Source organism: Anopheles coustani, chromosome 2 (genome assembly GCF_943734705.1).
Source record: "Anopheles coustani chromosome 2, idAnoCousDA_361_x.2, whole genome shotgun sequence".
In the NCBI taxonomy this organism is placed as follows: Eukaryota; Metazoa; Arthropoda; class Insecta; order Diptera; family Culicidae; genus Anopheles; species Anopheles coustani.
In genome coordinates this window covers 34,850,785-35,427,500 of record NC_071289.1, presented here as the reverse complement: position 1 = coordinate 35,427,500, position 576,716 = coordinate 34,850,785, and the positions used below count along the sequence as shown (strand labels likewise).

The following is a 576,716-nucleotide window of genomic DNA, read 5'->3' as shown; positions in this document are numbered from 1 at the left end:
TGCTGACGCTTGATTTCGGCGGCCAGAATATTTTGCACAAAGTTCTCCATTGCGGATTAACACACAGATTATGATAGAAGGTCTTGGTTTGGTAACTTTCCGCGCGAAGGATTCAGGTGGTTATGATTTGGAAATGCAAAAGTGCACCCAATATATACGCATATAGCTTTGTTTTACCTCCAACCTATCAGACCTTACGAACGTACCACTGTTGCGTAGATTTCGCATTGTGCATCGTGTAGGTAACAAAATTACTCAAGCACCAGGTAACATTACGCGGGTACGCTCCAACCAAACGGATTCTGGTGTCCTAAGGTGAGGCAATTGTTACCCAAGATATTTTCGGTTTACAATGGGTTAGGGAAGTTTACACGATTACCTCTCACGAAATGTTAGGCTGAAAAATATGTTGTACGTAAAAATAAAACTGTTTACCCGTTTGAGTGAAACCATCGGTTTCAACCAGTTAACGTTCTCCTCTGCAGACCTATCGTTTACCACATAGTTCAGGGTAATATAACTTTTTCCTTGTTCCTGTCGATCCAGTTGTCGTGTCAATGTCGATATTTCGAGTCCATAATATACAAATTGCAATATTACACAATCGATTCTCGTTATTTATTCGTAAGGAAAGATCACCTTAAACTTCCGGTTGTTTTTTTGTGCTTTGGAAGATGTCTGTTTTTTTTTGTAAATGCCGTATAGATTCCATTTGGAATTTCTTCTAACGTCGTCTCTACTGCTTTTTCTATGTTTGCTATATCGATTGGATGTATCGTCCTTACATATCCGATTTGAACTTTAGTGTTTCCGTATTAATATTATTCCTTATTTCCTTAGATTCACTTTATGAATTTTTCGATTGTTTAAATCGATGATATACGTTGGATGATTCTCCTTTACTTTTATTATGTTGAAACGACTTTCGCGTTTATTATTTGTTTTTTTCCTTTCATATACATATTCGTTTTCTTCATAGTCTTTATATTTTTCATCTTTGATTTTTTCTTCATTCTTTTTGAATATTTTGAGTATTCTTTCATTTGTTGCTTCTCTTATTATTGCTCTTTCTTGTGGATCATCTGATCGTTCTCCTACGTACACATTTCTTGGTGTATCCTTTGTAAATGAGTGAATGCTATGATTATATTTATAAACGGCTTGTTGCACTAATGTAATAATACTCATCTCTGGATTGAGCTTTTTCGTACATCTTGCTTTTTCTCTAATAGTCGAAAGACATCTCTCTATTTGACCATTTGTTTCTGAACGATTTACTGGAGTTTTGTAGATTTTTACTCCTAAATTTAATATGGATTGTTCGATTACATTCGATACAAAAGTACATTCGTTGTCTATAACAATTTGGGCTGGCAAGTCTCAGTCATATAAAAGTTGTAGTAATACTTCCTTTATGTCAGCGATTGATTTCGATTTTATCGGTCGTATTTTAACGTACTTTGAAAATTTATCAATTAACGTGATAAATAAAAAATGTTACCGTTATATGCAAATACACCGTTTTCACATAAAGTTTTTATGTGCCTGAATTATAAATTATATTTATTTTTATTCTAATGGTCTTTGCAAATGAAATCAACAAAACGAAGTTAAACCTTTATCATGTAAATGTATCAGCTTGAATACATCAAATGTTTCGTAGCGATTGAACTTGGACGTCATTTACGTTTGGATTCATTTACGTTTGGATCATGCACAAATAGGAAACAGTATTTTACTTGTACGTCAAATGTTTACTTACGGTTGAACAGTGATTTAGAAGCAGTTGAACGATGCTCACCTGGGCTCGAAAACGGTGTAATTATATCTTACCTGGAAATATTGAATTTCTAATCTAATGCCAAAAAGATTAATTTCCTTTAACTTTTCCCGAAGGAATAGGAAAACGTGCTGTATAAATCCACATTCTCCCGCTTGCACGAGGAAGCGATGAAAGGATTCCATTTTATCTAAATTCAATCATTTCCCCATTCTCAATCATTCTCCTTCTTTCTCACTCGCTTTTAGACGGCTTTGCGCAAATTACTGTTTTCAATGTAGATTTTTCATTCAGCTCCCCTCCTTGTGGCGTACTACAGGAAGTTGAGCACCATTTCGCACGTCTTTTCAATTAGGAGATGACGTAAAAAAAGTGGGAAACCCCGGTAAAGTACCGCGTCATCCAATTCAGGCTTGATCAAGCGACCCACTTGCACGTTTCGAGTTTTCCTTCCACTGCACACTTTTTCTTGGTAACATCTTTTTCGTCCTGGATGGAGGAAGGATTTAATTCGTGCGTTGGCCATGACCACGTCTACCGTATGCTGATGACGATGATCATTCTCTCTCTCTATATCTCTCTTTCTCTTTCTCTCTCTCTCTCTCTCTCTCTCGCTCTCTTTCTCTCTCTCTCTCACTCTCTTTCTGTTTTCCTGGGACGTAAAATTTTCTCCTTCTTACACAAGTGGCCCATATAAGGAATTTCCTCTGGTCACACCATACACCATAAAACTGGATAATTTCAATGTCAGTGGAATCGATCCGGGAAGTGAAAAACTGACGGAAACTCCAGGAAAACTCAGGTAGCAACGTTCGGTTGAAAGCATGTGTGCGACTGAAAGGCAGATTGCATGATAAAAGCATTGACATGGGAAAAAAACAGAAGTTTGCAAGCTTTAATAAAGAGAAAACGTGGGAAACAAACACACCCACACAGTATATGACCTTGTGGATGGTGGAAGAAAAATTGGAGCCACCATAAGCGGATAAACCAGCGGGTTCCGGCCGAATTCGAGGGGAAAATTGTTTCGTTGGTGGGAAAACCGGATGCTTTTCTTTTCACACGCTCCCACAACTCTTCGCCCTCCTTTACCGCTCCCGTCCTGTTTTTTTTTCTAGTGTAGGGAATGGAAGAAACCGTATTTATTTGCACATGAATAAATTATGTAGCTCTCTCCCTTCCACATGGTCCGCAAATAAGAGCCCATGTTTCTTTGTGTTTCTGATAGCCTCTTGTTCCAATACCTTCCTTTCCCTTCCTTTGTTTGCGTGCCACGTACGGTACGGTACCAATGGTACCTCTACGCCCATCCAGACGCACAATCTAAGGCGACGGGCTTATGTTGCGGACGTCTGTAGAGCACCGTGCGTTCCTGGGGTCGTTCCTGGTAAACACTGATTAGTAAATAGAGCTACCCTGGCCAGTAGCCCTTTACCTTTTTACTCCTTTTTTCAAAGATAAGACTTATCGAGGCGGGAACGGTGGTACATAGCCCACTCCTGACTCCAAGCAGTAACAGTGCGAACGTTAAAGCCAGATCAACCGCCAACCAAAACTTAACCCTAACAGATGTAATCCCGATAAGCCCAGATATCAACAATCTCATTTGCATTGGGTAAATATCAAAAGCTCATTAAGATTCGTTTCTGAACTGTTCGGGAAGGTGAGGAGGTAGTTTCACAAAATGCATGGCACAAAGGGACACAACACACAAAAAAACGTAGAAACATTTAAAAACATGTTGTGTCGGTCAATCAACGTTGAACATGGTGTATGGTTTACGAGTGGATTAATATTTTAATGAACTAACATGACCGCCGACAATGATGTATTATATAAACGAAAAGTGTTCTCTTCTACCGAAGGGGGCGTAGAAAAATAGCCACTCGTTAATCTTTTACCAGCACGATAAATCTTTTGTGGAGTATGAAAAACACAAAAAAGCAGTGTAAAATGAATTCAGTGGGTAAATCATAAACCGCCAATTATGGGGTGAAGGAGGGGAACTCATTTTATTTAGCTCTGTTATTTATGTTGACCAAAAAAACAGAAATAAAGGTTCTCTACCGGAAATTGAAACAGAAAATCACGTTGCCCCAGGCTCGGTGGCTAATTTTTCAGGGTAATTATTCGAATCAACTGACGATGGGGGGAAAAAAAGTGAAATTTAAACATGAGACCGATTCCCAGCAAACGTTCACGGAAAATGAAATGAAATTTAAATCAGAAAAAAGTATTGAAAATACTTCAGCACCGTGCATGATTCTGTCATCTGTCACCGAGAGCAAGTCTGTCGCACATGCAATAACGTACTAATCCATATGAAATTAATTTGCTTCAATTCAACCCTGACTTAAATTAGTCCCCCTGCTCGTACGACTGTGCATCTCCTCCTCGTTTGGTTGGTTCTTTCAGTTTGTGTACAATCGCTTCAACGTGGTACCAGATTGCCGGGTACCAGGCCTTCACTTGAAATTACAATAACGCTACATTCTATTCCTAATCCAAAGCAAATGTATGAAGCCTCCGATCGTATCGCTTTGGGTAGGACCACAAACAGACACTGATGAGCCACAGCTGCAGCGACACACAGCGTAATCATCTCGAACGTGACTCAGCAATTTCTGTTTCACCTTCTCAGCTTCGCGGTAACAGATTACGTAAGCAGATTAACCCAGCCATCATTCGTAGCAGATTCAATTTCCTTGTCGTAAGCTGACATTATCTATGATTTATTATTATGTGTCCCACTTAGACTGTCACAAGCTCGGAGGAGTATAGCAGGGTGAGGATAAGCTGTTCGCAGACGAGCGCTTCAACAAAATGGGCACACGAACTGGTGAACGGGTTAATTATCGCCAACAATGCTGTTTATAATGCACGGAAGCTGGAAAATTCCTTGCCGTTCCGTTAAGGAAATAAGAGCTTGAATATTTACAAACAAGCGTGCTCAGCAAGAGATCGTAAAATCTTATTTGTATAATATCGAAATACAGTTCCAAATCGAATGTGGAGCTTTTTGTAGAGTAAAATTCCAAGTCGCAAATTGGTCTTCTCACATGTATGATACTGTGCCAGCAAACCCACGATACTGTGCCAGCAAACTTTATCCCACGCCACTACCCAAAACAAATACTAGTACGTCAAAGTGGAAAATTTGGATAGCCAAACAACTCAAGAAGCAACAACAGCAGAAGGAAATATGATGAAAAAATAAAAAGAAACGTAGGGAAGAAAATACCGCAACCCCTCCAACAAACTTCTGGACGGGAACCACGTTGCTCGGTTGCCCTCTTTTGGTTGCAACTTGTTTTCGGAAGAATTTTCATCGAAACAGTGAACCATCGAGAGTCAAGAACCATTCAACCGACCGAACCAGGGCGTACTTTTAGCGTAGGAAAACTTACCATATTGAGTAGCCCTGGGAAATTTCGAATAAAACTACTACGTTTTCAGAGGATAGCTTTCTAAAATCTCGGCCTTACTCTTGGTCCACTCAGATCCACTAGAGAATGGCGTAGCTGGCAACAACTTATGCCACGTTGGGATACCAGCTTCCGGTACCTCACTGTGCAGCATTCACCAATCGAATGCTTTTAAATCTCTTCAAGCGTGGGGGAAAACTTTTGGCAAATGAGTTGGTGCTGGTGTGCTAAACTATTCCAATGAAGTTTTTCTTTTGGCAAGTTGATGGATATGCAGCAGCATGAAAATGTGGAAAACAAGCTAAATATGCAATTTTTTCTCTTAATTGATTGTTAACTAAGGATTATGCATGAATTAAAAAAGTTTTGTTTAAAACACTTTCAACATCGACCGTTCGGTTTGACGTGATTCAATTGAAGGAAAGTTATATCAAGTCCGGAAAATCGTTCGCTTCCCATCTTGCAAATCCTCGTTGCATCAAACATGTTATTTGGATATCTTGTGGTTTATTTCTCTAAAAAAAAAACCTTTCATCATGTAACCATATCTCACCTAATCACTTCGACACACCTCAGAGGAAATGTAAGTTCGTGAGCCACGTGTTAAGTTTACGTCCCGTTGTCTTCCGAAAAAGAAAATCCAATCTTCTATGTGAGAAAGGCGTGGGCCCACGACAGTACAGATTGCGGCTCGGTTTAAAAATAATTACCAATTACATTATCTTGCACTGTACTTGCGCTTGCTTCCCACCGTGCGCTGTTGCTCACGATACTTTCCACCCCATGAAGCAATTTATAGTCCATGGTCGAGCCATATTTTTTCTTGCGTGCTGAAAACCCAGCACGTGAAGCAGGATTTAAAAAATCGAAGCACACAATCATAAAGAGTATGAAAAATACAAAACACAGTTTTCCACAAAACAACCAGAAAAGTTAGTTGAGAGATTTTTCACTGTTACATTGTTGCCAGCAGATGATGATTTTGTTTTCTTTTTCGTTCTTGGAATGATAAATTAACACTCAATTAAGCACCGTCATGAATCCAGCGCATACCAACCACTGTTACGGATTTTTATCACGGCAGATTTCTTACCACAAAGCGTTTACAAGTTCTGTATCAAAACAAAAAAATACACAGATGGTGCTTTAATTTATTAAAAAAAATATTCCTGCTGGTTTCGTCGTATTTTTCATAGATTTTCTTTCATGTATTCAGCGTTTTTCAACTTTCGGTTGCAACATTAAAGTATGATTAGTTCTTAATCAAAAAATAATTAAACCAAAAATTCAAGATCAAAGTAAAGTGTGTTAAAGTTAACTAAACCCGATTCAACTTCAAACATTCCTAAGCTTTTTCGATTGATGTATCGCAGTGTAGCACCGTGCATCAACCCGTCATCAACTCACAGGCACCATTAGCATAGAAATGGGAAAAATGCTAATAACCGTCTGCAACATCCCGAGCCTCATCCTGACGGCACAAGCAAACTGGTTGTATAGAGTGATGGTAACACTCCGGTTCCGTCAAGTAAGCGATCTGGCTAAAGCCGATTGTACGTTTTATTCGACAGACGCCAACGCGATCTAGGTAAAACTATAAATTACATTAATAAAGTAAATGAATTCCGTCTATGAATAACTTAATCTGCGAGTTTGCGATGATGACTGCGAAGTGTATTGAACCTGTGGGATGGAAAAAACTAAAAGTAGAAAGCTGATCACCTTGATGCTCCACGGGATTTTGATGGAGCGTTTAAATCAATTAAAGCGAGAGTATAAAGTCATTCTCGAAATAGAGTTGTTCTTACGGAACTCTTCAAGGATGCATTGGAAGGATTCCGGAATCGCATGAATGCTTTTCTTACAAACTGATACACCTTTTCCAACAGGCAAAAAGATTAAAAAATGTTACGATTCAAATGTTAAACACGTCTCGTTTTCCGATACGAAGTAAATCCCATCATTTGCAACTTTTCCGGCCTGCTTATGTTTGTTCGTGGGCAAAATAACCAATTTTCCGTTATTTGGTTGGACACATGCGGTCTGGCTGCTTGCCGAACCTGAACTGCTGGACCAAAAATCCAAACTCGGGGCCAACGGGCTCGGCACGTATTTTATGATTAATTTTATCGCCCTTTGCACCGTCAGCAACAACATTGTACACACTTTCTCTGCTGGGCAATAAATAAGCGATAAAAAGGAGAAATTATTTTATTTATGATTTCGCACGTTTCATTGAATCTGAATTTCTCATGCCACGTTAATGTGACGCGAACAGTGAAATAACCTGTTTTGCTGCGTTGAAAATACTGTCCTCGAAAATAAAAGAATCTACCAAGAGGTAACGAAAGACGAAAAAGGAAACCAAGTGAATAAGAAGCAACCATTACAAATCATTTTCCTCGTCATTATCCTCAGAGATCGCGGAAGATGATTGTTTCTGCTTTTATCACTTGTCGTGACTACACCTTTTTCACTGAATTAGGTTGGTCTAAAGTGGTCGATTCTTTCGATGCCGATGATCGGTGAAGGAAGCACTCCGTTGGCGTTTCGTTTTTCTATGAATAAAAAACAGCATCCATAGCGGGCCTATGGGTAGATGTAATCTCATTTTCAACACCCTCCCTTCGCGCCAAGGGTCTTCCCCAATTCTCCCGACCGGTAGCAATTCTAGGTCAACCATGAAGCAGAACCCTGGGAAATACAAACGAACAACAAAAATTTACACCGCACCGCACCACAAACGCACCGCACCCGCTTACAAAACCCATCCGGTCGTAATTAATTTTCTCATTAAATCATTCATCGTGTCGGTAGGAACCTTTTGCCCTCGAAACACCGTGCTAGCAAGTTGGTGCCGCCGGATGGACCGGAAAACTAAACCTGCTTCGAAGAGCGGCACCAGATCGCACGTTCCACCCAAACACGCGAACTTACCGTTCGGTTGAACAATCAATGGGGGCCCAGGGCTCAAACCGTGATGGTACGTGAAATTCAATTAGATCCGTTGTCCTGTGCCGCATTCTGAGTATGCCATAGCCCTCGGAGAAAAAGAAACCATCATCTCGGAGACGAGGAGTATGAGCAGCTGCACGAAACGCCTGTGGACTTTCGATATTCCTGTCCCGATGTGCCAGTACGGAGATACACTTCAGCCGTGAGCCATTTCGACAGAACATCAAACTAATTGAACGCCACGAATTCAATAAGGAACATTTTTAATAAGATACACTTCCTGGGATTTGGCTATGGAAAACCTGTGAACTGCTATACGACTATTAAGATGAGAAAAAAGGCATAAGATATACACGATGATACTATTCGATGCCACAAGTTTTTAAGGATCCGGTGTGAAGCAATTTTGATTTAATTTGAACAGTTTTTCCCACTTCCGTTGACACATGACATCATGTTTCGGAAACTTGAAATCCTAGGAGCATTTATAAGATTGTAATTAATCAATATAAAGTGAAAACTGGACTCAATACAATTTAATTCATTCTACCAGAAACATGTCCGAATATTTTTAAAGCGAAAATCTGTTTAACTGATTTTAAACAGTCGTATGAGATTTTTGATGCAGTAAAATATTTGGTAAATAATTATATTTGAAATATCGCGAAGTTAAAACCAAAATATGAACAAACTGAAACCGAACACATCTGCCACTCAAAGGTGTGTAAACACTTTCACAGCGGACCAGGCGTACCCATGAACATAAAAAGAATAATTTGCCCACCAACGTAATGGTTCCCGTATGATTAGTTAATCTGTTTTCCTACCAAATCGCGGACCGATGGTTGGTTTCATCACCACCCTGCATACCACATAATCTGTAGTTTGCTCTGGGGGAATCATGAACAAAAAATGGACATTCCTGCTCTGGGATACAATAATCAACCGACCACAAAACAACAAGTCCGGTCAGCGAAAACCTACCGGGATCTAGTTCGAGGGAAATTTTTCGGTCTCTGCATATGCACGACATTAATTGGGCACAATAAAATATGTCCGTTCGTAACATCACTATTAGGGTTGGATCATCGGGATCTAAATCATCACGCGCAGCATAACCAATGGTAGCGGCTTGCGAGAAAAATTGCAGCTAACCCCACTGCATCGAAATAGAATTGCAAACAATTTCAAACAAATGATGCATGTGAAATAAATACAAAAAAAGGGAAAAGGATCGATAGTGCGAGTGGCAATAAATTCAACTAATCTGCATGAAATTTGTTTGAATATGTTTTATCTTTTCGCTCTCCAACACCGGAGGGAAAAAAAGACGGGAAGGCAAACATAAACCGTTTGAGGGAGAAAAAAGCCTGGATTTGCTTATTGGATTGTGAGGATGAAATATGAAACTGAGTAAAACCATCCGCAAAATAAAACATCACAACAACAGATCGAACAGAAAAATTTATGTTCAGCTGTCAGACCAACATACCAGCTCGGATTGCAAATACATACGGCTGGTAGAAGGTAACAGAAAATAAGCAAAAAAAAATCACTAAGCCGATGAAACCCCTTTCTACTTCAATTTGAAAACGGTTGCAATCTTCCTGGCGTGAGGAATTGGGTTAGTTCCTACAAGGCCTGCAAATTAAAGTCGAATAAAATATAACACAATTTCTTTTCAACTGTACGAGTATGTGTTATTTCTCTTTGCATCGAAAACTATGCACGCTTTGTACTTTCATTGCAAACCAATCGTTTTCCCATTATTGTTTCAATCACCAATCATCGGAGGCTCCCATACATATTCATCAAACAATTAAACGCAAATCCCGGATCATTATTTTTTCTGTTCGTTCAACAATTGGCAAAATTCAATGGAAATCGTTCCGAAGCTTCTTGTGAGTTGAATGCACAAATTCTCACCACCATTTCTCCGCAATTGCTCATCCGCAAATTCAAAAATCCAATTCGTAACCTAAAAAACGCCGACATGGACAAATTGTTATCTGGGAAAAACATGTTAACAATAACATTGGTGAACACGTAAACGTGTTCTCTTGCTACAACATCTATCCGACGCTAAGCCACCGCACGTGCTCATGCATATGTGAGTGTAGAGTGTTTGTGCAATCAAATAGTAAACCCTGCGAATCATGGTTGTTTCTTTTTGGCTGAGTTATTATGCCCGGGTCAGAACTAATACAAACGGTAGTTGAAACACTAAAAAATCTCATTCGAAAAATTGAAACAGGCTTGCTGACAGTATAGCGGAATAAAGCACATTCAAAAAGCTATGAAACACAAAAATGTCACACTGTTGCAGTCGTCAAGTGAACAATTAAGAGTAAAATCATTTTGTGTTATGGACTTACTAAATTCCAAATTGAAACAAAATACAAAGCTCTTCTAACAACTAAATATAAACAAAACACCAAAAAACAGTAAGCAATAGTTTGCTAAAACCTTTTTTTCATTTCATGGCTGGAACGCTTTACACTGTTGTCAAAAAAAATCTTAAAAAAAGTGCAATTGACTAACAGGTCGAGCTTCAGGTGAATCTTCTCTACATCGTGTAGTTTGAAGTGAGACTATATCTCTTCCAAGCCCTTCCAGACGCAATTTACAGCAGTAAAAAAAAGATAAACATACAAACAGTAGCTAGCAAAAATGTCACGATTCCACTAGTGTCACGGTACACTTCAGCAGAAACCATAACAATCATTCACATTCAACACGTACTTCTGGAAGCCAACAGGGGACATGCACTTCACTCCGAACATCACCCGTTGTTTTCCCCGAGCAATGTTCATCTTTCCACTGCCATAGGTGGCGTCAGCCAGAAAATGCTATTATAAGTCTTGGACGCAAAAGAAACAGCCATAAAAATGAAATATGACGCCGGATGCATCCCCGTTGTGTTACTACGCGACCCAGATCCCCATGCTATTCTTGTTGTGAGGCGTTGTTTCTGTATGTGAGCCTTACACCATAATTTCGCCACGTGCACGGTGGTGGGATGACAGAAGTAAAAGAAAGCACAACATATGTACAGTCAATATCGGAGGAGGTCTTGACGACTTTGTAGCTTGTGAGCCCAAGATAAACCAACTACAGAAGGGAAAGGCCACTTTCGACGGATGCCTCTTTTAGCTGCTCGACGGGCCAAAACTTGGAGGGAAAAATGCAGGCATGCACCGAAGAAAGCACCATCAAAGATGAGATATAATTTCCTGCCCCTTAGCTCTTTGACTTTTTTTATCGAAGTACACACTAAAGGTGATAGAAATAATGAACCATAAACCACAGAAACTTAAACGCGGATGTAAGACGATAATACGGACGACGTAGAATACTTTGTGCGCTAAGATGGTAAATTACCGTAAGTGCAGTGAACATATATGAATCTTATATCGAAAACGTACTGTGTATTACGTTATGAAAAACATAATTTATTGCATATTTTTACTTTTAAAATTGATTTAAAGAAATAGTTGTTTTTTTAATATTTATGTGCATTTTATATTTGTGATAAATGTTTTAAAAACCTCCAGCGTCTGTTTTTAAAGCACAACGTCACTGATCCTTATTGTGTATGTTTTCATTCAAAAATGTGGCATTCAAAATATTATAAGCCACTGATCTTATAGTAAGAAGTTATAACAGTAGATTGATTAAAGCGGACTTTAAAAAAACCAACATTGTTCTTTTGTACTTTTAAGATAATTTATAATTTACTTAAGTTTAACAATAGGAATCGATCTTACTTTCACACCGAGATCACTCGAATGTGTTTTTTAAAAGAAAAGAAAAATGAAAAATAATTGACTCCACCATCATTTGTTTGATTTTTCTCTCCTTCAAATGTAACCTAGACATCACACCCGAATTGTAGTCTTTCAAGATGTACTTACTGTTATTACATATTTACACAAAAACACACTTGTATCCCTCCAATCATTCACCCTGGGACCCGCGACAAGCAAACCGCCTGGTTTTGATTTATATCCCTCTGTGTTCGCCAGCGTTCCAAAGCGGAAACATTTTCGATCCGTGTCCTTGGGGCCTAAATTTTATTATTGCGTTCGTTAATAATTGATAGAACCGTAATCGAACGAGAACAGGCATCTGGCAGGGTTTGCAGACTGTTCCCTTGAGGAAACCCTACAGAATCGGTTCGATTCGCAGACCTGGAAGCGATTGCTGCATCGCCGACTACCTGAGAATTTCACATCCGTTCGAGTGATACTCTCTTCGAATTCCGGGTACCGACTCGATTGACTTGTCTGCGGCGTGTATTTTGCTTTTCTTACCGGAAAACTGCATCCAGCCCAGAAAAAGGAATCACTTACAAAATTGTGTTGAAAGGTGCTTTCGAGTCGGTTCGTGGAAAATTATAGATGTATCTTTCCTCAAAAACGGGTTTCGCGCAAATGCTCACCGAGTGAAGCCTCCGAAGTTTCCCAAGAACCATTTCTGCTTACTCGAAGTACTCGGTAGCTTTGTAGGTTCGTGGAAAAGCGGCGTTGACTCCTGTCAGTTTTTAATCGACTTTATAATTATTTCACGGTCAATGCAGATGTGTCCACCGCTCGGGTGAAACCAAGAAAGCCAAAACTAGGGCTAATAAATTCTTTTCCCACTTCAGTTGGTAATGAAAATTTGGAAAGCAAACTTTTACGTCTCCTCCGTTGTCGTCCGTAACAATATTGAAGCTTGCCAGTTCAGTGGCAACCGTAATCAACGTTCGCACTGACATGATTATCATACTTTCCGACTTCCCTTACGTACGACGACAATCAATCTTTAATGGTATTATAAAATTAACTGAATAATTGATGGCCATACTCGCTGTTTCGCTGGTGATGATACATTGGTAAAATTGATTTCGCATCATTTTGGCGTATTTCCCAAAACGTTATCGATGGCTTTCTATAAGAGTGCATTTCGGTGCTTGTTTAGTGTGAGTGTCAGTGGTTTTATCCTTGTTTTTGCCTGCATAACGACTTTAACAGAATGCAATTAACAATTGAGCAATTTAAAGTGTTCATAATTTAAACACACAACCACAAACCAAAAAGCTGCTATGGGTGGGAAATTCCGTTAACAGTATTCAAACGATACGATCAATAGCTATTTAACTTAATTTATCTTATTGGTTGAATGGTTTCCACATATAATGCGGATAGTGGGGAACAGCAAAAATTAAATTTAATCCTATTTAACCTCGTTTGCCTTTTCCGTTACATTCCGTTGAATTTATAACTTGTAAAACAAATTGATATACGATCAATCTCGAGAAAAGTTCAGGCAGAAGTCTTTTTCAATAGGCACGTATCATTAAATTTTGTGTGTTTTCTCTTTTCTTGATAGTGAAAACATGGTTTATGCTAATGGTTATCATTTCGTGCGAATCTATTTGCTGCGTTAGACATTGTGTTTAAGATTACCAAAACTGTGCAGCATGACACAAATATTTTCATAACATTCATCCTTACATACATATCAATCTATGAATCCTTGGCTTCCTAATAATCTGCCCAAAATTCGAAATCAAGTAATAATTTTTTTGATTTATAAAGCGTAATCGGAGTATTCTTTAGTCGAATATTTGCTCTTTGCACTATCAAAAGCTCCCAATTTATGCAATCATCACAGCAACAGAAGAAGTATCGTCATATTTGAAAAGTTAAAAAACATCACCACCAGTCTATTTGCCGTTTTCAGAGTGAAGCCATCGATTGAAGCATTTCAGTCGCGAATGTATGTCAACAGTTCGAATTTGTTTCCCCGGTTTCACCCCGGCGCCATGCTGTACCTTCTACTGAAATTGCATCAATTTTCTGCCAGAGGCGCGTTTTGAAATCTTACCGTTCGCGTTATGCCAAAGCATTTCCGTTAAAGCAGGCTCCGGTGATTCGTTCCGGTGGTTCCATTATCAATAACTACGAAAGCGTGTCCTACCCTGTACGTACCAAAACGCCTGGTAACGGGTGAATCCATCGAAACACGATGCAGCCAGCGCACGGTTTGCTTGTAAAAATATATTCCCTAGCTTTGACAAGATGCGTGAACCTCTTTCTGTCGATGCAAACGATTTCACACCTAGCGCTGCAAAATTTTCAATTTCCGCTGGCACTTTCGATTGCACACAACTTGAACTCTATGCACAACATCGCGCTTGAAGTGTATTCAATCAAATGTGTTTACATTCGCTACTCCGTCTGACAACCGGCTGCGATGAGTAAACCCAAAAGGTAGGTGCTGTGGATGGTGTGACTCGGGGTCCACACTACAGCGCGACGTCGCCTGACAGGAGCTGAACTCCATATAAAAAAAACCTTGCGTGATGTCGCGCGAATCGCGCTATGTTTTTTTTGCATGGAGTTCAGCGCCTGTCAGGCGACGTCGCGTTACGCGACGGTGCAGTCTGGAAAGCGTGTGAGAGAATGAACCTGCGATTGGATGAGAAAAAGTGATGAGATGAAATAAGTATCCGGCCGAGGGGATATCGAAACCAATTTAGGATCCGGAATTGTATCGAAACACTTGGTATGTACAATTCGTACAAATTAAACCGTAAACCAAACGGGGTCTGTTTTTTTCCTGTTTTATGTATAATTTTCGGTACTGGGTGGGGTTTGTTTTGTGAGAAAAGCGTTCACCAACTCGGAACAGGCCCGGACACAAACTGAATCGAGATAAAAGGATTGTGGTATGCGGTGTAAATTGGTTCGTTTCTGCTGCAGCTGATAGCTACTACCATCTAAATGCATACATTAACACACACGTACTAGAGGCTATTGTTCGTGGCATTTATTTTGTCAACAAAATGTAGCATTATTCCCCCTCGCACATTTCATCCCGTCGACAGCAACGTAATGTTAGTGCATCTAGCGCATATTTTTAACGTGGAAATAGACCGTGGGGCCATATTGCATCATCGTACTATCGGTAACATTAATCCATACCTGGAAACCACCTTGCTTCCGCTTCCAGACCGCACTAAAGTAACAAATCCCGACTTAGAACACTATTCCCTCGCCGGGGAGGGGTGACGATTAGATGGGGAAGACTGCAGTTGATGATAGGGTTATGTCTTTCGGCAGAAATGCAATTTAATTAGTGTAGATTTCCGACAATTATATTTCGCATCCAACGAAGCACCACGTCCTCCTCCTCTACCACCTAGAGATGACGTGTGGCATGTGGGTTTATCTGGCTTAGATAAGCGAAAATCTGCTATCCAAGAACTTTTCCATCGCAAACCATCCTATCATACCAACGGTTCTTATTCCCCCTGTAAATTATCCAAACAATACGAGAAACAGAGATCTCTCTGTGATGGTTTGTTAATATGAATGGAAAGAGGTGTGCCAATTAAGTAGTAAAAATAGTAACCTGAGGCTTGCTTACCAATCTAAACCCTCCACCATTGACCTGCAAAACAATTACATGTGCGGTTTTTGCCGTTATTTGATCATAATATGACAATCGTTTCAAAAATCCGTACTACTGCACCACATTTAAAAGTTTGAATGTTTTAAGATACCTTATCCTTTAACACGTTGACTGCCAAGCACACTTTTTTAGTACAATCCTTTTTAAAAAAATTTGTTTATAACATTTATTGAAAAAACAACTTTCAATGCTATGCAAAAACTTACCTTCTCAAAAAATTGATATTAAATATTACTATAATTTTTATGTTGCATTTTCATCTATTCTTTCATTACATTTATGAAACCAGCGAGTTTTGAAGGCCAATCAAAGCTTAGCTTCCCAAAGAATTGATATTAAACATTACTATAATTTTTATGTTGCATTTTAATTTATTTATGGGGCAAACATTTTTTAGAACTAATGCCAGCTGGCTATCAAAAATGATAACCATGACATTCAACGTGTTAATATTACCGCTATTGCCACAGTTTGGACCATCATAATCTGTTAGATCATAGTTTAGAGCATATATTTAGAAGAGTTTTTCCTTACATTTATTAAACGAAATATGTTACAGAAAAAATTCAATTTGTTCCAAACGTTCTCTGAATTGGTTACTCTGATGTATAACACCAAATTTACTTACTTACTTCATTCAAAAAGGAAATAAATCTTGCTGAAACCTGAAGCTTGGTTTTCTCCATTACGTCATCAAACACCAATGTAAATATGCAAGCGCAGAAAAATCCACTTAGCACGTGTCGTGTAAACTTTTCTGCATAAATAATGCAGGCAAATGAAAAAATACTCTCACTAAGGGACGAAAATAATTCACTTGAAACAAACAAAATGACCAGACGAACGAAATTGAAAACAAAAGATACACAAAAATGCACTCTGCAGCGGGGGGAGACGGTGGTTAATTTTCCCTTTTATATATAATCTACCAATGAAGCCGTTGCATGAGTGCACAATCACATGGATATTTTTTTATGCAGAAGCATTGTGTAAAAATCGTGATAAATTTTCGTAAAATCGTGAGGGCGTGATCGATGGGTAATTTAAGGAGAGCAAAAACCGAACCAGATTGGAAATGAAGACTTCAATCCAACTAAACCTCAATGTGATTTTTTTTCAACTAAAAGAGTATGTGGTGTGAAGGTCTGAACAAATGGAGCGAAAATTTCCAGAAAAATTAGAAAACACCGAGGGGGAAATTCAAGAAAAATTAGAAAACCTTAAATACCAACACGGCTCGAAGTTTATGGTAAACGAAAGTGATGCATGTCGTTATTATAAAGGATTAAATTAGTTAACTTCAAATAAACTCCGGCAGCATCATTTACTCGCCAATATGCTGTCAGCTAAATTCAGGTCATCTCAGACAAGTTTGTCCATGCAACTGGCTTCACTGCATAGTCGAAGCAAATCTCTTGCCAAAAAAATGGACAAAACAAATCGCTCCAAATAGTCTCTCTACGGTTCGAATCCAAACCGACACCGGACCCTACCCTGAACGAGAGGGCCAACCATCATCGTTCACAAAGGGAACAAATCTAGTAAGCCCCTAAGGGGGCAGGCATCACTGAAGACGGTCGTTACTCCAACAAAAATGAAGTACCCCCTGTCTGTCACTGTTTCGTCCTGCCATCTCCCGTTCCTCCTTTGATTCGCTTCATCAGAGCCCCAGGAACCGACCGCAGTTGACGCAATTCGATGCTTCATTATGAGGATTATCATCGTTTTTATTTAATCTTCACTCGGCTGCCATCCGTTGCTAGTGGCTCTGGTTTTCTGTGGAAGGCTTAATCCTCGTTATGGAAGGGCGTAAGGATGGTCTCCGTGAGAAAGTTCTGCATGTGTATGGGTGTTATATATTATGTGTTTGTTGTGTGTAGCTTTAGCTAATGAATTATGGTTTTCAAAATCATAACTCATCCGCCGACGAGCGAAACTGTAGGAAATGAAAACGGCTCCAAAAAATAAAACGAAGTAGAACGAACGACTGAGCGTGCGATTTGACATTTATGCTGACTCTCATGCCCTGGGAAATCGCGACTCGTTTACTTGATTGCTGTAATGGTTCACGGTCGTCGCTGGAAAATAGTTCCCAGATCGCCATAATCCATGAAAATTCAATCCACGCGCCATCAGCCATGAAAATGCTTTCCATTGTGGTTTTGAGGGCTTCCGCTGCACCGAATGGCGTCCTGAAAAGGTAAAATCTCTTCAGTCATCGTCAACACGTTCAATCATTTGTTTTTACCAACACAACCAATGAGGCGGTTTTTTAATATAAAACAAAGAATCGGATTTTATAAGTGAATAAAACAAAAATTCTAACTGAGTGACTAAAAAAGAACTCTTGTACCAAAACCTTCCCAGAAAGGATATAACAATCTTTGAAAACTGCTGAGAATCGATTGAAAGAAGATTTATGAAGGTTGATCTTGATGCGCGTGGTCAACAGCATTCTCATCGTTATTAGCATCATCTATGTTAAATGGAAGACCTAAGCGTCACTGTGACGTCCTTAACCTTTCACCTATATTGCAACTGTCTCGTGACCTGAACTCCTAAAAAAATAATGGATGAACACTATTTTACAATAAACCGACGTAAAACAGTCTACCTCTTATATGTGCAGAATTTCTATACACTAATGCCTCAACTTCCTCCCATCATACTCTTCACACTTGTCTTCCCAACCTCAGAAAATCCTGACAATTTTCACATTCTGAAACCCCACCCTAACGATATATCCCATTCTTGAAGCAACGTGGTCGACCGAAAGCTCCCAGGTACTCCATGTCACCAGGGTGAAGGTACCGCCAGAAGTCTCCTTCGTACATGATCACACTTATGTTATGAGCAATAAACTTGATGTTTTTTGCTAGATTACCCGTTTTGTAATTAAGACCAGCGGAGTTTACTCGAGCTCTTTTTACGGTCGGAAGTTCTAGTGAATCAAGAAGCGAAACAATCAAAACTGCACTCCTAACGAGATGCTCCTTTTCAAAATGAGGTGAATTAAAAAAAAGTACACGAAACGATTCAATGTTGAATGTTGAAAGTCGAAACAGTCAAGGGAAAATAAATGAAGAGAAATCACGACTTGTAATGAACATCCCATGAGATGTGGATGAAACGGATCTGCTTCTCCTGTACTATCTCCCTTTTTATAGCCGGTAGTTATGCTGGTAGTTATGAAGTTATGGAATTCTCTGCGCAAAGTCTCTTGTCGGTTGCATATTTAATTATTATTTTTCCTCGTTTCACCCTTGCATTCCAGAGTTCCTTGGCGAGGTCGAGCATGTGCACGTGTATGGCTTACAAATAAAATGCAATTAAATTTACCCTACGACACGTGCACTTCTCACAATTGGTTAATTGCCAGCGTGCATTCGGTGAACAAATAAACCCACGGTGAACAAATAAACGGTTCGGTGAACAAATAAACAACTATAGAACTATAGTTCACCCACAACTACTCACACTATTCCTCAAACATTACGTTCACCAACTGCTTTAAATGTCCTAAGTTCCGTCCGAAACGACCAATAAAATTCAGCTAAACCCGGTAAAATGCGTCCGTAAAAGCGTGTGTGGTTAAATCGCACACACGGTGCGGTTGCGGGCAAGTCAGTAGTGGAGATAACAGAAACCGAAACGTTTACGGCACTGAGCCAGGTGATACCGAACCGGAAGACATCCCATTTCGACTCCATCGTATGGCAGGAACCGGTTGACTGCATCATCAATTCCAATTCATTCCCAAAGGAAATCAACTCCCATTTGGTGACAAACAGAATCCGTTCGAACGGAACGAGCTTTTCGGAGGGGCTAGCTGAATCAAAAAGAAAAAAGATAATCCCGGCAAACCCAGGAAAAACTCATGCATTCCCATCTCAAACGCGCTTCGAGTCGAGGTTGTGGTAAACGTTCAGAATCGAAACTTTGCACAATGGTTATACGTTCTTCGTTCATATTGAAAAGGTAACTTTTTTGTCCGCACACCGAATTGTGTCAGTTTTTCCCTCCGCCTTCCTGGAAAAGCTTTCCTTCCACTCGACACTCAGAATTTTTCGTAAATGTGAGGTGCAGGGCCACGGTTCGGCTCGTTCGTTTTTCCCGAATCAGAATGTTTCGGTCCGAAATTTGCGCATCAATGCGGTGCAAATGCAATATGAGCGGGTTTGAACCTGAGATCGATTTTTTAGTTATGTTCTGATCTGCAGACATTAATTTCACTGCAAATCGATTGAAACAGGATTGCAATGTTTTGCCTCTCTTTTAGTGGGAAAAAGAATTCGGATGTTTAAATTTTTCGGTGGTCGTATGGAATCCTGCCGATGATATTTCGAGCAGCGGTGAACTGAATGTTTGGAACATTCTCAAGAATCAAATATTTGATTGAGAAATGGGTATTTTTATGGAATCAATTGATATTATTGTTATGTCTTTAGACTCAATCGTTCTCTTTTAATCCTCGAACCACTTTTGTGCTCTATCAAACTAATTACAAAAAACTACATTAAATAACCACTATACGCTTAAAAGATGTTTTATGAAAGGGCCCCATAGAATTTAATGATTTTGTGAAGCTTGAGGCATATTCTGACCGTAAACCAGGCTTATAAACAGTGCCGAAAATCGTAGGATTTCCTGCTATCCCAAGCTATTATCTTTTTGTTGGTGCTCCTATAAACGCGGCTGGCATTTCAATAAATCACCACAAAAAGATGATCATTTTCTCACAAAACAACATCCGGATCCGAATTGCGTGCTGCTTAATTTATTTCATGCAACAAATCTGTCTGTAGAAACGAGGGAGAGGGATTGGTTCTTGCATGCGTATAGGAACTGAATTCAGACCCAAAAACACCTCCCCAGGCCAAACTCTCGGTGTGTTCCCCTTTACAAAACCTCGAGCAATGGAACGAAAAGATTGAAAGGGTCATTTTTCTTCGATTGGTTGATTGTTACAGTGCTCCGGGAAAAGGTTTCCAGCCATTCATTTGTATGATTATTGATAGTGACGAATGATCTCGGCTTATTCATGTCTGATGCGAAGGGTTGAAGATTGATGGTTGGTATTGAAATTTATTACCTCTCTGTCGGTGGCGAACCCGCAGGGGTTATCCAGATTTGGACAATAGTTTGTGGTTTTCCTTCTCGTATCGGCGTAACGTTATCTTGTCACATCCACATCTTGTAAATCATCCTTTGCATGGGTTCGATTGGAGGCTAAATAATATTATTTCCATGTACAACATGCACTGAAGTTCGAATCTCAAAAGTTATTTTTGGAAAAAACCTAACGAATATAACCAAAGAGTTCTCCAAATATGAAATAACTGTATACTTTTATAATGTCTTTTCTGTTCTAAATTCACAATTATCTGGAGAGCACCTAGGCAGAAAAAGCAGCGATTGTTGGCATTGAGCTCCGGTACTGCAAGCCCTAAGTACGAAAAGTATTTCCGTCTAAGCGAAGCAATCGCCGTTTAAGAAAAAGAAGAGAAATGTTCGCAAACGTCTTTCATTCCACTTCATCGACAATTCCCTTTTCAAGACGCATCAGCCTAACATTTCGACCCAACCCACCGTTCACAACCAGTTCCGCTTCGTTAGTAACAGTTTAGTGTTCCAATTTTCACAATTTCCCCCCACCAAATGATGGGACGCAGATTGGTGTCGGATCGGCATCGATACCACTCGGAGCGAAAATTAATGACCATTCTCGTTGAACTTCCACGGCGCGCCAATTAAACCAAATTTAAGCGGAAAATCACCTCTTTCAAGCCGAGCAAAGAGCCAGTTCTCTCGCGATTCCATTCCTTCCATGGTGACACTCGGAATCGGAAAATCCCATCACTGAACGTAAAATGCCCTTAGTCGCCCTTCAGCTCTACGCGGCGGAATAGTAGACTAAAGCATACCGTTGCACAAAGAACTAGGAAACGTTCCAACTATAATTTCAAACATTCTGAAGTAGGATCGTACTCTTTGGGTCCTTTCTTGCGAAATTAATGGAAAATAAAAAATTAAACGAAAGAAAACACCCTCGCTGCTTAAACAGTTTATTTCACACGTACCGCTGTTTTTCCTCATTTTCCTTGCCACCGAATCCTCACGAAGTCAAAATTTGTCAACAACAATTCCAAAGTTTTATGAAGAACAATCAAAATTGTAATAAAATTGTATAAAAATGCGTTGTAACTAATTCAAGGCTGTGGAAATTGCTACTCATCAGGGATTAGTGTTTTGGTATAGGAATGGTTTTTCAAATAATTATCCACCCATGGTTTTCTGGGGATCATTGAAAAGTTTTTTTTCAACTTAATCCCATCCGTTTGCTCTACTTTCGATCGAAGGGAGTTGATTCAAGTCTGGAAGTTATTGACAGCGATTTTTATTGATAAAACGACTCTCGCTAATTTTTAAGCTACGAAAGTCAGATACAACAGAAGTGTGTCCCACTGTTTCGGAACATGCGCTTCGTTGTAAATTATTTAAGTTTGACTACTTTAGTTGTGCAACAAACGATCTAATATTCTGGCCAGAATAGCCCTGATTCGTTAGTCACTTATAACCTTTTTCAACGAAACACGACATTATGACATAATTGTTAACTTCGTAATACTCGGTTTGAAAAGAATATTTCTGTTTGAAGAAGATAATAATTTTCCGATTCCGATAATTGGTAAGAGGCTTAATGGTAATAGAATTCCATAATTAATTTTTACGGAGTCCAATCAGGCTCATCAAAGGTCCTTCCACCGACTCACCACTGTTTGCTTGTCATGCAAAGTCAACCATCAAAACGTGATCAACCTGTTACATATGTTAATGGGCCCAAAATGGAGTCCGATGCCAAACGTACCGTGTTTGCGCCAACACCACATACGTTGTCACCTCTTAAGAGCGACAAACTGGAGTAACTCCGTCTCAAAACCGTACCAGAAGAACTTCGCTAAGAAGGCACCATTTTTAGAGTCCTCGGTAAAAGAGAGCCACAGTCAGCCACTGTGACGAATGTATGTTCCCCATTCCCCATTTCCACTCTGACATGTCATAGATGGCGGACTGGAAGGTTGGAGTGTTTCCACATAGGCCACTTCCGTTCCAAGAAAACACGTGAATGCCCGGGCCGGATGATGAGGATGTCTTCTTTGAATCTTCTCAACTTTCGCTATTTTGTCGTTTGAGCTTTAATTACAGAAGAGGGTGACAAGCCCAAAACCGAAAACAAAAAAGAAAAATTCTTCCGGATGGCAGGAAAAAAGGTGACGAGGATCTCTTAGTTGGAAAGCTAGCAGAAAGGGTTGTTCAAGAGATTCGCTGTGCAAATACATGATCTTTTTTTGCTACTCTTGCTAAGTAGATTCAGCACAATTAAAAAGTCAGCAAACATAGATACGTTCAGAGGAGGACCAACCGTTCTAGGGGCCTCAATCATTTTTCAAATTCCAATTTAGATTAAATCACACATTTTTAATTCCATTGAAAAGTTTTCATTGCCAAAAGCCAGATTTTCAAAGCAATTTAGTAAGAGAATCATTTTCTTCGAATAACATTTTCTTTAAACCAAATTGACAAGTAATTAATTTTTTAATTTTTAATTCATTTTTGTTTTAGTCGATTCAAGATTCACAAACATGAATTTAAACTAAGAGGAACTACTTTTACTAAACATTGAATGTTTCAACTTGTCCCCAAAGAGGAACAATCAGTGCTTTCTCTGTGAATAGTTTATGGTTCAGATCGCCAAGGAACCGAGGATTGTTTACCCACCATAAACTTACCAATTGATTGGCTATAGGTCACCCACATCCTGCGCCCCAAGAATCTCCAACTGGGATACATTTTTAACGCTTTCCCTTTTGCTACCCTTATGCCTTATAGCTTAAACCATCCGGTACTGAGGAAGCCATATTCCATTGTTACGAGTTTATTGCCAATTAAACATTCACACAGTTCTACCTGAATCGGCGGCATGCACTCCTGAACTTGGTGATGCCCTCCCTATTGGAGTATGAAGAAGTTCGTGCATGTCGGCTTAGGCCTCCGTTTGATCTTTACTCCCAAGTACCAGTGAACGAGAACATTCTTATTATGCCTCCCTCAGGAATAATCTTGGAAAAGCAATGCACAATGCCATAGCGGCGGGCAAATCCCTCGCACAAACAAGTGCATTCTAATTAAGTTCTCCCAATATGTTCTCGAACCGGCTTTACTCTGCTACACAATCAGTCCTCGGTATAATTTGGTCGGGCGCTGGACGCCAATTCAATTTATTGATTGGTTTAATTAGCACAATGAACCCATCAGTGATCTGTAAAATCAATAATCGAGACCTGGAGGTCCGACAATTGTATCAAACCGAAACGGCAGGATATGCCTACGGAGTGGGTGGAGTTGATTTAGCTAATTCGATTTAGCTGAATATGTGGGTAGTTGCTTATGTAGGCACGCGTGAAGCAGTTTTGCTTGATTTTAACTTTTTATTCCTTTTATTTTAATCTTTCTTATCAATGAGAACTTCTATTGTTTCTATGTTTCGACGAACATAAATATGAAAATGCTGGTAGTTAATTTCAAATATTGTATACATTTGTTGGAATCTAAGTGGATAGCGCCACCTATATGTCACTGTTGGAAATATAGTTTAAATTTGAATGTTTCTTACGTGTGCCTCAACGTTAAATGTGCAAGATTGAGCATAGAAAAATACTAAATACTGAGCAGAACTTTAATCCAATAATTATTATGTTACTGAACCCTTTTTATTGTTTTGGAGGCATTTTCTTAAATTTAGCAAAGGCTTAGGTGCAATAACCAGCATTTTGCAAAGAACTCGACGGCCTATTAATATCTACACAATAACTGTTCATATCTAAAATAATGGAAAGGTAAATTTAATATAAAGTAAAAAAAAACTCATTACACTGAATATTTGTCACATCATGTATTTTTTATATGAAACTCTTTCTCTAAAAAAATGACTGCAGTTGATGAAGTCGTTTAACTGACACCGTTAACCTCTAGTCTGACAAAGCCGAGATGCAGCAGCTCCTAGCAGTCCTGCGTGTTCACCTCCACGACTCGTACGAGCGGATTTGTACGCGTCCCACCAGATGAAAACTATTTCGGTTACTTCACCTGGCATTGTGCCAGCACCACCGTCGTTCACTGCGTCAAGGTCCGTGCCGTTGGTGTCCTTCGGGCCGGCCTGGACGCGGATTTCAGCGATGGACTGGACGTTGATGTTTGCCGAGAATACGCGTACTGGTTGATTGGCGAAACGTTAATGAATGTTGGCCCGGTACCGATCACGTCGAACGATTCGAGCGGGGTCCGGAAGTGAGGATAGACGTTCGGAATTTTTAAGAGGCTACAACAATCAATCGCTTCCTTCAGCAGCACTCCCAGCTTGTACTTTCGCACTACTTCCTTGAGTTTGTCTTGGATCTTCGCAATAACAAAAAAACAGTGTGAAAGTATACGAAACGTTAGTAAAGACTTGATCACGATTTCAACACAACAAGCAATGGTAATACTAAAGATCAGCCATAATCCAATCCTGTCCAGTTTAGACCCCACGGAAATCATAAAACAACGAACCTGCGAACATTGTCTCATTCACTCGGGATAGATTTTCTCGAAACATGATAAAAACCCCTGTAACCCCGAAACATGACGGAAACCATGACAAAAACCCCTGTATTTTTTTAAATATTTGTTTTCAATATTAGTTTGCAACCAAAATTAGTAGCTATAAGTCAACTGCTACCACAAAGATTATCACAACGGAAAGACCCATTCTCAAAAAAATATCCGTGCATAAAGTTGTGTAAACATAAAAGTAAAATTAGCGCTATCACACAAAACCAATACATCGTTTAAGGATTATAAAAACATACCTCCACATTTTATTTTGATCTTATTCCTGTAGTTTCGCAGGCATATAATTAAAATATTTCAAAGTTGTTTCCATCTTTTGAACAAAGTTTCACACATTTTGCAAAGTTGAAAAATGTTTTCAGCGGAGCTTTTCTTTGCCACATTCAATTCAAATTGCAATCTAGACAATATGTCGCCATAATTCCAAATTTCTATTCGATGATTTAATTTCGAAGCAATGATATTAAAATGCCATGGAAAGAATCGTACATTGCATACTAAAGGAGTGCGCATAAATATATTCACATACAGTAGAACAGGGAAAGAATAAGACAAATCTAATTTTTTTATTATTACAATCGACATTTGCAATCCAAACGATCGTTAAAATAAGAGATAATAGTGATTATTGTATAGGCATAGAGAAAAGTGTTTCCACCACGTGTTTAATAGAATTAATGTGTTATTGATTTTGATTTAAATCTAGGCCTACAGGACAGAAAAGTATAACATTCGGTACGTATGTAAATTTGAATGGAACGCTTGTATTTGTGCCACATTGAACAAGCACATCGATCGCGACTGGCAGCTCAATGTCCTGTCGCTCGAACGGAGGTACAATGCAGGCTAAACAGGTTGCTTTAAGAAACTTTCTGCAAGGTTTAATCGCAACATGAAGTGTAGGGAATCTAAATATGACTAATGCTTCCCTGGTAAAATTTTTCCCGAAAATCATTAGCCTCAAGCCACCATGGGCAGAAGAGTATGCATGGGATACCATATCCAGTACTGGCATGACTTCTTCCTTACTCCTCCTATAGTACATCATGTTGGATCGCATCTGCAGTTTGTAGATGCTCCCGATATCATCGTAAACAATCGTGCGAAAAGCAATATGAAAGCCCTTGGCCCCCTTTTTATGGATGGCTCTAAGTTTCATCTTTGGAAAGCGTGTCTGCAGTATCTCATAGGATACGGCGCGAATGCCAATAAAATCACAACACAAAGCCATGCCCGGTGTCAGGTACACAGAGAGCATTCGGATGCCACCCACCACTTCCTCTGTGCACAGATTAGAATGTTTCGAGGGGATCAAGAACACTTCGTAAAACTGATGTGGCCGCATGCGTCCTTTCATAGAGACGGCGAAGATCTGCACAAACACTGGGTGCCTAGCTATTTGCGTGCTGATTATTGGATACTGGACATTGTGAGACACCTGATTACGTACGCCAACAATATTTTGCACGATGTCCATTGCTCGAACCAAATGGGTTCCAGCATCGTAAGTCAACGAAACATGGCTAGTGGGAATTTTCGTTTCACTAAAACTTGAGATAAATTTAGCAAAGTCGGCAATGCTTTTCGATGTGATATCTTTCAAAATTTCTCCGTCAATTGCCGTTGACAAATCGATCACGTTATTCCGTTTCGGCTGCTGATCGGCGTGGACCCGTTCCATTTCTTCTATACCAGTTTCAGTCACACTGCTACTCGTCATCCTGTGCAGCTTCAATGGCAATGTCCTAGGATTTTGAGGTTAGAATTTAGACAGAGTGTATGTGAAATCGGGCACATTCTTTAAGATTGGATTCAACGCAAGGATATCACTCACCGTCAAAAAATTATTAAAAGTTTTTGGCTCCAGAGATTAAACATCAAGTACTTTCTCGTTGAATTGAATTGTGATTGATGAGAAGACGATAGTTATCGTGAATAATTGAGTAGAGTTCCGCTTCAAATTTCAAATGATGGAATTGTTGCAACCTGCAAGCACCTAACTAACACGCGTGCAATTTTGTTCTGCGTCGTTTTCCAATGTCATTCCAGACTGAACTGAGTTGAGAACGTCGTGGAAAATGAAACAGTGGTAATGTTTAAACTGTGCGCGAATGTAACGTATTCACGTATCCTAATGATAATCACATATAAATAAACTATTTTTTGGAAGCCATTGTGATAATATTTTATGTAAAAAGATTATTCAGTTGAATAATTATTTTGCTTTATTCGACCGTGCAGTTTCATTTTCCAGATTGTGGAACATCGAGCTGTCAAATTGTGCATGAATTGACAGAATTGATTGTAAACAGTAGGATCGTGGATTTTCAGACGCTCTATCTAGTAGGCACACGTATTAGGTTGTTAAAAGTTTTTAAGTGTTATTTCATGTAATAGTGAAGTGTTATTTCATGTAATAGTGAAGTGTTAGTTCATTCCAATTTGTGTTTCAGTTCGAAACTATGAATTAATCCGATGGAAACGATTGTACGTGGTACCTTATTTTGGTGAGTTTGTTGATCTCTCGCGATATCTGAAGCATATTTTCTGTGTTTGTACAACTATCTTTACATAATGTTAGACCAATGCTGTTTTGGGGAGAAAAACGGAGCATTCGCTACTGTGCTACTTACTGAACATGATAGCAGTATGGAATGGTGTTCGTGCTTCCTCTAATGTTGTGTCCTTTACCATTTGAAACATCCATACATCCGGCGAAATAGTAGAGTTATTCCCGCGATTCCGGAAGTAGATCTTTTTGTTTACCAGGAGTCAAGGGAGTTCATTAAGTAAATGTTTGCTTGTTCAAAGAAGCTTGAAAGTTTCACTCGGAAGTGAATGCCAGCTAGGTCAAGCTACAGTAACGTATGGTTTATACGCCTTTTCTTTCATTCGTTTCATTCGTTAACTAGATTAGGGAAGCATGAATATTATGTGTTTTTATGGGAAAATATTTCACTTCGTCCTTCTCACAGTATTTTTTTTTTCTTGCAGGCAGAGGATTATTTTTCTTTCTCGTCTGACTGAAAAATATTAAAAAAAAACCAAACCTCACCGTCAGCCCTGGAACCCTGCACCGTGAGCATTAAAACTAAAATAGAAGCATAGACTTTTGAAATAAGCTCCAAATAGATCTTTTTTTTTCGTAACATAAAACTTGCATTGATCTGCGAGGGTTCGTCTACAAAGTTTTCCCTTCGTCTGCGACATTCCAAATATCAAAAATCCGTCATAGGCAAAAGAAGACGCGTATTATACGTACCATTGCGCCATCAGAATCTCGCGGATACTTGCTTTTTGTCACATTTTGCCACACACAGCTCGTGCAGCACCAAATCTGGCGTTTTTATGTTTGGCCGCATCTCAGCTGGCAGCCTTTTTCGGGGTTTATGGAACTTTCATCTAGCTCAGCTCGGTCTCGGTGGCGTTTGGCTTATTTTTAGGCTTACCGTACCACCACCGCAATGGCCATGGTTTTGAGACAATGAACTTTGGTCAACTGATGTGCTCTTCGTTAGTTGCATTTATTGCAGTGCGCTGGAGCGTAGAAAGTGAAAGAGAACAGGACATTTTCCAAAAATTTGCCTCATAGTAGAGACTAAAAAAGAATACTGGTGACAGTATTTGCAAACAGCAAATGATGCTTGTACATCTACTCCTTTGAAAAAAGGAGGCAAATTCAAACCAACCCACGGCGGCATAGTTCCAGCGAAATCAGAGAGAAAATGTCTGGCCAACAGCCTCAGGGCGGCGAAAGTAAAGCTCGAGTCGACTAACAAGCATGGCGGATTCGAGGAGATTGATTGATATATAATAGGATCATAAATGAGCTTCTCGTTAGAACTTTTCGCCAGCTTCTTTCGCTAACCGTTGTCTGGTGGGGCCTGGCTGAAAAGTGCGCCGTCGGATTCATGTCAAAACAGGGGAGTTTCCACCAACGGAGGCTGGTTCGGTTGGCATGAATCAACAGTCCTTCCGATGGCTTTTCATCCGTAACCCTCCAGTCAGACAAATATGTAAGATAGCAAAGTTAGACTTCTTGCTGTTGAAAGTCTTTGTACTCTTTTGATAAGTCTTTGTAAGTCTTTTGATTGAAAAGAATAAATAAAATTTGGTACAACAGATTATTCTATCACGTTGATTGATATTTCTATTAACAAAACAGTCACTAGCTGTAAGAAGTGAGGTAGAGTAGTTTCTCTTTATTAGGCTTTATCATGAGAATGTGTTCGGGAAGTAAAATAAAAAAAAAACAATACTATTATAAGTTTACATTTTCAATGATAAAAAAAAAATCAGTACACGTTTTGCCGCAGCCGAATCCCCGGCCGAAATTTATGAGAAACAGATCATCTCCTTCCTTTTTTGGTACGATTTTTGCACTATTTATGACGTGCGGAGCACCGGTCCAGGAACACTGGCTTCGATAGCGGTTCTGTGGGAAGAAAGAGAGGAGAAACGACATGTGAGCGTATGCGATGTCCGGTGTGAAAGGATGGAGGTTTGGTAGGGCAATTTGGCAAATTTTCTCATCAAATCTCCTGCGCTAAGGGTGAATATTTTGTCGAATATATATGTCGATGACGCTGGATGGCGATTTAGCTTGTCGTTCGATAAAGATGCATATCGGGGTATCGGAACTGTCTACACAGTCTTGTTGAAAAATGATGCCACTTTCCACACCGGTTCATAACTCTTTTTAACAGCATTTTTTCTCTTCCCAGTTCCAGTGTGAGGGCAAGATTCTATCGGATGGGGAGAAATTATTTCGATTTGCTCGTAATCACCCGTTCGCCAAGCGCTATCCTCGATCGATCTTTACGAGCAATCCACCTTGGAGGAAAAATATTCGATCACAAACCCTAAAAAGTCGATACCGTGTGAGTATAGGAGGAGATCGGGTGGTGCTAGAAGAAGGGGAGTGGGTGCTTGTGAACGCTGCCGAAGCATGCATGTTCACTGATCACAGTGAGATTGAAGGGAAAGCTTTGCGTTTGACTATTTTGGAAATCAACCAGGCAGCGATAAATTCCTTAGTCATGGCGTTTAATTTCCTGCAGACAAAGTAAACCGGATTCAATTCACATACATGCGCTCAGTTCGCAATGATGTGTATCGACAGAAGGAAAAGGGAGAGAAACATAAATGGAAAACGTTAGCGAATATGAACGAACATTGGGCCACGGTTGGGAGATGTGCCGAAGCGCACCTGAATGAAAAAGTGGATAGAGAGAAATCGAGAAAAGAAATCATTGACAAGGCTAAAACGAACCGGTTATCATTGAAAGATGGCTATTAGTATGACACGGTTTTGCTATCTCATCGAGAGTCCTTCGAATGTATGGAATTTAATTTATCCAACGCAAAAAAGGATTTTGATCATTGTGTTGTAAACGATTCCAACGAATATACGTTTTTTCGTATGTAATCTAACATAAGTAAGGAAATTAATTTACGCATAAAAATTTTTCCATTGCAAGAAGTCTTGCAATGCAGGTATACTCCATGCACGAGGCTTACACGTCTTTAGTCTAATGTTTGAACGGAAAAGTCTAGTTGTGTATGCCCCAACGAGTCCTGCCATATTTAATAATGTTTACTATATCACCATCGGGCTGTGATCCCATGGATTTATCATCCCAAACGGTACGCCCTAAGCGATATTGACAGAGTGGCGTATCGTGTACCGTATCGAACTCGACAAAACATTACTTAAAATCTTGCTTCGACTCGGCACGGGAAACCCTTTTTTTGATCTCGATTTAATGAAAAACAACACTCGGAAAAAGCCGTTGTTCAAACGATGTTCCAGCGTGGTACATTGTGCTGTTTGATGGCATTTGCTTTCTGTCGGTGGGCATTGTGCATGGGCACTAACCTTATGTCGTATGGCAAAAATAAAAATAGAAGAAACAGAGCCCTGGCTAAAGGGAAACAATTTATCTTCCGTTTGTTCGCACTAGCAAAGATAGTGTGGTGTGGACCCCTCAGCCGTAGCTCTGTCAACGTCGCGCGCAACTGGCTTGGCCTCCATGTTGTCTCCGGTTGGAATTTGTATTACCAACTGCTTTCCTGTCCAACCTCATGTGTATGCGCTTTGGGTGTGTTAGTGTTTTGTTTCCTTGCTCCGTAACACAATATTTTTTATCGCCTTTTGCAGTAATGAAGCTAGATTTGAGAGTGCCACTATCGACATTTCAAGTATTTTCTAAACTAGTGGAAAACGATTTATATAAAAAAGCAGCACGAACTTTATAAAGTACACTGCTGGACTGGCACTGCTTGAAGCTATTCCCAATCTGACGGTCCCTTCGGTTTTTTTTTCAATGGGTTTGTTTTTATAGTACAAAACAAAATAGATGTCCGTTTCTTCAATGACCGGACGCGCATGGAACGAAAATCCGTCCTACAGCGTCCAGCAAATGTCCCAGCTGCCTTTCCGGTTATGGTCCAAGATATATGGCAGAAACAATGAGATAATCCGTACCAGTTGTTGATAAGGCAAAATTGTCTTTTGTCTCGATTGTAACACTTTGCTGTGGGGCGATCGGAATTGAAACGGTTTCGTTTCCTTTTTTGTTCCCCATTTCTCGTTCGCGTTCCCGAAATCAAAGTACGACAGTCCAAACACATTCCGCTGGCACTGAATATTACTGCTTTTGCTCGCTCATATTGCACACTGTTTTGTGGCGGGGTGAACACTCCTGCTTCTACGCTGGAGTTCAAGGGTGTCAGTAATGGGGTGATGACTGCTGGTTGTAACTTTCGCGGAATCCCAAATCTTTGCAGCTCGTCAGACAATTTCCCGATGCACTTCCGGCTGCCATTTACACATTTACTGTTTTGGAACTACGACGATGGAAAAGTTTTCCAGACGGGAAGGTAAGGGTGGGCAAATTTCACTCAGACTGATCACCGTTGGTTGAATTCGTGTTTGTGGCAAAAAGACTAACCGGTCACTTACTACGCTTAAATCCTGGCCCTGCTGTTTCCATTACACATTTCACCCTTAATCGTTTGCCTTTTTCCAGACTTGAAAATTACAATGGTAAACGAACGACGACCGCATGCTGGAGGAAATCCACAAAGGAAATTGTGTCCCAGTGATTCTATATAAATTGTTATCTTTTTATTATCATTTCCGTTTTATTTTGGGTTTTGTAGCATTTTCCGTTCTATATCTGCCTCCCGGACAATCGTGTACAATGGGTACGACTACGTAGAAAGTGCTCGTACCGAATAAAAGAAGTTTTGCTGGCCTGAGGTCCTGTCAGTAAGAATGGTTGTGTGCTTTTTTGGACTTTCATTTCGTATTCGATGTCAACCTGGGTTTTCCAGAGGCGAAGAGACATGTCGTCAGGTTCCCGTGAATGCCGTATGTGTTTGAGAGCATGTGAGTATGTATTTACTTACCTTTTTATTGAGAGTGCAAATATTTTGTAACGAACGCTCCTTTGGATGGTTATCTCTTTGACTCGCCACCTCCCTTTTCTCGCTTTCGAGGTAGTTGAGTAAATGTGTAGTGAAATATTTTAGATAGATATTTCACACCAGATTGACTACTCGTATCAGCTTAGGAATGCCTGATAGCAATGGTATCGAGATGGAAAGTGTCAAACAATTAATTAATTTGGCTGTTTCCGAAACTAGCCAGTGGCCTGATCGTACTTGACATGACTGGAATTGGGGGTCATGCAATTAGCAAATTGTTTTGCTAAAACAATCTCTACCCAAAATCTGAAAAGAGCAACAAAAATGTTATAGAGTGGCTCGTGATTTGGAATCTTCCCAGTTAAATGTATAAAGTTGAACCAGGAAAATGTAGAGCGCAAAGAGCCTCAATTTTTCCTCGTTTGTTCAGGGTTTTTTTCGTTCGCATTCTACATTACATATTTTTGTCCATAATTTTATTAAACTCACACCCAATGGATTTAAAGAGCTTGTTACATTATTTATAAAATGGTAATAATGCTTTGAAACTTACGGCTCATTATAATTTTATCGCACTCAAGTGTATGATTGCGTACATTTTTCTATAGACAAGCTTTTTGTTCCGAAGCATCAGTTTTTCTTTATTTCTTTTCACAAGCATTATTCTATCGAGTTGCACATCAACTTGTTGCATTTCAGTGTCTGCTAGAATGTAGACCAAAACATTTTTTTCCTCTATCCTCCCGTACTACCGGGGCCCCAAGAAGAACTAGGAGTTCTTGCCTGTTTCGGTAAAAAAAAGAAAGCTTGATTGAATAGTGTAATATATGCACAACTCGCCCCGATCTTGCCATCCAATCGAAGGGACGAATCCGATAAATTTGTTCGGCTCGTACTGTCCTCCTAGCTGGCTGGGACAATACATTTCCTTGATCGATTGTATACGAATCTATGTCCGTGTGGGTAGAAACAACGTCATAGGGTTGAAGAAACGAATACTAAAACATTACCATCACCGAATCCATTCAGGAAAAGAGAACGGGGGAACGATTTTCGTACGTCGTGTGAATACAAAGTAGGATATTTGCCTCCGAGATGAGGTGACCAGCCTTTTTGCCAGCCGGTGCTTCGTCTTTCCTCCACGTGCTCCCTCCATGCACATACTGTATCTCCAGCGAACTGCATGAAAAAGCTCGTGATCTCTTTCTGCCTAGCCCAAGGAGCTATAGGATTTTCCCAACAGCCATTCGGTGGTGTGCATACGATTGCGCCCATCTTTGCGAGATTCTTTTTCAAGCACATCGTGTGGCCAAAGTGCACAGCAACCGAGTTGGGCATTCAGGCAGCGCGCTTTTTATCCCGTTTTTATATTTCATGAGGTGTAAAATGAGGTTCGTTTGTTTGTTGGGATTGAATGGGGTTGTTTGGTGCAGTGTGAGCCACCTGCATGTTGCAGTAACATGTGAGGAATGCCGAGGCGCCCCTTAAACAATTCGCTTCGACGTGCTTAATGCGATGCTCAATTTAGCGACTTCTACGGATTTGTATGTAATGGATGCAATTGCGGCAATTGATTCGTCGAACGTTCGATTCCCACTACGCTGGTTGGAAGGTGTTGAGAAATCATAAATCGGATCTACCACAAAGAACATATGAACAAAATACATACACTGTACCCATAAAGTCAGTACACAGCAGGCTAAACCAGCTACAAAGGCCAGTTACTTTGTAAGGAACCAATGTTTTAAAAAAGTAAAAACGAGGGATTGTTTCTGGCACTATCCTCTTCATTTTGATGTAATTTGGCCGCGATACGACTTTGGGTTGCCGAGATATGGTCAAAATAGTGTCACAACACCCTAAACACGCACCAAAAAAGTGAGTACACAGCAGAATGTTTCATCATGTTTTGTATTGTAGTTTCCTTTTGCGTGGTATTTTGGTGGTTGTTTGAAGTTTTATGACATAAAATGAGAACGTTCTAATCAATTCATCAATGGTTGATAACGAATTCACTTCTTTTTTGGCCCAAAATGGCCAGAAACGGAACTCCTTTGCAGAAGAGGTCCGATATCATCCGATTACATAAAAATGAAGGAAAACGGTACAATAAAGTTGCTATTTTATTGAACTGGAACATAAATACAGTAGTAAGAGTGGTTTAGCGATGTGAAATGGTTAGCCGTCTTGAAAATTTATCAAGAATCGATCATTTTACCGTCATACTGAATCGGATGAAGCGCATGATTGAGACGATTGTGGCTGCTGGGCCCAAAACAAGTGGCCAAACTGGTGGACAATATTTCATTAGAGGTATGGCATATCAATCAGTGTTGAATCTATTCAAAAATCATGCACACATTAAACTTAAAAGCATACAATCAACGTAAGAAGTCTCGCAATAGAGCCGTACATTCCCAGCGGTGATGAGGGTGCCCAAAAAAGCTAAATAAACGATTCCCTCGGGTTCTCATAACAATGCAAGTAAAGATCAAGAGTAAATTTACTATTTTTCAAAGGGATGGTGGAACAAAAGTGTGGAGAAAACCCACGGTAGAACTGAATCCCGCTATACGCTAAATACCAAGATGAAGGCGTCATAGTATGGGGCTGTATGGGTGCAAGAGGGGTAGGGAATCGGCAAATTATAAAAGCCAAATTGATCAGTATGTCAGCATAGATCTCATACACTATTGTTAACACTGTTTTGGCCACTTATATTGCGACCAGCAGCCACAATCGTCTCAATCATGCGCCACATCCGGTTCGATATGACGGTAAAACTATAGTTTCTCGATCAAATTTCAACACCGTCCTCGTTTTTCCGTTGCTAAACCACTCTAGCTACTGTTGTTTGGTTTATATTGAGTAAGATAGCATCTTCATACTAACTTGTTGCTACATTTTCGAACAATTGGATGATATCAAACCTCTTCTGCAAAGGAGGTCCGTTTCTGGCCATTTTGGGCCAAAAAAGAAGTGAATTTGTTATCAACCATTGATGAATTGATTAGAACGTTCTCATTTTATGTCATAAAACTTCAAACAACCACCAAAATACCACGCAAAAGGAAACTACAATACAAAACATGATGAAACATTCTGCTGTGTACTCACTTTTTTGGTGCGTGTTTAGGGTGTTGTGACACTATTTTGACCATATCTCGGCAACCCAAAGTCGTATCGCGGCCAAATTACATCAAAATGAAGAGGATAGTGCCAGAAACAATCCCTCATTTTTACTTTTTTAAAACATTGGTTCCTTACAAAGTAAATGGTCTTTGTAGCTGGTTTAGCCTGCTGTGTACTGACTTTATGGGTACAGTGTACAAAAAACAATGTATGTATGCAAAATCTCTCAGAAGGCTCTGGTAAGCACCTAAAAATATACCAAAGCACTTTGCAATACTTCCCAAAGCGGAATATCCATCGTTCGTTTGTTGACCGACGTTCTTTGCCGTTTCAGTAATAATTTCAAGCTCGTTTTTTCGAGCGCTTGTTCTTGCATATGCACAACGATAGATGGATAGCGCTTACCTGTACAGTGGAATGCCAGTGATGTCCCTAAACCACAGGACCATATTGATTTTGGCTTGGTTCGGTGCTAGAAGCGGACAGTGCAGTATTTTTTTATGGTCCTCGATTGCTTCACCGTCCGTGTTCTTGATTGCAGCCGGTTGGATGTTGGGGTGAACCATGCGTCGTTGCCAAGGACGGTGAGTTTTCATTACACTGGAGCAGAAAAAATAGATAGAGAGAAAAAAACTTAAGTATCGCTCGGAGGGAAGAGCGAAGCTTTGGCAATTAAAAGCGAGGAACAAATGGGAGCCTAAGTATGATTATCCTTGATCAAAAATGATAAAAAGGAGATGCACCCTATCGAACTCGCGTCAGCGCCGCTATCAAACGAACAGAATATCGAATAAAACGCAACAATTAACGATTCTAATTTTCTCCAACATTTGCAACCACGAACTGCAACATCATTTGGAAGATGAAAAAAGATGATCAATTCATAAAGGATAACCAAGAATAAACTCTTGTTCGGTGGTTTCAAAAAGTGTTTGAGAACATTTTCAAACGTTTCCCATTTTTTGTATCCAACGGTTCTAACGAATGTTCCATTGGTGGGAAAGAAAACAATCTTTTTCCTGTTTGGGTTTATGCTGAAACATATCCATCGCCACCCAGGGCAAATGCAAAAATGGATATGGATGATAAAAATAAAATTTTATAGTTCGCTATAAAACATTTCCGTTACCGCTGACCGTGGGAGTTCTTCGTCTTCATACGGTGCGTATGTTTTCGGACTAGCCAACCACATTGGGCTGAAAAGTACGGATTCAAGGCAGTGCTGAGTGTAAACCCCTCACTTGGATGGTAGAAAAAAAAGAACAGGCTCTAGCATTAGGACCCTCGGAAAAGCACCGGAGGGAAAGGTTTTGTCCGCATTCGAGATGGTCCTTCCAGATTTCTTTCAGTCCTTCGGTTACTGTTATTGCAGACGATTTTTCCGACGCTCTGGTTGGACGTGCTCTGCCAGACAGCGACGTATTCTGAGGTATGTACGCAAAGTGCGAAGAGAAAGAGTGAGAGGGATTGACGTTAGCTGTAATCTTTCCGTCGTGGCACAGTCGTCAAGTATTTTTCTCGAGATATGTTTTAAGCTTCGATCCAACCGAAGGTGGGATGGGAGTTTACGGGACTGTGCAAAGAGGAGAAGAAAATATAGAAATATCAGTGTTTTATGTCTGTGGGTTTCGGGGATGGAGAGGAGATTTCGTGCCGCTTTGGCGTTGGACAGCATCGTTTACGGTTTGTTTGTTACCGCCTCGGAAGGTCGTCCGAGTGGCGTGTCTTTTGGAGGAATCCAGTGGGAGGTGTTGGAGCATGGTTTTTCAATTTAATGGACTCGTTGTCGTGAGAGCCACTGATTGCGTGTTCTTTGTTTATGATCGAAGCTGGCGTTAAATTTTATTTGACATGGCATTTAAAGCACTGAAATGGGCGATGCAGCGATCCTTGCGGGCCGAATGCTTTTAGCAAACGTTTAGCGGACAAATACAGCGGCAGAGTGCCTTCCATCGCTGTAGCGGATTATTTACTTTTGCGAAAAACGAGAGAGCTCTCGAAGGCGATGGATGGGATGAAGATAAATTTAATGGTTTCGCTTATCCCTGTTTTGGAATTCGGTTTATACTTTACCATAATTTGTTACTGTAGTTATACTTATACTTAATTAACTTGCATGCATTTTTCCGTTAAAAAAATGAAATTGATTTAAAAATCTTATTTTTGTGCACTCAAGTGAAAAGGGTCTGCAACAAGGCTGCTTCGCTCTATCCTGAAAAGCTCTAAAAATCATCTACCAACTGGCTTCCAGCTAGGACACAAAGAAGCATGACAAATTTGTCCCTATTGTTGGTTTAATTTGTAAATACCGTTATACTTCGCGCGAGCCAAGGCGCAAACTGTTCAAAATGGGACAGATTGAACTGCGGCGTTAACCGTATTAAGGGCTGGAAATAAGCTACATTTTCCGTTCACGATTTTAACCTTTACCATCATAAGGGGGTAGATGAGGGAAACATAATTTGTATATTATTAGTGTAGCGCTGATAGGATTAAAAAATTGTGTTTGCAACTTTTCGTAAACGTTCTTCTCTTTCGGTTAAAAGCACTCCCATACGGTTCGGCGAACAACATTTAAAACGATTACAACGGAAATTTGGTGCTTATCGATTCTTGCACAGGCCGTTGTTTCTCGAGGATGTTTCCAAAACTTGAGGAAAACACCTCGTGATAGTACTTATCCGGAGGCAAAACGCAACTACAGCATGTTTGGCATTGCACTGATCCACCACGAAACGGTTTTATTTTCAACACAGCAGAACACATCAAAGTACAACATTCTGGCTCTGTTAATTGTTTCGAGCTACAAATTGATTCGGAATGCTATGAAAATCTCATTAGCTGTTATATTTAATGTTGGGCATTTTGTTGGTCCTTACGTCTGCGTTTATGGTGCGGTGTAGTCTGCTTTTATGTACTTCAGCAATAATAAATGTGTGCATTTTGCATTATAGTGTACCGATCGTGGGAAACGACAATTTTATGATTTTTCATCTTTTTTGCTAGCGCAACGACCGTCTTCGGTGATGCCTGCCGCATGAGAGGCTTCCTAGATCTGTTCCCTTTATGTACGTCGATAATCAGTCCACAGAGAAAGACCCAGTCTCGGTTGGGGTTTGATTCCGATGTTTGTAATTAGGAACCATGATAACAAATAATTATTTTTTTAAGCATTGCGTGTTTATAATAATTAACCTATGAAATTAGTTGAAATTCAACTATCATTATTGTTTCATATAATGTACCTGTATTTATTTTAAGCTTATATTTCGAAAAACATTAGATATTTACTGGTGATTTAAATGATAATTCCTATTGAAATAGCAAAGTTTAATATTCAAAAAAGAAAGAAAACGGTGTAATGTCGTCCGTCCGTTCAAATACATTTTTTGGGATACCATTATTAGTGACATTAGCCTTTCATCAAAACTGTAAGATCTGTAAGTGTGAAATTTAAATTACATCTATCTCATGCAAAAACGTGTGCATGTTTTCTATTTTTCCTGTGTTTTGAGCACGTTGTGCCATCTTACCATCATTCGGTGTTGTTTGGATGGTATGTAATTGGATAAAAAAGAACAAACTTTGACTGTTCCACACATTCGTACAGATGGGCTAATTCGCACAGAATGGCTTCTAAAGAACGGGAAAGAAGTAGTATAAAACATATCGAAGTCGAATTGATATGACAAGCGGAGAAGCTTGCTAGAGAACCTAACGATTCTATAGCGTCTATACACGAGACGGATGGAAAGTAAAGCACTAGGAAAATGCTTCGGTAACCCAATCAAGAAAAAGTGTTTGAAGTGGCAGCAACAGGCACACAAATCCAATTTCTCATTGTGTTTATATCCGTCGCACGATTCCTCGTACTTCTTCTCTTCCTTCCAGTAGCCTACGTTTTACCACATCCGAAGCTCCGTAACAACAAGAGTCATTATAAAAATGAGCAACGATGTTATTGCAGAGTTTCCGCTGTTTGCCCAAGCCATGGGGCATGGAAGTGATGTCCGTGTATGTGAAAGCTGCCAGTAAAACACATTGCTTAAAAAAAGTGGAAGATTGAAAACCACATAACACAACAGGCATAACGACGTGAAGGCAAAGACGCCACATCACCGACGACGACGAGTGGTAGGAGAGGGTTTAAAAGTTCGTTACGGTTGCTTCTAATTCTTATTAAACCATATTTCTCGTTTACAACTCATTTTCTGCGACAATCCACACACGGGAAGGAGCCACTGTGCGAAACCTTACCGGCGCGTTATGTTTTGCAGATAACGGTTTTGGTAATATAGCGTACGACTCCATGCATTGTTGTCGTTTGTGGATAATTTTTCATGTGAGTAAATTGTTCAAAAACAGATGTTGGTTTCAAACTTGTCCGTCAGTATTAGCGTTATACTAGCGTTATAAGTGTCTCACTTAAACGAGACTTTTAATATGCAGTTCAAATGATTACTCGCACGATGTATGTATTATTTGTCTAAGATTTAGCATTATGCCATTCCGTTTGAAAAAATACGTAGATAGTCTCCAAGACCTTTGCAATAAGGCTATCAATCGTTTGAAACGCAATTTCAATTAAGTACCACACTGAACCAAGATAAAAATCCTGCATCATCTGGCTGATGGATGGACCAATATGAAATTTCATGAACCGCGCCCGAGTGTGTTACTGGTTTACCTATTACGTTACGTTATTACGATAAAATTTACGTTTATTTCTTCCAAGAGAGATTGTCATTATTTCATTTTCGGGCCAAAGAAAATTTCGTCATCTAGAACCGGCAATACTTTCGTCGCGGCTCGAAAAGGCAGTTAAAAGAGTTCGTTTTGCTTCCCTAAATTTTGTGTGTTAATTAGGCACTTAAGTTTGATCGTACCTTGCGCACGAAAGCGGATCGTTTTGCATAAACGCTCCATCGTCTTCACCTGTCTTCTCTTATCGTTTTAAAGCAGTGGTGCAGTAGTTTCTCGGGGCTTGGGGTCGGCCACGATTATTATCATAAAATATTTATAGGGAGTGTAAAATCAAGATGATTCTTATCCCTCAAGTTCACCGAGCACCGGAACAGCTTTTAACTGCGATCGATCGAAAGGATTGGTGAGACTAAAGTTGACGGGGGTCTGTATTGTAATCATAGCTAACGACTTAAAGGGTTTCCTCCCCTAGCGTAACCGCCTCGACCCATAAATTATAGGATCGATATTTACCGAGATGGTGCTGGTAGTGGCACGGTATTGCAATATCATTTCAAGATCGCTCCTGGAAAAAGGGACGGAAAACCGAGTCGTATATCAACGAAAATGGAGTTTGCTGGTTGTGCGTGCTTTTCGGTACATATAAGGTGCGAGAATTTCCCCTTTAACCATCTTTGCGAATCATTAAAAATATTGTTTTTCTTAGTTAGGGTTAATTACAAGTTGGTCGGATTTTATACAATGCGGTAATTGAGATGGTTTTTCATAACGGTTGAGAAGGACACAATTTTTATCATAAACCACCAGGCGCCTCCATCATACCTAGAGCAAAATTTGGTTTTCTGCATGCAGTATTAGATTAATTTATGAAATTGGTTTTTGATTTCTAAATAGATATTTCTGAGGTTTCCATAATAAATGCTCTAAATTTTACCATTTGCATCGTAAACAATTTACAGTTCTCAACAGTTAATTTAGACTCAACAAATGCGTAGGGTAGTCTCCAGGTCTCGAGGTTTCATATCTAATTTATTTTGTGGTTCTTTTAAAATATGTATAATGAAGTTTGCTACTTTTGAGCAAACTCCAAACTTAAGTGATCGTCAAAATAATCGCGGATTTGTTTCGGTTATACACCCATTGACGCTCGTTGTTTCACTGACACCGAAGGGAGAGACTGGAGAAAATCCACCGGTAAATTGCAGTCACGATGCAAATAGGAACCGATCGAAACGGGCAGCCCCCGATAATGAATTGTTTGATAACACACTATCTACTTTGGTCCTTGGTATCTTCTGTTTGCTTTCGACTGTGCGTTATCATCGTTGTTTTCGATTGATTGTGGCGGAAGTTTGGGACTCCCGTGTTCCAACCGTAGTTATTTGAATGCAGTGCTACTTGTTTTATCAGCCATTCAAATCTATCGCACTCTGGTTTGATGTATCGAGGTTTTCTTACTTTTTAATTTGACATTAACGAGATGCGTTCGCCATGTAGAACAGAGAATGTTCCAGTTCGTCAGCTGTCGTTGGTGGGGCTTAAGTTTCCAGCTGTGCTTCCATCACCGATAGTCTGTCTTCCTGCGATTTGATGGCGATTTTTAGCCAACCAACCAACCAAGCTCTCTACTCTTTGCGGTTGTGTTGGGTGTTTTAGTATGTTTTTCGACGCGTCGCATAAGATGCCACGTTTTTTCACCTCCTCTTCGGTCGGTTGTTTTGACTGACTTGATGAACATTTCATCGCACACTAAACTCGCTTGGCGTTTCTCGTTTTCCACGAACTGCAAAGAGCAAATGTAAAAATTGTACCAACATTAATGTTGTTTTAGCTCCGTGTGCTAGCTCGCGTGTGTGTATGTGTGTGGCAAACCAACAGATGCAAGGAGGGATCACATGGCAGAAATGAAAAAAAAAAAAAAATAAAAACCTAAGGCACGTCGCACGCTCATCGTCGTTTGGAGAGATGGCGGGGGGTTTCGTGGGAAAATGTAATTACACTACAACAATATTGTGGTTCCATGAAAGCGAAGGCACTTTTGCGCTGTCTAGCTTCTAACGGAGAGCAGCTTTTGTGGTGGTTGGTAGAGACAGTCGGCAAATTTAAAATGCGTTCTGCAGGATAAGCATAGACAAGTTAAGTTATACTGTTTTTGTGCCTGTGTTTCTTTTTTTTTCAAAAGAGTAGCAGACATCTAAAGCTGCGATTATTTATGTTCATTTGACCCATTGTCTATGTTATTAATGAAATAATATATTAAATAACGAAAATTAAATAGTAATCCCATCGATTTGACTTCTTTTTTAAATCCTCCTTTGCTCTCGGCTCGGAGCTTAGATGCAAACAAAAAAACTGTTAAGTTACAGTTATCTTCGGTAGTATAATGATTTACCTAAAAGAATTATTTTCTTAGCGCCCTTACATCCCTTTCTATCGTTGCGCGTGGCATGCACCAAAATTTTCGCCATTTTCCCGCTCCCTCAAAATAGATTAAGCATGTGCCTCAGGCTAATGGAAAGGAAAATTGATCGCCAACTGCAACGTACGTTCGTCCCACGAAACCCGCTTATCTCGATTGCCTTTTCTTTTCGAAAAAGCCATTTCACAATAAAGCCGCCCGAGTTTATCTTTCTAACGAGAAAGATAAAAAAAAAAAACACTGGAAAAGTGTACGTTTGCGGATCCGAGCATCGAAGTAGAGTACCATCGGTCCCTGATTTGAAATAAATTGATAATTGAAGCGCAAGCAAACTGGAAAATGATGACCATTGGAGAGGGGCTGGATTAAAATCCTACCTCTCGTGAGTTCACAGTGGTTGAAGGTGTTGAGCGTAGATGTAATTTAAATGAAATAAAATGGAACCATTTTCGTAAAGAAACACCGTCCCCTTGGTGATTGAGTTGGAAGGGCACACACATGCACACATACTCATACAAGCATGCTGGTACACAATTTCTCTACCCGTTGGTTAAACAAATTAAGAGTGAATGATAAAACAACCTCCCCTTTACCCCTCGCTTGTGGTTCATAGGGAAACCTCAATAGGCTTGGTTGCGCACCCGTTCGAATCACTCCTCGCTCCCTCTTCTACTCCACGAACCACCCGGGTGTATGTTTATGCTAATGTAATCAGCGGCAAACATTAGCGCGTTAATGGGGACTCCGAGGTTCGCCCGACCCGACTGTGGGAAATTATAATCGATCAATAGAACCGGCAGAATTTTACCGTACGCAGGGCCAGGAGCACATTTTCACCGGAAGTGGTTCGATTTATGGGTTCTCATCGCTAGCAGAGCCAAGAGTATTTTTCCTTATAAATGGGTTATTCGTCAAGCTGAGGTGGGTGGTGTGTTTGTGTGTGTGTGTGCTTGTAAATTTTCGTAATACCAGATGCTAATGACGACAGTTCGACACAGGAACGAAATCTTTTTGCCGATTATAAAGGGAAAGGCAAGGTTCCCGATTGGAAGAGACGGCAAAAATAAAAAGGGGGGGGGGGTGAAAGTGCTGTGCAAAGTTAGCATCGAGTAGTAGGACCGAGAGCAAAGTTAGTAGGATAGAAGAGAACAGAAGTTGGTGGAGAGAAGTAGAATAAAACAGTCTTCCGAGTTCTGAATATACCAGGGTCGCTTAACGTGAAGATCAACCTAAAAGTAGATCTTAGTTTCCCAACTTCAAACGTTCAAACTAAAATCAGAAGTGTCTAAAATCACAACCAAGCTTAAAACAAAATGTGAGCCACCCTGAGTGAACTGTGGGTATACAGCGGAATCGGTACAATTGTTGACATATTCAACCATCGCTTAATCAATATTGATTTTATCATACCATTAATTTGCCTTTCGCTAACGTTCCCATGCAGTCGTAAGTAAGTTACATAATTTTATCTTACCGAGACGGATACTATGTAACCCGATGTGGGTGCAATTTTTTATTCATATTATTCATTTTAATAATGCTTGTTTTTCGAGGAAAAAAAGGAACGAGAAATAGAATCCACCTCAACCGGCGGAAGATCGTACCACACCGTACCGGAAGGATCCTTATTTTCCGTAGTTATTATGTTGAGATACTCCAGCTCGACCGGATGGAAAGGAGTTATTTGAGCAAAGGAAGGCAGGAAAATGAGCGAATAAGAACTACAACATAGTTGCGGCAGCATCTCGACCCAGCACCCAGTGTTTATAAACCTAAGTTGATGTCTGTGTGTGCATGGTAGCTTGTTTTTGTTGCCGTGGAGTCGATCACATTTACGGCTCTCGGGTTGTTACATTACTTAATGTTTTTTCCCCTCCTCCTCCCCTTCTGTGTACATATCGCTGCATCCGGTATTCACATCTTGTGTTCCAGCGTTCACCGATCCGGCCGGGATGCCAAGCGACAGGCCGTTGGAAAGTTAAACAGCAAGTAATACGAGAAAGCATGTCGAAAAAAGGATACACAGTTGAGCAAGAGTAAGAGTAAGCTTGTACTCGGAGCTTTCGTCTCACGCCGAGGAAACGCTTGAAAATGCCGCCGGCTACCCAAACAGACGGTACGAGACCCACCGTTGCAAACTCGAGCGGTGTGAAGTTTCTTGGAGCTCTTAAGCATAACAGGCCTATCTTTCATCGGCGCGGTATGTGGGCACCGGAGGGGACATATTTCTCTCCACACGGACTGAGGGAAAAACAAATGCGAAAAAAACTCGCCTACAACAAGATAATCAAACTGTGTAGGGTTTGGAGAACTGTGTTGGAGGGAATGGAAGGGGGTCATGCCTTGACAAGGGTGGAAAAATGAAGAAGCGCCAAGAAATACCTCATTGCCTTAGGAAAGGCACGTTTTCAGGTGACATTCACGTTAGATTGTGTACGCCTGCAAAGGATCCCTGGTTTGCCTTTGGCTTTCCCCACGCTTCTTACTCTCCTCCTTTTCTTCCCCAGAGACATTACGAGGGCTCTGAAAAACTTTCCTATCCCAGGGGTAAAGATAACGGAGATGTAGAACAGCAATCGGGTTGAAACGAAGAAAGTAAACAAATTCCTTTGCAAAGTGAGGATAAAGCATTGAGCCACAATGTTGCCGACGGTTTATCGATCCCGTCCGATGGCTGGGATTTTGTGCGTCAGAAAGAAAAGTTTTCAAGCAAATGTGGAAAACAATCTACAAGACCAATGGTAGAAACTAACGGAAACATCTCCATCGTCAGAAATGAAAGATGACAGATAAACAGAGGCGAGAGGGAACGAAGTGACGGTGGCCACGAAGCGATATGTTGGTAAACGTTATTGTCCTTCTGGGTGTCTGTTCGATTCCTTTCTCAATTTTGTTCCGTCCTTCCCATCAACAAATCGAACGTCATCAAAAGGTTCCCTTCTCAAGGTAAGTCTACCAATTGGGAAAGGAACGGTGGAAACCGGGGTGGACCCCAATTGGGATAGGAAAGGTTGAGCGATGATCCAATGTTGATCAATTTCTCTTTATTTCGTGCCGAAGAATTGTCATTTCTTCGAAGATCCATTACCCGGAGCAAATTATTGAATAACATTCGATATCGTTGGGATGATTGAATAGAAACCGGTCCTTTGTTTCTGTTTGTTTGCGCTGCTCTGTGAGTTTGGTTGGGTTCTCGAGACCTAAATGCGAGAGACTGCATCTTCAAATTACCCATAACGATCAACAATTCTAGAATCTATCCAGGGAAAGATGAAATCTATTTTCGAACCTGCCAGATGCGGTGAAGGAAAGGGGAATACTTGCCAAGTCGATGTAGAAACGGTTTGTTTTATGCTTGGATGGGACGGAAAATGCACGATTCAATTCATTAAGGGCACGGTAAACGTAGTGTAATCGCAGATGTTATCGTAAATTACGCTAGTCTCTCGTGTATTATCGATACCCGGGCGTATTCTGCGCTTTGTTTATGTTTTGCATTATTTGTGGGCGATGTTTCACTAGCAAATTTGGGCAAAAGTTGAAAGATTTTTTCGACGCTACGGCTTCTATATTATTGCTTTTGGTTGAACATACAAAAACTACATTCAATAACCACAGGATTTCAATAAATATTGAATTATAGCGCGGTCAAATGAACTGCTGGCTCGTTTGTTTACGTTTTTAACCGGATTACGCTTGCGATTATTGGGTATGATAACCAACATTGTTTTTGACAGATTGACTAGCGTAATTCACGATTACGCTAGTGATTACACTTCGTCAATCTTACCTTTTAGAATTAATAATTCATTATAAATCCTTTTTAAGCAAGCTCATCACATCCACAAACAAATATCATTGTCAATGTTCAGTAAGTATCTTCCAAATTTAGGGATTAAATTCACCTGCTCCAGCTTGCAATCACCAAGAGTATAATTGAAATGGTTACATACTAAGTAACAAGCATTCATCCATTCACTGGAATAACGAAGATGGCCTCAATTCAACCACTCGACCGATTACAACAACTGCATCGATACTTAAACTGTACTGTGAAGGTATTCATTAAAACACCTGCTTCTCTTCGTTGAGAGAGCGAGTCCTTTTCCACTCCAGACAAAAAGCAACATCCTCCCTGTTGTTGTGCCACACACAAACACACGCTGCGTCATCGTATGGTTCCATTCAACCGAGTTTTGTAACATTGCAAGGGATGAATAGGTAGGCGTCCGGTGTCCCGTTGGGTAGTTCTTGTATTCATCCCCATTCAGTTGACATCGGAACCAAACAACTTATACCGTCCTCATAGTACTAAAGGTGGTGTTACTTGAGGACAAATTGAAGGTTGGTGCAGTATCGAAAGCTAACCGATTCGCCCGTCAATGGAACGGTTTCCCTCCCCGGTGGACGGCATTCAATGTGTTATGCACCTTGTCACGCGCCTCAACCACCCGACCATGGTCGAGTTTTCTATGGAATTTCCTGCTGGTTCAACCGACCGAGGATGGCCGTGGGGTGGCAAACAGTACCCATGGTGTGTACCGTCTCGTGATGTATTCATTCGATCAACATCTTTGTAAACATGTCCGCTTACAATAGTGTGTCTTTGCAGAGGCTAACGAACCTGGCGGATAGCCAGCGAGGAAGTGTAAGAGATGATAGCCGTGAGAGGGTGCTTGCCGGTAGAATTCAGTTTGCCAGAAGTGACACTGCCGGGAAATTCGAGTTTTGCGGTCGAGTGAAGCCGTAAAGCGAATACCACCACGCCATGCTGAGTTTTATTTCGACGGATGCGGGTATAGAGTCGCCGGTAGGACGGTGTTGCGGTATCCTTAAACCCAGTAAGGCCACTCTTCACACCACTGGTGCTTTTTCTTGTCGATCTACCGGCTTTTACCGTTCTTCCCGAAGATTGTGGCACCTCTTGCCTGTAGCGAAATACTTCTTGTGGTGATGAGTTGCGTTGGAAATGAAATATGAATCGTAACTCACTCAATCACGGCTCCTTCCAAACAAAAGGGCCGTTTTCACACGTACGCCCGTACGCTTTGTGGTGGCATGTATACGTGAGTATTATGAATAAACAGGATCCCCCATCCACAGTGGAACGATCGTTCACGAGGTGGAAAAGCGAACGACGAGCTGGATAGATGTACCAACTTCGAACGAAGCTAAAGCCGTTCTGTCTTTACCGTTTCTTTTCCTTACGAACCGAGATCCTGCGGTTCTGAGGTGGACAAAGAAGGACGAGGTCTAAGTCGTGCCCATTTGGGCGAGTTATTGTTGTGTTGTGCGAGTTGTGTAAAGCGTCCGGCCCGATCGTTGGACGGTAAAAGTTGTCATTTGTGTTTGTGTGTTTGGTTTTCAAGGAAGAGTGGGTGCTTGCGGTGGTAAAGTGACAGCCGGAAGAGATAGATGTGATTGTTTTCCCTCCCGGTTTTAAGTGGTCTCCTTCCACCCGAACACGCGCAAGCAAACAGACGTGGCTGGTGGCTTTTATTATGGCTGACGTGAGTACGAAATAAGGAGATATAAACATTCTTGTATTCCATCGGTTGTAAAACATTCGCAACGGATTTGTATTATCACGAAACACTCAATCAGCGAGTCAATATGTGTGTAATTCATTCGTTACGGACTAGAAAAGGTACCGCTCAAGTAAAGCGTCAAAGTAAAGACATTCCATTAGAGATTGTACAGCATTTTTTTCTAAATGTGTTAATTTTGGGATTCGTAAGAAAACATTTACATTGTTGGTATGCTTTAAGTGGATTATAACCCAACATCATGACTTCTTTCTATTTTATGTACAATGCAATTTCTAAATTTGTTAGCAGTTTTTGAAAAGTGTCAAACATAAACATTTTCATTGTTCTATAAGAAATAGTACTCCGATGGTTCAAAATTTCGCAAACGACTATTACTCTTTTATACGTTGTACAGTTTAGAGAATTATCCCATGTTTTACGATGGAACATGAATCCTTTCTTTAATTTAGTTGGCGTTTTACTACCACAAGAAGCCTTCAAAACATCAATTCCGTCTTCCGATGCTTTTCCAACCGATGCGATGGTTCAATAAAGTTGATAAACAATTTCAGTTCCTCCGCATGCGTTTCTCATCTTCATCGTGAACACCCGTTTTTTCTCAGAGTTTTTGCGCGCTCAGGCGTTATAAAAGAAAGCTGAAGAAATTCAATCGAAAGTCATGACAAAACGAATGAGGCAGATAAGTCGTTAGCATTAAAATGTACCATAAAGGAATAATGGTAATGTAATCTTGCTTTACGATTATCCAATGACCTTCCGTGGCGGACGGGTCTTAGAAACATGGACATGGAAAACCACCACATGGCCGAGTGACTGGAAATTATATTAAGTAGGTTTCGTGTTTGTGACGAGTTGTCCGTTGGAATTAGATTCTGGGTGATATGGTTTATGGTTTATTCGTTTTTTGGTTAAATATCAAACTTCAATATCTAATCTGCAGGAATTGCATAGCGTGGAGAAAATAAATGTACACGATAGTTGTAACACGCGGCTGCGAAGGTAGCAATCGTCATCTGGAGAGAAGGTAAAGAAGCCGGTCATTTTTTTTTTGTTCCTACATGATTTGAGTCCGGATGCCAGAAAGTCATTCGTTCATGGTGATGGCCGTTCACTAGGGCACCACGGTGCAGTGACTTCACGGTCACAGAAAACAGAGTAAAAATAATCGATGGAAAACTTGTAACACCAGCCGGAAACATGTGACCTAGCAGACACGTGGGTCGTTCAGGGCTCAATGATGAGTTAGGGCAGCAACAAGAGCACAGCCAACATTGATTCACGCGGTTGAGGAAGCTCGATAGTCCTGCCCTAACAGTGCCCTCTGTCCTTGTCAACCCACTTTTCGCACAGGTTGACATGCGGGCAGGGAGAAATTCGGTATGACGGTATGAAAATAAATCACAAACACGCAACCTGAATTATTTCCGTGCTGTATTTTTCTATCTTTAATTTTCTAACTTTTTTTCTCCCTGCGATGATTTCCCTCATAGCGATTTCATTCCCCTTGTATCTCGATAATTTCCGTGACTGTTTTTGCTTTTATTTCTCGTGGAAAAGGGAGTCATTTCGACCCCACATCACGACCACTATTTCACTTTGCTCCGGTACAAACTTTCCATAGGAAAATTATGGACCAAAACAAACCATATAATTTGCATAACTACTGATCGTTACAATCAGTTGGTCATATTCGTATTCGGTTTATGCATAAGAAACTTCGATGCTCATGGTCTGCAAGTGATGTTATAATACATATGTGTAATGCGTTAGCTTTGCTTGAAGTCCAGGGAGAGCTTAAGAGAAAGAAAAATGTGTCAAGGTGTAAGGAGCTGCTTATTTGACTTTTCAATCAATTGTTCGGTTATGGTTTCGGGCCTTTCCCTCTTTTGATTTTCATAAAGTTTCGCATTTGACGAGTGATGAAGTTTTTCAGTTCTTTTAAACTTTCTTTCGTTTCGTTTAACAGCTCCATTTTATTCTTTAGTCTTTTTCAAGTGATTCGCTCATCCTTGTCGACAACAAACATTGTGTGGTCATTTCATGACTCACTTTTCTCACCCTCCCATCCCCTTTTTTTCCTTTTTGTGGTTTTATTACCGAGTTCCCCCACTATACAGTGATTCAGGCGGAGAAAAACAATTTGCACCTCATTTTGAATATAAATTCGTTTCATTCGCTCACTCGTCCTTCAATCCGGATCCGATGATTAATGAATAATGTCATGAAGGAGAAGAGCGAAAGGTTGTGAAAAAAATACTTAAAGTAATACTTCAGTCATAAAGACTGGCTCTATGTTGATAGAAAATACGAAGGTAACGAAGACCAGAGAAGCAATCATTAAGCCTTTTTCAATCGATGGTACAACGAATAACGCTCAGTGAGGAGAATTATGATATTTTCATAGAAAAGGCAAGCGGTTAATGGATGGGAATGGCTGTAAATGAGACTTACGATGTAAAGAACGACTGCAATGAAGAAGAGATAATTCAAGTAAAGTCAAATGTTCATTCTTCTTCGAAGTAATCATTTCACAAATTCGAAGCAATAGATTTCAACATTAGGGTACATTTTTAACACCCTATCTTTATCATCAACTAATGTTTGACTAACATAATTTTTGTCAAGCCTGAAAAGCTTGTAGACACCGGAGGGAATTGAGGAAAATACTACCCCGCAATGAATGGTATCAAAATCGTATAACATTTTCCGCTAGTATTTCAACGGATAATTTTACCGTACGTGACAAAGTAGCATACACTCTACTATTTCTTTGTCGCCACACTTAAATGGAACATTAAGTTTTTACTGTAAATCCAACTGTCCATCCAACTCTCCCAATAACACCCATTCTTCTTTCAGTTTAGTAGTGGTTGTTTCGGTTTCCGCGGACTTCCAGGTTTCCTTTTATCGTTGTACAAGGATTTATTGTGCAAATGTTAAATTACTTCCCTTATTTTTCGGACGCCGCCCGGTGGAATTCACTTTCCGGTTCGTCGGGCAATTGAAATGAATGGCTTAAGTCGGGAAGTTTTTGTTGCGCACAATTTGCATATAATCCAGCAGGTTGAGATTATCTAGTTCATTAAAGTCTGCTACCAAAAATTTAGGTCATAAATCAACGTGGTTATACCCTCAGGGTTTGTGTATTTCCAACCACCTGGAGCTATTACAACAAATGGATGTATGCATGCGACGCCCTGCTGATGACTATTTTTTTGTTTTCATACGTAGCTTCATGTTTTATGTTTGCTTCCAAACCCACATTTTTCCAACTCTCATCTGATGTTGAATTTTTATTCTGCATGTGTTCGGTTTTTTGTTACTTCTATCCCTAAGAGAAAATTGTTGACTTGGTTTCGAAATAGAGTAAGTTGCTTCCGCAAATCCCGTATTCATCCAATGTACCACTGTATTGTAATTCATGAACTTCAGTTCAGCTTCGTCGCCCCTAGTCAACATCTTTGGCATGCCGTTTACCGTTTATCAACACCATTCAACTATCAAACCCCCATTCGAGGACAGCAAATCCCCGTCTCGCGTGTCATTCCGCAGTGAAAGTTCGACGGCACAAAGTTGCGGGCTGACGAAAAGCAATTACTATCTGTCAACCGCAAGGCACGGGCCGTCGTGAAGACCGCCGAGGTCGCCGCCGGTTGTTTAAAACTTGTCCCCGCCGGTGTTCAGTTGGATTATCTGATAGGCCGGATGGGACGATAATTCCCGGAAAGGTGGAACGATGGAGCGAAGAGATTTAATTGGCTTGGCGATGCCTATGGCATTGGCTTATCTAAGATGAACTGTTTAGTGTTGATTTGGCATGCGTGGGTGTCTTTGCAATGGGCGTAAGTAATATACGTGAAATGGCACATTTGAAGGCACAGTTTCATGAATCTAATCCATCATAATGTACCAATAATAATGATAGCATCATCGCTGGGGCGTGACGATCCAGAAACACTGATAGTATGTCGTGAATGTACTGTAAAATTTATATCCGATCGAGTCATCGATCGTAAAGGCGGTGCACTGGAATAGCAACCGAAAGTTTGGTAAAAAATTGGAAAAAATCTCGGAAAAAGGATCTGATCCTGCTGACAAGCAATGGAATGGTCGCCTCTCATTTTCGTTAATTTTTTCTCATTTTTATTTCCTAATAATGGCTCCGGAATGTCATTCAGCAGGACGGCCTCAGCTGAGCCGGATGTGCTCACAATATCCTGGTGTTCAGATGATGCCACTCAGCTCCCGCTGCGCTTTTACTTCCCATTCGCACATCAAAGATTCGGCCGGTTTGATCCATCGCTGCGGCCGGTCGAAGCACTTGCTTTTATCTTTTTAATAATAGCGCCCCATGGGGGAAGGCTAACAGAAGGTGCGCTCTAGGTCGTGCTCAGCATGAGAGGTCATTCGTCCTCGTTGAGAGCAGAAGCAGATGGGGTCGAGGAAGGGGAAAATAAAAACGAAAAGACGCTGGCAACTACAGCCTCGTGTGAAGTGGCACAAAACAAACGAAAAACATTCTTCCCACGCCCTAGTTTATGTCATCCATGCTAAGTGAGTGTATGTGTGTCAACGGACGGCTCGCAGGAATAAACGATAGCAAATTTGAGCTTGCTCTCAAAAAAAGTAAATGGAAAGCGTAAAAACGGACCTCAGCTTAGCAAAACAGCACCGGCCGACCTGACAGGAAAAGGTGCGCTGTTGATGCCATGATAAAATTTATGACTGCCAGGACGGACAACGCTGGTGTGCTACGGCTGGCTGCGAACGGTTATGATGAAATAAAGATTTATGTGCGATTTTTGGCGTGTTTCAGTTGCGACGCCATTGTTTAAAGTAAACAGATCTTTTCATGACAGCAAAAACAAAAACGTCCTAAGTCTCGACGGCGAAAGTCAGGCGCAGATAATAGAGATATTTAGTTGAGGAAATTTTGTGAAACTTTTACGATTTCAATAGAAAAAATACGAAAAGGAAAATCTTGATTATCGGCTAATTTTATGAGAATCATTTTTATAATAAAGTGTTCTGAACTTTTATGGATCACCTAGTCATGGTGGAGACGCGTGGTGTTTCACTTCATAACGACCCAAGGATAAACATCTACGTTCAATCCACATAGTGCATCATATTTCGAGCAAAGTTTTGATACATATTTTTGAGAAATATTTATAGGAATAAGTATATCATTGACTTAAACAATGCCCTGATGGGTTTCTTGCAAATGATGGAGGCGCCAGGTACTTCACGTATAAAACGCGAGCCAATTTAAACATTAAAGTTTAGTACGAGTCTACAAACTTTCCATTTCTTTAAAAAACATTTGCCGACATCGGTACTAAATCAATACACAGAAAGTCACAAATAGTGTTCGGGTTTAATGCCCTCGAAAAAATATCATATAGCGAATAATTAGAGTACACAATTTACTGTAAACGATGCAAATTGTAATGACAATGCAATCTAAAAAAGGAAGGAAGGGGTGATTTGACGACACAGCTATGCTAATGGGCAATGGTAAGATTTATGTTACATCAATTCTTTTTATTTTACCTTCCTCGGATTGACTCCACCATAGAAACTGGTTCGTTTTGCAGAGTTCATTGTTCTCACCTTTGGGAATCAGTAATTTAAAAAGACTGCCAAATTTGTAGACCAAGGTAATACGCTACGCTGCTCATTTCGACTAATCATAAATTTCGCACAAAAGCCGTTTCCCACTTTGTTATGTTGTGATTTTCACCTCCTGTATTTCAGTCAAAATATCCAATATTCAACGACCCCATTTTAACCATCGTCAACAGATCACCCTGTTTTGTTAAACAAACCCTATTGGGGTGAGTAAGAGATACAGCATGTCTGTTTGGGGAACATAAAAAGGAATGAAAAAAGTAGAAGAGGATAAAATTTCCGGGAAACCTTCTAGAGGCTACTTCAACACTAACAGCGAATGCTGTTCAATTTCAATGCTTTGTGAATTCTCATTCCTCTGAGGAGTGGACCGGGTGAGTGTACTTGTCATGCCACAGCTTTTTATCATACTACGGCTTTTTCTGCTCGATTATGCGTTCCAAGATCCAATCCAGCCTCCCACACCCTCTCCCAACATGTTGGGGTCCGTTCAGGGTAAGACAACATAATTTGTGTTTGTACCCTTTAACGTCAACTTAGCATAAACGCTCGTTAACGTTTCACCGGTCGGGCGAGGGGCAGCTGCCCGAGAAATGTGGAAAAATGGGTTAAAATCTGTTGGGATTGACCAAGGGTCGATCGAAACCACAAAACAAACATCCGCACAACCCGCGATCGACGGTGTTTTTCTTTCCACACTGGTGGGCTTGCATTTTTTTTTTCCTTTTGTGTTGCGTATTTCGTTACCCAGAATTGATGTATTTCTAACATGTCATCCCTTGCCCCTTTCGGAGAGTTTGTAAACAAATGAAAGGTTTTTTTTTACTTAAGTTTTTGTTTTGTTTTTATCTTTAACAGTTACCCACAAGCGCTGCTGCCGCCCCATCAGCCACGGTCATAAAAATGGAACACGCCGTTGTATGTTCGATTCACGTCATGTCCACGAACAAGTATACTTACTATATATGGACAATTTATTTACATGCCACTTCAACACAAGCCAGCGCCATTTTTGGATCGACAAGCGAATTAAGCTCATGAAAACTTCATCAATCGAACATTCCCCTGAGTAAGTTTTTCACAAGTCGTTTTTCAACACACACTGTTCTTTTTCTCGAAATACGGTCCTCTTCACGGTAGCTGTTTTGCGCACGAGAACGGTAGAATTATTCGTGGAAAAACATCCGGGATGTTTCGGGTATGGTCGTGTGTTAACGAAATTCAAAAAAGAAAGAAGCACTCTACAAAAAAAGAGCTTTCCCTCGGAGAAGACGTGAACACGTAGTGGAAAAATATTTGTGGGGCGCAAAAAAGCGATTAAAAAAAGCACAGTTTACGCTAGACTTAATAGGGTCAATTAGGGGATGTTGATGCTCACTCCGTCTGCTCGGGCTACCCTCCGAGGCCAAGGTCAGTATGAAACCCAGCCTCTAAGTGCTGAACTTATTATCGCATCAAATTAATTTCAATTTCATCACAGCGGCCAAGGTTCGTCTGCCCCTTCAGCCGGTGGAATGAAGTGATTTGTTTGGATGAGTAAACGACGGGCGTGTTGGTTTTGTTTGTCGTTGAATTCGGCCGACTGGTACACGTTTGATTGTAGCACATTCGGCATCGGTGAGTATTCTTGTTTCATTTTTAATGCAAACATTACTCGTGTGAATGGCACTCCTCGGATGGAGGTTCGCTGCTTACTACTTAAATATTCATCCATTTTCATTCGCTGCTATTCAGGAAATAATAGTCTTTTCAGGCTAAATCAAATTTGCGAGCTCCAAAATTGCCGTAAAAATGTAGGCGAACAACAAAAGCACAACAACGTTCATTTTTGCCAATCCCAGGCACTCACACACGCAACATTCACACCCCGGTATCGATAAATAATTTCTCGTTTACCACTTAACTAACGGACCTTACCCAAGCCGACCCACATCCAGTCCGGGTCGATTGCTGAAAACAACCCTGGCTCCGGTGGTTTAGAACGATTGGTAATAGTTGCATGCCGACTCATCGCCACCACTCATGGAAATGGTTCCTTGGAGCGAAGCGAGCGGGTTGTAATAGGAAATTAATTCAAATGTTTCGTTCCCACGAAACACTCTGGCCATCCTAACGCCCACCATCGGCCGGTTCGTCCGCCTAGTGTTCCGGGGGCCATTTTTTGCCGTCTGCAAAAGATAAACGAAACTTGCGAAATGGGTCACTACCTGAGAGCTTTGAGGTGTTTCTTTTGTTGCTTCCGACTTAACAGGAAACACTCGACGAGAGCTTTGAAAGTGCCGGAAAATAAGGGAATGGTTCTAAACTTCGTTCTCTCCGTCCCCCGGATCCTCCTCATTTCTCCATGTTGTTTAATGGGTGGGGAGGGGAGTGTGAGTGCCGACGCTTAACCTTGGCTTAGGAAGGTTAGAAGGGAAAATTAAATGACGTGCACCATATAACCGTGGCATAGCGTTACGTGTGAAAAGCTAATGGCTTTCCTGTCCGGTTGCCGTACGAAGAGCTTTGTGCTCCGCTTTTTATTCACTCTCTTTCTCACCCGGGTGGCAATATTGGGGTCGGAGAACTCTACCCTCACGGCGTAGCAATGATGGTGAAACTAATATTAGAGTAAATTCTTCGTTTCAAGGTTCGCTACGGCATTCCCCGAGGTGGTGGAAACCTGGTGGAAATCTGGTGAGCTTCGTGAGCAAGTGAACAGGTACTGTTGTTAGAATTTAGCGCGCCCGCAACCAAAAGCTAGTCAGTGGTTTTTGACGCGTGTGTGTGTTTCTGGCAGGTTTATGTTGAACTAGCTTCTTTTCCCTTCAGTCACCTCCCTTTCGGGCTTTGATTCGTTTTCGTGTGGCCAGAGTTGGTTGATGGAAACTGAAGCGTGTTTAAATGGATCACATTTCTCCTTCATCCTATAAAGGTACTCTTTACTAGCAAGCACTTAACAGTTTTACTCAAAATTAAAATAAACGACTGTTCAGGAAGGGGTACATTGTACTTTTTTAAACATTTGCGCAAAAATTAAAGGGGTTAGTTTACATAGATGAGTTATTCATTCGATAAACCTCGCCACAAAGGGAACCTCATAGGGAACAGCGTCATGAGTGGTGGGTCAATTAGATAGCAGATAAAAGGATCGTTGCACGATATGAAAGGAAAATTAAATTAAATTACAGTTTACCGGATATGTCGTGACGTAAGTTTATCCACACCGGATAATTTGCATACTTTCACGAGAGGTGGAGAGATAACAGTAGGCGCGTATTTCTAGTCTATTTGTTATCAATAACTAAAATTACAACAACAAATATCCTGTTGCTTTTTTGCTCTTAAGTAGCGAAAGTCAATGCTATTGATTTAATCGATTCGAACCTAACCTTTTTTGTGGATCCTACATTTGGTTCTTGTTTGGTACGTTGGGTTCCGGTTCGGTACTAGATTTTGAGCAGGCAGAAATCAAGAGGAGAATAAAACTGCCTTATTGAGCTCCAAGGCATTTATTTTGTGGACGTTAAGAAAAATGGCAATGGGAAAGAAGAGACAATGTGAAAGGGAGCAACCTTGGAATAATTTTAAACTATAGAAAAATGGCAAGAAAAAGTGCCCAAACAGAATGCTACTATAAGTCAGAGGATTATTTGTTTCGACACGTCCGACCAAGAATTGTCCGCCTCTCCAGTTGACGAAGGAGCTGGAAAACGATCTCCGGCATCATTACGACCGGTATCAATCTTTCACTCGTTAGCGCACTTCTGTAGTCATCGTCCGGTTTGGGCAAATGTACGGCAGACCGGACTGGTGGCAAAGCCGCCCTGGTCGTCAATGTGGCTCGCCCAAGCCAAGAGTGTGGGTGGAAAATAGAAAATTACACGTCTGCCGATTTTTTCTATCCCATTTCCTTTGGTCGAAGCCAAGACAGAGAACGAGATGCAATGGTGATGATAAATGGAACATATTTCATGTCTCCGCTTAAAGACTCTTGAATTGGTCGATTTATAGGACGAATCTGTCTCATTTAGATTTGTCACTTGCTGTGTGCCACTTTTACACGCTCTTGTCACTCCATTGTGGTCCTTCGTTTTGGTTGAGGTCACCACATCATCGGGATCCGGTTCAAATAGATTTATACTTTTTGATATAATTTAATGTCAACACCTAACTTGTTAAAAAGATTATTTTATATGATTCTACCGCAGTGATTCACCTTGATCTCCATCCCGATAGTTACTAGTTGAAATTGTAAACAACGAAGCCTTTTCATTTTGATTAATATATCAAAAATATTTCTCACTCTACTTGTTGAGCTATATCCCACACTTATGTCCGAATACTCACACGGTTGGGGTAAATATTCGCAGTGTTAGCATCCAATAAATTGGTCCGTTGGGCCAAACGTGGCCAATCGAGATGATCGATGTTGTATCAGTTGTCGTTTTATCGAAATCATCGATCGTAAATCTTCAGTGATTCTGTACCACACCCATTTCCTTTCGCTCACTTTTGACCTTTGAAATTAGTCTCAAAGCAGGCACCCCTCATCACTTGCCCGTCATCATAGTATTTTTGCCTAGAACGTCACGAGCATCTGAAAAAAATATAAGGACCCTTTCTACGGAGCGTTTCTGCATTGTGCCTGTCTTCCGTTGAGTAATGGGTTTTCCAAAATTAGATTCACTTCTTCATTCGCATATTTTTCGCACACGCAGCACATAAGCTAACGAATACGCACACACCAAACAAATTGGCATTATCGCCCACGCGTGCGGCTGCAATTTCACTGAAGAGAACGCAGCGGACCGTGCGAAAGAATTTCCATTTCAAGTGGATTTTCCACTCGTTCTACTCCTACATAAACACATACACAAACGCTCACCATTTCATCGTTAAGCGTTTCTTAGGGTGTTCTCGAAAAATCCGCGTGAGGAGGTGGGTGACGGGACGACGTTTTGCCGCTCGAATAAGTTCACATTCTTCGCCACCATCACTGACGACATAAGACATAACCCGAGTGTGTCCCTGCAGACGTTTTTCGTTTTAGGGATTTTTGTTTGGCGAGTGGAGAAATCCCCATCCCAGAAACCACTGGATCTCGCATTCACTTTTCTGCAGCGCGATAATTTATTTCACAACTTTCTACGCAAGCATCATCCATAGATCGTCAACCAGCACAGGAAAGTATCAAAGAAATCGACCATAGCCGGACAGCTCGGACAGTTTTGGAAACCCTCTGCGGGAGAGTATTCCAACGGACTGATGGTAAATTCGTACGAACCGAATACACGTAAAAGTCCTGTCAACGAAGCCACCCGAACAGGTTCTGCTTCGGTTCTCACAGCTGTTTTTGGGGATGGCATGCCTACCAGGGGATGAACAAACTCACTTTCATCGATTCTGTATTCATCTTGGTTTTTTCACTCGCTACTGCGATGCGTGAACATGAGAGTTCGGTTCGTAGTTTCCCAATCCGGAGAGAGTGGAGTTTGGAAGAGATTAACCGCTCCGGAAGATTTGAAAGCAGCAAGAATGAATCGTGCATGAACCGGAAAAGTCTGATGCGGTCCCGCAAGGTTGTGTTATTTTTTAAATTACATTCAATTTCGGCATTTTAACAACTCACAAAAGTCACTAAAATGTTATCTTTTTTTTAGTTTCAATTTCCAACACCTGACATCCAAGAATGACTGCAATTGGTTACAGCATAATGGAAAATAATCAGTAGCTCTCATCCGAAGTGTGTTGCATAAGTTTTTTGGTTGATAATAAGCCAATTGCTCAAAAGAAATAGCTTCCCGAGTTAATCAATATACAAGAATGTCACAAGAATGGACAATCTGTCCATCTTTTTGGTCACATGCAAAACTATGAGTTCCTACGGCGGTCGGTACTTGACTTCGCAGCAAAACCACAGACCTTCTTCCGATTACATCGGTTTTCACCACAAAGCTAACAAATTTCCAAACCCTGAAGCTACGGTATTTTAGTGCTATTTAGTGCTCTACCTTCTCCTCAGAACCAATTCGTCGAGAGTTCAACCAACTGTAGGATTAGGTATGAATAAATAATTGTTTTCCGTATGCGTCCGGTCCGTAATCATAATGGTTTGGCCGGACTTTCGTCGATCTTGGCTCTCTTTCTCACAGAGCAATGTGTAACTAGTCATTATGGCCAGGCCGTTACAACTAGTACACTTGTAACGTGCTGCTATCGCTTGATTGAAAGTGGGTAGAGTACCTATTTCAAACTCCGGAGCCGTCATAGATAACCTTTTTATTGTGGTGCTGAAAGATTTGCTAGCCACTGCCGCTTTTGAGAGGAGGATCCCTTTTTTGCGATGACGTAAAACGTTGGGTCTTACGCTGGTTTTAATGTTTTATATCCCCTTTCTGACGTAATGGCGTGGGATTTTAATTTACCGATAAGCGCCTACCTTGGCATACGTTAATGAGCACAAAGTGTACTTCTGAGCGGCAGTGGAGTGTTAACATTATGACGTAAGCTTCCATCCCACCTGGAACAGCTCGTGCTGTCGGCGAACCTGCTTTTCCCAGTCAGATACTATACAACATTGGCTGCGCAAGACAAGAGGACACGTGCACTGATATGTCCCTTCCGGGATGGGGCTGAAACATAGCCTCTGGTTGAGACTTTACGAGTCCCTGCACACCCATTATACACCGGACTACCCTGGCCTTCTCTTTTTATTTCGTTTCGGTGCGAAAACTAGATGGTTGGAACATTTTTCGTACTCCATCGTTAGGCTCTGTGCTGGAGTATCACGATTATGGCCCTATATTGGAATCTGCACCCTATACGTGGCATCACGCGCTCGGAAATTGTTCCACAGTCTGGGTATGCTTCCGAAGAGTGGTGTGAAAAGTTCACTAATTACCACCACCACCACCAGCCCCATCTCCACACCAACATCATCGCAAACCAACATCAGCGCAACTCGTCATCAAATACAGTATTAGCAGGAAGGAAACATTATATCCTACCTCGATGGGGACAAGCTACCGGCCCATTTTAAATCAGCATACCAGCAGCGTCAAAACTTTTACCCCCGTCACAAGTCCGTCTGAATTTTAAGGCAAGGAACAGACTCGATTAATCTTTGACGTTAGTTTACTAGAAACTCGAATGGCCATGTTTGGCCCCCACGGCATTGTTTTGCCTTTGATGGGTTCTAAACAAGAAAATGCTGGCACCAAACTCAATACAAATTAAGAGAAAAACTTAACCAAACTGGAAGCATTAGCTAACTTCCTCCTTTTCTGCATTTTTTGTGAGTGTTTCGTGTGGAGAAATTCATTAAATTTTTCAACGTGAATGAAAGGTTAGCTAAGGCTTAAAGCCTTTATTGATGGGGAAAACTGTAAGCTACTTTGCGGTTTCACTGGCGTTTTATTTGTGGAGCTTGTACTTCTTCTGTTCGCAATCGAAGAGAGATCCTCACGAGCGCATTTAGACTTCTTTTATACCACTCTGGTACTCTACCTTCGGTACTCTCGTCGTCTACCTTCGTGCTTATCTCTTGCCTGACCTGATTTAGTGTGCATGTGCCTGATTTAGTGTTCATCACTGCTAGAAGCAGCTACACCAAATGTCAAATGGCAATGGACAGTAGTGCGGTATCACCACAAATCGATCATCGATCCTCTCGATCAGCCGATCCGTCAGCTGATCGATGAAGTTCCCTTTTGGCTTATCAATACTATCAGGCTGTCTGTTCTAAGCCGAATTGACAGCTGCCGTTAGAAGCAAAAGTGTTTCTAACAATCCGCGGGTTCGTTAATTCATTTATGTTTCTGTTTCAATATACACTTCAATTATTACAATTTGTAAAAAAAACTTGTTAATAAGTAAAATAGCATTAAACCTATGATAAACATTGGTTCCTTACATATGTTTTCCTTTTTAGATTTTCTGATCAATTTTTTTTAGATGTTTTAGCTTTTAAACACAATCTTTCGTTAAGTTCCGGTGCGTTTGCTTCCAAGTAACGTCGTAGAGACCAGACGAAAAATAGTTTGAGGACCCCTATGTTTTGCAAAACGGATACAAAATAATTCATTTGAGAGAGATTAATTTTTATTATATTTTCAATGCATAATATTTTCTCGAATTCTAGCCTTTTTCTAGCAAATTGGCCATGGAGTATGGGCTTCGCTTCAAACACTTTTAGGAAAACCATGTATTTGAAAAAAAAAAAAATGTATAGGTTGGTGAAGGGTGTTCAAATTTTAGTTATCAAGTTTTCAAAATGAGCCGGGGTCGTTTCCAATCACACGGGAGACCAACCGTAAATATTGACTACAGTAAAAGCTGTTCAGCCCCTTGAACGAGCTTCGTGCTCACGCACTTGGTTTTACGTTTCCGATAACGCCCAACACGTGGTTCTGTGCACATGTTTAAATTATGCATAAATAATAGGTTGTTTTCAATACCCAAAATCTCAGCCGGAGCCTCTATTGCTACGCCGCCCCCATTACCGCGTCTCTTGCGGCATCCTGGCATGTCTTTTTCGAGTTTTGTTGAGTGACAAGTGGCTCGAAAATTCGAATGTGAGACGGGGACGTTGCCGCTATGGTCTTATTCGTAGTAGATTTCATCTTGTTTTATTTTTGTTTATATTTGCTTGTTGTTCGTTTCTTTGGAACTTCGTCTCATCGATCGTGAAAAGATTGGGAAGGGTAAGTCGAGAGAGAGGGTGCACTCGACGACTAATCAACGAAAGTACCAACTGGATGAACTGGAGCATTAAATTGCTTTTCGATGTTTTTTTTTGCCAACGACCGTTCTGCAGGCGGGTTTTTCCAACAACCGTTAGTAACGAGCACCGAGAGAGGTACAGTATAACGGTTAGAGGATGGAATACTCTCCTTTCGGTTCAGAGGATATATTTATTCGATTTTCTAATACTTCATTGTCGAGTGTATCCGTTATCTAACTTCTTTCGTGTACGCCAGCAAAGATTGGAAATTGTTCGTAATTCAAGCTGTTTAATCCTCGGCCCCCGGTTGCGCAAAGCGATTTGTTATGCACAACATGAGGTGTTTCCATCAGTAAAACCAATTTCCGTGTGGAGCAGCGGAGGCAAAACGGTGTGTAATGGAGAGATTAGCCATTTCACTAACAATGGATTTGAAGTGTTTTGCCTTCGTTCTATTTCGTTTGAAACCCCTGAATGAAGAAACATTATTTTGCAATGATAATTTTGATTTTGTTGGATGTTTGATTATTTTTGAATTTTAAAATCGCAACTTGTTTTTCTAAAATCGCAACTTCTTTATTTAAACTAATATCATCGAATGCAACATACAATAATCATGAAAAGGTTCTTCTATGTATGCTCGCTTTTTTCCATCATTACTACTGGCGGTTGTGGTGTTGTCGGATAATAGTGTTCATCTTCGTGACCGTGCTTTCGCCAATGCCTCGGCCAAAGCTAGTGATCAAAGTTTCCGGTCATGGTTTGTTCCAGTTTTCCACCACAGCAGTTCGCTGATGGTTTTAATCGTTTCAAAGGGTAATAGACCTTTTTTTTTGTTCCGGTGCAATGTTCATTTCTAAGTGCAACAAAACTCCTCATCCAAAGCCAAGGTACTGTTACTGCAATTTGAAAGTACAATAAAACGGCGGGCCAATTTGAACTCGAACGGCTCAGTACCATAAAACCCAAAACGCACAGTCGCGTTTGTGGGTTTGAACAGAAATTTTGAGTTGGTTTGGGGAAAACGCTTCCTCTACAACACTTTTCATTATCCTCCCCAGAGAGGGAGCAACTTTTCCGGTAGGGTTATGGAAAACCTCCAACATCAATTGCAGGCTATCCTCGTATGGTTTGATTTTCGGGCAAAAGCTCCCTCCCTTTACTGGTCTGGTTTCTACTAAAACTCAACCCCGAGACTCGTATCCACTTGGGCAGGTGGTGGTACGGCCGGTGCGGTACGTGTTTAGTATAATGATGTTTAGATCTGTGGAACGGAGGGAGATTTGCCTTCCATTTATTTTCCTAAAGGAGTCGACAATATTTCCCAACGGAGTTGACAAGGCACTGGACGTGATTACTCTACAAATTCGCGAACGTAAACGACTAACAAACAGAATTCAAATGTATACACTTTCATGCTGGAAAGGATTTTAATGATTTAAATTGCAAATTACATGCACGATAGTACAGCGGACGTGTTTTGGCACCTGCAATCCAAAATATATGCTTGCAGGTAGGGGCAAGACGTGCGCAACTGTTTAATTATATCAAGAAATTGATAGCTCACTGGCACGCCTGTTGCGTCCTGACGGTGAAGGGTTTGGAAAAACTGGTTGATTCAGCGTGGCGTTCGTAATTGTTCTGGGCTTCCAAACCTATAAACCAGAGAAAACCTTAATTCGAACAGAGTCACGTTTTCTAAGCTGTTCGTATAAAATTCGAGCATGTAAAGAAGTCTCAACCAAAACAGTTTTATTAAATTTGGGCGATTTAAAATGGGTTTTTTTATTCTTGTTTTGGTATCAGCATTGAATCTCCAACCCTCATTGATTTACAAGTTTTCCCTTAATATAAATGATTTGTGTATTTGCAATTCAACTAAACCAACGGTGAAACAAACCAGAGCCCGTAGGTTCAGCATAATCGTTTGCTTGAAAACAGAAGCAAGCTTTCCTGTTCGCCAGAATTTGCAACAGATACTGGTAATAAATAAACCTCTCGGATGGTAATAAACACCCGGTTCAGATTATCTACTTTGGTGCAACAATTTTCATGAATTTAAAAAGTAATTGCACTCTTCCGAGTTCTAAGAACGTGATTTGTGAGGGTATCCTTTACACTCAGCAAAAAATACGATGGTCTGCTCAACATTATATTGCAAAAAGGGATAATGGAAGAAAATATTCTTCCTGGAGCGCCTGCATCTGCTATTCTTTCAGCGTTATCATTCAACCATTTCCCTTTCTTTTAACTTAACCACAGGGACCTTGGAGGTGATGCAAAGAAAAACCATTTGTTGCAAGGCTGATGCGGAGAAAAGAAGTTGCATTTTCCTTGGCTACGTTTGTTGATAGCAGGAAAAATATGATCCTCTCCTTCCGGCCGGTTTTTACCACACAACGGCCACGTTTATCTCTTCAAACAACTAACGTGCATTGTCCACCACCTTTGGCTTAACCCCGGAAGCGTTTCATGGGCCGTTGCGTCACGTTTGGTACGTCCAACCCCTTTCGAGAAAGGGAAAATAACTGTCCACAGTACCTTTCAATTTTTCCCAATGTTTTTCCTCATTACTTAAGGCTGATCGGATATTGCGATCGAGCTAGAGAAATCGCACACAAACACAAAATGAATATAGGAAAAATACAAAATAAAATATGCGAAAAGTTTTCCACTTAGTTTAAACAACACCCTTCAAGGAAGTTAGCAAGGGATGTTTATCATCGGCTTAAGCAGGTTGATGTTAGTTCCCGTTGTGGACGGTTTTCTACGGTGGGTCTTGTTTATGTTTGCTTATAAAATTTGGCGAAAACAATATCCAATGATTATGTGAATTCTAGAATACTTCCATTCCTGTTACTTTTCATATAATGCATTAATTTAATGAAATAGAGTTTTTCCTTACACTATTAGAACTGACCCTGAACTCCATAAATAGCTCGGTTTGGAGTCTATTCCTTTCGTGTTTTTACTTTCCACTATTTCGCTCATCCATTCGGGAACTATTCAGTATCTGAAGCACGAAGTAAAAACTTGTGTAAATCACCACAATTGGCTTTCAGTAGTGATGGGTAAATTCGACAAAAAACCGGAACCGCTTCCGAACCGTCCACCACCGGCTCCATCACTAGCTTCCAGCACCGTGAGCCTTTCGGATACTGGTCCGAAACAACACTGGAGCGATAAATAGGTTAACGCCACATCACCACCACGGTTCTCACATTTTCCCAATTCTCGCCCAGAGCCATTGGAACCGCGTCGCAGGAATCGAACCGCACCTCGAAAAGCTGGGGAAAATAAAAGTTTTTTTATTTTATTTTTCTTGTTGGAAAAAGTAGAACCCAATGGTAACAGTAAGCTATCCGTTTTTTGCTTGAACCCGTCGCACACTACCGACCTGGAAGTAAATGGTCGAAATGGGTATCGGAAGCGGCCATAAAAGCATCCTGACAACAATTTCCCGAACTGGAAACCAAAGAAAAATCATCCCGAACTTCGTTGTGGCAAATGGAGCAACAAGGACGACGGTGTACCTATATTCATTTTTACCAGAGCCAATTACCAAGCGCTGTGGTTGTGTACAATCCGCTCAACTCGCAGTTAGCACTGTAAGTCCCTATTTCTGGATTCACCAACACCATCACGTTATCATCGCCCGGATGCGTTTCCGATGCACCGCAACCGCAATTCTTCCCAACCACCGGAAAAGTTACGGACTAATTCGAGGAAAGTTTTCCTCTTGCCAACAACCAACCAAACAAACAAACAAACCAACTACGTTCCTCTCTGCGCTTTCACCACTGCCCCACTTGCGGAAACTTTTTGAGAAACGTAAATTTTAACGACATCTCAACCACATCACGTTCATATGGCGCGTCGACAATCGAAACTGGTGGCACCAGTTTGCGAGTTGATAAAATTCTAACGACGAACAGCCATGGTGCCGGAACTTTCCGTTGTGGCAGCACCCAGAGTTTTCCTTCCCGGTACCGGATGTGGTGCACACAACACAATGCCATTCCCATTTCCACGTCGCGAAAGTCCCATTGTTTCGCTAATGTGTCGCCTAAACACCGCAAAACAAATCGACGTCCTGTTTGACGCTTCAGTGCGCAGAATTTCCCAGAATATTTTCCATGAAAATGAGACAACTTTCGACCATAAGTTACATAAATTCCCAAAAACGAAGATGAAAAATGTTATAACGCGCACAGGCGAGTAATTTACATTTATGAATTTCGATACCGTTCAACGGTGGTGTTGTCGGAAAACTCGACGTTTCGCCGATGGTCAAACGCTAACGATGTTACAATAGCGACAGCTGGTTTTGTCGAACGTATTTGATCAACATATTTCCATGGCAAATTAACCATTCCGGACGAACGATAGTGTGTGGAGATGGTAGGCAACTTTACGAGGTGTGGCTTTCGGTGTGACAGATTTCCAACCTGTTTGATTAAATTTAAGTTAATTTGTAGAAATTATTCCACTAGATACGGAAAGGACAAATAATGGAAAAAGTAAAAGAACATTATTTATACAGTGTATAATTTTACATATTCAATTGATGGAACAATACAAGAAGTAACAATTCATTTAACATGATTTTAAAACACTGATGGTGCAAAGCATTTGTGTCAAAACCAAACAGGTTGAAACACTTTTCACTTTCACCTTAAAGAGGTTTGAAATAACAATTCTATCAGAATGGATAATACATCAAAAGCAAGCAGATTAGATAGCTTTTCACTGTAAACAGACTGATCGGTGTAGCTTCCAGTTCGGATCCATTTCCCATTCCAAGCGAGAAAGGTGTACAGATTAAAACCGTGTTAAAGCATGGTCTTGATCGAATTTTCCTCAAAACCCGAATCAACTACCTCCCGCCTATTTCTCAACTTTGCTTTATCTTTTGACACGCATCCCGACCACGTCATCAAAGGGGAACGTGACCAGAATAATATAGATACCAATAAATCGGTTAACGGAAGCCACCGAAAGGTCTCCGGCGCACTCCCAAGGGTAGGCGGCATATCTCTTTATAGCGCGAAGTCTCTTTCTTCCATTTTGTCCTTCTTTCACCGTGTGTGACACCTGTGAATGTCGTATGTGAGGGTTTGGGAGAAAAACACGCTCCTTGGAAACTTTCCTCGGTCTCCACCCTACATAACCGTACCGGAGATGCGAGCATTCCGAAAGGATCTAACGACTTCTAATCTCTTCTTGGTCCCCTTTGTGGAACAACCGAGAATGTTGGGGGAAAGGCATGACCCTTGGGAAGAAAGGCATTTTCGACTCCACCAACTCCCAACACTAAAACTCCGTACCACGTGTTCAGTGCGTCACAATCATGAATCGAAATACTTTTTTGTACATTATTTTGAACAGTCTAGGAAAAAGGCTTTCCAATCAAAATACCTTGACACTCATTTATAGACGTCCGAGAAATGTTATTTGTTTCCTGTCACGGAGAAAGACGAACATACAGACCAAATCTAGAAATGTCTAGTGTTTCGACAGCAAAACAGATATTGGGACTTAAATAGGAATTAATTAATTTCCATTTTCCTTTTTGTTTAATTTATTTTCTTTCACGCTTTAACAAGCCCACTCGATATCACGTGTAGCTTCGTATCTGAGCACCGCGTAAACAATAAGGCGATTCATGCAACAGTAGAACGTTCACGATTGGAAGCTTTAGGAAGCCGCGAATAGCGAATCATTCAACCGTGGGAATAAAATTGATTCCGGGTAAGAGAAGGGATTCAACAATCATCTTCTGGTGTCGGATGAAGGAAAGATATTGAAGGGATATGTTTTTTGCATTCGAAATGGAGTTTTTCATCCAAAGCTCAGAATGTAATTCAAATGTACATTCATATTTGCTTCGTACAACCTTTCGATTGATGGAATGGAGCTGTTTTTCAAAGTCAACACTTTTTAACTTACGAACTACTTATAAGATAAATTTAGACACTGATACAAATCTATGTATTAGTGTTTTGCTACTCTAATTTTATTCAGCTCGGCGGCTTAAGGTATGATGCTGTACTATCCGTCGCATAAATAGCTCTTTGAACCCTAAAGTTAACCAAGCGCATGTTTTTCTCTTTCCTAAATTACTTATACATAATTTAGTAATTACTTATACATAAAATAAGTACATTATCAACTTCGTTGAAATCCAGGGAATCTCATCATGCGTTAAGAGCACTCGATCTATCGATCGTTCCAGGGTGCTATCCAATATTTGCGACAGTCATCTGCAAATCTCCTCAGTGCTCGATTAGTATGTGTCTTGTTTAATTTCCATCATCCGTTGGATTTCCATTAACTGTTTTGAATAAAATGATGGACAGCACAAATCAAAAACCGAAAAGAAAAAACCTTTCATCCGGTCCAACGTTGTTGAAGTAATAAAATTGTATTCGTGCTGAAAATCTCTCAGAGCTCCACCATAAAAATTAAAATCACTATCCCAATTGACAGTCGATCTTGTTTTGTGCTTATTGTAGTCTACTTTATGTTTTACTTAAAAACATCAACATCCAGCACACCGATGGCTTTACCCTGGTAGCAGTTGGATGGAGGCCTTGGATACAATCAGCTGATGTAATTTGATGAACATCGTTCTATAGTTATTTGGTTGGACAGGTGATTAAACACGAACAACACAGATTGTTCAATGACTGTTGATTTTAAACACTCCGTTCAATTACGTTTACGCTTGAACATACTGAAAGCCATGTTGCTGTACATTGAGACCTTGAATATGTTTGGAGATCATTAAATTTTAATCATCTTATAGAACAATCAACTTTCAAAATCCCTTCAATCCTGCGACGATTCACGGTCCAAATGCAATTCTGAACTTCCATTACGGTCCCTTTTTTCTAACGCTGATAGACAAGTGATGCATTGATAACAACCTAAAACGTAACACGAAACACATAAAAGATGAAAATTATACCACGTCTTGCAGCTCCGTTCGCACTTCAAACGACCAACACGAAGAAAAAACCCTGAAAAAATATCTCCCGCTGCTAATCGCGTAGAGCTCAAAACTCTTTTGCCCAAACTACGAGAAAGCAATTTCACGCTTCGGTTTGCTGTTTGCCCAATTAGAACGTTCAGATAAAACATCAACGTTTCAATTGAAGACCCTTCGCATCCTTTTGCATCCACTTGCAGGGCAAATACAGGAGGGAACCGCAGGATATTTCGAGCTGGAAATGGTCGTGTGAATGAAGTACCATAGAAAGATTTCGTAATGAGCCATTGAAAGGACATACGTGGGTTTAATTTTATATACCGGCCATGATTTCATTTCATAGTCGATTAAAGAGGGTTTATTTATGTTTTCTAAACAAAATGTATGTTCTTTTCATATAGCAGATCTCGAGCTGGATATGGAACACTCTGGCAGACGTAAATCAAAATGCAAACGAAATCTGGGAAAGGGAACGAGGTGGAAGATACGAATCATTTGAATGAGCAAAGCTATTAAAATTCGCATATAATTAAGCCGATTTAACTCTGGTCAGTAATAAAATGTTCATAGAGTTTGCCAAAAACGGCCAAGCGACCTGGAAGGAAGGAAACGAGCTGAATCAGTTGTAACCAGACCAGGACCATTACATTCGCGGCTGCATTTTACGACAGGAACGAAACGCATTTTTCTGACAGAGCATTCGGTTTCCTAAGGGAGAGGTATCTCGGTTCGTGACCACCGAGTCACCTCGTTTACCATGGCGCATGTTTTGGGAAGGATACCCGTTTTTAACTGCTTCTTGTAATATGGAAAAACCTGCACCATTGCTTGCCCGAAGCGTAGGTGTCTTATGAAAATACCATGTTCATGACAAGCTCTAAGTGGAAAGCTAAAACAAGCCGTCACTCATAAAAATCAAAAGGATTATTTCATCGTTTTCACTTTTCTTCATTTGTGCATGAATTAACCTTTCTTCTTCCTCGCCCCATCCGTCTCTTCACATCACTTTCTAATGACCTGGTGCTGTTCACCTTCCTCTCATCCCTTCGAGTAGCATCAAAGGGCTCATTCATCTCGTAGCCCTCTTTCTCGAGAACTTGGAACTTAATTCTTTCTGCACAGCGACAAGAAAAACATCAGCGCTATTTCAGGTGCTTTTTGCGAATCAGTTTTCCATTTTCCAGCAACGGGTTTCTCAAATTTCGTTCATTCGTACGCCGCGTAGATAGACGGGAACATACACTCACACACACACACACGTAGGATTAACGTTTGCTATTTGCTGACCAAAGTTTGCTGCGAAGAAGTGCACAGCATCCCTTTGAACTCGCCTTTCAACTAGCCGCTTTATGGGAACGTTAAAAGGCGTAATGGAGGGTCACAACTTGCGTGTAGAAAAAATGCGTTGGAAATTATTTATCGTAAGGTGGTGCTGGGCAATAAACATAAAAGCTCAGGAACCACTCTTCGACCAAACCAGCCAGGTTGCGCTTTTTAACATATTCATAGAAAAAAATAAATAAATAAATGAAAGGGTTGGAAAAGACATTCTGGAAACATTAAATGTTTCGGTAAAGTCAACTCCAGTATTCCATCATATCGTAAAGTACTGCAAACACTGATTGTCCTCGGGGCGACAATCCTCATTCCCCTTTAGGGAATAATTAAAATTGTCCAAATGTGACTGGTATGCCTTTGCGTTTTATTTGATAACGCAATAATTAAATCCGGAACGTCAAGGGCAGTTACGGGTTGTGTCCATGGCGAGAGATGATAACATCCATCTCCACAGGACGTTTTACATTCACATTTTCACGTCAGTTTATTTTATTTTTAGGGTCGTGTTCTGGAAGCTGCAATATTTAGGCAAAGAAAACAGCCGCTTGTTCGTCTAAGAGAGTTTATGGAACCATTTAGTCAATTTATTACATTTTCAACTAAACCACCTCCAATAACGATTGCATTAAAAAAATAGACAAATGTTCATCGATGATAAAAAATGTACCCAAAGTAAATGGAATGAAGTAATTTTTATTGTAAAGTTACATCTTTTAAGTACTTTCAAAAAATATTTCGACGGCCGGCTCACTGGCCTTACGGTCCTTGGCCGAAACTTTAGCCATAGCCGACAAAACCAATCGTGTAAGGATGTGTTTCAGTTGTTGTAAGGCATTCATGACTAAATGTTACTCCGTTTAAACTTTAAAATGTTGGAATAAGTCCTACCTGTTAATGTTTTTTCGATTGGTTGTAGTTCAGAGGCATAAGGAGGGTTAGCGGTGTGGGGTATTTCAATTATATTTGAACCGTTCAATTCCTCCGATGCTCTTTGCGCATGATTTACTGTGCCCAGGTATGTCCAAACCACTGAATCTTACCCATTATGATGTTTGCTGATAGTTGTCTTATTTCGGAAGACACTCCACACTATACACTTCTCAATTGGCCGGAAGTCTAGACAGGAAGAACTGCGACTTTGTGCATAGTTTTCTCACAGGTTTTCAGCCATGATATGGCGTTCTATGGAAGTTAAGGGATCCCAAAACATTTTAAATATACAGTTAAGGGATCCCAAAACATTTTAAATTCCCAAAATTTTTAGAAAAATATAATTTTTTCTTTGTTTCTAAATAAAAAACTATACAAAAAACGCAAAAAACAGTGTGACAATTTTTTGAGCCATTTTCTCAACTTGGCTGAACTGTGAAGGGGTTATGATGTAACCAAAACGCGTTTTTCACGGTATGATGCCAAGAAGCAGAAGGCCGAAGACGGCAAGGCACAGACGCAAGGGACGACACGCGTGGAATATTATTTGCGTCTTTACATGTCGTCACTTTACCGCCCTGACAAACACGTCCAAAATAAATCACTTACAAGCGATGGCATCCCTGTTGGGAAGGCTCCATGCATTCGCTTACCGGGAGCGTACGGGAAGACTACAGCCACATGCATTCATCCCATAACGATGCAAACGTTATAAAGAGCGAGCTTAATTTGTCACCGAACCGATGTCGAGCATGATGACAACGTTCCGATGATGCATCAGCTTCGGAGATCATATGTACCGATCCCGATTCGATGGCGAAAGACAAGGCAAGAGCTCCCCAGGACAGACGGTGAGTAAGATAGCAAGCGAGTTTGCTTGTCGACCGTTCGCGGCAAAGGTGCCACTTGATGGAAGTTTTTCAATTTATGTAAATTAAATTTTCCCTAATTGAGTTTGTAGTGCTTTAGTTTCTGGTGGTTTCGCTACGCCATTTTCCCGGCGCAGATGGCAGCTCCGGCCGCTCTCGGTTCGACAACACAAACACGTCCAGGTGGAGCCGCTGCTGATGTTGGTGGGAAAACTTGGACCTGGCTAAATGGCAAACACAATTCGGGCTTCGAAAGTGTCGCCAAGTCAAAGTTTGCACAACGCGCTGGTTTTGCATAAAATATTGATGCTGCAAACAAACGAAAATGCTCCGGATGTTGTTTGTACTTTGCAGCACTTGCATGTTGGATTGGTTGGTTTAGGGCGACCAATCGCCCTCGAATCGAGCGCAATCAATGGGAAACCGAGTGCATTTTTTCCTATCACAAACATGCGTCACGTGGTTATCGAATGAATGTTAATGATTTTATAGAAAATTAACTTTAGTGTCGTAGTTATGCGTTTTGTCTTGTTTATGCCCTTATTAGACAAGGATTTTATCTACCATCTTTGCTCAGACTTTTACTATCAAAGAAGGCTCCAGTATGATAGCATAGCTATCATTGCGGTAGATCCTAGAAAGCGACGAATTGTCTACTTGACCCGTTTGTGTTGCCATTTGGAGGTTCGGCGATTCAACATCATATACTTTACAGTAGGCTAGCATTGTTTGATGCTTAGTTTACACGAGGCGCAACACTCTGAAAATACAGGCGAAAATATAATTTTTTCTGTCACTTTTTTTCGCTTCGTGTAGACCTTAACATTCATAAGCCGATGCAGATGTTAGCGCGTTCAGTGTTGATTTGGCTGTTTAATTGTAAAAAAAACGGCACAGAGGTATTGTGTACCTTCGTGTATGCGCTTCGTGTAGACCAAGCATGATGCCGATTTTCTAACCGAAGCTACCGCTCGGCTGTCGCGGACCCCCTGGAGGAACTAAGCTGTCTATCTTACTACTTGCTCCGTCATTCGGCTACACAGGTGTAATGAAGAGATTAAGTGTGTCAGGCTTAATAATTGCACGGTGCACCAATACATTACCACCGTGTAACGATTATTTTCCCAAAACGGTAGAAAAAGGCCAAGGATCTTGGAATAGCCTATGTGATTAGAGAAACGCGTATATTTACCCTTTCTTCGGGGATAAAGGCCCTGCGCTGGGTTTTAGTTATGCAAAAACCGAGCCTTTGACAAAATATGAACCATCCGTGCTAACCAATTGCCTGTGCATTTCTAAATGCAACTCGACTGATCCTCGAACTATCTCTTTTCTCCCCTACTGCATTTCGTCCACCGAAAACTCCTATGAAAACTGCTTACCAGCCGCTAAACATTTTCGCCAAGACGCTTTTCCACCTCGCTCGTAACCTCAATGGCTATCAGAATACACCTTTAAACCCTACCTAAAGTTACTCGCTTGCGTTCTCAACGGACACAATTTTGAACATTAAACACATGTAATCTATTTCACTTCCTGAAGGGTTGCCTTCGCGTGATGCAGCAACAGGATCTACTACTCCGTTTTTTCGGGCACCGTGGCAGACGGTTTCTCTATCCTTCCTTCACTCTCATTCAATCCCATTTAGTTCAGAAGACCATGCTGAGCATTTTCATACTCCCACTTCGGAGTGGCTACTTTACGTTATTGATTTTTTTTTCTATTTTAATACACTTCCTCTCTTCCCTGAAAGTAAGCTGTTTTTCATCTGGTTAGCGAAATTAAATAATTCTCCCCGCTAAAAACCCAGTATTAGTGGGGACTTTTCGGTGGTCACTTTTTCACGCAATTTCACCTCCCGACTAAAACCACCTGGCTTTGATGAGGCTTACGGTGACGCGCTGACACTTTAGGGAACACTCTTGATCGCTTTTGAATTTTAATGATGTGCCTCTCTTAAATGGTTTTAGCGCACCAGTTGAATTTATTTCACTTATTCAGTGCATGACAAACACCATTACAGGGTCTATATTCTACAAATTATGCGGCTTATTATTATTAAAATCTGATTAATTTACATGAACTTTAAGTATATATCTTTTCTCTATCCTGTCCTCTTTGCTTATTTTCCAAGTTTACACCTAATTTGTTTTCCAACTTTCCCGTTATTGAATTTCTCCGAAACCTTCCAACGCTGGAAATCATCACCTTCATCGCCGTCACTACCATCGACATCATTGGCTCAGGGATATTGATTTTCGTTAACTGTTATGCGAGAACAGATTACAATTTATCGTTGATGAAGGCCACGTGCATCACAACCTTCCTTGGGATCACTAGCGTGGTCTGAGAGTCAATATTGCAATGTCTTCCTTCTCACTCACTCCAAGCGCCAGCATTCCACGTTGAGCTCTCTGATGTATCATCTAGCTGCAATTCGCTGAGTATTTGTTGCCCACTGAAACGAACGAATTGTCAATCTATGCAAGCGCTTCATGTGAGCCTGCATTTTCTTCATGGGTTGCGTAATAGATATTTTCAATAACTCGTACCGACTCTAGCTGGTTACGATCGATTTGAAGGTTTCCAAAAAGAATCCTTTTCCAATAAGAAGGTTTTTACGTTTCGTAACCAAAGTAAACATATTATTCCCATAGGTGTGTGCACCTGCTGCACCTGATGTACGTGTGAATGCTTGTGTTGTTTCAATCTTACCATGGTTCGTTATCGGAAACGGTCGACAGGAGCAATGGAGCTCGTAAGACAGTACTTAATCACTAGCTACAGGTGATGACAAATACGCAGACTACTCGGAACACAAGGCTTTCTCAGAACACCGGTGTCACTTACGAAAACCCGCGAACGTGTTTATTAGTATGAGACTCCTTCTTAGGGAAACGAGGTCAACGTCTTTCATTTTAACCATTGTCGTCATCACCATCCATCAGCATTAAAACATATTCTGTTGTTTACCAGTTATCAGAAACTACTTGGCGGTCTTAAAGGATTGATGGGGTGGCAGAATTGGTTAAATAGCTTCTTGATTCTGGCGCCAACTACAGGAGGAAACATTTGATTATACAATCAGTGCCATCAGTTTAGTCCTTCTCCGTAGTATCTCGCAATGCACTCCTTACTTTTACCAACAAATATTAGTGATAACTGCCGTTGGATTTTAGGTCTTTTGTAACTTTTGTATTATTTGGTTGACATAACCAAACAGTTAGTGCACATTTTAATAGATAAACACATTAGCATGTACGAGTATGCAACACGCAACAAATCATTTACATTTCGGTTCATAATTTTTAAAACTTCCGGACAACTGGATCCAATGGCAACGGGATACGTCGTAATCATTAATGTCGAATCAAAAAAGAATTCAAAAAGATCGTGGGGTGAAAACTATCCGGTACCGATGACCAAAACCATCCGACAATCGTTACGCTAATGTTTCGACTCTCGAGCTCTCGAAATCATCGAAAAGGGGATAGAGGCCTTTTTTACCAAAAAGTGATGATAATTGGTTAAAGTTTTGCCGAGCGGTTTTATGTTGGTTTCTTGATTGCCTTGAAAACCAGATCGTCGTAGCGCGCGTGCCACCACCACGCGTGACGGAATGAAATGCGAATGATTATCGTTGTAAGCGCCTATTCGTTTCCATTTGTTGCTACCATCCTTGAACATTCTTGGGTTGTTCGGTGATTGCTGTTCAACTTTACAACTATTTATAATTCTTGGAAAAATGTAGAACCGAGCTCAAGAAACCTTCAGCATAGTTGTGGCGGATTCTTTATATTTCTGTGGACGTAAAAAGCATTGTTTTGAGGTTAATTTTTATTTTTTTAAACTAATTTTAATTCCAGAGCGGTTTATAGTGACTTTAAATATATGCTTTATAAGAAACTACCATAATTAGCATTCTGGCTCAGCTTTAACAGACAACTTATTGATCTTGTTAAAGTACGACCTAATTCTAGAATATCTGATATGCTAGTAACGTCCCTCAACTACTAAAATGCTTAGATGAATAAATCTGCAGAAATACGAGTACAAAAGTTCAATGTAGAAAACACGTTATTATTGCAGTTGCGGCAAAGAAAACTAACACTGCTAGAATGTGTCTTCGCTAATTTGCTCGACTTGACTGTTATGTTCTGTTAAGCTTTGCTGAGCTTTCATTTCGGTATCCACTACAGTAATATGCGAGGTTCCTTCCACTATTTGTTCCGTCGGAAGCGGCATTTTAGGTTTCGTGATAACGACAGCCGAAGTTTGCTCAGCTTTGGAACCGTTTTGTGGTGACCCTGCGTGGGAGGAAAAGTATCGAACATTAAATGGGTTGTTACTCGGACTTCCTTTTTGTCACTTACAGACTGATTCGTTCACGTAAACGCGAAGTGGAGTTTTCGGTGAACCCGCCTTCTCCAAAGCGCTCATGTGCATGTACGGCTCGTTTAGTCGCGCATATTGCTGTCAAAATAAAAGACGATGAATTATTTTGTCTTCAACCTTCACTAACCGGTCGACATACGCACCTTCCGCAATCTATTCGGCAGCCGGCTGTTGAATTCATCGAACAACTCCTTGAAAGTAGGCCTCGCACATGGATCTTCCTCCCAGCAGCTCTTCATAAGCGAATAAATCTCCGACGGAGCATACGCGGGTTTCTCCATTCGATAGCCCTGCGTCAACAAACCAAGAATCATTTCGTTCACCAGGACAGTCGAGTACGGTTCAGTGCCGAGCGAGAATAGCTCCCACAGCAGCACTCCGTACGCCCAAACGTCTGAGCGGGTGCTGAAGATGCGATCCCGGATGCTTTCCACCGCCATCCAGGCCAATGGAAGCAGTGCGTCGTTGTCCGATTTCCTGTAGACGTCATCGCGACGGATTACTCGAGCCATTCCAAAGTCACCGATCTTCACGATACTGCCCTCGCAGAGAAGCACATTGCGTGCGGCCAGATCACCGTGGATGATACCGCTCGTACTGAGATACTCCATTCCACAGGCGATCTGGCTCGCCCAGTACAGGAGGTCGGTTGTGCTGAACGGATACCCGGCAGCTCTGAAAGTGGTCATGTAAGAAATGTAACGAAAACAATTATTCGTAAAATCATTTCGTTTTCTTGCACTTAATATGGCATCTCACCCAGATTCTGGAGCAGCACTGCCAAACAATCCGTCGTCGACATTATTTTCGAAATGCGGTCTGTTTTGTTGCAGAAAATGTTTCATATTTCCAAACCGACAGTATTCCATTACCAGCAGTAGCTCTCCTGAAGGTAGAAAACAGTTTGACAACATGCATAATTCTACTCCTTCGGTCCTGGGCATCCTTACCTTCACCCAAATTCTCCACTACAGCACCGAGTAAATTGACCACGTTCAAATGATGACCGACGTGGACGTGCACTTTCAGCTCGGATAGCAGCGTGATCAGCATCTGTTTACTGGGTCGCTCCTTGGGCTCCTTAACGGCCACCACCGTCTCGAGCGATGGATCTTCTGATATTCCGGACACTTTCCCCATCCAGGTAACGCCAAACTCACCCTGCCCGAGCCGTTCGTACAGTTGCACCTGCTGTCGGGATATCTTGTACACGCCCGGAAGGAAGTTTATGCTTTCGCCACCCGCACCGTCCGTACTCTTAGCACCATCTTTGGGTAGTTTCACTTTACCCTCGGTGTACTTTCGATAGCCCCAAACGATGCCGACAAACAATAGTACTCCGACGGTGGCAATGGCAAGCACCTTGGTTATAATCTTGCTGTTCAGTATCGCCTTCGCTTCACTCTCCGAGTTTTGCAGTATAGTCTCGGCGAATCGCGTACCGTGTTCTGAAAGAACTTCACACACCACAATACCAAACTCTTTGGGAGTTATCACAAACACATGGTACACTTCGAACGCTGTACGGTGCATAGAACTGATCATCTGTGTTGGATACAGTATGTGTTTATTATTATGGCATTATTATGGATTTAATTCATCCTGATTTTCAATTACCGTTTCAAGTTGTTCCTTGTCGCCAGTGTCTCTGCACTTGTCCCAAGTTTGATAGTCACACTCGATGAAGTAAAGCTGAAACGTTGGGCTATCAACGCCACGACTACGACAAACCAACTCAATGGGATCCGACGATACCATTTCAACACGCTTCGGAGACAACGTTACCTCCCAATCACCTTATAACACCGTAACAATCAATTAGAATAACTAGCGATAAGTGTATTTAATTCGTTTTACGAAACTCACCTTCGATGAATACGTCCCGACTGGTGTTCCGTTTGATCCCATTGCCCACACGACACTCGACCGTATACCGTCCACTCTCCCATATGGATGGACGGAGGATGGTCAGTGAATCACGCTTCCACTCATGCCGGATCATGTACCGCTGTGTACAGTTTCCACACAGCGCTTCGGTTGGTGTATCATCCCGAAACCACGAGCAGTATACTTTCTCCGCATAATACTCGTAGTTGAACGCAATTACTACCGGTTTGCTAGCGACGATATCTTGACCATCGGTTCCAGATTCCTTCCGTACTCGGATGGTTGTGGCATTGGTGTTTCCCTCCAAGAAGTAGATAAAATCTTCCGTCGAATTCAAAACATACATCTTTAAGCTACTAAAGTAGGTGATGTTTGAATCCGAGATTTCCGGCGTTTCACATCGGTAAGTTCCTGAATGTTCTACCAACGGGTTGATAGACCACCCTTTGAGTTCTTGATGAGCTGTTCTAGTTATTGATGATTCAATTGACTTGGACACTAAATTAGCTAGCGCTCCATTTGCCTATAATAAACAGTATGTATCAGTATGCCGTTAAAAAGCTTTTGCGAAATATGTCATACCTTTTCGGCTTTCAAAGCGGCGGGAATAATGGACAATCTCGGTGGAGCGTAGCCAGAGCCACATCCAAGATTTGTCAATTTACCAGACGGAATAACGATATACGAAGCCCACATCTGAAATACAATCGAATACATTCCTTTGTCAAACGAAATTTTTTCGTCAAACGTAACAACATACCTGGTGGCTGCTCGTAAAATGCGGTTTTTTGTCGAAATCTACAACCACAATCTATTCGTTAAGTATCGGTCGACATTTAGCGTCCACAATCTTTTGCACTCACCGTCTGTTCTATTTTTTAAAACAAGTTCATGCTGTTTGTCAAAGCGATCCCGACACAAGAATCGGCTTTGATCATTATACAGTCCATAGTAAATTGTCAGTCCATACATGCTGCTGTAATCGCCTTTCACGGGATATCCCTGGAATGGTAGGATTCCTTTGGAATTCCCTTGAACAATTATCCTAGAAACGTTACCATACTCACATCCATATCAATCAAATCTACCTCTGCTCGGGGAGATGTTGGCTTACAGGGTACGAGCCACACGCTACCGATGGCAATAATGCTGTTCCCGGGCACTAGCGGCTGCTCGGGATCGTCCACGAACAGATAGAACGATGTCGCATGAAACTCTGCTTCGAGATCGCCCAAATGTAGGCGGAACACATCGTCGTTGATCCATCCGTACTGCTCCCGGTATTGTCGCACTTCAGCATCCTTCGCACAGTAGTACCGTCCGACCTGCCCGATGGACGCGTTTGTAAACGTAATCGACGCACAGTGCGAACCGTGGGATTGATTCGGTTCGCTGCATGCTGCCAGTACGGTAGAATTCTGAAAGTGCGATAACGTACACTCACACTGCTTGGTTGATCAGCCCCAAACTGATGTGTGCCCTTACCCAAGGGTAGTTTTCCTCACGATACCAGCTTATCGGGCTCGACGAAACGCACCGCAACGATTCCGACCCAGCGCCTTTGTCCAGGGTGTACTGCTTGACGTACGGTTCAATCGTAGGTGACCGCATTTGCCGATCGTACTGCAGCATATAGTCGGTAACGTAATTCGCTACGAGGACATTTTTCATTAACCATAGCTAGTTCGTACTCACGTGTAGATATTTACCATCGAGTGTGGAAATCTGCGACACATCTCGTGCAGAAGCAGTAAAAACCAATATCACTAAAATGAAAATGATCATCTTTCGAAAAAGTGCACTAGGGCAACCTTCTTGCAGCGGATCGGTGACTGAACTGAGACGAATAAAATTAGCCCATTCAAATGCCACTTATTGCACACTCGCCTTATCAACCAAAGTATAAAAAATCAACTGTGTCGAGTAAAGCAGTTTCGGGGTACGTAACAGCCAGCTGTAGACTAACTGATAAGTGATATGGATATACATGTTTGTTTTCAATTTGGAATTGTTTCCAACTCGCGCGGTCTGACTTTTGGCCTGTGCTGAATTGTAAGTCAGAATAATGGGCGAGCCAAGCGAATCCGATCAAAATGTAAAAGAAAAAAAAACCCTTTTTGTGCTGGGCCAGTATAAGTAAGCCGTTGTGCTCCTCCACATCATTGGAGAACCACCGTTAGATTCGTGTTTCACGGTGTATAACGGGATACTTTTCCAGCGCCGAGGACGTTAGCACCGCGTCCATCATTCAAATTCGCAATCAATCACCCAAAATGGCTTCGATGCCGATGATGCTCGAATTCCTATGGTGCTCCCATCCAGTGCTGCTTCTGTGGGGATTGTTTCCAAGTTGGCTGCACATCTGTTCCAATCGCACTGCTTGTCTTTGTAAAAGAACGTCCCGATCTGCATTACAGCTGTTCTGCATGTACCGATGCTTTCAACAACCTTCGATGCAAGAAAGTGAAAACTGTGAGTAGGCCTCCAAGCCGGCATTTCCTCGACCATCGCAGCAATAAAACCTACATTTATGGAGACAATGTTGAATGAGATACGCTCTGGTCTCGCTTTTTTCCGGCAGCGCATAAACTTCTCAGCCAGCCCTCAGACCCCGTAACTCTATCTGATCATCGTTGCACGTGTTCTTGCTGATGTCTTTCATCCGTCAGTAATCTTGATCAACCTCAACGGAACCATTGCCTATGCAAACAGCAATATTAAACCCAACGACAACAACGATTTCAGCCAGCAATAGAACCGTTTCGTCACTCCCTATGGCAATCATCGGCATCGGTTTAACGTCCTCGGCTCTGATTGTCGCAAGAAGTAACACACCATGGTGAAGCTTAAGGTGTATCAAAAGCCAAGCTTTTGTCATTTGTATCCTTGGCCACGTTGTTTAACCATGAAAGTATGATGTCGAGTCGGTTTTTCTTCAGAAAAGATTGAATAATTTTGTTTCAAAATGAATAAATATATATCCCAAATTTTATCGCAACGATTCCTTTGGCTAATAATATCAAAGAAATTGCATTGCACAAATGGTTTTGACATTTCTTTTTGCTTTATCATTTACCACATAACCTTGAGTTCAACAGCCTTAGTGTAAGCTATCGAAACGCCATTGCTGAGATGTGTTGATAATTCTGTGGTGTAGAATCGTGTGCCGAAAAATGTGCAAAATAGTGTGTATATTGGTGATGTGTCATAAGAAATCTTACATTGGAAAGTAAGATTCCTTGTACAGGTAAGTGTTCTTCATAATTTTTCATTACAGCAACGAAATACCTCCAGCAACACCTTATGGTATTCATGGTACGTGTAGTACAATTGTAATTGTCTGGTCAAAGCTATTAATCAAACGTAATTGCTTATCTTTCCTGTTCTTTCAGGGTTCAGTGCAACAACGATATGCGATGTATAAATAGAGTGAAATAGTGTGAAAATTAAAGAATACATTGTGTCGATGTTTAAGTTTGTTGATTACATTTCAGCTCCGGGCATTCGGGGGGCCCGAGTAGGGGAGTATGGTTAGGAGGGTATGGAAAGGGAGTGGGGAAGCTTGAAATTGGGGAAAAACCACTCAAAAGTCACTCAACAACGCACACAATCAAACAAAATCCTGTAACAAGAATAGTCATGTAACAGGAACGTTAGGAGCATGTTACAGGAGCTTTTCATCAGGGACACATTTTAAGGCCGCCGACTTACATTCCGACGTCGTGTGTGCACCGCTGCACCTAGAGCAAGTTTCCTCTTTATTGCACTCGGTGCTCTTGTGCCCAAACTGCTCGCACCGGAAACACCGCAATACATGAACAGAAGTGCTTATCGCACAACTGTCAAAACCTATTTTGACCTTTTTGAGGTCCTTTAGATATTGAGCCGATTCTTTGTCCACATCAATCACGACATTGTAGTTCTGTCACTTGTAGAACCTGCTTTCGTACATTCCAACAAGCTCCAGTGTAGTGAACGGGATCCCTGCATTATGTTCTTTCAGAACGGGAAGCACGTCCTCGTCAGAGTACTTCTCCGTCATCCCCATTATCCTTACTCTGGACAACGGCAGACAAACGGAATAAGCATCCTCGAGTTTGGACTGTACTTCCTTCCTAACCTCATTTAACGTGACTTTAGGACACTGCACAAAACCCTGACCTTTCCTACCAAGTTCGACACCTGCTGCCTCCTCGGATCCAACCGGTCGACTCATGTCTTGTCGCAAGATTGATCCACCTTCGGTACTATTACCAAGGACTTGGAGAGCTTTTGATTCGCTACTTTAGCCACGTCCTTTTTTCCATTTTTTGGCCCAGAGCCAGCCCCCTCCTTAGCACTCTTAGTTGCCACGGGCTTGGGACAGCTCTTCCCACGTACAAATTGCTAATCATATTTTTAACGCTATTTTCCAAAATACTACTCGCCCCACTTTTTTTGGCCACTACTGTAGTAAAGCTATCACTCGCCTTATCCATGGTATCGGTACAAGTATCGCACAAAAACATCACATTTTTTGACTTCTTAATTGCCTTTGCAACCAACTTTGTCAGATCGGTGCAGAGGTAGTGAAAGTGACGGCCGCAATCATTGCAGACGATCGGGTCATCACTAGACGAAACGACCACGGAACATTTCTTACACTCCATGGCCGTTTAAAACAAATCCGAGCAAAACGTTCGCAAGTAAAAGACCGCTCCACACGCTGCCGGCTTCACCCACATAAAACACTTGATCGTTTGGCTACCTAGACCAATACAAGTACACCGCGGAGAACACCGCTCCCTCTAATGAATAAATAAATAAGTAAATAAATAAATAAATAAATAAATAAATAAATAAATAAATAAATAAATAAATAAATAAATAAATAAATAAATAAATAAATAAATAAATAATAAAATTCCTCTCATCTTTTTTAAGTCGTGAAACAATAGGTGGAATCGCATACGGATTTGTTTATTTAACCATGGTTTAATCTGCCGTCTAGCGTTCATTTTGGATGAACCGCGTTCATTTGTCATTCATTTGTGTCAAATTAAACCACCCTACTACCAATTTTGAATGAACTTAGGCCTATCCCCGTGGATCGGAGCGAGACGCAGCGACTGACTTGTGCTCCGTCGCATTCGCGCTGCAGCGCCGAAATTTTTCAACCCGCTCTTGAGTGAAACTTTGCATGAAGAATGAAATAAAGCGACGGATGGAAAGCATAAACCGTTACAGTTTGAACGGAAAGTTTATTTATTACCTTTGGATGGCACCGGCGCTGCCAACAACGGTAGAACATTTTCCAATGTAAACAACATTGACGCTTTCAAATCTATTATCGATGCACAATAAAGAGAAGAAATAAAACAAAAAAAGCCCCTTAATGGTTATTCCTAGCCAAGTGCATCACTCAGAAAAAAGATAGTCCCACTAAATACCTATGCCATAATATTTATATCATCTCAATCGCCTCAGAAATGATTGTGTTTTAGATGATCAAAGATGTATGAATTCAAAAGCATTCGAAGCATTCTCGTGCGGTCTCTTCAAAGCAACACTCGATAGAATAAAGAATCCTTCGACAGAATTTCTATATGTGGGTATGTTTTCATTTACGTTATTACAAAATCGTGTAAGTGTTACATACCTATAATGACAACGAGAAAATAGACAAATATAATTCAATTTATTGATGATATTTATCAGTTAGCTCGGAACGATCTGTTTGCGCATGCACATGCACATGCATATCAGCAATTCCTGCGTTAGGAAAACAAATTACAAGTTTGCCAGTTGCTGGCTCAAGTTATGTTCTAAGAAGGGTGGATGCGATATTTTTTCTCTCCCGTATTCAATTTTTACTCTTCTCCCGCAGTTGCTACCATTGCTACCGCTGTACGTTTTACACCTGTGAATGCATATCAAAGGTAAACGAATGCATATCAAACTAACATATGTTCGGCTATTCACAAAGTGTGTCCATTATATTCAAAACATCAAAAATATATCTCAGCAATACATTGATCTTTTGAATCAATGATCTCGAATGGCAATTATTGCGAGGTGTTTGACGTTAGAGATTAATGTTCGCCATTTGATATTTGAAATATAGAATTCTTTTCTCGACGGCGTGGGTTCGAATCCCAACCGAGACCGGACCCTCCCCTGTACGAGAGGACTGACTATCCACGTACAACAGGGAAACAAGTCTCGTAAGCCCTTAACGGGCAGGCATGACCAAGAGGTCGTTACGCCAAGAAGAAGAAGAGAATTCTTTTTTGAGTTTTATCTTCGGGCGTGAAAGATGTCCAACAGTGGGGCGTTTTATTTTTTAAATAATCGACATAGACTGTCCTTATACCGATTAAATCTTGATTAGTAACGAACGTTTGCATTTCGGGAATAACGTTGACATTTAAAAAATGAGACAAATTTTAACGACTTTTCATGAAAAAACGGAACACGTTAGAAACTTTCTGTTAAAAGCAAATTAAAGAGTAGCATTTCGTTTAAATTTAAAACAAGTTTGACAACAACCATCTACGTTTGATTGTGTGTTAAACATCCAGCTTATTAGCGGACCACGTGACCAACGATTGTTTAAAACCAGATGGCGACAAGTGGTTAAAAAGCCTAGTATTTTATATTACTTTTGAAGCTTGTTACAGTAGTTTTAAAGCCAAAATTTTATGTTTTTTTAATATAATAAATTTTAAAAGTGAAAATCAGCGAGAAGGATTTGCCCAAAGTCGCTGTTCTTCCTGTCAAGACTTCCGGCGTATGGAGAAGTGTATAGTGTGCAGTGTCTTCCGGAATAAATCCACTTTATCAGAAAACACGATAAAGACCATTCAGTGGTTTGGACATACATAGCCACAGTAAATCATGCGTAAAGAGGATCGGAGGAGTTGAATGGGTCAAATATAATTGAAATATCCCTATCAACTACAACCAATCGAAAAAAAAAAAACATTTACAACAACTGAAAACATTCCTACATGGTTGGTTTGGTTGGCTACGCCAAAGTTTCGGCCAAGGCCAACTGGCCGTCGGAAGTTATTTTGAAAGTACTAAAATCTTAATCTTACAATAAAATTTACTTTATTCAATATGCTGGGTTGACTTTTTTCTTATCGTCGACGAAATTTGTCTATTTTTTAATGCAAACGTTAAGGCCGTGTTTCTCAGTTCAAAGGTTAATTACAAAGTAACGGTAATCTTTGTCCGGTAGTGGTTAATTTTCTATTCAGCTGAGCAGTTGCTACACGAGTTTATGTATTTATATTAGGGTTACCAGCATTAAAAAAACGAATGCATTTTGACTAAGGAGTGCCATTAACCTGCTCTCTTTTAAACTGTCAATACATGATTTCACCTTATGCTGAGAAACGAATATGTTTCCGGCGGAAGAAGATGTTGGAGCGCATTTTGCACACAAAACTCGCTTTTGATAAGAGCTAGATTTTTATCCGTTACTTCCGAATGCTGTCTCCAATCGGTGTATAGATCTGTGTGTAGATCTTTACTAGTTTCCAAAAGACGTAATCTCATGAAACAATCAAATGCTAAGCAATGAAAAATGCGATGCGACATCGAAATCTGAAAAAAAATCATTGCAACTTGCAGTTGGATGTAGCGGATGTGGGTAAGCTGTGCAATTAGTTTTTACCAGATTTTGGCATGGCCTATCTTTGTAAAAGTAATTTCTTATCTGTAACATATTGCAAGCTAGGTATGAACCAAAGTTCGTGGAGGAAAAAGTACATCTTTGATCATTCGTATTGTTCTTTGCTCCGTTCTTTCGTTTTGCATGTTCTTAACGTATAAAGCACATGTTACACAAAAAACATGCAACTTAGTCGCTTGGTCACTGTTAATGACGAAGGCAGTACACTGCGCCTAGCGCCAGTTTGTATTTAAATTTAAATCAAACATTTTGCGGTCATATTTTAGTACCTTTTATTACATGTTAAAAATGTGACGAACAACTGTAATGATAACACAAAGAAATTCCATGCGCATATGTATATTTAATGCTGCGCGAAAATATAACAAAGATAATCATACGGTGCGATCGGTTGTCGCCACACCAGTGTGGCAAAACAAGAATCAGCTGGTTCTTGTTAGCGGTTCTATTTACAAGGTCAACGCGCGTGCGTTATACACATGTGTGTATCAAGCGACGCGTGCGTGCAAACACCAAAGCGATTAAAGAAAACCCTAGTTAAACCCGAGGGTGTACAAGAATCTCGGTGGACTACTGGAACAATTCGAGATTAACACCTCACACGCTTCGGACTGGCAGAATCAAATGGTAAGTAAAAACTTTAATAACAAAGACAAATATATACATCATTCACTCTCAGGCAACATATCAACTCCCAAAGCCGAAGGAACGGCGGAACACCTGCTACCAGGCGAGCAGAACACATCAGGAGGTTACAAGAGGACCGCAGAGGGGAGCGAGGCAGCAGAACGAGAAAGGCAGAACAGAACAGAAGAAAGAGAAACAAACGGAACAAGAGTTGTGAAATGTTTTTTGAATTTTTTCACATTGTTTTGCAAAGGTTCAAAACAAAGCTTAAATTTGTTGAATTATTTCATTAATTATTTCATACGCTTCAATTATTTCATGAACTCCGGTGCTGCATCAGAAATGAACGGAGCTGCTTTAATAGGAAAAGTAGCCGAACACTTCACAGAAAAGCAGCGGTCATTTTCCATAGCGAAATGTTGGTGGGGCATGGTTTAAAACTAAACAAACGATTGTCTCGCACCCTAGGGTTCTGCGGGTAAAAGTTTCGAGCAGTATAATAAACCATGGTTTCTGGCATCGCATACGCTCTGACTTCAGCGATGACGATGGTTTATTATATGATGTGTCTGGGGTAGTTGTTTAATAAACAAATCTTCCGCGCAAGATATTTTATTGTAAAATATCCTAAGGGAAGTCGATATTTTTGTGGAACTAGGCAAAATAATATACATTTTTAAAATTGGAGTGGATGAAAAGCTTTAATAAAAAAGTAAAAACACAAATAAATACCGGTTATGTCGCCGATGGGCAAACGAGTGTTTAAAGAACATTCGGCAATTTAACACCTAAGTTACTATGGATAGGACTAGCCAACGTGCATCTTTTTCATATTTATTAGCTAATCGAAAGCACGTGAGTTTTTTTTTAAACAGAGTTGGTTGGATTATAGGGCTAAACCAAATTGGGTATTCCCAGTCTTCAGCGAACCGAACCATATCCGGTTGTGTGAACAAAGGCAAAAAATGGCGTATTCCATCTAATTTTTCTAAAAAAAGAGGAAACGGAAAAGTGAGAGATATGTACGCTATATATTTTAGCATTTTCTTATAATTTGAATGCAGTTTCCAGTTGAGCCAAATGCCTTGCTTCGATACGAATCAGTCGATATAATTTTTTACGAAATGGAAATCCACTAGAATATTTTCTGTGGCATGAATTAGTGGCAGAAGATTTATTTTGCTTTAATTCCCGTTGTAAAATTTCCCACCACTTGTACACAAACCAAAGCAAATGGCAGAATGGCCAATGTTTATTAGAATTACACAAGGTAAAAGATTTCACAGGTTTGTGTTTTCCGTATCGTGTTGTTATTTTTTCATTTGTAGTTAATAAAAATGTACCAATGCCAAGAAAACAACTAGTGAAAATTTTAAACAATAAAGAAAAACAAAGAAGTTGTTTTTTTTATTAAAAATTGATTTGAAAACGTTCAGAGTAACATTTCAAATTGTTTGTAATCAAAGCGCAAAGTAGGCTTTGTATCAAAATTGCATCCAATGGTTTAACATTTAACCATGGTCAATTGAAACGGTACGCGATACCAAATTCGAGCGGCTAAAATAGACCATCGCTTAATTTAAGCCATGGTTAAAAATTAAACAAATTCGTATGCGATTCCACCTAATGTGTTAAAAAGTATCTTATTGTTTTTATTTGCCTGTAATTACCATCTGTAACCGTAAACTGCCCTCAGTTTGAATACGTAAGGACCGGACACGACCGGTTCCGATTGTCTTTCGACTAGAATTTTAATGTCAAAATGGCGATTTGTTTACTTTTGGTCTGTTGTTTGCAACAGATTTTGTTCGTTACTCTAGGTTGAACATTACGCTAAAGCCTGTTTTGGCAGTAAAATTCTGGGCAAGATGACAGTAAAAGCCTTCGTCTAATAAGGGTATTATAGAGAACTACAGTAATAACCATACTGAGTCTCTTTTATCAGATAACTTATTAATCTTGTTAGCTTAATCAATACATATTCTTCATTTTACAATATCAGATATGTTAGTAACGTTGTTCATCTACTAAAATACGTAAATGAATAAATGTGTACAATGGTTGAATGTAGAAAAAACGTCACTACTGTAGTTACTTCACAGACTGCTTAAACTGCTAGGGTAAGTGCACCCATAGTGGAGCTAGTACCAATAGTGGTTGTAGTGGAATAAAATCCTAGCTCTATGCCGATATATATACAATGGAGTTATTTGTTCTTCTATGAAATGTTCTTTGATCTTCTGCGGAGTGTTCAAACGATGAACCATCCCATTCCGTAATATAGAAGCTCCAAAATTCATATTTTTTAAACAGGTTGTCCCAACATGCTGCATTCCTTAAGAATCTATAACGAATATCATGATTTCCTTAAGGCTATAGATCACTGCAAAATCATTAAAACCATATGATTTTGCTATTTACATACTCCAATATAATTGATTTACACGAAATTAGTGTATTTTAGCTTAATTTTATTATATTTTCATAGTTTTTACCATAGTGCCACTATAGGCACAAAAACCAGAGTTGTTCCTATAGTAGCCATAGATTTTTTCTCAAGTAACACACAGAAGAAAGGAACGAGTATATTTTAGTTTTATTCCGTTTTTGGTCCATATAATCAGGTTAATTTAGTGATTTTATTCTGTTTCTACAAAATAAACAAAGTGGAACTGGAGAGAATCGAAAAAGCAAGACTTAGACGGCGAAAACAGCAAGAGGCTCAGCAGAAAAAGCAGAGAAAAAAAGAAAGCAGGCGAAGGATACCCTATAAAGCATGTACTCTAGTTTTAGATGTAATATTCAAAGCATTTTTTATTAATTAAAATTGGACATATTTCGGTAAAACAATACAGTCTTTTCAATGACAATGCATTGGTCAAGAAGCATTTTACCGTTCTGTTTGAAATATGCTTCAAAAATAAGCTATAGTCAACATATATTCAAGTTTTTCGTACTACCACCACTATAGGAACACGATACCACAACTATAGGAACCATACCACCATAATAGGAGCAACCGACTAGGAAGAAAAATACGCTTTTTTTCGTGTATTTTGTATGGTTTACGGTGAAAATAGATGTTTTTCAGAAGAAAAGTCATGTTTCGATCATAATTGATTCAAATATGTAGAATATTGTGTTCTTAACACTCATAAATTACACTCAATTGGTATTTACAGTGCTAAGTGCACCACTATTGGTACAGTTACCCTAGTATGTGTTTTCGCTAATTTGCTCGAACTGCCTGCTATGTTTTCATAATCATTGCTGAATATTAATTTTGGAACAGGAATCAACAGTAACAGTAACTTGCGAGGTTTCCTCTACTGTTTGTTCTTTCGGAAGTGGCATTTCAGGTCTTGTGATAATGATAGCCGTGGTTTGCTCAGCATTGGAAGCGTTTTGTAGTGACCCTGCGTGTCAGGAAAAGTATCGAACATTAATCGTGAGGGTCTTCAATCTTTCTTCCTTCATGTCACTTACAGGTTGATTCGTTCACATAAACGTGAAGTGGAGTTTTCTGTGAACCCACCTTCTTCTCCAAAGCGTTCATGAACACATACGGCTCGTTTAGTCGCGCATATTGCTGTCAAATTAAATAATGGGCAATGAGTTATTTTGTCTTCAACCTTCTCTAACCGGTCGACATACGCACCTTGCGCAATCTATTCGGCAACCGGCTGTTGAATTCGTTGAACAACTCCTTGAAGGTAGGCCTCGCACAAGGATCTTCCTCCCAGCAGTTCTTCATAATGGAGTAAATCTCCGCCGGAGCGTACGTGGGTTTCTGCATTCGATAACCCTGCGTCAGCCAACTAAGGATCGTTTCGTCCATCAAGACAGTCGAGTACGGTTCAGTGCCGAGCGAGAACAGCTCCCAAAGCAGCACTCCGTACGCCCAAACGTCCGAGTGGGTGCTGAAGATGCGATCCCGGATGCTTTCCACCGCCATCCAGGCCAATGGAAGCAGTGCGTCGTTGTCCGATTTCCTGTAGACGTCATCGCGACGGATTACTCGAGCCATTCCAAAGTCACCGATCTTCACGATACTGCCCTCGCAGAGAAGCACATTGCGTGCGGCCAGATCACCGTGGATGAGACCGCTCGTACTTAGATACTCCATTCCACAGGCGATCTGGCTCGCCCAGTACAGGAGGTCGGTTGTGCTGAACGGATACCCGGCAGCGCTGAAAGTGGTCATGTAAGAAATGTAACGAAAACAATTATTCACACACTCATTTCGTTTTCTTGCACTTAATATGGCATCTCACGCAGATTCTGGATCAGCATTGTCGAACAATCCGTCGTCGACATTATTTTCGAAATGCGGTCTGTTTTGTTGTAGAAAATTTTTAATATTTCCATACCGACAGTATTCCATTACCAGTAGTAGCTCTCCTGAAGGTAGAAAACAGTTTGATTACGACTATCATAAGAGAGATTTTGAATAAGACCACACCTTAGGGCCTGGGCGTCCTTACCTTCACACACATTCTCCACTACTGCACCGAATAAATTGACCACGTTCAAATGATGACCGACATGGACGTACACTTTCAGCTCGGATACCAGCGTGATCAGCATCTGTCTATTGTTGCGCTCCTTGGGCTCCTTAACGGCCACCACCGTCTCGAGCGATGGATCTTCTGACATTCCGGACACTTTCGCCATCCAGGTAACGCCAAACTCACCCTGGCCGAGCCGTTCGTACAGTTGCACCTGCTCTCGGGGTATCTTGTATACGTCTGGGAGAAAGTTTATGCTATCGCCACCCGCACCGTCCGCACTATCACCACCAGCTTTGGGTAGTTCCGCCATACCCTCGGTGTACTTCCGACAGCCCCAGGCGATGCCGACACACAGAAGCACTCCGACGGTGGCAATGACAAGCACCTGGGTTATGATCTTGCTGTTCAGGATCGCCTTTGCTTCGCTTTCCGAATTTTGTAGTAAAGCCTCGATGCGTCGCGTGCCGTGTTCTGAAAGAACCTCACAAACCACAATTCCAAACTCTTTAGGAGTTATCACAAACACATGGTACACTTCGAACGCTGTACGGTGCTCAGAGTTGGTTATCTGCAATGAATAAAATATGTCTTTGCATTTATTGCATTTGATTGAATTCATCCTGATTTTTGTCTTACCGTTTCAAGTTGTTCCTTTTCGCCAGTGTCTCTGCACTTGTCCCAAGTTTGATAGTCACACTCGATGAAGTAAATCTGAAATGTTGGGCTATCAACGCCACGACTACGACACACGAACTCAACGGGATCCGACGATACCATTTCAACACGCTTCGGAGACATCGCTACCTCCCAATCACCTTATGACACCCGATCAAACAATTAGAATTACTAGCATTACCTGTATTTAAATCGTTATACGAAACTCACCTTCGATGAATACGTCCCGACTGGTGTTCCGTTTGATCCCATTGCCCACACGACACTCGACCGTATAGCGTCCACTCTCCCATATGGATGGGTGGAGGATGGTCAGTGAGGCACGTTTCACCTGAAGTCGGATCTCATACTGCTCGGTACAGTTTCCGCACAGTGCTTCAGTTGGTGTTCCATCCCGAAACCAGGAGCAGCTGACTTCCTCCGCGTAATATTCGTAGTTGAACGCAATTACTACCGGTTTGCTAGCGACGGTATCTTGACCACCGGTCCGAGACTCCTTTCGTACTCGGATGGTCGTAGCATTGGTGTTACCCTCCATGAAGTAGATAAAATCTTCCGTCGAATTCAAAATGTAGACCTTTAAGCTACAAAAGTAGGTGATGTTTGAATGCGAGCTTTCCGGCGTTTCACATCGGTAAGTTCCGGAATGTTCAACCATCGTGGGCTTGATTTGCCACTCTTTGATTTCTATACTGCCCGATCTTGTTAGCGATGGTGTTAATGTCTTGGACCGCACATTCTCTATCGTTCCATTTATCTGTAAAGGACGATATGTATCAGTATACCATTTACAAAGCTTTTGCGAAACATGTCATACCATTTCGGCGTTCACCGCGGCGGGAATATTGGACAGTGTTGGTCGAGCGTAGCCAGAGCCACATCCGAGATTTGTTCGTCTACCAGACGGAATAACGATGTACGAAGCCCACATCTGCAATACAATCGAATATAATCCTTATGTTTCTTCGAACGTACCAACATACCTGGTGGAAGCTCCAACAATAGGGTTTCCTTTCAAAATCTATAATTACAATCAATTCTTCAAGTTTCGGTCGACATTTGATGTCCACAATCTTTAGCACTTACCATCTGTCGTATTTCTAAAAATTACTTCATGCTGTTGTTTAAAGTAATCCCGACAGAAGAATCGGCTATGATAATTATACGGTCCACCGAAAATTGTCACCCCATCCATATCTTTGTAATAACCGTTCACGGGTTTTCCCTAGAATGGTGTGATTCCTTTGGAATTCCCCCGTACAATCAACCTAGAGACGTTACCATACTCACATCCGTATCAATCAAATCTACCTCTGCTCGGGGAGATGTTGGCTTGCAGAGTACCTGCAATACATTACCGATGGCAATTATGCTGTCCCCGGGCACTAGAGGCTGCTCAGGATCGTCCACGAACAGATAGAACGATGTCGCATGAAACTCTGCTTCGAGATCGGCAAAATACAGGCGGAACACATCGTCGTTGGTCCATCCGTGCTGTTCCCGGTATTGTTGCACTTCAGCTTCCTTCGCACAGTAGTACCGTCCGACTTGCCCGATGGACGCGTTTGTAAACATAATCGACGCACAGTGCGAACCGTGGGATTGATTCGGTTCGCTGCAAGCTGCCAGTACGGTAGAATTCTGAAAGGGCGATAACGTATACTCACGCTACCTGGTTGGTCAGCCTAAACTAATGTGTGCGCTTACCCAAGAGGAATTTTCCTCACGATACCAGCTTATCGGGCTCGACGAAACGCACCGAAACGTGTCCGACCCAGCGCCTTTGTCCAGCGTGTACTGCCTGACGTACGGTTCAATCGTAGGTGACTGCATTTGCCGATCGTACTGCAGCATATAGTCGGTAACGTAATTCGCTACGAGGACATTTTTCATTAACCACTGCTAGTTCGTACTCACATGTAGATATTTACCATCGAGCTGCGGCAGATCCCGTGCATAAGCAGTAAAAACCAACATCACTAAAATGAAAATGATCATCTTTCGAAAACGTGCACTAGGGCAACCTTCTCGCAGCTGATCGGTGATTGAACTGAGGTGAATAAAATTCACCCGTTCAAATGCAACTTATTGCACACTCGCCTTATCAACCAAAGTATAAAAAATCAACTGGGTTCGAGTAATGCACTTTCGGGGTACGTGACCAAAGAGAAATCATTATTCCCATACAAAAAAAAAATAAATGATTTCATCAATTTAGAAAATTTCTGGAAATTGACTCAATTGAAATATGAGTCTCCTGATTAAACCTAGCATGACTGGTTCAGAAAATGACTAAACCAAAGCTACATTGCAAAATGCCAATTTATTACGTCATCAGTTAATCGTTATGCCAACGTAACGTTCCTTAGTATCCACATGCTTCGAACGACCCGAAGTGTGGTCAGAATCAACGAACTGCAATCGATGGAAACTGATTGTCTTCCATTATAGTTGTAGGGCTCTACAAGATTCTCCAGAATTTTTCTTAACCATAAAGTTTCCCGATTGACTTCTTCAAAAGCCACGTATTCTAATTCCATAGAGGATAGTGTCACGCAATGTTGTAGCCCACTTGACCATGGTACTGCTCCTCCTGCGTACTTGAATACGTATCCTGAAGTTGAGCTACGTGTTTTTAAATCACCAGTCCAGTCGGCATCTGAGTATCCAACGAGCGCTTCTGTTAAGTTACCAAACTCCAATCGAACATCTTTAGTCATGTTCAGAAAACGAAGCACTCGTTTAGCTGCTGTCCAATCAGCTTAACTAGGTGGAAACGTTTCTGCCAAGGATGGAAGCACTTACAGCTGTATCCGGTTCTGCACATACGGCTATATATAGCAATGCACCCAGTGCGATACAAGTGGAGCACTAGAATCGATAGTCGACGTGAATCCAGTATCCTTTGGACTCATCAAACCCGTGGCATCTAGAAGATCGCAACGGGAAACAATTTCATCACGCCAGAGAAACGCTGTACTGGCGATTACGACGTTGAATATTCTCTCCCAGGAATAGTGCAGGTCCTCCGTAATTTCGAATTTACACTTCAGAACGTCCTTCACACAATAGATATCTTCCACGTCGCTACTTCTGATGATGATATCGTCTACATAGATAAGAAAATAGATACTTATCCCGTCAATTTTCTTTACATACGTTCATTGGTCCGAATTGGTCCGAATTGATTTGTTTGAAATTCAGACGCAACAGTACAGCATGTATTGGGTGGTTCCAACATCTTGCCGATTGTTTCTGGCCATAGATGATTCGTTTTAGTCTGCAAACGTAGTCTTCCTTTCCTTTCTCCAGGAGTCTAGGTGGCTGCTTCATGTACATTTATTCCATTAGCTCACCATACAGGTAGGCGGTCTTTACATCCAAATGACGAAGATAGAGGTTCCGCCGTGATGCCACCATTAGGAAAGTACGTGATCTTGTTTGCATGGTAACTGGAACGAATATTTCATTACCATCATTGCCAAACTTCTGTTCGAAACCCTGTGTGACCAGCCGCGCTTTATGTTTCAGCACGTTACCGTTGACGTCTCGTTTCACTTTAAACCAAGATGATTAAATACTGAATAGGTGACTTTTTAGGAGGTATTTTTTTAGAAAATGGCGACCGTGGCTTTTGACAGCATGGTGATAAACAGCATAGAATGTAAACAACTATGCAAGTAACCAGAAGGTACGTGATGTGAAACTTCGACACATTTGGTCGAAAAATAGGTGACCCACTACAGCCGACGGCTTCTTAAACATTTGCCATCCGAACAAAATGAAAGCAATTGAAGAATCGGTTTGTTTGGTTCTCAAGCGTTGTTGTTTGTTTATCTTCTAAGGACGATTCCCGCCAAATTTGAGTATCAGCATACTGTCAAAAGCTATTTTTCGATTTTTTGCAGTATAGACGTCAAAATGCTCTACATTCCGCTACCTTATATAGTGTGTATTTATCTTGCTTTAATCACTCATTTGCTCCCGATTGTTTCCCTCCTCCTCAGGCAACTTCATTAGCTCCCAGGTGCCCTTTTTTAGCTTGCGATTTGAGCTCTTCCTGCATTATTTGGTACTTTTCAAATTTCGAAGGACAAGACAAAGCTTCCTTAAAATATCTCGGTTCATTCATGTCAGCTTGTAGGGGTGGATGGGGTAATACGCACCCCTTAAGGAAAACTAAAATTTTCTAACAACTTGGCTCTTGATTGTTGATTTTATCACTGGATAGGATTCATAAAGGTTCAAACTAGTTACCAATTCAGGAATGTTTGCTTTTTTTGCTAAGAAAAACGTATTTTTTTCAGTTTTGAAAAAGTTCAATTTTTGATCGATCTGTATCTGGTTGAGGCAAAACGCACCTTTGCTAGGGGTAATACGCACCACAACAAAGGGGCAATACGCACCACAACAAAGGGGCAATACGCACCATAACAAAGAGGCAATACGCACCACAACAAAGAGGCAACATCCACTGTCAAATAGAGATAGTTTGTTTACAAACTGGTGCATTTTACCCCGACATACTGGGTGCATATTGCCCCCATTCATAGTTCCCCACATTTTCAACTAAAATATGAGTAAATTTGCATACTTTCCAAAATTTTCATGAATAGTCTCAAGCACTGATTCTCAATTCACTAAATTTCGTATTCCTCGTGGGTAAATATCGGTTTTTGCACTTAATATTCCTTAGCGGAATGGTAAGTCACATTATAACAAAAACTGTCTGAGCTGAGAATCATTTTGTTTTGCGTTTATTTCGCGTTTCTGTTGATGTAGAGCTATCAAACTCACAGGGTGACCATATTTCAGGTTGATCTTGCAGGGTGACTACTTTTTACGCGTTGAAAACTCGTTTTTCAATGGAAATGGGAAAGGGTGCGTATTGCCTCAGGGGTGCGTATTACCCCAGCCACCCCTACGTCCATCTCGTACATGTCGTTCCTCTTTGTTTCCCACAAGCCATGCATTGTGATTGCATCACAACAATGATTGTACGATACAATGATTTCTTTTGGGGCATCTTCGTTGAAACGTGGTTTCTCAGCCAATTCAGCTCCAGCAGTCAGTTCAAGAAATCGTGCGTCTTTGTTCACTGGACCGAAAAAGTCCGTGTCCAGGCTGGAGCCCCTTTTACAGCCTTTTACGATGGATAGCGTAAGCTGAAACACGTTGATCGTCTTTGTGAACTCCGTTATCGCATCTTGAAACCGGAATATGACATCTAGCAATCCTTCATTAATGATTCTATACACTCGAATATGCCATCCTTAAGCTTCATTATCGCCCTGTCAGATTGGAGACCGGTTTGTTTTGAGTTTCATAGATGCAAATTGTGTACACATACATATATAGTCAACCATTGGAAAAAGACGTTACTGTTCACAAATTGTATCCGCGCTGTGAATGAATTATTTTAAACGATTGGACGGTTCTATTGAATATCTGTTATGAAAATGGTATATTGTGGTATACACAAACCATAAGAGGGCCCATAGAAAAGTAAATGTAAGATTTATTCTTATCAATCTAGTAAGCTTAGATGTGCTGCAGTGAAGGTAATTGCAAGAGAGTATTTCAGATTCCATGATAAACAAGCTCAGCGAAGGAGAAACAGTATTAATTTGCCCACTGAGGAGCAGTGAGTTGGCCTTTTATGCCCTTTGAAACGGGAAAAGAAGTGGACGGAACCAACCAACGGAAGTTAAGACGCTCAACTATACGTTAAAACGATTGAATCTGGTGCCAGAGCGCAGGGATGCAGCAATACAAACTCGAACGACTAATATGTGGGTTGGCGGAGAAAAGATAATGTTTGTGGATGAAGTAGGGTTACAGATTATTGACCAGCGACACCAAATTTTAACCCGATCGATTGTCCCCGACCCCCGCTCACAACGATCTTCCGTTGATCGACAACTCACCGGTTCTGCACTTCACTCGGTGCATCGCACATGCACGATCTTCATCAGCTGAGTGGGATTCGCAACGTGAACGCACGCCAGCTGAACCTTGTGCTGGCGAACTCAGTTTTCCAGCCGTCAAACCTCTTCTGCCCATTGACCCGCACCACCCGCCGTTTGATTTAGCAGTTAATTTTACAAACACCTCGCAGCCTAGTGTTTCTAGTCGACCCAGGATGAATAATTTTGCTAAAACTAATTGTCACAAGCTGAACGGTATTCTCTCCCGCACCCGCATGTTCCGCGACGACATTTCTGCGGACAATCCTGTTGGTATCGCGTCCCTTTTCCAACGACGACTAACCTTGTTGATTTTGTTTCTACTGTCAATGCCAACCTCGATAAAGGCTGCCAAGTGGACGCGGTCTTCACCGACTTTAAGGCTGCTTTTGACAGAGTATGCCACAGTCTACTTTTGGCCAAGCTCCTCAAACTGGCTTCTCCGAGATGATCACGGCTTGGTTCTCCTCCTTTCTTTCTCCTCGCGCCTGTCGGGTTAAAGTGAATCATTGCTTTTGCGGTCCTTTTTCTTGTCCTTCCGGTGTCCCGCAGGGGAGTGTCCTTAGTCCCCTTCTCTTCCTCATTTATGTTGATGATATCAGCTATGTACTCCCACCCTCGTCTTACCTCCTGTTCACTGATGATCTTAAAATCTTCCTTCCCATTCACAATCCCTCTGATTGCTTGTTGTTACAATCCCTCCTGAACCTCCTCGTGGATTGGTGCTCTGCTAATTTCCTTACACTTCTCTTCTCCAAGTGTTCCACTATTTCCTTTACATTCATTTTAATCCTATCCAATTTTCCTACTCTCTCGCAGGCACACCTCTCACTCGCGTTGATACCATCCGTAACCTAGGAGTGATCCTCGATTCAGGTCTTCTCTTTAGGAATCGTCTCGAGTAAATTATAGCCAAGGCCTATAGAACCCTCGGTCTTCTTCGCAAATACGCAGCCCATTTCACCGACCCCAAGTGTTTAAAGGCTTTATATTTCAGCCTGGTTCGCTCCATCCTAGAGTATGGCAGTGTGGTCCGGTGTCCCTCGTGTTCAGGCTGGATAGCGAGGCTTGAGGGTGTCCAGCGTTCGTTCACTAGGTTTGCTCTCTACCGCTGTCTTGACTTCCTGGCCCCTAGAGCAGACTACCAGACTCGGTGTCAGCTTCTGGGTATTGAGACCCTCGAGTCCAGGCGCAATAACGCGCAGACCCTGTTCGTTGCGGTAGAAAAATGTAGAACCGAGCTCAAGAAACTTTAAAAGTAGTTGTGGTGGTTTCTATGTTTTTTTCTATTTACCTTACACGTATTTTTGTGCGTTACTTCTGTTTTTGCAACTTCTTCTTCTTCTTAGCGTAACGACCAAGTTGGTCATGCCTGCCCCGTTGAGGGCTTACAAGACTTTTTTACCCTATGTGTACGTGGATAATCAGTCCTCTTGTACAGGGGAGGGTACGATCTCGGTTGGGATTCGAACCCACGCCGTCGAGGTGGTGAGCCCCGGCGCTCATGGGCCGATTTTCTAACCGGCGCTACCGCTCGGCTGTCGCGGACCCTGCAACTATGTTTAATTTTACAGCAGTTACAAAAAAACTTGTTGGCTCAAATATATGCAACTTATTAATCCTGCCAGCTTAAAATATGATCAAATCATTCTATTCGTATGCATTAACGTGTATGTTAGCCCAAGTAACATTTTAAGTTTTATCATGGTTCTAACGATGTTGTTCATGCTCATCATTGAGTCTCATCTCAAGAGTAAAATATCTTAAAGGCTGTGATAAAACATTCATAAACCCGTTTTAAGTGTAAGAGGGCCCACTCTACAGAACGTTGTCAAAACCATCCCTTAAAACCTTTTCTAGACCTAAAATCACTGATTGGTTTTAAGAGAAGGTTTTAAGAAGGACTTAACAGCGTATTTACAGACTCTTCAAGTCTACTAAGATTTTAGACTTAATGAGCGGTTTTATAGCTATCCTCAAAAGGTTTTAAGGATGTCAAAATTATTAAAACTATTTTGCCTGCTGAGAAACCTCTAAAAACCAATTGGACTTGGTACCCCCATGTTAAAACATTGATAAAACTTGTAAAAATCTATTAGGTCTTGAAAATGTTACTTGGGTAGTAACGTCTCTCAACTACTACAATATTAGGATGAATAAATCTGTAGAAATTCCAAGTATCAATGTAGTACGAACGTTATTTCTGCAGTTGCGCCACAGACAGCTAGAGAAGCTAAGGCTTGGTTCATTTAGAAATGGGGCACTTTATCTGAAAGATGCGTGGACAAAAATGGAAACTTTTTACAGCGTTTGGTGACAACAATATACACTTCAGTTGGTCAAATTTTCACGCTATTTAGTTATTCCTGCTGACAAAACCGTTAAGTTTGCCTAAGTCGTCCGTTGCGCGAGTGATTAAAAAGTACAAGGAAACACAGACAACTGCCTGCAAGGTGCAAACTAAGCGGCGGAGTGGAATCGTGAATCGTCAATTGCGATTGAGAGTCATTTGGAAAATCAAGGCTAACCCAAACATCTCGCACTATAATTTGGCAAAAAATCTTAACGCCGACCGCTCTACTGAACGGCGAATACGATTTCGAGAAGGTTTTAAGTGTTTTAGACCCAGTAAACATTCAAATCGAAACTTGAACTAACAGACAATGGACAGAAACCGGGTTCAAAAGCTGTACTATCACGTGGTGACGAAGCCGCATGGTTACATTTTAATGGACGATGAATCGTCGCTACGTTAAAGCCGATTTTAAACAAATTCCGGGCGTTAAATTTTATAAGACTTATGCTCGTGGCACTGTCCCCAATAGGTTTAAAATTGTTTTGGCCGCTAAATTCGCTAAAAGATTATCATATGGCAAGGAATCTGCTCATGTGTCTAAAAGACCACCGTGTTTGTGACGAACAAGAACATGAATTCGCACTTGTATAGGATGGAGTGCCTTATGAAACAAATTTTGCCAATTGTTATGTCTCATGATGGTCCAGTCATGTTTTGGCCTGATATAGCAAGCTCACTTTATAGCAAAGACATGGTACAATAGTACAATGATAGCGGTGTAAAATTCATATAAAAAAAAGCTGAATCAACCGAATTGCCCCCAGATCCAAGAATTGAGAAACAGAGGCCCTCTCTGCCCTAGTAATGAAACAAAAACTAAAGAAGAAGGGAGCAGTAACTAAGGAAACTAAAACAAATGAAGAATTGGTTTAATTTACTGACTAGAACAGCGACTGATGCTGCTGTGTGCTGGTTGATGGGCGGTATCAACAGAAAAGTTCGAGAATTTATTGGTAAAATTGAAGTATATTTTTTGTAATATTATTTTTAAATATATTATATCAAAACCTATGATTCATTCAAACAATTCAATTTCTATTGAATTAACGGAATAAAAGATACACGCAATTCAAATTGCCCCATTTCTAAATAAACCAAACCTTAGAATGTGTCTTTGGTAATTTACTCGATTTGCCTGCTATGTTGTCATGAGCATTTCGGAGCATTAAATTCGGAACAGAAATCCCCTACTTTACGGTGAGCGAGATACCTTCCACCGTTTGTTCCGTCGGAAGAAGCATTTTAGGTTTCGTGATAGCGATAGCCGTAGTTTGCTCACTGAAAGCGGTTTTTGGTGACCCTGCGTGAAAGGAAAAGTATCGAACATTAAATGAGTCTTTACTCGTTCTTTCCTTTTGTCACTTACATACTGATTCGTTCACGTAAATACGAAATGGAGTTTTCGGTGAACCCGCCTTCTTCTCCAAAGCGTTCATGTGCATATACGGCTCGTTTAGTCGGGCATATTGCTGTCAAATGAAATAATGGGCAATGAGTTATTTTGTCTTTGACCTTCAATACTCGGTCGACATATGCACCTTCCGCAATCTATTCGGCAGCCGGCTGTTGAATTCATCGAACAACTCCTTGAAGGTAGGCCTCGCACATGGATCTTCCTCCCAGCAGTTCGTCATAAGCGAATAAATCTCCGCCGGAGCATACGCGGGTTTCTCCATTCGATAGCCCTGCGTCAACAAACCAAGAATCATTTCGTTCACCAGGACAGTCGAGTACGGTTCAGTGCCGAGCGAGAATAGCTCCCACAGCAGCACTCCGTACGCCCAAACGTCTGAGCGGGTGCTGAAGATGCGATCCCGGATGCTTTCCACCGCCATCCAGGCCAATGGAAGCAGTGCGTCGTTGTCCGATTTCCTGTAGACGTCATCGCGACGGATTACTCGAGCCATTCCAAAGTCACCGATCTTCACGATACTTCCCTCGCAGAGAAGCACATTGCGTGCGGCCAGATCACCGTGAATGATACCGCTCGTACTGAGATACTCCATTCCACAGGCGATCTGGCTCGCCCAGTACAGGAGGTCGGTTGTGCTGAACGGATACCCGGCAGCGCTGAAAGTGGTCATGTAAGAAATGTAACGAAAACAATTATTCACACACTCATTTCGTTTTCTTGCACTTAATATGGCATCTCACGCAGATTCTGGATCAGCATTGTCGAACAATCCGTCGTCGACATTATTTTCGAAATGCGATCTGTTTTGTTGCAGAAAATGTTTCATATTTCCAAACCGACAGTATTCCATTACCAGCAGTAGCTCTCCTGAAGGTAGAAAACAGTTTGATAACATCCATAAGTCTACCCCTTCGGTCCTGGGCGTCCTTACCTTCACCCAAATTCTCCACTACAGCACCGAGTAAATTGACCACGTTCAAATGATGACCGACGTGGACGTACACTTTCAGCTCGGATAGCAGCGTGATCAGCATCTGTCTACTGGGTCGCTCCTTGGGCTCCTTAACGGCCGCAACCGTCTCGAGCGATGGATCTTCTGACATTCCGGACACTTTCGCCATCCAGGTAACGCCAAACTCACCCTGCCCGAGCCGTTCGTACAGTTGCACCTGCTCTCGGGATATCTTGTACACGTCCGGAAGGAAGCTTGTGCTATCGCCACCCGCACCGTCCGCACTATCACCACCATCTTTGGGTAGTTTCACTTTACCCTCGGTGTACTTTCGATAGCCCCAAACGATGCCGACAAACAATAGTACTCCGACGGTGGCAATGGCAAGCACCTTGGTTATAATCTTGCTGTTCAGTATCGCCTTTGCTTCACTCTCTGAATTTTGCAGTAAAGTCTCGCCGAATCGCATGCCGTGTTCTGAAAGAACCTCACAAACCACAATTCCAAACTCTTTGGGAGTTATCACAAACACATGGTACACTTCGAACGCTGTACGGTGCATAGAACTGATCATCTGTGTTGGATACAGTATGTGTTTATTATTATGGCATTATTATGGATTTAATTCATCCTGATTTTCAATTACCGTTTCAAGTTGTTCCTTGTCGCCAGTGTCTCTGCACTTGTCCCAAGTTTGATAGTCACACTCGATGAAGTAAAGCTGAAACGTTGGGCTATCAACGCCACGACTACGACAAACCAACTCAACTGGATCCGACGATACCATTTCAACACGCTTCGGAGACAACGTTACCTCCCAATCACCTTATAACACCGTAACAATCAATTAGAATAACTAGCGATAAGTGTATTTAATTCGTTTTACGAAACTCACCTTCGATGAATACGTCCCGACTGGTGTTCCGTTTGATCCCATTGCCCACACGACACTCGACCGTATACCGTCCACTCTCCCATATGGATGGACGGAGGATGGTCAGTGAATCACGCTTCCACTCATGCCGGATCATGTACCGCTGTGTACAGTTTCCACACAGCGCTTCGGTTGGTGTATCATCCCGAAACCACGAGCAGTATACTTTCTCCGCATAATACTCGTAGTTGAACGCAATTACTACCGGATTGCTAGCGACGATATCTTGACCATCGGTTCCAGATTCCTTCCGTACTCGGATGGTTGTGGCATTGGTGTTTCCCTCCAAGAAGTAGATAAAATCTTCCGTCGAATTCAAAACGTACAACTTTAAGCTACTAAAGTAGGTAATGTTTGAATCCGAGATTTCCGGCGTTTCACATCGGTAAGTTCCTGAATGTTCTACCAACGGGTTGATAGACCACCCTTTGAGTTCTTGATGAGCTGTTCTAGTTATTGATGATTCAATTGACTTGGACACTAAATTAGCTAGCGCTCCATTTGCCTATAATAAACAGTATGTATCAGTATGCCGTTAAAAAGCTTTTGCGAAATATGTCATACCTTTTCGGCTTTCAAAGCGGCGGGAATAATGGACAATCTCGGTGGAGCGTAGCCAGAGCCACATCCAAGATTTGTCAATTTACCAGACGGAATAACGATATACGAAGCCCACATCTGAAATACAATCGAATACATTCCTTTGTCAAACGAAATTTTTTCGTCAAACGTAACAACATACCTGGTGGCTGCTCGTAAAATGCGGTTTTTTGTCGAAATCTACAACCACAATCTATTCGTTAAGTATCGGTCGACATTTAGCGTCCACAATCTTTTGCACTCACCATCTGTTCTATTTTTTAAAACAAGTTCATGCTGTTTGTCAAAGCGATCCCGACACAAGAATCGGCTTTGATCATTATACAGTCCATAGTAAATTGTCAGTCCATACATGCTGCTGTAATCGCCTTTCACGGGATATCCCTGGAATGGTAGGATTCCTTTGGAATTCCCTTGAACAATTATCCTAGAAACGTTACCATACTCACATCCATATCAATCAAATCTACCTCTGCTCGGGGAGATGTTGGCTTACAGGGTACGAGCCACACGCTACCGATGGCAATAATGCTGTTCCCGGGCACTAGCGGCTGCTCGGGATCGTCCACGAACAGATAGAACGATGTCGCATGAAACTCTGCTTCGAGATCGCCCAAATGTAGGCGGAACACATCGTCGTTGATCCATCCGTACTGCTCCCGGTATTGTCGCACTTCAGCATCCTTCGCACAGTAGTACCGTCCGACCTGCCCGATGGACGCGTTTGTAAACGTAATCGACGCACAGTGCGAACCGTGGGATTGATTCGGTTCGCTGCATGCTGCCAGTACGGTAGAATTCTGAAAGTGCGATAACGTACACTCACACTGCTTGGTTGATCAGCCCCAAACTGATGTGTGCCCTTACCCAAGGGTAGTTTTCCTCACGATACCAGCTTATCGGGCTCGACGAAACGCACCGCAACGATTCCGACCCAGCGCCTTTGTCCAGCGTGTACTGCTTGACGTACGGTTCAATCGTAGGTGACTGCATTTGCCGATCGTACTGCAGCATATAGTCGCTAACGTAATTCGCTACGAGGACATTTTTCATTAACCATAGCTAGTTCGTACTCACGTGTAGATATTTACCATCGAGTGTGGAAATCTGCGACACATCTCGTGCAGAAGCAGTAAAAACCAATATCACTAAAATGAAAATGATCATCTTTCGAAAAAGTGCACTAGGGCAACCTTCTTGCAGCTGATCGGTGACTGAACTGAGACGAATAAAATTAGCCCATTCAAATGCCACTTATTGCACACTCGCCTTATCAACCAAAGTATAAAAAATCAACTGTGTCGAGTAAAGCAGTTTCGGGGTACGTAACAGCCAGCTGTAGGCTAACTGATAAGTGATATGGATATACATGTTTGTTTTCAATTTGGAATTGTTTCCAACTCGCGCGGTCTGACTTTTGGCCTGTGCTGAATTGTAAGTCAGAATAATGGGCGAGCCAAGCGAATCCGATCAAAATGTAAAAGAAAAAAAAAACCCTTTTTGTGCTGGGCCAGTATAAGTAAGCCGTTGTGCTCCTCCACATCATTGGAGAACCACCGTTAGATTCGTGTTTCACGGTGTATAACGGGATACTTTTCCAGCGCCGAGGACGTTAGCACCGCGTCCATCATTCAAATTCGCAATCAATCACCCAAAATGGCTTCGATGCCGATGATGCTCGAATTCCTATGGTGCTCCCATCCAGTGCTGCTTCTGTGGGGATTGTTTCCAAGTTGGCTGCACATCTGTTCCAATCGCACTGCTTGTCTTTGTAAAAGAACGTCCCGATCTGCATTACAGCTGTTCTGCATGTACCGATGCTTTCAACAACCTTCGATGCAAGAAAGTGAAAACTGTGAGTAGGCCTCCAAGCCGGCATTTCCTCGACCATCGCAGCAATAAAACCTACATTTATGGAGACAATGTTGAATGAGATACGCTCTGGTCTCGCTTTTTTCCGGCAGCGCATAAACTTCTCAGCCAGCCCTCAGACCCCGTAACTCTATCTGATAATCGTTGCACGTGTTCTTGCTGATGTCTTTCATCCGTCAGTAATCTTGACCAACCTCAACGGAACCATTGCCTATGCAAACAGCAATATTTAACCCAACGACAACAACGATTTCAGCCAGCAATAGAACCGTTTCGTCACTCCCTATGGCAATCATCGGCATCGGTTTAACGTCCTCGGCTCTGATTGTCGCAAGAAGTAACACACCATGGTGAAGCTTAAGGTGTATCAAAAGCCAAACTTTTGTCATTTGTATCCTTGGCCACGTTGTTTAACCATGAAAGTATGATGTCGAGTCGGTTTTTCTTCAGAAAAGATTGAATAATTTTGTTTCAAAATGAATAAATATATATCCCAAATTTTATCGCAACGATTCCTTTGGCTAATAATATCAAAGAAATTGCATTGCACAAATGGTTTTGACATTTCTTTTTGCTTTATCATTTACCACATAACCTTGAGTTCAACAGCCTTAGTGTAAGCTATCGAAACGCCATTGCTGAGATGTGTTGATAATTCTGTGGTGTAGAATCGTGTGCCGAAAAATGTGCAAAATAGTGTGTATATTGGTGATGTGTCATAAGAAATCTTACATTGGAAAGTAAGATTCCTTGTACAGGTAAGTGTTCTTCATAATTTTTCATTACAGCAACGAAATACCTCCAGCAACACCTTATGGTATTCATGGTACGTGTAGTACAATTGTAATTGTCTGGTCAAAGCTATTAATCAAACGTAATTGCTTATCTTTCCTGTTCTTTCAGGGTTCAGTGCAACAACGATATGCGATGTATAAATAGAGTGAAATAGTGTGAAAATTAAAGAATACATTGTGTCGATGTTTAAGTTTGTTGATTACATTTCAGCTCCGGGCATTCGGGGGGCCCGAGTAGGGGAGTATGGTTAGGAGGGTATGGAAAGGGAGTGGGGAAGCTTGAAATTGGGGAAAAACCACTCAAAAGTCACTCAACAACGCACACAATCAAACAAAATCCTGTAACAAGAATAGTCATGTAACAGGAACGTTAGGAGCATGTTACAGGAGCTTTTCATCAGGGACACATTTTAAGGCCGCCGACTTACATTCCGACGTCGTGTGTGCACCGCTGCACCTAGAGCAAGTTTCCTCTTTATTGCACTCGGTGCTCTTGTGCCCAAACTGCTCGCACCGGAAACACCGCAATACATGAACAGAAGTGCTTATCGCACAACTGTCAAAACCTATTTTGACCTTTTTGAGGTCCTTTAGATATTGAGCCGATTCTTTGTCCACATCAATCACGACATTGTAGTTCTGTCACTTGTAGAACCTGCTTTCGTACATTCCAACAAGCTCCAGTGTAGTGAACGGGATCCCTGCATTATGTTCTTTCAGAACGGGAAGCACGTCCTCGTCAGAGTACTTCTCCGTCATCCCCATTATCCTTACTCTGGACAACGGCAGACAAACGGAATAAGCATCCTCGAGTTTGGACTGTACTTCCTTCCTAACCTCATTTAACGTGACTTTAGGACACTGCACAAAACCCTGACCTTTCCTACCAAGTTCGACACCTGCTGCCTCCTCGGATCCAACCGGGCGCGTAGATCGACTCATGTCTTGTCGCAAGATTGATCCACCTTCGGTACTATTACCAAGGACTTGGAGAGCTTTTGATTCGCTACTTTAGCCACGTCCTTTTTTCCATTTTTTGGCCCAGAGCCAGCCCCCTCCTTAGCACTCTTAGTTGCCACGGGCTTGGGACAGCTCTTCCCACGTACAAATTGCTAATCATATTTTTAACGCTATTTTCCAAAATACTACTCGCCCCACTTTTTTTGGCCACTACTGTAGTAAAGCTATCACTCGCCTTATCCATGGTATCGGTACAAGTATCGCACAAAAACATCACATTTTTTGACTTCTTAATTGCCTTTGCAACCAACTTTGTCAGATCGGTGCAGAGGTAGTGAAAGTGACGGCCGCAATCATTGCAGACGATCGGGTCATCACTAGACGAAACGACCACGGAACATTTCTTACACTCCATGGCCGTTTAAAACAAATCCGAGCAAAACGTTCGCAAGTAAAAGACCGCTCCACACGCTGCCGGCTTCACCCACATAAAACACTTGATCGTTTGGCTACCTAGACCAATACAAGTACACCGCGGAGAACACCGCTCCCTCTAATGAATAAATAAATAAATAAATAAATAAATAAATAAATAAATAAATAAATAAATAAATAAATAAATAAATAAATAAATAAATAAATAAATAAATAAATAAATAAATAAATAAATAAATAAATAAATAAATAAATAAATAAATAAATAAATAAATAAATAAATAAATAAATAAATAAATAAATAAATAAATAAATAAATAAATAATAAAATTCCTCTCATCTTTTTTAAGTCGTGAAACAATGTGTTAAAAAGTATCTTATTGTTTTTATTTGCCTGTAATTACCATCTGTAACCGTAAACTGCCCTCAGTTTGAATACGTAAGGACCGGACACGACCGGTTCCGATTGTCTTTCGACTAGAATTTTAATGTCAAAATGGCGATTTGTTTACTTTTGGTCTGTTGTTTGCAACAGATTTTGTTCGTTACTCTAGGTTGAACATTACGCTAAAGCCTGTTTTGGCAGTAAAATTCTGGGCAAGATGACAGTAAAAGCCTTCGTCTAATAAGGGTATTATAGAGAACTACAGTAATAACCATACTGAGTCTCTTTTATCAGATAACTTATTAATCTTGTTAGCTTAATCAATACATATTCTTCATTTTACAATATCAGATATGTTAGTAACGTTGTTCATCTACTAAAATACGTAAATGAATAAATGTGTACAATGGTTGAATGTAGAAAAAACGTCACTACTCTAGTTACTTCACAGACTGCTTAAACTGCTAGGGTAAGTGCACCCATAGTGGAGCTAGTACCAATAGTGGTTGTAGTGGAATAAAATCCTAGCTCTATGCCGATATATATACAATGGAGTTATTTGTTCTTCTATGAAATGTTCTTTGATCTTCTGCGGAGTGTTCAAACGATGAACCATCCCATTCCGTAATATAGAAGCTCCAAAATTCATATTTTTTAAACAGGTTGTCCCAACATGCTGCATTCCTTAAGAATCTATAACGAATATCATGATTTCCTTAAGGCTATAGATCACTGCAAAATCATTAAAACCATATGATTTTGCTATTTACATACTCCAATATAATTGATTTACACGAAATTAGTGTATTTTAGCTTAATTTTATTATATTTTCATAGTTTTTACCATAGTGCCACTATAGGCACAAAAACCAGAGTTGTTCCTATAGTAGCCATAGATTTTTTCTCAAGTAACACACAGAAGAAAGGAACGAGTATATTTTAGTTTTATTCCGTTTTTGGTCCATATAATCAGGTTAATTTAGTGATTTTATTCTGTTTCTACAAAATAAACAAAGTGGAACTGGAGAGAATCGAAAAAGCAAGACTTAGACGGCGAAAACAGCAAGAGGCTCAGCAGAAAAAGCAGAGAAAAAAAGAAAGCAGGCGAAGGATACCCTATAAAGCATGTACTCTAGTTTTAGATGTAATATTCAAAGCATTTTTTATTAATTAAAATTGGACATATTTCGGTAAAACAATACAGTCTTTTCAATGACAATGCATTGGTCAAGAAGCATTTTACCGTTCTGTTTGAAATATGCTTCAAAAATAAGCTATAGTCAACATATATTCAAGTTTTTCGTACTACCACCACTATAGGAACACGATACCACAACTATAGGAACCATACCACCATAATAGGAGCAACCGACTAGGAAGAAAAATACGCTTTTTTTCGTGTATTTTGTATGGTTTACGGTGAAAATAGATGTTTTTCAGAAGAAAAGTCATGTTTCGATCATAATTGATTCAAATATGTAGAATATTGTGTTCTTAACACTCATAAATTACACTCAATTGGTATTTACAGTGCTAAGTGCACCACTATTGGTACAGTTACCCTAGTATGTGTTTTCGCTAATTTGCTCGAACTGCCTGCTATGTTTTCATAATCATTGCTGAATATTAATTTTGGAACAGGAATCAACAGTAACAGTAACTTGCGAGGTTTCCTCTACTGTTTGTTCTTTCGGAAGTGGCATTTCAGGTCTTGTGATAATGATAGCCGTGGTTTGCTCAGCATTGGAAGCGTTTTGTAGTGACCCTGCGTGTCAGGAAAAGTATCGAAGATTAATCGTGGGGTCTTCAATCTTTCTTCCTTTATGTCACTTACAGGTTGATTCGTTCACATAAACGTGAAGTGGAGTTTTCTGTGAACCCACCTTCTTCTCCAAAGCGTTCATGTACACATACGGCTCGTTTAGTCGCGCATATTGCTATAAAATTAAATAATGGGCAATGAGTTATTTTGTCTTCAACCTTCTCTAACCGGTCGACATACGCACCTTGCGCAATCTATTCGGCAACCGGCTGTTGAATTCGTTGAACAACTCCTTGAAGGTAGGCCTCGCACAAGGATCTTCCTCCCAGCAGTTCTTCATAATGGAGTAAATCTCCGCCGGAGCGTACGTGGGTTTCTGCATTCGATAACCCTGCGTCAGCCAACTAAGGATCGTTTCGTCCATCAAGACAGTCGAGTACGGTTCAGTGCCGAGCGAGAACAGCTCCCAAAGCAGCACTCCGTACGCCCAAACGTCCGAGTGGGTGCTGAAGATGCGATCCCGGATGCTTTCCACCGCCATCCAGGCCAATGGAAGCAGTGCGTCGTTGTCCGATTTCCTGTAGACGTCATCGCGACGGATTACTCGAGCCATTCCAAAGTCACCGATCTTCACGATACTTCTCTCGCAGAGAAGCACATTGCGTGCGGCCAGATCACCGTGGATGAGACCGCTCGTACTTAGATACTCCATTCCACAGGCGATCTGGCTCGCCCAGTACAGGAGGTCGGTTGTGCTGAACGGATACCCGGCAGCGCTGAAAGTGGTCATGTAAGAAATGTAACGAAAACAATTATTCACACACTCATTTCGTTTTCTTGCACTTAATATGGCATCTCACGCAGATTCTGGATCAGCATTGTCGAACAATCCGTCGTCGACATTATTTTCGAAATGCGGTCTGTTTTGTTGTAGAAAATTTTTAATATTTCCATACCGACAGTATTCCATTACCAGTAGTAGCTCTCCTGAAGGTAGAAAACAGTTTGATTACGACTATCATAAGAGAGATTTTGAATAAGACCACACCTTAGGGCCTGGGCGTCCTTACCTTCACACACATTCTCCACTACTGCACCGAATAAATTGACCACGTTCAAATGATGACCGACATGGACGTACACTTTCAGCTCGGATACCAGCGTGATCAGCATCTGTCTATTGTTGCGCTCCTTGGGCTCCTTAACGGCCACCACCGTCTCGAGCGATGGATCTTCTGACATTCCGGACACTTTCGCCATCCAGGTAACGCCAAACTCACCCTGGCCGAGCCGTTCGTACAGTTGCACCTGCTCTCGGGGTATCTTGTATACGTCTGGGAGAAAGTTTATGCTATCGCCACCCGCACCGTCCGCACTATCACCACCAGCTTTGGGTAGTTCCGCCATACCCTCGGTGTACTTCCGACAGCCCCAGGCGATGCCGACACACAGAAGCACTCCGACGGTGGCAATGACAAGCACCTGGGTTATGATCTTGCTGTTCAGGATCGCCTTTGCTTCGCTTTCCGAATTTTGTAGTAAAGCCTCGATGCGTCGCGTGCCGTGTTCTGAAAGAACCTCACAAACCACAATTCCAAACTCTTTAGGAGTTATCACAAACACATGGTACACTTCGAACGCTGTACGGTGCTCAGAGTTGGTTATCTGCAATGAATAAAATATGTCTTTGCATTTATTGCATTTGATTGAATTCATCCTGATTTTTGTCTTACCGTTTCAAGTTGTTCCTTTTCGCCAGTGTCTCTGCACTTGTCCCAAGTTTGATAGTCACACTCGATGAAGTAAATCTGAAATGTTGGGCTATCAACGCCACGACTACGACACACGAACTCAACGGGATCCGACGATACCATTTCAACACGCTTCGGAGACATCGCTACCTCCCAATCACCTTATGACACCCGATCAAACAATTAGAATTACTAGCATTACCTGTATTTAAATCGTTATACGAAACTCACCTTCGATGAATACGTCCCGACTGGTGTTCCGTTTGATCCCATTGCCCACACGACACTCGACCGTATAGCGTCCACTCTCCCATATGGATGGGTGGAGGATGGTCAGTGAGGCACGTTTCACCTGAAGTCGGATCTCATACTGCTCGGTACAGTTTCCGCACAGTGCTTCAGTTGGTGTTCCATCCCGAAACCAGGAGCAGTATACTTTCTCCGCGTAATATTCGTAGTTGAACGCAATTACTACCGGTTTGCTAGCGACGGTATCTTGACCACCGGTCCGAGACTCCTTTCGTACTCGGATGGTCGTAGCATTGGTGTTACCCTCCATGAAGTAGATAAAATCTTCCGTCGAATTCAAAATGTAGACCTTTAAGCTACAAAAGTAGGTGATGTTTGAATGCGAGCTTTCCGGCGTTTCACATCGGTAAGTTCCGGAATGTTCAACCATCGTGGGCTTGATTTGCCACTCTTTGATTTCTATACTGCCCGATCTTGTTAGCGATGGTGTTAATGTCTTGGACCGCACATTCTCTATCGTTCCATTTATCTGTAAAGGACGATATGTATCAGTATACCATTTACAAAGCTTTTGCGAAACATGTCATACCATTTCGGCGTTCACCGCGGCGGGAATATTGGACAGTGTTGGTCGAGCGTAGCCAGAGCCACATCCGAGATTTGTTCGTCTACCAGACGGAATAACGATGTACGAAGCCCACATCTGCAATACAATCGAATATAATCCTTATGTTTCTTCGAACGTACCAACATACCTGGTGGAAGCTCCAACAATAGGGTTTCCTTTCAAAATCTATAATTACAATCAATTCTTCAAGTTTCGGTCGACATTTGATGTCCACAATCTTTAGCACTTACCATCTGTCGTATTTCTAAAAATTACTTCATGCTGTTGTTTAAAGTAATCCCGACAGAAGAATCGGCTATGATAATTATACGGTCCACCGAAAATTGTCACCCCATCCATATCTTTGTAATAACCGTTCACGGGTTTTCCCTAGAATGGTGTGATTCCTTTGGAATTCCCCCGTACAATCAACCTAGAGACGTTACCATACTCACATCCGTATCAATCAAATCTACCTCTGCTCGGGGAGATGTTGGCTTGCAGAGTACCTGCAATACATTACCGATGGCAATTATGCTGTCCCCGGGCACTAGAGGCTGCTCAGGATCGTCCACGAACAGATAGAACGATGTCGCATGAAACTCTGCTTCGAGATCGGCAAAATACAGGCGGAACACATCGTCGTTGGTCCATCCGTGCTGTTCCCGGTATTGTTGCACTTCAGCTTCCTTCGCACAGTAGTACCGTCCGACTTGCCCGATGGACGCGTTTGTAAACGTAATCGACGCGCAGTAAGAACCGTGGGATTGATTCGGTTCGCTGCAAGCTGCCAGTACGGTAGACGTCTGAAAGGGCGATAACAACGTATACTCACGCTACCTGGTTGGTCAGCCTAAACTAATGTGTGCGCTTACCCAAGAGGAATTTTCCTCACGATACCAGCTTATCGGACTCGACGAAACGCACCGAAACGTGTCCGACCCAGCGCCTTTGTCCAGCGTGTACTGCCTGACGTACGGTTCAATCGTAGGTGACTGCATTTGCCGATCGTACTGCAGCATATAGTCGGTAACGTAATTCGCTACGAGGACATTTTTCATTAACCACTGCTAGTTCGTACTCACATGTAGATATTTACCATCGAGCTGCGGCAGATCCCGTGCATAAGCAGTAAAAACCAACATCACTAAAATGAAAATGATCATCTTTCGAAAACGTGCACTAGGGCAACCTTCTCGCAGCTGATCGGTGATTGAACTGAGGTGAATAAAATTCACCCGTTCAAATGCAACTTATTGCACACTCGCCTTATCAACCAAAGTATAAAAAATCAACTGGGTTCGAGTAATGGACTTTCGGGGTACGTGACCAAAGAGAAATCATTATTCCCATACAAAAAAAAAATAAATGATTTCATCAATTTAGAAAATTTCTGGAAATTGACTCAATTGAAATATGAGTCTCCTGATTAAACCTAGCATGACTGGTTCAGAAAATGACTAAACCAAAGCTACATTGCAAAATGCCAATTTATTACGTCATCAGTTAATCGTTATGCCAACGTAACGTTCCTTAGTATCCACATGCTTCGAACGACCCGAAGTGTGGTCAGAATCAACGAACTGCAATCGATGGAAACTGATTGTCTTCCATTATAGTTGTAGGGCTCTACAAGATTCTCCAGAATTTTTCTTAACCATAAAGTTTCCCGATTGACTTCTTCAAAAGCCACGTATTCTAATTCCATAGAGGATAGTGTCACGCAATGTTGTAGCCCACTTGACCATGGTACTGCTCCTCCTGCGTACTTGAATACGTATCCTGAAGTTGAGCTACGTGTTTTTAAATCACCAGTCCAGTCGGCATCTGAGTATCCAACGAGCGCTTCTGTTAAGTTCCAAACTCCAATCGAACATCTTTAGTCATGTTCAGAAAACGAAGCACTCGTTTAGCTGCTGTCCAATCAGCTTAACTAGGTGGAAACGTTTCTGCCAAGGATGGAAGCACTTACAGCTGTATCCGGTTCTGCACATACGGCTATATATAGCAATGCACCCAGTGCGATACAAGTGGAGCACTAGAATCGATAGTCGACGTGAATCCAGTATCCTTTGGACTCATCAAACCCGTGGCATCTAGAAGATCGCAACGGGAAACAATTTCATCACGCCAGAGAAACGCTGTACTGGCGATTACGACGTTGAATATTCTCTCCCAGGAATAGTGCAGGTCCTCCGTAATTTCGAATTTACACTTCAGAACGTCCTTCACACAATAGATATCTTCCACGTCGCTACTTCTGATGATGATATCGTCTACATAGATAAGAAAATAGATACTTATCCCGTCAATTTTCTTTACATACGTTCATTGGTCCGAATTGGTCCGAATTGATTTGTTTGAAATTCAGACGCAACAGTACAGCATGTATTGGGTGGTTCCAACATCTTGCCGATTGTTTCTGGCCATAGATGATTCGTTTTAGTCTGCAAACGTAGTCTTCCTTTCCTTTCTCCAGGAGTCTAGGTGGCTGCTTCATGTACATTTATTCCATTAGCTCACCATACAGGTAGGCGGTCTTTACATCCAAATGACGAAGATAGAGGTTCCGCCGTGATGCCACCATTAGGAAAGTACGTGATCTTGTTTGCATGGTAACTGGAACGAATATTTCATTACCATCATTGCCAAACTTCTGTTCGAAACCCTGTGTGACCAGCCGCGCTTTATGTTTCAGCACGTTACCGTTGACGTCTCGTTTCACTTTAAACCAAGATGATTAAATACTGAATAGGTGACTTTTTAGGAGGTATTTTTTTAGAAAATGGCGACCGTGGCTTTTGACAGCATGGTGATAAACAGCATAGAATGTAAACAACTATGCAAGTAACCAGAAGGTACGTGATGTGAAACTTCGACACATTTGGTCGAAAAATAGGTGACCCACTACAGCCGACGGCTTCTTAAACATTTGCCATCCGAACAAAATGAAAGCAATTGAAGAATCGGTTTGTTTGGTTCTCAAGCGTTGTTGTTTGTTTATCTTCTAAGGACGATTCCCGCCAAATTTGAGTATCAGCATACTGTCAAAAGCTATTTTTCGATTTTTTGCAGTATAGACGTCAAAATGCTCTACATTCCGCTACCTTATATAGTGTGTATTTATCTTGCTTTAATCACTCATTTGCTCCCGATTGTTTCCCTCCTCCTCAGGCAACTTCATTAGCTCCCAGGTGCCCTTTTTTAGCTTGCGATTTGAGCTCTTCCTGCATTATTTGGTACTTTTCAAATTTCGAAGGACAAGACAAAGCTTCCTTAAAATATCTCGGTTCATTCATGTCAGCTTGTAGGGGTGGATGGGGTAATACGCACCCCTTAAGGAAAACTAAAATTTTCTAACAACTTGGCTCTTGATTGTTGATTTTATCACTGGATAGGATTCATAAAGGTTCAAACTAGTTACCAATTCAGGAATGTTTGCTTTTTTTGCTAAGAAAAACGTATTTTTTTCAGTTTTGAAAAAGTTCAATTTTTGATCGATCTGTATCTGGTTGAGGCAAAACGCACCTTTGCTAGGGGTAATACGCACCACAACAAAGGGGCAATACGCACCACAACAAAGGGGCAATACGCACCATAACAAAGAGGCAATACGCACCACAACAAAGAGGCAACATCCACTGTCAAATAGAGATAGTTTGTTTACAAACTGGTGCATTTTACCCCGACATACTGGGTGCATATTGCCCCCATTCATAGTTCCCCACATTTTCAACTAAAATATGAGTAAATTTGCATACTTTCCAAAATTTTCATGAATAGTCTCAAGCACTGATTCTCAATTCACTAAATTTCGTATTCCTCGTGGGTAAATATCGGTTTTTGCACTTAATATTCCTTAGCGGAATGGTAAGTCACATTATAACAAAAACTGTCTGAGCTGAGAATCATTTTGTTTTGCGTTTATTTCGCGTTTCTGTTGATGTAGAGCTATCAAACTCACAGGGTGACCATATTTCAGGTTGATCTTGCAGGGTGACTACTTTTTACGCGTTGAAAACTCGTTTTTCAATGGAAATGGGAAAGGGTGCGTATTGCCTCAGGGGTGCGTATTACCCCAGCCACCCCTACGTCCATCTCGTACATGTCGTTCCTCTTTGTTTCCCACAAGCCATGCATTGTGATTGCATCACAACAATGATTGTACGATACAATGATTTCTTTTGGGGCATCTTCGTTGAAACGTGGTTTCTCAGCCAATTCAGCTCCAGCAGTCAGTTCAAGAAATCGTGCGTCTTTGTTCACTGGACCGAAAAAGTCCGTGTCCAGGCTGGAGCCCCTTTTACAGCCTTTTACGATGGATAGCGTAAGCTGAAACGCGTTGATCGTCTTTGTGAACTCCGTTATCGCATCTTGAAACCGGAATATGACATCTAGCAATCCTTCATTAATGATTCTATACACTCGAATATGCCATCCTTAAGCTTCATTATCGCCCTGTCAGATTGGAGACCGGTTTGTTTTGAGTTTCATAGATGCAAATTGTGTACACATACATATATAGTCAACCATTGGAAAAAGACGTTACTGTTCACAAATTGTATCCGCGCTGTGAATGAATTATTTTAAACGATTGGACGGTTCTATTGAATATCTGTTATGAAAATGGTATATTGTGGTATACACAAACCATAAGAGGGCCCATAGAAAAGTAAATGTAAGATTTATTCTTATCAATCTAGTAAGCTTAGATGTGCTGCAGTGAAGGTAATTGCAAGAGAGTATTTCAGATTCCATGATAAACAAGCTCAGCGAAGGAGAAACAGTATTAATTTGCCCACTGAGGAGCAGTGAGTTGGCCTTTTATGCCCTTTGAAACGGGAAAAGAAGTGGACGGAACCAACCAACGGAAGTTAAGACGCTCAACTATACGTTAAAACGATTGAATCTGGTGCCAGAGCGCAGGGATGCAGCAATACAAACTCGAACGACTAATATGTGGGTTGGCCGAGAAAAGATAATGTTTGTGGATGAAGTAGGGTTACAGATTATTGACCAGCGACACCAAATTTTAACCCGATCGATTGTCCCCGACCCCCGCTCACAACGACCTCCCGTTGATCGACAACTCACCGGTTCTGCACTTCACTCCGTGCGTCGCACATGCACGATCTTCATCAGCTGAGTGGGATTCGCAACGTTAACGCACGTCAGCTGGACCTTGTGCTGGCGAACTCAGTTTTCCAGCCGTCAAACCTCTTCTGCCCATTGACCCGCACCACCCGCCGTTTGATTTCTAGTGTTTCTAGTCGATCCAGGATGAATAATCTCAGGCTCCTTAATTTTGCTAAAACTAATTGTCACAAGCTGAACGGTATCCTCTCCCGCGTCTCGCATGTTCCGCGATGACATTTCTGCGGACAATCCTGTTGGTATCGCGTCCCTTTTCCAACGACGACTAACCTTGTTGATTTTGTTTCTACTGTCAATGCCAACCTCGATAAAGGCTGCCAAGTGGACGCGGTCTTCACCGACTTTAAGGCTGCTTTTGACAGAGTATGCCACAGTCTACTTTTGGCCAAGCTCCTCAAACTGGCTTCTCCGAGATGATCACGGCTTGGTTCTCCTCCTTTCTATCTCCTCGCTCCTGTCGGGTTAAAGTGAATCATTGCTTTTCCGGTCCTTTTTCTTATCTTTCCGGTGTCCCGCAGGGGAGTGTCCTTAGTCCCCTTCTCTTCCTCATTTATGTTGATGATATCAGCTATGTACTCCCACCCTCGTCTTACCTCCTGTTCACTGATGATCTTAAAATCTTCCTTCCCATTCACAATCCCTCTGATTGCTTGTTGTTACAATCCCTCCTGAACCTCCTCGTGGATTGGTGCTCTGCTAATTTCCTTACACTTCTCTTCTCCAAGTGTTCCACTATTTCCTTTACATTCATTTTAATCCTATCCAATTTTCCTACTCTCTCGCAGGCACACCTCTCACTCGCGTTGATACCATCCGTAACCTAGGAGTGATCCTCGATTCAGGTCTTCTCTTTAGGAATCGTCTCGAGTTAATTATAGCCAAGGCCTATAGAACCCTCGGTCTTCTTCGCAAATACGCAGCCCATTTCACCGACCCCAAGTGTTTAAAGGCTTTATATTTCAGCCTGGTTCGCTCCATCTTAGAGTATGGCAGTGTGGTCCGGTGTCCCTCGTGTTCAGGCTGGATAGCGAGGCTTGAGGGTGTCCAGCGTTCGTTCACTAGGTTTGCTCTCTACCGCTGTCTTGACTTCCTGGCCCCTAGAGCAGACTACCAGACTCGGTGTCAGCTTCTGGGTATTGAGACCCTCGAGTCCAGGCGCAATAACGCGCAGACCCTGTTCGTTGCGGTAGAAAAATGTAGAACCGAGCTCAAGAAACTTTAAAAGTAGTTGTGGTGGTTTCTATGTTTTTTTCTATTTACCTTACACGTATTTTTGTGCGTTACTTCTGTTTTTGCAACTTCTTCTTCTTCTTCTTGGCGTAACGACCAAGTTGGTCATGCCTGCCCCGTTGAGGGCTTACAAGACTTTTTTACCCTATGTGTACGTGGATAATCAGTCCTCTTGTACAGGGGAGGGTACGATCTCGGTTGGGATTCGAACCCACGCCGTAGAGGTGGTGAGCCCCGGCGCTCATGGGCCGATTTTCTAACCGGCGCTACCGCTCGGCTGTCGCGGACCCTGCAACTATGTTTAATTTTACAGCAGTTACAAAAAAACTTGTTGGCTCAAATATATGCAACTTATTAATCCTGCCAGCTTAAAATATGATCAAATCATTCTATTCGTATGCATTAACGTGTATGTTAGCCCAAGTAACATTTTAAGTTTTATCATGGTTCTAACGATGTTGTTCATGCTCATCATTGAGTCTCATCTCAAGAGTAAAATATCTTAAAGGCTGTGATAAAACATTCATAAACCCGTTTTAAGTGTAAGAGGGCCCACTCTACAGAACGTTGTCAAAACCATCCCTTAAAACGTTTTCTAGACCTAAAATCACTTATTGGTTTTAAGAGAAGGTTTTAAGAAGGACTTAACAGCGTATTTACAGACTCTTCAAGTCTACTAAGATTTTAGACTTAATGAGCGGTTTTATAGCTATCCTCAAAAGGTTTTAAGGATGTCAAAATTATTAAAACTATTTTGCCTGCTGAGAAACCTCTATAAAACCAATTGGACTTGGTACCCCCATGTTAAAACATTGATAAAACTTGTAAAAATCTATTAGGCCTTGGAAATGTTACTTGGGTAGTAACGTCTCTCAACTACTACAATATTAGGATGAATAAATCTGTAGAAATTCCAAGTATCAATGTAGTACGAACGTTATTTCTACAGTTGCGCCACAGACAGCTAGAGAAGCTAAGGCTTGGTTCATTTAGAAATGGGGCACTTTATCTGAAAGATGCGTGGACAAAAATGGAAACTTTTTACAGCGTTTGGTGACAACAATATACACTTCAGTTGGTCAAATTTTCACGCTATTTAGTTATTCCTGGTCTAAGATATTCGACATGCAAGAGGAGGAGCGTAAACTAATTGTGCACAACTATCTGCAGCATCCATCAGTGTCATCTTGGGAGCTGACAAAACCGTTAAGTTTGCCTAAGTCGTCCGTTGCGCGAGTGATTAAAAAGTACAAGGAAACACAGACAACTGCCTGCAAGGTGCAAACTAAGCGGCGGAGTGGAATCGTGAATCGTCAACTGCGATTGAGAGTCATTTGGAAAATCAAGGCTAACCCAAACATCTCGCACTATAATTTGGCAAAAAATCTTAACGCCGACCGCTCTACTGAACTCGAGAAGGTTTTAAGTGTTTTAGACCCAGTAAACATCCAAATCGAAACTTGAACTAACAGACAATGGACAGAAACCGGGTTCAAAAGCTGTACTATCACGTGGTGACGAAGCCGCATGGTTACATTTTGATGGACGATGAATCGTCGCTACGTTAAAGCCGATTTTAAACAAATTCCGGGCGTTAAATTTTATAAGACTTATGCTCGTGGCACTGTCCCCAATAGGTTTAAAATTGTTTTGGCCGCTAAATTCGCTAAAAGATTATCATATGGCAAGGAATCTGCTCATGTGTCTAAAAGACCACCGTGTTTGTGACGAACAACATGAATTCGCACTTGTATAGGATGGAGTGCCTTATGAAACAAATTTTGCCAATTGTTATGTCTCATGATGGTCCAGTCATGTTTTGGCCTGATATAGCAAGCTCACTTTATAGCAAAGACATGGTACAATAGTACAATGATAGCGGTGTAAAATTCATATAAAAAAAAGCTGAATCAACCGAATTGCCCCCAGATCCAAGAATTGAGAGACAGAGGCCCTCTCTGCCCTAGTAATGAAACAAAAACTAAAGAAGAAGGGAGCAGTAACTAAGGACAGTAAAACAAATGAAGAATTGGTTTAATTTACTGACCAGAACAGCGACTGATGCTGCTGTGTGCTGGTTGATGGGCGGTATCAACAGAAAAGTTCGAGAATTTATTGGTAAAATTGAAGTATAATTTTTGTAATATTATTTTTAAATATATTATATCAAAACCAATGATTCATTCAAACAATTCAATTTCTATTGAATTAACGGAATGAAAGATACACGCAATTCAAATTGCCCCATTTCTAAATAAACCAAACCTTAGAATGTGTCTTTGGTAATTTACTCGATTTGCCTGCTATGTTGTCATGAGCACGGAATAAAAGATACACGCAATTCAAATTGCCCCATTTCTAAATAAACCAAACCTTAGAATGTGTCTTTGGTAATTTACTCGATTTGCCTGCTATGTTGTCATGAGCATTTCGGAGCATTAAATTCGGAACAGAAATCCCCTACTTTACGGTGAGCGAGATACCTTCCACCGTTTGTTCCGTCGGAAGAAGCATTTTAGGTTTCGTGATAGCGATAGCCGTAGTTTGCTCATTGAAAGCGGTTTTTGGTGACCCTGCGTGAAAGGAAAAGTATCGAACATTAAATGAGTCTTTACTTGTTCTTTCCTTTTGTCACTTACAGACTGATTCGTTCACGTAAATACGAAATGGAGTTTTCGGTGAACCCGCCTTCTTCTCCAAAGCGTTCATGTGCATATACGGCTCGTTTAGTCGAGCATATTGCTGTCAAATGAAATAATGGGCAATGAGTTATTTTGTCTTTGACCTTCAATACTCGGTTGACATACGCACCTTGCGCAATCTATTCGGCAGCCGCCTGTTGAATTCGTTAAACAACTCCTTGAAGGTAGGCCTCCCACATGGATCTTCCTCCCAGCAGTTCGTCATAAGCGAATAAATCTCCGACGAAGCGTACGCGGGTTTCTGCATTCGATAACCCTGCGTCAACAAACCAAGAATCATTTCGTTCACCAGGACAGTCGAGTACTGTTCAGTGCCGAGCGAGAATAGCTCCCACAGCAGCACTCCGTACGACCAAACGTCCGAGCAGGTGCTGAAGATGCGATCCCGGATGCTTTCCACCGCCATCCAGGCCAATGGAAGCAGTGCGTCGTTATCCGATTTTCTGTAGACGTCATCGCGACGGGTTACTCGAGCCATTCCAAAGTCACCGATCTTCACGATACTTTTCTCGCAGAGAAGCACATTGCGTGCGGCCAGATCACCGTGGATGAGACCGCTCGTACTTAGATACTCCATTCCACAGGCGATCTGGCTCGCCCAGTACAGGAGGTCAGTTGTGCTGAACGGATACCCGGCAGCGCTGAAAGTGGTCATGTAAGAAATGTAACGAAAACAATTATTCGTAAAATCATTTCGTTTTCTTGCACTTAATATGGCATCTCACCCAGATTCTGGAGCAGCACTGCCAAACAATCCGTCGTCGACATTATTTTCGAAATGCGATCTGTTTTGTTGCAGAAAATGTTTAATATTTCCTAACCGACAGTATTCCATTACCAGCAGTAGCTCTCCTGAAGGTAGAAAACAGTTTGACAACATGCATAATTCTACTCCTTCGGTCCTGGGCATCCTTACCTTCACCCAAATTCTCCACTACAGCACCGAGTAAATTGACCACGTTCAAATGATGACCGACGTGGACGTACACTTTCAGCTCGGATAGCAGCGTGATCAGCATCTGTCTACTGGGTCGCTCCTTGGGCTCCTTAACGGCCGCAACCGTCTCGAGCGATGGATCTTCTGACATTCCGGACACTTTCGCCATCCAGGTAACGCCAAACTCACCCTGCCCGAGCCGTTCGTACAGTTGCACCTGCTCTCGGGATATCTTGTACACGTCCGGAAGGAAGTTTATGCTATTGCCACCCGCACCGTCCGCACTATCACCACCATCTTTGGGTAGTTTCACTTTACCCTCGGTGTACTTTCGATAGCCCCAAATGATGCCGACAAACAAAAGTAATCCGACGGTGGCAATGCCAAGCACCTTGGTTATAATCTTGCTGTTCAGTATCGCCTTTGCTTCACTCTCTGAATTTTGCAGTAAAGTCTCGCCGAATCGCATGCCGTGTTCTGAAAGAACCTCACAAACCACAATTCCAAACTCTTTGGGAGTTATCACAAACACATGGTACACTTCGAACGCTGTACGGTGCACAGAATTGTTTATCTTTGATGGATACAGTATGTGTTTACATTTATGGTATTTGATTTTCTTCATCCTGATTTTTGTCTTACCGTTTCAAGTTGTTCCTTTTCGCCAGTGTCTCTGCACTTGTCCCAAGTTTGATAGTCACACTCGATGAAGTAAAGCTGAAACGTTGGGCTATCAACGCCACGACTACGACACACCAACTCAACGGGATTCGACAGTACCATTTCCAGACGCTTCGGAGACATCGTTACCTCCCAATCATCTTGTAACACCGGAACAAACAATTAGAAAAACTAGCAATACCGGTATTTAAATCGTTTTACGAAACTCACCTTCGATGAATACGTCCCGACTGGTGTTCCGTTTGATTCCATTGCCCACACGACACTCGACCGTATAGCGTCCACTCTCCCATATGGATGGGCGGAGGATGGTCAGTGAATCACGCTTCACCCGATGTCGGATCTCGTACCGCTCGGTACAGTTTCCACATAGTGCTTCAGTTGGTGTACCATCCCGAAACCACGAGCAGTTGACTTTCTCCGAGTAATACTCATAGTTGATCGCAATGGTTACCGGTTTGCTAGCGACGGTATCTTGACCACCGGTCCGAGACTCCTTTCGTACTCGGATGGTAGTGGCATTGGTGTTTCCCTCCATGAAGTAGATAAAATCTTCCGTCGAATTCAAAACGTACAACTTTAAGCTACTAAAGTATGTAATGTTTGAATGCGAGCGTTTTGGCGTTTCACATCGGTAAATTCCTGAATGTTCAACTTTCGAGGGCCCGATAACCAACTCTTTGATGGTGACACGTGCCATTCTAGTTATTTTTGATTGATATAGCATGGACAGCAACCTACTCACCGTTCCATTTGCCTATAATGGACGTTATGTATCAGTATGCCGTTCATAAATCGGTTGCGAAATATGCCATACCTTTTCGGCGTTCAACGCGGCAGGAATAATAGTCAGATTCAGTTTTTCAAAGCCAGAACCACATACAAGATGTACCCTTATACCAGATGGAATAACATTGTACGTAGCAGTCACCTGAAATACAATAAAATGTAATAACCGAAGATGCACCGGTAGCCATCCGGGGAATAATACCTTGGAATTTAGGTGTATTACAGGAAATATTCCATCTTTTGGTTGAAACGTAACAATGTTTTTGTCAACGCTCGAAAAGTGCGGTTTATCGTCGAATTCTGCAATCACCATCAAATCGAAATTCGTTACGATCAACATTTAGGGTCCACAATATTTTGCACTCACCATCTGATCTATTTTTAAAAATGAGCTCATGCTTTTTGTCAAAGTGATCCCAACAGAAGAATCGGCTATGATAATTATACGGTCCACTGGAAATTGTCACTCCATCCGTACTGCTGTAAACGCCTTTCACGGGATGTCCCTGAAATGATAGAATTTCCTTGGAATTCCCCCGGACCATCAACCTAGAGACGTTACCATACTCACATCCATATCAATCAAAACTATCTCAGCACGGGAAGATGTTGGCTTACAGGGTACCTGCAACACGTGACCGATGGCAATAATGCCGTTCCCGGGCACTAGCGGCTGCTCGGGATCGTCCACGAACAGATAGAACGATGTCGCATGAAACTCTGCTTCGAGATCGCCCAAATGTAGGCGGAACACATCGTCGTTTGTCCATCCGTATTGCTCCCGGTATTGTCGCACTTCAGCATCCTTCGCACAGTAGTACCGTCCGACTTGCCTGATGGACGCGTTTGTAAACGTAATCGACGCGCAGTAAGAACCGTGGGATTGATTCGGTTCGCTGCAAGCTGCCAGTACAGTAGACGTCTGAAAGGGCGATAACGTACACTCACGCTGCTTAGTTTGTCGGCTTGAAACGGTGTGTGCCCTTACCCAAGGGGAGTTTTCCTCACGATACCAGCTTATCGGGCTCGACGAAACGCACCGAAACGTGTCCGACCCAGCGCCTTTGTCCAGCGTGTACTGCCTGACGTACGGTTCAATCGTGGGTGACTGCATTTGCCGATCGTACTGCAGCATATAGTCGGTAACGTAATTCGCTACGAGAATATGTTCCATTAACCACTGCTAGTTCGTACTCACGTGTAGATATTTACCATCGAGTGTGGAAAGCTGCGGAACATTCCGTGCAGAAGCAGTTAAATTTATCATCTCTAGCATGAGAACTATACTCATCTTTCGAAAACGTGCACTAGGGCAACCTTCTCGTAGCTGATCGCAGACTGAACTGAGGCGAATAAAATTTGCCTGTTCAAATGCGACTTATTGCACACTCGGCTTATCAACCGAAGTATAAAAAATCAACTGCGTTCGAGTAATGTAGTTTCGGGGTACGTAACAGTCAGCTGTTGGCTAACTGATAAGTGATATCCTTATACATGATTGTTTTCGGTTCGGAACTTTTCCACTCAAAGTTTGTTGGGAAATAGTTATGCATAAATTAATAAATTTTGTATATAATAATAATAAATCGTTCCTAAAGCAGTGACCATGCAAATAAATGCAAAAACTTTGCAGGATTGCTTTCATGTGGCAGGGGAGACGCTCCTGGATTTGATTAACCAATCGATGGAGATGGATGTTTTTCCGAAGGCATGGAAGGAATCATTGGTTGTACCTATTCCAAAGCTGACTGGAGCTATCAAAGCGGAAGAGTTCCGCCCCATCAACATGCTTCACACTGTCGAGAAGGCCCTGGAGGTTGTTATCAAAGACCAATTGGTGCAATACCTGGACCAGACCGGACTACTGGCCCGGGAGCAGTCGGGATGTCGGGAAGGACATTCCTGTGAAACTGCTCTGAACCTGGTGCTTGCGAAGTTGAAGGGGACAGTGGACAGCCGGTGCTTGCAGTTTTCTTGGATCTAAAACGGGCATTTGAAACATTATCGAGACCCTTGTTGCTCACAACACTCAGACGATTCGGTATTGAGGATAGGGAACTCAGTTGGTTCAGCGATTATCTGACAGGTAGAACCCAGAGGACTATTTTCAAAAACTCTGTTTCAGATCCTGTTGGAAACACCCTTGGGGTTTTTTGCCAATCCTGGAAAGTGGTAACTCCCCTCCATATGTTGGATAAGGGAGATACCGGCTACATGAATAGGAGAGATTCCTGTCTTATGGAAGTTGTGCTAAACGCTGTACGCAAGGAAAAGAGAGCTGCCTGGTCTTTTTCGTGAAGGGTCACTTTGATCCCACCACTTCGTGATTTGCCTTGGATATTGCTTACAAATATCTTATGATAACTCCGCCATTCTCAAACCTGTGTTGGGGTAAGAGGTGGGACTCATCATCATCATCATTAAATAACGAGCGCAGTTAAGTGGTCCTGTTGTGCCGAATGCTCGGTAACATGGACCGGTTGGGACACAATCGATGGCCCCGGAGTATCGTCGGAGGGTTCCGACCTTTCCGTACTCACTGTCACAAACGAAAGCGCCGCTGAAGCAAGTGTAGCTGCTGTGGATGCTGCTGGTGCCAGCGTTACACGAGATACCTCGAACAATACAGGTGGTTTACGCTGCGGCCTCTCTTTAAACACAAGCGCGGTATCGTTCTGTTTTTGTGCCGTTACGGTGCGCATCGGTGGTAGGAAAGAACGATTAATTTCTCTTTCTTTCTCCGGGACCTTATCCGGCATCGCAATCGTTGCGCTCTGGCAGCCTTCCGCATTCAACTCCGTCCTGCCGTACCGCAATTTTAAGTGTTCAATCGCAAGTTGAACCGTTGGAGGAAAAATCAACGACATGTCAACCATTTTGCGCGCCTTTCCTTGGAGAGCTTCTCTCAGGCGCTGCAGGTTTTCGATGTCGCAGAAGCCACACAGTTTCGTCGACCTTTCGTAGGCTTCGATAAACCTCGGCCACTGTTTCGGCGACCCCGAAAACACCGGCAATCTTCAATCCGTCACCTTACGTGCGCGTATTTGCTCCTCCGTGAATGGAGCATAACTCGGACAGGCTGCTTCCTATGGTGTTTTAGTATTCCGTGGATCGTATTCAGTGCCGTTTGCCGTGTAGTGTCGTGATGTGTGTGAATGTGTAGTGTAGAGTGCATTTGCACTAGAAGTGATGTGTTTCGTGGTGTGCGAAAAATGGCGCTCCGCTTGCGCCAGCGCGTCCATTTCGCGTTGCCACTGTGTATGCATCGCTCACTCCCTTGCGATGCGTTTCTTCATCTCGAGCTCGTGTTCCCTTTTTTCGAGCTCTATCTCGGCAAGCTCAACTTGTCTTAATCTAAACTGATAGCTTTGCTCCAGCTCGTGCTCCTTTTTTTATACTGTACTAATTTTTTAGAATGTTGCAAATGCAACGTGGGTGTGAAATAAAGGAATTCTTTGAGAATTTCGCTTGTGGGAAAAACTAAAAAACTAGTCCTTTATTGGTCTATTTTTTCACACTGAGTGTGCCACATGTGTGGCGCCCCTTTATATCCTTTTGCCCGTGAGTTCCACGGGCAAAGTAATCTGTTGGTACTCAGCCCGTTACATTGAGCTGCTCCGTTACAAGGTTTTTACAAACCATTTGTAGCAAGCATATACGGCTCATTTAGTCGCGCATATTGCTGTCAAATTAATTAATGGGAAATGAGTTATTTTGTCTTTGACCTTCACCAATCGGTCGACATACGCACCTTCCGCAATCTATTCGGCAGCCGGCTGTTGAATTCATCGAACAACTCCTTGAAGGTAGGCCTCGCACATGGATCTTCCTCCCAGCAGCTCTTCATAAGCGAATAAATCTCCGCCGGAGCGTACGCGGGTTTCTGCATTCGATAGCCCTGCGTCAACAAACCAAGGATCGTTTCGTTCACCAAGACAGTCGAGTATGGTTCGGTGCCGAGCGAGAATAGCTCCCACAGCAGCACTCCGTACGCCCAAACGTCTGAGCGGGTGCTGAAGATGCGATCAAGGATGCTTTCCACCGCCATCCAGGCCAATGGAAGCAGTGCGTCGTTGTCCGATTTCCTGTAGACGTCATCGCGACGGGTTACTCGAGCCATTCCAAAGTCACCGATCTTCACGATACTTCCCTCGCAGAGAAGCACATTGCGTGCGGCCAGATCACCGTGGATGAGACCGCTCGTACTGAGATACTCCATTCCACAGGCGATCTGGCTCCCCCAGTACAGGAGGTCGGTTGTGCTGAACGGATACCCGGCAGCGCTGAAAGTGGTCATGTAAGAAATGTAACGAAAACAATTATTCGCACACTCATTTCGTTTTCTTGCACTTAATATTGCATCTCACGCAGAATCGGGAGCAGCATTGTTAAACAATCCGTCGTCGACATTATTTTCGAAATGCGGTCTGTTGTGTTGTAGAAAATGTTTCATATTTCCAAACCGACAGTATTCCATTACCAGCAGTAGCTCTCCTGGAGGTAGAAAACAGTTTGATTACGACTATCATAAGAGAGATTTTGCATAAGACCACACCCTAGGGCCTGGGCGTCCTTACCTTCACACACATTCTCCACTACTGCACCGAGTAAATTGACCACGTTCAAATGATGACCGACATGAACGTAAACTTTCAGCTCGGATAGCAGCGTGATCAGCATCTGTCTATTGTTGCGCTCCTTGGGCTCCTTAATGGCCACCACCGTCTCGAGCGATGGATCTTCTGATATTCCGGACACTTTCCCCATCCAGGTAACGCCAAACTCACCCTGCCCGAGCCGTTCGTACAGTTGTACCTGCTCTCGGGGTATCTTGTACACGTCCGGAAGGAAGCTTATGCTATCGCCACCAGCACCGTCCGTACTCTCAGCACCATCTTTGAGTAGTCTCACTTTACCCTCGGTGTACTTCCGATAGCTCCAGATGATGCCGACAACCAGAAGCACTCCGACGGTGGCAATGGCAAGCACCTTGGTTATAATCTTGCTGTTCAGTATCGCCTTCGCTTCACTCTCCGAGTTTTGCAGCAAAGTCTCGGTGCGTCGCATGCCGTGTTCTGAAAGAACCTCACACACCACAATTCCAAACTCTTTGGGAGTTATCACAAACACATGGTACACTTCGAACGCTGTACGGTGCTTAGAGTTGCTTATCTGCAATGAATAAAATATGTGTTTACATTGATGGCATTTGATTGAATTCATCCTGATTTTTGTCTTACCGTTTCAAGTTGTTCCTTGTCGCCAGTGTCTCTGCACTTGTCCCAAGTTTGATAGTCACACTCGATGAAGTAAAGTTGAAACGTTGGGCTATCAACGCCACGACTACGACACACGAACTCAACGGGATTCGACGATACCATTTCAACACGCTTCGGAGACATCGCTACCTCCCAATCACCTTATAACACCCGAACAAACAATTAGAATTACTAGCAATACCTGTATTTAAATCGTTTTACGAAACTCACCTTCGATGAATACGTCCCGACTGGTGTTCCGTTTGATTCCATTGCCCACACGACACTCGACCGTATAGCGTCCACTCTCCCATATGGATGGGCGGAGGATGGTCAGTGAATCACGCTTCACCCGATGTCGGATCTCGTACCGCTCGGTACAGTTTCCACACAGTGCTTCAGTTGGTGTACCATCCCGAAACCACGAGCAGTTGACTTTCTGAGAGTAATACTCATAGTTGATCGCAATGGTTACCGGTTTGCTAGCGACGGTATATTGACCACCGGTCCGAGACTCCTTTTGTAGTCGGATGGTAGTGGCATTGGTGTTTCCCTCCAAGAAGTAGATAAAATCTTCCGTCGAATTCAAAACGTACAACTTTAAGCTACTAAAGTAGGTAATGTTTGAATGCGAGCGTTTCGGCGTTTCACATCGGTAAGTTCCTGAATGTTCAACTTTCGTTGGTTCAATAACCAACTCTTTGATGGCGGCATGTTCCGTTCTAGTTATTGTTGATATAAATTTCTTTGACAGTAACCTATTCACCGTTCCATTTGCCTATAATGGACGTTATGTATCAGTATGCCGTTCATAAATCTGTTGCGAAATATGCCATACCTTTTCGGCGTTCAACGCGGCGGGAAAAATAGTCAGATTCTGAATTTCTAAGCCAGAGCCACATACAAGATGTACCCTTGTACCGGATGGAACAACATTATACGTAGCTGTTACCTGAAATACAATCGACTGTAATAACTTAAGATGTGCCGGTAGCCATTCGGGGAATAATACCTTGGAATCTAGCTTTCGTTTAAGATATATTCCGAATTTTGGTTGAAACATAACAACGTGCTTGTCAGTGCTCGAATAATGTGGTTTCCCTTCAAATACTGCAATTACAATCAATTTGTTAAGTTCAATTTGTCTAATCAATGTGTCAAGTCGGTCAACATTTTGCGTCGGCAATTTTTTGCACGCACCATCAGATCTATTTTTAAAAACGAGTTCATGCTGTTTATCAAAGTGATCCCGGCAGAAGAATCGGCTATGATAAGTATACGGTCCACTGGAAATTGTCACTCCATCCGTACTGCTGTAAACGCCTTTCACGGGATGTCCCTGGAATGGTAGGAATCCGTTGGATTTCCCCCGAACAATTATCCTACAGACGTTACCATACTCACATCCATACCAATCAAATCTATCTCAGCTCGAGAAGATGTTGGCTTACAGGGTATGTGCAACACGTGACCGATGGAAATTATGCTGTTCCCGGGCACTAGCGGCTGCTCGGGATCGTCCACGAACAGATAGAACGATGTCGCATGAAACTCTGCTTCGAGATCGGCCAAATGTAGGCGGAACACATCGTCGTTGGTCCATCCGTACTGCTCCCGGTATTGTCGCACTTCAGCATCCTTCGCACAGTAGTACCGTCCGACATGCCCGATGGACGCGTTTGTAAACGTAATCGACGCACAGTGCGAACCGTGGGATTGATTCGGTTCGCTGCATGCTGCCAGTACAGTAGACGTCTGAAAGGGCGATAACGTACACTCACGCTACTTGGTTGGTCAGCCCAAACTAATGTGTGCGCTTACCCAAGGGTAGTTTTCCTCACGATACCAGCTTATCGGGCTCGACGAAACGCACCGCAACGATTCCGACCCAGCGCCTTTGTCCAGCGTGTACTGCCTGACGTACGGTTCAATCGTAGGTGACTGCATTTGCCGATCGTACTGCAGCATATAGTCGGTAACGTAATTCGCTACGAGAATATGTTCCATTAACCACTGCTAGTTCGTACTCACGTGTAGATATTTACCATCGAGTGTGGAAAGCTGCGACACATCTCGTGCAGAAGCAGTAAAAACCAACATCACTAAAATGAAAATGATCATCTTTCGAAAAAGTGCGCTAGGGCAACCTTCTTGCAGCGGATCGGGGACTGAACTGAGACGAATAAAATTCGCTCATTAAAATCCGACTCACCGTAGCAACCGAAGTGTAAAAAATCAACTGTAAATTCTCGGTGTTATCATCTCTTCGGGTAATGTAGTTTCGGGGTGCGTAACAGCCAGCTGTTGGCTAACTGATAAGTGGTATCGATATGCATAACTGTTTTCCATTCGGAATGCTTTCCTCTCAAAATGTGTTGAGAAAAAACTATGAACAAATTTCTAGGTATTTGAGGCCAGCTTTCCTATCGCTCCATGGAATGTTCCATGCCGTTCACGTTACCCTTTCTAGGTCTTTCTGTAGAAGGTGTATTGTGTCGGAAATTGGACATGAAATAATCAGGCCCTCTTCCTGTTCGACCAGTTCCTGATCTTTAACTCAAGACCCCATCGACATTAAATGCAAAAGCACTGTTACATCGCAAAAGTTGCCTAAAAACACGTCTATCAAACAGTTCGGTTAGTATGAGGTTTTCCAAAGAAAGGTACTTGACCCGAGTTACAGCATATTGTACCAGTTTTTGTGCTCCACCGTACATGCAAGCCCTACTACTTTAGCTTCTGCTACGCATGATAACCCACATTATTGCGATGCGAACCCCCTCAAACAGGAATAAAACAATCAGTTTCAGGAACAGTTTTACAGTGCGATTCCATATTTTCTGGCATATTTAAATATCGCCTACGTGTATTTAAAATCCTTTTGACCCAGGATGTCACGGATCGCGGTCGCTGGGGACCTCCCCAATACCTGGAGCTCGGCTAATAGTTCGGGAAGTGCGCAGTATTTACGTGGAACGAATTGTTATCAATGCAAATTGTTGTTAAGTTTTTATAATTAGCTTTTTTGTGAGTGAAACCGTTCCGTTTATTGCGCAGTATTAAGGTGTTATCGTTAGTTTTTATTAGCTTTATGTGTGTGAACACTATAATTATTTTTGATTGTATCGGTTAGCACCAGCAGTTTTTTTTGTCTGATTCTGCGCCAGCATCAGAGGAGGCGTAAAATTTATGTCAAGCTTAGGGCCAGCGGCAGCCGAGCGGTAGCACCGGTTAGAAAATCGGCCCATGAGCGTTATGGCTTACCACCTTGATGGCGTGCTTTCAAATCCGAACCGAGACCAGACACTCCCCTGTACGAGAACACTGACTATTATCCACATACACAAAGCGAAGACGGCCGTTACACCAAGAAGAAGAAGAAGAAGAAGGGCCTACGAACGACGTAAAACTTCTTTACGCGAACGGACACCACGCGCGGCTCGTTCGTGCCCGATACGATCGCGATCCCCAGCCGAAGTGAGTGAGCTATCAGTGAATGGACCACGGCTTATCCATCGGGTCAGATCCTATCACAACAACTATCGCTTTAAGCGCCTTTTCGTTCCCGTTTATTGATACCATCCTCGAACATCCTTGTGTTGTTCAATGCTGCATGGTGATTGCTCTTCAACTTTATTCGGTATTGAGTTCAGAGAAAACGTAGAACCGATCTCAAGATACTTTAAAAATAGTTGTGATGGTTTCTTTTTATTTCAATCACCATTACACGTATTTTTGTGTGCTACTTCTTGTGTTTTACCAATTTTAATTTCCGAGCAGTTGTAAAATAGAATAACTAATTGCATCAAATATATGCTTTATATGAATCTACAATAATTACCATTGTGACTCAGCTTTAACAGACAACTTATTCATCTTGTTAAAGTACAATCGAATTCTGGAATATCTGAAATGTTTCTAACGTCCCTCACCTACTAAAATTTTAAGAAATACAAATGATCAATGAACATGGCCGTGCACTTTCAGCTCGGATACCAGCGTGATCAGCATCTGCCTATTGTTGCGCTCCTTAGGCTCCTTAATGGCAACAACCGTCTCGAGCGATGGATCTTCTGACATTCCGGACACTTTCGCCATCCAGGTAATGCCAAACTCACCCTGGCCGAGCCGTTGCACCTGCTCTCGGGGTATCTTGTACACGTTCGGAAGGAAGTTTATGCTATCGCCACCCGCACCGTCCGCACTATCACCACCAGCTTTGGGTAGTTTTACTTTACCCTCGGTGTACTTCTGATAGCTCCAGATGATGCCGACAAACAATAGTACTCCGACGGTGGCAATGGCAAGCACCTTGGTTATAATCTTGCTGTTCAGTATCGCCTTCGCTTCACTCTCCGAGTTTTGCAGCAAAGTCTCGGTGCGTCGCATGCCGTGTTCTGAAAGAACCTCACACACCACAATTCCAAACTCTTTGGGAGTTATCACAAACACATGGTACACTTCGAACGCTGTACGGTGCTCAGAGTTGATTATCTGCAATGAATGAAAAATGTGTTTGCATTTATTGCATTTGATTGAATTCATCCTGATTTTCAATTACCGTTTCAAGTTGTTCCTTTTCGCCAGTGTCTCTGCACTTGTCCCAAGTTTGATAGTCACACTCGATGAAGTAAAGTTGAAACGTTGGGCTATCAACGCCACGACTACGACACACCAACTCAACGGGATTCGACAGTACCATTTCAACACGCTTCGGAGACATCGCTACCTCCCAATCACCTTGTAACACCGGAACAAACAATCAGAATTACTAGCAATACCTGTATTTAAATCGTTTTACGAAACTCACCTTCGATGAATACGTCCCGACTGGTGTTCCGTTTGATCCCATTGCCCACACGACACTCGACCGTATACCGTCCACTCTCCCATATGGATGGACGGAGGATGGTCAGTGAATCACGCTTCCACTCATGCCGGATCTTGTACCGCTGTGTACAGTTTCCACACAGCGCTTCGGTTGGTGTATCATCCCGAAACCACGAGCAGTATACTTTCTCCGAGAAATACTCGTAGTTGAACGCAATTACTACCGGTTTACTAGCGACGGTATCTTGACCATCGGTTCCAGATTCCTTCCGTACTCGGATGGTCGTGGCATTGGTGTTACCCTCCATGAAGTAGATAAAATCTTCCGACGAATTCAATACATACATCTTGAGGCTACTAAAGTAGGTAATGTTTGAATCCGAGATTTCCGACGTTTCACAACGGTAAGTTCCAGAATGTTCAACCAGCGGGTTGATGAACCACCCTTCGAGTTCTTGATGAGCTGTTCTTGTTATTGATGATTTAGTTGACTTGGACACTAAATTAGCTAGCGCTCCATTTGCCTATAATGGACGTTATGTATTAGTATGCCGTTTACAAAGCTTTTGCAAAATATGTCATACCTTTTCGGCGTTCAAAGCGGCGGGAATAATAGACAAATTCGGTCGAGCGTAGCCAGAGCCACATCCGAGATTTGTTCGTCTACCAGACGGAATAACGATGTACGAAGCCCACGTCTGAAATACAATCGAATACATTCCTAATTTTTCGTCAAACGTAACAACATACCTGGTGGATGCTCGAAAAATACGGCTTTCTGTCGAAATCTACAACCACAATCCATTCGTTAAGTATTGGTCGACATTTTGCGTCCACAATCTTTTGCACTCACCGTGTGTTCTATTTTTTAAAATAAGTTCATGCTGTTTGTCAAAGCGATCCCGACACAAGAATCGGCTCTGATCATTATACAGTCCATAGTAAATTGTCAGTCCATACATGCTGCTGTAATCGCCTTTCACGGGATATCCCTGGAATGGTAGGATTCCTTTGGAATTCCCCTGAACAATTATCCTAGAAACGTTACTATACTCACATCCATATCAATCAAATCTACCTCAGCTCGGGGAGATGTTGGCTTACAGGGTACGAGCCACACGTTACCGATGGCAATAATGATGTTCCCGGGCACTAGCGGCTGCTCGGGATCGTCCACGAACAGATAGAAAGATGTCGCATGAAACTCTGCTTCGAGATCGCCCAAATGTAGGCGGAACACATCGTCGTTGGTCCATCCGTACTGCTCCCGGTATTGTCGCACTTCAGCATCCTTCGCACAGTAGTACCGTCCGACCTGCCCGATGGACGCGTTTGTAAACATAATCGACGCACAGTGCGAACCGTGGGATTGATTCGGTTCGCTGCAAGCTGCCAGTACGGTAGAATTCTGAAAGTGCGATAACGTACACTCACACTGCTTGGTTGATCAGCACCAAACTGATGTGTGCCCTTACCCAAGGGGAATTTTCCTCACGATACCAGCTTATCGGGCTCGACGAAACGCACCGCAACGATTCCGACCCAGCGCCTTTGTCCAGCGTGTACTGCCTGACGTACGGTTCAATCGTAGGTGACTGCATTTGCCGATCGTACTGCAGCATATAGTCGGTAACGTAATTCGCTACGAGAATATGTCATTAACCACTGCTAGTTCGTACTCACGTGTAGATATTTACCATCGAACTGCGGCATATCCCGTGCAGAAGCAGTAAAAATCAACATCACTAAAATGAAAATGATCATCTTCTGAAAACGTGCACTAGGACAGCTGATCGGTGACTGAACTGAGGCGAATAAAATTCACCCATTAAAAACCGGCTTGCGGCACAATCGCCTTAGCAACCGAAGTGTAAAAAATCAACTGTAAATTTTCCCTGTTATCATCTCTTTGAGTGAAGTATTTTCGGGGTGCGTAACAGCCAGCTGTTGGCTAACTGATATGTGGTATCTACATACATGACTGTTTTCCATTCGGAATTCTTTCCTCTCAAAATTTGTTGAGAAAAAACTTGCGTTCCCGCAGGTCCAACTCGAACTTTGGTATGTTCACGTTCGGGCTCAGTACATTCCACTCGCCACAAGTTTTCGCTATGCCCAAGTAACATTTCCAAGACCTATTAGACTTCAACAAGTTTTATCAATGTTTTAACATGGGTGTACCAAGTCCAATTGATTTTATAGAGGTTTCTCAGCAGGCAAAATAGTTTTAATTATTTTGACATCCTTAAAACCTTTTGAGGATAGCTATAAAACCGCTCATTAAGTCTAAAATCTTAGTAGACTTGAAGAGTCTGTAAATACGCTGTTAAGTCCTTCTTAAAACCTTCTCTTAAAACCAATCAGTGATTTTAGGTCTAGAAAAGGTTTTAAGGGATGGTTTTGACAACGTTCTGCAGAGTGGGCCCTCTTACACTTAAAACGGGTTTATGAATGTTTTATCACAGCCTTTAAGATATTTTACTCTTGAGATGAGACTCAATGATGAGCATGAACAACATCGTTAGAACCATGATAAAACTTAAAATGTTACTTGGGTGCCTACGAGCGTCTCCATAATGCGCCGGAAGTGAACTCACATACTGGCACATGAGCATCGCTGGTGCAATAGGCCGTCGGCAGATGTAGTAGCAGGTGTCGAAATTGTTTGTTTGCAATACCTGCAATTGAAGCAGGTATTTGTCCGTGGGCTGGGAACCTTCAAATGGGCGAAAGGGAAGCAAGGTATTCCTGACGGTCCAGGTACCTGGCCTCAAAAAACCTAGTTGGCAATTATAAATAATTGCCTTAACACGTTCCGTACCAAGCACAAAACGGTATAGTTTCCTGCGGGCCCAAAAAACGCAAATTTTGCTTTGCAATCGTTCGTACGATTGCGAATGGAATCGTTCGTACTGTGTGTGGGACCGATCTACCCTTTGGTCCGTTGGAGAGAAAGAGATAGAGTTATTGTCATCTCGTTCTTTCTAGCCGAAAGGTACCGAAGTACTATTTTTATTAGCGTCTTCCACACTTGATGCGGTTCCGCTAAAGCAAACGCTTCACCCATATTTGGGTACGCGGGCCCCCAGGAAACATAGCCGTTACCCATATTTGGGTGACGCGGTACGGAACGTGTTAAAGACCAAATCGGCGTAGTGCGAGTGCCACCACGCGTAACGGAATAAAATCGTCCTATTAAATTTAGTTTGAGCGTTACTTAGCGTTATTTCGACCAAGCGTTTTTCGACTGTCGCGCCTCATCAGGTGTTTCAACACCTCAAACCAAACACGCGAATAACAAACAGTAGATGCTTGGTTGGTTTGTTTCCACAACATACCATAAATAAAATAATCATTTAATAACCGAAACATAAAAGTCAACATGAAAGGTACGTCAACTGTCCTAACCTTGGTTATTGATTCACCATACTTTTTATGGGATTGTGGATGTAGTGCGCAGTATTTACGTGGAACGAATTGTTATCAACCCTAATCGTTATTAAGTTGTTATAATTAGCTTTTTGTGAGTCAAATCGTTCCGTTTATTGCGCAGTATTAAGGTGTTATCGTTATTTTTTATTAGCTTTATGTGTGTGCTGTGTTTCGAGCTTTGTGTTTTTGTTTTTTTGTTTACGAATTCAAATTTGGTGAAACATTTTGAAAACTATAATTTCTTTTTGATTTTGGGGGTCCGCGACAGCCGAGCGGTAGCGCTGGTTAGAAAATCGGCCCATGAGCGCCAGGGCTCTCATCACTTCTGCGGTGGGTTCGAATCCCAACAGAGACCGGACCCTCCCCTGTACGAGAGGACTGACTATCCACGTACAACAAAGAAACAAGTCTCGTAAGCCCTTAACGGGCAGGCATGACCAAGAGGTCGTTACGCCAAGAAGAAGAATTATTTTTGATTGTATCGGTTAGCACAAGCAGTTCTTTTTGGACTGAAATGTCTGATTCTGTGGATGTACAAGATGTGGCTCGTAAGCCCTTAACGGGGGCAGGCATGACCAACTTAGTCGTTACGCCAAGAAGAAGAAGAAGAAGAAGAAGTGCTGCCATTATTCCAGGAGCCACCACCTGAGCTTAGCCAATTGTTTATCAACAAGTCATTCATTGACAATATCCCCCGATGCAACGGTGTATTTGCTTTCACCTCAATGGGCGTATCGGTGAAAGCAAGAGATCGCGGACAGCAGACAGTGAGTGGCTCAAGGCTTATCCATCGGGTCAGATCCTATCACAACAATTATCACTTCGCTTCCGTTTATTGATACTATCCTCGAACATAATTGTGTTGTTTAATGTTGCATGGTGATTGCTGTTCAACTTTATTCGATATTGCGTTCTTGGAAAACGTAGAATCGAGCTCAAGAAACTTTAATAATAGTTGTGATGGTTTCTTTTTATTTCTATTAACTTTACACGTATATTTGTGTGTTACTTCCGGTTTTTGCAACCAATTTTATTTTCAGAGCAATTATAAAATAGAATAAACTAGCTTGACGCCCCGGCGTTGCTCGGTGCCGAAGGGATTGAGAAAAGAATTATGGTTTTAACTATTACTTGAATGATATGTTTGAATTTAGTAGTTACAATAACGACATATTTAATATCTTTGTATAAACCTTAGGGTGCCTATGTTGGATGATGGACACCTTGACATTTGTTTACATGCTTGTTTTGTCTGTGTTAGTAAAACTGAGTTTAAATTGTACAATTTAGATGATTTCATAAAAAAAAATAGTGATCAAACAAACCTTCAACAACATCTGCAGTACTTTAACTTAATGTGTGAAAAGTTTCAGAAGCGGCGGTTCAGTATTGGTCGAGTTTTTAGTGTAATCAGAACTCCATACATAAAAAAAGCTAAAATATGTAGTAGATAATTGCACCACATATGTGTGATTTGTTCGAAACGGCCTCGAAACTATCGCTACTAGCTTTTTTTAATTCCTACGTTGTATTTATGTCTTTAGCTCAATGCAAAACGCGTACTTGTCGTGCCACTATCCAATCGCAAGAGAGCTACGATACCGGTAAAATTTATCCTAGCCTGCTGCGTTGGTAAAAAATGCACCCTTGAAACGCAGAGTTGAGAAACGTCTACTCGAACCTACTTGGTACGTGTTACACAATTCAAACCAGCCTTGTGTCTTCGTTAATTTGGTCAACTTTCTTTGATTTCAAGACAGGAATCCCCTACTGTAATTTGTGAGATTCCTTCCTCCCTTTGTTCCATCGGAAGTGGCATTTTAGTTTTCGTGATAACGATAGCCATGGTTTGCTGAGCTTTGGAAGCGGTTTGTGGTGACCCTGCGTTTGAGGAAAAGTATCGAACATTAATCGTGTGGGTCTTTAATCGTTCTTCCTTTATGTCACTTACATACTGATTCGTTCACGTAAACGCGAAGTGGAGTTTTCGGTGAACCCGCCTTCTTCTCCAAAGCGTTCATATGCATATACGGCTCGTTTAGTCGGGCATATTGCTGTCAAATCGAAATAAAGGGCAATCAGATATTTTGTCTTCAACCTTCACTAACCGATCGACATACGCACCTTGCGCAATCTATTCGGCAGCCGGCTGTTGAATTCATCGAACAACTCCTTGAAGGTAGGCCTCGCACAAGGATCTTCCTCCCAGCAGTTCGTCATAAGCGAATAAATCTCCGCCGGAGCATACGCGGGTTTCTCCATTCGATAGCCCTGCGTCAACAAACCAAGAATCATTTCGTTCACCAGGACAGTCGAGTACGGTTCAGTGCCGAGCGAGAATAGCTCCCACAGCAGCACTCCGTACGCCCAAACGTCTGAGCGGGTGCTGAAGATGCGATCCCGGATGCTTTCCACCGCCATCCAGGCCAATGGAGGCAGTGCGTCGTTGTCCGATTTCCTGTAGACGTCATCGCGACGGGTTACTCGAGCCATTCCAAAGTCACCGATCTTCACGATACTTTTCTCGCAGAGAAGCACATTGCGTGCGGACAGATCACCGTGAATGAGACCGCTCGTACTGAGATACTCCATTCCACAGGCGATCTGGCTCGCCCAGTACAGGAGGTCGGTTGTGCTGAACGGATACCCGGCAGCGCTGAAAGTGGTCATGTAAGAAATGTAACGAAAACAATTATTCGTAAAATCATTTCGTTTTCTTGCACTTAATATGGCATCTCACCCAGATTCTGGAGCAGCACTGCCAAACAATCCATCGTCGACATTATTTTCGAAATGCGATCTGTTTTGTTGCAGAAAATGTTTCATATTTCCAAACCGACAGTATTCCATTACCAGCAGTAGCTCTCCTGAAGGTAGAAAACAGTTTGATAACATCCATAAGTCTACCCCTTCGGTCCTGGGCGTCCTTACCTTCACCCACATTCTCCACTACTGCACCGAGTAAATTGACCACGTTCAAATGATGACCGACATGGACGTGCACTTTCAGCTCGGATAGCAGCGTGATCAGCATCTGTCTATTGTTGCGCTCCCTGGGTTCCTTAATGGCCACCACCGTCTCGAGCGATGGATCTTCTGATATTCCGGACACTTTCCCCATCCAGGTAACGCCAAACTCACCCTGCCCGAGCCGTTCGTACAGTTGCACCTGCTCTCGGGATATCTTGTACACGTCCGGAAGGAAGCTTAAGCTTTCGCCACCCGCACCGTCCGTATTCTCAGCACCATCTTTGAGTAGTCTCACTTTACCCTCGGTATATTTTCGATAGCTCCAGATGATGCCGACAACCAGAAGCACTCCGACGGTGGCAATGGCAAGCACCTTGGTTATAATCTTGCTGTTCAGTATCGCCTTCGCTTCACTCTCCGAGTTTTGCAGCAAAGTCTCGGCGAATCGCGTACCGTGTTCTGAAAGAACTTCACACACCACAATTCCAAACTCTTTGGGAGTTATCACAAACACATGGTACACTTCGAACGCTGTATGGTGCATAGAATTGGTCAACTGTGATGGATACAGCATGTGTTTACATTTATGGTATTTGATTTTCTTCATCCTGATTTTTGTCTTACCGTTTCAAGTTGTTCCTTTTCGCCAGTATCTCTGCACTTGTCCCAAGTTTGATAGTCACACTCGATGAAGTAAAGCTGAAACGTTGGGCTATCAACGCCACGACTACGACACACGAACTCAACGGGATCCGACGATACCATTTCAACACGCTTCGGAGACAACGCTACCTCCCAATCACCTTGTAACACCCGAACAAACAATAAGAATAACTAGCGATAAGTGTATTTAATTCGTTTTACGAAACTCACCTTCGATAAAGACATCCCGGCTTGTGTTCCGTTTGATCCCATTGCCCACACGACACTCGACCGTATAGCGTCCACTCTCCCATATGGATGGGCGGAGGATGGTCAGTGAATCACGCTTCACCCGATGTCGGATCTCGTACCGCTCGGTACAGTTTCCACATAGTGCTTCAGTTGGTGTTCCATCCCGAAACCACGAGCAGTTGACTTTCTGAGAGTAATACTCATAGTTGATCGCAATGGTTACCGGTTTGCTAGCGACGGTATATTGACCACCGGTCCGAGACTCCTTTTGTAGTCGGATGGTCGTGGCATTGGTGTTTCCCTCCAAGAAGTAGATAAAATCTGCCGTCGAATTCAAAATGTAGACCTTTAAGCTACTAAAGTAGGTAATGTTTGAATGCGAGCGTTTCGGCGTTTCACATCGGTAAGTTCCTGAATGTTCAACTTTCGTTGGTTCAATAACCAACTCTTTGATGGCGGCATGTTCCGTTCTAGTTATTGTTGATTTAAATTTCTTTGACAGTAACCTATTCACCGTTCCATTTGCCTATAATGGACGTTATGTATCAGTATGCCGTTCATAAATCTGTTGCGAAATATGTCATACCTTTTCGGCGTTCAACGCGGCGGGAAAAATAGTCAGATTCTGAATTTCTAAGCCAGAGCCACATACAAGATGTACCCTTGTACCGGATGGAACAACATTATACGTAGCTGTTACCTGAAATACAATTGACTGTAATAACTTAAGATGTGCCGGTAGCCATTCGGGGAATAATACCTTGGAATCTAGCTTTCGTAAAAGATATATTCCGAATTTTGGTTGAAACATAACAACGCACTTGTCAGTGCTCGAATAATGTGGTTTCCCTTCAAATACTGCAATTACAATCAATTTGTTAAGTTCAATTTGTCTAATCAATGTGTCAAGTCGGTCAACATTTTGCGTCGGCAATTTTTTGCACGCACCATCAGATCTATTTTTAAAAACGAGTTCATGCTGTTTATCAAAGTGATCCCGGCAGAAGAATCGGCTATGATAATTATACGGTCCATTGGAAATTGTCACTCCATCCGTACTGCTGTAAACGCCTTGCACGGGTTGTCCCTGGAATGGTAGGATTCCCTTGGAATTCCCCCGGGCCATCAACCTAGAGACGTTTCCATACTCACATCCATGTTGATCAAATCTATCTCCACTCGGGAAGATGTTGGCTTACAGGGTACCTGCAACACGTGACCGATGGCAATAATGCTGTTCCCGGGCACTAGCGGCTGCTCGGGATCGTCCACGAACAGATAGAACGATGTCGCATGAAACTCTGCTTCGAGATCGGCCAAATGTAGGCGGAACACATCGTCGTTGGTCCATCCGTACTGCTCCCGGTATTGTCGCACTTCAGCATCCTTCGCACAGTAGTACCGTCCGACCTGCCCGATGGACGCGTTTGTAAACATAATCGACGCACAGTAAGAACCGTGGGATTGATTCGGTTCGCTGCATGCTGCCAGTACAGTAGACGTCTGAAAGGGCGATAACGTATACTCACGCTGCTTAGTTTGTCGGCTTGAAACGGTGTGTGCCCTTACCCAAGGGGAGTTTTCCTCACGATACCAGCTTATCGGGCTCGACGAAACGCACCGAAACGTGTCCGACCCAGCGCCTTTGTCCAGCGTGTACTGCCTGACGTACGGTTCAATCGTGGGTGACTGCATTTGCCGATCGTACTGCAGCATATAGTCGGTAACGTAATTCGCTACGAGAATATGTTCCATTAACCACTGCTAGTTCGTACTCACGTGTAGATATTTACCATCGAGTGTGGAAAGCTGCGGAACATTCCGTGCAGAAGCAGTTAAATTTATCATCTCTAGCATGAGAACTATACTCATCTTTCGAAAACGTGCACTAGGGCAACCTTCTCGTAGCTGATCGCAGACTGAACTGAGGCGAATAAAATTTGCCTGTTCAAATGCGACTTATTGCACACTCGGCTTATCAACCGAAGTATAAAAAATCAACTGCGTTCGAGTAATGTAGTTTCGGGGTACGTAACAGTCAGCTGTTGGCTAACTGATAAGTGATATCCTTATACATGGTTGTTTTCGGTTCGGATCTTTTTCCACTCAAAGTTTGTTGGGAGTTAGTTATGCATAAATTAATAAATTTTGTATATAATAATAATAAATCGTTCCTAAAGCAGTGACCATGCAAATAAATGCAAAAACTTTGCAGGATTGCTTTCATGTGGCAGGGGAGACGCTCCTGGATTTGATTAACCAATCGATGGAGATGGATGTTTTTCCGAAGGCATGGAAGGAATCATTGGTTGTACCTATTCCAAAGCTGACTGGAGCTATCAAAGCGGAAGAGTTCCGCCCCATCAACATGCTTCACACTGTCGAGAAGGCCCTGGAGGTTGTGATCAAAGACCAATTGGTGCAATACCTGGACCAGACCGGACTACTGGCCCGGGAGCTGTCGGGATGTCGGGAAGGACATTCCTGTGAAACTGCTCTGAACCTGGTGCTTGCGAAGTTGAAGGGGACAGTGGACAGCCGGTGCTTGCAGTTTTCTTGGATCTAAAACGGGCATTTGAAACATTATCGAGACCCTTGTTGCTCACAACACTCAGACGATTCGGTATTGAGGATAGGGAACTCAGTTGGTTCAGCGATTATCTGACAGGTAGAACCCAGAGGACTATTTTCAAAAACTCTGTTTCAGATCCTGTTGGAAACACCCTTGGGGTTTTTTGCCAATCCTGGAAAGTGGTAACTCCCCTCCATATGTTGGATAAGGGAGATACCGGCTACATGAATAGGAGAGATTCCTGTCTTATGGAAGTTGTGCTAAACGCTGTACGCAAGGAAAAGAGAGCTGCCTGGTCTTTTTCGTGAAGGGTCACTTTGATCCCACCACTTCGTGATTTGCCTTGGATATTGCTTACAAATATCTTATGATAACTCCGCCATTCTCAAACCTGTGTTGGGGTAAGAGGTGGGACTCATCATCATCATCATTAAATAACGAGCGCAGTTAAGTGGTCCTGTTGTGCCGAATGCTCGGTAACATGGACCGGTTGGGACACAATCGATGGCCCCGGAGTATCGTCGGAGGGTTCCGACCTTTCCGTACTCACTGTCACAAACGAAAGCGCCGCTGAAGCAAGTGTAGCTGCTGTGGATGCTGCTGGTGCCAGCGTTACACGAGATACCTCGAACAATACAGGTGGTTTACGCTGCGGCCTCTCTTTAAACACAAGCGCGGTATCGTTCTGTTTTTGTGCCGTTACGGTGCGCATCGGTGGTAGGAAAGAACGATTAATTTCTCTTTCTTTCTCCGGGACCTTATCCGGCATCGCAATCGTTGCGCTCTGGCAGCCTTCCGCATTCAACTCCGTCCTGCCGTACCGCAATTTTAAGTGTTCAATCGCAAGTTGAACCGTTGGAGGAAAAATCAACGACATGTCAACCATTTTGCGCGCCTTTCCTTGGAGAGCTTCTCTCAGGCGCTGCAGGTTTTCGATGTCGCAGAAGCCACACAGTTTCGTCGACCTTTCGTAGGCTTCGATAAACCTCGGCCACTGTTTCGGCGACCCCGAAAACACCGGCAATCTTCAATCCGTCACCTTACGTGCGCGTATTTGCTCCTCCGTGAATGGAGCATAACTCGGACAGGCTGCTTCCTATGGTGTTTTAGTATTCCGTGGATCGTATTCAGTGCCGTTTGCCGTGTAGTGTCGTGATGTGTGTGAATGTGTAGTGTAGAGTGCATTTGCACTAGAAGTGATGTGTTTCGTGGTGTGCGAAAAATGGCGCTCCGCTTGCGCCAGCGCGTCCATTTCGCGTTGCCACTGTGTATGCATCGCTCACTCCCTTGCGATGCGTTTCTTCATCTCGAGCTCGTGTTCCCTTTTTTCGAGCTCTATCTCGGCAAGCTCAACTTGTCTTAATCTAAACTGATAGCTTTGCTCCAGCTCGTGCTCCTTTTTTTATACTGTACTAATTTTTTAGAATGTTGCAAATGCAACGTGGGTGTGAAATAAAGGAATTCTTTGAGAATTTCGCTTGTGGGAAAAACTAAAAAACTAGTCCTTTATTGGTCTATTTTTTCACACTGAGTGTGCCACATGTGTGGCGCCCCTTTATATCCTTTTGCCCGTGAGTTCCACGGGCAAAGTAATCTGTTGGTACTCAGCCCGTTACATTGAGCTGCTCCGTTACAAGGTTTTTACAAACCATTTGTAGCAAGCATATACGGTTCATTTAGTCGCGCATATTGCTGTCAAATTAATTAATGGGAAATGAGTTATTTTGTCTTTGACCTTCACCAATCGGTCGACATACGCACCTTCCGCAATCTATTCGGCAGCCGGCTGTTGAATTCATCGAACAACTCCTTGAAGGTAGGCCTCGCACATGGATCTTCCTCCCAGCAGCTCTTCATAAGCGAATAAATCTCCGCCGGAGCGTACGCGGGTTTCTGCATTCGATAGCCCTGCGTCAACAAACCAAGGATCGTTTCGTTCACCAAGACAGTCGAGTATGGTTCGGTGCCGAGCGAGAATAGCTCCCACAGCAGCACTCCGTACGCCCAAACGTCTGAGCGGGTGCTGAAGATGCGATCAAGGATGCTTTCCACCGCCATCCAGGCCAATGGAAGCAGTGCGTCGTTGTCCGATTTCCTGTAGACGTCATCGCGACGGGTTACTCGAGCCATTCCAAAGTCACCGATCTTCACGATACTTCCCTCGCAGAGAAGCACATTGCGTGCGGCCAGATCACCGTGGATGAGACCGCTCGTACTGAGATACTCCATTCCACAGGCGATCTGGCTCCCCCAGTACAGGAGGTCGGTTGTGCTGAACGGATACCCGGCAGCGCTGAAAGTGGTCATGTAAGAAATGTAACGAAAACAATTATTCGCACACTCATTTCGTTTTCTTGCACTTAATATTGCATCTCACGCAGAATCGGGAGCAGCATTGTTAAACAATCCGTCGTCGACATTATTTTCGAAATGCGGTCTGTTTTGTTGTAGAAAATTTTTAATATTTCCATACCGACAGTATTCCATTACCAGTAGTAGCTCTCCTGAAGGTAGAAAACAGTTTGATTACGACTATCATAAGAGATATTTTGCATAAGACCACACCTTAGGGCCTGGGTGTCCTTACCTTCACACACATTCTCCACTACTGCACCGAGTAAATTGACCACGTTCAAATGATGACCGACATGAACGTAAACTTTCAGCTCGGATAGCAGCGTGATCAGCATCTGTCTATTGTTGCGCTCCTTGGGCTCCTTAACGGCCACCACCGTCTCGAGCGATGGATCTTCTGATATTCCGGACACTTTCCCCATCCAGGTAACGCCAAACTCACCCTGCCCGAGCCGTTCGTACAGTTGTACCTGTTCACGGGGTATCTTGTACACGTCCGGAAGGAAGCTTATGCTATCGCCACCAGCACCGTCCGTACTCTCAGCACCATCTTTGAGTAGTCTCACTTTACCCTCGGTATATTTTCGATAGCTCCAGATGATGCCGACAACCAGAAGCACTCCGACGGTGGCAATGGCAAGCACCTTGGTTATAATCTTGCTGTTCAGTATCGCCTTCGCTTCACTCTCCGAGTTTTGCAGCAAAGTCTCGGTGCGTCGCATGCCGTGTTCTGAAAGAACCTCACACACCACAATTCCAAACTCTTTGGGAGTTATCACAAACACATGGTACACTTCGAACGCTGTACGGTGCTTAGAGTTGCTTATCTGCAATGAATAAAATATGTGTTTACATTGATGGCATTTGATTGAATTCATCCTAATTTTTGTCTTACCGTTTCAAGTTGTTCCTTGTCGCCAGTGTCTCTGCACTTGTCCCAAGTTTGATAGTCACACTCGATGAAGTAAAGTTGAAACGTTGGGCTATCAACGCCACGACTACGACACACGAACTCAACGGGATCCGACGATACCATTTCAACACGCTTCGGAGACATCGCTACCTCCCAATCACCTTATAACACCCGAACAAACAATTAGAATAACTTGCAATACCTGTATTTAAATCGTTTTACGAAACTCACCTTCGATGAATACGTCCCGACTGGTGTTGCGTTTGATTCCATTGCTCAAACGACACTCGACCGTATACCGTCCACTCTCCCATATGGATGGGCGGAGGATGGTCAGTGATATACGATTCCCCTTACGTTGGATCTCGTACTGCTCGGTACAGTTTCCACATAGTGCTTCAGTTGGTGTTCCATCCCGAAACCACGAGCAGTTGACTTTCTCCGAGTAATACTCGTAGTTGAACGCAATGGTTACCGGTTTGCTAGCGACGGTATATTGACCACCGGTCCGAGACTCCTTTTGTAGTCGGATGGTCGTGGCATTGGTGTTTCCCTCCAAGAAGTAGATTAAATCTGCCGTCGAATTCAAAACGTACAACTTTAAGCTACTAAAGTAGGTAATGTTTGAATGCGAGCGTTTTGGCGTTTCACATCGATAAGTTCCTGAATGTTCAACTTTCGTTGGTTCAATAACCAACTCTTTGATGGCGGCATGTCCCATTCTAGTTATTGTTGATATAAATTTCTTTGACAGTAACCTATTCACCGTTCCATTTGCCTATAATGGACGTTATGTATCAGTATGCCGTTCATAAATCTGTTGCGAAATATGTCATACCTTTTCGGCGTTCAACGCGGCGGGAAAAATAGTCAGATTCTGAATTTCTAAGCCAGAGCCACATACAAGATGTACCCTTGTACCGGATGGAACAACATTATACGTAGCTGTTACCTGAAATACAATCGACTGTAATAACTTAAGATGTGCCGGTAGCCATTCGGGGAATAATACCTTGGAATCTAGCTTTCGTTTAAGATATATTCCGAATTTTGGTTGAAACATAACAACGTGCTTGTCAGTGCTCGAATAATGTGGTTTCCCTTCAAATACTGCAATTACAATCAATTTGTTAAGTTCAATTTGTCTAATCAATGTGTCAAGTCGGTCAACATTTTGCGTCGGCAATTTTTTGCACGCACCATCAGATCTATTTTTAAAAACGAGTTCATGCTGTTTATCAAAGTGATCCCGGCAGAAGAATCGGCTATGATAAGTATACGGTCCACTGGAAATTGTCACTCCATCCGTACTGCTGTAAACGCCTTTCACGGGATGTCCCTGGAATGGTAGGAATCCGTTGGATTTCCCCCGAACAATTATCCTACAGACGTTACCATACTCACATCCATACCAATCAAATCTATCTCAGCTCGAGAAGATGTTGGCTTACAGGGTATGTGCAACACGTGACCGATGGAAATTATGCTGTTCCCGGGCACTAGCGGCTGCTCGGGATCGTCCACGAACAGATAGAACGAAGTAGCATGAAACTCGGCTTCGAGATCGCCCAAATGTAGGCGGAACACATCGTCGTTGATCCATCCGTACTGCTCCCGGTATTTTCGCACTTCAGCATCCTTCGCACAGTAGTACCGTCCGACCTGCCAGATGGACGCGTTTGTAAACGTAATCGACGCACAGTGCGAACCGTGGGATTGATTCGGTTCGCTGCATGCTGCCAGTACGGTAGACGTCTGAAAGTGCGATAACGTACACTCATGCTGCTTGGTTGATCATCCCCAAACTAATGTGTGCGCTTACCCAAGGGGAATTTTCCTCACGATACCAGCTTATCGGGCTCGACGAAACGCACCGCAACGATTCCGACCCAGCGCCTTTGTCCAGCGTGTACTGCTTGACGTACGGTTCAATCGTAGGTGACTGCATTTGCCGATCGTACTGCAGCATATACTCGGTGACGTAATTCGCTACGAGGACATTTTCCATTACCCACTGCTAGTTCGTACGTACGTTTAGGTATTTACCATCCCGAGCAGAAGCAGTTAAAATCAACATGTCTAAAATGAAAACGATCATCTTTCGAAAACGTGCACTAGGGCAACCTTCTCGTAGCTGATCGCAGACTGAACTGAGGCGAATAAAATTTGCCTGTACAAATGCGACTTATTGCACACTCGGCTTATCAACCGAAGTATAAACAATCAAATGCGTTCGAATAATGTAGTTTCGGGGTACGTAACAGCCAGCTGTTGGCTAACTGATAAGTGGTATCGATATACATGGTTGTTTTCGGTTCGGAACTTTTTCCACTCAAAGTTTGTTGGGAGTTAGTTATGCATAAATTAATAAATCTTCTACAGTGCTTATCCATAATAAATCGTAAATGATATATCCGCTATAAATCGTACCTAAAGCAGTGACCATCGAGATTCATCGTTGAAGGAATGACTTACCGGTTTGCCTAAAATGTATCAAACTGTTTTCGTTCGTGTGAACGATTTCTAGCTTCGGATCGTTTCGAGTAATCTTCGATATGCGACGTTGGCTTCTCTTTTTTCTTTCACGGTGTTTTCTCTTTTATTTTTAATTTCTCATCCATAGAAAGTTAGTTATCATCAATAAGGTTTGATTTCTAATCCTATCGCTTGTAACTGGAGCTGGCAGCGTGGAATTAGTCAGTTCTGTCGAAGAAAGGCATACGGTTTCACGAAAGAAAATAAAGCATCTTCTCCTATCCAACCATCCAAAGTAACGGTTGAGTTTCGTCTGTTTCGGTTTACCCTGGCAAGACAATGTATCCACCTCGAAGACCATCAGTTCAGTCCACGGAAAGCTACCTGATCCTTAGATACAACCGTCTGCAGTAGTGGCCTCTTCTGTCCTCTTAAACATCCGGAACACAAGCACTCATAATACGTGCTTGTAGCTGATGTCACTCACACACACACATGCCGGACGTTCCTGTTTCTTAGATAACGAGCTGATTGCGGAAGCGAGGAGGCTCCGGAAAATCTCCCAGGTACTCCGAGTGCTTGATGCCGAAGCTGTAGGACGGTACATGGCCCAGGTTGATCTGCTCGGTGTGACGTGATCATGATCGGAATGGTTTGGATGATTGGAGACGATCACCACGATCGCAAGCGTATTGTGAAGGAAAGCAAGACACGAAATGCGTAAAGCAAAAAAAAGAACATAACGAATTGTTTATAAAAAATGGATTTATGAGACTAAAATTTAGTTTTCAACACCTTCAAGGAACTGTTCGGGATTTTCAAGTCCAATAACAGGTCTTAAGACTGTTCACATATTTAGGAGCCTTCTGGGACAGATAGTCCGAGTGCCGGATGGAAAAGGAATAGGCCGGTCCATTTCGGAACACACCCAAGCCCTGGGGGGATAGTTCACCCAAAACGAAAGATGTGGACGTAAATGATGACGAAACGATGAAGGATGGCACATGCATAAACAAAACGAAGAAATGAAAACGATATTGCCGATGTACAGAGGAAAGATAAGAAATACAGGACAAACACACACGTAGGGAATGGTTAAGAAAAAGCGGCGACAGTCCGCACGCGACGGAAAGCAACCATACCTTTTCCGGATAGTGTGCCGCCGGGCCCGGCTTGAGCGCTTCGTCCGTCGGCCGCCGGAAGCGGGTGGCCATCGAGAACATCGGCGCCCGTCTTACCAGCGGATCGATCTTCGCATCGTAGTGACCGGGACCGGGGAACCCAATGCACTCAGGAAGAGTCTGCTTTTGCCGGCCGGTGATTGTATACGCGGGGGCCGAACGGATCGGGCCTTCCTTGCTCGAACCGAGCACATTCGGGATGTGGTATTCGTTCGGGGCTGAGATTTGGAGTTTTCGGTTGGTGTGTGTGTGTGTTTTACACGATACAGCAGCAGCATGATAAAAGTAAATGAAACAAACGAGTCAGGCTGTTGTGCTGTTTGCGTTCCCCAAATGGGCTGTGAGAACCCAATCGACAGCTAATCGTATCGCATATTTATAGACCGACCAAACTACCTCCCCCGCACAAAAAGCCTTCCTTTTTTGAGGCCAGAAGGCAAGCCTTTTTTTTTTGAGAACTAGATCAACACAGAACAGTTACAGATGAACGGGGCGGCACATACTCATGCGGTACGGACGGCCTCAGCCCTAGCGAACAAAAATGAAAGTAAGCGGCCATAAACGGCAAACGAAAGCATTCGCAAACCTGCAAAGGACTACAGTGGGAGAGTGGGCACTAGAAGCCCAACTCAACACCAAAGGCAACGGAACTACAAACTAATGCCTAAAGACAAACGTGCTACAGTAGTAAACAAGAGGAATGGAATCGTGTGCATCCAATGCCTTTGAGACTGCGTGTCCCTTTTAGGCCCGGAAGTGTCCGGTGCAAACCATGCGCTGATGCTGGACGTTAGCGAGCTGCTTCACTCCGGCGATGCAGTTCGGCACCAGCCCTTCGCCGATCGCTTCGACCGATGCCGAAGAACGCTCCTCGGTGGTGGTCTTCCGTTCGCGGATCACCTTCATGCCACCGGTCGTGTGCGTGGTGGTGACCGTCTTGGTCGTGACGCTGCTCTCACCATCGCGTCCATTCTGTACCGCACCGGTTGTGCTGGTTGTGGTTGTGCTATTGCTACTGCTGCGATGGTTACTAGCGGCGTTGGCAACGGTTCCGTTGGCGATCACCACCGACCTGGAGGTGGATACGGCCGTCGACTCGCCACCGTTCACCACAACTAGCAGTCAAATCACACGTGAAGTTGGGAAGATAACATAACATACAGGCAGGAACACAAGCATAGCAGATGAGCGGCGCGACGAACCGAAAATGATATGTGGAGGGGAAAAGAACAAATAACGGAAACGATACGACCATAAGACAAACTGAACATGCGCTTGGGGAACTGAGGGTTCGCCAGATTGTGGGATGCTGCAGTGCGACATTCGCCATGCGCAACACACACAACGCAACAGCGGGTTCCGTGAGAAGCGTATAAAAAGCATTACCTGGGCCTTCGTGTGTGATCGTTTCGTGATTTACCTTCACGCCGAAGCTGTATGCCGGCGCGCAGTCAGTGCGGCACTTTTCCGGCTGGTACGCCGAAGGTGCTGGAAGTGGAATACAGATTGTAAACGCTACCGATGTATGGAGAGACAACATTTAACCGTGGTTCACTTCCAACTTACCCGGTGTATCCCGCAGTGTTTCACCTTTGTGCTTTATACCGAAACTATAGGCTGGCGAGTGATCGAGCTTCACCTTATCTGGATTGTACGCACCGGGCGCTGTGAATACATAACATTTGTTTTAAGTACTTCAACTCTTGGGAGGATCGTTTGGGGTGTAATAAAGTGCTTTCACCTAGTCAAAAACATGAGAAATTTAATAAACGCCTGTTAAGAAATTTTTTTTCCAAATTCTACAATACCATGAAGTTCAAGCATCTTTGATTGATTCAATTATTTCTACTTTTGATTCGCTATCCTTAACTACTTCCTACGTCTATCGTTATCTGTCATGCTACCATTCTACAGGAGAACCCTCAACATACCTGGAACTTCGTTCGGTTTCTCGCGGTTCACTTTGATACCGAACGGATACGCCGGTGAGTGGTCCAGTTTCACCTTCTCCACCGAGTACGTGCCAGGTGCTGGCGTTGTGTCCACCTTATCGATTACGGGCCGTACGCCGAACGTATACGCAGGGCTGGTGTGTTGCTGTACCGTCTCCGGATTATACGCACCCGGCGCTGGAATGACGTCGATCTTGTCGATGTTGGGCCGCACACCGAACGTGTAGGCCGGATTGTGGAAGGTGTACTTCTCGGGACTGTAAGTGCCTGGTGCGGGCGTTGGGAACGACTTCGTCGAAGCTGGTTTCGCACCGAACGTGTACGCCGGGGTGGTCGAGTCGTGTACCTTGTCGTTATCGTACGCTCCCGGGCCGGGTATGGCACTGGGTTTTTCGACGTTCGTCTTCACACCGAACGAGTACGCCGGGGATGTTTTGTCGATCACTTTATCCGCATCGTAAGCACCCGGACCGGGGATGGTGCTAGGCTTCTCCACGTTTGTCTTCACTCCGAACGAGTAGGCAGGTGTGGACTTATCCAGCACCTTGTCGGAGTCGTACGCACCCGGACCGGGGATTGCGTTTGGTTTCTCCACGTTCGTCTTCACACCGAACGAGTACGCCGGTGAGGACTTATCGACCACCTTGTCGGAGTCGTACGCTCCCGGACCGGGCACCACGCTCGGTTTCTCTACGTTCGTCTTCACACCGAACGAGTACGCCGGAGTTGATTTGTCGATCAGCTTGTCAGCGTCGTACGCGCCCGGGCCGGGAACTGCGTTCGGTTTGTCGAGGTTTGGCTTCACTCCAAAGGAGTACGCTGGAGCTGACTTGTCGACTGCTTTGTCCGCATCGTACGCACCCGGGCCGGGAATTGCGTTCGGCTTGTCCAAATTTGACTTCACACCAAACGAGTATGCCGGCGAGGACTTATCCACCTTGTCGGAATCGTACGCACCGGGTCCGGGGATTGCATTCGGTTTATCCAAATTAGTTCTTACACCGAACGAGTATGCCGGCGAGGACTTATCCACCTTATCGGAGTCGTACGCACCGGGACCAGGAACCGCGTTCGGTTTCCCAACGTTCGTCCTTACCCCGAATGAATAGGCCGGAGAGGACTTGTCATGTGACTTATCCGCATCGTACGCCCCCGGTCCAGGGATCGCGTTCGGTTTATCCAGGTTCGGTCTAACTCCGAACGAGTACGCCGGTGCGAACGTATCGTGGGACTTATCCGCATCGTATGCCCCCGGTCCAGGAACACGATCGATCTTGTCCGTGTTCGTCCGCAGACCAAACGAATACGCCGGTGTGGTATGATCGACCCGGTCGGCATTGTATGCACCCGGTCCGGGAATAGTGTCCGGTTTGCCTACTTCCGGCCGCAGTCCGAACGAGTACGCCGGGGCGAACGAATCGTGCGATTTGTCCGCATCGTACGTTCCCGGTCCGGGGTTGGCACTGGGTTTCTCCGCCTTGCCACGCACTCCGAAGCTGTACGCGGGACTACTGTCTACTTTGGCCTTCTCGGGAGAGTACGCACCCGGCGCGGGGACATTGTCCGGCCGGTCGATTGTCGGGCGGATGCCGAAGCTGTACTTGGGCGTACCGTCCAGGTTCGCCTTCTCCGGCGAGTATGCACCGGGGGCCGGCGTCGCCTGCGGTTTCGCCACGTTCGTGCGCAAGCCGAAGCTGTACGCGGGCTGATGATCGAGGTTCACCTTCTCTACCTGGTACGCCGAGGGCGCAGGCGTACAGCTAGGCTTATCGTGATTGATGCGCATGCCGAATGCGAATGCGGGTGAGTGATCGATCAGCTTCTTCGCCTTTTCCGGCTCGTAAGCGCCCGGTGCTGGCGGGATGAAAAGCGCGGGTGATGCATAATGCAAGGTTTGGCACGTGCGTATGTCGGAGATGAAGTAAGGCATGAAAATGGAAAACACAAAAAGAAGAAAAACAAAGAACATGAAATTAAGCACTATCATACGTGTGACGTGGTGCAGTTATCTCGTCTTCTGGATCCTGCACTGACTTCCTTACCAGGATTTGCGTTGGGCTTCTCGATCGAAGGCCGTATACCGAAGCTGTACGACGGCGTAGCGTTCAGCTTAACCTTTTCCGGCTCGTACGCTCCCGGTGCTGGCGTGTTGTTCGGCTTCTCCATGATCGTCTTCAGCCCAAAGCTGTACGCCGGCTTCTTGTCCAAGGCTAGCGCCTTTTCAGGTTGATATGCGCCGGGAGCTGAACAGAGTTGGAAGGACATGAGTTATTACCAGCCCAAAAGCCGCTTCCAACGAGTACTTACCGGGCGTTTCTTCAATCTTCTCCGGTATCACCTTCAGTCCGAAGCTGTACTTTGGCGATTTGTCTTTCAGTACCTTTTCCGGCGAGTACGTACCGGGCGCTGTTTCGGGAGTAAACAAGCAAAACCGTGAAAGAAAGAAAGAACCACCGTGTACAAGATAGATACATACCAGGCGTTTCACTCCGTATCTTGCTCTCGGTCTTGATTCCGAACGAGAACTTGGGCGCACTATCTAACACTACTCGTTCCGGCTTATAGTCCCCGGGAGCTAAAAGATATTGGCACGTGTTGTTTTGGTGTTCGTTTCTTGGTTTCGTTTTGTTTTCGTTTACGCAGGGAAAGTGTGGAGCAGAGTTCTGTGTTTGCTTGTTTTTGGGTTGGTGTTGGTTAACTCAGCAATGCCAGTTTGTTAGACTTCAGCGAAGAAAGTGATCGCAATGCAATGTGATTAGTATTCGCCACGCGTCCAGAGACGGTTTCGTTAACTGTTCTCCAATTCCCTTCACCCGGATTCCCGATTCCCCTGGATGTGTATGTGTCCGTTTGTGTATTTCGGTGCATAAAAATCCTTCCAAATCAAACCTTCAAACAGTTTCAGTGCGAGGGCACCACGCTTCTACCGGGGATTGTATATTTTAAAGCAGCTACAAAAACTCTACTCTACAACGTTGGTTACAACGAAAAACCAAGCTAGCGCTACCAAATCCAAAACCGGAAACCATAAATGCTGCACAAATCCAATAGAGTTCACCTGTCCACTGCGATAGTGTTATCTAGTTCTCTGTTCTGACTTTTTGAGGCTGTTTTGGGTCGCGGGAGGAGTGTGTTTGGTCGGGATGAATGATTCGTGTACGACCGGATGACGATGTTGTTGGTGGCGACGGCGATGGGATGAGAATGGTGTTGATGATGATGGTGATGGTGGTGGCGAGCTTCGAGAGCATGTGGGTCTGTGAAGATTTTAATTATGGCTTCTGAGGGATGCACTAGCATTAATGGATGAGTAGAGTATGATAATAATGATCGTGTCGGTTTGAGGTTGCCAAAACCCTTTGACAAGTGGTTACACCAAGATGACCTTTCGGGTGACGTTGAAGATGCAATGAAGATGAAAGATAGGAACGCTGGGGCAAACCCATCTCGCCGCCATAAAAAAGCACAAGACATGCGGGAAGCCGCATGGCAAAATAAACCCAACGCAACACGGAAAGTGTCCACGGTACCTGGCGTCTGGCTGGTCGGGTTAGGTGGCTTCTTCACGCCGAACGTGTACTTCGGGGCCGACTTTACCAGCATCTTGTCGGCCTTCTCGATGTTGTACTCGCCCGGCGCGGGCGTCAGGTACTTCGGGATCTCCTTCGGCCGGCTCTGGAGGCAGTAGGCTGGCGGTGCATCCTTGCCCTTGCAGCCCAGCCCGGTGATGTTGTACAGCGGGCCCGGGCTGAACGATTCCGTGCGCGGTTTGTGCCGCTGTCCGAAGCTGTAGGCGGGCGCGGCTTGCCTTTTCGAGTCGACCACTTTCGTACCTAAAACGGAGGAGGAATCGTTCGCGTGTGGTGAGAACTAAGGCTAACTATGGTTTCGAGAGCGATGGGGATCGTCCGGTAGTGGCGTAACACCCGCACACCGTTTTATTTCCCTTTTTCGGCCAGCCAAGTCCCAATGGCCTATTAAACGGGTTAGCCGTTTCGTTCAACACCGAGCAGATGATGCTGTTCCGGCGTGTGGGCGCAAATCCCAGTCGCCATCCTCAGTATCACCGAGTTGTGCCCTAAGCTGGACTTATTTTCACAACTTCCAAGAGCCACTCGTTTGGAGGGGACTGAGTGTGCCTTTGCATTTGGTGCGAAAATAAATATTTATCACGAACGGGAAGCGGGTGCGTCTGTGTGTCGACGTCGTCATCGTTTGGAACGGATCTTTGCGTGAGCGCGACATCCGCACTGGCCGCGCATCGCCTTAAAAGGTAATGTGGAACTTTTTCGTCAAGATCGACGAGATTGCAAGGGGTATTATTGCGCACTTTGCTTGTTGTTCTATTCGTCCATCATCATCGTCATCGATGGCGGGCGGTGATTGGTGAGGGTTTCTTCCTCAACGCAAACACCCACCACATCGCGGTGTGGTACCGGCTGGCTCGTGTCAAGAACGTGGCCTTCGGAGAGGGTCTCAACGCTGGCGGAAGAACAACACTGTGTCCACTGATCGATCGTAATTCGAATCGAACCATTACACAGGCTGCACCCGCACCCGCATGCGGAGAGACACATCGAGTTCGGGGGGAAGAGACATGTGCCAAGTGTGTGGACGTGAGCATTCGATCGACCACCTTCTCGACGACGCGGTTTATGACGACCACGATCCGGAGGAAACCGACGATGGTGCGAGACTCGCTTGTCACCCACGCGCAACGGCTTCGACCAGCATCGCCTCTCGCTCGGCTCGACTGCCCGAAGTCGGTGACTCACCGAGTAGCTGTGGTAGAAGGTACTGGGGCCCCGGGCCACGGTGTTCCGCCGCGATCGGACCGCGCCGCTTCGTCGGAGTCCAGGGACGCTGCTCGAACCCGCCCATCACGCGATAGGAGTCCCGGTAGTGCTTCTTGATCGTAGTGCTCTGGTGCCGATGGTAGGTGGTCTCCGCCGACGACAGATGTTTCGTTTTGACGCTCGCGAGCACAACCTGTGGATGGCCGGGAAGAGTTGTTATTGCAGTTGCAGAAAGAGGCTCGCCAACATAGGTACAATCCGTGACATCGACACGAATACTGGATTCACCAAAATTTACCATCTTGCTTGGAATCAACGCTCCGTATCAGCTATTCTAAGCAACGGGTATAACTCCGAGTTCAGGAAAAGGGAACTAACGGAAGGGGTAACACTTTTTGCGGCAGCTCAAAACACTCTTTTAATCAACCTGAAAACGAGGATTGGAAAAGACGGAAGTTGCAGTTCCGACTCCTTTCGGCTAAATGAAAACAACATTCCCAAGCCTACTATGCCGCAGACTTGCAACCTTTTTAGTAACATGGTGAAATAGATGGTGAACATTGTTAATTCTAGCGCTTCCTAGCTGGAGGTTAAGACACGAGGTAACTCTTCATTATGGATCAAGTTATAATTATGGGAAACAGCAACGACGGGAAGCGGGTACGCTTTATTGCTTCCTTTCCGTGAAAGCAAGTCGGCGTCGTGTGTGTTCAAGCTCGGCTCCTTGGTGGTTAGTGCCAGTGCCGCCTAACGAGTGGTTGCATAAATCCACACGACCTTCCTGCCAATGAAGGAACGCCATCCAAGAACGCCGTTCATAGCGTGAAGTTTGCACTGCCCCTGCTGGAGGTTGTCGTGTTGCTTTTTCCCGACCTTATCGTGTGTTTCCAGGTGTATCCAAGGAAACTTTCCAGCACGCAACCCTTCGGAACGACCCGAAACCGAATCCACGACATGGAAGGAGCCGTTGTTTGAAGGCACTCCGGAATGCCGTCGAGCGATTTTGTGTAAATAAGTGCAATGATTAGTGCACTTGCAAGTGCAGTGAGTTGTGAGCATACGATGCAGTTATTCCTGGGTGGTGCATGAAGGGTGTTTATTTCTTTTTTTTTGGGTTTTGTTTCAATGAAAGGGTTATTTGCGATTTCGAGAAGGTCTGATTGCATCCCGATTAGCCTTTTGACGAATCACTCCCGACATAACCTCGGATACCGTGCATTCCAGCTTTCCGAGGGTTCCGTGATCGATCGCGTTTCACATGCCTCGAATTAAGGCTGATGGAACCTTGAGCAGTGATCCCCGGACAACGGCATGAATGCCCGCTCATTGTCGTTGTTTTCCGGCGCACAAACATGCGTTAAGATTGCTAATTGAGGAGTGATGGCGCGCGCTTTAAACAAAATGGGTCACAACGCGCCCGAGACGAGACGCGATGCCCTTTAGCAGCGACGCGCCACAAACTACCGTATTGTGAAGCGAAATCCCTTGGTCGTGCTTGTCTCTTCCTCGACAGAATTATCTGACAGACGATGGGGCTTGAAGGGTTCCCGCTTCCCTCAGAGCTGCCCGAGAAAAGATGCATTTCTTGTACGCACGAATATCATCCCGCCCGTCAAAGGCGAGCACAACTTATGGGCACCTTGGCTTTGGCTTTGGTTAAATAAATTGTTGCACCGAGCACAGCATAAGCGTCGCCGACTCCCATGGGGATCTAAGAGGCTCGAAGACTCGGGCTGCTGCCTGGTATTGATTATGTCACCCCGCACAGCAAACGTGGTGTGATACCACCCGCTCCCTGAAACCGAACAACCACGACACGTCCGTGGGACAGGTTGGAGTGGCGTGCACATGCAGACACCCTGTTCGGCTGGCCGCCGGCTTTTGCCCGTTTGCCCTTCTACCGTTTCCATAAATGGCGCTACCGCGCGGTGTCCGGTTTCTCCGCTCCGCCTCCCTGCTCCTATCTCCGCTAGCAGCGTCCACCGACCGCGTGGACTATCGACAGATTCGTTTGTTTTCGCTGCTGCTGCTGCTGCTCTTTTGATCTCCTTCCGAGGTTACTCTTGAACTATTTTCGAGATATATTTTCGAGATTCGTGCCTTGTACGGCGGGTGCCGTCGTGTGGTGACGGAGAAATATATCTACCGAGCAGGACCGAATATAGGCAGCAGAAATGCTATGGTATGGGTTTCAAAGAGAATATTTTAAATCAACCGACGTGCGTTGAGGGAGGGGAGTCGGCAAAAGAAACAAACAATGATCCAGCCCAAAAATAGCAAAAGGTTGAAATCAATATGTACATTGTTGGATGATAAATGGGAAGCGACGAAATGGACAAACATGGACAACAAAATACGATGAGTGAATCATAAAGATTCGTTTGATAGAAAAAAAACAGTGTGAAATCATAAAATCAGTATGAAATTTTTAAAAGTAATATTCATATCGATTGATAACATTTAATCATTTTAGTTACACGGAATTTAAAGTTTCTAAACGCTGTTTCTTCATATGCAACACTCTTCTTTGTGAAGCAAGGTGAAAGCATATTGTTAGAAAATTCCCTTCTATTCAACATAGAAACACGAAATTATAAACACATTTTAGAAAATATGATAAAAACACAATACAACAGCAAAACAGTTGATTTTTTCGACAATCACAAGTGAATTATATCGAACCAAAATAATCCATATTTCCAATGCAAATAAATAACCAACTCAGAATTTTAAGTACAATAATAGTTGCACTTATGAAACATTACATGTTGCCAGGACGAATGGATTTTACAAACACTGGTTTGAGATTCAAAATACGTTTGAAAACTAAAGATAAGTGAACAAACAAACAAGTTAACCACTAATTGCCTTGATGTGTTATTCACTCTTGTATTCAAACTTAATAATTTAATAAAAGCTAAAAATCAATCCTTTACCTCAAAATATGTTCCCACATTCTTGTTTATCCCTCCCAAATGCAACATATCAGCTCTTCGCGTAACCATCCACTTTCATTCTCACGCTTACGTTCTTGCGTAAGGTTCGAATCAATCCAATTTCGGTCCAAAAGCGCCAGCTCGGCTGCCGTCCCGAAAGGGAATCGATTGGCCAGGAATGCCACCCGGTTGGTTCTCCTCTTCAAGGAGCGCGTGTGCCGGGTTATCTCGGTCGAGTTTTGATTGAACACACCAGCGAGACCCCTTCGATCCTTCGAAGACACACTCGACGGCGACAACTTCTTCGTCGGCCTTCCCAAACGTGGCCAAAAGCAATTACTGCCGTGAAACGGAGTGGTCAACCAGTGTTGTTTCTGTTTCTGTTTTTTTGTTTTTGCTGCATGCCAAGAAACATTTCGCAACAGATTGTTTCTTTCTCTCTTCTCCTCTCCTGAACGTCCTCCTGCACGGATCGCCTCCTCCATCTCCTCGATCTGGTTGATGATACCCTGGAGGCAAACGGTACCATTTTGATGACCCGTCTTTTCTTGACTTTTCACTTGCGCGTCCGTCCGTCCGTGCGTGTGTGATGCTAATAATCCAGTCGGGAATTCCATGTTTGGCTTGACGCCCAACGAAAAAAACACATGGAGCTCTGCAACCGGGGTAACAAACGAAACGGACGGCATTTGGGAAGAGAAAAAAAAGGAGTGTGATACCAATCGACACTTTTATTGGGTAATTAACACCACCTATTAGTAGCGCCGACGACATGTCGAATACGAATCTCGAAGCTACCTGTAAAAGGAGCTGAACTTGTGAAAAAATGCTTCTCTTTGCATAAAAGCATACTAAGTAGGCCAGTTTTGTCCCGTGGCAGGGAGGGGGCGACTATCCGGGGTGCATAGGGTTGCAACTGCAACCGGGCCGGACGAGGACCAACGGGTGACCAACACCAAAGCCACCCCGAGGGCCTGAAGGACGACCGGTTTGGGTAAAGAAAAGCTGTCCTTCGTTTGCAGTGGTCCCAGTCCGATGACACGCCATTGTTTCACAATGCTGCAGCATAACCGCAGAACCCTTTTCATCGCAAATCACTCGCATGTATGTGTGTGTCCCTTAAGACCGCCCGACAGACGTCCCGCGGAACACCGGGGTGTTTATTTATGTAAATGAAATGTTGCATCCTTCGTTCGTCCGTTTGGGTGTGGGACGGAGGGCGAACCATATGCGTGGAAGAAAACGTCCGGTTCGTTTGCTTTCGCCAAGGATAAGTAGGTGAAAAGAGCAAATGGCAATAACAAAAAAAAACCGGCAAGTTCAATGTCGGCGACGTTTCATGAAACAATCGTCTCAAGGCAATGGTGTGCCACGCCGACAGGAAGTGGCTAATTTATGCCCGGATCCGTGGCGAACAATTTTTCCGTGCGCTGTTTTCCCTTTCCGCTTGTTTTCCGATGTTTTCGGGGTGTCGAATGGCGGAAAAAGGAGGAATGATTTCCAACGAAAGAAGTGTGAACGATAGTTTCCATGCCGTGATTGATCCCGTCACACATCAACACGAGAAATGGTAGATGAGTTTAGTGCGTGATGGTTGCCGAAGTTGCGATGGACTGTCCTTTTTTTATAAGCATCCTCAAGACTTGTAAAGTAATTAATATTTATAATACCTGTCGAAGCATTCGGGTTATTTCATCCAATTTCCACACTGAGGAACGGACTCACAAAAACAAGATCCTAATTTGGCCTCAACCAAACCAAGTCTTACGTGCCTTCCAGATGTCGAATTCACATTCGCCCACATCGTGCGGTGCGTGATGAAGGTGAGGGGTTTCTTTTTTTTATATATCACTCCCCATTCTCACCAAGCATTTGCTCACATTCAATCACGAAACCATTAAATGCCCACGCAGCCGAAAAAGCGCACCTTTTTTCCGCCTCGGCGTCGTATAAACATGTCGCGGCAGGCAACTACACTCCCGGCTAATTACAGTCCCCTCTTTTGCCCACCGCAGAAATCCCAACCAACACATCGTGCAGGACGGTTTTTGCACTTGCTTCGAGAAGGACTTTATGCCATTTTTTTTGTTTGGTTTTGGTTTTGCTTCCTCTCAACTGCCAATTCCACCGATTAATCAATGGAAATTAGCGTCGCCAGGGGTTGCGCTCTCGAGGCGAGGGAAAAATGCGACATGCTTCCGCAATGCAGGGAACCATTTTTCATTCCCTCCCCCCCCCCCCCCTGTCGTGGTACCTTCTGATGTGTTGTGGGTGGTCAGTTCGTACCTAAGTACCCGAACCCGGGAGGTCACCGTTGACATTGATCTTGACGAGCACTGCAGCGAATTGCGTGACGCTCGTGGCATTTTGCATGAGTTGTTTTCATGTTGGTTTTTTTTTTATTCCTCCCTTCGCTTCTTTTGCAACAATTTGTCACAAATCTGAATGGAAATGGAGGGTGAAGGTATGCAAACACAGGTCGTTAAAGGGAGCAATTCATTCGTACATCGTTTGCATTTTAATTTGGAATTGAAAATCGCTCTAGCTTTTTTTTATTCTGATCGCAGGATCGGCATTCAATTGAAAAAAAAACTAAACAAATGCTGGCGCCAATCGAAATCAACACAAACTCGTGGGAAACAGTGTGACCTCTTTAGAACGAACGCGTCGTGGGTTTGATGTAGATTAAAACAGGTTTAAGAAATACAATTTTAACACTCTAAATCCATTGCTCCCACATACATGTCAACGACCAAGAGGACGAAAGGTACAATAAAAAAAAATCTTATAATAATAGAGCAACTTTATGAGAGTTCAATGCACAATAAATTTTCATTAAAAATTATTTTCTTTTATATTCTTTACATGAATTAAAATAGAACTTATACCGTAAACACTTTTCAAAACATTTCATCAACCAACAAAAATTAAATAACATCGAAAAAGAACCTCATTTTTCATATTCGAGTTCGTTTCTTTGACCTCCGTTGAAGTCGCTCGAAAAGTTTGTTAACTACCTGCCATTACGCAATTAGCATATTCTCCGCCCGAGCCGTATCGATACAGCGCCAGAAGGGTTAATTGGAAACTGGAACTCGTCGCCGACAGAAACTGGTTTCTTCTCCGCCCCTCTTCCTCCGCTGGATGCGGGTTTCGATTCTAGATCAGAATCGCTCGGCAACGTCGTTCCTTTGTGCTGAATGAAGTGTGGATTTAAACAAATCCATCACTACGTGGAGTGTGTTGCAAGCAAGTGAAGATAAAACTTCATTTCAAAAGCTATAAAACTCCGAAGGCGCCCGAAAGTTCCAGTAATCGTTTTAGAATTAATCATCAAACAACTTTCTTCCGCGGAACTGCAGTTAAATGGAGGCACAAACCTGCATGCCCTCAAAATACGCGCGGATACCACTCCCATTCCCGACGAATCGGTGTTTGTTTCCTTCGGCAAACAAACATTGCGTAGGGTCTCGTTGTAACTTCTGACCTAGTTCCGTTCCTTGAAGCTCGCTCGAGCCCACACCAACACCGGAAACGGGAAGCGCTAGCCGAAGTCAGCTTGTGTCACGTGGAATCCGCAAACCCTTTCAACAGCGAAGGTCTGCGAAACCAAAAAAAAAAAACGAAAAAAAACCAAGCCCAGACACTTCCCCAGGGCAACCGGGGTAAACAAGTTCCTTGTGGACTGGTGGGGATGGATTCCCTCGCAGGAAAACCAGAAACCAACAGATGCGCAGTATTTGGCTGTGCAGTAATTTTTGGTCCTCCGAACGCCGATCGGAATCGAGGCAACACATTAAATTCCGATGGTAAAAGATTAACGAACAGCAGAGAGCGTAAATAATTTGCATCTGCTTATAAAAAAAAAGAAGGGAACATGTTTAACCGGTTGCACCGGAGAAGGAAATGGTGAAATGTGTATCGTTTGCCCGCTTAATATTCCTTTTAAGTCGTTCGATTCTTAAGATTGGACAACTCCATTTTAAAATAAAACCAATCAAGTCGAATTTCTTCCAATAGAATGACACTTTTTTCGCATACAAATTTTGATTCTTTATAACTCACGCAAAGTTTCCCGTTTTTCAAATTGGCACACTATCTTTTCGACCGAAAGTTAATTGAATGGGTGATAGCATCGCAAAAAAAAAAACAAAAAACAAACCATGCATAAATTGGATTAAATAACATTTTACGACATCACCTTTCTTCCTTCGAGCGGGACATAAAATGGGCACCATCACTCACCGAGGGGGGATACCCTTAGTGCCAAAACCGGGGAATTGATCCGTTGGCAAAAATTATGGCACGGTTTCTGTTTCTTGATTTTTTCACTTCCTTTTTACATTTATTTCACCATCCCAGGACACGCTATTAACTGATTCGAGCAGGGCGCGTGCCGTGGCACGGTTTAGATCACTATCGTTAAATGATGCCGGTCGGGCGGAAAATGTTTTCCATTAGCACCCGACGAAAAGGGCACGGTTGGAAACGAGAAATTAAGAAATGACAAATGAACTGTCCCCAAGAGTGGGATGGATGGTTACGGGCAAAATAAACAAACAAAGTTAAATTCGAATAACTACAGGCACGATCCTGGAAAGTTTATAAGTGCCGAAACAGGATGAAATTGAAACCGAAGAAGAAAGTTTAGGCAAACAAAAATCCTTAGTAGGCGAGTACCGTAAACGTGCAGAGGAACATCCGAGAAAGTTCGCGTGGCGATAGTATTTTTGCCTGCGTTTTTTTCCCGTCCCGTTCTCCTCTTTTCCAGGCTATGTATTTTCGACATACCGCCCTGCTGTCCTGGCAACGTGGACGCCGTGGCTTGTACCAGTGCTTGTGTTTATTGTACTTGCCGTGTGCCAGCCCAGCCGCTTGGTCTCGGATTTCGCGCATTTCATAAGTTCGCGTTCCTGTATCCGTGACATCAAGATAAATCGATAAAAAATTTCAGTCCGTTCGGTTGCGGTGCGGGAATGCAAAACACGCGGTGCATGGTCATTCACACTCGAACAACTGTTTTGTTTCGTTTCGCGAAAAAGATCACGAAAGATTGCGCTAAGCGTGATAGAATTGGCCAAGGCTTTGTCGTACATGAAACTGGCTACTGCAAAATGCATATTCGTTCGTATCGTGCAATTTTACTAAAGCTAGCGGTTGGAAAGTGTTTTGCCTTTTTATTCTTTTCTTGGTTAACATTTGTTAAACAGAACGACAGTGTGCAGACACGCAGAGAACTTTTTTGTTTGGATACGAACGTGTGAAACGAGCAAGATGGTAGTTTGGTTTATTTTTGTTTTTAGAAAACTGTTACATGAAACAGCGAATGGGTTGATGTATTTAATTAGAAGATTTATTAAAATTTACACTAACCTCGTTCGTTTTGTGGACCTTTCACGTGTCGTTTGAAGTTCGTTTTGCTCGTTCGGGTTTCTCAATATTTTAGGATGTATTTTTTCACAGCACTAAAACGAACATAAAAAGACATATTTGTACACACATTAGTTACCATTTGTGTTCACCAGATGGTCTTTTATAAGTCCATGTTAAACTGTCCTGTTCTTTAATATGGCTAGAAAACCAGTTTTTTAATCACATTCCGTTGAAATTGATTCACAGAATTCACTCGTCTTAAACGACATCCGGATAAATAAATTTATATTCACCAAAAACTATAACTTTAACTGCACAAAACACTTCACAAACTGCTTCTTCTAACTGCGTGTACCAAAAAAAAAAAAACAATGCCAACTGTGGGTCGTTTTACCTTCGTTCCAGTTTCAGCCGTACCAACAGACTGCTCGGGTAGCAATGAGTCAATGTGACGGCCTGCTGAGTACTAATATACCGACACTCTCGCCGTTCGTAGTAACCAGCGGCTCGCGACTTCTCACGGTTCGCGTTCAAACCCCCGCGAATGCGACCAACGGAAAGGTCTGGTCTGAGAGTGAGTTCTTCGAAATGCTGTCGTCGTCCCCAATCCTCCCTTTGATTTGGGGGGGCAAGCATTGGAATGCTTGTGGAGCTCGCCAAACTCGCGAAAACAGGCTCCGGACCAGTTTGCAAGGGGAGTTAAAATCTCTGCGAGAGCAGCGAGTTCTTATGTTTGGAGCTCATGATTCACCGATGAACGATACTATGGCTGGTGGAATGGAGATCTCCGTCCGTTTTGGGGCGCTTGTTTACTTATTTGGAGTTTTTAGCTTGGAACTGGTATATTATGGGAAACCGTATTCTCTTGCTGAAAACAAATGTAGATGAAAGGTGTCACGAATTATATAAAGCGCTATCTAGAAACGTTTTAGAATAATCCACACCGCATTACCAATCACGTGGCGTGGAAAGTTTTCTCTCCATTTGTTTAATGCGTTTTTATTTTGTACCGATTCAATGGGGGGAAAATATTCTGCAACACGTGTTTCATGTTATTAATTTTTTTTTGCAAGTTCTCTCCTGAGTCTTAACCACTTTTATATGTTCTGTTTAAAATAACACCACAGTAGCTGAATTTGAATCTTAAAAATGAAAACACAAGAGCAGTAATTACATAAAAGTAAAAAAAAGCGTTTTCCGAACAATAATTATCTTAAAATAAGGATAATTTGTTCAAAATAGGAATTGTACAATTTGTTATTGTATGAAAATATGAAAGATATAAAGTTCACTGTCGATAAAAGAACAGCCTTTAATAAGCTACAAAAGCAAGAAAGATAAAATCTAAAACATAGCTATCCAGTCACAAACTAGATATTAATTTACTAAAACCTGCCATTGATAATATCTCTTATTTATCATTAAGCATACACAAAACTTAGGTGCTTTAAAAATTATCATCGCTTTTATCTTACATCTAACAAAATTCATACAGTTACAACGTAAACACCTTTGGGCAGCCAACGCTATAAATTGAGGATCCACCATAGATGTTTTAGTATAGAAAAAATCTTGCTTTTTTATGGTTTCCAAACATAGTAAGTGGAAGAATAAAACACTTTGTTAGCATCTGTTTCAAACTTCTAATTTACTCCCTTCTGTTCTGGAAACGAGCAACTGTTCGAAAAATCCATAAACTACAACCATTAATAACATTGAAAGGGCAATTTTCTGCTCAAGCTTCGAAAACTTACAAGAGCTCGTTAGCTAATTGTGTGTTTTGCCCCGAAGCAGATCCGGCGATTGTTGTTGTTGTGCTGCCGGTTGGGGCATAAGACAACGCCAGTTTTATGGACTTCCTACCCAGTGACACCTACACCCGACGGTCGTTTTACACCATGGGATGCCCGTGATGGGGTCGTGATGAGTAGTAGTAGTAGTAGTAGTAGTAGTAGTAGAAGGAACTATCGTTGTACGATTTCCAAGTTGGCAAGTTGTGAGACACGCTGAAACTTTCTGTGACACACCAAAATCTGCCTGCTCTGCCCGGGTTGCAGAGTAATTTGTAGACAGAGCCGATCTGAGGGGGGAGGATGTGGCAAACGCTGCGGTCAACAACCGTGAGCCAAGGCATTTCCTCCTGGAACGTGGGTGGAACCATTCCGCCGTTCGCGTTCAGTGATTCGCGTGCGCGCGCCTACTCCTGCGCCTAGACGGTCGCTGTTTGGTGGCCTCCTTAAAGGTTGCGATTTACCGCCGAACCATGTGCGGGAGTCGCCTCAAACCGGGCCGGAGTAGGCTTGTTGCCAAATGGTTGGGAAGTTTCTTTTTACGACCCCCCTATAGGAGAAGAGACCAGATTTCGGTTCACCAAATAACTCACGTCACAAAACTCGATCATTTCCTGTGTACGGCCAGCGGTTGCGGCGGGTGTGCGTGTTTGTGGTGACGATGGCGATGAAACTTTTCTAGCCATTTTGGGCCATATTTTCGACCCGCATTACTCGATACCCGATTCCGAGACCGCAAGACGGTTTAATTTGCATCCCGCCAGCACGATTGGATTAGACGAAGCGGATGAATGATGTCATCCCGCCGGTCCATTTACGAGCGAATCCCGCGCGAAGCTGGTGGTTGCATCTTAGGGCTTACGCCCCTGCATTGTTCGGGGTTCGGTCGCGGGGCTCATCTCACAGTCGGTACATTTTAACGGAGGTGCAGGTACAAGGCAGGTCTTGGTTCACTCGATTAAGGAGTGTGCTGACAAGTCGACCTCGCTCGGGACACACTCCTCCCGCGGGGGGAGGGAGGGATGTCGACGATGTTCAATCCAATCGGGATGTCACCGGGCGACCTGTAGAGACTTTCTAGAAATAAATCACTTTTATTCGACGACAAGTACCCGCACTCACCAATTAGGAATTGACCTACTTCTCTATTACTGTCCTCCGTCGACATCGACTTTTACGATGTGATATCTCAACTTTTCCCACCTTGGTACAAACACAACCCCCGGAGGGGTTTCGCGATCCTTTTACGTTTAACTGGCACTGCCGGGCAACGAAAATTAAAAAGAAATAACATCGACACAATTCGGTTTCATTTCATACAAGACATTTTGCTTTTTGTTTATTTGTAGTGTAAAAAAATGGATCGACATCTATCCAATAAGATTTCCATCGGTATGTTGTTTGTTCTTCTCAGTGCGTCGTAATCATATGCTTTGCTGCCAACGGTTCGGCCTCCCCTTTCCTTCCTTTGCCGACCCTGCTGGCCGGAAGGCGAGAGAGAGAGAGAAAGAGCGAGGGATTTCAATGTCAGAATCTCGCCCCGTTCGAACTCCATCAGTCGTATCCTTTCGTCCTACCGTCCTTTTTTCCGTTCCAAACAGTGCGCTCTTCGTCTTCTCCCACCATTTCCGGCCAGCTCTGGTCAGAGCTGGTAGATGTTTGTTTTGTTTTGATATAGTTAAACCCGCTGATGATTCACTTATTCGGTACGCATAATTGTATATGTGGTTGCTTTTTTTATCTCTGCTTTAGCTTTACGGCGCACATACACAGGGCATTCTCTCTCTCTCTCTCTTTGCCAGTGTTTGCGCATATGAGTTGTCGATTCGATTCTTGCATTCGTTCACTATTAAAAAAAAAAAAACAATTTAACGACTAATTAGCATTAGCTGGTTTTCACGTAATTTTTGTTATTGTATTCTGGTTTGTTTTATATTTTGTTTATTTCGTATTCTGTTTGTTTGATATCAATGCTATATGCTAACCGTAGTCTACTTCCAAAGGCCCCACCCAAACGACGGCGCTGGAATGGGGTGCCCTCACTTTTTTTTCATTTCCATCGATCGATCTTGTCCTGTGCGATCGAGAGGTGTTGCTACATCTCCACCCTTTCTTCCAAACCCGATTTAAATGAGGACCGGATGGATTGTTTTAAACAAAACACTAAATGGCATACCTGTTCCTTGTACCTACTTCTCAACCGGCGATCATCGCCACTCGATCGTCCTGTCGTACTTGTTTTGATTTGATCTTAGCAGTTCGCTTACGCTTAGCTTAGATAATAGTAGTAAGTTAATAGTAATAGTATCAGTAGAAGTTTTGCCACTAGTTGCTAGACCATGCCCCACTCTCGTTATCGCTTTCCGTACCGGCACCGTCGCCTTCCCCCTTTCTCACGCACTATTCCTTCTACTGGTTGAGTTGCATCGGTAAAGTTTATTGATCAATTCATCATCAAGCAGGATATATGATGCAGTTGGTAGGGCTACGATTAAATAATACATAATAATGCTATCTATGGTCCGGAGGACGTTTCGCGCCCGTTAGCGATTCCTCGGATCAGCCGGAGGTGTTTTGCCGACAATCGGAACGAGCTACAATCCACCCCGATAGCTGATCACTGATCATCCGTTTCTCTCCGCCGCGTTTTCGTTACTATAGAAGACCAAATTTACTATCGGTAGACAGCTGAGATATACACAGTATACACACACACTTTAGAGTACTACTGTGGACGTACAAACGGATATTGTCTACACGGGTTGAAAAGAAACAATGGGACAAAACGATATAATCCATGTTGTTGTATGATCTACATCCGCTAGATACGTAAAAAAAACTCGAACGAAACGGGTTCTGTATATACAAAGGTTGTAAAACAAAGTGAGAAAACGTTCCCCGGCAGGCAGGTGGCTGCACAGGGCCCTAAACGTAAGCGAAAAGACAAGAAATACCTATTTCCTACTGAACCGTCCCTGCGTCGGTTGTGAAGCGAAAGAGGGACTGGAAGAATGCTCCCACGAACGTTTCAAAACCCGCATCAGCCGGAGGGAAACATAATCTTAAATATCACTTAAATACCATCGTCCTACACGTGTTCCCATCGTTTGCACAGCTGACGGCATTTGTTTTGTTTTGTTTTATTCTCATCCTCATCTACTATTTTTCCGTTTTATCTCCATTGTACGTTCTGGCGGCCAGAAACACATCCCGGCATCATAGTAACCTTTGCTGTTTGATTCTGAAATTCCGACCCTTATCCGGCTACTTAGACCGGTTGCGTAGCTACACTAGAACTGGTATGTAAGGGTTAGTTTGCGTGTGTGTGTTTTGTGTGTTGCTTCTGTTATTACTACTAGCGACGCTCAAAGTATTAATCCTTGCATGCTCTCTACTGCACCGACACCATCTACCGTCGTGCACAATCAAATCACGTTTATCACTCATTAATCCTAGCGTTCGTTCGCTTTCGGACCAATCTTCCTGTAAGTTGAGATACTGGTTCTTCTGGTACTGCGTATCATTAAGGGTTAAGATAGTACGAAACTGCGTGCAGTGAGGGAAAAGAAAGTACCCTCACTGACGGAAGCCGTAGCTGGTGGCGTTTCTTTGACGTTTGTCTCCCCAAAACATTATTTTAGCATCGTCCAAAATTCGTCAAAAATCCGCTCATTGCCCATCATCATTCTGTACTTCACGAAACGAAACAGACAATTGAAGCCATTTCACAACTGTATCGAGAACCCCGGATCTGAACGGAACCCAAACGTATACTAGAACATATAAATCTGGCACTCATCGCGCTTGCTCAATTCCCTGACGCTCAACTCCGCGGCCTCTACTCCCTTTTCTTCCGGAATGCGCGTGGCCTTCAGTCCACTTCATAAATGTTGGCAATCGTCGAGGACTAGCGAGAGTAGGTTTTCTGTTCCTTCTTCTATAAGTTTTTTTTGTTTCTGCTACAAACAAAACCCTGATCGTGTTTCATTGAATATAGTGTCGAAAACAGTCTTTTGCCAATCAGGAAGTACAATGTACAAAAAGTAAATGTTTCATTCATTTGTATAAACGGTTGGCAACTTTTGTGTGCTTAATTAGGAAAATAGCATTAAAAGAGGCTAAGAAACGACTGTCGCTGCTGCGCCGGTTGACGAAGGTAAAATGCCACTCAAATAGTTAGAACAGAACGTAAAACTCCACGCAGCACTACTGACTGCAGAGGACGATCGGCTTAATCTGTGAGTCCCTGGGCAACGGCAGCTAGTTGATCCTTCAGTATTCGGAACCCGGGTCGATCTTCGGGACTGTGTGACCAGCACTTTTTCATGACCTACAAGGGTTTGGGAAGAACCGGGGCGGGAAAACGAATTAGTTCAGAAATGTTTTTTGTCCGATGCTCGGTAGGTACTTACATCATAGATTTCTTTAGCGCACGCTTTTGGCTTCTCAAGGATGATGCCACGCTGGACACGTTCAACGACTTCAGTGTTTTTTAGGCGACCGTACGGCATCTTGCCGCAGGTGAACACTTCCCACATCAGTACACCTGAAACGCGGCAAGAGGATCCGGTTTAGAATAAACTTCCCTCAAAGCACGGATTTATTGCCGATTGCCTTACCATATGCCCAAACGTCACTCTTGGATGAGAACCGCGTATAGTTGAGCACCTCCGGTGGGGCCCATTTTATGGGGAACTTGGTGCCACCAGAGCTGGTGTACTGATCGTCCAACACATACCGTGCCAACCCGAAATCGGCCACCTTCACGGTGTTCTCTGACCCGACGAGACAGTTGCGGGCGGCCAAATCGCGATGGATGTAGTTGTGACGCTCCAGGTAGGACATTCCCTTGCAAACCTTTACCGCGAGAAGTAAATGGAAAACGCATTAATGTTTAACTACGCGAATTATCTCTCGCCAATCGAGACGCTCACCTGTATGCACATATCCAACAGAAGACCCATATTGCCGATCAGTGATTGCTCATGCCTCCGCAGGTAGTTCAGCAGCGAGCCATGCTTCATGTACTCGGTGATGATGTAGATTGGGCGGTGCTTCGAGCAAACACCATACAGCTGCACCAAGTTGGGATGTTGAAGTTTACTGAATCAGCGAAGGAAAGCATTTTCATTCGGTTAGTAATATAATATTACATACACTTTCCGGTAGGGCGCGCTACTTACGTCATCACTTTTGCTTCCTCGATGAAATCATCCTCCGACATGGTGCCCACCTTCATCATCTTGACTGCAGTGTCGATCGAACCGCGCCATTTGGCACGGCGCACCACACCGAACTGACCGGAGCCCAGCTCCTCCAGGATCATCAATTCCGAGGGATGAATTTCCCATTTGTCTGTGAATAAAAGTTGGTGTAAAATTACTACCAATACATTACAATACCGATTGCAACGAGTTCGGAGATAACCTACACTCAGCAGTTTTGATAACAAGATCGGTAAAAAGAGAGGTCGATGCTAAGCTATTTTCTGCATCGCCATTGTTTTGACAGCTAGTATGAGAAGTGTTTAAAAACATTCTTTCATGATGTAGGAGATCTTCGTCAGAATATCTTACATGAAATAGGTAACCGGAAATTCTGGATCACAGTGTTTCACTTGTGACACATGTCCTCGTGGAAAGTGTCGTCAAATAATATCCCGAGTAGCCAAAAAGGCTCCGCGGTTCGAAATCGTGGGATATGGATCCCATTGGTCGCCATAATATGGCCCAAATCCAGTGTGTATGCCTTTCTCACGTGCAACCTTCCACCCAACGCCTCAATTACTTGTTCAGTATAAACATTAAATAAATTTACACAAACATTTCGAGTCGCTCATGATAAGTAAACAAAATTCAAACCAATTGTCAAAAATATTCTTACGGTTTCGGCTCTTTACATGGTATGCTTCGACCCTCTTTTTTCACTGATCTTGGTTTTGAAATTGTAGTTCACATTTTTCTTTTTTCTTTTTGAGTAGAAAATCAACAGTCTGTAGATTTTATGAAACATTTGCTTCTGTTCACTAATTTCTTCATAAGCAAGTCACGAGATTAGCGTGTTACAGTAAAAAAATCATAAACAACCTGGAGCGATCCCGGATAATCGGGAGTCTACTGTACTTATACTTTGAACGTTGCATGATCGAGACGATTTGTATTTTGATTGGTTGAAAAAAATCTCTATTAGATTACCGTGATGTTAAGGAGGTAATAATTCTTAGGTGAGATGACGCAATCACTGAAATAGATCTTGATCTTGATTGCACAGATGACGAAATCGTCTTACCGTGTGATAAACCAGCGGTCGGTGGCACTGGACGATCGCACGGCGAAGTCTTCAGGCGACAGGCGAGCCCACCGGAATTATGGCGATGGTAGTTTATCAAGTCCGGTATGGTTTCACAGCAGTGCTTCTCGGAGAGGTAAAATTCACTGCGAGCATTCTGTTTGATATGGTAGTGCTTCACATGCGATTGTGGTCTGTTTGAGAGAGAAAGTTCAGGTTAGCTCATCCTGCCTTCAACCGGACGGGGCGGTAGTGGACACTTACACTTTGGTATGTAGCGATAGTGTGTAGAGACCCTTGGTGGATGATTTGCGCACCACGAAGCAGCCCTCCTTGTCGTTCTGCTTCAGCAACGATTCGGCGCGCTGCCGGGACATGTCACCCACGTACCAGTCGTACTTCTGCAGTCCCAGCAGCTCCTTCTCCTTGACGTAGTTGCTCGGAATGTAGCCGATCGTGCCATGTTGATCCTTCACCTTCCACCAGTGCTCCTGTGAGTCGTCAATCACCTCGTACTCGGCATTCTGTAACAAAAACACAAAATTAAAATCCAGTACTTTTCCGCGCAAGCAGTCGTCACTTACCTTTTCGAGCGAAAGATCGCCACTTTCGATGGCCTTGAAGGGGTAGAGCGCGACGACGATCTTCACCCGTGGCGATACATCCTGTTTGGAAACGGAGAAAAACATATATTACTTCACAGCTTCTGCAACCGGGGCGCATATTTAAGGGGAGTTGCTTTAATTGGTGCCAAGTAAAGTATCCGGTCTCGAAAAAGTCAAGCATAACGAATGATATGAAATCGGGGCTCGCGAAAAAACAAAATCCCACATGGCCGTCGAAAGGAAATTGCAAATAACGAACGATTAATTAGGAGTCTTTGCCTTCATTTATTTTTTTTTTTTTGCAACAGTCAAGATGCATTTTTATGAAACAAGTGCGAAAAAAACCCAAGCCTCACTCTGAAGGGCACACGGCGGTTTGCAATCGGTTTCGGCGTCGCTCGTTATAATGCACCGTCAGACGCCCGTGACGACGATCCGCTTGATGATGGGCCGCGCGTTACGGTGGCCTCCTGGCCGATGGACAAATCCGCTTTACAAGCCGGTGGCAAACAAATTGAGCCACGCCGAGCCAGCTGGAGCGAATCCGATGGGCGTCATCGTCGTTCGTGAGAAACTTCTCAACACCATATCTCGTCGATCCATGGGGCTCTCGAATGATTTGAATGTAAATTTTTATTATTTTCGGCAACTATAACGCCTCTCCCCCTCCCTTTGATCGCACCCCAGTCCCCACCCGGTTCGACTTCCGATCTCGTGATAAAGCCGCCACCAGAGTTTTATAATATTATTAACGATGAGAAACAGCCAGCGTTTCAGGCCCCGCGAAGGTCGATGACTAAATTGTCTCCGCGCGTCGGGCCGAACCCAAAATAAAGCATAAAACATAAACAGAAAAAATGCAATCCCGTCGCATTAAGGGTTTTCTTTTATCGCAACTTTTGTTTTCTTCTCGCGAGAGCCGTGAAATTGAGACCGGAAATGGATGACTCGGTGGCCCGGCATTTCTTCGTCGGGGTTCTTTTGCACCGTTTGCACCGGCAACTTCACCATAAAAACAAAAATGTATATGTATATTTATATATATATGCAGCCGCTTACCTTCGTGTTCGGTGTTCCAGGCGTTGCTGTTGGACCACCGGGCATATTTAAATCCCCACCGCCGTTCACGTGCAGACCAACACCGTTGAGGGACGCCGTTTTAAAGGAATTCACAGTCGGAGACTGAAAAGGAAAGCGAGGGCGGGGAGGGGAAACATTAGCATCGGAAGAAGACAAATATGAACGTAAAACCCCTGCTCGTGTATTAAAATTCCCAAAGGATGGGCACCGTGTGATTATACCGTTTTGAGGTGGAGGATTTTAACTTCTGCTGCGTTATTGAAACCACTATTATTATGTCACTGTCTATTCTATTTCGGGCTATCATCTACCCGAACGTTCGCCCGCATGTCATACTGACAGGATGGGTGCCTTCTTCGGGCTTTGTGCTGGAAATCTCGCGGGAAAAACTCATAATTGCAAGTCACAATTTGGTCTCACAATTATTAGGCTTGTCATTTCTATAACAATCTGCCTAAATTTTAATGGAGACCAGAACTAGAAGAGGATAATACGATTGGATGATAAAATATTATAAAATTGTGTGCGATTAAACTAATGGCAACTTTTAAACAAAACAAGAAGTAATAAAATTTAAATCATTAAAACCTTCTGCATTCATATACTTTGATTAAAACCTTTCGATAGTCAAAAAGGTCTCCAATTTTACTGGAGACCAGAACTAAAAAAGGTAAATGCGGTCGAATGATAAAATATTAAATAATTGTGTGCGATTAAAGAAATGGCATTTTTCAAACAAAACGAATGGACGAAGTTTTCACAAAATTGAACACATTAAAACTCTCTGAATTAATATACTTTCAATAAAACCTTTCGATAGCCAAAACGGTATAATTTCTTTAATGGTAAATAATCAAACTTTAAATGCCTTTTTCGGCAGGGCGCGGAACTGATGTCGCGACGATCTTGTGTGGATGGAACAAAGAGTCATCAAATGACAGTAAAAAAAGTAGGAACCCTCAATAAAAACAGTAACTAACGAAACCAAAGCATCAAATTAGCGTTTAGAAGCCGGTCCCCGGGTACGAGGGGTGCCGTGTAGCAGAAAAAGTAACATCGAAAAGATAATTTCGGGAGTGTGTACGGTTGCATCGATGCGTGCCATAAAACCATAAGTCATTCTACCGCAACACCGAAAGACGATTCGACTCGCGGGGAGGAGAACAAGAAGAAAGAATGTAAAAAAGCCCCCTGGATCCTGGACCCCAAAAAGCCAGAGGGGCAAAGGCGCGACAAAATGACGCTGGGTGTTGTACGGCAGCGCGCACCGTAAATCGGGCGAACATCGAATCGTGAGAAAATATTTCCCACTGTCGATCGTTCCGTGTGGAGGACAAACAGCAGTCCTCGCACAATAAGCAAAAGGGGAAAAAGGAAAACGAAATAATAAAAAAAACTGTGGTTGATGCCCATCACCACACTCTAATAAGGATGGTCGCATTTAACGAATTTAATAACCCAACTCAATGGGGACCATCTTTGTTTTCCTCATCAGGGAAAGGAGCGGCATGTAGATTTTTCTCGTCTTCCCAATGCTACGCAGAAGATCATGCATCAGCAGTAAAAAAAATGTGAGATTTGGGAAATAAATAAAACACAGCAAAATATCAGACACATCAAGTTTGCTTCAGGTTTGCTGATCGCGAACGATCGGATCGCCCATTACCGTCCCATAAAGGGAGGGAAGTCAGAGAAATCGTCCAACAAATCGACAGCAATCCAACCGGAGCCCCTCCCTCCTACTTTGTAATCGTCGTTTTGGCCGGAAAAATGGGACCTTGAATCGGACGCGAGGGTATCGAAGATTCACATGCAGGATAACAACGGGATGGTCCGATTCTGGAAAATAAGAGTTTGTGTGCAAGGAAAGGGGAACGTTGACACCGTAGGGATCGTGTGAGCTGATTTGGAGAAGGATCCAACGAAAATGGGGAGGATCCATGGACGATCCCTCCCGCTCCTGTACTGCGTCCTCCTCGAAAGGGTATCAAATATCGTTCGTCCACGCTGTGAGATGCGACGATGCGCACCCTGCAACAACACACGATCATTTCCGTTGATCGCCTAATAACCCAACGGGCTCGGGATGTTCCCCTCGAGGGTACCCGTACCTGTGGCTGTGCGACGAAGGTGGGCGTGATGTTGCCTAAGCTGCTCGAGCTGCTGTTGAGATGATGGGATGACTGTTGGGATGTTTGTTGCTGCAGTTGAGGCGGTTGCTGTTGCTGCTGCTGTTGTTGTTGTTGGAGGGCCGCCTGGAGGGCTTGCTGCTGCTGGAGGTGCACTTGCTGTTGCTGCTGCTGGGGTGAGGGATGCTGCAGCGACGGTGAGTGGGACTGGGAGTGCTGCTGCTGCTGTTGCTGCTGCTGCTGGGGCGGCTGCAATGGCACCGTACCGGAATGATGCTGCAGGGATTGCTGCTGAGGATGGGCCAACGGTTGCTGCTGTGGAAGCTGCAGATGGCCGTTCGGCACGTTTGGGCTGGTACTTCGGGTAGAATTTTGGGCAGGAGAGCTTCCGGTACCTGCAACAGAAAAGAAAAGAAAAGGAAGCAAACACGATTTGATTAGTGATCAACTTTTTTTCCCATCAGTTCCATCAGTTAATCATACGACACTGGAAACATGTTATTTAGGGATAGGTTTAGTCCTCTACAGTTCACATTTAATTATAAGGTTTATAAGCGACACGCGATCCAAATGATGGCCACGGTCTCCTTCGATCCCGATCATTAAACTGTGCGTTTACGCTGCTGCTCCCACTACTCTTTACGCCTGAGCGTACTGTCATTTTCGCAAAACAAAGGAACCACCAACATGCCCTCCGGTCGCGGCTAAAATTACCACCGGCGGAATGGAATGTTTTAAGTGGCCGAAGGAGGACGCTCCGTAGCAACCATAGCAGTATCATAATTCACGATTAGGGCCTCCTCAGCCGTTCGTGTTTTTCATTCATGCCGAGCGCGTCCATTCATTCCTGGCAAGTGTATCCCTTGATGAAGAGGAAGCAGACCCGAGTGGCCGTAAGAAGTTTTATAAACCCGCAAGGCACACACACACACACGGGCGAAGAAGGAAGTGCAGATTTGCTCTTTGTTAGCCCCTCGAGGAGGATTCGCTTGGAATGGTAAGATTTTTCATTCAGAATTTTATTGCACTACTAAAAATTCGCAAGCAACCGTGGGAAGGAAAAGGCGTGTCCGATTGCCGTTGTTCGGTTAAGGATGGTATGGTCCGTATAGCTCACGAGCCATTCCTCCGTTTTCCTACAACACGGTGCGTAATTGCGTAAGGAATGCCACGAGGCGATCACACCGGATTGCACACCGAAGAACTTCCCCCGACATAAAGTGCGCGCACAACATGCACCTTTCGCTCGAGGGATGCAAAGAAGAGAGAGAAGAGGTGTGTGTGTGATTGATCACTTGGCATGGCATCGAAGGAAGGAAAGCCAACGTGCGATGAGTCAACCCAGCGTGCGGTGATCCGCGGTCGAGCGATTTGCAATCCCGTGTACGAATAACGGGGACCAGCAGTCAAGTCAGGTGATCGTCGCAGGAAATGCCGGCGAAATTGCACTGTTTTCACGTATAATTGGTGATAGGCCAATCCACTAAGAACGGGGGACTACACGGAAAGCTAACGGATAACCTTTTTTCCCTTCCAAACGGAACGGTGGACATTGCGCCTTGCTACCCGCGAGCGTTTCCAGCGGTGGCAATTAAGATCTAATTTATTATCCTCAGGCCACATAAGCAACAACAAGCAGGCAGCCCGCGAATTGATTGCGCGTGGGAACGCTTTTCCTTCGTTTTGGTTCTGCTTCGATCTCTTAGAACAATGATCTCGTCAAACGAGAAGGCAGCGAGTGTCCAAACATTTCGCTGTCAGCTGTCAGATCAACCGTTTACACCGGAGAGATTACTCCAAACACCTCCATCCGGGGCGATAATGCAAAGCGATGTACTTTATCATCACACTGGATTATTCCCTCGTTTTTCCCTTTCTCTCGCCATTTCTCAATGATCGTTAGAAAAATGGCTCTATAAATCTTACCATATTTCATAGTAACCGTTCTTTGCCCGGTGCTTCTCGCTGTTGTTGAGTTAGAGGAAGCAAACAGCACCTCTATCTAACACACTTAGTTCTGCGCAGCAGGTGCCTAGTAAATGGCCCGAACGGGCCGAGAATGAAAGAAAGGAAAATTGCACCCATCGGGGGTTGTCGTAGCTGGAAAAAGGCACCCTCCAAATGCGGGATCGCGTTTCTTCCCGGGCGTGTTGCATAAGGTTTTCAAAAAATAGTGAGCTCTATGTCCATGATTGCTCGCTACTCGGAGCCCGAGGGCAAGTGGAGTGTTACTTGTTGTGCCGCTAGGGTTATTTTTTCCCTTATCTATGACAAGTATAAATGCAGCTAGTTTCATGCTTTGTCCACATTGGAAGCATTTCGAGGTGCTGTAGTTAAGTTTTCCTTTGTTCGATTGAAGTAACGAGTAGAAAATAGTACATTTCTGGATTTCTTTCTTGAAAACGCAGGCTTTAAGGTACGTTAGTTTGGACAAGTTCTTTCAACCGTGTAATAGAGGAAACTGTTTCATAGGGTTTCTTTTCTTTAGCGCCTAGTTCAAGAACACGTTTCATACTGCATTCAAACGCTCTGCTCAACTCAACCTTTTGTCTTTCACTGGTCTTCCGTTGCACTTCCGCTGTGTTCCGTCACGTTGATGACCGGATATGTCAAACGGTCTCGGTGCGCACAAAAAACACCCCCACCCGGTTTGAACGTGGAAAACAATTTCTATTTTCACGCCACGAAGGCATTCGTTGTGAAAGACACGTTTCAAAACCTTCCAATAGGATGCAATAGCTACTAAAATTAACTGCTAGAATGCGTCCACCTCCGTGCATCTCAATCAGTATGCGTCGAATCGGAGCGGAAAAGAATCGACAGTCGGGTTGTGAATGAGCAATTTCGTATTTCCTGCAGAAGAGAGACGTCACGCTTTAGACCACGATCGCAAGCGTTTCGTAACGTTAACCCTGGCTTCCGGTTCAACTAAGCATGGGATGAAGTGTTCGAGAAGTGTCGAATAAATCATGACGAATCCCGCATCTCGACATCAACATTTTAGCAACCGATTAATTTATATCTTAATTACTTCTTGCCAAATTATCAACCGCGTCGATCGACGATCGTGTGCCCCCGACGCAAAAAAAAAGTCTACTTCGCGCAAAGTGAAGACGTAACAAGCACAACATTAGTGCCGACAAAATAATCTAATAACCACAAATGGCAAAATTCACACCGCCACTATATAACTCTGGTGGTTCTCTTTGTTCGGGAGCGAAAATAAAAATGGTTTCCCTGCAGAGCTCGCTAGAGAGAGGTTAGACGTCTTCACCGAAAACAAACTGCATCCCACACTCCCACACCACGTTCCATCCCCACCGGGGGGTTTTCAGGTGACGGTAGACTAAATAAATTTTAATTGTTTTTTGATTGCATCTGGCGCGACTTCCCGCGCGATTACGATCGGGTCAGACAGCGTAAAGAAGAACCAAAAACAAACGCTGACGGATGGATAATAAATACGCTAGGGGGTGATCTGTGAAAAAATAAATGCCTCTCACGGAATGTTTGATGACGACGACGACGACGACGGGGTTAGAACAAAACAAAATGGTCCCAAAATATGTTAGCCGCCTTCCACCCTGGAATGTCATGAACAACAAAAAAAGCCAAAGAAAAAAGGTCGAAATGAAGAAACCAAAATAAACCACGCGACCCCTTGCGAGCTCGAATCGAGCGCGCGTCTTTTTCGCGTCGTCGACGACGTCGAGACGTTGCAGGCTTGAAACCCGAAATGGTAATTAAGCTATTGATGACCGGAAGCAGATATCGCCGACGGTTTTGTGATCTGAAGCTTCATTTTCGGTTCTAATAACGCAGATGAATAAACCGGGCAGCGGCGAGCGTGCGGTGCAGAAGCGGAAAAATATTCGGTTCCCATTTCCTTGAGGGGGAATGCAGATTGTCGGCGAGGATCATCTTTCACTCGATGGGAAGTTTTATTAGAGGGAAGAAGAAAGCCAAATGGACAGTATAAAATTCTAAAGGTATGCCGGCCGGCGCAAGGTTAAAAACAAACCTGATGGTTGGGAAGAAGAATTAAGAAGGTGTATTTAAATGCGGGAGATTAGATATGCAAGCTGATCGTCCATTTACTCCTGTTTGTTGTTAGCTTAAGCTGACAACTCAACAAGCGCGCACCACCACAAATTTAAATGAAGCAATTCGGTTGCCCGCGAAAAGCGCGATAATTCGAAAATCATTTCATCCGCGGATCACGGATTGTGTTTTCCGGCGCATCCCACGAGGGCATCCGTTTCGGGTCAAGGAGTATTCTTAAGAAAGGGCAGCAAAGGGAGATGTGTTCTGATGAAAAGTGTGCACCGAACCTTGACGAAGAACATCGTTAATCCAACTCCCGCGCAATGGATTTCCCTAATCCATTAAGGGATTCAAAATTTAGTTGTCGTAGAATGATCGAGCTGTTTTATTTTTCCTGTACGAATTTTTCCCCACCTTAATACACTTGGGGGAAATGGTTGATCATTTGTCACGGAACGTCGTTTCGGTACACCTCACTCGAATGTGACCTTTGCTTGGCGTAACGAAAAATGCACAAGGGATCTAGAACTTTGGAGCCACTACAAATTGCCACTTTCAGGTGTGAAAATTCCTTCTTCACACGACAACAAGCGATGCGCAAAGAACTTGTTGCTCTATAAAACCCAACCACGACCGGGCGTGGACCAGGGATCCCGCGTAGTTAATAGCAGGGAAAGCGACGGACGGAACCCGGGGGCACCAAAGACTGCGGGTGACTCCTCTAAAGTTCCCGAACCGCATGATCACCGTGTGTTTCGTTGTTGTTTCATAATTAAAATTCGAGAAGAACCGAAAGTTTCCGTTCTTTGTTCTCCATGCGACGGGGGACGACGGAAAGTTCCCTTCCAAAACACGTTCACGACACATAAATGTTCGCCACCGATAATTAACGCGCCGCCACGGATGCGTGAACCCGGTGAAAGGGAAAATGCGCAGACACGAGAAAACTCAAAATCAAACACACAAAAAAAAACCAAAGCCAGCAGAGTGGGGTTTGGCGTTAATTGGTCGCTCCGCAGTCGAGAAACAGACACGGGAAAGTGAACAACAAGTTATCCTTGAGGGCGAGCTCTCTCTCTCTCTCTCTCCATCGAAGCAGACATGCACGTTTTTCCAATGTTTTGTATTTTAAAGTGGAGTTCGTCGTGACATATTGACCACATCTGGAGCAGCAGCCGGTCATAAAGATCCTGTTTGGCGATACGGATTTTCGGTAAACCTGTTACGAGGTCTCGCCGTACCGAACGACGCATTAAGGCGCCAGCGTTCCCCGAAGCTCTGATCTTTTGCTGCGACCGGTGATATTATCTACCCGAGAAACCCGATCATTTATTGCACGCGGTTAACCTTACAGCCTTAGTTGTAAATCTCGCTAATCCACCGAAAAATTGATTGAGCATAATTCTAAAGCGGTAGCCGTCCGGAGGGAAGTTGTTGGTTATGCGCGCGAGGCGGTTGCATTAATCCTCTTCACGGCTTCAAGCACCAGCCCTCGGGCAGCAGCAGTGTTAAGACGTTCTCGAGTGTCTTTTGGCCAACAGACCGAAAGAAACATAATAATAAACCCTGCTGCCACCGGGGGAGTTCACCCATGCCCCTTCAAGCAGGCGAGAGCCATTTTCAGGGACACGTCAGAATGACACTCATAATTACCGTCGACAGGCGAACGAAACCACCGCCGTGTGCGTTGCAGAGGGATATGCAGCCTTGCTGGTGCTACATTCTAATTTAATACTATGACGCAAGTGGTATGTAGCAAACGACTCCATGTTAAAGGGAGGAAAAAAAGAAATCCTCACACCACCTCCCCGCCAAAAGACCCATCAACCAACACAAACGCCACACAAACGCACGGATTCTTGATCCTCCTTTCATTTTGCAGACGATGACGATGAAGGTGGCTCTCTGGTCGACGCAGGGGGAGGTTCATGGTGCACGATCACCTTCGGTGGCCAGTGCTCGGCTGTGTCGGTGGCACATCCATCGTAGGCTACATTTATTGGCCCCTTAATTGGGATCAACTTTTTACGACGACTTTTTGTCGTTCCCTACAGAAGATCCTAAGACCGTCCAGTCCCAGAGGTGGTGGTGCTAACGAGTGTCTCTCTTCCCAACTGCTGCCAAGTGGAACCAACCTGGTCACCTTTCTTTTTAGTTCGGGAGCCCTGGGGCTTACATGCCTTTCAAGCTACCTACCTATCTCCATAAGAAGCTGAGAAGCTAAAAACAAAATTTGTAGTTGGACCAGAGGGGTTTGTTTTTATTTTCTGGCAACAAAAAAACTAGCAAAATTGCACCCAAGCGGAAAAGGTCACGATGCATTTAGACTGGAGATTAACTTTACTGCCCGCACCGATCGTACACGATCGTCTAGAGGCGTGTCGTTTATTGTATCTAATTTTAACAGCTGGTTGCGAAATAATTTTAAATTAAAATAAACATTTATTGCGGGCTCCAATTTGTGATCTTTGCGAAACGAAAACGGATCGTGGCCTAATGATCGCGTGCTGGGCACAGGTGGTTTGGGTTGTGGGTTTGGCAAAACCGGCCTCACGAGAACAGGTAGCAGAACGAGAAAAAAAAACGAACCGAACACCACCGCCCCGCTTGTTTGCATCGAATTATGTCACAAATTTTTACAACGTCCAAATCAATCGAGGTGATACTGATTGGATGCTTTGTCCGAGCAAGAGTGGGCAGTTAAAAATCGGTAGATCGAAATGTCAGTTAAAGATGAACGGAAAAACAAACCTGCTCCACCTTCATTGAAGTGTTACAACTGAGGTAGGCTTCAAGGGAATTATTAACGACGAGTTAAACTTCAAACAAGCGTCGTAAAATCGACAAAGACCTGTTTGAAAAGGTGGCCAAAGTAGGAACCCCAACCTGTGAGTTAAGCAGTGCATCCGAGCCCACTTTACGATTAAGCATGATCATCAAACCAGAGGGAGCCTAAAAGCTTACGGTATCACCTGCAAAAGGCGGGTTCTTCCAGAAGGTTTTGGGAAAAGTATATCGAATGGTATGGTTAAATACCTCAAGGAAAGCCACAACCATCGAGAGAGCGTGAGCAATGGATGAAACGAAACATAAGTACAATTAAATCCCTTCCCCATCCCAAACGGGGAGGGAGATGCTGTAATCCGCTTTGGATGTCGGTGGAAATTCCGGTAGCTGGAGGATAAGAGCTTGGTGGCCTTCAAAGCCCCCGACTCTCGGTGAGCAAAGCTAACGGAACACCTAACATATAACTGGCTCGTTTCGTGATTTGTTTCCAGCGCCTCAACGCTTTCTCGACGATTTGGCCGGATAGGGATGGGCCAGCCGCCATCGATGCAGTATATTTTACTGCCGTGGGAATGCAACTGGCTGAAGGTAGGAGACGCGCGCCCCCTGTAGTTGGTCACCTTGGCATATGACGTGTATGAGACCCTCCCGCCAAAGGTTGGGTGATTTATCACCCGAAGGGTCCGAGAGGCGGTGATGTGTTCCCAAAATTCGGTTAAAGGCAAAGCGTGACACATTTTACGACCAAACGGGAATTTTTCCTTTACCCTTTCCCGTTGATTTTCCTGGAGCCTGATTTTGGTGAATGTTTTAGTGTTTTGTTTGACAAGATTTACGGGTGTGGTTTTCCATTTTCGTTTCCATTTTCTTGCGTGTCACACGAACTATAAAATCTGCCACTGATTGCCTTCCAGCTGAAGGTCACCCACGCCCCGAAGGGTGGTGGTGCGAATTTTCATTCAATGGTAATTAATAAATGGGGCAAAGTGACGAAACACGTCGCACGATAAAAAAAACCCGCAAGACGCAAGGCTCGGTGTTTCAGCAAGAACTTTCAAGGCCAAACGATTAGTAAACTGGAGAACTGCCAGCGCTCGAGTGGGGTTGCTACCGAACGGAAAACTGCGCACCTGCCGTTTGGGTGTGAGAGGTTCATAAAATTAATTCAACAGCTTTTGCGAAAACGAAACGGCTTGAATTTTTATATAAATCGTCATAAAACACTTCAAAGTCATTACGGCCTCGGTTGGACACCGGGGAGAGCTCACTTGACAGTCCAAGGGTTCTGGGGCGCCATGCGCGCGTGGCTTCACGATTATTTGCAGACAATTTAACTTTATTGCTGCGCTAGAAATTCAAACCCTAAGTGGCTACAGATGGCTGTCGAGTGAAGAGGGCCCCTTTCGAGTCTAAAGGGCCATCCATTAGTCAGAACTTTCGCAAGCTCCCTTAGCTGCATGTACCCGTATGATGCACAACTCCATCCAGCCGGGTTAACGTGGTTCTTCTGCAATTAATTGACTGTGGCACAGTTAACTTTTCCACTTGGCGCCAGCAGATGATCAAGTTGTCGCGGACTGCGCCTCGCGTTGGGATGCGCAACCGGGCCCGTTTGGGTCATACGCAAGACAAATTATATGCAAGTTGCACCACCGAGACCGATTACGGCGCGTAATATGATCATGTGAAATTATCATTATTGCGTTATTTACCATTTGCATGCAGGGCTATCGTTTCCCTCCCCAACCCTACTCTCGACCGAACTGTTACGTAACGGATGATTGATACCTTCAGCATAAATATATTTAGGCTGTGATGAGGGCACACGAAAAATGTAAACTAAGTTGAGAAATAACTAGTAAACTAACGGTGGATGTACGCCACGCAACGATCTTTTAATTTATGGGTTTGCGAAATAATATTAATCAAAAACCCATTTAAAAACTAATGGCTATTTTCGTTTCGTAGCGGAATTGTTGCAACATAAATCATATTTGTAAAATACATCCCCATGTTTGGCCGTGGTTGGTTAATGGTTAAACGTATTTTGAAAATTATTTTTAAATTTTATACACATACCACCATCGGTATCCGCTCTATCGATTGCAGTGAAAGTGAAAATTTAACAATCGCTAAATGGCTCCCAGACTGGGGAGTAGGAACAACTGGAGGAGGTATTGTTATTGACGGTACATTAATGCTTCCATGCCGATCAATGATGTGTAGCCCACCAAGCAGCAACAGTAACAACAAAAAAAAGAAACAAAAGCAGCACTCACATCTCACATCTTGGCCAATCGAAAACGCTAGAAGGCATGAATGGAAAACGAATTTTCCCGACCGGCGCGCGCTTGTCGCTTCCGTGCAAGTGAGAGTGAGCAAGCAAAAAGCAAGAGGAAAATTTCACCGACACCTCGTGATCGAATCGGCTCTTTGGTTTTTTTCTTTTCGTGCTTGTTTTTGTGCACCTCAGATGCAGCAGTTTCAATGGGGTCTCCCTGCTCTGACGAGTTAAAACATGGCGCCCGCGTTCGACACGATTGTACAAGAAATAGAAATTAACGCAACAGGACGATAAACAAAAACATACCCCCGGTGTCCCCGGTCGGGTTTAACTGTAGTGTAATTGATGCAAGATCAGGCGATACTATGGGGTGGTATGTGTATGGGAGATGCGGGCGGAGAGTGCCACTGCAGCCAGCAAACAACAAAACAAACCATTAAGCTCCAAATAAGCCTCGTCAGAATCGTTTAACACCGCCCGAGCTCTGCCCGTGGTTTTGCGCAATTTATATGCAACAACGCTAAATGGATGTTGTCGGCTTCTGGAATGGGTTGGTGGAGAGGCCCTTCCCTCTGTTACCACACCGTTCCTTTGAGTGGGTGGCTTGGGTGGGTTGGTTGGTTGGGTTGGTTCACCGTCCCGGCAGCTGTAAACGATGTCGCATTATCCTATTATTATTGCTGTCAGTCATGGTGTCACCGGAAGGGTGGGAAGAGAGGGCGAGTCAAGCTGTTTGTGGCCGAAGTAAAGCCTGCCCGCTTCTTGCTGCTCATTAAGCCAAATTGAATTAATTGTCCGCCGGGTAATGTGAGGTGGTTCCATAAAAGATTCTCTCACCTGAGCTGCTCAGTCGCCAAACGGCTGAGAGTCGTTGGCACGGGGACTTCTTTCGGAGACTGCCTTCAATTAAAGCCAACATTCCCGCACAACTTCTAGTCGCTTCGTATTCCGGAGCCACCAGCATCCGAATTGCTCGTTTTAAGGGCAAAAGCCCAGGACCAAGACGACGACGACACGGATGACAGCAACGCAGTGTGTGCAGCGGCGAGTGCCAATTTAGGGCACAACTTGTCGAGACATTTAAACGCACGAATACACCGTGTTGACACTCTTCCCCCCACAAAGGCACCATCGACGAAAGGATACCCGGGGAGGCACAGCATCCACAGGGCGCACACCTGCCTGTGACACAGACGGCAACAAACGCGGCTGCCATTGACAATTCTTTTCGCACAACTGTGCAACGCTGTCGTGGACGGGTAATAATGCTGTGTAATAGCATAAAATGGGTGTCCGCACCGTCGGCGCTAATTGCGGTGCAAGCCCGCGCCGCAAGGTTTTCAGGAAGTCAAAGGGAAGAACGATCATTAAGCAAGGATGAAAAGGTAAAGCTGAAAACATGGCGCGCCGAAGGTAAATGCTTATCCTGGGGCTATTTGCTATCATCGGTCGATGCAACTCGAACCACTGCAGTTTGCTCTATTCTGTTGACGAACTTGGAGTCAAGAATCGATCGTGTTTGGTTCTAAATTCAACAGGGAACTGATTTGCCAAAGTACTTGCAATAGGTTCACTTTAAGTCACGCTAAAATAGATCAGCTAAAGCTGGTGTTATCAGATTAAAATTGATTAATCAGAAAACTCAAATTAATCAATGAACACTGTGGGATAAATAAAGTTTCTCCATAGATTCACGGAACCACACTTATTGAATAATATGACTTAGAGTAATTGTAGAATTAGAATTGGATTGGTGTACGAAAAAGAGGCAATTTTTGATGGAATTGCCTCAATTCGAATGAATCTCGGCTTAAAGATTCATATTAGAGTTGTGTAATTCAGATTCAGATTCAGATGAATCTGAATGGTTCTTTGCGTTTTAGAGATTCAGGAATCTTGAAACGAGAGTTTCACGAACCCTAAAGACTCATAAACTGATGAAAATGAAGTGCAAAAAAGTTATTGCAAGGACCCTATCCCCCCGCCCTCTTCTTTTTTTGTTGGTCCCATGATCCACACCAATGAAAGAATCATTTAGATTCGTAACAGATCCATCAAAGATTTACGAAGATTCATTAAGGTCCTGAAAGATTCATAAACTTTTACAGATTCGAACCCATAAAGATTCATGAATCCAACAAAATGTATTAAACCAACTGTTTTTGTAAACAAAGCCAAGTTTATGATTTTACATAGGATAATTCTTGTAATTAATTTTAAAAAAAAGGCCTACTACGTTCAGGGTGACACTACACAGCCCCATGGCAGTCAACGTGCCAACCAAACCCCGTTATTGATTCCCAAATAACGGCCAAATTAAAAGTGATTAATTTCAAACGCCTATTTTAATCAAACCTATTACATTCTCTTCCGGCAGCAGATCACACCGAACCATCTTGTCCGGGTTTGGTAATAAATCATCCTGAGTATGTATGGCTATCGTCTAGCCGCATTAATCCCCGCAATCCATTAAGGCGGCGGGATGAACCGCCCGGTAAAGCCGCACCCCGGACACGCTAACGAGACACGATAAACAGACTCAATTAGGGAAAAATTACATTTCATTAGCAAACGGGGTAGAAGATTGATTTACGTGAAAGGCAGACGCGAATCAAGCGAAAGTGAAACAATCCGAAAGAGACTCCTCTCGCTCTCTCTCGAGATTCGCCGCTTGATGTACAAAAACACGGCACAAACAAATCTCTGGTGGACGTTGATGCGATTGGTTTGGGCAGAAGGAGAAGGAGGAGTGGGGCACACCATACAAAGGCCTCGGAAAACCTCTTGTTCGTGGCTCAATCCCGTACCGCGGGGCGAACGTTCAATTTCTCCGCTCATTGAAAGTGAACCGATCATCCAAAATCTCATGACCCTACCGCGATCGTGTGTTTCGTGGGATTTTATAAGACGGTTGATCGGTGGACGATGGCAAAAAATCCTTCACGGAAGCCATCATTAGTTGTGTGTGTATGTTTGTGTATGTGCGTACCAACCCGTGACGGAGGAAGAGGGTGGACAAGCGGCCATCCATTCGCGAGAACCATTTGACCTCTGTACCGTTTTGATGAAGCAGCAGCGATCGTCGATCGTACTACAGTGTTGTGTAGTGGCTTCGAAAATTGGCACACTCATAAATCCTCACGAACCTAAAAACCCTCCAATCGAAACCGTTTCCAATCCACCACCGGCTCCTTCTCCCTGCGCCTCTAGCAGAAGGCGAGCAGTAGAAAACAATCACATCAATCGATCGTGGGGAGGCTGATCTCGCGCGCGTTGGCTCATCGGAGGTCAAATCGTGGTGATGGCGATTGCGATGGCTTACCTCTAGGGTCTTAGGAGCACTCTCATCAGGAGGACAGGAAGGGACGCGCCAGGTAACACGGTTCGGCCGATCGGTTCGAAGATCGGTGTGCAAACATGGCGATCGAAGGGTGATTATGAAACCGTAACCTAGCCGTAAAGTCTATGCATCCACGGCGAAATCGAAACACCGAGAAGAGTTTCCGAGGAGTTACTTTGCCCAGAATGGTGGGGGAGAAGCTTGGTGGTGCTAGTAAACATAAATTCGCTATCTCTCTCTTTCAAGTCTACCAAAGAAGAAATCGTATGCAAAACCAACTTGTAACCAAACGGTATGAAAGGGAACGATCTTCTCCGTTGGTACGTTCATCAGAACATGGCGGTGGCCTGCAGAACAGCAGAAGGTTGGATGAGAGGAGGAATGCCCGGTTGCGAAAGGTTAATTCGTGATTTTGATTTTCCATTCTCGGACGCCAAGGGACTACAGGCTGTGGAGAGGAGTGAGGCTGTACAACTCCATCCGATTTACTTAGAGCTTGGTGGACAGAGGGAGCAGGTTGGCTGCTGACGTTGATCGACCGACCCGGCGTCTACCCGGTAGCTGCTACGGTAAGTGGATGCGCTAGGCACAACAAGACGGTGGTGCATACATTGCCGTACGCAAACTTATACAGCTTCCCATTACAGAGTGTACCGGCCGCTTCCACAGCTCGACATACCAAGGACTGTTGCGCACAGCAGGTTGTGCACTTGGCGTAAGGTGATTCGCTTCGGGGCGATCTGTTCAACACCTTACAGAACAGACACAAACCAGGTACCAGATCCGTGGCACACAACAAACCGAGACAAACCTTTGAGAGAGAGAGGGACGGGGACGGTGTGCGGAGGACTCACACATTCTCGGATGAACCCTCCCCAAGCCGTAGAAGGCTTACCGCGCTCGGTGATCGCCAAGGGGCAACAATGCCCGTATGCGGATCGCCGTGAGAGTGTGCACGCCGTCGATCAGGTTGACATTTTCCACGCCAACTGTTGGAGAAACAATGGCCGCCTCGAAGGTGCCACGGGTGGCGAGGCGTGAAACAGCGATCTTTGACTTTGGGGCACGACGACGACGACGACGACAACGAGACGACGGGTGCGCATGCGACATGCGAAATGTGTAACAATGTTGCAGAATAATAGGATGGGCGATTCGTGGGCTTCTCCCAGAGCCCAGAGTGTGACATCCATCACAGGACACATTTGCATTTACTTCGTTGCGAAATGTGGGTCATAACGTCAAGACTGTTCTTTTGTGTTTTTTTAGTTCTCCACGCGCAGGAGTTCGCTCGTTTTGGCAATCCTCCTCGAACGGATGCACCGTTTGGAAAAATGCTGCTGCTGTTACATTTACTGTTTCCTCACCACCTTGACGGTAGGTTTTGTGCGAACTTCTTACCTAGTCTCCAGACCGAGAGAAGCGTCATTGCTTCGAGGAACGCTCGTGCGCACGGTTACGCTTGAGCTCTGGCAGCGCCTACTTCTCTTCACACCAACAACCGTCCTCGGATCGCAAACGGTGCTAGGGTAGGGTGCTTTCTGCCTACGGTCGACACACCGAACACTCTCCGCTGCCGCCTGGCGAAGGCTCGTCGAATTTCTATGCTATTGATTGCAGCAATGGCCGGACCCGATATATCCAAGCGGCGCGCACAAACACCACATCCACTTTCACAAGAGTGTTGTAGCGGAAAAAAATTAACTCCACCAAAGGGACAGACAGACACTAGAGAGAGAGAGTACCGCACGACCGACGGTCGGTTGAAATAATGATAATGATACCGAATAACAAAAAAAAATGACAGAACAGCGTCAACAATGTCGACGACAACAGACAGAACCACTTCACTTCAGTGCTCGACGAGGTTCGGTTAGATACTACCACTCCAGACAGGTCACACGCCCCGCCTCACTTTGCCACTACTTTCTCGTTACCCGCGCCAACCAGCGGGGATATTGTCTTATCAATTGGCACCACTTGAGCGACAACTTCAAACATGAGGAACCGTTCGAGAGGGGAACAGCCTCTATATGCACCGAATATCGACCCGCACACGTCGACCGAAGGGTTGACAATCTAACCAACACCTTCCGATGGGCCGAAGGATTGACACTATTTTCCAACGATGATGGTTGGAGGTTGGCGATCGAGGGGAGGTTTTTGCGTGCGTTATCACGACGTTTTCACTCCAGCAGATGTTAATTGAAGCTTGTTTGTTTGTTCACTCTCTTTTAGGTCAACCTTATCCACTGGCGAACGGAGGTCGCGACGCACTAGCCCACTGCGGGAAACTCTAATTTTCTCTAATGCCTAAGCTCCACCAAACTGGAAATGGACGACACCGCGAAACATGTGCGCTTGCAACCAAGAATCGCACCAGACTAATCGCTCCGCTTCCCTTCACTTTCCGGCGGTGGCGCACAAGGTGGTCTCCTAGTGAACAGGTGTAGTAGTAGTAGACAAGGGTACACTCTTCACGCCGCTCCCTTGCTGGCGCAACCGAGCAAGAACTTCTTTTCGCAAGTTTCCCTTCTAGTGTTTTTTTTTGTTCCGCGAGACACCGCGTGATGAGGTCGTTTTGTTTCGTTTTTGTTGCCACTAGACTTGAACACTCTCTAGAAGGAGGTGTGTACCACCAAGGGTAACTACTAGATGCAGCGTCGACCGCGACGGTGATCCTCCGACATCCGATTGCGCGAGATCACGATCGAGGAAAACACATAATACCATACGGCACACACACTGGAATTGAGCTGCTCGTGGATCGCTTTGGGAAAATCTTTTTCTTCTAACGTCAAACCGCGGGCAAAAATCGTTCCATTCAGTGGAATCGCTCGATTGAGACTGGGGCCAAGCTAGCTTTTACTTTTCGTCACGGTATTGTTTCCCTATCTATCGCCCATTTCCCCACCCCACGGTCTTGGGTGTCTCTCTTCCCTTCTCCCAACCAACCTCGACCGCCCCAAACGTTTTACAACTCATTGACTTTTAGCAGCATCTCGCGGTGGGATGGAAAATGTTACACATTTCCCCTGGGCGCACACAATTTCGACCGCCTGGTTTGGGTATTTACTACCACAATCGAACGGGCGAGCACACAACGGCGGACAAACAATCGTGTAAAGGCACAGGAAAAGAAAAAAAGAAGCGTTTTCTACAACCAAAGCCGCAGATCGTGATGAGAAATAAGAAACCCGTGCACGAAGACGGTGCATCCGTGCCGGGCTAAATTGAAGACTACAAAAAGACGCACACACGCACACACTGCGATCGTTTGTAGTGCTAGTGTTAGCTGGTGTAGTAGGCCGTCGTGATCGTTGTTGTGCCGTTGTTGTTGTTGAAACAACCTATTGTGGTAATAGTAAACGGAGGCGAAGACGATTTGGGGGGGACGACCTGCATCCGCTGCGGTAACGGTAGCGAAACATGGCGCCATGTCATAATGGACATGAGGGAGGGGGGGTTTTTGGTTTTCCATTTTTTCACCTTTTAGTATTTTTTTTTTTTTTTTTGTTTGCTACAACCACCACTTTCCCCCTCCGTCGGCGGGAAGCGGATTGGGGGTGGGTGCAACGAGCAAAAAACATGTTTACGAAGCTGGTAGCGATACGATGCTGATTCGTTCCTAATATAGTGCAAGAAATTTACGACGCCACACCGGGTACGCATACGGGTTGCGAGCAAGGGGAAATGCATTCAATTTTAAAATAATCTAAGAACAAAAAAAGTTCGTACACTAACCTAATGAAACTCGTCTTCGTGCGATTTTCGTATCTCAACAAAAGATATTCTGCATAAGGACATTTTTCACTATGCTTAATGAAGCATGTTCTTTAGAATCTTTCAGATCTGAAGATTGTGTTTTCTGTTGTTTAATGGTTATCAAAACTGTGTACAATGTTAATCAAAACGATCGTTTTGTTGTTCGTTAGTTGCGAATCGACTAGATCAGGGGAAGTCCAGCTCGCGAACTGATTTTATTCGGCCCGTAAGAAAATGTTAGTGCTTCATTCAAACAAAAAAACCCATCTCAATTTTCATAGGATTTTTTCACGATGTCAGATTTTTTTTCTTCCCAAAATTGAGGATTGAAATTGTTGAACGAGGTGTTCCTGTTTTATGTTGAAAGAATAAACTTAAGATTCACCGAAAAAAAAGTATGAGAATGTAACTAGATAATCGGGAGGAATCAAGAGGATTCTAAAAGTAGGTCTAGTTAATCTTGCTCCAACTATAAAGAATCAGCAAAAGAGAGTCTGCTCAGTCTTGTTTCGATTTTAAAGTAACAGATATTTGAAATCGGAAATATGGCTGCCCTCGAAAAAAACCAGCGAAAATGTAAAACCTTTATTAAATGCGATGCTTTAAAAACTGCATTTGAACAGATTTTACTAACGCTTCCAACAGCTCCCACACTTCGGGTGCATAAAATCCCATCAATTCTCGAGGAGGTGCTTCCCGTATATGCCCTGTATCCCTTTAATGCTATGGTGCCACACCCTACATCCGTCCCCATTCGATGGTTCTCGTCTGAAAAGTGTCTTTCAGGAACTCTTCCCGCCGGTGACGGTGGGTCACACCGCAGCACTCTTCCGTTCGTTTTGCGACATAATTAAGCCGTACCGAAAGGATTTATCCGGCCCCCGTGAAGGCACCATGCACCAGGGATCACCATTCACCGAACGTAATGCATCGTTAGCGTGCACATCCTATCCACCCTGGTCACGGTTGATTGTGGGGGAATAAGGGTAAAGGAAAAAAAGTCATCGCGATGGTGTGGAAAATAAAATGAATAGCTTAGCGACAAGAATCACTTCAATACGGGATGGTATAGGAAAAGGGAACGAAAGAAGGGTCATAAAAAAAGGTGCTGCAACAGCAAAATCTGCAGAAGCCACCACCGCCTTCTACTGTTTCCTGCGGTCCGAACCTTGCATAGGGAAAGTTCATTCCAGAACGAATGAGCTTCAACATCGCATCTACTGCAGCTTTCCAACCGTGTGTGGGTCACCGGCGTCACCACCGGATGGCCGCCGGCGGGATGAAGTCCTCGTGACCTCAGGAAAGTATGCCACCCATCGTCCACTTGGCAGCTGAGAATAAAACTTTCTTTAGGGAGCAGCCATCCATTCAAATGCATTCCACAAAGGGAACGGTCGAAGCTCTTGCATCCAATCATTCGGATGGGTTTGTGGATGGTGGTGATGCACTTATGATGGTCGTTTGCGGCAACTTGCCCCGAAGGGAACCGAAAGGAAAAAGACGAATGACCTCCCATCAGTGGTGGAAAGGCGGAATGAATCTCACACCGGTCGCGACGAACGTGTTCTACTTTGGAGCAGGCGAATGTAGGAGTAGCTTCTTAAAGGGTATGTTATCATTTTTCACATGACTGAGGACCAACGTAGAAAAGTCCAAAAATGTATTTCTTTGTAACAAAGGATGAAACTTGACACTGACAAAAGACTTATGACTTAAGACAAACTTTTCATGGTAAAATCTCGAATCCTTTTTCTCTCCGGGAACATTTCAAAACGGCGATTATAAAACACTCTTTTCTCTTTTGAAACCAAATAATCTTAAATTTGTTTTGTTTTCCTTTATTTTTAGGTAAAGAAAAGCATCACGCAGTCAAATGTTAAATGGCGATGGTGACGTAAGAGAGGGCGCCCCGGTTCACCGCTTGCCATTAGAAAAATTAATCTTTTCAAATCGAGTAACACCCAACCGAGCACGAGCGAAATAGAGAAGGTGAAGAAGAAAAAAAGAAGAGTATCCTCTCAAATCAGCACCCCTATAATCATCACTTTCCCAATGGATGGTGCGGATGGTGGTGTTTTGCCAAAACTCAATCTCTGCCCCAAAAATCTTCGCCCAACTTTCCCTCTCTTCTTCCTGTGAAGCATTTTCCGTACAACAACTTCACCGCCAAGAGGTCTTTGGCATCTCTTGCGCACGAAATTGAACCGAGACTGCCGCGAGGATTCGTGAATGATAGCGAAGCAAAGGGGAAAAAAATCTGTGACGGAGAGTGAAAGGAAACAGTGAGGAAAATACGAAAAAGCACCTAAAGCCCGAAGCAAGTAGAATTGAACCAACGAGAGGTGTAGAGGAGATAGCTACATCGTTATCATCAGAAGAAAAAAAAGGCTGATGAAAACGGTATATTTGTAACCCCATCAGCCACACACAGTCACGCTGGTTTCCATTCAAGCACACACAAACACACCGACACCAGCAGGGCGTCCGCTAATTGGTGTGGTTTTTCTCCTTATAAATATTTTTCTATCGGTCAGCGGTTCATCACCTCCGAAAGTGCAACCTTTCGAGGCTTGGCCTCTCCAAGCCATCGTCCAACAGCGACGACGCCGACGGGGGGTGTGGGTTCAAGTTCCGTCCAAAAACACAAAGTAAATACCAGCCAGCACCGCGCGGTGTACACACACGTGTGTTACGCAGTGGTTGCGTTTCTGTTTGGCGCGTTTATTGTTCACGCAACACAACTCAACAACGCACCACCACGGGGTTGAGTCGACGGTGCGCCTCATTTGCGGGACGTCACACTTTGACCGCTTCTCTGGTGTTGACTCTTTTCAGCTACACTTCTTGGTTTTGTGGTTCGGATGGATGTTGGCACTACTTCGACCGTTGAATCTGCAGAAGAGCTCACGCTGCAACACGCGCAGATGGTGGCAATCATCTCTTCGCTGCCAAAGCTGCCAAAAAAGTTCACGATGATTCGACACCGATTGGTGAGCCCCGTGCGCGCGGGAGTCTCGATGCGAAAATGGAAAATTGCGACACGACGACGCGGCACGCACGTCATAGCTCGCCACTTCGACACCTCACGCCGATGATGGTTATCATTTTCAACAGAGCCACCTGTCGGCGGAGCAACCTGTAAAACCGTGCCCGTTCCTCCTATCATCGCAGCAAGCGAAACGTCAAACGCTCCAAGTGAGTCGTGAGTGAGAGCAACAGCTGCAACACCTTTCAACAGTTCAGCAGCGAAAAAAAACCACGCATCCTTGACTCGACACAGTACACCAATTGTCGGAGACGATTGTCTTCTCAAAATGGTGGGCTAAATGATTCCTAACCGTCCGTAATTTGTAATGGCACGTAATGGGGCAGGATGATGATGCTGCCTGAAGTGAAACCTCACCACCACGGGAGCTGAACAAAGCCGATCGAAGAGATCCTCACGAAACACTTGAGACGTCAGCCACAGCTTGATGGGTCATTGCAACAAATTACAAATTGAACACCACATTCCACTATCAATCTCAATTGCTTCTGCCGCGTTACGCTGCATCTCCTCATGGTAACTCCTCTTCGGTCGATGCTACGTTTCGCGTGAGAATTGTGTCGCGTGGAATCCTGTCACCATAGTCCAAGACACCTCGACCGATACGAAACGGATAGGGACGAAGCAATCACACACAATGAAGGATGATGTGATAACGATCGGTGAAAGTGTGATCACCAATGGTGTGCCATATAAAGTCTCTTATCTCGCACTAATGGGTAGGGACGTCTGGTATCTTGTTGCATTATTTCAACCCCAATCTGTGTAGGTACAAATTGGATAATCTCCACACTGTACCTTGACACCCTTTTGGCCCAAGGAGAACACTGAAGAGGCGTTAAAAACATTACCAGCGCAGATCAATCTGTGCCTCGTAAATATTTTCATAATCTGGAAAAAATCGACCATTTCCCGAACAAAATGTTTCACCGGAACACAAAGCGAGCTCGGCTGAAGCTTTATAAATGACATAATCGAGTGGAGATCTCGTCGGGTCGTAATAGGATTTTTAAGTAGGGGGAGGGAATGGCCAGATTTGTAACAAACAAAAAAGGGTTTAACACGATCAGATAAGAAGGGCAACAACGAAAAGAACAGTGCGATCGCGACGAACGATTTGATGTTCCTCTTCCGCCCATCAGCTGTCATCGAAGGAAACACAGACATTCCAGGCACACACAAAATGCGAAGGTCTCGACGGCGAAAGGAGGTTGCGGTATTCTCGTTCCCGATCTCATTCTACGCTGCGTTTCTTGGGTCTTTCTTCAAGTCAGCCAAAAACCGTCCGCCATCCGCCAGCCGAAATTTGAGGTTATTCGCCTGGTTACCCATGTTGTTTTTTTTCGTTGGTTCGTTTGTTTGTTCGTTAAGCTGACCTTTACCGCCCATAAAAATACGAAACAAACCCGAAACTCGTTCCACCGCGGTTCATGTTACTTCCCGGAATGGAACGGAACAACCATCTTCTCATCGTGCGCGCGTTGTTGCATCTCGAGGTGACGCCGATGTGGTTGGAGCGGGTGGTTCTGGGTCACAAGATTGCATGATCTGTGTCCGCCTTTTGTTCGACGGGTAGAGAAGATGCTTCTATGCTGTTCCCCGATCTCCGTTGCTGCATTTCCTTCTCTCTCGGTTTTGATTAAACCATTCGTCCCGCGACCCAATCGCCAAAGCAGGGCGTAGCTGTTTTCCATTTCTTCCCAAGATTGAAAGGTGTCGATATCGATCGGTGTGTGAACCTCCCGTTCGACGTCTCAAAAGTGCAGCCAACCTCTCGTCTGCGCATATGGCTCCGGCGCACAACAACGAGAATCCCGATGATTGATGGGTGAATGGGTTGCGTTCTCCCTTTTCCTTTCCGTGGGGCTTCATTTGGGTTTTCTTCGATTGTGCGCGCCGCGTCTGAACAGGGGTGTGGTGCGAGTTCGATTTTCGTTGCGGTTCGAGGCGATTTTCTCAACCGTATGAATGTTTACAGCGGTCCCACCGACCGGGAGGTCAATGTTTGTTCTACGAATTATGATACACATCCAAAGCGTTCGAATGATACGGAGAATGACGCTCTCCCGTTGAAGGGCAGTTGAAGACGTGTTGGATTTCTTTGTGCAGCGATGCTTCAACTAGCAGGAAGTCATTCCGTTGGCCTTTGTCAGCAGGGTTAAGCCTTTTAAAATCGAGCTGTCATGTGGATAATGGAACCACAGTGCATAAACCATTCCCATTATGAGTCAGAAAAGGTTCTACGTAAGCCTTTGTACATGATCAATTCATTAACGGGTACGTATTATGCATACAAAGTATATCGAAACATTTACCCAATATCCAATATTTCATAACATCAATTCTCTTCGTTACAGATAGCCATAATCAAAGCGGTTCAAACCAAGAATGTAATAAATGTATCGTGCCACACTCCACATACCGCAAACAAAAAGGAAATACGAGAGCAACATATTTGCAACTGTACTGTGGTCTACACGCGCCATGTAACGTGCGCCGGTGGTAAATTGATCAATTTATAGCTTTATTGGACACTCGCAGTCGAAAGATACACTTTCCTTTTGGGGGCCGTCCTCTGTTTCCGTTATCAATCACCCCTTTTCACTTCCACCCGCCGCAAAAAGATTAGATGGGGAAGTAGGAAAGCGCACGTGTGTGTATTCGTTCGGCTCAACAGGTCAATCAACGTCGGTAACATTTTTACAACGGCCCGGCGACACACGACCAACCCGATGGGAGGTACTCAGAACATGCGAACATACTGTCGACGTCCAAGTTCACTTCATCAATATCGTTCCACCAAACCAAACATTGGCTCACCCCAAAATACGACGAAGGGACTTTCGGTAGTTCACCAGCCCGAACCGTTCCTGGGGTGGATACGCGAGTGACACTTTATTGGCCCCTTTCGTTATGTTTGCCGAACGGAAGGTGAACACGACGTTGGCCGAGAGCTGGCAGTGTGTTACTGCAACCCCTAGGTGGGTAAAAACCACCCCAAAAAACGAACCCCTTGGTGCATCAGGTGCGCAAAAGGCGCCCACCGTTAAACGCCTGTGTGCCCGCGATGTTGTAGTCTACATTTCGGCGTTTTCACATCAATTTTCTTCTACAAAATTTTCCAAACCGGCCACAACAGGTGTGTGCGATTCGGAGCGGGCCGTTTCGATATTTTCGACGTGTGAACCCCTGGATGCCGATTTTATAGCCAATCCAACGGAAACGGAGGATCGAAATCGAACGAAACAAAATAAATCCTCAATCCGGCGAAGGAAATCGATCGTTTACGAGGGTTTTTTTCCCTATCTCTATCTCTCCTCCTAATCACCCGCTGACACCATGCACATCCATTAGGAGTAATTAAGTCAACACCGAAAAACTCGCGTTTCCCCCCCTTTGTTTCCTCCTATGCACACATTAGAATCGGGTGAAGATGAGCTGAAACGAGCATTAATGGGTCGATGATAAAACGCGGGCCATTAGGAGGGCACGGAACGGGTTTTTACGAGCAGCTTAGGTACGAGGATCGCCCCCGTCGTCGTTCTTTCCCCCCCTTGATTTGCATTCAAATTTTGCCCCGTCCCGGAATCGGTCCGTATCATTTTACATATCACCGGTACAGGGCCGCTAAATGATCCGACGGTTGCATACAAGGCCGGAGGAGGTTCTCAGTAGGTTTTCGTGTGTGTATATTTTTCATCTGCACGTGCTTACCTGAAAAGACAAGATCAATAAAACAAAATTAATTACGGTAGGAACGGGCACGGATAGGCAACGCTAGCGCATTTATTTCCCCTTTCCCATGATAACTCATAAAAATTTGTCCCGGCCTAATGTCGCAGCTAACGAGAAACGATGAGCTTTCGGAGCTGGGCGCGCGTGCACACCCTTTGGAAAGCCGGGACAGTTAGGGAAGCAAGACAAGATCGCTTAACAGAGCGCACACTCAGAGGCAAACACACGCCAATGGATCATCGCGTTTTTCCTCCATCTCCTCCATGATAACGATTCGGCTCCGGTTGGAGGGATATGCATATATTAATGCGACTGTAGACGTCATTAACCTGCCCGGAGGAAACGTGACAACTGCAAAACTGAAAATACCTCCTCGCTATCCTCTTAGTGGCCATTCTCAGCGACGGTAAGCCATTTGCCTCGCCGGATGTCGGCCCTCCCCCGGATGGACGTGCTGAAACGCGGTGCTTGATTGCAGTCTACGTGAACGACTCTATTAGCATATCTTCCCCGAGCTCGTTGCTTTAAGAGTAACTGCAGATCGCCGGCGATCGAAAACCCGGCGATGGATGGTGTTGTTTGCATTTTGCTGGAAGTGCATTTTGATTTGACGGGCAGAAATAATTCCTTTCAGGTGGACTCGACCGGGTGGTGGGTGGATTTGCATTGATTCATAAAACCGAAACTACGAACCCGCTTCGTTGAATGGGAAAGCTGACGAGCTAGACTTCACATCTGGGATTCTCTTCGCCTCTCTCCCATCGTTCGTTCGATTTAATCAAGCCTTGCATTCAAATGTAAAGAGCTCCTTACAACAAATGCCCGTATCGTCGATTCTCCCGATCACCGTCGTCGTCGTCGTCCCGACAGGCTGTCATGGGAAATGAGTTAATTATGAGCCGCTTTGGCTCCTTCTTTTCCTTCCCTTCTTCTTGCATCCATCAAGGATCAATCGAAACGGACAGGTTTCGACGGAGGGAGAGGCTTTCCAACTTCCCGCTTCGGTGTTCAATAAATTATTATTGTTACCACTCACTTACTCGAGGGAGGAGGGAATAGCAAAATGGGGGCAGCCAACGAGGGCTTCATCAGCATTTTTACAGCAGCATTCCGGGGTTTACACCGACAATTAGAACATTTCCCTCCATCCTCCAATCGGTGGAACGAAAGCCGAACGCTTTAAGTCGAGAGCCCTCGGGAAGTTCTGCGTGCACCTGTCCAAAAGTCGGATCGGGTGGAGGATTTAATGCTATCGATTAAACAGCGCTTAGCGCGGGTAAAGTGAACAAAGGTGAGCATGTTTAGGGAAACCTCGGGGGTTAGAAGGGAAACGAGGCCATCACGAGACCTGACCGAGGCCGGGAGAGGGTTTCAAATTGAACCAATTGGGCCCGGGTCGGGTTTTTCGGAACGACCTCATCCCGAGCATATATACACCTGGCGTGAAGTGGTGGTGGCCCCCACGCCACCGCCACAACATTCGATGACAGGGCATGTTTTTTTTTGCTTCTGCTTCTCCAAAACGCAACACTCGTCGCGCTCGTTACCAGAAGAGCCCGAGTTCTCGCCGTGCCATTGCGCCATTCATGGTCGAACTCTTTACCGGCTGGGTTTTTTTACGTCTTCCTCCTCGTTTGTTGGCCCGGGGAGGAGGAGGAGGAGGTTAGGTTCGGAACAACAGCCTTCGGTTGCGAGGCGCTTTGGTCGTTCACCGGCACCGCGTGGCGGCACGGTGTTGTTTCCGGTCGCGGAACGATGGTGCACATCATATAATAGCTTTCCATTAATGTGGAAATTGTTCCACATTCGGTTCCATGCTACCGGAATATGCCACGCTGCCGCGGGTTTGGTTTAGTTTGATCAGTGCGCGGGTTCGTCCCGATGTTTGTACAACCGGTTTCTCTAAGCACAGACAGAGCGGGGAAAACCCCCGAACCAACAGTTCGGTATTGATTCGCGAAACACGACGTATCAATCACGTAGAACGGGCTAATGGGTTGCGTTTGGATGCTGCGAAACTCGGAGAGGAGGACTCAGAAAGATAAATTTGGTAAAAAAATATGGGTGCAAACAATCGTGCCATAGAGTTTTGTTTAGATATAAAACTTGTATGATCTCGTTTTTAAGATAAGAACTTTCTTCATCAAATCAAAGCCATTTTGAACGAAGTTGATCAAGCCTCGACAAACGATGTACTTTTACGCTTGTCGAATATGCCATCATTATTATTTTATCATTATTATCATGAATTGGAAAAATTACAGAAGAAATGTGCGAATTATAAATCCAAGCTAACAAGTATGTGGCTTCTTTTTTAAACTGTATTACTTTGACCAGAGATGGATCATAGGATAAGCAAACTAAGCAGTTGCTTTGGGTTCCGGCCTTTCAAGCGCCTCTTCCTTATGGCTCATATTTTTTCTTAATTTAAATATTATTTATACTATTTATTTTTATCATTTTGCAACATAGATGCTTGTTTTTATCAACTGTGTGGTCAGGTTGTGAATTTTATTTTGAATGGAAGTAAATGAAGAATATGAAAATGTAAACAAGATCGTACTTATCTGAACTGTGTTTTGATGCAGAAAAGGTGTCGCTTTTTTTTGGGTAAAAATATGAGATTGTTGCACTAACGTAAGATAAAGAGATCTATGAAAATGAATATGGATAAGCAAAAGTAATGCCCTACACATTTCAAAATACAGTAATTTTGATTGACATTATTCTAACTTTTATCTTTTTCAAACATTTCACGATTGTCAATTTGATTCATAAAGGGTGTCCCAGAAAGTATAAGCACGATTTCAAAATAAGGTTAAAAATAAAACCTGTTCCAGAAACTGAATTTTTGTTTCATAAATTGTGTTTGGGTTCTGTTCTGGACTATTTACGAAAAACAAAAATTTTAAAAATTTAATCTTATGCTAATGACCGCACTTTTGATCTGTCGCCTCCGATATGGCTTAGCACATACTTGTCATGAACGGTTTTCGACACTTTTGAACGGTTTTACAGTTTTTTTGAAAACTGTCGATGTTTTTCGCAGCTTTAAAATGTTTTCTCAAGTGTGCCTTCGTTAGCGCCCAAAATATCTCAATTGGTCTGGTCTTGGTCGACTCTTCTTCGAACTGATGCATGAGGGATGACCACACAGCAGCTTGTCGTACAACTTCCGGTCCCGATGTTTAATGCATGCAGCCTAATTTGCACTCCGTTTCGATTTCTTTTGGATTTTGTACGATTTTAATTTCAATCTTGCCTTGTCTCATTGGACGTTACTTTTTGACGTACCCATTTGTTGAGCCACATCGCGAATGGAACTTTCCTATTTTTGCTTGAATGCTTTTGCTCTTTCCGGGTTCAACTGTTGGTCGATAGGACCAGGTTTTTGACCACTTTTCGGCGTATCCTCGAAGCTGGACTCCTCCCGAAACTTTTGGATGGCGGTTCGTACGGATCCGATACTCACACCTACCGATTTCGCCAATTTCCTTAGCGAAATGTAAGGAGTCGAACACCATTTGTGCAGAACGCTTTTGCGTTTTTTGACGGAAATGCCTCGCATTTTAACAGAAACGGTTGAAAAAATAGTTTCGATGCACTATCTAGTAGGTTTGAATGTAAACAATCAAACACCCGAAGAATCAACTGTTTGGCGTCATCCGTTTTCCAGAAACGTAATTTAGAAATCGTGCTTATACTTTCTGGGACACCCTTTAGTACCTAAACCATATTGGTGGAAAATGATTCTCTTGAAAAGTTATTGATAGTTTCGCAGGAAATGAGGCTTTGCAAAGCATGCCTTGGACAACGGAATGGAAAATTGTAAAATTGTTTAAATTTGATTCCTCATTGAAGTTGTGTCGTTTAATGTAAGTTGAAATTTTATACATTTTGAAGTATAATATTGAATGGTGAATGTATTGCATGTTTTTGGGGGTTTCAACTTATAACTGCCTGGGGCCCCTAGAACGCTTAATCCGCCTGTGACTTTGACTGTAAGGAACTGTTCATGCGCACCGGAAGTAAATATTCCGTTTAATACTACAAATTATTGATATTCCAAACTAAATTCAATTTATTCAAGCTCAGATTCGACCCTCAGAGACATTATGTAATGAAATAAATATGAAGCTGGGTGAGAGTCAACTCGAGGAAAAATATATCATCTTCTAGTCCAGAACAAAGTAGAAATACAGGCCAAAAACATTAAGATTTTTTCCTTACGATCCCCTCAACAAGCTTCAACAAGCGGCCTGGATAAAAGAAAATTCTGCACCTTTTGTACTACTGTTCCCTTCGGGGAACCGGGACCGTTGCCGAGGGTTCATAACACTTTCGGATTCTAACCGGCACCCGGCGCCAAGACCGCAAGCAAAAGCAGGAATCCGATCGAACGAAGAAGTTTTCAGCGTTTCATCGATTTTATGTCCAACAGGAACCGGGAAGGTGCGAGCCGCGAAAGCCGCCACGCTGTTAGAAGGTGGAAAGAGTACCGTTAGCACGGGCACGATTATGCAAAACATGCCGTATGTTGTGTGTGGAGTCGGCGAAAAGACCTCCCATTGCCATCGCCTCCTCCGGAGACGCTTAACGTAACGCCGCCGCCCACCGCCAGCCACCATCCCTCCGATTCCCGGTCAACCTCTCGGTGGGGTCGGTCTCTCTATTCGTTGTTTCGTGCAGCAGGAGGCGGCGGCGGCGGCAAACGGTCACCACCAACCCTACACCCTCTCATCCACTGGTTTTCCCTCTCTCCCCTCGAGTGTATCGAATCGCGACGACGACCACCGCGCGCGCGCGCACGCCGATCTCCACCGGGCGAGAGTTGGCCAACTCGCGATGGAATCGTAAACCATGTTTCCCCGATGTGTCCGTCTTGTGCATCGTGAGCATGGGTAATTGATTTCAGATAATTAATGACTGCGTCACACAACCCCACCCACCGCCAACCCCACGCCGGCTTTTCTATGCTCTCCGGGACCGTAGAATGGGCCGGCGGGGGAGCAAAGGGCATTGGATATCGGTCGCACACTCCTTGAAGATCGATTCCCTTGCGCAATAGAGGCCTCCCCTTTGGTTTAGGCCGCGAGGTTGTGGCGCAGGAAAATCGAAGCGGAAAGGGGTGAAATAAACGATCTTCTACTACAAGCACATTACTTCACCCATTTTTCCCCGACTCGCGGCAACGGGGGACAGGGAAGCTACCGGCACTTACGGAGCCGACGGCTTACAGTTTTAGATCAAAAAAGACCATCACGTATCGCTAACAGTATTTATTTTACCCGTCGCTAATAATAACTGACGGTTCGATCGATGCTGGCCGACAAATGCAATGGGTAATTTCGTGCTTCCTTAATTAAAATTTGCCTCCGAAGTGGTTACGAGTAATGAATGCTCGTCCTGCTGAAGAGGTGGTGGTTTTAGAAATTGAGTGCCCTGAATTATTTTCGATTTATGGAATAGAAATAAGATATAATATTTATTTGAATCAAAATTATGTCCACCAGGGAGCTTTCCACCGATTGGGGGAACGAGCAGCTAACTTCACAGAACTCGTCGTTTTTATGCCAAGGAATGATATTACTTTGGATCGTTAAATATTTAAAAATTATTTAAAATCAATGCGTGATATTCGAGGTTCTCCACGTTTATTGTACCAAATTCGTTGCTTGACAAACGATTGTAAACTAGTGGATGCAAAAATCAAAGACACAAATTGTAATTAAATTAATAGACGAGTAAAAATACACAGTAATTAATTTACTTTTCTTGCATGAACGTACGGGGGTGGATCAAAGTAAACAAACAAATTACAACCAAAGACAACTTTTGCGAGTTTGACAACTTGCTCCCCGAACCGGTTGCAAAGCTCCCCGGTTGGTTTGCACTATTCCCCTAGCTATCTGACACATTCCCCTATATGATTACAAAGTTCTCTCAACCAGTTGAAAATATCCCGTATGCGTTTAAAATGTTCTCTCTATCTATTGAAACATACCATTATATGGATCGAAACTCTGTAAAATTCGTTTTGAACAATTGATTATTAACAACATATATCCTGTAAATAGTAAATTTCCATTTCCATACTCCAATACTCCTATATCCACAAGGGATCACAGTATATTCACCAATTTAAAAAAATAAACTTTTGTCCACCATTCACCGACACTTACCCTTATTACTACCGAAGTTCAGCGTTACATTGTTCCAAAAATTCAAACGACACCCGAACACGCGCATCTCTTTAACGCGTTCTTTCATATTCCCAAGGACACTGCTCTCCGTGAGACTCACGCACGGAATCATCTGGTTCCGGTGGCCAACGTTCGGTGGCCACTTGAACGACACACACACACGGCACACAATGAGGAAAACGCCTACCACTGGCACCGCCAATCGGAGGTTCACTTATCCACTTTCCGGAAGGAGGTTTTCGAGGCTTGCCTTTCGTTTCGCAAATCGAATTTATCCTTCCTCCTTCGCAGGCAGGGGAATGCACACACGTCCTTCTGTACCTGCACGGCACCACACAACGTAACACACAACGGATCGAGCTACCCTTTTTCAATTCGTCGATTTATTTCAAACTGCTTCCACAACTGCACAACTGCTGCTAAACGGAGGAGAAACAAAACAGGACACGCAAACGATAAGCTTCAACTGGCCCGTAAAGAAAACCAATGCTGCTGCAAGACACCCTCAGAGGGGTTGCACCAGGGTTAAATATCAAAAGACTACCGCGGCGTTAAGCCACAGGAGCGATGGAACAACAGAGTGTAAAACGAAAGAGAGAGAGACCTCTCGAGATTCTTATTTTAATATGTCTTCCCAGTCAAGGTGGTTTAGTTTGTGCCTTTCGAGAACTCGAGAAGTGGGATTTTTCGATCGCGCACCACCCAAACTAGTTGTCCAGTCCGGTTTGCAAATTCACACACGCACGCACACACACACTGGTTCGTCCTTCAGCGCATCGTTAACACATTCGCGCACACCCCGAGCAGCGCCCGTTCTGCGAAACGTGGCGAATGCAGGATCAACTTTCCAAGCTCCAACCACGAAGTTGCTGATTTTCTTTTTCCATTTCTGCGTCCACAAAGCTACTGACAAACGGCCAGGTTATCTGCACACGTTCTTCTTGCAACTTCTTTTGCAAACCGAACGCGGAATACAAACTGGTTTCACAAAAAAGTTGCTTAATCTGCAGCTCCCGAAGAAAGAAGACGTGGACGCGATCGATGAAAGAGAACGGCACTCGAACGGAGGAACAACAGTTCTTGCCTCACATTGCGTTGATTTTCAGCAGTCCCGAAGTCCAGACTGAATCTATCACCTACGCGAGTCTTAAATTGCCGAGCTGCAACGACGAGTTGCTCTGGTCTGGTCGGATCTTCAAAGAGTACACACTTGCTGCGGGCAAACCCGTGCATTGCGGTCAAGCCACGGATCCAATCGGATCCGGTTCGCCTTTTTTTGCTTCTGGAGATCCTGGAACCCTCGAATACCTCATCGTCGTCGTCGTCGTCGTCGTCGTGCACCTTCGACCGTGACCGAAACTAATGAAAATAATTACCACCACCACCACGTTGTTAAACAGTTCCCGGTGGAGAAGCTGGAAGCATTGCCGAGTCGAGTGTGAACATGAACCGTAACGAACCTCGCGGGGCGATTAATGTCTTCGACGAACAGGTATAGACGTTACGGTACGGAGTAGTTGGCCTGCACATGACCACAAGGAAACCACTCCGACGCTTTTCGATACGGAGCTTAATCGTCATGCACAGAGAAGGTCGCGGTGTATCTTCCCTTCTGACGAAGATGAATTGAGCTCTCTCCCTCCACGAGGGGGGACACGCATCTCTGGCCGAAGATTACGCGCGTGCCGCCATCTGCCCTTCACACACACACACACTTCACACCTGTACGCAACCGCACACGTGCGTGGTCAGGTTCCGTTTCGTTCCAGATTCATCAGTTCGTTCAACCACCAACGATCCAACCTTTATTGACACCTGCAGGGCACCGACACCCAAACACACACACAAGGTAAATGAAGCTATTTGCTGCTTTCTTCCAATGACACTCAATGGCTCAAGCAACAGCAGCCTATTTCTTTCCCCTCCTTCACTTGATCCCGACGGATGATGCATTAGATATTCCGGGATGGCACGGGCTTCGAGGTCATCTCTTGTGGTCGCCAGGTACATCTCGGCACGGTACGGCGGATGCAATCCAGGCACGCCATGCAGGGCCACCAGCAAACCAGCACCACGCCAACGATTAACCGCAACTGAGCCGTACGGCTTCTCGTGTGAATATAACGTTTACAGCTTGCGTAACGTAAAAAGCACATTACGGAGAGATAACATGAATGTTTGGTTGTTGGTCCCCCATCTCCCAACTCCTCCCGCCTCCCCGGGGGTTGTCATTCATGCTGTGTGTGCCCCATGGTGAGGTAATAGATAAGACCCGATGTACCGTTACAACCGGGCAGACCGTACTCCAACCGCAATTACAAAAGCTCAAAGGGCCACCTTTACTGTAGCATAGGAGTAGTGAACAATTTTAACTAAGAATTCCCGGGAATTTGGGGTGTTGCTTTTTTCCGTTTAACGACAAGAAAATTAAACAGTCTTCTTATCACAAAACAGACTTACATGTTTTCCCGCTTCGAGACATGGGTGCATCTAAACGTCGCTGCTGGGCAAAGACACTTCCACCATGCACCTGCTGGCCTGGGTAGATGGATTTAATGGCGCCTCTGCCTGCCCGACGGCGATGCACACCACCGATAATGCAAGGCGAATGTTTGGAAGGAAAACCAATTTTTAACAACACCACCACGAAGCGACACGAAGTAAATGGATGGATTCAAAGTTTAGATAACTTGAGCAGGTGCAAGATGTAAAAGTAATTGTCCGGTGTAAGGACACCCTCGAATGGCATTTGCACAAAAACGCTAAAGGGCGTTCCTGAAGCTATTTCTAAGCTTGAATCCACTGATCCTAAATGCAATGGTTCATGGCGGATCTTCAGGTGAATGATTTTAATGAGAGGAAAGAATGAAACCACAGTTACTGAAGAAAGCGTACCCTTAGAATAACCATTCACCAAAATGAGATATTTCAACGCGCCAGACCTAGAACCACCTCATCTTATGCAGCAGCTTAAAAGTCTAGCGAGGCAGAAGTTGACCGCACAGCATCTCTTCAAGGGATAGAAGACAGCCAACCGATCAATCATTGCCACCCGTCACCTTCCGTACACCTTCGCACGAAACTCAACCACTTTGCGTGCGTGCGTTCCGCATTTGTCGCTGGATTGTTGCCGTAGGATTCTCTTCTTTCTGCATCGTCAAAGACGTTGAGGAGTTGGTCGAAGCGCCTTTACCGAAGAACTCGCTTCTTCGCCGATCGCGTGCAGAGGCCACTCCCTGCAACTCGAGACCGGAGATGGTGATGCTGATGATGGTTGGTGATGGTGATGGTGATGGTGGTGTCCCACTTTCCAGCCGATGGTCGATCGTGTCGATCTTCTTAACCCACAAACTCCCGCAGTGCCACCCGTCGGGCGCAACCTGGGCGGGTTGAGAGTTGCGTAGACACACACAACACTTTGCTGCGGCACTCTAGGCTTGCGGTGAGACTGAGTGAGAGGCAGGCAAAAGAACGACCAAGCAATAACAGAAGTAATGATAATTATATTCATTACCCATTAGTCCACCACCCAACGGCGTTTGGGGCCCGCGAGGTTCTTCTCGGGCTTCTCCAGGTTGAGCGTGTTACTATCTCACCGTTGCAAACGTGTTCGCCGCCCGACTCCGGAGACTCTCTGTAAGTTGCACTGTCAGACCTCCCCATAAACGCTAGTCCGTTGTGCCTGAAGTACTCAAGTGGAGCTTTGCTTGCCTAGGCTCCCTCAGGGTGGCTGCCCTGCATCGTGCGTATGCGAACACCGCCGTTCGTCGATGGATGGTACATAAATTAGGACTGCTAGAGTGAATTATTGGACATTGCCTCAGGCGCAGGGGTTTGAAGGTAATAGCACAGAAACCTTGTCCTAGTACAGTTTTGTTCTACTAAACAAGAACTTAACGGTTGATATGTTTTCAATTGCTACAAATAGATCGTGCCCGGGGATCTCGAGCGAAATATAAAACGATCGAACATATCGAATAAACTCAACCAAGCAAGGACTGATCAGAAACTAATCCCACCAAACGGGTTATTACGTCATGGTGGAGGTGTTGCAATTGATGAGTGTATTAAGGTAGAATTTTCTTATCCTCCTCCTTGCGACAAAAGCTGTACCCTTCGTTGATGAAGATGGATCTAAATTAGTACTTAGCTATCTTCCTCTTGGTGCATTACTGTATATTACGGAAGAAACACATCCCAACGCAATGTAAACACCATCCGAAAACCAGTTTCGGTGTGGTCGATAAATATCCAACAGCGGTATCTAAACCCCGATGGTGAACGTGCTCGAGCAATTATGAAGCCGGCGGGCATATGTCGAACGTCCGACCAGCAGCATTAACGTACGTAACCTTTCTTCGGGTCTCCATCTGGAAAACGGTTGCCCATTTGTTCCGAATAAACGCCATAAAACTCGTCCACAGCACGGGGAGTATTACCTTCCACGTTCGCCCTTAAAGAACTCGCTTCCAACCGGCTAGATGGAGATATGGGAGTCGTTGCATCATCATCATCATCACCATCACGCGCCGTTCCTAAGGCTCGTGATGCACATTGGTACAGAGGTATATGTATGCAGCCCATGTGATGTACCGTCGGACAAACGCGTTGGAAGGATGAACACTCGTAAAAACTTAATTGGAAAGTTCTCTGTGAGGTGTGTTTCTTTTTTTTTCCTCTCGACTTCGCTTAACTTGTCACCGACCGACCACCAAGAACCTGAGGATTGAGTTGGACTTTTGCTCCGTGTTATTGGAGGAGAGGGGGTTGTTGTCTTGTCGTTGAAAAAACGAAAAACGCAAGCACGCGCTTGCTGTATCGTGTGCAATTTTATGCAACGCCAATATTTATGACCCTTCACCACGTTCGGATGGCGACCAGTGTTTCGGTGTTGTTCGGGGCTCTTTGGGGGGCGCCTAGTGCGTGCGTGTGTACATCGATAATCCACACCACACCCGTTGCCCGACCGAAGGGTGCATTTTTCCTTTTGCGCTACACCAGCCAGCCGATCTGCGACATCGTCACAACACGTCATTCATCAACCACAACAGGTTGAGGTTGAAGGTATGGAAGCGGGCAAAAGCACAGCCCACTCCAAGATACGATCGAAGACATTATCGATGGTAAAGGATGGCGAAAAGCGAAGGGAAGGAGGGGGATTTTTCATCGTTCCAGGCACGGAGTTGCACGAGCAGATTGAAAACGATTAAAACCACGATGAATAATGGGTATGATGTGTGAGGAAGGAGAGAGAAAGAGAAATGTTTTAAAAACAAGAAACCGATCAGGATATGGATGCAAGGTTTGTTGATGTCATTAATTAGACTCCTGTCGGAGTAAAGTATTGGCCATCCGGTGATGATGAAGAGACAAGACACTTGTAAAAATAAATCTAAAACCATACTCTTTTTACCGGCGCATAGTTTATGTAATTGTCTATGAATTAGTGATGAGAATAACCGCTTTTTTTTAAAGATTTCAATCAGAGTGAACAATAATCACGAAGAATTTGAATCACGAAGATTGAATCTTTAGAGAAAGAGTGAATGAGTGAGTAAAAGAGTTGCTAGTCGTCATAAAAATTTGAATCCCAAATAAGGATTTGAATTCCAAGAGTGATTAAAAGAGTTATTAGTCGACACAGAGAGTCGAATCCCAAACTGGGATTCCAATATTCTCATCATGGTTGAATATGAGCATGGGGTGGATTTTAAAACGAAAATGATTATGCTTTAGCCAAGACTAATTTTGTCATGGCATTTCCAAAAAGGCGTGGCTTTTCTTCGCCACAGTATGCTAATCATGCAATTATAAAACCAATGAATCCTTTAACCTTCCAGCTCTCTCTTACTTTAATGAATGCAAACCATATGGTGTACACTCCCGAAAACCGCAAAACATAGCTCGATTATGCTGCACCACAAAACAATATGTACGCAAAAGAATTGTTCCTTGAACGAAATGGAGCCGCTTGAATTGTTCGGTTTGTTTACTTTCGGTGCACCAAAGGCACATCGGCTTTTACACGGACGTTGTGTCTTGGTGTGCAGATCGTCGAGAGCAAAACCACAAAAACATATTCAAATTACAGGTTACATTAGCACCCTTCCATGGCGGAGGGTTGTCCGCTGTAAATAATTCGTTCCTCTCGTGCCTCGGACCGCATCTTGATCTCCATTGTGCGATTCCTGTTGTATGCTGTTGCTGCGTTGGGTGAGGGATGAAAACGAGAGCCATAATAACACCGGACCGATGGAAACGATCGCATTTCCGTAGCCAAGGTCAAGTCAATGCGCTTTCAATGGAGTGCAAAAATATTATTATTAGTACCACTGTTCGATGTAATTTGTTTCGCCCTTCTCCATCGCCATCATGATGATGTTGATCATCTTTGACGTCTTCTGCTAACTTTGGCACGCAGCTGTTGCACCATTTTTTCCAACGCTCCGTTCTCCTTCGATGTAGTGCAACGAAAACAATTGAGCAGGCTGACAGCATCCCATCTTCTGGTGGAGTGCATTTGTGTAAACGCTTGTCCAAACGTCATCGTCAGCGACGATCGAAGAAGTTAATCGCAGGCAAAAGCAACGCAGCTGAAAACGGGTTACATGTTGGGTGGAGTGTAAACGACTTCTCAACAGTCTTTTGAGCCACGAAAAATGGCCATAATAATGACAGCCCTCCTCTCCTTGATCGACGGACACAATCGGAGGCCAGCAAAACACACTTTGTACCGCAAAAAGAGAGTGAGTTTTAACACATTCCCTTTTCGGTGTCAGTGTCAGCCGCGACGATCGAAAAGCGGTCCAAAAGTGAATCGATCGAAGGTCGACAATGTTTTCCCTCTTGATTGGGCTTCGCTTACGCGCACTGCCTTGGCCGGAATGGTTCCCTTGGGTGAAGGAGGTGTTACGGTTATGGGTTACGGTTTATTTACCATTGGGGGGTAAGGGCTATAATTTGTTAAATTAATGCAATCGTTTTTTTTTTAATTTAAACAGGACGATATGTGGTATCTTGTTCAAACTGTTTTGAAAAAACCAACAGTATTGTACCATAGCATATAGTTTACTCTAAATTATACATCGATATTATTGTACTTTCATTTCCTAACTTAAAAACAAAAGCGCTCCAAATCGGAAATGCAAACCGATCTCTTTCATTAGCGGACGAAACAAAGTAGAAATTGACTATGGTCGACCTTCGAATCGGGGCAAAATGCAATCCCACACACATCCGCTCATTCGCGCTTTTCAGGGCCCCGACAAAATGGCAAACCCACCACCAGAGAAAGCTCAGTCAGTCCCAGACTCCACCCAAAACCCTAAACCGACGTCATTTTCCCCTTTTGGCAACGCTTTCTTTCGGCTTTAATCGAAATTACTTTTACTTTCCTTCCGCCCGATGCGATCTAGTATGTTGTGACTAACTCTACCGCGAGTCTCTCTTTTTCTCTCCGTCGCTGGAACTGTCCTCATTATTACCCTCGAACGATCTGGAGCTCAATGGTCGTCACCGCCACCGCCATCATCATCATCATCATTATCGTGAAACGATCGATCTATCTACCAACTTCGAAACGGCAAACTTCCTTCACGTTCAAGTCCGCCCGGATCCGTTGGACCCGGGGAATTAAAATCAAACAACTGCCACACTCGATGGCCGGGCCTGTGCGCTTGTGGCCAAAAACGGGAGCATTGGGGGGGTCAACGAACCGGTGCGCGCTCGTGGCGTTGGCGGAACCGCAAAACCACGTCGCGCTTAATTTCCCACGAGAAAAGCAGAGAAACCCACACCTTCCCCCAAACCAGCCGACCAAGTGGTTGTTTCACTAAGCGCACCGAAATTGGACTTCCGAAAATTAACTCCAACTCCGTCGGTCACAGTCGTCGCTGGCGGAAAATTCGTATCGAAAACGACACCATCATTTCCCTTTTTTCCTTCCAACCGGTCTTTTTTGAAATACGAGAAACCGAGGAACTGTATCGAAAGAACAGTACTTTCCGCGGCGAGAGTAATTTATCCACCGATAGGATGGTAAATACAATCACAATCAAAGTCAACGGTAGGCCATTGAAAACCGAACCATCCCGATTCCCTGAGCCCTGAGGTCGACTTTTATATCCATCACCCCGACACCAACGACCTACTTTCTGGTGCCGCGAAAAACTCCCCCCAATCTGGATCAAATCGAACCGAAATTGTGCGAAAAACATCCATCCATCCCAGGTTCGCTCACTCTCTATGCGTTCGTCTGCGGGAACAGAACGCTCTAGGGTCCCGAGGGCAAAAAGTGCAACGAAACCTCGGAAGAAACTAAACTAAGCCGCACTTATACTTTGAAGTTTCTTCCAAGCAAAACCGCTCGCGACGAAGACAAAATCACAACGAAGAAATGGAGGCTAGGTCCGTGACAGTCAAATGCCGTCCTCGTACCCTGGCAAAGGGTGGTACGGTACGGGGGTAGGACCAACTCCGAGCGCGGCCTTTTCGAGGCCTTTTTGGGGGTCTCGTAAAACAAGTTGTTTAGTCAATGTGTTCCGCTCCGTAGCCAAACGGCTTGGCGAAACCCCGAAAGAAATGTTTGACGTTTCGAAGACGAAGACGAAAGGCGACACGAGAGAGACCAATCCCCTTCCGAACGAGCCAAAAAAAAAACAGGTCTAAAACAACCGTGGCGAAATTCGCGTGCTTACTCGCGATACACCAAAACTCTTTCCCATTCCTCCTCCATTGAAGAAAGGTTGGGCGCGATGGAGAAGGTTAGGCTTTTTATTTCTTTTTCTTCTGGTTTTTCGTTCTTCACTCTTATCCCCCGCCAGAAATAGTGTCGTGGTTCGAGGTTTTTGTTATCGCAACATTATTTTGATTTTTTTTTTACCTCCTTTGCCTGCCCGGGACAACCCGATTTCCCGCGAGGCGCTTCGAGCGGCCTATTAATGATATTTTTCCCCCCGGATAGCCGCTTGCGATTACGCTCGATTCGGTGTCCTGCCGGGGTATGCGAGGAAGGGAGAGAGAGAGAGGTCGGTGGTGGATTCCACTACCTTTCCAACCGTCTATAAATCGTCCCTCCCCGTTCGCGAAGGCAAAAGGTTCGATCGGGCTGAGGGATGAACGCGCAAAAAAAACCCTTGTTCGCCCTGGCGCAAGTTTTGGCTGATGTGGTGGGATTTTGTCAGCAGCGAAATGAGGTCACCAGACATTTAGGGAGTCGGTGTGGTGTTTTTTTTTTTTTGTGGTTCGTAAGGCTTCCAGAGGAGTTCCCTTTCTCGCGATTCGGTGATTATGTCGGTGTTGGCGATATGCTTTTTTTTTCTTAGCCATGCTTGCCTTTTTATGTGGTTACTATTCCAATTCGTGCTTTTGTGGCCTACGATACTGAAAACCTAGTCCTTGATTACTGGTGATTACATTTTTATAGGTTACTTAGTTACTAGCTTATACGATCAATTTGTGTTATTTTTAGTTGTATCCAGGTTGCAAAGTATGATGAAGGAAATATTTGTTTCGCAAAAGCGTTTTAAAAACACTAGAGCCTATTTTTACGAAACTCGAACGATAGAAAATTTCCAACTCAAACGTCACGTTTGGTTCTCGTTCGAGAACTTTTTTGTCGACCGCAGCAATCCGTCAAAAAATGTGGGGAAAATTGCATTACGGTTCTCGAGCGGAAACTCGAATTCGAACAATTTTTATCCGTAAGTCTAGTGCTACAGATTTTTCATTGTTTACAAAGTGCAACAGTTTGACAGTTGCGCTTGGAAAAAAATCGACGAAAGTTTCATCGACTCGAACAAGTGACCATAATGTAATTTTCTCTAACGTTCGAGTTGACGATTTTCGAGAATCATAATAGGCCAAAATGTTACCTATTATAAAAATCAACTCAAATATTTTGTCCACAACGTTGTACATTGTTAATTCAATCATGTTTTCACTGCGTGATCATTATACGATCACGTACCTTCGTATGAGTATTCCTCGATGTGATGATGCATTCACGAAAATGTATTTCCTTCACCATCAAAGGCATTTTTGATGCGCAACGCAAAAATTTTGCACTGGAAAATGATCATTATGCGAACAATTTTGTGAACAACTTTCCGCTCCTTCCTCCGCTTTCATGCACACAGGAAGCGAACCGAGTGACAAATGCAGCTCACCGCGAAAGCCGGAAAACGGCCCGCAAAAATTACCCCAAAAACATCTGTGCGCGCGCGCGACCACTTCCGATCGTGCAGGCCCCGGTTATGAGTGGTGGAGCCGGAAAAACAAAATGAAAAACGAAACGAAAAATCCAATTCCAAAACACAACCATCAACCACCGGCCGGCAACCGCACCTGGGGGAGGTAATCCATGAAGCGTGTCCCAATTTTCCATCCAAATGCACTCCTACTCCTCCTCATCCTCCTCTTTGTCACTCGATCGACGGGTTTTGACGAATTTTCCAACGAAACAAAGCGTACACACACGCAAACCGAACTGATCTCCGCAGCGTCCAATTCGAAGGAAATACGATGAATTAAGCATGGATCAGCAATCGAAAGTGATTTACCGGAGCGTATCGTCGCCGCTCGTCGAGGAGGAAATGAAAACGGTTTTAGATCGGACCGCGGGAGGTTGGGAGTTAGTGGCGCAAAAATCGAGAGTGAGAGATGTTGAGTAATTTTGCACCAGCTTCCGGAAAGCCAGGCCAGGCCGGAAAGTGGGCTACCACCCGGCGTCAATCCGCAGCTTCGTGTTCGCGCGGGGGAAAGTGTGCGTCGATTAATATGTTTTATCTCCTACCGCATTTTTAAAACCGCGCGAAAAAAGTGCAATGATCGATGTTAATTGTTTTTTTTTCTCCTTCCCCTTTCCATCTTTCGTGAAGATGGGTTGATTTTAAAATTACATAGCATATCCATTTATTCATGTTTAAGAAATTACAATCGTTGACTCAACTTGCGTCACGTGCGATTTTGAAAGGTGTTCCGGAACGTTTCGAACAAACTTTCTTCGCCATTTATAAACGCATCGGTTCCCACATATGTGTGTTTGTGGTATCTCAAAAAGCTATCCGGATTTATCACGACGGAATATTAAAACCCAAAAGAAAAACAACTATCTTACGAAAAAAAAGAAAAGAAACACCAGAGTCATTTTGGGACTGATGACCTTCGGTTTTTGCGCAGTCCAACTTGCCATTATCATGTTTCAGGCGCCCGAAACCAGTTCCAATCAGTCCGGTTCACCAAGTTATGGATGTGGACCAGGCCTGACCAGAGTACCATCTTCCGACGAGACCAACCATTGGGAGGTACCAGAGGCAACAGGTCCGGTCGAAAATATTATTGCTGGCCGCTTCGATCAGGCAGTTAGGACCGGTTCGGTGAGATTTCGAGATCTTATTCGAGAAAAAAAACGAAGAACGAAAGCAAGATGGAAGGTGAGAGCAGCACAAAAATCTGTCGCGCGTGGCATCGCGCGCCGTTTTCGGATGCTGCCCCCCCGAAGCACCGAGCGGCGTTGTTGTTTTCGTATCCATCACACCATAAGCGTGCACGTGACCTTCACACCAGCAGGGGTTTTCGCTACGTGATTGGCATCCCGAGGTGGCCATCTTTACCATCATCTCGGTTGGGGTTTTCCAGCAGAGGCTTCCAACTGGCCGGTCTTGAAGCTGTGCAGAAGTGTTGTTGTGTGGTCAATAAGCTTCGGTGCGAGATGCAAAAATCATCTCCAAGAACATCTCTATTAGCGCGTTGCCAATCATAAACCCATAAGAGCAGCTTACGATGTTTATTTTTCTAGTTTTTAATTCGCTTCGCTGGCCTAGCTGCCTTGCCGAGCTTGTTGTCCGGCACACAAGCAGTGATTCAATGCCATCCAGCGTTAAGGAGACGCACGTACATGTTCTCCCAAGATAGCAAAATGTTGCATAAAATCGACAACCGAATGGCGGACGGCGGAATTCATCCGGCCTAATGATTGACACTTTGGAGAGCTTCCATTGTGAACGTCCAGACATGGAATAATTTTTATCCGCGCATATCACACAAATCCAACGGATCTGACACGGGGAAACGCTTGACATCGGACCGATTCGTGCGCAAGAATTCTCACGATCCCGGGTGACGGGCTTCGAACCGTCGATAGGCCAAGTGCTCAAGATCAATCTTGATCGACTCACGGGCGCAGGACAATTGTATAATCCCGGTTGAGTGTTGCTTATCCAGCAACATCGATTGGATCATACGTTTTATTCTAGGCAGTCCACCAGCCGTTACGAGGCCGTTTAATGCATTGCAAGCCCATGGGCCTCTCAATCAATTATTATTATTCCTACGCCGCATGCAGTCACTCTCTGCGATAAAGCTGCTCGAAGGCCCCGGGTACCCCGACGGTAATGGATGGTCCGAGAAGTCGCTTTGATATGCACCGCACTACGCCGTCTGTGCCAGGTCCAGATCCAGGATTGCAACTCGCTGGTTGGAGCTTAAAACCTTCACCTGAACGTACGCAACATCAGGACAGAGCGTTGCGAGTTGGTCAGCTGGAAAGAAATAGACACCACAACACAAAACCCTCGGAGAAGGCAGTGCGCAAATGTACGCAAAACCGTCGACAGGGCCACAGCACCACATCGATCTGCTCTCCGGCGTGTCCGATTAGCAGAAATAAGAGGCTAAAAAGAGTCCCAACAACCGGCGCCGCTTAACTATGCCCGCGCTGTCCTGCCAGCCGTATGTTGTCAAGTTGTGTCCACCGTGCGGTGGTTTGCAATCGCCGGCTGCTGCTGTCCGGTTGCCCCGGGTGTGGACCACCTTTTTCTTGAAGGGAACCTACACCCGTAACAACTCTGTCTTGCTGCTCGCCCCACAGCGATCATTTCTCAAACGAGCCGCAGCATGTTGCCGCGACAAACAAAAGTGCGCATTGTTTGCCCTGGCGGTGCGCTTGCGGCGTCGGATAATTTCTCAAACCGCACCGACGGCTGGCTGGCCGGACCGACCCCAAACACCCAGAAGCTGAACTCTCGAGCGACAAAAAAAAACGAAGGCTACATTTTCAACTGCAAAGTGTTGCAGCAAAAATTAAGTCCAACGATCTCCGGACTCGGACTTCTCGGTCTGGCGTCGTGGAGGAGTTTGGAGAAAGGGTACCAAAGCAACGTAGAGACCAACGGGGTTGGTGGTAAGAAACGTTTCTCTTAAAAAATCGCATTCGCTACGCTGCAGCAAAACGCTGGTGACGACCGGTGGCCTTTTCTCGCGATCTTTGTGTTTTTCCTTTCTCGATTCGTTTCACTTTTCCTTCCTTTGCTGGTGTCGCTGGTTGCGCCCCCACGATCGGTGTGTGTGTGAGTGAGTGTTTGCTGAGCTCCTAAAAAACTAAAGAAAACTATACCATAAAACCGGCCGATAGTTGTTGAAGTTTTACAACGGAGAGTTGCATAAGCCTCTAATGATAGTTGCATTACCGGACGCTAAGCTCACCACGAGAACTTCATCGACCGGTCGCAATCGCTTCGAACGGTGTACAACACGAGCCGCCGGGTTACGACGACGGGCCTTTGCCATGCAGTTTGACATTTCCTCATCCCCCGGGGCTCCAAAGCAACCCAAGTGCCCTCTTTCGTCTACTTCTTCTCCTCGAGAGAGATGCTTCGGTAAATTTGCATAAAGATCTCTCAGCATTCACACCCAGCACTCTAGAAGCTTCTTCTTTTCCTACCACACGCGCCAGGGGTCACAGAAAAAAAAAACATCTTACCGGAACGAGAATACTGGAAGGAGGTAGGGAGCGAAGTCGATATCGGGTTTTAGTGGCGTAGCAAAGAAAACCTCCTACTTCGCGCGGGCAAGAGTATTCACGCCAGCAGCGCAATGATACACGAGCTGCTGCTAGCGCGAACCTCGTTTGCCTACTTAAAGTTTCGTACTTAGCTCAACCGGTTTTTGGCCACAAGGGTTCGACTTCTACATACACTCCTACTACGCAGGGACTGAAAACCCAGAGCAGCGAAGGAGAAGGTAGGACGGGAAAAGGGACCGATAGAAAGATGTCCCACCGAAGCAAGTTGATAGTCTGAATGGCTACATATGCTGGGTCACCTTGGTCAAGCTGGAGTCTTTCATGCTTCTGAAGTCCACTCCCTGACTGGTGTCCCACAGGGAATGGTGCTTTCTACAAGCTGTTGCCTTTAATATTCTTGGCGCGTTAAAAATGTTGATCCTCACGCTCTTATCGTGTTATGGGAGATTGTAGAAGATTGCTCTAAAAGGAACTTTTTTGGAAATAGGAGAAGTACTCCCGAATTCATGTGCAATTATTCGTTAATTATAGGTTAGGAGCGTAGGAAGTAGACATCGCATGATGATATGCCACAAGGATGGGAATAATTGAATGGATCAAACAGATCCGCCAACAAATGCTCCTTCTCCTCGATCAGCCATTGGCAGACGGGAATGGTATTTAATTACGCTAATGGTACCGACCCCAGCGATCCCGATGTAACAAGTCATTGAACCACGGCCATTTGCGTAACGCCACGGTCGCCGCAAACGGCCGAAACATTATTTATACATCGACCATAAACTATCACTAAGCAGCTCTTCACGAATATCGAACGGGGGTTTGCATTCATCGGAACACAGGGAACCGAAAGGAAGAAGGAGCCTGTACTCTGGAAAAGAGTACTGCTGAAGCTACCAAGGAAACAAAACAAAGAGCTCGATCGCGAGGAAAGAAACCTGTCTCCCGACCTTCTGGAACCAACAGGTACAGCCGCACGCACACACAAAGGCCGGGGCCATGGGATGCCAGGTACGGGCGAAGATCCACCAACACACCAGCATCGAGATCCACTGGACTTGTACGGTCGAGGACAAGTTTCAGGAGTCCGAGGAGCCATTAGAGATCGACGGGTGAGCGGGGTTTCAGGCGCCCGGGCAAAGGCCGGAAAGGAAAGGAAAGGAAAGAAAAGTGATCGTGGAAACGTTCAGCTCAAGAACGCCATTTCCTAATGCCAGTGTGTGTTTCAGGTCGTCGCAAACGTTGGATCGGTTGAAAACTTGAATGAACATGTCCGTGGGTTGTTGGTTCAGTTCTTTTCTCCCCCCTCCGGTTTCTTACAATTTCACTCTCAAACCTGCACACGTCCTCCACAAACACACACGTTTCTTCTGTTCGTTTTGGACCACAGAAATCCCTCCGGGATGGACGGCACCGTTCAATCACGTTACACTTTCGGGACGACGGCGGATCGGGAACCTACAATTACGGCGATCCACGGAAGCAAAACACCGTCGGCGTGTCACGACGGTGGTGGAACAGGCGACGAAAGTAACCTTCACCACCATGGGCTGGAAAACAAACAAACAAAAACGTGCCGCCACGGCAAATACCAGGCGAACCACAATCACAACGACGACGACGACGACGATGACGATCTGGGTTGCGAGATTTTGTTTCTCCAGAAAAAAAGGAAAAACAACGCTCCTTGTCACACACGGGCCGCACTGACACACTTGACACCTTCGTCTGCGATTGTAACTTTCGAAATCGAATCCCCACACGACCGTCGTACACAATTTCTTTTCCCGCTGCCTTTATCTTTGCAACGACGCACAATTCCAGGGCCGAGGAGCCGAGTGCTCGCTTTCAGTTTGCGGCCAAAGTTGTCGCGAAATGTGTATGTGGAGCCATTTCTAACACGCCTTTTGCGACCAACCATTTGCCAACTCCTGTTGTCCGTTGGATCGAGCAATCCAGAATCGTTTGACCGAGTAAATTGATAGATGGACCGATTAATTTAAATCAAAACCCATAACAAAAACACTACACTGAAGAGTAATCGCGCACTAACCACAATGGATTCGATGGATGTGCCATCGAAGACATCAGTAGCCAACTAACTGGGCTGATGCGCAGAGAGGGAAGGTGGGGTAAAGCACTCAAAAAAAACAATGGGTCCACGAGAACAGAATCCGTACGTCCGAAGCGTACGGCAGGAACGGAACAACTGAACCCGCGGTGTCCGAAAACCGTGCCATCAAAACACCCGTGATGTCTCTCCCGTTTCGTCCGCCCGCACGATCACGTTCCGACGTGTTCAACCGAAACACACATACAACCCTCCCGACGCACGCACACTGCCGCGTCGGAGCAAGTAGGCAACACACCACCACCAACAAACCGATGTCGGTATACAAGATCCGGAGGTTGCGATCCGCGGGTTGAGCTTTTCGCGTTCGCGATCATAAAAAGGTTCCCAAAGGGAATGTTCGCAAACCAAACAAAAACCTCCAACGGGGGGTGTTGTGGTGGTGGAACCAACTTACTTCGGGGATCGTGTGCGAGACGATCGAACGTCTCCAGGTCATCTCTCAACTCTTTCCCTTTCCTTTTATTTCTTCTGCGAGCTGCAAAGCTGCGAGATGCAGGATCAACTTGTTCCGAATGCATGGAATGGGTTTGGGAATGATGTTCGGTGGTGGCAGGGTGTGGGTAGCAGATCTGCCACGCTGCGTACAAATACACACCGTGGCGGGGCTTCGATGTGGTGGTCAGTAGACGGATAGTCCGCGGGCTGCCACACGGCCAGAACAGGTCGATCATCACCCTCCAGTGTTCCTTCTTCGCGGTACGAGAAAGAACTCGAGAAGCTGGAAAGCAACGGCTTCCACGGCCATTATACTCACTCACACACTACCGGAGTGAGGAAAACGGCTTATCCCAGTTGAGGAAACCCTTGGTTTGGCTGCGGGTTGAACAATCGTCAAGAAGATCGCCCTTTAGCGGGAAAAGGAAAGTACGCTCCTCCTCGCTGCTCTTTTGCCAACCAAGGGGCAAGATCCAATACATGTCATGCTGCGCTATCTACGGTGGTCCTCACAGTCTGCATGCAGACGATCGGCAAAAACACAAACCCCGTGTGTGCAACCCACGGTATAGCCCTGCGGAACGAACACATGCAGACGAGGACAACGACGATCAGACGATCCACCACCGCCGCGGTTGTTGGGCTTTTCTGTCGTCTCGAGGGCGCACAAGACGAAACAGGTCTCGTTCGGGCGACCAACGCGAGCGAGCAGGTCGTAAATCCACCGTCGTCGTCGTCGTCGTCTTGGACGAAAATGGTCCAAGGCGAGGCGCGTTGGAAGAAATGCGCCACCTCACTTGAAGCGGCGGAGGAAGAGAAGATTACAATAAAAACATGATCTTTCATTGTTGTGCTCGCTTACGCCGAGAGCCACAAGGGCTTACGTCGTTTGTGTGTAGGTACGAGCATGATTAAGTGATTGTCAAAAGGGGGAATCAAGGGGAAACCGTTGGCGGGGCTTTAGGGCAGCAGCAAACGGAGTGAGACGATCGAGCTTTACGATACATTTATCTTTTTGCCCGGTTTTTTTCCCTATACTATTTTTTCGAGCTCGTTTGAGCTCGGCAGAAATAGGCTAAATTGCGGCGAAAGGTCACTGTACTGCAGAGCGCATTCAACAATCGGGCTGAGTAGGTTTTTAACAGTAGAACTATCTTGTTGTAGACTGAATTTGCATGATCCACTAGTGCGTCGGTCAATTTACATACATGATTCCGCTGATCGAAGGACGAACTTACCTAAAAAGAAAGAAGAAATTAAAACATATTAAAACCCATTCTTCAACAGTCATATCTTTGTCGAAAAAAAGAAATATTATAAAATATTACAAAGGACATTCACATATATGGAAAGTGTCAACAACTTCCATCTTGTATAAACAAAATCTAAATAATAACTAAAACTAACATAGTGATAGCTGGTGAGGGGCCTGTTAATTATTACGAAAAACAAGGAAAGGATAGGATAAGTTCATGCCATCTAAACCTTATCAAAGGGCTTTGAATAAGTTTAATTTCGGTGTGAAAATTTTAAGTTGAATGCTTTTCATAACAGTTAATAAAGGTTGTTTCAGTGTTTATTAGAAAACCTTGCGGTAAAGTGAAGAACCTGTTTAAAATCCTAAATAAGTTATTAGATATGTTTCACTGAAATCGCAAGGTTTGACTCGTAAGAAACATTCACCATCTTTGGCTTATTTCCGAGTTATTTATCAAAAGTGAATAAAAAGTTAGACGTAAAATGATTTATAAATAAATAAAAATAACAAAAACATAATCCAAGGACTTCCATAATAAGTTCCAAAAACCTCTTCTGCAAAATTGCAATAAGAAACTCGATGTCAGTGAAAATTTGGCCATGCATAAAATTCCAAAACTCGCTGGAACTTGTCGGAATACTTTATTGCCGCGTACAGCCATCCAAGCTGTCGGTGAACGGAATTTATTGCATCGGAAAATATATAATCGAATGCGAGTCTTATGTCACCAATAATTTTGAAAAAAAAAGGTTCGTTTCTGCCAGTTTGCTCATTGACCGCAGCAGTTTAATTGTTACACGATGGAGTCTCCGTGATAAATTTTACAATCTGAACAAAAAATGAAACTGGGTTTTCTACAACCACAGGTCATTTTTCTGTACATCAAATATTAATGCAAAGCTTCGACGTGGGTGGTCTTGGCCCCTTTTTCTTCCCAACGTGAACAGCTGATCCAGAAAAAATCTATCGCTTTTAAGTCACTCGTTAAACCATCGGAACGAAAAAAAGTGGACCTCGGGTTAACGGAGGGCTCCGGTTTGTCAAGTTTATCCCTTTGCCGAATGTACTCGCCCGCTCTGTACTTGGGGCGTTGTACAGTTGTTCCTGTTTAGGAGGTCCATTATTATTTTTCGAGACTCAATTACATTTAGAGTGCACTCTTATGTCTGTATGTTCCAACCGCGAGAGGGCCAGTAATAGCCGTTCCGATAAAAGAAACTAATCTTAGCAGTGAAAAACTAGAAACTTGTTAACCAAACTATGCACACCTGGGCAGGCGCTTTGTGGTGGGTGTAACACACAAAAAAAAACACATGGAAAAAATACAAACTGGCCACAACCAGCACAGTCGAGTCGAAAGGAAAAGAAAAACAGCCTGGGGTCGAAAGCTGGACAGAGCGCAGAGCGGACATTGTGCATTCTGGTAACTGCATGCTTTATTTAGACAACTGATTTGAAGGTCCGCGAAAACATGGCCACCGACAGCGCCGGAGGGCGTGTGTGTATGCGGCGCGTGCTCACGGGAACAAAAGTTAAGTAAATTGTTATGAGCTGCTAATTGGGAGGGAAAAAATGTGGCCGCAACGGAAAGGCTCCCCCGATCGCAAATGATAAGGTTCTCCCCCTGTCGGCTTGGGGTTAAGAAAACGCTGAGGAGGCTGCACGATGAGGTGGTTTAATGTCGGGTGCACTGACTGCAAAACCCGCATATCGAGCAACAAAGAACGGACGGAAGTGGGGCTTGCGAATGTTCAGTCGCCAGCATTCGTGGCAAGCGCATATTTGAGGGTGAAGGCAACCACAAGATAACAAAACGGAGTTCGCGCACAACAAAAACCCGGGCGATGCATCATACTTTCCGAATCGTTCTTTCAACCGATTTGTCAGGCAATTAAATTACTTCGCTGGCCGGCTCCGCCACCGCCGGCGAGATGGGAATGTGGCGCACGCGAATGGGGCGCATGATTCACATGCTTTTTCCGGGTGAATTAAACCCCAACTGGAGCGAATTGTTGCGAGTTAATAAAAAAGGAACTCATCGGGGAGCAAGAGACACTCTGCGCAATGTGTTGTGCTGCGATCCTTTTTCTCGTAAATTATGAATCACATAAACCCATCCCTTGCGCTACCGGTAGAAGGACCGGATGGAAATCGATTGCCGACCAACGAAAAATCGACAACAAGGCATCAACTTTCGCCCAAAAAATACCAGTACGCTTTTCTTCCTCTGTGCAACCTCTCGAACCTTTCTTTTACGACACAGGCGTAAATTGCAATCTTTGCGCTTGTTTGTCGATCGTAAAAAGCACTTCGTAAATATCGGTGTGGCCCTTCGCACCTTCCGATTGGCCAGTGTTTACCATGGCAGCAGCAAACAAAGCTACTGCAAGGCTTTACTGCTGCCCACGTTCAAGGAAGGATAAAAGAGATACCGAAGATAGTACGGCTTGCAAAAACACACTAAAAAAAAGATGACGGAACAAGAAACAACTTCCTCCGTCGGGCTACCCAAAACTCTGCTCGTCCATTATTTTTCCCTTACCAAAGGGTGCAGGCCAGTGACGTCAATCTTAGCCGACCAACGGACGGACACCGTGCGACAATCACTGCCTCGAGGGCGGAAAAACCGGAACGACCGAACCGGACACACCGATGGAAAAAAAAGCGAACGGCGGCTATTGGATGATCATTTGAATAATTTATTGAAATTGATTTCACAACACCTTCGGGGCAGCCATCGTGGCCCCCTCGCACACCAAGCCAATGGGCAGTGGAAAAATGGAAGAAAATGTCTCAAAAGACCGGTCGAAGGTGTGCAATACATAATGAAGAAGGAAAAATTGAAATGAACACAAGAAACAAAATTGCAAACGACTGCCACTCGGATAAGCAGGACGAAATGAACTCCCGGCTTTGGCTTTGCTGTCGGTGCCATTTGGTGCCACAATGGTTTTATGGTAGCTAAAATATTTTCTTCTTGTTTTGCGCAACAAGCAAGCCGACACGAAAAAGCTATCAATTTGCTTCGAATGGCTAGATTTATGCCCGAAAGGCTAAAGGTGTAACTGGTGACATTTTCTCGTTAAAAATCCTTTTCCATCTCCATCATGAAATGGTTGCATATTAAAAAAGATAATTTTATGGTTTTTATTGTACACTCCCTCACCACCTTCTTCGTGAGCTCCCCCTTAAACCATTAAACGCATTAAATTAAATAAATTGAGCGGAACACGATTGGGAGGATGACAAAGCTAGAATAAATCAAACTCCCAGGACGAACCAATCTTTCTCCCTCACTAATTGTGTCCATTCACATAGGCTCACGTAGGGGGCAACAACCTCCCGGGCGACATATGGTTAACACGAGCAGGCTTACATCATCCTCCCCCATCCTCCTTCACTCCACCGCTTCTGATTTGCTGAACTCCATGAATGTTTCCTCGGGTTGGAGAAAAGATAGAACGGTTGGAGAAAAAAAAAGAAATGCAACGTAGGCACCTCGAACGAAAATCTCCCATAAACCCTTTTTTTCCCGTACACCATTTCATCCGCCTGGGACACCACCGGCACTCCGGTGAATGGACGGAGGGGTATGAGAATACCCGAAACTCATAAATGTCGATCTTCTTCGATGATGCTCAAGAACGAACTTTTATATTCCCTCCAGTCCGATTCCTCCCATGCTCGGGTTTTCCGGGTCCGGGTTGCTGTGTTTGTTCTCACTCACTGCCACTTCCCAATCAGCCGTTCGCCTCGTTTTCGTTCAAACGAACTGATAATAATCTCAGTCGGTGCCGCCGCCGCCACGGTAAAGCTTCCTTATAAAGCTTCCCGAATGGGCCACCACCACCATCACCACCGCGGGCGGGAAACGAACGAATAATCTTCACTAAACAAATCAACCGAACCGAACCGGGCGAACGGAGCAAGGGTCAAAAGAAGAAAAAAAAACATCCCTTGTTCGCGGTGTTCCAGAAAGCATCAACTTGATCCTTCTGCGCCGGAGTTAATACGGCGAAGAAAGTACGTAAAAACCACCCCATCACATAGAGCCAGAAGACCGCACGGTACGAACAAACGCGATGCGAAAGAAATATGCGTACTTCAGTCTCTCACCTATCTTAAGGGACGGGGGGAGGGGGGGGGGGGCCTTGTCTCCCCACACGGAACGCAGAAGAAAGAATAAAATATATGACCGCCATAAAACCGGGTGAGCGCAGAAAGAACCGAACGCTCCGTGACTCCGCGAGAAACAATAAATTTAAACGTATGCACCAAGCGACGAACCCTCCCGTTTTTTGAACGATGCGACAACAACGACGGGTTCGGTCGAGAATGACGGACGGGTAGTAAAAATCGTCGTATTTAAAATTTCGATTTATTCCCCGCCCGAAAAAGGGAGGGGGAGGGACCCGGTGGTACGGGTCCGAATCCCGGGAAGAATCCTCTTCGCATTTGCCTTCGCGGAGGGCAACCGTTTTTCTTGGAATGATTTTCACGTTTTCAATTCCATAGCCCGAACGATTATCTCCCCACCTCGTCGAAGTGCGGGTAGACAAGTGGGGGAATGATTGGATCAATTACGGGAACCATCTGCTAGATCGTTTGATTAGATTTTATAATGCCCACCGTGCTCTTTCCATTTCCATTTCTTCTCTCCCTCTACGTGACGTGACCGATGTGGAATCAGGTGAGTTATGCAAAACTAAGTCAATGTTGGAGCAGAAGAGAACCTTTTCTCCCTCACTCATTAACATTCGGGAACAAATAGATCTATGTTTGGTTTCCATTATCATAGTTTGGAAAATTCATTCGATCAAAATTGAAACTATTTAAATCTCGTTAGCCTATAGGCCAGTGTTCCGATCAAGGGAAACCTATTAAAACCCGACCTCCTGCTGCAAACCCGAGGACAAACACACACAGATGGTACGTACGTTTAGGAAAAGGCAAATTAACGACAAATGCGTTCCTTCCGGAACGGGGCAGAACGAACCAAACACACACACAAAAAGGCGACCGCTAATTGAACCACCAAGCAACAGGTGCAGCTGGTCTTTTAACCGCACAAATCCATTTCCGGTGCTAAATTTTCGACCTCAAATGTGTCCCTTTGTAGGCAAATCTCGGCGCAATTCATGCCGGTTCTGGCCAGTACGCCACTTTTGCGATTCGGTCGTTATTAAGGAGGAAGGCCCGGCCAAATTGGTTGCCCCATGTGCACGCGCGCGGTAAAACAGTTCCCAAATACCTAATGACGCTAATTAGCCACCATGTTTACACACATCAATCGTCATTGACCTCCGTGGGTGGGGGGGGGAAGGAAGGAGCGCTTTTACGGACAGTAAAATTCTTCTCTTTCCACTGCACATGATGTCGTTGTTGGCCCGAGAAAAATGATGATGCTGCATGCTTGCTGGCTGGTGTTTCTGGTCCTCCAGAACGCTACGTGACGCGGCTCGGTACGCTTTTGTGATACGACGCGTTTCGGGCCGTGTCGTCGAGGTTACGATCGTTAAAGTTGGTTTCTGCAAACTGCCGAAACACTGGCCAGCCATTAGGAAGATGAACATTTGTCGTTTGGCGGCCGCAATGGAACCACAATTCGTAGTTACTATTGTCTCTCGAGTGTCTAATTGGTTCGTGTACTTAATCAACCATTTGAACAAGAGGTCGAAGCATCCACTCGACATTCAAGCTGTCCTACTTACGGACCGAGATGATGTGTGTCTTTATTATCGTTTTATATCATCTTTGCAATAAACACGAATAATAACCACACGGAAGTGCAATCAATCCTCCCATCAGAAAAAAGACTTTCGCTGCACGACGTTGACGTAACAACACACAGAGCGCAATCATGATCCCACGATCGTTCGACGATCGCCATGTGGTTGCCTGCTCTCTCTCTCAATGCTTGCTTTGATTTGCGCTCGGGGCGGACAATCATCATCGTTATACTTTGCTCCTTTTCCACCATCATCCCTCTGCAACAACGAAGGATATGGTTGATGCGCACGATTAAGAAGCAAATTACTATTCATTGATGATATAGTCTTGCCTCCCTTCCTGCGTGTGGCGCAGGGATCGTCGAAACATTGACTCACCCATTTTCCCGACTCCGAAGGGGCACGTGTGCGTTCGCGTGAAACAGGTGAAGAAAAAACAAAAACAACACTCTGCACGCGGAAACAACACCCACCAGCTTCCATCAAGCCAGCACCTCTCATCATCAGGTGCACCTTTACGGTCACGACGTTCAACAAATGCGATTCGATCTCGTCCATCACGAGCACCGGGGCGGGCGGCGGGCTTGAAGGGAGCTGCCACAGAAGATCTGCCTTAACAAAACGCACAACCCTGAGCAACCGGAAAACGCTGCGTTAAGCGACTGGAAAATGGCACGATTCCGTCAAGACGGAACAGAAAGATACTTCCGGTGGAGGGATGGGGAACAGCTGTTCCAAACTTAACTCGTGCTGTTGCACATTGCATGGGGGAAAACGATTCCAGAACTCGGTGCAATCGAATTTAGCGAAATTGTTTTCGGACGAGAATGGAGAAACATCAACTAAACGCTTGTATAATTGCAACAAGGTTAATTTCCACGAGCGGAAAAATTGCATGTCAGACCAGGGCTTATCTGATTTTGAGCGCAAAATTATCAGCTTCATCGTCAGCCTGTTTTACGACGACGAGGTTAAAATGGTTTTGCTTTTCAAATTTAGCGAAGAAAACATCAAGATGTCTTTCACTCGCAGACACGCTCGAAAAGCACGTGCTCCAGAAGCAGTTTAAAATATCGTTAGCATGTATTACTTTTCATTCCCATTTTAACGGCTCCATCTCACATTATGAAGCAATTCGAAAACAGTAATAAATGCAGCATGTAGAATGCAATTCAATTTGTTCAAGTTTGAAAAAGAGCACAGGTTAATTGAAAAGTAATTACAGAGCTGTCAATGTCGTATAATACAAAACCCCCGTAGCTACCGGCATTCCTTTCTTATCAGGGCACTTTGGTGTGCATTTTCCGGAGAATGAGAAAAATACACCGCCTCAAATTGATTGTCACGGAAACCCTGTTTTCATTTGTGAGGTGCATTAACAAAACGACAGTGGATATTTTTCTATTTTACCTAAACCTCCACTGAAATGCATGCGGCAATATTTGGACACATTTGTTACGAGTGCTCCGTCCCATTTCATTAGCACAAAGTAGGGAAGAAAAGAAGGGAAAGCCGAATCCGATCAGCACCTTTTGTCCATCCACCTGTAAAAAGGATACACTCCGGGATCGGTGGTTGGCTTCCTTTTGAGTTCTGGTTTCGTTGCCCACTTAACGATGCCCGAGTTAAAGGTCTAGGATCCCGGGATAAGAAAGGACGGAAACAACCTGCTGCGGGTGAAGCTGGTTTCCAAATTTGTTACGGAGGAAAAACGTAGGCCCGTTGCAACGTCATCGAAGAGCGGCTGCAGCTAACGATGCGATGAAGCGCATTCCACTGACACTGAAGGACGGTCGTTAGGTCGTTAACCAAAGGTTCGGGGTTTGACCGATATCCTCTTAAACCGTTTAGCTGATAGGAAGCTTTTCTTTGCACAGGTAGCCCAACGAAAGAAAACGCTTCGAAGGATACGCCCGGTACGGCATGGCACATCCGGTGCAACGAAGACATTTTTTCCGCCTGCGACATCATCTCCCTTCCCGATGAAAACCCGAAAACATGGGCACATTACAGTGAGCACGAGCCCGCATTGGATCATAACTGCAAGTAATAAAGCAACCACCTCAGATGTAGGATAGTCCGCACTGCGAACCTTCAAGGAAAGGAAAGGAAGAAAAGAAAAACAAGGAAGCACGAAAGCTTCTGAAACTAGCCGAACACTGAACGCCCTCAAGTGCAGGCAGAAACAACACGAAAAAAAAGGGGCGAAAAGGTGCGCCACCTTCATAAACCGTTAAAAACAACCTGCCTAGTCGCACACCGGCGTGTGGTGTGTGTGTGTTTCGTTCATCTGCATGAACAGAACCTTAAACATCTTGCGCCATGCGCATTCGGGACAGGATAGGACCAGGAAACGCTAGCAGCAAACCAAGCCAAGAGGCCATTTCGCTGCCGACCTTGGTGACAGGTTGGGTTAGGTAAGGTAATTCGAGGGCAAAGAGGAAGCAAGCGGCAAAAAAAGCACACACAAGAACCCAAATTACCTACGGCCAACGACCGGTTGTAAAGCAATTGAAATGTCATTCTAAAGTGTGGAATGGGGTGTGCATACAATGTGCATTGAGTCCTTTTATTTATTTACATTTCTTGGTTGTTTAAATTTTTAAATCGCGGTCATTAAAAGGTTCAATTTACTGTTTAAAGAATCCTTCAAAAAGAAATTTAAAAAAATGCCAATAACAATTTAGCGGCGAGCGAGAAAAACGCACTGGCATATTTTACGCCGCATGTATGATATTTGACAATATATGGCGCAATAAATGTGTTCGTGTTAACGTGTCTCATGGATTCTTTGTGGATTTCCTCCGTCAAAGTCAAGATTTTAACAGCGAAAACGAATACGAATTGAGTTGGAACTCAAAAAAAATTGTCCTTCCACACTTTAGGGAGAATTCAGTTTTGGGTTCCTTTTTCGAATAGGTTGCGTGAAATTAATGCTTTTCGCTTAACGATTGCATATAGAGTTACACAGATTCAGATTCATGAATCTGAATGATTCTTTGCATGAATCTTTAAATGAGATTCATGAATATTATAATGAGAGTCATGAGTCCCAAGGATTCGTTAACTGATAAAAAGTGATGAGCAAAAAAAAGGGGAAAAGAGACTCCTTTTTTTTTGGTCACATGATCCAGGCCAATGGAAGAATCAAGGAGATTCGTGAAAGATTCATGAAATATTCATGAAAATTCATTAAACTTTCGGAAATTTTATAAACGTTTGAAGATTCGAATCCCGAAAGATTCATGAATCCATCTTAATGAATCTTAATCTCTTTGCGAATTTTTGTGTTAAATATTAAGTGCTACAAGAATAGAAACAAAACAAAAAAAAATTGGAAAAATTCAAATCATTCGATCCGATCGTCCGATCACCTACTTGGATTATTGTTGTACTCCGGCCATACCGTTGCCACCTGACAGCCGAGCGCACGTCGATTCAGGCTTCTGCAGCAGGACCACTTCCGGCCCAACCAAAGCCCCAGATGGTAGCTGAACGATTTCGGGCTGTACTCTTCGCAGACTGAAGGGGAAGAAACAAACCACAAAAAAGGGGAAATAGTGAAACTACGTGAATCATCGCTTTAACGCGCAGTGCAGACAGCAAGACGTCGGGAGGCAACTAAGATACGGGGTTGCGGTCAACCCATCCATCAATGCCCGGACGCGAAGCACTTACCCTTCCGTATCGAGGAGATCCACTCCGTCCGGTCCTTCTCGCTGTCCGCCACTAGGTAGAGCGTGTACTGGGGCAGCGTCGTTCCCGGGTAGATGCCGTCACTCTCGCAGTATCCTACTTGAAAAGGATATCCCTGCAGGAAAGCGGAGGGAAAAACACACGACAAGAAGAGTGTTAAAAGTATGACGAGCAGAGAACGCTGTATCCCACACTGGACCGTGGTTTTTGACGTTTTCAAGTAGCTAAAACTAGGACTCACATCCGGTGCCGCCGCATCACCGCCTTCGCCGTGCAGGAGTGCCGGTTCCACGAGCCGTACGCCTTTCACGCTGATCCGGCCCCGTTCGCGTCGCTTCTGTGGATGTTCCCGGGGGCACGCGGAATGGAATGGGAAGCAAAGAATAGTTTGTAACATAGTTAGCACCATCCATATCTACCACCTCTGCTTCTACTCCTCCACGAGGAAAACTTTTCTCCCTCAAGCTCGTGATGTTGTGCAAAAAAAGAAGTATAATCGTATCGTAACTCGTTCGAACGGTGTTGGTTATAGCGAGCGTGTGTGATGATAGTTTTGGTAGCGAAGCGCAAAAGTTGGTGCAAAATGATGGAAATGATTAAATGAGCAAAAGCGTGTTCGCGTGTGACGGACGTGCTTGAAAGGGAGTCTGAAGGGAGGTAGAAGGATACGAACAAACCACAAAAAAGGTGCAGTTGAACCGACGAGAAGGAGCAGAAACTATATCCAGACATATTAATTGTTTTCCTTGAAACGAAAAAGAAGGAAATGGGAAGAAGTTCTACGGCGTACCAAGAAAAAGGATATTTATTTTGATAAACGTGCAAAGTAGAACTGAACTCTTGCAAGAAGAAAACTAAATAATTGGAATACTTTACAAAGCATGCTTCTAGAAAGGGGACGAACAAAGTACAAAACTAACAAAAATTTATCGTAAGAAATTATAACTTCATAAAACAATTATCGTAAGTGTAAAACATTTTATACCCGGGAAGGAATATACGAATGGTTCAAAATTAAAATGTATCAATCTATGGCACCATTTGCACCGTGAAATCATATAGAATACATTTTCCATTTCCCCTCAGGCACTCTATCGACACACTCCCCGGAAGCAGTGACGGAAATATCACTTTTCTGCAACGGTGCGTTTTCACAACGATGTCCCATTTCCTGCCTGCGGACACGGACACCCCAAGCATGATGAGAAGTGATCTACGGAGGAAATTGTGCTTTCCTGTACCGAGGCGGGTACATGAAAATGTGGGACACGTGTTACACCCCGAATGCAGATACCTTTCACCGAACCATTGGATGCATTCCATCGTAACACGATTGGGTTTAAAAATTCTCACTCATCTTTTCATTTTTTCTTGTTTTTTTTCTTTTAAGACATACATCACACGGTAAGACGCTCCTTACGACTGGAATTGGACTCCTGGCCGTAACGAAAGAAGCCATATTTTATGAGCTTCAACCGAGCGTCGGATTGTTCGGGTTCCGTTCGGGCAATCTATCTAAATTATTCACCATGCCAGGCTTACCGGGAGCGTCCAGTGACCTCCGACCACTCCAGCACCGAATGGATGAGTTCACACTTATTTAAACCCCGGAGTGGTACCAACAGAAGCCTACCGAAACTTCCACTCCGAGGGAAAAGAGTTCATGAACTCTTCAGAGGAAGATTAAATTCAAATTGTTTTCGGAACATTTTTCATCCCCTTCAGGCTTGATGGAAACCGATCGAAGAGGTGTTCTAATGATGTTTGCCCGCTTCCAAAGGCGAAGTCCGCTGACTAATTGCGTCCCTAAAGAGGATCGTGTAGACGACCCTCTTCCCATGAATTCTTCAACAGTTGCACCGACAAAAATGACGATCGCACTGAAAGGTACTCAATTTGTCCCCGGCGGCACGTTATGGTTGTACATGAATTGATCAATCAACGTGCCAAACACTCCGCAGACCTCGGAAGCGTTAGAAACACCGATGTAGGTCGGTGTATACGGTGCGAAGAATATTAGTTTCCCTTTTTCCTATCGTTACTAACGCGCTATAAATTAATCATCGTTTCGTTTTGGCTTCCCTCTAGTTCACATGGGGGACCCTTTTAACCGACAATGTCGTCAACGCGGTACAACTCTCCGGTGTGTCCTTCTCCGATTCCATCCGACCCTTTCGATTGGGTCAAATATACTCCTCCCTTCGCCCACCGGCTGAGAACGTAGGAGCCCAAGAGCAAACTGAAACTGACAATAGAGGTTCAATTTTCAAACCTCTTGGAGATGGAATGAAAAAGAACGTAAAGATGACCCAACCCAAGCATGGGTCATTTGTAGGAGGAGGGAGGATGGGGAGGAGAACCTTTTACCCATTGAGGTCCTCCCGAGGCATCGGAGGCGAACTCTAGCGATTCGTTCGCTCACAATGGGATGTAAAGAAGCCGGTCGAGAGAAATGGGACACACCGCGGAGGGCTCGAGGGGGTGGGGTTTTCAGTGACGGAGTTTTCCGGGACACTGCAGCGGAAGATTGTGTCTCCCCGTCCCAGTGCATCTCTCTATCGAGTTCTATTACATTGTCAAACACACAAGATTTGTAGCGTTCTATAAATCATGGCTGCAGCTTCCACATCATTCGACAGGCTTCTCCTTTCGTCGGTCGGACCAAATTGAGGACGAGTGTCATATTCCTTCGATTCCGTCCCTCCCCACACACAACCCTTCGTCTGCCCATACGAAAGGGTTTCCCTATATTGTAAAGAATCTGGGAGTGCTCCACCCGATGAGCACCCGATTGTGGAAAGGAGGGTGAGAATGAACCCTTCGGAGCCGGACACCACACAATATCGCGGGCTCTCTCGAAAGGGACTTGGGTTGTTGTTCCAGCTGATGACTGATTTATGCCCTGTTGGACGAACGGAGCAACTTCCAATCACCGATCAGTTAGCCCCGACACGACAATAGTTCGCAAAGACAAAGCCCTGAAATGGGCACTAGGTTGAGGGAAGGTAAATCTGAACACAAATTGAAAGTTTTCCTATTTTCCAGTCAACAGAAAAGGGATTCAGTTGGAAAACGTTGTCCCACAGTAATGTTTGTATTGTGCATTCTCATGTATTGCAAGTTGCGCTGAAGAGTTGTAAGAATATTCGTTATATAAAATCCAAACAATTTTCTTAATCGTTTTAACATTTGCTTATAAATTCTGAGCCATTAAGATGTATGAAAGCCGTTTAACACGTTAACTGCCATGTCAGCCAAAAGTGGGTGACAGCAGCAATCAGTTCTAATAAGTTTTGAACATGAAAACTGTACTAATATTAAAAACAAGTTTTTTACTGCCAAGCGTTTTTAGCACAATCTTGATCTTTTTGATAAAATTTGTTTATAACATTTTGTTAAACCAACGATATTCGAAGGCCAAGCCAAGACTTACCTTCCCAAAGAATTCATTTTTCATAATACTTTAATTTTAAGTTCTCATTTTCATTCATTTATGGGATAAAAACTTTTTAGAACTATTGACAGCTGGCAATCGAAAATGATAGCAATGACAGTCAACATGTTAAAAAAAGTAAGCCGGTCGCCAAAACATATGATATAGCCTACGGTATGACCTCGAACTCAATAAACATTAGTAGCCAACATGCCGTTATCATGAAGTTCTGTGCGAAACCAAGCGTATCGAGAACTTTATCGATAGGAACGATTATTTAAATATAACAAAAATAAACCCACAAAAAATACCACAACCCACCACACTACCGAAACAAAACAGTCGTACACACACACGCCAAATCTTATCTGGGTCGACTTGCGACGGCCACAAGGTCCATTTTCAACCACTTCTTCTTGTGCTACGACTGCCGTCCGGACGAACCGTTTTAAACCATTTTCCCGAACCGGGGATTAGATTGGCCCGGTGCCAAAAAGGACGGATATAGGCTCAACCTGGTGGCAAAAAGACAGGCAGAAAATTGCTGAAACTACCGCACATCGAGTGGAACCTGCCAACGGAACTATTGCGCACGGAAGCAGCGACCGAATACCGAAGCGCACACACACACACACATGCCGAAAAGGGCATACCGGGGCGGATTCTCTACCCCTAGCAAGGGCAACTGAACCTAAAACGGCGGACAGCATGGAAAGTTGGAAAAGCTCAAGGAACGATGCGCTTTAAAGTGATAAATTCAATCGCACCGATTGTATCTTTCGAGAAAGAAAGGTTTTTGGTAGTAAAACACAGGGGAAAACGTAATAGAAAGGTATGATGGAAAAGTGTACCCTATCTGGATAAACGAATATTATGTTTTACAACAAATTTATTTGCATACATGATTTTGACAAGTAATTTATGTAGCAGAAATATTAAGCTGACATACCTTTAATTTTCTATCGAATGTAGCTTCAAACAACTCGTTTGAAACTCACAATTAATCCTTCACCTCGAACAATGACAACGCCACCTTCACACTTCAGTCTTTCGTCACTTTATTGTCTTGTTTTGTATTTTTAATTATTCCTTCCCACGGCTCAACTTTTCCCTCCCGATCGTCTAACCGGCTTCGGAAAATACAAACAACAACGAACCGACTCCGGGAGGATGCGTGTTGGTTTGGAGATGCAGATGAAAATTATCGACCAAGGGGTGGACTGTTGGTCAACAGAGAGATAGAGAGGAAACGCACACAGTGTAACACAGTGTGTCCCGCCCGCTTTTACTCCCACCGAAGACACGTCGCACGAGCACAGACACAATTCATCAAATCCGCAGCAGCTCTCAGGAAGGATGATTTTGATGATGTGTTCCTTTTTTTTGTTGTTGTCTTCCACCAACCTTCAAAGGATTTTTATCTCCGCCAGCCTTCGTGGGATACCGAACTTTACTACGCAATAATCATGGAGCATATGTGTGTAGCGTAAAACACACCTCACAAACCTTGGCACAATAGGAAGATCATTTTATGAACACTTTTCGGAACACGGTTGCGGTTGGCGGGTGCAGAAAATATGCACATTTCGCTCGAAAACGTTTCAGAGGGAATCGGTTTCCACTTATAAAGGATGAAAAAAACGGGAAAATCAATGCCCTCTCCGACACGTTCACTAATCCCAATATGTTTTCCCGACAAATTCACTCCTACAGACTACGACAGGCTGTAGCTAGCTGACACTTTTTCTTCAGCACCTATTGGATTTCAGATTTTTTTTTCCAAACGGAAGCCGGAAAAATTGAACACGATTCACTACACTTAAAGCGCCGGACATGAAACGCCTTTTATCTACGATTAGGCTTCCTTCAGCGGTATGCCAAAGCTAGCAAAGACAATCTGACCGATTTTCACACAGGATACATTGATGGGAAACTCGCCAGCAAACGCACGGGAAGGTAGCACGAAAATCACGCCGACTTGGATCGCTTCCGGACGGCTTTTCGATTCGCACGAAACAACAAAACTAACGCAACGCACGGAAGAGCCGCCTGCTGCGAACGGTTTGCGGTCGGGTTTTGCTAGTGTGGCTTTTTTTTTCTTTTCTTTTCTTTTCTTGCCCGCTTGCAAACAGGATAGGGCGGCTCCTGGTGCTGATTTTCCTGGCACCAACACAGGCTCGACGGTAGACGCGTTTTTTCCGTCGTCGTCGTTGCCGGAAAATCGACACCCTAACTGCGAAGCCCGGAGGGGCCCGGCCCGTACACCAACACTAGCGAAGAAGGCGTACTGCACCACCCTTCGGATGGTTGTACAAACACTTGTACATCGTGCTAGGACTTTCCCGAACGGCAATTGTTATAGGTATGTGTGTGATAGATGGAGAGAGTTTTCCCTGATATAACCCTTGACAGGACAACAACGTTTACCTTGTGGTGAATAGATTCGGTCTATTTAACAACTTGCCTTGAAAATCTCCACACAAAATACTTTCAGTTTTTGTAAGAAAAATTCATGTGAATGATTGAAATGCTTTTTTCCCAATGTTATGCTAACTCAGTGAACATTTTCTGTTAGGTCAAGCGTTACCATTCAACGCAATGTTTTGCCGTTGACGAAAAGTTCTTGCTGAAAACGAGCCAAGGATCAATTGCCGAGGGTTTATCAGTTCACCACTAGCTCACACTGATACAACCATAACCACGCGAACAACGTTTCACAGGCGTACTACTAAGCTTGCGAAACCCAAACATTGGAATGTAACATACCAACATAGAGACATTTCGAAAGACCCTTAAAAAAAGTCGTGTCACAAGGGAGTCTCAACCCCGTTCTACCGTGTTTTTTTCTCACCTTCTCCCTGCGTGTCTAGCGAGGGGATTAACCATTACGGCGATTAAAGGGAACGTGCATCATTCCCAGGCCGGCGGGTACATTTGGAAAGTTTTAGGGGAGAATACGGCTGCGACGTCGTGCCCACCCTCTTCAGACAAGCCCCCTCGCGGGAGGGCCGGGTGTGGTGAATCATCCTTGCGTGGTACACGCGTTTTCCGTGAAACCGTCCGCCACCGTGTCGAGTACCCACGTCAGCAATCGTCGACGCATCTTTAATCGAATTTTCTCTCCCCAAACCAAGCGCAACCAGGGTGTGTTGGTTGCAATGGCATGCCTACAGCGGAACATTGAGGGAGGCGATTCACTGGAAAAATCTGTACGAGACAGTATGCACTTTGTCCCATATGCACGCGTGTGTGCAACGATGTGTCAAGGAATCGAAGCAGAAGGACACAGATGAGCAACTGTAATGAGAATCTTGGTCGCTGTCAAGGGGGCTCGTGATTGAAATAATTCATACCAACACGCGTGAAGAGAGCAATCAGCGCGAGGAGAATTGTTCGGGATTAGGAAACGACAAGTTGTGATAATGAGGAGCTTAACATTAACCCCCTGAGATAATAAATGCAGTACCATTGAAAGACATTAAAAAAATTGATTCAAACGTCACTTGAAATTGTTCATTTCCCGAAAGATATACTGAAAACTGTATGCATATCGTGGTTTGAAAATCTTCATAATAAAATTACGAAAAAAAAAACTGTCCATGAACATAAATCATTCAATACTAAAAACATTTTTTATAATACGGCAACGCCCAACATGCTCAAATAAATATTTAAAAAAAAAACAATATTCAATATATTCAACAGAGAAACATGTAATAACAGAGCCCTCTGAAAAGTTATACAACACAAAACCTGGAGAGAAATTTCTGCTACAAAATTCTACCATAGAAATAATCACTATTACCATAATTGTGCGTTGAAAAAAATTTTAAATGTTATTTAAATAAATTTGGTGTGTATGTAATGAATATGTTAGTAAATTACATCAATTAACAAGAAAAGGCTTTAATACTAATATTTATCCAATCTTCGCTTTTATCAAAGCCTTATTGAATTTATTAAATTTATTTCAGTTTCATGGAGTTTTAATATCAATTTCTAAGTTATTTTCAATTCTTTTCAATTGTTTGCAAGTGTGCTTTCCTATCTTTAACGTGTTAGTTTAAAATAAAGTTTAATTTACAATGTTTTACTTAATAGTTTTATTCCATTTATTATATTCTTAAATACTTGAAAATAGAATAAAAAAAGAACTATTGCAAAAGGATATGACAAAAAACCTTACATTTTTTAAAATTTGAGTTAGAAACAACGATTCAAAATTAAGAAGATACGGTGGAAAACAACTTTTCAACAAAAAGTTTTTACGGAGACAGCCGTTTAGGACAATATTTTCCCGGATTGTGCACGGAACTTCCTATTCAGTGCGCATGAAAGGCGTCCTCGATGGCACTCCGTCCCAGATGGCGTTTGTTTAACAAGTGGCCACCCAGCCCACCCGCCGAAGCTGGCGGAGCGGGGTTGGTTGGTGAGCGGGGAGGGGCAAACTATCGTCATTTATTTACTTCCAGCGCGCCCTGGCCCTCGTTGTTGATCCTGGGCGTTTGTATGTATTCTCTCTGGCGCGCTGTTTGTTGTTTTAGTTCGGCGCGTCCCGAATGACTACGACGACACAGTGCAATAGACCATCGACCTCATTTCGCGTGACGGCACTCCCTGTTTCCTCCGCCAGGTCCTTGTGCTTCCATTTCCGTGTCCTTCCGAGAGTTTATTTTTAACGTCCCAAGCGCTATGCTTTCTTTCTGCGAGCCGACCACTTATCACATAGATTGCGCGCACACCGAGTGTGCAGTTATTACAGAGGTCACTGAATGGGGTGGTGGGGGATAAGGGGTTGATGAGATGGGACAATAAAAACGGGTCTGCACCACTTGCTGGTGAATGGTGGGTGGCATTTAACTCCCCCAAGGGTTCGAGGACACAAGACGTTGGCGCGCGAATATGATAAGAAAACTGAACTTGGTCGCTATGGACAATAAAGCGGAGGCAAATATTGCACAACAGGGATTCTCTGCTGTTATAATTGATTGGATGAACGAGAAGGCATGACGCGGGTTAACCGTAGACAATATAAGTAAGTTATGAAAATAGACAATTAACTTTACAAAACATAAATCAAATGACTAAGGAAATGGGAAGTATAGGAAACATGTTTATTGAGAAGTGAGATAATATCCACAACCTGCATAAAATATCGCAAGCAACTAAAATGAATCTGTCCGAAAAATAGTTATTTACAACCGCGAAATGATTCGCAAAAGCATCCATTGTTCCGCGAAACAATTAAAGTTAAATATGCTAATTGAAATGCACCCCCATCCACGGCATCCTCGCCCGCTAATACTCACAGGGGTTGAATATCACTCAGATGAGCTTCGACGACAATAAACTTGTCACCCGTAAACGACATAAACGACAACACAAAAGCGGAGAAACCGACACCACCCGGGTTCCATTCTTTCGCGGGAGAAATGATCCGATGAATCACGGGCGCTAATTCGTAGAAATATGTATACACGTCCCGCCGAAGGTGGGCAGAAGCCTTTGACTTGCACGATCGGTGGCAGGGGGATCGCAAAAAAAAACTGCGTGTCTTGCGAGATGTCCCGCGCAAGAAGGTGATCGTGGGAATTCCGTTCGTGTCGTTTCCATCGGTCACCGATTCGGAAACTTCAATCGAATCCGGCCGCTCCGCAATATTCCGGATGTCAGTTTGTCGGTTTCGTTTGTTTAAAATAGATTTACGGGAAGGGGTGAGGTTTTTGTTGCATTTTATATATCACCTTACCGCCAAAGTGGGATTAATTTGGCACGCCGACGATCAACGCCTGTTTCGCCGAGAACACAAAGCGTTTGCGAAAATATATTAAAACAATCATCATCATCATCTTTTTCCCGGCCTGCTGAAGATATTTTGCTCCGCAGGGAGAAGGAAAAAAACGCACATCAACAACATTTAACATGTCCAATTCTTAATGATAAAAAAACAACCCACCACCATATTATCGGCGCAAAGTCGGATGCGAAGGTATAATTCAAATAAAAGGAACGAAAAAATATCAACCACCCCACACGTCTTGGCGCATCTCTCTATCTGGAAAGAAGAAGAAGAAGAGGGGGGAAAATGGGAGCCAAACCGCGCACATCCGCTAAAATTCGCCGCTAAAACATAATCACCGCTGACACTCGGATTCGGACCACCGGCGAGCAACGGAACCTGACCGCCCGCCCGCCTTCCCGATCGGACTCGGCGCGTCTTAAGAAACGCGTTCGAAAGCGTTTGCTTTTTTTGAGCGATATCGGCCCGTTACGATCGCGGGATTGGAGTAAATATCAAATTTATTAAATCGCACACTCTTTAACAGACGCCGCTCGCCGCCCGAGTGAATCATTAGCTGGCCGAGTTTCGGAGGGCGCAACACAAATTGAATCCTTTCGGATAACCTTCCCACCCCCATCGCTCTTTTTCCCAGCCCCTGCCGCACGATGGCGCCCCTCCCCACCCTTTCGGGAGGTGATACTGAAGGCTGTTACATTTGCGTGTCTAAAGTCGCGCAGCTTCACAGCGTCCCGACACGCTGATATTGTTCGGCGAATTATTTCGTCTTTTTTGATCCCCAATTTTTCCGCACCGAAATTTCTCCCCCTTTTCAGCTGAACGGTTTCCGCTTCGATGGCGATTTTTTTTTTTGTATTCAAATGATTTGTTTGTTTGTTGTTTGCCGCCTGCCGGAGGAGGAGAAGGGGTTCAGCGAGGGAAGTTCAGAACCCCAACTAGACAACGCGATTTATAGCGGCTTCTTTAATCGGCTTGTTAGAAACCCCGGATCGTGGTGGTGGTCGATCGATGTGGCAATCTATGGGGAACATCTTCACAACCTTTGGGTTGGGATTGGATAATTAAAAGGAGACAAGCGAGGCAGATTTTCGATAACAACCTGATACCTCATCCCGCGTCGAGAGGGATGTATTTGGAAAGGTTCGCCTATGCCACGACGAACATTGTGATCACTCGTTGGTGATTGTTAATTTTATTGTCGAACAAACAGTACGATCGTGAACGACGTAATCGGTCATACGAATAAACGAGCGATAAATGAGGTGAGATAGAGGGCTAAGAGAGACATATTTACATAATCCCAATTCATTATACACATATTAATAATGCCTTTTAAACTATTCCAAGCACGATTGTTCGTATTTTTGAAAAATCTAAAGAACTAGGAAGTGCAACAACAAGTAATACATTCTGGGTAGAGCTACTGTTCTATGTGCAAACGAATAGTTTCATGCAAATAGTGTACTATTTTATGCAATTATTGGAAAGAAAACCTTTCATTTTATTTACCTTCTTTGTTACACACAAAATCGCAAACTATTTACCCTCCTGGTTGGGTTGTAGGAACATCCTAACGTTATCGCAACCGGTTTGTCCACGAGCAGTCCTTCGAGAGGCATGCAACACTTTCCTAGCGAAAGGGTTTTCTCGTCTATTCTAGTTCACACGCATTAAACATTCCGCACACATTCACGTTACAAATAAGTAATATCTGATTGTCTGCCTTTTTTTTTTTTGTCAATGTGTGTTTGGCTTTAACACATGAGGTAACCAAAAGTTATTTAAATGCTTCATTAAATTATCTTCATTCTTCACTAAAAAGATGAATTAAAAAGAAGATTAAGCAAAAACAGGGTATATTTGCTGGGCATCGGGATAAAGGACACAAGCAGAACAACTCATCTCAACACGGGATGAAAAAAAAGGAAATTGAAAGGAAGAACAAGGAAAGACGGAAAAAAAACAGAACACAAACAACAACCGGATAGGGATCCCATTGCTGGCATTACGAAGTCCCGCCAAAATCGCAATTTTGCGCGTCCACCTTCGCCACGCTGACATTGATCGATTGCAGTCTCGCACGGCTTTTCGGGTGTATCTTTTATCGGCTATCGACATGTGAGCGTTGGGGACGGCGACACTGGGTGGTCGAACGCCGAAGTTCCAGGCGCCGATTAGTACGATGTTTACCGATGCGGCCTCTTTCCTTCCACTCCCACCCCATCATCAATCCCAGAACCACACATCCAACAACACGCGGAAACACACAGTTAGGTTAGGTACATTCATTGATCGAAAGCACTATGGGTTAATTGAGTGGCGTCGCGTCGCCCTTTCCCAAACAGCAAAGCACGGCGGCGATGACAATGATCGATGGAAGGCGCACACAACACATGATCGGGCGATGAAGCGATGAAGAGATGACGATCGTGCGATGATGGTTAGGTTTTTTTTTTGTATGTTCTGTATGATGGTTTGCACTTGACGCTTAGTGTTTCGGGCAGATTAGGGTGTGTGGTGTGAGTTTAAATTGCGAAAAACAAATCGACTCAATTTGGCCAGCAATGTTTCAACACCTACTGGCAATAGTCCATGATGAACATAAACTTGCTCTTATGACCAAAGGACTATGGTTTTTTTTAATATTTAAGTCGAAATAAGTTGCAAGATGCTGTTTGATCTTTTATTTTACAAACCAGTTATCAAATTGTTATTGCTCAAACTTTTATTCAATATATTTTTAAAAGATTTATCTCAACGAAATTTGATAAACTAAGCCCCTTTCCTTTTTTAGACAATACAACAATGGCTAAAATTGGTTACCATATCTGACGAAACCAGATGGGCTTATTTTAGTTAGCTCACATTAAGTTAAGATTTCCAAAGGAACAATATTTTCTTATTTTTCTGAGTGTAACGACACGAATATGTTAAAAGATAGATAAGATAACGTTAAGTAAAGATAGATAAAGATAAGTTTGATAAGCTAAACGTAAATCATACTGATTTCTGTTTATATGTTTTCTAGTTGTAGAAAAAAAAACTCACCAGTTTGTAAAGGTTTTTGTCGCAGTATTAACATAGTTAAAGTTCGCTTTTATAACCTTTATCTACACAAAAATCGTTTTTAAATAATGTCAACAAAAGCCAATATGTTTAATTCTGAATAAAAAAAATTGAAATAAACTGATATTGGATGAATAATTGCAATATTCTGGCAAATTAATAGCGCCCTACAAATCCGTTAAATACGGTAACCGTAACCAATTGTACATGTTGAGTGGCATGTGTTTAACTTTCAATCGCAAGCAAGAACGATTCAATCGATCGATCCTTAATTAGTATTGTTTAGGGCAGCATCTAAGTTAATCACAAACTAGCGTGGTAGAATGGAACGAAATCGAGATGAGAACAAAAACAAATCCATTCCTGCGACTATGTTAACGATCGTTCGCGATCGCCACCATGCTCTCGCGACTCAAATTAAAAGATCTGTGTTGGGATTAATTGACGTTTCGTATGGGTGTGTTCGTGTGTTTGAATGATTTTTTTTTTTGTTCTTTTCTATTTGCACCATCGTTAGTAGGGACGTATCAGCCACGAGTCGTCCGGGCATCGCGGGAGGGCGGGTGGCCACGCTTCACTTACCTCCAGGTTCCCGATGTCGTAGTACGACAGATAGAAGCGCGTCAGCTCGAACCAGCGCGTCTTGTAGTTGACCGGCGTGAAGCGTTTCTTGTTCTGCGATCGCTTCACCATGTAGCCGCCCTTCAGCACGAAATCGCTGCGCCGTTCGGTCATCATCGTCGTGCGGGGCGCCTGCCGCTTGCACTGCTTCCGGTTGCTATTGTTAATGGACTAGCTGCACTGACTAGTTCCGGCATCGACTAGCAGAGACTGGTGGGATCCGTTTCGGGACCCGAAACCTATGGCTTATCTATAATGTGTTTCCCTACTTTCGCACCAAGCTGCTGCGAAGCGGATGGTAGCGGGATGGTTCCCTTATGGCCACCGGTCACCGAGGATAAATGGGCTGACTACGCTCCTTCACCCAACGATGCACATTTTCCAGCTCCGATTCACACGCGATCGCTTACGATACACATTCACTTGCGACTAAACGCACCAACAAATTAACTCGTAACTGGTGACACTGTTTCATGCTTCAAAAGGAAAACCGCCTCAGCTCATTTTTTAACCATTTGGTCACAACACAAACGACCAACTAGATACGCACCTTCTGGGAAACGACAAGCAAAAACAAAACGATCAATCATTGCCCAGCGAGATGATTTGTTCATCGCTGCGATTAACATTTAATCGATGACCTACAATCTTCTTATCGTGCGCAGCAACATAATTGTCCACCGAGGGTAGATTATCACGACGGGGACGGCCATAGAAGAACCGAGCGTCGGAAAGACACTGTAGAATAATAAAAGGTGTGTTTTGAACACCAAGGAGCGCACCAGAGGAAAACCAAACAAACACAAGCGCTCGGAGGAAACTATTCCAACTGCATCAGCCTCAACCGATACTGATAATCTGGAAGACATCCAAAGAATCAAATATGACTCCCTGCTGGGCATTCGACGCGTATCACCATACCAAAACAGCCCAAAGGCCCAAAATTTACAACGTACTTCAAACCAAAGGGGGGAAATCTGACTGAAAAACACGTCAACGACACGTTTGACACGCAGCTGGAAAAGAAGAAAAACCAAGTTCCACCTCCGAACTCGGCCCGGAACCGGTTCATTTGCATAGGCATTAGCGAAAAAAGGCACTGGTCAATCCATAAGTCTGGGACCTGGGACTTCGGGAGATAATGCGGATACGGGCGGATTCGCATGGCGACAGGATTGAGGGGTTGTTTTAGTTCCTTTTCATTTCGTTTCTGTTTCGTTTTTTTTTTATTTTGCTTCAACTGCCAAGTATGGCCACGGCGTGGCACTGGCCCAAGGGAGAAAGAGTGCGGCGCGGTCTGGGCGCGACACAATGGCATAATTAATTCAGCGAACGTTCAGATTTGTTCCGATCGCATCGATCGAGAGTTTTATTTGTTTCGCTCGAACGAGAAACCACGTCCGAGCGGCAATTCTTGGAACAGCGGTTTCCAAGTCGGTGGGTGATCTTCGCCCCGCCGGCGAGTTCTGACTGTTTGTGGAGCTATATCCTCTCCCCCATGCGATGTCTTGGTTTCGCGCGAGTTTTGACTTGAAATCGGTCCCAAGACGGGCTGAGAAAGCATTGCTTTTTGTTATCAGAATACTTTAAAAATGATTATGCATACATCCCTACTTGCTCGCATCGTAACAACTGCAAAGAAACTCTTATCCAACAGTGTGAGTCAAGAAATGGGGCATTTAAAGACACATTCTGTGACTCATGGAAAGCATGCATGATCGTTTTAGGGAGCCCTTTACAACCCTTCCAGGTTCAAGCCGGATGGATAGAAAGAAGGAATTTAAATCACACACCATCGTCACCAAGATGCCGTTGGACCACTGCACATACCTTTGCAGAAATCGATGCATTCTTCTGGCATGACATCACATCACACCGGTTGGCAGTGGAAAGCGGAATACGCACACACACGAAAAGGAAAACTGAACCTTTCAGGTGTAAAGGCCCTTCAGGTGTAACAAATTGCCAAGTCCGTACAAGGGAAAGGATCCGGTTTACCTCCGGCGCAAGTTGAAGAAGGTTGTCCGAAATCAATCAAAAGGTGTTCGATGGATGGATGACTCAACCAATCTTTTTCATTCCCCTGGATGTAGGTACTTCTTTAGCCACCTGTCCAGTCACGATAGGGGACATATGGCGAGAAGAAGAAGAATGCTCAATTGGCCACTGGACCAATATCATGCAAAAACCGGTCTGCCCTCCAAGCGGAAATCGTAGCCATTCCACGCAATCGGACGTTAATGTTTTGGATGCGGGTGGTGACGAGCCCCTCCTCCGGGGATGGTGCTTTCCCTCAAAAACTGATGACAAATCGAAGGAACAGCAGCAATGGTGCGGGAATGAAAAGAAATAAAAGCTTTGTTACAAAACAGGAGTTAGCGTACGGACCAGGAAAAAGAAGCCAGGTGAAAGTGATGATTTTCTTAGAGGTGCAAAGTAGGCTACTCATCAATAATGGCGATGAGTAACAACGATTTTGATTTACAGCTGATTCACTCAATGCTCTCGATAAGCTGAAAAAGATTGTTCTAAAGTAAGAATGGCAGATAAGGAATGGCACGATCGTTGTATTGCACTGGTGTCGTTCCTGATTCTAAATTAAACTTCTACATTTCCAGTACCAACAGCACTCGACGGAGCTGTTGGTACTCGGCGGTAGCGATCTTGTTGTTTTCCCCCTTCTTCTGTGCAACTGTGAACGGCCAGCCACATGTGTTTCGCATGTGCGTTGGCGTAGCAACGCTGGGTTAACTAGATTTGCGGTCACCAACTTCTTCTTCGCTCCATCGTCAATCTGTTCTCGATCGTTTTCTCCCGGTTTCTTCACAATGGAGTTGATTGTGCGCTGCGAAACCACTTATCACCGTCGCACGCAACTGGTCTTATCCTTGAAGGGCAGCAGGAAGCACGAGCCGATTGCGAGCGGGTGCGAATTTATTTGCGCGTACACACCGATGGAGCACTGTCGCCGCACATGGTTGTCCGCGGTGTGCCCTATGACCGATGGCTGACCCTTCGAGGCGGTCGAGGCGAACCGGAGCAACACTTGATCGCGGGACCGTACGCAACACACTACGCGAAAGAAGCGAACCGTACAGCCCGTGAACCACCACCGCCGGGCGGTTCCATCGAGCGGAACATTCTCGTTAAGTTAAGGCAGGACTTGATTGCAGCCTACGCACGAGCGGCTGGAAATGGAGATTTCGACTGGTCCGCGCCGCCGTTTCCGTCATTCCGGTTTTTTTTTTTCGTACGTCTGGCAGCCAAGAACCACACGGTAGCGCACGACAACGACGACAATTGGGAACCACAAACGCTTGGCAGTGTGAGTTTGTGTGTGGGTATGGAGAATGATCTCAACGGTACGAATTATTCTTCACGCTATGGAAAAACTTCCAGACTTCGACTAGCGATCAACTTACGGCGAAAGAAGCAATCCAGCACCGGAACGCGACTGACAAACGGGCAGTTTGGGGGACTCGTCACTCGTGTGTATGTGTGTTTTGACTATGCTGCGAGAGTACATCAGCCCACCAAACCGCACTAAAAACCAATGCACTTTACCTTACGCACCCCAGAAACACATGGAATCGTTTAACAAACTACGGAACACGATGCTGCAGAACTGCGTTACACTCTCGCCGAAAATACGCAAGGACTGTGTGTGATGTTTTTCTGCGCTACACTTCTCGCGATCTCGCGTTCCGCCGTAGCGAGTCGCGCTTGTTGTTTTGACAGCAGCGGGCAGAAAAAGAAACACAAGCTGCTGGCAGTTTGGGCGAATGTCAACACGAGCGACGAACCGTGCTGTAAATTGATGCTGGGACTTCATCGAACTGTCAAGTGTAAAACTTCAATTTGATCGGCGTCGAAAACCAAAGGAATGCAGTATCCAAGCGGGCATAAGCTTTTTTTGTTTTTATTGGACACATCCAGTTTACTTATAATAAAATAGCTCTTTCTCAGAATCCTATCCTAAACGAAAAGAAAGAAAATGCTTTAAACTATCGGCCAGTAACTGGTACCGGGATGGTTGCTACCTAATTCGAATGCTCTTTGCGCAACTGCCAGGCCCCGATGGCGTACCGGAACCAAATCAGCATCAGATCTCGCCCCATCTGCAGCCACGACCAGAACGGGGTCAACTTGGAACCCTCGATCTCTGTCCAGTTGACGGCGATTTCCTCGATCGGAATGTTGTACGACTGGGCGATAAACAGTAGCTCCACGTCGAACGCCCACCGTTCAACGTGCATCACCTGGAAGAGCTTGCGGGCGGCCGAACGCGTCACCAGCTTGAAGCCGCACTGCGTGTCACGTACTCGTTTCACCGCGAACGTCCACACGAGAAAATGAAACCCATGCATCAGGATCGTACGAAAGAACGTCCGCTTGGCTGTCGCTTCCTCCTCCAGATGGGCCCGCGAACCGATGGCCAGTGCATCCCGGTGCCAGTCGTTACCGCACAGCTGTGCGATACTTCGCTCGAGCTTGCCGTAATCGGTAAACTTTGTGGCACCGTCTGCGTCGGCGAACAGCAAAAACTCGCCACGGCTGCTCAACATACCCATCCGTACGGCACCTCCTTTGCCACGATTTTGCACCAGTGCCAAGACACGCACCTTTTCTGTACCGTGCCGTTTAACATATTCCAGCGCTACGTCCACCGTTCGGTCGCGGCTTCCATCGCTGACGACGATCACTTCATAAGTAAAATCTTTCTCTTTACGCGACCGTTCGTCGAGATATTCCAGACACTCGTCTAACATTATGGGCACTAAAATTTACAATCGGTATCATTGAATGCAAACCTTTTCTATAGTAATGCAATAACATACGTCTTTTTTCCTCGTCAAAGGCAGGGATGATAACGCTTAGTTTCAACGTTGGTTCGTCAGCGAGCGATGGGAAGGGCAGGTTTTCCCCGCTGGTGGGGTCCGTATAAAACTGTTCATCCTTGAAGCGAATAATTTTTGGAAAGGCCGTAGTTGTGACTTTCAAAATTATTCCTAGCTAAAAGATGGCAAACCACAGGGCATCAAATTAAGGTATGTAACATGACCCAAAACATCACCTACTTACCACTACGAACAAGAAAAACACGGAACCGGAGCCAAAAAGCAGGACCAACTGAACAAACTCGGTGGTCAACATTATTGCAATTTATCACTCTTGCCAAACCTTTAATTCATTGTTGGAAAATTTAAATCACCAAATTATAATACGTTTCCGAGAATGTGAAACACCCGATATCTACACAGCCACCGTTTGTTCTTCGACTGTTGCAACAGCAAACTGTGCGTGCGGTATTTTTGCCACACAACGCGTAAAAAAAGCCGATTTCCAAAACATTCAAACGTCATCGTGAAACACATCGGCAAATTGTGCAGCGTTGTCGCAAGCCAGTGCTGCCAAACGAAAACTTATCGTTTGTCATTTTGAATTTTACAAACAACCGGTAAGGTAAAAGTTTCACTTTTGTCACACTTAGTGGAGGGTATCCACAAAAGAAATTTTGCATTCATTGTATCGATCATGTAACGAAAAACTTCTTATAGTAATGTAGAGAAGCTATCTAAGCATTCAATAAAATTTATATATTTCATGTTTCACTCAAAAAAATCAATTTCCCAACACACTTTTTGTCGCTCTTTTGGCCCACCTGTGTACCAGTTTTGGCCCGGTTAACAATGCCTATTTTATGTGTTTATTTTATCGCTTTTTATTTCATTTAAATCCAGCTAGGTCAAACTGTTGTGATTGTTGTCAAAAACGCAAACGTGAAATGAATCGAAAGCGTTATTTAACGTTCTACGATGCATTGCAAAAAATCCTGCATACTAAAATGATGAATATCATAATGAAATACACTTGATGTGCATCCTGGACATGCGTACTAGTTTATTTCAAAGTCAATTTATATTCATCATTAAATAAAATCGGTTCAACGGATCTGTAAAATGAACAAGCCACCTACAAGCCTATGTTGGATGGTATCGAAGTACATGTTGCTCGTAGGATGCTCTAAAAGAAAATAAAAATGAAAATATATGAACATATACGAAACTAGGATAAACATAATATGCAGTCAATACTTACTCATTTTTGTATGTTTTTCTGCAAATGTTACACGTAATAGCAGTCACCGAATGTGATTTCCTATGCTTTCTGTATGAATCGATAGACTTCCATCTCTTGTGGCATGTTTCACACTCATACCAGTCGCTCTTCCCATGAGAGTTAGCCTGGAAATGTACCATGGTAGTTTCTTGTTAACGATAGGTTTATAGCCAAAAGAAAACTGAAGAATAATCGTAATTACGTACTAAATGGTACACGTAACTGCTATGATTGATATAACCTTTACCACAGTGTTGACACGTAAATATGATTTCCTTCTTATGCCATGTATTTATGTGGGAATTGAGTTGATAACCATCGTTCACTCGCTTCGGGCAATATGGACAAGCATGTCCCATTTTCTTTTCATGTACTCGTTGCACGTGATGTTTAACATCAACGTGAAAACTACCACACACATGACACTGTTCTTTGCCTTCGTTCGAATCCTTAGGATATTTAGGTTTCGGCGGGGGAACCGCACTTTCGCCATACAGTGAAGGCAAAGAGCCATCAGAATCACTATCATCTTTCGGCATAAGATTCACCGATTCGTCATTTTGGTTCATCATTTCATTGGAAGTACTTTTTTCATTCTCTTCACAGTCCCCAGTTAATGTATGATCCATAGCTTCCTTTTCGGCGGTAGATGTTAGCCTTTTCTCACTTGCTACCGATGGTGCAGTATCCGACAAAGCTTCTTGCATAGCTTCTCCGTAAAGCGAAGGGATAGAATCATCGGAATCTGATTCATCCAACGTTATTGTCTCAGTGTTACACCCGACGGCGGTTTCCCACAAGGTGCTTGCAGCTGTACGCTCAATAGAATCAGGAGCACTCTTATCGAAATTCAGGACAGAAAGTAGCGTTTTGAAGACGACATCTTTTTTCAAGCACATGCTGCGAAACATAACAGAGTTTCTTATTACATTACAGCATACATGGCAGATGGCGTAGGGTAGCTCTTCTTTTACAGATATCTACAAAACAAACCAAGGCCCTTTAGAATTAGTATTCATTGTATACAATCATTAAGGAAGCTACGAACGTACCTGAATCCCCGTGTAATACAGCACGTCCTCCGCAGTGAATGCCGAACCAATCGCCTCCGACAAAGCCATCAATCTTTCTTGACACAAGCAAAACCGACAAATGGTTCCTATTTCTTTAACTCGGGACGCCATAGTTGAGCTTTCGTTAAAGAAAATACAGTCGATACAAGCTGAACCTGGTGCAAGGAATAAAAATAACGAATGCAGCTATGTCGCCATACATTTGTTTACTAACAAACATGTAGCAAAATGTCAAATATTTGAGGGTATTGCGATTTCTCGACGATACCTGTCAGTATTCTCGACGCTGTCCCATACAAAAGGCAAAAAACACTTTGAAAAAAGCGAAAAAATGGCTGGCCTCTATTACAAATATTATTTATATTTTTATTTCTGTTGGTCTTCAAACTAAAAATACTAAAATGACCATGCACTGTATGAGGATCCTAAATAACCATGCGTTATTTAGCGTAACAGGAACAAAGCACATGATTTACAAACAAGTCCTTTTCAAGCATCGTCCAAATGACCAGAACCAAATTATGGAACTAAAAAAGCCGTTTAAAATTTTCCAGTTTCCCCTAGATGCCTCTAGAAGAACGCTGATGGCTTTGTAAATCTTGTAACAATTCATGAACATGCTCCAACAAAATCATCGAATATTCACATCTCGACAAGTGTTGCTTACAATCCGATCCTCCCACATTCCTATGTGGGATGATATTGAAGTAGGTGTTGCTCGAATGTTACACTACAAAAATTAAAAACATATTGTTATTGCTGGGTTTATGCGAAATTTTGCATTGACTTACTTGTTTTGGTAAATCCTTCCACAGTCCTTACAAGTGATAGAAGTCACCGAATGTTCTTTTCTATGTTTTCTGTATGAATCGATAGACTTCCATTTCTTGTGGCATGTTTCACACTCATATGAGTCGCTCTTTCCATGCGAGTTAGCCTGAAATTTTACAAAAGCATATTCGTTATCAATAATGAGTTCAATTTCTAAACAGAAAAGAAAAAAATATGGATACTCACTAAATGATACGTGTAGCTTTTGTAATTTGTGTATCCTTTACCACAGTGCTCACAGGTAAACATAATGACCTTTTTGTGCCATGTGTTTACGTGGGATTTTAGATGATATTTGTCTCCCAGTCGCTTCGGGCAATGTGGACAATTAAACCCTATTTTCTTTTCATGTACTCGTTCCACATGACGTTTCACATATGGATGAAAAGTACCACACAAATGGCACTGTTCTTTGCCTTCGTTCGCATCCTTAGTAACATATTTAGGTTTTGGTGGTGGAACTTCACTTTCACCATACAGTGAAGGCAGAGAGCTATCAGAATCACTATCGTCCACAGTTATTGGTTCTAGGCCCACCACACTGTTGGAAGCATTATTTTCGTTCTCCTCACATACTGAAATTTGCGAATGAACACCAGATTCTTTTTCGGCAGTAGATGTTATGCTTTCTACACTTCTTACAGATAATGCAATATCATCGTAAGCCTCTTGCATGGCCTCTCCATAGAGCGATGGGAGAGAATCATCGGAATCTGATTCATCCAACGTTATTGTCTCAGTGTTACATCCGGCAGCGTTTTTCAACAAGGTGGCCATGCTTGGAGCCGTCTTCTCGAGAGAATCGGGAACACTGTTATCCGCATTTAGTACCGAAAGTAGCTTTTTGAAGACGACATCATTTTTCAAACACGTGCTGCGAAAACTCACTGAGTTTCTTATGACTTTACAGCATACATGGCAGATGGCGTAGGGAAGCTCTTCTGTTTCAGATATCTGCGAAACAAATCAAGGCCCTTTAGAATTTGTTTTCATTGTATACAATCATGAAGGGAGTTACGAACGAACCTGAATCCCCGTGTAATACAGCACATCCTCCGCAGCGAACACCGGACCGATCGCCTCTGACAAAGTTATTAATCCTTCTTGGCACAAGCAAAACCGACAAACGGTTCCTATTTCTTTGATTCGAGGAGCCATAGTTGAACTTTCGGTTACGAAAGTACTATCAAAACTAGCCGAATCGGGTGCAAGGATTGGAAAATATCTAATGCAGCTAGGCCGCAATACATTTGTTTACTAACAAACATGTAGCAAAATGTCAAAATGTTCGCAAGACAGAAAAGAAAACACGAAAAATGAAGTTCAGTGTAGACAATCAATGTTTCGAATAATCCTCCGTTACAAATAATTTAAATAATTTTTAATGCTGCGATAGTTCTCAACATAGAAAAATACTTCATTAGCCTATGTGAGGATCCTAAAAAAACCAAGCGTTAACGCCAGCAGAAACACAGCGCATGATTTACAAACAGGTCCTTTTCAAGTGACTTCGAATTGTTCTGAACCAGCCCGATTATGGCAGCAAAAGTGCTCCTACAAAATCATCGAATATTCATATCTCGACAAGTGTTGCTTACAATCCGATCCCACCACATTCCTATGTGGGATGATATTGAAGTAGGTGTTGCTCGAATGTTACACTACAAACATAAAAAACATATTTTTATTTCTTGCGAAATTTTGCATTGACGGTTTATGCGAAATTTTGCATTGACTTACTTGTTTTTATAAATCCTTCCACAGTCCTTACACGTAATAGCAGTCACCGAATGTGTTCGCCTATGTTTTCTGTATGAATCGATAGACTTCCATTTCTTGTGGCATGTTTCGCACTCATACGAGTTGCTCTTTCCATGGGAGTTTTCCTGAAATTTAACCGAAGCATATTTGATTTTAAATTATTAGTGCGATTTCTTTATGGAAAAGCAATTATACGAATACTTACTAAATGGTAGAAGTAGCCGTCATAATTAGTGTATCCTTTACCACAGTGTGGACATGTAAACTTTATGTGCTTCTTATGCCATGTGTTGATGTGATCTTTAAGATGATATCTTTCGGACAGTTGTTTCGGGCAATATGGGCATGAAAACGTATGCTTCTTCTGATGCACTCGTTTCATATGGTTATAGAAATAGCGCTGAAAAGTACCGCATAAATGACACATTTCTTTGCCTTCGTTCGCATCTTTAATAAATGAGTCATTTTTAACAGGAGGAACCATAGATTCGCCATACAGTGAAGGCAGAGAGCTATCAGAATCACTATCATCTTTCGACATAAGATCCACCGATTCGTCATTTTGGTTCATCATTTCATTGGAAGTACTTTTTTCATTCTCTACACAGCCCCCATGATCCACAGATTCCTTTTCGGTGGTAGAAGATGTTATTCTTTGCCCATTTTCTACGGATGGTGCAATATCATTCGAAGCCTCTTGCATAGCTTCTCCGTGAAGCGATGGGGGAGAATCATCGGAATCAGATTCATCCAACGTTATTGTCTCAGTATTACTTCTGGGGGTGTTTCCACCGAAGGTTCCCATGCTTGGAGCAGGATACTCAAAGGGTACGTTAGTACTTTTTTCTGCCTTTAGTAACGAAAGTAGCTTTTTAATGATGGTATCATTTTTCAAACACGTGCTGCGAAACCTGACTGAGTTTCTTATAACTTTACAGCAAACATGGCAGATGGCGTAGGGTAGCTCTTCTTTTTCAGATATCTGCGAATCAAACCAAGGCCCTTTAGCAAACCTGGCCCCAAAGCGTGATTGTATACAATCATTAAGGAAGCTACGAACGAACCTGAATCCCCGTGTAATACAGCACGTCCTCCGCAGCGAACACCGAACCAATTGCATCCGACATGGCAATTAATCCTTCTTTGCACAAGCAAAACCGACAGACGGTTCCTATTTCTTTGATTCGAGACGCCATGGTTTCACTTTCGTTAACACATTCAATGAAGGTGCAAAAATTGGAGAATATCAAGCAAAACTATACTGCCATTTGTTTACTAACAAAAATTTGTCGAAATGTCAAAACGCTGTCCAAATAAAAAAGAAAACATACATATTGTTTTGATGAAGTCGCATGTAGACAACTGATGGTTTGAATAAACCTCCGTTGCAAATAAAATTTTCATTCACTTTATTTTCTCGAGAAAACAGAAAATTGATTAGAAATCTTCTGTATATTCATGAACATGATCCAACAAAATCCTCTGAAATTGGTATAGCTGCAAACGTTCCACAGTCCCTCACTAGTAGTTAACATCCATCTATAGCAGGGATCGGCACACGTTTTCCAAAAAGAGCCAGATGATTTAAGAGAAACCGAATGCGCCGGCCGGATACTTTAAACGATGCTTTAATGTTTTCAAACCCTTTATAATGGAGAGAGGAACTTTCTAAATAGCAGAGTTACATAAAAAGTGGGAAAAGATAAAGTATTTAAAACGTTATCTATAAACATATAATAGGAACACCTCGTTAAACAATTTTCTTCATTTAGAAGAAAACAAACCAGGCAAATCCGATAAAAATTGGGATGGGTTTTTTGTATGAAGCACTAAAATATTCTTACTGCTCTATAGTGAAAAATCGAAAATCTTTGAGTGTTTAGTTTAGTAGAAATAGCTGATCGTGTTAAGAAATAATGACAAATGTAACTTGAAAGAATAAAACGTAGCGTGCGCATACAACTGAATACGGACTGCGTACAGAGGACACGAACACGGAATCAGCATATGTTTAGCTATGTCCTTGGCTGAATCGTCTCAATTGGTTGAGATTCCAAACTTTACTAATTTGGCACTAAAATCTATCTTGTTGGCAGCGAACATTGAGTATCAACTAAACAGGATGGTTTTGCCTCATATTTGGGATCGGATGTCTACCAGTAGAACGACTTTCCTTGTACGACTTGTATCGTTTTAGCCATTTTAACTTCAAAGTCACTTCAAATTTTTCCTGGTGTTTCTGAAAACTAGTTTTTCTTCTGTCTTGTTTAATTTCTCAATGCAGCTACTTCTAACAAACATGCACTAGTTCTAATTGGATGTTTGCTAATGCCATGGTCCAATATTTTCATTTTTCAAAGAGGTATGCTGGAGGCATTTGTAGATTTAACTTGTGATCGGCCTTTACAATCCGATCTTCTTCCATAACTATGTAGGATGATATTGAAGTTGATGTTGCTCGAATGTTGCACTACAAAAATTAAAAACATATTGTTATAGCTGGGTTTATGCAAAATTTTGCATTTACTTACTTGTTTTTGTAAATCTTCCCACAATCCTTACAAGTGATAGAAGTCACAAAATGTTTTTTTCTATGTTTTCTGTACGAATCATAAGACTTCCATTTCTTGTGGCATGTTTCACACTCATACGAATCAAGCTTTCCATGCGAGTTTTGCTGAAATTTTACTTATATGAGTGCGATTTCTACAGAGAACAGAAACAATATGAATACATACTATATGGTAGAAGTAACCGCTATAATTTGTGTATCCTTTACCACAGCGCTCACACGTGTACATTATGTCCTTTTTGTGCCATGTGTTGATGTGCTCTTTAAGAATATATCTTTCGAGCATCTGTTTCGGGCAATATGGGCATGAAAATCTATTTTTCTTCTGATGCACTCGTTTCAAATGCTGAATGAAATAGCGCTGAAATGTACCGCACAAATGACACTGTACTTTGTCTTCATTCGCATCTTTGGTAAACGAGTCATTTTTAGTTGGAGGAACTTTTGATTCACCATTAAGTGAAGGAATAGCGCTATCAGAATCATTATCGTCATTCGATATAGGATTCCCTGATACATCTAGGTCCACCACACTGTTGGAAGCATTATTTTCGTTCTCTTCACAGACCGCAATGAGCGGATGATCAGGTTCCTTTTCGATAGTAGAAGATATCAGCCATTCTTCACTTTGTGCGGTTGATGTATTAGCATTCCAAGCTTCTTGCATAGCTTCTCCGTAAAGCGATGGGAGAGAATCATCGGAATCTGATTCATCAAGCGTAATTGTTTCAATGTTACTTTCTGCAGCGTTTTCCACCAAGTTTCCCCGTTTTGGAGCTGTACACTGAAAGGGTTTGCTAGTACTTTTATCCACATCTATCACGGAAAGGACTTTTTTCAGGATGATATCATTTTTCAAACACGTATTGCGAAAACTGACAGAATTCCTTATGATTTTGCAGCAGGCATGACAAACGGCGTAGGGTAGCTCTTCATTTTCAGATATCTGCAAATCAAAATATGACCAATTGCAATTTTTACATCAAATCAAATTACCAACACGATGATGTACGAACCTTAATTCCAGTGGAATGCAACACATCCTCGACAGCGACGGTCGTACGCAAGGCCTCCGAAAGGGATATTAAACCACTTTTGCAAAAACAAAACCGACAAACGGTTGCTAGATTTTCAATAGTAGCCGCCATAGCTAAACTTTGTTCTTAAACTTTAAAACAAAAAGAGATGTGCAGAAAATTAAATGATTGGGCAGCTCGCTGAGCATTACGATCTACTGCAAGAACGACTAAAAACAGTTTGCCGCCGTACATTTGTTTACAATCATCCATCTAGCGAAATGTCAAAACATGTTTCGCTAAAAAAATATATGAAAAGTGACAACCAAACGTTTCAAATTTAACGTTTACCCGTGCTTGTTCCATACGGAACCGTCTCACGCGGCTACCCGGGTAGTCCATACATTTTGGATGGGATATTCCTTTTTTTTCTGGGGGATCCGCGACAGCCGAGCGGTAGCGCCGGTTAGAAAAATCGGCCCATGAGCCATGAGCGCCGGGGCTCACCACCTCGACGGCTTGGGTTCGAATCCCAACCGAAACCGGACCGTCTCCTGTACGAGAGTACTGACTATCCACGTACAACAGGGAAAAACAAGTCTCGTAAGCCCTTAATGGGGCAGGCATCTCTTGGTCATGTCGTTACGCCAAGAAGAAGATTCCTTCTTTTTGCACTTCAGACCAAATATCTTTCTATTGAGACGTTCTACGAAATATCTTGAAAATTTCAGTAAAGATACTTGAGGACTCCGTGACAGTAGGGCGCCGGTTAGAAAATCCGCCCATGACCCTCCCCTGTACGAGAGGATTGATTATCCATGTACACAAAAGGAAAAAAGTCCTTGAAGGTATGGCATGTCCAAGCCAAGAATAATTTAAGGTTGTCCACTTCAAATTTTAATTCATTGCACTGAAAGAGTGCATCCTTCTTCTGGCAGCTTAAGCGGCAGACGATTAACGGATAAGGTAAAATGTACAATTATTTAGATAACCATTTCGGACATCATCAAACGACGGACGCCTTATTCTGTACGACACAAATGTTCACTTTTATTAACACCTACAAAATTTGTGTGAAAAACGACAGAAAAAAGAGTTTGTAACGCAAAACAAACAAATGCCTAAATTTGTTCATGTGTTTTCATCACAGTACGAATTGAAAGAAATGATAAAACCTTGCGCTTTATGTAACTTCCTGTCGTAAGTGTTTCTGTGGGGAGGATCAATCAACGTACTACTTGTTCGTCAATCATCATTGTAAACTACTTTCACCATTTACAAACTTTTTCCAGTAGCAATAGAATTTATTTCCATCCTGCAGAATTAAATCAGCATGCAAAAAGTGGAACAATAAAACAATCCCAATAAGATAATATTCCTCACCAGTGGCGAATAGAAAGAGTATTAATGTTTGGTGCTGTAGAATGTTCAATTTCAAAACTGGTAGCAATTTAATAAAATAGCATGTCACACGATTTTCTTCTATTTCTCCTCATTAGATGCAGTGTAGTTTGTGTGCTATTACAGAAAAAATGCTTCCTAATTTTAAATTTAATTTATACTCACGGTCGGGAACAAGGTGGTAATGATCTATTTATTTTCCCTTTTTTAACAAGTTCAATACGTACTCTGAATTGCGCCAATTAGGTGGACATGTGTACCATCCTGATTCGAATGTCGTCGTTGTTGGTTCCGCGTACAACACACTGTATTTTTTTCTTTAATTTTTACTAGTTTCTCGTTGAAACACTTTCTTCGAGAACACAAAGGGTCTGTTGTGAGGACTGCCAAATAGCAACAGTTGTGACAAAAAACAAAAGATAAACAGCCGCGACTATCGGTGGAAAATTTTGTTAATTCATTCATAAAAATGTTTCCCAGTTCTTAGTACAATCGTTATCATTTGGGGATATTTATAAAATAATATTAAACTGTATCATAACGAATTGATTTGCTACCGAAATATCTCCGTCAGTCAATGATTTGAGCAGCACAGAGATATGATCTAAAAATCTTGTTTTGTTTACGTACCGTCTACGTTGAAATCATATCGTGATGGAATCAAGAAGTAAAGTGTTTGAAAGATTAATCGAAAGAAATCAGAAGGTACAACTATGCTTACAAGTAAGAGCCATTCCATCGATGGTCAGGGACATTATTGGTTGTCGGCCGTTACAGAGAACTTTGTTACAATTGTTTTGAATCGGCTGTTGCTCCTAGCGTACTGGACATTCCTGATACCGCAACCGCTGCTGCCGACCCCATGATGAACCGGATGCTACGTGCCTATGTGTGCTTGAATGATCTCTACAGAATGATTGATGCTTACCGTCTGGATCGCTCGCGGGACCGCGACCGCCTACGGCGATCGTTGTTCCGATCATTGTGACGGTCTCGATCGCGACTGCGCTCACGGCTACGGGATCGACGGGTGCGATCCGGTGACCTGCGTCTTTCACGGTCACCTCGATCGCGGGGCTCACGTTCTCGGTCTCGACTGAAAAGAAAAGCATCAGTTTTAGCCCATATTAATAACGCATTTTTCAACGACGGTAAGGAAACGGCACCTTAGTTTGGATTGGTCACAAGTTTATCTTCCTCTCACTACTTACCCTTCTGATTTCTCTTTGCGATCATCACCACTACGTGGTTCTCGTCTAGAATGGTAAGCAAACGCGGTTAGTGAAGCTTATTGAAAGGTGCTACTTAAACTGCATGGTGCACACTTACACATCCTTTCGCTCACGGCTTCGGGCCAGCGCGCGGGAGCGTCGATCTAGCTCCCGTCCGCCCACATACCGTGATCGGCTACGATCCTCGTGGTCCCGATCGCGCCCTGTTTTGCGGAGCTCCTTCTGCCGCGGGCCAGCCGTTTTCTCCAGTTCCGCTAGCTTTTCTCGAATTGCCAAGAAGCCCAGATGCAATTTACCACCGAAGTGGTCCGCGAGCCGAATGTCGTTGTCGTGAATGCCCAGATAGGCGGAGCAGACCTCACAAACGCGTAACTTTTGCTGCTGATACGTGCTGGCCGGAATTGAGCTACGGTACTCATGTTCGGCCCGTGTCTTTTTCCCTCGCAGCTCTTCTATCTCCGACATCAGCTTCATGCTCTCCTCCACCTGCCCTGCCTCACCTAGAGCCTCTGCCTTTGCAAGTTTCTTACCGATTTCCTCCGCCAGCTCGTGCACAGCGTTCGCTTTGGCGGCTACCTCCGCCGTCAGTTCTTCCTGCGTTTCCGCCAGCCGCTTTTTTGCGGCTTCCGTCCGCCGATCGCAATCGTTGATGAATGCTTGCAAGTGCTCCATTGCCTTAGGAAAACAAAAAAATCATGTTAATTAACGCAGCTTCGAGCAAAGGAATGGATACTTACATCGACGTCATAGTAGTAGTCCTTATTTTTCGATGCATTTTCATAGTCAGCACGGAGGGCAAGATCGTGTACTTTCGGGCATTCGCCTAAATCCATTCGCTACTCGCGACAAACAGGCAGGTAGATGGAAGAGAATAAAAAATAGAACCAACTTTTGTTTAGTACCTTGTAGAAACAGCGACACGTATACCGAGAACTGAAGCAAAATCTCGCATGAAAAACAACAACAAAATCGCACCATTTCAGCTCCATTGGAACAGCTTTGCTTTAACAACCAATGCGGGTGCATCAATTAGAATCAATTTTACAAAACATTTGAACAAAAACAAAATATAATTTGTTACAAAGGAAAGTAGATCAATTTTTGACTTCTGTTGTTGCTGTAGCGTTTCGCGCATTTTGATTAACACCTGTAAATGCAAAACTTTAGTTGAAAAAGGTAAAAAAAACAAGTAAAACTCGACTAACTCATCGAAGTACCTAAGAAGTAGCAATATTTCAGTAATGATTTGATGATGGATCTTGTGTTGTTACTCACCAAACAATTAACACCATACACACCCAAAATGATTACACGCCTACTGGAAACTTTGTTTTGCTCAGTTTGCTTCATTTCCTACCCTTTTTCAGATCTAACCCGAATGGTATTGGCATCCTTTTTGCAGAGTGATTTTATGGTTAATTTTTTACCTAATTATTATATGTATATTTTAAACAAAAAGATGTATGCACATTTGGTAGCATTAAGTCGCGGTTCAAAAGTTTATAAATTCGAACTTTCTGAAATTTTCTGCAAAGTGGATACTTTTAATACTTATGTAAACAGAGTTTAAAAATTATGGATTGCATATTCTTCTTTTAACAGTTAAACAATTGTACACAGCGATTAACAGATTGCTGCAGCTGTTAAACAAGCAAAACATTATGGAACCCTCTACAGCAACTCTAATGTTAGTTATATCAAACTAGAAGTATGTTTTATCGATAAAACGATAGTCTCACCAAATATTTTAAATGCTATACTCGTCCTTAACTACAGCTGCAACAATCTACACTATTTCTTTTCCTATTTGTTTTATATGAAGTATCGTTTGCTGCCAGAATTGCTGATGTAGAAATAGATTACGTACCCGTAATACCCGGACAGTAGACGTCCATAGGAGCAGAGATTCGATCAAATTCATACGAATCGGTTAGATTTTTGTTTGTTGTCATACGTACCCACAAAGAACTTGTTCTATTTCGTCTGATAACACAAACGTAGACCAATGGCCACAGTCTGGGCAGGGGGTGGCTCAGAGCTTGGGTATACAAATGTTTGCTTTTTTCGTCTGGCAGCCCAGAACTTCCCTAGGCGAGATTGGAACTATTGGTATTTGAAGATTACTCGTTGATTACAATAACAAAAAAAAAAAATACATACTGGCAAAGAGTGTTCCCGAAGTTTGCGTTCGATAGATAACTCGTCGTATAACAAAATGCAAAACAAAACAGATTATCGCAATATCGCTGCCAGTGGTGGGTGGGGGGGGGGGGGGGTAAGGAAACAACGGAAGTTTGTGGTTTGATTTTTGGAAATCGGTTAGAATAGGAAACACTTACGTACGCCAGGAAGCAGCAGCATTCTCTACAACCCGCATCGCAGAGAGTGACACAAACTCCTCGGCGGTTCCTGCACGAATCTCTAGGCAAGTAGGTTTTTTTTTGTATATTTGTGTGGGAACTTTAAACCGTTGGCATCTTGGAGGAGGGTGAAAACAATCGTGCTACGGGTTATACTGGAAAACGTTTCCATCAAGGGGTAACCGATGTGCGACGATTCGGGCACAGTGTACTTACGACTCTGCTTCAGATTATCATCTTGAGATCGTCCCTCATCAACTCATTGTCTTAACCGTGCGCGTGTGGCACAAGGGCACTTGAACCCAATTAGGTCACGCGCTAGAGAGCCATGCGGATTTTCTGTATTTTGTGTTACACGCCGCAAATGACCCTTTCTGTGCGAACGAACGCCGGTGCCAACGGAGGAGCTGCCCTAAGCATTTGATATGGGAAGGTAGATATTTGCACGCTTTTGCACTAGAAGGCGACAGTTTTGATACAAGGGGAGGATGGAATACTGTTTAAGCTTATCATATGATTTTTCGATCCGTCGCAAGTAATGTAAACTTACCAATCACACGCACCTTCGCTTTCCCCAATGATTTTTATACCGTTTTGTATCATTGCGTTTTGATATGATTTATAGTAACATATGAGGAAAAAGCGACGTGTTGTGACCGTCTGTGAAATAGAACAGAAGCGACAAGTGGAAAAAAATAGAGTAAACGAAACTCTACACGACACGGATAGCACGCGGTAGAACCTAGTATTTTATCATGATAAATACATCAAGTGAGTGTTACGTCGTGCGGTTTTAGTTCGAACATTGGAGGGATGCTTTTTCGTGGGAAGAGATGTGCCGACATCACCAGGAAAGGACAGTGGAATATACCGTTAACTAGCATTGAGAGGTGATGGAATTCAATATTCTCTACTTACCGTCGAGGCGAGGATCTCGTGCGGGCAGCAGCCTAATAGAAAACTCTTACATACTTTGCTGTCGTAGAATTTCACCGAGTACCGATTGGTTTCACCTAAGCGGGGATAGAAGAAAACACAATCCATTGAAAGCAATCCCTAATGACAATACGCGCAAGAGGCTGGAGGTAACAATTTTTTACTCACCATTTCTAGCTGTTCCCATTAGCTGGTCAAGCATCGCCCGCATTTGATCGTGTGCCGACATGATCAACACTGTGTTATTTTACTGTTTGGCCAGTTCTGCTCAATCCTTTTTCTTCTACCAATTAAATAATCGTTTACTTAAAGCACAGCACACGCTTGGATTTTCACTGCGAAGAAAATTATGACAGCTGCCAAACACGCCAGCGCCGAATAAAACACTTAATGATAATTCAGGTCATAGCATTTATTGAAATATGACAAATGACTGAAAAAAACAATGGCAGTTATTCCAAGTCATTTTTATGATAGAAAATTACAAAAGATGCGTAAATTAGTGATAAATTGTGATTCGTAAATTTTTTGTGAAAACTCCTTTATTGGAGTGCTATTGGAGAATGTTTTAAAATGTTAAAACTAAATCTAATTTATTTGACCTCTTTCTTCGCGTACCTTGGCCAGATCGATCAGATGGTAGCAATTGTTTAGGAAAAGTAAATAAATACGTGTGGTACTTGTTAGTTCAGCCACGAAAAACGTTACTAGCGGCACCAAGTGTACGTATTTGTCTATTTATTATTTATCCGTTTCTACATTGTTGCAGTGAACTGACCTTATCGTTTCAGCAAATAAAGAATGTCGCTATTTGTTTACATCGACGACGTGGAGCTCCTGATGGTAAGCTGATAGCACAGAAAAGTGAAAGTGTAGAGCAACATGTTGTGATAAGCGTGAGCTATGGAGTCAAGCGAGAAAAGTGAAAACAAAATCAAAGAAAAGTTGAACCTTCACGTCAAGAAACGTCTGCAAGAATCAACGAAGGATTCGCCTAGGGATGAGAACGACTTGAAGGAAAAACCCAATTCGAGTGCCCGCACTTCGGGACCCCGAAGCAAGAGACAAAAACCAAAGAATGGATCAAAACAAACTACCAGTTCAACCGCCGCAGCGGTCCCAACAATCTCTGCTCAGGGAATCAAGAACGAGCTGCTCCTTTCGCCTGGAGCAGCCAATAGTAACGATACTACCAACAGCAGTATCAATTCCACCGATCAAGATGGAGAGTTGAATGACCGAGAGGCGTGCGATGCAGCAGGATCAACAGATAAGCCACCAAAAACGGGGCAAAGGATGGACATATTTTCATGTATTCTGAACCAAAAGAAAAGTTCACTGATGCGCGATCCTGAAGTAATTACTTTTCTCCAAGCGCTCGTAAAGAATAAGAAATGAGATGAATGGTTGATTATCGTTTTAAACTGTGTTCATTTAACTGGTACATGTCAACAATTTGCTGTAGGGTTTTAGTGGGTTAGAAACATTGAAATAAAATCGTATATTTTGGTTTCTTGTAATTTTTGTCTATTCGATTTGCTCAACTGCAATTGTTATGCTTTTTTATGTGAAAAACGTTCAAACCAATTCTATCACGAAACGAATGTGCTGTTTTCATTTTTATGGCAACCAAGGGAAACACCCGTCACTTTAAAATGCATAGTGTGCAAGAGTGCGATCGCTGCATGGAAGTGATGACTGTTAACTCTGTCGCACAGCCACTGATCTAGTATAAATAACGAAAGATAGGACCAAGGCTACTTAAGCAGGTTTCCCAAACATGTTTGATTTCCCGAACAAACGGTTGTCAAACAACAGTTTGTGCGAGATTGTGTTGGTGATTCAATGTAGATCTGTCAACGCTTGTAGTTCGCTAGTTTTGGAAGATTTGTTTTGAAAGTGTAGAAGGGCAAAGAGTAAGACGGGCGTCCTAGGTTGTAAAGGAAAAAGTACAGCAAACCTTCTCTGCAGCAGCGAAAAACAGCATTGAACAGATCTGGTAGAAAATCGATAAAACCGAGAGACTCGAACGGGGTAATTTTTCCGTGCCACAGCGACGCTGGAAGACTCGTTGGCCCACGATTACATGACTCAGTGTACAGTGTGGATAAGTGACACCAATAAACTAGCATCGAACATTGTTGGAATGCGGACAGTGCAATGGAGCGTATGGAATTGCTAAATGGTACATCCGAGAAGCGTAGTTCCGCGCTGCTCGACACGGAGGATAGCGACGAACATCCTGAATCTCTTTCTCCGATGGATGAATCACGTAAATCCTCCACACCCGGTTACGACGATAAGAATTACGGATCATTACCGTCGCGCAATGAGGGCGATGGTGGGGAAAAGTGCATTGATAATGATGAAACCACCGAATTGACAAAACTGCTTCAGCCACCGGGGGACGGTGCGCATTCGGACAAAAATGGAGAGGATAATCATACGGACGGTTCGTCACCGGGATTGAATGGAAAAAATATTGCTCTTGTTCAGCCGAACAACCACCGACGGTCGGATGAACCGACGGAGCTGAGTTTTGAAAAGTGTAATTATTTGCTTTTAGTTACAACATAAACATAATGGAGTGAAGATTTGGCTATAAAACCAGCGAATTTTGTTTTTTTCAGTTCCTGAAAATCACGAAGAAAAATTGAAGCGCATTAAAATCGAAAATGCATTGGACGACCCAAAGACCTCCTTGGACTCCTGGAAGCAGTTTGCCAAGTCCGAGTACGGGTTGATAAATGGTAAGTGTCCGCTCAGCTCGTCGGTAGTAGTTTGTTTTATGGTAGCCAAAGCCCCCAACAGAGTAGGCTAAATTTCGCCAAGGTCGAATTGTGAACGAGAGCGAAACAACTGCGCGCGTGAAAGTTAACATGGTACCACCATACGCGAGCCACCATACTTGGCAAATTGGTTCGAGCGTGATGAATTAAAGTTGTTAGGAAGCAACGATGCACATCGAACGAGTTTATCGTGTTTCAATGATCTGCGCGAAACTTGTTGTAAATGCGACACATAAAACCGTTGCGCTTTGATAACAAAAGAAAACCCTTAAAATAGCAAAGCAAAAGGAAAGAGGTAGTCAACGAAGTTTATTGTCTTACAAATTCTTGCTCTTTTCTCCATTAGATGACTTACGTCGAAAGATTTGGCCACTGCTGGTCGGTGTTGATCCGCAACAGGTCGACCCAGCGCCATCGCTGGAAGAATTGAACAACCATCCCGAGTACAACCAGGTCGTGCTGGATGTCAATCGCTCGCTGAAGCGTTTCCCTCCCGGCATTCCATACGAACAGCGAGTGGCATTGCAGGATCAGCTGACTGTGCTGATCCTTCGGGTGATTATTAAGTATCCGCATCTGAAGTATTACCAGGTAAGGACCATTTGTAAGTTTTGGCATGAGATGTGGAGTGCGTTGATTGCCTTCACTTTTTTCTCTTTTTAGGGATACCACGATGTTGCAATAACATTTCTACTTGTTGTGGGTGAGGAGGTGGCATTCCACGTGATGGAAATATTGTCCACCAATCATTTGGTGGAATGCATGCAGGAAACGATGGAACCGACACAGCGAAGGTTGATGTTTATCTACCCTCTGGTACGACGGGAAAATGCTGCCTTGTGTAGCTATCTGGAAAGGTGAAACATTTTTTTTGCCATGTTGCAACTGCAAACCCGTACACGTAACTTATTTCATTCCCGATGATTGTAGGTCGACGGTGGGAACACTTTTTGCTTTGCCGTGGTATCTGACTTGGTTCGGGCACAGTCTCAATTCGTATCGCTCGGTGGTACGATTGTACGACTACTTTCTGGCGTCCGATTTTCTACTACCAATTTATGTTACCTCCGCGATCGTTATTTATAGGCAAAACGAGATTTTCCAGGAGGACTGTGACATGGCCTCACTACATTGCCTACTATCGCAGGTAAAGTTTTACTTCTGTAGTACAATGGCACCATTTTAACGGTTGTGATATTTTTGTTCAATCCTCTACAGTTACCTGAAGATCTCCCATTTGAATATTTGCTGAAGAGTGCTGAAACCCTTTATCGAAAATATCCTCCCAGGGTGATTGAAAAGGATGTTGAAAACATGATCGCCAAAGAGTGAGTTGATCAAACATTTCTTCACTTGGTCTTCGTGGAAACTAAGGAATCTTTTTTTTATTTCGTAAAGGAAACAACAACGACTTGTCGAAGAACGTGAACGCGAATACCGTAAGCTTTACGGCAAAAAGCCACCACCAGTATCGAACTCCATCATTGGTCGGTTTCTACCACATCTGCAGCTGTCCCGACGCTCGGTATTCGTTACTACAGCATTTTCGATTCTGGTCGGATTCTGTGCGTATTACTACCGAGCACACTATATGTCCCTGTCGGGGATCAGATGAGGCGAGCTGTTCCGGCGGTTACCGTCGTCATTTATCGTCAGTGCTTCGTTCAATCCACTGCTGGGAAGCGTCCGGCGGTGGAATTCGAGTACGGCACTGGTGCAGTAAGCTGGCAATGAAAGGGGCCAAAGGAACGATTCGGTGGACGGTTTGTGATCTATTTTTGTTTCGAACTCATCTTTCCCTCTTTTCCATCCAGCCACTCATGCATGCTTCCCCAATATATTCCAGTCATTTTCATTCATGTACTTTTCCTTGTACGTGTCCAGATTTGTACATAACTCTAGCGAATTGTTTTTATTATTTTGCTGCTGGGAAATTGGGTCGGTGTGCGATCATTTGCGTTTCGTACAAGTTAGGGCAACGTAGTGGATTTAATTGTGTAATACTGTTTCTTTTTTGTTGTGCGATATTTTTTGTATCATAGAATATTAAGAATAAAAGCCTTTAATTGCTTAAAAAACGTAGTGGAGTTTGAATAAAAACTTAAAGAAAGAAATAACATACAAATTTTTAAACGAAATATCTGAAACCTTAGGTTTAGTCCCTTCTGGCAGCACTGCCTAACTGTAGTGCTGGACAAACTGAATCCCTACAGGGACTCGAATCTTTCGATTCAAATCCATTCTGAGATCCGGATCTTCGAATCCGAATCCCAATCCGTCATATCATACATGCTCATCTAATGCCGATTTTTCATATGATGTGTTACTTTAACAATTGTACAATCAATGGTTGAATTGATCCAAAGGCTAAATCGAGCTTGTGAATGGTCCCCAGGACCATCTGGATCGCTATCTCTATCCGCTCCCAGGGGGAACTGTTTCATTTCAGTTCCGAGGCAACTACCCACCACTATGCGCCAATTTGAGAGAGAAAAGAGAATTGAAAATTCTCTCGCAAAATTGCAAAATCTCTCCCAACCTTGGGAGTAACCTTGGTCTAGACTGCAAAAAATCGAAAAATAACTTTTGACAGTGCGCTGATCCTCAAATCTGTCAGATGGGATTCAAATCTTTGGAATCCGTCAAATGGGATTCGAATCTTTAGAATCCGTCTAGGGATCGAATCTTCGAATCTTCCGAATCCCGATTCTGCCAACACTACCTAGCTGGCCGGCTGTCAAATTTGTTTACTTTTAGAGCAGCGTTTAATTAGCGCCCGCTTGTTGTGCTAAACGCAGCATTTTCTGCGCCGTGCGTTGTTTTGGCCGTCTTTCTATTGTGAAGCGTAGTAAGCTGTGGATCGGTAAAGTTTGTGGTTATTCCGGATTCCAACATCGAGTTCATCTAGTGTTATGTTCTCCGGTTCATGGTACGAGGTCCCATAATCAATCAATCAATCGTGCCGGCAAAGCCCAAACGTTGCGCAAGCAGAACAAACGAAAGGTATGGTTTATAGTTTTATTTCTCTCGATGAACCTATCTTTTCTTTACATTATTTACAGTTCAATACAATATTCTTATCCTATGAAGAGTTTCGTTCATCCTGGACGATAAATAGCAAGTATTATTTATGTTTTCTTTGCTTTTAGGCGTGTTGAATAAGTGGCAAGTTTTGCCATTAGCTACGCCGTGTGAAGCGTACGTGTTTTGGAACCAAAATAACGTTGACACTGCAACAGTTTTCGTGCTACAAAGCGGTGAGTTTTCATTACGTGCGTAAAAATTCTCTCTTCGTTCCTTTCCTCTTCCTCTCTTTCATACCAGTAAATCCAATACAGTGCTGATGTAACAGTATCTAAATTGTCCCACAACAGAACAATCATTAAAACATACACTGACAAAATACAATATAGTAATATCATCTAGAAGCTCACACTGGTCGATCCTGGTCGTGAATGCTCGGTTAATCAAGCACCACCAACCGGCAAGTCGTTTCTCTTCGTCTCCAGCATAGAACATCTTCCCTATAGCACCCTAACGTAAATTAAGCAAATTAAATTAGAATACAGCGCTGCTTATCATTAAGAGTGGGGCCTAGAATCTTATAGCAAAGTCCGTGAACGCAAACCGCGAACAGGTTCCCCAGTTGATGAACTCTGCTTTATCGATTTTTGATCCCGGCGATCCCGTTTTGGAGAGCCACTCGACCCTGAAATATCGGAGAGAAAAAGAAAATCATCGTAAATTTTTATTCTGTAATGGTCAATCGTATTTAAAATATAAATATTCTTGTGCACTGTTATTTCACGCGAAACAATACATGTTTGAAACGTTTCGCAACATTCTCGGCATGGTGGCATTCCACAAGTTATATTTATTCAATTGTTTTTTGTGAGCATTCCATAGCCCTGATTTTACGTTACACTTTATCATATAAAATATGGTTGTTTGCGTTCAATGCAATTGGGTCAACCAGATCGTAAAAATGCTACACCAGAGTTAACATTTCCCCGAATTTTACCCGCGATATCCTTTGCTCGACCTTCCTTTTACTTTCACGATCAAGATCATATGCTCGGAAACGCCATCACTGTTTATCTGTTGTATACGAGAAGAACAGCGAGGTCGTTAATTTATGGGGCAATAGGAGGCCCCCATTTCTTTGATACTCGTTTCACCTTCCCCAAAAGCCACAAGCTGCCCCAGCAAACCACGTCGAATATTCACGGATAATTCGTTTTGCAATCCATGCGCGTGGGGTACTATTCGGATCAACCGCAAGATAAACACATTACGGTTGTCTACAGGCGCGATGAATATTAGAGAAAAAAAAAATCATCTTTTCATCCTGCAAAGTGTCACTGCACGCTAACGTGGTTAGATTGAGTCCGGCGTCTGATATCTGTCGGTCAGTGGTGTTTTTCGTTGAATCGTCGCCAAAAAGTTTGCGCCACAATCATCGGACCCTACCAACAAACCAGTTGCTAGTGCTTTGCACTGGTTTCTACACCCAAGCAGTATGTGTGTTACGATGAGCTATTTTTAGAAACCGAACCGATCGCAGTGTCCTTCCTTTCAGACCCGATGCTGCTGACGGGTTTTTTGTCTGACGCTCGTGGGGCATCTTGACGATTCCAACGGAAAGATAGATCCTCAAGTGGGGCATGCCTATGGCTAGGGTTGTCGTGTAATGTCTGCAGTTTCGCCTTTTGCCACCCTGATTTTAGTTGATTAGCACGATGTTTGCTTCCCGGTACATTCCCGGTACATGGTTGAAGCACATCTTATGGTTTAGCCTTCACCTAGTTTTCCTTTGACGGGCGTAAGTAAACATACCATACCACAATACATCGCTCATGTGCACGATTTAGCTAAGAAGTTTACCGGAAGTTAGCGTGTTACTTACATTTTGCCGACGTCACCCTTGGCGCCCTGCATCTTGCCCATGATGGTGCCCTGCTTGGAGTTTTTCACCCATCCTTTGATGCCGAGCGCCAGACAGTTGTCTCGGCAGTGCTTGGTGAAGCCACATCCTGGAGAGGAAGAAAGAGAATTATTAAAGAACCGCAAAACAAGCAAAATATATTATCGAGGGTGACAATGAGCAGGAGGAGCTCTTTCAGGCAGTTGCCGTTGATGGTTTCAGATTTTCGAAGGGCTCCAGTCCAAGGGCTTCGGCACGACATCGACACGGACAGTGGACGCCAAACATGTTTGGCAACGGTCGTTCGGAATCGCTTTGCTACACGTGCCGCCCGAACTAGTCGCATTTCTCTCTTCGCGTGCAGCTTCGGTGCAGCATCTGCACGAGACGTCGCAACCAGCACCGACGACGCTCCGTCCGGTGATGGCCATAAATAACGATCAAGAAACAATGCGGCGTCCAAACACAATTAAGTAATAGGATACTAAATGAGATTCGATTTGCGGGGCAACGGTTGGAGTGTGCCATCGGTATGAGAGTAGGGGAAGGTGATGCTAAAAATATGCAACCAGTTCGAGTTTCTGGTACATTCGGTTTCGGTATCTGGTTGACGCTTGTTTGCGTGGGGATGATGTGCTCTTCTCTTCGACTACTAGCCCACGGTGAAGCTCCTTTGGTTGGATCCGAGCGGGTGGCTGCCTTCGGTCATATCGTCACGTCTTGGATTGATTCAAAGTCGATTCGTGTTGATCTTCAGTTCAGGCTTGGTATGAATGTTCGAGAACCGGGCAAGAAGTCGGTCAATAGCTGAAATTGACAGGTTCGCTTGTTCCCAACTATTCGTGACATCTTCTTGCCTTAGATTGAGTTAAAAAAAAGTTGAAGGTGTCCATGGTAAAAAGTGTGGCACCAAAGCGTAGTATTCCAGTCTCACTGTGTATTGCGTAAAAAAGAGTTCATAAAAATACTTGACACGAAAATAAACCATTGCAGCCGTGTTCTCGTCAGTAGACATGTGAAGTGTCGTTGGACACATTTCGAACATTTCAACGCCGAAAAACGTAGTAACCTCTTGCTCGTTTGCAGACCCCGCTTGGGAAAGTAAAAGTAAACAGACAGAAATAGAGCAATTGAACATTGTCGTTGGGAAAAGGTTTGGCAGACGTCCACGAGCGGATTGACTATTTTCCGATCGCTGATAACATTTACTAATCTTTTTGTTGTGAAACGTATATTATTACAGTGATGTATTGGAGTATGAGGAATGAATTCTTCCTCCTTTATGGTATCGCTATCGTAAAAGTGCACCCTGAGGAAATCGAAGCGAGACGGCGAAGAATGTTGTTCCGCCTAAAAATAAATATCAACGGAAGCTAATGACAACGGGATACGATAGGATTGCTACACAATTGAACTGGCGTGATAGAGCTTCGTTTGTACGGCTGAGCCATAAACTTTCCATTAAAAATACCACTTAACGGTAGCCAACAAATTTTGAGAAGTCTAGTCGGCGATGAAAATTCCATTCTCAAACCAGGCTGTGGTTTCCGCACAGGAAGCCGAAAATCAGTTTCAATCAGAATATTTTTTTCAACTGCGCCACAAATCTTGCCACAGGAGATAAATTTGTCTTCGTCGCTCAATGAATGTTTCCCCTGGCTAAACACATTATCCATTCTTTGATCGATTTTTTGATTTTCCGGTAAAGTCCATTAATTAAAAAAAAACGCACCTTGCACCTGACCGAAGATTTCGAAGTCGCACTGCACCAGCACATGATCCTGCAGATCCTGGACACCCATAGTTTAGAAGTTAAGAAGTAACTTTCTTCAGACGACACTAACGATAAAAAGTAGCAGGCTGTTTCCTTAGTTACACAACTATGACCGAGAGGTATATTTTTCTATGTCACCACGGACAAGGTCAGCAGGCACTGAGGCTCTGGTCGATGCTCTGGTACTGGTTGGATTCCCGGCGGTCGTATCCCGCTAGCTAGCTAGCTGCTAGTTCCGATTCTCGTTTCCGTTCCGTTGGGCAACTCAATGCTAACTGGCGATGGCCGCGCACGGGGATAGCTCATTTAGACCCGCTCATTTGCCACGGTGTGATGCGATGGTTTGGCTGGTTTTGTTTTCCCCTTCCCTCGCGGGAACCTTCCTTCCGTTTGCCCGCGGAACCGCAATTTCGTTGCCTGTAGTGCGATTGCGCTGAAGGCTCTCGAGTTCGGAGAGCAGCCGCCAGAAGCTTCCTTCTGCCGATCGCTGTTCGCTCCCGTGGTACGAAAATATCCACACTTCCACAGGCAACCAGCGATCGTCTTCGGTGGCCACGGTACTGCCTCGGCTGTTATCTTAACCTATGCCGGTCGTGGTGTCACGTTGACGTGAGTGCGAATGGATGTTGTATCTGATGTTTAAAGATGTTCGGGAGTTTTTTGTTGTTTGGTGGAATACCATCTTTTTTTTTATTTCACAACACAATATTGAATTTCTGTTTGTGTTTCGTAAAAAACGTAGAGAGGTATCCGATAGGCACGCGATAAGTGGAATGCGCAAATAAAAGCGGTATGGTGGCACTTGATTTTTTTTTTCCTACGGCCACTAGAGTTAGCGGTACTTTCTAGAAGATATAGACATTTTCTTGGGATGAATTGATATTTTTCGATTGGAATGATTTGTTTTAAATAGATGTCAGAGAGACCATACATTTGGTAAGATTAATGTTTTATGCTTGTACATAATTTAATTTAAAAAAATAAACAAATTACAATTTACAGAAATTTATCATATCTTGTGCCTACCAAAGCCAAATTACATTGATTGTTTTGTTAATGGAGACGCCTTGTTCTCCACGAATGATTGTACTGCATCCGATGGAGGCGCATGGTCGTTATGAATTTGTGTACGAGACACACTGTTTTCCGAATGAAACTATACGTTAGAATTATAATAAAAATGAACAAAAATCTTAAATAGTTCAAAAATGATAAATTATGTTCGTTCATTTCATTTTTAATCTTGTGATCGTACATGTTTAATCGTATTTGTGTCGGGAGCTACTTCTAACAATTTTCTTCTCGACCCACGGTGGGAAAACCCAAGCCTTGAACGAACACAAAAACGTGCCCGGTGCTCTTGAGCATCCCAGTCGAAGGATTTCGATGGCGTGTAGACAAACAAACTACAACTTGTAGAATCTCGTTTTCCCCCCCGCCTATCGCAATGTAAATTATCCACTCAGTTGCTATGCGTGCATGTATGTTTTTATTAGGCTTGAAAAAGATTAATGTGTGGAGCTGCGAATGTGGGAGAACTAAATGCACTGTGGCGTTTCAATCTTCACTGTCGTGGTGTAATTAAAGTTCAACGAACGGCAACGAATGTCTTGCGGTGTATTTCACTGTTGCGCATTGAGATCGCCGTGCAATATGTATTAACCTTCAGTACGACATTTTCAACACTGCATGGTTTGCATTTTGCGTTGAGATCAATTCCTTCTTAAAACGTGAGATCTAATTCGTTGTCGAACTAGCTACGAAGTGAGTTAAAATTTGAGTTTATTTTGAAAGTCGAAGACATTTCCACGTTCAAAAAAGATGTTTGCATCACAGCATAATTATGTTATTCATCTAAAAAAAGAATATTTCTTGACAATTAAATATTATCATTGTTTGTCGTAACCAGCGTGGCCTTTACCTTGAATATTTTTCGACCTCTTTTGCCGCACAGTTTTTGTCGCCTAGAATTTTGGAACCCTGCCAACGTACCCACCATATGGTCTCTAGGTGGGGTATTTTCTTCGTTCTATTTCCCACCCGTGGGTTGGGTGAAACATTGTGTCAGGCGGTACAATCGAGAATATGCTGCCCGCCGCGGTATTTCATTAACATTTCGGTCACTTCCGATGGTAAGCGCCATCGCGGAGGCTTGTGCCAAATGAAATGATGTTGTGTAGTCGGTGTTGTGTTGTTGTTTTTAACCTAGTGCCAGTGTTTTCGTGTGACTGTGCGTGAAGATGTAATACACTAATGGGCAGTTGGTGGTGTTAATACTACACTCTGCACAATTTATGTAGGAAGTGCAATGCATTTAGTTCTGGTCATTGCACTTGCTTCATATTGCTGCAACTTTGTTCTGGTTGCTTGTTGTGTTGACTATCTGGCCGACTCGGGTCAATGAAAGGTACGCCGGGGCAAACAAATGGTCCCATAAATTTTATCGTTGTTATTAGCACTGTTTTTAAGTTAAAAACTTTGTATTACCTACTGTTTTCATTCAAGAAAAAGTGTTTACTTTTTTTTGGTTCAGATTGTTGTTTCAAACTTATCGCCACATGTAATCCATCAGCGATGCTGCTCAAAATCCCATTAGCGTTCTAGCGTCACCATCAGACGCCGATCTTGTACAAGTGTTCGTGGATGTGCGTAAATGCGCGCGCTATTTTTATGCTGCGCTGATCGCATTCAAGCGGCGGGCGCGTCTCATTTGTTGGCAGACACTTATTAGCATAATCTCGACCGTGTCGCTTCATTAGAAGCGTTGAGCAGGCATGTTCATCAATTGGGATCGTTATCAGTATCCTCAGAAGAGATCAGTTCGAAAATACGCTACGCGTGCATAGTTAAAGAATGGCGGCATAGTTAAGATCAAGAAACGAATGCGTCACTCCAATATTATTCAAGGCTTTACTTGCTCTGATTATTGATTCTGCTGATTTTTTAACATAATCTGTCACATTGTTGCACTGCGCGTAAGATCATCGTACTACCTTGGATCGGTTTTTCGGTTTTAATACAGTGTAGCCCTTGGGCAGACCTGGAGGGTACCCAATCAGAGACCGTTCAGTCGTATACCGGAGGAAATAATTAATTAAATCTAAAATAAATAAACGGACCTTCCCTAGGTCCGTAACAAAAATTAGCCCATTTGCATTCATTCATTCATTCGTTTCCCGGCAAAGTTGAATGGGTTGTGTAGGGGTGATTTATGGAATTCGTCGACATCGTACGCAGTTGAACGAGTGACTTTTGTTTAATACATCCTAAATCACCTATTACGACATCCAGTGGATTACGGTCAAACGTTTGCCAATTAGAGGGCCGACAAGTTGGATGCAGAGCAAAAAAAAATATCCTCACTTCCCTCCGGGCTCCGTTTTACATTCGTTCCATGGAGTACCGCGCCCCGGATGCGGCTAATACTTTTCCTACTTTCCACACGCTTACGGCTGACCGAGGATGGCGCACGTCAATTTATCAATGAGTCCCCTGCCAGCATGGTGCCAATATGTGATTTATGCGGCGGGACCGGCAGATCGCCAACGGACCATCCCGAACCACTTCCAAATCATTCCCATCCAGGCAGATGGAACTTAGCGATGAACTAATGATGGTCCATTTTACCAGCGCTCGCAAAGGCACGTTCGCTAAAGGCACGCTCGAAAACGTTTCTAATTGTATGACATTGAAATGGTTGTACCGCTATATCCGCCGTGAAATTAACGGTGGAATGAGCATGAAATTGGCTCTGCGTTTCCTCCCACCGAATAGGTTTGTAATGTGGCGCGAAGGTCAAGAGCACACTCAAGAACATTTGAGACCCTTTTGAGCGAGGCAGAAACGTGACAACATAACGACATTTTCAATTTGAATAATCCCAACAAACGTGTTCGTTAATGGGGATGAATAAATTTCACTCTGTTGATTTGCTGCTTCCCTGACTTAAAAATTGTTTAATGCACATTTTAAATGAGTCATTACAATTACGACTACCCCAGATGTCGTACCGACAATGGAATGTTCGAGACTACAAAAAAAACCCTTATCAGTACGTTGTTACGTCAACGGGGGTTTTTTTTGGACCCTACAAACCGTTTTGTTGATTCTTGTTCATTAAATTTGACTGCATTACACTTGTGGCCTTTTTTTCCTCTCTTGATATGCTAGTTAGGTTTGGGTCGTTAATTTTTTTACTTTAACTCTTTGAATCGTAATCAGTTTCGGATTTTATATGAAAAATAAAGACAATCGAAACGTTCGGTTGACGGTTTCGCTTCTATTATATACACAAAAAACATATGTTGCATTTATAAATAAAAAGGAGTGCTTGGGCGCTTTCTAGTGGTACTCCCTTTGTTCGTACACTTTTTCCGCAAATCGATACTTATCGCTAAAGTATAGTGCGCACAGTCGGCTTAGCGAGTATGGGTCCTTAGATGATAGAAAAAAAAAATCCTAACATACCTAACGCTTACTTATACGACTATTACACACATCCTTCGTCAGACATACTGCTGGGTGTTGGTTTTTATTCAAAGGCTTCCTTCAAACATGACATAGACGAAGTAGCAAGGTATCTTTTTACTTAACAATTTTTCGCATATGTTTTTAACCGATCTGTTTCGGATTCTACAAGCCTTTTTCGATACATTACACATACTGGCTAATGGTGGTTTAGGAATGCAATAATAAGAATAGAGACGTGCGTACACTTCTCACCAGAAGTGGATATGGTATACCTCGATGTTTAAAAAATACCCCGGACTACGTTACGGGGGAGCGTTCGCCCGCAATAGCTCTGCTATTGGTTTATCTTCAGTGCTTTAAAGTGGACCAGCTGCGTCCACCCTTTGGGTGTGCCCCCCTTTCGATCCTAATTTGGCTCACTTTGTCGGCACGTGACTGCTGTGATCGCCGTTGCTCTTCGGATCGTCGATGATGGTCAGCGGTACGGCTTCCAGGTTCCGGATCACCTGATGGTTCTGGTCGGCCACAATGTGGTGTTCCTGCTTTTGGTGCTGTTGTAGCTGCTGCTGTTGTTGATGCTGCTGATGGAAATGTGTATGCGGGGGCTTCTTGTCTTGCACCACCCCGCCAGTGTTGTTAAGATCGGCCCGTTCGAGGGCTTCGAACAGGCGGCGCTGTTTCTTGTTGCGCTCCTTCTGGAAGAATAGCCGAATGTAGTACACCGGAAACACGACGCACTGGCCGGCCGGTTCCTCCGCGTCGATGTAGACACCGCGAACCAGCACCGAGTTGGAGCAGTTTAGCAGGATCAGCAGCAGAAGCGAGACTGCATGTGTAATCCAGTTGCTTAGCAGTTTTTCATCTGCGGGATTACGAGAGGGTGAAAAAAGAGCCGTTAGATTATTTTGGATTTTCGTACTGCCGAAGTAAAGTACCTGGTAGGAAGTATGTATCTAGCGCTTGCCAAATGCCTCGCCACACGTTGATTGTGCCGATAAAGCTGAAGAACAGGAAAAAGTCCGCGACGACCACGCGCCAGAACCCGGTGAGGCGATCGCAAGTCCACCGCATTAAGGGCTGCAGCGAGAAGGTCAATCCGGTCACACCATAGCCAATAATCTGGAGGTGAAGCAATAAGCGGGAAGAAAGGATGATAAATATCTGAATGACAAATGCTGTCAAGGTGCCGAAGACGCTGTTGGTGCTGATGGTGGAATTCTATGGAGTTCATAAGTTGTTTGTGTACAGCAAACGAACGTAGGTGATACTGACTGATTACTCAATTACCCTCTCGGGTATGACCCATTGGGGAATTCTTTTGTCACCTCATCAGCCCCGCCATTTGTGTCGCGATTTGTGCGTGTTCACTGTGCGAATGGATGGATATTGGCAGCGCGTGGTATGGAAAATTTCGCTCAACACGTCCACTTACCACTGAGGCCCACGCCGAGGTGCCCTGATCGTGGGGGAAAAGTTTGAGGTCCAGCAGTACCCACAGGCCGCGCCAAACGAAGACGACCAGCGAACCAATCACCAGTACGGAGAACATGCAATCGAGCACGTATAGGCCGGGATCTTTAGAGCCCTGTGGAGGAGAAAGTAGCAATTGCAATAGAAAAGAATTTTTAATACCATCATTGAGAGAAAAAGGAATATAAAGGAGATGTTTCGAGAATTGTTATAATGGTTCTTTATTGTGAATTTTTCTCCTGAAATTGCTTGATAGAGAGTGATTCCTAGTACAGCTGTTCATATCAATGGTAAAATTAATGTAGTAAGGAAAAGTTGATCATTTGGGGGTTTGACAACTGAAACTCGAATAATAGGAGTTGCCATGGAAATCATCAACTTGTAGGAGTACTAAGAAACAAGTACTTTAGAAACAAGATGTAACATGAAGAATATTAATAAGAGGAAATTCATGAAGAAATGAGGCAGATCTTTGATGTGAATAATTTAATAATGTATTTTTGGAGAAGTAGATCATTTATGGAGGAATAATCAAGGGAAACTCCGATGAGAAATTGGATGGAAGTATGGTGATTAATGGAAGTTATTAGAGACCATCCGGACCTGTGAGTCCGGACTCACTCTAATAGTACCTAACAAAAAAAGGGAACGAGATTTGGGATAGGTAAGACTGAAAATAGGCTCGGGAAGCCGAAAGTCGTCTTCTTTTTGTCTGTTAGAAGGAAGTAAAGAATACATTTTCGGTTCCACTTTTACCCCCGTAATTCATTTTGGGTTTCACTTTTACCCCCCTAAAATTTATTTTAGTTTACTTTGCCACCCGTGTTTGTAACAAAAGGAAAAAACACCATTTTAGTTGTCGGGAATGCGTCTGATGTCCAATGATTCTGGTCGCGATGGTCAGTTTTGTCCATGCTATGTAAATTAAGTTGTACTAAAGCTTTTATAAAGTTTGCTTTTCTTTTACAGCCTTGCGAACGACGTCGCGTCAATTTGGTAAGTCCCAAAAATATACAAACATTAACTTCTACCAAACAGGCGTGGTAAAACAGGTAAATAAAACCCCTCAGATGGTACAAGTTTGTGTTCCTTATCATCATTTATCGTGGGGTGCGCTCCGTCGTGGGAATAAGATCAAATGATAGGCAGCGAACCGTCGGATTGTGGACGCGTCCAGACAGCTGTCTGGGTTTGTTTGTGGGATAAAAATATCCCCTCACCGATAAAGTCCCAAATCAAATCGCCTGTGTTTGTTTGATAATGGAAGCAATTAATCAAAATTTGCGATGAGATAATTAGGTTGTTTCTTTAATTTCACGTTTATTGCTGACCGATAGAAGGTTAGTCCTTATCTGGCCCGAGACCTTTGTGGCGAGCGTTCTGAGCGTAAGGTATGCAAATGAAATCTCTTTGGATGCGGAACATAACATAGGAAGTCTTCAATAAAGTCGGCGCAAATAGTTAAGCTCGAAGGACAAACCTATTTGTCGTTCGCTATTGAGCTTCCACGTGTATGGAAAAAATATTGCATGCAACAGGACTGATGATATTCCTTCCCCCAGTGTAGCTGGGCGAGTTGACAATTAAAAACTAGCGGTTACGATAAGGAAGTGAGCACTTAAAGGCGTTACTTAAATGCTTAACGCTGGCCGTATTCCTGTTGCGCTGTACACGTTTGACCGCTTGGCCAACGGAGGATTACTTTTAAAGGCGGCTGGATAATGGAGAGCCCATGACGCTGTCGGCTCAAAGGTGGAGTGTATTCGCTTGTTGGCTTTTCCTAGTGTTTAAAGGTGGGGTTTTATTGCATCGAGGTCCTGAAGAGAGTACCGCCGTCGGTCAGCTGTAAGCGTATTATATCACCGATGTCCGGGATCTAGACACGTGCAGGGTTTGAAGGTTTAAAACAAGTGTTTGTCTCACGAATGTCATAAGAGCAGGATGTGTTGTTAAAACGCCCGTTGGGGGACGGAAAATATTATTCCACCCTCCCGGTAAGCCCATTAAGCTTAGCATGCGAAAGCGATTACTGCGACTGCGGCCCCCGGGGCGCGCTTCTCACCGTTAGCTTGAAGTACGTCGGTACGTCGAAGTACTCCCGCCGCGAGTCGTTAATGATTAGGAACGGGGTGCCCATGACGTTCCGCACGCCCTTCAGGCAGGCCAGGATGAAAATACAGCCCAGTGTGATCAGCACCACGTACAGCACATCGTGCGTCGTGTACAGATCGATCAACTGCCAGCCTCCGCGCCACCCGTTCACGCAGATGACGCCGTAGATGGCGGTGTACATGCGCGACCCGAGGTAGTACGCTATCCGGTGCTTGTCCGCGTTCAGGTGCCGCCGGAGCGTCGCCTGGAAGATGTTGAACACGATGTGGCCCACGATGCCGATGACGAGCGAAACGACGAGGCTGGTCGTCAGGTCCGACGGGAAGATGTAGTCGCCCATCAGGTTCCAGGTGCCGCGCCAGTAGCACACCACCAGCGGGGCCACGACCAGCGACGCGTACAGGTAGTCGATCAGCTCCAGCAGGAGCCGGTGGTAGCTCGCACCAACTCTCGCGCCGGCAATACCATCCTCGATCCCGGCGATGCTGCCCCGCATACTGACGTTGCCGGGGCGATTTCCCTCCGTGTGTGTGACTTCGTTCTGATCCCGTTGCCTTAGGCCACGCGCCGTTTAATCACTGCGGTGGCGAGGTAATCACGCTTTCAACACCTGCCAACAATCTCCACCGACAGACATCCACGCACGGTCGCCGCCCTTCCGTCGCGCGTTGATGTACATTCACTTTTTTCTTAGCCACACTGCGCCGGCGGCTTTCTAGGTCCCGTCGTGACACACACAACTATTTCTCCTTCCTTTTTTTTCTCTTCTTTTTCGGACTTACAAAACTATCGGCGAACTAACCCGGAGGCACCCGTTCTCACATTCTCTCAGTAGTCAGTTCACATCCAGCATCCGCATCAGCTGTAGCATTGGACGCACCGATGCGGTAGATTGTTTGCATCCACTTTCGTGCTGCAGTCGTAATTGCACAGATGAATCACCGCACTGCAAGCAATAGAACATACCGCCTTAGAATGACCGTTCGGTCGGAATCGGTCGCCCCGATAACACCCGCCCTCGTGCGGCTTTTCACGGTCACACGGCACGGAAAAAAGGTCCGATTTCGGTCGATACCACCACCGCCCTCGATAAAGAACGACATTATTGTGCTTCCAATTGGTGGTTGCGACTGGCGACCGTGTAGGTGTCTGCTACTACTTCCCAAAATGATAAACAGGTGAACAGCAGGTTTGCTGCTGATAAGAGCGGGAAAACAACGCCGTCATACGGTGAAAATGACCTGTAGAGGCAAGAACCATACGTCACTTCAGATGCGAACGCAAAACGGTGGCGCACACATAGCGAGGTATCCAATGTTTTTGGCTCTCAGTGATAGGCAAGATGAGGCGCTTACGCAGGAGCTCGCATGCGCGATAAGAGATAACATTCTACCAAACAGACACAGTGCAGATGGTACAATTTAAACATATGCACCTTAGGGTTCTGTTTTCCAATCACGCAACTCCACACCTTCTCCACACAGTGGGAAACACAAGGGCAATATCTTTGGCAGATTTTAATCATCTGTCACTTGCAACGACGCTCCCCACGGCCACTTCGTTTGTTGCTATCGGCAACAGCGTCCAACGAACCTAAGCTAGGCTACTAGTAGCTGAAGATAACGCGTCAATAATAAAGGTATGGTGTAAAGGAAGTGAAGCGATGGAATCGGGTCAATCAGTCCGTTAAGTGGTAGCGGATTTATTTTAACCGAATTGCCCGTTATAAAGATATGGTTAGGAAGGGAAGCACCGTGATGTGTCATAGGAGGGTCTAGCCGGTAGGCAACTGAGGAGCACGGGAAATCGACTAGGCTTTACTCGTTGTGGGTTTGCCATTTGCCATCGGTAGGCGATCAACTTTCCGTATCGTGTTCACCATGATCACCTTGCACGGGGGCGACTGTTATGCACTGGCAAACAATGTTGCTACCACCATCCGCCCGCTGTACGCAGATTTTGCGGATCGTCGACGGCGTCGGTGTATATATATTTTTTCATCTAGCGACTCACAATTTGAATAAATCACACGAAATGGGTACGGCGTGCGCTAATGTGCGGTTATGTTAAATTTGATGATAATCCAATTGATATCCGTACGCGGTCACTTTTGGCGCACTGTCCGCAGGCCAGTGCGTACCCTATACGCACCGCCGTACACAAGATTTCGGAAGGGGAATTTCTTGGCTTTTCACAGTGCTCTGGCTGCTGGTGCTCGTAAAAGGATCCCCGAACCCCACCGCTAAAGGGACCGATTTGCACGGTCTACACACCACAAAGTCCACTGTCACTGGTAGCCGTCGAATGGCTCCTTTGGTGAGCTGAACACCGAACGTCGGTTCTGGTGTGGAGTGGTCGGCACAACGGATCGAACGGCAGCGGAACGGTCGCGAACGATCCGCGTTCGATCGTGAACGTCGAAAACGGTACCACTTCTGGCGATCTGTTGGCGGTACCAGGGCTCAGCAAGCGCGCGGGAATCGAGTAATCAGATTAGCCCGAATCATCCGAATCAGCCGCAGATCGGGAATGGACTGTTATCATCCAAATTGTTCTAATCAGCCACTGGGCCCCGCTGCGTACGGGTCCGTCTGCTGGCACACGAGTGTGTAGGACGATTGTGCGCCACTGCGACCGGAGCCGATCGTCGCAGTCGACGCAACCCCGACCGACGACATCATCGCCATCGTCGAAACCCACCCTCTCCTAATCCGCACATCAAGCCTGCCGCCCTCCAGCAGCTGGTGGTGGTCAGTGTGGTGCTGGTGCGGCATCGCAAACGCGATGTTTGTGCGTGAGAGTGACCGGTCTGGATACTGGAGGAGTGACCGTCCAGCGTCCGGTCCTTCCTGCACACATCGAGCCTGTGTCCGAGTGTCCGTGCCAAGGGGTCAGCTTGTTGTTTCCTCCCTTCGGTTTCGTAGTGTGCGACTCCACTCGGTGTCGGTCCGGTTTTTTGTTTTTCACAGCGGAAATACGCAAATCCAACCATGCCCCCGGGCAATGTTGCCATACCTTGGAGTGGGTGCATTGCGTCTGTCAGCTTGTTGATGCTAGTATAACAGATTCCAGTGCAGTATCTGTTCGCGATCAGATAGATGTGCTAGTACTGGATGGTACAACTCTCGCTGTGACACTTGATCCAGCAAATGCTATCTATAGCCACCCTTGGTGGATAGGTGTATGCGTTCCAATGCTTCATGTTGTTGTATCTGTTTTGTAGGATCATTATCGTCCTACCTAGGGATACGATCAGTTCGGCTTTTCCTTGGTCGTTTCTTGATAGTCCTAACAGCTGGTACAAGTTCTAAGCGCTTCTTCGTGGACACCGCTAGTGAAATGTCAATGTTTATGAACGAAGTTTGTTGATAAGCTACTCCAGAATGTACGATGACTCGCGACAAACATAGGATCTAGAAGAGTCGATGATCTACTTTCATTTCTTCAGTTCACCAAAACTGGGTTCTTTAAAAAAATTCAGCCGAGACAAAATTATGTCTTGGTCGATGAAAAAACAATTGTGTTTTATTTATTTTTTTCAAACCGGAAAAGATTAGATTTCCCCGCTGATCCTTGGAATTTTACACAAACTTGTCCCCAATAGCCGGGGATCTTATGGCGTACTCTCAACGGAGCGCAAAAAGGTAAACCAAACGGAAGCTTTGATTTGTTTGGCCTCCCATATGGGGACATATGCAGCTGCGTGTGTGTGTTTGTGGTGCATTACATTGTGAAGCAAGAACGCACTGGACTGGACGACCCTACCCGGCAGTCGGTTGATCCCCCAGATGGCGCGTTCCGCGAATCGCGATCATAAGGTGAGCGTGTTCGTTACGCCACGGTGGACAGTCGAGCGAGAGGATAGCGAGCGTCGTCTAGCAGCGAGACCTTACCACGATTATCAAACAAATACTCGAGCGTTATCAACGCAATAAAGAGATCAGCGGGCGAACTGCTCCGTCCCGCTGTCTGCTCCAACGCTGCGCCGGGTTGAGCCGCTGTCGACTGTGTAAGGGTGATGTACGCAAGCCGTCTTGCGTGGTCTACGGTGCCGTAGGTCGGCCAGAGTAGCTCCCGTATCAACCCGAGGCCGTTTGGTGACGGCGGCGGCGGCGGTGACAACAACAACGCACCGGAATTGGGTACGCATCTCTGCTTCCGTATCAGTAAGCAAGCGCACGGAGAGAGAAGGAAACACCGGTGATAATCTCGGTTCAGTTCCATCGTGTGTAGCTTCCAGAGCATGAATCAATCGGCGATGGGGATTTTCCATCTAGATCCAATTTGAATGAACGGTTGCATCATGTGTGTGTGTGTGTGTGTGGGTTTGGGAGCGACACATCGGATGCGGCATCGGTGGCAAGGATTATCGTGGTTTGCCGGCGTGATTAAACAACCGTTTTCAAGGTAAAATTCCACTCAGTTCGATGGGTGCATCGTTGATGCTTGTATGTGGTGCAGTTTGCGGTTTCAGCAAAGTGGCATCACAACAAACATGTAACAGATTCATTGCCCTGTAACACTTTCATGGTTAATCTTCGGAGCCTTTAGATGGCTTTTCAGAGTACGAATGAATATTGCGATGGCGAATTCATAGCTCAGTCAATCTTCGACATAACCCGCCGACGTACTTGAAACTAGACGCTACCATTTGATAAACAATATTGTTTAATCAATCGTTTTAAGTCGATTTAGTTTGTTGTCGAAGAGAAGGTTCTTTGATATTAAAATAATACGGTCTTTTGGCAAGTGGATAAAATGTAATTAGTTTTACAAATTCTATAAACTTGATTGGATGCTAATATATGTAGCACTTTAAGACATATAACTTCTACTGGATGCTAATTCTTCTTGCACTTTTAAGTTATATCGGATTGTTGTTATTCAACTAACTTTTGTTTATCTATTTTAGAATAAATAAATGTTACTACAATGTAGCATGGAATTGACCATTTTTATGTTGCCCACCGTGGGCACACATTGTGACCATGTTTTGCAAAAACCCTCTCCATAAAGTAATATAGATCAAGTGGAATGAAAACCAAACGTGCTTCGTTGCTGCTGATTGGAGAAATCCCGACTATCAATCGGACAATCGATAAGGGAAAGCCTTCGCCTGGCGCGCTCGAACTCGATCTGAAGAAACCGCTTACCTTGGATTTGAAATACGTCGGCACGGAGAAATAACCATCCGGACAATCGTTCACGAACGGTGCACCGGCAACGTTACAGAATGCCTGCACCGAGGCTAGCAATAGTAGCACCACGAGCGATGCCTCAATGAAGAACAGCAGGTTCGGTGGGGCGTAATGATCGATCAGTATCCATCCGCCACGCCAGGTACTGACACACATCGCACCGTAGACATACGTGTAGATACGCGACCACAGGTAAAACGCTACCGGATGATCGTCCGTGTTCAGCCATTGCTGCAGCTTGCCCTGCAGAAGCATAAACAGCAGGTGTCCACCGAGTCCGAACATCAGCAGGACACTCATGCGACACAGTTCATCGTGCGGAAACAGCAGCGAATCCATCAGGTTCCAGGTACCACGCCAGTACCCGACCACTAGCGGGCCGATCACCAGCGCCGCGTAGATGCTGTTGACGATGTCCGGCACGTGCGGTCCATCGTCGAAGGACTTGCGTGAGCCACCGGTGAGCTGGTCAAGTCGTAGGAAACTACCGCGCATAATGCAACGCCGGGAGGGTGTTCAAACGTAACTCAAAAACGGATTCGACAACGACACACTCAAGAGTCCGGATCGGCAGTCCTGTGGGCGCACACACTGTTCGCCAATGTCCCGAATCGCTCACGCACTCTGGCACTGGTGGGGCGTACTCGTGGTCGTTTGTTCCCGTTGTTGTACATTCACTTGCACGCTGGCAGCACTATCGCTACGGTAAATCCTACTCGCTCGCTATGATGGTAACTTTCCTATAGTGGCGCTTCTTCTGACACGGAGACTCCTCCCGTTGCACTGCCCGGATCGGCACACTCTCGACGTACGATCCAACTGCCCTGAAGACTCGAGAAGCTCCTGCTCTTGCTGCTGCATGCGCAACCCTAATCAGAACCGCTGCACTCCGGCCGACACCGATCGGAAGACTGATGGTCGGAAGTGTGTCAATGGCTTTATAGTTTCACATCGCCGCCAGCTTGTTGATGTGCACCGTCGATGTGTGGCGGACGCCGGCGGGGACACATTGTTTCGGGCGGATCCTCTTGGGCCCGGGGGCGATAATGACCGGCCGTAAGAAGAAGCATCCTATCGTGCCTGGGAGCTGGCGTGACTCGTTGACAGGTGGGACGGAGAAGATGCATCTTTACTCGGAGATCTTCGCAGCGGTCGGATAGTGTATCGATAAGATTGTCGTTGGAGCGCTTACGCTTATCATCCACACACGAGCGCAGCACGGCCCGCGAGAATGGAAGATGTCTCTTCGGCTCAATTCCTGGTTCCAGGGAAACCTACTGCACGCTGATACGCTGATCTGTATCAAAGATCGGCTTCCTCTCCGCTTTGGAGATACTGAGCTCAGAATTGACTAAGTAAGAGGCGCGGGAAATTTTTCGGACTGATATGCCCGATTTCTAGAAAGAAACTTTCCTCAAAATCGTCTCGGTGGTCAGGAGATACGCGGAACGGTGATGGGGTAACCGTTGGCAACTGTCTTATTGTTCGGGTTTATCTAAGGCTACAACGATCGGCCATCTACGCGTTTTTGCTCCAGTGCCTTTCGACTATGGACTTCTGCGTGCTAATTCGGGAACACCAAAAATTGACAATGGCACAGCAATTGTGGGTGTCGGCGAAGTCCGGCGGCATCGGACGTCATAACTCTACGATTGCCTGTGCCTTGCGAATATTTCTTATTCTTTGCTTTGGTGTCACTTTACGTGTTTGTTTGATAAGCTAATACTTTGAGGCCTTTTCTGCATGACAATGATAGCGAACGATTGGGAACTTTTTGACTAGACAGGTGTGAAACAAAAGAATTTCTCCGAAGACAGCCAGCTGTAAACAAATGACGAAAGGCTTCGAGAAGAGGTTGTTTTGTTTACGCCATGACAGTATCATGTTTTTCTCACGCTCATTTCAACTCCCTTATCGCTTTTACCTTTCTTGCCGGCCCGTAATGTGGGTTGTATCGAGGTGAGTCCTCACGTACCACGCTGCCCTCTGTTTCTGAGTCAACCAGCGAGGAAAAAGGACACGTGATCGAGGGGTGTCGTGGGGCAGAGTCGCACTCGGAACAAAGCGGGCCCGTATCTGGTGATGAAGACAAATCTTCGCGCGGGCAGCCGGCACCTTTTAATTGCCTATCATTGTCAATCATCAGTATTATCGATGAAACTTTCATGATCGATAATACGATGGTTTTAAGGAGCATAAAAATGGCGCCATTGGATAATGGAGCAGCTGGTCATGACTTGCTGCCGTTTGGATTTTATTTGTAATGATGCGACTGATGCTAAGTAATTGTTTTGGTTTATGTCCATGGTCACAACGTGTGGTTTCTTGGTTAAAAATAATTTCACAATTTTTCAATTTAAGCTTCCCTTCGATCAAGGTTTCTGGTCTTTGTTTGACAACCAGAAATCTAAATGAGAATTGGATAAATCTTCTAGCAAAGATGCAAACATTTTCATTTTTGCTTCATCGTCGAGCATAAATTACCCTTGAGGAGAACACAGCTTGAACTGCCGTTCAAAAACATCAACATCTCCACGAGGACGAAATCTATGTCGGGCAGATGTTGATGTTGCTCCTGAGCGACGAACAAACGACGGGACGAAAAGCGAGCCACGGCCATCCCCAAAACCACGGTAGGCTCTCAGAGTCCCCCCTCGGTCCTGTTTCGTAATCGATTTAATGGTGCTGCAAATATTTACCTTCATCCTGAAGCGCGTCGGAAAGCTAAACATTGCCTCTTTTCGGTCGGTGAGGATGACGAATGGTGGCGCTAGGAGATTTCGGACCGACTTCAACAGGACCAGCCCGATCAGGCAGATCGCGGACACGGTGAGCGCCGGCCACGGGTTAAACGCTGCGAAAGATTGCGAGAGAAGAAAAGGAAATAAAAACAACGAGATGAAGATGGCGACGAACGGGATGGTCGCAAACAAAGGAAGGCTATCAAATGAAGGGTGCAATACAAATTTGTACCATTTCCGCAAAGCAAATTAGACATACCAAAACCATCACGCTCTGTCACACAACAGGGTGTTTGTTGAAGTCGGCAAACAGCACGCAAGGAATGTCCTTTTCGCGATCAATCTTTAATTGACCACCGCGCGACACACGGAGATGCTTATGATTGGATTAAGGGCTTTATAATCGATTGAAAAAATAGTTGTCCACCGTTCCCCGGCGTCATCGGTCCGAGCGTGGCTCCCCATCGGAGCCTGTTTCAGCTAATCGCCATAATAGATGCAGCTGAGGAAACTGTTGCATTTATTAGTGACCCGTCCGGGTCCGCCAGGGGGGAGGGGAGGTCGTAATTACCCCTTCGTCAGTCGTGCCGCGTAATTGTGTGTACGTAATGTGCAAAATAAAGGCAGGTTTACGGACGGTTACAGTTACACCCTTTACGCCGTGTTGCCAAAGGTAGCACAAATGTATCGGAGATGGTCGGAAGAATGGTTGAGCTCAAAGAAGGAAGGTTAGGGCAGTTGATGTCTCGTTTTTACTACCGTTGTCGCTATTTTTAGACGCCGATGGTTGCGATGATAGCTATAAAATGGAGCCGTTTTGTATGTTGATTTATGGTGCTGTTGAAACTGGGCTGCGTTATGTGTTTTTGTCTTTCTTTTTTTTCGTTATCTCCTCCATACAACTTGATATGCTGAAATTTCCTCTGCAATCAAATTATTAAACAGTCAGGTTTTATTTTTAACTGGTTCCATATAGTTGCAATTGCGATGTAAACACACCTTCATCAAACATTTGCAAACCGTTTATTTTATTGCACAATTAAGTCGCAACGGCAGCAATGCCACTTTCAAGATATATGTTTTAAAGATATACGTCCAGAAAGAAGTGGAAACGGTCTTAACTAGTGTTGGGTCAAGTAACACTTTTTGATGTACCGTACTGTGATACCAAACACAGTTTACTGTGCTGTGCATTTGTGGTAGCACAGTAAAGTATCCTACAGTCATACATCATCTCTATTTATTCAGCAACACCTTTTCGATTCGAAATGGTCAGTGTGTGCAAAGTGTTTGATTCAAAAATTGTGTGCAGAGTGTTGTAACTCTGCGCGCAAAAAACCACAAAAGGATGGAAAAGTGTCCCAGGATTGAACAATACAAAATTGGTACACAGTTTCTAAGGAACAACTAGGATAAGGTGCTTAATTTTACTTGATACTATGTTTGCTCGATATGGGCTTTAGCCCTTTACACTTCCATTCAACACTTTAATATATAATCCATAAGCTATTTAAAGCAAATTAAAATGTGTTCCTTATAAGAAATCAGTAGTCGTTAAAAGCTAATCTATTCAAAAATTCTGTTTTTGGAATTTTAAATTCGTGGCATTCGTGGCTGTATTCTTGGATTTGGTCCTATCGCGCTTGAATCGTAGCATTTTTTCGTATGGTTGCATTTTTTTATACAAATAATAATGTAAAGATTATGTGATAACGATGTTCAAAATTACAAGACTGGTTTATACACTTTATTCTTATAATTTGGTAGCTATGGTAGGGAATCTCGAGTCTAGCACCCTCCGGTATTATGAACGGCTGACCACGGATCTATAATATACCGTCTTTTGGTCACAAAAACTCTCTTCGGAGAGAGGCCTTATCCCACTAGGGGATGCCGAGCCACATAAAAATGGTAGCTATGGAATTGGTATACCAAGGAACCAAATTCATAACATTTATTGGTATAATGCTATGAAAATTTACTGTGGTACCACAATGTTTTTCTGTGTCGTGTGTGGTGCCACACTTTGCTGTGCTGTGTATGTTGGGTAGCACAGTAGCACACGACCTAACACTACTCTTAACCAAATGTGTCAGATAGCTTATATTGTGGTGCTGGTATTCGAAGCTGGGGACAACTAAAACTGGCTCGTCACCTTGTTTTTTTTTTTAAACTTGACGTCAATCCTATCAGAATCGAGTATTCCCATGCGTCATCCATAATTACTTCTTCGATAAGTAGCGATGGTGTTGCACACTGATATCAGATTCAAAATTAGTTATTTTGTACCAATTTGTGCGTTCCTATCTGTTCAATGATATATTTTCTTTCGGCTTTCATTAAAATACATATTAAATAATATGTAGAAATTGTTAGATTCAAATTTTGTTCAGCCCTTTGGTGGTTGTAAATAATTTTGAAGATCTACCAACAAAATTTAAGATTGGTGATGCTGATGTTTATGCAACAAGTAAAATAAGAGCATCAGCTGTAACTTGATGTAACTGAAGTAGATGTATGAAATGAATGTAGCTTTGATTTGTTTATGACAAAAGGACTTATAAACATAAAGCTAGAGAGTGTAATAATTACATATTTCAAGTTCAATTAATTTTCAACAATAAAATAAATACTACATAGATAAATTCTGTCCAAAAGGGTTTGCTATTATTAAAATTGTTTAAAATAATGGGTAGGTGTTTGTACGTCCAAAAATAAAATATATTTTTAATTGCGGTATATCTAAAAGAAAAGATAAACTATACTATGCGAGAATGTTTTAATTCACTGTATCCAAACACTTTCGATCATAGGAAATGTGGGTCTTTGCTAATAGAACTGCATCTTTCTCATGAGAAAAGCTCCACCGGTCCAGTAATGGAAGGTGATTTTTATAATCAGCCCTATTAGATTGCACTCAACCGATTAGCAGATCATTAGCAATTGTAAATGGAACGCCTCGAGGCCGGTCAACCGTACCACATTCTTCGACTGCGTGCTCGCAAACGGGTTTTTGACTTTAGACGAAAGACCGGCACACAAAACACGTGACACTGCGACACTCACCGAAGTACGACACCATCACCTCCCAGCCGCCCCGCCAGTGCATCAGGCAGCCCATGCTGAACGCATAGGTGTACACCCGGTTCACCAGCCACCGCTTGACGGTTCCGGTGCGACTCCTCGGTGCGCTCTGGGCCAACGCCAGCCCCGCATTCAGTGGCTCGCGGAGCAGCGCAAAGGTGGTGTGCAGGGTGGCGCCGAGCACGAAGCACAGCCAGCCGGGAAAGTGCGGCCGGTGGAGATCCATGTAGCCCCAGGTGCCCCGCCAGTGGGCCACCGCTAGCGGCGTGATGACGAACAGCGAAAGCAACGTGTCGCCGAGATGCAGCAGCCGTTTCCGGCACCGACCACCGCTTCCGGGTGCAGAACGGTGCCCGCGCGACGGTACCACTACCGCCGGTCCGAAGGGACTCGACTGCTCGTCCAGAGGTGACCGCTCTTCGACACTTTCCGTGTCCCGTGTGGACATCATCTTCATCTGATTCCCGCCACAAACTGCGTACACTTGGTCAAACGAGCACACTCCTCGATAAAGCACTCGACCGTTCCGAGATCTGTTCTTTCCGACCTCAAAAGTAGATGCCTGGCGCGCACTGACCGTCTACATCTCGCGGGATTTGGATCAAGCAACGATTTGCAGCTCCATCAGGTGCTGAAATCCGGTTGAAAACCTTGTCACTTGTAAATTACTTAGGGCAATCGGTAACGATATCATTTGGTGGCGGAACTAATTAACACGGAACCGACGGTATGACACATTTCAACGTGGCACCGTTTGGCACACTTCACTGTCATGATCGGAGCAGCTGGTTCTGCTAGTTTGGGGCAGCCGAAGGGTGTCTTGGGAGTGGATTTTAACCACCAACAGCATCACGGACCGTCCCGTTGATAATCGGATGAAATATGATTCCACTCACTCGCGCCGTCACATATCTTTCCTCCGTGCTTATCCACGACGCGGATGAGCTCGGTGCGTATCACCGGTGGCACATGGCGGAGGCCATATAAAACGGTGTGTATATCTTCTCCTTTCCTTGGCGCCTCCGGCCACCGTGCGATCGGGACCTTGTGCGCGCACTGCCCGAAGATCCGGACCTGTTGATTGTCGCCGGAGTACTGTAGCGCCCTGGAGCATCCAGGATATATGGTGCCGCAGAGTTCGCCTGTCAACAGCCCGTTTTTCGCCACACACACTTTTCGCGCCACTTCCACTACAGCGGGGTTTCGCCTGCGCAGAGGGCGAAAAGTGCACAGCGAAGAAAAAACTAAAACGGCGTGGCGTAGCCGCCTCACCCGCTCTTTGGTATCCGCGCCAGCGAACCCAGCATGGCAACGATTCGAGAAAGACGATATGGCCCGATTTGCGTCCATTTGCGCCACAGTGTGGCTGTACGCACGGGTTTTCCCGGCGTCCGGCGGAAAACTAGTAGGGTTGCAGTTTTATTGCCTCCCGATAAAGTCCTCCGACGTCGGGTTTTAGTGTCTGCAGGGAGATAGGGCTGGCTATCAATTGTGCCCGACAAAAAAGCAGCGCTTTCAATTTTTAAAGTTGGTGATCGAATAAACTGGTTGTAATTTGTTTATTAAGATCCTGAACTTTTGGACGAAAAAATCTGCTTAAAGCAATTCTTGGTACTTTTCATTGATTTTCCCTCCATTTTCAAATTAAATCGTTTGTTTCGCAGTGGAAAGTTGATGCCGTTAGTGCATAATGTCAAATGCTGCCAGTACTTAACTACTCTAAACTACCGTTTCAACTAGAAATATTTTATGAGTGTAACTTTTATGTTAATTATTGCATTACTTTGGACTTCTTTGTTTTGAATGCTACACAAAGCTATCCATACGATAACATTTGTTTGCAATTCTCGTAAGAAGTAGTTTTTTTTTTGCTTTATTTGATTTTTATTTGATCATTGTTATTCATTTTGTTTAGGTTTTTGTTTCTGGAGTTGAATTGAAGCGTATTATTTAAGATCTGTGCTGACCTAAGTCAGTTGCTGCACAAAGTGAGGTACTCTGAATGATAAAAAACGTTGTTAAAAAAATTTAACATAAGTGGATTGAACTTGCCAACCGATAAATCGCTAATGTTGTTTACCTGATATATCATTTTAAATAAATTTATCCCTCTTGCCCTATTTCCGTTTGATATTTCGCTTCGACAAAACCAGTTCGAATCGGCACAATAAATTAAACCCTTCACTTTGGCCGCCAGTGGAGCGAATCAATTGATACATGTTGGTCGATAAGTGGCTAGAAACATCAACCTAAGCGGAGTTCTGGGTACCCCACGGTACGATCGTTTATTCTGGAAAATGCTCCATCATTCAAACTGTACGCCGGCACGCTCTGGGGTAAAATAAGGCTGTCGATAGAATGATTTGTTGTCTCGATAAGAATAGCGTCGTTTTTGCATGTAAATATGCTAGTCCTTCCGCTCGCTGCCCAATGAATATTTGTTTGGTGTGGACGGATGATGTAAAAATACGCTTGTTTGGTAATTTAATGTGTTAAAAAAGAAAATACTCTTTCCGGCTGATGAAAACTGGGAAGAAACAGCTAAATAAAAACACATTCAGTTTCGTATGATATTTCGTTTATTTTAACAACCTACAATTCCAACGTAACTACAGTAATGACCGGTTTTCCCACAGTTTCCCACTGTGTAAAAAATGGTTTATACCTGTTCCAAACAACGAACAACTTTCCAACAACCAACGTGATCCGTTTTCGGTCCATTGCCTGCCCTCCTTCCCTGTCCCACATTTGTTTACATCCGAGCATTCAGTCACCTGCATCCTATTCACTACACGTTGGTAATGCACATTCAAATTACACACATTTACAGATACGCACACGCACACACATACACTTACGGTAGCTTAGAAATTAACGTTTCCTTGTGTCGTTTGAAGAGAGTGAATTAGAAAAAAGCAACATCTGCCAACAAGAACACAATACAACGATTGCGTCCGTTCGTGGTCTTTCGCTCATTGACTCCGTTGCGTTACGTTTTGGTACGCCAACTCCGGGATACCCTTGTTGGTACGCTAGTGTTTCATCCTAATTGGCGATAGAAGATCTACAGTACAGTAACAGTCATGTCGGGCAAATTTCATCCAAACGTTTAGGGCTTCTCCGTTTGTTTTTCCCACTAGTCACAACGCTGTAGTGTTAATTGGTTTGTGTCTCAAGTGTGTCTCTATTTACCAACACTTGGTATTTACTTGGTCTTACGAATATGTTTATCTTTTTATATTTATTTAGCTCCTAACTATCGCGTCGTTTGGGTGCCCACACTTCGGCCAGACATTTTGCCTCGAGTCTGATGCACGAAACATTTGTTAAATTGTAATTTTATCTTTATCAGTAGAGAAAAGTTAATTTGGGGTGAGAGAAAGGCCTCAGGAAGGGGGGTTTTACACATGCTAGTTTTCGTTTCTTTTGGTTTAGTTCTTCATGTTGTTGTAATACTAGGAGAAAAGTCTTAGTTCCTTGTTGTGGATCGTCTCGGTTATCTTTGCTTTGACGCTCGCTGGGAGCTTATCTAACATTCCGCTGATCTTCCTATAGTGGAATGCTGATCCAACCTCCGCGCTGATAGCGCTTGGTGGACATAAACCTCACCAGGACAAGTGTTTTATATTATTTTATTATACGCTACAAATGCGCGTCTCACTCGAAAGTAACGGCAATAATTATTACACTTTATGGCACCTCGCAACCGTATTTTGCAGTTTAACGGGTTGACCAGGTTTCTAAGTATGTTATCACTTTGTATTCCGATGGCTGTTTGGGTTTGTTCGTTTGTTTGCGTTTATTTTTTTTTACTACGTTCAAACAACATTTACAGGGGTTTATTCGTCTTGTTTTGCTAACAACATTTACATTTGTGGCTTTGCACGAGATCAGAGTTTCGCTATTTTACACTATAATATTCATTCGATGGATATTTCTGTACACTTCTGTTTGCAGGACATACTGTAGAACCGTAAACTTTAAGCATTCGGGTGAAAAATGTAAAATGTTTTGATACCCGATAAGAGTTTCTCTTCCAAAGAAAAGCTAATATTCTCAAAGTATTATAATTACTTCAATTAATTGTGTGCAATGAACTACATTTAATATGCTAATGTGTTTGGGTTTGCGAGACAATTGTAGTGTAGGCGCATTGTGGTAAATGGGATGAAACGGCATTTCGTAGATGCTAAGGAACAGTTCTCTTGGTTAGAAAAAGGAATAGAAAAGTGATTGAATAAACAAAATATTGCTAACGGTTAACTAACCCACAAACACACTCACTCCAACAGTTGATTGTTTTTTCCGTAGTTTTTCTCAGTAGAAATCGTAACAGGTATTTTATAATAAAATATTCCCCCGGGTGAAATATGTCGTATCATTCAATTATTGTTTTACGTTTGCGGTCAAATTCTTAACACGGTCGTCACATTCGGTGGCTTCCACCGGGACAATGATGCTATTTTGCTTCGCCGGCACGTGTCCCACCGTGTGCGTTTTATGTTCTCCTTCGATGCTTCATAATACTGTTAGGAGCTTAAACGATATGAAGATCCTATTCAAGTCTGCCCTCATCTCCGCGTTTGGAACCTCCCACCCGTCCCGTACTTCCATCTAAAACTTAAGATTCAACAGTGACCGCCGCTTGGTCAGTCCCTTCTCCTTCTTGTCCTTCTTCGCCAGCGCACTCTCGGCTGCGGCGGCCTCCTTGGCGGCCGCTTTGCTCAACTTTTTGCTCTCCTTTGCCGCTGCCTTCGCTTCCTTCTCCAGCTCCTTGATGCTCTTCGGAGCGTTATCGTCCTTGCCGGCACCTTTGGCGTCCTTGGTGTCCTTCGTTTTTTTCTTGCCCTCTTTGGCGTCCAGCTTGATGTCCTTCGAATCTTCCCGGCGCAGAAATTTGGGCTCCTCCACCACCGGCGAGGCGGGTGTCGATTGCGCTTTTTTATGCAGTATCGGTAGCACGCGGCCGTTGGTTTGTGTCTTCAGCTGAGGGAGCTTTCGTTGCGTGGTGGTTTGCACCGGTTGCGATTGGCTACCGCTGTTGGTCTGTTGGGGTTTCTGTGGCAGGACCATTGCCGATCCTAACGCTGGAGGAAGTGCTACTGGTCCGGCCGTCGTGTCAAGGCACTAGAAAATGCAAGAAATAAAAATTTTATTAGCCCTCGTGTAGCAATTCTTTTTATGCGATTTTTGTTTCTATTATATTCAAGTGTAGAGGAAAGTGGGGTAAGATAAGATACCAGTAAAATGCCGCTTTTGCGGCCATATTTTAGGATAAAATCGATGTTGAACCGATCAGGCATCCATCAAGTACAAAATAATATTATTTAACAAACATATGAAAGAATTGAAGTCTTGTTGCGGAAACAAAAACAATATATCGGTAGTAATAGTCATCGGTTTTCGTTCAAATTTTCAAAAATTATTCAATATGGTACTGGCCAAATTAAATTAAATAAACTTTGTACTTATTCTGCATTCATTACAAACAAATTAATAATTTTCTATACCTATATCTATGATGAAAAAAATATTGCAAATTGCTTTTGTTTGGATTATAAAACAAATTTAATCAATTTAATCAATTTGTTGAACGGAAAAACGTTGCCCGCCAAAGGGATGTTTGCTTAACTTTTATGAAAGAGAAATTCAAAATGAAATAAATATCTTACTATGTTTACGCCTAAGACTTACATCATCAATGGATATCCTGGGACAACGAATTTCCTCCGGGAAGCGCCACGGTTTCCGCAGGTGCGGTTGCGTTTGCTTCCAGCCGGCGTATCCGAGGGCAGCCTTCTTGAGGTCCTTCACCATGCGTGGGCCGAGCGTGTGCGTTACCTTGTTCACGAGCCAGGGTGGCAGCGTACCCTGCGGATCGCAGTGCGCTACGTACTTAAGTATACAGCCAGTCTTTGAGTTTTCCTTCGTCCGCAACACGAACCCGGTGATGTACGACATCGCGCTGAGTGATGCAAGAGAACACGCATGGCAAGACAAATTCAATGAAACACACATTCCAGCATAGCTTGCAGCGTACGTATGGCTGCTCCGCCCATCCTTACCGTACGTAGCCCTTCTTGGGTGGGTAGTTCTTGTGCGGGACCGAGCGCGAAAGGAGCATCTGTTCGCCCTGGGGACCGGTGTCGAGCCAGGACCGTTGCAGGACGAAATCCCGAGGCTTCAGCGGTGGCGGACAGGACACTGAAAAGAAAAAACGAATCGCAACACTGTTACCTACTGCAGTGCCATGGAAGAGGGGTTGCGTTTGGTTGGGTGACACCGGACAAAGCGAGAAAAGGGCTGATAAAGGAGCGGTCCCTTCAACAATGGGGGCGAAGCCGGTTTGCTATTCGTACTCTTCGAAATCTCAAGTGAACGGGTGCAAAATGAAGCGTGTCCCTTTGGAACTCGGTAGCCCGTAAACTAATATGAGTTCAAAGATGAACAGTAGAGGAAATGCGAGCTTGATAAATGTGCACCCGTAAAAAGAAATGCCATCCGGAATCGCTTTTGATGCAGTTTTCCACGATAGATGGTATCAATGATTGAACATTCTTCAAAAGAGACATCCTCAGCTGCCTTATAGTATTTCAAAAAGCAATGATACATTACGGACTATCAATCTTATATAAAACAAATCCTAAACTCAAACAATATTTAGGATATCAACATGGGGTTTTTTAATAATGAAATTCGAAAAAATGAAACACAGTTTCTCTACATAGAAATTTCCATCTATGAGTCGCTCTAGCTGTGCATACGACGAACACAATTGTTCCCTTTGGTGTGGCAGTCATTGAAATGGTTCAATATTCATAAAATGGATGGTTCTATTCCTTTTTCCATCCAAACATCCCCAGAGAACAAATGTTCTATATGCCACGGTCCATTACTCACTGAATGCAAAATATTCTTGCTTGTCCTTTTATACGCGCACGCTGTTTGGCATGCAGTCACCGGCATCGGGGACTCCCTCCTCGGATGAAACATGAATTTACAATGCACACCCGTGGCCCCTACCACGGCCCTTTCGCCAGGACATGATCTAAGAACGGTCAGTTCTTTCTTTTTTATTTCCTTTGTTTTGCACGAGAGAATTCTAATTAATTTAATACCATGCAGTACATCGTGTATAGGAGCGAGGTGGAGGTAAAGCAAAGGCAAGAGCGAATGGAGCTCGAAGAGACGTGCTCGGATTTCCCTCGACAGGTGAAAAGTTATGCGGTTGAACGCCCCAGCGCCAACAATATTCCATCGGTATAATAAAAGGTGCTATACGGTGCTGTTAATAGAAAGGCGCTCGCTTACATTGCTCGAAATTCCGTAAATTTGTTTCCCTTGCTGTAAGCTTTAATATTGACTGGATAAAATTGAAGGCGAAATACGGGTGGGAAAACGAAATTAAATATCGTAAAAAATCAATTCCACACTTTATGTCGTCCCGTCGTCGGTGGGGTCCTTGTCGTTGGCAAGCATCTGGTATATATTGCTCGAAAAACGGTTCTCAAATATCGCCGTCGGTTTATTAGTATGTGCATAATCATAAAGGTATATAATTTCTCATGAATACCGCAGGAACGGACCGTTTTATGTTTAAAACAGAAACAAAACGGAATAAAACCGTCTGTGTCTAAAGTAACATGCATAAATGCATTCCACTTAAATGGCTATGCGACTGTGTTGAAACAAATCATTGTTTTCGTTGTTCTTTCTATTTTATCAAGGCAATTAAAAATACTCTTTTCAGTACAAATTGAAAGTGCACTGGACGGATGGTATATTTTACTTTGCACGTGTTTGCCTTCGCTGCCATAGTTTATTTTCTGTACGAACATAAAATGTTCAACAAAACTTCTAGAAGTAAAAAAATCCCTCCACTGACCAGCCAATAACGTGGCGGCGAGTAAATGGTATTTAATTTTTGTGCCCCAGATCCATGGAGCCATACTTCAATTGCTGTGTTACGTGTTTTGTCCCTTGTTTTCCTTCACCTTGCCACTCGAAAAACACCGCAGGCGCAAATAAACACTCACGGAGACCCAGGATATATACTTTAGTCCCACGGCGAGTGGCGTGCTACATCGAGCTTTAATAAACTCGTGAAATGTTTTTCATCACCCACCTTGCCCCGGCACTCTTGAGGTAAACGATGTAAACCGGTTGAAAATATGTTTGAGATTTTTGCACCCTAATGAGTGCCGTGGGAGTAGTATGCGAAGATGTGGAGTCGAGAAAATATCGAAAAGTATGAATATTTCGACCGCAGGAGGGGCAATGGAAACGAGGGGTTGATTTCTGCGAAGGGTGAGCGGTATGCGGGACTAGATTAAATTACTTAGAAAACAGCTTGCCAGGGGGAAATTGTTTGGCTAGGTCAGGAGCGGTGCTGCTCCCAAGCAGAGGGTTGGGCTCGTTAAACTGTTTTTGTCGATTGATGTTCTCGATGGGGAAAAAGCGGTGGAGTGTGAGAAACATCCGTCAAATATTTGCAATTAGACCCTTTTGCGGAATTTTCACAAGTTTGATGGAGCATTCGTAACGAGAATGTTTGTATTAAAGTGTAATATTTATTGTTGCTTAAAGTAATGGTTGATAATTCTATTTTACTTTTATACTTGGAGTAATGTTTTCTTGATAATAAATCTTTCAGAATGCCCCGTGACCAATTATTATCATGTAATTTCCACGTGTTAGAAAATATATTTGGGCGCCCCGAAAAAGTGAAACGATAAAATAAAAGTTATATCGTCAAAGTTTTAAATTATGACATGCGGACGTTCAACTTTTATTTCGCCGTCGCAAATGTCCCGCGAGGGAAAAGCGACCTTACTTTGGTGCACGACAGCCTTTTTTTTTTTTCGAGCACCAGCCCACCGACAATCGTGACTCGTTATATGTGTTTTATTTTGCGACTTCCAACTTCAAGCCAGGGGCGGATCTGTTTTGGAAGCATTCAAGATTAACAGGATGTGTACCGGATTATCTGGATGAGTTGCAATGAAGAACGAGTCGGAACTTAGATTAGCCGTAGGTAGAAGGACTAGAAGCATTTTGTTGTTATGAAAATTTCTCCATTAATTCGTAATTATTTTCATTTTTGTGACAGTTTTGCATCCCCCAAACGTTTTCCATCCCACGGGGTTATTGGTATGCTAATATGATGGCAATACTTTTGGAAAAAAAAACACGCCGTTCCCCTGATCAACACCACAAGTAGAGTGGAAAAGGAAAATAGAAACCACCCGCAACTGAAACCTCATGTCCCCCTCATCCTCCTCCTCCCCCTTCCCCCTTTCGCTAGCAAGTGCTTGCGAAATGAGACGGGAATGCAAAGTGGATGGAAATATGAAACCGATGCTAATCCGCTTGAAAAGTGAAATATTATGCCCCCGGAGAGGCAATCGGATATATCTCCACTCGACCCGGCGTGTGGTGACGGATGGGCGCGAGTGGCGGATGAGGGAAAGATGCCAAACTTTTCTCTTTTATTACCAGTTCACTGCATTAGGGAGTAGCACGAGCTAACCAAACCCACAACAAAAAAAAATGTGCAAGCTAAGGAAAACAGCAATGGAAATGGTGTGAAATGGGATAGAAGCTTCCGGTGGTCCGGAAGAAAAATGGCCTCACGGAGACCAGAAGAGTTTTCTTGCAGCGTTATTTCATTTTTTGGAGTTTTCATTTCTTTCTCCGCTTTATGTTGTGGTGTATTTTTTTTTCGCGAGACGAAACCAGCCGGTGATATTTCGAAGGGAATTTAATTTGAGCTTGTTTTCGAAGCGTTTTTAAATTGAACAAATGTTCCATTCGATAAGTGCAGAATTTGAAAACAATTAATCTTCGGATATGGCTAGCATCAAGCAGACCATTTTTAGGCGATATTTCTTATTGAAAAGTGTAAAAAGTTCGAAGATCGCAAACATGTATTCTTCGTCATAATATGGATGTTTGAATGATCGTTTTATATTTCACCATTTTCCAGTTTTCCATCAAATTTTCAATCACAGCAAATGTCCACGCACATGAATTTCCACGAATTCTTTTTTTTCGGTGGCGTTGTTTCATTACCTCGAAATCAAACCTCTCTCAATCCTACCGATCGAACCTGAATCAGAATATTTGAAATTTAAATGACATCGGCATGGAATTGCTTTCTATTTTGCCGCGGTCGTTACAACTTCGACATGAAAAGCGGAACTTCCGTAAGACCAATCGGACCACTCCTCTGCACGGTGATCAATTAGTACTCCGACGAATACGGCCCCGTTTTCCATCGGTGTCGTCTTTTCGGGCCGACATACTTCGACATCTGCAAACCAACATCAAACGTACCGCGGGTCTGCCTTCCCAACCCCCCCACACCCGCCGGTCTTTTCGCGAACCGCCCCTGCGGACCTCGGAAGCTGCCATCCGAAATTGCTTCACAGTCGGATTTCGCTAGACCCTTTGCGAACCTTGAACCTGAATCTCGCTGGATGTACGCTGGAGCTTTACCTAGCGGTAAATTCAATTTGTGGTTTTCGACGGCTTCGCTTCGCCTCCGGACTCCGGCGGGCGGGAACCTTCGGCCCCATCGGTTCACATCCGGTCCCTTCGGTGTCCCTTCCTTCCCCGCTGGAGTGCCGTGCAGCTTCTCAACTCGGCTGTGGTTATTAGATTTGAGCGGTTCCAAGAATATTTTGCTCCATTAATCGGTTTAGCAAAGGGTCCTTCGGGTAGCTGGTATCTGGGTTCCGGAGGGCATTGAAACATGTGCGCCCTGTGTGCGAGAGCCTATTTACTGAGTGTGGGTAAGGCCATTTAGAGAGCGGGAAATAAACTTCATCCCTTCAGCAAACAACTTTGCCCGCCCTTTAGTAGCTGGTGCAATGTACGATCACTTTAAGCGGAAGTTACTGTCAATGTAACTGTAATGATATTTTTAATGACAGCTTCTCGACCGAGTTGAAACAATGGGAAACCATAAATAAAACATAAAACCCTCCGAACCGCCGCATTGAGCTGGGCGGAAATTAACGAATAGGGGGTAGAAATCGAACACAAATTGCGGCAAATAATAATCCTTTTATGTTTTGCAAGTCATCATCAATTGGTCTGCGGTAGAAGTTGATCGATTTGTGGGTGATTGTGTGTGTGTGTATATTTTCCATTAAAATCACTGTAACATCTTCGCCATTTTCCATCGATGGCACCAGTACCGCATGGTTTTGATGTTATATCGAATGACGGTCTCCAATCGTTTGAGTAAAATCCAGGAGCAATTTTGCTATGTTTAATCGCACAGGGATTTATGTACGGTTGAGTGGAAATTATATATGCATTTTTTATAACGTTATCAGTTCATATTTTTCTCACTTCCTTTAGGTATGAAAATATATATCTTTGCAAAGCGATGAACAGCTGAAGAAACAGGAATTTGCAGCGCAAAACAACAACGGGCGTATTAATTATTTTCCTGGAAAAAAGCGGAGCATCCGCTCTTAACTTTTTCCCGATAAACAATAACACTTGGGGAAGTGGTAGAGTAGAGCACTTGCTCGAAAATAATCAATCGCATTTCACAGAACCCATATTGCGTTTCTACTCCGGCGAAGCAGCAACCTCTCTGACCAACCGGACGGAGGATCTTAATCTTGGTGCGATGAACGCCCACCAAACTTTCTCGGAAGTAAGTCGAGGGAAAATCGAGACAGCAAAACAGTAAAAAAGCATCGCTTTTCCTGGCGGGAACGAGTCGCATTTGTTTCAATTAGAGACAATATCCAGAGGATGTTGGTGGTGGTTTATATTTCAATATTGTCTTAGAGCCATCTCGGGGCGTTTGTACGTCCAGGGCAGGGCAGGAACTTTCCTGGTTTCGGAACGCCGAGGAGTGTTTTCCTTCGCATCGATTGCTCGACGCGTGGAGTGGATGGAAACAAGGTTTGTCAAATTTCCTACACCCACCCCGCCTCTTGTTTAGACCTTCTTCACAAGCGAGGGAAATTATCAAGCGAGCCGTATCCGGGATTTCACTTCTTATCCTTCGAACATGCGCTTGAGTGAATGGGTCGACCGGGGATAACATTTTCATCACCTCATTTGTTTCGTCCCACGGATGAGACACGGCCGACGGGTAGCAAATAATCAAACCATTCTGCGAAAGCTCAGATTGAGCCGAAACCACTTTAGATGTTATCCTCCCCCGGGATGATGGTGGGGCATGCTAGTGGTGTGGCATCCGCGAAAAGGAGCGATACCATACAGGCGATATGAAAAATAGGCTTTTCGCAAGAAAACCGTCCCCCAGATGCGGCGATCGCCGGCAGAAAGCAGTGGCAAAACGGAATCACAACAATTTAGCCGCTTAACGCCTGCGGGACGGTTTTTCCCCAAAAGCGAGGCACACTCGTACACTCTCTCCCGGCGGTCGTCGTATCAATTTTCCTTCGTCTAACGAACGACTTAAATTGGACCCGTTGGTCCCGGCGATCTTTGGGATGTCGCGAGGGATACAATCTGATCTGTTTGTACGCTGGAATGGCTGCTTTACAAAGTGGATGGCGTTAACCTTTAACTAGAAGTAAAGAGTCTTTATTTTTAATTTCTTCATTGAAAGCTATTTCAAATATATAAATTCACATGAATCTCGAATTTGTATTCTAAGTAGTATCTTTTTTAAAAGAATAAATAATAAGTTTCCCTAGTTGATCATTGAATATTCTTGTTTCAAATTGTTGTATCAAAAAGTTGTTGGGAGACATTCACCTCGCGTTACATCGAACACCCAAAGGTTAAGAAGATCCTGTCCCCATCGCTTTGCCAGGCAGCCAGAGGACGACTTTGTTTACTGTCATTAGCCTCGTTGTTAGTCGGATTTATTTACAGCATTTACAGCGATGCTGTCTACTGCGACGAAGCGAGAGATAGAAAAACAGACAAAAGCATAACGGGCCCTTCCAGTGCTTGTAATACTGAAGATTCATCAATTTTCCGCATAGAATAATGGAACCTTCCTTTCGCCGTGCTTTGAGGGTGAAAAGTTGTGCAAAATTTGTGCCGAAGTAGCTAACTCCTGTGCGTATCCCGCGTGTAGAACGGTACATGCTGTAACAGTGTTCTCAAAAAAGTTCGTTACCAACTCCGCGGGCTGGCAAGGAGAAGAAACAAGTCGAGCAAAATCCGAAGCAATTTAAACCAATTTACATCTTCAAACCATCGACTGCGGCATTTACACATGGTGCTCCCGACTCGGCGGTCGTTGCGACTTTTTGGATGTGAAATTTTGATTATTATCTTTATGGATGACTGAAGCGAAACAAAACATTGAACAAGAAGAAGAAAGAAAAACGCGCTGCCAGGCGTAGGCGGAATGTAAGCAAATCAAAACAACCGCTCCTTCGTTGTTGCTCGTGCAGTATTTTTGCTCAGCTGGTCCGCGCACGAAGGATGTGTAGAATATGGTAATGAGCGGTTTCAAGTTTTCTGATAAGTTAAAGTATTCGGCCAAAAGTTTCCCGAGCGTGTGGGGGTTCGGTTATTTCGTGATGCCAGGAAACTCGCGCGAGTATTATTCGTTTTTGTTCATTTTACGAAATAATAATCACACAGCTGGGAAAATTTACATTCTCGCTTTTCAGAAAATTTTATCAAATAATACTTTTCCTTAAGACAACCAAATTTAGCGACAACCCCCACAACACAGCATGTACTCTGCCTTTTCAAGCTTGGTTCCCTTTTTTTTCTACACAAATGAAACCATTAACAACTCCCGCTTGACGCAATCAAGCGTAAAGCGAGCGAGCACCCGCAACCGGAAGGCCGATGGAAAACCCTCTGCTTCACGGTTGTTTGTGGGGCTTTTTCCGGCGGCGTGCCACGCTTCAATTGCGTTTCAAGCTTAATAGGTTACTTTAGACGAAACAGTAAGATGCTTGAGCTCGTTCCTTCCGCAAACGCGGTGCCACATGTAGCTCATTTTGCAGCAACGACGAGCTTACGGTGTTTAAAACCACGATGCCTGTGTGTTTTCCGGGGGGGAACGCAGGGGCATAGGGTTCGCAGTTCCACTTGAGCGATATTGATAGCGAGCAATTGTGCAAACGTATAACCGTAGCATTTGCGTAATGAAAGTGCTATAAAGTTGGCGGAGAAAATATTTGCTGGAAAGTAACGATAAGCGAGAGCGACAGTTACTAGGGAGACGCCGCGGATGAGGTACTTTTAGGGGTGGCTTTTCCCTAAAAGGCTCGGATCGTGCCATTTATTGGTTCCACGCTCGTACAATTAAAGTTGAAAATTTTGAAACCAACCCTGCATCAAACGGTTCAACATAAAACACACGCGTGCCGGTAAACGTGAGGTTGCGCAAAATCGTCCTCCACAAATCGTCCCGGCAATATCAACAGCACGTGCCTGCCGATGAAAAGAGAACCCTCCCCGCCCCCAAAAAGGGTCGTACATTTAATTACACGAATTATCGTTATGCTGAGTGCTTAAGCTAAGCTAAACCCACCCTGTTGAGCTTATGCGGCAGATTTTTCCCAGAACCTTCGCAGTTGACTCCGATTAGCCGCCTAAGAGCGTTATCTTTGGTGGGAAAAACGGAGTGAGCGAGCGAGAGTGTGTGCGTATGTTGATGGAGTGCTAGTTGGAGCTACCGTTAATGGTCTGCAAATCTGTGTAACATACTAACAGCCCCGGTTCCGGCACTTCGGTCTTCGTCAATGTGTTGATGAAGTATGCCGACTCCGTAACGGGTGTTATGAAAAATTAATTTAACCAAAAAGCCACCCTTACGCGGCCGTTGGTTCTAAATGGTTTCTGCAAGGACATCTCTCGCTCTCTCTCTCTCTCTCTCTTTACATAGCGCGCGGATTAGGCGGTAACGTATCTCGTGCCGTTTTCGCGAAAATGGACCAAGACGGCGTAAAATGGGAATTTGAATAAATAAAGCGATTCGGTGTGTATAACGTGCGATAACGGGATACCTTTCCTCGGCCCCAAAACGTCCACGAGGGGTCGACGAGTATGGTGCCGAAGAGCTTTCCCCGGATGTGGGTAAAAGTGGGCTTTACGACCGCGCGATTCGGTTATCACATTTGGCGGGTCGGCGATAACGCGTAGCAAAAGGGAAAATCACTCAAAGCCCCGGGTTGATGTGGGTTTTTTGTGCCAAGGTCTATAGGTGTGTGTGTGAGCAGGATGAAAATGGCCGCTCGTGACGTATTATAAACACCGCGGGGTGCCCGTAATGCGCTAACCATACACAAGGGTGTTTAAGGTGAGTAATTCGTGACGGCACCGTTTTTTGTTTTTGGTTTGTAAAGGAGGATATCATTCGCACCCAACTACCTTGTTTATCTTCGACATGAGGTTTTCTTTTTTCTTCCCTTCGTCAAGGAAAATGCGTAGGCCGCGCGAGGGTGCCAAAGCCGCGTAACGGGACGTAACGTGTTTCGTTTATCGCTCATCAAACTGTGCTATCGAACGTTTTATCGCAGTGCGGGGGTGTAATCAAACACTCGACACCCGCCGGCAACAGGAAGTAAGCGTTCGTCGCCTCCCTCCGGGGCTATCCTGGCCATTAATCAAGCGATTAAAACCGGCTGTGTGAAGCGGCGCACTTACTTGCGTAGTAGCCGACGTCATTGTTGACGTTGAGTATGCCGATCTCCTCGCTCGCCAGCATGTGCGAGTCCCAGACCTTCCGGTAGTCCGGATCGTGCAGCACGTCGAACACCACGTCGGCCGTGACGTCCGCGAACTCGGTGTGGATCTTGACCATGTTGAAGTTGCAGCCGGCGACCGGTCGCGTGTAGACCTGCGTGTCGGACTTGGACAGCTCGAGCGTCCAGCCGTCGTGATTGTCGACCAGTCGTTTCAGCGCTTCGAAGTCACTGTCGTCCGCTATTCGTGCCATTCGCCTTGCGGATTGGAGGTTGGTGGCGCTGGGGTGCTGGGTGTGGGTGGGGGCGGTCGGGTCCGGATGAGTCCTATCGTCGAAAGGAAACCGAGAAGCAGAGAAGATGGAAATGGTAATGAAAAACATTCTCCCACCAAGAAATGGCGCATCTTTCGACGCGCCTGAAGATGGGTGGCGGGTGGGGGGAGGGGAGTCGATCAAACCATAAATACCCAGCTGGAAGGTCTCCCATGCCGCAGCGAGGAAAAGAGAGCCGGGCGAGGTTGCACCGTAAAGTCTTAATCGAGTTAAGATATTAATTCCCGCCTGCCATCGTTGTGACGCCAACAACATTCCGCCCTCCCTTGATACTTCATTATTCGCTGGATGATATTATTAGACGCTTTTGGGGGTGGTAAAGCCCACCCACCACCACCGCTACAGTCTAGGGACTGGGTAAATTCCCCAACCGTGCCAGATTCCCGAATTTCGATTCCTCCAAAAGGGACTTCTCCTGAAGTGCTGAGTTGATTGACGTATTTCTTGAGTTCCGTTTCTTTTTTTTTCGTTGCGTGGGAGCAGCTCCGGGAAATTCGTTTCCTCTATTTGTGCAGGAGGAAAAAGGAAGGGAAGCTACTTCTCCATTGTGGCGTTGGACCGACACACCCTGCGACAGAGTTACTTTCATCTTGATATTTTCCTCACCCGCAGCGAAAGCGCGCGATATCGATTGGTTGTTGGAATAAATTATAATTTTCGTCGCTATTTCCAATCCCCAAAAGAGGGCACCCGCGGTTAATCAAAAAAGGGTACCCGGTCGGTTGGGCAAGGTCACAAGGAGGAGGATCGAACCGAAAGAAAATAAATAACACAAACAAATACAAATGGTCCCACCGGCGGGTTTCGGTCGGGACATTGAGTAACTCGCCATTCGGGTTTCGACAATTTGGTTAGCGATGCGTGCATTAAATGTAATTATCTTCATTAAGGTGAAACGCTGCTCACGACTGTCGCAAGGTGCGGCACAGACAGGGGTGTTAATGTGTGCCTGCGTGTGTGTGGAGACAATTAGGAGTCGTCGAAAATCAAATTGTCCGACATCATGATGTGACCGGCCGCCATTTGGGGGTTATAGGTTATGTTTTTCACCATGTGGAAAAACCAACCCCTCCCATCGGAAGCAAGGGTTCGGTCATCGGTGACATTCCATGTCATCGCAACCGGCAAAGTAAACTCCGACACCTTTCCATCTGGACACCTGGATGGGGTAGTGTGCAAATAGCAATTGAATCGATTTTTCCGAATCTCGTTGATGCGTTAAATGTCACGTCCGTTGCTTCTCGGGTTCCCCTCGAGCTGTCCCCTCGGGTGAAAATGTACAGGTGGAAATGCCACCAAACAACAAAGGCTAGCAGCGAATTTTGCGTGCCAAACGTTAGCGCAGATTTATCGGCTACTCTACCCGAACTCACCTCCCTTCTCCCTCAGCGGAACGTTGTCGTCATGGGACTGCAATTCACTTTTACGAGCAACTAGCCATAATCAAGGCTCATCTCCAATGCGATGCCATAAAAGAAACGAGTCGGGGAAAAGGGTGTCATAAAAGGTACGCTTTCTGCAGAGAGTAATCAACCGATGGTATTACTTTGCGTACACGAGTGTGGGACGGGGGGCTTATAATTTACTAAAACATCCTTTTCCGCCAGCAACTGGTGGCAACGCTCGTTAGTAGGACGGAGAAAATCACACATTGAACCGGTGGAAATATAAGCTCAAGGGGCGGCACAAAGGAAAAAAGGGGAAAACATTCACAAACGTCACAAGGTAATATTCTACGTCGGTTCAGTTGGGAAAAAAGGAAACCCAACACACGCGCGGGGTCACACTGTGAACCGTTTATGATTATCTACTTTGTTTTCTCCCAAACTTCCGTTTTTACACCAACACGGACATCATTTTTCCTTCGTACCCTCGGTGGAAAATCACTGCATCGTGCAACGGTGGTGCAGTTTTGTTTCACTCATCCGTGTGCAACTGTATGTGTGTGTGTGTGTTTGTTTTAGGTTCATTTTGCCACGCCGGATCATCTCGTTCCGGCGTAAAGTTATGACTCCTCCCCGCTTGCGGGTGCGTCCAAGGTAGCGGGGTGAACTTCCCAACCATGTTCCTTTTTTCCGTTTTCCAAGTATTACAACGAAGGGGCTAGGGAAAGTGTTGAAATACGAGAAATAAATTTTCTGCAAGCTTTTCATTTTCTCGCTCAAACCCGAGTTTTTGCTGCTCACTTTTTCGCTACCGTCGCATGTTATCTGTCAGTGTTATGGCAGCCGAACCGGGTTGGCCTTCTGCTGAATCGTGTGGTTAGTCACCCCCACCTCCGTGGCTCCTCTGGTTCCCGGTTTTGGTATGAAATATCAAGCCACCCCCCCGCCCCTGTCCCTAGCTTACATTAATCATCCCATCCTTGCGAAAGGTTGAGCATATCGGGAACTTTAGAGCTCATTTTGGAGTGTATGATCCTAGCTAAGTATGTGCCCGTGGGTTTTGGCCGGGGAATGCACTAGCAAGATCAAAGCGAAGCAACCAGAACCCGGCCGAAAGGTAACACCGAATCCATCCCAGGATGGAAAGCTTTGAATAATTATCCCAAAATTTCCGAGGGACTCCATCGTCTGCCAAAATTCTCCCAACCAACTGTTTCGGGGCGGGAATCGTTGTATCGCATTTAAATGTTTCAAGATAACGGCCGAACGACTTTCGGCTTCGGCGTGGGCTATAGGCTTTTCGACTTTAAAAATAGCATTTCCGCCACCTACGCAATAAGGATGTACGTCGAACTTTGTGGAGGAATGGCCTGAAGTGGCGGTAGGTTGTTCAATCTTTTCCTAACACTCCTCGCCCCGTTCGAAGAAAGTGTGCGTCAAATGTTGCCCTCGTGCCGGTGACAGGCTCGTTCAGTTCGGGATTTGCCGCCGGCACAGGAAACCTTTATCCTTCCTTCCGACCACTCACTCACACTCATCCACGCTGCTGTCCCACCTGTGAACGGCCGTTGATAGATGACATATCCTTCAACCGGGTGTGTTTTTTGTGTTGCTCTTCCGTCGAACATTCCGAAAAATACAAGAAGGTTGTCCTTTCTATTTCGACCCGTTTTTTTTTTTTTTTTTGGTTTTGGAGCTTCGAGCTCTCCAGTCGGTGTTTTGGTAAATCACTGCCTTAAAGGGATTTGAGCGAACTGAGGAAGAAGGTCGTCGTGCCCGCGTAGGTAGGAAATGTGCATACCTTTTCCGGCCACAATGTGGTTCCCAGTTGGGCCTTTTGAGTCAGTTCGTTCGTTTTCCGAATTGTGATTTTTGTCGCTTCCGTGCCGGGTGTACCGAAGGTTGAAGTTAAAACCCGGGAAAGGTTTCGTGGTATTCCGGACGGGGGGAAAGAAAATGTTGTTCTCTTTTCGTCAAGTATGTCAAACGGATGTGTGGAGCACGTCATTTTGCCGGTTCGCTCGAACGCAGGTGAACTCATGGCGTGCGGTTTTTGACGCTATGGCAAGAAAAAATCACACACCGAAACAACAAGTCGGTTTGTGTCTTCCCAGAATTGAGGATTACAAAAAAAAAAGAAAAGTAAAATGGATCCTTTCTTAACCATCCCATCACTCCTTCCGCCCACATCAATCTGTTGAGATATCTTTTTTTCCTTCATTCATGTTGCGTTTTATTTCCACGCCCACCCATTCCCCGGGAGATACGGGTTTTTTTTTGCTGATGGTTCGTTGATTTCGGAACTGGCACGTCGTCGGCGGTCCCGCATCCATAATGAGCTCGATTATTTTGTCCTTTTTCACAAATGTTTTCCTTTCCCCATGTCGGAACGACGGCCAACGGTGTGTTTATCAATGGAACGGATTCGTCTAACACCAAGTGATGGAAGATAGAAATCCAATCAACGCGAGGTGATAGCAGTCGAATGAATTGTGCTCGTCAAGGGTGTTTTCTGTTCGGTTTTGATGGTGCTGCTTTGCCATGGAAAATACAACATTTGCTGACTCCATCATCAACAGATGATCGTGAAATGAACAGGTTAAATATCGGTTCTTTTCTTCGCTGGAGTTTGGGAGTTGTATTTACGTTTCATTGCATATTTTGCCACACACGAACCGGCTGCTAAATGGAACAAAATTTAGCAACAACCGAACCTCTTTTTTATCAAACTTTCTGCCCGAATCGTACCCGGATTAATGGTCCATTTTCTAATAATACGCTCCCATCACGCAACCCACATGCGGCTTATTACGGGCAATGGTGGGGAAATTAATTTTCGCCAAACATCCATTTTCCCGCACGCAACCCAATGGTTGGGTGGCCGATTTATGGGCACGCACTTTTTCCTACCCGCCCCAAGTAAAAAAAAAGGTCCAAGATTCAATTTACGCACACCGGAGGACCGGGATAAAATTTAATGTTTGTTCAATTTCCGTCCACCGTTCCCGTCATGTGCCTTTACGATTTCATTTTTACTGCCCCGGTTTTTGCGGGGCGGGTAGGTGGTTGGGAGAGGGTGGTCGGAGTTTCCCAGCGACAAGACGAGCACTGATTGACCAATTCATTCTCCCGCCCACGGCCCGGGCATGATCATATATTTGCAGTTATTTATGTATTTATCATGGACAATTTATTTCGTCGGTTCAATCGATTCGGTTCGAGCAGGAAGTTCCCGCTCCCCGATTTCACAACTTCCGGTGAAGTTGATCTCACTCTTACATGGATGAATTAATGCTAGTTCCCTGTTTTTGTCTCTACAATCATTCCAATGGGCTCGGAGATGTCTTACCAAAAGCCATCGCTTGAATTATTTCTACCACTTGGTTGGCAATTTTCTCTTCCCCCCTTCCGAACCGTTCTTCTTCCGTATCCAATGGTTACTGTAGCCTCTTCGTCGGGCCCAAAAGTTGTAAGTGTTTTACTGAAAGACTTCCGTCTGGAGTCCTTTTTCTCCTCGCTTTTTTGCTTTCGGTTTGAAGACACATTGTCGTACAAAACGTTTTTCGTTTCGCGTACACAAAAGCTCGCCTAGCACATGACAGGCGTTTGTTAGGTTGCTTAGTCGTGGCAAGTGTGCCTTTGTGTGTCCGTGTGTGTGTTCCCATGTTTTGTGATCAAGATGGAAGATACTGTTGAGGCGCGAGTGGCAGGCGGACAAAGTGTAAACGGAATTTTCCTGGCGCTGAATCGAAGTACAGATAAGTTGCGATGAAGTTTCGTCGCGATTGAACGAAGCGGAAGTGATTGGGAAGTTGGATGAGGACGGACCGGGGGAGGGCGGGCATGATGTGACAACATGCCTTGAGGGTATGTTAAACTTTTTGTACGGTCCTTCCCCCCGTGTGGGGATGCACGTAACTCGTTCCGCATTGTGGCCGGCAGGTGCGCCAACATACATGGCTTCAACCTTATACACACACACACACACACACACACACACACACAAGGGAAGCAAACAACTAGTAGCATAAGGAGGGGACACCCATCAGGATGGCACTTGAGAGCACATGAGGACCTCCTTGGGCCGTGTCGGGATGGAGGCCAGTATCTTTGCGACATAAATGATTCAGAGGCTTCCTGCTTTTGAAGCTAGAAGTGGCATCTTTCTGTCCGCGCTGTGAAAAGCAGGGCATCCAGGGAGACACTTTTCCCAGAAGTTTCTCGCAAGAGGGAAGATCCATGTCGTACGCCGGTGGATAAGCGTGGTACCTTCCATGCTCAGGGTGTGTATAATCTGGGTAGGGGCGCTAACTAACAAGATTCTCATCGCACGGAACCGAGTTGGAGAAATTGTTCTGGCAGGGCCATTATGTGCATCCAGGAAAGGATGCGAAAATGTGGCTCGACTGACACATGTCGGAGTTCATGTGTAAGTGTGTGTGAGTTGGAGGATCAGAGTTCCAGACCCCAGCGAGAACTGATTATCAATTCCACCCTGATAAGCCGGAAATCGATAATATTCTACTTCCGCCCAACGTCACGAATAAACGCTTTCTCGAGCGATGTTTGCTCGGGAAATGTTTTTCCCTAGGACGATCGACGTTTCCGAAAGAGGCGTACGTTCCAATCAAGATCAATTACATCCCACTGCCTGCCTGTTTGCAGGATGTCAATTGGGGAAATTAATTTTATTTCCAACCACATTTGCCGAGCTTTTCCCGAGAAGTGTAATGCAATTCGAGAGCAAAACACACATTTATCTTTCAATTGAAGCCCGAACCGTCCCGTCCGATTGTCTTTTGACGGTCATGTCGTCCTTCATTAGCCCCAATCATGTCTCCCTGGGCAGCAAGGGTGATGGTGTGGGTGCGTGTCCTGAAAAGAAACCCTTATGGAGCTGTAACGCCACCCGATGCTCGCCACTTGATGGACGGCCGTTGACGTGTCCGGAGTTCGGAACATGAGCACCGAGGAAGGAAACTGTTTGCCCAGCTGTCCACATTACTTCTGGTACCGGGAATCGGTTGCTTTTCATGGACCAACCGAAGAGAAAACAGCATCATCTGGCCTTCTGCTGCTAATTATTTAGCTCACTAGTTGGATATGTCTGCGAACTGACGCTTCACTGCCTTTTAACAGTCGTTTCATACGGTCATTTCTTTACCTCCTTTCTTTTCTCTTGCCACTCCCGCTCCTCTGTTTGTTTTCCGGTGGCGGTATCGGTTTTCCTTTCTCCAAATAAAACGACTGTTTTTTCTCCATTCTCCACCACCACCGCTGGCAGCATAAATCATCCCGGGTAGATCTTTTTACCCTACAACAAGAAGTGCCCCAAAATCGGCCCGCTGGCATCGTTTTATCTTGTGCTAGGCCGAGTCTCGGCATGCGAGGATGGGTTTAGCTGTGCTGTTTTGCTGGCTGATTGTTATAATAACTGGCCTTTGTTGACTTTGGGCAACCGGCGGTCCTTGTGTGTGTGTGTGTGTGTATGCGGTTTTTGTCAGCACCGACATTCTTGTGACAAATGTCACATTCGTTATGATACGGTTGCGATTTATTTATGTTGCTAAGCCTCGCATAGTCTACTTCCCTCCGCCCCTCTTCGCCGTCCATTTTAATTCGGGTATCGTGCTGGATGATATCAGACATTACCATCAGATGGAATGTGATAATGCTAAATAATGACTTTCTAGGAATAGCACTCCTACTTCTCGTCGACGTTTTGATCATGCCACGTAGGGCGTATCATATTCATCTGGCGCAGTCACACACGATTTAGCACAAGTAGCTACGGCATGACGGCAGACGTTCTGATGGTATCAAATTAGGATCTAAATCATTCCATTGCGTAGCGTGAGTGAAGCAATGTAGCGAATTTTAATGGATTCGAGAGTCAGGTTGGCCAAAAACAAGCTGTTTATAGCCTGACCCTAAAATTGAAATCAAACATCCTTCTCATCATTGGAAATGTTTTTGGTTTGCAGAGCTTGGAAAATGATGTTTTGTGTTTTGTTTTTCGAAAAAATTAATATTTTCATTCCGCTCCCGGTTGTTTGAATAGATTGATTGAAATTTCCTCCCCATCAAAGCCAACATCATCGATTTGTGCTATGGCACGCTCAGTAGAAATGTCTGTTAATTTGTGTGGAACGCTACGATTCGATACCAGCTTTTGAATGTATCCGTGCTCCGTCCATGCCGACAGAAGTCAATGCTCTATTTATGGCGATACTGATATAATCTGCACGATAAGGACGAGCCGACGGTATAGAAAATGGCCACCAATCTGTCAAGTGAAATAAAAGCGTTTGATGTTTATTTAATGGGGTAATGGAACGGGCGAAGGAAATTGAATGCCTTACTCCCCTGTTGTCAATTCTACCCCACTTGGAGTTTAAATGAAAAATTACCCGGCAGCTGAAATTGAATTTCCTCCCGAGAATAAAAGCTGTGTGCTCGCGCTTAGAAAGAATATTTTAAGCCGTGTGATTGAAACATTGTCCATCAAGAACCAAAACACGTTCCTCGGTACCGTCGGGACTACACCGTCCGACGCCTATTACGATCGGGAAATGTGTCCCAATGGAGGCGCCTGGTACTTGAACGCCCCATCCGGGTTCTCCCGTCCGTGGATCGGTTTCGGTCCGGTGCGCTTCAGCGGCGCCCTTGATCGTGTTCCACTTTCACACTTCCACTAATTAAGGCCACCAAGACACCCGATACACGATAGCACTGAGGGCGCACAAGCTTTCCCGAGGGAAGCCATTTAAAAAGAAACATGATACGCCACACAACGGCTATACACGCTAGGGTTTCACCATTACCGATCGACGATACCGATTATTCATTACGTGGCGGAAGGCAATGGAAGGCGTTCGTACAAGGTGTAGTTTTTTGCCGTGATTTATTTTCTGGTCCACCACTTACTTGCGGTCTATCGGGCTTTTCCCTAACCGGGTGGAAAACTCAGCCGAGGCCAACGGTCCCATTTGAACCGGTTTGTGGTTTGCACGAAACCGAGCATAGTGGCGAATAGTAAAAGAGCGAAAACACAAAACGAAACTGCCTTTACAAACGAAACACACACACATTCAAAATGTGGCCGATGCCATGTGACGTGCCGTGGAAAACTTTTTGGGCTCGTCCCGGAAAGGCGCAACAGTGTATCGGGTGGCAAAGAAGGGGTCTTGGGAGGGGAGTTGATGAGGGGGAAAACCACGTGAGAACACGACGACGTAGCGTTCTTTCTTCATCCTTTTCACAATCCCTTTTACTGTGCCCGCATCAAATAATGCTGTGCACCAATACTTACGCTTTCCCGTATCGCGTGCTGGGTTTTCCTTCGCTTCGCACCGTTCACTCCTGTTTTGTTTTTGACTCCTTCTGCTTCGTCACGCTCGCTCGCACACACTCAAACTGGAGTTGCACGGAAAAGCATGCACGCACAGACACATGCAACAACAACACATACACACAGACGAACTCGGATGCACACGTGGTGCGGTTTTGTTTCACTGTCGAGTTGGTAAATCTGCACGGGTTTTTCCTGTTGTTGGCCCTTGACGATGCATCAAACCGTTGCTTATCTGCACATGCACAGGGAAAGGAGTTTTCTCGGTAGCCTTCGTTTTACCAGCGCTCGTGTAAACATTGTTGAACAACAAAACCATCCGACCAGGAACTGCATTATGGTCTGCGACCGAACATTGAAAGTCTGCAGTGCATCCGGGAATGCTTCATTTATTTACTCGGTAATGCTTCTTTTCACAGATGGTTTTCTCTTTTTAAAACCATTTGTTAATAAGTATTTTACAACACGATTTTATTTGCACTCAGGAAGGGGTATTCTTTATCGCACTTGGTATAAATGTTACTGCATGCCAATTTATTTCGTCAAAAATAAACCTGCAATCCGTGGGCTACTCCCAAACTCCTATTAGTGTGTCGGTTTATTTTATTTGCAAGTGAGTAAGGGGGAGGTGGTTTAAGTAACTTTCTTTCCCGTCGCAAATAATCACTTACGGACCTGCCCTGATACGTATAATTGGCCGGGATGGGGGATGACCGTTGGCTCGTAAACCCGAATTGCCCACCGCCCGTACCAAAACGTGCGGAATCCTTACGAGACACTAACTAATCTTTAGCCCCAGGATAACTGCGATACACTTTCGGACCGAACGGCGAAACGGTCCCCGCCAGCCAAACCAAACGAAGCCGTCGCCATGGGGTCGCGGGTGCGGAGTGCGAGAACGGCAGGATAGGAAAATCACGCATCAAAATGCAGCATTATCTTCGCGCTACGGCGCCCACATACACACTACGGCACACTACACTACTACCACCAGCAACGCGCACTCCAAAAAAACGGAACCCAACGTGACACGCGGCGACGCGTCGATGCGGCGTGAAAGACCAACTGGCAAGCCAGCCGACGACGAGGACGACCTGGGTCCAGCAACCGACCCGAGCGCAACGATGGTTGAAGGTTCACTCCGACCGTGCTGCGGGACCGAGGCGGCTTTTAGCCAGAAGGTAGACTACACGCGAACCTCCGATAATCGCCGTTCGGTTGATAGCGCAGCGTTCGAGCAGCTCCCGTTCGGACTGCTCGAATGTGCCGATCTACTACGGGAAGCGCTCCCCCAGCAGTAGTGCCTGTTTCTCGGCAGGAGCTTGACGTTTCGTGCCGCTCCTGGAGCGCAGAATGTCGGATGCCACATTGTCCCTCGGCTCCGGGTGAGCGTGTTTGCCATTCATAAACAACCTTTCCCCGAACCCCGAGGAGGAAGCAGCAGAAGCGCATGCTCGGATCGAGAGGGAAGCACGGGTAAACACCACTGCACTGCACTTTTACTGCGGCCTCTGCAAACACAGGCTTTTCGCCGGATCTCCCTGGAGGGATGATTCGGAGCTTTTTGTTGTGGTGCTTGTTTGATATTGTCGAATTATCGTGTTTATCATTGCGCTAAATAGGTATAAGAATGTTACTATCAGCTTTGCAATGTTTTCTTTTAGACCCAGTAGACTCTTTTTGACGATGAGTACGCGCTTTATTTGAAATCTTCAAAGTATAAAACGAATGGTTGCCGTTTCCGAACTATGTTTGGCCTCCTTAAAATATAATACGGTACAATACATAGCTTTATTCTAGTTGAAAAATCACGGGTTATAGGTTGCATCCCACGAATACAATTTAAAAACACGGATCGCAACATGTCGGGTTCAAAACGATCACGCACAGCATAGAACTCGCAAACCATTAAACTCTAAGCGAAGGAACATGAAAAAAGAAACGCACAGTTGGAACCTCTTATATGGTACCTTTTTCTTCTGTAAAACACTTTTCGATAAGCGCTGTTTGTGTATGAGGTTTTCTATTACGAGCAATCCAAACATCAACAAAAACGGTAGAAGAGGATGATTGATAAGAAACTGGTGAGCATTGTTAAAAATAGTCGCAAGCTATCGTGTACAAAGTTTACTACGTACAAAGTTGTGATGTTTTGGAAACATTAATGTGATTGTGACGTGTGCATTGTATTTTTACTAGTTTACGGCTCATTTAGATTTTACTTAGTCAATGAAAAAAAAATGCCAATCGCAATACTTTTCTTCTACAACTAGCATCCGTTTGAATCATGGCACCAACGGTCGCTCGAAAATCAATAGTGCTCGCCGGAGAGATTAGGTTATGTTTTCGTTGTGAGCAACGTTTTCAGACCGCGTGATCAGTTCGTCGAGCCTTCATCCGTTCGCTGGTTGCGTTTTTAATGATCGGCTCTAGTCGGTGTTGCAAGAAAGCTCCTTTCGTTGAAGAACAAAGACGACTTTCTGATCGAAGGTACCATTTTGGGATTCATCTTTTCTTGTGTTAATCCAACTGTTCCATTTGCCTTTCTGCTGGTAGTGTTTTGATTAGTGCGTCGATAAATGGTGCAAAAGTACAAGCTGTGAATTGTTTGCTAGCTGTCAAAACGGCAGCACCAGCTGACAGTGCTCGCATGTCTGTGTGCGATTGCGTGTGAAGAGGGTGAGCTGTTTGTCGAGATCGTTGTCGCAGTGAGGTGACAGTTCGTGTAAACAAAACTTCCGGCAGTGTGTTCGATAGTGACCGGAGAAAAATTAAACGGAGTCACTCCAACAGCCCCGCGTTCGGCTAGGATTTCCCACGGCGTAGAAACGACTTCTCGAGTTTGAGGCCTATTTTTGCACATTCCCAAATCATTATCGTTCCGAAACACAGTGGAACACGGTTTCGCAGCTCGGCCGGATTTGTACGACGACTGCCGGTAAGTGTCCATCGTGGTTGTGATTTATGGGCAAGGACATTCCGTTTCGGCCGGTACCTTATCGAGCGTTTTCCCTCCTGGGACACGGAGGCCCGGTTGCGAAGCTGACAAAGTGCGATAAATATCATCAACCTGCAAGTGGGAAATTTTTCGGTAACACAGTCACGCAAAGGAAGCATTAATTATAACCTGAGGTGATAATCTTTCCGTACTACGTTTGCACTTTATTAAGCCCGGCCGAAGGTCTGATAACGGAAGCTGCTAGGCTAGCTGGAAGGTGGCTAAAAATACTCATTTGATTGATTGTGCCATAATTTTTATTTTCAAGCATTTATGCTCTCTCTTGCACATGGATTTTTCTTTGCAAATCAATATTCAGGGTCCTTTTTACCACGTTGACTACCAATAGCCCACATAGTGGGTGACAGGCCTCTCGGAACATGTCACGAAACTCATGTAGTATTGCACTAATAAAGTGGTAGGTTGTAGTAGTTGTTGAACATTAGACTAAGGAAAGCTTAGTCCATTTGTTTTTGGTTTAAAAACAAGTATTCGAATTTTTTTTATAAACAAAATTTATCAAAAATAATTAATTTCTAATTTCTTTTAAAAATAACGCTTGGCAGAAAGATTCTTCTTACAAGCTTATTTTCGAAATGAAGTAGAGTTGTAGAAGTGTTATTTTTTACATATTCGTTTCGGTTTATTCATCTGAAACATAATGGCAATTTTAAATCTCTACGTTAAACTGTTTAATTAAAGGGATTATTTGTGACATTTTCTTCTTATAACGATTACTTATTAGTTTCATTTTCTAATTGAAATAAATGATGTTTTCTGCAACGTTTTTATCCTTCCCAGCAATAACCGTGCTTTTTGGAGCGATATCAAGTATCGATTGCAGCTGTTCAATGGAACGTCTATTTTTTCCACGACGCGGTACACACACACATTCCAGGCGTTCTCTCATTCGCCTTATGTAGGATCGCTTTCGCATAGCAAAACCACCATTGCCGGGGTGATTTTGTTGCCCTTCTCAGGAGCAAATTGAAATTGTATTGACCTTTTTGCTTCCCCCTTACCTGCCCTGTTTATCGGCTAAATCGAGAAGAAACGATTCTGTGGCACGACTTCTTCATTTTATCCCGTCCCGGCTATATGTCCTGTCCGCTGATCCAGTTTTGTGTGGGCTGCCGGACTTCTCGTTTGCGGTACACGGTTGCAACGGCACCGAACCGGCATCGCGATGAAGCAATATCGAGGTGGAAATAAGCCATGAGGGAATAAGGGAATTTGATCGGCCCGGTTCAATTCCGACATTTTTTGAAGGAAAAGCTTGTGCTGCCAAAGAGAGGTGGCAAGAAAAGAAAAAGAAAATGCCCGGTAAGCTGTCCGTACCAGTGCGAAGCAATTTTGTTTTCGTTCTTTGGAAAGTTTTTCGATGCTTTAGTTGTGCACAGCCGCACGAAGAAAAAGGACGAAAAAAGATGAAATTGAAAAAGATTGGGGAAAAATGTTCTTGAAAAGCTTTAAAATGTTTTTTTAACTTTTCGGGGACACAAGATCAAAAGGGTCGGGAGCAGGACATTTAGCCCGTTTTGCATGATGTTCATCGATTTTTTTAAGGGTCTTGTCGGATACCAGGAACGTCCTGCCCAGCTTTTTTTTCGCCCCTCCCGTACCTACGTTTAATAGCGGCCGTGTAAAAGCGCAAAACTGCCGCGGGATAAGAGGTTGTCCGTATTATGTTCTTAGTGTATTTTTCTGTTCGTTCCGTCGATTGTCGTTGACGTTGAGGGGGAGTGGATGATTCCTGTATTTGTTGTTTATTTTTCTAACATTGCATGAATAAAATAACAGGCTCGTTTAGGCGAACGTATCTCGTTCAAATATGTTCCCCCGCAATCCGCCAGCGGAGAACGAGGGTCTGTTTGGAGATCGAACAGATAAGCGATGCCTTAAATTTGAATGTATCTCGTTAGAGTAGGTCCATGTCCTTACCCGGGATTGTAGGATTTAAGATGAAGCGTACTTTTGATGGCATTTGATAAAGTTACTACAATGAACAATGCTCTTTCATTTTAATATACATTAATGCGGTGGTCCGTTGGAGGCATTTTTATTCAATTTTCTACGCACTATGCAGAGGATGGGCTGCGAAAGAGATCCGATTAAAATGTCGAAAATTGACATTTATTCTTTTGATTTGTGCAGGGCGTTTTTGCTCATCATTGCTCCAATTTCTCTACCGTTTTCAGGCAATGTACTCAATGATCATTATTCGATTTCATCTCGTGATGTAAGCAGTTTTCCGGCTTTCCACAATACTCACCGTAGCCTTGGGTGGCCAATCTCGAGCAATTCAATTCAAGAACCGTTGATTCTTGAAGAGGCCATACTGAAGCCCGCAAACCTCTATGCTTACTAAGACGCACGTGAAAGCATCGCTTGAAGTGGTAGGGATTATTTTTTATTTATTTATTCTGGTTTGACTTTTGTGACTTTCACCATCACTCCGTTTTCGCCATCGCCAAATGTTCCGGGTTCTTTTTTCGTGCATCCTTCGCGTAAGTATCACTCATCCACCCGGAACAAAATCACGCACACCGGGGTGAAAGGATTTTTTCCGGTCCGATTTCGTTTTCGTTTCTTCGAAAAAGATAATCACGAACGCGAAGGGTTTAAGGCTGCGTCATCTTTTTCGATATTCATCCTTTAGCAAAAAACCTAAACAATCATCCACATTTACGGTTGCGAGAAACTCGCTTCTCCGCATTGTTTGACTTGCTTAATTTTGGCCCATTTAACCTCACTCTTGTTCGCTATTGAATAGAATGATAACATTTTCAACAAACGGAGTTGAACAAAAAAATATTCCGATACAAAACGTTTCGGTCGAGAAAAAGGAAAAATCGATCGCGAAGTTTCTTTCCACCATCCCACGCCTATCACGGAGGATAACACGGTTGTGCGATTAGTTATCCTTTGACCATTCTGTTTGTCATCCACTGTTGACTTGTGGACCGGATACCGTTCGTAGTGGGATGGCTTTAATTTCCTTTTTCTTTCATTTCCGAGTGGGTCGAAACGTTATGATAAATGAGTACAGCCTCCGCCACCGGCATTCCGTGGCATTCACTACGGCTGGCTGATTAATTGGTTAAGGGTCGTTTTTTAAGGACGCCCCCAGTTTTTTTGCTTCCTTTCTTGCGTTCCCTTTAAAATAATTATGAAATGTTGTGACGCCTTGGAAAAGGAACAAAAGGAGCTTTCCCTGCTTATGGGTCTGCTAATGTCGGTGATGAAATAATTGGCAGAACAGCCGGTAATTGAAAACAAATTAATGAATGTTGTTTACTGGTTGATTGATGTGCTTCAAGTGGGACTTGTTTCAAGGTTTTTGCCAGCAGGGACCCATCATCCCGGCATGTAATGGTTGGTAATATGGTCCTTTTGTGGTTTTATTAATTTGCCTAGAAAGTTATAATTGCGTTTGGAATGTTTTACTACTATCAATCATTTTTAAAAGCGCGTTATTTATTTGGTGTAACATTGTAGCGCATTTTGACGTGGGCGAACAGGGAATAGTTTATTAAGTTGTTTGCGTGCGCCGAGCTCCAAAATAAGCTCATAAAACCATAAAAACTGAAATGACTGCACAATTTACGAGTGCAGTTTTTAAAATGCTTTACTACATTCCAACGATTTGTGCAACGGTTGGAATAGGGGAGTTTTTAAATTAGTGGCCATTTTTTTTATCGGATACGATGAAATTCAATGTTCGCCCCCTTTTTAACCCAATGCAATAGAAACAACCATACCAGAAGCAGTTTCGACGAAGGTAACAAGAAAAGGCGATAATAATATGCACCATAACAACTTCATCGTAATTTTCTAACCTTACCCTTCTGGTGAAAACAGTTGCTAGTGCATTTTTATAGAGTTCAACTGGAACGGGCATGCTTTTCAGGCGAGGAAGGTGGTGGAAAAATGCAATTTAAATTGCAAACTATGCGACCGGACAACATCATCTTGCGCAGTTTTATTTACCCTCCGGCCGGTCAGATGCATTCCAATAGGAAACGAGATGCGTGGTTCTGTTTTTTACAACTTTGTAACTCAATTTTCACGTCGGTTCACTTGGTAACGTAATTGCATATACAATTTTTCTGGACATTCATCATGGATCGGTCGGAATGCATAAACAACTCCTGGGTGATGGATAATTATATCTCACAGCTGGTTCTCTGGAAGTTGTATAGAAAGCTCAACAATGGCAGTAGGTGACAAACATGTTTGGAAAGGGCTTTATCCACTAGTTGAAACATATTTAATAATTGATCCAGAGTTGGTTGAAGACCTGGAAAAATTTTATAATATTTATCAAACCGACGGTTTTCGAACACCAAGCCGAGATTAAGCTTCTCAATGAATGAGTTTTTAATATTACTATACTTTTTTTTGTTTGCATTTTCGTCTTTTAGGGGGTATTTTTTTAATACTACCGAAAAAGATACTCAGTCAACGTGGCAGTAAACGTTTTAAAAGATTATACAAATAAAGTACGCCAACGAAAGATTAATATTTTAAGATAATATATTTGATCTTTAGCGGATCATAGCGTAAGAAAATGCTCAAGCAAGACTCTGTCAGATAACACAGTTAATTTCAACAGATGACTCTAGAAATGATTTTATTACTTCATGAGGATGGATTTTTCTTTTCAATGAACGTTGGTTATATTTTACAAATAATAAAATTTTAATGAGATATTTTATGATCATTTAACATCGACAACAATTTTGTCCTTTATTTGATGTATAATAACAGTCACTTCCCAAAGAAACCTTCATGATTTTTTATTTATAATTAATCATGCATATTTACATATATTTAACCTTGAAAACAGTCATCAACCGCTGGAACTGATCTTTCCGAATTCCATTTCATTTCACTGCCAGTCAACGACCGTTGCCGGACCGTTTCGCGGCATCGTTCATCACTCGCACTTGACATTGAATGGTTCGTGGTCAGTTGTTGGTGTGATTAATAGGTTGATTGCCGTAAAGCATACCGCACCGGTGGTGAAGAACCGGTGGTTAGCTTCCTTGATGGCTCTCTTTTCTCGTATCTACCCCGCGCAATGCCGCGTATTTGATAAGCGGAATTATTGAAGCGCAAGAAAGCGTATAGATAGTTAACGTCCTGCCACGAAACCGGAATACGCTATCGTCGCGCTTGGCTGGGCAGACGGATGATGTGTTGCGGTATCAATTGTGACCGATTATTGGCGCAATCCAGGGCCGACTAACAAAAAAAAAAAAGGCAAGGCTACAATCCACGGCATGGACGTTTGTGCGCCCGTGTGGCCTATGTTGGCGGAAGTGGAGATGTTCGCGTGTACCGTTTTGCGTTCTATTGATAAGAAAGAAGACCGCGCCATTGTCGATGGCGTGCTTGATGTAGACTGGTAGTAGTGGTGCCGATGACGTAGAAGCTTTACGTTATATTGCAACATAAACGTAGAAAAATATGAGATCAGCCTTAATACAGACACAGTTTCTAATCTAATGCCCTGCCCGTTGTGTATTTCCAGTACCCGCCACCATTTGATTGAGCCACTATTCACGCATACACAGCCAGAGTGCGCTCCCCGCAGAGACAGGTGTTATTTGGTTTCACGAGGCTTTCACGATTCACGGACCGTGGAGCCGAACGATTTGTGACATAATCCCGTCAGCAGCAGCAGCGTGCGCTTGGACCCTTCGGTTTCCTCGTTCGATCCCGTTTCCAAACGTCTCTTAGGACCGAGAGGGAGAACGAAATAGGAAATAAGTCCCAAACAATAGCGGCGAAGAGCAAAAGCGGTTGGAGCAAGGTGCAGGATGGAGTTTGATTCCGGTTCCGACGAGCTGAACCAACGGATAGCCGAATGGTTGCGATGGGATAAGGTAAGTGGAGCGTAACGCCGAACCGGTTGTGATCTGCCACCACGATGTTGGTCTTTTTTTTCCCCGCCCCTCACCCGGATGTTGGCGATGGACCGAAAGGGATACCCCGGAAGAGATTTTAAAATAATCGTTTGGCAAAATGAAATTTTCTGTCCCGTTAAGCAGCCCCGAACGGGGTTTTCATACGTCTCCTGTCGACCTTTTTTTCATCCCCCTCCCCTTCCATCCACAGAATGACAAAACCGCGGACGAGATCCGCAGCCTGGCGGAGCGTAAGGAGTGGAAGGTGCTCGGTGGACGGTTGCTGCAGCGGCTCACGTTCGGCACGGCCGGGCTGCGCGGTGTTATGCAGGCCGGGTTTAACGCGATGAACGACTTGGTGGTCATCCAGTCGGCGCAGGGATTGGCCAAGTACTTGCTGCAGTGCTACCCGTCGGCGGAGGATCGATCGCGGGGCGTGGTACTGGGGTACGATGGGCGGTACAACAGCAAAAGGTGAGGTCTTTGGGAACCGACAGAGAGTGATATCTATTCTTAAGGATTGGGTCTTTGTTGTGTAAGAACATTGTGTATAAAATTCATCTGTTCATTGTATCGTAATGTTAACACACATCCTTGGCCTTCTCGCACAGGTTCGCCGAGCTGAGTGCGTGCGTGTTCCTGCACGAGAACATCCCGGTGTGGTTGTATGGGCGGACCGTGGCCACGCCGTTCGTGCCGTTCGCCGTGCTGGAGCTGAAGTGTTTGGCCGGCATTATGGTGACCGCATCCCACAACCCGAAGGAGGACAACGGCTACAAGGTCTACTGGACGAACAGTGCACAGATCATTCCACCGCACGACAAAAACATACAGACGTCCATCATGGAAAATTTGGAGTAAGTACGAGACGGAGTTTATTTGTGTTTCACTAATACAGTTAGTTGAAGGTATAGTATTTGTTTACTTGTTGGATCTAACATATCTTGCTTAATGCTCATCTGTTGTACAAGAACTTTGTATTCTTTTTTTGTTCTACTTTGTACGAAACTTTTGTTATTTTGAATCTGTTACTTTATTAGTTTTTATCTGAAAACTAAATCAAAATGATAAACTAAAATTAATTATATTACTTCATTTGGGAAGTTTATGTTTACCATGATATACTTTTAGATTTTCTGATCGCTGATACTTTACTTTCGAGAGTATTGGATTGATTTATTTATTATGATATTACGGACGTTGCCGTATTGTTAGAGCCAATAATACTTTTGGTATTCCCTGTTATATAAACATGATGCTTTTGCCAAGCAGATGTGAATAATGCTTTTCTCTAAAGGGAACCTTTTAAATTTTTTTTTTTCATTTTACATCCGGATTCTCTCCGTTTTGTCGATGGTTACAAATTAATGAAAAGGATAACAAAGTGCTTAAGAAGCTAGCTGCACAAAGCGTACTTTGGGGATTTAGAAAGGAAAGCACCACATCACACAGCTTTATTGGAAGAGTTCGGTGTGTTACTTCCTGTTTACATAAATCATCCCGTAAATTAAAGTTAATACTTTAATTGAAATGCAAAGCTACAGCTTACCGACACCATAACCGCCATTGCCAGAAGCTCGCCAGAGTGTGCTTCACAACTTTTACTTAGCGTGCCAAGGCGGTTTTTTTTTCTACTGCCACGACTCGAACGCCCGCTTTTGTGTTTCTCCCTGCTGTTCTGTGTGCTTATTGTTGGCGGTTTGGGGGGAAAAAAGATGACGATGGCAACTTTCTTCTCCTTATTGATCCGGCTTCGTTCCTGCAAAACAGCTGGCAACAACTCAGAACTAAACCAGCAGCTCTGCTCGGTTAAAGAATAAGTCCCACAATTCTTTCAACGTGATATCCTGTAAAGAAGTGACGATCGCGACGGAGGGAAGCTGTGTGGGTGAGGTCATTCTGTGAACCGTGCCAAACAGTGTGCAGCAGAAGAAGGCAAGCATTTCCTGTGGCTTCGACGTCGGGCCGGTGAAACCGTAGGAATTAATTGTGGGATGGTAGTTTCAGCACTTTGAAAATTAGTTTGGGAGTGTACCGTGCTGGGCGGAAATGCCCCGGGACGAACGGGCGGACGGGGTGGTGTTGATTGTGATGGTTGTTCGTTACCGCAGGACGCCGGCTCTGGCATGGTGGAACTTATTTCAAGGTTCCAGGTCAGCAGTGTTGTGCGGTGGTGTTAATATACACAATCAAACCCGACCATCATCTTGGGATACTTTGGGCTGCAACTGACGCATTAGTTAACGGAAAGTTAGGACAAGTTTGCAAGTTCTTCGAAAGTTAGCTGATTTCGATCCGTCCATTCCTTGGCTGACCGTCTGTTACAACGGATACATTTCAAGGTGTTTTCGTGTGTCATTTTTGTGGGAATCTTGAAGATAAGATATTTACATTTTAGAGGTACTTTTTAAGTCTATATTTGGTTAAAACATAAATCTAGTAGAAAAAAGGGTAAAAGAGTAAATGAGGCCCCGGCCGCCATGTTTTCGATCGTGGCTACACCTCTTGTGGACGTTTAAACTGAATGTATGCAATTGGTGATACATTAATTCGTTAAATTCAACCTACGAATATTTGAACCGTAGTGTGTACCGTTAATTTCTGCTACGCAATCAACCTAGGGGGTGCGGTATGAGGGGGGCCCACGGGCCCCCCTTATTTCTCAAAACTATAACAAACTCTCTTTTTCGGTAGACCTAGCGCAGTCCGCTCGCTGCGCTCGCTGCGGGCGCGCCGCCGTTTCCAAATCATTTCTTCGGCTAAACTCATTGTTTCATGCTGTCCATCATGTGTGGTATAGTTTACTTACTAGTAACTTAACATGTAAAAGTATGTTAACCCGCATTCAACCTCCACTGCGTGATTAGTTTAAACCGTTATGTTCTTTTAAGCGAACCGTTAGCGTTCAAAAATCGAAACGAATGCATGTGTCGCGCTTTGCTTAGCTTCAGGCGCTTAATGTGAACCAGCAGGAAGAGGAGAATCTAGCCCGGGGCCTCATTTACTCTTTTACCGAAAAAAGGGTTTAGAAATAATCTAATTTCTTCTTTAAAAAATACGACTTTTTTTAATTAGCTTTTAGAGACATTTCTGGCCAGCAGACATAATTTTTGCGCTTATTACCAACCGTCATTCTTATTTCATTTAATTTGCTCAGAAACTGTTTCCAAATTGTTCATATCGATTCATTGCAATAACAAGGAATGTTTCGTGGCAAGATCGTGTGCATATTTTACGAGGAAATTTATAAATTTCTACCCCGTTTTCACATTTTCAACGCATTGAGCCGCGATCGTATCTTTGGTGCTACATACAATATAAGTAACCACTACGTAAAGTAATATGAAGTGATTTTTTTTCTTAAATTCTGACAGATAATATCAAAACTTTACTTTATATTTATGGGCTTTAATTTTTTTTACCTGTAAAATTTCGAACTGAGAGGGAAATTCAGTGACTTAAAGTGACAGCTAATCGTTCATGTTTATGTCAGTTTAAAATCAGCTGTAGCAAATCGAAAAATGTTTTGCAATATAAAAAAGTCTTATAATCTTTATTCGCAACAAAAGAGTGCTTAATAATAACGTAATCATATTCGAGTAAATCCACAATTAATCCGATGATGCTTTAGTGACAACTGCTGATAGTAGAGGTTTCTGGGATAATACGCATCCCTTAAGCAAAACTATTGAGTTTTCAATTACCTTTGCTAGTGGTTGTTGTTCTTATCAGTTCATTTGGTGCATTAAGGTTCAAAGTAATAGCCTGTTTGGGAGTTTCTGCCTTTATTTGCTAAGAAAATCACGATTTTTTTCAATTTCTAAAAAGTGTAATTTGTATTAAATCTGGTTGAGGTAAAATACACCTGTGTTTAAATACACCATGGTAAAGCAAATAACCAAATTGATGAATTAAAAAGATGAAAAATATCCTGTGATTTGAACATATATGAAATTCAAGGGATCAATGCTTTTTTTATCAATGAACGCATTTTTTATAAGAAATTAGAAAGGGTGCGTTTTGCCTCCAGGGTGCATATTACCCCAGCCACCCCTATAGATGGCCTTTTAATTCTTTACGTTCCATATTCGGAACATTTAAACAGCTAATCTTTTTTAAGTATGGAGCTTCATACTGAAATTGAATGAAACAAACAATATCTGAATAATTTAAAAGTATATAACATTATTGAATCAGATAATTAAAAACTCATTTATTTAAATTGTTGCCACAACTGACCCTAGTTGTGCAAAAAATACCTGCCAATAGAGTTATGTAAGTCGCTAAACGGTGATAAGAAATAATGTTTTGTCAATAAAAACTACTTGGTTTCATAGCTTTATGATGGTGAATTAATTGAAATGTTTTTGTGCAGACACTGCACAAATGTGTCCAAAACATCCTCATCCTCAGCCCTCAGAAAGACCCTAAATTATGCTTTCTCGGAGCGACCTATTAGAAATCGAAGTTTGTCTTAATCACTAACCTTTGGCGCTGGCTCAGCAAGGAGCTTCTCGTTGAGATGTAATTGCATTAGAGTGTGTGTTTATGGAAGTTTGTCTAAGTAGAATATTTGTGCAACATATACGGTAGCACATTCGATTTTTGGTTTCCAACATCGGGAAAGTAAGGAAACTTGCTCGTCCTTCCTAGCGGTTCCGGGTAGAAAACATTTCCAAAACAAACTATCTAAGTTTTTGTCCGTCTTCCGTTTTACTTTTCTCCCTCTCCGCCCTCCTGCCACCACCGATAGACCGCTCGAATCGTCCTGGAACGTCGATCTGCTGCTGTCGGATAAACTGAACGATCCGTACGACGAGATGGTGGAGCTTTACTTCCGCAAACTTCGCTCGAACGTACCGGCGCCGTTCATCAGCGAGTACAACACCGGCAGCCCGGTGCGCTTCGTCTACTCGGCCATGCACGGTGTCGGCTATCCGTTCGTGGAACGGGCGTTCGAGTGCGCGAACCTGCCCGCAGTCATCGCCGTGCCGGAGCAACGCGATCCGGATCCCGAGTTTCGTACGGTAAAATTCCCCAACCCGGAGGAGGGCAAGTCGAGCCTGGTGCTTTCGATGCAGCTCGCCAACGAAACTGGCTGCGGGCTCATCCTGGCTAACGACCCGGACGCCGATCGGTTGGCCTGTGCCGAAAAGGATTTCAAGTAAGTTCGAGAGGGGGGGGGGGGGGGGGGGGGGGGGGTGTACGGGAAACACGAACATGGTTTTACTAACGTTGGGTTTCTTTGCATGGTTTTGTTCTTGTAGAGGAGAGTGGCGTGTTTTTAGCGGCAACGAGCTGGGTGCGCTTCTTGGCTGGTGGTCCATCCGCTGCTACAGGGAGCAGTTTCCGGACCGGAGCCTGTCCGACTGCTATCTGATTGCGAGCACGGTAAGCAGCAAAATGTGCCGCTCGATCGCCAACGTGGACGGGCTCAACTTTATCGAAACACTTACGGGTTTCAAGTGGATGGGTAAGTAAAGGTCCCTTGTCTGGCTTGCCGTGGAGATGATTACAAGTTTGCATTTCGTTAGACATTACTTTTTGCTGATAAATAATCCCCTTGTTCCCGTTACTTCAAAGGTAATAAATCGGTGGAACTGCTTGCCGAAGGAAAAACGGTCCTGTTTGCGTTCGAGGAAGCGATCGGGTTCATGGTGTCACCCACCGTACTCGACAAGGATGGCGTTAGTGCCGCCTGCCATCTGGCCACGATGGCTTGCTATCTGCGGGCCACCTCCAACCAGTCGCTGGCCGACAAACTGAACGAGCTGTACGACATTTACGGGTTCCACTGTACGCTAACGTCGTATCACTTTTGCTACGAACCGCCCGTTATCGAACGCATATTCAAGCGAATCCGGAACATGGGTGGTGAAGGAAACAAGCCGACCGATGAAAACTACCCGCAAACGATCGCTGACGGGCGCTTCAGGATTGCGGATGTACGGGATCTTACCACCGGGTACGATTCCTCGCAACCGGATGGCCGTGCGGTGCTCCCGACGAGCAAGAGCTCACAGATGATAACGTTTTCGTTTGAAAATGGCGCCGTCATAACGCTGCGCACGAGCGGTACGGAACCGAAAATCAAGTATTACGCCGAAATGTGTGCTCAGCCAGGACAACGGTAAGTTTCCGCGTCTAAGTTTATGTCTCCGCTAATAAGGGAAGCTTTTTTAGTGCAGTTTTCAACCATTTTGTGATGCTATGCTTTTTTGCTCGATTCGAGCAGACACTACAACCTAGTACACAGGGTGTTTGGTAAAGTGTATAATTTATCCTTATTTTAACCGATATCTTCTTTTTCTGTCTTGCAGAGATTGGGACGGCTCGAGGGCAACACTTCGTGAGATGGTCGATGCAATCGTCACGGAGCTGCTGCAGCCGGAGGAAAACAATCTTACGCCACGGTCTGATTAGAAATCGACCATACGTGCGGCAAGGATTAAATCGTACGCCACATTCTCAGAGCGTATTTTCAAACAATTGACACTTCTAACAGCAACGAAACCATTTGCATCCAATCTCATCAGTTCATTCCGGGTAGTAAAAGTGATGAACATATCGCGAAAAGATATGGAGAAAAATGTTATATCATATTCGTAATCCAAAAGAACTCAACTAAGCTCCAGCTAAAACACGCGAGCGCCCGAAACTCGAATGACGAAAAAGAATAGCTCACCGAGGCATGCATCAATTGACAAATTATGAAATAGAAATCACAGAAATGTAATTCTGCTAGATAGTGCGCTGTTCTCTTAGCTTTCGTTGATTGTGTTCTATATGATTCTAGTTCCTTAAAGGATAGTCGGAAGTAATGAACGTGTAGAATATTTTTTAAACCCAATGTATACACATACCGACTAGCACCGTTTATAACATAACGTACCGGGTTTGATGTCTATATGTTGAATGATAGCCGATAATAAGCGTACCAATAATGTGTATGTATGTATGTGTGTGTATGTGTGACTATTTATTTTCTCCAACAACCATTATGTCCCCGATTGATACGATTTTGTTCAACCTAAGGTTGCTCCTCGAGCAATGCTTTTGTTGAAGGAAAAAGGAAGGTTTTTGAAACAACAACTGTTTATAAGCTGTGAGAAGGTCATGTAAACGGAATGGAAGGAAATAATAAAAAAAAATAAAAAAAAACTATGCAACATTCTGCAACTTTGCGCCACACCACATTATGTCATCATCAATTCATCCATTATGTATATCCATATTTAAATAAGCCCGTTTCATTATGTTTGGCATGAGTGTTTCTTTATTCTACATTTATCCACGAATTGTTTGTTCTACTCATATCTTCCTCTCTATTGGCTACAATGTCAAACTGCACCCCCTGTCTGCCTTCTGCACCGGCCTACAACACAGCAAATGGAACTGAACGGTCACGGCACGATCGGCCACTAGACCGACCTAGTGCAAATATTATTAGAAATCTGTTCTACCCGGACTGCCCGGCCTCGGTACAGCTGCGGCTAAGCCTTCCTAACTGCCCTCGCTTGTTGCTAGTGGTAGATAATGTTCCGTGTGCAGTCGTGGTGTGCAGTTACATTTTATTTTTATTACATACTTCTCACCCCGTATCGGCACCCAGCACACAACACGCTCATTCGACTTTGGTATCATTCAGACGTTCCGCCTTGTTTGCTGACTTTCATCCTAGTTTGTCGTACACTCAATTAAACGTTACATTTGCTAGTTTAAAAACGGAATAAAGGTAAAACTGTAACACGTTGTATACAGCAGTGTCTATCAGTGTGTCTAGCTGTAAAAAACGATCTGTTTGCCAGCAAACAATCATAACAAAGTGTGAACTTGTTTGTAATGTGCGAGTGTATCTATCGTATGGAGGCTTTGCTTACTTTAAGCTACCGCCTAATTGTAGGTGAAAACTTTCGAGACACCAGAACTGGACTCATGTCCCCCCTTGGCGAAGGGGAACGGTTCTAATGGTTTAGGAAGGGAAAGAATGGAAATTCGGTACTAAAACAATACTGTCAATAAATAAAAGCTATCGTATTCATCTCCCTCTTTGGCGGAAAGGAAAACACAAATGAAACGAGCATAGCACAGTCCCATTTTCCTGCATCGAGTAGGCAGCGATATGCCAACATATGCCCTCTTGGATGCAACCAGCGTTTACTCGTTCACCTTTGTGCAGCAGGAAAAGTCACAGCAATCGGCCGTCGGATTGCATCCATTGCAGGGTTCGCTGATGCCGTTGCCGTTCCCGTTGCCTTGTGCGGCACCATTGCGTACCTGCTCCCACTGAGCCCGGTTGCTATCGATCGTGTCGAGAAACGACGACGTCTCGGGGAATATCTGCACCAGTATCTCGAACGTCGGCCGGATGACGGTTGTTAGAAACTCGATCTGCAGCATCGGAATGCAGGCTTTCTTGCGATCCATCATCGCGTTCGGCCGGAGACCCATCTGCCTCTCCAGATCGCCCTCGGCAAAGAACTCCGCGTACACCAGATGCTGGGGAGACATATCGAAAAGTGAGTATAACAAGCGAAAACCCTTCATAAAGGACATTCTTTTTGGCTTACCGCTACGTGTTGCACCGTTTTCCAGGACTTAATCTGATCGTTCAGATCGCAGCAGGTGATCATGAGGGACAGCAGCAGCCGTTGATTGGCACCCTCGGCCAAATTTTCCGCCCGCAACTTCTTCAACCGGGGCAGGATGCGGAAGTGGTTGGCCAGATCGGTCGCCAGGATGAGCTCGCGCAGATAGTCGATGCACTCCTTGAACTCGGTCGTCGTTAGACCGTCGAGGATTTTGCTGCTCGAGTCGTTCAATATGCAGATGGCTTGCGAAAGATGGTGCCGCTCGTTGACGCTTCCCTCGCTGCTGTAGAGCCGGGCCAGCGGGCTGCTCGTTTGCGTCTGGTACGAGTTGCTGATGCCCCGGTGATCGAGATCGTGACAGAAGGCCGCAATCAGAAAGGAGAAGCCCTGCATTTTGCTACAATTGTTATAGCAGGAAACATATTACGTGACAGGTTAATTTCGATTTCTTCGTGATTTAAGTATAAAGTGCAGTGTGTCATTACAACGTTTCACCGACCAATGAACAAATATTTCCCCACTTGAAATTGTCCATGGATGACAGAAATGTATCTGTCTGATATCAACTGTGCTGGAAACATCAATGGTCACTGGTCGGGAAAAGATTGTAACGTTTCCGAACGATTTCCTTACGTGATAATGCCTCGTTCGATCAGGCGAAGGTTCTTCATGAGCGAGTAAGCAAAGTGTGCAACGGAGAACGCGTGCCACCAGTTGTGGTACGGCGTGTCCCGGTAGCCCTTCTGCACCAGCAGCACGAACCGGGCGAGCTTGTACTCGTGTATCTTGAAGCTGCCGACAAAGTTCAGGTCGTAGAACATGCGCATCGCCAGCTGCACCGACCGGGCGTAATCCCGCACGTCCCGCGGGCAGAAGTCGAACCGTGGAAATGCGTGGTACTGCTCGTCCTGCTGCTGCCGGTCCGGTTCCTTTACCGCTTCCAGGGCGTGATTGACCTCCGCGTCCGGTACCTGGCCGGGTCGTGCAGGAAAGGGAAGAGTTCAATCAATCTATTAGGACCGTCGCCGCGAGCCGCCGCAAGCCGGCTCGCCGTGAGCCGTACCTTCATGTGGTAGAGCAACAACTCCTGGGACAGCTTGTAGCGGGCCTCCGCCTTCTGGACCTGCTTGTGTACCAGGGCGTGCATAATACTGATGCCGCAGTAGACGGAGAACGCGGTCGCCACCTCCTCGTCGCACTTGTCGAAGTGGAATCCATTTAGCTGTTTGATAACGAAGTGAGAAAGATGCAAGGAAAAACGTTAAGGTTTTAAAATGTACAATGTTTTACCCATAAAAACTAACACAAGTAGCCCTCGATTGCCATGACAAATTCATAACCTCATACAGTAACACATGCCATCCGAGCAATCGTTTATTTGAACGAATATGCCATTCCAAGATGGTTTCGCCTTGCTAGGTTACCATAGGCAACTTGATGGAAACAACTATGAATTTATCGAAGAACCAGCAGGTTGGGGGAAGTACGAGAAATTGCAAGATAGAGGTACGAAAAACGAAACGAAGCCAGTTGTCGATATACGCTTGTTGAAGGACCGTTCCGTCCTCCAGAACCATCACATACCCCACGGTCCTACCACGGATACTGCAGACAAATTCCGTACCAATGCATCTGATATTATCCCACATGACTTGTACTACGGTGTGCGGAACCATTCCGCATGGTTCGATTTGTTTCGATGTGAAGAATCTCATTCTGTTTCTGTTCTTCCGTTGCAACATGGATTAACACAATGGTGGTGGTGCTGGTGGTAGCAGAATGAAGTGTGGAATATTTCGGTGCCGTGTTCGGCTGTTGGAAACACACCGTCGGTTTTGCGGCGAACGCCAGTAGGGAAATCTGCAAGACGATGTTTTCCATTCAACTCGTTCCAATGGTTGCCACGTCCCGTTGGGGAACATTTGGTGATTGCTTTTGGCTGAGCCGCATGCAATGAATGGAAGGAACGAGTTGATAGAGGAGTATAGAACTTTATGTCGAACATGGCAGCGTAATGTGAAAACAAGAAGAGCTTCCAGTAAAATGGACCCTGAAGGGGTTCGAAATTTAAAAGCTTTCCGATACCAGAAATAAGACAAATGGCACGAAACGAAACAAATGGCATCTCGTTCGGACCCTTTTTCGATTTGTTTCACTTTACCGGCAACTTTCACTTTACACCGGTCTCAGCGGGAGTTAAAATGCAAGTTTTAAGCAGTGCTCCCAGAAGTATTTGATGGATTTACCCATTCGGAAGTGGACAAAGTCAAACAGGGAGCTTGTTACCACGGTTGGCTTCGTGAACGTTGCGTTCGCCGGCAATCAAAGTGTTCGAACAGTCGAGGGGAAAACTATTTACAAAGTGATTGGCCCAACCCGTGACCGTCGAGGATTTGCAACTTTTTATCCACTTCCCCACCATCCGATAGTTTCAATGGATTTTAAATTGAGCCATAAAATGGAGCTCACCGGTGGTGTGGAGAGAGAAAATGCGCGGAGTCTATAAAAAAACTCGCGTGCATCCCGGAGTGCAGGAGCGTGAGGTGTGGGAAATGATTTTCCTATTACCATTTATGACATTGTAATGTGTGGTTTTACGTCTGGTTCGGTTTCGGGACGACGTAGTTGGGCTCGCTGTCGATATGCTGGTGGTGTTTGCCGACGATGGAACGGACGATGCACACTATTGATCTAATCTCGCAATCCCCGGACACAAATGGACCGACATGTTGAATCCTTTCCCGCTCAGAGGCTTTCCCCAGGAAGTAATTAAAGTGGAATTGTTGTGGCATGCTTAGCAGCCGCAAGCTTTGGGGAAAGTTCATTTGCGGTGCGATGGTGATTTCTGATTCCACCGGTCGCTTTGATGTCGTTTGCTGGTGGAAGCCTGGATCGAAATGAGTAATCTCGATGGCCTTTCGACGCACTAGAACGAGATATTGCGTTTTGCGATGTATTATCCACCGGAGATGATATAATGCGTTTTCCCAATTCAGCTATTTGAACGAGCATACAGACTTTGCCACCTATGGTAAGCTCTAACCCATCGATGATTGAAATAGCTCATCAACTGTTGTCTCTAAAGCATGTGGTATTGAAATACAGCATTTCCCGGCTTTTTATTCCAAAGTCCCATCAAAACACTAACAAGTGCCAGGTTTCATCTGACCAGTTGCGCTCTATAATGGCAACAAATGGACTTTGAAATAAAAAGCCGGGAAATGCTGTAACTCACCGAATTTTGTCTCTAAGTCATCTGACTTTGTCTCTAGCACCATCTGGGTTTGTCTCCAGTCGAAAAACAGGGAATAAACAAAGTAATTGTAGCAGGGAATGCTACATTTTAAAACTCTAAATACTACTTTTTTTGCATTCTTTTGTATGTATTTTGATGTATTGTTTGTAGCTTGTAGCTTGTAGTATTCTTCTAGAGGTTGCTATCTATGTTAAGCACTAACCCATCGATGATTGAAATAGCTCATCAACTGTTGTCTCTAAAGCATGTGGTATTGAAATAACTCATCGAATTTTGTCTCTAAGTCATCTGACTTTGTCTCTTACCCATCTTATTTTGTCTCCGGTCGAAAAACAGGGAATAAACAAAGAAATTGTGATTATTCTACATTTGAAAACTCCAAAAACTAAAAGCATTTATATTTTTGTATATACTAATACGTTCATTGTTCTTGGAGTTTTACAATGTAGCATAACCACAAAAACTTTGTTTATTCTCTGGTTTCGACTTGGGACAAACCCAGATGGGTTAGAGACAAAGTCAGATGAGTTAGAGACAACAGTCAATGAGTCATTTCAATACCACATGCTTTAGAGAAAACAGTTGATGAGCTATTTCAGAACAAAGTGCGTTAGAGACAAAATCACCCGCTTTCGAGGCAAAGTTGGCTGGCAACGCCTGTAATGAAAATTGTCATACACACGCCGTGCTGGCTGGTTTTAATCATTCAATTTGAAAATTCCCATTAATTTACACCTGAATCGTTTTAACCTGTCCACTTTTCGCAGAAACTTTTCACAGAAATTCATTAAACCGACCGACCGACTGCTTTCGCTCGGTAAAACTCAACCCATTCTTGGAAGGCGGCTCTCGTTTCCTAACCTCCTATTAACTTTATCTTCCACAAACCGTGTGATATGATACGTTTCCTACCGTCGAGCAACGGGGCATTGTTATCCGCCCGATGGAGGCAACTTGTTCCAACTATATTACCGACTGAGTCATGTTTCATGGACGCAAGTTACGCACATGCACATTGTCGGCTCCGGGCGAAAGTCGATATGGAAAGCCAACCGCCCCACACCAAACACCGATGGAGTGGAAAGTTTTCCCAAACCAAGCAGCGGTGGTGGGAAGTTTTAAGCACTGCTTGTTTACTTTTTGCCCTCGAAACTGTAAGAGTCTTTTGAAATTGGATTTTGTGCGAAGATCTTTTGACGGCTCGGAAGTATTTAGGGCTTTGTTTTTAATTCCACCGATGTTTGAACCTTACGGTAATGTAAAGAATATAATGTAAGGTACAAAAAAAAAACAATGGAAATAATATGGATGAAACAGCAAAGTAATTTAGTTGCTTCATAGAAATTTTCTAGTCCTATTTCTAGAAAAAAACAACATATTCTCTTTGCTAAGTATTTTTAATATTAATTTCTTGGAACGCCATGAAATGTTATATTATTAAAAATCTCAGTTTCTCCGAAAACCTCCAAAGCTCGATCGGAATTCCGTGCCCCCAAAAAAACTGTCAAATTCAACTTCGACAAATTGGCTCACGGTATGGACCGGTGTTTTCGGTAGAGACCTTCTCCTGTCCCTCACCTCTCCCCTACTATCTCCTCGTTACCGTCTTGGAATCAACTAGAGTTGGACACCTGTTCATTTCATTTCCCCTCGTGACATCGAAACACTCAAATGGGAAATCCAATAGTCCTTGAAAAGAAATACCATTACTACCGGGCTACCGGGTGGGTGAAAAAAAACACACAAGCACACACTCCTACACACCGGATCCGAGAGGATGCGTCCATTTCATGGTGTCGATGCGTATATTGTGGAGATTCAAAGCAAAGCTTCGATAAGTTCATTAGAATCAGCAAACGGCAGGCCACTATGTTCCGAAGGGAGCAGGAAAGTTAGGCTAGGTTGCCTGGACGTGTGCGACGAGTAGACCGGGGACAAACAAGACTCACCCTCGAAGCTCGGGAGCTTCCCAATGCAGTCGCAAGTTTGTTGAGATTTTTATTAGCTTGTGACACAACGTATTTGCACTTTTTGCCTTCCTTTTTTCCTGCAACACTAAAAAATATATGTACGTACAGCTATGGAAACGCAATCCGCATCGGCTAATAAAATTCCCATTTCAAATCATCGCAACATTCTAAGCCGCAGTCGAAGACGTCTCGATGTCTCCAGAGACAGAAAGAGAGAGAGAACAGGCGAGATTTCTTTTCGTTCTTTCGCTTCCTTCGGGGCTGTCAAGACGCTGATGGCGTTGCGACAACCGAGGGCTAAGAAGGCAAAAATCATAAACCACCGGTGTTGTGTTCACCGGGAAAGCCCGAGAAAACTCCACCGAGAGGGTCCAGCTTTGCAGGGCCAACCCTTACGAAATTGAATTACAACTGCTGAATACAAATCGTTTCAATCATTTCCGCTAGGAGTATTTCCTGCCCGTCGGCCTCGTCCGAAACGTCATACTTTCTTTCCCCCACCGATCCCCTATCTGCCCTTTGGTTTGCCACAAATCTGCAAGAAGGAGAAAAAACCGGCAATTTCAGCTCAATCCTGCAGCTTAATGGTAATCAATTTGTAGCAAAACGCAAAAACCGGCGGTAGCTGATTTTTCATGCCCATTGTGCAGCTGATTTCTCTCTGCTTTTCTTCCATTTCCATCAAGTGGGAGTAAGTAGGATTTAGATTTTTCTATCCCTGTTGCACAGCGTAGATTGAAGATTAAAACAAATTGCCTTCAGCCGACGGGACATTTTAAATTCATTCCCCAAGCAACCATTTCAGAATGAAATGGGTTGAAGATTGATGTTTTTCTATTCGTACGCTAAGAAAAGCGATGTTGTTTTACCGTTCATGAACCGGAAATAAAAAAAAAACAATCAAAAAGCTTAAATATTACAATTAAATTCCAACGCGTTGGGGAGCGAAAAGCTGCAACAACCTTTAATAAAATCTGACACCCTCTTGCTGGCATCAAGATTGACATATTGGGTGTGCTTTAGACATCCGGTAGCCCTCCCCCCGGTCGCTCCGCTCAGGTCCCGCACTGACCGCACCGAGTGTTCGTCGCCGATGATGGAGGGCGATTAAATCAATCAATCATCTAACATGCCACCTCCGCCGGGTTTAACTAGAAGAAATGGAAAGAATTCAATCACCCTTCGCTGGGGGTAAGGAGAGAAAAGAGGGGGGGGGGGGGGGGTATCCGGCATCCTCTTAACCGGCCGGTTGTTTCTCGTTTGGATTTACTTTTCTGCGACGTTGTAAGATTGTCAGCAATTTCGCTACACGCTACATGAAGGCACGATTTGCTTATTGATTGCTTCCGGTTTGTTAGGTTAGGTGGTGGGGACAAAGGCGAAGCGAGAAAAAAAAATGTGTGAACAAATTTGATTGCCGGATTAAAAACAAAACAAAAAGGTCCACCCGAAATGGAGGCGCCTGGTGATTAACTCTAACGCCGTGGGAAAATTCGAGCCCAGCTGAGATGTGTTTAAAAGGGTGCACATTTCTTACCTTGTTACAGAGTTGGGCCACCCCAATGACGCCCTCTTCGTCGCAGATGGGAAAGCAGAGAATGTTCCTATAATGGGAGAGAGAAAAAAAATCAAAATGAATGAAATGAAGGAAAAAGAAACGGATTCATTCATCACGGAAGAGGCAGCACAAGAAGAGGTTGATGTGGTTGCCTTAAAAAAGGAAGCAAAAAGTACGAGCACGAACGTCTCATTTTATTGTGCGAGTTAAACACCACCCACTTCTGCGAACGGCCCCTTCGCAACATGTTGACGCTAATTGGAAAACTTTGTAGCCACTGATTGATAAGTGAGATACTGTGAATGGTGTGTCGCCGACGATTAGGGGATTGATTTTTTGAAGCAATATCAGTATTTTTTTCCGTTTCCGTTTCGTTCTCACTGTTCCGGACGCTGGTGGATGTGGTTTGAAGTAAAATATGTGATAAAACCACGTGATTTTAATTTTGGATTAAGGAAAACATGATCAAAATTTTAAGTTTGAGAGGTATACATTTTTAAAACTAAGTTCTATCGTTCTGTTAACACGTTAACTGCCATGGCAATCATTTTTGATAGCCACCTGTCAATCTACTACATATTTTAGCTTTTTTCATATATGGAGTTCTATGTACACTAAAAACTCGAAAAATATTGAACTGACAATGCTGAAACTTTTCACACATATAGGTTAAGCACTGTAGATATTATTAAAGGTTTGTTTGATAACTATTATTCTAAATTTTACAATTTAAACTCAGTTTTACTAACACAAACAAAACAAGCATGTAAATAATTGTCAAGGTGTATAGCTACATCAAGGTTTATACATCACGGGGAAATTGATGAAATATCAAACATGTTAAATATTGTAACTATTACATTGAAATTGAACTTTTTTATTATTGAAAAAAAAAAGTAAAACCATAACTCTTTTCTCAACCTCTTCTACACCGAGCAACACCGGGGCGTCAAGCTAGTTAAAAATAAAAATCAAAGTATAAAATAAAAAAAATAAGATTTTGTCAAAAATTAATTCTTTGGGAAGCTAAGTCTTAGCTTGGCTTTTGAAAATCGTTAGTTTATAAACAAAGTTTTATAAACAAATTTTATTAAGAAGTATTGAACTAAAACAAGTGTGCCTAAACGCTTGGCAGTCAACGTGTGAAAAAAGCTAACATCCAAAATAGTGCTAGAAGACGAAGATGCAATATTTCACTACAATGAAATTGAATTCAACCAGGGAAGAAATAAATGCAATATTGCAATATCTGTCACTTTGAGCAGAAATGACCAATTTTGTTTCATTGTAGTGAAAGATTGCAGTCGTCTTCCGGTACCAAAAGATTCATGAAAAATATTACCAGAAGTAGACAAAGTACAACTTTAAGAACAAAAATGTGCCGCCGTGCAAACAACACTTGAGAAGTGTTTCCTTCCGTGCCTTCGGAAAAACGCCAACCGAAACAAAACCGATATTGAGGCAATTGAGTGGAAACGACAGGCAGTAGAAAATAAACACAATCAACCGGCGTCTCGAATCCATCCGGAGTGTTTTGTAACGACGGCCAACGACGGGTACGGAAACCCTCCCATTCGCTGTTGCGACAGTCACTTACCTCGTTTTGAAGCCCGTCGACTCGTCAACCCCTTTGTAGAACAGCGGATGTTGGTACGCGTTGCGGATGTTGAGCAGTTTGCCCGTTTGTGCGACGTAGCCCGCGATTCCTTTGCCACTCTCGATGCGTATCTCCTTGGAGGCCTGCAAAAAAAGGGGGGGGAGAAAACCGGATAAAGAATGTGTTATAGCGTCATCCGTGTTGCGGGGAACGACTTCGAGTATCGGGTGTATCGATCAAACTAGTTCCCCGGACGAACGATCTGACGTGCGTCCCCTCACCCGAAGGTCCGATGAACCACGGTGGGGAAAAAGGTCCAACCCAGGGAAAATCATCACCACCCGTTTGGGAATGTGTTCTACCTGCACTACGGTCCGCTTATTGCGCCGAAGAAGATTCGGGGATTTATTTTCCCAAACCCACCCGGGCTCTACACCGGGGTGAAATTTCAGCTGACGACCGTATGCTAAGCCGCGTCTGCTGAGCTATGCGCTTTATTGTCCGTTTGAGTGCGACGGGGGTTTTTTATCGTTCTATTTATTTACTCGATTGTTTTTCACCGTTTTCCGTTCACAACATTCGTCCCGTCACCGACCACTTCTACTGACTCCTTCGCCAGACCCAACGTCACGTTGCAGAAGGCCGAACGGAAATGAAATAAGCCCAACGGGCGACGTCGCATTTTCGGCAGTTCGGCAAATATTCAATACCACGGGGCCGGCATTTGGCGAGAGACAAAAATCCGTGCCGCTTTTGGAAGGATAATACAAAAGCCGCTTGTTTTTTTTATTACTCTGCTTCGTGTCTATTTGCAAGGAGATGAAAAGACGGTGACATAACTAGAGAAACCGAAACTTCGCTGAAACAGGTCCATGTATTCCAAATAAAAAAAAAAAAAACAAATAAACAAACCTTTATCCAAACGAAAGCAGATGAAAGAGATGTCAAGGCTTTTCTTTTTAATACGAACCAAACATCCTTTGTGCCAACGTTGCAATTATCTGGTTTTATGTACGAGAAAAAAGGAAAGGGAATGGAAAATCTCCCTCCATATTTGTCCTGGTTAATGATTCGGTCTTTTAAGCACAATTTAATTGATGTTACGTTATTCATCACATCGCTGCTCTTTATTGAACAAACATCGCGAATAAATTGAATTTGATATTAGTTTGAAAATAAACTTTAACGAATTCTAGCAAAATCATCAAAGGCAATGATCCTGTTATTTATTCTTTTATTTTATATGCAAAATTATGCAATAAAAGTTAAAGCATACAATATTGCGAGCTCGTAATTGGAAATCGATAAATTCTACAACAGCTGTTCAAACTAATTTATTTTCTGGCCATCATTATATGCCATTCATTTGCGTCTCTTTTTCCCTCGGTATAAAAACAAGGGAAAAATTCTCAACTATCGAAAAACTTTTCCCTCCTTCTGCAGCGCATGAAACTATGCTCGCCAATGGAACGATGCATAGCACAACTTCACTCAACAGGTCAATCGATTCGGTTTCGAAATAATTTCCTATAATGAAACCCATCCCGGAATGGCCCCTGCTTCATCGGTGCCGAACATCGGAACCGGGGCTTACTCTAGTAGTAACTATGCTCGGGCTCACAACTCACCTCATTACCATCGAAGACCTTCGAGACCAGCTCGCCGGTGTGTTTGTCGAGCAGAAATAGAGAGCACCGTTCGGCGGCCGCCAGCTCCTTGGCCTCCGTCATCACGCCCCGCAGCAGCTGGCCCAGATCACCTGGAAAAAAGAGGGCACGGATGGTTAATAAATGAGAGCATTGACAGACAACTGTTTCGTGGGATGGGAGACTGACGACCCGCCTGGGCCGAAAGAACCGAAAGGCACTCTAGAAGCAAATGAATTTCCCGAATAGAACAGTAACGAAAAAAAAATAGTGGACACGAAACACAATATCACGATACAATTTTTTTGTTCCCTTCAAATTAAGAACCATTGACAGAAGCAGTAGAATAAACAAAAGTTTTTAATTAAACTGAACGTGGAACTCTTCTTATCGAACGCTGGCGAAACTCGTTTTCGTCACTTCGATTAAATATTTGATGCAATTTAAACTGGTTCACAGGGGGAATGGGCCAACAATAATCTTTTGTCCGTAAGGATCCTTATGAAAATTAAAATTATTATGAACATAAAGGAACTTTCCAAGATGCAATTATAAAGCGCATTTCTTGACTCTTTATCGATAGATAAAGAAAATTTAAACAATCTCGTTCGCCTCCAAAAGCACACAATTTGCATTATAAATAATCGTACATAAAATAAACCAATTAATGAAGAACTTAAAATTTGCATCCCAAATGTGCAAGGCAAAAATTATATTCATAGCCTCCGGAACAGCTTGCTTATGACTTATCTCGAGAGGGAGAGGGGGAAAACTTAATTTACTCGTTCACTTCCTCCTGCCCCGAATATAAACCTATTGTGTGGCGTACTCCGGGGGTCGGCTTCGACAATCGCCAAAGCTCCCCAAAGGCAGCCTACCACATCTGCACGGCACTCTGGCAACCCCAATCACTAGGGTTCTATCTTAATTGGAAATTTTCCATCATCCTTTTATGTGAAGCACGCCGTTTTTCTCTCGCAACAAACGCGCTGAGCGGCGTCACATTTTTCCTGCCCCCGGTGGGGTTTTATGCTTCCCCCATGGACGTCGGATGTCCAGGGCGACTCACTCGGCCGGTCCGGTTGCAGCGAACTGTTGCAGCCAGGGTGGACGTTCCTTCCTTCCTGGGCGGACGAACATACGAACGGAGAAACTAATCATTTGAGCAATAAGCTTGATCGTATCGTTTTAGAGATTTTATTTCGAAACGTTACCTTGCCGTCCGGCTTTGGTGATTTAGGGACGAAGGGTAGGGGAAGGTTCAGAAGCGGATGATAGCGAACACCGGAACTCAGGTGGGCACGGTACGGTACAACGTATCTTCCGAAGGATAAAGCGAACGGAAGCAGCTGCTTTTATGTGTTGTTGCGCCCTTCCGACGAAGCGGAGACGAGTTCTCGACCTACCCCACCGTTCGGACCGGGCCACCGTTGGGCTGTATTTATGCTCACATCAGCCACAGCTCTCCTTCCACCTGCCCGAACCGGGTCTCCACCGAACCGAACCGGAGCAACATTGCAACAATGCGCCATTGTTGGGGCCCCGTGTTGTGCTACATTGTGCTCTGCTCGCACAAGCAGAGCTACAGTGTCGGTGATGAAATACAAACACGTGGTGGCTCCTGAAGGGTGGCATGTTTTCCACAAGAAAAAAAATAAACCTCCTCCCATCAAACGAGCGTGGCGCGCCGAAACAAGGGAAGCCAGTGAAACGTAACAGTAGATCATAACAGATACAAAAGCGTCCATCTTTTGTAGTGAGCTTCTTTTCGCGTCAGTATGTGTGAGTGTGTATGTGTTTATCCTACTTTCCGCCTACTTTTTCTTCGGGTTTCGCTCGCCATTATCCCGATCATTGCAAGCACGCGTGAACGTTGTGAGCGTTGCTAGTGCTTCGGGAAGATGCTGGAAACATTATGCTTAAATGTTGCAACAAACCAACCCGGGACTCCCGGACTGGGTCGCGAAGTGGAGTGGAGGTTTTGTTAACCTGGGGGTGAGAAGCGGGATACTTTTCCTCGGTGTGTTATGATAGGACGCAGACAGTTGACTGACCTACAACGCTGGGTTGGAGATTTACTGTCGGTGAGAACTGACATTAGCAAGATAACACGAAACATAAGAGTTTTAGTTTTTTCTACAAGCGAACGATGCCGCGAGTCTGTTCTCAATAGGAAATCTAGGTCAACGAATCTTGGATGACCAATTTTCATGATTTCCTGCTCTGAATACAAAGAAGAACATAACTGAGCGTGTTGTAACGTTAGTATAACCACAGTCAGTACCACCAGAGCGTGATCGGTTTAAAAAATGTTGGAAATGCTTCTGTGTTTCCATAAAAACGTTGAAAATAATAATATATCAATAAATATATTAATATTAACATATGAAAGCACCAGTCAGCTGCGAGCTATTACAGCTTACATTATCTAATCCTTAATATACTGGAAAAATCTGAATTTGTAAAAAGAAAAACCATTTCAAGCATAGAAAACCCTTTGTTGTTTTCGTTTTGCAGTACATATTTTTTGAAAACTCGAAAATTTTTAAAACGATTTGTTACCAATCTTTCAGTATTGTTTTTTTATTTGCACTTAATGAAACAACATAAAATCTAATAGTTATTCGATTTCGTTGTGATTACTCACTTAATAAAAAATGAGTTATGAAAGACATCAGGAAAATATATATTTAATAAAAGTTTATTTTAACAGATGGTAAACAACCAAAGAAAACGGTGTGGTGTCCCACGCTTTTGTTTGAACAGACTTTAAAATGTAAACCGAACAGAAAAAAATATAATACTTAAGCATTTTTTGTGGGAAAATATGAACTTTACAATCAGCTTCCGGATTGAATGAACTGAAAGAGATGCTCACCAGGGCTATTCCTGCTGTTTATACAGTCATTCTATAAATAAACGATCCAACAATCAGCCCTGTCAGCCCCTTTTCCTTTATCTTACGGAGCGGAACTAGCGAACAGAAAACAATAACAAAACTGGATCTATTCCACATTACTTAGCAAAGAAGCTAGAATCAGTTAAGACAACGCTCAAGCAAGCAGCGCCCGAAATCGGCCTCTTCATGGCATCTCATTCCGTCGTTCCACTTCCGTTTCATTCCTTCCTTCCGGCCATTGCTATTTTTTCTACTGTTGACAAACATAACATCGTCAACAGTCGACGAGAGTGGTGAGGGGACATGTTGGTTCGGGCGGGTGGAGGCAGCCAGCTGATGTAACATTTGATGATCAAATACCTAGCCAGAGTTGGTTCCCTCTAGTGTCTGTTGTCGTGTCTGTCACAGCGTGTGTGCCACTATTTTTTCCTCCCCACCCCTTACTTCACACGTCCGGAAGTGATCAACAACAACGCAGCATACAACGGCCACATGCTCGAACGGGTTCGTTCGGGAGGTGTCAATTGCTATGGTAACGTTTATTTATTTGACTTTTCGATACTCACGGCACTCGCTCGCTCGAGAAAGAGAGGCAGACGTCGATCGATGATTGCGTGCTGGAACTGATCGCAGGCTCTAGCAGACGGTGATGTTTTGGGAATTTTCCTACGAGTTTACGATCTTCTTGGAGACGTAAGAAGCAGCTCACATTATCACAATGTCGAAAGAAGCAAAATCAAAAGTAGAGAGATCGCATTCGAAGGCAAACGGTATTTTCTATTAAAGCAAAGATAAGGGTTGGACATTGGTTGCAATAAAAGTCAAACAATAATATTCCTAATTTGTGCACTAACTTCCAAATTCCTAACGTCTAAAGTTATGCAAACAAAACAACGGCCAACACAGTGCGAAAACGGCCGATGTTGATGAAGCGATACGCCACAATCGAAACTCACATCGAAGGTCAGAAGTTGGCCATTTGCTCGGCTCATAATAAATATAGCCATCATTACGACTTCGATCAAAATCTACGCCAAGAAGGCATACGCACGAGAAGACAAACTCTCTACAGGACAATCGGACGGACAGACAGACCGCGAGATCTGCGGGCCTTCCGGGTTGGCGCAAGAAGAGCAAAACATTCGGAGAGGAAAAAAAAACAAAACAACCAAATCCCAAACATCGGTCCCTGGAGTGGCGGGTCATTGTCGTCCCCTTTTGGCCCGACCGGCGGGAGAACGCACCCCGCCCAACGGCCGGCCAAAGTGAAAATGGAGCACAATTTATTATTATTGCTGGGAATAATCGTAAAAATAAATCACAATTTATCACTCGCGGCGCATGTATTTTGAATAGTTGCCACATGCGGCGAATAAACGAAACGAACGAACGTTCCGGGTTTTCGGTCCGAGATTTTAGTACCGCTCGTGTGCGTGCGTGTGTGTTTGGGTGTCCGCACCGCAGTAATGAAAGATAGGACAACAAAGTGTCACACCAGAAAAGGGACAATTTCAAGCCGTCGACATTGAGACCCGCTCGCCGAGCGTTGTTGAGCAGCTTTTGGGTGGATTTGTTTTTGGGGAAGACGACCAAAGCGCTCCGAAAGCCGACGGAACGGAGTAAATTTGTAAGCTCATTTATTTAGTGCTAGTAAAACAAATAAACGAAGGCCGAACGGACCCGGTATGGCCCGAGACGCTTGTCCCATATGGTCGGCGAAACGATAGCGGTGGATAATCTCCAGTTCCGGTTGGATGCTCATTAAGAGAGAACTGTGCTTTGTGGAAATCCCGGAACTCGCCGCCCACCCTTGGGAGCGTTGTCATCCGGTCTATGGAAGAACTTTTTCTATCACACAAAAATCCCAACTTAATGCAACACATGCTATGCTGCCCAGGAACCGACGTGGATGGAGCGGTCGAAGGCTTTGTGTGACACACCGAAACACACGGTCAGTCGTAATGGATTTGTATTTTCGCTGAGTCAATTAAATGTATGAGCTTCACGCAGCCCTCATCGGAGAAGGGTGAGAAAAAGTTACAACCCAGCGTTTGTCCACTGGGCATGTTAGGGGCGTGCGTTGATGCCGGGAACCACCTACATTCAGCGGTTGGCACACGTATCCCAAAAAGGGCCAGATGATTCCGAAAGCGCGAGCCAGATACCTTAAACGATGATTTAATGTTTCCAAAGTAATACTAACCCTTTTGAATATAATATCAACTTTCTAAATAGTAAATTAAAATAAGAAGAGAAAAAAGGCTATAATTTTAAAAATTTTATCTTTAAAACTATTTAAACATTTTCATACTTATTTTCGTTGGATTATGATCAACTTATAAATTTTGGTTTATTTTACTGTGAATTTCTTTTTTAAATTGTACTTGAAATAAATCCTGTCTACAAATTGTTTTAAAATAGCATAGTTTTAATTGCGTACTCTCTGAGTAACTACAATAACTCTGCTTCGATATGTTTTCAATATTGCGAGCCTTATTTTGGCTCCTAATCGATATGGGAATTGTATTCCTTGAATGTTGTTTTTTTGGATGCAAAGTAAACGAGTTATTGCTGTCGGATTTTGAACCCGACTTAAGATGGTAGGAAATTTAAGAACGATCAGTAATACAAATACGATAGAAAAAATCTAACAAACTGTATAAGAGAAAGTCACTTGGTATAGAATAACTCGTTCAACATTGTTGCTCTTCGTTTGGAGAAAAAACCAAACCTGATATCGTGAACAAATTTGGTAAGAATGGAGAAGAAAAACTAAAATGTTATAACGGGCCGGATAAAATCAGTTGGACTTTGCCGACCCCTGACCTACATTATAGCTCACAAATTATACACGGATCGGCTGCGATTGGGAATTATTCATCATTTGTCGACCAAAGCGCCACCAAGGATGAATTATTTAATGTCACACTCCTTTTCGTCATAAATCGTATTCGACGAGCTGGACGATTTGTTATCGGCGTTTCCGTGTTTTTTATTCAACGCGACGAATGCCGCATTCTGTTTCATGAGTGAACTTATAGCTGGTCGGTTTTGGGGGAGGAAGGAATTGATTTTATCAATTCAACATTGCGTGACATTTGGGAAAACAATTTCATACGTCGGTAATATTGATAAATGGAATGCCGGAACCCAATTGATTCGGTTAAAATTATTTAAAAGCTTAATCGTAAAGAATATGTTAGGCTTCAGCTCGACTGTTTCCACTTGAAAACATTCCAATGTTAAATAGCATTCTTAGAAAATTCTTCGAAATAGTTTAAAAAACAATCGGTTTATGTAAAGAACCATTCTGTAACGATAAATTATTTGCATGTCACATCATAAACATGGCACTAAACAACTTGTTTTTGTTTCTCTAACATTTTTAACGGCCATTTTTCCTGTCCCATTTCATTACGCACCACTGCTGCTGGCATGCTTTTCTTGCGTTTCCATTGCACCATGCACAGTAAACATTTCCCGGTGGCAACAATTTTCGGCTCAGCTTTTAGTTTTCCTCTGCTGCAGAGCTGTTATTTCTCCACCGTTCCAAAAGTTCCACCGAAAGTTCCAGTTGTGTGTCTGGTGACGTTGATTTATGGTGTAAACTAGTGAAAATGAACTGCCGGTTGCATGCAGAGCAGCACGTACCGTAACCGTGAACGCGCCAAAGGTGCTGCCCGGTCAAGGCTAGCAGTGAAAGGACGTACGCCGTATAAAAAGGGGACACAAAAAAACATCGAAAGAAGCTTCACCAAACCGGAACCAGTTGCACGACGAAACCAACCAACACTTTCTGTGATTCTAGCCACGGTCAGCGAAACCATCTTTTTCCGAGTGCTCCGGTTTCGGGGAAGCGAAATGAGAAAAGAACCAGCAAACATTCCCTCCCCCGGTCCTCCAGCATTTCCCGACCTTTCCCGGTGAAGGGGAAAATGATTTTCTTTTGTATGTATGTTGGTTTTTTTTAGCGGAAACACTCATCTCATGTCCACCACGAGGCGAGGTGAATGAAAAATCGTGAAGATCAAAAACTTCACTGCCCGACGGGGGAAGATTTTTCCGAACCATTTCCTCCCGTCATTTCCCGTCGCTCTTGAGAATGAAAACAAAAAAAACGACCACGGGCCTCAGCACCGGTTGAGACAAAAGACAGCTAGCAAACGGAAAAGTTTCCCATCGTACGTTCGATTGACCGAACTATGACGGGCTTTTCCCGCTTGGCCGAGGAGGTGGGTGGTACTGGTTTTCTCGCCCGAAATATCAAAGGAACCTGACTATCCGTAGATTCATGCAAGTTGTCCTTTTGTCGGACAAGATAACGTCTTCCGATGGGGCGCACGGTGGTCAAACCGAACAGAAAAGACATTCGTCTTTGGCGTGTTATCTTCTTTCAGCCGCCTCCCTGTTTGATGTTTCTAAAACGATCTCATGAAAGGAGCAATTGAAACAATACTCGTTTAGATAAGACCACACAAACTATCTCAAACAAACCCTCCGGAATGGCGAATGCGAGGCAACACCGAGGCCAAGAAATTCATACAACACAGTTTAAATTCCCTTTGGCTCAGCATGGCATTGCATTCATGGTTTGCTGGTGGACATATCTGTCTTCCAACGTAATCACACCAGGTGTCCGGTAGTTGCTGATTGAATGCCATTAATTTATCAAAAGTCTTAGGACAATTAAAACCACTGAAACAATACCCAATTGGTGGAGCACCGATAGAGGAAGCCCATTATTTACTTTCCCAAGTGTACACGGGGCAAATTTAATTGTTTGCTACTCGAGAAGAAAATAAAGGGCGGCAAAATTGGAAGAGCAAAGTTTTCCTCCCAAGACGCAACTTTCCGAGGAAATAATGAAAAGCTCGTTGTCGATAGTTGAGGCTAACGTAAGCTAACTTTTCAGCTACTTTCGAAAACCCTTGCATCGTGCATCGTTTGGGATGAAACTACCGACAAGCAAAACGATAGGATGGCACAACTTCCTGAAGGCAAAGTGCACCGCTACCAGATGCATCTGATGGGAAGCCATGTTTCACCAACCGAACTTCACCAAACCCACCGTTTTGCCACACGACCCGTGGGTGCACAACGCGGCCAAAGTTTTGTTTTCCGGAAGCAAAACCTCCCGTCATTGGTGCCTTCAGTGTCAGGGTTCACCCGTTCGTGTGGTACTGTTTTGCGATGCTTTTATTTTACGCTACAATATTGAACTTTTGAATCACCAACTAATGCCACCAAGGCGCGCGATCGATGGCTCAGAACGGAGTGAAATCAACCACCCTTACGGTTGTGATGTGATTCAACCCGGTTCGGATAAAGGGAAGCAATATGCAAAAAAAAGACAGCAAAAACACTCTTAGCGTCGGATAAACCCGGAACTGGAATGGAAACGGAAGCTGCATACATATATGCCCGTAGTTTGAAGCATCTAACCCCCCATCGGGCTAGAAAGCTGTCCGTACCGGCCGGAAGGTAAACCAATCCCTCAAAAAAACAAAACCAGGAAAAACATAAAATGGAACACAACATATGTATCTCTATCAACGGGCGAAATCGCATCTCGTGCGTGCTGTACGTGATGTATATCGTGTGTACCGGGAAGGCTGAAATGCTTGCGGAAACAAAACAAAAACAAACAACCCGCTGCCGGTTGTTCGAACGTTGAATTGTTGAGCAAACATAAAGTAAAATCCGTTATAACAACAGCGACATCCGAGCGAGAAGCTGAGAACCGTGGGGGAGGAAAGACCATAAAACCGGCCCCGGAATTGATTTCATCCCGTGACGCGCGAACGCTCCAACCACGTACGGATGGACGCATAAAAGTTGTGCATCGTAAATATGAAATTTTAGCTTGTGCAAAAAAAACAATATTGTCCACCGAAAGAAGGAAAGTAAAAATGCACCCAAGCAAGCGATTGAAAGGTTGGTTTGAGTAAAAAAAAAAGACGAGCTATGTTGAGCCGTTTGCTTGAGGCGCAAAAACCGGGACGCATTTGTTGGCCTGCGAGCAAATATTCATCTTCGTTGTCAAGCGACTCACCCGGCGCGTTCGACGTTCGCGAATCAAATACAACCGTGCCACTGATAACACGTGCGGAATTCTTCTTCCCAGCGCTTGCGGCAGCATGCCCCGCGGAAAGCGAGCGTAGCTAGCCCCTCCTCCCTCCGGCTTTTCCGCTCCCTTTACCAACACACCTCAACAACGCCGGGCCGGGCGAACCATAATTCATTCGAATGCTCCCCCTTTGTGGCTTGACAGGTGCCACCGGTGTGATATGAGGGAGCGCCATTGTGCTGCGCAAAACCCCATTCGGGCGTTTCATTTTATGGTCCATCAAAATAATGTTCCGCTCCCGGTTGGGGGGGAAAGGTGGGGCTGATTCGATTCGGTAGTTAGGTTAGGTAAGTAATTAACCACTCGGTTCATTGTCTTTGTATTACGTCGGGGGAAGGAGGGAGGGGTCTGGGAATAGCGAGGATGTTTGGGTTTTGGGCGGTAATAACGTGGTTTTGTAGAACAGATAGATGACAGCGTTGGTGAGCGGAGTTGCTACTGGCGACGGGTTGAACGATGAGTTCTTGGGCGCCTGATGGCGATAGTATCACCAAATAAAGGGTAGACCGCGGAAAGTGTGAAACTAAATTTCCTCCCAAGAATCAATCAGGTGTTTGGTTCGGGGAGCCTCTGGGTCCTTTTAATTTTATAAAGTACTTCAAAGCAATTTGAACATTTGATGTTCTTCCCCGTTACTAACGCAGTTGATCCTGAAAAATATGAAAACAAGTGTTGTGCCTCATGATCGTGAGATTCATTGGATGGTTCGCGTAAGATTCATTCATATTGATTCATGAATCTTTTGAAATGAAAATGATTCAAATATTAAAATATCAATTACTTTTTCGAAATCCTAATGAATTATCATGAATTTTGCATGATTTTTTCACGAATCTTTATGATTCTTTAATTGTCGCGGATGAAGCGACCAAGAAAAAAGGATGTCTCTTTTCCTATTTCTTTGGCTCTAATTTTATGTTTTCTAAACATTAATGAATCTGTGATCTGATTATTACCAAGAAGAAAAAAAATCATTCAATCCCTTCTTTACATTTAAAGAACAAGCAGCGTTTGCAAACAATTTTTGGATGCAACTATTATTTGGACGTCAAAGGCAAGGCACAGAGCCTCAACACTATGAGAGTAGAATTTTTGACTACACACAAATAGAAGAAATACACTAATAGACTAATGAGCCCAATTATATGAAGTTCAAATAGTAAGTATCAAACAATACGATCAGGCCGCTCTTATTGAAATGTTTAGAAAAATACAACTTCGTTTAAATCCTGATGGTTGAGTTTTTTGTTTAGCCAATAAACCCCTGAGCATAGCTTTACGCAAGCTCATGCGTTTGCGTTTTTTTTCCCATGGGAGAGATAGGGGCTGTCACTGGTGTGTTATATTCTAAAAATAAAGTATTATTGGCGGCAGAAAACTGTGTTTGACATGAAAAACGAATGCAAATGCGTAAAGCTGTGATCAGGGGTTAAACTAAACAAACTAGTGATGTGCGTACTGAGTAAGAATGAGTGATTGAGTTAAATCTTACTATTGAATGATTGATTTAAATCCTAACGGATAGTTTTGTTACTCCTTATCCATTTGAATATTTACTAGTATTTAGAATCTCAAAGGAATGAACGAGTGAGTAAAAAAGTTGCTAGTCGTCATAGAGATTATAATCTCAGTTTTGGGATTCGAATTAAGAACGGGGACCCGAGTCCCCGGAATTCTAATCCCAAGAGAGGATGAGTAAATAAAAGTATTCTTACAGAGTCGTAAATTACCACCATAATCCTATACCTTACACCTGTATCTTACACACAACTTCCTTTCTTCCTATCCCCATTTGATATGCCCTCTGTGTTTACTTGTAACTCTACTTGGGATTTGAATCTCTATGACGACTAGCAACTCTTCCACTCACTCATTCTCTCTTTTCAGGTTCTATTCCCTGTTCAGGATTTTAATTTCTGCAACGACTAATAACTCATTTTACACGTTATAAATCACAAAAGAGTGACTTCACTCTTCATCACTAAAGATTCGAATCATCACGATGGTTGTTCATTCTGATTCAAATCTCTAAAAAGTGTTGTTATTCTCATCACTAAAATATCAAATCATCAAACAATTCTTAGTTTTGATGTTTTTTGAACAGATGAACAGTTTTTTTAAATTAAGATTCCAGATGAGAAAAATTAAGGCTTTTGTTGAAGGATCTACAACGTGGATTCTTACCTTGTTTTCCAATAGTGACAAAATACGCAAAAAAAATTTATCGAAAACTTTTTAAAATTTTCAGCCAGTTCGTAATTTTCTCCAGTTCTTGGAAATGGACCGTCTAACATACGAACCGACAATATTGAACTCCAACGGACCACCACCCGGAGGGAGACCGTTACCGGCGACGGGAGACGGTGATAAAACTTTCCACAATCAACCACACAACCACATGCCCGGGGTAACCGCCAAGCGCCACCGTGTGCGATGCGCAGTTCCGATTGTTAATTAAATCGAATTGAATTAGTTCGCGTATGCAAATGAAGCGCCATCCCCCGACCCCCGCCCCCTAAACCTTCCATGCGCTCCCAATTTGAGCCAGCGCTTCTGATGGATGGCGACGATGCAGGTACGTGTGTGAGGTAAAGCTCTATGCACTTTACACAAACCGGCGGCCGGCAAACGAACGATCGTTCAAAAACCGTGGCTATCAACAGTCTGCCACTTCCCGTTGCGCTTTAAACGCACTTCCCCGCCGCCCTCGCGGTTCCGTGCCGTCCCGACCGAGGTAATTCAACCAAGCCGACAGACCACGTACCCGAGGAAACCGAGCGAGAGGATGGGGGTGGACCCGGCGGAAAACATGTGTAAGATTAGATAACTTCCCTTTTTTTATATTTCCCTGAACCAATTGCACGCTCAATCAATTGCCCCTCGGGCCCAAACCGAGAGAGCACCCCGACCGGTGGTGATGCAATAAAAGTATTAGGGTTGATAACGAGCGTGATTGTGTCCATCCCTTGCGCCAGCGGGGTTGTTTTGTTCAAGTTTGCGTGGAAAATGAAAATGGCAAACAAATGGAACAACGCGTAAGGAACACCGGAAAGCAAAACGTGTGTCGTGCAAGTGGTGAACACTTTGATAGGAGGGGCAGTGGTCTCTGGGAGGAGATAGGTGTTCCCTTCGGCGCAACTGGCGAAGAAGAATGCTAACGAGTAGACTTAATGACGACCGATTGCCGTGCGATAAGAGGCGACGCCGCCGTACCTCGATTCTCTGACCTCATCGTGAAGCCGGCGAGTAAACCGGCACGATCGAGTGCACGAAAAACGTGCCTAATTGCTAGGAACCGGGTGACGCCATCACCAAGGGTCGCCCTTCCCACCCCCCCACCACCATCGCTTCCTCATTAGCGATGACGTTTTAACTGGGAATTCAATTTCCGCTTTAAAACAAGATAAAACCGCTGTCACTGTCGCTTCACCCTCTTCACCGGTGCGACTCTCGTTGATGACGACAGACATTTCAGTTTTGTGTGCACGGTGGAGCGATGGGGAAAGGTGTTCGTTTGACAACGCGCACGAACCTCACACCACCCTCTTCCTGAGACGATCGAACGGGGCCCCATCAACCCGAAACGACTGGCAAGATTGACGTTTGACAGTTTTGGATAATTTGTTATGTTCATTAATGAGTTGAGGGGTTATCTGCCACCGTTTCCGAAGGTTATCACCGGAAGCAGCGTCTCGATCTCAAAATATAATGAACGCCTCGAGGTGGGTTGACATTTTGAGGGAGAAAAAGCTTTTCATTACTGCCGGGAGCCTTACTTTTAAGGGCAAATGTCAAGGAGATAAGTACTAAAGATAAATGTGATGTTGATAAGAACGATTAATGGTTTTATGATCAAGTAAAAATACATAACACACTAACGACGAGAATCAATACTGGGGTATGCAAATCTTCGATGATGAGAAGAACTAAAAGACTTGAACTTGAATTTGAAATAAATCGGCATCGTCGTTCAATCACATCAAGTACGAGCAAAAAACCAACAACCCACAAGAGCACAAAGCTGGCCCCAGTAAAACTGAGAATTGAACACAATTTATTACTTTATATCTGTTTACAGCGCTCATTACAATGATACGATTAAAATACAAAACACGTGCATTCACACTCCCCCCACCCCACCGTGTCTCCTTGTGGCACGAGAGCACGCTGGAACACGGTGTAAACGCTATCGAATGATCAATAGCATATGTTTTTCCCACTTGAGATGCACGGTGTGATAAAATGGCGGCGCGATGCGCGGACTCGATGTTGAATAGTTTCAATCAAAACACACACACACACACATATACCAAGCGTGTTTACCAATGGAGATAAGATAATTTTGTGCTTACATGGATAGCATTTACATGATTGCCCTCATTGCTACTGGTTTAGCTTTATATGAATTAATTATAGGCGCAGTGTAACGATTGCCCAAAAGTGGCTTACAGTATGCAATGGCAATGTACAGTATGTCCCGTACAAAAAAAAGGAAATCGTTACCTTAGATTCAAATAATTTTGTTCATAGAAAATGATTTTAAAAAAATATATAATATTAGTTAGGAAATCGTTTTTTAAACCGTCATTGATTACATTACTAAGTAGGTCTACCATTTTTCTCGATCACCTTCTCCAAACGGGAACGGAATCGAAAGCATACCTTCTCAATGTATGAGTCAGTTTTCGAGATCCATGCCTTGGCAGATGAAGCTGCCAGGGCTCCAACAATCGGGCTAGAACGCTCACAGGCCTTAACCTGAACATGTGCCCTTATTGTTTAGTCCAAAGGGTGCAAGTCCGGGCTGGTGGGAGGCCAAGGGTAATTGCCCAAAAATATCATATTTTTATTCAGCCTCGCTTGAACTGTTTTTGAAGTATGTCACGGTGCTCCATCCTATTGGAAAATTACGTATTTTTGTGCCCCAAGGTTGGGTTTCATCCATGGCAGAACGTGGTCCTTCAAAATGTTCATATTAACCTCGGTATAAAATTTTAATCCAGCTTAGATAAATGCTGGAGGCATTTTCAAGCCATTTTGAGCAACCCAAAATCTATCTCCTCCGGTCGAATGTTTGGTTGTAAATTTGATTTTCAGGTTCTCTGGAACATCCTCAATCTTCTTCCGCGACATAAACCTGTCTGTACGTGTGTTAGATACGGGATCGACGATGAAAATTTTTTCATCAGAGAATACGATGACGGTATTCTTTTGTTTTAATGTTGACACCAAACGTATTGAGAACTCCAGCCGTAGTTGTTTGATTCGGTATGTTCCAAGGTGCCGCTTTAATCTGACTCTGGATGAACATTTCAAGTCATGTTTGATCAACCCATGCTTTTTTTTGAAATATCGACTTCCTTAGCCAGTTTCCAGATCGATCTGCTACGATTTTGCTTCACTCTCATTGATCTGAGGACCTTCGGCGTGCGAGTAGACCGTGGAAGGCCACCTCCTGGCTTTCGGGAACTTGGTCCATCAAGAAGTGATCGCTAGATACGATAAACGGTAGCCAGGTAGCATCCAGCAATCGGTAGAATTTGTTTTACGTGCTTTTGGGCGAGCAGTAAGCTAGTCACAATCTTATTTGCAAACATTTTTCTCAACTTTATTACTCCAGAACCACTGTTTTGATGACATCGTCTCAGTGTTTACTACCAGATTTTTACACACACACCACGGTAAAAATAACGTTTGAAGCTACCCAAAAACAAGCACTGAAAACTTTAGCATTTTTTTATGGGACATACTGTAATTGTCAAAGTAAAGCATTCCAAAATACCTCGAATACGAATAATGGTATTTATGACTTTAACCTTGGCTCTACTATTACGCATTAAGGCAATGCCATGATGAAACGCTCCGTTCGTCCGCTTGTTAGCACCTCCAACTTACCTATCTTGCCCAGCAACCTGCGGGCCACTTGTAGCAGATTTTGGCACTGATCCCGAACTCGCTTCTCCTCGTACAGCTCGAACGCCGTCACCAAGTGCCCCAGCACGTATCTAAAAAAAAAGGAGACAAGAGAAACTGTATTTGGATTGCGTCGTTTGAAAGCAGACGTTACCAGACGGTCAAGCATTGCCCCCGGCACACCTACCGGAAGGTGTCGTCGATGTAGAACTGATACCGCGATCGGGACGAGCCGTCACCGGCGATGCAGACGAACAGCGCTATCTGCTGCTGGTGTGCCAATGGCGTACCGTTGTGCGGCTGCTGGACGGACGCGTAGTTCAGCTCGTTCAGCGACGTCGTCGAGGAGGCGGACGTGGTCGAGGTCTGCGATTGCAGCTTGCTGACCTTCGGGCCGAGAATGTCGTAGATCAGTGTGTTGTGCTTGTTGCCGACGACCTGCAACGGTGGTGAGCCACAGAGAGAACCCGTTAGTGACGAGGTGTTAAGGAGGTGTGACGGCGTCCGGTGCGTCATGTGCGGATTTCGAAACGTTAGCCGGTAGCCGGCTTACGCACCACTGACGTCAAATGTAACGCGCCCGGCCGGACACGACGGAAAACATCTGCTCGGAAGGGTGTTAATTTCGGTGGAACTATTCGCACTTCCCGCCCGTGGGGAGAGAAAAGTGCGACAAATCGGCGTATCACGCAAGGCACATGACGAACGGTTGGTCTAATTTTGCAGCGAATTAAATCCCCTACGTTGGCGCTAATACCAAGGCGCGGTTTCTCGAAAGTTTTCTCCCGCTTTCAAGAGCGGCGAAAGTACAAAATTAATTACAGACCGTACCGTTTACGTTCTTCGGTGGAGTGTTTACCTATTACCATTTCTTCCAGATGTTTCAGCCGTCGCTAACGGGACGAGAAGCAATTAAGGAACGATCTATGGTACAATTTACAGCAAGAAATTAACAGTAAAACGACCAGCGATACTTAAATGTTCCATTAACAAGTCGATGAATTTTTATTGTAGCCATTTTTGTGGAGCAAGCTTTTCCTTCAACATCTTCGTGGTTTCTTCGACTTTTACAAAAATTCCAGCTGAGACTCAGAGTGTCGATGAAAAATTAAATTAAATGATTTTAAATAAAATAGAAAGCACCCGCTGAGGGAAACCCCAAACGTCGAAATCGCAATTAAACGTTCTCCAACGAACTCGAGCCTTCTAAACGAGAAGTACGATACTTGGGAGCACACTAACAGGCGCTAGTACAGATTAACACGATTGGAAGAGGTATATTCCGTTCGCCAATGTAAGTTCAAAAGTACGTAAACGCATCTAAACGAGGAAGTTGACAGTGGCCAAGAGCACTTAATCAAATGAAGCTCATTACATTTTCACTGAGCAGTTTTTTGCTTTTTTACCCGAACATTTCTCGTCTGTTCGGCGGCTCGTCTGTCTTGAAGAGGAACCAGGCTACGAATGTTGCCACTTGGGAGCGACATAAGACGGCAACCAGTCGGCATCATGGCGCACTTTTAATTGACTTGAAAGGCTATTAAGAGTTATGCTTTACGCTTCACTTCCATCCGGAACGAAGCTAGTGGGAGCTAGATAAATATAGATTTCCAACCGGGCACATTCCTTTAAAGTATTTTATGGGAGCAACAAGAAGGCTCTCACTAGAAGCGAAGCCAAGGGTCTGCAATCGATATTTTAGAAATGTTGAACCAATTTCGTTTGTTTCTCTTAAAGCTGCGCAACGGACATTAGGACAAGGGTGAATAATTGTCCGATCCCGTAAGTACCCAAACCTTTAAAGTGTTCTCCACCAAATCTCAACACGCCCAGCGGGGGATAACGGATAAGATAAGATAAGAAGTTAGGAAATTTTGTACCGACCGCAATGCAGAGCAGGCACTCCCCTGGCCCTCACGGAAGCACCGTACGTTTCCAAAGCTTACTAACCGAAAGCAAACGCGACTCGACCTTCCCGATCCCGCAGTGCGTCGACATCTATACAGTCTTTCCTTCTTCGTACCAGAATTACATCAGAAATCCGATCCGAAGGGAAGAGCGCGCTCGCGACGAAATCGATGCGTGATTAACGCCACGTGGAAAATGTCTCCGATCGGAACATGACGTTGTTTAGAGTTAGCGTCGTTGGTAACTGCTGGTAAAGGTAGCGAGACGGTTTTAATTATCACTACCGCGAGGTGTTTAGTACAGTGACTCACGTACGCGACCCAAATGCATTTCGCATGACGAAATACTCTCCCCCTGTGTTCGTTTCAACGGGAAAAAATCTTCTCTAAAATAAATAAACCCCCAAAGCGCCCGCCCGTCACTGAGCTAATTGTGTACGCAATTGTGAAATCCGAGCTTTCTGGCTTGGGGGGTAGGTGACGACGACTCCAAACATGACATCTCGTACGTTTGCCGAGTGAGTCACAGACGTATTTCGTCATCGTTGTGACAATGTCGTTTTGGTGACGCATTTCAAGGATAATCTTAAAATAAAATCATTCCCGAGAAATTTAGCACGAATTTAGCCTCGGGAAGGACGGCATGCCTGGCTCGGGCACTGCGTGGTTAAGATCCTCCGGTGGGAGGCTAAGCTTGCACGTAATTCGTCTTAATACATCAATAAAAATGGAGCGCTTGAAGATGATGACATAAATCACGGTTTTTCTTGCCACAATTTCCCGTCCCCAGCGGAGGGCGTGCAACGCCATGCCGGTACCATCTGCAGTTTATTTGGTATTAAGCGGAAATGGTACTACTGCCGTGGCCCTTTCGCCCTCCACACACACTCAGAAACTTGTCACATTTGGGAGGATTCTTCCGGGTGGCAACAAACCTTTCCGCTGCTAGCAGCATCCAGGGTAGGTGGAATGAGGGGACGGGAGGGGGGAAAGACTTGCAAATTGTTATCATATTTCACGCCACAGCAACATCACAACGAACGCCACCAAGCCGCCGTCTACGGAAACCCAAGGGAAAAAGCATCGCGCTCCACACAAAAAACAGTCCGCCAAAGAAATGCGTCACGCTGAAGATAACAAGAAGCGGCCTGGAAGAGACCGAAGCCGAGCCGGGGGATGGGTAAAGCTATGTGCTAGATAAAACGGTGCGATTAACCGAGTCGCTGGGTGCATTGTGTAAGAACAATCTCCGGCGTGAAGCCAGGATGTGAAGCCGATGCTCCTCGGCGAAGAGGGAGGAAACAGAAAGAGTGGCTACGGATGGTACTTAAGAGCTAGCCCCCGAAGCCAGCGTGTCGGTCGTACACCGTTCCCGGGGCAGTAGTGTACCTCGGCGTGATGGTGAACACCTTGGCGAAGGAAAAGGCCAGAGCGACCATCTTGATATCCATTTACCTGCGGGAGTTTAGCTCGTTCAGGTGGCGAAAGATGCAATAAGTGGGGGATGCCCGCCGGAGACATCTCGAACCGGGCTGGAAGATGATGGTTCCCGCATCAAAAGTGCACTTGTTGCTACCGCCTGGCTCGTGGAACAAGCTCGACAGCATGTCGAAGGAAAAGACAACGCGCTTTCGTCGTACGGAACGTATCCGCATCCGAGGTCGGGCGCGCTGGCAACATCTGGCAAAAGGAAGACCGTTCGCTGCGGTTGAGGATGCACCGGATGGCATTGCGTGTAATTGTTGAAATAATCAAATTTAGAAACACAAACCCTTGGGAAGGAATGCGCTTCGAGCGTAATTGTTAGTTTAAGATTGATCAAATAAATAAAGTCCACCGCCAGCTCCACAGCATGCCCGGCCGAATTCGTACGGAATTCATTTGAATCTTTCAGCTGCAGCGTCGTGTTTAGAGCTTTCGCACTGGGTTTTCCACTGGAGTCAGTAACATTTGCATGGCGTACGTTGCACATTATTTATAGCTTCCAGCCCATTAAATTGAGATGCTGCGATTTATTCGACGACTAACCGGATCCCTCCCTCCCCCACGTAACTCTCCCTTGCCCTAAGTCGAGACATAATTTATGCGAATACCACGGGTGAAGCGTCGTCGTAGTGTGGGGGTGGAAGTGGCCCACGTCTTTTATTGCCCCGGATGTTCGGGAAAACGGGAGCGGAAAACAGAAATTAAAAGCTTCAACCACCAACCGGCACGAGGAGGCAAGAGGTGAAAACAAAAGGGCACAAGAAAAAACAAAGAACCACACGCACAAACATGCCAAAGTTCGCAACCGTGGAAAGGTAGGAAAGCAAGTCGGTGTTTGGTTAGCGTAGTGGTATTTTTCGCTTAGGCCACTTTTTCGCTCAAAAAGAAGGAAGTATCTCCAAACTTTTTCCCTGGTTATTAATTATTCCGCCAGCTTCACACTGCCGGTTGCCACCCGTTGTTGCCGGCAGTCCGTTTGCGTAATACTGTTCCCCTTCAAAGCTTAGGGGATGAGAGATGAAAAGTATTTAACAAACAAAAACTCCGAAAAAAGTCCATCGTCTAGATGTTGGTACTTCAATGGGATGAAATGGAACTTAAAAGTAAAAAACAAAAATACATTGCATAATCCGTGTGGATAAAAAAAAAAATGCTAATGGAAAGAGGATTTACTCGCGAACGGAAGGGCACATAAATTATTGGATGGATATAATATTTCCCACCGAGGGTAGTTTTCGCTGCCACCAGTCAGTGTAATAAAGCTTTAACATTTTCTGAGAAAACAGGAATGATGGAGAGAAAGTAAAGGAGCAATAAAAGCATATAACTAGTGTTGGGTCGTGTGCTACTGTGCTACCCAAAACACGTTGAAAACAAATTGTGGTAGCACAATAAAGTGCCATGCAGTCATGAAAATAAAGTGTATAACTCCTTTTGACTGGTGGAAGTTGGAGAAAAATAATTTTCCCCTCTTATACCAAATAGCAATTATACGAACTCCTTGTATATCGGCATTCGTCAAGCATAATTTAGAGTGAATTTTCATACACTGATTGTGAATTACGACTATGTTTTGTAAGGACCATAGAAACAAATTTATAAGTGATTCACATAAACATTATGCACATAATTTTGAATAACTATCAACAACTGAAGTTATACAATACAAGTAAAAGTGAAATAAAATCACTTAAAATCTAATGTTGATACTGAACAAATGTTGTATGACAGTTTACAGTGCTACCACAAAAGTACACCATAATAAACCAGAGTGGTGTAATTCCGATTCCGATTCACGATTCCAAACGACACTTTGCTTCTTTTTTGAGAATCATGAATCTTTTAATGAGGGATTCATAATTCCCAAAGATTCAATAATGTTAAGAACAGAGAAGTAACGCAAAAAAAAACTGGGAAAAGAGGAATCTTTTTTATTGCCGCTTGATCCACACTAATGAAACAATCATGAAGATTCGTGAAAGATTCATGTAAAATTCATTAGGGTTTCGAAAGATACATCAACGTATTAAGTTTCCAATCTCAGAAGATTCATGAATCCATCTGAATGAATCTTAGGAAAATGATTCATATGAATTAATCTCTCTTGAAGAGTTATAAGGCACAACACTACAATAAACTTGTGTACGTAGTAGCATAGCACAGAACCTTAAAAAAAAGTTACTTGACCCAACACTACATAAGATAACGTTCTATTGAGAGATTCCTCGTACGATAGGAAAACATACAAAACAATGCTTATTAAGGTAAAAGAACATAAACAAGACCCAAGACCTACGAAACCAAATCTATAGATCATTAATTTACAATTTATGGTAAGTGGAAATCCCTTACCTAAGGCGCCCGCAAACTGAACCGAAACCCCATTCCGGGCTGGTAAAGCTCGGTGACCATTGAAGCAGCAAAGCCAAAACGACGAACCAAGCGCTCGAGAACCGCTCCTTCCTTCAGGCCGCCCGAGGCGAGTGCAGTGAGGTGGAAGAAATATCGAAAAATTCCCTCCTCTCTATACCGGAATCTCATTTCATGGCGGTTTGCGTTAATGTGGGATCCAATTTGCGATTAAATTCCAGCTAAACTCAGCCCTAGCACGGCGCGTGGCAGGTGGGCTGTGTGCCTGTGCTCGTGGAGAGGGAAAACGGATGCCTCCACTAGTCTGGTGTCGTTGTGTTTGTGCTATTGGGTGCGCTGTTGAACGCACCGGCTCCGGTGGTGGGAAAGGATTCGTCGTCGTTGCATGTCGTTGCCGGTCGTTGAGTGAGCTTCCACCTCGTTCTCCCTACGCGAGCGCACCCAAAAGCGCTTCGGCCACGTGCCCCAATCCTTGCTACACACGAGGGAGTGTGGAACCGCATGGCGTGTGCGCTAGCATCGCTACCTACTCAACTATCTCACGGAATCCTCCGGGGAGTGGGCCGTCTATGAGATTGGCGCGAACAGGACACACGCGGACCATCTGGCTAATAGTTTCCCGGTGAGTTACCGGTGGGCGCCTTTGTGGAACCTGCTTCGGACGCAACCGCAGCAACTGCTCAGACAGTTGGCAGTGGCATAGCAATAAATATTATATTTCACACACAATTTACACAGCGCAACGCAACGCGGGATGAAACTAAATACCGGACTCGAGTGTGTGTGTGTTGGGCGGACACGGCTTTACTTAAAGGGTGTCACCGGGGCGCGCATGCAAGAGCTTTTCTGTTGATTGGATTCGAACGTGTTCCCTGCCATTACCACGTATTAAAAGCACACAAGCGCATCGTGCACCTTTCGACACGTTGGAGGATGTTTTGATATGAAGACACTTATTCTAAATAACTCATCACTCATATCTGCAAACGTTACTATTTTATTTTGTTTAAGGTCACCGTCGGTTGTCGTCTCAAGACATTGTTTATCACCCCTTTGACGCCGTCTGAAATAAAGAATATCACATCTACAGTTCACCGAAAACGGTCAATGAACCAAAAATAGATCGATCCGATTCCGCGTGTCATCGAATCGGTTAATCGTTCGAAAGGCACTTGCAAAGTGCAGTACGAGCGAAGAAAAAAGTGGCACACAATCCCGTCACCAAACGATGGCATCTTTGCGATTTTATCGTTCTACCGTACCTACCGGGTCCTCCTCCTTCACCAACCAGGAGGACCAACGCCAGTCTTTACCCCTTTTTGACATCAGCGAATCCCCAACCGACGTTCGTTTGTTTTTCTGTCGGTGGTGCTCGTTAAACCCGACGAGATGTACCGGTTGGAGTTTCCTTTTTTTTACATATTTTCATATATCAAAATATGCGAAAATTGATGATACGCATTAACGGGGGCACTTTTGGCGCACGCTCGAAATTGCACTTCGGTCGGTTTTTTATGGCAAACGAGACTCGCGTGCCACCCCGAACGCCACATCACGATCACATTTTCACCACCAGCCAAACCGGTTACTCCGGTGTCGCCGAGCGGTTATTGATAACACCTCCCGTAACGTCGAGTCGAACGCCAATGGGAGGCATATGATCGAGCGCCACCATGGTGGGGCCAAATTGATTCCATAAACCACCAGGCGCCTCCACCGGCACGAACGGGCGAGGAATATGAACCAATCCACAGTCTCTCCTCTCTCTTTCTCTCGTTCGCTCTTTCTGCTCGAAGAAGTCCACGGGGGGATTGAAATGAAACCACTCTACACTCTAGCGCATTCGGGTTTCCCACCCCATTCAACCCCAGTCTGGGACGAGATAATATTCGTTTTACTCCCCTCCGCTTGGCCACCCTTCTTCGGTCGACCACTTTTCCCACCCGAATCGTCGCACACGCCACGAGTTACGCCAGAAGAATTGCTACAATTTACAGCAAAGGAAAGGCGATGTAGTCTGTGGACGTTTCCCTTTTTCTTCGATTGGAACGCTGCCAAACGATGCTGTCCTTGAAAAACCGGTGACGGCGGGTTTCAACTTCAACTTTCGTCCCTGACATTGAGCTTCTTCGCCGGCATGGTGATGCCGGGTTCAGTCAGTGACGCAGCAGCTACTGGACAATATTTCACGATCATCCCGCATCTTTAAGCGGTCGACCGCGGTGTCGCTTTGCGGCATTTGTCCGAATGCATTAAATTTTACAGGGAAATCTGTCAACGCAAACGGGCGAACGGAATGAATGATTTATTTTGAAAACCAATTCAGAAAGGGGTAGAAAAGGGCGAGTGCTAACAAATTGATGTTATGCATTGAAAAACAGCATATTTTACATTGGTAAAAGCCAATATAAAATATTTTTTACATTTTACATCTATTTAATTTTAATAATAAAAACATATGTATGTACTTTAAATACCAGTTACTTACCATTTCGATCACCTCGGAAAAGTCCTTATTCAGATCATCTATAACGAACGGGTATCCATTATGGTGCGAGCCGCTGCGAAAATGTGTCGAATTAATCTGCGGAGAAAAAAAAAGGAAAACAGTTAAATATTGGCAATTTTCATGTAATCCATAATTACATCCCTTCCATAGCGTACTATTATCCCGTTTGTTAATTAAAATGGTTAAAACCATGTATCATAGTATCGTCCTGGTAGAGCTCCTTTCTATGCTATAATCAACGAACCAATCACATGCTCGGACGATGAAGCGGAACCACCCGGATGGATCTTCTAAAGTACACACGGAACCCGTTTCCGGAAGCTCATTTTGTCCGGTATCATGTCACCATCGCACGCATGAAATGCATGATGACGGTGAGGATCTCCTGTGAGGTCCAGTAGTTCAAGCGCACACTCCAACCCCCCTCGGGAACGGCCCCCGTTGTGGTCGGGATGAAATGGATTATTTTCTGCGTGATTTAGTCGCCGGCCGACGGTTTGCAGTTGATGGATGACGGTCGACCGGTACGACCCGGCAGAGCACCATCACAACGGACGGACTATAAGGTTCAAGCAGTGGGCAGATCACATTCTTTCTTCCCAGCTTTTGCATGACGGACGCTTCCATTGGGTCCTCCCATTTATTCGTCATGACAAACACAACACGAACGATATTGTCAAGATACATTTTTATGATCCCCCGGACAACTTAGTTGGAAAACACATGTCCATGGGTTGTTCAAAGGCTTTTCACAAGAAATTTTGCTTCTGTAGGAGTTGTTGGGATGTTGTTTGTTGTTGTGCAACGTGGGTGTCAGTAAGAAGATAAGCGCATTTGAGTTCAAAGAAGCTGTAAACGCTTTCATAATTCTATTTTTCTAGGATAAGAATCGAATTATCAGTCATACGAAGTTTTTATTCCGAAGTGTCAAACGATACGTTGACAAATTTCATAGAAAATCAATTCACTCAATTCTAAATTCATTGCATACTGTCGGTAATGAGTAACTGATAATAATAAAAAATTAACAACTTAATTGAAAAAAGCGAAATAAAGTGTACTTTCAACGTTCCTCGGAAATATTTCAAACGCCATAAAATATATGCAGAATTACAAAGTAACATTGATCCGATCAGGGACTTCAAAGAACTCCATTCCATTACGTTCACTAACCAGATGATTTCAATTTAACACTGCCGGAGTTTCTTTATGATTTTAGCATAATGAAAATTCCTGTAACAAACGACTACAAAGCGTTTCATAGCGCGTGACCACTTCGGTAATTAAATAAAGTGCGTTTAGCAACCGGCTCAATAAAACTCAACAATGGTTTTCCGCAAGACAAGCAACGATCCAAGAGTTAAACCAACCAATCACTCATCATAGCATAAGACAACAGCTCGAAAGGGGAAGCAGCGCCTCACCAACGGCTTTCAAAACGGTCGTTGCCCGGCGCATCACTCAAAAACCCTTGTATCCATTTTTGGCCGCCCGGCCCATCGTTCTTATCGGTCTAATGACAAAGCTCAGCCCGGAACGCGTTAATCCTCTAGGGTCTTTCAAACGCAGCGCCACGAAATGACGGACCGAAGGAGGACCAGTTTTATGTTTGCTAATGGAAAATAATTCGCATAAATTGGAAACTTTTTCGCCAGGGATTAGGGCTTATTCAAACTGGCTGGTTCTTTTTTTTTTGCTACTCTATCTCTTTCTTCCTCCGCCATGGAGGGACTGGCTTTTGGGACCGTCTCCGTCTTGTGGGTTCGCGCCGAAGCCCCTTGTCGACCTTCATCACTCCGGTCGACAAACAACGCGCGCGCGAGATAATGAGGAAAAATAGATGCCCTCCAACGTTCCGGGACGCTCCGAGGAGCCCGCCGAAATTCCGTATCGGGAGGCAAATATCCTTCCGAAGCCCGAAGCCCGAAGAAGGTTGACCACAGATGATGAGACGTAATGACGGTTTTATAAAATGTTTTTCTTTTCGGCCGGTTTTCGGCTCGTCGCTCGTTAGTCGAACGTTACCACCAAGCGCCCCCCCAGGGGGCGGGTACGGGGAGACGTTAACGCGAGTTTCGAAAAAGATTTTACGCACGCCTGAGATTGAAAATAAAAATCTCATCGCAAATTTTCCGCCAACCGCCAAAACGACTCCACACGCTTTTAAAATGCAAGACACAGACGCTTCTCGCTTCATATAAATCGACCAACACACAACATTTGCAAACACACACACACATAAACAGGACTACTAGCATCTGCGATCGATCGAAGGACGAAGGAACTGGAACATTACTGATCCAAAGTGGCACACGCTCTGCATGCTCAATACATTTTTGGGAAGATTACTGCGGTGTGGTTTTGCTGTCGGCAAGCGAATGCAGTCCACGTTGTTCGAGGCTGTGTGTGTGTATGCGACTTCTAGTTCATCGGAGGAAAAATACCCCATCTTTGGCATGGAAGCTTCAGCTCATATTACAGCAATCGTGACTCCGGCGCGCAAGCATGCGGCAAAATTATCCGATCCAATCTGGCATTCATCGACGTGAGCATCGGTTGGGAATCATCTGCGACCGGGCGCTTCTCCGTACGGTTTCCGTTTCATTTTCCATGTGCTTGTATGAGGCGAGTCGGGGAAAAAATGAATACTCCCATTCGCTCTGCTTCGTTATTAAGCCCGACTCATCTCGTGACGCTTGTGCGTGAGCTCGTAACATCGTGACGCACCCCTTGCCATACCAAGTAGTAGACCGATCGACCGACGTCGGTGGAGTCCGGATTTAATTTTTGCCACGTAGGCCGAACAGGAATGGCGAAATAGTACCGTACACCCTGCTGACATCTTCATCTGGCCTTTGCCGGCGTTTTGCTCGGCCCAAAAACTGAGTCGAAATGTGTGGTTCATACGCAAAAGGCAGGGTTGATTTATGGGTCCCAAATCACTGGCTGCCACTTTTCGGTTCGACAACCGGCACCGGGCCTATAAATCAAAGCAAGTCAAATGGAGAGCAGACGTCCGGAGTGGTGCGGTGAAAGTAGGCGGTGAGATCAAAATCATCTTCAAACAGAGCATGAAACTTTTTATCATAGAAAATCGTAGATTGGAATTGTTTCAATGTTCCAAACCATTATGCTATCGTTTTGTCTTTCGGAAAAAACCCACCCTACTTATGGAATGGGTATTAAAATTCTTTCGCATGATTATACCGCTCAATTACACTCCTGTTTAGCATTGTCCTGCTTAACCACTTGCGGATCCTTAGCTCAAGGTAAAAAGTTTACCATCTTCTCCTTTTTCCCCCTTGAACGGTTGGGAAACTATTTTAGAAAGCAAACCCCTCGGGCACAAACGAACAAGAGAACCAGCAACAACCAACCGGTTGAAGCTTCCAGAGAAAGGAAAAAGCATCCTTGGAACACAAACCGGAAGGATGGTAGGAAAAAAAAGGGGGGGACAAAGAAAGAACTCACAGTCTGTGTTTCTGGAGGCTCACACACTCGGGAAATGGGTGTGAGAAAATCACAAGTACCACACTGAAAGCATACTATGGCACGTTGTTCATCAGGCCAGTTATTCACGCCGTGGGGTGGTTGAATGGCGCAAAAGGACCGCACCCTGCCCCTGCCTTCGTCTGAAACACTTCGCCGTGCAGCAAGCTTTTGAAATGCGAACCCGAATGGAAATTAGAGTTGAAAATAGAGCCCGACAGTGCGCCCTGGCAGGGTACCAAAATTGCGCCCCTGTTTAGCCAGACACGTCCGGTCGGTATCGGTTCGTTCGCAATCTAGTCTTAACGTCTCCCGGCGGCGAAAGGTTTGCGAGGATCCCGGAACCGGAAGTGCGACGGTGAAGAAATGTTTTTGACAACGTTTATGAGAAAAATGCCGAACGATAGGGGAATACTACGCTCCCCTTCAAAGTATGGAGAACTGCGGAGAACTGTGATGTTGGTGAGGGGGATCATAAATTTTCCTAAACTTTCCCGTGCACCTTTGCGTCAGAGAGCAGGCGATGAAAGTTGCTCTGATATCTAACCGGTGAGCAGTTGGGAGACGATCATGAATAATCGTTTGACTTTCGACCGGATGGAAGATTATCCTCCTAGGTGGTGGTAGCTTTATGGAAGCCACAAAACCACCTGCTTGCATAAATACCGAAATGTCACTGAAATGCTGCAGATTAAAGTCAACGTTGGTATGAAGCGAAATGGTACTATTCAAACGGAGTAAGCGAACACCAGCGCATTGGATTATTTTTCAGCGAGAAAAACCTTCGCTCGCAAAACTAATGAAAAGCAAAATCCAGCAATATCAGATACAACTCTCAATTAGATCATGCATTCGCAAAACACAGTTTCCAACCGTCGACAACGTCAGCCAGTATCTATTACACAATACACAACGGCATGGGTTAGGACCGGTTGGGAGAATGATGATTGCAAACTGTAATAAAAAATAACCCCCCTCTGACCACAACAAAACCCACCGGTTGCATGCTACGCCCATATGTAACAGTAATTTCCAGGGGGCATTTGCTCGCTCTGGGAAAAAAGGCACGCCTTCAAACAGCAAACTAGCGCCACACGCGAAGCTGACCACTATTCAAGCGAGAGTGCCGTCATAAGTTATTTTTTTATTCCAGAGAATGATATAAATAACAGTCGAAATTTTCACAGAAAGCCAAACCAGTTTTGCAAGCATTGGAAAAATATGTTCTCTTTTAATATACAGTTTCACTACAAAGCGTAGCTCAAAACACGTATACAGCTTCTTCAGGAAATAGCCATGCCTACGACACCGAACGAGACATGGAAAATCGTTATGATTATGGCACAACTTGCCCTTACACGGGCCATACACAGTGCTTTCTTCGATTACGTTGCACTTTTCGTCAACGATAGTGCACATGGCATTTGCCACTACGGGGTTCCACCTCCACCCAACGATGGGTTCGGCACGTGACAGAACAAATCGATGGGTGTTGACGGCAGCATCTCCGGTTTACTATTTATTACATTATACCCAGCGATCGGAAAAAACGATGAGAAAATAGGGAAAATTGTCGTATCATTGACGATGGGGACGCTGGGATGGTTTGGATGTTTTGAAGAAGATTAATTAATGGCCGGTATTTCAAGTGGCTTTTTTAAGGGAAAAAGTTGTTGCTGAAAACAAAATCGAAGCTACATTTCATTCGGTTTCATCTTCATCGTGATGGAAATATACAAGTCTATCGTTTGAAGTAGGAATTAATTTTGACTGTTCAAAGTTTCCACGTTTTGTTTTACATCTAAATTTCGACTTCGGTTATTTTCAGTACATACCAAAAATTTGTTATTCTGAAAACATTTTTTTTAAATTTTAATATATTGTGTTAAAAAAAAACACTGTTATACTTGATGAAAACCATTGATCCACCAAGTAAAGCACCACCATAACCACAAGCGTGTTTAACTCGACCACCAATGATGCTAGGCAGAGTTTACTGTTGGAGCTGTCGTTCATATTTCATTTTTAGCATTCCATCAGCCGGTATGTATATAAATACTTCTAGCTACTTCCGAACCGGACAGAGGAGAACAAAAAAGAAGAAGACAAAATGGAAAACATCCCCATTCACATCCCAGCACTTGGAAAACGCTCACACAATGTGGGCGGATGAATGACGGAAGAACTAGGGGTATCTGCGTGAAGAAAAAAAGTGACTGACAGATTTTGAAATATTATCGCATTATACGGTATCTGTTCCTTTCTGCCTCGGAGAGAGAGTGGGAGAGAGTTTGACGGCTCAAATCACATCAAATCTAGCGTTTATCTCCCCTTAATATCTCCCTCTAAGCTCTGAGTTTTGGATGGGAAAGGGTGAAACGTGTCTGGAATCAGCGGTGAAATGGATACAAGCCAAGGGTAAGCAGTGACTGATCCTCAGTATCCCAGAAAAGGAGGTTGTACCTTGCCGGTCGTGTAGGGGCAGGAGCTAACAAAATGTTCTACAATGATCTGGAATAGTTGTAACGAAGAATATACGGCCGATTTTGAATATTTTTATTAAAGCTGCTGTCAAACCCAACGAATATCCACTGTTTGTGCAAAAACAACCTACGAACAGATTCCGCCGTAAATCTAATCGATCGGCCACCCTGTGCCGGAGCAAAAGGGACAGCTTTTCCTGTAACATTCGCCTGCCGTGGTTGTTATGTATCACGTTTGATCAGGGCACAACACGACACTACAAGAGAACAGAAAAATAAATTGAACCAAGGCACGACAACTAACGAGCTGATTGCTCTCAATCAAATGATGTTATCCATCACCGGGAAATACTCATTTTTCTTCAACACGACACCACCACCGGAATGGGCTAGTGGAAGAAAAACGTAGCGCAAAAAAAAAACCAAGGGCTAGGAAAATTTCCAACGCATAACTGGTTGATCAAAACGACTCCGACGCTGCCATCAGAGTTCTCGATGGTAACGGTTATGAAATGATTCATCGATAGGCATCTCTTCGCATCCCATCAAAGCAGGTACCCTTTTTCATTTCAGGCTTTTCCCAGGAAACGACCCAAGATGATAATAAAAACGCAAAGCGCACTCTCTGCGGAACGTGCCGAAGCGGTCGGCCAGGCACTTGGGTTTGCTCTTAAATTCTTTCGAAATAAATGTATAAAGGGTGCCCCCGGTTCGTGGCATGCAAACCGGCCTGGGAAGCGGTCGAGCCGGGCGAGAAGATGAAGATCCCACTTGTGAGGCACACAAAAACGGTTTGAAGGATCGTTCGGCTTGAAGTGTAACGTCTTGAGATAATAGACATTGATGTATCAACTCTTGATGCGTTCGTGCTTCTCTGGCCCGGTTGGCTTTACACCCGACGGGGTGCTTTAATTAATAATGGGCGCACTTAGGACAATCGCTTAAAGCGGGGGAAGAGCGAAACTGTGTTGCTAAAAACTGGAAACCCATTTCGCAAAAAAAAAAAATGCAATAAGAAATTAATTTTGAACCCTAATGAAGACGCTTATCTAATTAGTTCCAATGTTGTAGGTTTCCTTTTTGGAAAAAAATAATTTCATTTTACATACATTTTTTCATACCTTCCAATTGCTTGCTGGACACAAAAACACGAGGCGTACTCACTTAAACGTACCAACAATTTCCAACCGGCTTCGCCCGTAATTGTATCACGAGTCCGAGCCGAAAGCGGAAAATTGCAACAACAAGATGAGGTGGGAAGGGAAGAAAGAAAAATACGAAAACTTCTTGTAGCGCAAGAAAGTGTACCTCATTATGCTCGGTACGTTGGTGTACCGAAAATATCCTTAGCTTCGTGCAATTAAATTTGCATCACATTGAACATTGGCTATCCGGGGTGGTTTGCCTTCTTGCGGGAGGTACACCCAGTACCCCCGTGGCACGTAAAACACGGATCTAATGGTGCCCTACGAAGAATCCACGCTCAAGAGGAGCCAAAAATCGGTGAGGGAGGAAGGAAAAAGAACCGGATGAATTATGGTAAGATAAGAAAAACAGGTAAACCTCTACCATAATTTCAGCGCGACTCGTTAGAGCACCACGGTTGGGCCGAAATAAACCGAAGAAAAAGCGATGCAGATGAAGTCTCACCGTGGTTAGGGGCGGAAGGAGAAAAAAAGGAAAGAAAAGAGTCAGCCCCACTAATGACGGAAGTACACCCCGGGTGGGACCGTAACACACAGTAAAATAAAAATATTCCCCATCAAATTATCTTAGACTGATGACCGTCGAGCGAACCCCCGATCGTGGTCGGGCCGTTAGCGTATTACAACCGGATGATGATTATTCGTTTTGATAAGAGCTTTGGAAGTATGACCAAAAAAACAAAAATGTAGCAAAAACGTACTACCCTGTATTTGGGGGGTTACCATTAGACAAAGGATTGCATAGTTTTTTTTCTTTTCCATTAAGTTACCGGCTTGTCCAAAATAAAATACTGAAGAGAGAAGGAAACAAAAACTAGCAAAAAAAAGCTTAACCGGACCTCTTGGTTTTTTGTGACCAATTTCAATTAATATTTCTTTTTTTCTCGCCGGAATTGCCACTCAATTGCGAGGGCACGGGGCCCCGATGGGCTGACGTCAATGGAAGGCTATTTATTGCGATATGAACCGATGAACCGGGCGCACGATTTACACACAGCGAGAAGTCCCGGCCCCAATGTCACTGCGCTTCCGTTCCGGAGGAGAGAAACGTCCTGTCCAAATGACCGAACAACAACAACCCGCCCCCCCGGGTTTCCCCGACCCGAATGGAAAGGGGATCGTAGGTTTCCAGTTGGAGGGAATTAAAACTAAACGGGGGGAAACGGGAAAACGGGTATGGAAAGAAAAATACGGTAGAGCAGCGTACCACACGTCAGACCCAAGCAAGGTTATCCGGAGATATAAAGACACATAACCAGCATGCTAAAGGTTACCAGCGAGCACTAGCACTCGAGGAACGAACGCTGATGACGATGATGGAGTGAAAGATAGAAAGGATGGAAAGTAAAAGCTTTCCCGCCGCCGGTGGCGGTGGGGCTTGGAAAAATGCCTTTTTTTATCTTTTTTATCGCGAACGACGTGCAGAGAGTTTCCTTCTCCTTCAAACCTGCAAGGGACGGAAAAGGGTCGACCTTTTGGGGGGAAGAAAGGAAGGCGGGCAGGAGGCAAAACTAGACACTGATACTGTGTTATTCATTCGGCGAGTTAAATTGGCCCAACCTTATTTCTAGTAGAATGTCGGAAGGCAGTAGGTATTATGTTACATAATACGTCAAATTTTGTCAACAACAAAAATAAGAACTTTTATTTTGATGTTGAACCCTTAAACCGTCGAAGAGCAAGAGAGAAATCCACTTTAAATTTGATGCAATTGTAAACAAAAGTTCAACCTTATTTCCATTAATATTTTAATATTGTTTTCTGTATTCATTTCCTACAATATTATTTTTGGTTTTATCGAAAACTGTTCCACATTTCGAGTTACCGAAAGATGGATTTATTTCCACCCAGGAAAACGACGTAAAAGAATACTCCCCAACCCCCAGTTCGATAGCCAGAATCTTCGGGCTAGATAAGCAAACGCGGTAGCCTTGGGGCGTTGTGTAGCTTCCTATCTGTTATCTACGCAGAAGGCTTTACGGCGTACCCTTGCCATCGTGCACGAGCATGCTGGCAATCTCCCATCCGTTCGGTCTTTGACGTAATCCAATGCTCGGCCTGGTTAAGTAAACCGTTCCGGAAAGAAAATGGGTCAAAATCACACAACCCCGCGCCTTTGGCATCGAGGAGGATGATACTTCTTTGCATTCAGGGCGCTTCCCCGAGGAAGGATCCGAACTCCGCAAGACTTCCTGCCGGTTCCCGTGAGCAAATGTTCGAGAAGAAAGTGGAATGGACAGTGTTCAAACCATCAACCGTTCGGTGAATGGGATATTTCTGCACAAACACTATTTATGAAGCGCAAGCTTGCCCCACGCTGGTATTACAATCCGAGTGGTGCTATCCAGCGGCACTCAACGGTGGATTTAGCTATTCATCGTTGGTCCAATAAAGTTGCCTTTGGTACTGGCCAAACGGATTACAGAGCTCGTCAGGCTGGTCTCGGTTTCGTAGCCCGAGCGTTCGTTGGCGTGGCGAAAGTAAATGAAACTAACTTATTAGGCCAACGATTAGCCGAATGATGCTCCAGTGAGGCGGGGAATTAGGGAGCGTGTTCCGTGAGCAAACGGGATTACACACGGGAAGTCGTGTCCTGCGAGGGTGGCCTTCTTTAAGGTCAAACCGTAACCGACCGGGGCGAGGATTAGCCAAAGCGGGGGAGGAGGAAGACATAACGTCTTACTACGGGGATGCAGAATTGGAACTCGACCCGGAATGCTGGCGCATTGGGAAATCTAGCGCTATTTAATGGCAATGATGGAGGCTAATAAAACGGTACCCCTGAGGGAAATCAATCGTCGTCACAATGAAGCACTTTACCCGGAAATGCTACTCAAATGCCCAACGGTCATAAGAACTAATTAGTGTGCACTTCTCTGCATCATAAATTGGGGAATGTTAATTTTAATTTTCATGCTATCTCGACCAGTTAAGTAGAACAATTCGAAGAAACTTTGGAGGTAATTAATATCTTAGCATAACATGTGATAAAATTCAATAGGCATGGCTGGGGTAATATGCACCTCTGAAGCAAAATGTACCGTTTAGAATTTCTTATGAAAAACGCGTTTTGGTCGCTAGTAGTCATCCTGCAAGTGTGAGCTAAAATATGGTCACTCTGTGCAATTAATAGCTCTACATCGACAGAAACGCGAAATAAGAACAAAACAAGAACATCACCAGTTCGGTCATGTTCTGATATAATATTTCCAACCATACTAAGAAAAAAATAGTACAAAAGTATAGGTTTTTACAGGGTTACATAGTTCTTTGAATTAGAATCAGAGCTACAAACTACATATAAAAATCTCGGTATGCAGATTTACTCGTATTTTAATTAATTAATAATTTAAATCATACAACTATGGACAGGGGCATAATGCACCCATTGGTCGAGGAAAACTGCTTCAGTTTGTAAACAAACTAAAACGAATTATTATCCTTCAAAATTAAGATGATGAAATAAAAGCATTCAAATCACAGAAAATTTTTAAACTTATTAACTTATCCCTATTTGGTTATTTGAGTAAGGCATTTGCATTTTGCCTCACTATTTAGGTGCGTACTGCTCCGTTATGATGGTGCATTTTACCCCAGCACAGGTACATTTTGTCTCAACCAGAAAAAGATAAAAAATGAGCTTTTGAGAAATTGGAAAATTCATATATTGTTTAACCACAAAAACTGAAATTCAACAGGTTACTTGTTTGTACCTTAATGAACCAAATGAATTGATAAAATCGACAATCACTTGCAAAGGTAATTGAAAACTCAATAGTTTTCCTTAAGGAGTGCGTATTACCCCAAGAAGATCTATTTATCTTTTGGTCAAGCTGGGCCATTGATAAGAGAATTCATATTTTGATCAATCATCATTTGATCTAACGGAAAGCTTATCCAAATAAATTCGATTTTCCATCAATACAAAATAGACTGTAGATGCTCTACAGCCTAACTTATTCTGAGGGCGAAGAGGATTCACTTTCATTTTCACCCATCGCATGCTGATTAAAAGCCCATAACCCAACATTGGAATCCATGCCCATATGGTGGACGGTAGAAGAAGAGCAACTTCCTCCAGCACGATTACCACACTCACACACATGCCCTGTTATAAATGGCTGCACATTAGGTGAAACGATTTGTTCACACCGAGAAAAATCCTCCACCCATCCAGCCAAATAGGAATTGATTGGAAAAGTAATTGCGCTGGATTGTGTTGACCGTCGGCGTCTTCCGTGTCCTCCGCAGAACCGCCGGGATTCCAATCGGAAGAAACAGCAGCACGGGTAAACGGCACGGAGCGGTGTGAAGAACACAAATTGCACGTAGCGCGCTACGAGAAAATTACATTTATCCCCCTCATTTTCCTCTCCAAGGCGGAGGGAACTGTGGCGAAACACCATCGTGCACCATTCCGGGCAAATTGCATCACGCCGTAGACATAGTGGTTTGTTTTGTTTTGCAGTTGTATGTTCCTGCCCCCAGCTATTACTATCAAATTAGGCCGAACCCAACAACGACCTCAGAGGCATGTAAGATGTCACCATTTTTACAGGGAAAGGTAAAATATGAACTGTACTGTTAGATAGCATAATATACAAAACATATTTGCAGCACTAAAGTTTATAAACAACATTTGTACAGTAAATCCGAGTGGTGGAACGAAACATCTACCTATCGTAAAAGGTCCCTAAACGTTTAGATATAAGAAAGGCAGCGTGTTGACCTTCGGACCTAAACTAGTTGGATATTTTGTAAACATCTGTGTATGCAAGAAACGAACAGAAAACTGACTCCTCATGTAAAATGGTAAAAATACAACCGGAAGCCTTTCCTTGGATTGGTGCTAACGGTCCGTTATTTTGCACGGGGCCAATTTTGCGGTGTCTCACCGACCGATCACTTCGCCAACAATCAATCTTCCCCATCGTTGGTCCCGCCACAACAACTCTTTGTGCCACTCTGAAGTGGAGACCGCATCAACGCGAGCCGTCAATCTGACCGCGCGAATAATGTGCTTCCCGATCGCTCGTCCTGTCTGGCCACCCTGCAGACTTGCCAAAATCACAAAACGAAAACCTCGGCCGTCGTTTAATGACAATATCATTGAGACACGGCACAAAAAAAAGGTAAACGGTTTGCGGGCGGGCAAGGGAACAACAACGACAAAGAAACTGGGGGAGCAGCGCAACACATTCGCATTGTGGTATTTACTCGCGATACGGCGGGGCGGTCACGGGGAGACATGCCTTTGGAGAGAAGCGAGTAGAAGAAGCGCGACGGTTGGTCTCGCACGAGCCGAGTCTGAGATAACGATCGGCCGGGGCCTTTTGCCGGGTTGGTAAGACGGTGGCGGCGGGTTGTGTGACGTAAATTGCGACGTCAATGTCAGTTCCCGCGGGGGTTCGCGAGACGAGCGCAACCCGTAAGAAATCGCAGTCGCAAAAAAATGGGGAACGCGAAAGGAAACGGCAAGCAGAGCGTTTAAAGTCGTCCCAATTTCGTCGTCTGCCGGCTGGAGATCGATCGAACGGGATATTTCGACGGTTGGGTACGATTCACCAGGCCACCAAAGCGATCCTCGATCGAAGAACGAGTGAGCTAATAAAACGATTGAAGAAGAATAATAAACGAGTCTTTTTTAAATACACCGCAAAAAAGTACTTACCGAAAAGCGAATCTCCTTCTCGAGCACGTTATCGTTAATGACCTGTATGAGACCTTCCTCGCTGGAGTGGAGAATTGGCACCAGAAAAACGTACGGAGATCTCGTGAGGGCCTTCAGCTGTGGAGACAGACAAGCGGTACAAGAAAATGCTTCGGTCGATTAAAAGGATTAAAAACAAATCGTCAAATCGCTGGAGAGTACTCAAATAAGTCCTTGTATTCCCCTTTGTTTTTCGTATTGTGGAGACAAGTGACACTCATTAGGGTCACAAGTGAAAGGATGGAAGTTCCGTGCAAAGGATCACACCTCTTATCTAACCCCTACCCCGAAAGGACGTTGGACCGGCGCAGTTCCGGTTTGATTAATGTGCAAACCTTCAACGTTTTCCTTCTCTCTATCGCCCTATCCGTGGGTCGTCGCTATTTTTTATGGCACCCTTAATTTCGATGGTGATGCGCATTACATGCTTGAAATTCGCGTGACACTCGCTATTCGCGTCTCTCCCCTTCCGGATAACGTTAGTGTTTTTTGTTGTTTTTATTGGGGTGAGGCGTTTGCATCAGCACTTCATCAACTTCGCTGCCTATCACAGTAATGTTTCGCAATATCAGCTTAGGCACGAGTTTTGGGGCAAGTGATCATCTTGTTTTTTTTGGCCTTGGGTTGCTAACGATGTCATTTAGGGAGTTGGGGTGATGGACACGAGAAGAAGAGAAGAAAAAAAGCTAACCGAGGCGCCATTAGCGAAACGTGTTCCGTGACATCATAAACATGCCTTGCAGTCGCGATCCGGCGTGTACGAAACAAATATTTTATTGCGATATTGGGGAGAGTAGTGCGAGCCATGTTGTGTTTAAAATATTGCGTACTTTCGTGATGACATGTGCGTCGGTAATAAAACGGAACGCTTATGTGGGAAATTGATGCCACGCGGCAAACGCGATTTTGGAGCGATAAATTGCTGAAAATTTACGCTATTATATAAATCAAATCGATTTAAATGTTTCGCAACGTTTCGAACATTGTACCGATAAGAAAATGGGCTCCGTTCTTTTTCGATCAGCTCCTTAAACTCGATCATATCACTCCCGTTTTTTTTGTTTTGCTTTCGTTTCCCGTTAATTTATATCGAATCAGCAAACTCAAGGACCCGTCCAGAATCTGTATCTATCAAATTACGGACCACCATCGGACCCCCAAGGTTTCGTTATGGCCACCGGGGGTAGGGAACCTTCACGCCAAGCGAGGACAGGCAAAACAGTGGTCCTATCGATGCCCGCGTGCCCAATCAACGCTTCTCGGTTCAGAATCTGATCAAAGTTAATTAGATTTGCTTCGCTGCGATACCGAAGCCGGGAACCGGAACACAATCGACCCATTGACGACAACCCACTGCAACCGGCCTTACCCTTCCTTCGCCCTCCCCGGCGGTAGATCAACTTTCATCACCGTGAAGATCATTGCGTATTCGATTGGAAGCCAAGCGGGGGGAACTTTCGCTACCGTTTGCGGAGCATATGGGGTATCGTCCCGTGTCTCAGGGTCGGCCGATGAATCGGGTTACGTTTCATCGGAGGGGCTGTGGTCACCGGCCACCGTTGGACGGCGGATGAACTTACATGAAGATTGATTTTCATCTGCAGCTCCAGCGAGTTGGTGGTGGCGGACAGGGATTGAAATAGATTCAAGATAATTAGCGGATCGCATGGCTCGTAGCCGGCCAGCGGACCGGCCGCCGTTGTTTCCGCGTATCCGGCGTCGCCGTCGATGGACTCGCCGCCGCCGTCCCCGATGATGGCATTTTGTCGTGTCATCCCGGGCGAAGTAGGCGTCGCGCAATTTAACTCCGCCGTCGCCATCGTCGTCACGCCGTCGCCGGTTGCTTCCCCCATCGGCGAGGATGCGCTATCGGGACAATCATCCGCGTTGTACGACATTTTCGTCTGTTTGTTTATCAATTTAGATTCGCCTGCGCTATCTTTCACTTTGTGCACCACTCGAAGCGGTAAGCTTTTTGCTCTTGAATTCTTTTTCGCGTTTTTTTACTCTTTTACACACACTTTAAACGCCTACTGTGGCGGTTGTTTTCACTTGAACGACGCAACGATTTCAGTTAGGATAACACTTTTTACCTTTTTTACAATCATGCACGCCGGGATAAAGTTGTCACACGACTATCGTAAAGCACATTAAAAAAAAAAGAAGAAAACACAACTCGTATGATAACACACTTCGGGTGGTTGTACAACGGGCTAGATTGAGATGATCTTATGTTTGTCGACGACAATATTCTAAACACTACAGGATCGGGGCAACCACCAGGTGAATGCCGGCAATCGTGGCCGGTGGCGATAATTTGTTTTTGTTTTCTTTTATCCTTCGCTGTTGACAGCCGTTGCGAAAGCGTTACTTCGCCGCAACCGTATGAGCGAGCATGGCGTAAAGAAATATTGCGCGCGTTTTTCTGTTTGCGGTGAAAATATTCTATCAAACATATTAGAGATATCTACCAACTTCCAGCAGTATCAATTCCCTCTTCAGGTTATTTTATTTTTATTTTTCAAAATTTAAAAGCTACTGGCAATAACGACCAAAATGATCGCTCGTAAATGCATGGAATTAAATGGAACAACAAAATATCATTATAATAACCACAATAAAAGATAACTGACGGTAAAAGGCATTTTTCAAGAAATAAAAGCTACCGGTTGATGATACGATTTTAACGATAAACAGGCAAGATACAAATAAACAACCGCAAACAAGGTAATTGATCGTTGTTCAATCAATTTATATAACCACTGCATCCCGACCGAGGTAGATACGCGGGGACCGTAAAGTAAGAAACGGTGATAAATTTGCCCCCTAGGGACTTTTTTGGTTTTATTTTATCCTTCGTGTCGCTCATTCCATGCTTTGCTTACACACAACACACTTCACTGCACACGCAATCTGGCCGGTGGCTTGCTGTTGCTTTTGCTTTCGAATTTATTTCGGGACTCATCGGTAAGGATTCCACCGTCGCCGGTGCGGCAGCGATAAACACACGTGGCACTAAGTAGGGGCTCTTACTTTTCTTCCTGCGGGAAGGAATCTACCGACACCGCCGCGTACTTCACGGTCACGGTCGCACCTAGTGAATGGTGCGTCGCCGGCGAAGCGAACTATGGCAATGACCACGCGGATGATGCTTGTTTCTGCTGTTGGTCGGCATGGAGGCGCCGTGAACGAAAGTCGGAAGCATGTTCCAAACCATCAACGGCGAAGAGAACGTACCACGCCGGTCGGAAGTAAACTCGCGACTGTCGTTACGAGCGCTACGACTTGCACGCGGTGTGTGCAGTGAAAAAACTTCGCTCGGAAATGTTCGGGCCGGTGTCAGCACACTTCGTGTTTCCCACTGCCTGCCGTAAGTATGACAGTATAACAAAATATTTTGTACGTTGTGTGTTTTTTCGGAACTGTCACTCTCGCTGCTGGCAGAAATGTATGTTACTGTTGGAAGAGTAGAAAATAAATGTGTATTATAATTGTTTCTTGTTATACGTCACCAAATACTGGATCCCCTAGTGGCCTCCTGCCTTGGAAAGTTGATGTTTTATCTGACGGTATATGGAAAACTTGTAATCGTCCATTCGTACACTTAATTCGAAACATAACATACAATGCGAAACATACAATGGCCACGTGGTGTGTTGGAACCATTTTGGAAAACAGATTTACACAAGACATAGTTTACGTTTCTTGAAGCCCAATGCAGCGCTGGTTATAGTACGTAGAAAAAAATACTGCCCATAGATTGTCACCGTATGTACATATGTGAGGCGGCACCAGAACAAGCTTTATGACCCACGATTTGTGCTGCCTATCCGTCGGCATAGTTCGTATATCATGGTTTGTGGCTGCTTCACGGATCAGGGTGTAGGACCGTTACACCTAGTAAGCGGTTTTGACAAAAATTGACAATATATGCACGATAAGCCGTGTAGAAGGAATTCAAGATGTTAAAAAATGAGCATTGCATGACGTGTAGAACTTTCGTCCAAAATTGTTCGTAGTTCGTCATGAGAAAACAGCAACCAAAATGATTAACTTTCCTTCGTGATTTAACAATTAAAGAAAAATCATAGATGGTCACTTAGGGATGTACTGTATTCGTAAGGTGGTATGCTTAAACATCCTAAATTTATCTTGCTTCCTGTAGGATTGCAAAAAAATCTAATCTGCTTTCGTCGTGTCCGCGTCCGTTGAGCCCGAAGAACGCGCGCATTGTGTGTGCGCACCCCTTATGATTTCGATTTGTCAAATGTTGGAAGCGTTTTCACCGGGCGTGTCAGTGGAGCCCGAGAAAACTTTTGTAACTCGGGGTCCACACTACAGCGCGACGTCCCGTCACGAAACGCGACGTCGCCTGACAGGCGGCCGAACTCTATACAAAAAAAATTTCGCACAAATCGCGCTAGTGTAGAAACATCGAAAAACGCGACGTCGCGATAGCTCTTGTCAAATGTCAATTCGAAACGAAAACAAACCGACAGCTGGATAAAACGTAAACAAACCGATTCACAAACGCGAACAAAACGAGCAATATTCTTCACGAAACATCGGATTTTGCGTTGTACTACTTATTTCTAGGCTTCACAAATGTAATTCAGTTATCAAACTCCGTTATAATTGATATTTTTACCAAAGTTTTTTCGGGTGCCGAAACGTAAACAAACTGCTCTTCAACAAGTAGGAGATGATGTGGAAATATATACTTCCTACGGCGGGCCAAAATATCGTCGTTGTCTGTTTAAGTTTGTTTTCTCAGTGAATTTCAAATGTGGAAGCGCCAAACTCACTCAGGGTGCATAAAATACGTAGCTAAACAAATACGATGCATTACTACCTCAAAATTCAATAAAAAATGTTAGCCGAGTTTGCGCCCCAATGTGATACATATTTCCACATACTCTCCTACCTCTGTCGCGCTTGGCTTGCGCGATTGTTCTGCCGAAACTGGGCTACTTTTGAAACGGGACGTCGCGCTGCATTGTGGACCCCGAGTAACTCGGGGTCCACACTACAGCGCGACGTCGCCTGACAGGAGCTGAACTCCATATAAAAAAAACCTTGCGCGATGTCGCGCGAATCGCGCTAGATTTTTTTTGCATGGAGTTCAGCGCCTGTCAGGCGACGTCGCGTTACGCGACGGTGCAGTCTGGAAAGCGTGTAAGATATTCTGTTTGGTTTTTAACAACATCTCAGATAAAACAATTACCCATAAAATACAATTTCATCTCAAATAGCATCAAATTACTCCATAGATTAGACACGAAGGATTTTAAAACATTCTTTAAATCGCCGCCAAGATTCGATGTCAACAGTTTAACTTTTCAAATAATTTCAAGGTTTATACACACATTCAAAGAAAACCGAGTTCACACCTATTCGGCCTTTTAGGAATTCATATCACGCAGCGAGCGAAAGATGGATGCTCACTATAGTGGGCAATCCTAAGGAGAATACTGTAGTATTTGCATAAAGTAATAAAGAACTAATTGGGAATTTATTCTTCCAATACCCCGACATGTGCGAGCATAGCGTAACCTACAAGGTGTATTAAAAAGTATAACCAAGGTGTATATAAGCTGCTTTGCCATCCTTTCAATCCCTACAGGAATTCGAATCATTGGGACTCAATCCGGTTGACTAAAATCGAGTATCATTGGAAACGAATTTAGTCGCAATTGTAAAGAGTCAGAATCCGATAAAATAGAGTAAAATTTAATCGCATTGAATTGAGCCACAAATGAGCCACAAAATCGAATGGGTTCGAACAAATTTGAAACGTGTCTGTCAAATGCGATCCAATCCGATTGAATCCGGGACGGGAGCGCATCTTCGAATCTTCCGAATATCCGATGCTCCCAACACTACTACAGAATCCGTCAGCGCGGCTTTTTCGTGCGTTCCTGCGGAAAGAACAGCGACATTTGCAATTTCAGAACACACATTCCGAGTGCGTGGAAAAAAGTGCTACTGATAGCCAAAAAGCGACCCTTCTTGCACTATTCAGTGCTGCAAGGAAGTCGTAATTGAGATCGAACTGGTTCTGTGCAGGAAAACGTACATTTTGAGTACTTGAAGTGTGGCATCGATCCGACAGCAGCTCCGGAGGAAAGCGTAGCGTCAGCGGAGTGTTTTTTCATCTTGCGGCTACAACAAAGTATGGTAAGTGTTCTATCGATCCACTTTTGACGAATTTGATACGTTTGTTTCGTGTTATTAATGTTTTCATTTAGTAAACACGGTTGTTTACTGATAATTCTCTACCGATCACACGCACGCCATACGTACACACATACATACACACACATACACGTTCACGCTCCGTTGGAAAAACCGCACGGCGGGAACAAAAAAAAAACCAGTCAAAGATGTCTCGCCATCCGCATGACGCCAAAGTGTACGTCGGTGAGTTAGGTAACAACGCTAGCAAACAGGACATCGAGGAAGCGTTCGGGTACTATGGACCGCTGCGGAACGTGTGGGTTGCCCGCAATCCGCCCGGTTTCGCCTTCGTCGAGTTTGAGGATGCGCGCGATGCGGAGGATGCAGTACGCGGGCTAGATGGGCGTACGATTTCCGGCCGGCGAGCCCGGGTAGAGCTCTCTACCGGTCGTGGTGGACGCGGTGGTGGAGGTGGCGGACGCGGTGGACCACCGCGCGGCGGTAAAGGTGGCCGATTCCAGTCGGACGATCGGTGCTACGAGTGTGGCGGACGTGGCCACTTTGCTCGCGATTGTGCCCGTTCGGGTCGCCGAGGACGCAAAAGGTAGGTAGCAAGTCTACCAAACGGGTAGAACCGTTTGTTTGGTGTGTCTCTTTCTATTTTACTGCCCAACCTGCGCGGATACTGTCCGCGGAACCCTAAACACATTCGTTCCTGCACCTCCATAAGCTTTATCCTTCCTTCACACCAAAAGGAACAAATCTCTCTCTCTCTCTTTCCCTGTCCCCTACGAGCAAAAAAAAAAGAAAAACTTCCAACCTTACCACTTCACCTTTCAACAGTAGCTTTCGAACTGGTACAGTAACAGCGAAGCCACCGAAGGCCGCCGACGACGGTCAGCATCGTCGAGCCCTGCTCAAATGGATAATCTGCGTTATTTGATGAGCGCATTGGAACACTTCGATCGAAGCATGCTCGATCACTTTGGCAACCTCTTCTCCTAGCCTCCTTCTCCGGAGTATTCTTCTCGCTCCCGATATGATATGACGGGGGCCCAATTCGTCTCGGCAGCCTAGACAAAAGCAAAGAACGATCCTATCGATCGACCGAGTCGTCAACACACACCTTTCCCGTGGATGCGAAACGGCTACGAGAAACCGGAGGCCTGCTCGGCGGGTCCCGCGGCTCCGTAACTCCACTCCGTCCGTAGTAGTAGACCGTCGTAGAAGCGGCAGCGCGGCGGCGGCATGGAACTGGCATGGAAGATGGCAAACAAAACCAACCAAGCGTCCTTTACCAACGCGTGGCAATTGGTTTGCCACAAAGTCTCACACACACACACTCAGACATACGATCCGCGGGTTTGGTGACACCCGCTCCAGATCCGATCGGAGGTTTCGTCAAGCATCTCTGGCTCTGCTGCCACCACCAACCTCCTCGTCTGGTGTGTGTGTTGGGTGGGAGGGGGGTCGGTGGTAGAAGACGGTCGCAGCGGCGCCCCCCTTCGCACAGAGTCGTCTAGAACTCCTTCAGCGTAGTTGTTCGTCGTGCAACGTCGTGCGTCGCTACATTTATTAAAGGTCTGCGTGTGCAAGCGACGAAGCGCTCTTCCAAAACCCAATTTCCCAACCCCGGCGGCACGCAGCTCGGCGAAGCCATCGAGAGAAAGAGGCGATTGTGCTCCGGAACTTCGCTTCGGCCCGGTTTTCCTCCGCCCGGAACACACACACACGCACTGCAACCTCAGGAGAAGTCTTTCCCCTTTGCCCCTTCGCCCCCTACCAAGGGGAGATGGGAGTTGAGGTGAGGGTGTCCCTGGTGCTGTACTGCGGTCTGTTTTCGGCAAGCAGGGGGAAGAGAACCTCCCTGTGTTTCTGCGCACCACTGCTCTACACAAACCTCTCTTCCACTAAACAACTAGAGCTTCTAGAGCATCTCCTTAATTCTGCAAGCGAACCGCGTGAGTGTTTCCGTTAGTTAAGCTATCCCAATTTTAACCATTTTTCCAACCAACAATTTTTCTCCGTTTGTTCGTGTTTTTTTTCCGCACCACGCCACGGGTTGCGAGATATCATATGCGAGCGGTGGCCGCATTAAGAAGACTAGAGGGAAAGAAGAAAGAACCGACTGCAGCTGCTGAGGAATGCGATTTTTGTTTTGCTAAGAAAACCGATAAATGTTTCCTGTCTTCGAAAGCATCAAGTTTAGAGCGATGAAATGTTTTATCAGTTCCCTCATCCCCCGCTCCACCAAACAATCTGTTCCTTTGGTTGTGGCAAGGGAACGACGACAAGGGTGGCGGTGATCGGGAGAGAATTTATTGTAAATAACGTATATGATGACGGGTTTGTTTTTCATGCTCCCCGCTTTCCCACGCGATGGGTAGGGAGTGGTGGCCATTGCAAATAGGCCCGAGCACGAAAACTAACTTCAAGCGAAAATTGTTGAACGTTATTGTAAAATGCTATGGAAAATCCTGTTCTTGCGATCGCTGTTTGTGTTGCATGGTTGTAAAGATCGTTCAAATTGACGCGGACCCGATAGCTGGGAAAAAAACAAAACCACCTTACACTATTGGAACTAATTAGTTTTGTTCTGTAGGACCATTACACGTGTTATCGATTGCCTTATCTAATGTGTTGTTTTCTTTTCCGTTCGTTTGTTTTCACATTGTTTTTCTTTCCTTCTCGTCCCCTTTTTCTACGCTACGTTACGTGCCTGTGTACGTGATTTCCGATCCATTCCGCCCTTCCCCACCACTAGGTCTCGCAGCCCACGATCGCGCTCGCGCGAGCTACGTACCCGTTCGCGTAGCTACAGCCGTTCCCGCAGCCGTGACCGCCGTTCGCGCTCGAAGGGAACGCCCAAGCGGAGCACTCAGGCCGCCCGCTCGGTGAGCCGGGATGTGAGCAAATCGCCCCGCCGTACCTCGCGCAGCCCCCCATCGAGAAGTCGCTCCCGTTCGGCGAAACGGTCCGTGTCCCGCTCACCGTCCCGCTCGGTGTCCCGATCGCACTCACGCCATCGCAACGGTGACCACGACTAGGGTGCAGCGGATACACGGAAGACGACGAGAGGAGGAAGGGGTTGATGCGTCCGATGGAGAATATCATCATGTATCTTGCTTGGCTACATCTCTCTAGAATACTAGAACACACCGTGACTCGCCTAACGTCTTCTCCTCCTGTAATGGGGGAGTTTCAGGAAAGGAAGGGAGAGGGGTTTTTTTTTGGTAGGACCAATAGAGAAATACACAAACACACTCAGACGCAGACCACCGAGGCTTAAAAGGCCCTCCTTTAGGCTTAGAAAGGCCGCCTAACGGGGGTGTGTAACCAACAAAACAGAACAGACAGGGCTTATAATTTATAGTAAAACAAAACAATAGGAGCGGAACGTGTGTGGTGAACCGGTAGGTTCGAACACACACTGTTAAACATCTCCTAAGCAAACTAAATGGCGTAACCTTTCCTACAAACGATATAGAGGCGTTCTGCTATTAGACCACCAGAGTCTTATCCTTATGCTGCACCATAAACGGTAGTTCTAACAACGCAACGATACCGAACAACAGCAGCATAGAAGAAAGCATGACGAGTGGTCAAACACACACAGTTTCACAATGTAGTATTCTCGGGTCCTGGTCGACACACCGCGTCGAAGCCGCCCGGTTTTTTTTTTAGTTTTTGGTAGTTTAATCGACGACGTGCATCTCGGTGAACTGAACGTTTAGAGTAAAACGAATGCACCGAAACCTTAGCGGCGAAGAAGCAGAAGAAGCATTTTATTTTATTCAGCGAGAAAGGACTTTGTGTGTGTGCAGTGAAAGTAGTAGCATTTAACCATGGTTTGACCACCGTTTTTGTTTCTTTTTTTTTTGAAAACCTCACAATAGAGCCGGACGACAAGACACTACTAGACTCGGATCTCCCCGAAAAAGAAAAAAAAAACAGGCGAGAGCTTTTGGACTTTCGCAAAGCAAAGGCACACTATTATCTCAAAATATGAATTTTTTTTTGTATCAAAGAACGCTATGTACAATTTTGTGTTTACGGTTTCTAATTACAATCTGTACTTTTTGTTCGTGTCGTGTGGCGAGTTAGATAAGTGTTAAGCAAGGAAATGTGTATGTGAATAAAAATTAAAACGATACAAGTCTCGAAGTACGTACCTAGCCGGTGAATTATTCGCTAAAAATATCCTACTTTCGGAATTCAAGCCGGATGCCAAATACATTTTCAAATCCGGGTAATTAACCTTGTCCTGTTTTCGTGGCATAAAAATAAAGTTTATTTCGTACACTCCACTAATTTTAACGTAACGTTCAAGTACATACAGATATGCATGCTTGCCCTCCTTTTAGGCACGAGTGTCGTTGAATGGCTACCATTGGGGTTTTTTGGGTTGGTCCGGCGTTATCGGGCAGTGCCAGCGAGCTGCAGCGCCTACGGATATTCCGGTTCCGTATCTTCGTCGTCGATTTGGAAAATTTTCGTCACCGCTTCCGTGTTCAGTTGCTTCGGTCCTTCGCAGCTGGTGTCCGTGCTGGAGCAGGTCTGAAAGCAGAAGGGAGTTTGGTTCAGCGTCCAGAGACGGCGGAGGAGCCAGCTTTCATCCCGAATTTTACCTGACAGTTGCACGATTTCGGTTCCATATACTCGTACTGTCGCGCCACAAGGTCCGCATCCGGATGGCAGTGGCGTAGCAGGGCGACCGCTTTCGTACGCCCAGCGTGGACGCACACCGGATGGTGCGAGCGTTTGTACGGGAAGCGCCAGTCAGATATTTCGTTCGAATCACAGCGACCCCAGCAGGAAAGTACGCTCACGTGGTCCCAACACTCGCGCCCCTTGCTGTCCGTTTGCGACACGCGGTAGGTGAACAGGCGCTTGTGGCATCCAAGGTAGACATCCTTCGGGCGGTTCGCAAGCTCCGAGTCGGAATCGGCCGCCGATCCACCGCCAAGTGTGAGGATCATACAGATGGCTGAAACTAGCAGGCGGCCGGACGCTTTACCGGCCATCGTTTCGAAGGAAGGAATTCAAACGTTAACTAAAGAATTCTGTAAACGAGGTTAACCGAGGGGGAACTTTTCTTCACACTGAAGGTCAGGGAATGTAATCCTAGGGCTTATTTCGAGCAGCAGGTCACAAAAAACGGCACCGAACCCGACGGTTGCAGCATCACTCCTATCACCTTCGACGGTTTCGAGTGGATGAGGTTTTAATCAACCGAAGCCATCGGTTTTATACACATCCGCGGAGTCACTGAGGAGGATAGCTTCATGCCTCGGACATGCGCAACGTTCACGCATGCAATCCGCTTTCGATGGCAAAGTGACCACTCATTCATCCTAGTGTGTGGGTGTACCATTAGGGGGTTGATTTTCTAGTCCACGCTTCCAAGAAATAAAAACCACGAGTCCTTTTTGTGCCTGCCTGTGGAGATTAAGCCATCGCACGTAGCGTAGAAGGCAGCACTTGAAACAGCTGACTCGATAGGGGCTCCTAGTGCTACAGCGGAACTCAACCGGGCCCCGAACAACGGAACAAATGCAAATGTAATCGGATTGCCAGTCAAGCGAAATGGCCGAAGTTGAGAATTATTGAAATTTAATGGACAACATCGTAACGACAAAGACGCACTTTTGTCGTACTATTGCGCGGCAGTACTGCTGGACAGCAATCGAGACAAAAATACAACACCCGTCGCCTGGTCCGTTTTTGTGGAGCGAGAAATAAAATCACACAAAGTCATCTCCCATGGGAAATGTCCACCCCACGGTGGACACGTCTTGGAAGTTGGTATTTCATCTTCAAAAAGGCTACGTAAAAACATGTTGAGGAACGGAACACAAAAAAACAAACAGCAGTCGATTTCGTCAAACCTTTGGGATTTTCGCATTGCTCGATAACTGTTTCAATTGTTGATTTGATATGAAACTGGCCAAAATCAATCCAATTTCATAAATAATTGATCAAAGCTACCTTGTCATGAAAGCAAAAGCTATTTTATCCAACGTTTAGCACTGTAATCGTTGCTTTAAACCGTACTCGTCTTTGGCGTAGAAAGCTTACTTTAGAACGTACTAAGCGTGTTTCAATGCTGTGTAAAATATATCTGTTAAACTTCGAGACACGAAGACACTTGTGAATATAGACAGACAGTTTTAAAGAACATAAAACTGATCAAATGTCTATTTCTTCTATATTCCCACTGCCCTAAAAATGGCTTTATATTGTTCGACGTCATAAGTTAATTTTTGCGCCAGATTATAATGATTTCCACATTATTTTATCCTTTGAATTTCCGTCGCATGATCGAACCACTTGTTGGGCAAATGTATGTACCGGACCAGCAAGAAGAACCCACGAGGCTTCACTCTGCGCATGGTCTCAACGTGTTGGCTGCTAAACGTTGCCCCCTATAAAACGGTCGATTCCGGTCACCGGAAGCATCAGTGTTGGATCGGTCAGTTAGCAATCGGAAGCATCCCGGAACAAGCGCTGCCGCTTTACAGCTGCCGTGCTACTGCTTCTGCTACGCATGATGGTGATATTAAGCCCAAGGTGTTAAGTACAGCAAGAAAACATTACCAGCAAGAAGGGATTTCCTATACGTTGTGTTGTTGAACAAGGGTGACGCCTTAAATACTGTTTAAATTTGACTTGCTCCCGTGGTCACGTTCGAGGACCGTTTGGCTGGAAAAATGTCATGGCTTCGTCTGGTGACAGTGATATTGTGTGCGATTATGCTCGCGAGGGCCCGGGAGACGTGGCAAAAACCGGGATGCCATAAAGTTGGTGAGTACTGTGCTCCATCGCCTTCTTCAACGTGAAGTGTCGGTTGGTTCAATACAGTTAGTCCATTTTTATCCATCGCCCGCAGGACACACGCGTAAGATAAGCATTCCGGACTGTGTCGAGTTCACGATTACCACCAATGCCTGTCGAGGGTTCTGCGAGTCGTTCGCCGTACCATCGGCGCCGTTCGCTATCGTTGGCCACAAACCTCCACAGCCGGTTACGTCGGTGGGCCAATGCTGTAACATAATGGAAACGGAGGATGTGCGGGTGCGAGTACTGTGCGTGAATGGCATAAGGAATCTTACCTTTAAATCGGCCACCAACTGTTCCTGCTATCACTGCAAAAAGGACTAAGGATGACGATGGGCGGCGCAGCCAGACCATCAGCTAGGCGTTCTATTCTAACTTTGCATGGGGATTCAGTGATGGTGCCTAATTGAGGTCCCGACAATGCATCCGTTTATTTACCTCTGAGCCATTTGTTTGGGAGCCATGTGAGATAGTCGTGTTGATCGTGCAAACCGTCAATAGTGTACAAAATATGTAGTTATTCCCTACGATATGCTTTAATGAACCAAAAATTTCAAACTGAAAAGAATAAAACCATGTCCTGAAATATGTAAAATGAGCATTTATTAAATATGAACGTATAATTCAAATTTCAAAAACAATGTAATCACCACCCAGCCAGCAATATCTGTCAATTTTTGGTAACGGTCCGCAATCGGGTCTAACGGAAGCACGAAAGACCGTCAATCCAAGCCGATGGGTGCACGCACACATGTAAACACCTGCTTCACGCACACATAAGCAGTAGAGGCAGCCATTTTTTTATTTTATTATTATTCAATTTATGTCAATAATAAATTCATAATTTCAATCCACATATTCGTTTATTTCAATAAATATACATTGAATTTCAAATAACAACAATTACAATTACAATATTACTATTCGTTACGGTAACAATACGTTTACACTTAAGATGTCCATCCTGTCTCCGTGTAAAATCCGGGAGATGCCTTTTCCATCGACTGTACCGCTCTGCGTCCGGATCAGCTTAGCGTCAGAATGCCGGGAAGATTCGGGGTATGACTTCTTGGCTGCATCTGTTGAGAGGCCTCTTGCTCAGCACAGCGCCAGAATGCTGGGATATGTGGTACAGACGATGCATTCTCTATCGGCTGCAGCGGTTGAGAATCATCCGGGACAGCACAGCGCCAAAGAACAGCTACCGGCAGCTGCCTTCCAAAACACAAACAGCAAACGCGGCTGTTTTATCATTATTTCATCTGTTTCACATATATAACACTACTGATCACGAAAAGAACACTAAATCACATATTTAAAATTGAAATTATTCACAACGCAAAGGTGGGCAAATATGGCGTCTCGTGTAATACCCATATCGAAAGCTCCTCTTGCACTGAATTCATCGCCGTCCCATGCACACATTCAAACATCGACAGTCCGCTTGCGGCGGGGATTTTCCTTCTACTCGCCCTCGCCTATGTTTTTGACAGATATTGCTGGCTGGGCAGTTTTGACGTTTCAGCTGTCAATGCCTCACATGTTGACGGGGCATTGTCAAGTCAAGAAATGTGTGTTTTCGCAAACATTGCGGCGTATTGAACAATTCTTCAAGTTTTCTGCATCGGAGTGTGTAATTTCTCAGGCTAATATGACGAAAAAGAAACCATTAGGTTAGTATTACATGAGGAATATGAACGACAACGATTTTATTGTGGTTTGTTTGTGTTTGCAGGAGTTGGGTTGAGCCGGGACGAGCGAATGCTGATAGTCGTCGGTGAAATCATTCAGGAACTCCTGAAAGCGCACAAGGAGGGCAAGGATGTGAATTTGAATCGGCTCAAAACACGCATCTCGTCAAACTATGGCCTGGAATCTGCACCTCGGCTGGTGGACATCATTGCAGCCGTGCCGCATGACGCTAAATCAGTCCTTCTTCCGAAACTTCGTGCGAAACCTATTCGTACGGCCAGTGGTGTAAGTAAGCTGGGTTGATACGTTTGAACACGATTGTATGTTATTATTTGTTCCACCTTTAGATTGCTGTGGTTGCTGTGATGTGCAAACCGCACCGTTGCCCGCACATAAACATGACGGGAAACATTTGCGTGTACTGCCCGGGTGGGCCGGATAGTGATTTCGAGTACTCCACGCAAAGTTACACCGGTTATGAGCCAACGTCGATGCGTGCCATCCGCGCTCGCTATCATCCCTTTTTGCAGACGCGCCATAGAGTTGAGCAGTTGAAACAGCTGGGCCATTCTGTGGACAAGGTGGAATTTATTGTGATGGGTGGAACGTTTATGTGCCTGCCGGAGGACTATCGGGATTTTTTCATCCGGAACCTGCACGACGCACTGTCCGGGCACAGCAGTTCGAGCGTAGCCGAAGCGGTGAAATATTCGGAAAAATCTCACACCAAGTGCATCGGCATCACGATCGAAACACGTCCCGACTATTGTCTCAAGCGGCACCTCTCGGATCTGCTTTCGTACGGTTGCACACGACTTGAGATAGGCGTTCAGTCGGTTTACGAGGACGTAGCAAGAGACACCAACCGGGGCCATACGGTCAAGGCAACCTGTGAAAGCTTTCAGATGTCGAAGGATGCCGGATTCAAGGTTGTTTCGCACATGATGCCTGACCTGCCGAACGTTGACATCGAGCGGGACATAGACCAGTTTATTGAGTTCTTCGAAAATCCAGATTTTCGGGCAGACGGTTTGAAAATATACCCGACACTGGTCATCCGTGGGACCGGACTATACGAGCTGTGGAAGACGGGCCGATACAAGAGCTACCCACCGTCGACGTTGGTAGATTTGGTTGCGAAAATCCTCGCCCTTGTGCCTCCCTGGACGCGAGTGTACCGGGTGCAGCGTGATATCCCGATGCCACTGGTTACTTCCGGCGTTGAACATGGAAATCTACGCGAGCTGGCGCTGGCACGCATGAAGGACCTCGGTACGGACTGCCGGGATGTTCGAACGCGCGAGGTGGGAATACAAGAAATACACAACAAGGTGCGTCCGTACGAAATCGAGCTAATCCGTCGGGACTACGTGGCAAATGGTGGCTGGGAAACGTTCCTGTCTTACGAAGATCCAAAGCAGGACATTCTCGTTGGCCTCCTTCGGTTGCGCAAATGCTCACCGGAAACGTTCCGCCCGGAGCTGATAGACAATTGTTCTATTGTACGCGAGCTACACGTTTACGGTTCCGTGGTACCGGTGAATGCGCGCGATCCTACTAAGTTTCAGCATCAAGGCTTCGGTATGTTGCTAATGGAGGAAGCAGAACGAATTGCAAGGGATGAGCATGGTAGTAAAAAGCTCGCAGTTATATCCGGGGTTGGAACGAGGAACTACTATCGTAAAATGGGTTACGAGCTCGATGGACCGTACATGTCCAAGTCATTGATATAAAGGTGACATGATGAATGTAACAAACGCTTCGTTAAAGAGTATGTAAAGGTATATTATAATTCCAAAAAGGAACTGTTACGTGTATTCTCTTGTACAACAATCCGATAAATAACCCTTAATCCCTACACGTGAGCTCTATTTACATGAAGATCACCTCGAGTACCGTATGAAAAATGCTTTTACAACAAAGCCCTCGGCACGGAAAGGTGCTCAATGAAATTGTCATAAGAAAGGTAAATCCTCATCCCTTCATTGCTGGAACTGTCGGCATGCAGCTGCCCTAGAAACCAAAGCAGTTCCTTGCATACCGGAAGCATTTCTTCCGCCGCACAACCGTTGAAGAGCACGGAAAACTTCACCGCCTGCTGCTGTTGCTGTACTAGATGGCGAAAGATTTCCTCTACGTACTGCTGACTCGTCACAACGTGATGGGCGAGAATGCGGATGGAGAGCAGAATGGGGGCTGCTTGTGGCTGCAGATGCGTGCCCGTGACGCTGGACAGAAAGTTGAGGCAGCTGTGGATAATATCGACGGAAGATTCATGAAGCAGTTGATCGGTCGGCATGAGATTGTAGCATTTGTGCAGAAGCCGTAGGCTACTGGGATGAAGTACTCTCCCGACAAAACATTTAATGATCCGTGCCAGTGTAGCTTCGTTCCTGTCGGGGGGGAAAAGATTGAACATAGATTAGCATTTCCGGTATTGTGAACAGGGAGGTGTAAACTTACTCCTGCTCGTAGTTAAGGGCAAGTTCGAGCGTTAGAATAATATCGTCTGCAGCTTCCTGTTCCGTCACAGAAGCCAAGAGACGGATCATAACCACCACTAGTCCCTGAGAAAAGAGCACCTTCGTGCCCTTCGGACTGGATCCGACGATGTTTTGCAGCGTCCAGAGGCATGTTTGCTGCAGTGGCCGGAAGTTGAGGTTTTCCGAAAGTGCAATCAGATACGCACCAGAGAAACTGGCTATTTTTTCGCAGCAAACATCATCCCCGAGCGACAGATTGCACAAACATTCCGCGGCTAGCAGTTGCAAGTTGTAGTCGTTTCCCGTCAGCTCCTTCACGATCACGTTGATGGCACCAGTAATACGTATAAAGTGGGAGATATTTTCCCGACTTTGTTGGAAGCCGAAGCTTAGACGTACGAGATCGAGCGGCTCGCAGCGCTTCCGCCGTTTGATGCGACCGGCCAATGCTTTGATTTCCTGCTCGGGAATGTGTTCGATGACACCAATCGAATGGTGCAACTCGCCCAGTCCTGCACGATTTCGGTCGAGCTCCTTCTTCCGGTGCGATTTCTGATCCAACTTAAGCTCGTTACGCTTTTGGTTGCGGATTTGTTCCACCAGCGGCTGCTGGTCGACGTCCATTTTTGTTGGAATAGCTTTGCTTTGTCCTTTAAATGCAAGCAAACTAAATTTTTGGAATTGAAACGATGACAGCTTTTGTTTCGTGAAGCGCCGTATACACGAACTGCAATGATGACAGCTTCAATTTTTGCTTATTTTCCGCTGTCAGTTATATTTTTTAATTAAATAAATAAAGATAATTAATTATCTAAAACAGTCCATCATTTAATATCGTTTCTCTTTATTATTGACCTTTTGACAGACACATAATTTTTCGGATTTCATGAGTGATAAATTCTAAAGTTAAACAGACACCAATATGTTAATCCTCTGCGGCTTCTTCCTCCTCGTCGAACTCCCCTTCTTCATCAGCGGTAGCTTCCTGATACTGCTGATACTCGGACACAAGATCGTTCATGTTACTTTCCGCCTCCGTAAACTCCATCTCGTCCATTCCCTCGCCAGTGTACCAGTGCAAAAATGCTTTGCGTCGAAACATGGCCGTAAACTGTTCGGTGATGCGTTTGAAAATCTCTTGTATTGCCGTAGAGTTTCCAATGAAAGTAGACGACATCTTCAAGCCCCTTGGCGGAATATCGCAAACGGCCGTTTTAACGTTGTTCGGGATCCACTCGACGAAGTAGCTACTGTTCTTGTTTTGCACGTTGGCCATTTGTTCATCAACTTCCCTCATCGACATGCGGCCCCGGAAAATAGCAGCCACGGTGAGATAACGACCATGACGAGGATCGCACGCCGCCATCATATTCTTAGCGTCGAACATTTGCTGAGTTAGTTCAGGGACGGTAAGTGCGCGATACTGCTGAGCACCGCGGGAGGTGAGCGGGGCAAATCCGGTCATAAAAAAGTGCAATCTAGGAAACGGCACCATGTTAACAGCCAGCTTACGTAGGTCAGCGTTCAGCTGGCCGGGAAAACGAAGACAAGTCGTGACGCCGGACATAGTGGCCGAGACCAGATGGTTCAAATCGCCGTACGTTGGTGTGGTCAGCTTCAGCGTTCTGAAGCAGATATCGTAGAGAGCCTCGTTATCGATGCAGTAAGTTTCATCCGTATTTTCAATCAGCTGATGAACACTCAACGTGGCATTGTATGGCTCCACGACAGTATCGGAAACCTTCGGCGACGGGACGACCGAAAATGTATTCATTATACGGTCCGGATATTCCTCGCGGATCTTAGAGATGAGGAGCGTTCCCATTCCGGATCCGGTTCCTCCGCCCAGCGAGTGAGTTAGCTGGAAACCTTGCAGACAATCGCAACCTTCGGCCTCCTTGCGAACGATATCCAACACGGAGTCGACCAGCTCGGCTCCCTCGGTATAATGTCCTTTAGCCCAGTTGTTCCCGGCGCCGGACTGACCGAACGCAAAGTTGTCTGGACGGAACAGTTGCCCATATGGACTAGCACGTACGGAATCCATCGTTCCGGGCTCGAGATCAATCAGTATGGCGCGCGGGACATATTTTCCGGAAGACGCCTCGTTATAGTACACGTTAATTCTCTCCAACTGCATGTCCGTATCTCCAATAGATTGTCCGCAAGGATCTATGCCATGCTCGTTGGAAATCACTTCCCAAAACTTGGCCCCAATCTGGTTACCACATTGGCCGGCCTGAAGGTGAACTATTTCGCGCATCTTTCCAAACTATATAGAAATCAAAATTGTGTTCCCTGTTTAATCTAATTTAAATGATTTGGAACTAATCTACTTACCAAGTCTCTTCTGTCTTAGCTGTGTAAATATCTGACAAACCGGATTGTTTCGTCAAACTAGCGACCAAACTCTTGGGAGCTTCGAAAAGAAATGAATTGAAATGCATCTCGAAGGCCAACATGTAATTCTTTCAATGAGTGCTATGATTGCTAACACTCACAAAAAGTATATATCTATGCTGAATCACATCATATTGTACCCACAAGTGAAAGCTAAACAGGCACCAGTTGGTAGTTATGGTAACCCCTATTACTTTTGTACAATCAACCTCTTTTAGTCAAGCAAAGAGCAAACGATTAAATAATAGCGACGGTAATGGTTTAGATAAATTTGGTGAAGTACGAATGGCTACGCGCAGAACAGGACACAAACGATTCAATACAACACAATTTAGTTCCATTGATTCACATTTTAGGCAACAGCAGTTTCAACGGCACAGAGCTTCTAGGTGCTTCGATAACTACTAACGATTATGCCATTATGATCGAAAAAAAAACACTAGAAACCCGATTATAAAGGATTCCCATTTCAAACTCGTGCAAAGAATTGAGGTATGTAGTTCTGTGGGTTTTTTTTTGTTCAAAAATCTTAATTTTGAGGAAACAAATGTTTCTTTCATAAATTACGTTAAAGATATTTCATTGGGATTTTTTATTATTTTCACATATTGTTTTGTAACACATCGTTTGCTCTCATCGCAAATTGATTTGTTTTGTCACTGATTGTTCTTATGTTATCTTTGACAAGTTGGATCGATTCAATTTCTCGCTGTACTCCTTCCCATTTCTAATGCCATTTTGAAACTTTAATATTCTTGGTTGGGATGCCTTTCTTTAACTGTATTTCTTAGTTTCCTTTTTTATTACTTTTTTATACAATTTATACAATACTAATTATTTTGTTAAACAACTTGGATTCGCTTTTCGCCATATTTTCCCCTCTTTTACTTATAGTACTTTCACTTATATCTCTTTTCGATTCATTCGTGTTTTTTTGTTGTGCTAGATAGTTGATCTTTTTGTTTTTGTTACTTTGATTTTCTGGTTTCGGTACTCTACGATCCTATTACTATTATTTAGTCAATACATTTCGGACCCTCCTATTTGCACGTCATGTGCCAATTACTTTGCACTACTTAATAATAGCAACTGTTCAACCAACCACGTCGACTACACAATCGTGGCTTAGTTTCTTTTTGTTGGATTTTCGATTTGGCGCACCGTTTGTTTTTTGTTGTTGCATTCTTTATCGTTAAGGATACCGCTATGCATTAATGTTGATTACACAATAGCTAATATAACGTACAAACATTCGGATTTTCTTAGTTTGAATGTTTTCCAACGGCTAAACAATTAGTTTTGTGTTTTTGTGTTTTTCCTTCTTTCCTTGATATTGCAGCAGGCAGATATTCAATGATAGACAATTTCTTCGTAACGGCATGTTGTTTGATCTTTTATGTTCTTCTAACCTGTCTCTTTGAAGCTTCAGTAGCCGGATGAACGGGTTTTCATGACAATCATTACTTTATCTCCACCTTGTTTCTGCCAGCTAGCCTAAGAGCAACAATAACGGAGCAGGTTCTCGCTACAATGCTACAGTTACTTTCGGCCCGGTGCTGCTGTGTAAATGTGATTATCTGAGAACAATTAGCGTCTATAACGATTTATTGATTTCTAAAAGTCGCTCCTAAACTATCAATTCGTTATTTGCGTCACTCTACGCAGTGTCTGCAAACTCCAGGAAAATGTCTTCTGCAAACTTAATTGTATTCCGTTGTGGGCTTCTTTTACTCCACCGCAAATTTAATGCTGCCGCAGACGCAGTCGCAGTGTCGTTTGGATTATGTTTCTACATTCTGACGGATTGTAAGCTCAGTTGTGTATTGTTACGATGCAGCGGTAAATTCCTAAACACTCGAGTCCTTCTAACAGTATTTAGATAAACCGGAAACCAGTCAGAAACAAGAGTGGCATGCAGACGCAATGCAAGACGGAAATAAGACTAGGTAAAATAGATACTATATGAATCGGGAACTGATTTCGGATGCTTCAAGATTCAACATTGTTATGCACTATTGCAGCTATGTGCTGTTCATTTTCATCAGGCTCTAGTAGCGTCTGTTGTGTATCCTATTCCGGAATCAAACAATCGGAATTGCTTGCCATGTAGTAATGACTTACTCTTCCAATATTATAACATGCGTATAACAATTTATAATCATACTTTTCGTGGATCATGTTGTTTACAAATGCGGTTGAGCTACAGGCTTGTTCATCTAAACATGCCTCCTCCGATGTTAGGAGTAACGGGTTTCAAATAGATTTTCGAGATTTGTGTTTTCTTGCAAATAACGACGAATCAAGTAAGAATTTTTCTTTACGTTCGATATGTCCGCTCAAACCATCAAACTTACATTCTGCCGATTGTTGCCTGTTGGTGCCTAAACACTATATCTGTCTTAACTGTATATGACTGGTTTTTAAGATTTTTCTACCATTTTGTTCAACCTGTTTGGACAACCTGTATAGTAATTCTGCACTACGAATTAAAACGTTTGTTGTGACTGATGTGGCGCATTGTTCGCAGATTTGTAGTATCCATATTTGTTTGAACAAAAGAAGATAGATGAGAACTTGCCTGCCAAGACAGTGAGAGAGGTATATCGTCAGTAAAAATATTAGTAGTAGTAGTAGTAGTAACAGGAGTAGTAGACTTGCGATCCACTACAACCAATACTATCGAGAGCAGAGTTATCTGCTTCAAGAACAAAGACTGTACATACGTGTGTTGAACTTTTCTATCACAAAATTCTTCCTTCATCCGACCTCAACGACTCTTAAGATTTATGTTATACGTCTCTGCTGTGTACACGTGGGAAGATGAAAGTTTAGAGAGCGTACAAAGCTTTTGTTTTATGCTTCCCATTCCTTTATCATGCAAGTGATTGATCTGCTCTGATTTTGATGTCTGAAGCGTATGCCACCAATGTATACTAAACTCTATTTAAAGCTACTGCATCAATTTTTTATAAGTTTTTTCTTCTAATAAGTGTTTGCTTTGTTTGTCTAGTTGCTTTACCCAGTGTGTATGAGCCGAATTTGGCCGAATTGCCTTACTGGTTGTTTCTTAAACCTTTTTGTTTCCATTATACTAAACTGTTCTTTTTGTTTGTATCTGTGTGTTGTGAATGGTTTTTTTTTAAATTTTTTTTTTATCATTATCAATTTACGCCCGGTTACATATCTTCCTGTTCGTCTCAGCATTGTTATCAATTCTAGCTAATTATCAATTTGTGATCGATCGAAGCACTTAACAATTTTGAAAACACTTCTATCACCATTTATTCTGTAATAATTTATTTTCGAGCTACGCCGACTGACAGTTCAACACATCCGCTCTTAATACTGTAACAAAACCTTCTTCCGTATCCATCGCCGTAACATTCGTGTTGGATGGTTTTATACTTCAAATTAATTATCCGTAACAACTTAGGCTACCGAAATGAACTTGTTTAATCTTAGCTGAATAACAAAACCTTCACTTATTTTCGTTTCGCCATTTTGCACACGATAAAATAGTGTTGAAAAGAAAACTAGACTCAAAAGATCATCATTAAGCCAGTAACACGCATTATATATTCTAGATCGATTCGCTGTTCATAATCTTCCATGGATTTTGTTAAAGTTATATCTTTAATCCCTATCGTTATAACAGTAGTAAATATGTACCCCTCGCTAAGAGCTAATTGTGTGCAAATGCAAGTAGATCAGACAATTACACACACACAAATATACACACACAGACACTGCCGTACTACCACAGGATAGAAACCGGTAGGGTGCACGCGTGGTGTCCATTTCCGGCGCCTTCACGCGTACTTTGTGAAAATATAGCTAGTACCCAAAATCACATTTGACGCGACAGACGATGCAATGGAAGTAGTAGTAGTTGGATATACTAACACTACTGGTAGTGGCATATTCAATTGCAACAAACAGCAGCTATTATGTATAGTGTAGTCCCTAGTGCTAGTCCTTCCGTATTTTCGAATCCATCGTTCTACTAAATTCCCGTTTATCACCTCTAAAAAGTAGAAATCAAGCCAAGTTGTGTTTGGTTTTCTTTGTTTGTTCGCTTAGATTTGCTTTCGAAATTGACATTCTTGATTATCGATCGTTACATCTATTAATTCCTTACCAGCACCCGTTAGTTTGGCCGTTGTGTGTTTCTACGCTTCGGTTTCGTTTTTCTTCTCTCACCCGAATGTCCTGCACTCTCCTTTGCTCTGCATGTTCCACATTTTCAACCGAGTTTTCCGCATCACACCATAGAAGAAGCTGTGTATTACACGTACATTTAATCTTACTCTCAGTTAAAACAGTTTTGGTCTTTCACAGTTCACAAACTTCGCAAAGGCAACATAGAATGTGTATAGTACACCAAATAATTTCCCTCGCTGTTTCCCACTACGGTCGCATATCCCACTCTGACAGCTTGTGCGTGGTAGAGTTTGTGAAAATTCTTACTCGATACGGTACCGATTAGTGTATTTTTGCTGTAGACTAATTGATTGATTGATTGATTTTGTGTCCTCGTGTACAGTTTCATCCATTTTGTATGCTTTTTATTTTCCTAAGGAATTTGGTTTTGAGTTTTCCTATGATAACTCAATCGGTGTTATACTTTTCTTCACTTTACTTTTTAATTCTGTCCCGTCTTCCGCCGAATGCAATCTTACTCCCAGGATACCCTTTCTGCATCATCCATTGAACGTACGGCTTTCAAATCCACTTTTTTGATCGGTATCCATTTTTGAAATTGAACACATTAGCTCGATTGTTCTTTACCATCCTTCCAACTGGTTGTTGGCTGCTACCGTGTTTCACCTTCGACACAGTGGAACATCTCTCCGCAGTGGGGAAAAGCGGTACAGTGTGTGAGATAGTGTGTTATCTGGTTTGATAATTCAATATGAATTTTACTAAGTATATATATGTATATATTCTTCCCTCTATTCGGACGCTCTACGTTTTTGTTTATATTTTTTTCTAGATAGATGGGAGTATAGAAGAATGTGAAAAGATGCAGTCTCTAAACAGTGCTACAAGATTTCCAAAATCCGTTACCGCTTTACCGCCCTTTTTCGCTTCTTACGTTTGACATGCTAGTACTAGTAAGTTGCTACAGCTGATCCACAATTGATTGTTTTGGTTTTGATTGTTTGTTAGGGTAGAAAATGATAACAAATTGTTATTAGAATAAATTGCAAATTATATTCCATGCTCACGTATGCTCATCAGGTAGATATAAAATAAATAACTTTGCTCCCTTGATTCAAGCAGATTAAACTGCAACCTTCCATCCATTTCAGCCGGACCGTAAGAACGGGTATGCCTTTTCCCCCGATAAGTCCTGATTAAACATGCTGCTGTGTCGCGAACAAATTCCATTGGTTTGCAACCATGAAGTGCCACAAGTGGTGTTCTGGTGATGCCCTTGCCACCGAAACACGGGCGGATAAATTAATATTCAATTACAGTATACCCGGAAATACTTCTTTACCACCCTATGAACAGCTGCACGTAATTCGTGATTGACTTTCTTTTGATTTTGGCTATCGCGAGTACGTCATTCGTCGGAAAGTTGTTTGTTTTGGGGTTTTAACGCTGTAAAAACTCCTTGAAAATGCATGCAGCAAACCGTTGGAAGTTTTAGGCTTATTCATATCTTTGATAGTCAAAGTATGAGTTGCCTCTTTCGTTTGGTTGTTTTTTTTTCTTTCCAACGATTTTAGTATCATTTTCGTGTCGTTTCTGCCGTCTGTAAAACAACCTTTTCACCGTGTTGTCTTTGGAGTTTCGGTTGTTTTGGTTAGTGGCTGGTTTTCAATTTCATTTTCCAGTTTCCTCACAACGCTCTCTCCCTTACGCAGTTGACCACCATTCAGTTTGTGACTGTTCGGATTGTTTCTAGTTCCCACTCGCTCGGCGGAAGATTTGCCCATACCCGCGACAGCTCATGTACGCCGTTACATTTCCGCATTCGCGCCGTATTTGACCTAAAAACTGGCTCCGTAAGACACAAGCTCTCCGCTCCTTTCCGGGTTTCCGAAGGTCGCAATCTCATGAATATTTAAATGGCGTCAAGCTTTCTGACGATCCTTGTTCGTACGGTTTCGGTTTTGTTGTTTTCGTTCTCCTTTTTCTCTATCCCCCGCGGTTCATATCGGATATTTTTCCTCCCTTTCTTTAAACCACGTGGCAAACCACTAGCGGCTGAGGCTGAGCGGCGAAATTCCAACAGTTTTCGTTTTGCAATTTGGATTTTACATTTTCTTTCCGAACAACCACTCCGCCGTCAGCAAGCAATTTCCTCCGACTTGAGTTGGTTTTTCCTCTCCAGTTTTTTTTTGTCAGATCGGTGGCAACGGGAAAGCAAACATCAGAATCGCGTAAGCGTGCTGTAAGCGAAGAAAAAATAACCGAACAAGTGATGGTGGATTCGCGTACGGCCGAAGGATTCGCGAACAAGACGAGAAAGAGGTTCGAAAATGGTAGGGCGAAGGTGGTTTTCCACGTTCCACCAGAAGCAACAGGCACACCGTTGGCACTGGGAGCGAACAACGGCAGGCGTAAATGAGCAGTAAAATAAGTGCTTATGGGGCAACATGATCGTCATGCCATGGGAATGCTGAACCGACGAACTGTTTCTTTTTTTTTTTCTGGCGAGTTTGTCAGATTCGAGTGAAGAAAACACAACGGGGAAATGGCGATTTCAATTTCTTATCAATTTTGCGGGGATGTGACTTGTCTGGTAAGTACGGAGATTTTTTTTTCTTGAGTAGTTGTGTTGAACACTGTTCTACACTTGCTATGAAATGATAGCAAAAAAGAATAAGAAATGAAAATTGCACACTTTGCCATCCCCACTGAATTTCAAGTGGAGTACGAATGATTTTTCATAGATGCAATGCCATTCCATGCTTTCAATACCAATCTCTACGTCGAGAAGGATTGAATGTTTGTCTCATAATTAACAGTAGTTTAATGATTTTTTTTCCATTTATGCCTATGGTTGTTTGTTTTTGTTTTGTATAGTGTAGCTCGTTGACTTTAGTTTGCCAGTTTGATTTAGTGTTGACGACTACGTACACCGCGTGTCTAACGGGTTCTAACAGATTAAACATGTTTAAGATCACTACGTATATGTATGTAGAGTTTTGTATATACGTAGCTATGTTGTCGTGTTATTGATCTGCCTTAGTTTTCCGTTTTTTTTATATTTAGTTAATTGGTTTGCTTCGTCCCCAATTAGCTCCCTTTCTTCAATAGGCACATATTAGCAATTTCATTTTTTTAAATAATTCGATTATGTCCGGGTTGTTCGTTTTTTCATGATTTGGTTTAGTTTTTCTCATTTTTTTTTTGACTGGTTATTGGGGTTTGAATTCTTGTCGCACATACATCTGCGGGTACGGGTTTCTCTCTACGGAACTACCAAACAAAGCAAGCGGTTAACGATTGCACGTGATACGTGTTTTTATTTTTCATTTGCAGAAGTATCCTACGCATGCTACGTTTGCAGTTCTGTGCCATGTATCTACGTCGCAGGTTTTGACCGCGACACTTAATGCTTCGGCAGCGCGCTTGGAAGGTAAGTGCATTTTAGGGTGAATTTACTTTTGTTCAATTGCTGCAAGAGTTGATGAAACTCGCTGACCGACACACACACACACACACACACACATGCTACGCAACAAGGGCTATAAGAGATGCTAGCGTTGGAAAGAAGTTGAAGGAAAACGGGGAAATGCAAAGAAATCATATTCCCCAAAACTCGCCTTCACACTGCGCAGAGAACGCGACGACGGCAGACGAGGGTATTGTCATGAGTGGATTGATTGACTTGGTTGATGTTTTACTAAATTTTCTTTTTCTCTCTTCTTCTTATGTTCTCCCACATCCTTTTTCCATTGGTCCTTCAGAGTAGAGTGTAGATGAAAGTGGGCGAAAGGTGAACGGGTTCGTGACTCCCCAGCTAGTTTCTGGCAAAAACAGTGCGAAACGTCGAGTCACCCGCTTCCATCTTCCGTATAGATTGCTATTTCGTTACACACTAAGTTACAAAACGTTCCTATATTAGAGTTCCGGCTACGGCGGAAACGTGTGGGGACATTCGAAACCACGCAGCAGCCCACAGCGCAGCCGACAGGGGGCTGTGTTGGAGGCTTTTCCTAATTAACACAGCAGCAGTGACCCCAGCGGAGCAATACTTGACACTTTGGAGCGGAAGCGATAAGCATGTTTACGGGAACGGCAGAGAAGGATGTCATCCCGGAGGAACGAAGCGGCTGGAGTGCGGAGAGCGGCGAGAGATTCCAGAATGAAGCACACTTTGTAGAGTTGCTCTGGACGGATTGACAGAGTTGTCGCTGGAGTGGGGAGAAGAAACCGTGGAGGGGATGCAGCGAGAGCCGGGCGGGGGGCGTACTAGAAGAGCGTTTCCTTGGACCACTTGCGCGACGGGCCCGGGATGCAGGGGTCGTTGGTGGAGAGGGCGGGCGCGGACGAGGACGGGTCATTGTCGTCGTCATCGTCGATCGCCAGGATCGGCAGCTCGAGAATCACAGAGGGACTTTTGATGTTGGTAGTGGCGTTGTTGTTGTTATTGTTGCTGGTGCCAGCGCTGTTCTTAATGATGACGTTCACCTCGACGCACTGCTGCCTCGTCGAGCTCGGCTCGGCAGATGCCCCTCGGTGGCCATCTTTAGAATTGCCCGCGTTTCGCCTGGTGTTAGTCTTGTTTGGAGCTCGTTTGGCACTGCCCGCGTCCATGTCGCTGTCGTCGTCGCCATCGGGCACGCGCACCGTGATGGTCGGCAAACCCGACACCGACCGTGCTCTCGTCCGGTCGCAGCCCGCTAGCGGCACTTTGGGAATGGCTCCGAGGGGCGACTGACGCAGCTGGCTGTGGACGCTGCTGCTGGTGTTGGTGCTGTCATTTGGCTGCTGTCTTTCGATGATTGCTCTGGTCTCGATGCGGTTCCCCACGCTCGGCCGCTCCCTGCTCTCGCTCGCTCCCTTCGCGCCGGATCGATGGCTAATTGAAAGACTACTTAAATAGCTAGTGTCAGTTGTTGGCTGGTGGTGCTGGTGCTGGTGCTGGTGCTGCCGGCTGCTGTCGAGTTCGTGCTCGAGCTCGAACCGTGTCCCGCTCGGTGCGTCGCGTGGCAGAAGAATTCCACCGTCCGCCTCCTCGTCGTCGCACTGGGCCAGCGTTGACTGGCGACGGTAGAGGGCGCCCCGGTTTGACCGCTGGGCCCCCGCTGCCGGCTGCTGCTCTTCGTCCTCCTCGTACGGCATCGTTAAGCTCAGCTCGTCGCTATCGGTGCTGAACTGCTGCAGATCCTCGTCCGTGTCGGCCCCACTGTCGTCGCCGAACACCGAGTCCGAGCCGCAGCTCTTGGGCTCCGTGTCCTGGCAGTCCGCCGACGACATCTTGAAGGAACTGAGCGACGCTAGGGGTGCCCGCCGGACCGCGCCACCACTCCCGCTGGCGTTAGCGTTGGCACTATTGCTGCTGGTATTGCGTTGATTGCTGGGGTGGCCACCGACGCTGGCCCGCTGCGTCTGGTGCGCCGAGCTCCCGTTCGCTATGCTGGCGTCGTCGATGCGATGCCCGTTGCCGTAAGCACGACCGGACGAAGATGGCTGCCGTTGACGGTACCCGAAGCCGTCGTCCACGGTGCACCCGATCCCGACCGGGTACTCCGAGATGCAGTCGATCGAACTGTCGTCGTACAGGGAGGTGACGAGCCGCGGTCCGCCGGTCGAAGTTGACGGCTGAGGCGTCGGCTGCAGACCCGAACCCCCCCGGCTGCGACTGGTTGAGGGGCGCTCCGAGTCGCCGGTGGTGCTCCGATGCGCCACCCGCTCGCTCGGGCAGGGCGACGATTTCGGGGTCGCTTCGATGATGTTGATGCCGGGATAGAACGGCTCCCAGTCGGCGGTATCGTCCCGGCTCTGCTGCCTCGACGGTGACCGCGATATCGGTGGTAAGGAGGAAAGGCCAAGCGTGATGGCGGAGCATCGCCGCTCGAGGAAGGAACTCTCCGTGCTGCAGCACGTCATCGCGCTACTGCGGCGAGATTCGTTGCACTACAATCAGAAACGGAATGGATTAGATTTACCCAACCTCTGACCACAAGCAGCCAGGCAGCCCGCTCACCTTGTTCGGCACCGAAAGGTAATTGCTTGGATATCCGATTTCGGCCGTCGTCGTAAACTGATCGAACTCGTCGTCCGCCTCCTCGCCGTCGCTCTCCATCACGTAGTCGTCCTGCCCGAAGCTTCCGCCCATGTTGTAGGCACTAAGTACGCGCGACGACACCGACACGCTGTTCCGGTGCCCCCGCGTGCTACTGTAGGAGAAGCGCCTCGACGGGTTCAGCAGGCTGCTGTAGCCGCCGCTGATCGACGACATCCGGCGGCCACGGCTCAGCATGGGCGGGGCGCTCACGTTCCCGAGCGATAGTAATCGGTCGCGCTGCAGTCCCGGGTAGTTGATGTTCAGCTCTTCCTGCAGCAGGGAAAACGCGGTCGCCTCGATCGCTTCCTGCAGTTCGCGCTCTTCTTCCTCCTGGATGACGGCCGCTGCGACGGCTGCTATCGTTGGATCCTGGAGTTCAGGTAAAACGGTTTTACTTGCTTAGGTTTAACGAAAAGGAAGTTCTTTACTGATGGGTTTAATCAAATGACAATTTCAACGGGTTTTGTTTATCCATGGAAAAACATTTAATTATGTGGATTTTATTTACTAGACAATATGTAAGCAGTCGAAATATTTTATCGCTAACAAATTCTTAATATTTTCCTAGAAAAGCGTACTTCTTAGTTTATATCACAGACAAAAACTTGTCTTGTTGTAATTTAAATTTAGCTTAGAGAATATCTTAAACTTTAGACAATATGTGATCGACTTTCAAGTTTACGGGTAAAAACATTCTAAAAAGATAAAAAGGTTATAGTGTACTGTACTTATACAAAGTTAGCATACTGTCTAAGAAAACAATGGTCCGCAAAATGGGGTTTACAAATAAGTTCTTCATCGTGATTTTTTTTATTGCCGAACTGGAACTATAAGGAATTTTTGGCTTGTTTCTTTATTTGCTTGTGGTGGATATTATGTGATATGTTTGATGGTCTACTTTTAACTAGAAATAAGAAACGAAAACTTCTTTAGTAACGGAGGTTGTTTTCATATAAGGATTTTTCCAAACCGGAATTAAAAGGATTTTTCTCTTGTTTCATTATTTGCTTGTGATAAATGTTATGTGAAAAGTTTCGTGATCAACTTTGAACGAAACGGAAACTTCTTTAGTAACGGAGGTTGTTTTCCAATAAACATAATGAAAGATTCAAGTTAAGCACGGGTATTTGTGCATAAACGCTTGCAGACAAATCCTCCGGCAGTTGAGCAGGTGAGGGTGGTGTGGCGCTGTTCGGTAGAGGATCAACATGTTGTGGAAACAATATGCTAATTGATGTTGCTCGACCTTTCCACTTTCGTTCGCGCTCATCCACGTTGCTGGAATTTATTTTCTCATCTGCTTGCCATTTACCCAACCCCTCGGGTCGGGTTGCGCGCGGGGTTCGCGTGGGATTATGTTTCCACCATTCTTCCAAGGGGGCGCGCGAGCCGAGGAAAGAATGGTTGCGGTTTTTCAATTGGCCGTTTGCCAAGTTTTGCGCCGCTGTTGCATTCCATCCGGTAATCCTGTTTGTTTGCGTTTGGATTTTCCACACTTTGTTTGTCTTTCCCGGGGTCGGAAGTGAAATTGTTGCTATTTTGCGTTCGCAGCAAACACCTCCCCGGAATCGATCGGTGAATGTTTCATGAAGCTAATGTCTCCACTCCAGCCTAGCTAGACAGGCTGGGTGGCTTTAATTCCTTAATGAATTATTAACCGTCCGGAGGGCGGTCCGGAAGATACAGCCTGATACGCCCGAAACGAAACTCACCTTGAGTGCCTTGGCCGTCGACCGCGTGCGGCTCTTGTAGATAACCAGGAACACCATTAGGCCGAAGAAACCGCCGAGCGTGGCCGCTATCCGGACGCCGGTCATCACGTCGTACGTAGCGTAGAACTCCATCCTGAGCCGCTCCCGTTCCCGGTCGACCTGCGTTCGGTTGCTGGAGAGACGAAACGACGGTAACAGGGGGGTGGTTTGGGCCGGTTGGTGGGTGGTGGAGGTGGCGGAGGAGACGGTAGGGGTGGGAGTGGGGGGCTCGGTTGGCTGCGGCCCGGTCTTGCTCGGGTCGCCAGTGTGCGTGTGCACCGTAACGGTGCTGCTTGGTCCGGCAAGGTTCGGACCCGCACATGGCCACGAGAAAGTATGTAAAAGGGGATGGGACGGGACGGCGGGAAGGGATCACAGGGTGGTTCGTAGGTTTTTTTTGCGGGACAGTTTGTTTTTTTTTTTGTTTTCGACAGTACAGGTTAGGTAGACAACGAGCACACAGAACAGATGGACAGTATTAAAGAGACGAGAGAATATGATCGGCGATGATTAGAAGGAGGGAGAGAGGGAAAGAGAGAGAGAAATAGATATAGAAACAGAGAATGGAAGATAAAGAGAGACAGATATGTAGACCCAAAATGACGGATAAATGAACGGGCGTAATGAGGCCGCCGCAAAGGACCAAGCGTGAGGATGAGTGCGGGTTGTGGTTTTCGTCATCACAACTCCGGAACCGGCTTTGGAAAAAAAAAGCGTGGTGCAGAAAAGGTGAGCCATGCCATGCAGTGGAGTGAGAGGGGATGGATGTACGCATTACGATAAATATAGCCTGTGCCGTATCGCACACGGGACGTCCGCAACGACTGGACACTTGTTTCGAGCCCGGGGTCAGCGTGCGGTTTGCTATAATTCCCTTTCAACCGCCATCTTGTCGCAAAAGATTAACATTGTCATTCGGGTGCACGCCACCGTGCGGGGCCGGGCTTCGTCGCTGCTGGTTGAAGTGGTGAAAGATAAAAAGTGATCCCGTTGCGTTGACGTAGGTCCTAACGAGCTCGTGGTCGCTTTTCTTTCCCCGCTCGCGAGGTTATTCTTTCTGTCATCTCATCGCTATGAAATTTTCAATCCGACCGTTGCACGCCTCGCGACGTACCGGCGAGGAGTGTCTCATTTTGAAAGGTGTCTCCAAGGCTGTCTTTTCCAGCCTTCCGCCAGTTTGGCCGCTCGCAAGCTGGAGGCTGCTTGTTAGCGGGGCGGGATTAGTGCGAGAAGATTTATGGGCCAGTAAATAGCAGGTGAAGCTGGCACCGAACCAAATGCCACCGGTGGTGAAGCTGGAGCCGACGTTTATCACGGGCCGTGACAAACGGAAGCAAAATGAGTAGGAAGGTAAAAATAAACCTCTCTTACATGAGGCGGAGAAGAACTATAATGATAATGGTGGTTTAGTGAATGAATTTCCCTTGTAATTTAAGCGTTGTCACCATTGCACTGCGGAATATTATGAGAAGGATGGTCTAATTTATTGATTAGGGGACTGTTACAGGGCCAACGCGCGTAATTCCTTTTCAATTGGATCAAACCTATGCAGTCATACTTATAGTTTTAGAAAAAATCACTATCTAGGCAAAGTCCTGACCGCCAACTGATTTTATCCGGTCCGTAAGAAAATTTTAATTCTTCTTACAAAAACCCATGTCAATTTTAGGTTTTCTTTTAATCATTTGACCCTTTTTAGCAAATGTAAGGTGAACCCTGACCTAGAGTTTTCTTTTGCTGAAAATGTGTGTTACGGTACGACTCAGAATTTTCGGGTTTATATATTTTTGAGGAGTTTAATTGGATCAATCTTTTTTTTTCTCTCAAACTTAAACATGTTGAGTATGATACTAATTTAAAATTTAAAATTTCTGGATATAAACAAATTTTTGAATTAAAGTTTCTCCGTGTTAAGAAGAAGTTCACTGAAGAATCAATTTGTAAAAAATAAGTTCTAGAAAACATACGTGAAAGTTACAATGACTCGAAAGTAAAGTTCCAGGCGCCTTTGTCTAGAAACTCCTAAAAAACACCAGGCGCCTCCATTTTGAAATTCGGTGAAAAACACCAGGCACCTCCATCGGTATAAATTTGCTTAAAAGTCGAATACTGTTTAGGTTTTATAGGTGTAATTATCAGTATGAAGTGTTATATTATTGCATGATTTATCTTAACGTACTGACGTTATTTTGTGTTTCTTCCAGAGAATTAGATGGACCCATCGCGGTGAAAATCTTGTTCCAATCCACAAATCCTGCTCCGTATGGCCATTTAATGGAGAGGAATGAACCGATTGCAAACGACCGAGACCGAGAGTGCCCAAAGCACTCGAATGTGCGCTGACCTTCACGCTGCCGAGGGCGCCCCTAATGAGATCACGTAGTGCACTGGCGAGCTCATAAAGCAGCATTTGCCAGCAGCACTAAGTGCCCACCGCGCGATAATCCTACCTTCGCGGCCGCAAATGCTGCGTGCGGGTCGAGCAGATGAAGATTAAATTACTAACCATCCCTGCAACCGCCAACGGCCGCTGGCCGCTCGAGCTTCCATTTTTCGCACCATCGGGCTCGGGCCACTATCTCGTGGCTGTTAATTTGTAAGCGCACGGTCTAATGGTATGGTGTTAGCTGCGTTCAGAGTGGACAAGCGACGCGATCGGAAAAACGGACGAAAAGGGCAGACGGTTGTTGCACTGTAGCAACAAGCTGGCGCGGTAGATGCGATGTAATTAAAACCACATGAGCGAATCAACTATGGATGGGAGATAATGTGAGCATGGGAGACAAACCGCCCACGAACACGGGGGCGTTCGTGTGCCAAAGTTTGTGGTCCCATTTATCGTGTATCGATTTCACGTTCCAGGGAGGAGAGCCAGAGTGCATCGATCAATAGTAACGTCAGTTGAGAGGTGAAGAAGGGAAGGAAAGAGAGTGTTTCAGTGGCAGAAGAAGAGTGATTATCTAAGGTAGTAACTATTTTCTAACGCACAACATGCTTCGGATGAAGTAAACGGCATGCAGGATGTCGGGGGAATTCAGCCGTGGGACATGCGAGGAAAGTGTAGGACGTGTGGGTTCTGTGTTTTCGTGTTGTTTTTGCCAGAAGGAAAGGACTTTGTCCGGGAGGTTGCTTGTTACCTGAACTCCGGTGTGATGTTGCTGTGGCTGGGTGTGGCCGCGGTTGACGAATGGATGAAGAGATCGCTGGCACCAGGGCCCGGTTCGGGTGATTCTTGGCCCGCACCACCAACACCACCAGGAGCAAGTGACGAGATGAAGGCGGGTGGGGCGGATTGAAGTGTTGCGGTCCGGGGAGCCTGCAGCTGCGGGCCGGCGGAAGTCGACGCGAACACCGACGCCCCGGTCGAGCCGAACGAGTCCGAGTCGGTGGAGCTGGCGGCGAAGGACGAAGCAAGCGACGAAGGCGACGAAGGGTTGTAGGGGGAGTAGGACAAGGACGAGGAGTAGTACAAGTGCTCCGGCTGATGCACTTGCCGTTGCTGGTGGTGTTGCTGCTGCTGCTGCTGTTGCTGGTAGTGGTAGGATAAGGTCGGCGACGACGGATCTGACGCAACTGACCGTCGCGCGGCTTTTCCCATTGCTATGGAAACATTCTCTGTGGAAGAAAGGGGGGGAAATAAGCGAAACAGGAAGAGAGGTACAATTAGAAAGCCACATTACACGGTCGCGGGGTTCGCGCTCACTCGGACGAAGCAACGCAACGGTTGGGGAAAAGAAATATACAATCACAAGCAACACAACGGCAGACGTCAGTCAACACGTGGCCCGTGCTTCTTCAGTGTAGGAATGTTTTATTGACGATGACGTCACGCTCCGGACGGCGTTGATCTTGTGTTATGATTAAAAGGTGCTATGATCCGTCCATCTTCACGCTCCCTTCCCTGCCCCAAAAACGACGAAGGCCAAAGTCATAACAATTTACAGCAGGAACGCAATTCTCGGCATGTTAGTTGTTTGATTACGTCCACGACTTCAGCCCTTTTTTTCTCCCTTTCTTAAAATGGGTTTTCCTTCTTGTTCCTCAAGTTTTGGGAGGAAAGTTTTTTAAGCAATGATGCCGTACCTTTATCTCTTCATCCCAACCGCAATCTATTTAGACAGTTGTAGGATGTTGTGGTTTACCGATCCGTAGCGGTAGGATTATGTTGTCGATGGAATTGACTAAGATGAATGGCGAGGAAATTCCATGTAGCAAAGTGGTCTCCATGCATAAGTCTGTTCTTCCCTTATTTCGATAGGCATTCTTTTAGCATTTTTCAGTTCGTCAAGTAATTTTCAATTAAAACGTACCGGTATAAAACTATTCTAAGTGGATTATCTATTCCGCTTTGTTGCATTTCAAGATTTTTTCCCAGAAAAGTAAATTGCTTTGTTAAGGATGAGCGATTACTTGAATCATTATACCCTTTTCTTGCACAAATACGAGTAGTAGTAAACAACAATTTGAATATTTTTTTAATGTTATTTGTTCATGTTTTGACGTACATTAGATTTTGTGAATGGCATAACTCGTTCGTAAAAAGGGTAGTATTGTTTATTCACAACATTTTTGTTTTCACCCATTCTTTGCTGTGCAATGGATTTAAAATAGAAAACATTACATGCAGCTCTCGTTTTCATGTTTTAGGATCTGTATTTCACGCAAATCCTCCGTAAAAACATTTTCCTACTTTATTAGTTTACAAATATAAACAGTAACAATTTTTTTATATTTAAAACGAAAGGTATTTCGCTTTTGAAAGTATAGCTTAAATGAAATTATTTCCAATAACTTTACAATTCTTGCGTTCGTTGACTTGTCGTCCGAAAGCTAATGCAAATAACGTTGTTAGGAAATTAATTCGTGAGAACGGTGTTCCATTTATTTTATGTCAAATTGGCCTTCCTCAAAATTGGACACATTTCAAGCCGCATGCCACCGAAAGTAAGATTTTAATCATATACCGAAAGAGATTAAATACCACCATTACTCGACGCTAATTATCAATTCGCCAAAGTGGAACCAATTAAGGGCAAACAACTACCACCACCGGTACTCCAATCACACAGTTGATTACTGGGGCAGAGAAGCGGCTTGCCACCAGACCTCCTGCTTCTGCTCCCTGACATGAGTCCCCGATTTCTTGTGCTGAAAGTAGTCACCATAGCCGTCCGTCTGCTGCTAAACAATCCCTCGGGTACGCAGTAGACGATAGGGGAAGCAAAGTATTTAAACAACCCATCGTTATTCGGTTGTTTCGTTTGCTTGGTCCGGTGTTTGTGTCTGCCTCGGCCGTACCTTATTGTCGGGGCCAGAATAGCCCTGCACAAGAAGCAATACTCTGCCCCAAGCGACACACCGCTAGCAAGAGTGTCCCGTGAAGCTCGTGGAGAACAGATATTCGGGATGGTAGAGTCTACCGGTTCGGTGTGCCTATACAGGGACCAGAACATCGGAGCTCATAAATCATGGCGTTCACCAGACCGAAGCACCAAATATTCGAGTCTTCCCTTACTGCAGCTGAAAGAGAAACTATTTCAAGGTTTTTGTCGGTTCGTCGTTTCAACGTCAGCGTAGATTTACCACTGAAAAACACACTGTTCGGGTTGCATGAAGCGAGTTAGTACGGAGAAACAGTACCGAGACTGTCATGAAGGACAAGCTTTCGGTACGTAAAACACTCCATTCACTCTAGATGAATCTATGCAGCGAGGTTGAATCAAAACAGGGCTAGGGACACAGAATAGGCTTTGAATTATGGTCCTGCTCACCCTACGAAGGATGCACCATCAGGGGACAACGCTCCGTGTCGCCTGTTGATTTTTGATAGTGCCACCATGTACAAATTACCGCTTCAAACTCTCTCATTCTCTTTCTCCTTCTCTGTCACTCTCCCTCTCTCCTTTCCGGGTAATTGTACTGGTTGGTTTTATTGATTTATATGAATATTCATCAGTCTCCAACATCGAGCGGGGGTTGGGATGTGGGGGTGGTTACTAGAACGACAATAATGGTACGGATATGGTCAAACATCACACACGCCCCGCTCGCCGCGAGGGAGGCGGAATGTGTGCTCTCCTGTGGTTTGCGCCCGGGTTAAAATATTACGGTATACGGTTATTAATTCAATTATGGCGTATGGTGTACGGACGAACATCACCCGGTAAGCGGGGGGTGTGTTGGCTGTCTGGGTTGATTTTGTCCCGAACCACCCGACAATGCCGCGCTGAATCGGAACAAATTAAGGGCTATCATTGGTCACGGAATAAGTCAATTAGCTCGATCGGGACGCAAAGCTTTTGTAGCAGCTGGAAATTGTAAAATTATGTGACGGGAGCGCGAGAAAGAGAGAGATAGAGAGAGTGAAGGAAAAAATTAACTGAAACAGTGCAACGTTGTTGCAAATTTGATAAAGACCATAAATACACATCGATAAACGTCAGCCGCACTGAATAATTCATCGCACATTTGCGATTGCAAAATTCCCGTCGATTACCAAGGATTCAGTGTAAGGATAGTGAATTAACCCGCAGGGAGTGGGAAGGAAATTAATTGTTTCAACCTTCTTTTTTTTACTAACTTTGCTTGATTAATTTCCGTACGACGTTAAGGACGGTTTAGTCAACAGTCACACAAATTAACTTTAACTCTGAAACGCTTTGGCAGATCGTTTCTTCCACTGATCGATAAATAGAATCCAGGTCCGTTTAACTGCATCAAATCAAAGAATGCGTTGATATAATTTCCATTCTTGCACACTTTCCTTTCTTACCCCGACCCGATGAAAGTCGACATCAGTACGAGCGAACTGCTCCGGTTGTGTTTGAATGATTGGCCATAAATCACATCGGTTGCAATCGAATCGAACTGTTCGGGGCAATCACACACCCAACCGAGCAGATTGGAATCATGGCGAGAAGGTTGCTGGAAAAAAACGGTTGCTTCCATGCTGGTCCTCAACGATTCCTAAACTCCTTCCTTTCCATACGCTTGCATTGAAATAAAATGCACAAGATTCTATGGAGTTTTCCACATACACTCACCCAAACACACACCCGCAACCATTTCAGTAAATGGTCTCGTTTCTAACCGTAAATGTAACCGACATTGAGAGGTCTGGGGTCTGCGTGAAAGTGTACGTGGAGGCGATCGAACACAGATCTTGCCAAAGGAGATAGGATTTACTCGCTCCGTCGTGCAAGCTGAGATGGTGGAAGGTGAATTTCGCAATGGAAGAAAATTGAATTTACCTCGAAACGCTGTAATAAAATCAATATCCTTGTGAGACGACCGATCGGTGTATCAACCCATGCCGGTTTTGGATGATAGAAAGTTTGGAAATCGCATAAGTTCGTTAGAAAGATAGTAGAAAGAGTGATAGTGGTCTGATATTTAACAGCAAATTCTGGCATAACGCGTTTTATATACAAACACAACTTAATATTAGTTATTGACAGACCAAGAATAATTGATTGGTATTATTGAAATGGTAGTTATTAATTTTTGCTCATTCTTTCTCTTTTCAGTTAATTTCTGGAATAATTGACCTTATCAATGAAGATACTCTGTGATGACCAAGATTTAACGGTGATTGGAACTAATGGGTCGAAGAGTAAAAAGTGAAAAAAGAAACATCGGAGCAGCACTCCTGTGAGGTGTATGCTGAGCAGGAACAGTTCGTTAAAGGTGGTGAGCGATGAAAAAAAAAAATACACAAACTATACAACCGGAACAATCAAATTGAATTGCAAGTATTCCTTTTTGTTCGCTTTTACGCTTGCGTCACCCTTTCAATCATTTATTTAAATCGACTGGAATTAATGGATGATTTTTTGAAAGGGGAGGAATCAAAAATTTAACCTCCATCAACTGAGGGATGAAGTGCGAAATTGTGTGGAAAACCGAAACCGAACTATCATGCCGGTCCGGATGCATTGCGTGGGAACCCACCCTGGCAAACCCCGGCGGCGAGCCAAATGTAACATGGGAATATCGTGTATCTCGTTTCTCGTCGGTTTATGTATGCAAATAGCGCATTGCGAATTTAATGTACAATAACAAATGCCGCTAGGCTTATGGCTGAACTGATTGGCCGCCTACTGCATCTTGACAGGGGCCATCCTTCCAGCTCTGGTTTCGGAGCGCCGAAATCGAATCGGCTGGTTTATTGTTTTACGAGCGATTACCAAATTATATTCTCGTCGGCTAACGGCTGCGACGCCCACGTATCGCAATAACCCTCCAGAAAGGAATAATCCCCACGTGTCCGTCTCGCGAGAGTGCGCGATGAAAAGTGGGTCAGCACTTTTGAGACGTTCGGTTCTGGGCAGGATCTTATGTACCAGCTCATTAATCATGCCACAGCCAACCTCGGTCTCGGTGCACCGTCTCGGCGGAGAAACTAGTTGGCCAACATCGGAGAAAGAAAACAAACAAAAAACCATTCGAAAGCAAACGCACACCCCGAACGGATGCTACCGAGAAGCGAGCTTTTGTCTAAGGATGATGTCTGCAGCTAACGATTCATTGTCGAAATGCGAGCGCAAAATTCGGTGTCATTCTTCTGGGAAATCAGGGGCGTGCTGGGAGTCGCATTTCTCTTCATCTTGCGTTGCGTTACGGGAGAATTCACTTTAGCGGGTACGCATATTTTATGGCCCACCATTTATTTCGTACATTTGGAAGGTGGTGTTTTGTTTTGTGAAGTGTAATGAACGCAAAACTTTTTTCCGGAATGAAAACGGGAGGCATGATCGGGAAATATTTTTCCAAGCAATTCAAAGAAGCAAATGATTTTATTCACGGAATTTACTTTTGCTAACAGTTCTGAAAACCTGATATTTTGTCAAATGAAATTTATTTTCAAATTATGTGTTTAGTTAAATAGTCTTTTAAGAGTAAAGAGATTGCCCAACAGATCATATTTATTGGAAAATTGCGTGACAAGATTAATCTGTCTTATATTGTATGTTCAAACTGTTACAATTTCGCTAAACTATCTTACATGGTAAGAACCCCAAAAAGTAATGCAAATGATGAAACATACGTTTTGTTTCATAATAATGCTTTGGTTGAAACTTTTTATAACGGTTATTTGAAGCATGTATTTGAAACCTAATAATGTTATATGGAGTTTTGCATATCCAGAATTATTTTTTATGTTATTAGGAGGTGTTTTGCAGCAATATGTTTTTGACGCTTGATTTTCAACATTAGAGGTTTTAATGCTGGAGCATCAAATTTGAGTGTCATTTTTGAAACAGTTGTTATTTCTTTACAATGTTTAAAAAACCTATACATTAGTTTGATATTTACCTCTAGGGTACTTGTACCAGGGTTGAAAACGTGATAGCTACAAGATAATTTACTAACGCAAGCTTTAAAGACGCATGTAGTAATCTACTCTTCATTCCATTCTAGGTTTCCTTCAACCGATCTTAATATTTTTAAAAAGAAATATACACCAGGGAGAGACAACAGGAAGCCCGGGGAAAACAAGCGTTCCCGGCAAAACGGCATCACTTATCTCGTTGACGTCTTGTCTCGCGTAAGTATATTTGGCGGTAATGATGGCACGGTATGGCACGGTATGGCACAATATATACAAACTATCAGCGATCAACGTCAATTGACTGAAACCGAACACCTGACGTATGCGTACGCTTCCCGTGACGGTACACACGCACGCACTCGCAGCTTCGATCGATGTGTTCCACCAGGGTCGGATTAAACTTTGGTCATGTTCGACCGGGCGAGCGGAGAGGCTTGCGTCTGTCATGTCACTTTGCTGGCAATACGACGTACACCATACATTTTTTGCGTCCCATTTTTACACCCCTCGGTTGGAATGAGTTCATCCAGCTGCGCCACCAACCCGTCGATTAAGGTATCTTCCGTTTTCAATCTCACACGATTCCACATTTTCGTTGCAGCAGTTCCCTCCGTTCGGTGTGTTCGTCGCGTTTGCGTGGAAAAATTCGATTCGAGCATTTTGGACGAAATCGAATCGAATGCGTAAATATCTGGCAGCCGTTCAATCCGCAGCCGAAGAAACAGACGATGGAAATCAGCGGTAGGGGACGACGGGGCCCGGAGGATAAAAAAAACCACACGTTACCATTTTATTGTCTCAGCCGAACGGAATTGCCTTGGCTGATGTAAATAAGCACTGCCACCACGACCAACGTTCGAATGGAGCCGACCCATGGCAGCGACGAGAAGTTGAAGCGGAAAATTGAGGAAAATTTGCGCCAACAATAGGGTAAAATCAGACAGGGCAGCCCCGTGGTGTGAGGGAACGGCATCGTGAGACATCAGAACATCAGAGTTTATTCTTTTCCAATCACCATTTCGACCGATATAATCAATAAATATGGCGCACGGTTGGTTGCCGCGCAGCTCCCGACATCGATGGCGACCCGGTTGGGGCACGAACCGTTCTCTGGGTCTCTGCCCTGAACACGAGAACTTTTCCCTTTCGCCAACGGGATCGATTTCCATCCAAACGAATGTTGGTGCCGTTTGCTGCTTGCAAGGAACAGACCGTGAAGATGGATGTGGAGCGAACGCGGTAGCAGAAAAGCAACCGAATGGGCTATGCTGAGATTCGAACGCCCGAATGCCGACCGGATTCTGCCCAAAAGCGGTACCCGGTACCAGGAAAGTTTTCCTCGCGATCCGCGCTCACGTGCTGCCGGAAAAAGGACGTTGAAAGTGAAGGAACATAATGCAGGTATGGCTTGCAGATGGACGGCGGACCGATGGCGACGGTGAGTTTGGTTTGATTTTTCATTTATTCTCCTTGCACGTGGCAACGGAAGGGTGAGGAAAAAAAACCGGACCGATGAAAACCGGGTTCCCGTGCACGAACGTTTTCCGAAGGACGAAAAGGTGAGAAAATGTATCCAAGAAAGGGAAATCAACCTTCCATTTTGTTGGTGCAACGCTTCGAACAGAAGGCCAAAGGGGTTTTGGGGCGGCGGATGGGTAAAAGTTTTTCCATTTTCCCCGAGTTTCTCAACCGCACCATGATGGGATCCGGCTGGCTCCCGGTGGCTCGATGAGCCGTTGAAAAATGGCACCGAAGGGCAAATGGTGGGTTTCGTCGGGCTGCCATTCCGTTCTTCCGATGTTTGTTCCAAAGCAGTTTCTACTCTACGATGGCATTTTGGTTTTCGGGTAGAAGTTTCTTTTTCCTTTTTTTCTCCCCTCCAAACACACCGGATAATCCCCTTTGAGCAAGTGGAGAGTGAAATGTCATCGACAGTTTAATCCACCTTTGACGGTCGAGCGGACGAGCGACGGACAGATTATGCTCCATCGATCAAGCACCGATAGTCTGGTGTTGCACTCTTGTCGGTGTCCTGTTTGGGGACATTTTAATTCATTTTCTTCGCCCGAATCACGATAGGCAAGCAAGCATACCCTCGGGTCTTTATGAGCACTAAATCAGAGCGAGCGACACGCCGACACAATGAGCTTCCAATAAATGTCCTATTAAGATCGCTCGGCAAGATGGATGAACTGCTGCCAACGCTGGACGGCCCGCTATTGTCCGAAATAAATATGTGTGCGGGCCGTTAAAGGTGTCGACTGAATTATAAATCATTCGATGGGTTTCAAAAAAGGCGAAGAAAAATAAGGCAACATGGTATTGAATGAAAATGCATATTTGTGTGTCGGATAGGAGCCGTATTTTTATCTCTGGCCATTAATCACATCTCTCCGGAGCGAAGAGATTCTCCCCGGGGCGGCAAACGTCGGAAAGCGAGAAACACGTTTATGAAAAAATAAAAATCAATTCAATGGAATTTTATAGCACACTGAACGTGGCGCATATTGAATAACAATCGAATCCGTCACGACCGCCAACCGTAGCGAGGCGTGTTCCAGTAACGGCGAAAAGGACACTTGGCTGTAACGAAACCAATCTGATCCTGGCGGCGTTTCATGCTCGATGGCCTAGAATAGATGCCGACACCAGTCCGGAAAAGAAATGGCGCAATGAGGGTAGAGCAAAACGGAGAGCGGAGCAAAAAACAAACAAAAAATAATGATAATAAAGCGAAAATAAATTGCATGAATCTGACAAATGAAGCCCATCGGTGGGCAGCTGTTGGAGGCTCTTTTTTTCTAGGAAAACGGCTTTTGCCTCCGCCGCCGTGGACGGACGAGAAAAATCAAATAACGATAGTTACTTGACCCACTTCATTTGTGGCGAGTTCATCAGAGGCTCGTTTTTTCCTCGCTCTCCCTTTGAATACGTTTCTCGGTACTTCGAACTTTCTTCCTTGCCTGCTGACAGCTGTCAAAAAGGCCGTCTGTCGAATATCCATCACTTGACAAAACACGCCCAGAAGGAGGGGGGAGGGGCACGCAGGAAGTACTGAAGTATTTTTACGGCAAGCCCTGCGGAGTGGCGTTCATTTTTCTCCGGATGATTTTTTTCTTCTGATTTACGGCTACGATAAGGCTGACAGAAGGGCGGTCGTAGTAAGCCGAGGGCTAGGAATCGCCACAACTAGATGACGGCCGGAGGCGTCGTGGGTTGCTTGTGAATGAGATCTAAAAAAGGTTCATTAAGGTACCCTTCGTATGGACTGGATGTTTGAAAGATTTATGACGGTGATTGGCCTCAGATCTGGTGGTTTCGTTGGGTGTTGGATTTATTTAAGAAAATTACATCAAAAGTCGCTTTTATTCCTGCAAAAAAGCATAAAACAGCATCCTGGTGACTAAATTGACAATATGGCCACCAAATGGGGAGCAGATGGAAGAGGTTATACGGTTATTTAAATGCCAAACGTATAAATGAGCTTTAGAGTTGACTAAAATGATCTGTTCTTATTTCAAGCATCTTCAATACTTGGTTGAGCAACAAGATTCCATGTTCCATGAAATCCGGTGTATAAAGATGTTGATCTCTGTAAATTAATCCTGGAATGTTTATTACATTGAACGGATAATGTTGTTTATGTGAAAGAATATAGTACGTTCAGGAGATGTACAACTATCGTTTATCTAATTTGATAAAAAGAAAACTTTCACTACACATGTGTCGAGAGCAATTATGAGTTGAGAGACTCATCTCCTAATATTCAATCATTAGACATGCGCTTCTTCACCTTGTCTGTACCTATCTGGGCTTAAATAGTAACCTCGGAAGAGTTTCTCGCAAGTGCAGGGAAAACACGCCACACCGAAGTTTGCAGGTTATGAGAAAAGTTTTCCCTCGTTTCGATGCAACTCCTTCGGGAGTCTGCCGTCACGGGGCGAGCGGTATCCTCGGCTGCAGGCTGACGGATGGAACGCGGTCGCCTCATCCATCTTTCCTATCATCACCACGCCACGCATATTAATACAATCTGACAAATTGAACGGATTCATTTCCGGCTTCCGGTTCCGTGCGGGCCAACGCGACGGGCGATTTTCCCTTCCATCGCTAGCAGCGGTGCGGTTATAACGGTTGGTTGAATCCTTTCGTTGTTCCCTTTATTATTTCGTTCCGGCGTCCCGTGTAGGGTGCGAAACCTCCGGAAGAGAAAAGCGCGCCGGTTTCGCAATCGGTCACCGACGGTGGTGGAAGTTAGTAGAGGCAGTCATTTTTAGCGAGGAAAATTTAGCATAACGCTTAACTTCAATCCATTACCGGAACGAGCACTGGCTGCGTTAAGCTACTCGCTGGTGGTGAAACTTTAAAAAGCACTACAACAGCTTCCCGAGCGGAGAAACAAGCACGCCGTCTTCTTCTACGAACCGGGGTTTCCATTTTCTTCCCAAGCGCTGGTGCCGTTGCTGCTCGTGCTTTGTCTGCAGCGAGATTGAGATTTTAAATAAGTAAAACCGGTTGTTTAATGAAATATTAAGTGGCACCGACAGCGAGAGAGACGACAATGGCGAATGGTATGTCCCGCCGATAAGCGCCAATGGATTGCCGGGACAAGAAACGCGTGCCCCGGAGGTCGAGTGAGGAGGTGGATTATCGAATTAGAGCTAACGATGATTGGGTTTAGTGTGGTTTCTGTGCCCGCCCGAATGATGATGGCGTTTTGCAGATGGAGGCCTTTTGCTGTTTGTGGCCACCGGCACAAGCAAACAATCGGTTGTATCGGAACCGACAACCGCGCTGAGACGGAACGCTGGGAAAGGGTTTGCCTAATCCGATAAGGATATGTTTCAATATCGCTCATTTGGTTCGGTGTACAAACACGAACACCGTTTGATCGGTTTCCGATTTTCGGTTTTCGGTCGATTGAACATTTCCAGCCAATCGTTGAGCTTCCCAGTGGCTCGCGTGGCGATTTTCGACGACGCCAGGTCAGCATAATCCTTTCTAATGCGAAACAAACCCCACCAACCCCCTGTGAGGGGTGGGGGAGGTTGAGCTTCGATTTCTGCCCGGTGTTGGTGAGACTTCCGTCTGATAGCACATTTCCCTGCCGTCGTGCTGACGCAAGGCGTCCGGAATCACATCAAACGGCTCCATTTGCCTCCGATGAGGTTGGGGTTAACCTTCAATCCCGGCTCCCGGGTGGAAAAGTGTCTCCCGCGACATTGCTTCCGATATTGATTTCCTGGCAAATTAGTGTCAACTCATCCACGTTCGACACGGAGCTGGTTCCATCGGCTCGGCTATCTTGTTATTCCAGCCAGGATGGAGCAAGATGCTTGTCTTCCATCGAGTGCTTGTTTTTTTTGTCAACCCTCAACGGATCCGGTTTCTACAGCGATTTGCGGAGAAGGAAATCAAGGCAGGGAAATTACCTCAGGAGAAAGATTGATCGAACTACGGCACCCTCCGTGGATCCCAGGTCCAGGGAGAATGACCGTGACGCGCGAGGGTAGCGCAAAGAAACGATGACGCTGCAGACTTTCGCCGGCTCGAGATGGAGGAAGTTTTCGTGTAAAATAGCTATCGCAAGGCGTTCGTTTCCGGGCGACGGAAGGGTGCCGGGGAAAATGTAGCTGCTAAATAAATCAAGGCACTTGCAGCGGCGAGGGAATATCGATCGGCTCACGTTATTGAATATTATACCTGGCCCGTTGGGGGATAGAATAGTTTTTAATTGGTTCTATCGATCAAGGTCTTGAACTGGTTGGTACTTGAAAAACCGAGAAACTCTCGTTAACGGTTTAATTAGCAACTTGTATTGGTCCTTTTTGTAAACACAAGGGGAAAGCTTTACCAAATTGAATAAATCTGATTACACTTTTTATGAACAAGAACAATGAAAGCTTTTTGAAACTTTAAGAACACATCAAATGAAAGTTATCGAATATCGGATGCATATAAAGTATGATAACTTACGATAGAAAAAAATCTAATTTCATTGGAGCAAAGTTTCTTTTTCAATTGGAAAACAATATAAAAGTAGTTTGGAGTATTCCATATTCCAAAATTGTATTTTTAGTAACATCTGCAAACATCTGCAGACTCCAATCAGAAATTGTGGCTTGCACTGTTTTCAAAACTTAAATATTTACTAAAAAAATTAAATAAAACTAAAGCATCCAAGAGGTAAGAATATTAGTGTTATGCCGTATGAATCTTTTGGCGAGATTCATTCATATGAACCATTCACCTAAGATTCATTAAAATGGATTCATGAATCTTTTGGGATTTGAATCTTCAAACGTTAATAAATCTTTCGAAATCTTAATGAATCTTCATGGATCTTTGACCAATCTCCATAATTATTTCATTGGCATGGGTCATGCGACCAAAAAAAAAAACAAGTGAATTCCTCCATTCATTTGTTGATTATCGCTTTGCAGCACTTGATGAAACTTTGGGATTCATGAATCCCTAAAACGCAAAGAATCATTCAGATTCATGAATCTGAATCTGAATTACTCAACTCTCAGTAATATGCATTATACGACGTTGATTTTTTTCAATCTAAATTTGGTTATTTTTCTGGGGCTTTCTAACACTTTTGCAATCTTAACTATAAAAATGAAAATGTATTTAGTTGTAAAGAAAATCGCGAAAGTTTTGAAATGGTAATTCCAGTATTATTGAAGTAAATGTTATTTCTTCGCTAAAGGACGTCTGCATTTAAGGGTTAAATTAAATTCCAATTTTGATTGGGTACATTGGACATGGAACAACAAATTTTAATACAACGGAATGTACCACTGATTGTTCCTGAAATAACACGTATGTGGCACGCACGTGAAACGCTGCACAGCGTAACCATGTTGCACAGCATTCCAGGGCCATGTTTACACTTCGCATTCGAACGGGTCAGAAAGTCAAGCCCCCGGAAGTACCAGCATATTAGCGCGTATTCGAAGGAAATTGATGCAAATCGATCCAGCATGGCTCTCATCTCGACCGGGTTCCGTTTTTCCCAGCGGTAGTGATGATCTGCCCCCCACCGCCTCTTAGCCTTCGGGAAAAACGCATTCCATCGAGTCGTCGTTGTTGCAAAATGGCACCGGAGGTCACGGCGTATGCAGTTGAAGCCAATCGGGCCAAATGTAAAATCGATTTCCAATTACCGGATGCGGATATGAATCGAAAATTTGACTAACAACTTGTACGCACACCGACCGAAACGACGGTCCACGGTGCGTTGCCGATGGTTTAATCAGAGCCACTATTCAGTGGAAATTTTAGGACCGATGGATGCAAATTAGGCGAAGGGCGAAAGGGGCCGGGGCCGGGAGGAAAGGAATTTCACTTCGCTAATGGGCAGCTGGCGGTGCAGAGCAAATCCTCCTGGCTTCGATTGGCCGGATGTAGCTTATCCGCTTGCTGCTTCATGATTTTATGCAAAATCTGTCGGGAATGAGAATCATCCATTGGCATTTTCTTTAGCTCTCCACTAGCGAGCCGACTGAATGGGACGTAGCGGCTAGTTTGGTCTGCACCATTTCTCTTTTTTTCACTCGTTTTTATGCAACACATTTCGAGCAACACCGAGGCCGTGATCTGGCTAATTTTATTACGCCACTGTTGTGAAAATTCGTTTCGGCAGGCGACACAAATCCTCGATTTTCATGGTTTTTTCCCTCCCCAAGCACGATGGAAGTTCTTTCTGTTCTTTTTTTCTTCTTCACTTCCTTCACCGAAAGGACTCTTCGGGATGTTTTGGGACGCACCCGACGTGTTGGTTTTTTGGTTGGGGAGTTTTTTCCTCACTTTTGCCCACCCGATTAAATGTTTATCCCATCGGAGAATCACTTCTAGCTTTGCCCTATCAGCGACTCTTTTTCTTCTCTCATTTCACATTCCAATTCTGTTTTTGTTTCTTTTATTTTCCTCTGGCTCCAATTCGTAACCCACCGAATGGGCGATTAATTAAAAATGAAAACATTTCCAATTATCCTTCTCCAATTTTCATCACTTTGGCGAACGTTGCTGCACACTGTCGCCTTTCAGCTCGTTCAGGGTTTGTGGAGTTGGTGAGAAGAAAAAAAAAGGAAATGGAATCCCACCCAACCACAAAAGGAAAAGGAATGGAATTTCGGGAAAGCGAAAAACAAAACCGACTACACATCGAACGATCGCTCCCGAGAGTCCATTTTTGACTCCGCGAACCACTCTCAACCCGCGTTCTGTTTTTTTTAATTCTCTCAGTTGTGGGGCTTGAAATAAAAAAAAAAACCACCCGTCGAACCGTAGCTTGACACCAACTGTAGCCAAGCGTTGCTTACTGAAATGTTAATTAACCCACCTTCCTGCTTAAAAAAAATGGAACAACTGCAAACGAAATGGATCACACCAGAACAAATCTGACTATTGGGCGCAGCGAAAAGTGAAGCAAAAAACTCTCAACTCATCACTTGTATTTCCCCGCTGCTGACCGTCAGGTTCGTGATGATGTTTTCCGTTTCGACCCAATTTTGCCAACTCGTCCACTCCAGCGGGCACAAAACTTCGGTAGACTTTTTCTCCCGGAGCGCGCCCGAGTTCAGTTTTTAATTCCAGCTCCATTCCCGATTTTTGCGAAAGTTCCACCGTTGCAAATGGTGTTGTTTTCGGACGGGCACTTGTCTCTGTGTTGTTTCACTGCTTTCCTCCCTGTTGCTTTCTACGCGAAATTGTGTTTTCCCCTTTTTTAAAGAAAAAACGAAACATGAAACATTCCGCTTGCTTCACATCGGATGCACTGCCAGCCTGTACTAGTTTCTTACGAAGGAGTTTTGGTGCAACTTTTCCTTCAATTTCCTTTTCCATTTTTTTTTTCTTCTAGCCTTTCACCCCATGTTCTTTGGACAGTGGTGGAAATTTAACCCGGTTCATTGCATAGCTTCCACCTTCCGCGGGATCTCCTTTGCATCCGCCATGTCACCGACGTACCAGTTCCAAACTAGTTTCTGAAGTGAGTTGCAAGTGTTGGGACGCAAAACTTTCGTGTTTTGATTTTACTCGGGCCCCAACTCGGCAGAGGGTTGGGTGAAATTCCAACTTAGTTCGACCGGTATGAACTTGCCAGTTTGCCTCCGGAAAGCGGATGAATCATTTATCATGAGTGTCCAAAACTGTGCAACGGCCCGCAGCTGACTACTTCCGGTGGAATATTAATGTGGGACCCCGGACTCGCCCACCGGGGAGAAAAACTCTTTTTAACTGTTCAACCGATTAGAAACTCTCTTTAAAAGCAATTGAATTAGGTAACTGCTGACGTGATCAGTGAAAATGCCCAACAGTTTGCAGACTTTTTGGCTTGGGATGTTAGTCATCAACCAACTTTTCTATCTTTTTGTCTACTTTATGTAAATTATATACATGTTCTACATATGGACAGATCTTTTTCCTCAAATTTAAATGGTTTTACGCTTATGTAGTTAATGTAAGTAAGTATAATACAGCTTTTTAGTTTATTTGCTGTTGAGTTTAGTTGTTCTGCATAAAAATCATATATGAAGGTACACACTTCACTACTGCTTAAACATGCATATGACTCGTAAACTCTATGCTCTCTTACGACTACTGAAGTATGACACCATCAAAACATAAGTGAACTTACTGGTTTAGGTCTTAAAAAAATAATATACGGATTTCAGTCACCACACACCTTCCACCTTCGTGAAACTTCCGCACAGTGTGTGTACCTGACCTGAGCAACTCACCTTCAACCAAGCCGGGGCGACCCCTGAATGTCGTTGACAAATTTCATCTCCTCAAAAGCGACGCCCATTTTTGCATATCATTAGCTGACACGCGCGACCGTCGTATCGACCCTTCGCATCGCAGCATACTTTTGCCCCCCCTCTCCCCCGCTCCTCAACCGAACCGGTGGCGACTTTGACGCTTACTAAACCGTACCACTTTAGCATAACAGGCTCAGTCCGTTAGGTCCGGAGCACGGTGCGGTGCAACATAAAACGTTGTGTCGTTAAAATTACATGCATTCTCTTGGGTGGATGAAAATTTTTATGACCTTCTCACCTCCGGAATCCTCGGCGGGATGCGATGGTTGGCCAGGCTGGTCCGATACACGCCGAAAAATGGAAGCGAAGCGGTTTGGCTTTCATCAGCCTGATGTAATGGAAAATTATACATTTTCCCCTCGGAGTGAAGTGGCTGCTTCTGCGCGCTCACTTTCTGCATTCCATTTTATGCAAACTCTTAGCGACGACGATGACGACACGAAACGAAGGGTCGTTTCAGGGGGATTCGCCTTCTTTCATCCTCCCAAAAAAACTGAAATGCCCAAATGATATCGTTTCTTTGAAGATACACTTTGCTCCTTCAAGGCGAGACAGTTTAGCAGCCCAATATGCTTGCCTCGGGGGCATAACGGTGGCCCGAGCTGAAGCGAATTAGATTATTTTACTCTTTGTAGCATAAAACTTTCATTATAATCCCACCCATTCGTTCGTGACTTCGTTCACGGGGTTTTTTTCTGTGCGTGCCTGCGATAGTCCCAGTTTTTCAATATACCCGCCTAATTTCTCCATTTTGCAGTCCACCTGTTAGCGGAATTTCTTCATTGTCGATTCAATCTTATTTTGCTGCCGCTTGTCCCGGCTCGCCGGGTTTGTGGCTCTTATCTTTCGCTAAGCGTAATGGGATGGTCAAAGTGGGGTTTTTTTTATCACCAAGGTTTAATGAAAAATTTGTATTCGGCAGTGGCTAAAGAGCCGAAATAAAATGTGTGTTGGAAAAAGAATAATTATTATTCAATCTCCAAGATAACTACGAAGTATGGTTAACGAAAACCATTCCTATGTAAGGATTATTTTTATGACACTAAGCAAGTTTATTTTTTAGAAATTTTATTTTGATGAGTAAACTACTAATGATGTTTTTAAAACTTTCATTTACAAACTGTACACATAGAGATTCATGTCATATAAAAATGTCAAGTATTGTCAGACCTTCGAAAAAAATTACATCCTCAGGAAGAGTTGAGTGGCAAAACCGTTGCAAAACAATGCACTTCAAATGCAACCAACAAAAGCAGCACAAGAACTGCTCTGAAGTGCAGTGGTGTTTGCAGCGACGTGTTGCTCAAGAGGTAGATGAATGAATTACATAGGAACCGCAACGATAAAAGTGCACAAAAGTGGAAGGATACAGTATGGACACCATATCAACTGTACGCTTCTTGTAATGTCTTCTATTACAAATCCTGAACAGGATGTGCGGTGACTGCCGGTCCCAGTACTTCGATGACCCCTTTTTGTCCTACCAGCGATGGGGGAAAAGTTGAGCTGGTGAAAGAGTCGCTATTTGAGAGTGGCTCTTCCAGTGGGACTCACTTGTGCGAAGAAAGACGAAGACGAAGTCGAGTGGTTTAGATCTCTTGACAGGGCAAACTTGTCAGTTAATGCCACTTGAAGCGTATATTCATCGTGCGCTGCTAAGAAGCTGGAAAAGGAGGCTTTCCAGCCGAACACAAGAGTTCGAGCTAGGGAAAATCCGTAGGGCTGTGATGCGACGGTTGAACAAATCAATTCCATCGCCCCAAGCAAGTGATGATGTGCCATTGATGACGGCGTTAGTGATAGTGCTAAATACGCTGAGAATTTTGTTTTCCGATCGCTGTTTTTAACAAAATAAAGCCTGTCTCATAGTAAATTGAGCCAAAGAAAGCGCGCTACTGTGGCGCCTCTAGTGGCGTCAGCCGGAAACTAATATTTTTAGTAGTATTAGTAACTTGTAACAATGAAGATGTGAAAGTTTCAGACCTGTACTATTGTTTTTCGCTAAATGCCGTATTTTGAAAATTGAACGACCAAAAATAAATCCGCACAAATAACTGGAGCGCTGGTGGAAAGATTGACAAGGCCTGGAATCCATAATAAAAGCAAAGAAAAATTAAAAGTATTTTTCTTTTATACAGTTATACATAAGGTTTGTTATAAAAAATAGGTTTTTACTTTTGGCGTGTTCCCTGTTCTTATAAATTCACATACTTTTTTTTGCCGATTTTTCGACCTGCCATTATTCTACGGTTGTCTTAGAGTGGTACAGGGCCAATAAGATTCACTTTGTACCAAAACCAAATTTCCCAGAGTTTCGCCTCATCGAAAAACACTGGGCAGTCTCAAAACTTCGTCTTAGACAAACTGGTGGAATAGTTACAGATGTTCTTGGCAAGAGGAAATGAACGGAGGCTGCGAAAACGGTGCCCCATTCCACGACATGGGCGTTAATGCAGGAAACAAAAACAAAATACGTGAATTTAAAAAAACAGGGAACACGTAAATAGTAAAACCCTATTTTTATAACAAACTTTATGTAAAACTGTACCAGAGAAAAATACTTTTCATTTTTTTGTTTTCTGTTTTAATGGGTTCCCGGTGTTTTCAATTTGCTCAGTTGCCTTGGTGCTGTAGTTATTTGTGCGGATTTATTTTTGGTCGTTCAATTTTCAAAATACGGCATTTAGCGAAACACAATAGTACAGGTCTGAAACTTTCACAACATCATTGTTACTAGTTACTAATATTACTAAAAATATTAGTTTCCGGCTGACGCCACTAGAGGCGCCACAGTAGCGCGCTTTCTTTGGCTCAATTTACTATGAGACAGGCTTTAGTTCGTCGTACTGGACTTCAACCACATGACACAGGGATAAAAATATTTATTACAATTAACGATTCGTGTTTAGAAATGAATAGGTAAATTATTGTATACCTTCAGTTTTGGTCCATGTCATATATATTTATCATAGATTCTCAAACATTCTACATTTCCGAATAATTAATCAAATCATAACTCAAAACATACAATCACAGTTCAAATTTTCCAATGCAAGTTTTCTCAAAGTTTTTTTGCAATTGAGACTCTATGATCCAAATGTTAAAGGTAAAGTTTCCATAAAATATGTTGGTATTTAGGTATTGAGTATATTGATATATTTATCATAGGTTTATTCAGTGAATTTTCTGATTATTCGAGGGATTGATATAAGGTGAGTGGATTTTTTTAGTTGTAAGTAATTTTATCCAACAATTGGACAAATTAATGACTCAATTTGAAATATCTGTTTAATTAGGATAGGATAGGATTGAGAACCGCTGGGCCATATAATCTGCTCCATGCCAATTAAGCATGTTTATTTTAAGCATGGCTTAAATGCTGCAAACGAACGACTTCATAAAATTCCACACACTCCAAATCGCATGCGTTCGAATGCACCGCAAATATTGACGCAACAGCCGTGTAACTCGGTCGGAGGGCGTATTGTTTACGGCGCTACGGCGTTTTGAATGTTGTTTGCTAATGTGGGCGTAGGTTATTATTGCAAATAGTTGCACCGTTGTTGGCCGCTTTTGTCATTTGAAGTGGCGATGCATTCACCAGTCCCCTCTCCCATCTTTCTCGTTCGCTCTTCTCAAATGGCTACACACACACCGAATAGTGGCAACACTTCAGACAACCACACGCTTACACTTCACATTCCAGGCCAGTACTGAAAGCGGTTGGCTCCCGGCCAGGCGAGACGTCGAGGTCGGTCTTGCCACCGGCAACATCAAATAATCAGCCCCGGTTTCGATTGATAGTAGTTTAAAGCGAAACGTCGACTGTTGGCTGCGGGAAAGGCAAGGTGAAAAAAAGGCTACAGAAGATTTATGGACCAAAACTTCAATTAGTTTCCAAAGCGTTTAAAGAAGGTGCAACCATCGTGGTGGTGCCAAAAGACTTTACGCTTGTAATATTTCAAACCCATCTTTTACATTCTGGACGAAGGCGGAGAACTCCGTCCATTAATCAACCGTGTGGTTATTTTTCCAAGTCGTGATCTTAATTTATGCGATATTTCTTTTTATTTCGCTCGGTTGATGCGGCATGTTTAACATGATCGGTAATATGAAGAGTAAAACAGCTCCATTAGCGTTTCAGCGGTACAGGAGGTACTTTCCCTTTTTTTAATGACGTCGAGTATTAAAAGTCAATTAATAATGTTCATACGTGTCTTTTGTAAAGAGAGTTGTGAGTCTTGTCACTGTTTTCTTAAAACGATATGCAATGAATGGATTAAAAAGGAATTCCATCCTGAAGAGGTTTTTGTTTATCGATATTCCTCTATTTGTCATAAATCAAATCACTCGTTCGCTCAATAAACCCCCTCAAACAAAATCATCCCGATTGAGTGCGCCAATAATAACATTCTGATGGATTCAAAGCAACAGCTGGAAGGAAGTTGAAGCACAATGTCGTGCATAGTTTCGCTTCGAGGAAGTTCATCCAATTCGATGCGGAAATGCGTGTCACGGTAAGGGCAACTAATTGGAGTCGGCTGGCCATCTGGTTCACGTTGAACCGTCCGCACGAGCTCGAACGACTCGACCACTTGACTGGTCATGGTCAACGTGGGTGAGTTATGCAGTCGGAATGGTTGTAAAGAAACCACTCACACTTCTCTCCCCCCCCCCACCCCCCTCTCAAGAGGCGGCCATCAGTCGAAGTGAGAGAATTAATATGCCCGTTGATGCTTTCGACACCGTGGAATAAATTGAGAGCTTATTAAGGGATGGATGTTCGGTCTTCCGCGAAGGCCATGCCATGGTGGCATCCACCGAAGGGAAGAATCTCTCGTCCCACTTGTCATCACCTTCTGAAATTTATCCGATGACACGGCGCCGAGACGAGCGTGTGGCGGACGAATGGGTGGCGATGGAGATAAAATTAACGACCAAATGTCAAACGTCGTTCGGTGGTGCAGATCATAGCCACTCGATTGGGGCCGCGCGGGGGTTGGAGAGCATTGTGGAAAGGAATCAATCTTCCTTAGCGCACTTCCGGTGAAGATGTTTGGCGCACGGCAGGGCGCCTCTTTCGCGCCGCTGACAAATGGTGTTAAAATCGTGCGGCTAGATTGATGGGCACGGGAAGGGGCAGTTGAGGGATGGAGTGCGTAATTTATTTTGGCCTATCAAAGTTGACGCGCGGTGTAAAGTGGAGTTAACTTAACTGAAGTTTAGGAGTGTAATTAAACTGTATTTAAATACAATACCCGTATTGTGAAAAAAGCTCCATAAACATTCAGTTGCCATGTTATGAATTATGTTATTCACAAATGTTTCATTACGCTTTAAAAAATATATCGATAACACTTTGTAATTTAATATTTACCATTATACGCGGTGGGATCTGATTAAGATTGGTTTGTTCAAATTTACAAAAACCCTTCATCATTTTTAAACGTACAGTAGGTTAAATAAAAAATAAATTATTTCAATACTTTTAATAAACGCAATCTCACCAAATACTGTTGATATCTATTGGAACTAGGCGTTTATTTCAGTCTTGACGAAGTTTACCTGAACGGCTATATTGTTCCCCTATTTGTATTGCTTTAAAACCCATCCTCAATAATAGACGACTCATTAAACAGCGCCTTCAAGTTAAGATTTTTCTACGAACGGAACACGAAACACTAACTCCAACCATCATTCACCAACTTGCCTCATAAATCATCCTTCGTGCGTTCTGCACGTTCGCGTTTTTCCTGCCCAGCGGCACTAGACAACTCCAAAAAGTGTTGCTTGTCATCCGTACCGCCGTGTCGTGTTGGTACGGTTTTTTTTATTTTTCGAACGTCGTTTTATCTGCATTTAAGTAGACCGACGGAACGAGCTGTAAATGAAGCGAACGGGTGGGTGGGAGCAAGGAAAGGGGAGGAGGTTCGGTAAACAACCCTACGGAGATGGAGATGTTCAAAACTAGGACAGCACATTATCATTCATCGTTTGTGGCCACGTGGAGGGAGACAGAACGAGGAAGAGATACGGAGAGGGGCAGAAGACGGCGCTATCAATCTACCGCTGAAGAGACATGAAGCAAGTACACGGTTTGTTTTTTTCCGTACTCTACAACTTGCTCGTAATATTATGTTCGTAGTAAAACACGAACGAAAGACATGGAATCTACATGAAATCGTTCGCCCCCACTTCTGCTTCCCAAAAAAACAGATCCCCTTCCTCGTCTAGAAGAGGAAGTGCCAACAAGAATCGATGGCCATGTTTTATAGGTTATTTCATTCAGCTTGACTGTGGCCGGAGGATTGGCCCGGCAGCTCCTCGCCGTTGTCTGCGCTTGCAAATGGTGCGCCGTGGCGTGGCGTGTCTTCCCCTCGTTCGGAGATCGTTTGAGACAAAGTTGTACCCACTCCGGGGCCGGAAATCGACCAGCAGGGAGACGATGGATGGACGTTGGATGACGGGGTCGTAAAATAAGCGTCCTAACGGTGTCAATAAAATTTACCAGCTCCCAAAACGGAGAGGTTTGGTTTTTGCACGCGCTTCGGTTCCAACTCCGCATAGCGGAACCCAGGGTGGCTTTGTTTTAACTGAACCGCGTATTTGGAGCTTTGGCTTAAGTTTGTTTTTTTTTTTTGTCAGATTTGGTAAGGTTATTTTTTTGCGTCTCATGTTTGTCGTACCACCCGATCGCAACGCAACTCGCTCGACATTCTAATTCCTGTCTTTGCAAAAAAAAGAACATGCAAAATAACTGCCCTCGCGAACCGGCTGAAACCATGCGCGTTAAGCGAAGTTTATGGGCAAAGTTGGACGGAATCAAAAATCGATCAATTTTTATTTCTTCATCGTTTCCTCATGCAACGAGCACGCGGGAGGCGGTACGCATCAACGCACTCTTCCGATGTGATTTTATTTCAATTGGATTGTGTTCCATTCACTCCAAGCTTCTTGCAGCAACCAAGGTGCTACAGTGTTTACCTGCTTGTGCTTTGGTACCTTACTTTTTCCTTCTTTCCAAACCGAGACGAGATTTAGGGCTGCTGCCGAAGCACGGAGCGTTTGATTGAGTATAATTTTATGAGCGTGATTATTTGTTCCCGTTACCTGGTTTTTCGCTTCGTCCCCGTGCCGAGTGGATGATTATATTTGGATTTATTTGACTCTATCACATTACATTCCATTCAATCTTGGTAATGGAAAAATGCTTCAAAACAAAATAATTTTTTTAGACCCTGTGCTGATGATGGCGAAAAGCGATTGAAGCGGCTCCCGAACCTTGGGGAGCCATTGGCCTTCGTGTTGCAGACACCATCGGAAGGGTGTAGATGTGACCCTCGGTCATGTTATCACTAATGCCAGTTCGGTTGGGTTCCATTTTTGTTTCACCGAAAATGTGCAAGCTGGTCAACTGGGAGTTTATCTATGTCGTTTCTACAGCTCACGCTGGGAGGGTGTTTAAAAACGGGCCCCCGATGAAACATTTTGTTACTAAAGCCTTTGCCGGGTGCACTCGTTGTGTTCAAAATTAATTCCAGTCCCATTCTGCACTCGTCGTCCGGACTTTCGTTGACATCATTTTATTCTGTTGTCACTTAGCACCACTCCGTCGAATCCAAGCAGCTTGGGTGCACTCGGGCATGGGTTTTGGTTTTGATAGGCAAATGTTTTTTTCATGAAAAAGGGATTCTGCTACTCCCATAATTCCTCTGTTTAGGTATTTACTCTCTGGAGATAACATGGACGAGTTTAATTTGAAATAAGTGGCAGATTTTCGTACTCAAGAAGGATGTTTAATTAACAAAAAGGCTTAAAGTTAGATTGGTTTAATTTTCCTACAATTGCATTGAGTGAAAATTCCAATTGAATACTTGGAATACTGGAAGTTCAAAATAAATACAATTTTTGGCATCAGATGTGAATAAGCTGTTTAAGCGTCTAGTTTTTTTTTTTATATTTTCATTCACTTCAAGTCTGTAACATTTATATAAGCTTTCAATTATTTACTGATATATTTTTTTGAATTTTCCCTCCCCTTTGTTTAAAAATCCAGGCAATTCTACAAATCACCAGGCGCCTCCATCACCTTGCTCGAGCCAGTGCAGGAGGACTTTCAATGGAAGTTTGGTAAAATAAAAAAAACACCCTGGCACCCGGTGTAGCACAGTAAATCTTAATGCGAACAGATTTACCAAGACAATCAACGCACTGGGACCAGACACACCACGCCACATCAGTCAGTCAGTCAAGTCAAGTCAAGTCGGCGCGTACTGTAAACAGTTTTCACTGTTCGGTAAACAATTTGATCAATATTGGCACGCTCTCCTAGTTCAATATTGACAGTTTCGGGCACCGCGGAGTGCTGGCTAGCCGTGCCGGATCGTTTCCGGCGCAATCGGTGTTTATCCATTTACGGTAAGTTGTTGTGAAGACGAGACGAAAAACGCCGGCAGTGCAGTGGTGGGGAAAAATTGGGGAGAGATAAGATGACTGGGTTTTTTGTTCAACTTTACTGTGGCATTTTCATAGCGTTCATTTTTCGCAAAAAACCACTCCGCCAAGCGGTGCCTGCGTGTGTACGCCGGTTTGTGCGTGAATTGCTCGGTGGTGCTTTTTAAGCTCATAACATTAAGAGGCTTAGCGGGAAAGCAAATGGAAATTTTTGATTTTCGGGCCCGTGATCAGGCAAAGTGGTTTTGGTGGCCGACTTGCGGGGGCGTATTTCGGAACGAACGGAAGCTGACGGGAATGACCAAGAAAAGGGAAGATAACTTGTTTGTTTGAGAGAGAAAATGTTGTCCTACGGATTTGCTTTGCTGTCGAATTGCGCAATGATGGATGGAATGGCTTTTGGGAATTTTAAAACGTCAAGTTCTGCTTTAATACAGCCACAGTGGTGCACACAATCTTACTTTCTTATCAGATGTGTAAAACTCACACAGCCACACATACACACTCTCGTTCATCCATCATCCAGCAACATTTGATGATCGTTTCGTTCTGTACGCCTTCGCTGCTGTCAAGGATCAACTCTGTCCGCAAAGTCGTGTCGGGTGCGTGTCAATTTTTGTTCCACATCAAACTACCTACCGGTAAGCTCGGGGCACGTCCTTGGCAAATATATATAAAAAGTAAACCCGTGAGTGGAAGGGAGTGAGATTTTTAATTCATCATCTTTAATCTTTCGCACATTTTCGCTTCAAGTCTCCCGAACAACGGGCTCGGGCGTTTGATACCTTTTTGGTTTCCTTTTCCCGTTTCGGGGTGTTTTTCTTCGTCAAAAGCAACACGCCGGCGCCACCAAATAGGATCATGTGGCGAACGGCAGCCGACCGGACGGATGCCGGAGGTTTGAAAAATTTATTTTTCCTGATTGAGTTTCATTTTGTTTGACAAGCAGTTTTTCAGCTCCACTTATGTTTCCCCTGTTGCCGTCGTTTTTTTCTTTCATTCTTTTGTTTGGAGCGAATGTATAATAAACGGAGAGGGTAGAACGGTTGAGTTACGTTTGACCTCTTTGGGGTGTGGTTTGACTTTGCCCGAGTTGAAAGTTATGAAGTTTTTCGGCCGGCGCTCGTTATTAGGAGCAAAATAAATAAAGGTCAAGCACAGGACGAGTTCATCGTCGCAAATGTACAATTCTATGTTAGCAACATAAAGAAGACTTATGTTTTTATTGTTTCGTTTCGGAAGCAGTGGGATTTTGTGGGTTCATTCAGTGAAAACAGAAGCACACTTTAAGTCTTTTTAAACACTTTTTAAAAATTTCAAAACTTTTTCAAACAATCTAAGTTTTGCTCTTAATGCAACTTTTTACTATTTCACGATAAATATTTCTTATTTCATCATAAATAAATGCTGATATGTACACAATATTTCTATGATAAAATGCTAGTGAAAATGACGCGCCGGGCTACAGGTTTCATTATTATTGATTATTCTCATTTTACTCGTACGAAACACACATGAAACCACCATCCCATAATACGTTGATAATCTTTTATCGCTGGCAGTGTGGTTTTTATTCTTGACCAACGGAGTACAATGGTCAAGACACGGAATGAAATGGAGCAGACGGAAATCCGTCCGTCAGGAGGTTAGATGTGATACGCGGTAATGCCGCTGGTGGTTAACGAACCGGAAAGGGATTTTTCTTTTGACGTTTGGTGCGTTTACAATATACAAAAAGGAAAGAGAAAGGAAGACGAAACATTCATCAAAACATATGGAATAAGAATTGATTTAAAGTGATGTATTCGAAAATAAATTGAACTGAGTCAAAATAACCAAGTATAGTAACTATGAAAAATTACTTCAATAGAGATTAGGCAAAGTTGTATTTCACAACATCCCACAGGTGCAGAATCGTGATGCAACACATCGTAAGGAAGGTTGAATGAAAGAATAGTTGGCACTCGTTGCCTCTGCTTCTGACATGAAAGGTACAAACGAAAAAACAAGACGAACAACCTGCACACAACCTAACACACGATACTGTTTCACCTTTTCCGTGACAACCACGAACAAAAAGAAGCAACAAGAAGATTATGAGGATTGTTAGCCACCAGCTGATTCGTGATTTTGAAAATTTTCATTCACGCTAGTGCATCTCTTTTCCTAGATACTTCTTTTCGTGTGTATTCTTCTTTTTGTTTTGTTCCCTCGCACACCGAAGTTTTCTTGTGTTGTTGTTTTTTTTCTTTCATGTTGCTTGTTAGTACTAGGGATCGTTCCAAAAAAGGGGCGAAACCAACTAAGGATAACATCACGCGCAAGAGATTTTTGAAGCAGCTCACACGCGTGACATGAACTGCTTTGTTGCTAAAAAATCGTATAGCGCATGTTGGAAGCAGCACTAGGGTGAACACCATCGTGGTTGCACACAGCCCAACATAATAGATCACCTGCCGGTTCCATCCCCGTCAGCAAATCCTTTTGGCTTCCACTCGCATGTGATGTGGTTTTGTTGGTGCACTTCAGGTGACAATCCTTCCCCCGGAATCATGCCAGTGTGTTTGTGTGTGCGTGCAGTCACCCACGAGTGAGCTTTTGCTGTAGGCTCATCGGATTAGCACATGCATCGAATTGTCACTTCCGGTTGAGGTAGATTTCAGGCGGGGGAAACGGAAGCGCAGGATTTGTGCACGATGTTGTGCGCGTTGAAAATAGATCCCCGGGAGCGACGGGAATAAAAATCGATATTCGCCGGAACCAGCGAAGGCAGCAACCATCAACACAAACACATCCAGGAGGGAATGCTCGAGGGTAAACTAAGCCACGTGCCTGGCAGGTATTCGTCCAGCCACGGGATGTGCGCGATTGAACCGAATGAAAACAAATTTGAATCCGCCACTTGCTTTCTGCAGACCATCCAGAGACCAGAGTCCGAAATTGAACCGAGCTGGCTCTAAGGGGGGAGAATCGTTTCGAATCCAATCGGTAACATGCCGGTTTTAGCGCATTCCGAAAACATCGGGCATTCCGGCTTCGGGGTGGTGAAAATCCCGGAAGTATTTCCCAGGCACGCGCAGCGAATAACAAAAAGTGATTGGAACAATATTGTCACAACTGATGATGTCACCTCTTGGTCACCCCACGTCCTCCAGGACAGCAGACCCCGATACCGTGCAATCCGCTTTTCGGTTGTTTGCCGTCGATTAGTTGCGCGAACGAATGGTGACACTATTTGCTATAAACGTCAGTACGAAACCGAAACCAACGCTTTGGCCAACTCGTTTGGGGTTGATTCTTATGGTTGGTCGAACGCGCGATGTCACTACTTTCTGCGGAACTTTCCCTTCGGGGTGACGACGTTGCAATCGAGTTTGACGATGCTTGCGTGAGTTAAGAAATTAAACGTGCGACGAGTTTGGATGTTGAAATCGGAGTGAAGTTTATTGAGTAAAATTTATGATTGAACATGAATGAAATGGAAATGCGGGAAGGGGACGGGAAGGAACGATGACCCTAAGCGTCCGGCGCCGAAACTGCAACGTAGCGATTTGGTGGTCGGTTTGGCCTCGCGGCGATGTTCGGTTGCTACCGGGTGTCGCGTAGCGTCGGTGGCGGGTGTCCGATAGCGGCGCGTGGATCAGCCGACTGGAGGTGATTAACCGGCTGGGTTAACTCTCCTCTTGCTAAATTTGAGGCTCCGTCCGAAACACATCGCTGGCTGTTGGTGCTTCGAAAGGTGGTAGATTTGGTTTTGCATCGACTTCAATTTTGATCGTGTTCTTCCTTCGCTTGATGCAAACATATATTGTGACTATGATGGCCACTAATATCGGTGTGATGAAGGAGCTGGTTATCGACCATTGCCATGACCATGAAAAACTATTGTTCTCCAATTTAATCTGTTCCATCTCGCTCCGTAGATCCAGGTTTAATGTATGCAGGTGTTCGATGCTAATGTTTACTATTTTCCGACGTTGTTCTACCTCTGCTCCATAGATGGGTAGATGTATAGCGGAACCCATGATGTCCATCGTGTTATTTTTGATAACTTTGCCATCGACGAAAACCTCACACGAAAAGTATCGAATCAGGAATGATCCGAGGAGGTTTTTTGTACTGGTGCCGCATGTTGAAGTTAGTGTGAAATTTACTGTGGAGCTGATGAGTATATGAGATGTGTCCAAATTGTAAATTTCTTTTTCTGCCGGGTTCGATACGTAATCGCAGGTCGCTGGCTCGTCGTGCATTAATTTGGGTACGCATTCGCTGTCGTCTTCTTGTAGCTCTTCCATATCGTAAAGGGTTTTGTCAAGGTTGGAAACGATGTAGGTGTCGGATTCGTAGGAGAGGTGGTAAGGATTGGGTACATGTATTTTCTTATGGTTATTGTTAATCGGGTAAATATGAAGCTTCTTATAGATCTCTTGTCTTAATTGAGGTACGCTAATTATTAATACTAGCTCATCCTTGCTGATTGCAACTTTTGTGTTTGTATATGTAAGGGCCTCGATGGCCGTATGTACCTGTAGTTTGTTTTCCTTGATGTCACTTACTATTAAGTCTAACTCATACTGACTCAACAAACGTATGTTGGTCAGGCCTAATTTTGCTAGTGTTATGCTTTCTAAGATCGTCGAAACTTTTTCTGATAGATATTTAAGGTTCATATATATATTAATTGAGTACAGTTCCATATTTGAGCTACCGAATATGGTTATCGCTTTTTTAATGGTATCCAAGTTTTCTTTTAATTGTGAAGATAAATCGTTATTCATGGTGATCTGAGCGTTATTGTTTTTTATAAGTTCATTGATTGATGCATTTATGACCTTTAAATCGTTAGCGTCTGGGCTACCTGCAATAAATTTCCAAACTGTTCCTATGGCATCCCAGCGTTTTTTCCTTTGTGGGATTGTAGATTTAAGTAACCCTGCTATATTTTTAAATTCTTCCAATATGATTTTTGTGTATTGTGTTTCTTCTACTTTCTTGAATTCTGATTCGAGGGAGTGAATTTCGTCCTTAAGATCGGATATCGTAAAATGATGAATGTAATAGTTACGTCCAACGCATATTCTAGCTGTACCCCTATCAAACGCCAGAATGGGAATGTTGTCCATGCTTGATAAGGAAATGTTTTGCCCAAGTACCATGGGCAGCCATCTGTAATGTAGTTTTAATGGAATAATTAATTAATAATTTTTAAATCGTTTTGGTGGATCTTTTTTCCATCTTTCGTTGTTACTGTAGTTCTGTTGACTTTTTCTATTTCAACCTTTTTATAGGGCTTTGCTTGTTTTAGTCTTCTTTTTGTTTTCATAAAGGCCTGAGCTGAATCGTCTATTATGTTTTCTTTTTTATCTTTGTTGTAGTTAGAAACATCCTTTTCTTGTTTTATCTTTAAATTGAGAAGAACTTTAGTTAAAATTGAAGTACTATTTATCGAAGGTGTGATAATTTCGAATGGAGTAAATTTGGTCGTAGAGTGTATTGAATTATTGTACTTGTGTACTGCCAGTTGTATAGTATCGAGTGGATTTAGATGTGGATTTTCTGATTTGGTGATCCTGTATAATTCCAAGAGTGTCGAATGAAACCTTTCTACAATACCGTTCATTTCGCTCCTGCCTGTGGCTGTTACGAATGGTTTGATATTGTAGACGTTAAAAAATTGTAAAATTTCTCCTGAATTGAAAGATTTTTCCCCATCCATTACAATTATGTCAGGAGGTTCATGCTTCAAGACCATTTCCTTTAGTGTTGGGAATACGTCTATTGTGGCCCTCGATTTGATCTCTTTTACTTGTGCATATTTCGAAAACTTATCAATGCATGTCAGAAAATGATACTTTTCCAAAAAAAGTATATCAATATGCATTATTTCGAATGGTTTACTTGGTAAAGGGGTGGTTTTTAAAGGCTTATTTATTGGATTTCTGTTATATTTGCATTCATTGCAAATTAAGCAGTCCTTAATGAAACATCTAATCAAGGATGTCATTTTTGGAAAGTAATATTTGCGTATTATTTGTTGCTTATTTTCGTCGATACCTCTATGGGCTCTATTATGCTCTTTGCTTATTATATCTAGCTGTTCAGAATGCGACTCTATGTCTGCAAGTATAGTTTGTGTAAATCTTATCTTCAATATGTTTTGTTGACTAAAATTATTTTTGTATGTTTCCTGTATTTTTCCCATCAGTGACTCACTAGTATAAAGTCCATTTAATTTAGATGGATCGAAATGAGTTTGTAAAATTGATAAAATGTTTTTGTCGCTTGTATCAGCAATTACAACGACAATTCTTGTGAAGTTAGGGAATGGATGTGTCACTTTGATATCCGGTGTTCCTTCTTTAATTATGACCTGATGACGGAAGGCATTCAAAGGTCCTTCGGTGGAGGGTATAAAGAATGTGTCACTATCGTCTGCTGAATGCTGTGTTGCAGTTACTGAGCAACATATTCTACTTAATGCATCAGCTACGACGTTTGTTTTACCGGGTTTATAAATGATTTCATAGTCGTGCTCTTCGAGATACGACTTCCATCTCTTCAGTTTAGCGTTTGTGTTTTTTTCGGAAAGTGTAAAAGTAAGGGGTTGATGGTCTGTCAGGATTTTAAACTTAGTCCCATAAAGATAATTCCTAAAAGTTTTTAGAGACCAAATTATAGCTAACATTTCCTTCTCAGACGTAGAGTATGCCTCTTCAGTTTTCGTCAAAGAGCGAGAAGCGAAATGTATTGGTCTATCTTGTCCCAATTCTCCTTGCGATAATACTGCGCCAATTGCATAGTTTGAGGCATCAGTAGTCAGCAAAAAAGGTTTGTTGTAATCTGGATAAATTAGTATATCTGAGGATGTTAGTATTGATTTTAATTTCTCGAAACACTCTATTTGATCTGGTGTCAACGAAATTTTTTTGCGTGGGGAAAGGTTCTTTTCTCCTCTAAAAATGTTAGTTAATGGTTTTGCTATCTTGGCAAGATCTTTAATGAATTTCCTATAATAATTCATTAATCCTAAAAATGATCTTAAACCTTTTATAGTTGTCGGTGTGCGAAATCTTGTGATAGCTTCTATTTTTTTAGGATTCGGTTTGATTCCTTCGTGAGAAACTACGTATCCGAGAAATTCTATCTCTTGATGCACAAATTCCGACTTGTCTAGCTGCACCTTAAGGTTAGCATTATTTAATGTTTTTAAAATTGTATCTAAGTTTTTAAGGTGTTCATCTAAGGCTTTTCCTAATACGATAACATCGTCCATGTAAATGTAACAAATTTTGCCGATGAATTCTCTCAATACATCGTCCAAAGTTCTCTGGAATATTGCTGGACCGTTTTTTATTCCGAACGGCATTCTCGTGAATTCGTACTTCCCATTATTCACTGCAAAAGCTGTTTTCTCTATGTCTTTTTCATGCATTTGGATTTGGTGGAATCCTGAAGCTAGGTCCAACGATGAAAAATATTTGTGACCTTTCAATTGTTCTATTACAAATGAGATTTCTGGCATAGGATAACGCTCGCTGATGGTCTTTTGATTTAATTTCCTATAATCTATGACCATTCTTACTTTTTCCTTGCCTGAAGCATCTCCTTTTTTTGCAACAATCCATACGGGGAAAGTCCATGGTGACCTTGATGGTCTTATGATACCATCTTTCAAAAGCTTTTCAATTTGACGATTGACTTCTTCTACGTATGCGGCTGGGTAAGGATAAACTCGTTGATGAATTGGAATTTCATCAGTAGTGTTAATTGAGCATTTTACGTTAGTTGCATACGTTAGCTGTTTATCTGATTCATAAAAAACAGCTCTGTTCATGTGTAGCACTTTCAACAATTTTTCTTTGATTATTGGGTTCAAGTGGTCGATGCGAAAATCGGTCATGTTATTACTATTTTTCCCATTTTCATATGTTTTCCAAGGTATAGTAAATGGTGTGCCATCATCAGCAGTAATTTTGAGGCATCGATTTGTAAAAGATATGTCGATAGGAAGATTATCTAATATGTAAGTTCCTATTATTCCGGCAAAAAATGGATGAAAATCGTGAACAAGAAACTGAAAAGTTTTTTTGCATTTAGGGGCAAAAAATTGAATATTTATTGCCGATGAGGTATTGAATTTTCCACAAACAGAACTTATATTGTTTGCAATTATCTTGTAAGGGCGATTAACACTATAAGTGGAAGCTAGTTTGGTTGATATTACATTTATGTTAGCGCCTGTGTCGATTAAGAATGGGAATTCTCCCCTCGTTGTTTGCAAATTGATGAAAGGGAGGAATGAAGTCACCAATTCGCGTTCCATTCTAAAAAATTACACTCATAAGCATTGTTTTGTGACTGGTTGTTATGTGTGGTTGGTCCTGTTTCAAAATGTTGGGGTTGTGTCATGCTTTGGCTAGGTCCTGGTTCAAAATTTTGGGTTTGTGATAAGTTATGAGTAGGTACGAGATATGTCTCGTTTCCTGAAAATGAACCACCTACTGGAAATGGGGCATTTTCCATTTGAGGGATGGACGTATTTTGAATCGACTCGAGATAAGTCTCATTCAGTGGGGTGGAGCCTTCCATGTATTCTAGTGGACCGTAATCAGGAGGTTGAGAAACGTCCAGGGCATTAACGTGCCCATACTGTGTTGAATGTGCCCTAGGGCGTTTAATGTTCGGCCTGATGTTTGATTGCAACGAATGATCAACTTCCATTGGGACTGGACGATCATTTCTTATTACTTGAGGAAAGCGGTAATGCTGTTGATTTGTAGGATAGTTAGGGAAGGGTTGATTTGGACGATAACTATTTCCAGTTGCGAACTGATTTATGTTTTGTGGGGAAGCAAATCTTGGTTGAAAATTAGGTCTCGGTTGGTTAAATTGTGGAAATGGATTAGGTTTGTACACTGGTGGCTGTCTGTGAAAGGTGGGATGATTCAATTCTCTGGGTTTGGGCATACTATGGTTCTGTTTATCCGTGAAGGGGGCGGATCTCACATCCATATTGAAAAATTCTAAACAGTAGTTAAAAGCACTGCTTAATGAATTTGGATTATAGTTTTTTAATAAAAAACTGAGGGGTTTTTCCAGACCTCTGATAAAGCTATCCAAAGCTTTTTCCCTGAAATAGTTGATATGCACTGTGTAATTTGTGGCATATTTCGGATCCGATTGGATTTGCATGACTATTGCCGTTTGCAAATCATTAACCCTGCTAAAATAGCAACTTAATGATTCTGATGGTTTTTTTCGAATCATGGTTAATTCGTAATCCAACGTCTTAAGATCTCTTTTGTCCTTATAATAAAGGAGAAGAGTTCTTTTAATTGTGTTCCAGTCAGCTGCAACACAATTCGAATCCAAAACGTCTGCGGCTTCTCCTTTGATCTTTCGTCGAATTGTACCCTCAATAATGTGATACTCGACTGAATCGCGAGGGAGCCGTTCGTAAATTTTTAGCACATTCTCCACTTCTAAAATCCACCTAGGTAAACTTGATCCAGTTCCGTGAAAATCCGGCAAATCTTTTACATAGTCCGGCACCTTGCCTAATTCAATAAACTCTACTCGGCTCATTGACGGTTGGGCCTGTTCTAACGGATTCATTCTGTTCTGTGAATGAATTTCGAAACGTTTCAATCTTCGAAAAATGATTACGAAAAAAAAACTAGTTAGGAATTAAAAATTATTAAATGGTACTTCGACTTTAACTACCGAACTTTGCGATTCGAAATTAAAATTTGCTTACTACCTATTTAGTTTGCCTATTCCACTATTTTTCACTTTAAGTCACTGCGTAAATAATTTCACTTTGATTTTCATATAAAAAATATCCACTTTAAACTTAAGACTAATTAATATTATTTGACTCCGACTCACAGCAGCAGCAACGAAGTCTGCATCTCCAAGTTGTCCACGTCGTTCGGGTTGGGATGAAAGGCCGCGTGATGCTCTGGATGGTCCTTTTTGGAAGGTCTTCCTACTACGGGTCCTCGGCGTCGATCGTAAGATATGTTACGATGTGCAGCAAACTTGTTCACTTTGTGCAGGTTTCTTTTTTAACTTCACCTCACTTGTTGGAACTTGTTAGTTACTTTCAGGTCCCTATTCGGGCGCCAGTTAAGAAATTAAACGTGCGACGAGTTTGGATGTTGAAATCGGAGTGAAGTTTATTGAGTAAAATTTATGATTGAACATGAATGAAATGGAAATGCGGGAAGGGGACGGGAAGGAACGATGACCCTAAGCGTCCGGCGCCGAAACTGCAACGTAGCGATTTGGTGGTCGGTTTGGCCTCGCGGCGATGTTCGGTTGCTACCGGGTGTCGCGTAGCGTCGGTGGCGGGTGTCCGATAGCGGCGCGTGGATCAGCCGACTGGAGGTGATTAACCGGCTGGGTTAACTCGTGCAACGTAACCGTCTTGCTATCAGAGACCCGGAGGAGAAAGTTCCTAATTCTATTAAACCACTGTGAACCATTATCGTGCGGTTCGGTTGCTGGAAACGACCGAGCGGGAGGAGTTATGCTTGTCACATGGTGGTAAGGGTTCTAACTTTTACTATGAAAACAAACTCTAAAATACACAGACACACGCTCACGAGAACTCGTAGCCCTCGGCTACAACGATGTCTAGGTGCTAGAACAATCGAACCGTATTCTTCCCTTCGTGGCCGGATTTTCTTACCTTCTTATCTTTCGTTTATCCCCGCTTAATGCATGCTGCAACACATACTGCCAGAAGGCACCAGTTTTTGCGTTGCAGGAAACTTTCACCCAAGCCAAGACGAACCCACCAAAATGGAAGGAAGTGTCATCGGAGGAGTCATTAAAATGGATCTCTTATGCGTTTGTACGGAAGAAAGTGGAACGTGGAAGTTCATCGAGCCTGAGTTGCACAGCTAGCTGAAGCAAATAAGACGACATAGCGACGTATGCCTGTGCGGTGATGTCGACAAACCTTCCACCAGAGCACAAGAGCCTCCATCTCCTTAAAGGATAACACCTCGGGGGTTAAAACTTACAACGAGCGAGCCAAAAGGCACCACCGTGGCGTTCGGGCGTGCCAAGAATAACGATCGCACCCTTGACGAGAGTGAGCTGTGCCGGATTAATTAGATTGACGTTGTGGGACTTCCAACTTAATCACGGCACGCCACAGCGCACACGCACATGCAAACAGTGTAGTCTCTTTCGCTGCCGGTTGCAGGTAATGCCGTGGTAATAAACGGATGCCGGGAATGTTTTCCCGCTTTGCACACCGAATCCTTTCTCGAACTGTCGAGCATCCTTGCGAGCGACTTCTGAAAGGAGTTGATAAGTGTGGCTCCGATTCCTGGCGCGCGCACTGCGAGTCCGATTGCGCTGCTTTTGTGTGGTTGACATTGGTGGCGAATGTTGAATACCAGAGTGAAAAGTCCTTCTTCTCTAACGTGAGTTGGTCATAATTTGGTTAGTTTAATCGTAAAACTATGTTGTTGCCAGTTGCAACGTTTCCAAAGTGGTTTACACTTCGTGTTTCTAGAAGTCTAGGGTAAAGATGAAGATACGGTGAATTCGAATGAATTTTAATCAGATTTTCAAGGTTATTCAATAGAAAGGAAGTAGGAACACTTTGTTGTTAATGTCGAAAGTAGTGAATACTTTATTGTAGAAAACGTTATTAAGTATATTTTTTAAATAATATGATGATTCCTTTCCTGAATCAGTTTTCTGTAATAGTAATTTTAATTTGTAAGAAAACGTCAATTTACAGTTCAATGATCAAAAATCACTCGCAAATGCAGGTTTTCCCTTCTAACGGAGAGTATCACTATTCTGTTTTGAAAAGCAGTAGGTTTTAAAGGATTTTTTTGCAGGCTCCCTAGCGTCCGACTATTTTAACGAGGTATTTGAACATATCCTCTTTGAACGCCTAATCAACCGGCACCAAACCGGGATTTATTTTCGATTGGCAGCAGGAAAAAATATCCCACCGATAGATCCAACCTACCCGACGAAATTCCCATTCCGTTTGTCAGTTAACAGTCGGCACGCTCTATGGAAAATGCAATCCCATCAAAGCTGTTCCACGATTGACTCAATTTAAGGGCCGTTTTTCTTTTCCCCTTCCCCAACCCGAGCGGATGGGCCATCGATCAATTTTACACACCACCACCCGCTCTGGGTTGTAAATCCCGGTTCCGTGATGTGAGGAAAAATAAATAAATCGCTCGCCGACGTTTCGTTAAGTGTGCATTCGCAGTCGCCCTGCCGGAAAATCGCTTCACGGTCACGCGGGGACACCAGCACGTGGCGCTGCACAAATCACCCCACTGGTGCTACGCTGGCTGGTGTTGATGATTATTTATTCTATACCAGCATTTGACGACTGGGCCATGTTTTTCCATTTACATTTTCCATCCGCGCTGTGTCTATCCAGTGGCGCCGGCTTCAAAAGGAAAAGCCGAAGGTGTTTTTGCCGCAAGAGTTCGTTGGAAGGAAGAACATTCAAGTTGCTTTTTTTCAAATAGAATAAGTCAATCAAAACGGAACCATGAATGGTATTCCTAGTGGTGGAAAAAGTTGTTCACGATGGTGTCGTTCTACTTTACGATCGCAAATTTAATAATATTATTTCGCAACCATTCGCAACCTCCGCGAACTCCCCGACGTGTTCGCTTTGATGTGAGCCTCCGAGTGGGTGTAAATGAGAGCGAAGTATAACAAATCTAAGCACGATGAAAAGAACGCTATTCGGGCAGCCTCTGACAGCCGCAGTGTTCTGATGGGAAAAACGACAGGGATGCAATAAAAAATAATTTCATTACCACGATCGGCGTTTGGGTTTACGCTCGCTGCGGTACATTTTTCGGTGGAGAAGAGTTTTCCCGTGCGTGCAAAACGGTGCTTCCCGAGTGGCCCGGAAAACGATGGTTGTCTGCGGTACGCATTTTGTGGTCACATAGTTTTACAAACAAATCGTGCTTGTCTTTCTCTCGCATCCCAGGCCAAGCCTTGAACGTTGCCTGCGTTTTGGTGGTTGCTGTAACGGGCATTGAATCAAAGCCAACTTTTCCCATCCATTAGGGGAGGGAAAATGAAATAAAATGAAACCACAGAAATAGTTGCCGCGCACCCTTTGGTGCGCTTTTTTCCATCACTTTTACCAACCGCGTTAACCTTTGACGCCCTGTGTGCGCCCTCGGAGGTTGCAACGTGCCGAAGGACGAAAGGATCATAAAATGTGCCCCTAGCAAAGCGCCACTCGGTATGGTATGGTGGTCAAGTGATCGATTCAGGAATAAAACTATCAGCCCCAATCGGGGTTTTCATTGGCCACCGTTGGGTCGGGAATATTGATTTATTTTTTCCCAAAACGATTCATTGGCGACCTGTATAAAATCACAATCCAACCAGGAAGTTAAAGGGGATTGTATTGAGGTGGTACAAGTGATTTTTTAAACGTTTTTATCGATGGCTATAAAATTACATGTTTGCCACACGTTGGTTCAATGTTTGCATTGCAGCACGTAAATCAAATTATATTAATTCTTAGATTTATTGATAAACGAACACTTTTTGCGTGGTAAGAAAATTCTTTAAAAAAAAATGATTTTTTTCTTTGGGAAAACTCGTTCGACAATTTGAACATTCCTTCTACGCAATGGAGGCGCCTGGTCTTCTATGTGATATAACCAACTAATATCCCGAGAAGAAAATGATTCTAGACGGTGGGACTCTTTGGGCGTTTCAAGTAAATTTAGCAGTTTTTGTTTCTTACAGGATTTTTTTGTTTAAAAGAACTCATGCAGCCACTAAAACATTCCTTATGTCTGGTCGTCCACGCCATAGACTCGATTAATATCCCACGGGAAAATAATTCTAAAAATTTCCGAAATGCTCACCATTCTCTTCGCATTGAACAGAGGGTAGAACTGAAGTCCTTAGTGGATAAAACGACTCCAAAGTACTAAAGGGAAGGCGTTTTTTTCCACCCCGAACCCAACCTTGGCGAGAGAGGCATACGGGAATTACTCGATTGTTTAAACGCATTTCGACGCATTTCTGGTGGTGTGTATCGATTTTACAGGTTGACTCGGCTAGAATCGGGGCCGAAACCTCATAAAAGGTTTTCGCTGTCGCTGGGAAAACGTATTTCACTCGGTGGAAGTGTTTTTGTTCCCAGTTTTCCACCATCGAAGGTAAGTTGGACTGAGTGCTGTGCAGTGAATCTCTGCAAATTCCAGTTGAGTGAAGCAACAAAACAAAAAAAACCACCTACAAACCCCTGAAAGCATTCCACCATACCTTTGTGTGTGCTTCAGCAGAGCAAATCCGTGGCGTTCGCCCGAGTGAAATCGTCGTACGTCGGAAAAGGGGCGCTACAAAGAAGCTGTTTTCCACGAACCGTACTTCCCGAAAGCATCCTGACCGTACTTCCCGAAAGCTAGTATGTGTGTGTGTGTCTGTGTATTGTCATCTTTGTACCCGTTTCGCTCGCCTTTGGAACGGCTTGATGTTCCACCCGATTTGCAGGACTTTTCCGGGCAAAGGAAGCATACATACACACACACACACCCATCCACCCGTATGTTGTGACACTCGAGTGGAGGAAATCTTTTGTGTAAATTGCATTTGACAATTTTATTGTTTGCTATCTATTTCCGTGCCCCCTGTGCCCCTGTTTCTGTTCCTTCTTTTCCGTGAAGGTGATGTTTTGCTTTGGTACGCTTTTCTTTGTACCACCTGCCGTTTGCGTCGGTTTTGTGAAATGTACCACCGGAACCGGAAACGGTTGTTGGCAGTGGACTCGCCATAACATTGCAGCACCGTGACATTCGGGATTTGTGTTCCGGGTGTTCGAAAGGCACCATCTGTGCCAGTCGGAAGTGGGATTGTTTGAATACGTCCTGCATGGATCGTGTCTGGCCGGGATCGTTGTAAATGTTGGTTCAATATTTGTGCAATCCACCGACATTCGAGCGCGTGTGACATTCCAAGGTACGGCTCGTTTTGTCTGTTCCAAAATTATAAAAAGACCCTCGGTGTCAGGTCAAGTTTAGGTCCCACGAAAACTAGGGCATGATGGATGAGAGAGCTTTTTTCTAAGCCTAAATAATAGTGCGACTTTAACATTGAGGGAGCTAGGGAGCATGTCCGAACCTTCATCAACCTAGCGAGGTGAAGACTTTCCCGTCATGAATATTAATTCAACGCATCTGCTTAGCATCGCAAGCAGGCTAGTTGTTATTAATCACGACGCAGTCATCTCCACCCAAACTCTGGATCGCATTCGTATTCCGGTCGGTGCGCGAGATGAATGACGTGATAGTAGAGTGTTCGTAGTTCGCTCGTAATAATTTATCCACCACCATTCAACACTTGGCTTCAGCGCGTGCTGGTCTGGGTTTGGCTGTGATTTCGCTTTGGTTTTACTTATTTTGGCACGTTTCTGTATGGTGTTACTTATGCTGGCAAATACGGTGGAGATGCCGTTTGGGAAATGATTTATTTAGTGTTTTTGTTGATTAAAAGGACAATGCTATCCTCTGTATTCTGGAAAATTTCTTTAAATTTATTAGTTTGATTAATCTCGAAAGTTTAATCTGTGATTCTAAGAAATTTATGTCTGTATAGAAGAACATGGTTTCCATTAAACTTTTCCAGGCCATCCCTGGACTTGAAATAAAATGGTTCCCGATCATCATTGTAGCACATAACAAAAACACCACCACGCACGCAATCAGTCCCATTGAAGGTGATATCAATGCCTCAGGAATATCATGCGTACGGTTCATGAAATTTCATTGCGTGTTTATGTGTGACTTTCCGTAGGGCATATTCGTTATGTTCAATCTTTTTCCGCCTGCTAGACATCGTATGACGAGAAAAAAAGGTACCTCAAGTTATTGTTTCTACTTCGTTTCCCGTGAGCCTTTGAATGGCTTCTTCTCGAGCTCAGCATTCGTTTCGAGGGTTATTTTATTGTTTTTTTTTTCGTTTTAAGTTCTGAAAACCCCGTTCGCAAATACCATTCGAAACAGATTGTTAATTATGCCGTTAAGACGCGTGCTATTTTACGATAAGTGAGCTGTTTCTGTTGGGTTGCCGCGCGTGGAAAAGCCACCAGCATCCATAACCGGAATGATATCGATAATATTTGGCAAGCTGGGCCCCGGAAAACTGGTTGAAAAACAACCCCATCTAGTGCTGCTAGTGTAGAATCCGGGTGGGTGTTTTGGGTGAGTCGCTAGAGGGCCCATTCAAGAGCGCAGTAATTTGGGCAATAGAGTGAAATGAAGTTATGGAAAATGGCGGAATGTCGTCCCCGGGTGGGTCTTTTAATCTGTTTCGGAATGGAAACAGCACTCGGAGGCCGTCGCAATGGTTGGTTGAAGCCATCATAAATGCTCATAATCGAAAACGATACGACACTGGGGTGTTGTAGAGTCTAGTTCTCGTTCATTGCACCATCGGATTACGCTGGCTGACGATAAAATAATTTGGTCGTTTCCGTTCGGGGGGAAATATTTAGTGGTTGTTTTGGCTGTTCCTTAAAGCTGTATTAAAGTAGTTCTACTTCGCATTTTTAAGCAGCTAATTTTCCTTACCTCCTTAGAGTCCTTGCAATGGATTTATTCCTCCGGGAGCATACCTGCAAAGTGAGCGAGAGAATGGAAGGCGATATCAATATTAAGTACGGCCATGGAAGGGTTTTCGTAGTTGATTAGATTGCTTAAGGTAATCTATCCCCTACTCCCGCCAGCCCGCACTTTCCTTTTGGACGTTCCCCTTTTGCGCCAGGGAAAATCCAACTCAACCTCAACGACCCGATTCCCCGAACCGAGCGGGCTAAGTAAACCCATTAATATCACTCAGAAAGGTTACACTTTCACGGTCAACAGCTCTCTAACCTGTTCACCGATCAGTCAGTCCCCAAGGGTTGGGGTTGTCCTCGGCGTCCGGCGGGGAGGGGCTGTGCTATTTGTTCGTCATTGTTTTCTGTCTGATCCACCCATATCACCCCTTCTCCCCGCCCCGCCGGGTGGGATGTGGACGTGCTACCCAACAAAAGGCGAAGGTCCTTTGCACGAAAAAGTGTTCCGAGTACGAGTCCCGGAGGAAAAACTATACGCCTCCCAGTTGTTGGGTGGGTCCGGGGGTTGGGCTAACCTGGGGGTAAACATGTTTGACCAAATACACCCCACGATTCCCAGCGTTTCCGGATCACAATGGGAAGGTTGTGTTTTTTTCCCCCTCCCGCCCTAGAGGGGCCGTTGAATGGCCAATGGTCGAATGAGAAACGAGAGGTAATAATTTCTACCCACCCCCATAGCCGACTTCAACCCCCGGTTTCCCCCCCCCCCCCGAGCAAGTTGTTGACTCTGTCAGCCCTTTTTTATTTGGACTCTTTGTGCGTTGGCAGAAAATCAATAACGAAAAATCATCTGCCGTCTCAGCTGACGAAAGTGCTTCGGATGGAGAAAAAGTTCGACGTTCGATATATCTTGGACACTAATGGTTTCTCAAAGTTTTCGCAAAAAGAATTGTGACACTAGGAATGTGTGTGCTAGTGTGTGTGTGTGTGTGTGATAAACAAGCAACATGACAGTCTCCAGTAATCTCCTCCTGTTACCGTAGGGACATTCATCCGTCATTGGCAACCGTTGGCGAGCAGTGTTTCGTCCAAGCAAATACATTTTTCCCTCACGGTAAATACAAAAATGAAGCATTTCATATCGTTCTCCCTTCGGCGTTCGGGGACTGGATATAATCCTTCCATTTCGATCGGGTGGTGGAAAAACAACCCTCCTGGAGGTCCCTCCCACGAAGGATATTCGTTTTCCAGGCTTCCGTTAAAGGGGTTTTCGTGCTGGTAGCTTGGTACGATGCTTGTAAGTATTGTTTTGCTTTTTTTTACATCTCCATTTGACACACGAAAGGAGGCCACTTGAGTGAAGAGATAGCTCATAATCACGGTTAAGAATCGATTAATCTCGGCCCCTCAAACTCGGCCGGCGTACCACGTTCCGTCAAATGCTACACCGGGAGAAGCTGACAGTTTATTTAACGACTTTTACCCACATCAAACGAGGCTGGCTTGGGCACCGGACCGGTCGGGTTTTACACCGAAGGACAACCATTGAAACCAGCTTCGATGTTCGAACCACACGGAGACCTAAAAATTAAACCCCCACCAATATCGACTACAGTAGACACTTTCGTTCCTTCATCGTGTTTCCGTTCGGTTCTGGGAAGCATTAGCAGAAGAAGGAAATAATGCTTCCCAGATGCTCGGTGGGTTGCCTGTGACGCTTCCTGCACGACGACCTTCCGTAAAGGCGCCCACACGTGCACGCCCACCGTTAGCGAGAAAGTCGGAGGGTTGTTATTTACGATGATATTAATTATCCTTTCCTGCGCGCCATCATCGGTTCCCTGCACACCTTCCGGGGGCCAAAGGTGAGGCAACCTAGAAGACGGATGTCAGCCACTTGGATCTCATAATGTCATAACCTTTTCGAGTGGAAGCGTCAACTCAACCTCGCACAAGGCTCCAGGGTGTTTTTCACCTGTTTTTTTCTCTCCCTACCACCGTTTTGTTCGGTCTTCGTGTTCTTCGTGGCCCACACCACAATTGCATCTCCACCAGTCAAGCACATTAAATACTATGCAGAGTGGCCCAGAGAGCCCTCCGTTTTGTCCTGTCACCTTGTGCCTCAGTGCTTAAGTCCCGGGCCGTCCCGGTAAGTGAGCAATTAATTAAATTCCTGAAAATCAATAACGCCAAAGTAAATTTAATTTCACTTCCCACGATTCAATCCCCACCTTCGGCTCGAAGCAGCGCGAACGTGGTGAAGGTGAAATTTATAATATTCAATTTGCCAACTTTTGCTTCACGGCTTCTCAGCTTCCACCGACGCCATCCCACACGCTGCAATTGTTTGTGATAGCCTGGCTTGGTGGAGGTAGCAGCAACACCACCAACAGCAAGGATATAGTTTATTATAAGTCACCGAAGGTAATGGCAGCGAGCAACAGGCACGTCGCTTGGCTGGAGTTGATTCACGAGCCTGCCTTGTGCCGGAAGGTCGGCACATCGTGCTACCGTCGTCTCGTGCGGTCGCTGTTGTTTTCCGGAGGCCACATAAAGCCACGGGTGCGCGCAATATTCCGACGATCGACGCTGTCTCAAGGATTCGCTCCCCGCTAATGCGACAAAACTCCCACCTGTAGCGTGGCTTTACGTTGATCCGCAAACAAGAAAGACTAGAGTAAAAAGAGACTGTGAAAAAAAGTGTTTTCCGAGGATAATCGCACCGTGAGGGAGAGACGTAGGGTTAGGAATTTTCGGCGACCAAACCGTGAGTTACGCATGCTTGTACTACGAAGCCGGGTGGGAAGCATCAGGCGTTGTTGCTAGCAATGATTCACGGTAATTGGTATGGTTTTGCTTATTACGAGCAAGGAACTATGCCAAGTTTTTTTTTCTTGGTGGAAGACTCTCTGTTTGAAACGTGTCGTTAACAAATATTTCTATAAGAAATTACACATGAAATCTGGAATACGGTGAACAAATATTTTGTCGCCAAACTCTCCTTTTGCAGGAACGTATCGTTTAGAATCACATTTAATCACCCATAATTTTCCATCCAGGGAACTTTTCAACCCAAACGCGACCCCCGCGTTGGCAAATTTATACACCACAGCATAACTGCGAATGATTTGTGTGCCGTTTCGATCAAAATGATAAACCGTTGCCCGCTGGGTAGCGGTTATTTATTTTTCACTAAACGCCGCAGAGTGGGTTTCTTAAAGAAGTTGGCAATTTTCCCGAGCGCAGGGAGGGAGGGAGGGAATAAAAGGGCAATCAAGAATTGTTTCGATCGTCAAACGAGCCGAGCAAGCTGGAATAATGGTTCGGCAAGCAGGTGAAACATTTTCGTGAAGAATTTCTGTTGCTCGAGAAAGTTACTCGACAGTTGATTTATGTTTTCATCTAATTGAAGGAAGGAGAGTTTTGGCCATGGCTAATTGGAATCGAATAGGTTTATCAAACGAAGCATGTTCTTCAAGCGATGTTGGACGTTGAGAGTCTAGCAGATATTAATTCTAATTGAGCAAACAATTTTCCCATAGGATGATACAATTTGATTTGAAGTTTTTCATTTTTATTTTCTTAATTAAGCTTAACTTAATATTTTTAAATTGAAGTTATCATCACGTCGCATTTGAATTGAAGCTCATCCTTAAAAACCAAATAAGTTCGAGGTTCCGTTTATCTCTGTTTAAATATCTCTGTAAATTAATGTTTGATAATATAGCAATGATAGAAGAGCAAACATATTTAATCTTTTCAGTTTGATAAATGAACTTGAAATTTTAAATATACATCGGCCACATTTTCATCCACCATTATGCTATTTTAATCTTCACAAACTGTATATGAACTCCTGCCAGTAAGGGAAAACAATTCCTGCCACTCAGCAAACAAGGCAGAAGTCGATGGAGCGAGTGACATAAAATGAACTCATTCGTTTCAAGTGAGAAAATCACTTCTCGCGCAGTCCGGCCCTCCGCGGCCCGCCGCGTCCCGAGCTATCTCCAGCCCCGGAACAAATCGCAAACGCACGACGCACTGCAGATCATCTTGCCCGAGGCCGTGTGGCAGTGCGGCGTTGTTTAATTTGTAATTTGTAATTTTTTATTGAAATTCAACGGACCATATTTGGCCCCCTTGAAGCGTTTAAGTTTAGTACAATACATAGCTTAATACTATTTACATCTAACGGGTGACCGGTTGCACCCCACGAATAGAAAACAAAAACGCGGATCTAGACATGTCAGGTTCAAAACGATCACAGACTGCATTAAATTCGCGGCACATAACAAGAAACGGGTCTGAGGATCCAAAACGGGTACGACGAACCTCAACGTCAAGTAGCGTTCTAGCACGGAGTGTTCTCGCAGGGACGTATAAACAGAGCCCAGAGAGAAGTTCCGGCGCGTCAATATGATGGTCAAGTAGGCCCGCAACAAACAATCTCTGCGCGGTACAGTTACGCTGTCTGAGCGAGTCGAGGCCAAGTAACGCGCATCGTCCATTATAATCGACCGGGACACTCCAGGAGCGTAAGGCCAGCCGCGTAGCCTTTCGCTGGATCGACTCGAGGCGCGCCTGTGGACGCGGGCCCGACGGCCACCATACCACAGAAGCGTACTCCACGACAGACCGAACTAACGAGCAGTACAGCATCTTTATGGAGGCGGGATCATCGAGCTCGCGTGTAAGTTGCCTCAGCAGACCAATCAGCTGGTTCCCCTTCGCGACGACGTGTTCCAGGTGGTCGTGGAAGCTCAACTTTTCGTCAAGGAGCACTCCTAAGTCACGAACACAGCTTTTCCGCTCCAGGACCACGCCGTTCAATGAGTACCCGTGAACTAATGGTCTACGGCTTCTAGCAAACGAAATTACGGAGCATTTGTTGGCGCATAGCTCAAGACCGTTCAGGGTACACCACGACTGGAAGGTCAGCAAGACGGCCTGGAGTTGGACCTGGTCGGCATGGCTTCGGATCGGAAGGAATAGCTTCGCATCGTCAGCATAGAGGAGGTGGCTGCCAGGGGGTAGTACAAGCGTGACGTCGTTGATGTACAGCACAAAGAGAAGCGGCCCCAGGTTGCTTCCTTGCGGTACCCCCGAGGTGGCACTGATGCTGCGCGACGTGTGCGATGCACATCTGACGCAATATGAACGGTCACTCAGGTAGGACCGCATCCAGGCCAACAGGCAGTTGGGCAGTCCCAGGACGCGAAGCTTGGCGAGCAGCAAGGAGTGCGGAACGCTATCAAAAGCAGCTTTGATGTCCGTGTAAATAGCGTCGACCTGGGAGCCGGCATCAATCACTCTATGGCAGTTGCTGACAAACTCAACGAGATTGGTAACTGTTGATCGTTTTGCGGTGAACCCATGCTGAGCCGAGCTGACGTAATTCGAAGCTGCGACAAGAAGCGGCTTATAGACGAGCAGCTCGAACACTTTGGCGCAGGCGCTTAATGATGTGATGCCTCGATAATTCGCAGCGTTGTTTTTGTCGCCTTTTTTGTACACTGGGACCAGCCACGAAGCTTTCCAGGTCGCAGGGTAAATTCCCGACCGAAACGACTCGCGGAAAATTGCGACCAAGATAGGGGCCAAGGCAGCAGCGCAGCGTTTCAGGATCAGCGACGGAATCCCATCAGGTCCAGGTGAAGTGGATGGCTTCAATCGCTTGATCCCCTTTATCACGGACTCTACATCGACCGATGGCAGGTTCGGGGCCATGGCGTCCTGCGGTACGTAAGCGAGCGCATCAGCTATCCTCGCTTAACCTCGCTTCTCGCGTCCCCACACCACCCCCGTACGCTCCGTTCGCACCCTCGCGCGGTTTGCACGGGAAATGGGATCTTCTTGTAAACAAAACCGAGGGCCATTAACTTTAATATTCACTCCCTACGTAGCCATAAAGTTTAACTAACTGAAACATACGATTTTTTACGACCATTCTTTTTCGGCGCCGTCCTCGGCAGCTGGGCCAGGGGGCGATAAGGGGGAAAACGGTTGCCGGAGGAAGAAAGATCCCGACCAAGCGGCGGAATTCACGGTGCTGATGGATGGGAATGTGGACGATCCATTGGTGGTGGTCGTGGTGGTGGTGGTGTTGGTGGTTGGTCTAAAGTGAATCAGATAAGTAATCTCGCAGCGGAAGCAACTGTTCGGAGAAAAAGGGAACCGAAAAAATTGCGAGAGAGATAAAGAACAGCAGCTACAAAGGGAAAGAGCTAGCATCCACGCCTCTAAAGTTGGATTGGAACATACTTTTGGAGAACCGTTTTCCGTTTTGCCCGCTTTGCCGCGGCAGACGAATTATGTCACTCGGTTAGTAGGCGCCTTCTTGAAGCGATGGAAGCGAAAGGAAGACTCGCCGAAATGCTAAATGAAAATGGTGGCAAATTGAAACCGCCAGGCTTGGAGGGTCATAAATCACACCCCGCGAAAGGACTTCCGGTTGTGCAATAAAGGAATGTTGGTAAAGGGGTGGCAAGCCGGAAGAAAAGACACAAGCGAGTCAATGTCCCCCGATGTGGATCAGGAGAACTGTGAAGATCAAGATCAACCCTAGGAGCAGACCGAATACATTACGAGACCGCTTTTACGAGCCTTCGACCAAAAAACCCGAAGGGTTCGCGACACGGCGGGGTTAATATTCACGACCATAAATCTAGGCCCTGGGAAAATGAGCCCCTAAACAGACCGTTTTCAGCACGGCGGATTTTCCCCGTTTGCTAGCCGGTTCGGGTGGCGTTAATGATGCTGCCAATGGACAAACTTCTTCCGAAGCCGTCGGATTCGGGTCGGGTTTATCAACGCTTAACACACTGTCTCGCAGCTCAACCGATGGTTGCGCGGATTTCCCGGAATGAAGCAATAATGAAAACGGCGCACCGGAACCGGATTTATTCCGTACCCGTCTGGAAGGGGTGGGGGTAGCGGAGTGGAAACGTGGTGGTAAAACTTTCCCCAAAAGGATTGCCCCGAAAAGCTCGCACCTCGCGCCGAAAGATCATACCAAATTGAATAAAGAAGTAGTGGGCAGGAAATTCGAAATAGGAATGTAATGGAGTTCTTTTAGTTTTGCTTCCCCCGGGAAAACCACCCCCATAACAAAAGAAAACAGAACAGTTTACCAGTGATTTCCGGCGGATTGCCAATGTTCCGTCGTGTACAACAGAGTGAATTGTCGTGGGTCGGTGGTTGGGCGGCTGGAGAAAGTTTTTCTTATTTTTCCCTCCCCCCAGCGTGATGGCAGCAGTGTATCGTTGTTGGTGTACGATACGACCGTGTCCCCGGGCGAATCACAATGTCCTCTCGTTAGGACATCCTTTGTCCTTGTAGCAAGCGCGTCTCGTGAGTCAAGTAGGGCAAGGCCGACTTGCAGAGAGAACACCACTATCCTGCACTGCACGTAGACTGTGGAGAGACGTTGACTGGAGAACCCCCTTGACTCCGGGTGAAAGGTACGGAAGAAAAAGGAGTAAAAACCATACACACACACACACACGCTGTGGACTGTGATCCGGCAGAGTAGACATCGAGGATCCGGGACCAAGCAGCGAATAGACTTCTGTCGCATGTAAAAGCGCTTGCGTACGCTCGGATGCATGTGCTCCGGCAAACCAATAAACCTTCCTTACTACGCACAGCAACTGTCCAGTGGCCGGATCAAGGACATCCACCCGGACAGCACAATGGCCGGTGGGGAACGTAAAAAGGGCCATGCTCGAATTACGCAGGACACAAAGGACGCGCAACGATAACAATGAACAGCACTACGGCCAGGATGATGATGCTCGTGATGATGTTGATTATTATGTAGAAAAGCATATTTTTCTCCGCCAGCCGAGGATTTGTAGCGGGCTCGTCTATGCCCGAGTTCTATTCCGTCCGGCATCGGTCGTCGAGTGAGGCTCTTCAACGAGAAGCTCGTTCGTTTGTCCTCGTAAATGTGTGTGCAACAAACCCAAACTGCGGACACAGTTGAACAACGAAAAACCAAGCATCAAGCCGACCAAAGTCCGAGGAAGGTGAAAATTGGAAAGAAAAACAGTGCCGATCTCGTACGGCCCCGGGAAATCCATCGGTGATTTTTCAAGGCCCAACGGAATGGAGCCCACGTCGGACAACGGATTACGCGCGGTTCGGTAGCTTAATGGAGCTCGAATGGTCATCTGCCCGTGACTTGTTGTTTCGTGGACAGTGTTGGACGTATTTTTGACATTGGATGGTGAGGTTTTTAGTGAAATAGGACTAGTTTTATAATTTCATTTTCATTCCTACTTTATACTATTTTTCGCACTTATATTTTACACTGCTATGGCATGGTTTTTTTGTCGGGTGCCCGAAAACATGACTAGGTTTGAGGATGGTGACATTTTCGAGTGACGTAACAACCTGCCGCACAACCTGGAAAGGGTTGGCTCTTTCGGTGATACGATGCAGCAACTCACGACCGGCTGCTCATTAGCTGACGTTTAAGTACCTTCCAGCAAACTGCCGGCCACTAGGACGGAGCGAGTTCCGAAACGAACCCGTCCTGTTGGACGAAGATAAAACCAAACTAAACCCAGGAAAAACCGGACACACACACACCTCCCGAACAATCCGTTCGTCGGGGTACGCTTTAATGGAATCGCTCGCTTCTGCCTCGGTCGGTGGCTTCTTCATCTGCTTCCGGGCTGATGATGGTGGCTCTTTTGTTGGGTTTTGTCGAGTGGACGTCGACCGGCGCGATCCGGTATCAATGTCTGGTTGATGAGGCTGCCGAGAGAATCTCGACGTATAATGATGTCCTTTATCGGGGGTGTAGCGCACTCATGCCGTCATCGTAAGCGCTCGTGTTGCAGATTGTTTTACATGCACTAAGCGTGCTGAGTGTGTGGGAAAGGAAGATGGGGTCCATGGCCGGGCCTAAGCCCGAAGTCAAACAACGTGGAATAGGGCCAGAGGGTAAGCTTTAAAACAACCGCATCGAAGATAAGAAGCAGAAGTTGGGTGATGTTTAACATTGGAGAGATTTACAATTCGCTTGAAACTGCAGTAACGTTTGCATTTGAAAAAAGTAGACAAATTTTCATCGGTGATAAAGAATAAGTTAACCAAGCTGATGGAATGAAGTTAATTTTATACTAAAGTTACATCTTTTAAGTATTTTCAAAAAATATTCCGACGGCCTTTAGCCATAACCGACAAAACCAATCGTGTAAGGATGTTTTTCAGTTGCTGTGAGGCATTCATGACCAAATGCTACTCCGTTTGGACTTTGTTGGAATAGGTCCTACTTTTCAGTGTTGTAAATGTTTTGTCGATTGATTGTAGTTAAGAGGTACAAGGAGGGTTAGCAGTGTGGGGTATATCAATTATATTTGACCCGTTCAATTCCCGTTTCAATTTGCGCATGATTAACTGTGGCCTGGTATGCCTAAACCACTAAATCGTACACATTAAAGATGCTTAATTCCGGAAGACACTCCACACTATACACTTCTCCATACGCTGGAAGTCTTGACATGAAAAACAACGACTTTGTTAATATCCTTTTTCAGCCACGATATGACGTTCTATGGGAGTTAAGATCCCAAAACATTTGAAATATACAGTAACAATCTTCAAAAGCACCATAAAGTACCAGGGTTATTTACCACTTTTCGCCGTTTGGCTTTAAATAATCGTTAACCACATGGTCCGCGATTAAGCTGGATGTTGTAGCATACAATCAATGTTAGGCCACAAAAAATGCTACTCTTTATTTTGCCTTTAAAGGAAAATTGCTAGCGTTTTCTGTATTTGCATGAGAAGTCGTTGAAATTTGTTTTTTTTTTAATGCAAACGTTATCTTTTTATTCAATCTTAATTAAAATAATTTTATAAACTTTACTTTGGCTCTAGCATTTTACATCACTTGTAAATAACTTAATTCAAAATCTCTTTTCCCAAACTTTAAACCTTCGTTCAACCTAATGCATTTCCGAAAACCCAATTGTTTTCCAACCCATTGTTCGCCATGCGAGTTTGCTAAGTTTTTCTACGAAAAACACTGCTCCACAAATATTGGTGCACATAAACCGACCACCGTTACGCTGTCAACCGCCGGTGGCATGATTCCCTTGAGTTATTTTACGCTCATCTTTAATTACCGCTCGTAAATCATAACATACTTAAAACGGAATTCAACTCGTCGTGCTCATTTAACGCCAGCGGTAATCATGATGGCATTCCATCATCTTCAGCTCCCGAAACGTAGCCATTAAAGCAGGCGTAGCAGGACGCCAAGATAAATATTGTTTTCCTGTTTATGATTGCCGGTTGCCTTCGGAAGGCGTTTCGGTGAAACCCATGAATTTCGGGCATGTCACCCACGTCGCGATGTGCATACAGGGGAGAAGAGAAGAAAAAACCATCAAAAACCACCCATCAGACGCGCTGACGCCCGGGAAAACTGGTGGTAAATCGATCGAGCCCCATTGCGCCCCGAAACGGATCCTGCCCTCGAGGGCCCGGAGCTATGCGTCAGTAAATCTTGTTTACACTCGAAACGGATATGCATACTTGAAATGGTTCACTCAAGTGAGAGAAATTCATTCGAAAGCACACAGCAAACAAATAACTCCCCACAAGAGCCGTGGGAGCGGGAGTGTAAAATAATAAAGTGAAAATAAAATCTCCCACATACGGACAGATGGAAAACCCTTCTACGCACATTTGGGAAGGGTGAAAATAATGTCCCTTCTCATTCATACTTTTTCTCACCACAAAATAGCTCGTCAGCTGACGAACGATAAGTGTCACGCTAAAGTGTGCCGAATGACTCAGCAAAAGTGTGGAGGGGAGCGGAAGGGGCCAACGTTGATGCCTCTTGAGGGGGGGGCGGAAAAAAGGCGGAATGGAAAGCGTCCATTAGGCTATATTGCCCGTTGCCAGATGGGTCAACAAAACACCCTGCCCGCTGGAGATTCGATGGAAATATTGATGGCGGTGGACGGTGTCGAATATTTATAACCTCACATCATTTCAACTGTCCAACGCCATCCGGCGACCGGTTTGATGGTAACGGGTTGGGAGGGTTGTTTCATTTTCGTCTTTCGAGGGATGGAAATATATTTTCGTCTGTTCATAGAATAGAATCCCCGCACGTGTCGTCGGAGAGAATTTGTACCGTAAAAGCAAACACATGATACAGAAGATGGAGTGTTTTTGGCCACATTTTATTTCTCTTCAACTACCCTCACATCTAACTCACTCATGCAAAACTTTCTCATTTGCAAAGGAGGGAGGGAAAACTCCACTCGACCGTGTCGCCAGACGTCTGCAAATCTAGAACTTTTTCGAGCATCCTTTCGAGCTGATTGGGAATTCCTGTAGTGCGTCCTGGCAATCGACATTCTTGACGACAAACTTCACGCTGGCAAATATAGAAATGCTTCAATGGGCAAGCGGTTTTGGTTTTTCTTCTCTTCGAATATTCCAGAGACTTTTGAACTTCCCATTCAACTTAGCTCAATTTTCCCCATTTCTTGCAAAAGTGTTTCCAAAAAACAGTTCCAACATGGTCCACTCGGTTGCGAGGCGTTTCGTAGAATGTGTCATTTATTTTATGCGCACATATGTGTCGTCCCTTTCGCCTCCCGCATGTTGATCACCGGAAGGGATCAAAGGTTGTCCCTTCCAAGCCAAGACGTCGCGCGAACATCCGGTGCGGAACCACATCTGGGCCGTTGGGCGAAAGTTATCGGAAGGAGAAAATTCGCCCAATGCTGACCGTATCATGTCATATTTAATTGAGCGTGTAATGCGAAAAATTTTCCCTTCCAGCCATCCGGCAGGGAGTACGAGATTCCGTGCGAGTTTTGCGAGCTGGCACTTTTGGCACGTGTTTCGGCCGGCTAGGAATCTGGACTGGTGTGTCCCACGGGGGCAATATTTCGAGCACGAGATGACTCGCTAAGGAACTCCACTCCGGAATCGTGCTCGTAAGCGCCGGCTAATGTGTCGGGAAATCGGAAAATTGAAAACCAAAACTCTCGCGCTGGGAGAACCCCGTGGGAGTGTCGATAAATATGCTGTTTGCAATTCCGTTTGTCATCGTTGCTTTTCCTTTCCCTTGGTTTCCAAAACAATCCATTGAGGAAGCACGAAGGCTGACCGAGGTTTGGAAAAGGAAGCCTTTGTCGTCGTGCTGATGTCGGTGGGGGAAAAAATATGGCGCTCACGTTCGCGCGGGCGGAAAGATTCGCTTCCGGCCACGTCCGTCCCGCCGTCCTGATGGGCGATCGTTTGCTATCGAAGGAAAACCATCCGACACCCGGCCATAAATAAAAGAGGAAGCGCCAAACGATGGCCAGAGCTCCGGTGGGACCATCGGTGATTGCAGGAAAGGGAGCAAACAGACAAAAATCATGTTAGAAAAAAAGCAGTTGGTTTGCCTGTCACCCACCTCGGGTAGCGTACCGAACTCACACACATATACACACCACTAGAGAAGGATTTGTGGAGCACGCTGCAAACACACCGTCGCAAACAATCGATTGACAGCTCGGAAGGAGGGAGGAAAACAATCTTCGATGACACGGCAACACTTGCATCGAGCGAACGCCGGGCAACGATCAATCTGGTGGTCAGGGAGGGGTGGGGATGGGAGTCCTTGGTGGGAAAATTCACTGCACAGCGATCATCGTGCACACTAACGACACCCATGACGATGACGACAGCGACTACCGAGCGGTCGTTGTCCGAGATTTTTGCCCCGCTTTTCACGACACGTTTTCCCACGTCCCTGTCCGTTGACTAATGACGCGCTGCATCAGCGCACGGTCCGGGTTTACCAGCACAAACAAACACCCATGTGTGACCGCATCAGACCCGTAGCGAACTCGATCGCGCGGTCGATGAAGCCGATGATGCAGCCGGTGGTAGTTCAATCTTTGGCAGATAAACTAGCGAGTGGGAAAAATAAATCTCGCCTAAAAATAGCATTTGTTTTGACAGATCATATTTTACTCCACCAACCAGTCTCTATCTCTCTCTCTCCCGCTCTCCCTTTCTTTCTCTTTCACTGTTCCGTTCTGCGCATACCAAGCGGGTATTTTGTTTTTCTGTTTTTACGGGAGAGTTGGAACACACATGCAGAACCTGACGCAGGCCGGGTTGCATGCAACATCTTCCGTTTGGTTCGAACATTTGGCGCACGGGGAGGATTCGCGCGGTTCATCCACCGATCGTGAGCAGCTTGGGTTGGAACAGTTTTGGGGGTAAAACAGCCATGACCTGCCCACTTGAAGCAGTTGGCTGGGGATGTGTTCGAGGGGTTGGATATTGCGATTGTTTTGTGGGGCGGCCAATGTTGAACCAACTAATCGCGTGGTTGTTGTTGATGATTTAGTGGTGAATTAAATTAAAAACGTCTGCATGACATAATAAAACGCATCTGTTTGATGCGTTTGCTTTGTTATTTTTACAGTTGCGCATATGTTTTCTCCCATTTTTAAAATTTGCGTGTGGACCATATTTAAAGTTTATCTTATGCATAGGAGAGATACAATTTTTCATATGGTTAAATTTAGAATGTAATTCTCAATGCATCTTTTATTCAGCATCAAAACGATTATTTGGCCGATGGCCTTTATTTTATCCTGAAATTTCGTGGATAAAAATCTTTGTAGAAAAGAATTTATCAAAAGTCTTTAAAGGAAAATTTGTTTAAATTGTAATTCCCAAAAAACATTTAAGTTAGTGGTACTAAAGACATTAAAGTTAAGTAAATTTTGCATAAGTCATAGAAAAACTTAATATTGTCAAGCGTCGAATGTTATGCCAAAATAAAATGCAAAATTATAATGCGTGTTTGTAATTTCAAAAACAGCTTGCATGGAAAGTAAACTAAACTGCTTCCTAAATATGTGAATGGAAGCATAAGGTTGACCTTTTAATCTGTTGAAAATATGGTGCATCACCTATAACACCTTGGTTGAAGTAATCCTCTTTCGGAATATACTTTCGTGTAACGCACACTTTTCTAACAAACAGGTGGGTTGGAAATATTCTTAAGGAAAATCCACTTATTTTGCGAATATTTTTATCCGTTGCGTAGGAGACCTGGAAAATCCGCCTTTGGATCGGATCAACATCACAGCACATCTTTTAGCCACATGGAAAATGTATTGTACCCAAGTAATGCGATTATTTGTGTTTGGAAATCTTCTTCGAAAAGTTCGTCATCCGCTGGCGATAGCTTTTATAAAATAGAAGATATGTTCGGCAGCATGAAGAACCGACCCGCTTGAGAAAAAAATACAGATACGGAAAAGAGCAGACTACGAAAACATCGGGAGTTCATCGGAGGATTCAATATTTCCGACGATGGCGTAATATAGGTCAGCTATAAACTTAAGAGAAAGGAAAAGATAAATGCGTTTCGGTGTTGATATTTTTTTTTGTTTTGTTTTGTTCGCACAATCAGCCAAGCTGATGTATATATTTTGATCCGAGTCTGGCGGCAAAGGCCGTTGGAACTCACCACAATGGTTTCACGATAAGCATTCCGAACTTTCCACCCGAAAACCATGAATCATCCGCGTGGTACGAATCGATACGCTCGTAATATGCCCCATCATTTCGGCGCACGAAATTTTCGAACGTCTAAAACTAAACGAACCTCCAACCATCCCCCCTTGCCCACCGCTCCGGGGGCGGCAGTAACACCCCCTTGATATTCTGCTTTCCATCACGCGCCAAACGATCCATCATCCGAACAATCGAATAAACGCCACACGGCCCCCGTACCGGTCGGAGTTTCTGGGACGATCATGAGGCCAGCTGTCGAAATGGCTCCTCAGTCCTCTACCCTCTTCTCCACCGTGTCAGACAGGGGGCCTAATCGTATGCGATCGATTCAATACCCAACCCCCCCAGAGGGGGGTCCGACCGGCGTGAGGCGTCAATAGTTTTCCAATTTTACCAATCAACCGCTACCAGTGTGGAAAATCGCTCATCGCACGAGCACAAGGGCGGCGAAGGGCGACGAAGTGGGGAGAGGGCTATGCTTTCCCGGTCTAACCTTCTCCCCCGACCAGACCGGGCGACCGTTGGCGGTTGGAAATGTCATTAATCGTGGTCCATAAATTTTCCAAACTTCAGAACGCGCCAATTTTACTGTAAACATGCGTAAAAATATTTGATTCCAAGGACGGCTGAGGCCAGGAGCGGTACCAACGTCCATTGTGGGTCGGTGAATAACAATAACATAATCCACCGACCGTTAGTCCCCCCCCCCCCCTCCCCCTTCGGGTGCCCTTACAGTCGGGTTTGGTTCGAGCGGTCATTTCCGTCGGGAAAGAAATAGCGGCAGGGAAAATGGGAAGGCCTCGATGTGCTCCCGATCTCGAGGGGGATAAATTCCAATCAGGTATGATTTTTTCAAGGTGTGTGCTTATTCCGTCGGTCGTCGAAAACTCGCAGTTGCAAGCAGACTAACACACTACCAGACCGAAGTTGTCGAAAGATTACTGGACCTAGGTGTTTTTTTGGGGGAAACTAAAATCCGTACCGAGATTGTGAGGCCCGCCATTTTCATCAGTTTTTTCCGCCTCTTTCAAATCCAGCGTGATACAGGAAAAACTCAGCCGTGATTGGATTTTGCTCGACACTCGATACCTCCCTTGTCGATCGATCGATAGCGGAAGCGGTACGAAAATGGGCGAAAACGCCACGTTCGGACGGGAGAATTTTATTCACCGGAAAATCCAACGGTGGCCATGTTTAATCACCGTTCGGCATGGTCCATGGTTCCGAATGGTAGTGTGAATCAGATGATTCTGTAAATTAACATCCATTGTGCTACCGAAGGTGATTCATTCGGAATCATTTTGAATTTGATCGAAGCCGAAGTTTTTTTTATGGTTTCAACCGATGGTTTCGGAAAATAACTGTTGATTAATACTGTTTCTCCCCGCTTCCCATTTAATGTTGAAAACCATCCACATAAAACTCCTTTCGCTACGATAGTGAAAGCAAAGAATATATCATCGACATAATGAAATTAAACAAACCATTCCCCGCTGAAGCGTTGGCTCCGAAAATAAACTACTCGCCGCAGCATCGCCCAAAGAGCACTTCGGGAGATTTATGGAGAGGGTCCCGCAAACGACAAGAGCCATTAAAACGGGGCCTCTCGTAAGGATATCGGAGCCCAATGGCCGATAAGTTCTCGAGGGCTTTTCTCGGAACACAGAACGGAGGAAGAAAAACGTCAGCGAAATAATGCCGTCCATTAGTTAGGACGCTATGGTTTAGTTGCTATATCCTTTCGGTAGCCAACACACACACCCACAAACAGAAGAGTGCTCAATGGAAAAGAAAGTCCTCGAGCGTCCAAACCCCCCACTAGAAGAGGAAACGGGAAGCTCATGATGACGAAAGTTTGAAGGGTGGTTGTCTACGACAATAGCAAATTGAAATATGCTCCGCACCGGAATTCGGTATCATTTGGAGGCAATGGAGGGCGAAAGGGTAGGGAAGGAATGTTGTCGGAATGATGATGCTAATCGCAATCGTTGGACCCGCGTCAACACCCGGTCACATCAAACCCGGGGGTTTTTGGGGCCGGCTATCTCGTCGTCGCCATCGTGTGTTCGGGGGAAGAAGATAAGCCGGTTGGCTTTTTGAGGAAAACCGGAATTTTCCCGGGAGCGTTTGCAGCTGGGTGGGTTTGTCTACGCGCGGCCTGCTAAATGGCGGAATAAAAATGTAGTCACGTCAACGAACCCCCGAAAATTCCCCAGCTAGCCGCCCTGATCATTATCGTGCTCGGTGGTGTGTGTTCTGCCTTTCGGGGAGAAGTTGGTGTTTCCGTCGGACGTGCGAACAAGGAAGCGATTGACACGTTCTCGGGATGGATGCTGTCCCGACCGACGGAATCGGCTGATCGAATTCGACACGTCAAGACACGACCAATCCAATAAATCAGTTCCCTGTCCGGTTCTGCGGCAGATTCGGTGTGAACACATTTCATTTGTCCCTGATCCTTCTTCTTGATCGAACCCAAGAGGAAAAGTGCGGTGTGGGAAACTATAAGGAGATGAAAGCGAACCCTAAGCCCGGAGACAACGGATTAGACAGCAACGAATTGGACACACATACACACACGAAGGCACACGCGGTTCTAGGCAAACGTCTCTGTTCGCCGGAATGTCCCAAAATTGTGGCACAACGTCGATTGGAAAAAGCCATCCAGAGTGGAACAGATGCGTCCCGATCCGCATCGTTGCTATGCGACTCTCGAGACGACGGAACTAACGGATCGTTGGAATCGTGCGGAAGCCGGCGAAAGGCATCTAAACCCGGTACGATAGACTGACCGCTTGGGTAAATAAAGCCAAAGTTATGAGGTCGTAAAGTTTCCACCGCGGGCTCCCCTTTCGGCAACCTTTTCCTCTCGGTTTCTCAACGGGTTTTTGGTTCCCGGGGAGCACCAACCCTAGCGCACGCCTTCAGGCCCGTTAGTGGGCAGTTAAATGTTTATTAAGAAGAGATGCTGGATGCCCACTTTTCCGTCCCATCCCATTGCCGGCGCTTAGATCTGGTGACAATAAATTCCCTCCCGGCAACGAACTGCGTGAAATGTGTGTAAATCTATTTCCGTTTGACGAACCTCGGCTCGGCTGCCTAACCTCGCACCCGTGAAGTTGGCCGGCGAAATACAGGCCCATTTAATGGTCAAATAAACGATGCCGAACGAGCGTCGAATGTTTATGTCGATTGTGTGTGGATGGGGGGTGTTTCGGTGCCGAAGGGAGTGGAATTGTGTGAAACTATAACATAAGAGCAGTACACATGTCGGAGGAATTTATTGCAATGACGTGAAATTTCCTTCACTACCGATCACTGTCACTGTCGACGAGATCATCATCATCATCATCATCGTCAACTTCATAATCGTGCTGGTTGGAAGCAAGTGGTTTCTGTCCGATCATTTCCACCGTGAGGCGATTTGCTTTAATTATCATTAGTATTGTTGGCTATAATAACATTCAACATTATCTTTCCCCCCCCATCCATTTTTCATTACCTTTGTATCTTTTTCATTTTGCCTTCAAACTCTTTCCGGTATGAAAACAAAGTTTTCTATTCTCTTCTATTTTTTCCGTTAAAAATATTCCCATTAGAGCAGGGATGTCAAACATGCGGCCCGCGACTGCTTTGAAACCGCTTTGGATCCTTCAGTATTGGCTTTCGTTTGAATAGCAAAAAGATTTTTGTGAAGGGTTCCACGAACTGCGAATTGGAAGAGAACTGAACGAACATCAATTTAAACAATTGATATAAGAAATTGATATACAATTTTGATCCACATCACGCCGATATATGGCGGTTGACAAGAGCAAAGGTTTTGCACATAGTTTTCCAGACAAGCTAATAAATAGTGTTCATAGAAAATAAATGGGATGAACTACAAGAGCAATCTAAATAAAATCACAGATTTGGAATAATAAGTTAGCTGTAGTAATAATGCTTTTTTGTAAGTAAAGTAATAATAAAAATGTCAAAATGTGAAAGTGTAAGACATGATTGACTGTTGAGATAAAATCACACTCATTAGAACATATTTTCATCAATCCAATCAATCATACGTTTTGGTCCGCAATCCTTTGTTGGGAGGAAATACGGCCCGCGAGGTCAAACGAGTTTGACACCACTGCATTAGAGGGAACTCAATGAGCCAAGAAATTTCTTTTCGCTACTTACTTTATCTGGTGCATTACATGTTCATGCTCGAAAGTTTCTCCTCTTCGCTGGTGTTCTTTACCTTCACATTTCTGGTCGTGTATTGCTCTATGGTGTGTAATATTTTCAGACGGTACTAGCGAACTTGTTTTAAGAGCGGAGTTCGTTTACGTTGTCTACCAAATGCCTTCACCGCTAGGAGCGAGTCGTTCTAAGATTGACGGTTGACATCTCACCGGTGTTCGAACAAAATTTATTTAAAACAGAATGCAAACAACCTATTACCAGCTTGTGGATAGATTGGGTTGGTTGGTACACATACGCACACGTACGGTCGTCACTCATCGGTTTGTTAAGCCTGTGCCACGTGATTGCCCATACTTGCTCACCGAGAGTCGTCTCGTGTCTGGCTCGGGACACGCTTATAAATCACCCGAGACAGGGCTTATGATAAATTGTTTTCTGCCAGTCATAATAGTCTGCGGTCTGTAAAGTGGCCGTTTTTTTTTCTCACGTCCCCCTGGTTGAAAGAAGGGGAAAACTTTATTTTCCTACGATTTGGAATTGGTTGACGAAATAAATAATACGAAACATTTATTATGCAACTGGTTGTGGTCCGATGTTTTCCTCCTTGTGATACAATTATTTTCCGGAAATCAATTATCTTTCAATCAGAATATTCTTGTAAAATAGTCCTCCCGAATGGGGATCATTTTCTTCTTTTATTTCTCAAAACCCAACCACATGAGATTAATGAAGAAAAGTTTCCGCTTTGAGTGTCTCTACTCGCGCCGAAGCTGCTAGCGTCGCCTCGTACAGCCTGGTACGCCTGCTTGAGCTAATGGGTTGTTTCCGGGACCTAAATGGATACCCACTTCGGTTGCAGGCCGCGCCCATAACGAGGTATCACTAAACGGAGCCCCGCGATGGCACGATGATTATGATGATGGCGGTGAGATGTTGATGGCGATGGTGATGTGTTTTTCGATTACCAATTTCGTGTTCCTAGAAGCACCTCGTGCTGAACCTCTTCCGTGTGATGATACCTCCTGCCACCCCGCGCCCTCACGACGCTTTATTGCCAATCGAAAAACATCGTTGAACGTGTTTTGAGACTCGCGCGCGCCAGAGAGATATATCGAAAGAAAAAGGCAACCCCGTGCCAGCTCCCGGAAAAGCGCTAGGGTTCGCGCTTTTCGCTCGACGACGCGACGTGCTCGGTTCAAGTGACTTTACCGTGCGAAAAGTTGACGACACAACGTACTGCTTTTTCCTTCCCCGAAGGCTACTGGCATGCGGGGCATGTGCTGTATGCCATCAGAAATGGGTTCTCACCCTTCCCACCGTACCCTCCCGCACACGCTCCGTATCGCACCATTTTATGATGTCGATGATTTGCATATTTTTATGCCACTTTTGTAGCACTCGTTTCACCGTTTACGATCATCATAGGCACACTTTCGACACCTTCACGCCCAACCCCGGGTGAAGCTAGCGAAGACATCCTGACCCCGGGGGGAAAGTATGCAAGCGAACCGTGCCACTTCCGATTGGGAGAGCAATGAGATATGAATATCAAATCGAGTTCGCCAACAAATTGGTCCAAGCCGAACGGAACGGCTTCGAATGGGAACGGTTGGCCCACTCCCAAACACACACAACACGGAAGAGTTCGTTGTGTTCGAAGTAGTTCGCAAAGAAAGTGGGCGACCATTAGCCGAAGAAGACTCGAGCCTGGAACCTGGAATCAAATCGAGGCCCGAAAGCTCGAGTCGCAGCACGACTTGATTCAATTTTTCACCCTGTTGCTGTGAGTTCACACAAAGGATGGACGATGAGGGGGGATGGTTTCGGTGAACGTGTGATGCTGTGAATACGGAATTAGTACACCCGGACTTCGATCTTTGGCCTTGCCTTGTTCGTTGATTCGGACACGTGCCGGGATCAACTTGTGCCCGGGTTGTGAGTCTTCCCGAAGATGGCACGTGTGAAACCGTTCGAAGCGATCTCGAAAAATGAAGTGCTCATCTTTTTTGAAACCAACACACTCACACACGCGTGCTCGGCGCTCGATAAAAGATCGTCCGTAATCACTTCTGTCAACAGAAGTGGACCGGAAGGTCGAAAAGTTATCCGGTCGTGGTTTTGGGCTTCGACTGCGGTGAAGTTGTTCGAACTATTTCCCTCTCCCACTTCGCTTCAGGTGCGGGTTTTCCTTCCTCCTGTCCTCTTCCTCACAAACATATTCACTTCAGCCAACCTGCGTCTGAATACAGCATATTCGGTGATGCGGTTTGCTTTCGCCTGTTGCGTCGCCTCGCTAGCACAAGTTTTCCCACATACCACACACACACACGCACTCACAGACAGACACAAAAGTTACATCCAACGACATGATTACGAATGTCGCTCGGTTGTGTGGTTCCGCACCTTTTTCCCTCCTTCGCCGTCGTTCCCGATTCGTTTGGGCACAAAACACAATTTAAGTGAGTGAGACCTGGGACCTCTCTGATTGTGCGATACTGTGGTGGGGGAGGAGCAATGTGGAAAATCGAATTCACCTTCCATCCTGCTGAGAGCTTGAGAAGGCAACAGGGATAAATTTACTGTAACAAACTCGTGGTAGAAGTTTCTAGCTTTCGGATGGAAGAACGCAAACGACGGGAGAGCGATAAGACCGGTACCGGGTTGGAGCGATTAGTTTCCCGGGGAAAGTTTTCCCACACGACCGAACATCTCCCGCCCAAGTCCGGTGTTCGCTTATCGTTCGTTCGACTTTGTGTTTCCCATTGGATGAATCAATGAGAATGTCTCTTATCAAACTTTGGTTTTAGAGATGATTTCGGTTTTGGGCGATGACTTTAGGTTGATTGTACTCTCGGCTTGATATCTATTAACCAAACGAGGCTGATAAAAGAGTTTTGAGCAAAATGTGTTTCGTCGTTTGGTAAAGTATATTCGATTCATGTTTTTGCACAAGAATTGTTTTTTTGGACCAAAATATGCTTATGTTGTGCATTTCCGGATAGACGTTGGGTAAATCTATATTTATTTACAGCAACAGTATTCAGTAATTGTAATTGTACCGATCGTTTAACGATAAACTTGAGGTAATGTATGGTAATGTAGAGTACCTTTCTAAGCATCCAAAAAAATATTTTTGAGTTTATTCTATGTTTTCGCTGAAAATTTATCAAATTCCGAACACCCTTTTTGTCGCTATTTTGGCCCACTTTGTTTCTATTTTGGCCCACCTGTGTACCAGTTTTGGTCCACATAAAAATGCTTATTTTATGTGTTTTATGGTTTGAGTGATATTAAAAGTTTAATTTGATATCTTAATATCAATGTCAATGTCAGAATGCATACACATTTCGTTTCAGTTGAAACCAGATTTCGTTGCATCTGTTTTGGCCCACTTTTACTATTTGTAAATCAAATAATGTTTTGATATTTCCTAAAAACACTCCTAAAAATTACTAAAATCAGCTTATAGCATGATTTGTTGAAAAAGCGACTGCATCATGGATTTTAAAGATTTTCTCGAAAATTATTAATACAGTTGAAAACTTTATTTAACTAGAATAAATCAATACGTTTATTTCAACTAGAATAAATCGATACGTAAATACGTTAAAAATGATTCGAGAGCATTTTTATTTGCAATCAGTATGATAATTGATCTCTCGTGTAGTCGGCCAAAATTAATTGCATAGGTCAAAACTAACGTTATACAATCAGTTGTAGAAAATGCTTGAATACTGTTGCTGTGAATAAAAAGCAGATGATGAGAAAAGTATTATAAGTAGAAAGTCTAAAATTGACCCGATTGAAGCGAATATAAGCGATTATGTTCAGTTCATTTTCTTTTGTCTTCCTACCTTTGCTTATTCGTGAAAGAATATGTTCACAACAAACACAATTTCACACGTTGAGTTGCTAAATGGCTTCATCACTTTCGTCTGGCGGTGGCGTTAACTACTCATCACAGTCAAACCGTGGCCACACGCCGTGTATTGAAAGGGAAATTGGTTTTCCCAACGCAACAGTTCCGTGGCACGACGCTAGAAGCGTGTGAAAAAACGGAGGAAAACCGGTCCATTCCGTTCACACTGCTGACAGTCACTCCGAACGGCCACACTAAACCTAAGCTGTCAATGACCAATCAGTCAATCTGTAACCGGATGGAAACCCTCCCCTCCTCCCCATGGTTCGCTGACTAATTGCCCACCAGGATGATCATCCTCATCATCATCTTTCGGCAGTTTCACCTTCTTCTGTTTTTTTGACTTAAGGATGCGAAATAAACCTCCATCTGGTCTCAGCGAAGTGGAAATCGGATCCACGCTTCAGCAGCGCAAACGAGTCATGGGTTGCTTTTCCGCGAAGTGAAAACCGCTTTTTCGAACAAAATCCGACGCAAACTAACCTCAAACTGAGGGAAAAGAGATTAAGTACATCGTTAGCGCGTGCGGTCCAAGGGGGGGATGAGTGGGAAACGGGTGACCGGTGGTGAGAAATGTCAAATGTGCCACGTGTGCGGTCAGCGAGACGAACCGAATTTTCCGGGGCCGTGGCACGCGAGTCGAATGTATCCGTCACGCAGCCGAGGGAAAACCACAGATTAGCAGTCGAATGGATGGATGGATGGATGGATGGATGGATGGATGGATGGCTTCGGCGAGGGGGGAAAGAAACTTTTCCGGTTGGCTGGTTTGTTGGCTCGGGCGGTAGGATTTGGTTGTGTTGTTTCTTTTTTTACCTTTTTATTTTTACTTTCAACCGCCCATCCGAGGTTAAACGCATCACTTAAAAAGTTGAACGCAGTGAAGGTCGTGGCCGGTTCGTGGTGGGAAAGTGCGACTCTGGCGCTGCGTTCGGCCCGGGGTCTAATAAGTTTCCCGTTTCCTTCGTAATTTTCCTGCCCACCCCCACGGACGTTCGAACGTTGGCGAGCTCCAACTTGTTGAGTGCGTCTGGTTTCACTCGTACGCGTTAAGATTTCTTCCATCGCACAGCTTCATGTTTCGGTTTTCTTCGATTTACTTCTTTGCAGTCGGTTTTATTTTGGCCAAAAGTACCTCCCGGCATGGCTCCACGCGGGAGGAGGATCACCGTATTGATGCTGATGATGATGATGATGATGATGATGATACTGGTACGAATGCTGTACTTGAACGAATTTGCTCGGACTTCTCTCGGTCGATGTTTTCTTTTTCCCACCGCTCGCTTTCTCGTTGTGATCTAGCATCTGCTTTCGTCGGTCCTTCACTTCTGGAACAGCATTTTCCGCCTCATCGGAGAAGAATGTTCGATTTGTGAGCCATGCGATGGGGCAGCATGTCTTCATTTACGAACTTTTTTCACCCACGCCCACCACAGATGATGTTGGTCGGAGAGGTTGACTCAATCACGGTGTTGTTGTGCCCGTGTATTTTATCTCCCTTTCGTTCGAAGAAAGTAGCCAAGGGCAGAGATCGGTTAGCATTTTTTCTTCCGCCCACCATTTCAAATCCGATAATGGTGATCATCGGCAAAGTGCGTGCCCCGGTTTGGGTCGTTTGGGTTGGCCAAGATTTTTTTTTTCATCCGCCAAATCTGGTGCCTCCTTTTCTGGGGCAATTGATAAACATAGCCATTAGTTGATAGTAATTAAAAGTTAATTTTAAACGAAAACATGAGCAGCCCGTCTAAATATTTGCCCGTCCAGCCGTAGCCGTGGGGTGGGGTTTTCCCGCGAAAGGTCAGAGACGGTGGCGGTCGTTTTGGTGCCGAATTCTTTTCCTCCCCTCGAGATGCGTCTATTTTTAGGACGGTGCTGGATTTTGTTTAGTGCTGACAGGATTCGCCCCACCTCCTATCCTTCTAATTTCCGATGCCCTTTCTTTGGCCGAACTTCAACCTAGGCCCTGACCCGTGCCCCTGTCCGCTGCAGTTTGCTTATGTTCTGGTGAAATCAAGGTAAAAGATTTGTTTGAACTTCACCATTTCGACTTCCAGAGGTTTCGTTTCCAGTCGCAGTTTCTCCGGCGTATCTTGCGTTTCGGTCAATGGTTCCGAATTGGGAAACATTTGCCTTGCCACGCGCCAAAACAAGCGGGACCTGCGTAAGACATGCCGCACGGCTCATTCTTCGGAATGAAATTTGATCAACGTGATTGGTTGGAGGCAGCGGCAGCAGCAAACGTTCGGGGAATGTTTCGAATCGAATTAAGCGCGCCATTAGTGTTTGCTTTAAGCGGCATTATGTTTTGCGAAGGCGTAGACAAACAATGTGAACGAGACATTTTCTCCATATCATGAGGAGCAAACGAATCGTGGACGTTTTGTTTGAGTGACGTTTTCCAGCAGATTTATGTTGCCGTTTGTTTTCCAAAATGGAAACAAAAACAGTACAATTAATTATAATTTAAAATAAGGCCTAGAAAGGGAAGAAAAAAAACGCTGTATAAAAAACGTACATTTCAATGATTTTGAATTGCATATGCAACAAAATTTAAAAAAAAACTCACAAATTATTCCAGAAACCATGCATTCGAAATCTCTTCGATGAAAAGCATATCTGTTGAACACCGAAACGGCTTTCTTTAACAGACCGAAAAAGTTTTCTACCCGTGAAGGAAAAAGTTTCAAGTTTCCTGGGTACCGGCGCTAGCAGCTCATTACATTAACAGGGCTCATTAATTTTCACAAAAGTTAATGTCATACCCCACACTCGCTGCTTGCGAAGAGCCAAAATTTCGCTGGCGCACTTGGTTTAAAGATTCACTTTCTTTTGCTTCCCAAATTAAGCCGCATCATTTCCCGGGACGGAACGAAACGTCAGCCAGCATGCCATGATATGTCTCAATCTGTTTCGAAGGAAAAACGAAGCGAGTGTTGCGCTTTTACCAACATTTCAATTTATCAATTTCATTCATTAGGTTATTTTTCCGCTCTCAATCTGCGGCGCTTCGTCATGTTGTTTCTGTGGACGTCTATGGTCATAGAGATGTTTTCCTCGTTTGCGAGCAAAAATCATCTTCAAACTACAAAAAAAATGAAAACCAATTTCAACATTCTTTCTACCACTGAATCTTCACGTTCGGTCTGGAAACGAGAAAACGTTCATCTTTCCGTCCACTTGGATAGGCTTCCCGTGAACGGAAAGGATCGGAACAGAAGCGAAGACTTGTAAAAAGAAAATATCCGTGAAGCGGATTGGACGACTCCGAGATGGTTTGAAAACTCCACAGCCTTATGATATTCTTATCCTCTTCGCCAAGGGACTTTGCACGGCCCAGCAGTGAACTGATCAACAGTAATGACAAAGGTCTCCAATAACCTAGCGAGAGTTTTGTCTCTCGGGTAAGAAGAGTTATCGTACGACGCAGCAAACGTCAAAGATGCCACTTGCTATCGAACATCCGGTGAAATTATAGCGGGCTTTTTCTTCCCACGACACGATGAAAATCTTGTAGGGCGGGCAGACACTCAAGGGACTCACAACTTGCCAATGATCTCGTGGCTTGAAGGTGGGAAGAAAACACTGACTCATCTAAAGATAATAATGCATTGCTCTAGAGAAAGTTGCAGAAAATTTGGTGATAGTCTTGATCTGCTTTGCGGACGAAGTTTCCTTTGAAACTTTTGCTCGAAATATAATCATTGAATTATGAACTTGTCCTTACAACTCAGCCATGTTTTTTTAAATCCTATTTTATGTTTTTGAGTTCCCCCTGAAAATAGATAATTTATTTTGAAACGTCCATCCCACGGCCGATGGTGTAAAACAAAATCCTACATCGGCAATCCATCACCGGATGACGGTTTGGAAAAAAAATATTTTCTTCCTTGTGCCGGAAAAATGGGAAGGGGAAAAATAAAATTGAAATCCCATGCCAGTTGGAACAGATTTTTCTCGGTTTCTCTGAGTAAGGGCCTGCAAGAAGGGCGCGCGGGTTTGCAGTCCCACCCGAAAGGAGTAGATAAATAAACACCGGTCTGCATCGGGTATCGAGATTCGGGCTGGGAAAAACCGGGCACTGATTGGCCATCGGCATTCTCGATCGTTACATTAAGCAATTGCGTGTGTTTATTTGCTTTTGCCTGGATGCGAGGTAATTTAAATTTTGCGAACCAACCAACATCCTTTCCCGACTGTTGGCGAATGGCTTCGCATGTTTTGTGCCGGTCGGTGAATGAAGACATACTCGATACGTTTTCCCATCAATATTTCCACCCTTTTCCGTTGGTGTAACTAAAAAAAAAACTCAATCATGCTTCCTCCTTTCTGGAAAGCAATTTTCCAAATTAAATCGCCATCAAAATTAATTTCTTTCTCAAGTTCCGGACCGGAAATCATCCATTTTCTCCGGTCCGGAGCGTAACAACCTATAATTAGTCCAAATGGAATGTTTGAGCACAGTTCGTTAGTGTTTTTGGCTGTTAGGTTTTTGTGTCGATTCAATTTCAGCTCGTTTTTTTTTCAAGCATTTCTGTTTCAACAACTTTTCACCCGCCCGTCGATATCGATGAAACATCAATAAACAGCTTGTACGAACGTGATGGACTTGCGTGTGTCCGTGGTTTGAAGGATTTGTTCAAATGGAGGAAATTAGTTTAATGGCAGATCGTGCCTCGTTCAAGTCTGACGCCGGTCTTTTTATTTCCGAATGGCGAGCACCCGTTTATATGCCCATCAGGGTATGGTACAACTTAATTTAGAACGTGTGTTATTTTTTTCCGACTCAAGATCGGAGAATTATCTTAATGTGCTCTGTAACAAATCGTACAAAAATGTTTGCTGATTCATCCTTGAAAAGAAATAATAATATGAATAACGCTATGTTTTTTTTTTTTAATGGAGCTGCATGATGAATTCACTTGAGTGTGAATTAAATTGTTCTCCACAATCACCTTGACGAATCACGTGGTGGCAAAAACAGCCCCTACAAATCAACTCTCACCACACGAAATGATTACTTTGACTAAACACGCAAATCACGACCGGCTGGCGTTCGCTTGTAAAATACCACCCCGACTCCCTCCGATTCCCGTCCACACTTTCGCGCCCCATTTTCCGCACCCACCATCGTTGACTTTCTTCCATTAAACGCTCCTAAACACGAACTCCGAGCCCTTATCGGGCGCAACTCGAGGCAATAAACAGAACGCTAGAAAAACGCCACTTTCCTTTTTGGCGTTCGGCACGCGTGTGCACGTTCGGGTCGGGTGTAGGTGGACAATAAAAGCGATTTGAGACTGCTTTTGCCCCCCAACCTGCGGTCGCATCGTGCACGCAACGTGTTGCTCCGGGCGGCGGGCGCACGTCGAATCAACGTCGTCGTCAAAGGAAGGCGACAGCGTTGAAGGGCAAATTTATGCACGCAACCGAACGGAATTAAAATGTGAAGCCATTCGGGTGGGCGCCATTCGGTGGTTTGACAATATTCTTGCCCTTCGGATATGGAAGGCAGTGGTAAGGTGAGAAGAAAAGTTAAAGCTAAAAAAAACTAGCCTTCCAACATTTGATTTTTATTCAATCTCCACCCACATTCCCTCCTCCGCCCCATGTCAGGGCCATATTTTCATGATTGATAGCGCTCAGGTGAGTTGAGGCTAATCATTCAAAGCCACGCAAACGGCCTCCAACACCAGCCCAGCCACATGTGAAAATGCTACCCCGATTACGTTCAAGCGATTGTTCGGAGCGGACTGAAAATCAACAACACGTTGGGGCGAACTCTCGAGCGCCAACCCTCCCCGGCAGCAGTAAATCACCCCTTGCCGGCGCTGATGGGATGGAAAAATTCCAGCACCCACCCACAGGTTACGGGGCAAATAGCAGGGAAAGAACGGGGAGCCCGCCATAGCACGGCCCCCCAAATGACAGTATGGCGATTTGGCACGATTTTCCAGCCGCTTTCCAATACCGGCCGCCTTTCGATGTGTGCCTGGATGGGTTCGTGGGTTAGCGGAATTGTCTTTTTACTCTTTCTGTTTTCGCTTTCCGTACCCCAACATTATGTATTCTCTGAAAACCATTGTTGAATGGAGGCTTGCTGCAGGATACCAAAAGATAGGACGCCCGTGGGTAAAGGACCTGCCTCGAAAAGGACTGGTGTAGGTGGAAGCGGCTAAACGTTGAGATTATATTTTAAACAGAGGGACAATCGATAATTTACCCACTTTTTTATTGGTGAATAAAAAGAATTAATTTTTATATCAATTAAGTAATCACAGTAAAAGAAGAATAATCCTTCAAGTATACCTTTTTGCATCGAACTTTGCATATTTTGAATCTATGAAAATATATCATCGATTTTCTTTCTCATTTTTAATTTTTTAAATTTTTTTAAAGCTCTGCCTATTTTGAAATTTACTCTCTAAATGATCACTTAAAGTGTAATGTTAAAACTTAGCCTTACATTTGTTCGTTAACTTATCATTCGCATCTGACGATTGGATTCCTTTTTATAGTTTTCGCTTTATTTGTAATTATTCAAATCTCTTTTCCTACATTTTTCGTGTCAATTCATATTTCTGCAAAATGAATAAAACTAATTTCTAATAAGCATAGAAGATTTATGCAAATGAATTGAAGTATTTGTCGTGGAATGGTCTCCTTGCTTTGTTCGTCCGTTTTTTGTCAGTTTTACCATGAAATAGAACATGAACATGTTTTTAAGTGTATCTGCGCTTTTGTTTGAAAAATGTTTCTTTTTCATCCTAAAAATAAAATTCTTCTTTCAAAGAAGGCCATCGCCAACTTCGATCAATAACTAGGTAACTTTCCATACCACCGACGTAATGTTGCTCACGTCTTTCAACCGATTTCACCCCGTTGTCTCTTACTTTTCCACGCCTCCCCCCACCCCACACAGGGGTAGAACAAAGAAAGCAACTGGTAGCATCCATCCAAGCCGGGTTTGATTTATGAAACAGTTTCAACAGGTTCCACGCCGACATACTCCCCCGGGCGGCCTCCCCGATCCGTAGCGTCCTCGCGAGATCCTTTTATCCCTTCCCTTCCATTCTTTGGCGCATAGTGCATCTACAACCCTTTCGAACCCATCATTCTGCAGGTTGGTTTCCCCACCGTACGATGGGAACTATCTATCCTTGCGTCATGTTTTCCAACGTTTTTCCAACGTTTGCAACTGAACGTTTTGTGTCGGACGGTGTTCTTTTTCGATTCCAGTATTTTTTCTTGGAGTCACCCGGGAAAACGGTAGAAACGGTTGGGTGTAATTTATGCGCCCATGTTGGCCGTGTTGGGTGTGGGCGCGTGTATGGGTGTTAAAACGTTCGGCTGAAATGCAATAGATATGTTTTGTTTCCTTGGGTTATAGAATTGAAAGCTCGCGTGAGAGCAAAAAGAGTTGATAATGCCTCCGACGTGAACCACATACACACCGTAACGGTGAATGTTTTATGATTATTTATACATTCCGTAACGGAACCAGCACGGGTGCGGTTTGGAAAAAAAACGATGGCCTCCGGATTTCAGACGGCCTCCGTTACATCATTTGCATTGTATATTCTGCAGGACGAATGTTGGGAGGGCGTTTCCAACCGATATCGAATGAAGATATGACCGCAAGGTTCCTTCCAGCGCAATAAGAAGCTACAATCGGCATGAATTATGTTCGCCATTGTGTTTGGTGGTGCTTTATTTTCTTATGAAAAACCTTCCAATTAAGCAGAATCGCTAGCTTTAACGGAGCCTTACGGCGTGCTGAAAGCGAAGCCTGTCTGACCACGCCAACGGATTTCACAGGCGCCAGAAACAATTCACGGAAACTGAACACCAACACGGCCCTTTAGCTCTGCTGGCCTGGGGTGTAATAAATATTCCAAACCGTTGATTATTTATTCCAACTTTTTCTGGGGCGGCCCATTCGCAATCTTTCGCTCTTTCTCTGTCTCTCCCTTGCCATTTCTTTCTTTCAAACCACCGTTCACAGTGTTGGATTTGAGAAAGGAGAGAGGGAAAGGAAACATTCTTAAGAACTCCTCCGGCACCGGAAGTGGGAAAAGTGTTCCAACAATTCCGTAGGATGCGCAGGATGGAAAAGTTGTTCGAAATAAATGTTCATCGGCGGGAGCCGCTCGAAGTTCGGCCGTCCGGGGCGCGATTCTTTTAACCTAAATTCCGATAGCCCTAAGATTAATGTGCTCATTTGAGTGTGCAAATAGACGGGAAGATTTTACACCCCGCAGGCCGACGGGGCAAAATGGGCAGCCGAATTAGGTAGACGATGGCACGGTTTCGACACACTTTGCAAATGCCCATTGGAATGATAAACGATTTTGCGGGTGGACAGAAGGAACCGGCGGGAAGGGGGAGTCGAACGAAGCATGAAGCTTCCTTTGAACTCAATTTGAACTCGTCGCAATGGTTCGCAATGAAAACGTAGGGTTCCGGGATAGGATGCGCGGAACGGGTAAGCGAGCGAGAAGGCACGTTAATGAAGAGGTAAGTTATTCGGAGAATGTTTGCTCGCGCGAGAAGAACACCAAATTTCCGACGAACCAAGATTGCATTGGGAAGGTTGAAGAAATCGGAACGGTGGAACGGAGGGTAACCATTCGAGCCACACACGCACGGGCAGGTGTCAAACGCAAATTTTGTGGTTTTTGCTTTACCATCCTCAAATCAAAGCCACCCTTTGACGGCTCTCCGGTGGTCTCCCGTGGCGGAGAAACGGTTCACGCACCATTGAAAGATCTTAAGGTGCTTCATTAAATTACATCTTCCTTTAACGAGCTTGCGGAGGGTTGCCCGAAAGTGGCTCGTAAGGACGACACTTTAACTCAACCCCCTTCAACTATGGGAGCGATGTAATTTAGCGGAAACACTTATGCCATGCTGGAGTATTTTGTTCTCAATGGAATGATTTACATTCTAATTAAAATGCTCTTTTAGTTGAGAAATAGAGTGACGCTAGAATGGTAGCTTTGGATACGCTTCTCAGACGCTCTTTTTTGATTTCCTTTTTGTGTTTCAAATTAGTTACAAAAATATTGACAATATTTCGTAACCATTAGGAAAATTTCAGTTTTGTTTTTTAACACTTCTTAAATTTTGAAATACTTCACTGAAGGATAAATATAACACGGCATACCGCTTAGAATTTACATCATCCACGAAAGTCACACAAACAATATCGGATCAAATATCCAATCAATTCATCCCCCAAACCATAGATTCCGATTATGCACACTATCATCATGGTGTCAATTAATTTAGTTTTGTTTTACCAGACAACAAAGCATAGTTTTCCAATCGGTATCAAATATTGATGTGCTTTTATTAGTTCGAGTTTGTTTTTTTCGTCTCATCGCTCGAAACATTATCGATTTTGCTCCACTCGACAGAGAGCCGAGTTTTCCATTTTCCTCCTCGGCCAGAAATGTAATCTCTCGAAACATGTGAAATAAAAAGCCGTCTCAACACAAATAACGCGGCTCGCTTTGGGGAAAAAATAATTTGGTTCTCCATGTCATATTCTAAAACCAACAGAACAAACAACGGAAACTCTGATCAGGAAAACTAACAAACGAAAAATGAAAACAAACAATAACCCGAAAAAACATCAACCTCAAAGCAACCAAACCAGACGAATCGGGGAGAAAGAGGCAGAGGGGTTCGGTTAGGGTCGCACACCGGCAAACCTCATGGCCCGTGGTTATCGTCAAAATTCGCCCACCGAGTCTGCGACCATGGGCTCGTTGGCATGTGATTGATGATGACCGGCGGGAGCAAACAAAAGAGCACTCTCGCCGACCGAAAAACCGAGTGAAGGAAGTGGAAAAAACCAATGGAAAATTTCAAAACACATGCCAAATCGAAATGGCCGGAAATCCGTCAGTAGCACTTGGAAGCTTCGGCGGCAAAAACAACAAAAGTTTGCGACCAAAACATGTTCTCCTACCTTCTTTTTTACCCGTTCCACTGGGCAGAACAATATGGGAAACCTTCCCCCGAAGCAATTAGCCCTGTCTGGGTTTGGCGGCCAGGAAGCGCAACAGGATAAAAACGAACGAACGAACTCGATTCGATTCGGTCCGGCTGGAAACGACAAAGCCCCAATGCGCTCCCTCTGACGCTCTCCCGCAAAACCAATGCCCGGACCCTGCCGACGGAAACTATTCCCCTTCCGCTGGGAAAGCTGTGCTTTGTGCATGAAATGCCACAATTTTCCACTCGACCACGCGCAACGCAAAGCAGGATGTTGGGTGTGGGATCATCGTTGGCCACAAATGAAAATGATTCTTGTCACCACGTCATCGGCGGTTCGGTCGACAATCGGAACCGCGTGGAAAACAGATGGCGAATGCAGTTCCACAACGGTGCATTCCGTATGTAAATGGTCACGGTGTTTGTTTGTTTGTTTGTTCGTAAGGAACAGACACCATATGATACACTATTATCCATGATATGGCACATCGTTGACATCGTTGCCAAATGTTAACGTGTAGCATAAATCAATGCCTACATAGATCATGATGATTTATGTGCAACGGTTCCCTTTTTTCCCCGTTTGAAAAAAGAGTTGTTCAAGCTGAAAATAAATCGTTTATTAAAACTCAAGCATCAAGCGCCAAGCAGATAAAAAACGTAGAAATTTTCATTATAATGTTGCCACAAATTCACCTCTAATGCCTCGAAAGTTTGTGTTAAACATAATTATACCATCGCCATCTTCTCAAACGCATCCCTCCGAGCTCCAGTCCGGTCGGTAGAGAGGACTCAATGTTCGAACAAGTTCTTTACATCGTCCGTTCGGCCTCGGAGCAAAAAAGTTCCTAATGAATTGAATCCACTTAGTTCCGAGCGCTTTTGTAGTGATCTGATGTCCAGACGGCGTACGGGGCGATTGTAGTGGTGGTGGTGGTGGTGGTGGTGGTGGTGGTGGTGGTGGTGGTGGTGGTGGTGGTGGTGCAGATCTCTTTCACAGACTCCAACCGGATGAGGAGAATAGGGCTAATTTTTCTTCTGCTACGACATCCTGCACACGAACCCTACGGACCCAAGCGTTTCCTTCAAAGGACGATCGAACGGTTATTATTTTTTTGCGTGCTTTTTGTTCCCCTTCACCGATTCTCTTCATAACCAGCAACGTACGAAAAATGGCCAACTGAGACCACTCTACGTCGGTCGCCAGCAGAAAAAAACCAGCCACGCGTTCGGTCTCCGCGCTAATCGAACTTCCAATGTGGAAAAGTGTGCACGTGATTTGTTTTATTCGCTTTGCACCGTCCGTTGTGTGCGGTGTGGGGAAAAATGGTTGAGTTTCGGTGGAAAAGTTTTACGTGCGAGCCAACGGGAAGGCTGAAGGAATGAACACATTTCGAGAGCCCTTTTTCGGGGCCTTATTTTTGTGACTTCTTTTTTTCTCCCGCGTCCGCGCGCTTGGCTTGGAAAAACTTCTTCCGCAGCCTTTCGTAAACTAGCTGGACAGCCGTTTCGCTCCGAGGCCGGCGCTTTCCATTGCACGAAGCCAGACGAAACCGCAAGCAAACCGTGCGGCCACGGTCACAACGACAAACGTGGACAAATGGAGTGAGCGAGGAGGTAGGGGGGAAAACTGTAACGCAGCTTCCCGAACATTGCGGTTACAACACGGCACCATTTGGATGGCGCCCGCCCCATCGGGTTTTGATGTGGGAACTGAGGGCTGGTGCTGTTTTTTTTTTCTGCAGTCGCAAAACTTTTGCGCTTTAATATTTTATGTTTCTTGTGTAAACAAACTCGTTGTTTCAGTGTTTAGTTCAGTGTTTCATTTTTTCGTCGTTTTTTCTTCTCTTGCCGAATCATTTTTTCCATCCTCTCCAGGGTTATTACTTCGCTTTTTTTTTCGCTCCAGTTTTCCCTTTTCCAGCATCGGTGGCCAATTTTACGACAACAGCAGCCGTAGCTTTCTCTTCCACCCCATCTCAGCGCGCGCACCGCTGCGGCCTAACACTTCGTGGGCCAGCGATTTTTGCGTATGGGATATGCCTGCACACGTTTGCTCGCAGGTAATAAAAGTTGCAGTTTAACTGCAAAACTCGTCGGGCGTCGGGTAATGAAACGAGGGTTCGGGATGGAAACAAACCCCCATCCCCCCCCAGTCCGTTCGCGGGGAAGTTGGCAAAGAAAACAGTGCACGGGAAACAACAGGGCAACAAACAACAACTGGCTCGGGAGGAGGCAACGCTAGCACGCGGCGGTGGTGGTGGTGTTGAGTACGTGTTGTTGTGTACGGTACTGCTTATGTTGCAATAAGCCCCGAGGGGTCGTGAATGCGGCGCGAAGGACGTGTGGCAGTTGCGTAATTATTCATGTAGCTAAAGTTTACTTTGTGAAAAATGTGCTGCACTACCCGAGGTAAGTGCTGGGAAAGTGGGAACATTGTTCGACCAGAGTGAGGTAGGTGAAGGAGGGCACTCACAGCATTAGATAGAGGGGGTGCTTAGAAGACATTCACATTTCGAGTGTCGTGGCTTGAATTTTGAGGAAATCTTTGCCACTTTAAATGTCAGTCTTCTTTCGATTTAAAAGTTGCTAATAAAGGCTTAAAGAGAGTCATTTTTAGGGAAACGCTAATCGAACACGGTGCCAAATCGAAGCTTCTCATCTTCAAGCACATACAAATACCAGCATAAGTCGTAAACGTAACGAACCAAATTGCCAAAGGGTAGCCGGTACGGTGCTCAGCCAGCCCCCGAAGGTACCCAATTAAAAGTTTACGCTGAAAATGCGGAACGGTACCTCTCGGGGAGTCCTTATTAATAAGGCGTTCAATTTCGCTTTGGAAAACAAACATTTCCCAGAATCCTTCCCTTGGCGCGTTTGCCGAGGGGCCGACACCGCCGCCGGTTTCGCAAGGTTTCATCAGTTTAATGAAGTGATAGTCGAGTGTTGCCATTTTCCAGGTTGTTTTCCTCGAGTACACATTGATTGAATTCTAGGTAGACGATTCATTCGGGATGTAGTCGACTTTTCACATCATATTCGTACCACTTGTACATCTGAGAGTTTAATTTTGTTATCGGGGTTCATTGCTCGCTGGTATTTTTCATACTTATCTTTTATCGAGCATAGCTGATATTCATGTTTTCCCCCTTTGGCCTAGATTGCAGCCCAGGCAGGAACCCGGGCTAGCGTAAGAGATCAAAAGTGGTCTTTGTTTAACTTTCCGTTACGCTCGTTGAATTTCCACACCATGAAGGTAAGCAACCAGGCGCCTCCATGTTAAAAATCCAGTGGGAAACTTTTACCGCGCTCTCGCGTCATTTCCATTGCATGACAATTTTCAGCACATCGTTCCCTACCTTGCCAAGGTTGACAGGTTGTTCCGGATTCTTTTTCCCTGTTTCCACACACACATACACACCTACACACTCACTTACTCTGGTCTAACTCGTTGCTTGTGTAAAAATGGCCGCAAGCATCATGAGCATACAACACCATCCATCCGCACACAAACACTCGACGGGAAAGGTAACACAAAGTGACAAAGTGAAAGCTAGCCCGTCCAAGCGAAACCATCTCGCAACGAAGCGGGCGCTGCACCGACGTCGTATCCAAGGCAGCCATTGCGTTACTACCATGAAAGTTGTCACCGTATGGCGCTCGTGTGAAAAACTATTTACCTCGTTTTCTGTTCGTTTGTTTTGTAACTTTCTGTTTCTGCTGCGGAGTAACGAGTTGTTGCGCATTCCGGCACAAACGCAGCCATCAACGTAGTCCCGAGTTAGTTTGTAAAATTTACAGATTGAAAAGTTTTTCCCTAGCACTCATACGCCATGGGAGGAAATGGAGGCGCCTGGTGTATTGTGACCCACTTGATGTTACTGTTTGGGTAACGCGTGACGAGTGACCCGTGGAGTTGTCATCGTTAACCCATCATCATTATCATCATCCACATCCCCGAATGGATTACAATGTTACCCTATTTTCCAATTAAAACACCATCACGACACCAAAATGTGGATGCTGTTTCCACGATGCGCCAGAAAGCTCCGCAAAGCTCATCAAACAGCATTCAGTTGGACAAACAATTGCTACCAAAATCTAGTTATAGAAATTTCGGGCACTAAAACGCGTTGCAGAATGTGCAAAGTTAGAAGCGGATGGAAAAATCAATCTTCATTAATAATAATTATAACGCACCCCCGGCCCGGGAAAAACCTGCTCCGAACAGTGGTCGGGAAACCGCCGTTTTGCACGCCATCATTATCGGATGCTGGGCGGCCGTCGGGTTGCCGAGGGTTACTTCAACCCAACCCCGTAGGGCAACACCTCCCCCATGTATGACTGCACGGAGAGTGTTTTAATTAAATTTTAATTAGCAGCACATCACAATCATCAGAACCACGGGTTCGGCGGCGTTCACGGGAGCGCGCGACACGCTTTTGTGATTCTCGTGCCCCGAAGTTAAGCAAACAAAAACATGCCCTCCACACCGTAGGACGCCACCGGGTGTTTGTGCCTCCCTTTCGCAATCACCATGGTGGGCGCAACGATACAAACGGAAAGCGAACGCTTTTCATCAGCTTCATGGCTCGATGCCGGGCACGATTGTTTCGCACGCAGTAACGAAACCGTTTCGATGGTGCAATCGTGCAGAAAGGACCCAAACAGTCTTGCTGCCCCGTCCAGGCCTCATGCATGTTGTATGTGCGAGCCGCTTCGGTCACCCATTTCGTTGCGTATCGTACTAAACGATAACGCAGACCGGGACCACCGTCAGCAATCTGTCCTGGTTGGGCTTTTTTTTGTGTTCCGAATAAAAAACAATAACAACAACAACAACGAGGTCACTTCCTTCCTTCAGCATCTCATCTGCCGAACACGGGAGGGGGACGCAGCTCGGACGGAGCCGGAATTCCGATGGTCACGATTGCCAATGAATTATTAATTCCCGGTAGCATATTTTCCTTTCCGGTCCAGGTCACTCGCAACGGTAGATGATTGAAGCGGGCTTACGAACCATAAAAGATATTTCGTCCATTCTCCTCCCCGAGGCCGACAATCTTTCTCCCGTGTGCCATGTCTCACGGTGTTATCTTTTCCTTTTAAATTTTTTGCCCGAGCCCAACTCGCCCCGTTTCGTTGTTGCGAAAAGTGAAGGACAGAAATTTTATTTTACTCTACACAGTCACAAATATTAAGTTGGCGCGATCGTTCGTTCGTGTCCTTAATTTTCTTCAGCCACCTTGGTCTTCCCTTGGATGCCTCGAGAGGGTCCTTTTCGACAGCCGACACGTCCTTTGGCGTTGCTACTTCCAAGAAGCGCTACAGCGGAAGTTACGCCAATGCCCCAACCCGGCCGGGTGAGTTCATTTTCTCCGTCTGCGAACGTTTTTCTTTCACCCAATTCGAACGAACGCATATTTCCTGCGCGAAACCGAGCCAAAGCACGACACTGAACCGAACACTTTTTGGGAATAGCTCACCCGGGGCTCAGGTTCAAAAGAATGGTAAGTCAAATTTGATAACGTTGGTAGGTCACTAATTATTTCGGGTGCTTTTTTGTTTTACGGTCAACATTAATTTGGCAGAAGCATTACGTTCCATACCGTTCGCCATTTGAAAATCCCAGCAGAGTTTCGTGCAACGTGTTAGCTGGAAATTTAGGTAAATTATTCTATGCTCGCTGCTTCGCTTGAAATATTGACGAATAAATTTGGGTATTTTAATTTTTCACAAAAAAAGTGGCAGAATATTGACTCACTTTATTTTTTCCCGAACCATTTTATGTAAATTTATTCTGTTCTCTTATTTCCTTTACAACATGTGCATCAAAGTGCAGGCGACAAAACCCCGTCCTGTATTGTGGTGTGCAAAAATAGCGGCATCCAAACGACGGGCAGTTAATTTGAAGAAAGAATGGGAACATTCTTTTCCAAAAGAAAAAAAACCAAAATGACCACACATCCCTTGAACGTTACTCATTATCGCATGCCCACGCTGTTTTCTTTTTATGGGAAAGAAGAAACAAAACACAATAGTGAATACTTTGTCAGCACATTCCTGCCATTAGGCGTCGTTTCGACATTTTTTGTCGGCGGAGCAATATTTCCACAACACTGCACCCATCTTCCAGTAGCATTATTTTCCGCCGCTGTGTTGTATCTGTGGGTGTATGTCAGCAATCCTTGCAACGGAAAAGGCCTCAACTGGCGCTCATTTGGGTTTTCCACCAGTGTAGAACTTCACGCTCATCGTATTCACGTCACCGGACGCAAAGGAAAACGGTTCGCGGTTGGTTTCACTTTTCTTTCACACTTTGCACAGCCTTGCACTGCCACAAAACACTCTGCGCACATTCACACATCCTCATGGCCAGACCACACCGACACACAACACGCAACACTTGGGGCGTGCTTACGGACTCTTTTCACCCCTTCCGCCTTCTTTCACTATGTGTTCCGTTTCAGTGAAACGCCGACACGATGCAAAAGCAAAAAGCACGGTGGCGGCGGTGGTTTCCTTTCCGGTGATGAGGAAATTTCTTCCACGTTCCGGTTTCCGGCTTCCGGGCGGAATGTCGGGCAGTCCCATTGTCTCAGCGTTCGTCGACGATCGTCGCTTCGCGCTTGTCTATTCTTTCCGATTGCGAGCGTTTATATTCGCTACACCGATAGTGCTGCTTTGCACTGCTTGTTTGCTGCATGTTTCACTTGATTTTCCTAGCATTTTTCCATGCTTTGTCGCGACGCGCAGTGTTACGGTTTCTTTCGGTTTTGTGTGGGGTTGTTTTTTTATGAACAAATGTATCACGGTGTCTTCCTTAAGACCACTTTGTAGCCAACAAATTTGAAGGCGCCTCGGTGAAACACCTTTGTGCGCGAACGACGTCTTTTTTGAGTTTATTCCTCGACTGAATCTTATCAGCAAAATAAGTTGGTTGAAAATTGCGGAATTTAATAGCGAAGCAATGTCGTGGTTGTGCAAATGTTTTTTAAATAAACGATTTTCTAACATTTTCATTTGATATTTTGCTTTTTGAAACGTTTTAAAGTGTGAAAAATAGCTTTGTGGTATTTTTAACTGACCATACTATTGTATCAAATGCAATGATTTCATAAGCTTATGACAATCTATTTCCGAAAATGAAAACGGATTCCAGTGAAACGAAACACAATTAGGCTATATTTAAATGGAAAATAATAATAATGTTTCCCCGAACCTTCTTGACTTCGTGGAGGATCATAAATGTCCTTTGCATTTGGCGTGACATCCAAACCACAAGAGAAAATTGACTCGAAAAAAAACTGAACAAACAGCGACCGAAAGAAGAATGGAGTTCCCAAGCAACAAAATTAATACAACAAGATTGAGCACAAATGGCCGTTGGGTATCGATTTTTTCCAAGGGAAAAGCCATAGTCAAACAAAATAAAAAAGCATAAACGCTGCCAAACAATGTCTGCCACGGAAACAAGCGGGGTTTTGGGAATGGGATGGGAGACCGAAAAACGTAGCAGAAAACCTGCTGCAGAACGGAAGAAAGATAATTTGACAGCTACCCCCGGACCGAAGTTCGCTCTACGCGGGCTTAATTTGTTTGTCCAGGAACGTTTAAGTGGGTGAGGAAAAAAAATGCTCCTTCTATTTGTTTGTTTGTGTTTTGCACGGTGAAGAAGGACTACCGCCAATGCTGAAGCTCGTAATGATTTGGTTATGTTGAAAAACATGATCAACAAGTTTTTGGCATCCAAATCCTTTTCTGATTCTCTTTTTTATCTGTAACGATTACGAGCTTCTATAATATGTTTTACATGATCGCAAAGTTTTTTTGATCAACAATCATTTCCATTAATAGCTTTAACCGATACCATAAGCTTCATAAAAAGAATGGAAAATTAATAAGAATCTTGGATGGTTTCTTCTCAAAAAATATTTCTTAAAGCCTTCATGTATTTACTAGAGTATAAAATCAATACCATTTGTCATTCAGTCCATCAAATAAAGTATTTTTATTGTATTAACATTTTTTCATAGTATCAAAGTTTTCGACAATTTCCATGAATTGTCTTGCTCATAGGATTATTTTTACGAGAACATAAGAAAACCCAAACCTATCTTATCGATAATCAGCTTGCACAAAAAACCCTTCCATTGCCGGGAGAGCCAGCGGAAAGGTTCGCTAAGGCTTCATTTCACTTGATCCTGTCGACGGTTTCCGTCCCAGTGTCCCCGAATAGGGAAAATGGCTACATAATACACAATAAAATCATCGATACTATTCAACAGGGAATGCTATTTCTAAATTTGTATTTATGTAGTCACGATGTCGTTGTTTGTCGCATTTTCTTTTCAATCTAAAAAATGTCTGTCCCTCGTGAAAGCATGCCCTTCCTGCGGGCAACAACCACAACGCTCGATGGATGTGCATAAAAAAATATCCGCTACCTCGTTGCGGTATGAAAATTGCGTTGATCCCCTTGAGAGGTATTGTCCATTTTCCGTCGTTTCCAACGTCGGCATGTTTTCCAATTTCCAAAAAAAAAAAATCAATAGTACGGTTTGTTTAGGATCCCTCGGCGGCCTGGGAGCAGTTGCGAACGATGCAAATGATTTTATTTATTGCACCCCCACTGATGATAGGATTGGGAAGGCCATATCGGCAGGCATATGCCACCGTATGTCAAGAAACAACATTCCTATCGTTAGTTAATTATTCACTATATATTGCTTCCAGTTTGTCAGGTGATAAAAAAAACGGAATGTAAAAGGTTTGTCCAATTCGTTTCCCCGTAATCCGGGATCAAGATCACTATCGGTCGTCACGTCCTCCTGGGAAAGTACTGCTTGATGTTCGGAGGGTAGATCCAATTTAAAATACTTCCCTGCACCTCGGACGTGCCTCCCCCATGCCACCAAAATGATGATGATGCTCCGGGGTTTCCTTTTCAGGAGAACTTCAACGTATCCGAAGGAAGGATTCAAAGCGCAGAAAAAACTGTTATCTCTTGAAACCATTCTATCTTTTCCATAAGCTCTCGAAACTATACAATATGCACCGCTTAGGGCATGTTCCAGCGTACCATCCGGAGCCACGCGCCACGGTGAATGCGGGTGTGCGAATTATTCAGATGAAATAAATTTCCACCAGACATTTAGTGCCCTATTACCATAGAAAGTGAACGGATCACGAATCGAATTTCGATCCCGTTTCTCGGGCAAAAGGAACCCATACGTCCGTATCGAGGCAGTGGAACAGAAACAAGATGATGGTGTTCTTTTTCCTCATTCTACCACTTTCCCATAAATTGATCCGATATCGATGAAATAGATAAGTTTCACAGTTTGCCATTCATGGAAGAGATCAAACATTACAATTCATTTTGATTAGTTTCCTCATGATAATATTTCCTTTCATACGATTACAACTCCTTTTGGGATGCAAATTGACTGGATAAGTTTATCCAAAAGAGAAATGGAAAATAATATTGTCAAAAGAAAATTGGCATCAATACCATTCTTTTTTTTTATAGGAATAAAAATGATACATAAATCTACTGAGAAGCGTATTCTGAATATCGTTATTTATTTTGATTTCAAAAGCCTGCTATCATTTAACACTTCAGCAAACAGAAATGAAAACTGCACCAGCATCTTTTGCATTGCTCTCTTTCTGCTAATCGTTTCTCTGCTACAGCTAACAGCAGTACATTTGTAGATTCTTGTAATGTCGCATGTCCACAAGTTGTCTTGCAATGTCGCAGTCCAACACAAACAAACTAACCTATCAAATGAAATGCAGAACACGCAACGCCGAACTTGAAAGTGTTTTAGTAAACAGCAGTAGTCTTTGCAGCGGGTGCACGGAATATTGCCAAGTGCACTCTGCTCTATCTGCAATCAGATGATTCTCTACAATAGCCAGAAGTTGATAAACAAACGCAACGGCCGTGAAAGAAAACTAGAGAACCTAAGCTTCATGAAAGTTTCACTTCTGATTGAGGTTTTGTAATTGCTCATAAACACAATTAAACCAAAGCAAATTTGCATTAAATTGAACTAGAAGCAAAACTTCTAGACCTGTCTCAGTCCATTATGCTACAGGGTATCCAATATGGTTATGTTAATCTTGAGTGGGGTTTATTTTTTATATCAACCCCGAGATTATTCTAGTTTGGATAGAGTTTCACCGCCATTATTCTTCTTTTATGCTTCGAAACTATGGACCCTCCGAGCGTTTGCCTTCTACTTATAATTGCCTTTCGAGGCTCTCCTCTCCGCTCCCCCTCGTGTCGTTGGCTCCCACAAAAACCCTTCTCCGTTTAGCCACTCCGGGGGTTATCCCGCCGGTTACTATTCGCCGGCTTTAATAACAGCTCATCTTTAATGCTTGCGATAATCCAACCCTCTTTCCGTCCGGGAAGCGGGAATGCTTTGTAGCTCCCGGGCGCACCCCCACTGGGAGGGAATGGAAATCCGGGAAAACCATTACAAGATACACACTTTCTTCTTGTCCGATGGTGACGATCTGATCTTTGCACCGTCTCGCACCCCGTCCTTCGGGTGGAAAGCAGCCCATGGGGCGGTCTGCGATACTGTCTGACCCGCTTAGGCTCTGCTGTCCCTTTCACACACCCCCCCCCCTTTCCCCCACTTTTTTCCCCGCCCATACCGACGTCGTCCTACCTTGGATACTAATTAATGCCGGTACCCGTACATGGATTTAATTAACATCGAAACTCACTCCCCCTAATGCCATTACCCCAATGTCGGTAGATGGGCCGGTAAAGGAGGGTGGTGGTGATGGTGCGGGAGGGATTGGGGGTAGGCATTAAACCTCCAGCGAAGAGGAGGCCCATCCGAATGTACCGAAAAACCGATATTATCCAGTGTGGAATAAAATATTCACAAGCTTCCTGCCGACAAACGTCCATCCAAAGTGCAAAGCCCAAGGTTAAAGGTCGGCCAGGGTCCCAGGAAACCCAACCGGTAGGCGAAGGGGCGAAAGGCCTGTGTATATGGATATGTGTGGATTAGCTCCCTGTTTTTGCTCCCTTCCGCCCGTCCGGTCGCTTCATTTCCTGCCGCCCGACCTCAGTCGCTCTCTCTCTCTCTCTTGAGGCCTCGAATTATGTTCAGATTTCAGCCGTAAAGTGAACCGGTTCAAAACGGGCGGAAGGGAAAGATTCCAAGGCAGGCCAGTGGGGGTAAAGCATTAAAATGAAAACGGCAAACGTGGTGCTTGTGTGTAAACGACCAGAATCATTTACATACACCCAGCTGCACACGGGCGGCAAACAGAACGCTGGAAATTCCTGGTCTGCCGATGCCATCGTCGGCAATCTGGAAATTTTCCACCAGATGGTTCGGCCGGTGCTCATCGCGTTCGCTTTCCTCTGCCCCGTGAAACGCAGTGCACCAGCAACTATCTCTCCCCATTGTGAGGGCCGGCGCGGAGCACAACTCTTCGCAATCACCAGTTGCTTGTGCGGGATGCTTCACGTGGTGGAAAACTCCCTTGAAAAGGAGCAGAAACGCCGGTGCACCAGTTGGCAGAAATTATGATTTTCCCTAGGTTCGGTTTTTCACCGTTCAGATACATCACGGTTGGAATAAATTCAGAACGGTTCGCAAAAAAAAGCGAATCCATTTGCAAGCCGCATTTTTAATGCTCTCCAAAATGGAAGAAGAGTTCCGAGGCATTCAATATTGTTCAACTCGGTGCAATTACTTGAGGTTCATTATCTGAATTAAACTACTGCCAGAAGCATAACGAATCTCAATGCGAATTTACCGACGTGAATTTCCTTTCCTCCTTTGAGAGTGAACCATAAAGAAGAAACAAGTCAAGGCGATGCCAGAAGTAAAAAATCAAAAACCGATGAAGTATGGTGGAAATTTTCCCAGGTAGAATAAATTAGGTCGCACATGTCGATCACAACCGCGAAGGCATTAGAAAGCACCACCGGATGGTTGGAAAATCGTAACACGGATAAAGTGGGTGCCCATTTGCGCATGCAGACCATAATCCCGAAACACATCACGAGGCCGACGAGGCACTTTGAGCAGACTCCGCCAGGTGGCACCACCGTTTCCTCCAAACCCGGCAAAGATCGATACGGTGGAAACCGAGTGTCCTGGTCCGGTCGGAAAACGGGAAAAGAGGGGATCTCTTAACGTTTCATCGAGTCCGTGAGCAGCGTGTGCTTTAAAGGTTTCCCCCTGCGCTCCTTCTACTGCGTATGTTTTTGCGCGCGCGTGTGTGTGTGTATATGCGCAAGGCAAGCTATATTTCAAGATGTGTACTGGTTTTCCTTCCTGGGAAGATCAGCTGCACGCCACCCTTCCTAAGCATCGCATGATTCACACATCGCAGCTTCCGAAAAGACTAGGCTTTTCCGAGAGGAACGAACGCCTTGTGCTTGTTCTGGAGATTGCTTTCATTCCCATCACCTACCAAAGACGAAGTATTTTCCCACCATCATGCGAAAAATATTCAGGTGTGCCTATTTGTATTTTCTTTTCGCTGTTTCAACGTTATATTTTCCACATGTTCACGCCACTTTTGGGTTTTCGGTAGACTTTTCCTCTTTGTCACAGCTCACTGCCTACTAGACACCGCACTTTTCCGCTTCCTCTCACTCGCTCGGGCACCATTTTCACCGGTCCACACTGTCACTTTCGCACACCCACTCTCTCACTCAGCTCACCGGGAATCGATTCGGCGAATGCAACAGTTACTCACATTACTCACTGCCGTGGTCGTCGCCGCCTGCTTAGCGTTCCGTTTCCATCACCGTCGCCGTCTTTGTTTGCTTACCTTTTTTTTTGTGCGCCATAGAAAAACTTCAAAAGAAAATCTCGTGGGGAAAAACAGCACAGCGGAAAAAGAAAACGGAAAGAAAAACAAAACTCCGTTGCGTAAGGCGGGAGCGTACAAAAAAAACCATCATAGTTCGAGGAAAACCTTTGGCAGGGGTTTTCCAAAGATAGGAAAACACAAACCTCCCCTCTCGGGTTGGCCACCACCTTTCTTTCCTACCACCTCCCTTTTGCCCAGTCACGTCTCTCATCCCGTCCAACATTCCCGGACCACGTTGACCACGACGTACGTCGATTACGGGAGGAAAATATTGAAAACGTTTTCCACCGAGCGACAGCGCAGAAAAAGGACGACCACTCGCTTCCCTTGGCGATAAGTATCGTATCGGTTTTTGGTGGAAAATTTGCTTCATTTTTTTTTATATTTCTCCTTTGCAGTGGAATGAAAATTAATATCAACCATAAATTGATGAGTTTTATGACCACTGTCCGCGAGCTGAGCTGGTTCCGCCGTTCAGTTTTCCATTCCTTGCTCAGCCCGCTCACGCTGTTGATCTCTGTTCCTCGCTCCCTCTTTTCCCTTACCTCACCCGGTTTTCATCTCCCTGGTGAACGATTTTCATGGCGCTCGCGCTGGAGAAAGGCAAATTGAAACCGTCATAGTTTATTAAGAAATTTACTTCCAGTGCCGAATGATTATTATGAGGTTTTTCTCTTTCGGTTGATTTTACGGTCACCCCGCGGCTTTTCCACCCACCGTGGGGTGTTTCGTGGTACTGGAAGCAGTTGCAAAAATTCGTCCGTCCCTCTGTTCGGTCCATCGACGCCTCGGTTACGGTTGGGCTTCGGAGCAGGGTAATAAACTGGCAACAAGTGCCAACTTGCAGACGTTCTTTCCTCCCGTACCCACCAATTCCCCAAAGACCAGACCCATTTTTCCCGTACCTGCAGACAGCAAATTTCCTTCCAATCCCTCGGAAAGCTATCTTCTACATACACACCGTGGAAAGTGTCAACTGTTGAGAAACCCATACGCCGCTTCGATACTAGCTTAGCATCTCTCTCCCGACCCCTCTCCCTCTCTTCCTTGCTTTTTCTCCCCACTCTCTCATACACACCCGTCCCGTCGAGCTAGTTTAATGCATTTTTAATGAAAATTGATCCCTTCTGGTATGGTACTAACTATTGGTAGCTCCTATCGATGCGTTCGGGTGGTCTCTCGACCTGGATGAGGTCGGTCCTGCTGGCTTTCTGCTGCCTCGATGTCTGGACCTTCCTGTTGAGCCGTTGGTTTCGGTCGAATTCACACTTATTTCGCAACCTTTTACGCACGGATTCACGGCTCCACCAATCTCGATTTTCACTGCACTCGACTTTTATTTCCAATTTATATCATTAATTTTTTGTGCACGGGTGCAGATTCACAATGCCACTACAGAGTGGACACACACACACACGCAACACACTCACCTACACAGGCACAAACACAGACACACACTCGCTCACACACACACACACACTAGCCCGCGCATACACAAACGCGTACACTTCCTCTGGGTCAAGTCTCCTCGAAAGGACGACTTCTTTTTTTTATATATTCCGATTTCACAACGGTGTGTAGTACGGGAAATAAATCACACAACTTCCGCATTCAGCGATGCGCAATTATTACCATAAATAAAATTTTGCCTTCTTCTGCCTACGGTTGCGGGCCGCTGCACAAATGCTTGCTTTTCATCTTCACACGCTTGTGCTCAATTTATTTTGATTAACACTAACCACTTTACTGAAGGCATTATTCACCTCCGCACGCACCTTCCACACTGCCGCTGATATGCTGTGACGAGTATCGACGCACAACTCCTTCAGTTACTACAACGTATCCTTCATGCTGTTGTGGTGGGCAGAAAAGAACAGAAACTTTTTTTTTTATTAAATCAAAATCGACTGTTTCGAAGCTTTGGATGTGTAATAAATATGGTTTCTAAGTTTGAAAATAATTTTGTTTAAATTATATTACATAATCTTTCTGATAGCCGGTTGGCAAAAGCATACATGTTGCTATACAAATGTGATCTTTTAAAATGCAGGCAGTTTTCTATCAATTTTACTCTTTAGTTAAATAATTTTCGACGCACTCTACTCAGCTTATCTGTTTTTCAAACACACGTCCACGAAACTGTAGCCCAACGAAATGAATCACTAGACATATTATACACGCCTTAAATATATTTTGCAAATCACTAGAGGACCTTCTGGTTGGGAAATGGCGTGAAAATTTCCAGAATTTTCAAACTCCACCGATTTTCCTCCATGCAGTCACCAATTGCACCGTGACACTGTGCGCACAGACACGTCAGTAATACATCACCTTCGACACCTGCCACAATCGACGTGGGTCGAGACCGTTACACCTACGCTCACATTTTCACGATTTTCCCAACTGCACCGTTGGGTTTCGTTGGTTCTGTTTTCCAGCATCATGGCGAACTAACTCACGCACGCAAATTTAACTTTACGGAATCTTCTAATGGTGGTAACGTCCAAACAGTCCACTTTAGGTGCTTTGACTTTCTGCCTCAATCCCCATTCCCGGATTCACTTCCTCCCACCCTCCTTCTAATCCTTCCTGCAAGCACCTTCAACTGTGGACCCCTGCGAAAAACGGCCTGTTGATGCTGTTCCTTCCCTCCTTCCCTCCTTCCCTCCTTCCGTTATTGCTGCCCCTTTGCTGGCTGGTATGAGTGAGGAAAATTTACGGAAAAACCGAAAGCGGATGGTGTGATGTTGGCCATACAAAAATTCTAAAGAAACTGAGCACGCTGGGGTCCCGCAGCAGAACGTATCGCCAGGCAGCAGCACTGCACAGCACAGCATTCGCCAGATACCTTTGGCTCCACACCACACGCGCGAAGTCGCAGAACGAAACCGACGGTCGGCTCGGGTTTCCCGATGCGACCGACCGCGTTCGGGACTCACCACCGGGCTGGCAGAATCAACAGCCGTTCGGTGGTGAGTTTGCGCAACTGCTTTCGGAGATGAGAGTTTCGAAAGTAGCGCGAGCGAGCCGTCCCGGAGGCTGCTGAGTGAGGAGGGATTTTTCGAAGGAAGCAATCAAAATGGAATGCTCTTGCTTATCTCTTGGGTAGACGATGTATTTGAATGTTATCTACCGGACATTTGAAGGAAAATAATGTACTACACAGGAATGAGTTGCTGAGGAAACTAATTTGTAAATTTCTTAATTGTTCATTAAATAAATATTCAATTTGTACAAACGCTCTTTTAGGTAAAAAAAAAGAAAGCTTGACGTTTGGCGGGAAATAAGATAATCTTAACGTCCAGTCCAACTTTCACTCATTGATTTAGAAACCTCTCAGTCGCCTTTGCAGCTCCTTTTAAACTCCTCGCAAAGGATACGGAGTGCTTACAAACGTCCGCTCTTTCGAACAATTTTTTCCCTCTCCCTATCGAACTCATTCTCATCAGAACAGATCCACAGAAGCTCCTGCTACTCGTTCAGAACGCAATGTTGACCGGGATCTCGGGATAGAATTTTTCCCGCCTGGGAAAACCCTCCCGCTGCTAAAGCCTAACTGTTCTCGTGCGGAAACAAGGGACTCCAGCCAGCAAAGTTTCTCACCATCCTCGCTAGAACGCCCAAAACACCGGGAACGTGAGCAGTTCCGACTCGGGACATCACGCATGAGGGTGGATTAAAGTTTCCATCTTCTACCGTTGGAGGCTGTTGGCTTCTAACCCCCGTTCTTCCCTTTTTTTTTTGGTGCAGAGCTCGCGCTGCAAACGGTCGGTGAAGGTCAATGTAGTAATTTTAACTCCTACGCAATGGAAGGTAGTCGTCTACATTAAGCTCGAGGGTGAAGTAGCCGCCTCTGACCCGCACCGACCGATTTTTCGACCGTCAGCCGAGCCAGTTATTGACCTAATAACGGCCCACTGTTGGCTAAATGAAGGCACCGACAAAAAAAACACACACACACACACACACAAAAAGGGACAAGTACATTGGCTTCCGAACGGAACGGTTAAATGGTAATGGAAGTGGTACTAACACGTCGGTTTCGGGGACCGAAAAGTAAAAAAGGCAAATAAAAACAGCATCCTGCAAGGGATTACAACGCCAAGGGAAGCAGCATGCCAGAAGAGGGAAAAGAAAACACTAATTTTCTATCATGCCAAAAGGAAAAGAGGGGACGAAAAATAAACGCACACGCTAAACTAATTGCGATAATTAATTTTTACTGCACTTGCCGGTGGAGCCTCGTTCGGGGTTGTTTATCGGCCGCCAAGGGGACGAACAGTGCCCCACGGGAAAGGGGATGCCTAATGTCTTTTTCCCATCGTTGGCGAACGAGGTTGGTGGTTGGTGTAATGGGTTTCAAATCTTTCCCGACCGATGGTGAAGGTGTGAAAAGACTGCTTCTTCGAAGGAACGAACCTCTAAGGGAAAGTTTAATTAAGGGGAACGGTTTAAATAGCTTGTGTTCAAGAGAAAATGTGTAGCTACGAACAAGTCCTTTTTGTACAGCAAAGAAATTACAATGGATTATGGCTTCAAAACTTCTTACATATCGTTAAACAAAGGAGCAAAGTCGAACGAACAACAACCCTTCAATCACATGAGCGTTTCTTCATTTCCAATACGATTCGATTTTCCCGGAAATCGGCAAAAGAAAAAAAAAGAACCAAATCAATCCGTGGATCGCGGAAAATGTCAACATCAGAAACCGTTCGAACGCGGTACGCAAACGCATAAGCATAACGAATATTTAATCGGTCCAATCTCGTACGCTCAATATCTAATCACAATCCCATCCAATCGCATCGCGTTCCACTTGGGCCCGGAACGAGTTCTGCGTCGGAATACAATCCTTGTACCCCCTGTCATCTCTCTCCCTGCCGCTTGTTTGCCTTTCCATACACTGCAGGGAATGGGAACGCCATCATTTCGTGAAAGGTTTCCGACAACTGACTTTCGCAGCTTCGTTTATGGAGTCCGACCGACGCAATCGGGCGCGGAAAGCACGTCACGTTGATTCATAAAAAGGCTTTACAGGAGTATTTCCCAGTATTTTTTTGTTCTGATAACGAATCTCAAGCACTACCACCCAATCAGACATCCTGATTGCGACCGCGATTCGTGAAGCACGAAGAGTTTTCGAAACGACACGTCCGTTGATTGCCGACCGATATCTGACCGTACCGAGGTTCGGACCGTTTTCCAACCCACCTTTATGGTGGGGGCCTTTTATCGATCTGCGGCACTGCCTTGTATCGATTTCGAGCGTAAATGGTGTTGACTGAGGTGCATTTAAGGACCCTCGCCGGAAGAACCGCTCCCCGGAACGGGGCAAACAAATGAAGCACGTCTTTCCAATCGCTCATGGTGTGAACAGTGCGTGTGTGTCGTTGGGCAAACAGGACTCTTGGAAGCAGGAAAAAGCGGGGGAAAACGTACCTCAAGAAGTGCGAACATACGGGACGAAACTTCAATCACTTAAGAGCTTTCCCAGTCATTATGCCTAAGTAAACAGGCCCGGTGACGGGGGATTGGGGAGCAAAGGAAGAGTATGTAAACAAGTGTCCCTTCACTGGCCCACGGTCCTGTCATCCTTATCATGTCCCCACTCTACTGTACGCTTCACTTGTTTGATGTTTTCCAGCGCCATCATCTTCGTCTTCGTCGAGTGGCAGCTTTTTCCCGATAGCTTTTCTCGTAAGAGTATCCATTTTATGAGCCGCTTCTTACAAGGCACGCCTAATTTCTCCCCACAAGTCCTTCATTAGACCGTGTGTCGGTCCGTTGGCCATCATCTGAACCAACCAACCAACCACACACATACCACACACCTCGCGACCTCATTCCGGACCCCATTTCGGTAGCCGTTCGTACATCTTAATCAGATGGCTTGGCTTCGGAGGCAAAAGAAACGTCTACCGGTGGCGGACGGATTTCTACACGTGCCACACGCTGCCTCCTAATTGCCGTGTAAGGAAAGCTGAGGCAAGAGAAAGACAAGGAACGAAATTGTACGGAAGATGGTTGGGCGTTGGGAAGCTTGGGCTCGCTTGGAAGAGGTGTTAAGTAGCAACACAGTAATTACATTCACCCTCAGTACGGGAAAAGCCGGACGAGCAGGTACAGGGGAGGAGGGTGGAAAACTCATGGCCATGCTCGAACGTTTCCATTCCGCACGAACGTGCAACAAGTTCCGGAAAGCCGAACAAGGCAGCTTTTTGTCGGAGGAAGCTCGAAGCTGAAAGTGCTCCGGTTGAAGGTTGGTTTATGGTTATGCACTTTTAGCGATATTTGCTCGATCAATCTAGATTAGCCAATCGTTATTGGATGCATGATTAGTTGGCGTGAACAATAAAGAAAGTCATCATATGAAGGAGCGTGAAGAGAGTCAATATTTTTGACTATCTGCTGGCCTTCTGCAGGACGACGAAGATGTTTATCTTTATCTATACGATAAGTTATATCGAGTCTTGATTTTTATGCATTTTATTCTTCCATATCGTTTTACTAAGCAATTCTAATTAACATTCACATATAAAGTCTGGTATAAAAATTGATAGTTGAAGATACCAACGGAAAAAATAATCTTAAAAAACTAGTTTTTGTATTGGAAAAGATACGTAAGTTTAAGAAAGTTGTAATGAGTATGTGTTTTGCTGTAGATTTTTCAGCTAGTTTTAGAGAAAAAGCCTGATTCTCGCTCATTTCTCAGTCTTAATTCATTTTGCTAATTTAACAAAGTGTATCAGCAGAAAATAAAATATTGTTACTATTGAATAAACCAATTTTTGATTATTTTGATTTAAAATTACTTTACTTTAAATACACTGGCGCCAAGCGCAGGTTACCAAAAATGGCACCATTCGAAGAACCCACCACCACAGTAACACACCTACATCAACCTATAGATGGTATGTTCTTTGATAAAACCATTAAAGGAAGTTTGCGGCACTTCTTTGTTCGACCGCACCCGACTTACGGGTACTTCCTCAACTTGTTTCTTATAAGCCTCGGCTTGCTACTCTACACAGCCATGATGTTCGAGCGTGGGACCAAACTCGTTCGTTGTTTTTTGGCCGGCGCTTCTAATCCTTCCTCTCCCACCGAAAATAGCAGACGAGTTCGTTGTGCTTTCGGGAGCTCGCTTCCGGTTGCTCTTCTCCGGATTTACGGTCGTGGGCTGCATGTGAAACCCGAACCTGTTGAGGGCTGTCTGGGGGCCTTCGCTAACACGAAAAAGAAAGGAAAGTAAACGAACACTTCCACTAAGCCTTCCAACTCAAGCTCCCGCACTCCAGCAGACCATGCCCGTGGTCGATAATTCTTGTTTTGCTATCTTGTCTTTTCCTCCATCTGACCCTTTTTTGTGGGTGCTTAATTTAAAGTTGCGAAGGCACACAAGCTGCTTGCGGCGATGATGAACACATACTCTTATCAAAAATTACCTCACACGACACTGGGATGAGGTCTTCTTGGTGGAGTTGACTTTTCTTTCCGCAAAGTTCGGTTGACACACGCTGTGTTCCACGCGTCGTTGGTCGTAATGCCTTAAAGTAACAGCCCTACTTATTGGGTGCCATGAGTTGCTCTAATGAAAGAATCCTGTACCAGCCCGTCTGGAGTACATTTTCATACAGGTACAAATTAGGCAGCATGTTTCTTGCCTACCGGCAAGCATTTGTTCTGGTTTAAATGGCGTGATGTGTGGAGAACAGTGTTCCCAGTATGAACTTATTTAAACTCTCATTTAAACAAACGTAAACTTATTTGTTATTGGGAAACTCTTTTTCTGTTCAAAATACACCATTTAAATAAAGTGACTTTTTTTACGTAGTCTTTCAAATTCAAATCTGATTTTTTTAAATCATAAATAATTTTTCCTGCATACAATTTAATTTTTTGTAAAATTTGTTCTACTCTCACCACGACAACTTCTCCAAAAGTCATACTTCTTATAATGCAATATATTTTCAAACAAAGTACGATTTTAAAGAATAGAAATACTGAAAACAAATTCTAAAGGAATATAAATATTTGAGAGAAGTCTTGTCTGAAACAAGTAATTTAAAAATGTAGCTTGAAAGCTAACAATATTGAGTAACTTAAAATCGAGAAATGTTAAGCTATATAAACTGATAAAACAAGCGTGATTTAATATTTGATGCTAGAAAATAATCAATAAAAGGAGTATGCAAACAAAGGATTCGATCGAAGGTTCTTAAATCAAGTTTCAGAATTAAGCGTATCCCCACTGAACCAACACAAAACATGGCTCGCGCGCTCGTCCAACAGATTGTCCGCAGGACAGAAATGTTACTTCCTTATCACGGCGACCATGATTCCAATCAAACCGCCATCATTCCTGCGCAAGGGGGCCAATTGTTTGCCAAAACAATAAAATATTGAAACGAGCCGACAAGTCGGGCGTTGGACGTTCGGCTTTGGGAGTTTTGCATGCTTGCGCGAGGCAAGCAGAAGCACAAGAAGTGCGGCTTTTCCACGAGCATGACTCGCGGGTAGTCGTTTCCGTGATACGGTTGGTTTGTTGAGGTTTTCCGAAGGAGACAGGAAAAAAAACACGCCAAATAAAATCGCAACCAAGTGGAGGGGGGCCATTATTTGTTCAATCGAGTGAGAAACGGAGAATAAAATCATTGATCGCATCGTTAGCTACTAGCGAACGGTTTCCCGATGGTCTTGAAGGGTGTGTTTTTCATGCAACTTTACAAGTTTGGTTGTTTTTTTGTTGTTTTCCTGTTCCATTCGGAAGTGTGTGTGTGTTTTTTTTCAACTCTGCCATTCACGAGATAAATCGTTGGCAAGGATGGATATGGATGTGCGGAACGTGACACACAATGCATACGTTCGGTAGCTGAACGTGTCCTTGTAATACTTCACCTTTGCTATATGCACACGCGTCACCATGCTTTCTCACATTTCAGTTCCCTCGCCCGTGCGCTTCTCGTACACGACATAAATCGAAACGTACGCCGTTAAATTCTGTCTCCCGCGTCAAATCTCCGCTTTCCCCACTCACCCCCTTCTTAGTTATTGCTGGAGGGAAAAAGGATTGCAATGGAACGGCAAAAGAAACGGCAAAATAGGGAAAAAAAAGTGGAACCCTCTTTTTGAGCCCGGGAAAATGCGGAGTTTTACAACCACCATGTGTGCATGTGTTGATGGTCGTCTTCAATCGACCTCGACTAACTCGCAGGATGCTAAAAACCCTTCCCCAACTCCATCCCACCCCCCACCATCGTCTTCCATTTTCATCATCATCAACGGGTTTTGAACCGCCACGTGTTGGTGGAGGCGCCAAGTCACGGTTGCAAATGATAAATATTGATTTTGCCCCCGGACGGCCTGCAGGTAAATGAGTTTCCGCGGGGAGTTTCCACGGCAGGAGCGGAAGGCGATGATGATAAGGGGGATAAGGTTCCGTTTCGCTTCTTTTTTTTTGGCATCTCAATTCTATGGCGTTTCCTGTCGATTCCGACTGTTCGACGGTAGGAATTGTTAAAGCTGTTCTGGTGGTGGCTTCTTGCGTACTGCAACACCTCTACCGATGACGTGCCCCTGGTGTACTAGGGATTGAAACCGGCCCCGGTTTCCCATTTTATCAGCTGTTCAGCGGTGCGGAAGAATGGAAACTCCACCGGCTGGGGAGAACTTTAAATCGATCACCCGACCGAACGGTTTTGAAGGATTCCCTGGTCGAAGGGAAAGCGTGGGAGGGCACAGGGGGTGTCACTTTAGGAGTTGTGTTCGCATTGCGGTATCATCTGCTGGTGGCGGTGGTCTCTTCTGCCTACCCTACGGTGTATTCATTATTCATGGCGAAAATTGCACAAAAGCCATGACATGATTATTTAACTAATGTCATACTTTGTGTCAGCGTCGTGTGGAGGATGGGCGGATCCGCTTGCCTGCAGGTTTGGAGCTCACGTTCGGGGTCATGGCACACAATGCCACCGCGTTCGTACGACTGCATCAAGGGAGGATGTATGTATGTACGAACCACCTGCGGGTGGTGCTGCACATACACAATCATTTGTGCTGGAGTTTCGCGAACCCCCCTCGTCACCTTCCAACGGAGCGGTTGTGGTTGGTCTCATCGTTCCGTTGTGCCACCGGCTCTCCCTAGCCCTCCCTGGCCAGGAGTCGCACAAGTCAGCAGGGTGAGAAAGCCGGTTTTCCAACTTCCGTTCTGGTGCTTCTGCCAACGCTCGTTCTCGTGGCACGTTGTCGTAAATTGAAACGTCTTCCTGCACAGACAGCCGACCCGGTTCCAACCCGTTCCAGCTGTTAGTGTCGGGGTTGAGCTCACGGAAGCTACCGACCGTGGGAAGCAAGTTTTTCGCAAGTTTGCCCGAGCGAACAAATCAAGAACGAAGAAATGAAACGGATCCCCGGGTGAGTGGAGCGTGTGCGTGCCACGTCTCCCTAGAGTGAGCGAGCCTGACATCCGCATCCCAGCAGCGAACGATTGAATAAGCTGCTCCCGGGGCTCTCCCGTTGCTCGGGCACACGGTGGTGTGTCCCATCATCCATCCTGCTCGATGATTATTTTCCCCTAAATTATTCATCCTTCAGCTCGGGAGTGTGTGAGTTTGGCCCCGAACAGGATGGCGGTGGTAGATGATGGGACGAGGGTGCTTTGTGATTCCCATGAATTTCTTAATTTTCGACTTTTCTTTTGGCGGGGGAAACAGAATGGAACGTAAACGGCAGCATCAGAGAGATGCCCTCGAACGAGTATCACCAGAAGTTGGTTCTATGCATGGTCGTGAAAGGTTTTAATAGGCACGCGTTTAATGGGTAGCGAAGGAAGTTGTAACGGCTTCCCGCTCTTGACTACCTTATGAATTAATACGGAAGTTGCATTTATTGGGCTTCGCGGACTTTTTGATGACAACGCAAACTAGAAGCCGGACTCCGTTGTCCTGAATGGGTTGTTCGTGGGACGGATTCAGTGAAGTATGTTAAAAAAAATTATTAAATCAAGTTAAGTTTTTAGAAGACGCTTAGGGGTTACCTATGGATATTGATTTGAAAAATGATAGTTATACTATAAAAGGAAAAAATCGGACAAAGTTTCAATTATCAAAATGCGTTTAAAGTAGTTTAAATTAAATATCAATCTTATTGGTAGCGTAATTCTATACTTTACAACACAGTCCACATGCTAGTATCGGTACTTCGTGGAGTAATCTTTCGGTGATACCACTAAACCTCGACCCTTTCTCGCCCCACGGTACACCGTCTCGACGATATCGATCATCTCCTGTTTGTCCTCGAGAGGCCAGTTGATTTTGTTGTTGTTACCCGTCCCCAAATCGATCATGATGTGTTTATTGCGGAAGAAGAACATCACCGTGCAGGGGTCGTACAATTCGTACATCTTGTTGAAATCCGGAACCTTCGTAATGTCCACCAGATAGATGACGGCAAAGTTTTTTACCTTCTCCGCAATGTTGTACAGCACCTCGTCCATCTTCATGCAGGTCGGGTCCCAATCGTGCCCGAAACGGATGACCTAAAGCCGGGGAGGAAAGGGGACTTCAGCATGTTTTGCGATGCTCAATTTGTGTTCCAGAAATTTCTCACTCACCACAACTCGGTCCTCCTCGGAGAGTATTGCCTGGTCCACCTGCCATCCATTGTGTAAATGTGCTAACATATACGACATTTTGCTTTTGTAGTATTAAACTGATCGTGCAAGTGAAAATAGTTCTATAACAATTAATATAAATTAAAAAAGCCGATCGGTTCGCAAGAGAAGCGCGTTATTTAGAAAGTATGTAAACAACTCTGTCGACTGACAGTTCCAGGTGTCATATTTGTTTTGAAATTTCACGTTTGCTCGATTCGAGCAGTCAGGGCTGAATCGAAGATTGATTGAAATCGCTGGAAAATATTAAAATTAAATTAAAAAAAATACCGGATTAGTTTTAATGATTTAGACAGAATTCCTTTGGCATTGCATTTATTTAATCAAAGTTCAAGAAAAGTAAACACGTATCGCGTTCATATAAAGTAAGCTGATAATGAAGATAAAACTCATTTCCATTTTCAAATGATTAATTGATATCACACCACACATTATTTGAGCCCTAGTGGTTTTATCATTGAGGCACAATTACGTTTGCATTGTATTTAATTCATAAATGTTCAAGATAAGTAAACGCGTATCGCATTCGTTTAAAATTAGTTGATAATGTAGATAAAACATGTTCCAATGTTCAAATCCTTGGACCCAGCATTGTTTAGCAGAACTTGCTTTTCCTCCGGCAGAACTTTGAATCCTCCCTCTTCAAGCGTTACTTTGCCACTCCGATAGTCCTTGAAAGTAGGAAGACTTCGTGGGCCGAGAATCGGATCTTCAAAGCGCATGATTTCCAGTGCCGATAGGTCCGCTGCAATAAAAGAAAAGAAACAGTTACTCCTTCCGGAAACGAAAATAAGAACGCTGAAGTTCTCACCTTTGAAGCCGATTTGCTTCGCAACCTTTTCCTTGAGCGTTTTGCTCGTATCGCTGTCCGACAGATTCAGTGTCACCGTAAACAATCCCGACCGCTCGACTGGATTCTCCAGCGTTACCGTCACAAACGGTTTCACTGTAAAGGCGATGAAGGGCACGCCGGGTCGAACCTCTTCTCGCGTCTTTTCCGGTGTGTCATCTTCGTCCGTGTAGCGGAGGGTAAGGTTCTCGAGCTCCAGCGACTTACGCAGATATTCGGCGTTACGCTCCAGCACCTCCCGCTCGTCAAAGGCCAGCGTCGGGTCCATCGCTTGCCTGCCGACCGCTTCCACGCGTTCACGCACCATCTGCGCGAAAGGCATGACACGCTTCTTATACTTATCAAGCATTCGATTGTTAGCCAGCGCGCTCGCAATGTCCTTATTTTCCGGCAGCGCTCCACCTCCGTTATCGTACAGCACGCGCATCGTATCGAGCACGCACAGCTGCCACGGTGGGAACGTTTTGGCCACCCAGATTGTGGCATCACTCGGTTTTACCGGTGGCCCACCAGCCGGAGCCTTTCCTCCTTTACCCACCACCTTCAGTTGGGTGAAGTTCTTCAGCGCCAAACGGAACGAATGGACCGCTTCCATCAGGTAGGCCGAACACTTGATCTTTCCCTCGTCGATAACGCCAACCGACGGCCAGGAGGCGTGCAGGATCGACTGCTTGTTGCCCAGGAGATTGCACCAGATGTGTTCGGCGACATGCGGGCAGATCGGAGCAATCAGCAGAGCCTGCCGGCTAATGAACTCCACCACCAGGTCCACATGCATGCCATCCGCGCCGCACAGCTCCCGGTACTTATCGCGGGCCGTCTGGAACTCGAAAAAGCCCGTTCGAAGTGCCTCCTTGAACAGCATCGCCTCGTAGTGGTCACCCGTTTGCTTGGTCAGGAGGTTCATTTCGCTCGCGAACACCTGATCGTTGAAGGTAGCATCCTTGGGGCCCTTTCGCAGCACCGCCTTCGAGGTGAGCGTTTCCCGCACCCACTCGATGAACGTGTACAGGCGTAGAATACCAGCGTCCGCGTTGGCCACGACAAAGTTAGCATCTTCAATACTATCGCCAGCGTCGGCCAGACAGAGACGAGTGCCGTCCGCGCTGAACTTTGCGATCGACTCGTAGAGCGTGAGGAAGTTTCCTTCGGATTTCGACATCTTGGCCGAATTGAGCAGCAGGTGGCCGTTGCAACGGACGCCGCGGGGCCACTTGGATGGTTCCTTCGGCCAGATGGCAATGTGGTTGTACAGGAAGAACGTCAGATGGTTCTGGATCAGATCCTTTCCGGACACACGCAGATCGACCGGATACCAGTAGTTGAACTCACGCTTTAGCTGCTCCCAAGCATCTCGCTTGACGCGACTCTTGGACGGTGGCTTTGCGTCGGCGAAGAAAATGTAGTCCCACACTTCCGGCGTCATGTCCGCGGCCTTAATGCCCAGTGGGCTCGGGTTTTCCCCGCGGAACGATCCGGCCTGCAGCAGATGCGCCACCGTGTAGAACGCCATGTAGATGGTCGAATCGGACAGCGACTCGATGAGCCACTGTTCGTCCCAAGGCAGCTTCGTGCCGAGACCGTACGTGCGGGAGCAGGCGTACTCGTGCAGCCAGCCGAGACAGTGCTCGAAATTGCGTGCCACCTCGTCGTGGTAGAGTTTCATCGTGCCCAGCAGATCGACCGCCTGCTTCTGCCACACTTCCTCGCCGTAGTTTAGGTACCACTGGTTGCACAGGGCCACCACGCACACATCTCCCGAGCGGGACATGATGGTTTTCTCCGGCTCGTAGTAAACGTCCGCTTCGTTGCGATCGACAAGGTACTGTCGGAGGTCCTTCTTAACGTCCTGCACCTTCTTGCCCTTGTGCTCACCGACCAGCATCACTCCGTCGTAGAAGCCTTTCAGATAGACCAGCTCTTTCGCTTCGATCAGCTTGTCACGATCGTTCTGGCTCTGGATCTTAAACTTATCGTACGCGTACACCGCACAAAGGTTACCCAAACCCGGCACTTCGATGATCGGGATCGGTTGGTACGGCAGCACCATCTCGTCCGTGATGCCATACTTCTCCCGGAACGGTTGCTTTTTCTGCAGATCTACCAGCGCCGCATAGTCATCGGGCGAGTCGGACGGGACAGACGTTACGATTCCCGTGCCCTTGTCCTCTTTGATCGACAGCATCGGCAGCGTGTAGATGGTTTTGTGCGATGTAAGCGGAGCCGAAAGCGCCAACCCCATAATGTCCTGCCCGACCAGCTCGGCGAGTTCCTTTATTTCTCCCTCGACCGCGCTGAATCCCTGGTACGCCATGTTCCGAGCCGCACGGCGTGTACAAATCCACACCTCTTTCTTGACCGTCTCGAACGCGATGTACTTAATGTCCGGGTGCACCCAACAGTTCGTCTGACCATACATCGTCTCCGGACGGAGCGTACCACATACCAGATACACCGGTTGCTTGCTAACAACGGTGGAAAGCTTCTCCGGCAACTTTCCTGTCACTTTCATCTTGATCAACGTGTACTCCTGCGGTCCGACGCCCTCACCCGTTGCACGATCGTGGTCCATGCACGGTTGGCCATCCTTTGGCGAGTAGATGGAGTGACGCTTGCCGTACATAATCTTCCCGCGAGCCCGCAGATGGTTGTACTGCCAGCGCACGAACGAATCGAAGAACGGATTCGCGTCCGTCGTGATAAACGTGCGCCTCCAATCGACATGCGTTCCGAGCGCCTTCAGATCGCTAATTGCAAGTGGAGGAAAATAATCCAACCAGTGGTCGGTGTTGGCAAACTTAGCAATCTCGTCGTCGGTCAGTCCTAAACTTTGCATTATCTGCCACTGAAACTTGGCAGCGCCAGCTTTTGCAGTCGCCTTGCTTTTCTTGCCCTTGCTCTTATCTTTCGGCACCACGTCGCGATCTGCGGGCACTTCAACCACCACCGTGTCCTCGCGGGGAAAGACTGGCGGACAACCGTACAGTTCGATTTCGCGCTTCAGCTTATCGGCGCACGCTTTGATTGGCATGCCGGTGCAGTGGAAGCCGAACGGAAAAAGCACCTGCTTTCCTTTGAGCCGTTGGAAGCGAACGGCAAATTCCGCCTTCGACATGGAGAATGCATGACCAAGATGAAGGCGACCGTTCATGTAGGGAAAGGGGAAGGTGACGAGAAATTTTTCGTCGTCCCGCTTGCGTGGCTGTTTCGGTGCATCCGCATCGTACACTTTGTCGCGCTGCCAGCGCTCCTGTACTTCCCGTTCGATTTTCTGCAGGTATTCTACCTTGAAAGTTCCCTTCCTTTCGTTCGCCTGGAATGTAAAAGGGTGATGATATCGCTGCTCTAAATTGCATCATGCAGTAAAGTGCATTGTTACTCACCATCGTGGCCGGTTTACGGAATGATGTGTACGGCTAGCAGATGCATGCGATGTTTCGCAAAAACGGAACAGACGGATCTGACAGCTTGACTGAAAGACCAAGGTTCATTAAACCAAGCAACCTTGCTTACGACCAAGGTTAGATGAACAAGCTTCAACATTTTGGTAACAATTTGATATCACAGTTGAAGTATATTTTTTGATATTTTTTTCGCCAATTTAACGATCGACCCCCCAAATGAAGGTCTTGTTTGAGAAAATCGTAAGGGAAGTAGGTTGAAAACCATGGTTTGATTTTAAGAACAAAATAGCTAATTTGATAGTTACTTTGCATTTCCTGAACTGATTTGGAGAGCACCAAACTCGTGTTATCATCATGTACTGCTTAAGAAATAACTTAAATAGTCCCGTTTCGTACGCCACATGTTGCCCAATTAAAATATCAACTCAGAAAGCAGTTTTCATTGCTATTCGATTTGTTTTATTCGATCATATTTTTCCGAAGCTTGTGTTATGTGGTTTTCTTACACTCCGCTGTTCTCGCGCACCCACTTGCGAACGGCAGCGACACGAGAGTACACTCCCGGATATCCGGCCTTGGCACAGCCGTATCCCCAGGACACGACGCCGACCAGCTTGCCCTCAGTTACCAACGGGCCACCGGAATCACCCTGGCAGGCATCCTTGCCTCCCTGCTTGTATCCGGCGCACAGCATGCGGTCAGTAACTCCTCCGAACGATTCGTAGGCGTTGTCGCACTCCTTCTGGTTCACCGTAGGCACATTGGCAGCTCGCAGAACTTCATTAGACTCGCTGGCGCTCTGGGTGTTACCCCATCCGGACACGGTCGTAAGGGTGCCATCCTCAACCTCCTCGTCCTGTTCCGGAAGAGCGACCGGCTGAACTGATTCACTGAAGGTGACCTCGCTCTCCAATTCCAGCATCGAGAAATCGTAGTCGATCGTGGCAGAGTTGTATCCTGGATGCATGACGACGCGCTTTACAGGGACCACAGTACCTCCGGTAGCGTGCTTTGAAGATCCGTATCGCACGGACAGGGCGGACTCAGGGGCTCCGAATGTGCAGTGAGCGGCAGTCAGCACCCACTTGCTGTTCAGGACGGAACCACCGCAGTTGTGACGATTGTAGTACTGTAGAGACACCTGATACGGAGCCTCGGACACGTCGATCTCGAATCCACCGACGACACGTTGTCCACCGACGGCATATCGTGGCCGTGCGAAGAATCTCGGCAGAGGTTGAATAAGGCGGTTCTGGGCCTCAACGCTGACGGCCACCACGGCCAAGAGGGCTAGTGCAGCTGCAATCTTGATCGACATCTTGTCCTACTACTCGTATACCGTTTGTCCGGAATATGCTGCGTATATATAGCAGCAGCAAATGTTGTCAATGGCAGTGAACTTCAGGCTTATCTGATAATGGTATCAATCAGAGATCATAAGAACTTACGGTTTTAGCGATTCTTTCAATCAATAGCACTTGAGACAGGTAATATAAAAAAATGTTTGTCCGATAAGCGATTGATTAACCACTTCATGTCTGGGAAGGAAGCAGGTACATCTTCGACTGAAGGCTGATAACCTTCTTGGGCTAGCATATCTTTCAATTCATGGCCATCGTGCTTAGTCAACTTCGTCTCCATTAATCATCCACTTAAAACTAGGTTTGCGAAGAGACTTAAAGAATTTTTGGATCAGCGAAAAGTGCAAATATTTAGCCAGTATGTTTGATGAGGAGAATTATTTCCATCTTGAAATCATCAAATGGGTATCTTCCTCACTCCACTCGAATCGTCCCGCTCGGAAAGTACTATTTTAGTACTAATCAAATTTTTCTTTTAATGATAAGATGTTCGCTAGTATCGCATGAGACCAGAAATCATATTCAAGTTTGATAATAAATGTTGTCCATTATATGAAAAATAAAATTACCAAAGCTTTACAGGGGATCCTTGAATTGAAGCATAGGATTGGTTGTAATCTTGCATAAAGGAGCTGGAGAAACCTCCTCACTACACCAGCGAATGAGAATAAGTTTCGTGGATATTTCTTTTGCGACAATTCCAAGGCTATCTGTCCCTTGCAAGTGTTTCCAATATTATAGGTTTTTATTTTATCCTTACAAGGACGTTGTTTAGCAACCGTTACTACTGTCAGGTCCTAGTGTGCTGTTTTAATTTCCTTCTGTCAGATTAAAAAGCGTGAAAACAAAAATACCGCAAAATCAAATCTGTCCTCTGTTGTGCAAGCTCGAATTGTTGTATCCCCCGCTGTGGAAAAACAAACGAAGTAAAAGGGATGGTATTTACAATGTTCAATACCGCGGCAAGACACGCCGCTTCGAATATTGCTATAAGCAACAGGCTGCTAATAAAGGTCGCCTCTGTAGTTAATTTACAGCCGTCCCGAGGTGCTGGTAAATGGTTCCCGGATGAGGAGTTTATTGGTCAGTTCAAGGGCCCAGTCATGTACCCGGACCAGGTGACATCGCGCTGGAAGTTGCCGCCCTGGAACAGCAAGATTGCGCCGGTAGAGAAGACGGTTCGAAACCTTACTCTCAACTTTGGCCCCCAACATCCGGCGGCACACGGAGTGCTGCGGTTGGTCCTCGAGCTAGACGGCGAAACGGTGATGCGGGCGGATCCGCACATTGGGCTGCTGCATCGCGGGACCGAGAAGCTGATCGAGTACAAAACCTATACCCAGGCGCTGCCTTACTTCGATCGTCTTGACTACGTGTCGATGATGTGCAACGAGCAGTGTTACTCGCTCGCCGTTGAGAAGCTGCTCAACATCGATGTTCCTCTGCGGGCCAAGTACATACGGGTGCTGTTCGGTGAAATCACTCGTATCCTAAACCACATTATGGCCGTCGGAACGCACGCCCTCGACATCGGTGCCCTCACACCGTTCTTTTGGTTGTTCGAGGAGCGCGAAAAGATGATGGAGTTCTACGAGCGTGTCTCCGGTGCACGCATGCATGCAGCTTACATCCGTCCAGGCGGTGTGTTTCTGGATTTGCCGCTCGGTCTGCTCGACGACATACACGAGTTCGCGGCCAAGTTTGGCGAGCGGTTGGACGAAGTTGAGGACGTGCTGACGACCAACCGGATCTGGGTGCAGCGCACGGTCGACATCGGCGTCGTGTCGGCAGAAGATGCTCTCAACTATGGCTTCAGCGGCGTGATGCTGCGCGGTTCCGGCATCAAGTGGGATCTACGTAAGGCGCAACCCTACGACGCGTACAATCTGGTCGAGTTCGACGTGCCGATCGGCACTAAAGGCGACTGCTACGATCGCTACCTATGCCGGGTGGAGGAGATGCGCCAGTCGCTTCGTATCATCAACCAGTGCCTGAATCAGATGCCGGCCGGGGAAATCAAGACGGACGACGCAAAACTGACGCCACCCTCGCGTGCCGAGATGAAAACCTCCATGGAAGCGCTTATTCATCACTTCAAACTGTTCACGCAAGGATATCAGGTTCCACCGGGTGCTACCTACACCGCGATCGAGGCGCCCAAGGGAGAGTTCGGCGTCTACCTGGTGTCGGATGGCTCAAGCCGACCGTACCGGTGCAAGATCAAGGCACCAGGTTTCGCCCACTTGGCCGCGCTCGATAAAATCGGTCGCCATCACATGCTAGCCGATGTGGTCGCCATAATCGGCACGCTGGACGTTGTGTTTGGTGAGATCGACCGTTAAACTAGCGTAAAATGAGTGAATAACTGCTTCATATTCTCCTACTCGTCTTAACGATCACGGTCTGCAGTCCAAATAGGCGGGTTTCAAAAAGATCCCAAACCTTAATTGTCATTTTTTATTGAAGCCTAAATGAATCCGTATACCATTTTCATTTTAAATAATAATTATACTTTATTTGAGTATCTTTATGTCTAGTAGTCTTCATAAAAATGTTCCTTAGACTCCAGTGTTCTCGCGTACCCAGTCGCGAACACTGGCCACTCGAGAATATACTCCCGGATATCCGGGCATGGCACAGCCGTATCCCCACGATACAACTCCAACCAGCTTCCCTTCTGCAACCAACGGACCACCGGAGTCTCCCTGGCACGCATCCTTGCCTCCCTGCTTGTATCCGGCGCACAGCATTCGATCGGTAACGCCTTCGTGTATAGCGTATGCATCGACACATTCCTGTTGATTCACAGTGGGCACATTGGCTGCCCGCAGAACTTCGTTTGATTCGCTATCACTCTGGGTATTTCCCCATCCGGACACGGTGGTTAGAGTTCCATCCTCAATGGATTCATCTTGCTCTGGAAGAGCGACCGGCTGAACCAATTCACTGAAGATGACTTCACCCTCCAATTCCAGCAACGAGAAATCGTAGTCAATCGTTGTGGGGTTATATCCTGGGTGCTCAATGACCCGTTTTACAGCAACCACAGTACCACCGAAGGCGTGCAAAGAAGATCCGTATCGTACGGACAAGGCGGACAGAGGTACTTGAAAGGTGCAGTGAGCGGCAGTCATAATCCACTTGTTGTTCAGGACGGATCCACCGCAGCCGTGATTCTCGAAAAACCGTAGGGATACTTGATACGGAGCCTCGGCCACGTCGATCTCGAACCCTCCGACGACACGTTGCCCGCCGGTGGTGTACCTTAGTCGAGGTAAGAAACGACTCTTATTCTCAACACTAACAACCACCACCGCCAGGAGAACTAAAACCGCTGCGATCTTGAACGACATCTTGGCCGAGTACTTGTATGTCGAATGAGTTAAAAGTGCTGGCTATATATAGGTGTTCAACCAGAAGCGCCGAATTTCCCTTCAACCCAAATGAACTGATAGTGGAACAAATTATTTCCCCATGCATTACCGATGTAGGTCAGTGGTATAATCTGGTGGCTTATCGAATTTTGGGATCTGCTTTTTCGATTCCGGTTTTTTCGAGCTTGAACTCCGTTTGGCCGATAGTACAACTTTTACGACATCGTTATCTAAAGCGATTTCGTTCGACTAGTTTTTAGCATTGAACGGAACGATTACTATCGTATCTATTGATAACATTTTGTCAAGGATATCATGACTATTATAGTTTCATACATGACATTCAACATAAAGGTTTCTGTCCGCTACATGGCAGCTGTCTTTTCAAGGCAACTTAAATGCGTAGCATAAATAGCACATTACAGAAATTGTTACCTAAAACATTCAAAGTTCTCATCAAATGTCTAAACTAGCATTTTGATTAAGTTGCGATACCCAATTGGTTGGCCTGCAAAAAGAAAAAAGTAAATATACTTTTATAGAATGAAATAAATCTTCCTTTTTTGTCGCTTATCAGCTCGAGCAACCAGATAAAGTGGACAAAACGCTACAGTTTCTTAAAAACTTTCCAATTAAATGCTGAAATTCGATTAACGCAATTTTCATCTAAATTTTGCATATTATTAAGTTTAAGTATGGGATTTTGAAGAGCCGCATCAAGATAGCCATCTATAAGTCGTGATGACTTCGAATTTTCCTTGTGGTGTTGTGCTAACTTTTTATCCCTGTGTCCTGAGAAATGTTCTATCATTTCTTTCTCCCGTTCCCAATCTCCTTTTTGTGCGACTTATTCTGTGTATGGTTGCCACTTTCAACGTGTAGAGTCATTTCGTGACCTTGGTGTTATTCTTGACTCCAGGCTTACTTTCAACCTGCGCTATGAAGCGGTCCTAAGTAAAGGTTTCAAAACTTTAGGCCTGATCAGACATCTGCCTCAAGGCTTCCAGGATCCTCTTTGTTTAAAAGCCCTGTATTGTGCTCATGGACATTTTTCCCAACCAAATCATTGATAAGATGCACAAGTTAAGCTGAAGACCGATGTTTTATTTTATTGGTACAATTTTTTCGCCGGCGAATTTTTTCAACTCCTTTGGGATCGTTTAAACTCCACTGTTTTCGCGCACCCACTCACGGACGACAGCGACACGGGAATATACTCCAGGGTATCCAGGCTCGGCACATCCGTATCCCCAGGACACGACTCCGACCAGTTTGCCCTCTGCAACCAACGGACCACCGGAATCACCTTGGCAGGCATCCTTTCCGCCGTGCTTGTATCCGGCGCACAGCATGCTATCGGTGATTCCTCCGAAATCCTTGTATGCCTGGTCACACTCCTGCTGGTTGACGGTGGGAACGTTGGCAGCTCGCAATACAGCGTTGGACTCGGCGGCACTCTGGGTGTTACCCCATCCGGAGACGATCGTCAGAGTTCCATCCTCAACGGGTTCATCCTGCTCCGGAAGAGCGACCGGCTGCACGACATCACTGAAGGATAGCTCACCCTCCAGTTCCAGGAGCGCAAAATCGAAATCGGTAGTCTCTGAATCGTAGTTCGGGTGTTGGACGACATTTGACACCTGCACCACCGTACCACCGGAAGCGTGCCTGGAAGATCCGAGGCGCACGGTCAGGAGGGAAAGGACTATACCGTCCGTGCAGTGAGCGGCAGTCAGGATCCACTTGTTGTTCAGCACAGATCCACCACAGCGGTGACTATTGAAGTACTGCAGAGACACCTGATACGGAGTCTCGGACACGTCGATCTCGAACCCACCGACGATACGGGCACCTCCAAGGTTGGGATAGCTCGGGCGGGGCAGGTATCTCGGTAGTGGCCGCACATGTGCCTGAGCACAAGCGATCACCGCAGCCAGGATGGATAGAAGAACTACGATCTTGAACGACATCTTGTCCGAAACTGGTATGCTGGATCATCGGAACGTGCCGTCTATATAAAGGTCTCAATCCACTCGATTGCTTCAAGAGAGATTATCTGATAACAATCGGTTTCCACTTATCCTGGCACACCTCAGTTCTGGCATTAGATGTTCTTTACTGAATAATGCTCGAGCTGGAAAGTGTGTATAGCCACACGTTTTTTCCATCAAGGAGGTATTCTCGTCATGAAATAACTCTATTGGAATCGTAAATCTCGAAGATGGGAAAAACAAGACGTGATAACTGTTTCAATCAATACGCTATTTGTGAAATACTATGTAAGCATGACGAGGGAGGGGCGTAGAAAAGGAGTAAGAAATTTGCGTCGGAAAAGTATAGAAGTTTAGAATATGTTTAGTACTCACACTGTATTAACAATTGCATGTAATGATGAAGTGGCTTAGTCTAACTCAGTAAACGTGACTATTTTTACAAACCATTGCTGTACAACATACATGGTGTTCTACGTAGTGATAACCGAATGTTTTTTCCATATCTCTATAATTCCTTTTTGAATATTAAACCAACATTCCGCTCAATTTGCTAGACTACTTTGTGAAGATTATATTCTCATTATTTTTCAATCTAAACAGTTTCGGGTTGAATAGCAGCTATTTACTTGTTTAGTGTTGGCAATGGCGATCAGCTCCTTTACCCTGAACATAAACCCCAATTTGAACTAATTTCACTCTAGTCAATTGAGAAAACTAAGCTTTACCAATAACATAACAGAGACTTCACACATATTTTATTTATTATCATGGCCATTATCTCTTAACCAGAGTTTCTTCAAGTTCGCAATATAAAAAAGTCTTACTTGATAAAATTATTTGTTCGTGTTGTTATGTGACTTATTTTACAAAATTACTTGACGAATTTTCAACTTTGTTTTGAAGTGTATTTAATTATTTCGTATGTTTTGCTCAACTATTTGTTTCTTTGGAGATACCATAAGGTGTAAATATAACGAAGTCTTTTAGGGATTTGTTCCATTTGGTTCAATTAAGATTGTAGCACAATGAACAATAGAAAATTTCAATTGAAAATCAGAAAAATTGAAAAAAGATTTGTTTTCATAAAAATAATTAAATTTATATGAAAATGAATGTTTATTTGTACCGCTAAAAATTAACATCGGCTGAGCCAATCTTGAATATGTCTTCGAATGACTTGTTCCTTTTTATCCAAGATTTAGAAAAAAGAAAAAATTCCCTGAGGAAAAGCTGAAAATGGGGAAGACAAGATTTTAATCAGATCAAATTGCGAAAATTCCAGATCCAATGGTTCATGGAGCCTGAGGGCTCTACAATCCCACTTGGTTAGTATGTTTTACAATGAATTCACAAAAAGCTACTCATGTTCTTTTCTTTCTAAAACACAAACTTCATATCATATTGGCCCATATTGTGTAAGGCATTCAAAACATGTATTAATGTCGAGTTTTTAAGTTCAGTGACATCGATCAAACAAGTTCACAAGTACGTCGCCATCGCATTGAAGGAGATGAGATAAGTATCAAATGAGCCGATACGTTATTGAGCATCCCGTAGTTAGTATTGTTCTATTAAAGTGTTCAGCTTATCATATTTGAAGAATGGTTGAAGAATGCACGAAGGACTCTTGAGTCAGGAGTACAGCAAACTCCAACAAAAACCACAACTAACAAGAGTCTGCATATAAGTAGCAATCTATTGGCTGAAATTCATATCCCAGCTTCAAATCGTCAAATTGGAGATGTTCTGCATCGTGAATAGTATTATTATGCCCAAAATCTATGGGTCTTTCCTTAAGTTCAAATGATTAGTTTATTTTTTTTATCAAATTTTAGCATATTACTAATGTTGGACAAGGCGAATTTCGCTAGGTCAGCTTGTTCTGAATATGTTTACAGCTGTTAGAACAATTAGTACATTTGTAGTTATTGAGTCATCGCTTTTTAAACGCAGGTCATTAAAATCCAGAAAAAATGTAGGTTAACAATCGTTTAATTTATAAATATCTTTTTTTCTTCGAATAGTTGCTTTTCCCATTAAAAATCATTTAAACTCCACTGTTTTCGCGCACCCACTCACGGACGACAGCGACACGAGAGTATACGCCAGGGTATCCAGGCTTGGCACATCCATATCCCCAGGATACGACTCCGACCAGCTTGCCCTCGGCAACCAACGGGCCACCGGAATCTCCCTGGCAGGCGTCCTTTCCACCGTGTTTGTATCCGGCGCACAGCATACTATCGGTGATTCCTCCGAAAGACTTGTATGCCTGGTCACACTCCTGCTGGTTGACGGTGGGCACGTTGGCAGCTCGCAGTACAGCGTTGGACTCGGCGGCACTCTGGGTGTTACCCCATCCGGAGACGATCGTCAGAGTTCCATCCTCAACGGGTTCATCCTGCTCCGGAAGAGCGACCGGCTGCACGACATCACTGAAGGATAGCTCACCCTCCAGTTCCAGGAGCGCAAAATCGAAATCGGTAGTCTCTGAATCGTAGTTCGGGTGTTGGACGACATTTGCCACCTTCACCACTGTTCCACCGGAAGCGTGCTTGGAAGATCCGAGGCGCACTGCCAGGGCGGAAAGGGATATACCATCCGTGCAGTGAGCCGCAGTCAGGATCCACTTGTTGTTCAGCACGGATCCACCGCAACGGTGGCTATTGATGTACTGCAGAGACACCTGATACGGAGTCTCGGACACGTCGATCTCGAACCCACCGACGATACGAGCACCTCCAAGGTTGGGATAGCTCGGGCGGGGCAGGTATCTCGGTAGTGGCCGCACCAAGTGACTCCTCAGACTAGCATGTGCCTGAGCACAAGCGATCACCGCAGCCAGGATGGATAGGAGAACTACGATCTTGAACGACATCTTGTCCGAAACTGGTATGCTGGATCATCGGAACGTGCCATCTATATAAAGGTCTCAATCCACTCGAATGCTTCAAGAAGGATTATCTGATAACAGCCTGTGTCCACTTATCCTGGCACACCTCAGTTCTGGCATTAGATGTTCTTTGCTGAATGATGCTTGAGCTGGAAAGTGTGTATAGCCACACGTTTTTTCCATCAAAGAGGTATTCACGTCATAAAATAACTCTATTGGAATCGTAAATCTTGGGGATGGGAATAACAACACGTAATAGCTTTTCCAATCAAAATAGTATTTTTTAAATACTATGTAAGCGTGTCGACGGATGGACGTAGAAAAGGAGTAAGAAAGCCGCGTCGAAAAAGTATAGAAGTTTAGAATATGTTTAGTACTCACACTGTATTAACAATTGCATGTAATGATGAAGTGACTTAGTCTAACTCGGTAAACGAGACTATTTTTACAATAGTAGTACAAACCATTGCTGTACAACATAAGTACATGGTGTTCCACGTAGTGATAACCGAATATTTTTCCTTTGTTTATAACTTTATCATTCTTTTTCAAATATTAAACCAAGCTTCATTCGTTAGAACACTTTATGTAGATTATATTTCTCATTATTACTCAATCTAAACCGTTTCGGGTGGAATATCAACTAGTTTATGGCTTACTTACTAATTTAATGTGGGCTGAACCAATCGTGAAGATGTCTCCGGATGATTTGTTCCTTTTTATCCAAGATTTAGAAAAAAAGAAAATAATTTAAATTCTCTAACGAAAAGCTGTTTTTTATGGAAGGTGGACAAGATTTCATCAGATCAAATTGCGAAACTTCCAGATCCAATGGTTCATGGAACCTGAGGACTCTACAATCCCACTTGGTTAGTATGTTTTACAATGAATTCACAAAAAGCTCCTCATTTTACTTTTGAAGGAGATTAGATAAGTATCAAATGAGCCGGTACGTTGTTGAGCATCCCGTAGTTTTTATTTTTCTATTTAAGTTTTCAGCTTATCACATTTGAAGAATGGTTGAAAAATTTACGAAAGGCCTCTTGAGTCATGAGTACAGCAAGCCCCAAAAACCACCAGTAACAAGAGTCTGCATATAAGTAGCAATCTGAGATGTTCTGCATCGTGAATAGTATTATTATGCCCAGAATCTAAAGATCTTCCCTGAAGTTCAATTGATTAGCTTTTTTTTATTTTTTCAATTTTAGCATATTATTAATGTTGGACAAGGCGAAGTTCGTTAGGTCAGCTTGTTTTGAATATGTTTACAGCTGTTAGAACAGTTAGAACATTTGTAGTTATTGAGTCATCGCTTTTGAACGCAGATCATTAAAATCCAGAAAAAATGTAGGTTAACAATCGTTTAATTTATAAATATCTTTTTTTCTTCGAATAGTTGCTTTTCCCATTAAAAATCATTTAAACTCCACTGTTTTCGCGCACCCACTCACGGACGACAGCGACACGAGAGTATACGCCAGGGTATCCAGGCTTGGCACATCCATATCCCCAGGATACGACTCCGACCAGCTTGCCCTCGGCAACCAACGGGCCACCGGAATCTCCCTGGCAGGCGTCCTTTCCACCGTGTTTGTATCCGGCGCACAGCATACTATCGGTGATTCCTCCGAAAGACTTGTATGCCTGGTCACACTCCTGCTGGTTGACGGTGGGCACGTTGGCAGCTCGCAGTACAGCGTTGGACTCGGCGGCACTCTGGGTGTTACCCCATCCGGAGACGATCGTCAGAGTTCCATCCTCAACGGGTTCATCCTGCTCCGGAAGAGCGACCGGCTGCACGACATCACTGAAGGATAGCTCACCCTCCAGTTCCAGGAGCGCAAAATCGAAATCGGTAGTCTCTGAATTGTAGTTCGGGTGTTGGACGACATTTGCCACCTTCACCACCGTTCCACCGGAAGCGTGTCTGGAAGATCCGAGGCGCACGGCCAGGGCGGAAAGGGATATACCATCCGTGCAGTGAGCGGCAGTCAGGATCCACTTGTTGTTCAGCACGGATCCACCGCAACGGTGGCTATTGACATACTGCAAAGACACCTGATACGGAGTCTCGGACACGTCGATCTCGAACCCACCGACGATACGGGCACCTCCAAGGTTGGGATAGCTCGGGCGGGGCAGGTATCTCGGTAGTGGCCGCACCAAATGACTCCTCGGACTAGCATGTGCCTGAGCACAAGCGATCACCGCAGCCAGGATGGATAGGAGAACTACGATCTTGAACGACATGTTGTCCGAAACTGGTATGCTGGATCATCGGAACGTGCCATCTATATAAAGGTCTCAATCCACTCGAATGCTTCAAGAAGGATTATCTGATAAAGATCTGTGTCCACTTATCCTGGCACACCTCAGTTCTGGCATTCTTTGATTCAATGATGCTTGAATTAGAAAGTGTATATGTCCACACGTTTTTTTCCGTCATGGAGGTATTCACGTCATCAAATAACTTTTTTAGAATCGTAAATCTTGAAGGTGGGAAAAACAAAACGTGGTAACATTTTCAATCAAAATAATATTTATTACACACTATGGGACCACGTCGATGGAGGGTCGTAGAACAGGAGTAAAAATATTTTTAGTAAGTTTAGAGTGTTTTTAGTACACTTTATTAACAATTATTTGTGAATATTTGCGAATTGATGAAGTGGCTTAGTCTAACTCGGTAAACGAGACTTATTTTTTACAAAATATTGCTGTACAACATACATGGCGTTCAATGTAGTGATAACCGAATGTTTTTTCATGGAATGTATCGCTATAATTACTTGTTAAATATTTAAACAAGATTCAACTCAATTCGTTGCAACACTTTTTGAAGATGATAGTTTTTATTATGTTTCAATCTAACCAGTTTCGGGTAGAAAAGCAGCTTGTTTATGCCATAGGCATGTCCGAGATAGGGATGCTGGATTGCTCACCAGCTCTGGAGAGGTGGTTGAAAGATGGAGGCAGCACTTCAAAGAGCACCTAAAGGGGGACATAATGAATTGGAACATGGACGCGGAAGTCTTGGGGCAGCTGGACACGATGACGATTATCCAGTCCCATCTCAAGTCGTGATGCGTGATGCGAAAACTTAAATGCAACCGAGCTGCGGTTGATGATCAGCTCTCTGGTGAGTTCTTCCAGCAGAAAAGGGAAAGCCTAGTTCTAGTGATGTATCTGGTGATAGGCAAAGTTTAGGATAAGAATGAACTGCCCCAGGACTGGATGACTGATGTCGTTGTATCAGTCTTGAAAAAAGGGGACAGACTACGAGAATTTCCGAGATTTTCTCCTCCAAGAATCTCCTTCTTCTTCTGAGAACTTCTGGTCCAACGGTTCGGTCCTCTGGCTGAAAACTTTGTAGGAGAGTACCAAGCCAATTTCATGGAGGGACCCTCGACAACTGATCAGCTATACACGCTCCGGCAGATTTTACAAAAATGCCATGAGTACAACTGCAGGATACATCACGTCTTCATTGACTTCAAGGCCTCCTATGATAGCATTGAATGACAACAGCTGTGGATGCTGATGAAGGAGTTTCAGTTTCCGAACAAGCTGATAAGGCTGTGTAGGGCGACTATGGGCAATCCCTGTGCTCCGTAAGGGTCGATGATGTCGCGTCCTTTCAGTTTGCTTCCCACAGAGGACAGAGGCAAGGCGATTGCCTTTCATGTATCCTGTACAACGTGACCTTAGAAGATGTGATAGGGCGAGTAGACATCGACACGAAAAGTTTCATCTTCAGGAGCTCCATTAAACTCCTGGGCAAGGACAACAAGAGGACGGCTGTGGAAACGCAGAAGTTTTGTAATCATTTGGTCATCACTTTCTTACAAAGATCATAAACAACCAGAAAAAAATGTATGTTAACAGTCGTTTAATTTATAAATATCAGTTGTTCTTCGAATAGTTGCTACGTTCCATTAATAATCATTTAAACTCCGCTCTTCTCTCGTACCCAATCGCGAACACTGGCCACGCGAGAGTATACGCCAGGGTATCCAGGTTTGGCACATCCGTATCCCCAGGACACGACTCCGACCAGCTTGCCCTCTGCAACCAGCGGGCCACCGGAATCTCCCTGGCAGGCATCCTTTCCACCGTGTTTGTATCCGGCACACAGCATGTGGTCGGTAATTCCTCCGAAAGCCGTGTATGCCAGGTCACACTCCTGCTGGTTGACGGTGGGCACGTTGGCAGCTCGCAATACAGCGTTGGACTCGGCGGCACTCTGGGTGTTACCCCATCCGGAAACGGTCGTCAGAGTTCCATCCTCAACGGGTTCACCCTGCTCGGGAAGAGCGACCGGCTGCACGACATCGCTGAAGGACAGCTCACCTTGCAGCTCCAGGAGCGCAAAGTCGAAATCGGTAGTCTCTGGATCGTATTTCGGATGTTGGAAGATATTCGCAATGCGCAACACCGTTCCACCGGAAGCGTGTCTGGAAGATCCGAGGCGCACGGCCAAGGCGGTCGGTACTAACACGCTGTCGGTACAGTGAGCGGCAGTCAGGACCCACTTGCTGTTCAGCACGGATCCACCGCAGCGGTGACTCTTGAAGTACTGCAGAGACACCTGATACGGAGTTTCGGAAACGTCGATCTCGAGCCCTCCGACGATACGAGCGCCTACACGTCCAGGATAGCTCGGGCGAGGCAGGTATCTCGGTAGTGGTCGCACCGAACGACTTCTCGGACCAATTTGAGCCTGAGCACAAGCGATCACCGCAGCCAGAAGGGATAGCAGAACTACGATCTTGAACGACATCTTTTCCGAAACTGGTATGCTGGATCATCGGAACGTGCCATCTATATAAAGGTCTCAATCCACTCGACTTTTTCAAGAAGGATCTGATAACGGTATGTGTCTTCTTATCATCGTACACCTCAGTTCTGGTATTAGATGTTCTTTACTGAATGATGCTTGGGCTAGAAAGTGTGTATGTCCACACTTTGTTCCCATAAAGAAGGTTTTTACCCATTTTAACATTTTTATTGGAATCGTAAATCTTGAAGGTGGGAAAAACAAAACGTCATGGCGTTCTCATTCAAAATGTGATTCATCACTTAGATTGTAAACAACTCGACGAAGGGATGTTGTGTTCGATGGCGTAAACTGTGCCTGAGGTAAACAAGCTGCGTCGGGCAAAAGACATATAAGTTTAAAATATTTTAAATAACGATACTTTATTAACAGTTTCAGCTAACGATGCGGCGCCTTAGTCTTACTCGCTCGTCGCCGCGTAGGAATCGAAGAAGCCAACCTCTCGCCTCTTATTTACAATCACAATCCCAACCATCGCAGCGATACACTTTCGGTATGTACAAAACACATTCTTCAGCCGTCCATCATTTTATGGCGCCACCAAAGCCACCAAGCTCCTCCAGGACCGCGGGTAACGATCGGTGTTTCTTACCACTAAGTACAAATGAAGCGGAAGAGAGTACGTGCGTTGCGTTGGCTCAGTTGTGGTTATGGCCAAAGGTGAGCGGGCTCGGCAGGTGCTTGGATTTTTTCCGCTCGATCAGCTCGGCCAGCGTTTCCCGGTGCTGCTGATGGCTGATGTAACCGAGCGAACCCGACCCCACGGTGACCCCGTTCGGTCCGTGGATGTACCCGAGCGAACCGGACCCCAGCGCAATGGGGCCGTGGTTCTTGGTCAGCAGTGGCGATCGCTGATCGTTGTGCTGGGCTCCGAAGCGCGGATTGAAGGTGGACGACAGTTGGGGCAGCTGGGGAAGCGGAGGAGCGAACCCGGTCGGGCCGTACAGGGGATCGTACGGCGTGGGGAACCGGTTGAAGTAGGGCGTGACCGAAGTGTACGGTGGGGTGCGGGTGGACGGACCACGGAAGGCCGCCGAACCGTGCAGCAGATGCTGCTGCTGATGATGCAGCTCGCGTTCGCGCTCCTCGGCGTGGAACTCCATGACGGCGTACTGCTTCAGGATGCGTCCGTCGGCGATGTAGGTTTCCTCGCCGTCCAGACTCAGGTGGTTCCCGCTCAGGAAGGGAAACGGTGAGCCATAGTTGGAGTACTGAAAGAGGTTTCCGTTGAACAGGCTCGCCGGCTTGAGGGGCGACACGACGCCCGTGGTTTGGTGAGTGTGGCCGTAGGGCGTGAAGGATGATGCCCGGGAGGAGGGCGCGTAGAATGCCGGCCCGGAGGAGTAGGTGGTCGTCGTCGGGCGGGCAAAGTACACGGAGGGATCGGTGACGGTCAGCAAAGGATCGCTCAGATCGATGACGAGGCGTTTCTGCTTGATTCCTTTCGCCGAAGCACCGAGGTGGCAGGCAGGACCCAAAAGGAACAGGAGAAAGCAAGTCGCTAACGGTGGCTTGCGGGCGTAAAGGGAAAAACAGGGAAAAATAAAAGGAAACGCATGAAACGGATAAACCATTGAAGAAGCAGATAGTTGTAAATGTCGACCATAAAACCGTTTGCTTACACAACTGTTTGTCGGAACGAAGCGCGAGATAATAAACGTTTTCTATTGCACGCCCATTAAATTGCCGTCTTGCGATTGCCATGCGCTGGGGCAATAATATAAAATGTCAATGTCAACACCGTAAAGTGCACCGATGGGCGTTGCATTGGGCTTGGTTGTATTAGAAATGGGCTGTTAGGTTAGAAACCAAAGGTTGTTGCTTAGCGAACTAAGCTATTGAAGTAAGTTGTTGTTAATATAACTACTAAACCTTAGCAGTGCGAGGCTATCTCGTAACATTCATATGGTGCATTAAGTAAGAATCGTATTTTTTCATGTATAACATCAACTGTTTCATTCACATTTTGATATTCCTTCATTCGTTGATTGTTTCAAAAAATTGGAATGGTTCTATACGCTGGGAATAATTTGACTGTTATTTGTTCATTAATACCGTTTTCTGAAAAAACAGTGGTCAGCATACATTTCCCAAAAAGGGCCAGATGAACAAAAGAACCATAAATGCGATACTAACTGCTTTGAATGGAGTATCAACTTTCTATATAGTAAAGTTACATAAAGGATACATATAACTAGATAAGATATTTGAAATTGTATAGTTTAAATTTTTTAAAAATTTTCGTTGACTTTGGGACTTTTTCAACAGTTAAATTTTGGTTTGTTGTATGCTTTAATTTTATTTAGTTGTACTTGAAATTAATCTTCGACTCAAATTAAATGACAATATATTGGTTTTAATGGCGTACTCTCAGTAATTAAAATAACCCAGCTTCGAGAAGTTTTCACTATTGTCAGCCAGGTTTTATTCCGTAATTGAGTTAAACATTGCATTCTAGCTATTTTGGATGCAAATTTTATAACAATCAATAATCCAAATACGATATACAAGTCGATATGTAAAGAAGTCTAACAAAAAGTATGCTAGGCAGTCTCCTGGTATTGAACACCTCGTTCAACAATTCTAGTCTTAATTTTTGCGGAAAAACAAGCGTGACGCCGTAAAAAAGTCCGAAAAGATTTGGGATGGGTTTTTCGTATGTAGTAATAAAATGTTCATACGCGCCAGATAAAATCAGTTGGCAAGCCGTATTTAGCCCGCGGGCCGGACTTTGCCAATCCCTGGTCTAAAAGTAAAATGTGGACTTAAAGGCTCCTTCAACGAGAAGCAGACTTATGCAAAATGACTTGTTTTGTTCTGCCTGTTGCGGACAAAAAGTTTTGCAAAAAAGCCTGTTGTGCAAAAAGCACTGTTTGTGACACAAACGAGATGATATGACCGAAGCCATCGAAAGCGCAATTAACTCCGATAAGGGTCTTCAATCAGTTTTGGTTGTAATATAGCTACATTTCTTTAAAAAGAAGAATTCTCACAATAATGTTATTTCTAGAAAATCGAATCAAAAACATTTGTGTGGTGTTATGCAAAGATGATTTACTACTCATGAAGAATTTTCGTTATAGAAATAGTGGTAAAGTAATAACTAGCATGTAAAAAAGCTCATCATAGCATTTCCTTAATTGATTGGCTCAAGGATACGTCTTCCTGTTTCAAATTATTTGATTTTTGTTTTATTATATGTTTTATTCTCTTATTATGTTTTTCCGTATTTTTTTCATTACTTTTTGAGTAGTAATGTAAGGAAAAGTAATGAATTAGTCATGATATTCAATATTAGACTGTTTTCACCCTTTTTTTGATTCATATTAACTACGCTGAATATGCTCATTCACCTAATTAGAACACAAATATTGATGATTGTACACAATGGTGTAAAAATAAGCGTATGATTACGTCAAAAGGCGTGAAAAGTCCTCCGTGGAGCAGAACATCTTTTACAGAGTTTACATTTCCATTCCTGAGCCTAAAGCATGCTCAGTGTTGTATCATTTTCCATAGTTTATTTTTAGAAAGGTTATAGATGGATTCAATCGCTCCACCGCACTCGACGTCCTCTTACTACATCGGTGTTGATGCTCAACGGAACGGCCAGAACCATTGAACAATACCGAAGCCGTACCGAGCCCGTCAGTAAGGCAAAGCACGCCCCATGTGTGTACATTCGATAGCATCAGGCAGAAACCGAAGCCAAACGCGAACGTGCCTCCCCAATGGCATGGAAAATCGGAAACCATCGCAACGATTTCCACGGATTTCATCGGTCTCCGGTGGGTACCGTCATCATCAACATCGGTTGATTTCTGAGATCAAATATCGCATCATCCGATCGCATGTCGGCATTCGAGCGCCATCGAGCGAACGTTTCACATCTTCATTTGCGGCCGTTCCGACACATCGGGCCGGAATCTATGAAGAGATTCCATTGTGGATTCCCCGGCGGATCGCGGGGTGCGCCTTCGACGTACGTGCACTTGACTTTTCATCCGATCCGTCCGTCTACTCGGGGCCGGGGATGGTAAATCACGACGACGGGCGATGGGCATGTTTGCTGCCGTTTGCACTTCTTGCCACTGCAATTACGTCTAATGAGATGATTGTTAAATGGAAGCGATACATCGGTTCCTGATAGTGACCCGGCGGCACCCAAAAAACCCCGTCGATGGGTGCGATATGAGCGCCATGGAATTCCGCTAGCAACGTACGTGACGGTCGGGGATTCGGTCGAAATCGATGCCTACGGAGTGGATATCATCTGTGCCACATTATCTTCCCTCGGGTGGGCAAGTTATGGGGCTCTAATGTGAAGTCAAGTGTCATTTATGGTTCCATTCATTCATCCGGCGGTTTCGAAAGCTCTTGCAGCAACGTTGACTTCCTTTGGCATCGTCTGGAGTTTTTTGCACAACTGCCTTTGAATGGATCCATAAAACCAAATGACTCTAAATTATTAGTTCAGAAATTGGCACAGGCTTGCGGATTACAAATCAATCTACATTAGTGTGAAATTTGAAATAATATTTTCACTAACAGCGCGCCATAGAAACAAGTGAACCTTTAAATTGGTTCCATTTAAATGATGTCAAGTTTGCCCAACCAATTCTTGGCCATTAACGCCATATTTTCCGCGCTTCAAAGTGGCATTGGGCCGAAATAGTACCTCCAAATGTTGAGCTGTTGCCCAATCCGACGAGGTGCGATTCGAATTGGTCACAAATTTGCAAAATTTTACGGCAAGGACCCCCTGGGACGCGCGGTTCCATTTAGCGCCGCAAATCTGGCCCAATTTCAATTATGCTCCCTAATCCCTCGTTAAGCCCGCCGGAGGATCGGCCGCTCTCTCTGTCTCTTTGTCTCTTTGTCTCTGTCTCTTTGGTTGAACCAAAACGAAACCGCGTTGTCGCGTGCAAAAATTGCGTGCCCCGGGCTCTGATGCCCGTCGTCGATGTGATTAACTTTGATTGACTATTTCAACACACGCTCCGTTAAGCGCGGAGTTTTACTTTCGTTTCGTTTAGAGCCCGTAGTCGGCTGTAGGTTGACTCCACACTCTCACACCGCGCTGGATGCTGACCACTCGAAGTGGGAATCTCGGACGGGGTGCAGAATATGTCCATTCACCGGCCGAACTGACCCCAACTCACGCTTTTCGGATGATTGGCTTCTGGGCACCAATTAAGGGTTGTGTCGAAAAAACAGTAGCCACCGAAGCACGTAAAGAAGCACGCACGCACGACTTCTGTCACTTTGGCGAATCCTTTCCCGGTCGATGGGAACACACACACACACATGATCATTCTCCTTGTCTTCCCTCGGGGGAGGGATAATTAAGCTGACGGGAAAACATTTAGATTCGCACATTTGACATGCGGCCGAAGGGGAATTTTTTTCGATGCTACCGCGTGCGCACCTGTGCGCGTTTGATGCGTTTCCCGACGCGTGAATCGGTGGGCACGGAGGAAGCGGTGTGGGAAAACGTGACCCATGGGAGGAGACGATGAAAAAAAAAAAAAATTAACCGTCTCACAAAACCTCGATTAGCATCATCCGTTTTGAATTGCAGGTTTTCGGTTTTTGTTTTTCGTGCAATTACAAACGTTGGTCCACGAATGTACCTTATTTGTCGGATTATAGCGAGCACGCAACTGTTCGCACCAATGTTGCAGAGGTAGGAAAAAAAATAGTTAAGGAGTGAAGTAGAATTGCAAGATAAGTTGGTCCCTCAAATTCAACAAGAAATTCATTTGGATTTGATTAATCACAATAACATTAATCAGCCATAGGTTTTCTCTCTGTACTTATGTGCTTTATCCGCTTTAAAATTTGACATCAACAATGTGTTTGATATGGGACCGTTTATTTGCAAAAGCCTAGTGTTCAATGAAGTTTTCTTGTATCTGTAGAATAAAAGAAAAGCATCTGGCTTTAAGCTTATTTTTGTAAAACATTCTTCTCGTAGTCGCGAATACCAATGTATAATTTATTTTTGAATAACTCTTAAACGGCGTAATATAAATCAAACATAAACAATGTTTGTTTTAGAATTAAAAGTGCATGTCAAATTACGTTTTTCATTTTTTGCTGGTTTTTTTCGAGAAACAATGGAAACATTTCCAAAGATCACTCCGCTTAAAAGTCGTCATTTTTTAACATTTTTCTGATCTGTACATTTAATTTCAATGTTTGTCTTCTAGCCGCTTTTAGCACGTTTTATTCCAATGTGATACTTTTGTATCTTGTTTCCAGTTGCTCAAATAGGCAACGTGTTTTCCTATCTATGTATACTACAAAGTATTCTCTAGATCTTCAATTATTAACTGGCATCAGAGATATTAAATGACACAAGCCATTTAAGTGAAATGGAAGGTTGAACGATTGAGACGAAGACAGTGAGCTCACTACCAGTCAAAGCCATTTTCTGGGTACAAAAGTTGCCCACTATAATTGGCAACATACGGTACTTCAAAGGAGATGCCTTCAATCCGGCGCGTAAACGATCGGTTTTACCGTCCGATTATCCGAACGGCAGCACAATTGGACCACTTTCATTCATCAACAGTCCGCGGTCCAGAAATACTGGTTCCGTGGCGTCTAGTCGATCAAGTTGCCCCTCGTTCTCGGGCCTCTCCCTTCCCTTTTCCGTTCATCAGCAGCAAACCCCGAAGGCCTGAGGGATGGTGCCCGGTTTTCTGTAAACTTTTCTCTCTCTCCCCTCCCCTTTCGGGCTCCTTTCTGGTTTTGTGGCCCTTTCTACTCCACACTGACCCAGTGCCCGCGGTGACCAGGCCCCAGCCGCGCGGTGAGTGATTCAGGTGAGCGCTTGGGCGTCCAGCCCGGGCCCCCGGGAGCCTCGCTCGAACTGGGTCGGCCCGATCGAGACGCGTGCGCGCTTGGGCCCGTCGTTGCGTAACGTAATTCAATTTATCGGTACGCACGCGGCCCTCCCGTCGATCCTCCTGTTTTCCCGGGCGAAAGTGCGACCCCCGTCGCGGTGGACGCCCGATCGTATCGGAATCTGCAGATTCATTGGCCGGGCGCGAGCATATAAGGACGACCTCCGCCCCGTTTGGGTGGTTTTCGGACGCGAAGAACCTTTTCACGCCTGCGGTGAACCGGCCCATGGGTTGACATGGCCGGGCTTATGTCAGCGCGTCGTCGCCGTCGTTGCCGTCGGTTTTAATGTTCTTACGACAGCGGACAGCGAGACCGATGACCGCCGATCAACGTCGGACGGGTTAATCAGCCTAGCGAGCCGGTTTGCTTGTCGCTCCGGTCCAACCTGCCGGTTCAGCGCCGTCTCGGTAGACGGTTTCTTTTCTTCTCTCGCTTCCAAAGCTGTTTGCTTAACGCACGGCCGGCCACTCCCTGCGGGTCAGCAAAATCACCGCCATTCGCTCCGGTTTCGGCTTTCGTGGCGGCTTTCTTGAGGTGAAATGCATGCAGCTGACGCAAACTGACCGTACACAACGCTGCACTCTGTCCTCTGCACTCTGGTCTTGGCGTCGGTCGATTTTAATAAATTGTCCTCCGTGCGTGAAAACCGAACCGACCGAGACCCCGGCACGCGGTGGGAAATGTGTCACGTAAATCACCTCCTGGGAGTTTCCCTGCCGGCCAGGACACCCATGCCCATGCGTGCCGGTGATGAATGTACCGCCGAACGGTGTAAGGTTACGTGATGGTAACACATATATGCACGAGCCAACCTTCTCTCCCGTATCTCGGATTTCGCTCGATGGCGGCGCGTGGTAGATCTGCGTGCGTTAAAATAAAACAACCCTACTTGTTGGAACTAGAAATGTCCGCAGGGCACGGGGCCGGGACACATATAAACCTAATGGTATTTTATTTGTTTTTCCTCGCAATTCAATCGAAATGGCCAAGGTTTGGATCGAGGCCATGCGTTGTGTAATTCGCACGGGGAATACTAATCAATCACAATTCGTGCGAGCAAACATTGTAAACGTTCTATACGGTGCGGGATTATTATTATTGACACATTTTAATAATTTTACTTTAACGTAACCGTTTCAATATTTACAAACTGGCCGATGGGTATTTATTTATCCATAGCGCCATCGAAAATCAGCCCGTCGTACTGATTGGAGCCTATTATCAGCTCGTTACTCAACGATTGCCAGCCAACACTTTAAACGGTAAGCTTTGGTAAATAAATCGTTCGATGCAGCAAAAGTGACCCGTTGAAGAGACGTTTAAAATGCCGCCCTTCCCCTACCCCAAACGATAATGATACAATGTAATTTAATCCACCGCACCAAACGGATGGAGTAAACCGACGTGCTCTCGTCGTTTGGTGAACGAAACGATAAAAATAATCAATACCCTAAAGGGCCACGAGCCCTTCCAGTGCAGTTGTGAAGGGATTTTTATCGACTCCTTCCCTCCCGATGCTGGGGACGCGAACCCAAGGCTTCATTTTCGAGCAGCACTGGAGCGTAATTTGCCAGAGGCGACCACGACGGAGCTATCGATGATCTCCGATTCATCGATACTTGTTTACTGATTCGAATCAAATTCGTTTGTTTCGTTTCGTTGTTTATGCTCCACTGGTGTCTCGTTATCTCCCGCCGGCGATTGACCGCAATCCCTCAAGTGGATGCCAACGCGATAAATTAGATGCAACCGACCGGACGACGCCAGGGATGGGTGATGGTTGGATTTTTTAAACGAAGTTTTATGCTTTTGCCGTAATTTCTACTTGGTTGGGAATTAAAGCGCAAACCAGCGGAGGGGTTCATGGTTTTTGGGTCATTGAGGCATCAAATTTAATTACCAATTATTAAGCTAACCACACTCACAAGCACTCTTCTTTTGCCGTTTTTAATCCAACGACATTCCATGGGGTTATGCATGCGATTTGAAGCATGGAATGCTTATTAAATAATTAATGTATCCAGTCATCATGGTCATCCATAACATTGAACCGTTTCAACCACTGGAAAAAAACACCAAAGCATGAACAAAATTGGCAAATTGTCCTACTGATTCGTGACACATAGTGGTTCAATGTTGTCCGTGGCATTTTCTTGCCGTTAGAGTTTATGTTTATTGCTCTCAAAAACTCATCGATGCATCCTTCAAAACGAATTCCTGAGGTCTGTCCCCCCTCATCAAACGAATCTCGCAGATGCCAACACGTACAAAGTATGGACTGTAAATTTCCTTGTCAACATCCGTTCGCTTCAAACCATCGGTCTTACGTTTATCACCTGCTTGCATTCGGTTACGCTCCAGCGACACCAATGTCACTGCCAGTGGCCATATGCCGAAAGGCACAAAAAATGGCACTCTCTCCTTCTTTCGACACCTTCACCTTCAGCGGCCAAGGGGGGGCAGTATTTACACATTTCGGATGTGCCGCCGAATTGGACTGCGGGGTGATTTATCGACGACCAGCCATCATTCGCTCGCACGTTTCGATAGGACGGGTGAAAAACACGTTCCGAACGCAAGTGGCAACATCGTCTCCCGTGTCGTGCTGCGATTGGAAATGGAAAGATTCGAACGCCAACGGAAACACTCAAGGAAAGGCAAAACGACCCCCGAAGCGATGCTCCAGTCGTCATCGTCGTCGAATGACTTATTAACGGACGGAGCAAACACTTGGCACTGAATGTGTTGCCAGCCGATGTTTGCTGGTGTGATCGATGCATGTTGACAGCCCTCTGACATGATTAGCATACACACATACATTCGCACTTCCGGTAGTATGTTGTGTGATGCCCGGAAAGGAGCCTACGAATCCTCACGGTAAACTCCTACCACCTCAAAGGAAGATGAAAATTGGATGTTGTTCCGGGAAGAAGGTGAATAAATTATGCGGTTTAAAGTGGAGTGTTTCTGCCCGCCGTGAATCACTCTCAACGTATTTTGATTATAACGATTTCCTCGAATCGAATCGTGCAACAATTTGAAATCAATCATTGAAATTTAGTAGTTTCTAGGAACTGGCGTGGTTGATGAGAACGATGTTTTGTTAATTTGTTTCATTATGTTTCACATTATTCTGGGTTTTTTTTAAATAACATGTTAGATAAACTGAGCTTTGGGAAAATATTCCTCTAATTTCCACTCTATCAGGGGCGGACCATAGGGTAAGCAAACAAAACAGCTGCTTGAGGCCCCGAGCTTGCAAGAACCCCGTCCTTTTGGCCTCTTTTTTCAAATTTTAACGTATGAATTATTTTGATTATTTTGAGACTAAGTTGATTGCTTTATCAAATGCGTAATTAGTTTGTGAACTTTTTGAAATTTTTTGTGAAGAATATGAAATTGTGAGAACGCTTATCTGAATTGTGATTTTGATGCAGAGAAGGTGCCGTGTTTTTAAAGAGATCTGTGTAAAGATTTTACTAAAGATGAGAAACATTCTCAGAACAGTTCAAGGATAATGGACATGAATTATCAAAAGTAATATCCTGCACATTTCCCAATGAAGTAATATTACTTAACATTGTTTTTACTTTTTTCTTTTTCAAATATTTCACGATTATCAACTTTAATCCGACTATAAAAATATCGAATTAAAAAGCAAAACAAAAGAATTAGTCGTCAATTTGGTTCGCCGAAAAAGATATACGAGGAAAATGATTCTCTGTTAACATGTTTGATTGTTTCGCATGAAATAAAGCTTTGAAAACCAGGCTTTTAGCAATGAAATCTTTTCAATGGAATAACGTTAAGGAAAATTGTGATTTAATCTAAATTTGATACCTTAAAAATGTGTGGTTTTATCTAAATTAAAATGTAACAAGTTTTGATATAATAAATTGCATTGCATTTTTTGGGGCCTCTAACTAGAATGTATGTGTTTGGAACCATGCCCTTTATTTCTCGGTACTCGGGCATAAGACATAATTCAAGCAATATGTTTCGAACCAGTTTTTGATTCTTAAAAAGCCTTGTTAGTTTTTAGAAAAATATTTCATTTTTACTTTTGGAATATGGACCCGTTTAACTGGTATTTTTCATGTATGATAACTAAGATCTAGATTTTTTAAACTAGTTTTTGGAGTTTATTTTAAGGATGTTTTGGATTCCACACATTGGATGTAATGCTATTACTCATGTGAAATGGGCATTTTATTTAAATGTCCTCGAGTCTAAAGAAGGGAAAAACCCAACAACATATTGCGTGACTTCGGATGGCAGGTACCGGACCTTTCTAAATCCGTCCGGTACCTAGTTCTACCGTGAATAATGTTGTGTTATTTAAAAAAGAAACTATTTAATGCTGGCATTAAATCCCCTCGCCGAAATTGAATATGTTGCAATAACTATTCCAAAATTAGATGAAACTAATTTTACATTTTAATTTATCTTTCACCTCCATCAGGCCACGGCGTGACCCAAAGGGCCAACGGCTGGAAACACGTGGTAGCGAAGAGCGGCCCTATTTATTTATCCCTTTGCTGCATCACCGGATCAAGATACGCGCGCCATCGTTAGACGAAGCTAAATTGGAACAGCATTAACACTCGCCCTGTGGCCCTGCAATTGTATCTTTGCATCTTTTCCATTGGACCAATTTGCCTTTCACCCCCAGTTCTATTTGCGTCCGTTTGCTTTGCGGCTGCTGCATCGACTCGGTTCTACGGGCATTCTATAGTAACCGAACCTCGAAGGTACGACCCGAAGATTGGTCGGATCCGATGCATCCATATAAACACGCACCCTCGCACACGTGAAGCATAAGCCCCGAAATGGGTTCGTGCAACATCAAATTACAGCACCACCCACTCTTCGCTTCGGGGGAGCCCAGAACCGCAGCAGTGACACTTCATTATGGTCCCGGTGCAATGGTAGATAAAATCCTGACACGTACCACGTTTACCGAAAGCAGGGACACTCGGCTGTCTGACTCGCTCAATAATATATCGGATTAATAATAACCACGAGCCCTACCCCTGAGTCACGAGGCAACGTAAGGGCTGCTCGGAGGACATGACCCGTGGGAGAATTGTGGCGAACTGCCGACAATGTTCCTTCGGCCCATCGCAGAACGGCCCATGATTTATGGCCGTTCGTCGCTTGATCGACGCTGATCATGTTCGCGCGATAGCTTTATATGATTCCCATTATGCTATTTGTAGTGCCCGAAGCGGAGCGGCATCTCAAGCTCGCCTGTCAGCAACCGCATCAACGCTAAAGGTGCGATTGAACATTTTATAACACCGACATGGCTCGTCTTGAGGTGGTGTTATTGTAACTTTTTTTTTGCTGGGTTCGTCTTCTTCAACGGTTGGAATTACCATTATGAAAAGCCTAGCGAGATGATCTTGGAGCTTGTGGTGAGGAGACGTTCGAGCCGAACGGTAGCGGGCAGCAGGGGAAGATGTAGAGTAGAACCGACGAGGCAGGTAGGGCAGACGGCAGTGCAGCTGACAAGTTCTTCGTGAGGACACACAAGACACCGATCTTAAGCTTCTTGTTTGCTTTTCAACACGACCTTTGTGGGGTAATTTTTCTTTCCGAAGCGGTTTCCGAAGCAAAGTTCAGGCACAGATCTGGCACAGAATTGGTTCACTGGTCAGTCAGCATCGGTTTGAACCGTACTTCCGTCCATTACCAGCGTGTATACACAATTGTCTTCACTTGAGAGCACACACACGCGTTATGCAGTTACGAAACCATTCGCCAAAAAATCAGCCAATTTTAGGTTCGCACTTGCCGGATGCCACCGCCGGTTTCACGCACGTTCTCACGGGCATCTGCACGAGCGTCTCGCACTCTACATCCAAGCCAGCAAACAGCTTCAGTCCAGACTGCGCGCGCGAGTTCGAGCCCGCACTAAAGGCTAGACGTACAAATTTGCACTGAAAACATCCGACCGAAACAAGTTCACTTTATAATAGTTAAACCGCTCGGCATTTAGTCCACTGCCTCCCATCCCCGCCCGTTCGGTGCTTCACATTTTGAGCTTTACCTCTGAGAAGCCCATGGTGCCCCCTACTCCTTTTCGGAGGATCGAATCGAACGAAGATCGTGTCTGGCGCGCGCAGGATCTGGTGTGCCGAACGCTGACGGGGAGGAGAGGGCGTGAGTCCAGCAGTGACTTTTGTTTTATTTGCTCTGTCGGTAACTGTTCGGTGTTTCTTGTTTTTCCTCTTCTTTTTCTCCTTTAGCGCCACCCCAATGGGGGCCACCTGCCCGCTTGGCTGAGAAGACTTGCACTTTCGAGAGCGCGCGCGCGCCCGCGAACCCGGCATGATCACGACCGGCGACACGATCGGGCACCACGATCGGCTCGGGTTCGGCTGCTGCGAGCGCGCACAAGAGTTCTTCGTTGGCCCAGCACAGACGCCCGCCAAAAACCCCGCGATCCACTCGTCAGCTGTTTTTTTACGCGGGTTCGTCGCTTGCCCGGACCCGTGCCTCGTTGAAGTCTTTCATTCATCGATCGCTCGCAAGGCGGTCACTCTTTTGGTTTTGTGCTTTATTTTTCACTCTCGCCCACTTTTCTTTCGCACGCCAATTCGACGGACAGACCTTTCGGCGCGGGCATTGTATGGCTATTATTATTATTGCAATGAAAAAAAGGAACACACCAAACAACAACTATAAACGCCCGCCCTTCTGATCGGTTTTCGCCGTTCGAGCGATCGCGATTCCCGCTGGAACCGGGCGTCGTGCGGCCGGCGCTCCGGGAACGACAAATGATGATTATGATTATTGAATTGCTGCTCCCCCTCCCCTGCCCTCTTTCCCACTCCATCCGCTTCTTTTTCGGTACGACCAGCAGAATTTTCTTTCGTGCCCGTTTTTTTCTATGATTTTCGGGATTACAAAACGCCGATCGAACGGGCACGATCGGCTGTAAAGGTCGTGCTTCCTTGCAATTACCTTCGATCTGCCTCATCGGGCCCATTAGCTCCCGTGGCTAATAAAATCAGTCGGCGGTTGGAAAATAATATTCAATTTGGCGATTAAATTAAGCTCCATTTTAATGGAAAAGAATGGGTATTTCGTGTGTTTGTGTACTGAACACATTCTACCGCTAATGTTAAGGATCAGCAACGGTCAAAGCTTTTCCCCTCACACTATTATCGGTTGGGAAAGCGTCAAGCCTAACCCTAGTCGCAACGCTACTGAATAATGGTCCTCTTTAACGGCCACCCCAGCAGAGGCGATAAAAAAGTCAGCTCCAGTTTTAAATACTCCGCGATAGATTTATTGCAACCCCGCTCCGCGCCTCGCGTGGCCAAGGGGACGATTACCATCGCCAACCGATCGCCACCCTGATGGACTAATTCGACCCGAACGGACGGCTTCCCCAGCCCAGCCCTGTGAAGGTTTGGGTGCAGCAGAAATAATCTACAGCGACAACCACGGGGGTAAAAGACACCCAATCCAAGCCCGGCGTGAGAAAAAATGGCTTCGACATTGGCTGCCTCTGACTTGCCGACCATCTTCTCCCTTTGTGGAGCGCGATGACTTTCCGCGCCAAAGGTGAGGTGAGAAAAAAACGCGGTTGATAGGGGGATCGAAGGCGGGAGGGATGCTTTTCTGTCACGGTCGGATGCCTTTGACACGTGCATTGCGTCGCTAGGTCGTGGGCCGGCAGGTGGAAACAATCTCTCCAAGGTGAGCAGAAAGCAATTCGGTTGCGGTATTCGAAAAATGCACCATACGTTGGGATGAGTGCGGGTGCGCATGGGAATGTTTGGGGTCGGGTCAGGGTTTGATCACTCGCACGTGATAATTCTGTTGCTAATGTCGTTTCCAGGAAGAACTTGTAATCTCCATACACATTAAGAAGTGTCGGTATCTTTGCTCAGACGGACGAAAATTAAATTATTCTCCGATACGGGTCAATGGAAGCACAACATCGTTAGATTGTTATTTCTTATTTCAGCACCATTCATCCGAGCTTCATCAACCTACATCGTCCCACGGGGCATAGCCCCGCGTCCCTTTTTCGACTCCTGTTCCTAAACAAAGTAACACTCACATACTTTGTTGAAAAACTCGATGAATATATTAAACGAGTCCCACGCACCGGGGGTTTTTCTGCAGCCCTTTCTTTCCGCAAAAAAAAGGTATGCAAATATTTTCTCACTTGTCTCATTTTCTTCTTGGGCACATATGCCACATGAGCAGTTCCAATTAAAAGCCAAACCATTGCCATTGACATTAGACGTACCCAAAGCAAACAAACTATCGTCGGCCGGGTTCGTCGGTCCAGTAAAACTCGCAACAGAACGCTCGCAAAACAAAAAGTAAAATAAAACACAATTAAAAGTTTTGCAACCCACAACGCCACACACACACGTCAAGAAAAAAGGAAACGGTTAAATTAACTACCGAAAATTGGCACTGGCGGTGAGGTCGGTTGCGGATTAGATCGAATTGATTTTTGAGCCATTTTCGAACGACATTAGAGTCGCCGCCGGTGTGGTGGGTCCCTTGACCAGATGTCACCATCTGTTATTTTTCTTTTGGTTTTTTGGCACAACCAGCACTATCGCGGGCGGCGCAAAGGTCATCCGTTTCGACGGGCGGCGATGGTGCCATGGCGTCTGCGGGAAGACAAAATCCTTTCGCCCGCCGCAAGTCGGTTGCTTTAGCTCTGGCGGGGCCAGGTCAATTACCGCCGGCCGGTGGTCTTGTGTGCCATTTTTTTTCTTCTTCTTCTTCTGTTTCTTCATAACGGCCATTGTAAATGTTATCCAAACCGCGGCAAACAATTGTTCGTGCCAAAAAGATAGCCAGCATGCGAGCGTTCCGAGGAGAAAAACAAAGGTGGGTGGTAAGTAATAAAACCGTTCTGGTGGAGACCGGAGAAGGAGTGTGTTTCTAATTGAAGTTGGGGCTTAATGAAATCTCCATGAAATAATTAGAAAGCCGTAGAAGTTGCGATATTTATAAGATGATTTAGTTTGATAGTGTCTAATCGGTGTTGAAATTTTTAAAGTAATTTATGCAACTTCAACAGAAAGACTGTAAACGGTACATTAGTAATTAGTAATAATAACTGGAATTATCATTAGTTATTTTGATGGTTGATGGTTGATAATTGAGAACAACAACGTCTATATGCAATCATATACACAATACTGAGAGATCATTTGTAGAAAAACATGAGAAAATGAAAAGTGTTCATCATTTAGGTTGAAATTGTAAATTTTCTAGGTGACAAATATTTAATTCATTGAGTTCAGGTATAAATAAAGTAATATGACCGATAAAATGGTTAGTAAAGACTAAGTTTAGATCATATTAAAATAGATTAAAAATTATTTTTGTTTATTTGATGTCGATGTGATTCGTAAGATGTCTCTTTTGTGACAATGTAAATGAACTTGGCAGCTATTGTAAAACTGCGTAAGTCTCTATTTATTTTTATTTAGTTATTTTACTGTAGTAACATACTTTTGAGGTCATATATTGTTTGCCAAGTCTGACCCAAAAAAGTTTTTGTTTGGATCAACAAATTTTAAATATATCAAATGTAATGCAAAAGTCACTAAGCTTCCGAACAACGTGTATGTCAGGTTATTTTCAACTTGATCCCATCTGCTTTAAATTGTTTCATTCATGTTACATAACTTTTAGATTTAACATGACTTGAACGATGCCGTAGAAACGTGATGTACAATGTGTAATTAATTCAAATCTATAATTCCTTAATTCTTACATCTCAAATGCTCCATAATGCCAAGAAAAATCCTACCCATAACGGTGTTAAATGGACCTTTGATGGGAACAATTTCATGGCTTAGCGATTGCTCGCTTTGCTGAGGCTCACCCCTCCGCTCTCCTCCGCTCATGAACAAACGCCCTCCGGTTGGAAGCGACCGCAGCTCGTCTAGTTTGGTCGCGTAAAAGGCAATAAAAAAAACCCCGGACCGTTCCCTGCAACGACTACCGCACTTAGCCGGAGGGCGCCAAAGCCAAAGGGGAGGGGGAGTGGGGCAATAGGGGGCAGGTAGTAGCAGCATCCGATCATGGTATGAAGAATTTATTGCTCCGATGAATCCACCGGCGACAGGACAGGCCGGCTCGGACGGCTTAGGTTGCGCGTCTCCTTGATGGCTTCAAGGTAGGGAGGAGCCACACTAAGATGGGTGTATTTATTTCTTGACTTTTTCAGTAGCGCCTCGTCGTCGTCGACGGGGGTTTTTCCAAAACAATTCTACCAGACGAAAGGGAATGCGTTTGGGTCGGCTCCATCCGACAATCTAATTTGGCCAGTACGACGACGGACCACGAATGAAAGCGTCTCCAAAGAGCCTCCGAGATCGGTGGGAAAAACGACACAGTCGAGATCGATTCATAGTCGAAGTCGGCCAATCGCTTTTGGGCAGGGATGGTGTGGACCAGTTTTTTTTTTCTAGTTGCGTTTTCTTTCCCTCCAACGAACGTGGTTTTTGTTTCAGCGTCTAGCGTCTCTTCTGTTGGATTATGTTTTGTTTAGCACGGGGTTGTTTTGGTCACATCCACCCATTTGCTGCATCATGCATGCACCCATCGCCCTTCCCCCCCCCCCCCCTCCCGCATCCTTCTTTGATGGCCCCTAGGGCGGTAAAAGGGTCTTAAGTTAAGCACCGCGTCATGCACGGTGACCTTTTACGTCGCCGTCATCCGAAGTAGGGCCACTCGGTGCGGATACTGTTCCAGTGCGGCGTCCCTTCAAACTCGCGTTCCATATGTGTAACGATCTGTGTATGAGAAATGGAGAGCAACAGAAAAAAACAGAGCTGAACTAACTAACGACACCCGATGGATCACCCGATTTCGGACCAAAGGGGCCAAAGGGCCAAAGGGCGTGCTCGGAGGGCGAAGCTCAAGGCATCGGAAAAGGGAATTAGAAAGAAATTATGAACTCTCAAGGCTGCACCGTCAATTACCGCTCCGGTTAGTGCAAGGGCCACCCTTCTCAATCCCTATTGTTCGGGGTTGTTTGGAGGTCGACGCCGAACGCCAACGATGATCGACGACGGTTGCAAACGGGAGCGACAACATCTTACCAAAGGGGTGTTGCTGTATTCTGTATTTTTGAGCCTCCATCAGCCACCTTTTCCCAAACATGGCGCTGAAGGGCCAGCGCTGGACACGTGCGCGCGTTTGTGAACGGTGCTAGGCAAATTTGTTCGATCCCTTAAACGCCTATCGACGGGCTGGCCGTTTATGGGTGGACAATGAGAAAAGACCAAAACCGCCAACGAACACGTGTTTGTCGTCGGAGGGAAAGAGATTTAAAATGGGAAAAACATTCAACAGTGTCAGCACCATGTAGTATCATTTTTTTACCGAGTCTCTCCACCAAAAGACAACGCCCTTTCGAGGTGGGTTTGTTGCGTGCGCTAAGCCACTGTTGCATGCCTTAACACTCCGAACGCTTTCAGCTTAGCTGTTTTTGAATCTATTTCCATCGATACAAATGCTGGCAGAAGGATTTACGCCTTTACGCGTGTCTTAGCATTTGTCTTTCCCTTCGCTGTACGCGCTTGTCTTTCCCTTCCGTCGTGTCTCTTATTTGAGTACTTCAGCAAGTTTTCATCGTTTTAGGCATTCCCATCCTTCCCAGAACCGGGACACCCGCTGCGTTAGTTTAATCTATCAATTTGATGATCCTTTCTCAAACCGAACACACACCGGAAGGGCGAAAGAGGTTCACTTTGCTAAACTCGGGAGATTTCGGCAAAGGCAAGGATATTTGTTTTCCACCCACGTGGGCATCAGCATGTCCACGAGGGCAGGATGTTGTTAGAAGGCTTCAACGATGGCTCGGGCAACATCCGCTGTGCCTAAAGCGTACAAATCGCGTAAGGGAATTGTTTTACATGAAAATAAATGTTTGCCCGGAACGCATACGAGAAAGTATTTACTCTACAGTAACTAGGAAAAAAAGGAGTGGGAAAGTTTTATGCAAAGACAAATTTACATTTCTCCACCCTTTAGCTTAGCCGCTGATTTTTCCTCGACACTCTTCTCTTAAAGCATCCTTCAAATGGCGGCCCTTAGAAAAGCTTTCAAGCGCCGCGTCACGGTTCGTTTGGCCTGTGTTTGGGTTATTTGTTTTCCGTCGCCTTCGGGAACAACGCGTTGTGGGCGTCGACGGCATCGAGCCGAGACTCGACGCGCGAACACGCGGCTGTATCCACCGTTTTGCCTTAACGCCACCTTTCGACGAAGAAAAACATCGCCAATTTTCAATTTTGCATTAATAACAATATTCGATCGCATCGCGCCATTGCTTGGGGAACGACGGTTTTGGCACGATCTAGACCGCCTCCGGTGAATGGCATTTTTCGCTCCCTAGAGCAGGGGTCGCCAAGTCCAGCTAATTGATTTTATCCAGCCCGCAATAAAATTTTAGTGCTTCATACAAAAAATCCATCTTAATTCTTATCGGTTTGTCAGGTTTGTTTTTGAAACCAAAATGAAGATTAAAAGTGTTCAACGAGTTGCTCAACAACAGGTGGAATTCTCTTATACTTTTTGTTAGGCTTTTTCGGTAAAAGAGTAAATGAGGCCCCGGGCTAGATTCTCCTCTTCCTACTGGTTCACATTAAGCACCTGAAGCTATGCAAAGCGCGAAGTTTAACTGGCGTACTCTCTGAGTAACAAAAATAGCTCAACTTCGATAAGTTTCCAATATTGCGAGCCTTATTTTAGTTCGTATTGGTATTGAAATAGTATTCCTTGAATGTAGCTATTCTAGATGCAAAGTAAACGAGATATTGCCGTCGGATTTCTGACGAAACTCACGACACCAGGAAATTTGAGAACGATCGTGCCAAATATTTTAGCTTATATCATTGTTATTTTAGCTTTTATCACTTTGCTATTTAGAAAGTTGATATTCTACTCAAAAGGGTTTAGGACTACTTTGAAAAAAAATAAATAATTGCTTAAGGTATCCGGGCCGCGCTTTCGATTTCTCTTTAATCATCTGGCCCTTTTTTGGAAATCGTGTGCCGACCCCTGCCCTAAGGTGTCATTTCATCACGGGAAATTCATCACGAATCGGGCAAAAAAGTGACTTTTGAGTTGAGGTGTCAGCGGGAATGGTTTTGTGTGTATGTGTGTGTGTTTGTTCGGAACAAAAAACTTCCAGCTTCCATGAGGTGCGCCGATTGGAAAGGGATTATTTCCAAAGAAAACCTGAAACATCCGCCCCGATCGTTGGAGGGAAAACGTTGATAAATTATTAATTTGTCTGCCAACCTAATTGTCGGCAGCTTGGCGAAGGGCTCTCCGGTTCGGAGGAAATGGCATTACAGGCAGCTCAACGGAAGCCGTGTGATGTGCGATGTTGTTGAAATGTTGCCACTTCCAGCTGCAGCCCTTGCGAGCCGCCCCTTTATGTCAACACCTACACACGGGTTCGTGCGGACCGGTGAACACGATTTTCAACTTTAGTTCGGCTGAGGCGGGTGGACGGGGGACTCGAAAACATCATCAGGTGCGAGTAGTGATTGCTTTGACGAAGGACTCACAAAGTTGAGGTTCTTCAATGGCATGCCTTTGTCGGATGGCCTGCTTTGGTGCTTGTGAAATCCAGTGGAAAGCATCCCCTTGTTCATGTTTGATGCAGATATCGAATCCAAGCAAGCTGGAGGTGTGTTTGGTAGAAAAGTAGAACACTCGACAATCTCAAACAACTACCTAAAGTCAAAAGGTTATTTCATCAGAGCTTATGCAAACCAGTGCTACCAGAAACGCATCGGCAATGGCGACATCTTAACCGGTGTAATTTAATGCTTCATTTAATAAAACCCACTTAGGGCGCGCACTCCAGAAGACACCCAGCTGGCATCGCGCGGAGGAGTGCGAAATTATGTTCCACCCAAACGCGCGAGCATCACTTCCATGGCCCAGGTCACAACTTCAAAGCGAAAACCACTTCGAGAGGGTTTGTCATGGAAATGGTCGCCAGAAGCGCGCGATAGTTGAAGCGTTTCCGCGGTATCCAACGCGAGCTGTATGGCAACGGCTCGCGGAAGCCACATCTAAACTAAGCCCGAAGGCGGCTGGTGGATGGGCCCGGACCACCGGAACGTCGGGGTTGGATCACTATCTGCCAATCTTCGCATCCATATCTGCATCGCCCCAAAACCCAATCCGTTGCTCGTTCACGGTAATTTACCTTTTGGAACTATTTTGACGCGTATGTTTTGTTTTTAGTTTGCCGCTGCTTTTCCGCGAAACGAAATTAAAAACCCCAAACCGAGCGTTGAGCGAAGGATACGCTGGATTCCCGTAGAAATGAACGTTCGGAGCATCGGAGATAGGAACACATGGAGCCATAATTACGCAACGAGCATATGAATGGAGGCAATGCAATCCCCATTTCGGCCCGGTTAGTAATTAGTGGAAGCAAATAGGCGGTAATTAAACGATGCGAGGGAGTGCTTTTTTTTTGGTGCTCACTTTTGTAGTCAGTGTTTTTGTTCATCCCTCAAAATACACGCACTGCAATTTCATGCGAACGACGTGGATGAGTTGGGAGCCTGATTAATCCGTTGTGTTGTGTTGTGCATACTCTTTGATCCGTAATTGATTAAATGTCCGATTACTCTTGTTTCCCCCAGCAATGCCCAGATGCACATGGCGGTTTACCGAACGTCAAATATGTGTTTGTGTTGATGTCACTTGATTATAGTCCTTTATGCTGCAATGCAAATGTTTTAATATTGTATTCTACTGGAACATAGTAAAATTGTTTCCATTTCACGTTTCTCATGTTGATAATATGGACATTGAATGATTTTTCACTTCACACTTCAATGATGGTTAAATGTATTTCCTGAGTTCCTTGTATCGAATCTTTTCGTAAGTGTAAAATTACTAAGTTTGTTTGGTACTAGAAAGTTAAAATAATAGTAGCATACATTATATATGTACAAGAGGACCGACTATCCACGTACAAAAAAGGAAAAAAAACTCTTGTAAGCCCTTAATGGGCAGGCATGAGCAAGAGGTCGTTACGTCAAGAAGACGATACATTTTAAATAGCTAGAAATCGAAAATGGTTTAGTAAATAACTTAATGGAATAAATTACAAATAACATGTATGTGACTATAATTTAACTGCGATGAAAGTGATATTGAAAAAATGATTGTTCAAGCTTTAAGCAATATTAACAAAAATCTTTTTAAAATCTAAAACTTTACTTAATTATTATACATACTGCATATGATGATTTTTCAAAACGAAGAAACATAACGGCGTAACAATTCGGAGGCGTTGTTCTATAAAGATGGTATTACATAAGAATAAAAAACGTTTATTTTAAATAGTAAATGTAAGCTAGTGGTTAATATTGCTATTTTTTTATTTTCTTTCTTTCTGGGGACTTTAACTTTAAATTGGATTACATATAATGATGATTCAAACAATATTTGATAAAAATAGTAACATGTAACAATAACATCAAACAGTGAAAAAAGCTACTTCAACTGTAGGCTTTGATTTAATGAATACATTTGGTTGGTTTATTATTATTATCATTGTGTTTCTTTTACTTTTACTTACTCAACCAGTGTAATAGATGTGTTTTTTCTCACTCACGTTGAGCTAGTATTTATCACATTTCGTCTAAAAGTCATCGGCTATGAGCCAGACTCGCGGAGATAATAAGCACATTAGTCGACGCAGGAGATCGCGAGCTTATCGGAGGGAATTAATAAAATGAGCTTCAAAGGCTAAACCCTTTTACGCACCACCTAGGGTCCGGTCCTTCGTAAGGGCAGATGTTGTGCAACACGAAGTCATACGGCCGGCCATGATTAGCCCAGCCAGCATTCACTCCGTGACTTCGCCCGATCGTTGCGTCCGTCAAGAAGGGTCTTTTGCGATCGTGCCAACCGATCCCCCGACGCCAAGACGCCTGGTCTGGTCGTGGCTCGCGAAAGTTCGTTGATTTATTCTGCTTAATTATTGCGCACCCAATTGGCTGGACGGCGGGGAGGCGATCGGTTTTCCATACGCACACGATGTGGCGCAGAACGTGGGCACCACACCTTGCGACGGTTCCGTGGCGATGGCGGACAAGTGTCTCGTCTGACCTTCGCCTTTCGTCTTGTCAATCCCTTCAGGGTGCGACCAATAAATCCCGTTCCCACAGAGGTGACAAGTTTTCCCAAAACATTCCACCGAAAACCCCCGGGCAGCAGGTGGTTTGGGTGTTAAAAATCCCATACCTCGTTATGCTTTCGGTTTCCCAACCGTTGACTTCACCTTTTTTTTTCCTTCTCTCTTGCAGTAGAAGGTAAAACTCATCAAAGTAACTACCGGAATCGGTGTCACTCCGGCGTACTGGAAGGATGATCATGCCGGGCGGAAAGTGCCCGCCGGCCAACTGGACCACAACGACCGTGTAGTTCAAGTTCACCGTCCAAGCGTCCGGACGGGGCGGGCCGGGCGCTTTCTTTGCACAAATCGCTCGTAACCGCTGGCAGGCATCGATCAAACTGAGCCACCGTGGCGCGTCCGCCATTGCGCAACCGGTTGCCGAATTCGATCCGCCCCACACCACCCGGTGTGTTCGAATCCGGTTGACGCGGTTTAGCGGCTTCATAAATAATGCACGAACAATTCGACAAGCATCACCCAGCGGTGGCAAACGGGGTGGACACGGCGGAGGTAAGGGAAAGCAAAGCGATCGGATGTGATCTTGATCTTCGGTTAATTGCCCGCCCGACACGAGCCAGCTATCACAAAACGGTAACGAGTCGATCGTAAAAGTACAAACAAAATCGAAGGCAACAAGAGGTGAGTGAGAAGAGTAAAGGACTCGATGGTTCGTTCTTCATTTTGTCCGGCCGTCGAAATCTAACGGACGGCTTGATTGGCTTCCCGTAACCTATTTTTCCGCCTCAAATTGTGCCAGAGGAAAATAGTGCAAGACCTTCGCGTTACCCAGTACTACCTTCCGAAGGAGTTTCGCGTGTCGTATGTCGTAATACATTCGTTCGATGCTTTTACCCGAGATTAGGTGCCGGCATTGCCAGCGACGCTCGTTAGTTGGCCCGCAGCTGTATGCCCTCATCACCTGCAGCTATATCGTGTCATCGGAAGAAAAACTCTTGGGAAACCTCAACGGAGCTAGGGTTCTGATACTTCCATTTATCCATTTCGCAACACCGGTTCGTTATTAAGCTGTGTGTGATTTTTCCCTTCTTTTCCAGACCGTGTGTCCACCGTGGGTCACTCCAGTTCACCCGGTTCACCCAATATCAGATACCCACTGCACAAGGGTCATTAGCATGCGATTTTAGATGTACGTTGACATTTCGACGAATCGAACCACCGAACGGTCACGACTTTTCAATTAGACCGTGGCCACCGTAGCCCTCTGACCCTTTTCCCGGGGTAAGAAAAAAACCGTAACACTCTCGCCACGGAGTCGCCAAGTCCCCGAAAACCCCGAATGGCGAATAAGTTCCACCTTGGAACACATGTTGCCCCAGTGCTCGGTATCGAGTAAGGGAGAAGGAAAAGCAAAAAGTGTCTACCAACAAGGTAGGCGAGGAAAACAAATTCTTCCCCCCTCGAGGGGCCTGGCCGTGGTCTTCGATGGTGGCGAAAGATGGAGAAATTACTTGTCGCGCTGGGATCAGATAAAAAAGAGCGGACCACGTCCGTCGGTCGGGAAGGTACGGTTGGCTTTCATTCGGTCAATATTTACACTCTCGAGAACTACCGGGCCAATTGTGTGTGTGTGTGTGTGTGTGTGTGTGTGTGTGTGTGTGTGTGTGTGTGTGTGTGTGTGTGTGTGTTTGTGTGTATGTCGTTTTTCTTCCTTCCATTCTGAGGCGGTCGGAAAATATTGAACCTTCATGTCGGTGGCGCACGTTTACGATGGCAGGCACTGATTTGAGGCGACAGTTTGTAGCAACAAGACATTACATGCTTGGGAAACATTTATTTACCGTCCCAGTTGGTCTCATAAATATTTGTTGAGTAAACACATTCAAGCTGGATAGCGTTTGAAACTCTCGGAACGTAATTTCCACTCGTGAACACAGGCTGGAGAAAATTATTTTAAGAATAAAACACTTAAAATCTTACCCAATCGCACAGTTTCGGAATTGTAGTAGTAAAATACAGCGTTCACTTCCACAAATAACTACATTTATGTTTCTCTTGCTTGTAACTTATCGTATATAATCTTAAAACACACACTACCCTCCCAGAGGATAGCGTGCTGCTTGCTTCCGTGAAGTAGGAAAAGCTCTACATTTTCATCATATTGTGATTGATTTGTTTCGTAAGCTTATCAAACATTGACTCGACAGCCTCATCATCATCTGCGTTAGTCGGGAGCGGACTTCATCCCTTTTCCATTACGAGGCTTGGCCCCGTCTAACAATCTCATTAATTTTCGTTGTTTTCCACTTGCTTTTACGCGTGTCCGCTCACCGGTTCGGCTTCCAAAACGTGGCTGTGTGGAGGATCGAGGAGAAAAAGTTTCGAAACATATATATCCTTTATTTTCCTGTATGCTTATCACCGATGACGGTTCTGACTTTTAGCAAACTTATATAACTCTTATACTGTTTTCCCAAATCCATCATGCGAATGAATCGAACCATCCGAGTTTTGCAGTCTCTGCTGCACCTGTTTTTTACTTTTATTAATTTTTGTTTTTTAAGAAAACTTTCAAAATGCACTTTAATTGGTTCCCCGTTCCTTACAGTCTTTGTAATTTTCCTATTCCTCCCTCCCCAGCACAGCCTTCCAGCATTACACGTTGCGGTACACCTTCGGCTTGCCGGATGAGACACATTAAAAATGGGTAACACAATGTGTCCCAGTGTAAACACGGATTGAATAAAATTCTTAAATCGATAACCATCGCCCATTATTCCCGTGGCCCACTTGCTTCCTTAATCTGTAAACCTTTGCAACACCATTACACTGTCAACGATTTAGTTTTCTCTTTCCGACTGCAACCGATGGCGCAGTTGCAATTTCCAATTTTGTGTTTCAACAGCCGATCGAGAGCAACATCATTAAACATTTAGATACACCTGTTTTGTTTTTTTTTTTGTTTCAAATAGTTTCTTTAGTGCTCAGTGAAGAGAACAACAGACACCATCGAGTACCATCTAATGGCACCTCTAAAGCAGGGGTCAATTTAAAAGGTTACAGTGACCAAATGTTTTAATTAGTTTTGTACTCTTGCAGTACAATTTAGCTTAGCTAACCCACTCTTGGAATGGAACGGTAAATGTTTCGGCTTATCTAAATCTCTACAGTGAGATACAACGTTCGTGCCGTCAATTTCCTAGCGGAGTTTTCGATCCCGTTTTGAACAGGACTAGTTTCATCGAGCGATGCAGACACCGGGTGTTCCCCGCTGTGGGAATTGCACTAGTTTTGCCAGTGGTTTTTGGTTGACATGACATCGGAAATTACATGTGCGTTGTGCAACCAAGGCCGCGCAAAGCAAAATACTGGATGAATGGGATGAAATCCTTCCTTTCTATCTCACCATATTGCATTTCGTGAAACGGGAATCCTTTCCTTTTGATCTGAACTTTTCCATCGCGACGAGTTCGCGTGGAGGAAATGCGACGTAAAAAGTTGTTTCTGGATGTAGTTTCTAACTTAGAACGACAGCATCAAACTGGGAATGGACGAAGCTGATGTGCGGAAATTTGTTTTTCGTATTCCACGGTCCCCTTAATGCCAGCGCCAGCCACCAGGGTTGGGGGGGATGAGCGGCCCATGATTGACATCCGAATATCCTTTCTAGAGTATCGGGGGCACGATGTCGTGTTTGTCGTCCTCGTCGCTCACGTACATACGCGTCAGGTCGGACGCAACGGATGCTGTCTCGCAGGCGCTGGAATGGTGGGGAAAAACAAGGAAAGGTAAAGGGGTTAAAAACAGGGAGGCAGACTAGTGAAAAACGTTCCAATTGCCAAGGTGTTGGAGTGATTAACACCAGTCGCACAAACACACACTTTTACAATCAATTAGGGAAACATTATTTTACAATCCTTCTGCTTCCAGCGTCCGGCGGTGGAAACACGATCAGCAATCAATTATGCTTATGCTTGCGAGCCCGTAAATCACATCGCGTTCAACACGACCGAACCCTGCTACTTGCGGGCTCGATCGTGGAGTCAATCGAATTATTGGAAATAAATCACCATTAAATGAACATTTCAATCCGCGCATGAAACAACATCGGTCACTTCTGGACGTCTGGTTGGAACTCATTCGTTCTTGACTTTGCGAGGGAAGGTCCACTGGGGAAGGGCGGTGGAAAAAACGGTACCTAAACGGACCAACGAGCATGTCCGTCCGATCGATCATTTGACGCGTGAAACGCCACGTGTGATAAATGTGTTTTGATCTCCCCGGAGCTGAAGCGAAAAAATGTTACTTTATGTGAAAGCAAACCCATGTTATGTGAGTCACCACCGAGGGAGGGGGGGTAGGGCCTTCGGAGGCACAGGGGGCTGCGAGGCTGACCTTACACGACGTTACATTGAAGCGAACGGGGCGGCCAATTGCCGAGCTCAAACTGAACTGTTTGGCCGCCCATGTTTGGCCTTCTCGTGCGTGCAGCATAAGACACGTGGCCGGGTAAAACACAAGCAAAGCGAACCGCCGTTCCGACTGGCGGCCACCGCGGCCGAATCGATTCGCACTGGAAAATTGCTCCTCGAGCGAATAGTTTACCCTCGGGCTGATAGTAGGCAGGCGAACTGGCGAACGAAATTCTTGGCCATCGGGAAACCTACCTGACGACGTCGTGCTCCTCCAGCACCGGCACCTCCGAGCAGTCGAGCCCATCGTCGTCCTCCGCCAGCTCGCCGTCGCCGTCGCCGTCGTTTGTCTCGACGATGATCGAAAGGTCGTGCAGCATTTTCGTCGGAACGACCGACTTGCCGGCCAGCGCGGCACTCGGGTGCGTGACGTTTGGCGTCTCGGTGACCTTTGCAGGGCCGGGCAGGTCTAGCTTGCGCTTGCTGCGGAAGCATCGCCGGGCAAATGGGGGAGAGAAGAGAACACAAATCGGATTACAATTAACGCACGCGTTCCGGATCAATCGAAGCAATTAATGGCGCGGATAATGGACCGACTCCCAAAGGAGAGCCAAAATTTCTTCCACAGAAATGAGATACGATTGCCCTTGGTTCGCCTAAATCCCGATTATCGGAACAGGACCACCCCACTTGTGCGCAAGGACGCATCAATTACACTAATGAGTATCCTCCCGTGCGAGCCACCACCCATCACTCATAACTCCTCAAATGTTTCCCTTTCGCCAGCCTACCTTTGGGCTGCCTTGTTTCGCATTACGACGTCCAACCAGTTGCTCGCAATTGCTGGGGCGGCAAATCTGTTTTATGTCGATGAGATGGGGGATGAAAAGATATAGGGAAACGTTATCAATCGCTGGCCCATGGGAAGGGGGCGCAAAGTTTGGCAGCTGGCATTATTTGACGGCATGGTGATAAATGATTGTCTAATAGCGGGCTGAGGGATAAACGGGAGACTCGGGTGAGCGTGGATCCTTCGCCCACGACAAAATGAATGATGAGCTCCGGATAGGTCTAATAGATTAATAAGGTACTTGTTGTTGTGCAAAGTTGTAAGAATATTTGGTACAAAAATCCCTCGCTAGACGAGCTAGAGTTTTCTCGAAAGAAAAATTATCCATTACAAGATGATAAACTAACTTATTCAATAACAAACAAACCTATGCAATTTTAAAAACTTTGTGACTGACTAAAACTGAGAAACATTTCGCTCAGTAGAAGATTATTTCAATGAATAACTGGTTTTGCTAAGGATGTTTCAATGCACTGGTTAGACATCTTATTGAGTGCAGCCAAATATGTAATTTAAGATTAATGAACCACCATATAAATAACTGAATTAAATTGAAAATTTCTTTAATGCAAATTTGATAAAACTAAGATATCATAAACAAGAGTATAAGACATTTAATATTCAACAATAAAGTGGTCTATAAACGCAACTGAATAAAAACAATATCTCCATCATAAATCTGAAATGAGAATCTAAAATGCATTAGTTATGAATGTGCTGCCGTCAAGCAACGCCAGCTGGTTAATCAATGAAACAATGTTCTTATTAGAAATGATTACCAATTACGAAAAACATATTAGTCAATGGTAGAATGTGCATAAAAAACTGGAATATAAATTTTGAAGTGCAAAAAAAAACAAATAAACGCCGTATTCAGATTGACAAAACGAACATGGAACACTAACTAACGAACAAAACTGAAGATAATTTTGAAATGAACGTTTTAAGCGCAGCCGAACGATCCTCGATCCTCCCACACCCACCCCACGCAAATGTGAGGCGAGCCGCGAGGCAGCACCGGCGGCGCGTCCTAAAACGTCAACTGAAAGTAGTTAACCTTAGGGTATGACACTTGGCTAACTGGACCTTGATAATCCAAAGTTCTCTAACCGCGAATCGGTTGGCGGGCAAGGGTCGGCCTTTGGTTGCTTTTCCATCGAGAGCACTTGGTCGAGGTACTTGAGATCGAACTTAAGAATCGCTGCAAGGGGAAAATGGCAGGCATATCAGTAGAAAAGAGAGAAAGAGAGAGAGAGAGAAGGGAAGAGAGAGAGAGATAAAGAGAAAGATAGAGAGAAAAAAGAGAGTGAAAGTAGAAAAAAATGGAAAATAAATAGCAGTAGCGTAGAAGTGTAGCGTCCACCAGGCAGGATGAAGAAAAAATAGATAAAAAAGATATCAGATTAAATTGTCCGCTGAAACACTTGATCTGGCTTCGATCCACCCGACCGGATTTCCGACGGCTTACATTTATCCAGCGGTCCCAGCTTCAGCGCAATGTTGTACAGGATGTCGGCGGTCCAGAACTCGGGGATGCGGACGAACATCTTCTTTGCGTCGGCCGGCAGATGGAACCCGAGCTTGTGAAGCAGCAGAATAAACGGCTGGTAGGACAGTATCGCAAACTGATCCTGATTCCACGGTACCACTGGGATAGATTGCTTTTTCACTGCAGACAAAATAGAACATCCGAGTATAAATGATGCGGTTTTCGAACCGCCATGTGACGCAAACGGCAGAAATGATGTCAACTTACAAATGCAATGGTACGAAACGGGCTCCATGACAACCGCACCGGTGATCCCGCCAACTCCGGCCGCGTTGTTAATGCCGGTGCTCAGCTGATTCAGCCGCACGTAGCAACAATCTAGTAGCCCCTTCTGCAGCCAGGCGATCAGCTTGCCCCGGTTTTCCTTCTGCAAGCGATCCCGCAACACCTGTATGTCGTCGATCGCCTTCGAGGTGGACGCCTTTGGTTCCACGCCGTCGTCCTTCGGCGTGTCGCCCGACGCGACCGAGAGGGCCGGCGTGAGCACGTTGCGCTCGTGGCCCGGATTTTCCACCTTCATCAGCTCGTCGTACTGGGCGCGCGTCACAATGTCCTGCTCGAGCAGCTGCTCGATGATCGAGAGCCGCGTCTTCGGCTGGTTGCCGTTCTCCTGGAAGAGCTTCAGTATGTCCGCCACCAGGCACTTGCTCTGGCGGCATTGGACGTAGTACCAGTGCAGGGAGTCTTTCTCCTCCTGCGTCCAGGTGGCGAGCCGGTGATTGCCGGAAAGGAGCTGCGTACCGATCGCGTCCGGGAGCGTGTTGGAGAGCGTCTTCGGAGCCGGTTGCGGTGTGTTGATGAACTTGTGAATCACGTACTCGATCAAATCGGACCAATCCTAAAGGAGGGCGCTTTTAGACATCACCTTTTCTTTTACACACACACACACATCCTGGCCGATACTTACATCGCACAGCTCATACTCCGTTTCCCAGATCTGGGAGTACGTTTTCAGTATGCTCGGCTGGAACAGCACATTGATCTGTTCCAAGTCTCCGCCCACATGGTGCATCATCGTAAAAATGCAATCATTTACAAACGCGCCATTCTCGCGGAAGTCCTCCAGCAGCAACCCGTACTGGTGCATAATTTCTACCGTCGCAAATCTAATCGTCGAACGTTAGGAGGTTAAACCAGGGGGATCAGTGCACCTTGGGGGATGGAAAAACTTACTGCTTGATATGGCACAGCATATCCTCGGGGGCGCCTTCGCCCGTCTGCTCCCGGACACTGTCGAGCAGCACCAGCAGCGTGTGGTTGGTGACGATCAGGTCCTGCAGGTACTGGCGGCTCTGGATGCTGGGGTTATAGCATCGCAGCAGCAGCACGAACAGGCTCCGCAAATCCTGCGTGGCACTTATCTGCAGCTGCAGGAGCTTGAGCTTTTCTTTGTCCTCCTGTAATTGGCATGTGTTGCAAATAAATAAACGAGCCACTCGTGCCCCCTTCCCGCATTCCCGACCGGATGGAATGTAATTCCTTCCACATAAAGCATAATCCTCCAAAGCCTTACCGTTGAAAGGTGCGTGCTCTTTTTGTACGTATCGAGCGCTTGCAGAAACTCGCGTATTGCCGTAACAACCTGTACAGGATTTTGCCACCGGGCAGTGAAAGAAAAACAAGAATCCATTAGAAGCTCCACTAGGGAAACACATTGAGTCCAAATCTCACCAGATGAATCCTTCGCAGGCACGGCTTAATGTCCATCTCAGCGGTTCTGCTGAGCTGCTCGAGCTGCTCGCATAGCATCACGCCCTCGAACGTCAGGTAGCTGATAATGTCGAAGCACAGCACGGTGTTGATGTGCTCCAGGTCGAGCTCCAGCTGGGTAGCAAACTTCAGGAAGTACGTGACCAGCCAGAAGAAGTGCGACGTATCGATTTGTATTTGCTGGGCGAGTGGAATGAGGGAGGGAAAGTGACGTTTTTCAGAATTAATTTTCTGTTTTCACTAGAAATTTGGATATAATTGAATACATGCGTCCTTTCTAACGACAGACGAATGAAACTTTTGAAGCACAAAATCTCTCCAATAAATTAAATTAAAATATTTTCCGTGTTGCAAATGTCATGGCAATGAAATACATTTTTTCCAAAGGCATGAATTTTATCATCAAAATTTCAATACTGTTCGAAAACGCCTTGTTCTTAATAAATGTTTGTTTTGTTTATCACATCATTGTAGGACAATTTTGTATTTAGAAGATATACATATTTTGATCCATGCACATTCTTTATCGTATGTTCAAGTTTATGTAACAAAATGTATTGTAAATGAAATGTATTTGTTTACTTTATTTATTGAAGGAACTACTTGAACGAAGGAAAGATAATTTGTCCGCTATTATGTTCTGGTTTTCAAAGGAGTACAAACTATTATAATCTTTGACATTTTAATTATGGTCCATTTATGGTAGAGTAAATGTATGTAAAACGTCGTTGTAAAGTGAGCGTTTATGATTTCATACCAATTGAAAGAAAGTGCGCAAGATAATTCGTAAAACGCTGTGTGCCCCGCTGGAAGAACCAACGGAAATGCATATCCTCCGTATTTACCGTAATGACCCTGCGTAATGGTGCCGGCACCTAACCTCGGCAGCGACCACTTACCAAGTCCGACAGCAATTGCATGTGCAGCTCCTGCACCAGATGGCCGTATCCTTTGAGCAGAAAATCGACCGTGAACTCTTTCAGGATGTGCGAAATGTCGTCGTCGGTCGGGACGTGGTGCATCAGGCCCTTCATAGTGATGCTGGTCGGGGTATGAAGCATATGGTTGGTTGGTATGAGTGGGCGTAGGTCAGGGCGGAAAAGGAAAAGTGTACACGCGGAATACCTACATGTTGCTCTTGGCACGCTTCACCAGCTTCTTCCGGCGAAGCTCCTTCTTTTCCTGCGCCGACACCGGATTCCGCTGCTTGTTGGCCGCATTGAAGCGTTGCTTCTGGTTCGTCGGCGGCTTCTGGTGCATGGGCTTACGGTGCGGGCAATCGTCTTCGTTACTCGACGTCGAGATGGACTCCTTCTCGACCTGCGTCCCGTAGCCGCAGTCGGAGTTTTCCGACAGCATCTGGCCCTGCTTTTGCTGCTGTGGCTGTTGCTGTTGCTGCTGGGTTGTCGCTCCCGAGCTGGGAGTGTTCTGCTGTTGCTGCCGTTGGTTCGGCGGTGATTGGTTCTGCTGCAATTGACTCGCGGCCAGTTCCTGCTCGATCGAACCCAATCCATTTTCCGATCCCTCGCTGCCGTCGACCGACTGCAGGTCCTTGGTCGGGCTGTCCAGGGGCAGCGGTTGCGCAGCGAACGTTACTCCACCTGTACCCATCGAGTCAAGGCCCTTACCGCACTTGGACTTTTTGGTCTGCAACAAAAAAGTTAATAAATTAAAAACCCAGCACAGTGCGAACGAGAACATACGAAATTTCGGCCAACTTCCTGCGCGTCTGAGTGACCGCCCGGGGTCCTCCCGTGGTCACCATGGTGGTGTCGCGGTCCGGAGAACGCCGATGACGGCTTGCTGCTACCGCCGCAGCTGCTGCCGAGGCTGTTGCTGCCGCTCCCGGTGCTGCTGCCCCCGCACCCGCTGCTGCAGCTGCCGCCCGGCGAAACCGACCCCTGGTGGTACAGCTGGTGCGACTTGATCGCGCGCGACAGTATGATCTGCGTCGGGTAGTCGGCCACCATGCGCGTCCCCTGGCCGGACGGCTCGCACGAACACTCCTTGCTCATGGTCGATGGCATCTTGCCACTGCCTAAAATGCAAATAGCGTTCATAAGTCCTGTGGCCGGTTCAATGTTGTCGGTGGGTCGGTGCTGCTTCCGCCGCTGCCGTTGCGGCGCGGAAACGAACCGTCCCCAGGGCGGCCGTGGACATTCACCATTGTCGGACGAGTCGGACGTCGGGTCGGAGGTGAGCATCGGGCTCGAGTCGCCGCTGCACTGCTTCGGCGGCGAGGTGTTGCTCTCGTTGTCCTCCGAGCTCTCGGACAGCGTCGACTCGAACCACAGGTTCAGCAGCTTCTGCAGCGTGCTGATGTGCTGATCCTTGTACATCAGCGCCACCAGCTGCGCCATCGTGACGCCCCAGTAGGCCCGCTGCGGGCAGGACATCAGGTAGATCAGCAGCTTGTCGATGCTCTGCGTGAACAGGTTCCAGATGATCTGGTTCTGGAAGGAGGTATTGTGCGCGGCATGCGAACCCCCCGGGCCCATCTCCGGCACGTGCAGGATGTTGCGCAGCAGCAGCAGACAGTTGTTGACGCTGTCGCACTGCTGCAGCGAGAGCTTCGAGTCGCGCTCCAGGTTGCCCTTCATGTAGTCGATGACCGCCTTGGTCGACTTCCAGTCGGTGAACGCTTCCTTGCTCGTGATCAGCAGCTTGTTCAGCTCGAAGATCGTGTGCCGGCCGATCTCGGACGAGGACACCAGGTCCACCGGCAGCAGACACTCGATCGGCACGGTCAGGTTGACCAGCAGCCGGATCGTGGTGTCGACGATCTTCGCATCCTTCGCGTTCACCAGCAGCGGCAGGATGTCGTTCTTGACATTCTGCCCGAACCCGATCGCCCGGCGGAACGTTCGCAGGGTCGCATCCTCCACCGCTAGCTTGCAGATGATCTCCTCCAGCGTGACCAAGCAGTCCTCACTCACTTTGTACACATCGCCGACGTAGCTGCCCAGCGAGCCGAACGTGCTGTTGATCTGCGGGTTCGCTAGCAGCCATTCCATGCTTCAACCTGTGTTCCGTTCACACGGCTCCGTGGCGAAGATGATGGTAATGGGAAAAGGGAAGCTTCTCGTCAAGCCTCTTGCTTATGACGATGAGATGATCGGTTGGTGATATGAGAAGGGTTTCGTTTTCCCGACCTTTCTAGGCGTCCTTCGCCGGGTAATTTATACGTGAGTGGGAGAAAAAACTATGGGAGCAAGGATGTGTTTGATGGAAACGAGGTTTAGCATCCATTCGGTCCGTTTGCTAAAAGAAATTGACGAAAGAAAAGGTGAAAATAGAACCAAAACAAACAAAAACGGAATGTAAAGCATTATACTAAAACCAGTATTTTGAACATGGAAAATATATTTATATTCAGACACATCAACCGTTTGACGTAACACGAGTTTGGTGTTAGAGCTAGCACTTCACTTTCCACTGCCCCAACCACCTTACCTTGCCGGTTATTTTTAGTATCTATGAGATCTAAATTTATTGCCAACGTTCAAAATTTCATCTCGAATGTTTCTTTCAGGCGCACGGTTGTAACAAATGAAACATATAACGTTAATGCCAAATCTTACGTCATACACTTTAAGGTAAGGTCTCTTCACAGAATAAAACAAGTAACTTAGAAAGCTGTACACTGGAGGAAACAAAACTAGCACCACCCTGTTTTTTGCCAATATTTTTTAAATTCCAATAATACCGGAGCTTTATCCAGTTTGGCACGTTATTTCAATCAGTTTCACAACTTTCTAGTGGATTACGATCGTATTAATGTGGACTAATAACGTTAAAGCCAAATAATTCATGAAACGGGGAGGAAATAAAAATAGCACCACTTTGGTTGTTTGTTAATAACGTTAAAGCCAAATAATTCATGAAACGGGGAGGAAATAAAAATAGCACCACTTTGGTTGTTTGTTCAGCAATTGAAGATATTTCAAGAAAGAATAATTTAAGATGGGTTTACAAGATATAAGTAGTTAGTATGAAACCCAAACTATAGAAATTAAATTTTATTAGTCGTGTGTTCTTTGATTTTTCAAGTCATTTAGAAGAATTGGGTCAGGAACAGCATCGCTTCGTTAAAACCGAGCTAAACATCAATACTGACCATGGTACAGCTCTCTATTTCCTGAAAACTGGTCTTGAAAATTTTCCGATTACATACTTGTTTCCTCCAGTGTAGGAAGGACTTATGTGCTACGTTGGAACATATTGTGACTCAGTGTCGCTCACATCACTGAGCGAGAAAGTGTAGATAACAGTTCCTCGCGCCCGTTCCTCGCAGGTAAGCTAGCATAGATTGATAACAGAGTGCCGATGTGTGCATATAATCGATAATATGAAGCACAGAGCTTAGTTAGTCAATTTCCACCCCCAATGGATGCCAACCCACTGTTACGTTAACGCACATTGACCTTTTTTCGGTGGAATAGTACTCCTCCAGGAACTTTGTGAAACCTTACCAGCGTAGCTAATCCTGTTCCACCGTTTTCCATTTCATTTCCGTTCCCGTGTATCGATGGCCAATACAGAGTCAATTCTTGTGGGTTTATACTACAGAGCACATGGCATTGCGAAGTTGGCAACGTGTCTATATAGCTGGTGCTAGGCAAAATAAAAAAAAACTAACCACAGTAGAAGAATTATTGCGAGCATTGGAGCACAATAATTTAATCATCCTATCGGAATATGTATATTTTCGCTTTCCATGACCTCCGGATTATTCCATGAATTTGGACTGACCAAGCCCAATCGAGTTTACGCCTGCTTCTTTTCGCATAAATTGCCACCCGCATGGCACTTTTTACTTTTACCATCAAATGTGCTAACAATAATGTGTAGGGCGGTCGTTGGTGAGTTTCCGCTTTTCCGGTACGAAAGTTTCTTTTCGACGCAACGACGGGAAAAGAATCTCGGCAGAAACTTTCTTCTTTCACACTCTACTCTTTGTTGCTAGGTTCCAAGAATTCATCAACGACCGAGATTCCGAGCAACAATCCGCCAGGGTGGTGGTGTTGTTCAGCAACTTGACAAGAGCTGAAATTAACCACCGCCTGCTCGGTCGGCATCCAAATAAAGCAACCCGATGGTGTCCGCTAACAACTTCCGGAGGACAATTTGATTGGCTTCAGTACTCGTGGAAAGTTCCTGCCCTCTCGGAGGGACAGGCAAACAGGTGACCCTTTCATTTTATCCCGGTGCACGCTTTCATCCCACTTGATCACGTTGGTGGACGGAAAATAGCAACAGATGATGTCGGGCAACACTTTTTCTGCCCTCTCGTGAGCCTCGTGTTACGATAGGAAACTTGCTGTCAGCACCTGCAATGAAAAATTTTAGCCAAGGAAAAACAAGCAGGCGTGGGGGCATTCATGCCAAAGTTGAAAATATGCTCAGAGCTCTTTTAGAACCAGGAGAAGAATTAAAATACTTCTTTTATTGTGGCAATACTGTCCGTGGCGTTTAATTTTTTCCTTCAGTTTCGCTTGCTTTCTACCACAAAGAGAAAACTTTCAAATGTCACCCTGTCACCACTGGAAGCTGTTGTTTGTGAGCGGTGCTTTATTTCCCTTTTGTCGCTAAATATGAGTTGAACCTAGGCAACGGGCACGTTTCGATGCAATTAGACTGGCTGTGTAACGGTAGAACAATTTTTACAGCTTCCGTTTACTAAGAGCATATGCATGTATGTAATCACCTTGTCCTGGTTGCTATGATGAAGGTAGGTTCTGGGACAAAACGGTCCTGAAACGACACATGGAAAATGCTATGGAATTTCGTTTTTTCCAACAAATCTCATTTTTCCATGACAATACGATGTATTCTGAAACAGTTCCCTATCAAACATCATTCGGTTTAACGGGACCGTATGCATCTATGAAAAAATAGTAAACGTTTTTGTTTCTCTCAATTGTTTCTGTTTCAGTACTATTGAGTCATACTGTAGGTCACAAAGATAACCTCCTTCCACATTCCCATGCAATCATTGCTTTTCTGACATTTGCATGTCTAATCCTCAAACAGTCAAGTATGATTTTCTAGTAAATATTGCACTTATTTGATCCTACATTCGCACATAGAATACAGCAAACTGTAACAAAAACTGTTTGCAATTTTGCATCAAACCTGTAGCTCGTTGAAATAAATTCTGGACAATTCAACCAGCTTATATTAGCACTCAGTTGGTAACTCAAGGGTTCGAGAAAAAAGTATTATGAAGCATATAAAGTTTCACGTTTAGATCGACTTTGCTCGTGTTGTTCTGAGAGAGTGAGATATCCACAACATAGCAAAAAGTTTAAAGTTAAAATATTAAAGCACTTTCCCACAACGCCGTATTAATTTCATCAGGAAACGGACTGGGGACGCACAAAAAAACCCTCCTGGTGTATGTAATGGGCTCGTGTATGCTAATTGACGAAGATAAGTTTTCACAATGTACTCCAAAATAAACATAAAACAGCTACAGATGTAATTAATGTTCTTCAAGAACCCTATCCTTGGATCTAATTTTTCCCTCCTTTTTTGTACTGCAAAATTGGTTTCATACATGCAAGCTATAAATAATACTTCGTTTCCCAGAGAAAAGCTCTTTCTTATGCAACTGAATATAAACACGTCAGGATGATTGACGTCACGTTGATGGGTAATGAAAATGTATTGGTTGGTAAATACTTTTCACGACAGCATGATGTACTCAGTAATTGTTTTTCTAATCACATGGGAGGTGGAAACCATTACCTTCCTAACGCACCTCTTCTTCACCCCCAGCCACCACCACCACACCATAAATGATCAATTTTACGCATTTAATAGAGAACATCAACCTTTGGTTAAAGGACAAATTAACAAACTTTGACCAATAAATCACCAATAGGATCAATAAATTGTCAGCAAGAGACCAGTTCCTAATTTTTGCCATTTGCGCGAGAAATAAATTATCTACCAACCGCAGACCGCGTCTCGTATCGTTCGGAGAAAGGAGACTGTATTTCCCTTCTTCTTTTCTCCCACCTCTGCCCTTCCATTCCTTCCAGTGGGATGAATCGATATCGGTGTCCGCTTCTGCCCACAGGCCAAACCACATTTATGCGTAACCGTCCAGCCCAGTTTGGGCGATGATGCCGAAGGAAGGAGGGCGGATGTGTGTCACGTTTTTGCTACAGTCGCCGGTCGTCGGTCGCCCTATCGATGCTAATGGTGGCCGAAGCACCCATTCCGAATGACACCGATCGCCGAACGATGGAAGGCAGGCGGGGAACAAGTGGGCATTCGGGGGTGCCGCCATGTGGAAGATGCTGAGCAACTGTCTTGCCATATCCTGTGGCCGGCATTGTTCTACACAGTTTTCGTAATGTCGGGTTTGATTTTCTTTGAATATCTTTTGCATCTATGCATGACCGTGTGAATTTCGGCTTGCAACAATTTGTGTAAGAAAGGGACATGACAGCCTGTCTGTCTGTGTCCATTGGACTGGGTTTTTAAACAGTTGGACTTTTCTACATTGTCATTGTATTGTATCCGTCAATTTTCAGCTTCTTTCTCATCGTTGATCTGTAAAGGATCATGTTTTTAAAAATACCATACTATTTTTTTCATTTCCTTGCACAATTATTGCCTGCAGCACGAACGGAAACAACTTCGAAGTCAACCAGTTGATTACGCCCAGCACCGGCAAGGTGACGCAATGAAAAAGGTTAAGAGCGCAAAAGCAACAATCGTTTGTTTGAATTTATAAAATTGTCCAGCACCATAACCTCAAATGAAATTAGCGGAATCCTGCTAACAACTTTAGCTGTGGCTTCCATTTTCCGTCCAGGATGTCGGTCGTTCAGTCAAGCGATTCCATTTGCATTTTTTCGTTTTCCTTCCCCTTCAGGAGAGCAAGGAAGGGCTATAAAAGGACCTCGTAGGAAATCTAAAGGGAATTATTGTTGCGTAAAGCCAGCGGCAACTTTTCCGCCTACACAGTCGGTGGTGGAATGTAAAAAAATGACTTATTTTTTACTTTTTAACTTCTGTTGAAAACATTCCTGTTGGTCGTAGGATGATATAAATGAATCGTAACATGCAGATATATCCTTTGAAGTGTGTCGATGTTAAAATAGAAAACTGTTGGCAAAAACAGCCAATTTTAGACAGGTTGGAAAACTGCAACATTATTTCTTTTTAATTTCAAAGAAGAAAACGACCGTTAGCAGTTTCATCCCCACGAAGGGACAGATGATTTCAGAAAAGTAACAACATCATTGTTTGTTTCAAAACGTTAGTTTAAAATTTTATTTTGTTTTGTCTACCGCTAAGAACCTCTTTTTATTTTTAGTTTATCTTTTTCCTGTGCAGTCTGTTTCCTCCCAACAGAAATAAGCAAAATAATTTAGTAAATGTACAAGATCGTTAAAAAACCTTTTTCTCAAATTCAGCTTTAGGTTATGAACGTAAAAACGTTTGTTCCTGAAAAGATTTCAAACTAGCTCTTAATGGTTAATTGGTTTATTGACATACATCAACTTTACCGTTTAATTTTTGAAATCCAAGCAACATTTAAAGGCTGAATGCTTTATAACGTTACTTGAAATCTATGAAAGAATAGGATGTAATTACGAATAGTTGTAGATTTATTTGCATGATTAAAATCATTTGTTAACCACTAAAAGTGACTCGTTTTCTTCGGAACAATCCATCCATTAGTAACAGTCGTTCGTTACACAACCGATCGAACGCTCGTGCAAATACGCACGGAATGGTTGTAGAAAACGTGCCTAGTGGCGGCTCCTCCACCACTGAAAACACTAGGCCAGACATGTGCACTTACCTGCATTTGCTTCCACTTCACCGGAGAGGGTTTGTGTTTGTGTAGTAGGCACCACCGGGGACGTATCGATGTTAATGGCGTCGTCGGA

General features: G+C 44.3%; 35 protein-coding genes across 46 annotated transcripts; 7 read left to right on the top strand and 28 right to left on the bottom strand.

Annotated features, from left to right (window-relative positions):
* Positions 1 to 77,101: 77,101 nt before the first annotated feature.
* On the bottom strand, positions 77,102 to 79,616 carry LOC131264301 (vascular endothelial growth factor receptor 1-like). Its single transcript, XM_058266585.1, has 7 exons — positions 79,250 to 79,616; positions 79,001 to 79,179; positions 78,334 to 78,928; positions 78,143 to 78,269; positions 77,527 to 78,058; positions 77,362 to 77,461; positions 77,102 to 77,295 (listed from the first exon to the last, which is right to left on the bottom strand). The coding sequence occupies exons 1-7, from the start codon at positions 79,614 to 79,616 to the stop codon at positions 77,102 to 77,104; spliced, it is 2,094 nt and encodes a 697-aa protein (XP_058122568.1).
* Positions 79,617 to 151,104: 71,488 nt separating this feature from the next.
* Positions 151,105 to 152,462, bottom strand: LOC131264292 (outer dense fiber protein 3-like; the record flags this gene model as incomplete). The annotated part of the gene is made up of 2 exons (XM_058266573.1): positions 151,105 to 151,610; positions 152,133 to 152,462. Coding segments are annotated over 2 exons (435 nt in total), but the record flags the coding sequence as incomplete, so codon positions are not given.
* Positions 152,463 to 152,541: 79 nt separating this feature from the next.
* LOC131266330 (uncharacterized) lies at positions 152,542 to 159,056 on the bottom strand. Its single transcript, XM_058268800.1, has 9 exons — positions 158,899 to 159,056; positions 157,654 to 157,956; positions 156,600 to 156,698; positions 156,431 to 156,529; positions 156,166 to 156,366; positions 154,103 to 155,977; positions 153,738 to 153,836; positions 153,558 to 153,659; positions 152,542 to 153,286 (listed from the first exon to the last, which is right to left on the bottom strand). The coding sequence occupies exons 1-9, from the start codon at positions 159,002 to 159,004 to the stop codon at positions 152,916 to 152,918; spliced, it is 3,255 nt and encodes a 1,084-aa protein (XP_058124783.1). The 5' UTR covers positions 159,005 to 159,056; the 3' UTR covers positions 152,542 to 152,915.
* A 12,743-nt stretch (positions 159,057 to 171,799) lies between these two features.
* LOC131266331 (tyrosine-protein kinase Btk29A) lies at positions 171,800 to 251,986 on the bottom strand. 3 transcript variants are annotated; one of them, XM_058268802.1, is made up of 15 exons: positions 251,871 to 251,986; positions 248,259 to 248,850; positions 235,619 to 235,714; positions 235,360 to 235,492; positions 235,060 to 235,203; positions 179,103 to 179,515; positions 176,971 to 177,093; positions 175,891 to 175,971; positions 175,571 to 175,830; positions 175,307 to 175,500; positions 174,202 to 174,373; positions 173,953 to 174,121; positions 173,638 to 173,875; positions 173,431 to 173,564; positions 171,800 to 173,348 (listed from the first exon to the last, which is right to left on the bottom strand). In XM_058268802.1, exons 2-15 carry the CDS (start codon positions 248,412 to 248,414, stop codon positions 173,250 to 173,252), a joined length of 2,412 nt encoding a protein of 803 aa, XP_058124785.1. In that variant the 5' UTR covers positions 248,415 to 248,850; positions 251,871 to 251,986; the 3' UTR covers positions 171,800 to 173,249. The 3 variants fall into 3 exon arrangements, with proteins under 3 accessions (XP_058124785.1, XP_058124784.1, XP_058124786.1); XM_058268801.1 differs by having other exon boundaries at positions 251,862 to 251,941; XM_058268803.1 differs by lacking the exons at positions 235,060 to 235,203; positions 235,360 to 235,492; positions 235,619 to 235,714; positions 248,259 to 248,850; positions 251,871 to 251,986 and adding an exon at positions 208,304 to 208,370.
* Positions 251,987 to 252,181: 195 nt separating this feature from the next.
* On the bottom strand, positions 252,182 to 253,607 carry LOC131263093 (dolichyl-phosphate beta-glucosyltransferase). Of its 3 annotated transcripts, none has more exons than XM_058265242.1 (4): positions 253,380 to 253,607; positions 253,136 to 253,310; positions 252,338 to 253,074; positions 252,182 to 252,272 (listed from the first exon to the last, which is right to left on the bottom strand). In XM_058265242.1, the coding sequence occupies exons 1-3, from the start codon at positions 253,449 to 253,451 to the stop codon at positions 252,338 to 252,340; spliced, it is 984 nt and encodes a 327-aa protein (XP_058121225.1). In that variant the 5' UTR covers positions 253,452 to 253,607; the 3' UTR covers positions 252,182 to 252,272. The 3 variants fall into 3 exon arrangements, with proteins under 3 accessions (XP_058121225.1, XP_058121226.1, XP_058121223.1); XM_058265243.1 differs by having other exon boundaries at positions 252,182 to 252,267; XM_058265240.1 differs by having other exon boundaries at positions 252,182 to 253,074.
* A 567-nt stretch (positions 253,608 to 254,174) lies between these two features.
* Positions 254,175 to 255,659, bottom strand: LOC131263766 (zinc finger Y-chromosomal protein-like). Its single transcript, XM_058266022.1, has 4 exons — positions 255,470 to 255,659; positions 254,624 to 255,397; positions 254,397 to 254,542; positions 254,175 to 254,321 (listed from the first exon to the last, which is right to left on the bottom strand). Exons 1-4 carry the CDS (start codon positions 255,599 to 255,601, stop codon positions 254,279 to 254,281), a joined length of 1,095 nt encoding a protein of 364 aa, XP_058122005.1. The 5' UTR covers positions 255,602 to 255,659; the 3' UTR covers positions 254,175 to 254,278.
* Positions 255,660 to 255,843: 184 nt separating this feature from the next.
* Positions 255,844 to 257,549, bottom strand: LOC131267690 (myoneurin-like). Its single transcript, XM_058270623.1, has 4 exons — positions 257,348 to 257,549; positions 256,508 to 257,275; positions 256,282 to 256,427; positions 255,844 to 256,220 (listed from the first exon to the last, which is right to left on the bottom strand). Exons 1-4 carry the CDS (start codon positions 257,477 to 257,479, stop codon positions 256,178 to 256,180), a joined length of 1,089 nt encoding a protein of 362 aa, XP_058126606.1. The 5' UTR covers positions 257,480 to 257,549; the 3' UTR covers positions 255,844 to 256,177.
* Positions 257,550 to 257,649: 100 nt separating this feature from the next.
* Positions 257,650 to 259,326, bottom strand: LOC131267689 (zinc finger protein 16-like). Its single transcript, XM_058270622.1, has 4 exons — positions 259,147 to 259,326; positions 258,288 to 259,064; positions 258,062 to 258,207; positions 257,650 to 257,982 (listed from the first exon to the last, which is right to left on the bottom strand). The coding sequence occupies exons 1-4, from the start codon at positions 259,276 to 259,278 to the stop codon at positions 257,940 to 257,942; spliced, it is 1,098 nt and encodes a 365-aa protein (XP_058126605.1). The 5' UTR covers positions 259,279 to 259,326; the 3' UTR covers positions 257,650 to 257,939.
* Positions 259,327 to 259,575: 249 nt separating this feature from the next.
* LOC131267688 (histone-lysine N-methyltransferase MECOM-like) lies at positions 259,576 to 261,882 on the bottom strand. Its single transcript, XM_058270621.1, has 4 exons — positions 261,671 to 261,882; positions 260,821 to 261,600; positions 260,614 to 260,759; positions 259,576 to 260,552 (listed from the first exon to the last, which is right to left on the bottom strand). The coding sequence occupies exons 1-4, from the start codon at positions 261,800 to 261,802 to the stop codon at positions 260,510 to 260,512; spliced, it is 1,101 nt and encodes a 366-aa protein (XP_058126604.1). The 5' UTR covers positions 261,803 to 261,882; the 3' UTR covers positions 259,576 to 260,509.
* A 1,623-nt stretch (positions 261,883 to 263,505) lies between these two features.
* Positions 263,506 to 267,928, bottom strand: LOC131267799 (putative RNA-binding protein Luc7-like 2). 2 transcript variants are annotated; one of them, XM_058270755.1, is made up of 7 exons: positions 267,768 to 267,807; positions 267,582 to 267,676; positions 267,214 to 267,323; positions 265,041 to 265,139; positions 264,401 to 264,978; positions 264,283 to 264,327; positions 263,506 to 264,167 (listed from the first exon to the last, which is right to left on the bottom strand). In XM_058270755.1, exons 4-7 carry the CDS (start codon positions 265,134 to 265,136, stop codon positions 263,996 to 263,998), a joined length of 891 nt encoding a protein of 296 aa, XP_058126738.1. In that variant the 5' UTR covers positions 265,137 to 265,139; positions 267,214 to 267,323; positions 267,582 to 267,676; positions 267,768 to 267,807; the 3' UTR covers positions 263,506 to 263,995. The 2 variants fall into 2 exon arrangements, with proteins under 2 accessions (XP_058126738.1, XP_058126737.1); XM_058270754.1 differs by lacking the exon at positions 267,214 to 267,323 and having other exon boundaries at positions 267,768 to 267,928.
* Positions 267,929 to 268,217: 289 nt separating this feature from the next.
* On the top strand, positions 268,218 to 269,074 carry LOC131263674 (uncharacterized). The gene is made up of 2 exons (XM_058265911.1): positions 268,218 to 268,321; positions 268,391 to 269,074. Exon 2 carries the CDS (start codon positions 268,503 to 268,505, stop codon positions 268,995 to 268,997), a length of 495 nt encoding a protein of 164 aa, XP_058121894.1. The 5' UTR covers positions 268,218 to 268,321; positions 268,391 to 268,502; the 3' UTR covers positions 268,998 to 269,074.
* Positions 269,075 to 269,521: 447 nt separating this feature from the next.
* Positions 269,522 to 272,400, top strand: LOC131263004 (TBC1 domain family member 20). Its single transcript, XM_058265126.1, has 7 exons — positions 269,522 to 270,147; positions 270,230 to 270,349; positions 270,735 to 270,979; positions 271,052 to 271,245; positions 271,319 to 271,535; positions 271,607 to 271,716; positions 271,787 to 272,400. Exons 1-7 carry the CDS (start codon positions 269,760 to 269,762, stop codon positions 272,001 to 272,003), a joined length of 1,491 nt encoding a protein of 496 aa, XP_058121109.1. The 5' UTR covers positions 269,522 to 269,759; the 3' UTR covers positions 272,004 to 272,400.
* An 825-nt stretch (positions 272,401 to 273,225) lies between these two features.
* On the top strand, positions 273,226 to 336,976 carry LOC131262006 (phosphopentomutase). Of its 3 annotated transcripts, XM_058263895.1 has the most exons (10): positions 273,226 to 273,391; positions 273,538 to 273,645; positions 283,996 to 284,022; positions 329,417 to 329,771; positions 330,004 to 330,266; positions 330,404 to 330,649; positions 334,546 to 334,956; positions 335,060 to 335,265; positions 335,376 to 335,922; positions 336,113 to 336,976. In XM_058263895.1, the coding sequence occupies exons 4-10, from the start codon at positions 329,706 to 329,708 to the stop codon at positions 336,213 to 336,215; spliced, it is 1,842 nt and encodes a 613-aa protein (XP_058119878.1). In that variant the 5' UTR covers positions 273,226 to 273,391; positions 273,538 to 273,645; positions 283,996 to 284,022; positions 329,417 to 329,705; the 3' UTR covers positions 336,216 to 336,976. The 3 variants fall into 3 exon arrangements, with proteins under 3 accessions (XP_058119878.1, XP_058119879.1, XP_058119881.1); XM_058263896.1 differs by lacking the exon at positions 273,538 to 273,645; XM_058263898.1 differs by lacking the exons at positions 273,538 to 273,645; positions 283,996 to 284,022.
* On the bottom strand, positions 273,467 to 277,114 carry LOC131262009 (acylphosphatase-2). The gene is made up of 3 exons (XM_058263901.1): positions 277,045 to 277,114; positions 275,295 to 275,421; positions 273,467 to 274,097 (listed from the first exon to the last, which is right to left on the bottom strand). The coding sequence occupies exons 1-3, from the start codon at positions 277,112 to 277,114 to the stop codon at positions 273,983 to 273,985; spliced, it is 312 nt and encodes a 103-aa protein (XP_058119884.1). The 3' UTR covers positions 273,467 to 273,982.
* LOC131262007 (uncharacterized) lies at positions 281,366 to 287,187 on the bottom strand. Its single transcript, XM_058263899.1, has 5 exons — positions 287,152 to 287,187; positions 285,089 to 286,084; positions 282,989 to 283,141; positions 282,492 to 282,675; positions 281,366 to 282,418 (listed from the first exon to the last, which is right to left on the bottom strand). The coding sequence occupies exons 2-5, from the start codon at positions 285,632 to 285,634 to the stop codon at positions 281,973 to 281,975; spliced, it is 1,329 nt and encodes a 442-aa protein (XP_058119882.1). The 5' UTR covers positions 285,635 to 286,084; positions 287,152 to 287,187; the 3' UTR covers positions 281,366 to 281,972.
* Positions 300,776 to 312,065, bottom strand: LOC131262008 (START domain-containing protein 10-like). Its single transcript, XM_058263900.1, has 4 exons — positions 311,774 to 312,065; positions 302,227 to 302,365; positions 301,856 to 302,126; positions 300,776 to 301,288 (listed from the first exon to the last, which is right to left on the bottom strand). Exons 1-4 carry the CDS (start codon positions 312,063 to 312,065, stop codon positions 300,776 to 300,778), a joined length of 1,215 nt encoding a protein of 404 aa, XP_058119883.1.
* Positions 336,977 to 337,056: 80 nt separating the features above from the next.
* Positions 337,057 to 386,405, bottom strand: LOC131262910 (cGMP-dependent 3',5'-cyclic phosphodiesterase-like). Its single transcript, XM_058265008.1, has 12 exons — positions 386,088 to 386,405; positions 384,469 to 384,585; positions 371,600 to 371,695; positions 363,537 to 363,787; positions 363,332 to 363,441; positions 348,393 to 348,523; positions 346,765 to 346,907; positions 345,147 to 345,213; positions 339,447 to 339,605; positions 339,017 to 339,354; positions 338,363 to 338,780; positions 337,057 to 338,291 (listed from the first exon to the last, which is right to left on the bottom strand). The coding sequence occupies exons 1-12, from the start codon at positions 386,403 to 386,405 to the stop codon at positions 337,950 to 337,952; spliced, it is 2,490 nt and encodes an 829-aa protein (XP_058120991.1). The 3' UTR covers positions 337,057 to 337,949.
* A 4,010-nt stretch (positions 386,406 to 390,415) lies between these two features.
* LOC131266574 (serine/arginine-rich splicing factor 7) lies at positions 390,416 to 394,855 on the top strand. 2 transcript variants are annotated; one of them, XM_058269143.1, is made up of 3 exons: positions 390,416 to 390,684; positions 390,885 to 391,288; positions 393,449 to 394,855. In XM_058269143.1, the coding sequence occupies exons 1-3, from the start codon at positions 390,682 to 390,684 to the stop codon at positions 393,729 to 393,731; spliced, it is 690 nt and encodes a 229-aa protein (XP_058125126.1). In that variant the 5' UTR covers positions 390,416 to 390,681; the 3' UTR covers positions 393,732 to 394,855. The 2 variants fall into 2 exon arrangements, with proteins under 2 accessions (XP_058125126.1, XP_058125127.1); XM_058269144.1 differs by having other exon boundaries at positions 390,756 to 391,288.
* Positions 394,856 to 395,130: 275 nt separating this feature from the next.
* On the bottom strand, positions 395,131 to 395,708 carry LOC131266576 (thyrostimulin beta-5 subunit). The gene is made up of 2 exons (XM_058269145.1): positions 395,313 to 395,708; positions 395,131 to 395,241 (listed from the first exon to the last, which is right to left on the bottom strand). Exons 1-2 carry the CDS (start codon positions 395,706 to 395,708, stop codon positions 395,131 to 395,133), a joined length of 507 nt encoding a protein of 168 aa, XP_058125128.1.
* Positions 395,709 to 397,370: 1,662 nt separating this feature from the next.
* On the top strand, positions 397,371 to 398,089 carry LOC131266577 (thyrostimulin alpha-2 subunit). Its single transcript, XM_058269146.1, has 2 exons — positions 397,371 to 397,488; positions 397,574 to 398,089. Exons 1-2 carry the CDS (start codon positions 397,395 to 397,397, stop codon positions 397,843 to 397,845), a joined length of 366 nt encoding a protein of 121 aa, XP_058125129.1. The 5' UTR covers positions 397,371 to 397,394; the 3' UTR covers positions 397,846 to 398,089.
* Positions 398,090 to 399,088: 999 nt separating this feature from the next.
* On the top strand, positions 399,089 to 401,056 carry LOC131267482 (elongator complex protein 3). The gene is made up of 3 exons (XM_058270370.1): positions 399,089 to 399,194; positions 399,257 to 399,498; positions 399,561 to 401,056. Exons 1-3 carry the CDS (start codon positions 399,173 to 399,175, stop codon positions 400,944 to 400,946), a joined length of 1,650 nt encoding a protein of 549 aa, XP_058126353.1. The 5' UTR covers positions 399,089 to 399,172; the 3' UTR covers positions 400,947 to 401,056.
* Positions 400,974 to 402,368, bottom strand: LOC131267483 (uncharacterized). The gene is made up of 2 exons (XM_058270371.1): positions 401,677 to 402,368; positions 400,974 to 401,606 (listed from the first exon to the last, which is right to left on the bottom strand). Exons 1-2 carry the CDS (start codon positions 402,318 to 402,320, stop codon positions 401,126 to 401,128), a joined length of 1,125 nt encoding a protein of 374 aa, XP_058126354.1. The 5' UTR covers positions 402,321 to 402,368; the 3' UTR covers positions 400,974 to 401,125.
* A 253-nt stretch (positions 402,369 to 402,621) lies between these two features.
* On the bottom strand, positions 402,622 to 403,959 carry LOC131265824 (tubulin beta chain-like). The gene has a single exon (XM_058268154.1). The coding sequence runs from the start codon at positions 403,957 to 403,959 to the stop codon at positions 402,622 to 402,624; it is 1,338 nt and encodes a 445-aa protein (XP_058124137.1).
* An 8,567-nt stretch (positions 403,960 to 412,526) lies between these two features.
* Positions 412,527 to 419,694, bottom strand: LOC131264000 (uncharacterized). The gene is given in 4 exon segments (XM_058266290.1): positions 412,527 to 414,194; positions 414,265 to 414,714; positions 416,058 to 416,388; positions 419,210 to 419,694. Coding segments are annotated over 4 exon segments (2,934 nt in total).
* A 97,244-nt stretch (positions 419,695 to 516,938) lies between these two features.
* On the bottom strand, positions 516,939 to 517,607 carry LOC131263459 (thioredoxin-like protein 4A). The gene is made up of 2 exons (XM_058265659.1): positions 517,431 to 517,607; positions 516,939 to 517,355 (listed from the first exon to the last, which is right to left on the bottom strand). The coding sequence occupies exons 1-2, from the start codon at positions 517,506 to 517,508 to the stop codon at positions 517,005 to 517,007; spliced, it is 429 nt and encodes a 142-aa protein (XP_058121642.1). The 5' UTR covers positions 517,509 to 517,607; the 3' UTR covers positions 516,939 to 517,004.
* A 161-nt stretch (positions 517,608 to 517,768) lies between these two features.
* LOC131265984 (leucine--tRNA ligase, cytoplasmic) lies at positions 517,769 to 521,779 on the bottom strand. The gene is made up of 3 exons (XM_058268310.1): positions 521,724 to 521,779; positions 518,302 to 521,653; positions 517,769 to 518,235 (listed from the first exon to the last, which is right to left on the bottom strand). Exons 1-3 carry the CDS (start codon positions 521,724 to 521,726, stop codon positions 518,027 to 518,029), a joined length of 3,564 nt encoding a protein of 1,187 aa, XP_058124293.1. The 5' UTR covers positions 521,727 to 521,779; the 3' UTR covers positions 517,769 to 518,026.
* Positions 521,780 to 522,190: 411 nt separating this feature from the next.
* Positions 522,191 to 523,062, bottom strand: LOC131265986 (trypsin-1-like). The gene has a single exon (XM_058268312.1). It carries the CDS (start codon positions 523,060 to 523,062, stop codon positions 522,247 to 522,249), a length of 816 nt encoding a protein of 271 aa, XP_058124295.1. The 3' UTR covers positions 522,191 to 522,246.
* Positions 523,063 to 524,040: 978 nt separating this feature from the next.
* Positions 524,041 to 525,447, top strand: LOC131265985 (NADH dehydrogenase [ubiquinone] iron-sulfur protein 2, mitochondrial-like). Its single transcript, XM_058268311.1, has one exon. The coding sequence runs from the start codon at positions 524,041 to 524,043 to the stop codon at positions 525,445 to 525,447; it is 1,407 nt and encodes a 468-aa protein (XP_058124294.1).
* A 216-nt stretch (positions 525,448 to 525,663) lies between these two features.
* LOC131265987 (trypsin-3-like) lies at positions 525,664 to 526,458 on the bottom strand. The gene has a single exon (XM_058268313.1). The coding sequence runs from the start codon at positions 526,456 to 526,458 to the stop codon at positions 525,664 to 525,666; it is 795 nt and encodes a 264-aa protein (XP_058124296.1).
* Positions 526,459 to 527,570: 1,112 nt separating this feature from the next.
* LOC131266880 (trypsin-3-like) lies at positions 527,571 to 528,449 on the bottom strand. The gene has a single exon (XM_058269556.1). The coding sequence runs from the start codon at positions 528,447 to 528,449 to the stop codon at positions 527,640 to 527,642; it is 810 nt and encodes a 269-aa protein (XP_058125539.1). The 3' UTR covers positions 527,571 to 527,639.
* A 1,824-nt stretch (positions 528,450 to 530,273) lies between these two features.
* Positions 530,274 to 531,351, bottom strand: LOC131266924 (trypsin-3-like). 2 transcript variants are annotated; one of them, XM_058269617.1, is made up of 2 exons: positions 531,282 to 531,351; positions 530,276 to 531,212 (listed from the first exon to the last, which is right to left on the bottom strand). In XM_058269617.1, exons 1-2 carry the CDS (start codon positions 531,349 to 531,351, stop codon positions 530,521 to 530,523), a joined length of 762 nt encoding a protein of 253 aa, XP_058125600.1. In that variant the 3' UTR covers positions 530,276 to 530,520. The 2 variants fall into 2 exon arrangements, with proteins under 2 accessions (XP_058125599.1, XP_058125600.1); XM_058269616.1 differs by having other exon boundaries at positions 530,274 to 531,351.
* Positions 531,352 to 532,714: 1,363 nt separating this feature from the next.
* LOC131266363 (trypsin-3-like) lies at positions 532,715 to 533,616 on the bottom strand. Of its 2 annotated transcripts, XM_058268850.1 has the most exons (2): positions 533,547 to 533,616; positions 532,715 to 533,477 (listed from the first exon to the last, which is right to left on the bottom strand). In XM_058268850.1, the coding sequence occupies exons 1-2, from the start codon at positions 533,614 to 533,616 to the stop codon at positions 532,786 to 532,788; spliced, it is 762 nt and encodes a 253-aa protein (XP_058124833.1). In that variant the 3' UTR covers positions 532,715 to 532,785. The 2 variants fall into 2 exon arrangements, with proteins under 2 accessions (XP_058124833.1, XP_058124832.1); XM_058268849.1 differs by having other exon boundaries at positions 532,715 to 533,616.
* A 1,629-nt stretch (positions 533,617 to 535,245) lies between these two features.
* LOC131266099 (trypsin-3-like) lies at positions 535,246 to 536,146 on the bottom strand. Of its 2 annotated transcripts, XM_058268459.1 has the most exons (2): positions 536,065 to 536,146; positions 535,246 to 536,007 (listed from the first exon to the last, which is right to left on the bottom strand). In XM_058268459.1, the coding sequence occupies exons 1-2, from the start codon at positions 536,144 to 536,146 to the stop codon at positions 535,313 to 535,315; spliced, it is 777 nt and encodes a 258-aa protein (XP_058124442.1). In that variant the 3' UTR covers positions 535,246 to 535,312. The 2 variants fall into 2 exon arrangements, with proteins under 2 accessions (XP_058124442.1, XP_058124441.1); XM_058268458.1 differs by having other exon boundaries at positions 535,246 to 536,146.
* Positions 536,147 to 536,841: 695 nt separating this feature from the next.
* Positions 536,842 to 559,689, bottom strand: LOC131264291 (uncharacterized). Its single transcript, XM_058266572.1, has 2 exons — positions 559,510 to 559,689; positions 536,842 to 537,714 (listed from the first exon to the last, which is right to left on the bottom strand). The coding sequence occupies exons 1-2, from the start codon at positions 559,687 to 559,689 to the stop codon at positions 536,842 to 536,844; spliced, it is 1,053 nt and encodes a 350-aa protein (XP_058122555.1).
* A 1,626-nt stretch (positions 559,690 to 561,315) lies between these two features.
* LOC131266157 (protein timeless) lies at positions 561,316 to 570,818 on the bottom strand. Its single transcript, XM_058268523.1, has 14 exons — positions 569,969 to 570,818; positions 569,508 to 569,842; positions 568,934 to 569,451; positions 568,704 to 568,845; positions 567,766 to 567,984; positions 567,608 to 567,676; positions 567,268 to 567,491; positions 567,002 to 567,200; positions 566,302 to 566,932; positions 566,014 to 566,214; positions 565,632 to 565,746; positions 564,487 to 564,552; positions 563,951 to 564,178; positions 561,316 to 563,043 (listed from the first exon to the last, which is right to left on the bottom strand). The coding sequence occupies exons 1-14, from the start codon at positions 570,816 to 570,818 to the stop codon at positions 562,950 to 562,952; spliced, it is 3,891 nt and encodes a 1,296-aa protein (XP_058124506.1). The 3' UTR covers positions 561,316 to 562,949.
* Positions 570,819 to 576,716: the final 5,898 nt, after the last annotated feature.

Coding starts and splice junctions, on each gene's coding strand:
- LOC131266924 (XM_058269616.1), bottom strand. CDS start 531,351: ATGTCGTTCAAGATCGTAGTTCTCCTATCCATCCTGGCTGCGGTGATC.
- LOC131266577 (XM_058269146.1), top strand. CDS start 397,395: ATGTCATGGCTTCGTCTGGTGACAGTGATATTGTGTGCGATTATGCTC. Junction 397,489..397,573: donor ACCGGGATGCCATAAAGTTG/GTGAGTACTGTG, acceptor CATCGCCCGCAG/GACACACGCGTAAGATAAGC.
- LOC131267688 (XM_058270621.1), bottom strand. CDS start 261,802: ATGGCGGCTACTATTGAAAATCTAGCAACCGTTTGTCGGTTTTGTTTT. Junction 261,601..261,670: donor TGCATTCCACTGGAATTAAG/GTTCGTACATCA, acceptor TTTGATTTGCAG/ATATCTGAAAATGAAGAGCT. Junction 260,553..260,613: donor GGGAAGATTTACAAAAACAA/GTAAGTAAATGC, acceptor TAATTTTTGTAG/TGCAACATTCGAGCAACATC.
- LOC131267483 (XM_058270371.1), bottom strand. CDS start 402,320: ATGGACGTCGACCAGCAGCCGCTGGTGGAACAAATCCGCAACCAAAAG. Junction 401,607..401,676: donor GCCCTTAACTACGAGCAGGA/GTAAGTTTACAC, acceptor CCCCCCCGACAG/GAACGAAGCTACACTGGCAC.
- LOC131265987 (XM_058268313.1), bottom strand. CDS start 526,458: ATGTCGTTCAAGATCGCAGCGGTTTTAGTTCTCCTGGCGGTGGTGGTT.
- LOC131262008 (XM_058263900.1), bottom strand. CDS start 312,065: ATGGCACGAATAGCGGACGACAGTGACTTCGAAGCGCTGAAACGACTG. Junction 302,366..311,773: donor TGACGTCGGCTACTACGCAA/GTAAGTGCGCCG, acceptor TTTTCTTTTCAG/TGTCCTGTCCGCCACCGCTG. Junction 302,127..302,226: donor CCCAAGAAGGGCTACGTACG/GTAAGGATGGGC, acceptor TGCATCACTCAG/CGCGATGTCGTACATCACCG.
- LOC131266099 (XM_058268458.1), bottom strand. CDS start 536,146: ATGTCGTTCAAGATCGTAGTTCTGCTATCCCTTCTGGCTGCGGTGATC.
- LOC131266363 (XM_058268849.1), bottom strand. CDS start 533,616: ATGTCGTTCAAGATCGTAGTTCTCCTATCCATCCTGGCTGCGGTGATC.
- LOC131267689 (XM_058270622.1), bottom strand. CDS start 259,278: ATGGCGTCTCGAATCAAAGAAATAGGAACCGTCTGTCGGTTTTGCTTG. Junction 259,065..259,146: donor TGTATTACACGGGGATTCAG/GTTCGTTCGTAG, acceptor TTTGATTCGCAG/ATATCTGAAAAAGAAGAGCT. Junction 257,983..258,061: donor GGAAGGATTTATAAAAACAA/GTAAGTCAATGC, acceptor TTATGTTTGTAG/TGTAACATTCGAGCAACACC.
- LOC131265984 (XM_058268310.1), bottom strand. Junction 518,236..518,301: donor GAAGCAAATCGGCTTCAAAG/GTGAGAACTTCA, acceptor CTTTTATTGCAG/CGGACCTATCGGCACTGGAA.
- LOC131262007 (XM_058263899.1), bottom strand. CDS start 285,634: ATGCGGGGCAGCATCGCCGGGATCGAGGATGGTATTGCCGGCGCGAGA. Junction 282,676..282,988: donor CCTCGGCGTGGGCCTCAGTG/GTAAGTGGACGT, acceptor CTTCACCTCCAG/ATTATTGGCTATGGTGTGAC. Junction 282,419..282,491: donor AGATACATACTTCCTACCAG/GTACTTTACTTC, acceptor GTAATCCCGCAG/ATGAAAAACTGCTAAGCAAC.
- LOC131262006 (XM_058263898.1), top strand. CDS start 329,706: ATGGAGTTTGATTCCGGTTCCGACGAGCTGAACCAACGGATAGCCGAA. Junction 330,650..334,545: donor TCCATCATGGAAAATTTGGA/GTAAGTACGAGA, acceptor CACCACCGATAG/ACCGCTCGAATCGTCCTGGA. Junction 335,923..336,112: donor TGTGCTCAGCCAGGACAACG/GTAAGTTTCCGC, acceptor TCTGTCTTGCAG/AGATTGGGACGGCTCGAGGG.
- LOC131263093 (XM_058265240.1), bottom strand. CDS start 253,451: ATGTTGACCACCGAGTTTGTTCAGTTGGTCCTGCTTTTTGGCTCCGGT. Junction 253,311..253,379: donor TGTTTTTCTTGTTCGTAGTG/GTAAGTAGGTGA, acceptor GCCATCTTTTAG/CTAGGAATAATTTTGAAAGT. Junction 253,075..253,135: donor CTTTGACGAGGAAAAAAGAC/GTATGTTATTGC, acceptor TGTAAATTTTAG/TGCCCATAATGTTAGACGAG.
- LOC131265986 (XM_058268312.1), bottom strand. CDS start 523,062: ATGTCGATCAAGATTGCAGCTGCACTAGCCCTCTTGGCCGTGGTGGCC.
- LOC131264301 (XM_058266585.1), bottom strand. CDS start 79,616: ATGTATGTTTTGAATTCGACGGAAGATTTTATCTACTTCTTGGAGGGA. Junction 78,270..78,333: donor AGTGGAGAATTTGGGTGAAG/GTAAGGATGCCC, acceptor TTCTACCTTCAG/GAGAGCTACTGCTGGTAATG. Junction 78,059..78,142: donor AGTGCTGCTCCAGAATCTGG/GTGAGATGCCAT, acceptor GACCACTTTCAG/AGCTGCCGGGTATCCGTTCA.
- LOC131266574 (XM_058269143.1), top strand. Junction 391,289..393,448: donor GGTCGCCGAGGACGCAAAAG/GTAGGTAGCAAG, acceptor CCCCACCACTAG/GTCTCGCAGCCCACGATCGC.
- LOC131266880 (XM_058269556.1), bottom strand. CDS start 528,449: ATGTCGTTCAAGATCGTAGTTCTTCTATCCATCCTGGCTGCGGTGATC.
- LOC131262009 (XM_058263901.1), bottom strand. CDS start 277,114: ATGGGTGTCCAGGATCTGCAGGATCATGTGCTGGTGCAGTGCGACTTC. Junction 275,422..277,044: donor AATCTTCGGTCAGGTGCAAG/GTGCGTTTTTTT, acceptor CTTCCTCTCCAG/GATGTGGCTTCACCAAGCAC. Junction 274,098..275,294: donor AAGGGTGACGTCGGCAAAAT/GTAAGTAACACG, acceptor CCGATATTTCAG/GGTCGAGTGGCTCTCCAAAA.
- LOC131265824 (XM_058268154.1), bottom strand. CDS start 403,959: ATGCGCGAAATAGTTCACCTTCAGGCCGGCCAATGTGGTAACCAGATT.
- LOC131266157 (XM_058268523.1), bottom strand. CDS start 570,818: ATGGAATGGCTGCTAGCGAACCCGCAGATCAACAGCACGTTCGGCTCG. Junction 567,985..568,703: donor TGCAATTGCTGTCGGACTTG/GTAAGTGGTCGC, acceptor CCACTCGCCCAG/CAAATACAAATCGATACGTC. Junction 563,044..563,950: donor GAGGAGCACGACGTCGTCAG/GTAGGTTTCCCG, acceptor CCACCATTCCAG/CGCCTGCGAGACAGCATCCG.
- LOC131267799 (XM_058270754.1), bottom strand. CDS start 267,828: ATGTCGGCACACGATCAAATGCGGGCGATGCTTGACCAGCTAATGGGA. Junction 264,979..265,040: donor ACTACTACTATGACGTCGAT/GTAAGTATCCAT, acceptor TGTTTTCCTAAG/GCAATGGAGCACTTGCAAGC. Junction 264,328..264,400: donor AGCCGTGAGCGAAAGGATGT/GTAAGTGTGCAC, acceptor TTACCATTCTAG/ACGAGAACCACGTAGTGGTG.
- LOC131263459 (XM_058265659.1), bottom strand. CDS start 517,508: ATGTCGTATATGTTAGCACATTTACACAATGGATGGCAGGTGGACCAG. Junction 517,356..517,430: donor CCGAGGAGGACCGAGTTGTG/GTGAGTGAGAAA, acceptor CCCCGGCTTTAG/GTCATCCGTTTCGGGCACGA.
- LOC131266331 (XM_058268802.1), bottom strand. CDS start 248,414: ATGATGACCGAACGGCGCAGCGATTTCGTGCTGAAGGGCGGCTACATG. Junction 179,516..235,059: donor GGAGTACAACAATAATCCAA/GTAGGTGATCGG, acceptor TTTCTGTTGCAG/GTACCGGAAGCTCTCCTGCC. Junction 173,876..173,952: donor TGTTGGATATGTGCATACAG/GTGAGCGTCTCG, acceptor CTCGCGGTAAAG/GTTTGCAAGGGAATGTCCTA.
- LOC131263766 (XM_058266022.1), bottom strand. CDS start 255,601: ATGGCGTCCCGAGTTAAAGAAATAGGAACCATTTGTCGGTTTTGCTTG. Junction 255,398..255,469: donor TGTATTACACGGGGATTCAG/GTACGTTCGTAG, acceptor TTTGTTTTGTAG/ATATCTGTAAAAGAAGAGCT. Junction 254,543..254,623: donor GCAGTTACGTGTACCATTTA/GTACGTAATTAC, acceptor GTACATTTCCAG/GCTAACTCTCATGGGAAGAG.
- LOC131263674 (XM_058265911.1), top strand. CDS start 268,503: ATGGAGTCAAGCGAGAAAAGTGAAAACAAAATCAAAGAAAAGTTGAAC.
- LOC131264291 (XM_058266572.1), bottom strand. CDS start 559,689: ATGGCGGACGCGCCACGGTGGCTCAGTTTGATCGATGCCTGCCAGCGG. Junction 537,715..559,509: donor CCGGCATGATCATCCTTCCA/GTACGCCGGAGT, acceptor TACGCCCGCAAG/CCACCGTTAGCGACTTGCTT.
- LOC131263004 (XM_058265126.1), top strand. CDS start 269,760: ATGGAGCGTATGGAATTGCTAAATGGTACATCCGAGAAGCGTAGTTCC. Junction 270,148..270,229: donor GGAGCTGAGTTTTGAAAAGT/GTAATTATTTGC, acceptor TGTTTTTTTCAG/TTCCTGAAAATCACGAAGAA. Junction 271,717..271,786: donor GAAAACATGATCGCCAAAGA/GTGAGTTGATCA, acceptor TATTTCGTAAAG/GAAACAACAACGACTTGTCG.
- LOC131266576 (XM_058269145.1), bottom strand. CDS start 395,708: ATGGCCGGTAAAGCGTCCGGCCGCCTGCTAGTTTCAGCCATCTGTATG. Junction 395,242..395,312: donor CGAAATCGTGCAACTGTCAG/GTAAAATTCGGG, acceptor TTCTGCTTTCAG/ACCTGCTCCAGCACGGACAC.
- LOC131262910 (XM_058265008.1), bottom strand. CDS start 386,405: ATGTCGTACAACGCGGATGATTGTCCCGATAGCGCATCCTCGCCGATG. Junction 339,355..339,446: donor TGTTGCTCTACCACATGAAG/GTACGGCTCACG, acceptor CGACCCGGCCAG/GTACCGGACGCGGAGGTCAA. Junction 338,292..338,362: donor AAACGGTGCAACACGTAGCG/GTAAGCCAAAAA, acceptor ATGTCTCCCCAG/CATCTGGTGTACGCGGAGTT.
- LOC131265985 (XM_058268311.1), top strand. CDS start 524,041: ATGGTATTTACAATGTTCAATACCGCGGCAAGACACGCCGCTTCGAAT.
- LOC131266330 (XM_058268800.1), bottom strand. CDS start 159,004: ATGGGCGGGTTCGAGCAGCGTCCCTGGACTCCGACGAAGCGGCGCGGT. Junction 156,530..156,599: donor GATACGGAGTGAAACGCCTG/GTATGTATCTAT, acceptor CTCCCGAAACAG/CGCCCGGTACGTACTCGCCG. Junction 153,287..153,557: donor GATCACACACGAAGGCCCAG/GTAATGCTTTTT, acceptor TTTGACTGCTAG/TTGTGGTGAACGGTGGCGAG.
- LOC131267690 (XM_058270623.1), bottom strand. CDS start 257,479: ATGGCTCCTCGAATCAAAGAAATAGGAACCGTTTGTCGGTTTTGCTTG. Junction 257,276..257,347: donor TGTATTACACGGGGATTCAG/GTTCGTTCGTAA, acceptor TTTGTTTCGCAG/ATATCTGAAACAGAAGAGCT. Junction 256,221..256,281: donor GGAAGGATTTACCAAAACAA/GTAAGTCAATGC, acceptor TAATTTTTGTAG/TGTAACATTCGAGCAACACC.
- LOC131267482 (XM_058270370.1), top strand. CDS start 399,173: ATGACGAAAAAGAAACCATTAG. Junction 399,195..399,256: donor GACGAAAAAGAAACCATTAG/GTTAGTATTACA, acceptor TTGTGTTTGCAG/GAGTTGGGTTGAGCCGGGAC. Junction 399,499..399,560: donor CTATTCGTACGGCCAGTGGT/GTAAGTAAGCTG, acceptor TTCCACCTTTAG/ATTGCTGTGGTTGCTGTGAT.